The 513,270-nt window shown below is 39.3% G+C and overlaps 8 protein-coding genes and 1 non-coding gene across 15 annotated transcripts; 3 read left to right on the plus strand and 6 right to left on the minus strand.

The window, feature by feature from the left end:
* Window positions 1-63,840: 63,840 nt before the first annotated feature.
* LOC134540664 (UDP-glucose 6-dehydrogenase) lies at window positions 63,841-110,268 on the plus strand. 4 transcript variants are annotated; one of them, XM_063383539.1, is made up of 10 exons: window positions 63,841-63,954; window positions 65,441-65,642; window positions 77,446-77,583; window positions 78,576-78,740; window positions 81,402-81,599; window positions 87,860-88,007; window positions 89,963-90,057; window positions 93,324-93,527; window positions 103,642-103,797; window positions 106,136-110,268. In XM_063383539.1, exons 2-10 carry the CDS (start codon window positions 65,484-65,486, stop codon window positions 106,310-106,312), a joined length of 1,440 nt encoding a protein of 479 aa, XP_063239609.1. In that variant the 5' UTR covers window positions 63,841-63,954; window positions 65,441-65,483; the 3' UTR covers window positions 106,313-110,268. The 4 variants fall into 4 exon arrangements, with proteins under 4 accessions (XP_063239609.1, XP_063239617.1, XP_063239633.1 ...); XM_063383547.1 differs by having other exon boundaries at window positions 63,845-63,954; window positions 65,473-65,642; XM_063383563.1 differs by lacking the exon at window positions 63,841-63,954 and adding an exon at window positions 63,975-64,323.
* Window positions 110,269-112,073: 1,805 nt separating this feature from the next.
* On the minus strand, window positions 112,074-148,071 carry LOC134540692 (juvenile hormone esterase). Its single transcript, XM_063383572.1, has 11 exons — window positions 147,935-148,071; window positions 146,883-147,032; window positions 143,081-143,203; window positions 138,985-139,144; window positions 136,966-137,151; window positions 130,880-131,079; window positions 128,277-128,451; window positions 123,878-124,056; window positions 122,695-122,845; window positions 120,883-121,015; window positions 112,074-112,298 (listed from the first exon to the last, which is right to left on the minus strand). Exons 1-11 carry the CDS (start codon window positions 147,986-147,988, stop codon window positions 112,142-112,144), a joined length of 1,668 nt encoding a protein of 555 aa, XP_063239642.1. The 5' UTR covers window positions 147,989-148,071; the 3' UTR covers window positions 112,074-112,141.
* On the minus strand, window positions 116,048-118,642 carry LOC134540700 (uncharacterized). The gene is made up of 2 exons (XM_063383584.1): window positions 116,919-118,642; window positions 116,048-116,476 (listed from the first exon to the last, which is right to left on the minus strand). Exon 1 carries the CDS (start codon window positions 118,539-118,541, stop codon window positions 117,522-117,524), a length of 1,020 nt encoding a protein of 339 aa, XP_063239654.1. The 5' UTR covers window positions 118,542-118,642; the 3' UTR covers window positions 116,048-116,476; window positions 116,919-117,521.
* An 8,439-nt stretch (window positions 148,072-156,510) lies between the features above and the next one.
* Window positions 156,511-317,883, minus strand: LOC134532620 (locomotion-related protein Hikaru genki). Its single transcript, XM_063369252.1, has 11 exons — window positions 316,274-317,883; window positions 226,891-227,097; window positions 220,030-220,121; window positions 190,412-190,574; window positions 189,197-189,370; window positions 167,930-168,064; window positions 166,885-167,028; window positions 164,920-165,129; window positions 164,134-164,241; window positions 162,924-163,097; window positions 156,511-158,258 (listed from the first exon to the last, which is right to left on the minus strand). The coding sequence occupies exons 1-11, from the start codon at window positions 316,356-316,358 to the stop codon at window positions 158,059-158,061; spliced, it is 1,692 nt and encodes a 563-aa protein (XP_063225322.1). The 5' UTR covers window positions 316,359-317,883; the 3' UTR covers window positions 156,511-158,058.
* Trnai-aau (transfer RNA isoleucine (anticodon AAU)) lies at window positions 263,100-263,173 on the plus strand. The gene has a single exon. It is a non-coding gene; the product is annotated as a tRNA-Ile (tRNA).
* A 32,133-nt stretch (window positions 317,884-350,016) lies between the features above and the next one.
* On the minus strand, window positions 350,017-373,424 carry LOC134540728 (protein artichoke-like). Its single transcript, XM_063383628.1, has 2 exons — window positions 372,766-373,424; window positions 350,017-355,214 (listed from the first exon to the last, which is right to left on the minus strand). Exon 2 carries the CDS (start codon window positions 355,183-355,185, stop codon window positions 351,553-351,555), a length of 3,633 nt encoding a protein of 1,210 aa, XP_063239698.1. The 5' UTR covers window positions 355,186-355,214; window positions 372,766-373,424; the 3' UTR covers window positions 350,017-351,552.
* A 23,436-nt stretch (window positions 373,425-396,860) lies between these two features.
* Window positions 396,861-436,064, minus strand: LOC134540739 (differentially expressed in FDCP 8 homolog). Of its 2 annotated transcripts, none has more exons than XM_063383639.1 (6): window positions 435,488-435,821; window positions 432,488-432,806; window positions 423,857-424,021; window positions 420,972-421,213; window positions 418,561-418,782; window positions 396,861-404,110 (listed from the first exon to the last, which is right to left on the minus strand). In XM_063383639.1, the coding sequence occupies exons 1-6, from the start codon at window positions 435,671-435,673 to the stop codon at window positions 403,892-403,894; spliced, it is 1,353 nt and encodes a 450-aa protein (XP_063239709.1). In that variant the 5' UTR covers window positions 435,674-435,821; the 3' UTR covers window positions 396,861-403,891. The 2 variants fall into 2 exon arrangements, with proteins under 2 accessions (XP_063239709.1, XP_063239716.1); XM_063383646.1 differs by having other exon boundaries at window positions 396,864-404,110; window positions 432,506-432,806; window positions 435,488-436,064.
* Window positions 436,065-449,058: 12,994 nt separating this feature from the next.
* On the plus strand, window positions 449,059-479,484 carry LOC134540755 (uncharacterized). Of its 3 annotated transcripts, none has more exons than XM_063383676.1 (5): window positions 449,059-449,347; window positions 452,122-452,306; window positions 455,125-455,327; window positions 461,012-461,055; window positions 472,630-479,484. In XM_063383676.1, exons 2-5 carry the CDS (start codon window positions 452,137-452,139, stop codon window positions 473,203-473,205), a joined length of 993 nt encoding a protein of 330 aa, XP_063239746.1. In that variant the 5' UTR covers window positions 449,059-449,347; window positions 452,122-452,136; the 3' UTR covers window positions 473,206-479,484. The 3 variants fall into 3 exon arrangements, with proteins under 3 accessions (XP_063239746.1, XP_063239727.1, XP_063239737.1); XM_063383657.1 differs by having other exon boundaries at window positions 449,100-449,347; window positions 452,125-452,306; XM_063383667.1 differs by lacking the exon at window positions 449,059-449,347 and adding an exon at window positions 449,535-450,010.
* Window positions 478,340-486,743, minus strand: LOC134540770 (macrophage migration inhibitory factor-like). The gene is made up of 3 exons (XM_063383687.1): window positions 486,510-486,743; window positions 480,800-480,972; window positions 478,340-478,575 (listed from the first exon to the last, which is right to left on the minus strand). The coding sequence occupies exons 1-3, from the start codon at window positions 486,615-486,617 to the stop codon at window positions 478,497-478,499; spliced, it is 360 nt and encodes a 119-aa protein (XP_063239757.1). The 5' UTR covers window positions 486,618-486,743; the 3' UTR covers window positions 478,340-478,496.
* Between the last annotated feature and the right edge of the window lie 26,527 nt (window positions 486,744-513,270).

Consider the following 513,270-nt stretch of genomic DNA (forward strand, 5'->3'; position numbering starts at 1 on the left):
TATAGTATGAAGTTGTAAGATTATAACTTGTTAGTACATGCTTATACTTGTATGAGTTGGGTTCCTGGAGGCTGGTTGGGATCACCAGTTATCGACGCGGGGAAATGCCCAAGGCGTGGCTGTGGAGGACATAAAGAGATGATTCAACAATGGCTCGCCAATGCCTTCCGCAGTACGGTGTTAAGGCACAACACAACTCCCAATTAATGTCCCCAGCGAGTTGATCTATTAACACACACTTTACGGTATGCGTTACGGTAAACAGCGAAGATCGTGGAGAGTATCGCAGCAAGAAGCTGCGCTATTACGAACACGACATTTTTTTTGAACTCAAGACCTTGTTGCGGTATATACAGTAACTCTTGTATATGAATACTCATTTCAATGGTAGGCTTATTTATCACCCCGGTGCTAAGTTATATACGACGTGAGTATTAGTTTGTGGTATTGTTAGAAGTGGGAAAACAGGCCCGGAAAGGATAGCCCAATAATTAACAAGAGTTTTGTTCAGAGCTTATATTTACATTATACATTTATTAGTTACATTACAACACTTAAAAATGTACCTCCACAAATTATCACTTTTTCGTTAAGTCCACAATAGATGTTAATGGTGGACCTGGCAAGGGAGCCTTGGAAGTGGTAGTGGTGACGGTTTCTGCTGCCTTGGAACATACATCTTCAATGACGTAACGGTGGCCATCATGGGTAACATTGAAATTTAACCTTGACCTTGGACATTAACTTTGAAATTGAGATTAACATACCGTTTATATTTGACCTTAAACTTTACCCTTGACCTTGATGTTTAACTTTGACATTGACATCGACCGCCATCACGGCATTTTCGTTATGGTCGCCATATTGAAAATCCGTAATTATTATCCGATTTGATTTCAGTCCTTAGTGCGGTTCCTGGCGAGAGTAAACATGAAATTCATTAATAAATAATTTAAAAAAATTAATAGCAATTTAAATAAAATTTTAATGTATAATTGATTATGTGAAAATCATCAACTTTGATTCTAGAAACATTACAATTTTTGATACGCCTACGATTTTGAACATCTGTAATGTTTATGCTAGAAAAACGGGAAAAACTTTATCATTTATTAAAAAATTTATTTAATCGAATTTTAAATAAAACTTCCGCCATCTTGACCTCGGCAGTCACGGTTGCACTTTTCTTTACACCCTCCATCTTGAATTCTAGAATGTTACACTTTTCGTTTCGGTCACCCTATTGTAGGTATATGTATGACTTCATCAGTGCACTTTTCTTTACGACCTTGACAATCCGTATTTATTAGTCGATTTTAAGGGGAAAAAATTTAAATTCATTTAAAATTTTGTTAATAGAGTGTTATTAAAAAACCTAATTAAGGCACCGAGTCTTCCTCGCTTCGAACCAAATGATGACAAAATTTAAATGGCGACAGAGCCTTCCTCCACGGAAGCCACACGACAGACTGACCTCCTACTACTAATGACACGGTAGATATTATGCCAAACAGTATGACGTCATGAAGACTAACTTTTTTTCGCCTGCTGGAGGCCGGCATTTTAAATCCGATATATTGTTTTCGTCTGCTAGAGTGCGCTACCAACATATTAGTATAAAGTTTGACCGCTAGAGTGCAGGACTTATTTATTAGCGTGGCGTCCACCATCATGTCAGCCGTCTTGGCCGCCATATTGAAATCATCTAATTATTAGGCAAGAAATTCGGTAAAATATAAAAACCTTCAAAAAATCACTTGTTAATTAATTTATTGACTGATTCGATCGATATCCGTCCTCGGTTCGATCCTTTGTCAATACGAAAAAAGTTAATTTAATTAAAATACCAGAAAAGCGACAGGTTCAAGAAATAAAACAATAAAGTACAAACAACAATTTATTGCATAATTTCTACTCTACTGCAAGAACAAAAAACAAACACATTACTAATGTTTCACGATTTCTACTGTCTTCTTAGAAGGCGAAGCGAGTCCTTTACAAGCCATGACATGTGTTTTCAGAGCAGATCTACATGACAGACGAATAGCCAGGTACATCCAGTAGGTGTACAGCCACGTCCAGTTGGTTGTCTCGTAACGTCAGATAGGTTGGCCAGAGACGCACGTCCAGTCGGTTGGTCAGGCTATCACATCAAGTTGATGGCAATATACGTCCAAAAGGTAGCCAGGCACGTCTATTCAGTGGCCAGGAACGCATGTCCATTAGGTGGCCAGCCACATCCAATTGGAAGCCAGGCGCTTCCAGTAGGTGGTCAGTCACATCTAGTCAGTAGCCAAGAGGTATTTTTCGTAGATAATCGGCTAATATTTTAAAAATGTACAAGATCATGCGCATAGGACAAGCGTCTCCGAACCAAGAGGTATTATTGTTCGATACGCGACCAAAATTTTAAACAGGTCATGTCCAATGTCAGGCGTATAGACCAGTCATCTTCGAACCACGTGGTCAATCATTGCTTGACTACAGTCTTGTCAATGAAAATTAAAATATAAGGAAGTACATTTTAAATGAAAGCAAATTCTTACTATATACTATATAATATTATAAATGCGAATGTGAGTTTGTTTGTTTATTTGTTTGTTACGCTTTCACGCGGAAACTACTAAACCGATCATCGTGAAATTTTGTGCGCATATTTTCAAGGGTATAGTAAAGGACATAGGACACTTTTTATAAATTTAAAAAATATATATATATTTTTTTTTTAAGGGAAAAAAAATTGATATTGGTATGAATGATCGTTCGACTGAGAGTTTGAGTAAGTTGAATGAAATTTAACTCCATCTGGCGTTTCAATAAGTAAATTAAATAATTCACAAATCTAATACTGTAATACCAGCGGTCAATTTCACTATTCAATTTTATTTTTTCTGTCACCGCCAAGCAATACTTGCACTATTTTAATTTTTTAGGTTAGGTGTTCGTTTATTTTCTTTGGAATGGTTGTTTGGACTTTGATGATGAAGGTTATATTTTACTTGTAAGAAAATTTTGTAATTTGGTATAAAATGATGTGGATCTTATTACCCAAGTTTTCCCGGACTTGCAACAAAATTTGAATAGTGACCAGTGGTTGTGCACAAGAGCAATATTGGCGCCAAAAAATTATATCGTTAATAAAATAAACACTTATATTTTAAAAGAGGTGCAACGGGAAATGAAGGAGTATTTGTCAATATATACAATCACCACTTGAACTTTCAGGTGTACCCTCACAGGGTGCCATCATTTTAACAGGTGTCGGTAAAGGGGAAAGTGTTATTATACCTCGAATTCCAATTATCCCCACTGATCTACAGTTCCAATTCAAAAGAGTTCAGTTTCCCGTCAGGCTTAGTTTTGCTGTTACATCAACAAAGCGCAAGGGCAAACATTGCTGGTAGCAGGGGTACATTTGGAAAAACCGTGCTTTTCCCATGGCCAACTATATGTAGCCTGTTCGCGTGTGTCCAATGCCCGAAATCTACACATGTTTGTCACCGGACAGAAAAACTTATAACATAGTATACAAGAGCATCCTAGAATAATACTCTGATTTAAGCTCTTTTAAAGAAAAATTAATTTATGAAACATTAATACTTTGAACTTTTTAAAATGTATTATTTAAAATTATTTATTTTTTGTAATAATGAAACATATTTCAATAAAGCATGTTTTCAGTTTTTAAAGCTAAATTGTATGTTAGAATTGTTAAATACTGATAAACCCAGTCACGTAATAAAAAAAACAATTACCATATTATTTTATTTTCTTTGTAATTACCTTTGATACTAATTTAAGGATATCAACGCGAGCGAAGCTGCGGGTAAAAGCTAGTACTTCATAAAGGAAGCAGATAAAAAAGTTGAAGCATATTTTAAAAAAAGCACATATAAGTGAAAGGAAACTCATTTGTACGAAAATACAGTGCGATTATTATGATCTCATTGCAGGTATACAATCTCATCAGTATGATACGCTAATACAGGCTTGACTACATACTTTTAACGAAATAATATACATTTTCACGAACATTCAACTCAATAGGATGCAATCAACAATATACGTTAGGCTTTAATGCCTCCAACAGTCTTTGGCTCCCAAAGTCATTGCCTCTAAAGGTCATCGGCTCCAAATTTATTTGGCTTCAAATGTCATTGGCTACAACAGGCTTTGGCTCCAAAAGTTTCTTGCTCTAAAATTCATTTAGCTCCAACAAACTTTAGCTACAAATGTCAATGTCTCCAACATCCCAAATTATCCAATGCTCCAAGAACTCCAAGTGTTTCAATGCTCCAACAGTTCCAAAAACTCTAATGCTCCAACAGCTCCAATTACCCAAGTGCTCTATGCTCCAAATTTTCCAACAGTTAAAAGTGCTCCAACAGTTACAATCGTCTAAGTGCTCCATCAGCTCCAATTGACCAAGTGCTCCAACAGCTTCAACAGCTCCAAAAATCCAATTGCCTCAATTCTCCAACAGCTCTAATTGCCCAAGTACTCTAGCACCTCCAAGTTCTCCAATGCTCCAACAGCTACAAAGCTCCAATTTCTCCAAGTGCTCAAAAACCCCAAGTGCTCCAAGTGCTCTAACAGCTCCAAGAAATTAAATTTAATGAAAGTAAACAATCACTCTTAAAATCCAAAATATAATTAATTTTTAATTCTATTCACATGCAAGGGGCTTCGCTAGACGTCAAGGAGAATGAAGTTCGTCTTGTACGATAGTGTTTCTCAACTGTCTCAAAACATAATAATCACCTAAATAATGAATCCGTTTTGCCTGAAGAAAAAATCAAGTGCTATATTCTAAGAGAGTGTGTTAGTTTGCTCTGTGTGCTCCTGATTATTTCTGCCAATATATCGATCGAATCAATCAATAAATTAAAAAGTGATTTTTGAAGGTTTTTATATTTTACAGAATTTCTAGCTTAATTATTAGATAATTTCAATATGGCGGCCAAGCCGGCTGACATGATGGCGAACGCCTCGGTAATAAATGAGTCTTGAACTCTAGCTGTCAAAATTTAAACTAATATGCTGGTAGGTCACTCTGGCCGACTAAAAAAATATGTCGGATCCAAAATGGCGCCTTCCAGCAGGCGACAAAAGTTATTCTTCATGACGTCATACTGTTTGGCACAATATCTGCCATGTCATTAGTGGCGTGAGAGTAGTCTGTCGTGTGGCTTCCATGGAGGAAGGATACGTTGCCATTTTAATTTTGTCCTCATCGGGTTCGAACCGAGGACTCAATGTCGTAGTTTGTTTTTTTTAAATAAAATTGTTTTAAGTAATTTCTTTATGAATTTTAAATTAATTCCTGTTAAAATCAATTCATAATTACGGATTTTCAAGGTGGCGGCCCAAAGAAAATTGCACCGTTCTATAATCCCGATGGCGGTCATAACGAAAAGTGCACTGATGACGTCATACATATACAATATGGCAACCATAACGATAAGTGTAATATTCTAGAATTCAAGGTGGTGGGTGTAACGAAAAGTGCAACCTAGACGGCTGAGGTCAAGGTGGCAAAAGTTTTACTTAAAAATTTATAAATTCTAATTTTTAATGATTTTAATTCTTTTTTTCTAGCATAAATATTACAGATGTTCAAAATCGTAGGTGTAACAAAAATAGCATTGTTTTTCGAATAAAAGATTATGGTTGTGCAATAAGCAATTTTATATTAAAATTATATACATTGTAATTAAGATATTTTAATTTATTTATTAATAAATTACATGTTTACTCTCACCATGAATCGAACTGAGGCCAGAAATCAAATATGATAATAATTACGGATTTTTAATAATGCGACCATAACGAAAATGCCGCGACGGCGTTCGATGTCAATGTTAAAGGGAAACTTTAAGGTCAAGGTTAAAGTTTAAGGTATAAGTCAAAGTTGAATATCAGATGTCAAGGTAAAGGTTAAAGGTCAAGTTGAATGTTAAGTTCATCCAAGATGGCCGCCATGACATAATCGAAATGTAGGTTCCAAGGCAGCGGTAACCGCCACCACCACATCCAGGCTCCAGTGCCAGTTCCACCATTTACATACTTCTGTTCATAATTTACTCACCCCACTGGAGCTCGGCTCGCTCTTTCTACTATTCGTCTCTTACCGCGCACCTCTGTACCAACACACTGCGTCATACTACTCACTCTTCCGCCACACATACTACACGGGGATGCTTCGATCCCCGATGCAACAATCTTCGCACACGAAGACCTCCGCTCGTCGTCCGCTATTGCTCACCAACTGGTCATTCGCCCTCTTTACTTCACTCATATTCTCTTTCTCTCGTCGCTCCGAGGTTCCGTCGGCGTCGCCACCAGCCTCTGCCCCCTTCGTACACTACTCGCCGCAGGCCGGCCTCCGACTTAAATACCTTTTTTTAATCCCGACCTGGAAAGGTCTCGTAGCCCTCCGCAGTGTAGCTTCGCCAGAATCCCCGACTTGATACTCGAAGCTTTGAATATGGTGGCGTTCTAGTTACGCCACTTTACGCAGTCGGAGCTCTGGGAACTCTCGAGAGCTGCGGAGAATTCTCCGGGTCCATTGGGAGAGTGCTGGGGAAGGGGAAGAGGAGTAGTGAGGCGCACCTGCTAATCGTATCAGGCTAGTAGCGATAATGGAGGGATGGGCGCCCCCTCGCACAGGCAGGCGTGCGCGACTGGCCGGCCAGCCTTGTCGCTAGATTCCTCGTAACAGTATGAAGGGAATAAAGTTTAGCGATTTTGTTTAAGTATAATAAGTTGTAACCCTTCTTCCTCCTTAATTGGAAGAGGGGTTGCGTCCCCGACTCACTCTGGGCGCGAAGGGAAAAAATAAATATTAAAACCAGGCATAAAAAGCTAAACAATATAAATTCCCCACACCACTGCCCAGGGGTCAGGCCAAAAAATTCAAAGGCTATAATAGCAGAGTACCCATTAAACAAACAAGAGGCAAGACTTTGGACGTATGTTATTAAAAAATAGAAATTTGCAAAAATAATTTTTACTATACATAACCATACAAGCTTAGTTACAAAAGCTGACGTTAATAATGGCAGCATCTTATCCCCATTTACGATACTAACAATAACCTTTAAAAAATCGTAAAAATATAAATACTGATAACAAGTATAAAAATATATAAGGGCGTGAGGCGTGGCCACTATAAAATATCAAAATTTACTGACTGCCCTAATACCAAAAATCAAACAAGACAATCAATACAAATATATAAAAAATCTACAAAAATAATACTGAAGTACAAACAAATTATTTAAATAAAGTTCTTAAACTCTCAATCAACGGTTTAGTCTTTCTTCAGATGTTCGTTGCTAAAGACTTGCCAAAAAAACAAAGTTAATATCCTAGGCGTGCGCTGGCTTCCTGACCTTCCTCACCAACTCCAGAGTCTAATGCCACGCCGGGCCATAGGTACGAATTCACAAAGGCGTGAACGATGACCAAAAAAAAATTATCTTATTTTTTTTTTTAAGGGAAATGTAGCAAAAACTCTTCACGTAACATAACTATGTTACCACCGAAGTTTTTTATCATATACTTCAAACAAAGTCTTACTTCTTTATTAACTTGCCAATGATTTCATAAAAACGTAGAATGGCCGCACCAACCAACATCAGGCTGCGCCTGTAGTCCAATACCGATCGCATACATTTAATAATACTGCACAAGCTGATATATTAGCTAAATGCAACTTTAAGTATGCAAATTCCGAAGACAAAGTCTCAAAAACAAATTGCAAAATGTTCGTTTCTTCCAAACTTATACTTTTATTACAACTACAGGCAAACGGGCGACCTTATTAAAAAATCCCACACTGGAAAAACGTGTGAAACAAATGGGCCTCTTCACCAAACAGGCTAATAAAAGTTCCGTCCAAATAAAATTTAGTATGGGAAAATACACAGTTCACTAGGTTTGCCAAAAACCAGTGCAGCACCACGAGGGTAAAAATCAAAATCGCGGCCTCTCTTTACCTTGATTTCTTCTGTACCACAGGGCAATCCATTTGCCCTGTCACCCATCGTGGAGCCTCCAACCCAATACTCTTCGTCGCCCGTTGCCGTCCGGCACACCAGTCCGCGCCGTCACATGGCTCTTTCCTCGACGGTCGCTCGGCACCAACCTCCCGCCGGCCCAGCTGATTTTTTCTTCCCGGCAAGCCGAATGTCTCACGTCATCAGCCAACCGCCGGGCGCTCACCAAGTGGTATTTACGTGAAACACAATCGATATTCTTAAACTCATAATCGATAGCTACCAAACGGCGTATAACTAATTAACAGAAACAAATATAATAAAAAAAAATTTACAGATAAATTAACATTAATTAAAAAAGGCATAAAAATACGTGAAATAAAAAACCATATAAAACTAGAGACCAGCAACAAAAATAAATTACAAGTAAAAATGTGGCCCTGCCGGCCACAACCTCCGCCTTGAACAAAAAAAAAATTTAAACAGCAACCTTAAAAAACTAAAACGTCAAAAAAAAACCTTGGACTTGGAGACAAAGTATTCTCAAAAACTTCTAATCCAACAAACCAGCCCAAACTCAAACAAACAAACCTGCAACAAGGAAAACTTGCCTCCAAAGCCTCAGTCAAAATTTCAACGCTCAAAAAAAAAAAAAAAAAACAAGAGAAGGATTTTCCAACAAGTAACGGAAAAGACAAACTAAACTCACAAACCGAACAAACGGGATCTAAGTATGCCAAAACAAAACAAACAAGCTCCAAAGTCAAGACCGAAACGTATTAGACAAAACCTTCTCTCTCAAAATTATCAATAACTAAAGGTTGCAAACTAAAGCAAAGAACTATAAAAACTATAACCTCACAGGAAAAAAATCAAAACCATCACTGGAAATCTAAAAGACCACTAAAATTCCTGGTGCTGATCCTGCTCCCGCAGCTTGCAAATTAGCGTAAACCTGTTATTTGGGAAGTTTATAAATCCAAGAAACTGCCATTATTAAAAAAATCAAAAAAGTCAGCAAAATCGCAAAAGTCCAAAGTCTCTGCCTAGCAGAGTGGCGCAGGTTGAAACCCTTCTCCCTCCTTAATTGGAAGAGGGGTTGCGTCCCCGACTCACTCTGGGCTCGAAGGGAAAAAAATAAATATTAAAACCAGGCATAAAAAGCTAAACAATATAAATTCCCCACACCACTGCCCAGGGGTCAGGCCAAAAAATTCGAAGGATATAATAGCAGAGTACCCATTAAACAAACAAGAGGCAAGACTTTGGACGTATGTTATTAAAAAATAGAAATTTGCAAAAATAATTTTTACTATACATAACCATACAAGCTTAGTTACAAAAGCTGACGTTAATAATGGCAGCATCTTATCCCCATTTACGATACTAACAATAACCTTTAAAAAATCGTAAAAATATAAATACTGATAACAAGTATAAAAATATATAAGGGCGTGAGGCGTGGCCACTATAAAATATCAAAATTTACTGACTGCCCTAATACCAAAAATCAAACAAGACAATCAATACAAATATATAAAAAATCTACAAAAATAATACTGAAGTACAAACAAATTATTTAAATAAAGTTCTTAAACTCTCAATCAACGGTTTAGTCTTTCTTCAGATGTTCGTTGCTAAAGACTTGCCAAAAAAACAAAGTTAATATCCTAGGCGTGCGCTGGCTTCCTGACCTTCCTCACCAACTCCAGAGTCTAATGCCACGCCGGGCCATAGGTACGAATTCACAAAGGCGTGAACGATGACCAAAAAAAAATTATCTTATTTTTTTTTTTAAGGGAAATGTAGCAAAAACTCTTCACGTAACATAACTATGTTACCACCGAAGTTTTTTATCATATACTTCAAACAAAGTCTTACTTCTTTATTAACTTGCCAATGATTTCATAAAAACGTAGAATGGCCGCACCAACCAACATCAGGCTGCACCTGTAGTCCAATACCGATCGCATACATTTAATAATACTGCACAAGCTGATATATTAGCTAAATGCAACTTTAAGTATGCAAATTCCGAAGACAAAGTCTCAAAAACAAATTGCAAAATGTTCGTTTCTTCCAAACTTATACTTTTATTACAACTACAGGCAAACGGGCGACCTTATTAAAAAATCCCACACTGGAAAAACGTGTGAAACAAATGGGCCTCTTCACCAAACAGGCTAATAAAAGTTCCGTCCAAATAAAATTTAGTATGGGAAAATACACAGTTCACTAGGTTTGCCAAAAACCAGTGCAGCACCACGAGGGTAAAAATCAAAATCGCGGCCTCTCTTTACCTTGATTTCTTCTGTACCACAGGGCAATCCATTTGCCCTGTCACCCATCGTGGAGCCTCCAACCCAATACTCTTCGTCGCCCGTTGCCGTCCGGCACACCAGTCCGCGCCGTCACATGGCTCTTTCCTCGACGGTCGCTCGGCACCAACCTCCCGCCGGCCCAGCTGATTTTTTCTTCCCGGCAAGCCGAATGTCTCACGTCATCAGCCAACCGCCGGGCGCTCACCAAGTGGTATTTACGTGAAACACAATCGATATTCTTAAACTCATAATCGATAGCTACCAAACGGCGTATAACTAATTAACAGAAACAAATATAATAAAAAAAAATTTACAGATAAATTAACATTAATTAAAAAAGGCATAAAAATACGTGAAATAAAAAACCATATAAAACTAGAGACCAGCAACAAAAATAAATTACAAGTAAAAATGTGGCCCTGCCGGCCACAAAGTATGGAATAGAGTGAAAATAGTTTCGCACAATTTTTATTTAACATAGTTGAATTTGTTAGGGAGTCAAATCTATTTAATGTGAAGTTAAAATCAACTTGATTACATATTGTTTCATGTTTTCTATGGCTTTGCACACATTTGGCAACAATGACGATGCAATATCTTCTACCTCAGCTTTAGTTTGAAACAAGAAAATAAAATGTAAGATATAAATACTTAAGTTATCAGTGAAACAAAATAGTAAATTTTACTGACATAAACAGCTTGTTCAGCAATTAATTATTATATAATATATTAATTATAATAATTATGACGAGACACACTCCGCATGTTAGTTAGTAATAATGAAGTGCGATACATGTTTCGGTGGTGCGTGGAGAATACCAATATCTCATGAATTCGCAAGTGTTTGTAATCATCCCGCTGGAAGAAAATTTTCCGCTATAGCGAGAAATCTCCAGTCTGCCCGGGAATCGAGCCCATGACCTCCCTGTCATAAACCAGAAGCTTTGATCACTGAGCCAACAAGTGTGTATATGTGTGTGTATATATATATATATATATATATATATATATAATTCATTAGGCTATAATATGGCGTGTCCGCGCCAGCGATTTCTTTCTTGTAATTGGTAGCCGTCTCTAAGTGAAGTCATTGCCTTATTTGACCTGGGCCATTCAATACGTTGTGGCTTCCGCGCTGAATGGCTGTGATTCGTGTGCAGATATGTGTCTGCATGAAAATTGACCAATCACGAAACACAGTGTTTTCTCGTACAGAAAGTCTTGAAAACGTTTTGTGAAAAATACTTGCCCCTAATAATTGTTCAAGACTAGAAAATTTCGCGAACTCATTTAGTGTCAGGCTAAAATTCAAAGACGTCTGTGAGCTGTATTATTTACCGCGCTTGCATTAGGTGTTTCCTTTGAGAGAAACTTTGAGATTTTTAGCAGAGCTGCAGGTGATTAGCTTACTTTAATGTTAACTGGAGCTAATTGGCTCGCGCTCGTCGAAGGGCGTATCAAAATAACTGCGATCCAAGAACTGTTTCGGCTGCAACCTAACTGATGTGCCCGAACGTAATCTGTCAGTGCACGACGCAAAGCTATCGCCGTAGTCAAGCTCGATCCGATTCAATTGTTATCAAAGCCACCAAACCACCAAGCCACGCACGTTCCTGTTTAATTGTTCTGAATCAGCTTGACACGTCTCCACGCGTCTATCTGATTTCAGTCACACGCAGTCTCTGCTGTCAAGATATTTTATTTTCGTCTGACTTTGACGGGTATGGTTACGACTGCATTTCAAAACTAAATAAGATTACGTTACTGAGCGAGTTTATGTGCCCATTCCGATGTTTAACAATAGTAAACGTTTCGTTTTTAAACTGGATAATTTTTTTTAATAAACAAAACTAACTGAAGTAAGTTTGCTTGTAATTGAGATAATCTTAGCTTTTACCATGCATTGTTGTTAACGTTCATATAACGACCACAAAAGAAAGATATATGATAGCTTTAATATATCGTACTTCTATAGGTTGAATTAGACTTGGACAGACGAACTTCGATTGCAAGTTCGTTACCAAAACAATAAAAAGTGAGCGAGACTTTCAGTACGCGCCAGTAATGTCTGACATATAACCTAGGAAACGAACAAAATCTCGGTTACTTTGAATAAAGTTACGAATACTTGTTGACCCTACTGATCCAGTTTGCAATTTTTCCTCACGCTTACGCTGCCTGTATTCTTGTATGTGATCTGCTATTGGTTTACCCATTCCTGCAAATTAAAAAAATAAACAAAATTTTATTGTTTCAGATTATGATTATTATTAAGGAAATTATTTTTATAATTAATTCTTTAATTTTTTATGTACCGATTCAAAATGATAAAATAACATGGAATTAAAAAGAATAAACTTCAAATTTTGAAACGACATTATAATATAATTTACAGAACTTATTTATTAATATTAACTTTATAGATACTAATAGCTTAAATGAATGAATTCGTATCAATTACTGTGTATTAACGCAACATGTATTTTAATACAACACTTATAAAATGATATAATTTATGTGATGTATTACCCATACATTAATTCACAACGTATTTATAACGTATTATAAAAAACACATTACAATGCGTCGTGCTGTTCAAGACTATTGTTAGCGGAACTAACGGTAAATAGCTGTCTCTTCTCTCTCTGTTTCAAACGCCACAGAAATGTTTGCGCTTGCTGACACGCCGCAGCACCAGCGCCAATTATTGTAGGCGTGCAATTTTCTTCCTACTTCCTGTTACACATTTCCGTCGTAGTCATGTTTTACCCCTATCAAATGCCGTATACCGAGAGTTAAGATGTTAAACATCCATAAGATGAAAACATATATATATATGTAATATGGTCTCATTCACAAGGCTTATAAATAAGCAAACGCCTTTAAAGTTGGAGCTAAGCAACTTTTTAATTACAAAACATAAAGTTTTAAAGATGGAACACAGAGTTTTTTTGAGTAATGTTAGTAACAAATTCATACATCCCCCGCTTAATTTGTCGCTGTCGTAGTATGCTTTAATTGAAATAATATTGGTAAGTAACACCCTTTTTTTTCTCCCGTATATTTATCTGTCGTAGAGACCTGTTGAGACCGTTGCATATCGTAAAAAAATCGTCATATTAAAATAGTCTATTCTTAAATACTCTTTTGATCAATACAATTAATTTTTACAGGAAGTAGTTAATCTTATGCAAATAACGTACTTCTACGGCATGATAAACGTATTCTAATTGGCCAGTTAAGTGTATGAAGACCGCCTCATTACTTTTTTGAGATTTATCGCCGGAATTTGACTGTTTTTCTGGCTACATAACACTTCGTTCATGTTTGTAGCATTTCTGTCGTTACGTTACTACAATTTGAAAGAAGCTCATTGCGCACGTAACTGGGACAAAGTTGTGTATCATAGATAGGTAGGGGCAAGCGTTTTTCACGAAAAAAATTTCTTAGTGCCTATTAGATTGCAACATGGTATGCCCGTGACAGCTCTTTCTTCCTTGTAATTGGCGGCCATCTGCAAAATAAGCCACTGCCTTATTTGTAGAGACTGGAAAATGTCGCGGTTTCAATGACCACTAGGATAGACTCCACGATTCTCTATGTACTCGGGCAACTATCATCTGGTCATTGGCTACCGACTCGGGACACCTGTTTACTGCGATTATTATGATTCGATACTTCTTTTGTTGAGTGTTTGCCATTGGCTCAGAATCCTTCAGGTAAACTGCGGCCCAATCACTGAAGCAGCATTAAGCTAAACGAGTTTGGATTCCAGCCTGTCTCGAAAGGTATTCGCGAATTTTTCCGGTCTCTACTTATTTGGGCGGGCCATTCAAGACGCGTTTTCTTCAACACACAATTGCTGTGATTCTTGTGCCGACTGCAGACATGTACCTGAAATAAACTCAACCAATCATGAAACACAAACGAAGCTACAATGCTTTACCAATCAGCTGGTCTCGAAATCTTTTCGAGAAAAATACACGATCCTAGTCGTCTGAAGATAACGACGGCGTCTATTGCGAATCACTTATCTAGTCATAAAATAAGGCCTTGACAGAAGAAAAGATCCGGTTCGATTCCTTTCACAACAGGCTAAAACTCAAAACGCTTATACCTTTGTGCTGCTTTTGTAATCGACACACAATTTTCGAGGAGAACTCTGAGCAAATGATAAGCCCTCAACCAAAGAATTACCGAATCGCGCCCTATTCGATATGTCTCGCAAAGTCAACAGCAAATGGACAGGTGACATTTTTTCCGAATATTCAGATAAATGTGATGTATATTCTAGATGGCCCTACACTCTATAACATTTTACAGTTTTCAAATGCCCATAAAACTCATACCTAAATATGAATTTTCGCTTAAATAAGAAATATTTGCTTGATATGTGTAAGCTTGTAGTCGTAAAATAGGGTCTATACATGACTTCATACTTATTTATTTGTTGTTCGTGTTTTAGGGGAATGGAAGAATTCGAGAATGTAAACGGCCTGACCATTCCTGTGGATATGTCCTCCTGCTCGCTGCACTTGGGTCTTCCTCGAGTGCCGAAAATTCCCCGGCCACCGAACGCCTTCATGCTTTTCGCAAACGAGTGGCGCAGAAATATTGCTCAGGAGTTCCCCGAACTAAACAACAAGGAGGTCAGTGTGAAGCTCGGACTCATGTGGAAGTCTCTCGCCAAGAGTGGGAAGGAATACTACTTCTGTTTGGCTCGTAAGGCAGATGTTCAACACAAGATCATGTATCCAGACTATGTGTACAACCCAAAAGAAGCGCGTATCAGAAAGTTCCTGAGAGAAAAATGTCGAAATTCTCAATGCAAGGCTCAACGCAATAGAAAGCAGAAGACGCGTAAGCAATCAAGGAAGACATCGTCCCTTCTGAGGACGTTCGACAGCAGTGGCGCTGAAGAATCGTTAGTGGAGGCTTACCTGCCAGTGCTTTCAGCACATAACGAGATACTGAATCTATCGGAATCAGATCTGCAACACGAGGATGTAGAAAACTACACTCCTAATATTGAGTACTTATCAGAGACCTCGCTTCCAGACATCAGAGATAAAGACTTCTCAGAGTTCTTTCAAGGAATAGTGAATGAAGAAGGACCTAGGGTTATTGTAGCACCCGCGTTCTCAGAATCAGTTAATGATTTTAGATCCGAAAGGTCTCATGTTAGCTTGAAAGTAGCAGAAAACGAAGAAATTGTTATTGCAGATCTGGATGGACCCAACTGGTACCCTTTCAATATGAGTGGACAGATTGTCGCACCTTCAGACTACCAGTCAAATGATGATGCTGTGGGAAATATTTTTGGGTTGTCTAAACACACTCCTCTGCAAGACGAATCATGGAATACAAGTGTAGCTTCAACTAACATGCAAGAAGCAACAAATATATACACCATGAACTCTCTAGGTGTAAAAGAGTTTATGTCAGTCAATGATAATCTAGAGATTGGCTACATCTTAGATCACGATTTCACCGAAAGAGTAAGCCTAATAAATGACAATAGTGCTATGTTACACGAAAACATGCTTAACAGAGGGAATCAAGAAATGTTGGCAAAGTATGCTCGTTCAACCCACTTTCCTGAGACAATAACTTCAGATTCTATATTACAGAACTTACCTTTGTTTTCACTGCAAACTAATATTAATGATGTTAAAGGTCACGGTATTCAATCATCAACACATGATGGAATTCAGTGTAATGAAGTTGGTAACAACGATACTAAAACAGGAGACTGGATCATCCATTTTAGTCCTGACTCTCCCAAACAGATAAATAATAGACAAAAGAAATCATTAGCTAACATCTTTCAGGATACTGACCGCAGTGTCTCAGTGGACTTGTCTTCAACTAATACACCATGCAAAATTTCCTCGCCTGAAAACATTTGTTTCGGCACCTCTGATGTTGTGTATCCTAATGTACATATGAAGGATCCATTAGATTCTCCATTCAAGGATGAATACATGTCAGTCGAATTCCCGACGGATTCTGAATGTTCAGTCACTCTTGCAGATAATTTGGATGTGAACAATCTCAGTCCTTTTAGTACAGTAAATCCTGTCGAGACTTTCGACTCACAGCACAGTTGCATGGAGGAACCTATTGGGGACTCGGAAGATACCTTTCAGAGTGTGAAAAATACTGAATATTTAAATGAAAGTACACCCAGTTCAGGTCATGTTCGTTATTTAACGAAGATGAATTGTGCTACCAAAGACTTCGGTGTTTTCTTGATGGAAGACAATGAAAGCAGTTTTACCAGCTCTGATAGTCACTCCCCTAAACTGGACAGTACTTCGAAACATGGAGGTAGCAATCTTTCTTCCGACTTGGAACACCAAAAATTTATGGAAACTTTGAAGTCATCCGTAAATTTGTGTTTCTCTAGAGGCCAGCCTCTTATCTTGAGAAGGCGCAGCGCTGTCAAAAACGAAGAAAATGGTTCCCAGAAGAAAACATCAGCACAAGAACGCGGGAAACTTCTAAGAGAACACCTCTGCAGCAATACTCATTCTGTAAATAAAAGTGCAAAGGAATGCAGTTCCCCTAAAAGGACAGCAGGAGAAAAGATTTCATACATTGTCAATAAAATAGTCAACAGGGATTTACGTGAGAAAGAAGTTTCATCTTCACTACAATTTTTGGAGGGCACGGCTGAGATGTGCTCAACAGTGACTGAAAATTGTGGCCGTGAAAGTTTGGAGAAAAATACCCAATTTTATAAACAACTCATAAAGTAAAAAAAATGTAACCGGCAAGTCACAACATTTACAGGACGGAGTGATTAAGTTTATATGGAGAAAAAACAATAAAATTCAGTGAATCTCTTGTTATAATTCAGAAAATTCTCATAGTTGAACTAGCTTACCTTACGGTGCCTAAAAAGAGTATCTATCAAATATTACGTTAGATATTTTCATATGTTTATCATGACTTCGATGTAACAGTTTTTATTATAGTTAACACTTTTTTTTCGCCCTTTGCAAGCTAAAATAAACCACAAAATTTCTTAAACCAATTTAAGAGACAAACTGAATTATAATAATAAAACGAAAAATATATTTCAATATTGTTCCCATTTTAAATTACTTTAATGGCAGGAAACCTGTACCATCAAAGATCAACATATATAATTCAATCATATATTTTATTCAAGCATATGCTATTAAATAGGATTGACATGTTAAATCTAATATTTTTACAAGCATACAACATAAATACCAAATTGAATATGAACAAACCTGAAGAATAATGTTATATTTTACTATGTGTACCTGAAAATTTAAGACGTATGATTTTAGTGGTGTATAAGGTTAATAGCTATGAACTTTTGTTAACTAAGATCATCGTCAAAGCTAACAATACAAAAAAAAAGTATTCTTAATCGTAGAGACCCCTTTCATTTGGCTTGTAAGTCGGCGCATGCTATACTTGCCTCAACTGTCTGCCGTCCTCGTACGTCACAACTCAATCTACAAGCGACTCGAAAAATCCCCGTGTTTGTCGACCTGCAGGCTTCAGTACACGCTGGGTTCAGCGACATTGTCAGTTCATTAGTTTTTCCTGACTTGGAATCACGTGCGATTTGGTGCTTCTGTGACCTTGGATTCACCGCTGGGTTCACAAAACGTGGCCCAGTCACAGAGGCAAAGCAAAAGCATGGATGTTTGAAATCTATCGTGTTGTGGAGTGGCTCGCGAATGTCTGGAACACCCACTCACTCTCGTGTTGGGGACTTGGCCTTTTCTGCACGAAGTCTCTCGGGCGCCGCAAGTTTGCCTCTGGCTCGTGGTCTTGTAGGTGTGTGTCGTACGAGCGGCAGTCCGAAGAAGCGCTCCAGAACAGCGTATGCAGTTTGTGACGCCTAACCTATTACCGGGTCATGAAATGATAGAGGTCTCTACCTATTTATTAGATGCTTCCTACTTTAGCGATGGTTGAGTATTGCCAGACGATATTAAAAGAAAAAGAAATGAATTGTACTTGAATTTATATATATATTTTAAATAAAAATCTCAAAATCAGTCTACAATTTTTATAGTAATTTCTTAAATTTTATTTAAAATACGTATTTTGTAACTAATAATGTCATAAAGTGACCATTTATTGATGTATGGCAAGTACAATTATTTTCTTTGGATTAAAGTTTCAAGCCTGTTGTTTGTAAAATTATATTCTTTAGAATAATAAGTATTGACTACGTGTTGTTATTTAAAGCGTAGCTGAAAATGTATAAAATAGTTTCGAACTGTTCAAAAAGCATTTTAAATACATAACACTTTAGTCTTAAAAAAAAAAAAATTCAGCTGGTTACGGCGCATTCTGATGACCTGAAGGTCACGAAGCTTCGTACGCGGTTCTTGGGGACGTGGCTGGTAAAATTTGACAATTTTAACTAAATAAGTCGTGTTCTACGCACGTAACAAGCTCTAAAGAAAACGATAAACCACATGCCTGAACTGAAAAAATATATATATTACTTGTGTTGTGTCTTCTTATATATAAAATTGGATGTCGGTATGTATGACGTTGATAAACTCCGACACCGCTTGACCGATCGCCATGAAAGTTAGAACATCAAAGTGTTTTTTTTTCATGAAGGTTTTTATCCTATCCATTTTTTGTAACTCGCCGCTACATGGCAGTGCAGCGCATCAACTTCTAAACCGTTAAACCGATCGCCATGGGTAAACAGAAAATAATAGGTAATAGACATACAAACAGTAATTGTGCGTCATTTCTCTATGTCCGCCACAATGTCATATAGCTCTATCCATTTTGCTTTACCTCGCGGACAGTATATCACCCTGCGTCCAGCCCGGGCAACGCTGGGTACTGTAGCTAATGAACTCTAAACAATTTCAAACAAGGATTAAGTTTGTGCAAAAGCAAATTATAACTTGCAAAAATTTCAACTTTATTTATCATTACGTTTACGAAATCAAAACGTGTGACAGGATCACAGATATACAGACAAGGTAGTACAACTGGAAGGTCTACTTGCTTACAAGGACAACTCAAATCCTTTAATAAACCGGTATAATTTTCCGGCCTATTTCCCCCGTCATGCATGTCGAGTTCGTGGATTTGTGTAGTATAATGTGCATGGTGTCAAATTCAGTTAAACAGATTTACAATCGTACTTTACTAGGTATTATCAGTAGTATAGGAAAGTATTTCCGGAAACAGGGTTCAGGGTGTGGATTGTGAATGTCGGTCCGCCATCTTGAATTCTGACGTAACGGCAGCCATCTTGGATGAGTGTAACGGGACACAGCGTAACGGGACAAGTAGGACATTGACCTTTGACCCTCAAAATTCGCCAAAATTGGGCAAAAATTGCCCAAAATACCTCAAAATTGGTCAAAATTTACATTTCTTAGGAAAAAAATTCCGCCAAAAAATCTCAAAAAATTCCACAAATCAAAAATTTCTCTTTTCGAGGGAAAAATTCCCGTTTTGAGGGAAAATTTCCCGCTCTTTTAGTCCTTAAAAATCCCAGCAGCTAGAAATGTCCATATGTAGGCTTAAGCATCCATGTCTACAGCCTACGATAAGCCTCTGACGTCATCATGGATTATGACGTCACCGTTGCAATTTAAGTTACGGTCGCCATCTTTAAAATCTTTATGTATTATCCGATTTTAATGAAAAAAATTTTAAAATTTATAAAAAAATTCAATTAATAAAATTTTAATAAAAAATATTCAAAAAACAAACATTATCGACACGGAGATCGGAGTCCTCGGTTCGAACCCGACGAGTGCAAAAAAAAAAGAAATGCCGACCGATCCTTCCTCACAGTGGCTGCAGGCAGACTTACTCCCACCACTTTTTTTCAAAGCATATATATCGCCAGTGAGCATGACGTCATGTCCGCCATCTTGAAAATCCGTAATTTTAATGTTAGAGATTCGGGAAAAAATTAAAAAATCATTAAAAAAATTAATCATCCTAATTAAATGATAAAAAAATCCTTAAAACCACCGTTGCACTTTTCGTGACGGCCGCCATCTTGGCTTCATCCACTGGAGACTATCATCATGTTTTCGTCTGCTAGAGTGTGCAGGCGACATGTTAGTATAATTATCTGGTCACCACACCTTTGACCTTGACCTTGAAATTTGACCATGACCTTTAACTTTGACCTTGAACTTTGAACTTGAAATTTGACCTTGACCTTGAAATTTGACATTGTTCTTGAAATTTGACTTTGTCCTTGTCGACCATTATGAATCCGACATTTTATGTTTAGTACATGCTACCAGGAGCTACCACCTGCTGGAGTACACCATCTTGTGTGTGTACTCGTATTATAGAGTACATTTACATCTGATTAATTTTATTCTAACCAGCTACAGTGCAGTAATAATTTATTACCGAGGTGCCCACCGCCATCTTGAAATTCGGCCGCCATCTTGAAATCATGTAATAATGTAGCTAGAAAAGCGGGAAAAAAAATCCAAAATTCATCAAAAAAATCACTCAACCTACATATCGATTCGATCCGCTCCAGTCCTTGTTTCGATACTCGATCGATGCAATAATGTTTAATTTTATGAAAAAAATAATAATTTCAATAAACCACATTCAACATTCTTAAAGAGACTTTAAATCCTCTACTACCATCATCCTATCAGACATCAAGTCCACCATATTGGAAATCCGTAATTGTAATGCTAGAGCTTCGGGAAAAAGTACAAAATTCATTAAATAAATTTGTAATATATATACTGATTGATTAGATCGACCAAGGTCCTTGGATCGATCCCTGGCCGATACAAAACAACTTTAATTTTAAAAAAGTACCAGTGCTCAAGGTAAACACATTGCTACAGTATCTACAGTGATGACGTTTTGATACAGCAACAAATCCCGAATCAGGATTCATATTAGTTACTGAGACTAATGCCAGACGCAAACTAAGAGTTTTAAATTAGATATATTACTTAAATAGAATTTTTTAATTATTTCATCAGCGAGAATTAATTTATCTCATTCAAAGGTACTTGTTGCAAGTAGTTCTGCTTTTCAACAACAGATGTCGCCACATGTTACTTGCAGGTAAATAATATTTAGTTCTTTTATGCGGGATGCGGGATGCTCACTAACGATCGCAAAAGAAGGATGGCTTCGCTAGACTCCAAAGAGAAGAAAGTTCGTCCTTCCTGTTAGTGCTTCTTAGATTTCTCAGAGATTATTATTATTTGACTGAGTAATGATATTTATTTTTTAATATCCACCTGATAAAAATATTACATGTGTTGATTAAGTAGCATTGTAGTGCAAAGTTAGAGTTCCAGTACAAGCCAGATTTTGTTTTTAAATTTTTAGTTTTAATTTTAAATTTTTTTTATTATTTTTTTTTGTAATTTTTATGATATCTAAGAAAACTTTTGGTGGTTTCTCCGTGTGCTTTTGAATTATTCTTGTCAAAGTTATGGTGGTTTTCTCCGTGTGCTCCATATTATTCTTGACAATATTTTGATGGTTTTTCTCCGAGTGCTTCTGATTATTCCTGACTAGACATCTGATGGTTTTCTCCGAGTGCTTCTAATTATTCCTGACTCGACATCTTATGGTTTTCTCCGAGTGCTTCTGGTTACAGATGAGACATTGATCTCTGCATGAAGGATTTTTTTACTTAATGAGACATGTCATTTTTTTTTCAAGGTTACATGTAATTAGTGAATTTCTGCTACTTAATCAACACTTGTAATAATAATTACCAGGTGGAAATTAAAAAAAATATCATTACTGAGTCAAATAATAATAATCTCTGAGAAATCTAAGAAGCACTAACAGGAAGGACGAACTTTCTACTCCTTGGAGTCTAGCGAAGCCATCCTTCTTTTGCGATCGTTAGTGAGCATCCCGCATCCCGCATAAAAGAACTAAATATTATTTACCTGCAAGTAACATGTGGCGACATCTGTTGTTGAAAAGCAGAACTACTTGCAACAAGTACCTTTGAATGAGATAAATTAATTCTCGCTGATGAAATAATTAAAAAATTCTATTTAAGTAATATATCTAATTTAAAACTCTTAGTTTGCGTATGGCATTAGTCTCAGTAACTAATATAAATCCTGATTCGGGATTTGTTGCTGTATCAAAACGTCATCACTGTAGATACTGTAGCAAGGTGTTTACCTTGAGAAAGAATGCTAAACGACATGAGAGAAGCGAGTGTAATTTGGGTCCTTGTCAAAAACCATTTCATTGCAGTCAGTGTCAGAAATCCTTTGGTAGAAGATATTACTTGGATAGACATTACAAGACCTGTACAATTAAGATGAATAAAGATAACGATGACTGGGCTACAACATCGCGGAAGAGGAACGAAGGCGAAAAAGCTAATGCTAAAATTACTGATCTAGATCAAGATAATAATTTAAAATTTAAAACAAACGAAGGAAGTTGTAACCACATTAGAAATGAAAATATATTTACTCCAATATCTAGTCGTCTCCATGAAAATGTGAAAGATGGAGAACCACCTGAAGCTTACAAGGTCGAAGACTTTGATGAATCAACTGAAGCTGGCATGATTGAAGATTGTGATGACACATCTGAGGCTGACATGATTGAGTACTGTACTGAAGCACCTAAAGCAGGCAAGATCGAAGACTGTGATGGCGGTCTGAGACCAAAACGATGGAAACGACGTAATAAAATAAATTATCCTGATCAAGTTTGTGATGCTGACATGATTGAAGACTGTGGTGACACATCAGAAGCTGGCATGAACTAAGACTGTGCTGACACATTTAAGGCTGACATGATTGAGTACTGTGCTGAAGCACCAACAGCATGCAAGAGCGAAGACTGTGATGGTGGTTTGAGACCAAAACGATGGAAACGTCGTAATAAAATAGATTAATCTGATCAAGCTTGTGATAATCACTTTCACGATGACGAAAGTGACCTTGTGGTTGGTGTTAAAACGACAGACACCAGAGATTATAATATTTATTATAAACATGCAAGGATGATGAACGCAGCAGAAGAGATTGATTATACCTCATGGAAAGATCCTAACATATTGGTTGACAGGCTACGACTACTACATGGATAGCTTTGTGCAGGAAACTATTCGAACATTAAAGAAATATCCTTCATACTGAGGGAAGATGGCTACATATAATAATGGCTTAAATTAAATGTATGTGTATAAACTTGAAGATAAATTAATATATTTTCTTTCCAAATGGTATCTACCATTTATCGAAACCTGATTTATAAATAAAACTTATATCTTAAAGGTGCAAAATACGTTACCACTGCCAGTCAAAATGTATACTAATAAAGACATGTTAGTAATCATGCCAAGTTCGATAAGAAAAGTAATTGGAATCAGTTGGAACCAATTGAAGATGGAGCTGTTGGAGCAATTGGAGCCTTTTGAAGCATTTGGAGCCTTTTGGAGCATTTTGAGCTGTTGGAGCCATTTGGAGCATTTGGAGCTGCTGGAGACTTTTGGAGCTGTTGGAGCATTTGGAGCATTTGGAGCTGTTGGAGCCATTTGGTGAATTTTGGAGCTGTTGGAATCATTTGAAGCATTTGGAGCTGTTGGAGCCATTTGGTGCATTTGGAGCTGCTGGAGACATTTGGAGCTGTCAAGCATTTGGAGGCCGTTTGGAGCATTTGGAGCCATTTGGAGCTGTTGGAGCCATTTGGAGCATTTGGAGCTGTCGGAGCTAAGAAATAGTCGTTGCATGTCTATGCAGGGCTAAATGTTTATAAGATTGCTGGCTTTCGCAAGTGATTCTGTAGTAGGATAGGTAATTCTGTAATAAATATTATGTTTGTAAAAACCTTTGTGGTGTTTTATTTCTCGAACCTTACACTTTTCTGGTACTTTTTTAAAATTAAAGTTGTTTTGTATCGGCCAGGGATCGATCCAAGGACCTTGGTCGATCTAATCAATCAGTATATATATTACAAATTTATTTAATGAATTTTGTACTTTTTCCCGAAGCTCTAGCATTACAATTACGGATTTCCAATATGGTGGACTTGATGTCTGATAGGATGATGGTAGTAGAGGATTTAAAGTCTCTTTAAGAATGTTGAACGTGGTTTATTGAAATTATTATTTTTTTCATAAAATTAAACATTATTGCATCGATCGAGTATCGAAACAAGGACTGGAGCGGATCAAATCGATATGTAGGTTGAGTGATTTTTTTGATGAATTTTGGATTTTTTTCCCGCTTTTCTAGCTACATTATTACATGATTTCAAGATGGCGGCCGAATTTCAAGATGGCGGTGGGCACCTCGGTAATAAATTATTACTGCACTGTAGCGGGTTAGAATAAAATTAATCAGATGTAAATGTACTCTATAATACGAGTACACACACAAGATGGTGTACTCCAGCAGGTGGTAGCTCCTGGTAGCATGTACTAAACATAAAATGTCGGATTCATGATGGTCGACAAGGACAAAGTCAAATTTCAAGGTCAAATTTCAAGGTCATGGTCAAATTCAAGGTAAAGGTCAAAGGTGTGGTGACCAGATAATTATACTAACATGTCGCCTGCACACTCTAGCAGACGAAAACAAGATGATAGTCTCCAGTGGATGAAGCCAAGATGGCAGCCGTCACGAAAAGTGCAACGGTGGTTTTAAGGATTTTTTATCATTTAATTAGGATGATTAATTTTTTAAATGATTTTTAAATTTTTCCCGAATCTCTAGCATTAAAATTACGGTTTTTCAAGATGGCGGACATAACGTCATGCTCACTGGCGATATATATGCTTTGAAAAAAAGTGGTGGGAGTCAGTCTGCCTGCAGCCACTGTAAGGAAGGATCGGTCGGCATTTTTTTTTGCACTTGTTGGGTTCGAACCGAGGACTCCGTGCTCCGTGTCGTTAATGTTTGTTTTTTAAATATTTTTTATTAAAATTTTATTAATTGAATTTTTTATAAATTTTAATTTTTTTTTCATTAAAATCAAATAATACATAAAGATTTTAAAGATGGTGACCGTAACTTAAATTGCAACGGTGACGTCATAATCCATGATGACGTCAGAGGCTTATCGTAGGCTGTAGACATGGATGCTTAAGCCTACATATGGACATTTCTAGCTGCTGGGATTTTTAAGGACTAAAATAACGGGAAATTTTCCCTCAAAACGGGAATTTTTCCCTCGAAAAGAGAAATTTTTGATTTGTGGAATTTTTTGAGATTTTTTGGCGGAATTTTTTTCCCTAAGAAATGAAAATTTTGACCAATTTTTGGAATTTTGGGCAATTTTTGCCCAATTTTGGCGAATTTTGAGGGTCAAAGGTCAATGTCCTACTTGTACCGTTACGATGTGTCCTGTTACACTCATCCAAGATGGCCGCCGTCACGTCAGAATTCAAGATGGCGGACCGACAATCACAATCCACACCCTGAACCCTGTTTCCGGAAATACTTTATTATACTACTAAAATCGAACCCAGAAACACTCGCACCGAAAGTTGACGTGCGTCTGACTACACAGAAAAGTCAAAATCTACATAAAGAAGTTAAAAACGAATTAATATTATCTCGATACGGCGTCATTAGGGTCCAGCGTTTTTGTTCGGCAACAGACCAGGCTGTAAACTGCTATACACATTTATATATACTCTGTCATTAAAGCATTTGTTAGGCTGGACGCACACAGAATCAGACAAGACAAGACGCGACACGGCGTGACGACACACGATGCCGCGCGACAGCTTAGTATATCCGTTAACGTTATTTCTTCCCATTTTCTTGAAATCAAACTGTCGTGATACTCCGGTGGGAGTGGGTTTGACCTATCTGGGAGTGGCGCTGAAGGACAGGTACCCGGGCCTAAAAACGGGCTGTAAACTGCACGGCGAGGTTTCCCCTTTAGCCTTGTAGTCGGTGGAGGTACTGAGGCAACCCCCAGGTGCCTCCAGCCTGGGCACTGTAGTTGCCATTTTCCAGCTGGGGTTGACGGCGGTCGTCGCCCGACGAGTGCAGTCACATCCGGGCCTTAACCGGCTGTAAACCCGTCGGGCCGAGGTACGGCGGGTCGGAGGGTTTTCCGAGGCGACGAGGACACCTCGTGGCTGCACTCTGAAGCGCGATGGTCTGGTCAAACTACCGGCGAACAGTCTGCCGACGAGACCAAAAGTTGGTCGTAGTATGGGAAGAATCCACCATGTTTGAATGGTGCCCCACTGAGGTTTCCTCTAAGGCCCAGGATTCTTGTTGGGAAGGACTCGTACTTGGGAGTGTTGCCCCGAGTGCTTTAGGGGCAGGTTTTAGGGTTCCCTAACCCTATGATGTACCGGCGTGTTGAGCGACGAGAACTGCTCCGGTTACCAGCCTGGTCAGCTGGGAGAGGTTGGGTAGGCCTCCACCGGACCGCGGGTTCGCTTGGTGATTGAGGGGTCCCAGTGTGAGAGCGGGAGACTGGGGTAGGCGCCAGAAGTGATGACAACTCCGGAGGGCTAAGGGAGCATCCAACTTTCTGGTTAGCTGAGTGGAGTAGGGGGCCAGAGGTGGTGCATAAACTGAGATGGGTAGCCTCAGTCCCTTTGCATAGCCAAAAGCTCTAACGCTCTTCCTGGTTGCGTATGCGGCGTATCCGCATCCACGCCCGTGGGGGCCCCAGGGCGGTAGGGCCTTACGGCTAAGAGCGCTGGGCTATCAAAGAAAAGGGGGGGAAACCCCTGATGACTTGACTTGACTTGTCGTGATACTCCATAAAAAGGTGAATTGTGTAAAAAGGTATTTCCTGTACTAAAAATACTAATCGATCTGCATCCAGCTCCATACGGAGAAAAAAAATTCTTTACAAGTGAATATTTACTAAATTAAAGGAACGATAAGAAACCGTATTTAACTAGTCAGCTATAAACACACTACCACAGAGTAAATAAGGGTTCACACATTAATGTAGTCTTTCGTTGACGAAATTATTACATTCGAGCATGCGCGAAACACTGCAGCCAACACACAGTCTGCTCGCGACGAAGTTGTAACGGTTATTCCATGTTTTCGCCTCGACAGCTTTATTGCGTCGTGCCGCGTCTTAATCTGTGTGCATTGCCTTTACGTAAACACACGGAAGTCAACTACTTTCAGATAAAATTTCGTGTCGTACCTCATTTTGTGTGTGCCCGGCCTTACTTAACACTCCCTAAAGGACTGAAAACCAAATTTTAAAAACTTGCAAAACAGCATGTGGAACCAGGGCAAAAGGTGCTAGCGGCCAATCAACAAACGTTTAATACTGAGACCACTTCCTTAATCAGACGACACCGTGGCAGCAATCAAAATTGCGTGAATACCTTGTGTGAGTATCTTGTGTGAATACCTGGAGCTGCTGTCACGTTATTCCAGTAGATGGCGCACGGCAGTGGCGTAGCCAGGGGGGGGGGGGGTTATGGGTTCAACCCCCCCCCCTTTTTAGCTACAAATCTTTAATTAATTTCTTATTCATCACTCAAACAAATTTCATATTAAAATTAATAAAATTTTTACCATTACAACATTTAAATTTAAAAACTGAAAACTGCTAAAATAGCACCATTTTACACCTTAAAATCCAAATTTTCCCGGGGGAGGACCCCCCCACCCCCCGCTTTAATACGGGGGGGGGGGGCATGCTTCGTAACACCCCCCATACACAAATCCTGGCTACGCCACTGGCGCACGGTATGCCCAGTATTACCAGTATGAACAATGTTTTATTTTTAACACATATCAAAACAAAACATATGAAAACGAACATATCTTTGTTTTCTCTAAGAAAATCCCTTTCTTTAACATTATAAAGATATATGGGGGAGGGAGAAAATGAACCACCAGGGCTTCGAATTTTCTTAAAAGGAATTTCATCATGTTGGACACCAGACAATGTAATACATAATTTAACGGTTTATCTATAAAATGTGTTTGCAGTCACACCTCTTACCGCTAGGTTGTTCTGCACACTCTCGCGTGTGTTGTTAGTGTAGTCTGTAATGTATTTGGTGTCAGGGTGTGTCACAAACCGTATTGCCGCCACAGCAGTTGCGGGCCTCGTGGTCCGACAGCCAGATCCGGGCATCAAATCGCGGGCCTGCTTGAGCCCATCACCTCTATGTGTGAAATGTAGACGTGAAAATAAAATATGTCGAGATGCTCTGGGTGTGTAGGATCAAGGCTGAACCCCGCTTGAAAACCGCGCTATGCTAAGAGCAAATCGGAAAACGAAGTTGCGTAAGCTCAAGTAATGGAATTCGGGAACATCGGTTCGAATCCCAGTGGAAGCAGTTTCAGAAGTCTCTGTCAAAGGGCCCTCCTATTCAGGGGAGTATTTGGTGTTGGCGAGGCGGGATCATAAGTGCGACGCTCGCTGGTGCTTCTGGCGCGGTATCGCCTCTAAGTGTGAGACTGAACACTGGCGCGCAGGCTTTACGTTTTGTGTAGAACTATGAGATTTTAGTGATCAAGAGCGTATCCGGATCAGAACAAAATTTTGGGCGTTTGAGGGTTACATGATGCCATACAATAACACAGGGGCGTAGCCAGGGGGGGGGGGTTTAGGGGTTCAACCCCCCCCCTCCCTTAGTACCAAATCTTTAATTAATTTCTTATTCATCACTCAAACAAATTTCATATTAAAATTAATAAAAATTTTACCATTGCAATATTTAAATTTAAGTACCGAAAACTGCTAAAATAGCACTATTTTACACCTTAAAATCCAAATTTTCCCGGGGGAGGACCCCCGGACCCCCCGCTTAACACCCCCCTACACAAATCCTGGCTACGCCACTGCAATAACACACAATAACAAAAGGAAGAACATAAGATATTGTAATTATTTTTGGACCATAGTTTGTAAGTATTAGTTACAATTTTTTCTCAAATTCAGCTTCTTCCTCCTTGCTCTAATTTTTTTTCGTACTTGGGAAAAGGGGCAGCCGCCAAAAACCTGAATATGCCCTTGAAGGTAACCTTAGGAAGAAATTAAGATAAAGGTGTATTGTTGATCCTTCGAGTGCTATCAGATTTCAAGAATCTGTACCGAGAGTTTCATAGCTAAATGTTATTCTAAAAACACTCGTTTTTTAAGCATTTTCATAATCAAATAAATACAGTGCGAATACTAAATACGGAAATAGACCTACCATTCTGACCTCAAAATATACTTCAATGCGTGAGTTCTTCAGAATCTCTGTGCTATTTGTGTGTGTGCCAGAAGGCGGGGCCTTCAATGGGGGTCGCCCGTACTTAGTGGTAAGAGTGGTAAGAGGAAGAAGAGGAACAGCCTTGAGGTGACGCGCGCGGCGCTGAAGCCGACGCAATCGCGCTGACGACTGCTCGCCAAACAGCCGTGACGTCACCCGAACGTGACACCGACACTCAGCTTTCTCTCCGCCAGACTCTCTGCTTTCGGGCTGCGCCTCTTCCTCAAGTCTACCCCATACGCGACTGCACTTTGGCGAAACATTTTTACATTATTCAGATGAATAAAAATGTAAATTTTCTTTCGTTCAATATCTTAAATCACAGGAAGTTCTTCACCCATTGCTTTGAATTTTTGACTGAACGATGCATTCGAATAAGCGCATGTTTTTTTTACACGCCTATGTCACAACTGTGACAGGTAAAAAGATAAATAAAGATATAGCTAGGTAAAAAATATATATAAATTATTGTTTGGTTTTAAGCTATTTTGTGCTGGTTAAATTGAGTTTAAAAAAATCGAAACGTTTTCGCTGCATGGAATATGAGAAAATGTTTAATTGATAATTTTGGAATATTGGAGAACATATAGGATGGTATGTACATCAAGTTCTTAAAATTTTCCAAAAGTTTATAGCAGTTTCCAGTATAAATAGGTGCTTCGAAATCTACCAACGCCTGTAGGCCGAAAGGGATTTTCTTTAGATTGTTTTTTCATTGTGAGATATATAATTTGGATGGGACTCAGTGAAAATATGTTATCCTGTACCCTTAGTTTTGCTCGATGGCCTTGTTTGAAGGTGGAGTTGAAAAATTGGTTTATTAAAAATATTAAAGGAAGCGTCTGGGTGATGTTTAACTAAACAATTTCTACAACCTCCGCAAAACTTCTAGATGTCATAAAATAATTTCATATTAATAATTAAGGGAAAAGAATCTACATGGAACATATTTTCAAATATTATACAATAATTAAGAATACAAATCTTAATTTAGTAGTAGATAGTTTTGGCTTGAGAGTAAATAAATAAATATTTAAAAAAATTGAATATTCAAACTACATTTTATCTTCATACAACCAATACGAAGAGACCTGAAATATTGTCGTTTATTTTCAAGGCATTGGGCTGTACTTCACACACCTGTGCTAGATGAAGTCAATGTCTTCTGTTCATTGGCTGCTGACAGAGTTTACCATGTATCTGGATTGTACGTGGTTGTAAATATATTCCAAACGAATGATGGTATACATTTCTAGACTGTTTACAAATAATAACTCGAGTTTTGAAGGTCTCTAAAGGCCAAGCCCAATCAACCCATTTATAGTCATAGCGATAAGCACCTGAACAACAAAAAACTAGCACAGCGCCCATCGACATAAATTGAACCCTATTATTTTGTTTATTTTGGTTGTTTTGGTTTTCGAAAAATTAATTTTGCCGTGCTTGGTAAAGTGTAAGGTATAAGTTAGTATTAATAGAATAAAGTACATAATAACATAGGGTTTGAAATATTAAATACAGAAATATCTTTTTTTCATGGACCGTGAAGTTTGTAGCTCTATTTCATCGTGCGAACATAATAAACAAAAGAAAATAATATTCGGCACAATCTAGTCAACACAGGCATCTTCGTATTTCTTAGTAGTCAAATGATGTAGTAGCACTTTCAGAGCTTGATTGGCTGAAAACATACCACGGTTTTAGCGATAACACAGTATTAAGCGAGGGAGAATAGTGTTCGCAGTAATACTGGGTTCGGATTCTTATCCGAGCATTTATGATTTGTGTTGTTCCAGTACGTCCAATAGTTAAAGTTAATTGTAAATCGTTCCCTAAATAGCTTTTCAGTATTAATTGCGCACATTAATAGGTACGGTAAAAAAAATAAAATAAAGTCACATATTTGTATATTCGGCTATCTTTTCCATGGTTCAAACAATTATTCTTGACAAATTAAAATATAAAAATAAATTTTAGATAATAAATTCAGTATTGTCTCGAAAAACGTACTTCATATATGTGAAAATAACCATAACAATTTGTTTTACAAAGCTATAATATATTTCTTATAATGTTACAAACTATTTCTTGACAACTGGTTCCCAAATTTCAAAAGTAATCTTTTTAAAAAGTACAAGAAAAAAAAATTTTTCCCTGTGTAGGTGCTTATTGCAAAGTACGATTGTAGAGCGGAATGAATGGTTCTGGGGAAGTGGAAGAGAGGGAAGAACTACGAGAGAACCCAGCGAGGTCTCTCCGAGAGGAGTACGAGAGCCCAGTTCTTCCCGGGTGTCGGATGGTTCGTTTCTTCGAGTGGCGTGACTGTTTCGGAGAGCGCCCGCTATCGACCGAAACCCTCGGAGCGGAAAGCTCCAAGCTCGCACCTCATCCCCTGTGACGCCACTGGCGTTCAGCCTGAGAACTACACGGCTGTTCCATTAAGCCCGCGCGTAAGCCGGCGGTGCTGAGCAGAGCCCAGGGGGGAAGACACTCTACAAGGAGCAGTGAGCCAGTTTCTGTGATACCTCAACGCTAAATCGATCACTGGAAAGACAAATAAAAGTTTTAAGACGTCAAGTATTTTATTCCATTTAGATTTAACTTTATAAAACCTTCAAATTGTTATTACTTTATTATGAGAATCAGAATTTTTGATGAGAAAAAGAAATCTTAGCTCTCGGTATACGGCATTTGGTAAGAGTAATTTCGTGAATGGAACGGAAACGTGTGACCAAGGTGCTGGCATGTGTGGCGAATGGCGCGAACCAAAGTTCACAAAGCCTAAAGGAAACTTGGTAGTATTGTTACGTGCGCACTAGGAGGCAATGCCGCGATACGCTCCAGGTGCCTGAGCTTACCTTCCAGCGGTACTCTGGTCTGGCGGCCCCGCACGGCCACTGACGTCACGCGCGCATACCTTCGGGGATTAGGGCGGCCCTACCTTACCACCACCTGCCCCTCGCACCCTCATTACTCGGTGCTGTCATATATCCCTTAGTGGCCTGGGACGAGAGATCACCCCCTTCCCCCCCCCCTTTTTGTTTTGGAGAGCGTTGCGGGCGCGGAACTATGGGACCGTGCGTGTGTGACCAAGTGGCGCGAGACTTGGTGTGTGGACAGGTGCCTGGTAAGGGGCTAGCTCCAGTGAGGAGTGCGAACTGCGGAACTTAACAGACATTGAGTGACTTGAGACTAAACATTAAGCGTGGTGTTTTAATTAGTAATGTAAATATCAGCATCTAATAAAGCTGTGTTAAATTAATTGGGCTATCCTAACAACCCGTTAAACCTCCCCCCCCCCCAAACTCGTAACAGTATTAACTGTTTAATGAATTTTTCTTAACAATATAGACAGTACTTTAACAAAATTCCTTGTCGAAGATCAGGTTCAAAGCCGGGTTTAGTATTTTTTTCAAGCGTTTTTCGCTTTTATCGGAGCCGTCTGATTAAAAAGTTTAGTATTTCGCTCTGTAAATTGAATGATTAGAATTATACGTAGCTTGTCGTATGGTATCACTCCCCTTTTGGCCCAGACTCCTCGACAGGGACCATTCGCCCTCACACTCTCGCTGATCGCTCGGTTATCGCCTGTATCTCTCCCGAGAGACTCTCGCGACGCTCGAACCACCTAGAACAGTGGCATGCTAATCACGCCACTCCACGCGGCGGTCTCTGGGAACCCGCAGAATTGCCAGGTCGCTTGAAGGGTCGGTAACAATAACGTCGAAGAAGGACGTAGCTTGGTGAACAGCGGGGTAGCGAGGACCCTTGTAATACGGCGAGGCACGCGTTACGTCACCGTGTCGCACCCAGGGGCCGCCGGACCAGATGGCCGCTAGAAGCTCCATTGGCCCGCTTCGCACATCCGTGCTCTCAGTACGTTCGTAACAATACGTTTTAGAGATAATACTGATTACTTCTTACGAAAACTTGCACACAATTATATATTTTAATTGATGATTCATTCAAGCATAATTTTGTAATACTTGGAAAAGATAATAGAATATTAAAATAACGTTTGTTTAATTATGCTTATTAATGTGCGCAGTTGATACTGAAAAACATTTCAGGAAACGGTTTACAAATATCTTTAACTGTTGGAGGTACTGGGACAACACGAAGCATAAATGCCCGGGTAAGAATCCGAACCCAGTATTACTGCGAACACTATTTTGTAGTGACATATTTATCTTCATGTAAATGTACAAATTTACAAATATCTGTAAATTGACATTAAAATTTCTGTTCCATTTACAAAATAAATTTTACAGTGTGTGTGTATCCCAACCTATTGTAGAATCACTTGGGTCAAAAGACGGGTTGCGTGTTATGTTCGATTTGGCACATGGACCTGAAGAGTACTTATTGGAGGCAAGAATAGGCCTACTCGCCAAGCAGTTATATCGGCTAACTGTTATGTTTAAGTGTCGGTTTTTTCTTAGCAATTAAGGACCATCTACACCGGCCGAACCTGTGGGCAGTCCGTGGCTTTATCCTCGTGTGAATGATGTCACATTGTCGCACGGAAAACTGCCCTGTCTACAATTGTGATGTCGGATGTCCGAAGCCAATGATTTCTTAAGTATAGTCACCAGAGCGCAGTAAATATACAACGCCAAAAAAAAAGTATTTTTCAATAATTCTTTTAAAAAAAAACTGTTTTCAGGCATTTTATATGACTACGCAGCTAAGATTTGATATGGAACAACTAGCGTCTGTATTATGTTTCATTGAATGTCATTCTACAACCACCGCGAATTTTGTGGTTGTAGAAAATTTATTTCATTGTTACAATTGGGAGTAGTATCATAACACAAAAATATGTAGAAAATAAAGGTGTTACTGCCAATCAGTTTAATGAAGAAAAAGGCTATTCAGCCACAAAATTCGCGGTGGTAGTAGAACGTCATTCAATTAAACGTAATCCAGATGCTGAGTGTTTCATTTTAAATACTCACACTATTATTTACAATAATATTATTGTTCAGCCCCAACTTCAAAGACATATAACAGACATGGAAAGCACTTAAGTCCATAAGTAGTATAGGAGTTTTCAACTAATTTTGTAGTAATGAACCTGTAGTGAAAGTTTGTCGGTCGAATTCAGACACCCAGTATTGTCATATGAAATAAACTTATCCTACTTTCCCTTTACCCCAAGTCGCAAATTAGTAAGCAGAGCTTAAAACCCCAGTTTGTTAGGACAAAGTATTTTTTTTCTGAGATAATGATGCTTCACATAAACACATTCCTTTTTTGTTTTATTTTATACATCTCCTTTATTTTATTATGCTCTTTCCTACTTCCGCTACAAATTGAAGGAATGTTTTTATCGTGTAGCGTATCTTACGGTTGCGGCTCGTTAATGGAACAGGAAATGAGAAGAGGAAGATAAATAATGAACCAAAGTCGCGGGCCGGAAATGGAGATGCGTTTCCGGCAAAGACCAGGGGTGATCTTAGTTATAGCTCCAACCAATTTCCTTTGGGTTTGTTTGGGATCCCTTGTGTGTGTGTGTGTGTGTGTGTAATTTATTTTATGAACGTTCATAGAGTTATATGACATTTGTGTTTGTGGTTTTATATTGGGAGAGACAGGCAATTTTAGAATGTACACCGCACCCTCATACGTTGTGTTGCATCATAACTTAAATTTATTGCAAGTAAACACATCAAATGAGTGACCAACGAAAACCATTAATAAGATAATGCCAGTCAAACTTGGTAAAAAAAATGTTGCTACAATATGTACGTGTTATTAAGACAATAAAAATTCGCATTATTTCCTGAAACCAGGGTAGAATCCATACTATTGTACATTATCATGACAGTTTCTTTGCTGAATGGCTTTCACCACATTGTACCCTCTGCATAGGTTCTTCAAGAAATTTTTTTGCAAGTTTTTGATTGGTTGCTAATCCTTCAGTTGGTGTCCACTAACACTATTCAGTGCAGCCTGGGCTGTTGTCGAATAATGATAAATTTGCAGATCACTTCGTATTACTTGAATAAGCGGAATCTGTTTACCAATGAAATCTATTCTCATTATGCCAAACCAAACTGTAGTGGAGAGGATGTCTGCAAGGTCGACATGCAAGCTTTCACATAACACAACTTCGCCCTTGTACCTGGCACCCGCAGGACTACAGATCTTACGCAATGAATCTTGAAAACGATTCATGGCCAAGAGATATTTTATAGAAAGAGGAGAGCGTGCCACTTGGGTTGTGTGATTTTTATGTTTAATGATTTGAAACTAGCTAAAGCTCGGCTTGCGTTGCAATGCCTCAATCATTTTTTTTTTAATTTGATTGAAGTAGGTACACATATACAAATTCTCTCTATCCCTCTCTAATTCTCTCTCTCTCTCTCTCTCTCTAGCTATTCCTCTGTGTATATCTCTATATCTCTATCTACATATAAGTTATATCTACCTCTCTATCTATATCTCTCCATATCTCTATCTCTCTCATCTATATACCTATGTCTCTAAACATGTCACTCTATAGAAATGAAAATATTAAAAATAAATGTATTTACTTATCTATATTACGATCTATGTTTTTACCTGTAACAGGTGTGACATGGGTATATAATAAACACGCGCGTATTCGAATGCAACGTTGTGTCAAAATTTCAAAACAATCGGCGAAGAACTTTCGGATATTTAAGATTTTGAACGAACGAACGTTTACATTTTTATTTATATAGATGTAACTTCCTTGCCGCCGGTGGGGCCCGGCGAGGCACGGGATGGACCATCACACCTGGACACACAAAGCCCGTGTCTACTGCCACCATTTGCCTTTTATCCTGATTGCGCATGGTATTTTTTATTTTTATTGGTTTCTTTCCTTCGGGGGCGTGTTATCAGTCATTCCACCAAGTAAACCAAACTACAAACCAATTTTTTTAATAATTTAATTCCAAAAAAAACACAATTTAATAAAAATTTTAACTCTTAAAATTCGATTGTAAATTATAAAATTTTTTGCACTATAATACAAAGTCTCGTTTTCTTGAGACCCTAAAATAACTCAACTAAAACTTCTAAACAAAACAGTATTTATTTTTTGAAGTGAAACTTCTTTGCTGAGTGGGCTACAATTTACGAGCGTCTCGAAAATTCCTAATGCGTGAGCGGAATCGTAAGAGTTAGGTACGTGGTGTGGGAACCGGTAGAGGAAGAGATGACAGGGGAGATGTAGAAATGACCCAATATACTTGCAAATGTGCATACTTGCATATTTGCACACTTGCATACAGGCACACTCGCATACTTGCATACTTGCGCATAGTATAATTTAGCGATCGCATACTTGCATATATTTTTATCTGTTCTGCGACCTCAACCAAAGAGGTTTCCTATCTATATATATAAAAATGAAACCCGTTTTCCTTGGTCACGGCATCACGCGTGAACGGCTGGACCGATTTCACTAATTTTTTTTTTGTTGTGTTTGCTATGGTCAGGAGAAGGTTCTTATGAAAGAAAAAAATTAAGAAAATTGTGCGGAAAATTAGAAAATTTAAGAATAATGAATTCCTATTTCCCTTGGTCACGCCATCACGCGTAAATGACTGAACCGATTTCACTAATTCTTTTTTTGTTGTGTTTGTTATTGTCACGAGAAGGTTCTTATGAAAGAAAAAATTTAATGGAAAATTAGAAAATTTAAGAATACTGAACCACCATATATAAAATTATTTCCAAACTAACCCAACACTTTGTACAATATAAATATTTTTAAAGTAACCTTATGACATTCAGCTTTAAGCGTTTACAGTTTCCAGTGCGGCTTGCATTTGCAATGTCAATAAATAAATCGCAAGGGCAGTCGCTAAGTGTATGTGGCATCAACCTAGAAAATCCATGTTTTTCACATGGCCAATTATATGTCGCCTGTTCCCGTGTCGGAAAACCATCAACATTATTTATTTACGCGCCAGAACATAAAACTAAAAATATAGTTTATCAAAAAGCATTAGAGTAGAGAGAAGCAGTGAGGGGTACAGAGACTATTAGTTGATTTATAGATCACGCGTGGTATTGAGCTCATTGTTTACTTAAAAATGCCAAGTTGTTCAATAGCAATTTGTAAAAACATTAGTAGAATTATTGAATCCTATGGAATAAACACTATTTTGACAATATATATTTTGTTTTTTATTTAATTAAATTAGTAAGGTCCTTTTCAGTTATAGTGATACCAGGGAATTATGGATTCATTTTTATATGGAGGATATTATAGATTCCAGTTCAAATTGAATAGGTACTCATACCTAAGATAGGTCAGCTATACAAAATAAAGTAGTGCATCATTGCTACGCTAAGGCGGTACGAAGTTCGCCGGGTCAGCTAGTACTTAATAAATCACTAAGCAAGAAGTTTCACTGTCGCGCGTGGACTCCAAGCACACACTTTTTATAATATTCATTAAACCTAATCAGATTAAATTACCAACACTGGATGTCAGGAGCTGGGCTCGGGGTTCGATGCCCTAGTCTGGCATTCAGCCCTCGGGGTCTGCAATGACTGTGACGATAGCCCGGCTGCATGCAGCTTTGCTGCGGCTATTCTGAGCTCGAATTTCCCGCGACCTGATTTAAAAAGTCATCCAAACGAATAACGTGTAGCATTGCAGGAAAGTGCCCAATATGTTTTAACAGTAATACAGTATGTAAGTTGTTTAAATAATTTTCAGACATCATAACGTAACTGTGGTACATGTGGTAAATCATCGAAACTTACGATTGATCTTTTCAAATAACTTTGATGATATTATTTTACCGTTTATAATTGTTTTCCAGGTTAATATTTATGTTTGCTTATGTTTTATGAATGCATTCTCTCAATTAATTACCGTTTCTAATATTTGTATATTGTTTAAGCCTAGGGGAGAGTGGGTTACTTTCAGCATGTTTGAATAAAAACGTTTTTTTTTAACTATTTTTTTAGTTGACAAATATAATATAATATAATATTTTTTATCAATGTCATTATATTGCACAGTAATGTAACAATTCTATCAGTTCTAAACTTACCTAAAGCTATGAATTCAGGCATTTGAAATCATCACTACACATTGCCATATCTGCCCCACCAGTGGGGTAGTTTCATTATTAGCATGGGGTAGATTTGGCGCATAATTTATTTGAGTATGTGTTTACATAAATGGTCACCATTAGCAATGTTAAAAAAAGATACAAAATGAAACATCCATCAGAAGGGTTTCCTTTCAATTTAGAGAACAACCAATGGCAGAAATGCAAAAGGAAAATGGAAAATGTCAGATGTGCGTGCAGTTCCTTTTGAAATTGGCTTTGGTAGTTTAGTTACAATGTCACAAATACCCACTTCACTCTCATCTTGAACTGCAGGCCAACGGAAGTAGCTGGACGAGCCCCTTCGGCGCAGAAATCTAACAGTGAACTCTGAGGAACCAATTTTCATCACTTGGCCAACATAATGAATACACTTTTTTTTTGGTTGCGAATTTCACTAGAAGGAAATCACCAATGTCAACTCCATCACTTTCACTCCAAGATGACAAAGGCAGTTCTTCGTCACTTGCATCTTCACTGGAATCTGAATCAGATGTTGAATGGGTTATTTCTTTTTTTTGCCACTTTAGTTTTAGGAAAACATTTTTTTGCGACCAACAGGACGCTTCTTTTTTTCATTGTTGTTGTTTCTTCTTTTCTCAAATTCCTCTATTCTGTTTTTTTCTGGTGTGTCAGTGTATACTCTTGACTTTCCAGCGTTTCGTCGCTTGTTTGTCTTCATTGACTGTGGAGTCTTAGGGTAAGGACGCACATGTTCAGGGCTAACAACATTGTGGTGTATTGTTAGGAGTCCTTTCGTAGGGTGGTTCAACGAAGTTGATGTCTGGGATTGAACACTATTAGAGCAACTGGTGCTAGCCAATGAAGTTGATGGATTGAATAGAGCATTATCAGAACAACCACTTGAGCTAACTGAGCTTGGCATGAAATCTCTTTCTGTAAATATTTGTGTATTAACAGGCCACAACCCTGTTTTCTTAAATGAATTTGCAATATTTGAAGGAGTGAACGCGGCTAAGACTATTGTCTTTGTTAGCTGAGCTACATCTGAAATTATTATCTTTCTCCCTGGGCTTGAAAGAATGTGATCATGAAATGCCTGTGAACAACTTATTTTGAAAGGGGAATACACACCAACATCCAGTGGCTGGAGGCGGTGTGTGGTATGTGGTAGAAATTATAGAAGAACAATGCCATTTTCTCGACAATAGTTGACTGCCCCCAAACTCACATGAGAATCATGGTTGTCCAATAAAAGTAGAAATTTGTTTTCCTTTGATGGTTTGACATGTTTGGCAATATGTTTCAAAACTTGTGGAAACAAGTCACTAGTCATCCAACCACTTTTACTTCGAAAGGCAAGACTTTCAGAAATCCCACCAACTAAATAATCTTCAGGATATCTTAACCTTGGGTATACATAGACTGGTGGCAAAAACCCACCAGATGCATTCACAATTCCTACGAAGGCTACCAGTTCCCTCCATTCAGAAGATGCAGCAATCCCAATTTGCTTTTTACCCTTCTCAGCAACAATTTTTGTAGGTTTTAAAACTGTTGTAACCCCACATTCATCTAAATTGTATATTCGACTAGGAGGAAAGTTGTGTTTCTGCAAAACATCTACATAATTGTGAAAGAAACTATCTACTGCTTCCTTGTTGAATTCCGATGCTCGGGACAGGCTGGTGCTCTCGGGTTTTCTGAACGATAAATTATTTTGTCGTGATAAAAATATTCTAATCCAATCTAAACCTGGTCTGATATCCAGTTCTTGGGCATCTTCTTATTCAGCTTAGAACCATATTCGAAGGCAAGCTGCCGAACATGCTTGTAGCTAAGACCATAGTTCAGATCAGCACAATTTTTTACATAGGTTGCGAGTAGTTCTTCCTCCTAAGTTGTGAAAATTTGTCTTGCAGCATATTTGCTACTAAATTCTTCAACACTCTCTTCACTCTCTTGTCCCGAGTCGTCATTACTGTATTTTTGCAGTTAATCCTCTTTAGACATTTTCCCAAGAATTTTCTTGATTCGACTTTCAAGTGTTTGACTTTTGAGCTGGTACACTTCTGCTGCATTTCTGATGCTTCTAGTGTTGTTGAAGACATCGATTAAGGCTCTTTTGATGCTGTCCTCACTTATTCCTGCCCTGTGGTTCTTCTTGATGTAAGTTCTTGTCATCTAAAACAAATGATTTTCATCGCCATGTAAATTATCCATTACGAATATGGTCGCTGGAGTGCAGCCAGCATGCTGAAAGAACCCCATGGGGTACAATCGGCATGCCGAAAGTACCCCATCAATACATGCTGAATGTGCCCCATCCTACAAAAGCCAATTTAATAATTAATCAGCCCTAACCTCTTCTGTTTAACACGATCACAAAGTTATTTTGTATTACACAAAGGTTTCAAATGACTGCTTAAAAAATACTTATCTACATTGTCTAAAAACTGCCAGGAAATATTAATTTACAACAACAATGTTTTATTACCTTTTACCATCAATGTGAATCAAACAAATAAAACCATAAACATGTATATTCCTCAACAAAACTAGCCTGAATTTGTTTGTCAGAAGTGTTGCCAAATGTACAAAAGGTTGTACCAACTTTAAACATTAAAATAAAGTTAATAACAATATATGCTGAAATTACCCCACTGTTGAAAGTGCCCCACTCTCCCATATTTGTTTTATTAGGAAACAGCCATGTAACTGTAAATTTACCGAATTCTACCTAAATAATTACGTTTTTATGTGTTTTAAAATGGTTTTTAAGCTTTAAATATTTTGTTTACCTATATGGCAAATGCACTGTAATGTACTTTTCTTTTGCAATTTTGTCTGTGGGATGATGCAATCATGTGAGCCAGCTGCGTGGCAATTAGAGTGAGAAAGAAAGGTGTGCCTCGACACAGTGGCGCCGAGGTGATAAAAAGGTAATGATGCATCCGGTGTAAGGCAGAGAGAGAGAGCAACTAGCGTGAGAAAATGTTTTGGGAGTCCCCGATTTTGATGTGGATTTGAAAAGAGACAGATCAAGGGAAGTCACGGATTATGTGTGTACAGGTTTTTTTTCATGTATTGTAATTTGTCTCTCCTGAGACCAGTGTGTCGTTTTGGTTTTTTTAGTCATCTACTGCACAGCGACTGAGGAGGTGGGTAGTTGAGTAGGTGGCTCAAAACATTATGATATTATGAAGATTTAAAGAGTCCGGCTGTGGTTCGGGCGTCGCCGGTTTATAATCAACCTGATTTTCAATTTTTTTTTTTGGACAAAAATTAGAATTTAGTGACTACAGTCAGTGGCGTAGCGTGGGTGGGGCGGAGGGGGCGGCCCGCCCCGGGCGGTAGCCCGCGGGGGCGGGTCGCCGGTGAAGCGGGTTGAGATCTGATCTATGATTCATTCATTACATGTGTCAGACACACTATAATGTTCCATTTTTATCTAACATTTTGCGCACCAACTATTTTTTAATATTTATTTAAAAGAAAAACTGCGAAATCACTGACAGAGCTCTTTATAACGTTTGTTTGTTTACATACGAACGGCAACATCGCATCACGCCGCGCCGCCCGGCGCGCGCGAGCCGAGTTGAGCCGCACTCCTTATTATGTTAATTACTCATACAAAATCTTTTGTTTCATGCGTCGGCCCGTGTCGATGCCTCTCTTTCGCACTCATTGAATTTAGTACTACGCATTGTACTGTAAAGTTTGACCTTAACCCAGGGCAAACCAAACAACTTCCGCAAACCGGGACACAGTAAAACTCCTATATTGCCCCGTACCGCGAGCGCAGGTTAACCCAAAAAAATATTAAAACCCAAACTAATAGCAGGCTTAAAAAAATACTAATAAGGTTGCGAACAGTGAGAGGAGGCAGCAAGTTAAAAAGACGCAAAATTTATATGACAACATTTAATATATATATATATATATATATATATATATATCATAAAATCGTTTCATCACAAATACATACCCTATTACTACTTATAAAAATAGCTATATAATAATACTAAAAAAATACTTTAACAATTCCCCCAAAAAAATATAATTTGATCATATACTTCGGAGCTCCGAAAATTAAATATAATTACCAAAAAGGCATTAAAAATATATAAGAACATATTAATACAAATACAAATACAAATATAGATACGCACCGGGCGTATCACCGCTGTAAATACCAATTAACATAGGCGAAATCTAGCAAAAAATTGACACACCTTAACATGCAAATAAATATACCAAAAATTTAGCAAATTACAAATTATAAGTTTACAAGCCCTTCTCAGTTAAGTCATTTTCTAACGGTCGACGCCTTTTTTCTTCTAGGTCTGGCAGGGATTGGGTGAAACACGCTGAACGTAAAATCCCAGTTTCAGTTTTATTAGTCCGTTAATTTAAATCCCTAAAATCCACAAATTATAGTTTCGCACCAGGGGTCAAAGGGGTCAACGGGGCAGTGGCACGGCTGGCACTTACTTGCTTTTTGACGTCGTGATGTCCGGTCACCAAATACACTCGTTTCCTCACGAGTGTTTTTAATGGCAAACCCTTGCCATTATACGTTACCGTAGCTGCAGGTAAATGTACGGATATGACGAATCCTTCGCCATACCGTCTTGGAGTTTATTTCGGCGCACATAATTCATCCTTGGAAAATCCTCGCGATATTCACACACGCCTCACCAACCACTCGCGTTCATCGTACCAAAGCGTTCTAAATTATATAAATGAACCCCGTTCATATTAAAAAAGGAACACTCGTATACAGTTACTTCGATGTGGAACCATCACCATGGCCAACCCGCGTTTTACTTCACGTGCGCGCCCGCCTGGGCCTACCAGGCGACTCCGCTCGCCCGTCTCACCTGACGTCACACAATCAGCTGTTCTGCTCGCGCGCCGTCTAGCGCAGCGATTACCAACATATTCGGTAGTGTCCTCGAACTTTCCAGACCAATTTAATAACTTAAAATCTTAAACTTAAAAATAATAAGACTAAACAAGAATTACAAATTTCTTTTTTAAAACAACATATAACAAACTTAAATCCAAAATAACTCGTATTACCAGGGCATCCGAAAGATTTATAAAATACGTTAACCATTTCTGCCAACATAAACATTATCAAAGGTAGCAGCTGTAGCACACATGCTACAGTACTGATCTTTGTTTGTTTTAATGCATCGTGAAGTACCGTTACGCAATCACGCTTTACTCGTATGTTTGTTTCGCGAGAGTTTCGGATACGGAACGAAAGTCATTTTGATTGTGTTTCGATCTTTTAAATACTGTTGAATCTTCTAAAACTAAACATTTAGAACTTTACCCAATCTTTTAACTAGTTTTTGAAAATGAAAAGAGTCAAAGAAAGCGGTGCGGAATTCCGCAAAAAAAGGCTAAGAAAGAAGCAGATGCGAAGAAGTCTCAAGGTGCATTACTGAAATATTTTAGTTCCAGTTCTGGTTCGAAAGCCACGTTAACGTATTCGGTAGCATCCTGCAGCAGCGGAAGTGATTACAGTGTAAGTAGGTATATGATTCCTCCATCTAAAATCATGCATGGCCTAGAATTACTCCAGTTATTCAATATTATTATTATTTATTTATTTATTGTTTACAAAAGTTACAATATTTCTTACATTAGTCTCGCAAAACCTATTCACCTAGGTTTGTCTGCGAGTACAAAGTCACACTCATTCATTAAATGGTATTTTATAATACACTTAAAATTGCTCTAATAGCTGTTTGAAAATTGATTATTGTTTAAAAAGTATGGAGTATATTAACATAAATTACATTGAGTTAAGGTACATCTTTTTAAGTTTACGACTGAATTTTGTCCTGCTACTTGAATTTAAAACTTCAATAGGGGATGTTTTGTAAATCAAGTAGTAGTCTAGGAATGTTTTTTTTTTGTTTTTGGATAACTTGATTATTTATGGTACCTGTCATACAAAGAAAACATAATTTTTCATTTAGCTCAAAAATGGCGCCAACGATTTTTCTCAATTTTCTCGTCATTTTATCTTTTAATAACATCTATAACATGGCTTACTCAGTCAGTTTTTACCGGGAAACTCTAAAAAAGGTAGCTGCCATACAAAATCATTTTTGTTTGTAAATTTTCCTATAAGCCCGGCAAACCGCGCCGTCACCAAAACCACTTTTGTTTTGTGATAGATAAAATACTTATTTGAAATTCGAACGTGTCCTCCGGCCAATATTCATGGGAATACATAACTTATTTTACAGGTACAAAAAGAAGACGTACCTGCCGTCGCAGTTGGAAGTAGTTCTGGTCCCACCACAGATAAGGGTCAAGACGAAGTCGACTCATCAAAAGTACCTCAAGCATCTAGTCATAAGCCTGCAAAAAAGGTGAATGTTGCCAAATAAGACATAACTGAAATCGTTCCTTCTGCTCCTGCCGAAATCAAAGATGTGAATCTCGACGATGTAGGTTGCTGGCCTTCTCCTATGACCGACGAAGTAAGAATGCTTCTAGTACGTCGCGGATCTGACTCAGTACAGCACATCGATTCCAAATTTGCCGATGTTGTTCGCTCAGGGACTTCAACGAAAGGCGATAAATCTAACCAAAGAGTGGTTCTACAAACCATTATCTAACGGCGAAAAGGTTCTCCGAACATGGATGGTGTACTCGCCTTTGAAGCAATCCTTGTATTGTTTTTCTTGCAAGCTGTTTGGCAATTTCGGCTCTAACTTCGCATCTGAAGAAGGATTCAACAAATGGTGGAAGCTAAATCCAAGAATAGGAGACCATGAAAATAGCCTGGGCCATGAACAGAGCTTCTTGAAATGGAAGGAGTTGGAAGTTCGCCTGAACTGTAAAGCAACCATCGATCAGAAACAACAAGAAGTTTTCGAAAGTGAGGAGAAGAAGTGGAGGGATGTACTGTACAGGTTGCTGAATATTATCCAGTTCTTAGCCAAACTGGCCTTCAGAGGACATCGAGAAGACATTCGAGGAGATGATAGTGGCAATCGCGGGAACTTTCTGGAGTTAGTGCACCTCCTAGCTAAATACGACCCTCTTCTAATGGAACACCTGACAAAGATAAAGCTGGGAGCAAGAGTCTCAGTTTCGTATCTATCTCCAGAAACCCTGAATGAATTTATAAACTTACTGGGACAGCAAGTTCAATCCACTATCATCCGTCGTATTAAGAAGCTAAATATTATTGCATAATCTTCGACAGTACACCAGACATCTCCCACAATGACCAAATGAGCCAAGTTCTGCGATACGTACATATCGAAGGAGAAAAAGTCGCCGTGGTAGAATCTTTCATTGACTTCTTTGAACCAAAAGGAAAAAAATGCAGAAGATCTCAGCAACGATATAATCGCGAAGATAACATCAGACAAACTGGACATACAGAATCTGAGAAGACAGGCTTATGACAATGCTGCCACAATGTCAGGGATCCACAATGGAGTTCAAGCCCGGATTAAAGCACTGAATCCGAAAGCTATATTCGTTTCATGCACAAACCACTCACTAAACTTGGCTGGGGTACATGCTGCTTCTGAATCAGTGGATTCCGTGAAGTTTTTTGGAACTCTGGAGAAGCTGTTTGCCTTCTTTCCCGCATCAACTGTTCGATGGAACGCTTTGGTTGCCGTCACAGGTCAAGCAGTAAAACGAGTCACTGAAACGCGCTGGAGCGCTAGACATGTAGCTGTCAAGATGCTTAAAAATAAGTTTGAGGTAGTTCTTGAGGTACTGGAACAATTAACAGATTCATCTCAAACTTCCGAAACAAGATCGGGAGCCAGTCTTCTCCTGACAGCCATGCAGTCATTTAACTTCCTAACTTTTCTTGGCTTTTGGGCTGCAGTGCTAACTGAAGTAGATGACGCACAGATTTACCTGCAGCAACGAGGACTAAGTGTGGATAAGTGTGCTCAGAAACTCTGCGCTTTGAAAACCCTCTTAGTGGAAAGTAGAGACCGTTTCGTGCAAGAAGCAATTGACTTTGCTAAGACTCTCTGCGAAAAACTCGGAATCGAACTCAAAACGAGAAGAATTCGCAGGAAAAAACGCATGCATGGCGATGAATCTTCTGAAGATGCAGCTCTGTCTCACGAACAGGAAATCCGTCGAGAGATTATCGCATCATTCGACAAGATCATTCAAGAAATGACGACTCGATTCCAGCAAATTCAAGAAATATCGGACAAGTTCTGATTTTTGATGCCAGCGAAACTTTTGGACAGCAAGTTCGAGTGTGATCTTTCCCATGTATTAGAAGACATCGACAAGGACGAGTTTCAGATGGAGCGGAAGCAGTGGCGTAGCGTGCCATCTCGGCGCCTGGGGCGGGAAACCCATTTTGCCGCCCCCATTCTATAGGTGCTTAATTAAAATTAAATTTCACATGCAATGAGTTGCCTTTTATTGAAGTTAAAATAGGATGAGCGGTTTTACAAGCGGATTCTACGGGCCTTATGAGCAGCGAAGCCAGAAATAACTTTGTCAAAATCAATATTAGCAGCCAATTCTTGTTCAATCGACAATATAGTCAAGTTTGATAGTATAGCGGAGTTATGTTCTTATATATTTTTAATGCCTTTTTGGTAATTATATTTAATTTTCGGAGCTCCGAAGTATATGATCAAATTATATTTTTTTGGGGGAATTGTTAAAGTATTTTTTTAGTATTATTATATAGCTATTTTTTATAAGTAGTAATAGGGTATGTATTTTATAATATATATATATTTATTTATTAAATGTTGTCATATAAATTTTGCGTCTTTTTAACTTGCTGCCTCCTCTCACTGTTCGCAACCTTATTAGTATTTTTTAAGCCTGCTATTAGTTTGGGTTTTAATATTTTTTTGGGTTTACCTGCGCTCGCGGTACGGGGCAATATATGAGTTTTACTGTGTCCCGGTTTGCGGAAGTTGTTTGGTTTGCCTTGGGTTAAGGTCAAACTTTACAGTACAATGCGTAGTACTAAATTCAATGAGTGCGAAAGGGAGGCATCGACACGGGCCGACGCGTGAAACAAAAGATTTTGTATGAGTAATTAACATAATAAGGAGTGCCGCTCAACTCGGCTCACGCGCCGGGCGGCGCGGCGTGATGCGATGTTGCCGTTCGTATGTGAACAAACAAACGTTATAAAGAGCTCTGTCAGTGATTTCGCAGTTTTTCTTTTAAATAAATATTAAAAAATAGTTGGTGCGCAAAATTGTAGATAAAAATAAACATTATAGTGTGTCTGACACATGTAATGAATGAATCATAGATCAGATCTCAACCCGCTTCACCGGCGACCCGCCCCCGCGGGCTGCCGCCCGGGGCGGGCCGCCCCCTCCGCCCCACCCAAGCTACGCCACTGAGCGGAAGCGTCTTCAGCAGTTTGTTGTTGTTGCCTGTTCTGAATCAGAGGAATATATAAGTGGTAATGGACCACTGGAGCTCCTCCAGTTCATTCAAAAACTGAATCTCGGAATTTCGGTTCCAAATATAGTCATCTTGATTCGTTTATATTTGACTTTGGCGATTAGTGTTGCAAGTTGTGAGAGAAGTTTTTCGAAGTTGAAGCTAATAAAAAATTACCTCAGATTTACTATGAGCTCCGCTAGACTATCAAACTTGGCTATATTGTCGATTGAACAAGTATTGGCTGCTAATAATGATTTTGACAAAGTTATTTCTGACTTCGCTGCTCATAAGGCCCGTAGAATCCGCTTATAAAACCGCTCATCCTATTTTAACATCAATAAAAGGTACCTCATTGCATGTGAAATTTAATTTTAATTAAGCACCTATAGAATGGGGGCGGCAAAATGGGTCTCCCGCCCCAGGCGCCGAGATGGCGCGTTACGCCACTGACTACAGTCGTCGGTAATCGCCCAAAACATGACTTAGTAAAATTCGTCATTGTTTCCGAGGACATTGTCCTTCGGCATTGTACCGAAAAGTTGAGTGCAACTGCGGGACTTAACTTCGAACTGTTTTTAATATTCAATTTTCGGCCAGTCAATGTGTGATTCAAATTAATGAAGCTTATTCGTTGTGAGTAAGGAAAATAGTTTCAACTTGTAAATGTTGTGGTCGCAAGATGGCGGCAAATGTCTCGTGAATTCGTAAGGTGTAAATAAATAAACAATGAAAAACATTTTTGTGTACGAGAGACATCATTGAAATTCAACCTCGCCCATAACTAATATTCTGAGGGAAACATAACCTCACTTTTTCAGCACCCGAGCATGCAAGTGTATCCTGTAAGCAGTGGCGTAGCGTGGGTGGGGCGGAGGGGGCGGCCCGCCCCGGGCGGCAGCCCGCGGGGGCGGGTCGCCAGTGAAGTGGGTTGAGATCTGATCTATGATTCATTCATTACATGTGTCAGACACACTATAATGTTCCATTTTTATCTAACATTTTGCGCACCAACTATTTTTTAATATTTATTTAAAAGAAAAACTGCGAAATCACTGACAGAGCTCTTTATAACGTTTGTTTGTTTACATACGAACGGCAACATCGCATCACGCCGCGCCGCCCGGCGCGCGCGAGCCGAGTTGAGCCGCACTCCTTATTATGTTAATTACTCATACAAAATCTTTTGTTTCATGCGTCGGCCCGTGTCGATGCCTCTCTTTCGCACTCATTGAATTTAGTACTACGCATTGTACTGTAAAGTTTGACCTTAACCCAGGGCAAACCAAACAACTTCCGCAAACCGGGACACAGTAAAACTCCTATATTGCCCCGTACCGCGAGCGCAGGTTAACCCAAAAAAATATTAAAACCCAAACTAATAGCAGGCTTAAAAAAATACTAATAAGGTTGCGAACAGTGAGAGGAGGCAGCAAGTTAAAAAGACGCAAAATTTATATGACAACATTTAATATATATATATATATATATATATATATATATATATATATATATATCATAAAATCGTTTCATCACAAATACATACCCTATTACTACTTATAAAAATAGCTATATAATAATACTAAAAAAATACTTTAACAATTCCCCCAAAAAAATATAATTTGATCATATACTTCGGAGCTCCGAAAATTAAATATAATTACCAAAAAGGCATTAAAAATATATAAGAACATATTAATACAAATACAAATACAAATATAGATACGCACCGGGCGTATCACCGCTGTAAATACCAATTAACATAGGCGAAATCTAGCAAAAAATTGACACACCTTAACATGCAAATAAATATACCAAAAATTTAGCAAATTACAAATTATAAGTTTACAAGCCCTTCTCAGTTAAGTCATTTTCTAACGGTCGACGCCTTTTTTCTTCTAGGTCTGGCAGGGATTGGGTGAAACACGCTGAACGTAAAATCCCAGTTTCAGTTTTATTAGTCCGTTAATTTAAATCCCTAAAATCCACAAATTATAGTTTCGCACCAGGGGTCAAAGGGGTCAACGGGGCAGTGGCACGGCTGGCACTTACTTGCTTTTTGACGTCGTGATGTCCGGTCACCAAATACACTCGTTTCCTCACGAGTGTTTTTAATGGCAAACCCTTGCCATTATACGTTACCGTAGCTGCAGGTAAATGTACGGATATGACGAATCCTTCGCCATACCGTCTTGGAGTTTATTTCGGCGCACATAATTCATCCTTGGAAAATCCTCGCGATATTCACACACGCCTCACCAACCACTCGCGTTCATCGTACCAAAGCGTTCTAAATTATATAAATGAACCCCGTTCATATTAAAAAAGGAACACTCGTATACAGTTACTTCGATGTGGAACCATCACCATGGCCAACCCGCGTTTTACTTCACGTGCGCGCCCGCCTGGGCCTACCAGGCGACTCCGCTCGCCCGTCTCACCTGACGTCACACAATCAGCTGTTCTGCTCGCGCGCCGTCTAGCGCAGCGATTACCAACATATTCGGTAGTGTCCTCGAACTTTCCAGACCAATTTAATAACTTAAAATCTTAAACTTAAAAATAATAAGACTAAACAAGAATTACAAATTTCTTTTTTAAAACAACATATAACAAACTTAAATCCAAAATAACTCGTATTACCAGGGCATCCGAAAGATTTATAAAATACGTTAACCATTTCTGCCAACATAAACATTATCAAAGGTAGCAGCTGTAGCACACATGCTACAGTACTGATCTTTGTTTGTTTTAATGCATCGTGAAGTACCGTTACGCAATCACGCTTTACTCGTATGTTTGTTTCGCGAGAGTTTCGGATACGGAACGAAAGTCATTTTGATTGTGTTTCGATCTTTTAAATACTGTTGAATCTTCTAAAACTAAACATTTAGAACTTTACCCAATCTTTTAACTAGTTTTTGAAAATGAAAAGAGTCAAAGAAAGCGGTGCGGAATTCCGCAAAAAAAGGCTAAGAAAGAAGCAGATGCGAAGAAGTCTCAAGGTGCATTACTGAAATATTTTAGTTCCAGTTCTGGTTCGAAAGCCACGTTAACGTATTCGGTAGCATCCTGCAGCAGCGGAAGTGATTACAGTGTAAGTAGGTATATGATTCCTCCATCTAAAATCATGCATGGCCTAGAATTACTCCAGTTATTCAATATTATTATTATTTATTTATTTATTGTTTACAAAAGTTACAATATTTCTTACATTAGTCTCGCAAAACCTATTCACCTAGGTTTGTCTGCGAGTACAAAGTCACACTCATTCATTAAATGGTATTTTATAATACACTTAAAATTGCTCTAATAGCTGTTTGAAAATTGATTATTGTTTAAAAAGTATGGAGTATATTAACATAAATTACATTGAGTTAAGGTACATCTTTTTAAGTTTACGACTGAATTTTGTCCTGCTACTTGAATTTAAAACTTCAATAGGGGATGTTTTGTAAATCTAGTAGTAGTCTAGGAATGTTTTTTTTTTGTTTTTGGATAACTTGATTATTTATGGTACCTGTCATACAAAGAAAACATAATTTTTCATTTAGCTCAAAAATGGCGCCAACGATTTTTCTCAATTTTCTCGTCATTTTATCTTTTAATAACATCTATAACATGGCTTACTCAGTCAGTTTTTACCGGGAAACTCTAAAAAAGGTAGCTGCCATACAAAATCATTTTTGTTTGTAAATTTTCCTATAAGCCCGGCAAACCGCGCCGTCACCAAAACCACTTTTGTTTTGTGATAGATAAAATACTTATTTGAAATTCGAACGTGTCCTCCGGCCAATATTCATGGGAATACATAACTTATTTTACAGGTACAAAAAGAAGACGTACCTGCCGTCGCAGTTGGAAGTAGTTCTGGTCCCACCACAGATAAGGGTCAAGACGAAGTCGACTCATCAAAAGTACCTCAAGCATCTAGTCATAAGCCTGCAAAAAAGGTGAATGTTGCCAAATAAGACATAACTGAAATCGTTCCTTCTGCTCCTGCCGAAATCAAAGATGTGAATCTCGACGATGTAGGTTGCTGGCCTTCTCCTATGACCGACGAAGTAAGAATGCTTCTAGTACGTCGCGGATCTGACTCAGTACAGCACATCGATTCCAAATTTGCCGATGTTGTTCGCTCAGGGACTTCAACGAAAGGCGATAAATCTAACCAAAGAGTGGTTCTACAAACCATTATCTAACGGCGAAAAGGTTCTCCGAACATGGATGGTGTACTCGCCTTTGAAGCAATCCTTGTATTGTTTTTCTTGCAAGCTGTTTGGCAATTTCGGCTCTAACTTCGCATCTGAAGAAGGATTCAACAAATGGTGGAAGCTAAATCCAAGAATAGGAGACCATGAAAATAGCCTGGGCCATGAACAGAGCTTCTTGAAATGGAAGGAGTTGGAAGTTCGCCTGAACTGTAAAGCAACCATCGATCAGAAACAACAAGAAGTTTTCGAAAGTGAGGAGAAGAAGTGGAGGGATGTACTGTACAGGTTGCTGAATATTATCCAGTTCTTAGCCAAACTGGCCTTCAGAGGACATCGAGAAGACATTCGAGGAGATGATAGTGGCAATCGCGGGAACTTTCTGGAGTTAGTGCACCTCCTAGCTAAATACGACCCTCTTCTAATGGAACACCTGACAAAGATAAAGCTGGGAGCAAGAGTCTCAGTTTCGTATCTATCTCCAGAAACCCTGAATGAATTTATAAACTTACTGGGACAGCAAGTTCAATCCACTATCATCCGTCGTATTAAGAAGCTAAATATTATTGCATAATCTTCGACAGTACACCAGACATCTCCCACAATGACCAAATGAGCCAAGTTCTGCGATACGTACATATCGAAGGAGAAAAAGTCGCCGTGGTAGAATCTTTCATTGACTTCTTTGAACCAAAAGGAAAAAAATGCAGAAGATCTCAGCAACGATATAATCGCGAAGATAACATCAGACAAACTGGACATACAGAATCTGAGAAGACAGGCTTATGACAATGCTGCCACAATGTCAGGGATCCACAATGGAGTTCAAGCCCGGATTAAAGCACTGAATCCGAAAGCTATATTCGTTTCATGCACAAACCACTCACTAAACTTGGCTGGGGTACATGCTGCTTCTGAATCAGTGGATTCCGTGAAGTTTTTTGGAACTCTGGAGAAGCTATTTGCCTTCTTTTCCGCATCAACTGTTCGATGGAACGCTTTGGTTGCCGTCACAGGTCAAGCAGTAAAACGAGTCACTGAAACGCGCTGGAGCGCTAGACATGTAGCTGTCAAGATGCTTAAAAATAAGTTTGAGGTAGTTCTTGAGGTACTGGAACAATTAACAGATTCATCTCAAACTTCCGAAACAAGATCGGGAGCCAGTCTTCTCCTGACAGCCATGCAGTCATTTAACTTCCTAACTTTTCATGGCTTTTGGGCTGCAGTGCTACCTGAAGTAGATGACGCACAGATTTACCTGCAGCAACGAGGACTAAGTGTGGATAAGTGTGCTCAGAAACTCTGCGCTTTGAAAACCCTCTTAGTGGAAAGTAGAGACCGTTTCGTGCAAGAAGCAATTGACTTTGCTAAGACTCTTTGCGAAAAACTCGGAATCGAACTCAAAACGAGAAGAATTCGTAGGAAAAAACGCATGCATGGCGATGAATCTTCTGAAGATGCAGCTTTGTCTCACAAACAGGAAATCCGTCGAGAGACTATCGCATTATTCGACAAGATCATTCAAGAAATAACGACTCGATTCCAGCAAATTCAAGAAATATCGGACAAGTTTGGATTTTTGATGCCAGCGAAACTTTTGGACAGCAAGTTCGAGTGTGATCTTTCCCATGTATTAGAAGACATCGACAAGGACGAGTTTCAGATGGAGCGGAAGCGTCTTCAGCAGTTTGTTGTTGTTGCCTGTTCTGAATCAGAGGAAGATATAAGTGGTAAAGGACCACTGGAGCTCCTCCAGTTCATTCAAAAACTGAATCTCGGGATTTCGGTTCCAAATATAGTCATCTTGATTCGTATATATTTGACTTTGGCGATTAGTGTTGCAAGTTGTGAGAGAAGTTTTTCGAAGTTGAAGCTAATAAAAAATTACCTCAGATCTACTATGAGCTCCGCTAGACTATCAAACTTGGCTATATTGTCGATTGAACAAGAATTGGCAGCTAATATTGATTTTGACAAAGTTATTTCTGACTTCGCTGCTCATAAGGCCCGAAGAATCCGCTTATAAAACCGCTCATCCTATTTTAACTTCAATAAAAGGTACCTCATTGCATGTGAAATTTAATTTTAACTAAGCACCTATAGAATGGGGGCGGCAAAATGGGTCTCCCGCCCCAGGCGCCGACATGGCACGCTACGCCACTGCCTGTAAGTTATCCTTCAAAGACCAAAACGTGAAATATCTGATCTAGTCCGGGGGTCTTTCGATTGTAACAAACGGCACCTATACGTTTTAGCTTGTTTCCAAACGATAACTCCAATTTTGCAGATCTCTACGAATCGGCGAGCTTTTCCATTAGCACACAGGAAGCACACACAATTTAAGGGTGTACCTATGTCCCGTTCCAGGTCATTATTTTATTTTTGCTTTCCACGTGGTTAGACTAGTAGACTTCTTGGATGGTCGAACTTCAAAAAAAAGAAAAAATTATATAGTGCATACTTTTTACATAATTAGCTTGCAAAGTTGGTTTTTTAACATTTTCGTCCAGTATGGATAAGGAAATTGAAATGGAACTAAAAATTGATATTTTTTTAGATTAAAGTCAATTTTACTAGATGCTATGCGAAATGGTTTAATTTATTTAAGAAAAAGTATTTAAGTTTACCTGGCCTTTTAAAATCGTCAGCATTTTTATGACTTCAAAAGGCCAGGTAAACTTAAAATAATTTTTTTTTCTGAAATAATTTAAACCATTTCACATAGCTTCTAGTAAAATTTACTTTAACCTTAAAAAATATCAATTTTTAGTTCTATTTCATTTCCCTTGTCCATACTACACGAAAATGTTAAAAATCCAACTTTGCAAGTTAATTATGCAAAATGTATGCACTATATATATATATATATATTTTTTTTTTTTAAAAAAGTCTGGCCACTCTAGAAGTGTGTAACGTATAAACAAAATAATGACCTGGAACGGGACATACACACACCCTTAACTCCGCGCCGTGCCCTGCCAGCCCGTATGCCGGCGTGCGAAAGGAAACGTCCACTTTGGAGGAGCTAATTGGGCGTGAAGGAGCCGGGCAGGGTTAGTCTCGCTAAAAATAACTCCCAGCTTCCTGTCGCATCGACCGCGACAATGCCGCCCGCGAGGGAGGGCCCCTCGACGGGAGAGAACAGAGAAGGTCGAGCTGGAGACGCCATGTGCGTCGCCGCGGCCTCGTCTGCGCTCCGGCGCGGCGTTGCCAAGTTTACAACCGGCGGCGTGCGCGCGCTGGTGTGTCACATCTTAGCTCTCGGTACACACGGCATGTGGTGGGAGTAAATGTGTAACCACGGTGCTGCCATCTGTGGCGGATGGCGCGAACCAAATGTTCACAAAGACAAAGTGAAACTTAACTGTTTAATGAATTTTAACAAGACATACATTAATTAAATATAATTCCTTGTCAAAAATGAGGTCCAAAGCCGGGGGTTTAGTGTTTTTTCAAGTCTTTTCCGCTTTTATCGAAGCCGTTTCATAATATACCTAGTTAAAAAAAAAAATTCTGTTTGGCAAAGCTGCTCCGGAAACGAATTCTAGCGGTGGGTGCGGAAACTACGCCAGACTGGCGTCCAGAAATGTAGTTGGAAACACAATTTGTCTATATTTGTCACGCTCTACATCATTTGAAAGAATTCTACGTTGCATGTCGTGTCCAAGTTTCGTATGCAACATGAGAACGCATGGATTTGTTCGTTACGGAGGATAGATGTTACACATCTCCGGCGAGTACTGAAAGACTCTCACATTTTTTTTTTTTTACTAACCGATATTACGTTTGAAACATCTATGACGTTCAACGCGACATAAATGGTGGACGTGAAAGATATCCCTGTTCGAAATATTTTACATTTCCATCGCGGCGTTTCTGTGAAAAGCGTCAGAACTTTGTCTCGAAAAAAATTGCTAGAATGGTGTATTTTTCTTAGTGCCCACATAACACCGTGGAATCAGTCCAACCCAGGGACTGGCGCATTTCTTTCCCCCTTAAAATAAAAATCCCCCCTTAACCCCCCCCCCCCCCAAATTTACATTCTTACCCAGGACAATTTGATAGTGTTCAAACAGGTGGTCCGGGGGTCCTAACCCCGAAATTTTCTGAAAATTAGTTTATCAAAATCGTTTAGAGATTGTGTATTTATTTTTTTCTTATAAACAACCCCCTCCCCCCAAGAGTTTGAAATCCCCCTTTCCACAAATTTTTCTCAATGCGGCAACTCACGCAATACACCCACCTCCCCCTTGCCCTTTGTGAACGGCCCTGGTCCAATCTATAAACATTCCCAATCTAGAGCGCGTCCCTTCGTTAATCGCCGTCTTTGTTACAATTGTGGTGATTTATAACTAGAGACCGGAAATTTAGCGGATTCATCTCGCGATAGGCTAGACTCCAAAGTCGTTCACACCTTCATGCTGCTTCAGTGATCGGGCCACCGTTTACCTAAAGGACTCAGAGCCAATGAGAATTGTAGAAACACAAGCATCCCAGGAACACGAGTCCCGAGTCAGTAGCCAATGAACAGGAGGTATTTGCCAGAGTACATTGAGGATCGCGCAGTCTACCCAAGAGGTCACTGAAACAGTGAATTTTTACAGTCACAGTTTATAAACCCTATTATTTCGCTGATTCTTTCGCCCCAGGCTAGACTCAACTGTAGTATACGTACCTTAGCCCAGTGGCGGATTTAGAGGGGTGCATGGGAGCACGTGCCCCCCCCCCCCCAAGAAGGGTTAAATATGCAATAAGGATAATACGACTTCTGAAGTAATAAACAGGTATTATACTAGTTCCATACTACCAGTGCCCCACCCAGAAGTCAACCGTGGGTCCGCCCCTGCTGAAGCCACATTCTTGTGCTCACTAGCCGATAGCTAGGGGCAGGCATTTTTCGCGAAAAGATCTGCACACCTATTAGACTGCAACAATGTATACCCGCACCAGCGGTTTTTTCCTTGTGATTGGCGTCCGTCTGCGAGAGAAGTCGTTGCCTTATTTGGCCGAGCCATTCAAGACGCGTAAATAATTTTGAAAATTTTTCAACCCCTGTTTTTATGGTAATAATTCGTTTCATCAGAAATTGTTTCATCTAAAATTATAGATAAAGTTTAGGATTTATAAAATAAATTATAGCGGATTTGATAGTAAATCTATTAAACAATGTATTGACCATTTTTTTACTTTCAAACCTTGTTATTTCCACCCCTTGCAGTAAAGGTTGTTTAGATAAATATTTATTATAACAATAGTGTTAGTCAATATTTAGAAAGTCAAACAAAAATAAGAATGGATTCGGTAGTGTTCATGGTAGGGAAGTTTTATTTATTTTCTTATTCCAACTCCAGGTTTTTTCAACCCCTTGCAATAATGGTTTGTTTTATCCAAAATTGTTGAGACAAAGGTTTTTAGATAAAAATTAGAAGATTTCCAAACAATTTTAACGGATTTGATTATGTGCCTAATAAGGGAGTTATGCACTTTTTGTCTTTCAGCCCCTGTTTATTCCACCCTTTGCAGTCATTGTAGGTCGTATGAAAAATTATTTAAAATAAAAGTTGTAGATGATAATTTAAGGTTTTACAATAAATTAGAACGAATTTGATAGTTCTTTAATACGGAAATTGTGAACTGTTTAAAATTTTACTTTTTTTTCAAACCCTTGCAGCAATGGCTCCTCTTATTAAAAATTGTTTCAGACTAAAGTTTTTGAAAAATTTATAAGATTAATACATAATTTGTACGAATTTGATGGTGTGCTTACGAACGGAGTTATGATTGTTTTTTGTACTTCAACCCTTGTTTTTTCCACTCCTTGCAGTTATGGTTGGTCATATAAAAACTAATTCAGACAAAGATTTTGGTACTACTCCTACGAGTTATAATATTGTTACGATTTACCGCGGGGTTCGTAAAGGATAGCCCAATTAAAGATTTTATCACCAAACAGTTTTATTTATTGCAACTACTTTGTCACTTACAATTAATCTTATAAAATGGCAAATAATCAATTGCACTTAAAAATAATGTTGCTTCCCTAACCACTCGTTTTTACAATCCACACACCTCGCTGGGCCGCACCTCTGGCGCATTTCTCGCCGCAGCACCCCTCGTGGACCTCCGCCGCGGGACTCCGTCGCCGCACTCCGCCGCCGCCGACGCACTTGCCTTCGCCGAGGATCCACTCGACGCCTTGCTCGGAACTTCGCCCGGAACTCAGCCGCGGGAAAACTCCCGACTTCACTGAACTGAACTCACTCCCTGCCCTGTAACCTTTGTCCAAGGACTTCGCCACTCTGCCGCACCCGCGGCACTATCACCCCAAAAAAACTCCGCCGCGGGAAAGCTCCCACCTGAACTCTCTCTATTTACTCTCCCCAAGGCCGGCGTCCCAGGCACATATATAGGCCCAGAAACCTTCCAGAACTCCCGAGCGCGGCTGGGGCCAGTCGCGTCATCCCGCGCCGACCCGACAGCAGAAATCTCTCGAAACACGTGTCGGCGACTCGCGTAACTCCGTAGCTGTCAGGTTTCGGATGTCAAACTCACGGCGCCGCGCAGGGGAGCTGAGGGCTGGAGGGAGGGGAAGCGGCGACCCAGGTGCGCACTGCACATCTCATGTTACGGCGTAATGTGATGCAGCCCAGCTAGCTATCCACCTGCACGTGACGTGGCCTTGCTCACGTTCGTAACAATGTGTTCAAATGGATGTGATAATTTTCCATATTATGGGAGTTACAGAGATATATAATTTTTTTGTTTTTCAAAAACATTCCCCATTTATACCCCTTTGGTCGGAAATTGTTCATTAATGAACTGGACTGTGATTTTCCACAATTAGATTTTAAGTATCAGTTTGGGAAACATTTGAGGAATATTGCTGCAGTTATAGTGTCCACAAAATTGTGATATATATATATATATATATATATATATATACATATATATAAACTTTAATACTTTTGGGTTTGTGGATCATGAAACGAAAAACTATAAAAAAAATTTCCGGAAGTCGCCCCATGGTAACGGCTGCAATAGGTAGTATTTCTTCGAAATCTACCAATAAATTACAGTGTATTACTTTGAATTCTATATCCTGACGCAGAAAATTTCCGTTTATCAATTTACCAGTGTGTTCCAGGCAGTGGCGTAGCCATGATTTTTGTATGGGGGGTATTATGAAGCATGCCCCCCCTCCCCCGAATTAAAGCGGTTGGTCGGGGGGCCCTCCTCCGGAAAAATTTGGATTTTAAAGTGTAAAATAGTGCTATTTTAACAGTTTTCGGTACTTAAATTTAAATATTGTAATGGTAAAATTTTTATTCATTTTTAATATGATATTTGTTTGAGTGATGAATAAGAAATTTAATTAAATATTTGGTGCTAAGAGGGGGGGGGGGGGTTAACCCCTAACCCCCCCCCCCCCCCGGCACCGCCTCTGGTTCCAGGTATACTTAGCTGCCGATTGAATCAACGATATACGTCTGCCTAAGGTGGTGATGGATGCACTGTCAGGGTATAGCTCCCCGGTATTACCGCACGTATCGTGTTTGCTTCGCAGATAAGAAAGAGGCTTTCAAAGGCCACATTCTTGCAAGGTCAATGTCGGCCTTGAACATGCGCGACAAGGGCCGCACATTTATGGCCTCACTTTTCCTCAGGAAGAAACAAGGCAATTCTTTACGCTCGTATAAGAACATATTTCTTAGTAGCTCGTTTTCATCACACTTTTACAAATGCTGTGTAGTTGCGAAATTACATAAGTGATTTTTTCCCGCTCATGCGTAGAAACTTTACACGAAGGGGCAGACATTTTTCGCGAAAAAAAAATTTGAATACCTATTATACTGCAACTAGGTATACCCGCACCAGCGATTTCTTCCTTTTGAATGGCGGCTGTCTGTGAGAAATGTCTTAGCCTTATTTGACCGAGCCACTCAGGACGCGTTTGCTTTCGCAGTGAATTACTGTGATTAGTGTTGTAACAATCAACATGTAACTAAAGAAACACAGACGATGCCACAGTGTTTTAACTTTCATCTAGTCTCGGAATATTTTTGCTAAATATGCATGCCCTTAGGTATATCTACGTATAAACCTGAAAATTTGGCGATATGTATGTATATATATATATTTGGCGACAGACCAGGCTTCAAACCGTTTTACTTTTTCAATGCCCTATGAAAATGGGTCACCTGAAGGACGACAAACCAATCACAAACGTGCAGTAAACATGATATAGGGTACACAATTGGCAGCAACCAATCAGCGAACGACACTGCAGTGGTTATGTACAATGCTGTGGATTCTATCCTGCTGAAATAGCGCTAATTTTGTAGGTCTCTACGTATACGTAGAGACAGGAAAAATTCGCGTATCCATTTCTCGTTAGGCTAAAATGCAAATACTTGTAACTTTAAGCTAATTCTGCTATTGGCTCACAGTTTATTTGAAACACTCTGGGCCAATGAAAGACCATCAACATAAGAAGCATCGAATCACTGGGCTACCCAGTCGGGATACCTCACAAGTCAGCAGTCAATGAACAGGTGGCATTTTCCCGAGAATGCAGAGGATTGTGGAGGCTTTCCTAAAGGTCGTTGAACCCGCAAAGGTTTTCAGTACCTACGTATACGTAGAGATCCGGAAATTTTTTGTAGTTTTAACGACCGGCTAGCTAGAATTGATAATGCTGTGTTCACTGACGTATGTGTTTTTTCTTCGCTGGCTCTTTTCACGAACAGCATTTTTTTTTGTCGTTACCGTGTTGGATGTAATTAGATCATTCATTTTCTATTTGTTTGTAATGGGGTGTGTCAAAAAAACTATACCCTTAATACAGAATCCCTTAACACATAAAAGGTACTGAATTTTAACGAATAGATTCCGAGACTAGTTGAAAGTTAAAACACTGTAGCATCATCTGTGTTTCGTGATTGGGTGAGTTCCTATCAAGTACATGTCGGTTGTTACAACACCAATCACAGTAATTCAGTGCGGAAGCAAGCGCGTCCTGAGTGGCTCGGTCAAAAAAAGGCAACGACTTCTCTCGCAGACGGCCGCCAAGGAAGAATCCGCTGATACGGGTATACCTTGTTGCAGTCTAACAGGCGTTCAGATTTTTCTTTCGCTAAAAATGCCTGCTCCTAGTTATAGATAGTAACTATTATTTTCCGGGATTAATTGGGTAGCAAAGTAGACTTGAAACACATATATATATATATATATATATATCTGCTTAACGTAGATGATCGGACCACAGTGACTCTTGACATGCCATTGACGATCTTGAGCCAGATATACCTACGCAAAGAGAATAAGTGGTTACCGAATTACGTGAAAGTCGCCAAAGGATATGGACCTTTTTTCGACCAACGAGCATTCTCAAAAGGCTTCATTATCTATATATGTATAGGCAAGTTGAGTCCAGCCTGAAGTGAAATGGATACACGATATAATTCTTTCTTGCTCTAATCGTAAGCGTACAAAAAGGTTATCTCAAACTTTATCAGTTTTTTCTGCGACATTTTACAGATAGGTGCTAAATTATGCGGCACGTGTATCTCTGGTGGGATTATGTTCTGTACATAACATATAAGAGGGCTTGAAGTTATAGCTTTGCAGTTTCTTTAGTACTACATCAAGTTGAGTCCGCTGTAAGTAACGTGTTTATCCTCCAGACTTACCAGAAGAGTTCTAAAATATTTATTTTAAATGTTTTCAACTCATCTTATCTTTCAAACCAATTTAAATACCCAGACATAATCTTTTTGCTTAGTTAAAAATGTAGCACAACACCCAACAAACGTTATTTCATTATTGATATATATTATTTCAAATCCAATCTCCAGAGGATGAACACAGTAAAATACCACAGATACACTGTTCTGAAGGGGGGGGGGGGGGAGGCGGAAACTAAGATATTTTTATGTCATTAACAAGGCATTGGAAAAGAAGAAATCTGTATTAATTGAAATTTTTTCTCTCGATAATCTCACAAAAAAAAAAAAGAGATATTTATAGCGTGCGTGCGTCCTGATTCCCTGCACTGTGTTCGTGGTTAACGTCCGTTTATAATGATAAGTGCATTAGTGCCATGATTATTTCGCGGATTCATATCTCTCCAGGCTGGACTCAACGTTTTATAATGTTAATTGGTCGACAACGAGGTCGCATCCTTGGCATGTGATTGGGTAAACACGTCTGCTTCTGGTTTATTACAGGCTCAGACAACGCAGTTATTTATGCACTTTGAGTCTACTTTGTTAATTAACTAATCCGCGAAATACTTGTGCCTATATAAGTACAATGACTGGGGGCACACATTTAACGCGAAAATATTTCGACACAAGTTGAGAATTAAAACACTGTAGGTAGCATCGTCTGTGTTATGTGATTGGTCGAGTTCCTTTCAGGTCCATGTCTACCGTCAGTACACAGCAAAGTTTTCAGATCTCTAATCTTAATCTCTGATAATAATTAGGACCTTGTATTTTTCGCGAAAAAAATCTGAACGTTAATTAGACTGCAATAAGGTATAACCACGCCAGCAGTTTCTTCCTTGTAATTGATGACCGTATACAAACGACACAATTGCCTTATTTGACCAGGCCATTCAGGACGTGTTGCTTCCACTCTGAAAGGCTATGATTTGTGTACCAACAGTAAAACTGTACCTGAAAGAAACTCACGCAATCACGTAACACAGATGTTGCTATAGTGTTTAGCTCTCGGCTAGTCTCGAAATCTTTCCGCGAAAAATACATGCCCCTAATAATGATTCATCTAAAATAATTTCTCCTTAAAGTAGCTTGTAAATCACCGTGAATGTTTTTCTTATGGTTAAAATCCTTCAAAATTCGCGATTTCTCCTGGTGCTCGGATAGACTCCACGCACTTGTTCACAAACAAGTCATTGTCTGCTGCCACAGTTTACCTTGTATCCGGATTGAATATGGTTGGATGTAATGGATATTTGTATTTTCTTATTGGTTTATTGACCTTCAGGATATGTCAATTTATCCACGATGACCCAACTAAAATACGATTGAAACGAATAATTGTATACGTGTTGGCCTGTTTTGAAATACTTAAATCGGCGTATCTATACTAACTAGCATTGTGGCTTATTGGAAAACTGTCGGTGACATTTTTTTTACTCTATAAGGAGTAAGCTTATATTTCAAGGTCAATGCTTATTTTTGTTTTATCACAATCAATAAAAAATATATTCCATACAAAGTCCCTCCGAAAAAAAATTAAGAACAAGATAAACACTTTTTTTTTTCTTTTTTAATATTCAATATATACTAATCTATCATTCTTATTGGATGCAGCCAGCCAGATATTTTTTCATCCAACTTTTACTAAAAGTCTTTCGAAAATTAAGTTTTACTTAAAACATTCATAAACACTTTTAAGATACATTAGTTTCAAACGAAAAGAAAATATAATTGTATTTTACTGCGATTTCGTATCGTTATCTTACGCGCTGAAAAACTCACGCATGCGCATTTCTATTCGCCAGCATTGGCACTAGCGGTCTCTACCGGGCAATCGATAAACTAAATTTCCGCTTCATGTTTTTTCTAGACGCTCTTGCTCGCCCCGCGCCTTCAGTTGCCATTTGTCGCTTCGAGGAGAGTCGTCGGGTACCGCAACCCGAACGCAGGAGACTTTTTTGACAGTTCCCATCAACAACGGAAGGTAAATATTTTTTAATGTCTGGGTGGGGCAAGATCTTTGACATTCGTGCGAAGAGTGAAAAGTTTTAGTAATAACTGAACTTGTTTTTCACTGTGCGACGAGATAATAAAGTGATCGTTCCCGACTGAGAATAGTGAGCAGGTCAGGTACGAGGTCATTCACGTGGACTGGCTGTTAGCCGAAGCTTCTCCCATGCTTCCTCTGGAAGCACTGGAGCTTTTTTTTTATATAAAATAAATAAAACAGTTTGTGTGACCTGTGCCACGTCGAATGCTGGAAGCCAGTTTCGTACCGCTTGCTGAACACGGCAATAACAACTTACTTCTTTTTGAATACCAACACTATCTCTTTCGCTTAACGAAATAAATTGTGAGTCCAACCTTTCTTATGTGTTTTTTTGTTATTAAGTTAATGCCAGTAACTAATTCAGCTCAACTGCGTCAACTCTTTTGGTCTTTATGCTTGTGAAGTTTTAAAAGAAGCCGTGCATTTTAGTATATGTTTAAAAATAATTCATGACCGGTATTTCTACTTACATTAAATTATAAAATCATATCCTGCAAATACTTAATTAAAAATTAAATATACCATAGGCAATATATACTTGCACTTATTAAAATAGGCATGCTACCACTTTCTTGTATGCCACCTTACATACTTTTACTCCACTGTTACAAACTTTTTATCCTAGATTAGCACATTATGTCAAAAGCAGGCCTACAATTTTGTGAATTTTATTCATAGGCTATGTCTTTTAACTATGAGTATATTTTTTTTCTGTTAATACTATGTTTGCCTTATTGTAACCATGCAAAAGTTGTGACTGTTTTGAGAAAAGATTTAATGTACCTAAATTCTATGAAAATTAATTCACTATAAATATTAAGTTAATACCAGTACTGTGAATAAGGGTGGTTAAATTTTTGTAGGAGCTAAGATGTTCTGATTTTATAATACTTTAAAATATGCAATATTAATACAGGTCTGGTTTTAATTTTGACAGAACATAAAATATGTTTACACAATTTACGATCAAGAATATCAAGTAATATCATTAAAAGGAATAAATGATTAATAGGCAAAGGAAATTGAAATGGATACTGTACTTTTAAATAGTATTGTAAGGGGCTATTATTTTCATAGTGTGACCCCCATTTACCACTCAAAACCAGCTGAGCATATGCAGAATTTCATTTTGTTTGCTTTAAAATTCTCTCCTTCAGCTAGTGGGAATGATGGGTTTATTAGGATTTTGTTTTGGTTGGGGGAGATACCCCCCTTCTTCGTAGACCCCTGCTCATTAACCCTCTGGTCATCCCTCCTCCCCCCCTTAAAATTCAAAATTGGGTCTTCCTCTGACTTATATCAGCAGACCTATTTATTATTATGTGTTACCTTTCTCACAGTAATACTAATGGTTAATAGGATATCTTTTTTTGTATGGCTTGATGGTTGAAAGCTAAAGCTAAGCTCTCATTCGGCACAGAAGCGTAACGAGTGCTGTGGCACTTGTCGCAGAGCCTGGCGCGATGGTGATCAAGAAGGTGTGCTGCATCGGCGCGGGGTACGTGGGCGGCCCGACCTGCAGCGTGATGGCTCTCAAGTGCCCCAACATCGTGGTCACCGTGGTCGACAAGAGCCGGGACAGGATAGCCCAGTGGAACTCGGACAAGCTGCCCATCTACGAGGTTAGTTGTTGCTTCGGTTCACCTCGCTGCACTGCAGGCACTAGGTTCCTAGGGCCCTCGTTGCTCAGGAAGAAGACATGAATTACTGGCTGAGCCCGCAACTTTTTATTTACCTGAATGAAATAATTCTCATAAATTATTTAGATCAATAATGAGATATTATTGTTTATTAATGAATGCACTTAAGTGAAAGTTATATTACAACTTCCTGGTAAGCTTCCAAAAATTCTTTTTGAAGTTATGCTTCTTTAGGTACCTATGTTATAAAAAATAAGAGTGATTATTACGATGCTCGTGCACCATGCAACAAAATTTTCACAGGATGGAAAAAAGGCTGCATACAAAAAAAAAGAGACTACATACAAATAAAATAATTATATTAAATAAAACTTATATATATGCTTTTAAATTTTATTCTTCAGTGACTGATATCAAATACTGGCCCCTACAATTAAAAACATTTATTAATTTTGATTATTAGTGATATAAATTGTGTACATAAATTTTTTCAAATGAATTTATATAAGCGAGGTTATGTTCCCAAATGTATAATTTATTTGCATTATAAATTATATTTTAATAAATAATTAAAGTTAATAAATTAGAATAAACATTCAGCATATTTATATATTTTCATTATTAATTAGAATTTATCTGTGTTAATTTACTAAATAAAAATATTAATTTTATACATGTGTTCGTATTAGTATTGAATACTGAATATTTATTTAAAATTTTTAATAGTTTGAATTTGTACTCTACCAACCGTATTTATATCACTCCAGTCCTGTTATTATTGAATTGCAAAATTAAAGTTAGTTTTTACTGCCCCAAGTAAGTATAACTTCTAAAGTCCATATTAAGGTTAGTTCTACTACAGGTTAGGAAGAAAAGGGTTTTCTTATGGGCAAGTTTAGCACAGGAAGAAATTCTGCCGCTAAGTGCGCTTGCGCAGCAACTGAGCACAAAGCACGGAAGAATTGAGGAAGGTATTACGATATTTATTTTATAAAGTAAATTGTAAACCTACCCTTAATGCAGAGTGCTCAATGCTTAACGTCCCTATAACCAGGAAGTGGGGATGGTATTTAAGATTAGTGTGAACAATTTATTACAATCATGAATATCAAAGTTAATTTCACAGAAATAATTTTTTTTATCCTTGTTTACATTTGAGATCTTTCTGGTGCAAAATTCTCCTATTTTTTTTTTCTATAAGGGAGCTATTAATATTGAAATGTTAGTACTGCAGTCCTATACTGATTTTAGAACATGGATGTAAAACAACACTAGGCATACTTAAAAAATAATAATTTAAAACCACTAGGAGAGAAAGATTAATACTTTGTAATTCAAAAACCAAAAGTATTGGAAGGTTTAAAACACATTAAATATTTGAATTTAAAGTTTGCAAACATCTGCCTTGACGGAATCAAAACAAATGAATACCTATATGTCTGGTTGAACCACACTGCTTTCTAGTGGCAAAACCATGTAGTGTGCCAAACTTACATGATCTTCCCAACCTGTAGTAGAATTAATCTTGTACATAAGAACTTGCACCCATTTTTTTATTATAATTTAATTTCAAATGAAATATTATATTATTTACAAATATCAAATATTTTTCTAATCAAATCTAAAGAAATAGTGAAACTTAATTTTTTCACTTTTCACAGAAGTCCGTGAAAATTTAATGCAAAATAACAGTAAAATGAAGCCATAATAGAGTGGTGTAAAATGTAAGACAATTTAAAAACATGGCAATGCTTAATTTTGCACTAAATCTTCTTTACTCTGTGTAAGTTACCTTATTTAATTGTAATTTTTTGTGAATATGTACCACTTGGTATATCTATTGGTAATGAATTAATCAAAAAAATTATGTGATTGTTAGAAATATTACATTTAATATTTAAAATTGATAGTACTCACATAAATATATGAAATATTTTTCGAGTACTCTTAGATTCCTACTTCCCAGTAAATTACACTTTTTGGTTTTATTTACAACTAAGAAGAATTACTAACGCAAAATAATAATGCTTTTTATAACCTATTTTATCATTCACGTACTTACTCCCAAGTTGATGAAAAAACTGAACAAATTTTCAAAACAACTTATAAATCCGTAATAACTTAGGTTATTGCTTGGGAAATTTGTATTTTATTTTACAATTAAAATAGAAGTAATGATACTTGCTATTGGATTTTGTTGTATAATTACCATTATATCATCAGAACTATTTGAAATATTGCAAGTGGTTTGAAAATCATGCCAACAATATAAAATGATTTTAAGTTAAATAATTTTTTACAGGCTAACAGATAAAATAATTTTTAATGCTAGAGTTGGAATAGTTTTACTAAAAGGAGAATGTAAAATATGTAATAATTCGAAAATCACAGGCGGATATCTTTTGATTTTATTTATTTTTTATATGTATGGATGTATGCATGTGTAGTAATATGTTGTTACGATTTTCCGCGGGGGTTCGTAAAGGATAGCCCAATTAAAGATTTTTATCACACACAGTTTTATTTATTACCACTACTTGTCACTTACAAATAATCTTCTAAATTGGCAGATAATTAATTACACGTAAAGAAATGTCAATTCCCCAGTCACTCGTTTCACACACCTCGCTGGGCCGCACTTCCGGCGCAACTCTCGCTGCAGCACCCCTCGTGGGTCTCCGCCGCGGGACTCCGTCGCCGCACTCCGCCGCCGCCGTCACACCCTTCGCCGAGATCCCACACGACGACTCGCTCGCAACTTCACTGGGGACTCCGCCGCGCCCGCGACTCTATCGCCCGGAAACTTCCGACTCCACTGAACTCACTCACTCCCTGCCCTGGAACCTTCGTCCAAGGACTTCGCCACTCTGCCGCACCCGCGGCACTATCGCCCGGAAACTCAGCCGCGGGAGAACTCCCCACTGAAATCAACTCGAAGGTCGGCCCAACCTCCTTATATAGCCCTTGGGTTCCCGTCCAGAACAATCGGGCATGTCTCCGAGATATCGCGCGACCTTCGCCATCGAAATGCCCAGAAAGACGTCGTGAGTCCTCGAAGGACGCGGCGGCTGCTCAAAGAACGCCGATAAACGCAACAAGCATCGGGTTCCCACAAAACGCGCCGATAAACATGTCTGAGTCCTTTTATTCCGCAGTGCGGCCTCTTTTAAGTAACTCGATCTGAGGCAGGTGCGCGCTGTGACGGTCAGGATGTCGCGTGATAGTATGACACGAGATACCAGGGAGAGGATGCGGGTGGAAGAAGGCGCAGACAGGCCGAACAAGCGCGGCGACGCCAAGCACTGCAGCCAAGCGCGATCGTAACAATATGTATTGAATATAATTGAGGATGGACAGTTTATATTATGTGGTTGTGCTCTAATGTAGTAGTCGCTACTGTAGTGACACCTGTTACTCGTGTAGTAATCCAATATGCACTGTACTGTGCCCGGCAGTTATCTTGACGTCTCTCAGCGCGGGCATTGAATATATATAACTTATAGAAGTCGCGAGGGGATAGGATTTATTATTCCAATTTTCGGATCCAAAACTGTGGTAGTTGTTAGCTCCGCCGCTAGACAGCTCTTCTTTCCACAAGAGGGTACTCGTAGTTACCAGCTTCCACGCCAGAGCGCTGTAGCGTCGCTTTTTTCAAGGTCGTGCGCGTAATTCTCTGTCTCACTCTATCGAGAGGCGGTGCCTTTTATTGAAATCCGAGCGCTTAGATACGGGCGGGCGCAACTGAATTGGAGGAGTACGGCCACCGAAAAAAAAAAGAGTGGTTAAAAGATGCCAACATCAAAAATTAAGTTTTAATAATAATAAAACTACAGAAATTTCTTAAAGCGTACCAGATTGGAATGTACAGTATAGTGTACATTCCCACTGAGGAGGATAAACGTAAAAAAAGTAACGTAAAAAAAATACTGACATTCGTAGTTCAGAATTTATAAAATGTTGTGTTAACGGAGTGGCGCATTGAGTAAAATGGCAAAACATAATTTGGAATAATTCTTGACAACGTTGAATGATTTTGGTAGCTATGAAACAACTATGGCTGCGATGACTGTTCAAACGCGTGCACGTGTTGTTATTAGTAACTGAAACTAATGGTATGATGTCATACTTTGTGGCTATGCAGTTTATAATTTTTTTAACATAAGATGAAGCATTTTTACATAATGTTTTGGTTGTTTCGTAATTCAAAATAAATAATCTTAAACGTTATATGGTGAATATTCCCAGTAACGAATGACCACAAAAAAAAATCAATTTTGCCAACATAGATCTGAAAAGTTAACGATTTACTATGTTAAGTTGCTTATAAATAACGCACATTTCCCGGATCTCCAAAGAAAATAAGAGTGTTTGTTATAGCATTGAGTTCCCACTCTTTATATTCCTTGCTTTGAGGTTAGATACACAAGTTAAGCCCGGGCTACATTCGCAATAGCACGCAAACAGCACAGACGCACAAAAGTTCAACATACACTATTAGATATGAGCTGCCACATTGGCAAATAGCATGCGCACAGAAAAATAGCACAGGATCGGCGCACAGAAAGTTCATTACGTCGGTCTAATTAGCAAACCTCGTAACTCCCTGAAGACAAATTTTACAAGAGAAGCAAAAAACTGAATAACTTTTTTGTTTGTACTTAATATGTGTTTAAATCATCACATAAAAGTTAAAACACCCCCTGACGTGTGTCAATAAACTTTGTGTCGGTTTTTAATTATTAATACTTTTTTTAATGGAGTTACAAGGTTTTACAATCATAAATTCAAACTAGATATGGAGTTACGAGGTTTGATAAGAAATAAATCTTCTTATTGCCGTAAACTTAATATGAATATTAGAACAATTTTGAGATGAATAGTTATAGCATTAAATTTATTAGTGTATTATAAAAAGTATATCTAACAATACAAGGGTTATTTCCGATATTGAACAGTAAGGACAGTATACAATACACAACAGCAATATTGTATAGTACATAAAATCAACATTGACTATGAATTCGTTTGAAATAACATCAAGAAAAAACTAGCCTTTAATACTGATAAATCAGGCAAAATTACTCCAACAGATTCGAAAAAAAAAAATTTTTACCCCTCACAAAATCTACACTTCAGTTTTGAAAAGGAAGGCTATCATAAAATAAGTGATAGTCTGACTCCATTGTTGTTTTCAGGGACTGCAAATGCTCGTATTTAGTTTTCTTTATCTTCAGCCTCTCAGTGTACAGTGCTGGCAAACTATCATATGGCTTAGCAGTAATGTTCTTTTTGCGAATAGGCAAGTTCTTCCACTCTTCTGTGAAACCCAACTTGTAGGAAATAATCCCATCTGAAGTGTACTTCAAGGCTCTGATGTCGGTAACACATGGATCCCCAATTATTCTGCCTGGTCTGATAGAGCTATATACTTGAACATGATCAAATTTTTTAAAAAAACTGTGAGTCAAATAATGAACTTCATATGGACGTGGATTTCTGCGTGCTTCCCTGCAAGTTGCAATGTAGTCAGCTGGAACATTAATCTTCTTGTTTTTCAGCTTATTTTCTATCTTCGAGTGCATGGAGTCTGCCTCCATTTGTGTGTGTCCGACCTCCAGAAACTTTTGCTCTATCGTTACACACTTTGTCACCGATATCTGTAAGAGTGCATTGGCGAGAGTCACATTTCTGTTCTGATAGCAGCAACCATCACTATACAGAATCAATTTGTCGGCATCGTTCCTCAAAGGTAGTTGCGACAAGATGAAGTTGCAAATTATTGTAGCAAACTCATTTGAACCAAGGCCCCCCTCAGTCTCGTTCCACAGATAACAGAAGCCATCTTTGGTTTTCAAATCGAAAACAGTAAAATTGTGTACTGCTAACTTGGTTTTATAGTACAAACTAGACACATTTGATTTTGGGCACAAAAGTACTGATTGCAAGTCCATTGTATACACATGCTCTTCCTTGGCTTTATCAGATTCTTTCTCCAGTCTTGCTTCCATCTTCTTTTGTAGATGGTGTTTGTGGATTTTTTCATTAAGATTGCCTGTATTAAAGGCTGCACATATGCTGCACTGATCTTTCTTGGGCTTAAATAGACTTAAATTGTTGTCCTCAAAAACTTGCGTGAATATGCAAGAAGAGAGAGGTTGAACTCCTTTACTTGTGCACCACTCATCTTTGTATGTTCTGTACAACTGCATTTTGGATGTCCACTTTGGCTCTAAATATAATTTTTTTGACGAAGCTCTGCAATAATGTGACTCGACTTTTGCAAGACTTGATAGAAATTCTTCCAAAGATTTTCTTTCTTGAGCTTTCCTAAGTTTTGGTTCAGCATTGTTGCCCATATTTTCACTCGGAATCACTTTACAATCTGTTCTATTTGCAGCTTCTCCAACAGTTTGTGTTATCTCTTCATTAGGGTTATCTTCATCATCATTATTTGTTCCTTCATTCTGCCAGTTCAGTGCAGTCCATTCCCCAATGCACAAAGTATTTAAAAACATGGTTTTGCAAACTCGTTGTTTGCCATCCAACGTCTTCAAGTAATACTTACAGGAGAATTTCCTCCTGGATTTATTTTCGTCCTTTCTATCTCTAGCTCTCTGAACTGAACTATTCTCAGTAAAAAAGTTCACGAAGAGTTTCTTCTCTCCCCATTCCAATGACCAGAATTCTTTAAAAATTTGTTCTCTCACTGCATCTGTAATAGAACAGCACTTCAGAGCATTGTTTTCTTTTCTTACACACTTGCAACGGGGTTTCATTTTACGGTCTTTCTTCTGTACATCATACTTCCATTTTCCACCTTCTGTCAATTTCTTTCCTTTGTATTCTTTCCCCAACTTGCGTGCATTTTTCCATTTGTTGACATTCCATAAACTTCCATCAACTTGATGCCGCTTCCTTCTTTTACTCTTTGAAGACAGAGATTCATTATTTTCTGCTCGAGATGTTGTTGGCGAAATATTGTTCAGATTGTCTTGTGGGACTTGAGAGATCATAGCTGAAGCCAGGCAATAGCTATGATCATTGTACAAGTTTTGTGGGTTTTCTTTCACTACATTTGCAGTACTGTCATTAGATTCATCACCTGGAAACACTGGTATTACTTCATTCGGTAGCATGTCCTCATTTTCATTTGTTGTTAAGATTGGGGAATTATTTGGATCGTTTGTGGCCTCTGGTCCAACTTCTATAAACATTCCTACATCCTGAATGTTGCCAAACCCCGATGGTAGTTCAAAGTCCATTGCATTATGAGTCACCAAGTCCTCACATTCATTAGTTTCCATTTCATCATGTTAATTTCATACCTGCATTGTTTCGTCAGTTGATGAACATGGGTTGCAAATATTTGATAAACTTCTATCTGTATTGACAATGAAAGTGCCAATATCGTAAAGAATGTATGATGTTCTACAAGGGGTACTCATGAGATCCATGCCGAAATCATTCTTAACTCTTGACATTCTGAAATAAAGAATGGATAGCTAAAGTTTAGACATTACCTCCAAAAACATTTGATATTATGGCCTGTATTACAAAAGTTTGAAAAGTATTATTTATTGCAATAAGTGTTTTGTATGCATAAATAACCAATGGACAATACTTAAAGTGTGAGATAATAATAAAATTTACCTGTTCCATACGTACAAACAATTTCGAAACAACCAGAATAATATTTTTAAAACAATTAATAGACAGTCCAACAATAACACTGTGTTTGTTTACTAACAAAATGGAGTTACGAGGTATGCTAATATGCAGGAAATACGACAGCTGGAGATAAGAGGTTTTCTGAAAATAGAATTGTAGCCCATAGGGATTGTTTATTGTTATGATCTTTGGAATGGTCATACAACACATAACTGAGTATATAGTAGTACCAAAAACCAATTTTTGACAAAAAGTGGAGTTACGAGGTTTGCTAATTAGACCGACGATTAGCTTTTAACTTTTAGGTTATTTTCTGTGCGCGACCATGGTGGTAGCCAATCAACAAACAGTTTAAGTACTACTCTAGTGGGCTTATAAAAGAACAATTGTCACGAAGATATTGGTGCTCTTGACTTGAGTAGTTTGTTATTGTTTTCAAACACGCGATAACATAAAAATGGAAGGCACATTTGATAGCTTTTTGATAGCTGTAATAGAAAGTAAAAATATTTTGTATGACAGGGGATCCGCAGGATACAAAAATGAAGAAGCTAAATTAAATGCTTGGAAGTCTGTGTCTGAATGTGTTAAAGAAGCCGGATTTGAAATAAACAGTGATATATATTTTTGAATGCTCGTTGTGTTTTGTACGTAAACTTTGAAGTATATAAAATATTTCTGGGTTTAACGAAAACCGTACCACAATAACAACATACGAATCTAAACAAACGTCACGTATGCCAACTTCAGTGACCAAAATTGTGAACGGATGTTTTACATTTAAAAAACTTTTTTGAATGCTTCCGGTATTATATTGTGTTGTGTTGTGCGTGAATGTAGCATCAAGCTCTGTGCTATCTCTGTGCGTGTGTGCTATCCGTATGCTGTTTGCGCAAGTATTTTGAATACAAATATATTTTCTTTTAATAACCGAAAGGTAAATATTATTTCCATGAAATATAATACAATTCTTTAAACACAGACAACATATAACAGCTATTTTTTTGTTTATTATTTCATCTGGCGTGATAAATATTATATTTTAAAAACAGTGTGTGGATTTTTAATTTAAAATAAATATTTATATAAGACATCAATTTAAGTTGTTCAAAAAATTCACTTTGGTATGAATTCAACCAAATTCATGTTATTCAGGGCACAAAATTAGAAACTACCAAAAAAGATTATTTACATTGCTGTTTTGTGTAAATCTAATTCCTCATTTTAGCAACCCATTTTAACACAAGAAAAATTATTTTATACTAAAAATTATTATTTTAAACCATTAATTAGCAAGAAACATGTATGAATAATCTATTTAAATTTGCATTTGAACAGTGAATATTATTTGGCAATAATAAATATTTTTTATCATCGTATATTACGGATGAAAAGTTTGTATTTCCATCTAATCAGAAGTATTATGACACAGTTAATTAAATTGCTTTACAAGTTTTTATTCACATGAAAATCATTAAAAATTGGTTGGGAAGTTATATAAATATACAAAAACAAATCATTATACATACAATTTTATTATCTTAGTGGATTTAAATTAATGGTGTCCCAGTGACTACTGCGAAGAAAAAAGTCTTGCGAAAGGTTTCCTCGTAATTGAAATTCGTCAAAAAAAATCTATCTATCATTTTTGGTGACATTTCTGACAAGTGGTACGATGAAATTTGAGACTGGCAAATGAATGTTGTGAAGCAATAAACAAAATATCACATTCGTGAACTACAAATGTATAATTGTTTTTATTTTATAATAAAAGTGTATCTAATAACCCGTGGCTTTTCTCACGTAATTTCCGGGTATTGCTGATATTCTACCATTTTAAGAAAAGTATGTATTAAATTTCAAAGATTTTTGAAGAATTATACACAAAGAACTGTCAAGTATAGAACATATTTAATAAATAAAAATATTTTTACGACTTATTTTTAATTGGTTTAGCGTAAGTCTATTTTAACTTTTATTTAAAATTAAGTACCTACCTTATTTTCTATCTCCCGGTTTAGTGACTTTGAGAATATATTTTTCCTTGATGAAATCTTAACTCTTTTCCATCTGACGAAGAAGCCAATTATAAAATAAACTAAGACTCGCGCACTTATTGTATGTTAAGACTGCCATCGTTTTAAATCACTGTAATTTTTTTAGTTATAGTCATGCTTAGGATAATAACATAATATGCCTTATTACGCATACATTTCAGTATTCATGAAACCAATGCATTTTTATTTGAAATGTAGAGCAGTTAACAAATTTCTTATCTCGCATATTGATTTTTTGGTATGGCTAGTATTACTTAAACAAAATTTTTGAATTTTCACTGATGTAATCTTTTCCCTTTTCTATGTGATTTAGAAAATATAGCAATATACGTAAACCAATTAAACCAAAATCATACTGAATTTTTATTACCGAAAAAAGTTAAATACAAAAAATTTTAATATGCGTATTTTAATATTGAATTTATATATATCTTGCCAATACTGATTTAGTGGGTTCCATTTTTTTTTATTTTTAAAAATAATATCTACCCCTTTTACTACTTAATAGATAACGTTGAATAAGAGAAGGTTGTTTAAGGTATGTTGATTTTCCTTGCCAATATCTAAAAGTAAATTTGTACAAACGCGAAATATAGTTTAAATAAGTATTTTACTTTTAAAATAAAACCATATTTTGAACGGAACACTAACTATTGGCTCAATACAAAGTTTTAATAGCTAATTTTCACTTCACTCGAGTACAGAATCCCATCATTCAGTGATTTCCGTGGCTAGCTTCTTTTGGGATTTCATCATTCTCAAAGCGACGGTAAGGGAAGCTCCTCTTCAAGGTCGCCTAACGATGCTGATAAGACCTGCCGGGTAATTTGAATCGTTGGTCTGGGATTTTCGGGGGGTTGGGGGGGGGGGGGGGTGTTGAAGGATGATGTCACGACTGGGCTGGTTAACCTAGTTCTGCCGAATACCGCCAGAGGCGTATACGGCCGATACCCAGCGATGAAAGCGATCGCAGCGGCGGAGCTTGGAACTACAACAATTCTTCTAAGAAACCGGACAGAAAATTTAACCTGGGCTCGCGACTTCTATACATTATATATATTCAATGGCGCGGGGGTGCGGGGACAGCGGGACGGGAGAAAAAAGAGGGGGTAAGCAGGCGACACGTAGCCGAGAGCCGTAGTGGCTGTTAGGAAAATATCGCCCTTCAGTGTATACCCGAAAGTGGAAGGCGAAGTTGGCAGCTCGCAGAGGCGCGGTAAAGTGATACATAGCGGAGAGCGGGAAATAATAAAAACCGCGATGCAGTGTTGTGATGAAGAAGCAAAAAATAAATGTCTGCTCAATCAATTATCATGAAAAGAGAACTTCACACTTACATTAAACAAATATATAATATATATGAGGTTTGAAGGTTATAATATGCATTCTAAAGTGGAAGTACAATGCCAATTGTCTTTACATTTATAATAAATAATCGATTAAAGGTGCAATAAAATATAAAGCCATACTTTATACACAAGCATTTTTTAAATGACATTAATGTTGGTAGTCAGGTGTTTCCTAAACGACTGACATGAAGTTAAAGCAGCACTTTTGGTTTGGTAACCCAGTGCTCTTAGCCAAAAGGCCTTACCGCCCTGGGGCCCCCACGGGCGTGGATACAGACTTACGTAGTGTAGGAAGTCACGCGCCGAATGTTTTCTGTTATGCTAGTAGAAACCTGGCCGCTGACCTTGACAATAGGGTATCACTTTCCCTTCTCCCTCCCCTTTCCCCCAGACAGGACTAGGGAGCTCAGACGCCAAGTTATCTGCCGGGCACAGTAATGGTGGCCAACAGGGTTGTAATCAGGATTTTATGAGCCAAGGGGGGGGGGGGGGGGGGAGTGTCCAATATAACAATTGGGTATGTTTTCTTTATTTTTGAATTTTAAAAGAAAGTTTGCGAATGGCTCAAACGTGTTTAAAGTTGGACACTGCTGGTGCACTGAACTTGAGCTCATCTTCGATCCTTGGGTGAAGGTCTTGTTTGTTCGGTCACCCCGAAGCTTGCCTCAGGAGGGTTTTTGACCACGTGTGCATTGTCTCTGTGATTGGCAGCCAGGCCTCGATGAAGTCGTGAAGCAGTGCAGGGGGCGCAACCTGTTCTTCTCGACGGACGTCAACACGGCCATCAAAGAGGCAGACCTCATATTCATCTCGGTCAACACTCCTACCAAGACCTCGGGCAACGGGAGGGTGAGAGTTTTCACCGATGCATTTAGTTCAGTACCCTTGAAAACAAGTAAAAAATAAAATGTAGCTGTTTAGTTATACAAAATATTGCATGGGCATTGATAACATAGGAAATCAGAGATTATGGCTAGTAAAGATTTATTTTAGTAGTTACTTTCAGTATAATTTACGTTCTTTGTTTGCTTTAATAAATTTATGGATTATTCCTTAAATACATTAAATACATAAAAATATAAAAAATGAGTCTAATGGTCATTGCCTTGCTTAAGCTGTTTGTTAGTGATGTAAACTTTTACTATATAATCCCTTTTTCATATCCTAGTTGCGGCAATTAACATTAATTTTTTGTTTAGACACGTTCATACACATTGATGTAGACAAAAGAAAATGATTGTAATATTCTGGGGATAAATCTTAGCCCATTAATTTTTATAAAATGCTTAAAATGTTTATTTACAATAATTTATTTATACAAGATTATAATATAAGATCATGGTTTACTTTCTATGGAGGGCTGAATAGCTTGTTTAAATTACATTTTATGATTTTGAAATAATATTAGGTAACCTAAACATTATTTCTCCAGTGTCAAAGCTGATATATGATAGTTAGGGACAAAATTTTATAGTTTTGTTTTCAGACCGATTTCATTTTTTAAAACAGTAGATTTCAGTGGTATTATTTTTATATTTATACATTTTCTTTGTTTGTAAAAATAGCGCATTAGTATTCAACAAATATGAAACTTCCTTCCTTCCTTCCTTCCCATTTCATTGCTTTGTGGTATACGAACTTGCGCTTCAGGGTTTTATGTTTGTATGAACGTGCTTTCCAGTGTTATTCAAATTGTATCGCAATCCACCATGTGATCTTGTCAATGAGACAATCTGAGACAGGACAGGGAAGACTCCGGGAAGTAAGAGTGTGGGAACGCTGCTGTGCCGCGTCCCGACCGAGTGGCAGAGGCGGGACTCGAGCGCGTGTGCGGTTCCCAGGGTCGGGCCGCGGACCTCAAGTACGTGGAGGGAGCGGCGCGCATGATCGCGGAGGTCGCCACCTCCAGCAAGATCGTGGTGGAGAAGAGCACCGTGCCGGTCAAGGCTGCGGAGAGCATCCTCACCATCCTGATGGCCAACCAGAAGCCGGGTGTCACCTACCAGGTACTCGACCCGTCGCTAGCTTGGACCTGTAGCTGTTGAGACATATAAGTTACAAGCTTTCATTCATTACACTTGTGCTGGTTTTTTAGATGTAATCAGTTTCATTAATCAGACCAGGTGTCTACCGGTCATGGAAGTCACAAAGTTACGAAAAAGTAAGGAAACTGGAGGACTGGGCATGAAAGTCCCAAAAATGTCCAAAATAAACAGTAGCAGTTCTGGGAGTAACAGAACTTTTTGCTAAATGGCATTTTGATTTTGATGCTTCACTTCAGCATATACATAGTCCCACATAAAATATAATTTTTTTGAGACTATTGACTTAGATCTTGTAGAAATCATCTCTGAAAAGGTTAAGCTTTCTAACTTAAAAATATGTACTTCCCTGTAATTAATATTTTGCCTATTATACTTATTAAAAATCACCCTGTTAAATAAAGAAGAATGTAAGAAAAATTTATCTTGTCATAAGGTTCAAAAAAAGTCTGAAATTTCTATGTATATTTTATTTATTTCGAGTAGGTTTTTTCTTAGTGCAATATCACTGTAACAGCAGATGTTCATGGCAGTAAAAGAAAGTTTATTTGACGGGATACTATCAAAAATAACAAAAGTTTATTAACAATGTGTAGCTTCATTTTAAATTTTTTTATTAATTTTTCTTCAACCTTTTTCTTCATTTAAAATTTGTCCTTTTAAATTAAACTCATGTGTTGTCAGTTGAAAGAAGTGTGAGACATGCTGCATTAAGTTTAAATTTTATGCAGTTTTTGACAGGAGGGACTGTCACTGTCCATTGAAAAGTGTTAATTACCTAGTTGGAATGCATTGTACAGTGAAATCTCAATACAGCATATGTTAGGCACAAGATTATATGGTGAATTGTGATAAAAATGATGACATAAGACAGAAAAGCATGTCAGAACACAGCATAACACAGCGATGCAACTTAATACACCATATAGCACTGAAATGCAACTTATATCATGGAATTAAATAGCATTTAACCAAAACTTAATTCAAATAAAAAAAGTCATCTTTTAATGTTTTAAATTCAAGGACTGTCATTTCCGGATTACAAATTAACAAAGTGCATGAATCAGAATTTCTTTTTTTTTTTTTTTTATTCTGAATCACTTTTTGAATCACTTTTAAATCCCAAATGCCTGCTAATTTATATTTATTGTTCTAAATGTTTGTTGTATTAGAGTAATTTATTATAAATTATTTTATCATAAAAAAGCAGCATATCAATTTTACCACTATTTTGATGGAGTATGTATTACAAAACATCTTTTGTTAAAATTAAAAAAGTAACACAGAAATCTTCTGTTTTAAAAATGAAATTATATTAAAAATAAAAACATAAAATTTTGTCTGTAAGCATCCCAATAAAGCTTTGTCAGACTAAGAAAGATGCACCACAAAAGAGGACAGATTTTCTATGGGAGTCTTCAAACATCTTGTTCGAAAAAAATTGTTCATCATTACTCGGGTTCCATAATTCTAATAGACACGGGAAAAGTATTTAGTTGAAAGGTGGTAGGGGAACTGTCAAGACACATTGGTTTATGACCTGTGGCTATATGTAGTCCATAACAAATAATGAGAGGACTTTGAACCTAACTGTTGATGAATGTCATGTCTTGTAGCAATCTGCAAAAATATTTTTAAAAGTGAGCAATTCTTTTAAGATAAGTAGGATACTTTATACAGTAAAATGTCTCCGGTATTTTATGGTTCAGCACATTCTGTGATCCAACACTGATCGAGCAACTCCTCTCAGATTTTTTTGGGTGGATTTCGGCCATTGACCTTGGCTGTCAGGTTGTATTAAAGCACTTCCTATATTTTTAGTGCACTATATTTTTAGTGTATCCGAACTGTCAGTTTTCATTTCAGTAGAGTTTTTTTTCCTCCCCTTTTTCTGGTAGGTTACATTTTCCTAGTGATTTTTGGAAGGAGAGATCTGAATCACTGAGGTAACGTAATATTAAAGACTTTTTTTTTTAACTGTAACACTCGTATGTATTTTTTTATTTCTGTAGAGCAGTATATTACAACTATTTTTAATACCACTGTACTGTATAGTAATTTTCCTTAGATTATATTTATTTATATTTTTATTAATTTTAACCATGCCCACCAGCAGTTGAGAAATGTTTTAAGGGGTGAACAATATAATAACAATCAAACAAAAACATGTACATATAGACATTACAAGTACACAACGGACGATGCAGCCACACACTACATATAGATAGGCCCGCCTGCTGATGGACTCTGCAAACAGACTGGACTATCACCACATGACAAAAAAAAAAAAACATTTAAGACATGTACAGACAGATACATAAAATAAATAAATGATAACATTGCAAATACATGCTGACATTAAAAAAAAAAAAAATTAAAATAGAACAGATACAGTTATCTGATATATATATTAAAGAAGTTTGTATGAATTACTAGGAAAATTTTTTTAGTATTTGACTGTTAAAACTATATTGATGTTCGATAATCCAGCGTGGTTGTGGTTGTGAACCTGACTTTTTTTTATGCCCTTTCACTGTAATTAGTTTCCAGTGTATGTTTACTAACAGTAGCTAGCTAGCGGGTTGAATGGATGGAGTTGCGAGAGACGTGGTCCCCTGCGCTCAGATCCTGTCGAACCCCGAGTTCCTGGCGGAGGGCACGGCCATCAACGACCTGGTGCACGCGGACCGCGTGCTTATTGGCGGGGAAGACTCGCCGGGCGGCCAGGCGGCCATCGAGGAGCTGTGCTGGGTGTACGAGCACTGGATCTGCCGTCGCAACATCATCACCATGAACACCTGGTCCTCGGAGCTGTCCAAGCTGGTCAGTACACAGCACGCCTTGCAAGCTCCAGGGAGTGATGTCACCCACTGTTGCCGTATTGATGCTGCCCGGCTTGCTTTTCATACCATCAATAATTGTAAGCAGTCAGTCACTATTATTAATAACAATGCATCCATTAATTATGTGCAATGGTCAAACAGAAAAAAAAATTTTAATATTACATGATATAAAAATGTTTGATGGCAAAAATAGTTGAAACCAAGATAGCGTCTAGTTATGTTTCTTAAAAGTAAGAATTGAATATTATCACATGATGCTCTTGATGAATTACACCAAAATTCTCATTCCAAATTTTTTCTTTACAAAATAAAAATTTTTAAGTACTTATGTTGTATATAAAACTTTTGTGCTTTTTGTGTATATCAAGCAACAGAGCACACTGAAACAAGGACAGCGCTGATTGAGTAGGTAAATGCCACGTGTTATGTACCTTGTTTTTGTGAGTACAAGGTGAACTAAGTATCAGCCATGCCTCATTCAAGCATAGCCCACATTTTATGGAATGTTCAGAGTTATGGTTGGGCCAATCAAATCCTCAAATATTATCACATCTTTAGTATTCTTAAGATTTGACATTTGAGAAGAAAAAAATTATTTGAAGAAAAATATTGGGAGTCTATGTAGTAAATTGAAAAAATCACCACTGATGATTCTAAAGTCTTATTATGTTTCCAATGTATTTTGTACATTTAGTATGTAATTAGTTGAATAACATTACTAATGTATTGATTTGGGAAACTTATTTAGTCAAATGAACATTTAAAGGGTTGAATGTTTCAACTCTATAGTTAATATTTTAGATGTGTAAACATCTTAGCTCTCAGTATACGGCATTTGGTGGGAGTAATTTCATGAGTGGAACGTAAGTCACATGGAACAGAAATGTGTAAACACATTGCTGCCATTAGTGGAAGTCACAGAAATCTCAAAAAATGGCGGTCTCGGGTGATTTATCAGTATATATCGCTTTCGTGAACATCGTAGAATTTGCACGGTACATTGGTATTAAAAATTAAAATACTGTAATTGTATAATACCCTATAATACTGTTTTATAATTTATAGTCATAAAAAGATATAATGACAACTTAAAAAAAATTTTAATGCTAGCATTACAATGTTGAAATTTAGAGATAGCGCAGCGTTCATCATACTGTAGAAACACCAGAAATAGGTTACACATAATCAACGCCATGTTGAATAAAAGAATACTGTGAAAACATTTTTACTGTTAAGTCTTAAATGTTGAATCAGCTCAATAAGTTTACACACACGCACATACACACACACAAACACAAAAAAAAAAAAAACACAATTTCAAAAGTTGCGATTAGATCTCGTTGTGACTGGTAATGACTGCATTATTTTAAAGAATTATTGGTCAAATTTATTGTCTTAGTTTTGTATTATAAGTGTATTAGCAACATGAGAACACATGGATTAGTTCATTACCAAGGGTAAATGTTTACACATTACTGGTGAATACTGAAAGATTCACTCACATTTTTTTTTAAATCTCATGTACATTATTTTATTTTTGACCTTTGATACATGATTTCTGTTATGGGGGTTTGGCGGTGGGAGGGGAGGGATTCAGGGTGCTGTTTGTGATTCAAATTTAAGATTTGGATCAGAGAAACTTTGGTGTTGAGTATTATATTCATTTTTGGAATGACTACAACTGTAATTTTACTGTTGATAACTCGATATACTCTATATGTATATAAAGTCTTACTTAGATGATACCTTGATATGTGCTCTGGGTCTTATCAAGACAAAATTTTAAATAACAAACGATAAAAAAATTAATACTGCTTAGAACAGTTCATTCCAGGATGGTATCTCTTAGTTTCTATTCCTCCCCCTAAATTTTATGTCTTAGTTTCTGTGCCGTGTGATGACATGTTATGTACCGTATTTTTGTGAGTACCTCCCACACTCTTGTTTGATGTGCATCCTGATCATCAAAAGCTTGTTTAAAGAAAAAAAAACGCATTTCACTTGAGCTCAAATAGCCAAAATATGTTTTTATTTTATGCACTTGACAAGTAATTTTTCTGGTTTGGGATATTTTGCTTTTCTGCCACACAAAAAAAGTTGGCCAGGAAAACAAATAAGCATAATTTTTTTTTCTGTTTTCTTCCTCCCATCTCATGTACACAACTCAAGCACATCAATATGTTGACCCTTGGCCTGATTTTAATTCTCTGTCAACAATGTGTTCTAACATGCTCAGTTGTGTAAAATTATATTTTATAAAATCTTAATCCAAGGTTTTAACCTTAAAGAAAGTTAGCTAATGACTACTGCAAAAAATTAGTAAATTATAATAGCAAAAGGATTTAAATTGATAATAATTGTACCATTCACTTGGAATCAGGGATGTATGCTGAAGGAAGGGGGGGGGGGGGGGTAATGGGGAGGAAATATCCCTCTTGAAATCCTTAAAAATCTATCATTCCCACCAGCAAACAGCAGGCAAGAGGTTTTATTCCCTCCCACCCCAAATTAAATTCTCCATACAATCCTGCTTAGAATACAGTGTATTTGTAGTGCCCTTAGTGATGTGCATTTATACAGATGCAGTAAGTAGTTATGAATCTTTCACAGAAGAATTAAGGCATGTTCAATGCCATCACAGAAAGGCTGGAACATTTAAGATACATTCAAGTGTATTTTTCTGCTATGGCGCAGTTGACTTGTTATCTGGCGACGCTCCATTGTTAACAAGCGGAAGTGTTGTGGGAAGGTAATGGGGGTGGGGTGAATGTGTGATTATATTATCTTGGCAGCTCGACAGTTAGCGCAACTGTTCTGATTTAATGCTGCATACTCTGTCGGGTGTACGACATATGTTTGTAATGCTAGAGCTGGTCTGATGTACGTACATTCCCAGAGCTCTTTGAGACCAGATATGTGGGCGTTGGTGAAGTTTGAGGGGGTAGGGAGGAGCTGTCCATGTTTTTCATCCTTTTTCCACAAAAAAACTCAATTGTGAACTTTTGAACCTAACTTCCTATGCAACCATTGGCTGGTATATGTTGGCAGACATGATAAAATTTAAGCTTTTAGTTATAAAATTTAATTGAGTCCATTTGCAATCACATTCAGAAAAAAAAATTTTGGATGGTCATATTAGGAATAGAATTTATTGTGTATTTTTGCTGAAGTATTTTTTTTTTTTTTACTTTGAAGAGGCACATAATGTTTCTTTTTTATATATATATATATATATATATATATATATATATATATATATTCTTCCATAGAAGTGATTTTTTTACAGGTATGTATTGTGGAGTTTTTTTTTTTTTTTGAAAAAAAAAACCTTAAGTATCTATGAGAATGAACTGCCTCCTAATTTGGTTTCACTTTACAGCATTTATTTTATACCACAGATCTGTGTTTCTGTAGGTCTTATATATTGCTAATAGGTTCTGTAGTATTTTTTTCTTGTTTCTCTACCTCTATATCATCTTTTGCATTTAAATATTTTTCAGCCCATATGAAGTCAAAATTAAAACAGAGGTTTTTCTGTAATGAAGTATTGTTTTCATTGAAGAAGGTTACAGTTTGTGTGTTAAAAAAATGTCATATGTATTTAACAAATGAATGTAACAGACTTGTAATGATGGGTAAATGATTTTATTTGAAGAGTTTTATTTCATTTCAGGCAAACAAAGAGAATTTTCAATTCTAAGTACACAAATAAACTTCCAAATACTACAGTTGAAGAAGTGTCCGCTTTATTTTTTCCTGCATAGTAATATTAAACAATAAATTATGTAGATCTAAAATCTTGAACACTTTTGAAAAGTTTTTTTTATTTAAAAGTTTTTTTTCTTGTTTATGTCTAAATTTTTAAATCCTGTGTTTGATATAAAATTACAATGTAGTGATTTTATTATTTCCATAATATTTTTTGAAGGATACCAATGCTGTATTTCCCCCTTTCTGTAGAGCAGCATATTTTCAACATTTTGGTTTTAAATAGAGTGAAGTCCAGAATAATCCAAACTTCGGTAATCTAAAAGTCCGCTTAATCTGAAACTTTAAGTCAAAAATAACCAAGGTTACAAGAAAACCACAGTGTTACTAAATAATACATATAAAGCATGTATAGTTCTGAAAATTACAAGAAAAATTCAAAGTTACTCAATGTATTGAACAACTTAACTTTACTGTACTAGGCAGCGTTCCGCTCTCTTATCACGTTATTGCACATTTCATCCCGAGATTTGGTTATTTTTAAACATACCTTATAAAATAAACTGTGTGATCACATGTAAGAATACATATTCATGTAATCACGTAATCACGCATTATTAGAGACATGCAAAAGGTGTGTTTATTTTGCGATGAAAAGTGGTGTTATTTTCCCTTAAAATCGGTGTTATTTTTACCTAAAAGCGGGTTTATTTTTTTTTTAATTTTTGCGATTTCAAGTGTAAGAAATATGAAGAGAACATTGTAATATAATTGCACCATCAGTTGAAACATTATAAATTAAAATTACACAAATATAGGTTAAAAAGACACAAGTTTAAGAACTCAGATTCTAAATTAAGTCAACCCAATAATTTCAGAAGCAAAGTACTTTGACACAACGTTTAACTTTCAAATGAAATAATAGCCATTGTAGCTAAATTTTCTTATTTCAAATTAGTTCTCTTGTCAGTGAGAACATTAATGTATTGTAACAAGAAGCGTTCCGAATCAACGTTTGCACACAACATCCACACTGCTTCTAGGCACCTGTCAGAAAATTCAGGTTGTGAAAGTTTTACAACTTGAAGTGCCTTCACTACATCCACACTACTTTCCTTCATTTGTTTCTCAACTATCTGTTTCAACTCTCCAAAACCGGTGATCAGCTCCTGGCGGTCCATTTCTTTCAGAGTAGAAACATTACACAACTTAGCAAGCAAAATAGGGATCATGTCTGTAATCAAAATATTTTTTTGGATCAAAGGCAGTTAAGGGTTTTCAAAGTCAAGTCTGCTTGGATCTGTAGCCATCAAGCTGGTAAGCTTCACCAGAGATTTTGTAGACACTTGCACTACACTTATTTTCACAGCAGCTGCTTTCGTGGTGTTCATGTGGTCCAAAACTGGTTTTGTTTTGTCAAAAAAATGCACTGCTTCATGTTTTCAAAGTTGCATTGCATCTGGGTAAACTCGCCATGCAAAATATTAGCATTTGGGTATCTCCAGCCTTCTAGCCTCGTTATTAAAGTATTTTCGGATTTAAAAAAAGTTTTTTTTAACACATATCGCCCAACTACTTATTAACCCTCGCATATAACCCACGATCACAAAATTCGTGCTCACGAAGTTTGGTGATTGCTTGAGGTTTCGGCATATTTTACACTTTCGAACTTCTGCTGAGAAATATGAAGACGTTTTCTATCACAAACTACAGTTTTTATAATATAGTTGCACTGTATACAACATTTTTAAACGAAAATTATCATTCTTAAAAAAAAACGTAATTGTTAAGTCTGTTTACAGTGAGAACAAATTAAAACAGTTTGCTTAGTCCATAGTAGATGCAAGATGAACAGTTGAGCGTAATTTATAATTTGCTTCGCGACACAAGCGCTGTAATGCACAAAATATCCAACAAAATGGCCGTACATTACTCTTTGACTCTGTAAACGTGCCTTCGAGAGAACGTGAGCGTATTAGTGCAGGAGTGCAGTTCGCCAAGAACGCGTCGTATCAAATAAATAATAAAACGTAAACATTGGCAAGTGTACTCTTTACGTTGATGGTGTTATCAGTGGTGACAACGACTGTTTATTTACTTTTTTTTAAGTTACCAAACGGCGGGAAAGTGTGGTTATTCGTGGTAAACAGACGTATTTCGCACAAAAAATTCGCGGTATCAGAAAATATGTAAAAGTGAGGTTATTCGTGTTAAACTTACAAATTTCGCGTAAAAATTCGTTTTATCGTAAATGCGAAATTTGCATGTCCCTACGCATTATATAATTAAGTTTATTTTTAGAATGATTTTGCTTTGTCTGACAAATTCATTAATCTTAAAAGCATCTGGTCCCAATCATTTTGGATCATTGTGACTCCACTGTACCATTGTACTGTGTATTATTCTTCTTCTTTGGTATTCCCATTAAAACTATGTTAACATTCAATAATGCTGCAGAATTGCTCTTACGGAATGGCATGGTTCCAAACATGTTGGTTGAAAGAGTAAAGACCTTGACGATGGCCCTTGCAGGCCGCGAACGCCTTCCTGGCCCAGCGCATATCCAGCATCAACTCGCTGTCCGCGGTGTGCGAGTCGACTGGGGCGGACATCTCCGAGGTGGCCCGGGCGGTCGGGCTGGACTCCAGGATCGGGCCCAAGTTCCTGCAGGCCTCAGTGGGTGCGTCACCGTCGTCCTGCCTCACTTGTGCAGTCAGGGGCGTGTGAAGACACCGTGTTGGTTTCAATAAACTGTTCTACAGTGAAACCTCCTTGGTGAAAACCCTGTTAAAACAAAACTCTCATTAATTTTTATGCAAAGCAAATATCAAACACAAAGTGAGATCTAATTTGCGAATATATTTTTCTCGGCAAGGCTGTATTACACTCACTTTTTATAAAATATTGGAATGAAATAAATAATATTTAATTTAATGTTTGTAATGATGATAAAACCAATTGGACCCAGTGTTTAAAACCACTCGATTGAAATGATAAAATAAAATAACCATGCATAAAATTAATTTTGTGCTTTCATAAAAGCAGACCTGAGTGTCACCTTTTAAGTTTTTTTTTTTTAGGAACTCACTTTATTCATGCAATAAAAATATAAAAACAAAAAATATTTTTTTCATACTGTAAAAAATATGTTATCAAAGATTATGCCCAATTAAAACATAATAATATTTAGGTTTTTACAGATATCACATGAAGTACAAAAAAATATCGTAAAACCTGCATTACCTTTTTAATAAACAGAAAGATAGCGAATTATTAAATTAAATACTAAAATATAATAAAAAAAATACTAAATTAAACAGTTTCTTGTTCTTACACACAGCACATAATTTCATTGGTCCCATACATGGATACTATCTATTGTCACTCTAAAAGAAAGAAGTTATATGCAAATTTCCTTACTGTGTTATAAATCTATGACTTACCATGTCCATGTGATATGTATCCTAAATCGGTGTTACTCTCAAATGTTGAGAAATGTAAACATGTATTCTATGAAATTTACTTTAGGGAATTTTTAACAGTGATTTTAAATTTCAAATGTACTTTCAAAAAATATGACAGTCACTAAAAAATGAAAAATCAATCATGTAAATAGGTTTCCTCGTATTAATTTGAATGATCATATCAATAAAAAAACTCCTTACTTTAGTTATGAGCATCTGCACCTGTGAAATAAAAACGCACAATTTCAAAGTTGCAAAATTTGGGCTTATAACTGAGAAGCAGCGATTCTTAGACATCCAGTGTTTTAAATCTTCGCAACAAATGCAAAGCTTCACAGCAGTCATAAAGCTTTGCATCACATTCGAAGCTTTATATACAATGACTAGCAAATTAACTGACAAAGTCAAATTGAATATTAAAAAAAGCTTCAATTTGATTCACTCAGTAAAAGCTTTGCTCAGGCCTAGTTAATACAAACATCCCATAATAATGTAAAGAAACAATTAAAGCTTCATCTAAAATAATTCTGATGCAATTGCTGTCATTCAGTGTATGTTGGGGGGCAAAAGCTTTAAAATTACCTATTCTTTCACAATGATGGCATGTCTCTTTGTAGGTAGTTTCCAAACCTTTGCTTGAATCCCTAAAAAAAAAGTACATTTTGGTGCTATACAAAATTGTGAGCAGCATCTCTGGACAGTAAAGCTAGAGAAGCATTCAGGTCTAGTTTACCTCACACAATTGGAAAATCTTTCTAATAATAGAAAACATTATGTTTATGCTTTTTAAATTCCTATTACCTAGAACTGAAACATATTTTCTATATTATTAACATTATTATTCTGTAACTCAGAAATGTTGTTAGTGCCTACTTAGGAATGCTAGGCCCAAGCCCTATCATGTAAACAATGTGGTATGTACATTTAAAATTTTTATTTTTCAGTTGTTTAATCTCAAAATGTTATTGAACATTCATTTAAAAGTACTTCAAATGTATTTAGACATATATTTGTACTGTAAATTAATTTTAACGGGAAGTCATAAAAATTTCCGATTGCTCGTAACTGCTGGAACTGGCCAGTTGTCGTGTAAAGGACGACTTACACCTGAATGTTCCTCTCAATGGAGCTCTTCTTGTTTGACGCTGACTCTGGTGTTGCGGTTGGCCAGGTTTCGGAGGTAGCTGCTTCCAGAAGGACATCCTGAACCTGGTGTACATCTGCGAGAGTTTGAACCTCCACGAGGTGGCTACGTATTGGCAGCAGGTCAGTTAATGCATCGTCTCCTGTCTCCTAGCTTACGCTGGAGAGCGATTTAAACGCCAGTGTCTTCTGTCCTGTTTTCACTTTAAATTAGTCGCTGAAAGTCATTTCCACAATGACACGTAAATGGACACGAATCTCACGGAACTTATCATCTACAATGGCATGCATGCGAACATGGACCCATACAAATTAGCTCGACAATGCTTAGCTCCTCCGTTCACATCATTCATGCGACCAATAGAAACAAAGTATTTGGCAGCGGTGATAGCCATGTTTGTTTGCGTTATAAATACATGACAAATTGTTACAAGCACAAGAAGCTTATTACTTTGTGGTTCTTTTTTTATTATATAAATCCGGACTTTTTTTTTATCTCAAAAATGTTTTTAAGGAAATTAATTTTTCGTAACAATGAATTTCAATCTCATTGGTTGCCGTTTGTTATGTTTCCGTGCATTGTATAAGCGACAGACGGATAGTGAAACATAGATAAATATCTTGCGGGTGTGAATTCATTTCCGGTTTTTACATTTTAGTGCCATTGTAAAATGGGCCTAAGCAAAATTAAGAGAAAATTTTTTTATGATTATTTATGTACTGAATGTTTGCGTTTTTTTAGATTTGTCTTTTGTAGTAATGTTAGGATATTTATGCGAAGCAGCTTAATAACACTATAAGTAGTAAACATTTTTAAAATGTTGTGAGCCCCTTGATCTAATTAATTGATTAATTAATTATTTGAATATATCTGAGTGTTATGAATTTTTATTTACAGGTACAAGTTCAATTTCTGTTTTATCGCAAAGCGTTAGGATGCACTCTCTATCACTTTGAATATTGTAACAGTCATAACATATTTGTGAAAAAAAATATATATATATATTTTAATTATCTTTAAAAAAAACTATGTGTCACTGTTAATGCATGTAGTTAGTTGATCAATGAAGGGAAACGGTAAAATATCCTTTATAGTTTTTTGTATTTTTTACTATTTCTCAATTTTGTACTTTTTGCCTCATTTGAATCTGATTTTTTTTTACTACAAACTTAGCATTTTTCACTCCCTTAGGGGTGAAATTTGTAATGGTGTATAGCTTGTGTGTTAATTAATTAATTATTAATTTTTTTTTCCAAATTGATTTAGCACTAAAGAATAATTGTACTCAATATGAAAAGTATTTAAACTATTACAGATATAAAAATATCAGCGATCTTTCGTTGTTTATTTGGGGTAGGACTGTACATGAGCCAGCTACAGTTTTTGAGTACAGGCGTTTATTTGTGTGGTTTTACTAATATATATTAATGTAAATGTAATGCTCTGTAATTATATAAACATATGGCAAGCCCAATGTTTTGGTCTTATAGCAAAATTTTTGGCTTTTGTAGCAACATAGGAATAACTTCAATGCTTCACATGTTTTACTTGGCAGACACAGAGGAAAAACACCCCTTTTTTGTATTTTTATAATATCTTACCATCAATAATTTTTTTTATTTAGAACAGAATTGACTAGGGCTGTGCGAATGTGACTTTTTCAATGCAAATCAAATGTGAATCAAATAATTTAAAATATTTGCGAATAGTGAATAATTTGCTAATATTTTCTAATTAAGTTCTAGGTATAAATCTGAATAAATTACAGTCAAAGTTTGGCATAAAATAAATTGTTGTTTAAAAGAGTAATGTTCTTTAGCTTTATATACATTTTTATTACTCAAGTAACATGTAAATTTTTATGTCTCTTCTAATGGTTTAGTAATAAAACTCAGTCAGTGATATAGAAATGTCTTCTTCAAAAGCCAAGCCTACACCTTGCCATTAACATTACGTAAATTGCAGTGCAAAAAGACCAATTCCTTTACATGTTCTGGATCCAGGCATTGCCTCTTGGAAGTGACAATGTTCCCAGAAGCAGAAATACAACGTTCTGAACTTCACTTCTTCTTCTTCTGAAAATTAAAAACTGCAAAAGTAGTTTATGAAAGTAAACAGATCTTCGATGTATCAGTTTTATTCTCCGCAATAAATAGTCAAGCGATTACCAATCGATATATCGAAGAGTTGTTTATTACAAGCTCGTAAGCATGGTCAATATTCCGTTCTCAGAGACTTTTGGAATCAAGCGTGTCAAGGCAAAATAATTTTTAATGAATTTGGTTTATCTTGTCTTTTTAATTTTATCTAATTATTTACGTAACATTTTCGGTAGTTTAAAAAGCGATTGCGCTGGAGCAATTCTAGCGACACAATTCTCTGGCCATGGGCCGCTCTGCTGGCCATAACCACAAACGGACACGTTTTCTTTTTTGCTGTAGCCATGATGGCCGCTGTGTTTACTTTTCTATTGTTTAAAAAAATTCTCTAGATTTGTATTAGTAAAATTAATAGAATGGTGACCAAAGAGTATGTGTGCATTAGTTTTTAAAGGTTATTATTGAAAGCTGATGCGCTGGCATTGTTTTAAATAGTTTTACACTTTTATATGGCACAAACATGGCTCGCCCAAAAATTGTGCTAAGGACAACTGGATATAATAAATTAATTATGCTATACATCACGTAAATTTTGCAGTAAAATCGTAAGCATTTATGATAATTTTCATGCTACATTGGCTTTAACTGTTCTCAGTATGCCCATTTACCTAACCTAAAATTTGATGTAAGTAAAGGTCCGCTTACAGTTTTTTTTTTCTTCCATTAAGTCTCTCAGAAAATGATTTCTCGAGGTTCGACATATTATTGTATCACACGTTTTGTCAAATAAAAGTAATATTTTAATACATTCGAAAACTTTCGAATATTTGAAATTTTCAAATACCTAATTTGGTTTCGAATGTGAATCGAATCAAATATTAGATTTGCACGAATATTTGCAATTTTGAATATTCGCACACCCCTAGAATTGACCCATTTTTAGCCTCTTTTGTGTGTTAATGTAGTTTATGAGCTACCTCTGGTCTGAACCTTATGAAAATTGGTTCACTAGTAAAGATGTAATTGAATAACAAACATCAAAACCTACAAACTTAACTTTTATATATTAATATGATTGCATCTGAAAATACAATGCTTATTTCTTATGTTAGGAACAATGATATGGCCATTCAACATCAGCAAACACACTGAACTTGGTAACATTTTGTAATTCCTGTTTTATACAAGATTATCCATACAAATAATATACCTATTTTCTTGTAAAAATCCTGTTCTCTTGTCTGGGAAGATACGATTTTGGACATAGTTTGTGCTCATTTTGTTTCTAGGTCATTGACATGAATGACTACCAGAAGTCACGTTTCGCCTCAAGGGTGATAGAGTCGCTTTTCAACACCGTGTCCGGGAAGCAGATCGCGATTCTCGGTTTTGCATTCAAGAAGGACACTGGAGACACCCGAGAGTCGCCGGCCATTCACGTCGCTGGGAAGTTGCTGTTAGAAGGCGCGAAACTCCACGTGTACGATCCAAAGGTACCAATGACATGTCAAGTGGATTAAATCAATAAAAAAGAAATCATAACTGCACATAAATATTTTTAGAAAGCTGTAAATGACTTACACATATCTGGGTTTTAGGTTCCAGTTCCAAGTAATACATAGACTTGTGGTTTTTTAAACATAAGATTAAGTTCAGTTTAGCTTGTAAGCTTACCCCTAGCCTAATCCATTAGCATAGCCTTTCGGCATAAAAGAAAGGATGTTTATTAACCTATTAAAAATTGTTAAGTATGCACATTATCAGTTATACTTCTTTGACATGATTAATTTAATTAAAATCAGAAGGAACAGATAGTGCAGCGTTAGGCATATTAAGGAGAGACAAAAAATTGGTAAATATCATTGATGTAATGTATGTTCTAACACAATTTTCTCTACAAATATATTGTCGTGAGGAGGGGTTTTCGGATCGGCGTACGTGTAGACCTTGGGCGCCACCACGTGGATGGGCACGTGGACCCAGCTATACTGACTCGGTCCCTGGGCTGTGATGTGACCCATGTGAAGCTAGGCTTGACTTCTCCCTGCTAGCATTCACCTGCCCGCTCTCAGCGGCGGGTATGCTATGTTACTGCTTGTGGGGTCTTGAGGCACCCTACACACCTCCGTCTCTGTACTGGAAAACTCGTTGTTGAGAACTGAGTGCAACGAGTCGGGTGAATATTGAGTTTTAATTGCGCCGACATGTACACTGACAATGCATGCAAAAAACAGCACGTAGTCCAGATTTCATGCCAACCTGGACACTGCGTGGACCAGCCCCGAATGTGCAAGTTCGCCAAATAATACAAAACGCTCCGGGGAGTTTTAATTAATTAAGTTACATACCCTCTTTTATCGCATAATCGTCGCACCCATATTTTAGGGCGTCAAAATTTGGATAAAAAAAAAAACCTCTCGCGTAAACGTCGCATGATGTTTTTGGTCCCGCTATTAGAATCCGAGCGCTTTGTGTGGGTATTTTTTCCGTATAGAACAATGTATTTTAAAATAGAAATCTAATATTTATTCAGATATTACCTCTTACTTATTTAATTAACGGAAATACTAAGTTGCCTGAGGTTTAAATTTTCTTTTAAAGACTTTTTCAACGTTAAGACCTTCATCTATTCATCTGCGTCGCCGCGGTGTACCACTTACAAAATTGTAGCCAGCGCTTGTTGCAATTATTAATGTTTGGGTAGGTTTCTTACCATATAAAGCGCGCGCACATAGCCAAATATCGATATCTCACCGATGCATGCAACGCGCGCTATCTGTTTGGTTATGTTGCTTCCTGTATAGTGTGTGCACACGTAGCCGAATATCGATATCTCGCTGAGTGCATTCAGCACGCGCTCTCTGTCGAGTGCAGAGTTAACTACATCTGATGGCCTGCACTCTTTCGTGGTGTGTATTCAGCGATAGTTACACGTTCGTTCGGCTTGCAAATGCACGCGCGCGCGCTCTCTCACACACACACACACACACACGTTGGCGGGAGGTTTGAAATAGAGGATGTCGGTGGAAGGAGAGGGGTTCGGCAGCGGCATGAGGCACATCAGGCTTAAGGAGGGCCTAGCCCTGGTCGACGTCAATATTATAAAGAAATAATATACAGAAAATATTTTTCTTATTTCTGCACAAAAAAAAATTGATACTAGTTCTATTTTTTAGTAATTGAGTGTCATACAGACAACCTTAAATAATTGAAAATAAATTTTAATTTAATTACAGTCAAAAATTTACTATTCCATATTTTTCAATGGCTTTTTCAACACCACAATTATACCATTTTATTTTATTTACTCTGATCATAAATTAAATAATACAATTTACGCACACTACTAAGGAAAGTTTCATTATTATTTTTTAATTTTTTGAAACAATTAAAATGTTATCAGCAGCTTAAAAGCTCTGCAGTGTAGATGATTATGGGTAACCAAGGCTGTAACTTTTAACACTGACTGCTGCAAACTTAATGTTACGTTGTAGCATCGCAAGACCCCTGCTGTCCTCAACTTTGCAGAGTATTTTTATATTTTTTTTCTTTTTTTTTTCCAGTGAGACAGTAGATCAGCTGATTATTTGGTCCACTAAGGTCATGGGGGCCTAGTTTTTCATACTGGTTTTGTGTCATTCTGAATATTCTTAAAAGTAATTTTTGTATTTAGATATTTTATTTAGAAAAGCCTTTTAGCTATATTGTTACTGGTTTTCACATGGCTTGCTAGGTTAGTATTTGTGTAAACATCTTTCAGTTCTTATTCGCTTTGAACATTGTTGTTATGTCTATGGTATTATGTTTCTATTTATTTAGATGCTATAATTATGTTTTTGGAACACTGTGTACACCTATCCCTCACTTAGCACGTCTTCAGATTACACGGATTCATTTAGCGCAATGTGAATTTTACTGCCTCAGTCTTGAATAGCACGTCTGTAAATTTCAGTAAACGCGAAATCTCGGCAGGCAAAAAAAAAGTCGAGCACGACACCACGAAGTCTGTTTCAACTTCTGTAAACAACAGATGTGCCGTGGGATACAGTTAGCCAAACAAGGGGGGAAGAGATGCGCGTGCAGGTCTGTCTACGCTATCGGCTGTTGTACAAACATCAGCTATGACAAGTTTAATTGTGGCTATGGAGTGTATGCCGCCGTGCCGTACCATTGTCGCCTGGCCACAAACCGGGCCGTGAACTCAGTCTAGCCAGTGGCAGGGAATTCACTCAAACAAAAGCAACGTCTGCCCATTCAGCTGCCGGTAACTGTATGTGCTTGATCACTCATAATTAGAGATGGTGATTTATAGCATTTAAAATAATGACATTTAGCATTTTGAATTTGAAATTTAGCATTTTGTAGCATTTAAAAAACACAATTTAGCCAATTCTCTCATTTTACATTACTGAAGAAAAGTATATTTTTAAAAAAGAAACCGTTGCTTGCCGTTTTTTCTTCAACCGACTTCTCGGTGAATCTTTTTTTTTTTTTTTGCAGTCTGATGTCCCTCATATTTAATGTGCTTTTCAAGCAAATCTTTTTTTTTCCATTCCAGATGGCGATTACATAAATTGCGCATTAAAATATTTGTATCACTTTCCTATAACTGTTCACTTTTATATTCATTTATGCGATTGCGAATGGGAATGACGTTTCGTACAATTTTTACCATGAGAAATAACAGTATACAACACATTCACAAGTATGCACGTATTTGTAAACACGCAAGATTACACAGACTACACAAGAATGCGGCTTTAACGTGAAACACAGCCAGAAAATGGGACTTACAATTGTTAGCGCAACGAAGCAGAGATGTCGCAATATGGTGGCCTGAAAACTGTACTCTGCAAGATGACGGACAATCTTCCAGCTAGTTGTTCTTTGCTTTGTTTACAATCGCGAGGCATGGATGGCCATTCTACATTCAATATTTACGAACAATAGTAGTTGTGAATGACGTGACAATAAGATACTTGTGCTGAATACGCCATAAAATGATGGTTTCTTTTGATACTGAACTGAAACAAAATACAATCGGTAAATAAATTGTGTAGAGTGAAGACGAATCTACGTTTTTACCTTGATTTCGCATTTATCTCGGAATAGTCTAGATTTAGCATTTTATAGCGGAAAAAATATAATTTAGCATATTTTAGCATCTATTTAGCAAAAACTAAAAATCACCATCCCTACTCATAATGGATCGTGTTCAAATATTTGAGACAAAACTAGAAGTATTACGTCGCGCAGATTGTCATGAAGGCCATGCTTATGTTTTAAGCAAGTCAACTGTGCGCACAATCGTACAAAATAAGGACTCTTACCAAAATTTTATATAAGTCTGATGGTGTTGGTTGTACTAGCGGGAATATATTTGATACCGTAACAGAAATGAACAGATGATTCATGTGGAAAAGGTTGTTAAATGAATATTGCAATGTAAAAAATAATCATTGGCCTGAGAGGATTGGTGTGAACCAGGTGGTGACATGCGAATAAGCACTTTAATTTGTGAAAAATTAAAATGTAATTATCTGAACCGTAATATCGGTTTCACTTTCAGTAAAGGATGGTTTAGAAAGATACGCGAGAAAGATACGCGACGTGAGTTGAAGGTTATGCCCGGGCGGGCAAGTGAGACAGCCGACTGATGATAAAGTACATAACCACGTATCTCCCGTTACGCAGTGTCATATTGTCATATAAAGTGTGATGGGAGGCATATAAAGATAAATGGTGTGACATATTTATAGATGAGTGTTATTCACGCATTTATATTACATAAAGTATATTTTTCTACACAATTTTGGAACACATTAAATAAATTAGCATTGCTATTTATGGAAACTAATGCTTCAGAATACACGATTTCGAATAACACGAGCATTTTTAGGAATGAATTAGTCGTGCTTAGTGAGGGATAGGTGTATTGTATTTGTAAAAGAAAAAAATGTGAGACTAGACAGCATCAAGTTTCCAGACATTTTTTCAGTTGCCAAGACATTCTGGTGTGTTCTGTATGTATTTATCATGATGGGAAAATCGTAAAATTTTTGCTCCCACGGGAGGCAGTAAAATTATGACTTTTTTACACCAGCTAATCAGAAAGAACTTTGTGATTTTTCATGTTTTATTTTTTGCAGGAAAAGCCTCATTGTGAGGATAAGGAAATTTGTGTACTGTTGTGTTCTTGGACAGTGTTGTGCTCTGATTGGTTGTTGAGGTCATGTGACAGCTTATACGCTGCGTAGTTGTGGGCGGTCAGGTAGCCTCAGTGAGTGTTGGAGTAGTGTTCCGAGAGGTTGCGCCATTCTGCGGCTCAAGAAATATTTTTAAGACAATTTAAGGTCAGATAATTTCACATCTATGTGCCAGGGCCATGCTGTGATAAGTTATAACCTTATTTTTTTTTCTTTTCTTATTTCGGACTTTCAATAAAAAATTAAGTCCCAGGCGTGTAGTGCAGGCCCGGGTGGTCCACGTACTTCCTTGTTATTCAGTACCTAGCAGACGAAGAGGTCGCTAGGGACAATATTTTCGTGATGACACAGGATTTTGAGGAGTGATGTACTAAAGTGAGTGAGAGTTTTATTTTGGGCATATTGTGCAAAGGACATGTCTTTTCATCAAGAGAAGAATAAAGTTTTAAATTCAGTTCAAGCTCTTTTATTTACGTTCAACCGGTAACAGTTTATAATGATTGAATAATCATGGACAGAACTTAACACCCAACTACTGGAAACTTCAGATGAAATATATTTTGTAGTGTTTATGTATGTGCAAGTACGATCATCATCTTAGCCAGGCATAATGGTAATTTGTAGTAATGATATTGGTAAAAACTGATGGCAAGCTAAATTAAGTAGTCTAATAGCAACACAGTTATGTGCAGCTTCACGTAATATTACGATATCCAAATTCTTTGGAAACACTTCATTGTGAAGCATGTAAAGGCCAGCAGGTGACTGTTACCAGATGTATTAAAATGAACAGGACTCTAAGGGTTAAAACAATCACATTTGAAGTATGAAGATATGAGGGTGGGACTTTGTGATGGTGCGTGCATGCTCATGGTTGGAATATTTTTTTTTTTTTTTATTTTTTTTTTTAAATTTGTAACATGCCCACCAACAGGTAGGGAACGTTTTTAGGTAGGCAAGACATACAACACGATACAAAGGATAGTGTAGTCCCTACAGGCATGAAGTGGCAATCCTAGGTAGACGTTAAGTGCTCGTAGTTACCACTTGCTAGGAGAAAACTTGAACAGATAGGCATTACCAGCAGATAGTCATCTGATACTGACAGGCACTTCATACCTGCAGAGACTACGGCACACAAGACATACAAAAAGTACAATATAATTCAAGACAAGAACTGAATTACAATTGGAAATATCAACAGATAACGCTCCATCACAATATAACATACTACATACATAAAAGATAGGTGTACCGTATTTACCCGATTGCAAGACGACTCGAATGCAAGACGAGGTCAACTTTTTAACCTTTATAAACCAGAAAATAGTATATAACAAGCTATAAATAAACATTTTACCGCCACCGTCGCACGTTTGCTTCAGATATGCCAAAACGTCTTGATGCAGCACTGTTGTTTTTTCTGCATATTTTACCACAATGAGCTTAAAATTTGCATCGTGATATGTTCGAGAGCCTTTCTTTATAAAAGAACTTGATGTTCCTCGCCTTTCAACACTATCCATTTTAGGTTCCTGCAATTTACCGCATTTGTTTATTAACGAAAATAAACAATTTCGTTTACATAGAATAACATTGTTAAAACGTATACAACACTTTAGGTTACTAAAATTGTTACAGCGCTCGCAACATAGTGGAGATATCATGTACTACAAAATTCAGCATGAGAAATGACCTGGTTTACCAACTCCCAAGTCTAGGTTTCACGTCTTCTTTCGTGCATACTTTATTGTGCCGTTTCAGTGCCACTTTCAGGCACAAATGTACAAATTTAAATTTAATTTTTAATTTTTAAAGAAGGAAACCAAATAATAAATTTGTATTTTTTAATTTTATTAAATTTTGTTTCCATTACTGTACACTCCGACATAAGCTTGTGCTACCCAGTGCACCTGCGCTTGTTCGCAGGCTTCAATTAGATACTGTTTGCTGACGATTTGTGATCGCAGCATTTCGGCCGCGGTTCGCGTCACGTTTTCTCCATGTAACAGAATGACTTTCGTGCTAGAGAACGCTACCCCAACCCCACTGCTAGCAACTTTCATTTTTCGGAGGCAAGCATAGGTAAGGGTTTTGCAAGCACGCCTCTGGACCAAGTTACAGCCAGCGGCGACGCCTCGGGACGGTCCACATGACGCCTTTCCCAGGCGACTTAGCAAATTTAAACCCCCCTCCCCTCATCATCCACCTGTGGCTTCACGAGAACTCAAACCCGGAGCAACGACCCCCAGTGAACCCCGGGCGGAGACATTGTCTCCCCAAGGACATTCCCACTTGTCAAACAGAGCCCTCAGCGAAGTCTAGCGGCGGGAAAAATCCCTAACCTTGCTCTGAGTGCTGGTCGCGAGCGCTCCCACTGCACTCTAGCGGACGTTTCTGTGACCCTACAGACAGGTTCTCGTCTTGGCCACCAGAGCGCACTACTCATCCCTCCCATAAGAGACAGCTTGTCACAATCGACCTTGGCAGCAGTCGCAGTGCGATTGCGATTTTAGTTCGCCTACGACTCGCGTGAGAGCGCGGCGAATATGTTGCAGTCTGCTTCGCCCCTTCGGGCATCTCCGGACACCTTCGGGCAATCACCACCCCCCCTTTCTTGGGATGGGGGCAGTCGCTTCCTTTAATTAGGCGCCCCGACGCAATTTTTTGAAGATTCGGCGGGCAGCATCTGGTCTGTGCAGACCACGCGTCGCGATCCGCGAGAGTTAATCTCCGTTGTTCGTCCCAGGCTCGACACTACGTCATGTAGTCGCCAACGTCAAGGCATAGAGGCCGCAATTTTCTTATTTTTAAATTTTGCTGCCCGCAATAGTTTTTTTTGTTAATCTAAATTATTTCATTTTCTCTAATCATGATTACCGAGAACTTCCGTGCCGCGAACTGCATTCCCTGCTCCTGGAGGCAGTCTACATGAACTTCACCCCGCTGTTTTGGGCGGGGTTCAAAATCAGCCTCCAAAAATCAGCGTCCAAAATCAGCCTCCAAAATCAGCCTCGAGGTTGAGGTCCAAAATGAGCTCCAAAATTAGCTTCGAAGATTATCTCCAAAATTAGCTGCAAGCTCCAAAATTAGCTGCAATCTCCACCCCAAGTTTAACTCTGAGTTTATCTCCAAGTTTCTACTCAAAATGATTTCTTCTGGACTTTAATCTGCTGAAACATCCGGTGCCAGCACACAGGACATAATTAAATTTCAATGTAATTGTTTTTTTCTTTTGAGCCTGCGAGCTAACTTAAAACCAGTATTAAGTTCAAGATGTATTATGGTGTTACTTTTATATGTATTTTGTTTCCCCGGGGCTCCCTCCATTTTGTAATCAATATGTTTTAATACCAGTGTACTTAAAAGATTAAAAAAAAAAAAAGTAAATTATTTTAGTAAAAAGGGCACTTATATAAATCAAACCACCAGTCTTGTTATTTCATTAGTATTCATCCCCGATCCACATAGCCTACTAGAGTTGCTAGGAGGTTATAAATAAAATTCTTTTATACAACGTCTGGGCACCTCTGTGATTATTGTTGTTATTGTTTTGTTTTCTGGGCTGACGCTTCCAAGGCCTTAATTTAATTATTCACTTTTGAGTGTTTACCTGCAGCCCAGCGTTTGTTATATTATCTATGGCGTGAGCGCAAATAAACAAAGCATGGCGACTAGTACCGTAGATGTTTTTTATAATCTTTTTGCGTACAAATTGTACTGTATTTTTCATTAAATCATAATAATGTTAATAGTTATTTATTGCCTGTACCCATAAAATTAATTTCACATTGTATTAGCCTAAAAATGTGGGACAAACTACCATCAAAAATAAAGATTTTCAAATGCAAGACGAATGTGAAATTTTTTACCGTTGCCGGTAGAAAAAATAGTCGTCTTGCATTCAGGTAAATACGGTAATTCAGTACACATTATAGAAGTGAAACTTCTTTAGCAATTCAAACCTCGACTCATATGTATATCGTAAGGGGTAAAATGGCAGAAAAAGAGAAAGAAGACAATTTTGTAAATAAACACGAACTAACAAAATTACTACTCACTTAAAAATAACTGCTCAGGATATCAATAATTATTGATTTATCAGTAATGATTAGTTAACATTAAATATTACTGTGTTGAAATACTCGCATCATAAAAAAAACTGTGTGTTACTGTTTCTTTAAACAATTCTACTTTTTGAAACATGCCAAAACTCAGAACAAAATATGGAATTCATAACAGGTAGCGCTCTCTATGCTGCTGGTTGAACAAGGAGGAACGTAATTGCGCTCGTAGCAAATATAAAATTCAAGGCACTCACCACTGACTGTATAGAATGCCTCTCTCTCTCTCTCTCTCTATATATATATATATATATATATATATTTTTTTTTTTTTCTGAAACAAGCTCATTTGCACACTCTCTGTTTTATTCTTTCATTCAGCTATCTCTCTCCGTTCTTTTTGGGTGGGGGATGAATCAGTGCACCAAGAGGAGAACTCAAATGAGTCCATAAACGTATACAGCATATTACTCTCTTTACATCTCTTTGGCCAAGTACCTATTCTCTGTCCTTTTTGCATCAGAAACGTTTCACAACAATGTTTCACAAAAATATTGCATTAAAATTCAGCCTTGAAATTTTACTCTCTTTGCGCCCAAAGAAGTTTTACTTCAAAAATTCAACATCAATAAATAAATAAATAAATAAATGAACAAAGATTAGACAAAAAAAAATTGGAAATTTGTTTAATATTCAATACAATGGGGGTAACTAGTAATAAAATAAAAACAAACTATATACTATTTTATTATAACTAACAAGGCCTGATTGAAATTTTTTATTTCTCTAAACTTGCACACAACCTTTTCATGCCTATTTTGCTGTCAAAAAGATTTGCATATTTATATACGTTACAATATGTTTTAATCAATCAATATATAATATCATTAAAATTCATAAGAGTTCAGAGTAATGCCTGCGAACCAGTGTTTAATTGCTGTACATTGAGCCGACAATTATCAAGGAAATGATTGCATTTTATTTTGGAACCATGGCAGTTGCAGACAAAGAGCAAATCTAATAGCTTTCTGCGTTCAACTAAGGGTGTTGGGAAAGATTTTTAGAGATGCTTTTGATTTATTATTTCGAGTAGTTTAGTTTGTATGATTTCAAGTTTGTCACTGTCAGAAGAGATGCTGTTGTTCCAAATTACGGAGCAATATTCTAGTTTATTTCTAACTAACGAAAAGTAGGGTCTAAGTAACGAGTCAATTTCTGACAAGCATGTTAAGTAATATTTTTAATCAAAGCTAGGGTTCTGTGTGAACTAGATACCAAAGAGTTAATATCATGATGGAAATGTAGTTTAGATAGCCTACATTACAATGTTATCCCAGGTGGAACACGAGCAGATAATGGAGGACCTGACTCACCCGAGCATCACTGAGGAGCCCGAGGAAGTGAGGAAGAACGTGGTTCTGTACAACGACCCCTACTCAGCGACGTCGGATACACACGCCATAGTGCTGTGTACCGAGTGGGATGAGTTCGTGGTGAGTGGTTGTTGCATACATTTGCAATGTGTAAAGTAGTTAAAAGTTGTCTTAATCATCATGTAGGGAGATTTTCAGTTTTTTTGGGTCCAGCATCGTATCAGCGTATTGTTGTTTTTCTCTCCTTCACTTTCTCCCAGTTCTCTAGTTTTTCTACCTTATTTCCCATCAATTTCTTCATCAGTATATTCCTTGGTCTGTCTGGGTCATCTTATGCCATGTTAGTGCAACTGCACTACAAACAATTACATGCTAGCTTAGTGTATGTCAAAGAAACTGACTGCGTGGAAGTACATGTAATGAAATCTGAAATTACTCCTCTCAGTTGTGCTAGGGTCCTCGTTGGCCATGATTACTTAGGCTTGTGTGATAAGGCAAATAGACTTCTGCAAATTATGTTGTTTTTTTATTGGAACCAAATATCAAAGTGAATATCACATTATTCATGAATTTCAAATATTTTTCAAATAAGATTTAAACATACAGTGAAATATTTCTTCCACACTTTATAGTAGGCCAAGAAAAACTTATAATAAATATAGCAACACAAATAAGAGAGAAATATTTACATGGAACCATGTATATTGTGTAAAATGCAAGAAAATGAAAACATAGCAAACCTTAAACTAGTAAAATATTTAATTTTGAGAATTATTTTGTTCATCCAACTGATTAGGTATGGTATAGGTATGATAGGGACCGGAAAAATTAGCATCTTGCTTTAGATGCTATTTTTTTGCTAATTTATACTTTATATGCTATTTTTGTTCATTTATAACATGGATACTATTTTAGCTAATTTTCTAAATAAATGTTGTTTTTTTTTAAGATAAATTAGTTTAAATGTAATTTATTTTGCAAAAATCTTTGTCACAGACTTTCTCATCTACTGAAGAAAGGTATGATCATTTAATAAGATGAAAACAAAACAGGCTGCTCTTTCTTGCATTATGCTTTATTGGATTAGTGGGAGTATGAAGTAAATCATAACAATAATACAGACACTTGGCATTCCTCCAAATGTTACATTTTATCCATGCATTCTGGTTATCATTCTTTGCATTATTTTTGTGACTATACCTCATTGTCATGATAGTGCCATGCTTCTGTGATTAAGTCAAGTTACATATATTCTGAGATAACTTCAAAATACAACCCAACCCAATTAATCCAGTATTTGTGTGTGTTATTATATGAATTAACCCTGCAACTTAACATTTGTTAGTGTATTGCAGTATGAATTTTTTTAGTTAAATAATAATTGATATATTTTTTGTGTTTTTAATCAAAACAGACATTAAAAAAATTGTGGTTTTTCGACAAAAGTAAACTAAAGGGTTATTTGAAGGTATTTGTGTATATAAATATTTAGTTTACAAATATTTAGAATGTATGTATTAAGTTTAAAATAAATTGCATTTAAAATGATAATTTCACAATAATGGATTATAATTAGAAAATAATAGATGCTATTTTGGGAAAAATAGATGCTAGTTTTCCAGCCCCTAGGTATGTAGAGTGAATTTATTATCTAGTGGTATCGAATAACTAAAAAAATATTTGTTTTTAAATACCAAATCAAGTATTGAATATTTTTTTGAATCCTAGCAGACTCTTAAAGGCAAGGGTTAATAGTTCCCTCCCAATGTCCAGCGTGACTTATTAGCTCTTTGGTTCTAATCCTTCAGCTTTGTTTGAAGCCCATTTGCCATAAGTCTAACTGTACATAGCTGTACAGTATTATAGGGACAAGATTTTATGTTGAATTGCGATAAAACCATATCATCACCAAAAATACGTCAGTACACCAAGCTAGTTAATATACCACGAAGTACCAAACTGCAGCTAAAATCTTGAGGTTATCAACATTTTAACACAAAATCTAATAATTTAATGTATTAACTTTAATGAATGTAATTTATTAAGCATTAATTTTGCATCATTATGTATGGACTATATGGAAAGAAAATAGTTATTCTTACTTTGTGTGAACTTGCATCGCTAAACTAATTTTTACATTACTGACGGTTTTACATTCTTCAAACTTACTGGTTTATTTTTATTGTTCTAAGTAGGTCTATCCTAAATCTACTCAAGTTTAATTGTAGTATTTATTTTATTCTATCTTTAAAAAATTTCACTATTTTGGTGAAATAAATTAATAAATATTTTTGTGTCATATTTGTTGCACTATCTTTATGAATAAACAGAATTATTAAAACTACAACAATTATATATCAAAATCTCTTGTCAAAAATTTTTGGCCTAACTAAGAAATCATAAAATCTTGTCTCTAATAATTACACCTCGACCTACACATGTTCATGTTTGGGTGCAGAAACTCGACTACCGGCGTATCTACAACTCGATGATGAAGCCAGCGTACATCTTTGACGGCAGGAAGATACTGGATCACGAGAAGCTGGAGAAGATCGGCTTCACAGTCCAGACGATCGGCAAGCGTCTGTCGAGGACGGTGGTACCGCGGGCGTGGGCGAGCATCGTGCAGGTCTGAGCGACGTCGAAGTGTCACGTCCAACCTGCCTGCGGACCCTGTCAGCACGAACTCACTTTCGTGTGGAAAAGTAACTACAGATCTTCCGTGCATATACTTTTTTTTAACTGAGTGCTGTGTATCTGGAATCGCAGTCATGTTACTGTTCAAGGACTGGGTGATTGTTTAAACACTTACCTACCTGTTGTTTTTTATGGTGCTTGTTATACACAGGATTCATGAGGCGTTATGGCCTCTCACAGAGCTTATTCCTTGTATTGTTTGGAGCAAGATATGTCGTACAAATGTGGGTCCTGTTCCCAATATTTACATAGAAATACAACAGATTGGAAATGCCTCACGATAAACAACTTATTGCATGTGGGAATGGATGAAGGGCATTGTTTACCAGAGGACTGCACAAACACGTGAGGAACTACTTGCTACATCATGCAAGCCACTGCAGTAATCAAAGATAGCCTTGTGGAGCTACCTACATAAACGTGCGCAAAATAGTATGTGAGAGCAGACTGAAACATTTTTGAACATATTTTTTATGCTCGTTATTCGCAATTGTGATCCCTAAATGTAAACAGTACATTAAGATACATCACTGCATCTGCCCCTCAAGTAGGTTACAATTGTATTCGTCATTTTCTATTGTTTTTAATTACAGTGTAAGTATTTTTTTTTATACGAAGTGAACATCAAATTTAATGTTTAAAATATTCGCGAATATTGTTTTCGGCGAAGCTGTACTTATTACACTTATTGTATAATATACAGGATAGAAGTAAAAAAAATAATTGTTTTGTGTTTGTAATGTTTGAACGGATTAAGTGATTAACTAATTGTGCCCTATGCATAATCATTCTCTAAAAATTATAAAATAACCATGCATAATATTATTAATGAGCATTCATAAAAGCACACAGAGTGCCATATATGGAATATTTAAAGTATTGAATTTATTCAAACAAATGATATACAACATTTGAAAAATTAATGAATATTTTCATGAGCGAATCTTAGATTTCCAATGTCTTAGAACTTTGCAACAAATGTAAAGTTTCATATCAGATGCAAAGCTTCAAATGAAACAAATAGTAAATTTCCTGGTGAAGTCAAATTGAATATTAAAAAGAGCTTCGATTGATTTGCTTAGTCAAAGCTTCGCACAGGCCTAGTATTGGGAACAAGACCCACATTTATGTGACATATTGGCTCCGAACAAAAAAGGGCAATAGCCCTGTGGTTGGTAGTAATTTTTCGTGAATCATCTCGTATATTCTTTATTTCAGAACTAACTTAGATTGCATTTGTGTGGAAAAGGAAGTCTGTAAGATCGACTTTCACTCGTGAATCAAGTGCTACTTCTGTATTTGTGTTGCAGTCAGTTGAAGCAAGTGTCGCTTTGAACAAGATCTGAAATACAAGATAATTTATTTTGTAGGAATGAATCTGAGAAAAATATTCATAAAACTAGTGCATTCAGCAGATACAGAACCACAAAAAACCAGGATGACCAAAGTAAATCTAAATTATTTTATGAACCCCATTTATGTATTTATTTTATTAGAAATTTTGTGAGTCTCTTAGTCATTTAAAATAAGAGGCCTAGGACATACAGGATAATTTCTGAAAAATATTTCTGGGTGAAAAAAAATTGGAAATTCTGGTCAATCATCTTTTTGGAAGAGAAATGCTTTTAAACTTTTTAACAGACCTGGTACAAAATTACTGGAAGTTTTCCAAATTTTAATTCAAGCTACTTTAAAAAAAGACTATGTTTTATTATCTTTTTCTATGTGTTTATGGCCTGGAGAAAGACTTTTGAGTACTCTGGAGCAGCCATTCATGACATGTTTGTGTTACTAAAACCTGTCCTATTATCTACTGGAGTGATTTGGTATTGTAAGCTCTCTCACCTTTTTTTCTTGTGAAAAAAAACTTCTTCGTTTCGTGAATTTTCGCACAGTTTTTATGGCATATTAGATATAATTATGGACGTTATAGTTTTTTTGACAGTTTCTTTATTACAGTTATTTTTTCAATACATAAAAATTGAGTGTCAAAATGTTGGGCATCAGTCTACCTTCAAAATGTTTAATTTTAGTAAAACTCACCTCAAACATTTTGCTTAGAGACTGTCTGATAGTTGTTATCATTTATTTGAGTCAGTCAGGCATTTCTGTGTGACAACTATTGCCATCAATTTCGCACTAACAAAAAAGAAGGTGTGTTAGCTTTTATATGTATGTATGTATGTATATATATAGGCACACAAAATTTTTTTATTATTAAAAAAAGTTTGTAATGGATGACTACAGGCGATCCTTGGAGTGTGGTAAGTTTTTGTTTGTGTTTTTCACTGGTCTTTGATGTTTTATTTTTATTTTACTGATTCCTCTTATGTAGCTCCTTTTGTTAGCTCTTCAGCTCTTCCAGGAACATTAGGTATGTATCTTGGTAATACAATAGTGGTAGGCTCTAGTGTTCCACCCTCTGTTGAGGAAGGAACACTGCCGATAGTAGATTTTCGTCACCCTCGTAGCATTTGGAGGATTTGGGTGGAAAAAAATCAAGCCTAACTTTTAAATAGGTATCAGTTTTTTTCCCTGTTGCTGTCAGAAGTTTTCTGTGATTTTTCCAATTTTTTTTTTAACTGCAACAGTTAGTGATTTCAAGTGAACATACAGCAATAAGATGGACTGAAATGGAAATGTGCTCAGAATTATTGTGATATAAATTATACAGTATATCATCTACAAATTTTTAGGGCACAAAAAATTGTTGTAAAAAAAAAATTGATTTGGTTTTTACATGTTCTTTTTAACATTCGGCAGTGCATATTTATTTTAACTCTCTGATGTTTGTCATTTTCATATATTATGCTACTGTACTGTTTTCACATTATGTGTAAATTATGTTATTTTTATAAAATGTAAGATGTAAGTAATCTTGACAGCACCTTAGTACTTATACAGTATACACTTTTGATTGATGCTTTTAGGAACTGGGAAAATGGTTAAAAAGCTTAAAAAAGAACAAATAAACCAATGAAATTGGTGTTGAGTGTTGACCAAAACTATTCTTTAGGCATGTACAAAACTACTTCAGATAATTGTGAGAGAATTTTACAGATATAGTTATTTAATAATCTGCAAACATTAATGTATTAAAAAAATTAACATAATATGTGCATGTACAATTTATTCTTCTTTCATATAAGATAGCGTTTTCAAACACATATGTCTTGGACTGCTATTAATTGCTATCACACCCACCTTCTATTTTAGTTTAATATTACTAATATTTTTACAGACTGCCTAAATTTTTTTATTTTTTTTCCAAAGTGATTTCCATGTTAGATATTCTATGAAACTCTTTTACGTGATAATTGAAAGTGATTTTAACTACAACAGGACCTCCAGGACTTGTGTGGACTTGAATTTCACATAATTTTTTTCCTTTTTCCTGATTCCTATTAAAATAGGGGTGAAACTTCAACCATCCTCGGTTCTTACAAGATTTCACTCTTTGAGTAGCAGAGTTGGAGTAAATATTATGTTTTTTTATTTTATTAAAATACAATTCATCATGTGTATTTAAAAATGCCTTCAATCATATCATTAGCTTGACATGAAAATTAAAAACTAGATAAATTACGTAATACATTTTTGGTCCCTGGCTTCACTACAAAGGTGCTGTCCTAAATATATTTTTTTATTTAAATAATTGTTCACTCTGTCATAGTTTAAGATTATGTTTTGACAATTACCTAAAAATTTAATTTTTGTTCTTGATGAGTTTGGAATGTTTTTATGGTTATCAGTATTCTGGTTGTACATCAATGTTGAAATATTTTCTTTATACAGAGTTTTTTTTTGTTGTTGCATAACATGCTATCTGTATATCAAGATATTTGTATAAGTTACAATGTGTGAAATATTAAATTTATTTATTGTCAGAACTGACTCAATTGTTTCATAAGTTTAATTAGATTTGTAATTTTGCATCTATAATCAAAAATCCTCTTATTGAATAGCATTATAAATAAGCTTTATGTGAGTAAAATAAAACTGACTGAAAAATGTACAAAATGGTAGTGAAACACAAAATACATATAAGAAATTTTTGACGTGATGTCAAATAAATCGATGAACGCAGGCTGCACGCACAAAAAAGTGTCCAGTAATGCACATTGTCCCACTACGGATATGTCCCGTTACGCTCATTGTACGCATGTGCCGTATCTCTCTTCCACTCGATTGGAACAACCATCAATTTGACTTTTCAATCATGTTTTCATTGTTTGAATTATTAATATTATATAATTTAACGATCGTCCACCGATTTTCAGCACAATCGGTATGGTTATTTAAAAGTAATATTGAATTTTCAAATACATTTTTAACGAACAATGGTGTTTTACAGTTACACATAATAATTCAAATTACACCCGGGATCTTTTGCACAATGTTTTAAAAAACATTCTAACACATTATAAATAAGTTTGGTGTATTTGGGATGCGTATTTGTTATAAAATCGTATTATAAAAACGAAATAATATTATTCCCCTACAGTGCTGCTGTCTACGGTGACGGACGCGAACAGAACGAATCGTGCTCTCTATCAACTGCCGCGGGAACCAGGCACTCGTTAATACATATTTTCCTTTGTTTATCGCGATGGGCGTTATTATTAATGAATTATAAATAAAATTTCGTGCCCGGGGCCACAATTGCATATCATTTTGAGCACTGGAAGACATAAAAACATAAAATATTCTCGAAAAATTTTAATCTGTGGGTTTGATTGCTTATTACAACAACAATTTTGGCAATAAAGGTTTATTTTTTTTGCATTTTAAAAATCTGATTGCTAGGATAATTTCAAGTATTTATTCTTTTATTATTAAAAAATGTAGCATCTGTCGGCAAGTGCAGTAATAATAGGTTATGTTAGATATTTGATCACAGTTTATTTATATGAAAAATTGTTCATAATTATATTTAAACGAAAAGTTAATGTGGTTTTCATTGCTTATTACAACAACAATTTCGGCAATATAGGTTAATTATTCTTACATTTTAAAAATCTGATTACTAGTATAATTTCAAGTATTTATTCTTTTATTATTAAAATAAAAATGATTCAATTTTATTCATAAAAAAAAGTATGCAATCATTTCATCAATGTTTTGATATGACGTCACGTTAAACTATCGTCCGTAAACCGACTTTACAGACAACCAATTTTTTTTAATACTGCATTCCAAATCATTGTAAAAGTTTTATTTTAAACAAAAAAAAATTAGGGTTTATGTAAACCTGATGTGACATTTTAACTTTGTATGGCTGCATTTGAAATTATAACCAAATCTTGGATTTTACTAAAACTGGTGATCATAAAATTTTCTTTTTACAGCGAAGTTAAGTTGTCTACTCTGTCGAAATTAACAAAATAAATATTTGTTACGAAAAAAAAATATTTCACTCTGCAATGCTATTTCTTGGGAATGTAATAATCATTATTATTATATTATTATTATTATTATTATTATTATTATTATTATTATTAGGTATTTTAAACAGTTGTGTTTATTATGTCAATAACTCTGATTATTTTCGTTCATATGTATCATCTTCATGAAGTAAGTTGAGTTCATGTGCAAGATATTAATACGTAGATTCAAAGATGCAAGCTATGAATTGCATACATATTTCTAATAGCCAGTAACATGTGTTTAGTTGTTAGCATGCAAAAAAAAAGGTTGAAAAAATGAATTAAATATTTAATTTCCAATTCACCATCTCTAGTGGTTACATTTAAAGCTCATGATGGTGTTAAGCCTTTCCATACAGTTTGTATATGTTATCCCAGAAACTCATCCGTGTTTTCTCAAAGCCGTTGTCGATGCGGAGTGTGGCGTTGAGGTTCAAGCAGTGAGCGTTAGCAGCAGTGTTGGCTGGCCACTTGACGTTTATCCCGGCGCTTGGGTTCCTGAAACAGGCAACAGTAGGGATGCCGAGTAAGGTGTAGTGAGTAGGCCACCCTGTCAGGTTGTGCGACGTCATGAACTAGGATTAATTCATGCCACAACCACTTTGTTTCACTTGACTCCTACTACCTTGGAGGTGGTGGGATATAGGGGGGGCAAGATGCCTGGGAATGACTGATAATTTGATAAAGGGTTGGGTAGACATGAAAAGGGCGTTAGCTAGTGCAGAAATGCGAGAGGCCACACGCCAGCCCACGGCAAACACAAGGTAGCAAATGTCCACTGGGTCGTGACATCACCAGTGGCGATGGCACAGGCAGCAGGATTGTCGCCCAGCGAGACACCCTGTGTCCAGGCCCCCCAAGAACATTGCTAACAAATAAACGTTGAACATGAGATAGTCTGTACCTGCCACAAAGGCGCAGAACTGTCCTCGTCATGGGCGTAAATGCCAGGGGAAGGGGTAAGGGGTGCCCGGCCCCCCTGGAATCAAAAGGCCCCTCGCTGAGGGGGACATGCTATGCTTGCAAAATTTTAAATGAAAAACGAGAATGATAAATTTAATTCTGCGGGCCTTCCCGGGAAATCCTACAAATTTTCACCCCTGGTCCCAGTTGAGGTCACCGCTGGGGTTGGTTAGTACTGTGGTGGCTCCAGAATTTGCAGGTCCCTCCCAGGGCCATTTATGTTTGAGGGGCTTGATATTTTGGAGAGGGGCTTTACCATAACCCCTGGAGAAAAAGCGGAAAACTATAAAAATAAACTATTTTTAACAACGTATTTAAGTCAACCAGAACCTCAAATTTCAACAGTGGTTTGCTCAATTATTTGTAAGCTTAGAGTATAAAAATTAATAAAAACAATTAACAATCAGTTTAGCGTAAATAAATTATAATAAATTACATATATGTTATTTAACGAATAGTATTCTACAGTTTAATGACAAACATTTTACATAGAAGGGCAGGTGGAGGGCCCCAATGGGCATGGGGCCTGGGTGCTTGCCCTGCGTGGAGCCCCCTGGGTGAGTGGCAGGGTTGACTATCAAACTTGCAGCCGCTAGACTGTCCGTTGATTCCTCATTGCGTCACGGCACGGATGACACTGATTGGGGTGGCGGTGCATCATATTGACCCAAGGTGATTCTGAGGTTTGGCGTCACACTTTTGGAGAAACAGTATTTGACATATTACCCAACAAACATCCAGACGTGAACTTTGGTTACCTACTAACTACTAATTTAATTTCACAATATATTCACTATAGAGCTTTGTTGTACATCTAGGTAAACACAGAATGTGTTTGGCCTCCAGAAAGGCTTGTAAAAATTTACATTAAAAATTTCTTTTTTAATTATTTACAATGTTGTAAGAGTCAATAAAATAGCCTTATTTATGCTTTTAATCATTGATTAATGTTTTCACTGATTTTTTTTTGTACAGTTTTTTATTTCCTTATTTTAAATTTATAATTTTTTTTTGTCTAGACTAACTTTTCATAGAGCCGTGTTTTTTTCTTAAGATATTTTAGATGGATTGGGCTAGCAAGGAGAAGTTGCAATGAGTTGTGTGCGTGGAAGGCGCAGCAGTTTCTGTCAGGACATGCTGTGCTGCTGGGCGTTCTGGGGGACTCTCTCTGTGTGTGCGTGTGTGTTTGTGGGTGCTGCGTCTGTTCCGGTGGCCCGGAATGCAGCGACTTGCCCCTGCACAACAGTTGCCTGGCGTGATGACGGCTGTGTCTGCTGACAGCGCAGCCTGCCAGCACGCTGATATGCTGGCGTTCTTGAGTCGCGTGTGCCGTGACTGTTCAGGAAGCCGGGAGTGGAGGAAGAACCATGTGGGTTATGGCATGACAGGAACATGTTGTGGGCGTTGTTCAGGAACATTCAGGAGAGGTGGGTGGATTTCATTATTTTAAGTTTTCATCCAGTGTTGTGTAATTAAGTTGCGTGTATATATGATTAAAATATATTGAAGGTTTTAAAAATTATTTTTATGCACTAATTATTAAGTTATTAACAATCTTGCTTGGTTGAGCTAGTTACAGTTAAATTTGAATGGGCTTGTTGGTAGTTGTTGCACCTGGAAGTAGGTGTGCTGCATTCAGGAATAATGTACAGAGTGCAGTTGTGTAGGTATGCATTTTCACTAATATTTATAAGCTGCTTCATTCAGTAGTGGGGATGCCAATCTCCGTAGCGCAGTCAGATGTATACCATCTTTCGGTACAAGGGGTTCTGGGTAAGGCATGGGTGTAAAAATTTGTACTGATGAAAAGATATTCAGAAAAGAATGACAATAATGGAACATATATTAAGATTGCTTCTGGCTGTTGGTGAAAAGCTGTAGCCAATTAATTTTTTTAAATAAATACAGTAAGTCCTCTATTTACGTCGTACCGATTTACGTCGTTTCGGATTAACGTCGCTAATGTTTGAGTACTCATGTTTCAATTTAAGTTGTCGCCGATTCACAATAACGTCGTTTACAATGACCGTAAATCTTTATTTTAACCAAAACACCGTATATAATTCGTTTATAATTCTTTGTTTCCTTCGGTAGTTAATTTATGCTATGTAGCGTAAGCTACATGTTCACCGCCTTATCTTATCATACATCATGAGGGACGCTTCCTGCTCTTACGTACAGTATGTACTATATATCTGTTTTTATATTTCAATCAATAAAGGTAATAAAGCAGCTGGTTAAATAACCATTCTATAAAGCTGAGAAGTACTAGTTGGACTTGTTTCCCACGCTGTCGGTTGTCATTTGCTGATAAAATTGCCCGTTGTCACGTCTGTACAGTGTTGCCAGGCGTAGCACACAAAATTCGGGTACACTTACCTCAAAATTCGAGTACTTACGGGTACGAGAATTTCTTATTTCGGGTATCATTCCGGTACACACACAAAAGAAGGATTAAAACATAAATGGCTATCTTCTTAAACAAAAAAATGTCATATGACACAATCTCATAGCAAAAACTTTTATAGTTTCAATGCCCGTGTGTAGAATATTAAAATGATTTGTTTTGGCAGAACGAGGTGGAAGGGGTAGATTAGGTCTCAAATTAAAAAAAAAGTATAATTTAGAGGTCAGGAACAAATAACTTCGCTAATAATATAGTTTTTAGTTAACAGCTCAATTATATTATATGATTAAAATAAATTAAAATGAATATAAGATCTTCAAAAGCATTATATATAACTTTTCCTGGTACAGTGAAGAGTGTTTCACACCCAACTACCCCTCTTTAAAAAAAAAAAATACCAGACCCCCTTAACGCAAGGCTATGCTACTGCTTCGTTTTCTGAGTATTACTGGTGAACAAATGGACATATTATAATTTTTAAGATTAGTTTGTAATATCAGTTGATACTATTTTTGAGAATACTGTATGTATCAAGCTTTACGAAATAGGGAATAGTACAGTACATTTTTGTAGTATTAAGACTGCTCTCTCTCACTTACCTTACCACTGTGTAGTTCTTGGCCGTGTGTCTGCACTCCGTAATTTTGTTGCACACACAAGATAAAATTTTGTTTTTAAAGTGTGTGTGTGTTTTCTTGTAGTTGACGTTGCTTTAAACACCAATTTTTTTTATTGGGATTAAATTGTAATTACGTACTTAACTGTTTCTATATACTGATAATTTTTTCTTGTTAAGTGTTACACTCGTGAATCGTGGTTTTAGAATTAAGTGCAACAGACTTTCGCAAAAAAAAATATATATATATATATACACACACATACACACACACACACACATTTTTATATGACACGTGTGTTTAACAATTTATAGAAAGTTCAGGGAATATTTGTGGGACGTTCAGTCATCAAAAGAGAAATCGTCTTCAGCAGTGACATGTAGTGGGTTTGATGTGTGTGGTTGCAGATCTGCATAAACATTTGCATTTGTCATTCGATTAACCATGTCTGGTGTTGGCCTAAAATTATGGCAACACGATTCGGATTTTTCGACACACTCGCTAGCTAGCAGTACACCATTTAAAGTTGGAGTGATTAATTTGTTTCTTTGTTTCGTTTTAATCAAATTCACTTTGCTGAATATACGTTCACAGTCAGGATTAGAGTGGGGGATCGAGACTGCATTCAGCACAAATTTTGGAAGTACTTTGAAAACAATTTCCCCTGCGCTGTTTTTATGTTTTCGCACCTGAAAACAGAACAAAAGTGTTTTTACAAACTGTGCATAAAATGCAAACAGAAGGATCACCACCATCATGGATTGATCGATATTTCGCTATAAATTCAATTTCGGAGTATGCTCCAAGTTTTCTACACAACAAGGCATAAATAATATATTTCGAAACTTACCGACATTTGACCTAAGTATATACATTTTTATTTATAACAGTAGGAAGAAATTGTTTGTTGATGCAATCACAGATCTGATGTTAGTAACAGCAAAAAATACTGCAACATGTTATAAATACTGACATGTTATAAAATGAATTAAGCAATGCCTTCTCATCTGTAAAGCTCTGAATTGATGAACAAAAATTGCTTCTATTTGTTACTAAAAAAACTCCAAAATGGTGGTGATCAATCTATCTAAAGTAAATATAATTACAAGAAAGAATGTGACAATATTATACCTTGTTCCAAAATTCGTCCACATCTGAGCATGATGAAATATCGTCGGGCAGTGAATGCAAAGGAAGGAGACGCCACTCATCATCCAGGTCTTGAAGTTTATCTGGAGCGATTCTTGGTAGTTTTAATGCCAGTGGTAGTAGGGAAGGGGTGTTCTCTCTTGCTTTTTGTGACAAAGAATTTTTTGGATTGAAAACCGATAAGAATGCCATTATTTCACTTGAAAAATCATATCTCTTCTTTATTTCTGTGCAGAGAGTTACTAGGAAAGTCCTACATTTGACCTTCAGGTCTTCTACAAGCTCTGGATTACTTATGACTTCTTTCTTCTTTAACTGACTCATTACTCCAACTCTCAGGTACAATTCATGCAAGGGTACAAAATTTCTGGAGTCATCTGGCTTTATGTCTTGCAGTGACTCTTTCATTACATATTCTCTTTTCATATATGTTGTTAGAAGGTCTTGATATGTTATAGTCATCTGGTCGTGCAAAGATGTGATTAAAACTCTCTGTGACTGAAAGTACTTATTCAAATTGACAATTTTTGGAAGTACCCAGCCAAGGAAGAGATATAACGATTTTATAAATGGATCATTCAAACATTATTTAATTTGTTCAGCACTCACAAGGTCTTCTCCTAACCACCTGTCGATGAAGAAAAGGCGAAGTGGTTCCCAGTTTTCTAAAAGTCTTTCTACAACAATTAACAATGATAACCAACGAGTCTGAGATGGATGAAGCATTTTATGTACATCCATGTTAAATGTTTGAAATGTTGCCAGTTGGCACTGTCGTTTACTGCTATTCTTTAAAAACCCATGTATGTTTCTTGCCAAATCTTCACATCTCCTTGGAAGAGCCTTGCATGCTGTACTAGCACACAAGTGTAGTGAATGGCATATGCATTTCACTATGACAATCCCAGGGCAAGCTTCTCTGAAACGACTAGCAACAGAGTTTTTTTTTTTGCCCATCATTGTGTTGCAGCCATCCGACCCGAACCCAATGACATTAATTAGTGGAATGTTTGCCTTCTGAAAGCTTTCTACTATTTTTGCATACAGATGCTGCGCAGTTGCTCCTTTTTCTACACTTTCAGCATCACTGGGCTCGAACACTTGAATTAGTTCCCAAAATCTGCTGAGGACTCTTCCTTCAATATCATCGAAAAAGCGTACAATTATGCAAGACGTCTTCACACAGCTGATGTCTGTAGATTCATCTGTCAAAATTGAGAACTTTGAATCACGAAGTTGATCTGCCAAAATGTTTTTATGACTGTCTCCAATAATATTTTTTATAACTGCAGTGGTTTTAGTGCGTTTTATTTGTATGGACTGTGCTATTTTGGAGTAGGGAAAACATCCTTTTAGTACTTCTTGTAGGTGATCCATTACAGAAAAAGGCAAGTTGTGAGCTGCAAATGCAGCAGCGAGTTTTATTTCAGCTTCTTTTACCTGCACATCGATTGTGGCGTTACTTTCTTTCTGGAGATAAAAATGAAGGCTTTGTTTACTTTTTTCTGTGGAGGCACTTGAGAGTTTTATATGTCGTGAACTTTTCCTGTGACACTTTATATTTGTAATGTCAGCTTTTATTTTACAATTGCAAACTTTGCACATTGCCTTGTAACAGTCTTTTAAATCAGGTGTTAGCCATGTACTAACTTCTTTATCTGATTCCCACTCTTTTCTGTACTTTTTCAATCTCGACTTCCCTTTAATTTTCGTGAATATTGTTTTAGGTTTTTTCTTTGGGGTGGATGGTCCACATTCTGTATCGTCCTCACTCGTGTCTACCATTTTGTCTGCAGAAAAAAATATGATTTTAATTTATAAGCGCACAATTAGTTATTTTTAGCATAATAATTTTATAAAAAATGCTTAGATCTGTCACATAGTCATGCACAGAAAGGCTTAAGATGACCTACAAGATTATGGTAGGCCAAATATACTCTATTTAACTATTTTCACTTCCATACAGCACCTTGAAAAAACTTGCTGTTGGGATTAGTCAAGTGCAGCATTGAGGTCACTTAATGCGCATATGCTTTTAGGAGTCGTAAATTATAAATCATATCATGAACTCACATAAATCACTGTTTTAGGCTTCTTGAAGTGTCAAGAATTTTGCATTTTATAATAAAGCAACCGAAAGCTTATATGGTGCTTCTAAATGCAATAAATAAAATTAAAATACATATATAGTAATTTTTCAGCAAGGATGAGAACATTTTTGTCATGAAGGCGTAGGATATCCCATTTGCATAATGAAGAACGAATGACTGTCCCTATTCTTAACTTTGGCATGAACATCTGGTTATATATAAATATGTTTTTAATATTTTTAATTTAACGATTTTGGTTTATAACTTATTTATTGGTATAGCTGCACTAAATGACAAAAAGGAAAGGGGGAGTTGAATATTGATTGCATAATAACAATGCATAAATATAAAATGCTTTAAGTCTTCAACAAAAAATTCACAAGAAAAATGTCAGCGAAAGATACAGTTGCAAGAGTTCGATGTAAACACACCACCCATTTCATATTTGAGTAATCTCTTATTGGTGATACATAGCAATAAGTTTTATTTGTGAGTTAAGTGATACAATTATTTTATTGCGAAAAAAAAATAATGAAGAGAAATTTATGGCAGTTAAAATGTCTTTCATGAGAACATTGTTTCACGAATTGTAAACTACTCAAAGAAACAATAGAATTGGCTTTTATAGTGCATAATTATCCACAAACCAGAACGAATTGTAGCGACAGCAAAGACTGATTATAATGCGCTCTAAGTTGGCCGACTCTGATCCATCAAATTAAATCATGCCACCTTAGTGCCATGCATTTTAAGAAATTTTAAGTGAAATAAATATCATTAGCCAAATAACTCGGACGTTACATAAGTTTACCAGGCAATTTCAATTGAAAACAAGACTCATTGAATAATTTCATTAATGTATACCATGCACAATTAAAAACGCAGGAGTAGTAATACATAAAAACAGGTAACTCAGGCAAGTGGTTCTACACACGAACATATTTCATATTTATTATTAGTTTACCTGTATATTCCCAATATATTCCAAGTATGTATGTTGGGTCAAACTTGAGTTATCTCACTACTTATATTCTGCCACTTAACACACTACAACCACACACTGCGCACAGAAATAGAAACAGTACTTTACCCTTTACCCCACTGACCTGCTTCAGACTAACGAGGGGGAATCACAGTTTTTTTTAAGTGGACAAAGAACAGGGGGAATCCCTTTATTACAAAAAGGTAAAAAAGAAAACAGGATTCCTGGGTGAATTTATCTTGTAATAATGTATATTTTAGTAATGCATAAAACAATGTCATATATTAAAATATTAGCTAATAAAGTTACTGTTATAAAACCGAAATATTTTATTAAAATAAAAAAGAAGAGAATTTTTTACTATTGATTTTTTCGTTTTATAAAATTCGGGTACATTTGCGTACCCGAGCAAGTGTTCTCGGGTACCAGGTACAGACACAGTAATTCGGGTATGCGTACCCGAATTCGGGTACGTCTGGCAACACTGCGTCTGTATGCCAGCGCTTCCGGCCGACCTTGGGCCGTGGCCGGCCGGTGGCATGAAACATGGCTCATTTTGCGTCGTTTCTATTTACGTCGCGGTTTTCAGGAACGTAACCCCGACGTAAACCGAGGACTTACTGTAAATAAATAAAAAAAGTGGGGGTGCACAGAGGTAAGCTAATGGTATGATGGGATGTGCAGCAATGGTTCAGATAGAGAAAATCACGTTAGTAAAGGTAACAAAAAATTATACATTGGAATTAAGTTTTAGGTATGATAAAAATTTTAAAAACAAAATTGCATGTATAAAATTCCTTTAACGAGTATTTGTTTTCGTAAAACTGCCAGAAAGCAGTTGCCTGCATTCATGGTGTTTGCATAGGTTACGTACCCAGTTTTTGCGAAGTTGGTCCAAATGGACACTATATGTCGCAGTGTAATCATCTCGGGTGAATTGGCCGGGAAGGGTTTGGTGACCGCTATGTAGTAGAAGAGGTACGTCAGATCATCTCCGTGGCTTGGACCTGAAAACACATGGCCCTCAGGAGCTGTCGTGTCCTGCCAAGCATTACTATAACAAGTGAAACTGCAGACCAGTGAGCTAATGTTTTTAATATTGTGGTAGAATAATTTTGCATTAGTAAAGGTTTTATGATGAATAAATAAACATAAAAATGTTTATGATTTAATGAAATGTTGCCAGCAGAATGCAGCAGTGATCAGTCACATTATTTTTAAATTTAAATCCAATTTTAATGTATTATCAATAATTGTTTTTGATGATGCCTTTGGTTTTAATATTATCTTTATTTTGTCATATCATTACAATTCATTAAAACAAGATGTGAAAAGATATTTCCAGTGCTAATAAAAATAATAGCTTGACTAAAATACGTAGCCTACCGCTAACTGTGCGAGTACTTTGTACTTGTGTCTGAACAAAGAGTGATTTTTTATTTTTAAGTAGTTTACTCTGCACATGACAAGAGAGTGGATGCATAGCATGCACCTGCTCTTTTTGGTTGAGCAAGCAAATTTTAAACTAAAACCACAAGCATGCACTCAACAGTGATAGTGTGGCACATTTATAGTTTCATTGGTTGATATTCATCTTAGAATGTGTATTGTTTTAGACAGTAAATGAAATCTTGTAGATACCATTAGAATGGAAAATAAAAATTGTAATATAATTTATGTGGAGGAAATAGTGTTACGTCAGCAGTGCAGGAATATGTCCAATATTGGTTTACTAGGTACGTTCTCGGAATGATTCTTGCAAGGGGGGAGATTAATTAAAAATAATTTCATTAACATACACCATTGTGGTGTATACTGGGTGTCAAGAGGAGTTCTCCCCTGTCATTGGCCATGCCAGGAGAGGGGTCAAATCACTTATTAACCCTTGTTTCTATTCTCAGCAATCAGTCTGTTTGTGCCTGATGACAGAAGCAGATGTCAGTTCCAGAAACATCTCACCTGTTTCCTCATACAATACTAGGCCTGTGCGAAAAATATTTTTTTTTGCTGTGATACGAGTATTAAAATAATCGCGAAGTTGAATTGAATAACGAAAGTGGTTCTGGGTGAAGCTGTATTACAGTTATTTTAAAAAATACAGGTTTGAAGTATGTAAAAAAAATTTTTAATTGCCTGACATTTGTAATTTTTGAACTGATATAGTGACTAACCTATTGGGCCCTGTAATAATCAATAATCAATAAAAATTATAAAATATCCAAGCGTAAAATTAATATTGAGCATTCATAAAAGTTAATGGAGTTCCTTCTTTTTTTTAAGTGACCAACTTAATTCAAGAAAAAAAAATATTTTCATGAGTGAATCTTAGACTTTCAATGTTTTAAAACTTAGCAACAAATGCAAAGATTCACATCTGATATGAAGCTTTGCATTACAACCGAAGCTTCAAATAAAACGAATAGCAAATTTCCTGGAAAAGGCAGATCAATGATTCGCTTGGTCGAAGCTTCGCACGGGCCTATAGAATACTTATTGTGTTCATTTGTGCTGTCGTCGTTGTGTTGTTCAGATTATATTTTTAGTTAATCTTGAGGTTTTTCTGCAACAATCTGTGTAAACCAGAAATGGCCTATGTCCGTGAAATTGTTTTGAATCAGTGGGATCTACCAATTTTTAGTAAGTTACGTTAACATCATGAATGCTCTGCAAGGGAAATGATACTTACCGTAGATGGGAGTGGTGGAACCGTGAACTCGTGACTTTCCCAACTTCCCGTCAAAACTGAACAAGTAGTTGTAAACCGGGGCAGACGAATGCTGAATAATTTCCATGGAGGTTTTGTAGACACCTCTCACAAACATAATGTCACTCTCCATCTGTGAAATATATATAAGCATTTCAGCTCACATTTTTTGTATGACAAAGCTTGTCCTTACAAAACTCAGAACCATCACCTCTTAAGATATTTATTTGTACAATCTGAGCAATGTGAGGCTGAATTTTTATTTATCTGAAAATTTTAAATGTAAAATGTTAATAATTAAAATAACAATAGAGATACCTAAAATTTAAAAAAAATGGGCAGAAAAAATCATTTACTGTCAAACAAACATTACCTCTCTGATTGTCTATAAAATTCACTTTGTGAAATAATAAAGTATTGTACATATGTGATTGCAAATTTTAATTCAGGAGCTGATTGTAGAACCATGTTTAGTCATTGTTTACTCACTACATCAATTTATGTTTGTTAGCCGAATATGTATCCTAATACACTGAAAACTAACTACTATAGATCCTGTTAATACAAAAGTCTCATTAATATAAAGTTTAATAACAGTCCCTAGAAATCACATAGGAGTTATAGTGCTAAATAATTTGTTTAATACAAAAGTTTGTTTATTATGTAATGTAAAGTTGTTTTTGTTCCAAGGGTAGAATATTAGATCTAGTAAATGATGGTTAATACAAATACCCCTGAGTAATGTAAAGAAACTATGTAAAGTTTCAACTAAAATAATAGGTACTGCTGCCATTACTTTTGTCCTTTGAAAATTATGAACTTCCAAATTTGATGGTAGTATGTCTTTTTGTAGGTAATAATCTAAACATCTAAACATTTACTTTATTCTTCTGTTTTAAATCCTTTTAAGTGTGATACAGGAGAAAAAAAATTATATATTGGATCCACGGCCTTAGTCATCCTGAAATGGTATTTTACAATCCCCAAAAACAGTCAATTTAGTGCTACATAAACATGTATGCAACTTTTAACTTGATTTGAAAATTATATAAAATTGTGGTTAAATTTTGTAATAGTTTGGTTAATACAAACCTTGTTATTGCAAAGTGACAAAATTATGGTAACTTCCAGTATGTATGTATGACTGTATGTAATGTGTACTCACGTTGCAGAACTGCTCCACTGTATGCACAGACAGATCTTTGGAACCAAAGTAAAATTTCTTGATTGCCGCGGCAACCTCTCGAGACTTTGGCGACCCTTCTTTCAGTCCAAGTTCATAGGGAACGAACCTCTCGAAGTCTCTGTTCATGGTCACCCAGTTGGAAGCAGATTTATTGAGAGCTGAAAAAAATTAAATGACACTGCAGCTTCATGCATTTCAACATAATTTGTAAACCTAAGAAACCTAAACACAATATAATTTATCAACTGTTTAATTTAATGCCTCACGGCACCTTCCAGCACCTTGTCACACTCTTTGTAGTCTTACAAGGGCTTAGCCATGGAAGGGCTACAAATAGAGGAAGTAGCTCTGCTCCTTACGAGTAGGTAACTAATTATAAAAAAAACTATTGTTCAAAATAAATTATTGATGAGTTAAATCTTAGCTCTCGGTATGCGGTATTTGGTAGGAGTGATTTTGTGAATGGAACGGAAGTCCTATGGTTCCATGGAACGGAAATGTGTAAGCACAGTGCTGCAATCTGTGGCAGATGGTGGGAACCAAAGTTCACAAAACCAAAGGGAAACTTTATAGTATGAATTATAACAAGATAGACTGTATTTTAATAATCTTCCTTGTCAAAAACCAGGTTCAAAGCCGGGTTTAATATTTTTTTCAAGTCTTTTTCATTTTTATCGAAGCCATTTCATTACATAGTTTAATCTTCCGGTTCTGCAAATGAAATGATTCAGTAGTCAACATGGCTGCTCCAGCAGTGAATTCTAGCGGCAGGTGCAGAAACTACATGTGATTCACATACAGAAATTTATTTTAAAACAAAATTTGTGTATATTTATCAAGCTCAGCATTATTTTAAAGAATCATTCATTAAATTTTGTGTATGAGTTTAATATTATGAGTGTATTTGCAACATGAGACCATATGAATTTGCTCGTTACCGAGGTTAGATTTTCTTTTTTCCCTATCCTAACTAAAACTAAAAGTATTTGTTTGGGAGGGGTCTGGATTAGGAAAGACTAAGTGCATCTCAGGCTGAAGCATATGTATGCCTAATCATGCTGGGTGTCAGCCATGAGGAAAGGGTAGCATGCTTTATGTGCTTTGTTTTGGGATTGGCCAGCCATGGCAGTAATTGATCCCTTGAATTAACTCCGGTATCCTAAACTCTTGACTTGAGTTAAGTTGGGCCCAGGTAAATCATACTTAGACACAGGGAAAACCCTGGGCTCATTGATGCGAGATTAAGTAGTGCAAGCATTAAGCAGGCAGGGTCAATACAGGACAAGAAGGATGGTCCAGGAAGGAGAGTCAGGGGCAGAAAGTTTCAAGTCAGGAGCTTGGGTCTTGCAGTCTGCATTGGTGTTTGTGTGCATCTGGGTTGGTACCAGTGATGCATGTGTTCCTGGCGGTGAATGAGGTTAGATGTTACACATAACTGGCCAGTACTAAAAGACTCGCTCATATGTTTTTGTTTTTTTATTAAATGATGTTCTTCCGTTTGTTATTGTTTATTGTTGTATGGCACTATGGATCCTCCTCCCCCATGAAATGGGTTGAATTCCAAAAAAGCTCTTCCCACTACTTTCATTTTGAGCTGAATACTACCTTGTAATGTTTTGATGTTAAAAATTAGTGTCATCAACTGTCATATATGACTGATGGCTGAAGTAGTGTACCTTAGCTTGTACGGGCGGTGGTAGTGGATGGAATCTCCTTTGCTTACAGCCAGTGTACACTTTGGAAAATCAAACCGTCTTGGTACTTATGTTTGTACCTATTATCTTGGGTGATATAGTAGTTCTTGTGTACTAGATCATATTCTCCTGTAGTTTGTGGTATTTGGTAATTGAAAGTTGTAGCATAATTGCTCTTGTACAAAACTTTTAAAAAAAAATTGTGCCTGTGCACATTTTAACATTATCGATGATACAGTTACAGTGTGATACACGTGCAGTTAAACTGACACCGGATTTGGGAAATTATTGTTTCCATATGTCTGTAAAATGAGAAATATTTTATGTCAGTGACTACCTGCTTTTCCGGTCATTACAGTAGTATAAATAATTGGTACATTTCCATGTGGTTGGCACACAACTTTTAAGTCACTAAAGTGAAAGATCTTTAATCTGGCATGTTTGGAACCATGATCATGTCGGATGAGCAATGTTGTTGGATTATCGAATGCCAATATAGTTTCAATGGAAATATATTTAAAAAAAGTGTCTTTCAGTACTTGCCACAGATATGTAACACCTAACCTCGGTAACAAGTTAATTCATATGTTCTCTGTTGCAAAAACATAATACGAAACTCAGACACAAAACTTAACGTAGAATTCTTTAAAATAATGCAGAGCGTGAGATATATATACACACACACATGCGCATGCAAATTGTGTTATCAGCTAAATTTCTGGACGTGAATCCACGTAGTTTCTGCACCCATAGTTAGAATTCGCTGCTGGAGCAACTACGTAGACTATTGAATCATTTTGATTAGAAGAGCAAAATTTAAAACTTTATATGAAACAAATGTGCTGAACTGAAGAATGGTGTGTTAAATAATACCATATTAATAGTACAAATGCACTAGGTCGTGATAACGAACTTGCTGCAAGGTGTAAGAGTCACTGTACACAACTTTTTACTCTTGGGTCCTGGGTTTGTCACATTTTGGGCTTAAGATATTTGATAAAAGTTAGTTTGCAAGCTGTAACCCACTAAGCCTCCCGGTAATTTAATGTGGTCGTAATGATATGTCTAAAAGGCCGCAAAGTTTGTGAAGTCCCGCTAAATATTATTTTGGGTAACTACTCTTGAAAGTTAAAAATCACATCCATTGGCAAGAGCTTCCAAAAATTACGTCCACACATCATCTGATGTACCCTACTCTGGCCCTCACCAAGGCTCGCGGAAGACAATGGGTAATGTCCTGTGCGAGCGAATAGTCTACACCCAACATTAGAAAGAGATGACTAAAGCTCAACTGTCAGTGAATAGTGGTTATCTGGGAGAAGAGGATTTCAAAAACCACCTTGCGGTGCATTCAGGCCCGCGTAACATGAAGCCTTTTATTCCAAAGGGCTGCACAAAAAACAAATTTAGTATGACTAAAGTTAATAGACTTTTATGTTTTTACATGAAACGATTATCACTTCACATATTAAAAATATTTAAAAGCATTAGTCTTTATTTCAGAATAGTATTACAGGTTTTTAGACAGCATGTACTTATGTAATCCATTATAGCCAAACTTGTATTAATCATGTTACTTGTGTAGTCTAAACTTGCAATTTTTAATTGGCATAATAACATATGAGAACATTGGGAGAAACCAAGGATCTGGGGGGAAAAAAATTTTGTCGACCCCCTCCCTATTATTTTGTCTACAGGATGGGGCAAAAAGTGTGTAATGGTTTTAAAGGGCTATTAAAAAAAAGCAGAGCAACTTACAGGAATGAGGTGTATTTTATTGGAATCACTATACATCCCTATTTATTTTATCAAGTTCGGAAGATCACATCAGGAAGATGGTGGCCATCTGCAGCGATGCATTAGTGAAGGTGATTTTGTAACTCTTTGACCGCTTTTCGGCACATTTTAAACACCTTTTACCCTTTTGACGGCGCTACAGCCCACATGGCTCCAGTTTCAATGGCCAAACTTTGATGTTTTGTGCACGCCTCGTCTCTCTGAGTGTGATGTGGAGTGGCCCGCCTGCTCACCGGATTTGAGCGTTTGTGACTTTTTCCCGTGGAGTTACCACAAGGAAAATGTTTTCAAACATTGTCCTCACATCTTGGAAGAACTGAAGATGCGAATTCGATAGGAAATATATCCCTCAAAATGTGCCAAAAAGCGATCAAATAGGTTCGAAATTGCCTTCATCAATACATCGCTGTTGATGTCCACCATCTTCCTGATGTGATCTTCAGAACTTAATTTAAAAAATTGGTGATGTATACTGATTCCAATAAAATTAATCTCATTTCTGGAAGTTGCTCCATTTTTTTATAGCTATTCAAAACCGATACTCACCTTTTTCCCCACACTGTACAACTTTTTAGTATCCACGATTTAAAAAAAATCTAAAAACGCGTAAAAATTACCGTGGCCCTAACTGTAAATGTGATCCGTGTGTATCACATAACTTGTGTAGTTTCCTATGAATTTGATTAACAATATCAAAACTCTAACAGGGCCCTTCTGGAGCCTGGGCTTGATGATTTCCCCACCCCACCTCTCCAGTTTGACGGTGCTGTGTGTGGACTGATGTTTTTAAAGCTAAAATTGCTAGACAAGTGCTAAAGGGTCTCGGTGCTCTTGGCCTCACTATTCTCTGAAACTGCGCCGAGTGCTGGCACGTATGGTTCACCCACCGGCCGCGGACTCCCTGTACTCGGCCGAGCAGTCCCCGGTCAGGTAGGGAACTCTGTTGAACTTGCCGGCCCGCAGCAGGCTGTAGGGCGTGTCGGGCAGGAACACGTGGTCCCCGCTGGCCACCGACTTCTCCACGGCTCCCACGAAGGCGTAAACCCGCCCGGTCTTCTTCTCCTGCAGGGATACCAGGCTGTGCCGAGTCGAGTGTTTTCTTACTGTTCAAGTTGGTGGGATCATATTTGGCATATTGTAGATACATTCAGTTGTACGATAACTGTGTTCTCATTGGTTCAGTCAGGGCAGGAAATTTACTTCTCACCGATCATGTTCAATAATTAACAATGGTGAATTGTGATAAAACCGAAATATCTCCGAAGTCATGTCAATACACGATATGACACTGAAATGCAAGTTAATACCCCATAAAGCACCAAGATGCGATTCATATCATGAAATTAATCAGAATGTTAATCGAAACTTAACACAAACTACAAATATGTTAGCTTTTAATGTAGTACATTCAATGAGTGTAATTTATTTAGAATGATGTTTGTACCAAAATTTGTAAACTAAATAGATTGAATAATTTTTTACTTTGTTTTGATCTTGCAACCTTTATTAGAAACTAATTTTTATATTATGACATTTGTACAATTTTTTAAACACACATTAATGGCCAATTTATTTTTATTGTTCCGAGCAGTTAGACATGCTTATTATAAATCATTATATTGTTAAAGTGCATCATGTTATAGTTAAAATGACGCTGTTTAGGTGAAATAAGTATTGTGAAACATTAAGGGCCATATGTTTTGAATATTATGCTATCTTTATGAATAAACAGAATTTATTAAAAATAAAAACCAATAACGCCGTTATCTCCTGTTTTGAAAACAAAATATAACTAGAAATAAAACCATAGAGTCTAGGATAACTTTGTGAAAACAAACTCAGTATGTTGAAGTTTGTCAAGCAGTTAAATTTCTGCACCTAGATTCACGTGTGACTACATGTGTATATCCACTTATCATGGTAGACACTAATTTTTGTTTCTGTTATTATTGTGTTCGTAGTGATGGTGATGGAGTGAACAGCCTTGATGTTGGCTTCAATCCCCAGCCAGAACCACGGAAAGATGATCACGGCGTGGCCAGGGCAGATGCTGCAAGATTATTCTGAGGGGGATTGCTATTGCCTTCCACAGTGTGAAGGTTAAAGGACTAGTCAACACCTAGTTGTAAGAATCCTGGAAGAACATCTTCCTCAACTGAATAATATCCGACCTGGACGGGAATATAACCTAGGACTTTTGGTTCACCAGTCTTGAACTCAGACCTTTTAACAAACTGGTCATACAGTTTATAGTAGGCTAGTTTTATTTATGTAGTATTTAACTTTACCAGATAAAAATAAAATTAAAATAAACTGAAGTTTTTCTTTAGTATAAAATATGCTAAATTAAATTATCTGTAAGAAAGCATGCATTTATTTTTAAGTTTGTATACATCTGAAAAACTGCATTGAATAATAATTAATACCCTGTAAAAATGTCACTATAAGTACTAGCATATTTATGAATATTTCCGTAAACATTTGAGTAAAGGCTCAGTAAAAATTAAAATTTAAACTGGTTGCCTAAATTTTTATAACTAAGATTATTAATGAAAGAATCCATGATGTGTTCAAACAAAAGATTCGCTAAGACGTGAAAAAATAAAATATTTGTTAGCTCAGTCGTTGCTGCACTGATGTCTTGCCAAAAGTATGAGTTGAGTCCCAGGTGTTTATTTAGGGTGCTTTTAATAGCATTGTCAAATTCAAACAGCATAGAGTTAACTTCTCTAATCATGATGTAACGAATCTGATACATCTGTGTAGTGGAGGCACAGAGAGGCAGTTTCCTATAAATTCTATATAGATAGTGGTCTACACATAATGCTCTACACATATTCTCTCTCTCGTAAAAAGAAAACTATATACATACTATTTATAAAGTGATTTTTTTTAATATTATTAAAATATGGTTCTTTTGATCTGAACACTGTAAAGTATATGGCAAAACTAAAATGATTGCATTTTTAAGATTGAACAAATTGTGAGATACATAAAGAAAATAATGTGCAAATGCCTTGGCTAAAATTATTTAAGTATGTATTTGTGTCAGCAATAAGTTTCCTCCAGCTTTCAGCTCTTACAGGTACTGGGTTTTTAATAAATGCAAAATAATAATAATAATAATTTTTTTGATTAAACAAGATACAAAGGAAGAAATTACAGCAGTCTGACACAAACCAATCACACTTTAATTAGTACACTCTTAACGTCACACTAGAAAGTTTTTAGACGTGTAATTTTTTGATATTATACTTTGTTTTCATCACTCCTGATATTAATATCCATTCTATATTTTTAATTTGGTAGTTTATCATTTTTGAGGTTACATTTTTTTGTGTAATTTTTGCTTTTTAAGTTAAAATATGTACCTATATAATTTGTTCATTTATTATTAGGATAGGCTCATGTTGAAGCATCTGTTTCATAAATGTTTCGCAGGTTCGGAGTAATCTTGATTGCGGTATCTCGGCGACCTCTCGCCACTCACCTCCGCCGTGAGTGCCTTCTCCTGTTGCGCAATCAGCTGTTCAGCCGTGAGGCCTCTGAGGAACTTGACTAGAGCCTTGGCGTCGCTCCCGTGGTGCCCCAGCGCTTGGCCGAGGCGGAAGGCGCGCTCGCTGGGATTGGGAGAGAATGCCCACGGGTTCAGGGCGGAGCCACTCGCTGAGATGGCTCGATTAAACAAACCTGGCAAATGGCAATCTGACTATTTTAATATGAATATAAAAAAATACTTTGCTACATGCAGAATGTTATTTCAGATTATTTAACATTAATAAACCTTAACGCCATTCAATTGATAAACATGTTTATCCTTAAACAGATGAATAGCTTCTAACTTGCTCTAATTTTTATTATTTTGGTCAAATTCATTATATTAAATATTGTACAGCTTTTTTATTATATAAATTATATAAATATTGCACATATTTGTACTATTTTACTCATTATATATATATATTTTTTCAAAAATATCAAGCTTTTCAGGAATTTTTGTACTTTTTGTTAGATCTCATTCTGTGTTTACAGTAGAACACGTCTTCATAAATTTTACAGTTTATATATACCGTATATACTCGTGTATAGCGCGCCCTTTTTTCCCCTCAAGTAAAGGAAAAAAATAAGGATGCGCGCTATACACGGAAAAAAAAATTTTGGGGTGGGGTGGAGGCGGGGAGGAGTGGAAGTCGTTAACTGCCGGGTGACGGGTGACGTTTCTGGCCAGCCCCCACACATACGCACAAGCAACAAGGCCTCTGTTTCACACACACACACACACACACGCGCGCGCGCGCGCAAGCTCGCACATCATGGTCTCTTGTTTATTTTTAGACCTCCCCCCTTTTCAGATAGCCAGCTCAGAAGTAGTAAAAAGAGAGAGAGAGAAAGAGAGAATGTTGTCACCAGTTCCCCCCCCCCCCCCCGGCCAGCTTCTTCGCTTCCTCCATTCCTCACCGGTGAGTCATAGAGATGAGTGAAATCGTTACTTTTCAATACCGGTAATAGCAGTTACGGTTCCATCTCAATAACCGGTTATTTAAATGGTTATCGTTACCAGTTATTAAACGTAATAATCTGTCTTCCATCCCACACTAATCCATCAAATTATGGTAATTTTATTTTTTAATGATAATTTTAGTTACGATTGTATCTGAAATTATATACAATTTGATTCAAACACATTGATTATTTGCATGATTATGAAGCATTGTCAGAGTGACAATGATTGAAACCTTTGACAAAATTTAGCCCATATTTCGCTAAAATTTGATGTGTATATGCTTTATTTTAACCTACCTGCCACTTTCTAATAGTGTTAGATAATCAAGAATTAGTTAAAATGTCGACCGCGAGCAGATAACTCCGTCGATCGCGAATAAAGAACTATTTCGGGCTATCGGGAAATAAGAACTGTTTCGGTGGATCGCGAATAAAGAACTCTTTCGGGCTATTGGGAATAAATAACTGTTTCGATGGATCGCGAATAAAGAACAGTTTCGGGGTTTCGGGAATAAAGAACTATTTCGGGCTATCGGGAATAAAGAACTGTTTCGGGCTATCGGGAAATAAGAACTGTTTCGGTGGATCGCGAATAAAGAACTCTTTCGGGCTATTGGGAATAAATGACTGTTTCTCTCGATCGCGAATAGAGAACTGTTTCGGTCGATCGTGAATCGAGAACTGATCTGTCGATCTCGAAATTATAACTGTTTATGTGATTGCGAGTACAAAAATGTTTACTTCAAATAATAGCAGACAGCTCTGTTCGGTTTATAACACTGGAATCTAACACTTTTAATTTTAATTTCAAAAATAATTATTACTTACATTCGCTGGATTAATAATTGTTACATTTTCAGTGCTGGTATTTGAAGTAGGTCTGCTCACTGGTAAAATTACGAGATGTTTCAGACGATAGTGTTTTTGTAAATTATTTGTTGTACTTTTGTAACACAACTAATGCTTACAAATTTTACACAGTGCATGCTCAGTACATACTGACCGGAATAAAAAAGTTCCAAATGTTACTTGTTTTCCGTCTGTTGTATTTAGTATTCATTGTATGGTTGTCTCAAAAGCTCTTTAAAACATCACGTTAGTACATTAACGAAAATAATAATACTTTAAAAAAAACTGAAGGCAGTTTGTAACTGGAACTTAACTATTTGAAGAAGATAAAAAATAAACTGCTAAACGAATATTGTATAACCGAGAAATGTGAAGGGGGAGCCCCTGTAAATAGATAATGTCTATTAGACAGTTTAATTAAAATACTTGTAGCTGTCTGAAAATCGATACTATCGATAGCAAGAACTGTATGTTCACCAATTCCCAAGAACTTCTAAATGCTAAACGGTTATTAAATACCGAGAACTGTTAGGTAAAATATCGTATCGACATTTTCGTTAAAATCGATATAACGGTATGAGATCTTTATATGAACGTTTTCCAAGAAAGACTTTTAACTATTCGTTATTAATTATAGCAAATAAGTTTTGATCACTCGACATGGGATCGTAAATTAATAAACAAAACTCTGATTAGTGTTATTATGTCCAATCATCATAACTTTTAATATGAAAAAACTTCGTTTCAGCTGGTTTTACGCAAAATAAATGCACATATGGCGACATCTAGCTTCCTCCTTGCTAGCTACTACACAAAAGTTAAAATCATAGTATTGTATTTCGACGCTAGATCGGGCGATGTGTTCAACCACGCTCAGTTTATATTCTCTCGTTCTTGGTAACCGGTTATCAGAGATCCAGGAACGTAACGTAACGGTTATTTTTTCGTAACCGTTATTTTTACCGGTTATCGGTAATACCGCTCATCTCTAGTGAGTCATCAAGTTCTCCGCGCCAGCTTAGCAACGTAGCGCGGCACGCCTCCCTCCCTTCCTTCCTTCCACGTACCAGTTGTGACGATATAGCGCTTCATTATCTTCCGTTTAGACAGCAGAGTTTATGTATTTTCCTGACGCATCACCACACATCAATTTAAATAATCAGGTACCACAAAATGTTAGTAAAATTTATTTATGGGGAAAAAAAAATTTCATTTTTTTTTCTTTGGAATTAGTTGCAAAAATCGTGGTGCGCGCTATACACGAGGGCGCGCTATACACGAGTAAATACGGTATATATATATATATATATATATATATATATATATATATATATATATATATATATATATATATATATATATATATATTAGGGATGGGCCGGTCGAATCCTCGAATCCTCGAATCCCACCGAATCTCTAGTATTCGAAAGATTTGAAATTCGAGGGAAAAGATTCGGGATTCGAGGAAAAATGTTGATGTAAATTTAGTACTTTAAAAACTTAAATGCTTACAATTTACTTGGCCTGTTTACGTTTTCCTTGGAACACATCCTATTGAGGTACAGTAGAACCTCGTTAATACGTGATGATGGTCAGGACCGAGATAATCACGGATTACCGAATTTCACGGACTAGCGATTAAAAGCCCGGAAGGTCTCGTCAAGTTTCTCAGACTTCGGCGTGCTGCTGGGTTAAGGCCGTTCACGGTAAGGGCCGGCCGTCTTCGAATTAGTGTCTCGGCTTAAAAAAATACAGCACTGCCTAGCCATTAGTTCACGGTCATTTACAAGAGCCGAAGAGAGAAAGATAAGATCGTGCTGACCTTGCACCCTCCCCCCTCCACCCTCATCACACTTCGTCCAGCCGAATGCCAGCCAGACACGTCACTCGCCAGGCGCCTGCCGTGCGTTGGCGGGTGGAAACAAACAAAGGGAGACGGGAAGCAGAAGTCAGGACATCCCCCTCAAGTTTAAAGAGTGACAAATGTGACAGCTGAAAGGGGGGCGACACAAAGGGTCAAGGGTCGGTACAAACAGCGTTGCAGAGTTTGGCGGCCCACGCGATGGCTTGTAGTGTTTGCCGGCGGACGACCCGCGTGACGTTAATTTTAAGCGCTGACAATTTTTACTTCTCTTTTTTTTTTCTTCTCTTTTAAATCGTCCCGGATTATCCGATTTCCGAATATGCGCATCACGGATTAACGAGGTTCTACTGTATTGTATTTTAATTCGTTATTATATAAAAAAAATTATGAAGCATGTACTTACTGATTTGGGAAACTTACTTTATATTCATGAACATGGATGCATTGTCGCTACATTGGCATTAAATAAGGCATAAATCACAGATGTATTCTCAGAATATGCTAAAAATAAAATAAAGCACATTTAGGATCTAGACTAAATATGAATCTTGTTTTTTTTTTTTTTTTTAAATAACTTTACTGAGAAATCTGTTACTTAGTAATGCAACAATAATGCCGACTTTCATCACAAGTTACGGTCGCACATGTAGTAATAACAATGAAATAATTAATGACAAAAATTAATACATTATACAATTATTATTTTAATCGCAATTCAATTTAAAATATTCTCATACACGTTTTATTTATGAATTTTTTAGGACCAAGTTTGGTTTGTGTAGACTACCAACATTAAAATATGTATTATCTGAGAATTCCATGATGGCCAACCAATGAATTTGTTAGCCAATCATTTTGAGCAACATAAAAAATAACTAATATTAATATAAAAAACTTTAATGGGTAAACTAGAGAAAACACCCCGTCACTTTTAACTTCGGGCATATTAATCACTATGCTTTATTGAGGCTTAATTTAAAAAGACGCACGACAATATTTCTTATGGCCTAAAACCATTCAAGCCAAGATGGCGCCTTTCAGTTTTCATTAAATATTTCAGGTAAGCGTTTACCTTCATTTGGGACTTAAACAAATGTCAAGTTGGTAACTACAAAATATTGTTCCGTCGGATGTTGAATTTCGTTTTCCGATTTCCGTGGATACATGAATCACTGTACTCACAGATAATGCCTGAATGCCTTAAATCCACCAAGTCGGATTCTACAGCAATTGATGAAGTGACCAGATTCTTACGTGATCCTACAGTTAACCCAGAAATAAACATTCTCGAATACTGGAAAACTGTCTGCGTGTTCACCCAGGCTACATAAACTGTCCAAAAAATATTTGTGTTCACCACCTGCGACAGTGTTCTCTGAACGTTTGTTCAGCACTGCAGGAAACATATGTGACCAAAAACGGAATCGTCTTGATCCAGGCCGTGTCAAAATCCTTGTTTTTTTAAATAAAAATTTAAAGGGTTAAATAATTCTGCATAATGTTTAATTTTTTCTCTTAACTTATATATTATTTTATAATTAACCCTTGAGAACTGGATTGGGATTCGAGGGGTGGATTCGAGGTACTGTTTGGAATTCGGATTCGAGAAAAATGGGATTCGAACCATCACTAATATATATATATATATATATATATATATATATATATATATATATATATATATATAAAATGAATATTACATTTGTTATGAATATTTGATATATATATATATAAACATCAAATATTCATAACAAATGTACTTCACTATGAGGTGCAACATCCCAAATATCAATACTGTACATTTGAAGAAGGCAATAATCTTTACAATCATTTTTAGGGTCGTTCCAATACTGAGTACTGGTATCAGATGTCAGCTGATACCATGGTATCCGCACAGGTATCGGAGGTATCAGAAAAGATGTGTTCACCACTTTGATTTTTTTAATACTTGTTTTGTTTATTTGTCGTAGTTTTAATAATATTTTTATATTTATTGAATTTTTTAACTATTCTTTTAAATGCTGTTCAAAAAATTTATCAACTTAGGCACTGTTTAACTACAAGTGAATAGAAATAAATATGTTTAGGTACCTAATAAATAAGTAATGCATAGTTTTCAATAAACTTGATTTGCTTTTACATTTAGAAAAATTGTTTTAATTTTTTATTTGCATAGTGTGGACATTAATTATAAATGTTGATTTTAGCATGAGACATCAGTGGTGGTATCAGAGTATCGGTAGTGTTATCCGAAATGGAGTTATTGGAACAGCTCTAATTTTTTCCGTCTTTCTTTCAAAAACAGGAGTCATTTAAAGAAGACGTGTGGCCAATTCTATTTCCAAGCATGAAGTCCTCACCTTTGGCTAGAGGAGACAGCACCAGGTAGCTGACGCTGGCACCGCCGGCACTCTCTCCGAAGATGGTGACGTTGTCCGGGTCGCCCCCGAACTTGGCGATGTTCTTCTTGACCCAGTGCAGGGCTGCCACCTGGTCCTTCAGGCCCGCGTTCGCAGCCACGTCTGTGCCATCCACGCTCAGGAACCCTGCGGCCAGGTTCCAATATCCCACTTGTCGTTGACACGAGGGAACGTTTTGTGATCCAGCACAGAATGAACAGCTTGCATTAGAATCTTCTTGACTGGATTCAGGAAATCCGAAACAAGGAACGTAGCATGATGTCCAGGAACTTTTTAAAAAGTAATGTCCTTGTGAATTTCTTTCTGTCATAGAGCAGCTTTACAACTTGTTTTAATTATAATTTTACTGTATATAAATTTTTCTTTGGTATTCCCATATTAAATAAATTGATGTTTGATAATCTGGCAAAATCAATAATCGGACACTCCCATGGTTTGAACTTGCAGGACTTAAAGGCCTTAACTACACAACTGCTAGCAAATTCACACAATTTAAAAATTTGTCTTGAACCATTTTCGAAGATTTGAGATAGTATGGTAACAATTCGTAAAGCTAAATGCGTATTAGAGCATTAAAAAAAAATTGTTTACAACAAATACAGATAGGGATTATAAAACATTTTGGAGCCAAATTATTTTTAAATTAAATGGTATATAAAAAACACTAAAAAATAGCTGTAGGTAACAAATATTTTTCTAAATTATGTTTGTGCAATACATAATTAGGTTATTAATAATTATGTGTTTTCATGCAAACACAGAAAGGAACTAACCAATACAGGCATTATGACACACAAATGAATTCCCTAGTTTTTCTGAATTTAATGAGCAATACGAGTCAGAAAATAAATGCATCCTGTCTTCCTGTCATAAGCCAATGGTTTGTGGCCATATTTAAATACATACAAATTTTGTGGTCTAAGACGAGGTGTTTGAGGATAGGAATGCCAAAGCAGGTGTCTGTAAATTATTAATACACACGATCCTACCTGTTTGAAACAAATTAGTGCGATGTGATAGAATGAAGGAGATTCGAGGTCACACAACTTAAGAATCTTTTCATGATGGATTTTTGTACTGTTATAAGTTCTAGGGCACATTTCAGAGGTGTTCAAACTAAGTGCAACAGTAATATCTTGATTCCAATAAAGTACTGCATGAGACACATAATGGGTAGAAATGGTGCTTTGTCATGGGAAAATTTTAGTTTCTTAGGCTTCAACACACACTGTTTAGGTTTGCTGTATCTCTTAAATTGCTAGCTCTGATCTGCAAGGAAAACTCATAGGCTCTTCAATGCACGAATTAGAACGCAGCAGCTGTGGTAAAGAAAGACCACGATTTGCTTGTAAATAACTATGTCACGTTAAACAACGTTTCTTCTTTTAAGACATTATTTTAGACATTCACCATTGCTGATTTACACTGTATATCATAGTTCATAGAGAAAACCTGAATAATGGCCAAAGAAAAAACTAATACATAAATGCACAGCCGATGGAAAATGTTAAATGTATGGACAGCACAGAGATTTCCATGGAAGGAATTAGTCACAACAATATAACAGAACAGAGGAACACAGTGGGGGCTGGCAACAACAAGACAGTTGTAATAACAGTAAATACGGACAAATAGCTACCTTGGATAACTCAGAGACAAACACAGGAACCCAACGATGATTCTAAACAGATTATCTGGACAACACAATGACAGTAGAGCGAAGCACAGACTAACACTAAGACAGAACAGCTGTGATGTTTCAGGCACAAACAGACTGATCTATGGCAATGAAACCAGCAATGGCTTACGTCCAAAATAATGTTTTTAATCAATCATCCGAAATGTGAGTATCATTCAAAGAATGTTCATTATTTCCATTCGTAAGCACAGAAAAAAATTACGTAGTTATGCAATCAATTCTGGCCACCATCTGTAATGATGGCGAACGCCGCGACCGACCTATGACTCCCAGACGATAGTTGATTGTGACCAGCACGACTCCCTCGTCCACGAGATAGTCCGGGCCCAGCCCCCTGGTGGAGCCGGAGCCCTTGGAGAACCCCCCGCCGTGGATCCACACCATGACGGGCCTCAGGGAGCTGCTCCTGGTGCCGGGCAGCTGCGGCAGAAACACACCCGGCCTCCCCCCCTTTCAGCCCGAAAATACTGCCCCTAATATACCAACTAACCAAAATAGCACTTTTTCTTTTAAAAATTTTACCCTTGTAACACAAGTTAAAATGAACTTTTTTTTTCTTCTTGTATGTATACAAGTATCTCTACTTCTATTAGCTCGGTTATTTAATTTTAAATTAGGTGTGCATTTTTAAATATCTCTAGACATCTAGCATGAAATACTCACACACACACACAGGAGGGCGGAAGGGGAGAGGATAAAACCATTTTACTCGCTGTTTGCTTTCAATTTATTTCCATTATTTTTTTGTGGGAACGTAAAGAAAATTTTTAGGATATTATACATAGGCGCCGACTTCTAGTTTTCAGAGGGGGGGCAAGGGGCAAGTCTCATATTGTGGGGCACTTTTAGTGATATGCTATTGCTGTATCTATCTTTCACTGTCGTGTGTGATTGTTGCATGCATAAATTAAATAGGCTTACTTTCCAACCATTTTCGTCATAAGTTGTAATTTTAAGTTACAAATTCGATATAACGACACGTTTTTGAAGTATAAAAACCATATCCATAATAAAATTTGAACATTCTCATTTAGACTTGATAATAATTTACCATAATTTTGAGTCAGTGGGTGTAGAATGGAAAATGCATTAAGAACAAGCTACAATTTATTTACAACATAGCAGGTAACACACAATTACCAACATTCATTCATTAAAGTTCGGATCTCAACAAGTGTTGGCTTGTTAATTTGAAATTATTCCATTACACCAAAAACACATGTAAATAACATAAAAAGTTTGATTTGTAAATACAGTAAGAACAGTCATCACTTACACGAAAATGTGTTTTGCCGAATCGGATTCTTCAAAATGAAAGATGTCGCGATTTCATTCAAATCCAAACAATTGGCAGTACTTGAATGGGCATTCAGAAGGGCTATATGGTTCAATCTCGCCTCTGTCATAGTAGATCTTAAGTAGTTTTTTAATCTACGTAGCATCGAAAATGATCGTTCACTTTCACATGTAGTAATTGGAATAACCATGATGATTCGTACAAGCTTGTGAAGTTCATCAAAATAGTCTTTCATATGCTGCATACCATCAGATTTTAAGATGTCAACCACATCTTTGAAGTTTGCAGGGGATTTTAAATTTTGCCCCTTCAGGACATCATGGAACATATCGCGATGCATTTCTAGCCGTTTGCTGTTGAAGTCGTTTCCATAAAATGCTACAACTTCGTCAGCTGGAAAAGAAGGGGTCAAAAGAAAATGTTCCACAGAGGTCAGCAATTTCCTTGCTTCAACATCAAATCTGGTTTTGAGACCTGATAGTATATTATCCATGACTTCAATGTATATCTGCCTATAATTTTCTTTAGGAGTGAATTCATGAGGTGGAGTAGGACCATCATATCTTGCTGGCAATTTTCTTTTTCTATTTTCTCGTGGAGGCTCTAAATTCAAAGCCTTTGAGTTGTGATCAACTTTTGACCAAAATGCATCAAACTGCTCTCGCAGCTGTTTTACTGTGTCCTCCAAAACACACAGAATGTGGCACGAATCTTTCATATGCAGCATTTTGCCTTGTAATGATTTGTTTGCGGCAGAAAGATGCTGGAAAATTAAACACAACAGTTCAAGCATTACCAGTGTATCTGATTTTTCCAGATATCTGAGAAATCCGGAAGCTTTGGTGGCAGCCTCGCTGGAATCTTGACTAGAAAATTCGTCTAGAAAGGCTATAACATTACTGTAGTTAGACAAAAGAGTCTGAAGAGAACAGTAACGCATAACCCATCTTGTAGGACATAGTGGCCTTAAATTCTTGCTGTGTTCTTCTTGAAACCTTTTAAACCACTCAAGGCGTTTTGGGGAATGCTTAATAAACCCAATAATCTCACGCAGTAAGTTCATTGCATCTCTAGCAGTTGGAACATTCTTGATGCTATCTTGAGTAACTAGATTAAGAGAGTGAGCTTGACAATGGACAAATAAGGCTCGATTTTCTAATTCTCTAATTTTCTTCTGCAGACCTGAATGAACACCTGCTACATTACTGGCTCCATCAAAACACTGACCTCTGAGGTCCGACACTGGTAACTGAAGACGAACTAGAACATCGTTTGTTATGTTGAATAAGGTTTGAGCTGTAGTGTCGGGGGTTTCGTAGAATCCTAAAAAAAGTTCTTGAATTTCAAGATTTGTATCTACTGTTCGTACACAAAATGACACTTGTTCCTTAGTTGTACAGTCAGTTGTTTCATCGACTATCAATGAAAAATGTTGGTTCTCTTTAATCTCGAAAACAAGCTTATTCACCACTGCATGTGACAAAATAGACAATATTTCGTTAACGATGTCGTGAGAAATCCATTTATAACCATCTCTTTGTAACCAAGCATCTAGTTCCATGCTGTCCTCAGCTCTTAATTTCAGTAGTTTCAGGATATTTGATGACTCGTCATTGTGACCCCGAATTGCCAATCCTTGAGTTGCTAGAAACCGCACACTGCCTATAATTTTACCCAAAGCAATTCGGGCCTCATCCATTTCTTTAGCTTTTTTTGTGGACAATTGTTTGAGCACATTAGTACCAGCTTGAGAATGAAAATCTGCCTCCGTGCATTCCCTGTGAAACCGAGACTTCTCATGTTCATTGAATTTCTCAATCGCTTTTTTCCAATTGCAGAATCCTAGTTCCACAAAAGCTGCACTAAAAGTTTTATTCACACACTTATTCTGAGAGTAAATAGTTTTACATATTTTACAAAATACCTTATCCTTATTATTGTCATATTCAAGCCAAGCAAATTTATTTTCCCAGTCTCTAATAAAATGTCGATTACCTTCTTTTTTTGTTCCGAAAGTCTTTTTTCGTTCTTCACCACCTTCACCAGTAACAGGAACTTGTGCTTCTTCCTTCTCCTTTGTTGATGAGGCAGAAGTTGTCTGCTGATTGCTGTCGGTAACAGTCAGATCTGTGTGTTGTACAGTTTTATCACTGGGCAGTTTTTTTATGTACTTCCACATAATGCACCACAGTTAAAGTGAATAAGTCAATTATATTACACACCTTAAAACTTTATAAATTCTAACGTGCACATTGGCATGTTTTCACTCACAATAAAAACATTGAAATACTCGGCATCGGTAAATACAAACCGCAGGGAAGGCAACATTTAAAAACAAAATAAATTGATGTTCCAACTGATAGCAGTCGTGAACGTAAAGGGTTGTAACATTTGAAAGCAAAAGATACCGAAAGCGAAAGTGACACCTGATAGCATGTGAAAGGCGGTAAAACGTCCGAGCACAAATTATGCCGATAAGTGACACCCGATAGCAGCACATCCTGCCAACGCAGTGATCCTGTGGTCGTAATCGGAGCCCATGTGATATGCACCATGTCTATAGCGTGACCACCATGAGTCGTAAAACGTAAACTTTGATTGACAATCACCTTACCTTAAAATTATTCTGAAAGTTCTAGTTATGTTACACTTCAAGAATGTAACTAATAATTTTTGTGACCAACGAGGAGGGGCGACGCCCCTCTTATCTGTTCAGTGGGGGGGCAACCGCCCCTCCTGCCCCCCCATAGTCGGCGCCTATGATATTATATCTTCCTATAAACCCCCCCCCCCCTTTTCCTTCTCTTTTTGCATGCACACCTGCACACACACATATGTTAATTTCTTCTAAATAAAAATGTATGATCACCTTTGGTTATTAAACTGCGAATTTCTAGAATGATCACTACGAAATTGGGATCGGTCACTATAACAGTTTGTGATAAGTGTTTCTTGATGACCGAGGAAATCACCCCCTGACCTGCTAGTGGATCTCCCTGGTCAGTAAGTGTGTAGGTGGGCGTGCGATCGTGAAGTAGGAACGTGTGAGAGACGTCTACCTGAGGCGAGTACACGTTGAGGAAAAGACAGTCCTCCTGGCTCTTGACTCCGTCCTGGGGGCAGACCCCTCCCTCGTTGATGGCGTCCCGCACGCCGGACCACGACGCCGGCTCCTCCGGGGCCTGCGAACAGTGCTCGCTGCAACGCGACCTTGGAAGCACGAGGTGCAGCCAGGTGAGTGCGGTGGGTGGCATCCCTGCAGTGGAGTGTGACAGAATTGTGCTCACAACTTTTTTTTCAACTGATAAAACCTAAAATGTAGTCAATAAATAACTTTGACAACTACTAACTAGAGAATGGCCTTCTGATTCTGCACCAAAACTGACTTCAGCCTAAAGATTCTGATTCTACTTAAAGTTAAGTGTTTCAGCAGCATCATGTCAGAGTAGGTTTTATTTTCGTTTCTTTTTTCCAAACTAAAATTTATTAAGAATTATCTTAAATTCTCTATGAGTCAATCTCGGCTCTCTTACTTAGCCATCTTGTCAATTGAAAGTGATATGATGATGATGATGATGATGATGATGATGATGATGATGATGATGATGATGATGATGATGATGATGATGATGATGATGATGATGATGATGATGATGATGATGATGATGATGATGATGATGATGATGATGATGATGATGATGATGATGATGATGATGATGATGATGATGATGATGATGATGATGATGATGATGATGATGATGATGATGATGATGATGATGATGATGATGATGATGATGATGATGATGATGATGATGATGATGATGATGATGATGATGATGATGATGATGATGATGATGATGATGATGATGATGATGATGATGATGATGATGATGATGATGATGATGATGATGATGATGATGATGATGATGATGATGATGATGATGATGATGATGATGATGATGATGATGATGATGATGATGATGATGATGATGATGATGATGATGATGATGATGATGATGATGATGATGATGATGATGATGATGATGATGATGATGATGATGATGATGATGATGATGATGATGATGATGATGATGATGATGATGATGATGATGATGATGATGATGATGATGATGATGATGATGATGATGATGATGATGATGATGATGATGATGATGATGATGATGATGATGATGATGATGATGATGATGATGATGATGATGATGATGATGATGATGATGATGATGATGATGATGATGATGATGATGATGATGATGATGATGATGATGATGATGATGATGATGATGATGATGATGATGATGATGATGATGATGATGATGATGATGATGATGATGATGATGATGATGATGATGATGATGATGATGATGATGATGATGATGATGATGATGATGATGATGATGATGATGATGATGATGATGATGATGATGATGATGATGATGATGATGATGATGATGATGATGATGATGATGATGATGATGATGATGATGATGATGATGATGATGATGATGATGATGATGATGATGATGTGATTTCCCAAGTGGCAGCAAATAAATTTGGGAAGGGGGGGGGGGGGAAGGTTTGGTGTAATAATTTATTTACAATGTTAAGTAAATAAACTAGAAAATAACACTTGGAAACTATACATGTTTTATTATAACTTATTTTAATAATTTGTGGGCAGTGCACACTGGCACCTGTTATTAGATCTTAATGGATATTTTTATTAAATATCATACAGATTATTTAAATACTTTAATAATGTATGTGTTATAATTATTTTTATTTAGAGTTGATATTTTTGAGTTGGTTTTACTACTTTGTTATTTAATTGATTTGTTTTTAATAATTTAATTTATTTTCCCTAAATCTTATTTTATTATTTTTAAATGTTTAATTTTGTAATAGCTGAGTTAAAACTGGGTTTTAGGGGTTTTTTGATTTAAATATTTGTGGCAGACATGATATTTAATGATTTTTGTTTAAATTTTGTGAAACTCCTAGACAGGTTTTAAGTTTGTGGTCTCTTTCTGTTATAAATAAGAAGTTCACTGCAGTTTTATCATCTTGAGTCTTTAATTGCACGTCTGTACAAGCTTATACTTTTACATTTTTTCCAGCCACCAACATGACCGCCGGTATGTTGCTTAACATGTTGCCAACATAATATCTTACACTTTCTCTCGCGAGTTTTGCATCCGTGTACATTATATACAAAATTTTAAATTAAATTTTTTCCATGCTGTGTTCTACCTACCAATGTTTAAGAATACGTTATATTTCAAGTACGTGAATACCCTGAACTTATGTGAAAGGTGGGACCAAGCGATAACCGTGTAAGTCAAATTTGCATAAGTTGGGGTACAATTTCGCATATAAATACATAAATACAAATTATGTTTAGTTGGGACCAGAAACTAAATAAAACAGTAATTTAGAAAAAAATGTGTAATAAGATCTTAGTTGCTACAACAAATTATATTATTATGAATTGCAAAAACGTAAACCGAAGTTATTTTGTTATAAAAGGCTTCATAAAATCTAACAGTAGTCTAACAGATATAAGATTTATTCTTCTCACGCAAAATTTCCTACACGTGAAACATGTTCGAACAATAGTGCAGAGTGGAGAATCGGGAGTCGTGGGATATTAAAACAAAAGACGATCAAATCAACGTGAAGATTTAAAAATCGCGTAACTCCAAATTCACATAAGAAGGGGTATCGTAAGTGGAGGTATTGTTGTACTGTATTTAAAAAATTAGTATAGCATTAGGGGTTCAATGGTCATACAAATATTATTTAAAAAAAAAAAACACTGTTTTAAATGTGGTACATTTCTAAAAAAATATTGAGAAATTATTTTATGAAGTACAGAAAACTAAACTTACTTTATAATTGTATTACCTTAACACTATACATATTCAAGGGCCAATAAATAAGTTAAAAGAATATTTACACATAAAATTAGGTATTTAGGAGATATGTACCGTACTGTTTCCAGTTACTTATTAGATAGTGTATGATTATATTTCTTATATTTCACACATTTTGTAGTCTACAATAATTAGCCCATCCTACGCCCTATCTAAGTCGGTGCCCGGCGCAGTACTCCCATCCCTCCCGGAGCTTTCCCTAATCCGTCCCTGAAGTGCACTAGAATAGTGGAGGGGAAAATGAAATTGAGAGTATCAGAGGATCAGAGATTAGGTAAGAATACAGGTAGAGCATTAGCCATGAGAAGTAAAGCCATTACATTTCAGAAATCACGCATGTATCATGCGTGTTTTAATCACAAATACAAGAAGTTGTAAACAAACAGCCACCACATTGGTACCTGAATCCCCCTGATCCCTCCCCTCCCTCGGAAAAGCTTCACACCCCCTTGGCCAGACTCACACTTTATGCTCCAACTACATACTTCCATAATCTCTGGTTTTAATACCAATAAAAAAAAAATACATAGTACTTCAAAGGTAAAAGCTGTCGGTTATCTGTAATTCTGTTTATGAAAGTTTAGCTAAAATATTGAGATGCAATTTTTTTTATTATTGATAGTTATAGAAGGTCAAAATCTAGATTAAAATCAAAGTAAAACACATTAGAGATAAGCATTTTCTAAATTGCTCACTGAAATCACCTATACATTAGTTGAAATCACTCCATACATTATTTTAGATATGATATATTTTTCATAATCAGATAAATGTATAGGAGCTTTAGGATCTGTTTAATTTCTTATGTAGATTGTGTCTCTGAACTTACTTGGCATTCAGTGAGTGATGGGAAAGGTGTTGATGTCGTCAAGACTGTGTATCCTCTGACAATGTATCGTTGTAGCCTTACCTTGAACCGGAGCGATCCCACGGGAGGCTTCGCGTAAGGAATGCCTTGGAAGCGGTAGTAAGTCTTTCCTGACGCTCTCGAAGTCACCTGCAAGCCTCGCAGAGTGCCTTGCGCTACAGTCACGTGAGGTGACGTCACCGCACTCATCACCTGTCGTATCGAGAATACGTGCAACACTCAACACATTACAAGTCACTTAATGCAGGAGGTGGAAGAAAAAAACATATTATAGGGCTGGTAAATGGAGAACATATTTTTGTCAGTTACAATCAAGATCTGTTTCATTATTACAATGTACTTATCTTTACAAGCACACAGCTTTTTCTGCTATGGAGTTCTTATTTAGATTTAAAGGTTAAATATGTCATAATGTCAGTTTGTACAAACTGAATGGAATACTGATGATGTAATACAGTTCTTGGAACCATCTATATGCTACATATCTTTAAAATATTATATTTTATATTTTATTGTTTGTGAACAAAACGCCTGTGGGAATTATAAATTTTGTAATTTTAATGCATCATGGTTTTTGTTTCAAAAAAAATTACTAAGAAGTTTTCTGTAATACAAATAATATGCCATAAATATTTAAGTAACTTCTTAGGAAGAATGTGACAATTAACTGCACATACAAATTATTTTTTACCAAATTTGTCACTTGAGTTTATTTCAATCAAATGAGATATTTATTAGGCTGTTTATATCAGTATTTTATATTGTATACTTACTAAAAACTTGTGAAAGTGTTTAGCCCACATGGATATTTTGAAATATTTATGTATATAAGAACTTCATATACTGCAATCTTAAATAATTTCTCGATTATAATATTTTTCTTTTGCATGGTAATTATACACGTATTAATAAAGTTTGCAACAAATATGAGAGAATTAAATGTATGTTATATTATTTAGCTTCATTATTACATTCGTAGAACATTCAATTACATTACCCACCTACAGGTTCTACCTATGAGATTTAACAAATTTATCCTCAAAAATTTAAATTTTTGCATAATAATGTTTTATAGAAATAAGAATCATACTTACCTGTTTACAGACTGCTATTATTAGCAGAGCCGACAAAATTCTTGACATGTACATGATGTTTTGCTGGTAACAGTTTGTTAGTTACCTCCGTTAACAGTAAAATCACAGTCACAAAATTTAAAGATGACATTAAAGATAGGTGGCTATATATTTTTAACAATATTGGTTCACTTAAAACTGATAACATTGTTTTCTTTATCTACACAGTCCACTCTAACTGTATGAAGGAAAGATAATAACTAACAAATTTAGTACAAGTTCTGAAGTGTCACAGATAACACATTTTAAATCAATCAACAATGCAATATTGAAGAATTGATTTTAGCTATGATTACATCAATGATGATATGATGAACCATAGTTTTTATATTTTATCTTGTGGAGCAAAGCAGTATACATAAAAATAATATATTAAAAAATATATTTCTTGTTTAAAACAATTACATACATAGCTAATATAACACCTACTATATCAGCGTAAGTGGAATTAAAAATATTTTTAAAAATATTTTAAGATTGAGATTCTTGAATCATAGCTTATTTCATATCATATACCATTTATATACATTATGTGAGTTTCTGCTTAGTACTTATTCCTGCATTTTGTTGCAAATTATTCCCATAATTCACTAAAAAGGCCAATTTGGATTTCTTAGTACCAGGGGCATAACCAGAAGGGGGTAGACGGGGCTCGTGCCCCGGCCCCCTGGCCGGGGGGAGAGGGGGGCTAAATTGGTAAAGTAAATTTACTATAGATATTATTTACTTGAATATTGTTGTGCTAGAACACAAAAAAAATTGGCGAGCAGATATACTGTATTACTTGTTTTAAAAGATACATTCATGTATATTGTCAATAATGAAAAAAAAAATGACATTTTTCACATACTATCCAACTTGCAATGTATTAAAAATGATATGTCAGCAAATAAATCTATTAATTTACCATCTAAGTTGAATTAAAAATATATGGAAAAGTCTAATTAATATGTGGCGGTGATATAAGGCGTCGTCGGGAAAAGATTTGTTTTGGTTTGTTTAAAAAAAAAAGAGGATGTCAAGATGAGTTCTTTCCCCGGGTGGAAACTAATCTTTTTACTTTACTATTCAGTACCTACTACAAAGATGTAAGTGTGGACAAAGCACAGAAATTTGGTTCCCTTGAGAGCAGCTAAAGGAATTTTTTGTTTATCTCTACCCGGCTGTTATTGTCATTGGTGTAAAAAAGGCATAGCCACCAGGGGTGTTCGCAAGGGGGGGGGGGAGATGTATCCCCCCCCCCAAAACAACATAAAACATCTATCATTCCCATGAACAAATGGAAAGAATTTGAAAGTAAATTGCCGACAAAGTGGTTCTATCCCTCCCCCTTCCCGGCAAAATCCATAAAACTCATGTTTCTTACTTCACTTAATTGTTTATTCCACTGCTTCACCTGTATCTAATCCAGCTTCATGTGTTCTCTAGGTCACAGATGGCAGGTTTGTGTCTCAGGACAGCCGTTGGTTTACTCCTTCCATCTGATTCGTGAACCACGTGGAATACCTCACAAATGTTGCTGAAAACTTTGTCAAAAAAAAAAAACAATTGAAAAGCCTTTGCAAAAATAATCTTAATACAAAAATGAACATTTTTAGGAAAAGCAAAAAAGTTCCTCCTTTGTTCATTGGTACTTAAATTATGTGTAACTTACACTGTAACACAAATAACTTTCTTACTGCTTTTTGATGTTATAATCAACAAAAATCTGCAAATATAGTTAAGCAATTAAACTTGGAACTTTCTTGGTTCTGGACTAAGGTTGTTTTTGCCAAAACAATCCCAACTGAAAGTACAAAAAGGAAAAGAATAATGTTTATTGATAAAGGAAAGAAGTTGAAAACAAACAAGCAAACAACATGAGTGTTGAAGAAACGGGTTGTAAATATGTATAGGATAGCCAACATTAAAAAAAAATCCCAATTTTAAGTACAGTGGTTACGTTTGGTAAAAATATATGTACAATGGTTGTTTTTGCCAAAACCTCTTCAGTTCTAACTATAGTTTATGCTTGGGAGATCTGAGCCAGTTACAATAATTCCAGTAGCTCTGTCTCTGTTGTTACCGCATTCACCTTAAGATAAGAAACAAGTCACTCCTGTCTGTAATGCGGGTCGCTTGTCCTCGAAGAAACTCCTCCGACGAGTAATCTTAGTAATATGCAACTAGTCTCTCCTTCGTGTGTGGCTGGTCACCTCACCTGTCAAGGCGTTAAAAGAGAACTGGGACTCGAAAACATACCTATTGACGCCAGCCGCCGGTGCTCCCTCTGGGTCGCACAGGCCGTAACGTCCCAGCAACACTTACTCTTAAGTGCAACGAACACGCCCGCGCGTGATGTCCGCCGTGTGAGTTAAAGTGCGCCGCGACGAACAGCAAGTCGACTACAGCGCCCGGCCGGGTGTGGCAATGCGCTAATGTGTAATTAAATAAGTAATTCCTCCTTTCAAAACCAAAATAATAACAAATTAAAAGATACTGAAATAATATGAGAATTATGTGCAATTGCAAAATAATCATGTAATATCAAATTTAACAACTAAGTCCAAAACTGGTCGAGGCTGTTTTACCGCGCTACACGCGTCTTGGCCAGGAGCTCACAGGGGACTGCGCTCTGCGAACGCAGACCTTACAGTTTTCGCGCCACTTTTCCAATTCATCGCCATAGTCGTAAGTTTACCTAATCTTTTCAATTAGCTCTGCGCCCGACCCCACTCAGCCGTACGTTCTTACGTGCGGCTCTTCGCTTAATCATTAAATCCCAACAGGGATATTTCGGCATATTACGTAAATTTTATGTTCAAAGAACTCGGACAGCGGACTTGAGCCTTACGCATTTTTCCAGGCTTCGACGCCAGTTAATCATTGTTTGATGAGGGCTTCTGGCAAGCCTTTAGTGTCATGGTGTATTAACTCTTTAATAAACGTGTTTTCGATTTAGCTAATTTTGACTGTGTAATATATGTATTGGCAATCTAACCTAATAATAACTTTGTCAACCTTTAAGGAGCTACTGTGACTCTAGTATAATTTTCATCTAGCCGAGCTTATGCAAAATCTGAAACATTCGTATTGAAGTAGGCTAGACTGCAATCATGTTTAAGGACGTTTGATCGTATACTTTTGCCATTGTATGTTTAACTTCAATTACCATATAAACATAGTTGCAACTTATCAGTTCTACAATAGTTTGCCACAGCCTTCGTTTTGTCAATATCGCTCTCAGGATAGAACTATATACACGTGTTTGCAGCCTATCCTGTTCGCGCGCAACGTCAATGTGTCGAACCGATCGTGAAGCGACGGTCTGACAACAGACTCGGCCAGGCGTTGGACAAGCAAGTGTATCAAGCAGTAATAAAGTACAGTGTTTTCTCAGTCATTTCCCTTTTATTTCAAGGCGTCCTGGGTGGCATTAACAGCCCAGGTAGTTTAAACTAACGACGCACTCCTGCCTGCAGCCACGAGGTCGAACCCCCCTTTCCCTTTGAGATCATTTTCAATTCAATATTTATCCTAAACTTAATCAGGCAGCGGGAGTGGCGTCAGTATGTTACAAGAGGTGACCGAAGGGGTTTCCGTTCATCCCTGAACACTGCATTGTCGAGATACTTTTATTTTAGAGCATATAAACATCCCTGCTTCATGCTTTAGGACTTAGTAGGGTTGAAGCTTATTTGCATAGACTGCAAAATTCGCGATATTTTGTGGGTCTAGGCTGGAGTTCACAAAAACGTTTGCATAAATAAGTCAATTACGTTTGCTCATTGGCTGTCGCCTTATCTTACCTTCTGTCCAGACTCCATATGATTGTGTCGTGTGGATTTTTCCTATTATTGGTTTTCTGTATTTCAGGGTGCCGTTAATACTCACTATACAATGAAAATATCAAAATGTTTAATAGCGTTCATTTTAGACCGTCTCCAAGCGATAATGTTAATTTTGCAGGTTTACTAATTTGTCCTGAAAAAATAAATAATGCCCGAAGTGAGATTCAAATAAAGAGTCAGGAAATATTTCTACACACAGGTAACTGCAGAATAGAATAACACTTATTTAAAATTATCTATCTTGTACTATGGCTATTCAACTCTATTGGTACATGTCAACCAAAAAGGAAAAAAATAAGAACACAAGTTCAACAAAAAATATTGTGTAGGTACCTGTACAAATGCATTAATAAGTACCTGCCCAAAATAATATAAGAAAGTAAGGGACCTACATATTGTGAAGATTATTCAACAGTGAGGGATAGGTCAAGAAGAGCTATGTAGGCATATCAAGAACAAAGTTTGTTGGGCAACAGTCATCCCACTCTAAGTCTCAATGCTTGCTTGCACTCAAGAGGCCGTGAGAAGACTTCGCAAGTTCACTGACCTGGCCTCCTGTGCTGGTGACTTCAATTCCTTTATAAGAAATGTTTTTCTGGTAGACGACCCTGGGGTGCCAGGTGACAGGGCAGAGTGACACTTGGCATGTATCTTCGAAAAATAACAAAAAATACACTCTTATTTAACTGGACTTAAATTTTTCTAATGCATAGGTTTTTTTGGTTGTATGTTTGGTCATTTGCTTTTTAATGTGTCTTTATTTTTAATTTTCTTTAATGAATTTCTAAATGATTTGCAGATACATTGAAACCTTTATTGATATAGAGGTAAGTGATACATGATTAAAATAACTTTTAAACCCTTCCTCTAAGTGCTGGGATGTTTAATTTTCCTGCAACTCATATTCATTCAAAAATGAAAACCGTAATTGAATCTGCCGGTGTTTAAGTTTTTGGATTTCTGGTCCTTACGTACATTTCGCATACCTATAGTTGTTCCTTCCCTTTTTGTTGGGTACGCCAGGAAAAACTGGGTGACGGCATAGTGTTGAGTCACACAACACAGGTACAGTGATCCAAAGCCGTCAGACCAGAGCCGTAAACGTTGGGGATTATAAATACACTAGCTGAAGCGCACACGTTGCCTGGGATGAACTCCCTTGGGAGATAATTTTCGGAAAACCTCGTTCTCAGTTGGTGTCTTTGTAATGCAAGGAACATCGCTACCGGGTTTCAGGTATGTAGGAGATTTCCTTGAAAAACGGGAAAAATTGATATTTAACGCCCCTGCAAAATTTTAATGGAGACGAATAATGCATCAACAATACCATAGCTGTTGCCATGGTGACTAGAAAAGTATTAACAATGCGACATTCGTTGTCATGGGTATTTTTAACCAATAAGGGGAATTTTTATCTTTAACGCCCCCGAAATCTCCCCCCCCCCCCTTCCTTATTTCAAGGAGATGAATGTTCAACAATAATTAAATACGTATTGTTTTATTTCTTTCGAAAAAGTATATTTACAAAATTTCATCACCGTAACTTTTAAAAAAATGTTTCTTCATACAAACTTTACCACACCTTTTTCACTCCTTTAGGGGAAACAATTTCAAAACATTTTTCTTTTCTTAGTGCACCCCTAGAGCACTCAAAAAATATTTCCTCCAAATTTTAAATCATTAGGACCTCCGGCTTAGGCTGTGCGTTGTCAGTCAGTCAGTCAGTCAGTCAGTCAGTCAGTCAGTAAGTCAGTCACATTACTGTTTTATAAGTGTAGTTATGTGTTTTTCACTAGCATAAATACCACAGTACCTATAGCAAAACATTTCCATTTGGATGTGATGCTTACTGTTAGTAATGCAATCAAATAGTTATTGAAAGAAAAAAAAAACATTCAAAGCTGCTCGCTGTGGAAATTCACACGCGTCTGTAATCAATTGCTGTTGACGCACATAGCTAAATTATTCCCGAACATAATATAATTTCCATTTAACTTTGAAATAACTGTGTCAGACATGTTGGTGCTGAGGTTGAAGCTACTGGCTGGTGCGCCAAATGTTCCGAGTTCGATCCTCGGGAGGGTCCCTTAACTTAGAGAGGATCGGGCCTCGCCATCTTGCAATTTTAAATATTTTCATACCAACTTCCAAACTGAGTATTTTGGTTTGACGTGGCATACCTTTGGCTACGTGTTGAAGTCAACACTTGTGAACTTGTGCGATTATCTTGATACATAGTTGTAGTCGGCCGCGTGAATAAATAAGTCATTTTCTCGCGGTGCTTACAGACTAAGAGACTGTTGGTAAATATGTGGTTGCTACAAGGTATATAAGGTATGGGAGATATGATTTATGCCTTGACATTCCAAAAATTGAGATTAATAGTTCATAATTAGAATTGTAGTAAAAAAGTATGAAGAATTCAAGATGGCGGCGCCTAATTCCCCTTAAATACTGTGGAAGGCATTGGCAAGCCTCCGCACAGCTAACTATGCACGGGTCTAAAGAGGACAATGCCGGGCGTAACCCTGCTACAGTTGCATCCTCAATTGCATGTATGGGACCAGAAATGGTGAAAGGGCTGAATCTGCGGGCAACAGCAGATGCGATAGAAACATTTCCGGGGGGTTCGACTGCCGACAGCCCCAAAGGACCCCATAGTGAATGGATTAGGCCTATGGTAATGGAAGGACTGAGCATGGCGCTGCGGTGTTGGGTGCACCCGGGCTTAAAAAAGAACTGTAAACCGCTCGACTAGGTGTGACTTGATCTCCTGGTTCAGTGGTCGGGGGAGGTACTGAGGCAACCCTGGGGCCCTCCAGCACACGCACTGTGGTTACCATTTCTAGCCTGGGGCTTTCTGCGATTGTCGCCGGATGAGTTCAGGCACTTCCGGGCCTTAATCGGCTGTAAATCCGCCGGGCCGAGGTACGGCGGGTCGGAGGGTAGTCTGAGGAGACGAGGACATCCAGTGGAGTAATTCTGAACAGTGACGGTTTGGTTAGCTACCAGTGAACGGCCTGCCGAGTCGACAACAAGTTGGTAGTAGTACGGGAAGGATCCATCATGTTTGAATGGTGTCCCGCCGAGGTTTCCTCTAAGGCCCTGGATTCTTGTTGGGTAGGCCTCGTACTTGGTATTGGTGGCTCATATCGCTTGGAGCACTCCAAGGGTTCTCTAGCCCGATGCGGGGTCGACGTTGTGAGCGACGACACAGCTCCGGTACTAGCCCGGACAGCAAGTAGAGGTTGAATAGACCTCCACCGGACCACGGGTTCACTGGGTGATTGAGGGGTCCCAGTGTGATGTGGGAGCACGGGGTAGGCGCCAGCAATGCCGAATTAGTCTATAGAGCTTTGGACGCAGCAACTTGTATGGTTAGCTGAGTGAGGCAAGGGGTGACGGTGGTGTCTATGCTGGGATGGGTAGCCTCAGCCTCTGGGCATAGCTTGATCTCTAACACCTCTCCTGTTACGCGTATACAGCGTATCCTTATCAGTGGCGTAGCCAGGATTTGTTATGGGGGGTGTTAAGAAGCATGCCCCCCCCCCCCCCGTATTAAAGCGGTGGGTCCGGGTGCCCTCCCCCGGGAAAATTTGGATTTTAAGGTGTAAAATAGTGCTATGTTAGCAGTTTTCGGTACTTAAATTTAAATATTGTAATGGTAAAAATTTTATTAATTTTAATATGAAATTTTTTTGAGTGATGAATAACAAATTAATTAAAGATTTGGTGCTAAGGAGGGAGGGGGGTTTGAAACCCTAACCCCCCCCCCCTCTTTGGTGCTAATGGGGGAGGTGGGTTTGAACCCCTAACCCCCCCCCCCTGGCTACGCCCCTGATCCGTATCCACGCCCGTGAGGGCCCCAGGCCGGCAGGGCCACACGGCTAAGAGGGCTGGGTTAACAAATAAAAGGGGGAGCAATCCCTTGGCATTCGTGACCTTCAGTCCAGTCTCTAACACGACGGCCTACGAATTACAGGTTCCCTTCACCCCGCTTCACCCACGCACTGGTTCACGGTGCCATGTCATCTGTCTGAAAGGAAACGCAGAGTCCTCCATTGCAGCATTAAATTTAATGCTAAACATTAGTCACTTTTATAAAAAAAACAAAGATACAAATGTTTAGTCATGTTCAAAGTGACAGTGACGTGAGAGATTTTTTATTCTCACAACATCGAAACAAACATAATGAATGTAAATTAAAAGGACAGGAAAGGCCGGAACGTGCATGAATTACGAGAATATAAAACAATAATACAATCTGAACGACTTGACAGAATTAGAAAGGATTGGTTTAGTTAGCTAGATATTTTCATTACAGAGGCTTGAATGTACAGAAATAGTCAATACAGTGTATACCTAGTTGAAAAAAAAATTGCAAAATAAAATAAGGGCTTGAAACCAAAAAAAATAAACAGATATGAAAAATAATTGCCTGTTAAGATATAAAAATTACATAAGAAAAAACTTTATAATCAAATCTTAGAAACGAAATATATTTCAATATCAAGCTAATTTTAAGTCATGCAAACTTTATATTATGCACCTGTAAAAGAAAATCATTTAAATATATTTTGTTATAAGATTTCGTTATCATAAAGGCTATTGTTATGTGATTTTAATAATTTTACAGCCAGATTTTTTCATAATTATTGTTTTTGGTTCTAAGCCCTTATTTTATGAAAAACGGTTTGCATTTTTTTAAACTATACACTGTATTGTACATTAATGAATGAATGAAAATATCTAGCCGACAAAACCAACCCCATCGAATTCTGTGAAGTCGTTCATCTTCCATTATTGTTTTTATATTCTCGTCATGCATGCACGTTGCGACCTTTCCTACCATCTTAATTAACAAAACTACTCTATCTTCCATCCACATCTACATATTAAAAAGTCATTGATAGTTTTATTTGACTGGCAGTAGTGTAATGAGACTGTTTCTTCAGCGAAACTCTGGTGAACACACCGACTTGTTTGTTGCTCGACCTTCGCCGCACGGTCGATCCGAAGCGAACGCAGGGCAGGCAAATGTCAGCATGTTCGCGAGTGCGTGCCAGTTGGTCCGAACACTTCCGCGAACTGCCTGGCGCAAACCTGCTCTGTGCTGTGTTTGAAACACATGTTTCAATACGAAAGTTAGTCAACGATCACGCAGTCCGTTTTCACACAAGAACATGAATTAATCGCACCGCGTGGGACACCTGCTTTCTCAACACGTCTCAGTTTTGGCATTTCTCGAAAGTAGTACCGATGGTGTGTACGTGTCCTTCTGCTACTGTTGTTATTCCAACAGCGCTCTTAAACCAACACCCTGAGAAACTCAGGTTTCTGCGGTCTAGGGAAAACCTCGTTTTTATTGATTTAATGAATTACATACTAAAAACAAATAATTTCAAGACGAAGGTAACATACTGTTAATCCAAAACCGTGTACCAAATAATCTCATGTTTACAGTTCATAAAAATACTGACATAAAACTTTACTTTTGAGTTCATAAAAACCAGTAATTATAACTAAAAAAAACCTTGATAAAAATTATATTTGTTTGTGTTAAGAATCAATAAATTTACTGTAACCTGCATTACACCAGTTCGCGTCCCGGCATACCATCCAAACCATCAACACCCTCATGTGGTAGGCGGTAGGACATCAAAATGCATGATGGTATCAATTTTAGACCGTCTCTAAATGATAACGCGAATTTTGCAGATATTTACAAAAAAACAGGTAAAATGGCGACCACAATTTTCTGCAGACCCAAAATGCAAAGTTAATTAAGTGTAAAGTGGAACATTTATAGATATTGTCTTTGTTTTTAAAAAAAAATGTATTTAAATACGATGACCCAAACAGGGCAAGTAAATCAGAGTCTTAATTAGAATTTTGAATGCAGGTGTTGGCGGGAACAACTGTCAGAGGTCAGATCCGAGACGTCCGGATCGGCTGGAGCACGCTTACAACAACAAATAACAGGAAAACTCCACGGACACTCGAAGACCTCCGTGTTCGGGCAACCGTCGCCAGGTAACTGACCGCAGGCGAGTGACCCGTCTCGATTCGGTACTTCTTCGGTGGAGGTTTGTCACATATATGGTCCGGTGTCCTCCAGACACACTGTGCGTTGGAATCCGCAAGCGTATACGCATAGTCAAGTCGTCGTCACCTCCTCCCGGGGTCGTGAGATGTGTTCTTCGGGGAGGTCGGTGTTGGCTTCTAGTCCTTCGGGGAGTGGAGGGTCCGCCGGCCTCAGACGTCGCGGTAGCTGCGGCACTCGGGCACCTCCTCGGACCAGGTGCCGTCGCCGCGGCAGACCGGTCTCGCCTCCAGCCGCTCCACGTAGCCGGCACTGCACGTCACCTTCAGGTGGTCGCCCGGCTCGTAGAAGAACTTCACTGGGGCGATCCTTCCGTGCAACGGGTCGCCAGGGTACACGCACCGCGGCCGGCCTGCGACCACAGACACTCTCAGAGGGCACACAGAGAGCACCTCAAATACACATTTCAGGTGAATCAATATTTGTAAATAAAACTACGGTTGTTTCCGCATCCCCAAATTTTGTGTTGCGTCGTAAAGGCAAACACACGCATGGAATAAAGAGGAGTGATTTTTTTTTTAATGTTTTAATAATATAATGTTTGCAGGCTTTGACGGCCATTGTCTGAAGTAGCTTGGCTTCTGGGTTGTAGCCGCGTCCTTGGCGAATAATTCACCGACGTTTCGGTCGACATTGCAGTTGCCTTCAGTTGGTAACTAACTCCTTGATGATGGCAACTGCTGTGTCGACCGAAACGTCGGTGAATTATTCGCCAAGGACGCGGCTACAACCCAGAAGCCAAGCTACTTCGTTTTAATAATATACCAAGATTATTCTAGAGGAATTATGTTCAAAGAAAGTTAACTCATTTCCCGTAAATTGACGAAGATAACTGTTAATTCTCGAAGATCTCTGCACGATTTGTAATCTGTGTTTTTCGTAAATATGAGGTGAATTAAAATCTGGGTACTCATTAGCCTGCTCTAGCCATTGTTCCCTTGTGTTTGGCAGCCGTCTGTTAGAGAAACAACTGCATTGCACTGTTAAAAATGTTCACCTTAAATTTACTAATGAACGCTGGTTACAAATCAACAAAAAATCCATCATGAATGGAACAATGTTTGTAAATTTCCGGGTACCAATTTCACTTACTTTAAGCATCAACCAACACGCCATAATCTTGGTATATAAGATAAAAAATATCAGACTCATGCAAAGACACACTTTAATTCTTCCTATTCACAACGGAAATACGATTTGGGAGTTGAAATACGGCGTGGTTTCTGTGAAGAACCATAAATCTGAAATTACGAAGAACTCTTTATTTATTTCAGGTTAATTCTTCTTTGAAAAGTCCGTAAATTTACTGTTATTTCTAACAGTGTATTTGGCCTGGCCATTCAGGACGTGTTTGCTTCCACATTGATTGGTGTGCTGTAGTATACAGTACCTGAAATAAACCCAACCAACCACGAAACACAGAAAATTTTACAAAGTTTCAATGCACATCTAGTCTAGAAATCTTTTCGCGAAAAAATACATGCCCCTGGCTGTACCATACAGATAAGCATGACCACGTGTCGGTCCAGGTATACACGGGACCAGGGGTGCCAATAGGATTAGCTTGGTATACTTAACAAGAGGAAAAGGGGGGACGGGACGGAATATGTGGCCCAAGGGTTTCGCACGTGGGGTTAACGCAAGTGAGATCTGGTTAGCGTGCTTGGTAAACTTCCCTTATTTTGAAAAATAGGTCGAATTTCATAAAAGTTATTTTTACCAGGTAAAGAGAGCAGAGTAGAATGTGGTCTCCTCATTAATAAAAAGTTACTTTAAAGAGTAGAGCATAAAATATTTCCATGTACAATTTATTCCAGTGAATTGAATATGAACTCTTTGCTAACATAAAATACAGTTTTAATTTAAGGAAAACAATTGTTTTCTATTAAAAATATACATGAAACAAATTGATAACACCCTACCTATACAACAGAATTTCTCAAAAGAGATTGGTTCCATTATGGGTTCTGGTCCCCTGCCGCCTGACCACCCAATATCTACGCCAGTAGTGCATGAATGCCGATTCTGGTGCAATTTATTTCTTATGGGACTATGAGGCTTGCCATTTGTGAGGATTCGGTCACTTCGGGCGCGTACGTCGCTCGAAGCCTATGATCGGTATGATCGGGAGCTCGCCGAACATGATCGGACACCTACTTCTCCTGCATCCGCACTCCTGCCCGATATTTCGTTGGTTGTAAACTAAAGAATGCTATAGTTGTCTGCGAAGCACACTACCACCGTTGACCGCCATATCTTATTTAGTTTTTTTGTACCGGCATTGTAAAAATCGCTTTATGTTGGACCTTTTGAATGTTCATTAAAATGTTTGATTAAGTTAAGAATTTCATGGAGGTACCTAGATTCGAACCCACGTTTCTCAGCTTAAGAGCACGTCGCCATAGCCTTAGACCATACGCCTTACCGTGGCCATAACTCTAAACGTGATCTACGCATATGGCATTGCTTTTAAGGTTCCCTGTAAAATATATTAACAATAGAACTGCGAATTTCGTCGTACCAGGTGAACCCAAGAATTAAAAATATACCGAGTATAAAATATATCGGAATGCTAGTGAGTGCCATGATTACATAATTATGTAGGATCCTTTCATAATTTCCTAAACAGCAGGTAGATGCTTCGTAATGTAGTTGATACGGATATACGCTGTCTTTTCTTATTAGTGATCTCGTCTAGAATCAACACTTCCATTTTAATAATTGTTTTGGCTCCTTTAACTTAATATTTTGAACATTAATTTAATTAATTTTTAAAATAATATAAAGGCTAAACTTCATGCAATCATAGAAATTTAAACAAAGTTCTTAACTCGAACTTAAACGGTTTTATATAATATTTATAAAAGAAACTAATGCTATTTTACAATAAAAATATTTTTTTTGAAAATGACAAAAATTAAGTCAAGTTATCATACAACATATTTGAATGTTAATTTGTAATGTATTTTTGAACTTACAAGTGCCAGAAGATTATAGCTTATAAGAGTATCCTACACCTTTCAAAGAGCTCGGGCCTCGAGGGTTTTGCGCTCCCCCCCCCCCCCCCCCCCCCCCCCAGCACCCCTCACCATCCCCCTTCCATCAACCCGTCACCACCTTTCGATGGCCCTGTTCACACGTGTTACTGAAAGCATGTTTTTCGTACTAACTTTACATGTGTACTTCATGTATTTAATAACAAATATATGACTTGTTTTTGTCAGTCCCCGAGATACCTTTTGTTTAGAGACGAAACTTTAAGAACAACGCGAGCGCCTGGTTTATGTCGCATCCCTGGAGTGTGTGTGACTCGCGCGCCAACAAAAAAAAAAAAATTCTGAAAAAACTCCATGGTGGCTCCGAGTTTAGATCAAATGTCACGTGGCCGATACTTCCGGCCAACGAACACTCGGCCAGTGGCTTCATAGTCAACCGCCATCGCTGTCCGTGTAAGAGCCCAGGTTTCAAGTGAAGGAGTAGCCAGTCCGGTCCACCCGATCGAAGATACCGCATCACAGAGCCGGAAGAAACAAGACCAGTCTCAGTCGATGTCACGCTGCCCGCAGTCATCGAGCTGCCCACGTCTATCAGGGACTAAGCACAGGTATGCATAAGCCTCTTTTGAGTCAGTATTCAAGATAGTCACTGAACGGTACGTTACGGAGAGTAAACGTGCGGGTTGTTTGTGAGTTTGGGAGCGAGTGCGAAAAATTTTAATGTTTGTGGACCTGACAGCTTTATAAAAAGGCACCCCCTCCATTTAAATTATCAGATTTTTTACTGTTAAATATCTTTAATTTCAGTCGTACGCGTGTAAGAGGCTCGGAGGACACTGCGTACAGACGTAGTGTGGAATCGAAGTCACCTGCCAGCACCCGCAAAGATCCAACTTCATTGCTAAGGGGCGTTCACATAATTATTGTTGTATGATTATCCGAGATGATGTATTCGCAATTAAAATGTTCTGAGAATTCAGTCCTCTTGCAAAATCATTTCCGTAGTTGTCGGTGATATCCTCCACACCATATATCACACAACATTTAAATGAACCCATTATTATTGACCTAAGAAGTAAAATATTGAAAATAAGTTTACAGAAACCAATTTATAAAATGTCCGTTATATTTTATCAAGCAAAAGCATTACTTAAATTTATACATGTGAACGCTGGAACTCTAAAATGTTTTCTATTCCCCGAGATTTTGGTGTGAAGGTGAATTTTCTTTTGAAAGCCAACTAAGAAAACTTGATCATAAAAAAATTATGTACTTATTATATTGGAACAACTCCTTCACAAAATCCTGGTTACGACCCTGGGCGTGACTACTTTTATAATAGTTTAGTCTATAAAAGAATGAAAATAATCAAATAAATAATGAGTCTATGTAACAGTACAGTTTACAAAAAAAAATAAAAAATTGAGTGAATCTTTCAACTCGTCGGTGATGCATAACATCTAACCTCGGTAACGAACAGTTTCGTGTTTCATGATGTAGCAAATACACTTGTAACACGACTCGGACAAGCAATTTAACGTAGAATTCTTCAGAATAATGCCGAGCGTGAGAAATATACGCAAACTGGGTTTTCAACTTAATTTCTGGATGCGAATCACACGTAGTTTCCGCACCCACCACTATAAGTCGCTGCCAGAGCAGCTACTTAGAGTATTGAATCATTTGATTAGAAGACTGATATTTTGTACTATATAATTGTCTCCGATAAAAGCAAAATAAAATAAACTTGAAGAAAAAAAACCGGCTTTGGAACTGATTTTCGACAAGGAGTTTTATTAAAATACTGCCCGTCTCGTTTAAAGTCATTAAACAGTTAATACTAGAAAACATTATCTTTGGCTTTGTGAACTTTGGTTTGCGCTACCCACCACATATGGCAGCACCGTGGTCACACATTACCGTTCCATATGCTATTTAGGTTCCGTTCACAAGGTTACTCCTACCATATGCCGTACACCGAGAGCTGAGACGTGGTGTGTCAAGAAGAAGGGGCAACTCACAGAAGGGCGGCGGGTGCGACCAGAGGCCGGTCTCGGTGCAGACGATGGTGGCCTCGCCCACCAGCTGGTGGCGGTCCAGGCAGGAGAACTGCAGCGCGGCGCCCACCCGGTAGTCGCCACCCTCGTCCAGGAGGCGGCCGTTCACCGGGGGTGGCGGCGGCGGGCACAGCACGGCTGCAACACCACACTCCCTGTGCTCCGTGGCGAACAAGCGCTGCCTTGGTGGGATACGACCGCGGCCTATCCCGTGGCCCGTGTTTCAGAACGTGTCCAAACCGAATCTCAGTAAAGAATAAATCAGCAACAGTTTTAATAAACGATGCATTAGGCTGGAAATTGGTTTCTACGCTCTCTAGCGGACGTTTCGCAACCACCGATACAATTGTTACGGCAAAAAATACTAGAGATAGCGGCACCATCGCACAAAAATTGAAACGCCTTTCTAATTTTTATCAAGTACTTTTAAAGTTGCGATTTTTTCTCGTTCTGGCCATTAATGAGCACGTCTATTCCAGGATAGTTTCGATATTATAAAGAATCATTTAGCACACCAACACGCTTGTTACGTCCCTCGATGATCACAAAAATTACTATATATACGAACAAATGGTGCCAGACGCGGGTCCGCCACCTGGACGAAATCAACGAAAAGTTGAGCCCTGCGAATGCGCAGAATTTGGTCAGCAGATCGTCAACGGATAGGACACCAAAATCCGTTCCCTAAAAATAAGGGACTGGCTATGTCTTATCGTGCACTAGGAAAACGGTTAGGGTAAAGGTTTAACATATTCAACACCTAAAAACTTATTTTTTGAGTCTTGGAAAACCGGTCCAAGTGTGCGTGTTTCAAAGATATGCTTATACATTGATCCACCACCCAAATCAATTATATTTTGCATGACATTATGACCTGTATGCATACGTCAAACTAATAAAACCTGTACAAAATTTGAGGAATCATAACTTTGCTATCATTGTAAACGTATTGGAATGTGCAATAAATTACCAAACCTAACTACAATCATAAAAAAATGATAATTTATAACTATTAGACGCAAAATTGTTGTAGGCCTTTCCTTAAATATCTCCAGCATGAGGCAATAAGCACGTGAGATCTAGCTCACACTCCAGGCCTGGAGGACTGAGTAGACTGTAACCCCATGAGCAGTGGAACACATGTATAGCCACTCATGCTACCCTGATACTCTACCTTCACAGGATGGTATGGGGCCTGACCATGTGCCGTCCAGCTCACACTCCAGGCCTGGAGGCCCGGTCAGCCTGTAGCCCCAGCAGCAGTGGAACACATGTATAGCCACTCATGCTACCCTGATACTCTACCTTCACAGGATGGTATGGGGCCTGACCATGTGCCGTCCAGCTCACACTCCAGGCCTGGAGGCCCGGTCAGCCTGTAGCCCCAGCAGCAGTGGAACACATGTATAGCCTCTCATGCTACCCTGATACTCTACCTTCACAGGATGGTATGGGGCCTGACCATGTGCCATCCAGCTCACACTCCAGGCCTGGAGGCCCGGTCAGCCTGTAGCCCCAGCAGCAGTGGAACACATGTATAGCCTCTCATGCTACCCTGATACTCTACCTTCACAGGATGGTATGGGGCCTGACCATGTGCCGTCCAGCTCACACTCCAGGCCTGGAGGCCCGGTCAGCCTGTAGCCCCAGCAGCAGTGGAACACATGTATAGCCTCTCATGCTACCCTGATACTCTACCTTCACAGGATGGTATGGGGCCTGACCATGTGCCGTCCAGCTCACACTCCAGGCCTGGAGGCCCGGTCAGCCTGTAGCCCCAGCAGCAGTGGAACACATGTATAGCCACTCATGCTACCCTGATACTCTACCTTCACAGGATGGTATGGGGCCTGACCATGTGCCGTTCAGCTCACACTCCAGGCCTGGAGGGGTGGTTAGCCTGTAGCCCCAACAGCAGTGGAACACATGTATAGCCACTCATGCTACCCTGATAGTCTACCTTCACAGGATGGTATGGGGCCTGACCATGTGCCGTCCAGCTCACACTCCAGGCCTGGAGGCCCGGTCAGCCTGTAGCCCCAGGAGCAGCGGAACACGGCTCGTCCTCCGTAGCTGGTGTTGTGCTCCACCAGACTGAGGTGTGGGTCTTCCAGCTGCAGGCTGGGGCAGATGATGGGTGTGCATGATGGTGTCGGTCCCGACCATTGACCTTATCATGTCAACAAAAACCAAAATGGCATACTAACTCAGTAAATGTAAATAAATTACTATCCTACAAAATTTTTTTTTCAAAAACAAGAGAGTATGTTAGTGATAAATTTTTCATTAATCAATGTGTTACATTTAAAAATTTAATATTTCAGAAAATTTTAAATTAATGAATCGGTGGCAAAAAAATTTACTTTACTTGAGTGTATGAGAGAGTTATATAACTAATGCAAAATCCTATTTCTGCCATCATTAATTAGGTTTATTTAGCCTATCTGGTAAATTTATTGACTTGTTTAACTGCATATTTTTGTCAGCGGGCCCTCCTTGATTGAAATTGAAATATGGAATTTTTTGAACGAAATATTTTGCCACTCAGATGCTATAAACAAGAGCTTGAATAAATATGTTGAATGACATGCGTAACAGATGGCAACCGCTACAGTAATTAGCTATCCCTCTATATAGCTAGGCCACACTGCACAAGGCTGCTAGGATTGTGGACACCACATTAATGGATTGGGATGCGAACTGGGCGTGTCGACTAATAATAATTAGTCCTGGCTTCCAGACAATTAGCCGAGGGCCAGTTAGAGCCAAAATGCGCGATGCGTCCGGGCGTGACTGTAAATACAGCCGACCCCTTCGCTAGCTGTACACACCTGTTATAATGAAAAATCCACAAAATTTCCACATGTTTGTAAAACAACCTATAATTTTGACCCCACCAGGACCGAATCCAGTTCACCTTGGTCGGGAAGTGAGTAATCCGACCACTCAAACACCATTTTGTGCTGGACTAGCTCGCTATGACACCATATAGCCTTTACTACTGACAATACTGTCATTACTGTCCAGTAGGAAACTATTTTTCAACATTAATTCTCAGCAACAATGCTATAACTAGTTTCTCCTGACATTATAATGGGTTTAAAACAGCATCGCCTGCTTCTGCTGGGATCGCCTGTTCTTGAAACAGCTAAAATATAGCGAAAGTGGTGTTTGAACACGCCTGATGATGGTCAATAAGAATGAATTATATTTCATCATTAAACCAGTCACATCGATATAATACAGTCCTTCAAATCTTTCTCCACAACTTATACACTACACTACCATTATGTTTTGGATATCTGCAAACATGGCGCAGACCATCATCTAGACAAAAAGCAGTTTCACCCAGTGTTAATGCGATAATACATGAATGGCCACCCCATGCCCATGATCATTAATGGGCAAGTGGCAAGGATACATTTTGACACGGCATGCATATTAATGCAGAAATACATCCCAGAGGATGTCACAACAACCAGTTGGCAAGTCAGTACAGTTCCAAGCACGGTTTGATCGGCTCACCAGCCACCACTAGTTTCACGAACTTGTGATTGGAGTGGATACAAGACCACATTCCCATTACACATTTATTGTGTGTAATAGACAAGAACCAACAAAATTCAGGTTTTTTCTGGCAACAGATCAGGCTGCCAGCTGTTATCCATTTTAATCCATGTGTTATTGGATAATTATTATATTATATTACACCCTCTGAAGGACCAGAAACAAAAACCAACTTGAAAGAAAAATGAGACCCAATCGTGACGAACATGTTATATGGTGTAATGTGGCACCAGAAAATCGGCAAAAGACACCGCGATGGTCACGTACAATAATGTGGGTTCTACCCTGGTGTCAGAAATGAGCGCAAATGTTGCAGGTTCTCTGGAGATAGATACAAGGCTGGCGGCGTCCCTCGTACCCGAGGCCTGGCAGGTGATGCTGGCTGCGCCGCGCAGGCGGTGCCCGGCGGGGCACTGGAAGGTCGCCAGCTGACCCAGGCGCGTGCCCTCCACCCTGGAGGTCAGCCGGGGGTCATCGGGCTCCAAGGGCTCGCAGTGGACGGCTGCAACCACAGCACACATTCTCTTACATGTAGAGAATAAACCCAAGAAATAATCGTAGTATTAGTAATTAATTCGCAGTAGTGGAGTTATTTTAAAGGATTCAGTTGTTTGTAGGCTGGACTCCAAAATCCGGCACTTGAATGGGACAATGTAATATTTTCATTGGGTGCTCATTTGAAACATTTCTTACCTGAGATGCCTATGGATCATTACTTCATTTTGTTGAAGGTTTTTTAGTGGCTCAGATTTATCCAAAGTATTTTTGAGCTAATTAGTGGAAACTATTCAAAGGTAAAAATGTTAGCATTTTAACCTATCGCCAAAAGTAACCCTGACACTTTATATTCACTAGTTACTTCTAGAACCACACATGTTTCGCGGATTATTTTCTCCCTAGGCTAGACTCAACTGCTATATACATACTCATGCCACATTCGAATGTGTATTGGCTGTTACCAGGGGTAGAGACCTTTCGTTCACTGGACTAAGTGGCATGTGATTCAGTCACACTTTTTTCTTTTCCATTTTACAACTGGCTCAGTGGATTTCGGGGCGTGTAAGGAGTACTGAATGACAATCATCGACGTAAAGCAGCTGAGTATGCGTTTCATGCCTACTTCGTCGTCGAATGAATCCGCGAAGAAATCATGCTTACAGTAAATTCGCAATATGAATAGCTCGTGGAGTTAAACAATTTTAACTTTCCGAAAATTGAAATACCCTAGTAGAGTAAATGATAAATTATAGCTTTGAGATAGGTTACATATTAATGGGACAGCAACATGGATTTTTACCGTGAAAAATTTTATTTGTGTGATTCAATAAGTTAATCCGTCGGATAGTTCTCTAAACGTTATTTAACATGTATAACCGTGTTATTCTTCTGTGCAGGAAACTCACCTGTGACATGGACGATGATGCTGTTGTTGAGGCCTCGGGGAGAGGAACACGTGTACACGCCCGAGTCCTGCGGCTTGCTGTAGTAGATGGACAGTCGGTACTTCCACTCCCGCTCCTCCGCTGCTATCGCCCAGCCTGCAACAACACTATCAGTCAGGGGGAGCTGTCTCTTTGTACTGGTGTAGAGCGATGACACAGGACAACCAGGAATTCATTAGCGCCACTGTCCTGTTTACAGCAAGTTACAGTCGCACACGCTGCCAACATTGCTGAACCGATCAGTAACACAATTAATTTTCCATTCAGGGCCCCTGGTCGGAACTTACCAAATGGCAGATCCGAACCAGGGTGGGTTTATACACAGTGCAGATCATTTGTTCTGTGGCAAAGACCATCACCAAACTGACGACTTAGTTATTGTCACACCTGAAGGGTTACCAATCCTTTTTTTTCCTTTGAACTATCAACTACCATAATTAACAGGGAGTGGAAAACCACCAGTGATACAAGATTTTAGCTTCGAAACTAAAAGCATAATTCCTGACGGTCATTACACCAATAGTTTCACGAAAGATTGAAGCACCAAAAAATATCCCGACTAGTACCTTTATTAGTCGGGTAATATTAGGAGTTCCTACAACCTCACTGAGCTTATATACCCAGAGATGAAGCATCTGAACCAGATCGATGGTAAATAGAGGAGAGGAGACTGAAGGTAGTTACTCATGACAGTTCTGTCCTTCACAGTAGCCTGGTGTGAATGAATGAGGTGTTTAATGTGTATTTGTGAGGAGGGGGGTTTCACAACTGGCCACGTACGCACCGGCTTGAGGTTGTGGTTCACGGGTTTGATTCTGGTCGCCTGTGCTGGAGATTTTTAGAGTGCACAGCTGCTGGGTACCTTCTTGAACTGCGTTGGCAGTTTTTGAAGTGAAACTTCTTTAAGTCGAGATAATGACATCATCAGAGCATTACGAAAAGTAGTGAAACTAAAAAAACACTTCTCAGAGCGCCAAGAAAAGTGTAACGATCAGGAAATGATAGGTGTAACTACGTTGCTATTTAGCGCCATGTTTGTTCTTGCACTTCTATGACGACACCGAGAAATTGGGTGTAGGGTAACCTTGTGGTTGCGGATACTTCAACAACACATTTTTTTCCCCTGAAGCATCTTAACATAGCTAGAAACTGAATTTTCTAGTTTATATAAAATTTTCAAAACACATAACCTACGGATAACCTGTAATTAGTGAGCCGATGTAGAACCACATGAAGTTTCACTTCAGTATTTGTGTGCCAAATTAGACTTTATAATAGTACAACTATCCTTTAATATTTTATATTATAATTTATTGTAGTAAAAAGAAATAAACACAACGAAAAAAATATATTTTCAAATTTTGACAATCCTTAGTTAACATCGAAATGTAATGATAGCGCTGCGTTCGAAATACTCTAGAGACAGAAGAAATTGGTAGCCTACATATATTTGACGCTATGAAAAACAAAAACAAAAACAAAAAAAATTCGTGATGAAAGATTTACTGTTAGTCTGGACGCTGGAAGAAAGACACTGTAGACTTTTACCTCTATGATTCTCATTTAAAAAGTACTTGAGATTTTTAAATTTTGTTTGCGCAGGAAAGGAATAAAAAGTAAATTAAACGTAAGTCTGGTTGATTTAAGTTGCCCTGTACCCAAACTTACACTTTTATGACCCCACCAATATCACGATAATCGCTATTTTCAACCTACTTTTTTTTTTGTGGAGAAAAATCTTCAGAATTTAGGGAACTCACCAGTCGGACATACCCTGGACCTTCTTGCATTGATACCTGCATTTTAACAGGCATGTCACCGCGTAAAATTAATGGCAATACTGGAGGTAAACGTCTGCATCGGCGACAGTGTTCGTCGTCTTGTGGCGCCCTCTGTAGCGGCCTGCGGGATGCTTCCCCTCCCGCCGTCTGAAAGAGTGACGGGAGGTGGGATGGGGCACGAGGCCTCGCCAGCGTACTGGCATATCAGTTACGTCTCTTCTCACGAATGCTCGCATGAAGTTCGCTGCTCAATCTTACATTTTGTTTGTCAGAAACAGAATAACGGGTGATGATGTACACGAAGGTTTAATTTCAACTTAAATATTGGGTTTTATAATGCCATTTTTATAGGACTAGTATTTATCTAGGTAAAATGTCAAGTGTCATTCTGATTGGGAAATAATGTTTTAACAAGAAGACCTGTTTAAAGTGTGCACGTGTGTGTGTGTGTGTGTGTGTGTGAGCGCGCGCGCGTGAGTTCGAGAAAACTGAATGCAGAAGTTGATTTCATACGGAAAATGTAAATTTGGTATTTGCATTAATAAGAATGTTAAGGTGTGGACATTGTTGGAAATTATATTTTTGATTGAATGTACATACATATATTTGTATGTATATACATACATTAAAAGTATTACATATACATTATGTGCATATACTTTATCTTTAACACAGTTCTATATTTAAAAACAATTTTGTTTTGTGGGTTAATCTCCACGTTTTACTTATTTCTTCGATTTTGTTTAATTTGTGGAGTCTTAGGTATATATTTCGAAGAAAGACTACCAATTGTAGCCGTTGCCATGGTGCGACTTCAGGAAAATTTCAATATAATATTTCTTTTTATGTTTAATAGACCCCGAAACCATATATATATATATATAAAACTTTTTATGGACATATTACTGTCATAATTTTACACAAACATTTTTTCGAACTGATAAAATATAGCAATAAAAATCTCGGTTGAGATCGTTACTGGGCATAATCCTACCAAAGGGGTAAAAATGGGGACGGTATTTTGATTAACAAAAAAAAATCCCTATAACCCCCATAGTGTGACAAATATCGCAGCGTTTGAACGTATTATATCTCGTAGCAGTAATACTAGAAACCTATGTCTGAAAACATTTTTGATACGACCAACCATAACTGCAAGGGATAGAAAAAACATGACTTGGAGGAAAAAACATGTAAAAAAAATATAGTAAAAAATTTTAAATGCCTTAATATATTTTTTGTCTTTAAAAGAATGAAAATTCCCCAATGATGTTTAAATTTCCTGTCAAGGAGCCTCCACTAGGCCTCTGAAGGGGAGCTTTGACATAGACCTTGGCCTCTGCCGCCATCTTGGATTATATCACGACCACCATCTTGAAAATCTGTAATTATTATCGGAAAAAATTTAATTAATAAATGTATTTAATTAAAAAAAATTTAATAAAATTTTACAAAAAACATACTTACTTTATAGAGTCCTCGGTTAAAAACCGGTGAGGGCAAAATAAATGTCTGCTGATCTTTCCTCCGTGGAATCCATCGGCAGACTGACCTCCCACCACTAATGCCAAGGTAGATATTATGTCAGTCAGTATAATGTCATGGCGGCCATCTGGTTTTTGTCTGCTGGATGCCGATGCCACCATATTAATTTGATTTTTACTCGCAGTAATTCAGTAGGATTCATAAACGTGGCAACTGCCATCTTGTCAGCCGTTTGGACCGCCTTCTTGAAATTCTGTAATTATTTAGCTAGAAAATCGTGAAAAAATTCCTGGATTCGTCAAAATAATCACTTATTAATTTATTAATTGATTAAATTGATATCCTTCCTTGGTTCGATCCTTGACTAATGCAAAAAAAAATTTATTTAATATCATAAATTTACAAATAAACTGACAAGTTCGAAAAAGAACACAAGATGTTTTACAAATACAAATTTATTACGTAAATTCTGCTCTACTAGAGCAAAAAGTTAGCAATCTAATAAATATTTAGTTTTGCATTGGCTTGGACTTACTAATTCTTAGCTACAATCAGTTAACTGAAGACAGAGACAAGCCAGATCATTAATCTACATTGTCTTTTTCTTCCCGACAGAGTTCTTCTATACTCTGTTTAACAGACTGCTTCATATCGTCGGAATTATGAATGGGAGTATTCACTGTCTTGAATGCGCACTTCACTTGGTCCTCGAACGGATATGGTTTGCCATATACGCAGTCTAACAACAAGTTCTATTTTATAGGTACGTGCGTTGCTACTTCATCAGTAAGCTGATTGATAATGTTCTGATTGATATCGTCAAGAAAAGTACAGATTTATTTTGGCTCACTTAATATATTTAGATAATAGAAGTCTTTCGAAATTCCACAAAATACAGATTTTGCCAAGTGGAATCTATTATAATTTACTTGTAATGCACCAAGTACAGTTTTCGATTTAGTTTCTTGTCCAGTTATCATCGCAATCGGTTTGCTGAAAATCTGATTTTATGCTTGTACTCATACGAGTCTCCAGTATAAAGATAGGAGTCGAAATATCTGCAGATAGTTTCGCAGTAGGCACTCGAACTTCACCTTTACAGTTTTTCGCGTGTAGTCTCAAATTATCAATGCTCGTAAATCAAACATGACACTTATTGTATCGAAACTTCATGCGAGATGGATTTTCTCGCATTTTCACCATCGGAAAATGGGAACGACATATCGCAGTAGCTCTAAAGATACTTAGATGATGAAGACGAACCTTTCAGACTCGAACCAGATGCTGATGTAACTGCTGTAGTGCCAATTCCCGGTGTAATCTTAAACTCATCAATCAATCAATCGTTGTTGTAACGTAACCCTTACTTTCTGGACCTTGTGATGCATGTCTTCAAGTGTCTTTTCAACTTATCATTTCGTGTACATTGCTTGCGACACTTTTTACAGCAATCATTTTGCGAGAAAGATTATTAGCACATTCTCCCTTCTCGTGTCGACGAGCATTACTGTTGTTCGAGAAAATATTTTCACAGTAACGACACAGATGATGGGAATACGCCGGTGCATATTCAGCGGTCATCATTGGTGCTAGTGGTACTGTAGCCATTGAAGTCTCCGTCGACGAAACATCATTCATCGAGGTTCCCTCTGCAGTCAGCTCTGCAGGAATTAAAGTCTCTTCAGCTGTTGGAGCTACGCCTCTTGAAGTCTTCTCTAGTGCTGTTCGTGACAAGATCTCCGCTGTCGATGGTACAACTTCCATCAAGGTATTCGTGGTTGACGTCGACGGTGCCAAAGGGATCTGCGTCGCCGTCGTCGCTGCCATTAGGGTCTTCGACGTCGATGATACAACTTATTTCGAGTTCGGCGTTAATGATGACGTCAAGTTCTCAAGAATAGCAAGACACCGGACTAATATGACAGACGAGTTAAACTAGCTGATCTGCACTGTACCACAACCAGAGGTGGACTGAAAGTCCCGTCGTCTGGGACTCGCTTATATACCCGCGACTGCTGGAATAATATGCAAGTCAAAACAAGAACCATTTAAATTAATTCACGAATTAAAAAAAAAAACTTTGGAAGCACATTCGACTAAAAGAAAACACATTTGTAAGCACATTAGACAAAAAAAACATAAGCACATTTAACGAAAAGATTAGATGTTTGGACGAAAATTCCACTCAGTAGAGATACAATCACATCAGAGGAATAGAGGCTAAGAGACTACGAGGCTACATGTCTATGAGGCTTTTTGGTTACGAGGCTACTTGGCTACGAAGCTACAAATCTACTAGTCTACAAGCCTACAAGGCTACGAGACTACAGAAATACGAAAAATGTGACTGTGATGTCAGATTCAAGATGACGGACGTGACATAATTAAATATGGCTACCGTAACTAAAAGTGCAACGATGATGTCACACATATAATATGGTGGTCGTAACGAAAATTGCAACATTCGGGGGAGTGGGATGTTCGATTTCAAGCTGGCGAAATTCAAGATGACTTCTAAGGCCAAAGTTCAAGATCAAAGGTCAAGGTTAAGGTTATCCAAGATGGCTGCCGTAACGTCATAATTCAAGATGGCGGCCGACACCTCAGACACTTCAACCTGTGCCAGGAGCCCCTTTTACATATTGCTGTAAAATAATCAAGATAAAAACAATTAATAATAAAAATCAATAAATATGTTTTGTTTATAAGTAATCATTTATTAAATGATTACTAATGTAATAGTTCATAATTTATAATGCAAATAAATTATACGGGCGGAATATAATCTAATTTCCATAAATATACTGAAAATACACTTGAAAAAGTTTGTAAGCATAATTTCTATATCTAACATCACAATAAATAACTGTTTTTAAATACATGGACCAGTATTCAATATCAATCACTAAAGTATATGATTTAAAAACACAAATATAATTTTTATATGTAGCCCTTTTTATTCCTGTTAATTTAATTGCATGTTGTGTGTGCATCATAAAAACGTATTCGTATCTTTTCTTTTCATAACGCACATTAAGAAATATAACCTAACCTCACTTATATAAATACACTTGAAAGTATACTGGAAAAAGTTTATAGGCACAATTTATATCACTTATATTCACAATGAATAAATGTTTTTAATATTATGGTCCAGTCACTAAAGTTTAAGATTTCAAAGCACATATATACTTTTTATTTGTATGTAGCCATAGCCTTTTTTTTTATCTGTGAAAATTTCGTTGCACGGTGCGCGCGAATCGTTAAAATTCACTATCATAATTTTCCATAAAGCGCTCAAAGGAGTATGACGTGAAAAAAAAAATAAAACAATCAACTTGGCGTGTGAGACAGAGCCTTTCGCTTTTTTTTCCCGCGGCGTGGAGCGTGTGAATCCCCGCGCTCGTTAGCGTCCGCCGATCATCGCCGAGTCCACCCGAGGCGAGTGAACACCCGGTGAGGCTTTTTCCCACGATGAACTCACGTGTAAAAAAAATAAAAGAATAGCGATACTGATGGGAGAATTTCGGTTTCTTGCAGGTGGTACGATCTCCGTCGAGACCACCCTTGATGCGCCACAATTGTACATGTTGGAAAAAGCAGGGGGTGGCCTCGTCTGCATGATCTCACATAAGTTTGTGAAGCCGTTTTTTTGCCTTCAGCTCATTTGCCCCATATTGGTTGGACACCAAAAACATTGGCTGAATTGTAGTGTTTGCATTGTGGAAACAGTTTTAAGTAACTTTTTTTTTTTTAATTAAATACATTTTTTTAACGACTGAGATTCTAATTAATACCTCTAACCATCATCAGATGTTTTGGGCGGAACAAATTGGCGATGGCGAGATTAAAAAGTGACTTAAAGTCATAGCAAGCTGTATCCTGACAATTCCTAACTCCACGGGAAGAAAGTGGCGGTGTTACGGCGGCAGTTAGTATTGCGGGAACAGCTGATGAACGTAAATAGAACTTGGATAAGGAAACACCAACTTTTTTTTTACTCTACGAATTATTCGTGGTACTAATGTCAGGGATACATCGTTTTACGATAGGTACAGTATGCACTTTCGCAAAAAAATTTCGTAGTGTTACAAGAGAAAAAGATGCCTAAAAATTACCACTTTTTCGAAGAGTGAGAGCTAAAACACGAAGAGTTAAGTACGGCCTTTGTTATGTGAACTTGTGGTCAGTATTTGGAGAAAAAAATAATGGACTCGATCAAGAAGTTATGATAACTGACAATGCGATCGCAAGCTACGCAATAAAAAATTAATTGATATAATTAATAATTAGAGATGCGGAAATTTCGCGGATTCATTTGGTCACAAGCTGAACTGATCCTCATACCTTGCACTATGTTCATGACTGGACTGCAGTTGTTTGGACAAGCCCCTCTACGACCTTGAGCCAACGATGCCAATAGGAAGAAAAAAAGTAAGCGAATCAGATAGTGCCACTTGACAAGAAAAAAAAGTATCTCGCTAATAAATCTGCCAATGGAAAGCAAACGTTGGTAGAGAAAATATAAGGCTTAGAATTTTAGTTTAACACCAAATGAATTCGCAGAATTTCTATGTCTCTACTAATAAGCCTATTTCCCGGAAAGCCAACTCTTTATTCATTTGTTTCGCATTTTCGCACACAAACACAATGTTTTGAAAAGTCTTAGGTATCATAAATAATATTACTTAAAAATTTGTTTTGCCATCAACGGGTAAATTGGTGATTTGAATCACTACTTTGACTTAATCCACGATTTTAAACAATTATTTAATAAGATATAAAATTTTAAAGTCCAGAGTGTGCTTGCAATTGTCAACCAATATAAAAAAAAACATAAGATTTACCGGAAAATATTTAAAGACGACAAAAAATTAATTTAAATTAGGCCAATTTGTTAGTTTTGATGATGAAAATCATAAAAAGTGGGTTTTAAATTATTGATAAATGTTTTAGATTATTATTATATAGGATAAAATAATCATTGTTTTGTTATAGAACATTTAATTCTGAGGATACTTCTCATTAGTTATTTATATTGTTACGAACGTGATAGACCAGACCACGATGCCAGGTTCGGAGCTGGCTGGTGGCCCTGCACGGCCACTGACGTCACGCGCCGTGTCACGTGCCGTCCACTGACGTAAGACATGTCACGCGTGCCTGGGCGGATCACAAGGGTCGTCGCTACCCCCTTCCCCCTCCACTCCCCGCTCATCGTCTTGCTGAGCGGCCTTGGGAATCCCGCGGGCCGCCGCGCGGAGTGGCGCGAATGGACGCTGCTTTTATGGACTGTTCGGGCGTCGGGTCGGCCCGGGATGACGCGACTCGTCACGGCCGCTCTCGTCGGTTCTGGAAAGACGACCCACGAGTACTTAAGCAGCGACGCTGGCCTCCGCGGGAGTTCCGAGCGGATTCCGAGCGAGCCCTGCGACAGTTCCGGAGTTCCAGAGTTCCGCTAGCGAAGGGAAGTGCGACATCATCGGCGGAGAGGGTTAGAGACCCCCTCCCCCCCCCCCTTCCTCAGAGAGTGGCTCGACGCGGGGTTCGAATGGATCGTGAGAGTGCGGTGACAAATGGTTAATTATCTTGATAAATTTGTTATTTTTTAAGGACCTAGAAATAAATGTTTTGAAAGTACAATATTTTTGTAGATATTGTTACTTACGTATGTGTGGCAAATGAGTACTTGTATTTGCCATCAGTATTTCACTATAACTAGTGAAAAATAATTGTTAAATATTAAATCTTATCGCAATCAGTTAGGTCCGAAGTGTTCAAACGCAATACGCATTGTACTAAAATAAAATTAATTATTGAGATTCTGGATAATTTTTTATTATTATTTCTATAGTACCGAAAATCAAATATTGTTGGTTATAAATTTTTGTCTAAGTGAATATTTTTGAGAGTATTTTAAGTATGTAATTTGGACTGTAAGAAAGGTGTGTTTGTCAACTAAAGATGATCAGGATTTGTTATTTTAATGAGAACACATTTAGAAAAATAAAATAAAAATAATATTTTCAAATAAATTCAATAGAAAAGTAAATTTTCCTTTTTTCCTACAAAGTCGTCAATAGTTCAACACTTCGATACAAAAGAGTTATTCTGATAAAGAATATAAGTTGAAAAAATTTCGTTCTTTAAATTATTTTGCTACGATACTAAGTATGCAAGTTATTACAAAATATGTCATAGTGGGCCTATTAAGGCGCACAAATACACACAAGTCAAATAAGCTGAAAAACGCCGATATTTCAAAATTCATCAAACATATTTAGTTAATATTTAGTAAATATTTAATTTTAAATTATATTTTTAAAATGGGCAAATAATTCAAGCCCACGATACGCATCGAATGTTGTTCAGATCAAATTATCGTAATTATAAACGTTTGTATTGTATAAACTGTTTTTGTTTTGATGCATAGTTTGCGAGATATTGAAATATTAATAGTTAAAGGGCCTACTTAAAGTGCTTGTTCGCAAACCAATTGCGACCATTTATATACTGTACCAAAGTAAAATCTAGAAGCTGTGAAACGCCTAGTTGTGAAATGTTTGTTGTCTGGGAAGGAGCAGAGAAGTTGTGGTTCGGACAGACAGACAGACGGACGGACAACCTCTTCGGTTGTGATGTTCTCCTGGTATCACACGCCCATTTAGCGGCGCGGCAGTCGCACGAAGAGCAATTCTGAAACGCCTTTCCATCGCGTACGGGTTTACTGTGTGTGTGTGTTATGTGTATTCTGAAAGATCCACCAGCCAGACAGACCCCGGTAAAGTCGCATGCGAGACGCTCCGCTCGAAACGTAACGACAGTAGTATTAGGAGCACATGTTGCGCGCGGAGGTTACGTATGAGTCTATACTCTCTGAAGCGACGCTTTATTTGACGTGTACGAGACACTAAAAACAAATATGCTAACACGAAAACAATAAACAATTTTTTTTTACACCAGTGTTAACCAAAACACACTTTAAAATAATGAGAGAAATGAAAAAGTATGCACTATTTACAATAGAGTAGCTTTTGAAGCGCTGGAATTAAAAAAAAAACTGCTCCAAAGAAATTTTTTTTTAGGTGAGAACCCTAGATTTTTATTTATTATTTTATTTTAATTTTATTTCATACCTAACTTAAATTTTGCGTGCAGAGATAATAACCGACAGATTAAAGTAAAACTAATTTTAACTCAAGATAAACGCAAACACTCGCGAAGTATGGGCAGTGAAAGGCTTTTCGAAGAATTAACTGAACACGGAAAAAATATTTCTTCTCTGTTCTAAGGAAATATTTGTATAGAGATGACGACAAAATTCACGCAAATAATCATTCCAACCAAATAATCGTTTAAGTCAAAATTCGAGACGGGTGCTCGATTAGTCTAGAAGCGAACGTTGCGGCATCTAGCGATACTTTTTGTAAGTGACTCATCTAATAGTGTTACAGTATTGACGAAGAGCTGCGCTATAACCGCGTACCGCAGGGGTTCCTATGTCACACAGTCGGAGATTAGGGAAATATACAAATATACAAACATACAGATGGAGCATACGGTCCGATTCCCGACGAGGGTGGGGAAATCAAAAGGAGAGGAGGATTTCAGTGTAACACACGTACCAATATGGCGGCCGTTTGTTTACTAATGTATCAGCTGAACCTGCGTTTGAGGTTAAATGGAGAAAAATGTCAACTCTTATCATTACATTTGTATTATGAATATTCGTTTTGGACTTTTTATATATATATAAACATATTAACCAGTAATATTTTGATCTAATTTTCTTCCAAACAACTTAACTACAGTCGTTAATAAAAGCAGGCTAGAAAAGCTGATACAAATATAAACAAACATCTGCCATATTATTATGTGAAAATCAGAAGAAAAAATGGTGGAAAAACCCGGATCACGTCTGACGGCTAATGCTCCAACTGTATCCTTTCCTAATCTCTGCTCACACTATTCTTCCGGTTTATTATACAAATAACTGCTGTCTTTTTTCTTAAAAAAAAAATAATTTCATGAATGTCAATATTCATGACCATAAATTTTTAACGAGAAATACTTGGAAAGTATCAAGATAAAATTTAGTTAAAACCATCAAGTTTCTTAATTTTAAATCAATTTTTTTTTCAAAACGTTGTACTTTAGTTGTTTTAAATCCTCAATAAATGTTTAAGGTTATTCTTAACAGAGTTTAACATTATATTAATTGGTTTTGTTCGATGAATTTTTTGATGCTACACATATTCCTGGAAATGTTTCTGGAGATATTGTTTGTTAAATGATTTACAGTTATCATAACTCAGTTTTCAATTTTTTTTTCCAATTCGTTCCTATCTGGAATATGTTGAAAACATATTTCAAAACCTTGATACTATAAATTAACAATTAAATGTAAAAATTTAAAAATAATTATAAAGTTAAAAAGCAGGGCCATAATACAAACGTTTGAGAAAAAATAAATTTTTATTCAATGATGATTTTTTAAAGTATTATTAATTACGTAATACTTAATTAAATAGAGTATTTGGGTACTTGTAACTTAGCATCTCGGATTACGCGTTTATTGAGAAAATGTTTAAAAAAAATATTTTTATGTATATAATTTAATCTAAATCTGTGAAGTATACTTGTTCAAATACAATATTTTACAAAAATAGTAAATGTAGTTAAAACTTTGATGAATAATGTTTGTACGTTTTACAGAGGATAGAACACAACGACCTAGAGATAGATGGACTGCTTATTGCTGTGCTTTTAGCGCCACTTGCTGATGTCGACGGCAGACTGGGGAACTGCAATAGAGACAGGTAGCTGTTTTGACAGCATGGTAGGCAAAACAAAGATATAAAAGCATTGATACTTTTGGGATAAAGCTGTAAGTTGTCAGTAAACCCCCTAATAATGTTTGTTTTTCGCATATTTACAGTTTTTGCAGGTACTACTGACGTACCTCCTGCGCAGTAGGGCCCGGTCCCCATTGCGTCAGTACCAGACCCCTTTGGCGGCACGCACACTTCGCCCTCACCCCGAGGCAAAGATACGACTATTGTTAATTTTTCTTTAATTCCCGCTTATGCCCGTGCAATGTGCTTCAACCCCTTTAGTTTCCACAAGGGATAGTGCGTCATACAAGTGTGTTGGCCCATTTTGTGAAAGCCATTGTTTTCCCTTACGGCCTGGGGCCCAACATAATTCATAGTTACGCTTGATCACAACATCTTAATTTTAAATCCTTCTTATATGTATCCACGGAACAGTTCACTGCAAACACTGACGGTCTCCAACTTGACTAGTAATTGTAACTCTAATTTTTACGTAATATTTAATAAAACTTTTTTAGGCCTTCAGCCACCTAATTTTGTCATTAGATTTTTTTTAATTCAAGGGATTTGTGAAGTTTTTAGTTATTAAGTTTCCCGTAAAGAAATTAGTTTTAGTTCTTTTACGCGGTTTGGCGCGAGGCGGCTCCCCACCGCCACTTCCCGGCACTTCAGGCCGCGGTCCGGGGCGGACGCATCGTCCCACGGGAAGCCATCGCCGTTGTTTCACAGTACTTCTGCTAATTACAACTTTTCAACCTAAACCTTTTTGCTTTTTCCCCCCGCGCACCCATGAACCATTTACGGTGCAGGGCAAAACCCGGCCGTCATTAGCTTCAACCGCCGCGTGGTTTCGAACTTACGACACTGGCTCTGACTCCAGAACACAACCTTGCTCAAATCGGCCGCGCATACGCTTGCCGACTTTTCAAGCGATACTGCTTCAGCCAATTTCATATAGATTCTCGGCGGCCACTGCAGAACCCGGGCTACGTGTTTTAACAGCCCTCGTTTCTTAGAAAACACTGCCGCGAGGACTAGGCATCGCGCACCACTATCGATGAGTTGCGTTCCGTGTTTCGTTCTTTCAAGTTTGCCCGCGCAAGCTGTAAGTCACGTGTGAATAAAACCACGTGCTTTCCAAGCGCTCAACCTGCGACGCGAGTATCTGGTGTGTAAACCTCAGCCTCCGAGACAAGTGTGCCGCGGTGGAGCCGACGACCCACCAAACATCGGCGCCCTCCCAGAGCACAGTCAAGACTAGGCCCACCCCCGGTATCGAACACAAGACTGCAGGGTGATGGCGCTACATGAAGATGGAAAGAGTGATAAATAATGTTAAATACAGTTTCATTGCAGTGTGATGTGTAAGTACGTTGTTTAACGCACTTGAAATATAGTTAGGCCATCTTCAACCCGATATTAGTGACCAACTTGTAGATTAGTATTTGAACTGACTTCGTTTATTTCGGTTAGGTAATTTGGCACAGCACATAGAATCTAACTCATCACTATGTGACGTAAATTTAAAATAATTAACAGCAATGGAATAATAACTGCTTTTAATTTATGTGCGTGGATCTGTTATTATAATCGTCAATGTGCCATACGAGTTTTAGTTATCTTTTTTACATTTTATATTACAAATTTAATGCAGTTTACGGCATTATTGGACCAGTCCAAAACTAGGCAACGTGTGTTGATAATTCATAAAGATTGCAGCATATGTATACTGATATAAATTAAAGGAATACACGACTTTTTTGTAGCTTAGCATATGATTGATTTTAATCAATGTATGTATATTTTAAATAAAAATTAAAATGGCATCACAAACTTTTCAACATTGTGATATGTACAATTATAAACAAGAGTCGATCTAAATATTTCTTTTTAATCCATAAGACTTGAAAGTAAAGGTGCATAGAAGTGCATAATAACTCAAGTGAAAACTTGAGTAGGTATGTCAGATACATTAATAATACGTAAAAGCAATGTTATACTATTAATACATTTGTAAAAGTGTCGTTTCTTAAACCATTTAAAACATTTGATTTTTATTATTACCTTATTTCCCAGGAGCTTCTACTTTCTAAGTTTACTATATTTTCTTCAAGATTTCTTTCCCCACCCTCTTCTCCAGACAGATTTAAGTAATATGTGTTTACTATAAATAAAACAAGTTGTTGAATGTTTTAATATAATATGATTATTATTGTTGGTTTATGTTTAAAATAAGTTAAATTAGTAAACTAAAATTAAGAAGATAAGCAGTAAATTTACGAAGACCCATGGATAATTTAACCAGAGTTCATCGTAAATTTAAGTTGAAAATTTTTTTACAGTGTTGAAAGAAGCTACGAAGCTCTTATCACAATTATTCCCTATGCTAAAACAACCTCGAAATAAAACACCAACCCGTATTATTTTTAGGTATGCTTTGTATTCGAGTGAAAATAATTAATTGTTTTCCGACAAACCGAAAATTGTTATTTTGCATATTTAGCTATTTAATTTAATTGTATTGAAATTATCACATTTTTTGCGTTTATATATAAAACTATTTTAAACGGTCACACTTCCACACTTAGTTTTGGTTTTTGTGGCAGATTTTTAAAGTCTTATACGCATCTATACTTTCGTGGTTTAGGTTGCTAGATAACTTGAAAATTCTAAATGAAATCCTATTCGAAAATTGCTTAAAAGAGCCAATAAATATGTTAGTTGCGAGTTATAAACAAAAACCTACCTGGAACTAGAGACTTTTGATAAAATAACTAGCTTATAAGGAAAAAAATTCAACGAAAATGCCGCCCGGCATGGCCGTAAAAAAATATTTGTATAATGAATAACTAAAAATTTTTACGACAGAAGAAAGATCCTACACATTTAACACTAATATATAATAATTAGGATTGGTATGCAGAATATAGGCACCAGTACACATTAAAAATGCTTATTTTTTCCTTTGATACTATATGTTGGAATTTTTTTCCAGTCTTATTACCTGAGGTTGGTACGTATCGGAGACCTATGACCCAACCACCACCAAATGAGACCTGCCAATAAGGAATTTTCACTGACACGGAATATAATCTTCTGAATAGAATCGCCTGTTCTAAGTTTTGTGTTTCTAAGTTATGACGATTCTGAGTTGTGTGTTTCAGCGTGCTGTTACTTAGTTACGTGTTTCCAACTAAGTTCCAAGTTGTTTGTTTCTACGTTGCAACAGTTCTAAGTTGTGCGTTTCTAAGTTACGTGTTTATAAGTTATCACAGTTCTAAGTTGTGTGTTTATAAGTAATGGCAGTTCTAAACTATGTGTTTCTAAATTTTGTTTCTAAGTTATATGGATTGGCGGTGCTTGTTTCTAAGTTTTAAGTTGTGTGTTTTTGAGTTATGATATTTCTAAGTTATGTGTTGTTAAGTTATGATGTTTCTAAGTTATTTGGTTCGTCATTGTTTGTTTCAAAGTTACGTGTTTCTAAGTTATGATAGTTCTAAGTTGTGTATTTATAAGTTGACAGTTCTAATATATGTGGATTTTATCGAGAATTCTCAGTTATGACTGTTCTAGGTTGTGTGTTTCTATGTTGTGTGTGTATACCGGCGAGGATCTTGGAGAGTTGGACATGTTCCAGGGCCCGAGTTTCGTAGTGGTCAAGTGTATGGGGAAAAGGGGGGGGGGGTGTTCCTCACCCCTCCGTCCAGACTGGTCGCGGCTGACCACGCCCCCTTACACGGCGCGCCTGATGAACCCGCGCGGTCGTGATTTATCCCACGAATCCTCCGCAATCAGGATGACCCGGGTGAGGGAGGGGGGACTAGGGGAGGGGTGGGGGAACAGAACCCTTCACTACGTTCAGCCAGTGCAGAGAGAAAACAGTTGTACGGGGAAATTTACAAGAACACGAAGGTTTTTTTTATTTCATCTTAATATACATAATTTCGTTATTTTATGTTTTGTAAACATTATCATGTAATTCTTTGTCTATCATTATTAGGGATGGACCAATCTAATTCTGAAATACTCAAATAGCATCAGATCATTAGTATTCGCAAAAGTCGATATTCGAGGAAAAATATTCGATAAAAATATTAGACAGTTTAACAGTAAATTTAAAAAATCCCTTTTTGCACAGTCTGTAGGATTAGGTAGATTCCGAAGTAGTACCTATTTCTTCTGAAAATGTTTTGTAAACTTCTATAAACTCCTGGAACTTAATGTATATGACATCCTATATGTTCACCAATATTCCAAAGAGATCAATAAAACATTTTCTTATATCCCATGCCGCGAAAATGTTTTTAATGTTTTTAACTCAATGCATCCATCATTTAATAACTTAACGAATTTCACATTATGCATACTAAGGTAGTTATGCAATTTTTTTTTACCTTCAAACACTATTTTTCATCACTCCCACTAATACGTGGTTGTAAAAATTTTTCTTTGGACTAAGGTTTAATATATTATTAAAATAGTAAAAAATAAATTTGAACAAATTTTATACTAAGGAAGTTTAAATTTTTTTTTAATTTCAACCCATGTTTTTACGGTAGTAGTTCATTTAATCAAAACTATTTTTAGCCAATAGTTTCAGATAAAGTTTAGGAGTATTACAATAAATTATATAAGGATGTGATAGCAAATCTATAAAAAAAAGTAATGAATTTTTTTTCTACCCTTATTACTTCCACCCCTTGCAGTAATGATTTGTTGCATAAAATTTACCTTAGACAAAAGTTTTAAACAATATTTACAAATTAAACAAAAATAAACATTGATTAGATAGTGTACTTGGTAGAGAAGTTTTATTCATTGTCTTATTTCAACCCCAAGTTTTTCCAACCTCTTGCAGTAATGGTTCGTATTATTAAAAATTGTTACGGACAAAATTTGTAGATTAAATTTATATGATTTACAAACAATGTGAACGGATTTGATGGTATGCCTACTTAGTAAATGTGTAATTTATTTTTGTATTTTAACACATCTTAATCCAACCTTTGTAGCAATGGTTGGTTGTATCATAAATTGTTTCAGACAAAAGTTTTAGATAAAAATTATAAGGGTTACAAATAATTTTAACGGATTCGATTGTGTGTCTACGAAGAGAGTTATTATTTTTTTTGTCCTCCAACCTTTGTTTATTCCACCCCTTGCAGTAATTGTTGGTCGTATAAAAAAAATATTTCAGAATAAAGTAATAAATAATATTCTACGGTTTTAAAATAAAACAGAACGGATTTAATAGTGTAAATGGTAAGGATATTAGTATTTTTTTAAATTTTCACCCCTGTTTTTTCAACCCCTTGCAAAAAAGGCTCATCTTATAAAAAATGGTCTGTCAAAAGTTTTTGTATATAAAAATTATAAGATTTTCAAACAATGTGAATGGATTTGATGGTATACTTACTAAGGTAGGTATGAATTTTTTTTTTTTTATTCTAACACCTCTTTATCCACCCTTTGCTGCAATGGTTGGTTTGTATCAAAAATTGTTTCAGATAAAAGTTTAAGATATTATTCATAACATTTACAAACAATTAGAGTGTACCAGCAATAGGAGTTATGACATTAAAACAAATATATCCATATTTTTCAACCCTTTACAGCAATGGTTCGTCTAATCAAAAATTGTTTTTGAAAAAATTTAGATAAAATTTATAAGACTATTCAAACGGATTTGATGGTGTGCCTACGGCGTTATGATTTTATTTGTCCAAAGCTTGTTTTTTCCATCCCATACAGTTTATGTTCGTCGTACGAAAAAAAACATTTTGACATATGTATATGGTATTACTCCTACGAATTATAACGCGCTCTAAATGTTGCGATAATCGTTATATTAAAGGTTTATTCTGTTGTTTTTTTTTTTCGAACACCTTCCATATTTCTAACCCTTTGGTCGGCTATTACCTATTAACGAACTCGACTGAGATTTCCCACTACTATATTTTCTGTATCAGTTTGGAAGTCATCTGTGAAAAATTACGGAAATTATTGTGTCCATAAAAATTCTATGTGTTTATGGAGATCGGCCAAACGGTGTCAGAGTTTATCGACGTCATTATACCAACATCCTATTTTACACACACACACACACACACACACACAATTGAGTTGACGATGATTTTGGGGTCTATGGATCTTGAAACGAAAAGCTATATAAAACTTTTCTGGAAGTCGCACCATGGTAACGGCTACAATACGTAGTGTTTCTTTGAAATCTAGCTAAAATTCAACACTGATAAAGTCTGAAGTTTACCATTCTGCAAGATATTATTCTTTTAACATGTAGTATATAAAAATATTTTATTTATTCTGGAAACGTATTTTGTAAAACAAACATTTAAAAGATTGAATGTTTCAACACAATAGTTCATATTATTAATTTTTTGTACAATATTTTATTTTCGACCCTTGAGAACTAGACTCGGATTCGATAGGTATATTCGAAATACTTTTTGGACTCAAATTCTAGAACTGGATTCGAGAAAATTAGATTTCGACCCAACATTAGTATGTATCTGTTCCTGACATAGTTTTTTTTTTGTCAAGTAGTGTCAGTCCTGCCTGTGTGCAGTGTCTGCATGTGTGTAGTGCCTGCCTGCTTGTAGTTCCTGCATTGTCCACTGTGTACTTGTGTTGTCTATATACATGTGTTATTGTTTGTTAGTCTTTATGATGTGCCCACCTCAAAAGTTCTCTACTGTTGTTGGGCAACGGTACAAATAAATAAACATAATGGATGTAAAAACTCATGCAATATGTTCGTAAACCATCAGTTGCGCGACCTTTCACAACCATCAAATTATATTCATTGAACATCTTTTGACAATATTAGCGACTAAACAAAAAATTCAAGGAAGGTATAGAGTTATAATTTTAAAGAGTTGGATTAAATCCCAGGTAGATTTTTTAACTAGTTTCAGATTTTATGAAGAAATATTTTTTTATAACTAAACTTAATCCTTACGTGAAATTAAATGGCAAATCATTGACTGTTAAACAGCAGTGATCCAACAAAAAGGAAAATCATGAAAGAAAAAAAACACAATTGAAAACATATTTGAAACGCGGAAGGAACGAAAATGCAGCCAAAGTGACACAACGAAACCGAACACTGGAAATGAACAATTAATCGTTCTTTGAAAAGTTCTTTCAATGAGGAAGATTAATTAAGATGTACAAAATGAACAAATTCACCTAAAAGAACTAGAAAATTACTAACCCCATGGCATCATAAAACAACAATGACAACCCACAAATACTCAATTTATAACAAAAATCTTCCAAAACAGTGGTACATTGACTACTGCTTATGTCCGTGGCCGTTCTGAAAAAATAAGACTATCAGTCTGTTTGTGCCTGAGGATGAGTACATATCTCAGTTCCCGTTGTCTTATGTGTTCGTCTGTGCTGTCGTTGTTGTGGAGACCATCATCTATTTTGTCACATCGCTGGGTCCGTCTGTGCGTCTCTGTGTTGTCCATTATTTTCTGTTCAATTTCATCGTTGGGATATTCTGTATGTCGTGGTGTTTCCAAAGTCTTTTTTGTTCTTTATTACTGTTCTTGTTGCTACTGTCTCGTCGTTGTTAACCTATTGTGTCCGTTTGTGCTGTAATAATAGTTTTTGACTCATTCCTTCCACGCAGTTATCTATGTTGTCTATGTTTTTATTTATTTTTTGACATAGCCTGTGTTTTGAATTTTTTATGTTTTTGCATATTTATATTTCTTGTCTGTTACGTAAAGTATAGTTCATAGTTGGATAAAGTTCCTCAAAACGCCATTTCATAGTCACATTTTGCCATTGAGCTCTACTGTGAATTTATTGAAGGTTAATTTCTCGGCCGTTTCTAAAATACCAGTGTTTTGCGACTTGCACCATATTCTTTTGAAACTGTGCTTTACATAAAATACACTGAACGGCTCGAGAGGTACCTATCGAACGCTGAGATAAGCGAGGCACTGTGCATTGTTTGTACGCGTGTCGCAAGGGCGCGCCAAGGTCGTATAGGCTGCAGAGTACAGCCGGACTTTCGAAAGTGTTCGTGTAGCCGTGTACCGAATTGCACGCGTGTACGCGCCGCTAATTGTAGCTTATTGCCGACGGGCGAAACATCCCCTACCCTCTTCCCTCTCGGGCATCGTTAATTCCCCCTTCCCTTCTCCACCCCAACCCTACATACGGTACACCAACCCCGCTAACTGGCTGTTGGGACTTGCATTAAACAAGTCGCCTCCCCCGAACGCAGCGGTTTTTATTGCTCTACATGGAATGTCATTTTCCCCGGTAGGGTAGTGGGGAGGAGGAGGGGGAGCAAATATACCAAGTCAGCAATTTGCGTCACTCGACCGTTTTTCCCTTTTCAACCCCTGCCTATGTCACCGACCTTTCTCTAGCGTTTGACAAATTCTGTTTTCTCCCCCCAATTCCTGTGAACGATACGGCACTTAGAGAGGCCAAAGTCACTGATGCAACGTGCTTAACTATAAATCATGTTTGTTCTTCGATTATAAACACATCCTAGAAATGGCAAAACGTATTTAGAAAATTGTAACTCACAAATTAAAAAAATAATTAGAATAATTAGTGAAACTTTATCAGGCAGCAACAACCAAAACAAATTATTATCATAGTCAAATTTATATTTTAAAACATACATGAAAGAAAATTTAACAACTAAAATATAGCAACATTAGCCTAAGAAAATTGAAAATCCGAAAATATAAAACGAAATAAGTAGACAGAGAAGACAACATACATACATACAGGGTAGGTAGTAGAGGTGACGGATATAATAAGTTTCGAAGATAGTTTCACGTCTTTTCACATTGAAACAAAGACAGTGTTTTTAGAGATTATAAAAAATGGGTTTAATTATGCACACAAAAAATACAATTAAAAATCCTTTGCCTTTAGCTTGCTTCAAAAATTCACCCACATATTGTAGAGAGGACTCTGATATGGATGTAATGCCTTAAAGAATAAGTACAAGTCTACTAGGGCTGCCCAGCTACTTTGAGTACAAGCACTCCAGGTGCTGGTAGTGAAGCATTGAGAGAACTATTCAACTGATAGCCTCCCAGTGTAGAGATCAAGTGTAGATTTACGCCCACCTGTGAGGTACTGCCTGAAGGCGGAGGTCCAGGTCCACTCGGGGCTGCCCAGCTTCCTCGAGTACAGGCACTCCAGGTGCAGTATGGAGCCCGGGTACACGGCCAGCACTCCGGAAGGCTCCACCGATGCAGACCCGGAGGGTATTCGAACCAGGATGCCGGGCGGCGAGTCCTCTGGAACACAGGGGCCGCCTTGCACACTACTCTCGGGTTTCGTCAAGGTAATTCGTCTACAATCAGTCTACCTGTGGGCGAGGTAGCGCCAGTCATATGAACAATATTTGCCTTATAGTCGACCCAGGTTATAATACTGATCTGATTTCGGACTTTCATTTTTTTTTCTTCGAAAAATCACTCCAGACAAATGCTGATTCATTCCCCATTCACCCTGACATGAAGGTGCAAGTGGCTGCCTATATTGGCCCAAATTAGTCAGCAACAGATGAAGTTCGAGACTATTTGGGCATGTGCGGAAGATTTTGTGGTAACTTTGTTTGCTCCTGTGGGGCCTGCATGGAGGTAGTAAGTAGTCCATGGAATGGATGAATGTGTTCTTGGTTAAGTCACTCCTTCTAGCAAATTGGTTTGCAAAACAAAACCGTAGCTGCATAAAGGTCAACGGTGGAAGTTTTTTGAATCGTTTTAAAAGGAACTTGTCAGGAAGAATCGTAAACATCCTGGCATAAAGTGAGCATTGTTAAACGAAGCTAGAATTAGTTTTAAACTTCATTATAATACTAGCCGTGTGCCCCATGGGAAAGTATTTGATCCTCATTTTTGATGGATTACAGAAAACGTAGATAGAACTGACTTTTATTTATCAACAGAAGCCTAAACACCAATTTCCATATTTCTAACTTCAAAAATGAGAAACTTCCATACAATTCATGACAACTTCCCCTATTTAACCCCCTTAGGGGATGAATTTTCAAAAATTCTTTCTTATTGCTCACCTACGTTACATAAGGACCCACCGGTTTAAGCTGTGCATTGTCTGTCAGTCAGTGTTAGAGTTTTATTAAGTAGATTTTGATCTCAAAAATTCCCTTTACTTATGTTATGAATCTTAGCTTATGTGGGCAAATCAGCACGAAATTTCCCTTATGAACTTTTACAGGCGAGGATAACATTACGGACCCCCTGCACTTTTTTCACTGAGTGCATGTTCTCTTTCTCGACTGCCGAGCGGAAACCTCAGCCCTGGCAGAGCCGCACCTGTGAAGTTGGTGAGCAGCGTGGTGGGGATGCAGGCGGGCAGGCGGCGGGACCACGCGGCGTTCAGACACGTGACCGACGAGTCTCCCAGCAGCTTGTACACCCCCAGCTCTCGGCAGCGCGCCGTCACCACGGCGCCGTGCGGGAACACGGGGTAGTCCGTCTGCGACCAGGGGCGTGCCGACTCTGTTGGGCACCTGCGTCACTGCCTGACACTACCTGACACTGCCTGACACTACCTGACACTACCTGATGTGTGGAGGTTGTAAGGCGCCCGTTGCAAAATTATGAATATAACAAACACTTTTAATTTAATAATTAAGGTGTTTTACACTTTTGTAGCTGTATTTCAAACGTTACCCTATTGATACCCTTCCATTTTCTATTTTTTTTACACATATCTATGGAGTAGGCTAATATTTGTGCTTCATGGTACGCTTGTCTCCAAGGTAGCCTATACATACCTGTTTGGCGTTACAGAGTCAGTGAGTCAGTGATGAGAATAACTATACAGGATAATCACGGCTATTGGCGTAGATCCCGAAGGGAGAGGGCTGGGGGGCAGACACCCCCCCTGGAACTAAGAAGCCTCTCATTGAGGGGACCCGCTTGAACTTGCAAAATCATGACTGCGAAACGTAGTTGATAAACGTGAACGTCAAAATTGTTTTTTTTATGGAAAACTTTCTGTATATTTTAAAGTTTTCTGCTTATTGCATGCACGCAGGCCAACATACGGGCAGTATACAACATAAAAGCACCCTAATACAGAGATGAGTTGAGTACTAAAACCCACGCTCAGTACTTCCCGCCCCCCTCCTCCTCCTACTGTAAATCCAACAGATTTGCGCCCATGATCTCGGTGGTGTCATTTATTCATTCGGTGCTGCCAAATTGCACCCTTCTGTCCTGGTCCCTCATAAATGGAGCCACTAGATGGCTAGGGTCGAGGAATATTTTCCTTCCAGGCTAGACTCAACATCTATATACAATGGGTGCCCGCGTCTGCATGATCCCATAGTAACCGGGTGAAACTGTTTTTTCCCCTCTACATCTCATGGTCTGTGCCACGTTGGTTAGATACCCAAAACATTGGCTGAAGTTTAATGTTTGCATTGTGGAAACAATTATAAATGAATGTATTTTACGAAAGTGACTATTTAACTACAGAGATGGCGTTGGTGATGGCGAGGTAAAAAATAAAATAAAATGTGAGCGAGTCTTTAGTACTCGCCAGAGTTGTGCAACATCTAGAATCGGTAACAAGCTTATTCATGTGTTCTCATGCTGCAAATACACTTACAATACGAAACTCGGACACGAAATTGAACGTACAATTCTTTAAAATAATGCCGAGCGTGATAAATATAAGAAAATTATGTTTTCAACTACATTTCTTGATGCTAATCACGCTTATTTTCCGCACCCAACCACTAGAATTCGTTGCCGGAGCAGCTACGTCAACTATGCCAACTATGGAATCATTCGATTTGCAGAGTGAAAGGTTAAACGGCTGCGATAAAAGCGAAAAAGACTTGAAAAAAGTTTCTAAACCCCGGCTTTGGACCTGACTTTCCACAAGGAATTTTATTAAAATGCTGTCCCTTCTTGTTAACATTCACTTAACAGTTATTACTATAAAGTTTCCCTGTGGCTTTGTGAATTTTGGTAAGTGTCATCCGCCACAGATGACAGTGCCGTGGTTACAGGTGACCTCCGTTTCTTTCGCGAAATAACTCCTACAAAAAGCCGTATACCGAGAGCTGAGATGTTGCACATCAAGAAGCGACTACAACTTCGTCACAGCATGCCGTTCGCCCGCTCTTTTATCCCTCTGCTGTGTTCCGTCACTTCTTAGTCTCGCTGTTCCAAACCTCTTACACCTCTTACACTTTTTAAAACCTCGATGTTTTATCGATATGTTGATATAGTCATCACAATGCCATGACGGGCGTGATGCGAATAAAATCCTTTTCCAACCAATCACGTTCGACACGCCCGTGACGTCAGCGCGGCAATATTTACGGGAGTGGCGGACTTTTTACCATTATGAATAATATATTCAATCTACATCGAGTCGCGTGGGTGACGTTACCGAAATGAATCAGAACATTGCTGGTTAGACTAGTGCAGTGGTAATAGGTATTATGACTTTCAGAGTATTTGTCAAGGGTTTATTTACTATGTTTACTTGTAAAGTCATTGAAACTTGTTCAAACTTATAAGGTTTTTTTGCGAATGAACGTTAAATTTCAAATAAACTTCTTTCTTTAAAAAATGACGATTTAAATATAACTGTTAATATTAATAACTGCCGTTATTTGGTGGGCATGTAATGAATGTCAAGAAATATTTTATGTTTAATCACTTATTTCTGTACCTCAGAGGCATAAAGCACTGTGTCCACTTTTGGGCAAAATGCACTTTTAACCATGAAAGTGACCACAGTTTGACATTCTTTCTAGTGGCATACAACACTAATATCTGCGATATGTCAAAAATTCACATATTTTGGGTAAAAAAAAAAAGTTGAGTAAATAAGTGAGGTATTATTTAAAATTCTTTAAACTACTCTGATGAAAAATATGGTTTATGTGACATGGTGTTTTAGGCCTCCGAGGTACAGATTTACGTTTGTACGCGCGGGTTTAGTGAAACCCGCGTGTTCGTAATAACGCGATATTTTTCTGTCGCTTCGCGTGCGTCGCGTGATTGCGGCATGATCCGTACAGGCCGATGCACTCTCAAATATAACTGACTGATGTTTTGGAGTAATTTGGGGGGGGGGGGGGTGAAATCCACCGAACCTCGGAGTGACACGTCACGTGATGTCGGTTACCGTTACGTCGGAGAGCCAATCGCGGCCAATAACGTCTGCGGATATCCGCGACCTGAGAACGTTATTTTTACCTCGCGTCCAAAACAACGCGATCGAGCGGACTGTTCCGATAACGGCTAATGCACTAATGCAGTACCGGGCGGGGTCGGAAGGACGCAAACGCGTTGCCGCTTCAACTCAGCCATAAAGGATAACGGCGAGCACACTTGATGGCGGGCCGGCAGTTTCATTCCGGGGCGCGAGTCGCAAAGCCTGCCTGTCTGGTGCGCAGCGGAATAAAACAACTGCAGTGCCGATAGTGTGAGAGCTACCGTTTATACCCTTCCTTACAATTATTATTTTAATATAACAACTCTTAATTTTATTATCAAATTTAATAAAATAAAAATTTATGGCATACTTTCTTTGGATTTTTGCGATGTCAATAATCGTAAATTATTTCGATATTTTTGATATTAGATAATTTTATCTGATAAATTTTTTTCCTATATTCTTTTTTATTTTCTGATTTTAAACAATAATTATGTGATACGGACAACACTAATTCTGTCATCGCACGTCAATAACGATTTCGGAAGGTTTATTTGAAGTTATTACGAGTAAAGACAGCAGCAGTTGGAGGCGGAGGCTCACTAACCTCAAATGTACTGTACAAAGTGTTTCTGAGAAATACACCGACGAGACTCCGTTAGTGGCTCCTTAGGAGGAGATATGTGCTGTAATGATGTTTTAACTAATTCCTTCCACTGACATTTTCTGTGCTGTTTAAGGGTTTTTTTATTTTTGAAATCGGCTGATTTTAGCTTTATTTTAGTATGTGTGCATTGTCATTTTTTATTGGCAGTTATTGAGGACTTTTATAACAAACAGTGAAAACAGTTATGGTGTATTTTTCATTTATTATCGTATTTATTTGTGGAGAAGTTAAGGCAATGCCTTTTCTTACACTTAAACCGCATTTGCTGCTGTTACATCATACATTGAAATTTTAGAAAACATAATCATAACATAAAAAAATAAATGTTAAAATATGTAATAAGATACAAAGTAGAATTAAGCTTTAACTAAATGTTCAAAGATAATAGGTATCCGCGGAAAAATTTAACCAAAAAGTTAAATTACAGGTAACTAACAATTAAGCATAGGTAGACACGTGCTGGAAAGTATTTAACACTTAAAAAATAAGATGCTGCTAAAAAAATTATGATAATAATAAATATAATTACATTAAGACCAGTCACTCACACATTCACATACAGATTCAAGCAGTAGGTAAGCCGCGAAGTGATCATGATTTATCAGCCGGTACTTGAAAACAGCTAGGTTTTTTTTTTTCATTGTCTTGTTCAAAATAACTTTTTAAATCAATATTTACCATTGCAAGAACCATTCAAATAACGTATAATCGAGGATATCATTCATGTTCAATTTAGCGATATTGTTCAGGGTAAAGTTAAATGTACTGTTTATCTTCGAAAATTAACGGTACAGAGTTAGCATATTTTTAAAGTAAAACAACAATAAACATCTTATTTTACTAACAAAGCATTCAAAATATTGTTGAATATACAGCAATAACTTTATTTTATCGTGTTTACAAAGAACTAATAAACTCGAAAGTCGGAAACAGGCATAGTTTTTACAAATATCAGGTTGTCTGAAATTACGAATAACTCTAGGTTTATTTCTGGTTAATTCTTCGTTGAAAAGTCCGTAAATTTACTGTAATTTCTAACAGCGTGAGCTGTACACGACATGGAACTACACACCACACAGGAAGAGATGCATGTTGAGAACTAAAATATAACTGTTAAAACCTCCTGTTGTTGACTTTTTTAACACGCTTGTTATAATATTGTTCAACTGTTTATTAAAAGCCCTTCTAAAACAAACCCTGTATCCGCCACTGATACTGATCTGTGACCTCGCTAGCGAGAGTTAATCCCAAATTTAAAAACAACACTTTCTCCCTGTCCAGACGTGCGGAACGTGCGAAGAGAGGCGAGTCCAGTAAAGCTGGTGTGCAGGTGCTTCCAGTCTACTTTGCTAGCGGATAAAACACGCGTGGAGTCCGTGCAAACAGTGATGAGGGAGTCCGCTCATGGCCCGAAGTATGGCGAGCCCTGGAGGGGGGGGGGGGGGGTTCTCCTACTTTACGATGACAGCCGGCTCGGGTCTGGCTGGGTGGATCCGGCGATAACACCCGGGTTCACCAATCTCCTCCCCCCCCTCCCTTTTCCATGCTGACCCCCAACTCTTCGCGCGGACATTCGGCCGGGGGAACTAATCAGAAGTTAGGGCTTTCCCCCTTTCACCCTCTTCTAACCCCCTTCCCAACTTCACCATGAAGCGGCGTCCGAGAAGCCGGCAAAATATTTCGTCCTCCTCCCCCCCCCCCCTTCCCAACCCGACCCATGTGGTACCAAACACGTTGAAATAAACTCCCCCCCTCCGCCATCACCAACTTCCTCATCACGCCATGAGGAAGGTACAGCTACTACCCGCTGCGCATTTGGCACTTAGCGTTTTAAATTATTATTCGCACAAATATTTTTTTTGGCGTGAATTCGATGAACGTGCATTATTTTTCGTACGGAGGATCATGACAGAATTTTGGCGACATGAAAATATGATACTTTGGAACGCCCACTGCGGCCAAGCTATACACTCGAGGGTACTAATAACTATACCATGGTAGAGCCCGCTCTGACGGCAACACCCCCCCCCCCCCCCCCGCTTCACCCGCAATGACGTAACTGCGCGGCTCGCTTACGGTCGCAAGCGAGCTAGCAACGCCAGTACTTGATCGATATCATCCAAACAACTTTTATTCTTTACGTTAGAGTGTTTTATACGTTAAAAAAAATACTTTAGTATTTCAAGCACAATATTTTTGTCACGCAAGCAGCAAGGAATAATGCAGTGAATAAATCAACGAAGCAGCGAGTGACACCAATATCTAACCGGCCACCCACACTCCCCGCTGCAGAGAGATGGATGCAGAAGAAGCCCAGGCCTGGAGGTGAGCTGCAGCCGTCTGCTCGGCCCGACCAACGATAACACAGCGAGCATAGAGTCACTGGCCGTGGACAACCCACAGGAATCAGATTTGTTTTAGCCATTCCTTCAAAGCATTGTAACCATTCTACTTTGGAACATGAATAGAATTCACGAAAATGCATAGCGTTACTCGCCCCGACTTTTACCCACCCCAAATCTTTTTAACTAAAACTAGTAACATGCTTCGCGGTGGTAGATCTGTAACGGTTTATTGAGCGTAAGCCAAGAAAAAAGTTGATTTGGTAATTTTTTTTCTCCGCGTATTTAGTTACACATTTCCCTATATTTCACAGAAAAAATTATATTTTCAAAATAAAACCTAGCTGATGCCCTTCTGGAATTATTATTATTTATAACAGCGAAATAATTTTAAAATCGTTCCGGTAGTTTCCGAGTCATCTTATTACAAACTAACTAACTCGCACTCTCTCTTTACAATATATACTTAGTTAGAACTCACTAACTGGTAAATAATACATAATTCGTTTTGTATTCTAATTCGGGCTGTTTATTTTATACTCTTTAAAACTATGCATAAACACACAATTGTTAAGCTATACAACAACCCATTATTTATTTATTTTTTTTCAAAAAAATTGAATGGTAGGTCAAGCTAGGAAAACTCAAGAACAAGATTATCTGATATTGTGTTGAGGGTAATCCTGATAGAACTTAAAATGTTCCTGTACGTCCATTAAAATAATTTTAACTCAAATTATTTACAATTGATTAAACAGGTCAACAAGGAAAAAAATTAATGCCGAGTATTTTGGAACTGTTTTTAGCTAAATTTGGGGCGCTGAATCTAAATACAAAATAAGTTTTTTTTTCTATCAGCTGAACTTATTAGATAAGCGCAGCTTGAAATGTCTTCTTCTATACGATGGGAGCAAATATGGTTCAATACCTATTGCTCACTCACTATTAGTATGTAATAGTTCCTCCGGGCACAGGGGCCAGGCGCTGGTGCCGGGAGCCGATCCGCCATCTTGAATTGCTCGGTCACGGCGGCAATCTTGGACTCAAAAATTCCTCAAATTCCTCAAAAGTCCTCAAAAATGACTCAAAATGACTCAAAAATTCCCGTTCTCGAGGGGAAAGTTCCCGTTTCGAGGGAAAATTTCCCGTTTTTGTCCTGAAAAATTCAAAAATTCGGAATTCTAAAAACCTCTAAATACTTTTGCCTTAGAAAGAACACATATTCCCAAGATGGCTTAAATTCCTCATGACCAAGCCGCCCGTAAGCCGCTGGTGGGAAGAATTGACCTTGACCTCGACCATAAAATACAAATTCTTTAATTTTAGACAAAAAATCCGAAAAAAACTCCAAAAAATATTTTTAAAATTGCTTACTTCAAATATTTAGTTACTTAATCGAGTTCGGTCCTTTGTTCGATTACCGGCGAGAGAAAACCACTATTTTATTAATATATTAGAAAAACCTCAATAAAAAGTAATAAAAATGTTTTACATCACACACCATTTTAAATTAAGACGTCGCCGTTGCATTTTCCGTTACCGCTGCCATCTTGAAAATCTTTATTTATTATCCGATTTTAATGAAAAAAAAATTCAAAATTTATAAAAAAATTCAAATAATAAAATATCCATAAAATATTTTTAAAAACATACACATACTACATCGAGCACGGAGTCCTCGGTTTGAACCCGGTAAGAGCAAAAAATTTAAAAAAATGTCGATATATCCTTCTTCCACAGAAGCCACTCTCAGACTGACCTCCCACCACAAATATCAAGGTGTGTGTATATATATGTGTATATATATATATATATATATATATATATATCATTAGCTGGTATGATGTGAGTCGCCCATTTCCAAAAGTGCCTAGTTGCCTAGGGGATAACTTTTCAGGAAACGAGAAAAACCTGAGTTATTTAACACTCAAGAGTTAATTTATGACTTTTATGTTTATAAAGGCTGTAAATAAATGAGAAACACAATTGACAAGGTCTAAGGTCGGTATTATTGTATATAAAGCAGTAATAAACTGTTTTAATATGCAACTAGGCAGTTTTGGAAAAGTTTTTTGGAATTGGACCTTTTGCAATTAGCTTGTTTTGGCACTGTAAATTCCAACAGGTCAGTTTTGGAAATCAAAAACAACAATGAGACTGAATGTGATGTTAATAAGTTTAAAACAAATACAATGATAAAAAAAAGTTTTATTAAACGCATTAAAATAACACAGAATCATGTACAAATTTTCAAAAGCCTGTAATAAGTTATGCAAAATGTTACTGGCTTAAGTATAAACAAAAATAAAACCTACTCAATCAGCCTATCATAAATCTGCCTCAAACTCTTTTATTTTTATTCTAACATTATTTTAACATGCTCTCATATGCCATCAACTTAGTGTGTTAATAATTTATTAAGGGCTTATAAAAAAGAAAACAAATAAAGAAATTGCCCTTAGTCAAATCAAAAGAAAGAAAAAATTAACAGGCTAAATGTTGCTTAAAAAATGTGTTTTCTTTTTACCCTAACATACTATATATACTTTAATATGAAACTTTCAAAACAATGCTACATGTGCTTGGTGCTTATGAAAATAAAGGTTATTTTATGAAATTATCAGAGGTTTGTTCTAAAATAATTTTTTTTTGATAAATGTTTTTATAAAGTATTTTCTTTACACTGTAACATTTACTTCTTTCATGGGTTCATGGATTTCTTCATTTTCATCAACATCGTGGGGTTTCATTTGTTCTTGTTTTGATATGACATATTTGTAAAACTTAAATTTTTCTTTGGACGACCAATCTGCGCCATAGTGCTTCTCTAATAGTTTTTCAATGTCACGCAACTTGTCTTTGTTGACTGGAATTCTAACTGGTTTGTCCTTCTTGTTGATTGGCAGAGCAACTCCTTGATCACTTTTATAAAACATCTCCCCGCGAACTAGTGCATTGTTTTTCTTGCTTCTAGAAATTATAAAGCGCTTGCACTTAGACAAAGTAAAAGCCCGTGAGCTGAGGGGTTTTAGGGTTTCAGAATAGCTTGACTTCCAATCAAAACATGAGAAATCTTTTCCTAACTCAAAAACTGTCCCTACTTCTTTGAAAGCATTGATGTACTGGGCAGGGTTTGTTATGGATTCCATTTTTCTAAACTTTCTTTCCAAGCGACCAAAAATCCTGTCTGCCGGAAGAAAAGAATGTCTAGTGACGGGAAAGTAGACATGAATTTTTTTCACATTTCGAGGTAAATTTTTAACAAGTATGTTACTCAGCTTTCCTATCAATATATAATTTTTGTTCTGTCCTGCGGCTCCATCTGCATACAGTTCAATTTCTTTGGTATCTTGAAGTGTGGTGTTCATTAGGCGATGATGCACAGCAGATACAATTTGATTGGACCCTCTATAATCGTCAGATTCAGCCCATGTATAATGAATGTGTTTTTATTAGTCGGTTTGCCCTTAGAAGAGCCTTCGCAAATAGTCAGATTATATTGGTACAGTTGGCGAGAATAGTAATTGCTTTGGTCAGGCAACTTTGGTAAAGGAAGTTTCTTTTGGCAGTCAAACGAAAACTTTGTTACACCTATGTTTTTTTTTCTGAGACTCCCATAAAAAGCACTTGCTCTTAACTTGTGAACACGTAGTTCGGTCATCAGTTCAACTTTTTTGTTCCCTTGTGCACTTTTGATTTTGCTTTTTAACTGAAGGCACATGGAGCATACATCTGTTACTGGAGTTTTAAAGCTTAAATTATACTCCCTGGTGAATATGGAGCTAAAATACTCATACTCCACGACAAGATGTTGTGTAGCACTATCATTATAAGCTTTCCAAAGTTTGGTGATTGATAAATCACTTGATAAATATTGTCTTTTACATTCCCTTTCCCGGCAGTAGTGAGATTCAAGAGGATTTAGAGATTCAATGAAAGCTTTCACTGATTTATGTCTGTTTGAATACTTAGCTTTCCTCCTATCACCACCGCGATTTTCTTTGGGGCTCTCTCCAGTAAGAAGATTACACCTGGCGATCCGCTGAATCCTATTCTTAGAAATTGCAAGTATATTTAAAAACTTGTTTTGACAAGCCGGGACATCGTGTTTTCCACTTTCTAGTCTAAATCGTGGCACATAGTACTTACTTACACACACTTTTCTTATGACAGTTTTGTCAGCATCATTGTTAGCATTACATTTAGGCCTAGCAGGAGTTTGACTGGAAATGTACTTCAGTAAAAAGCAATCTTGTTGAACTTTGTCAACCAAAGAGTAGAATTTTTGATGTAATCTTCTAATATCCTGCAAGTTGAGGCTGTTGCATTCAAAAATATACTTTTTACCTGCATCATGGTTGCACCTGGTCATGGTTGGTAGACACTAGGAAACATGTCCTTACCTCTTCAGTACATTCTTTTTCCAATTACCTGGGTTCAGTTGTTTCTTTCTACTTTTATTTCCACTTACACTTTTCACAACACCTTCAACTCTCACTTCTTCAACATTTGCAACATTTAACTTAAACTCATTTTCTTTCACAAGATCACTAGAAAAGACAACATAACATGAGACATAACCTCATAGAAATCATTCAACTTTTACTCAAGAGAGCTGAACAAAAATAAATGATTCCCTAAAAGAAGCAGGTTAGCCAACAGTTATTATTATTATAAAGTGTAAAAATATAGGTCTGCACTATAAAAATGTCCCCCAGTTTTTCAGAATAAACACTTTTGTGGAAGCTTACAATTAGCGGGTAGGGCTCTTTTTTACTGCAACCAGCACGTTTTGGAAATGACTTCATGAAAGCCGCCATCTTAGATGCTAGCAAGTAGGTAGTTTTGGAACAGTATCTGAGTTTGCAACAAGACAGTTTTGGAAATGGAATGAAATGCAACTAGGCCCGGTTTGCATTTTTGTACTCGATTTTCATTCCTTTTTTAAAACAGGATTTAGAAATTTTTGCCACTGTAAAAGTAATTTAACAGGTGTATTTCAGTTGTGCCAACACCATGCAATTAAAATCTCAACTTTTCCAATTTTGTCAATTAGGCACTTTTGGAAATGGACGACTCATGTGATGTCCGCCATTTTGTTTCGTCTGATGGAGGCCAACATCAGGTTTTAAGCTCCTAGAGTGCGCTGACGCCATGTTAGTGTAATTTGTACCCGCTAGAGCGCAGCAATCAGTTATTATTATGGAGGCACCCACCATCTTGTCATTTTGGTGCCATCTTGGAAATTTGTAATTAATTAGCTAGAAATTTGGAAAAAATTACAAAATTCGTTTAATAAATTTGCAATTAATATACTTATTGATTCGATCAATTCCTGTTCTTGGTTCGATCCCTGGTCAATACAAGAAAATTAAATTTTATGTAAAAAATTATAACTTCAATAAATCATGTTAAAAATCCTAAAAGAGGCTTAAAATCCACTACTAACCATCTTGAAAAATTTTAATTTTTTACCTAAAAATTCGAGAAAAATTCCAATATTCACCGAAAAAATAAATCATTAATTTACATATTGAATCGATGGATTTCTGTCCTCGGTTTGATTCTTGACCAGTGACAAATGTAACTAAAAATTAAATAAATTTTATATTCTGGTTTACATTACCTATCGCGGAGTTTTTAATCATTTACTCTACGAAAAACAACTCAAGACAATATACCTGACCAAATAAATAAATACGGTGCAGCTATGCCTAACATGAAAGTCTAGTTTTTTGATACTTAGAATAACCTCTAAACCGTTAATGTACTAAGCCATCCACACATATAGACCAAGCGTCTTCGGACCGCAAGACCGGGTCATGAACAATGTCAGACATATAGACCAGTCTTATTCGAACCTCGCGACCTTCTTCGATGTCAGCTAATTATTCAATTAAATTCACGTAACATGTTTTTACGCTTACAAGAGGACCAAGAATCCCTGAAAAATGATTTATCAAGACAAAGAGGTTTTGGACTAGTAAAAATTCAGAGATACTACAGCATTGAATACGTGCATTCAACATTCAACAAAAGATCGCACTAAACATACAGTACACACAGTACACACAGGAAACGGAATGAACACACAGTACACACAGGAAACGGAATAGACACACAGTGCACACAGGAAACGGAATCAACACACAGTACACCCAGGAAACGGAATCAACACACAGTACACCCAGGAAACGGAATGGACAGACAGTACACAGGAATTCGGAATGAACACACAGTAAACACAGGAAACGGAATGAACACACAGTACACACAGGAAACGGAATGAACACACAGTACACCATAATATTGGCAAGAATAATCGGAAGCACACGCAGAAAACAGCCACACGTTTTCTTTGATATAATGAAATTTCAGAAAAAAAATTAAAAAGTTAATAAAAATTTTAAAATAAAAGCATAAAATATACAAAAACAGTTTCTGTTAGCTTGTGAACTTCTCATTGTTGAGTAAAGATAGTACAATCAAGAATTGTTTTGTATTTTTCTTTCCTTGTCTACTGTGTGTACTGTGTGGTCATTCCGTTTCCAGTGTGTACTGTGTGTACTGTGTGTTCGTTCTGGTTCCTGTGTGTACTGTGTGTTCGTTCTGGTTCCTGTGTGTACTGTTTGATCATTCCGTTTCCTGTGTGTACTGTGTGTTCATTCCGTTTCCTGTGTGTACTGTGTGTCCATTCCTTTTCCTGTGTGTACTGTGTGTTCATTCCGTTTCCTGTGTGTACAGTGTGTTCATTCCGTTTCCTGTGTATACTGTGTGTTCATTCCGTTTCCTGTGTGTACTGTAGGGTATCACGGGGCTATATCGATCATTTCAGATTCAAACCCGAAATTCTGTTAAACTAACAATATATGTTATTTTTATATTAAAGGACATGACACACAGATATCTTAGCTACACATTAATATACTTGAAAGAGTTTCCAAAGCAATACTAATGGGAAATAAAAATTTAAAACTTAATGTGTGTAAAGTACAAAATTTTTCACATGTGCGGGGTAATTCCGATCATAGTTGGGGCTATTGCCGATCACTGACTAACATATTTTTCAGGTGCACTTTCCACAGATAAATTGTTTTTTACCAGCAGTACCTACACAAATCTCGTGAAAGCACTTTTTTCATTTCTGGCACCGTATCCAGTCACCTTTTGATGCACTCTGTTTGGAAAAATATCTTAAACCACAGAAGTCACAGGGAACATTTTCCTCGTCCTCGTCCGAGATCTCAATGGAAGATTCTTCATCACTGGTATAGATAATATTTTTTTGATGACTTTTTTCTTTTTTGGCCTTGATGACATACTGGCTGTAGGTGTACTTTTCTCTCTTGAAAACTTCTTTTTCTTTTTTTCAACTGCCTGTTTGACTCCTTCGTCAGATATTAGGTGGCAAGGTACAAGTTTCTTTCTTGTCTGTTTCCTAGTCTCACATTTCTGAGGTGTTGGCATTACTTCTGCAAAGGGTGACTCTTGTTTTCCAGCAGGAGACATTGTTTTAATGGATTCATTTGAGGTTTCTGGGGTATGTGGAATTGACAAAAGACAAAAACACAAATTAAGCAATTTGCTTAATTTGTGTTTTTGTCTTTTGTGTTTTTTGTAGTTTTCTTCTACAGACATACATGTCCTTAGCAATGGCGTATGTCCGAAAGCTTACATCAAGTCATAAAACATTCAAAGATACATTAATTCAGGTAGGCCATAAAAAAATAGTTTCAAACAAAATTACATTAACATTTTTCAAAAGTAGCCTAATTTACGATTGAGAAGCTATGGTACGACCATTTATATCGTTTGTCACAGCAACAATAAGATGGAATTAACTCAAAGTCTCTTAACACATGACGAGTGGTTTTACCAAGCAATAGTTTATGCTGATCCTAAACCAATAGGTACCTATTAGCATTACGTAGGTTTAATCAGATTTTATACAGCATAATTTTTAACTGTATATTTTACATGGTTGCTTACTTAAATAATCGTTTCGTTGGTTAGTTTCGGCAACATTTTGCATAATGTTAATGATAATGATATCTGAATATTTTTTCTGAACTTAATATTAAGAAAACCTTTCCTCAGCTCAGGCGGGGTTCGAACCCAAGCCGTCTAGATTCCGAGCCGCGTATTAATACCATTTCACCACCGTAATAACTGTTACTACATTAACATTAAATGTAAATATTAAAAATTTTGTTTAAAGAAAGCCATTATTTAGCAAAACAGAAACAAAAATAGATCATGTTGCATTACTTTAACAAACATTAAATGCAAAACTTAATTTTCCAGCAGATTTTATATGGTTTTTTCTGTTCACTTAACACATTTTTATTGACTTCATATGAGTTATGCCACAATTACACGATTTTTCAAATTAATTAATAAGTATAATCAAGTGATTAGTCTAGTCTCAGTATCAGTGATCGAAATAGCCCCAAATGTAACCAAATTCGAATAAATTAGGCACCCTACAACCACTCAGAATTATGACAAAACTAAAATGTACGATAAAACGGAAGTCTTGCAAGTAAACATACCTGATTAACCCACGGCGAAAAATTAGATAGTTTAAGAGTTATGCCCTAATTTGTATAGCTAGAAAGTTTAATTTGGCAAAATTTTTCAGTTGTGGTACATACCTTCACCGAATAAATCCAACGTCGCAGCCGAATCTATGTAGCAATCGCAGACACATTACAATTTCTTCCGCGACCCTTACCTAACAACTGTACACAACATGGAGAAGCCAATGCGCAAGATATGTGCGCAGTGTGACAAAACACTTAGTGTGTTCGGAATAGCCCCATGTTTGAAATAGCCCCGGGCTACCCTATGTCCAGTGCGATCTTCTGATGAATGTGTCACGTTTCGTTAAATGCACGTATTCAATGCTGTAGTATCTCTGCATTTTTACTAGTCCAAAAACTCTTTGTCTTGATAAATCATTTTTCAGGGATTCTTGGCTTTCTTGTAAGCGTAAAAAATGTTACGGGAATTTAATTGAATAATTAGCTGACATCGAAGAAGGTCTTGAGGTTCGAATAAGACTGGTCTATATGTCTGACATTGTTCATGACCCGGTCTCGCGGTCCGAAGACACTTGGTCTATATTTATGTATGGCTTTGTACATGAACGGTTTAGAGGTTATTCTAAGTATTGAAAAACTAGACTTTCATGTTAGGCATAGCTGCACCGTATTTATTTATTTGGTCAGGTATATTGACTTGTGTTGTTTTTCGTAGAGTAAATGATTAAAAACTCCGCGATAGGTAATGGAAACCATAATATAAATTTTATTTAAAATTTAGTTACATTTTTTACTGGTCAAGAATCAAACCGAGGACAGGAATCCATCGATTCAATATGTAAATTAATAGGTTATTTTTTCGGTGAATATTGGAATTTTTCTCGAATTTATAGGTAAAAAAATAAAAGTTTTCAAGATGGTGGTCATAATGGCTCACTGGAGGCTGGTTATAGAGGATTTTAAGCCTCTATTAGGATTTTGAACATCATTTATTGAAGTTATTTTTTTACATAACAATTTTTTTTGTATTGACCAGGGATCGAACCAAGAACAGGAATCGATCGAATCATAAGTATAAGTATTAATTGCAAATTTATTAAACGAATTTTGTAATTTTTTTCCGAATTTCTAGCTAATTAATTACAAATTTCCAAAATGGCACAAAAATGACAAGATGGTGGGTGCCTTCATAATAATAACTGATTGCTGCGCTCTAGCAGGTAAAAATTACACTAAAATGGCGTCAGCGCACTCTAGGAGCTGAGAACAAAATGTTGGCCTCCCATCAGACGAAAACAAAATGGTGGGCATTACATCATACAAGCTGATGATATATATATATATATATATATATATATATATATAAGTAGTATAGAAAAGGGGCTCCGAGATCAGGCTTCAGGGTGTGAAATGAAGATTGTGTGGATTCTGACGTCACGGCGGCCATTTTTGACTCAAAAGACCTCAAAATTCCTCAAAAATGACTCAAATCGACTACAAAAGTCCCGTTTTGAGGAAAAATTTCCCGTTTTAGTCCTTAAAAATACCAGCAGCTAGAAAAGTCCTAAAAGCAGCTTAAGCATCCTGTACTCAAGCCACCGTTAAACCGCTATCAGGACTTGACCTTGAAACCGACCGCCATCTTGGATCCGCCATCTTGGATGACGTTATTTTGTTTTCTCGAACATCCCGGCATTGAGTTTTCCGCCATTTTGAATTATGACGTCACCGTTGCAATTTCCGTTACGGCCGCCATCTTTAAAATCTTTATTTATAATTCGATTTTAATGGAAAAAAAATTAAAATTTATAAAAAAAAGTAAAATAATAAAATTTTAATAAAAAAATTAAAATAAACCAATGTTTACGACACGGAGCTCGGATTCCTCGGTTCGAACCCGACGAGTGCAAAAAAATAAAAATGGTGTCCGATCCTTCCCCCGTGGTGGGTGCTGGCAGACTGACCCCCACCACTTATGTCATAGCATATATATCGCCAGTTAGCATGACGTCATGTCCGCCATCTTGTCCTCGTCTGCTGGAAGCCATCATCATTGTATTGTCGGCTAGAGTGTGCTGACGCCATGTTAGTTTAATTCTTACCCGCTAGAGTGCGGTAATCATTTATTATTACTGTGACACCCGCCATCTTGTCATTTGGACGCCATCTTGAAAATCCATAAATTTAATGCTAGAGATTCGGAAAAAAGTTCAAAATTCAATAAATAAATCACTTATTAATTTACAGATTGATTCGATCGATTCCTGTCCTTGGTTCGATCCCTGGATGATTAAAAAAAATAGAACAACAATTTAACATAATAGTGACAGGTTCGAGAAATAAAACACAAGTTCTTTCACAAACATAATATTTATTATTACATAACTTATATTATACAGCCATAAATCTTATAATCAATTAGGTCCGCATCGGTGTGAAATGACTTATTCTTAGCTCCAATCGGTTTATACTAGACAGAGACCAACCAGAACCTTTACGGACATAGTCCTCCTCTTCTTGACAGAGTTTCCGGACACCGTGTTTAACAGTTTGCTTCACATCGTTAGAACTGTAAATTACTGAAGCCGATGTCTTGAATGCACACTTCTTCACTTTGTCATCGAACGGATACGGCTTTCCGTATATACAGTCCAACCACAAGTTATATTTTAATGGGCCGTTTGTTGCTACGTCATCAGTAAGCTGATTGATTATATCCTGTCTGATATCATCAAGAAAAGTACAAATGTCCTTCGACTCACCTAACGTATTTAGATAATAGTAGTCTTTCAACGTACCACGAAATGCAGACTGTGCCAAGTAGAAACCATTGTCGTTTACTTGTAATGCACCGAACACAGTCTTAGGTTTATTTTCATGTTCAGACGTCATAGCAATCGGTTGCTGCACATCTGTTTTTTTTGCTGTTACGCTCACGAGTCACCAATCTAAACCGAGGAGTCGAACTTTCTACAGGAAGTTCAACAGTAGGCGCACGGACTTCGCCTTTACAGTTTTTCGCATGTTGGCGCAAATTATCAATTCGAGTAAACCATTTATGACACTCATCACAACGAAACTTCATGCGAGACGGATTCTTCGTACATCTACTCCTCTCATGTCTCCGTACATCATGCGCAAATGCAAAGGTCATATCGCAGTAGCCACAAGGATGCCTAGTTGAAGACAAACCCGAACCAGATGGCGATGTAACTGTAGGTGTACCATTTCCAGGCATACTCTTATGCACATCAATGCATCGTTGTTGTATAAAAACCTTTACTTTCTGCCGCACTGTAGGGCCTTTGCATGTCTCAAGTGATGCTTCAAATTAGCATTTCTTGTAAATTGCTTGCGACACTTAATACAACCAAACATTTTACGATAAAGGTTCTTAGCACATTCTCTCTTCTCGTGTCGGCGAGCATTGCTGTTGTTTGAGAAAATCTTGTCGCAGTAACGACATCGATGTTCGTTAGTTGTTGACGATTCACCATCGATTGAAGTCACCATCGAGGGCTTGTACTAGAACTCTAACTTTGCACAACAATGAGAAGTTCACAAGCTAGCAGAATTCTTTGTATTTTTTCGTTTTTATTTTTATTTTTTTATTTATTTTTTCTGTAATTTTATGATATCAAAGATTACTTGTGGCGGTTTTCTCCGTGTGCTTCCGGTAATTATTCTTGTCAATATTATGGTGGTTTTCTCCGTGTGCTCCTGATTATTCTTGTCAAATATTATAGTGGTTTTCTCCGTGTGCTCCCGATTATTCTTGACAATATTATGGTGGTTTTCTCCGTGTGCTCCTGATTATTCTTGTCAATATTTTGATGTTTTTCTCCGTGAGCTCCTGATTATACTTGACAATATTTTGATGGTTTTCTGCAAGTGCTTCTGGTTACAGATGAGAAATTGATCTCTGCATGAAGGATTTTTTTACTTAATGAGTCATGTTAATTTATTCAAGGTTACATTTAATTAGTGAATTTCTGCTACTTTATCAACACCTATAATATTTTTATCAGGTGAAAATTAAAAAAAAATATATTATTACTCAGTAAATAATAATAATCTCTGAGAAATCTAAGAAGCACTAACAGGAAGGACGAACTTCCTTCTCCTTGGAGTCTAGCGAAGCCATCTTTCTTTTGCGTTCGTTAGTGAGCATCCCGCATCTCGCATAAAATAACTAAATATTATTTACCTGCAAGCAACATGTGACGACATCTGTTGTTGAAAAGCAGAACTACATGCATCAAGTACCTTTGCATGAGATATATTAATTCTCGCTGATGAAATATGAAAAAAAAAGTATTTAAGTAATGGATATAATTTAAACACTCAATAACACTCAGTAACAAATATGAATTCCGATTTGGGATCTGACACTGTATCGAAAGAACATAGGTGTAAGTTTTGCAGCAGAGTTTATCTTGAGAAAGAATAAAAGACAACACGAGAAGAATGACTGTGTTAAAAATCCACTACGCAATATGATAAGTTGTGTTCGATGTAGCAAGTCGTTTACGCGGAGAGAGAGCTTAAAAAGACATGGCAGAACTTGTAACGCCAAGCCTGCGTACAAGCTAGAGGACAACGATGAATCTACTAGACTAAGGAACAGTCATCTGCATTACGACAATAATTTTCCTGGCTCTTCCGATCTCGACAAAGAACTTAAATTGAAGGAGGTTGATGATTTATGGAAGAATGAAGACAATGGAAGAATCCTTAACGTGAAAAGTGAGAATATATTCCAGCCGAATTCAAGTAGATCTTTCCTACTTTGTAAAAATGATGGACTCCTAAAAAGGAAGCATGAAGACGATGAAGACACTTCGACATAATCAACATCGAATTCTTACGGTAATCTGGGTGAAGACGATGCCTTCTACGGTGATTGTTACAGTGACTCTGAGGCTGTTGACAAAGACATAGACTGTGATGAAGCACCTACAGCTGACAAGATCGAAGAATGTGGTGGTGGTGGTGTCCTGAGGCCGAAACGATGGAAACGTCGTGATATATTAAATAAATCTGATCAAGCTTGTGATGATCACTGTCTCAAAAATGAAAGTTACCCTGAGGTTGGTGGTAAAACGGAAGACACCAGAGATCATAATATTTATTATAAACGTACAAGGAAGATGGTGGTAGAAGAGAATGATTACACATCATGGAAATATCCAAATATATTGGTTGACCGGCTAAGACTTCTACATGGTTCGCTTTGTGCGGGAAACTATTCGTGCATCAAAGAAATATCCTTCATACTCAAAGAACTTAGGAAAGCTGGCTACATACAATAATGACTTGTTTTACTTACATTTGTATAATGTAAAGAAATAAAATAAATAATTTAAATTATAAAAAATTAATGTTTTTATTTCTTGTATTCTGATTTCTAACTAAGACTTAGTTCTTGTAACTTGTGCTTCCTTTTTGCCTTTCTGTTGATGGAGCTTCCAAATGTGATTCATTTTTTGATGGTTCTTCCAAAATGTGCTGCCTTTATGATGGTGCATCCAAAATGTGCTGCCATTTTGATTATGGTGCTTCCAAATGTGCTGCCTTTTTTGTTGATGGTGCTTCCAAATGTGCTTCCTTTTTGATGGTGCTTCCAAATGTGCTGCCTTTTTGTTGATGGTGCTTCCAAAATGTGCTGCCTTTTCGTTGATGGTGCTTCCAAATTCGCTGCCTTTTTATTGTGCTTCCAAAATGTGCTTCCTTTTTGTTGATGATGCTTCCAGATGTGCTGCCTTTTTATTGTTCTTCCAAAATGTGCTTCCTTTTTGTTGATGGTGCTTCTATTTTTAAATGCTGTTTTGACTCTAGTATTATAGTAACTTGATTTGACTAGCGTATTATTCCATCCGGTGCATGTATATAAGCGAGTCCTAGACAGCAGGTCACTCAGATTTTTACTGTCGTCGGCGGTGTACGGATCACCTAGTTTGTTTCTTCTGGTGCATAAGTCGCGTAATTACCTGTTCTTGCGAACTCGATGGCATCTTTACCGACTTTAACGTTGATCTCGATGGAGGTGTACCATCGACTACGGGAACCTTGACGATAGCTGCGACGGAGAAGGAGCAGATCCCGTTGGCAACGATGACGTCAACATTGGAGGAGATTTCAACAGACGTGATACCACCAGCAGAAGAGACTTTAATGCCGGTAGTGCTGACTGTACAGGAAACCTCGACGAACGCTGTTTCGCCCTCAATGGTGACTTCAATCGATGGTGAATCGTCAACAACTAACGAACATCGATGTTGTTACTGCGACAAGATTTTCTCAAACAACAGCAATGCTCGCCGACACGAGAAGAGAGAATGTGCTAAGAACCTTTATCGTAAAATGTTTGGTTGTATTAAGTGTCGCAAGCAATTTACAAGAAATGCTAATTTGAAGCATCACTTTGAGACATGCAAAGGCCCTACAGTGCGGCAGAAAGTAAAGGTTTCTATACAACAACGATGCATTGATGTGCATAAGAGTATGCCTGGAAATGGTACACCTACAGTTACATCGCCATCTGGTTCGGGTTTGTCTTCAACTAGGCATCCTTGTGGCTACTGCGATATGACCTTTGCATTTGCGCATGATGTACGGAGACATGAGAGGAGTAGATGTACGAAGAATCCGTCTCGCATGAAGTTTCGTTGTGATGAGTGTCATAAATGGTTTACTCGAATTGATAATTTGCGCCAACATGCGAAAAACTGTAAAGGCGAAGTCCGTGCGCCTACTGTTGAACTCCCTGTAGAAAGTTCGACTCCTCGGTTTAGATTGGTGACTCGTGAGCGTAACAGCAAAAAAACAGATGTGCAGCAACCGATTGCTATGACGTCTGAACATGAAAATAAACCTAAGACTGTGTTCGGTGCATTACAAGTAAACGACAATGGTTTCTACTTGGCACAGTCTGCATTTCGTGGTACGTTGAAAGACTACTATTATCTAAATACGTTAGGTAAGTCGAAGGACATTTGTACTTTTCTTGATGATATCAGACAGGATATAATCAATCAGCTTACTGATGACGTAGCAACAAACGGCCCATTAAAATATAACTTGTAGTTGGACTGTATATACGGAAAGCCGTATCCGTTCGATGACAAAGTGAAGAAGTGTGCATTCAAGACATCGGCTTCAGTAATTTACAGTTCTAACGATGTGAAGCAAACTGTTAAACACGGTGTCCGGAAACTCTGTCAAGAAGAGGAGGACTATGTCCGTAAAGGTTCTGGTTGGTCTCTGTCTAGTATAAACCGATTGGAGCTAAGAATAAGTCATTTCACACCGATGCGGACCTAATTGATTATAAGATTTATGGCTGTATAATATAAGTTATGTAATAATAAATATTATGTTTGTGAAAGAACTTGTGTTTTATTTCTCGAACCTGTCACTATTATGTTAAATTGTTGTTCTATTTTTTTTAATCATCCAGGGATCGAACCAAGGACAGGAATCGATCGAATCAATCTGTAAATTAATAAGTGATTTATTTATTGAATTTTGAACTTTTTTCCGAATCTCTAGCATTAAATTTATGGATTTTCAAGATGGCGTCCAAATGACAAGATGGCGGGTGTCACAGTAATAATAAATGATTACCGCACTCTAGCGGGTAAGAATTAAACTAACATGGCGTCAGCACACTCTAGCCGACAATACAATGATGATGGCTTCCAGCAGACGAGGACAAGATGGCGGACATGACGTCATGCTAACTGGCGATATATATGCTATGACATAAGTGGTGGGGGTCAGTCTGCCAGCACCCACCACGGGGGAAGGATCGGACACCATTTTTATTTTTTTGCACTCGTCGGGTTCGAACCGAGGAATCCGAGCTCCGTGTCGTAAACATTGGTTTATTTTAATTTTTTTATTAAAATTTTATTATTTTACTTTTTTTTATAAATTTTAATTTTTTTTCCATTAAAATCGAATTATAAATAAAGATTTTAAAGATGGCGGCCGTAACGGAAATTGCAACGGTGACGTCATAACTCAAAATGGCGGAAAACTCAATGCCGGGATGTTCGAGAAAACAAAATAACGTCATCCAAGATGGCGGATCCAAGATGGCGGTCGGTTTCAAGGTCAAGTCCTGATAGCGGTTTAACGGTGGCTTGAGTTAAGGATGCTTAAGCTGCTTTTAGGACTTTTCTAGCTGCTGGCATTTTTAAGGACTAAAACAGGAAATTTTTCCTCAAAACGGGACTTTTGTAGTCATTTTGAGTCATTTTTGAGGAATTTTGAGGTCTTTTGAGTCAAAAATGGCCGCCGTGACGTCAGAATCCACACAATCTTCATTTCACACCCTGAAGCCTGATCTCAGAGCCCCTTTTCTATACTACTTATATATATACCTTGGTATTGGCGGTGGGAGGTCAGTCTGAGAGCAGCTTCTGTGGAAGAAGGATCTATCGACATTTTTTTAATTTTTTGCTTTTACCGGGTTCGAACTGAGGACTCCGTGCTCCATGTAGTAGGTTTATGCTTTTTAAAATATTTTATTAAAATTTTATTATTTAATTTTTTATGAATTTTGAAATTTATTTTCATTAAAATCGGATAATAAATAAAGTTTTTCAAGATGGCGGCTGTAATGGAAAATGAAACGGCGAGGCCTTAATTCAAAATGGTGTGTGTGACGTAAGAATTTTTTTTTTACTTTTTATTGAGAATTTTTTAAATATATTAATAAATTAGTGGTTTTCTCTCGCCGGGAATCGTACCAAGGACCGAACTTGATTAAGTAACTAAATATTTGAAGTAAGCAATTTTTTTAATATTTTTTGGAATTTTTTCGGAATTTGTTTGTCAAAAATTAAATAATTTTAATTTTATGGTCGAGGTCAAGGTCAATGCTCCCCACCAGCGGCTTAGGGGCGGCTTGGTCATGAGGAATTTAAGCTATCTTGGGGAATATGTGTTCTTTTTAAGGCAAAAGTATTTTGAGATTTTGCGAATTCCGAATTTTTGAATTTTTCAGTACAAAAACGGTAAATTTTCCCACAAAACGGGAATTTTTCCCTCGAAAACAGGAAATTTTGAGTCATTTTAAGTCATTTTTGAGGAATTTTAAGGATTTTTGAGGAATTTTTGAGTCCAATATGGCCGCCGTGACAGAGCAATCGGTCATTCATCCGGCTCCCGGCTCCAGCGCCTGGCGCTTGTGCCCGGAGCCCCCAAAACATACTACTCTCAATGAAAATGAAATAAACATATAGCACCATAGCTTTGGTCTTGGAGGAAATGCGGTATGATGAACACCAATGGGTGATTTGTGTGGATTTAATAATGGTAAACTTTCTCCTTTGACAGCAAAGTTGCCACACCAAATATCCTCGTGTCTTGTGCCTCTGGGATAGCAGAGACAAAACACACCACTGGGTTAGACAAGAGTGGCCTAAGAAAGAAGACATGGTCGTTGGAGAAAAAAATGTAATTTAAGAACCTTTAGTTGAACGAGAGAAAATCATCTTTCCTCCACAGCATATTAAGTTGGGCCTTATGAAGCAGTTTGTAAAGGCTCGTGATAAGGAGTAAGGAAAAAATTAAAGCATAAATATTTAACGGCCCAGAAAAAAAAAATCATTATTGACCAAGCATTCGTAAATTCCATGAATGAGGCTGAGGGAAAATCCTGGACTTCTTTTGTTGCAGTTGTCCGAAACTTTCTGGGCCAATGAAAAGCAGAAAACCATGTTGAACTGGTAAAAGATACGCATAAAAATTTCAAATCCCTTAGGTGCAACAAGAGTATTAAGGTGCACTATTTACACAGCCACCTGGGCCATTTTCCTGAAAATTTAAGAAACAGCAGTGAGGAGCAAGGTGAAAGATTTCATCAAGATATTAAAATTATGGAGGACCGCTATCAAGGAAGATGAGATACGCACCTGATGGCAGATTATTGCTGGAGTATAAAAAAAACTGTTCCAAGATATATTCAAGAAGTTCAAGAAAAAGAAACTTTCGATGTGTTGAGTGACTAGTTGGTTCCACCGATGACTTAGTACTATCTTTGTATATATTATAATATTAGTACATACTAATAATATTTGTATAACATAATATTTGTATAATATGACATATGTAAAATATAGTAATATTTGTGTAATTTAGTAATAAGACTTACATGTTTAAATTTTAGATTTGATTAATGCATTTAACATAAAATAACGTAAAACGTACATTTCACTAAAACGTTATATTTTATAAATTTGATATCCTAGGCAAAAACTAATGCCATATTTGAATTCAGAGCACCAAATTAGTATTAAATCAGCTCAAAATACCCCGGTACCAATACTATTGTTGGCTTGTGTTATTTGTGGCACCATATTTGTCTAATAATTTCGAAATTTATCCTCACTTTAAAATTTGTATCGAAAATATATTTGAAGAGAATAAAATAGAAAAAAATACCTTACGAGCTTTTGAATAGAATACACTTGGCACACCTAGTTGGGCTTGTATTATAGGCTTGTGTTATAGGCTGAAGTTGTCTAATTTGTTTCCTAAACTCTAGAAAACTGCAGGACACGGGAGTAATTTTAAAGTGAAATTAAGATTTAGGAAAAAATTACGTAGCCTTGTGAGTTTCTAAATCCAAAACAATATTACTCGATTCCTGGAGAATGTTTGTGCCAAAAAATAAAAAAAGGGCACCCGATTCTCGCGGTGAAACTGGAAGACGCTTTTATCGCGCATGCCCTGCGGCGTTTTAAAAGTTGCGAAATAACAGTGGAGCAGTTAATTAAATATTTTGCCCGAGGTCATCGCAGTCTTTACAAGCATGCTGTGTTCCATTTCCTTCCCTTCGGCAACAGCGATGATAATTTATTGGAAATTGAAATCTCCGTCACTTAATTACAGCAGTAACAGCGGGCGAATTTCCCGAATGCCCTCCGACTAAATAGCGTTTCAACGGTTCGGCTGCAAACTCTTTTTTTTTTTTTTTTTTCAATTATAACAGAATCAGGAAAACAGTGACGAGGGAACTGGCTGCATGACAGTAGGGGAAAAAAAGCTGGGCGAAAATACCGTTATTCAAAACACGTCGTTCTTTACATGACTAGAGACTTTCGCTAACTCCGGTGCTTGTGTATTTATATGCGGCCATCGATTTGAAATACACCGCTATTTGTTCTCTGAGCACAAAGCTAACATTGGCTTACCAATTGCCTTCAGGACTGTCAGCATCAGCGTCGTAACACGTGCGTTAGTTTACGATTGAAACTTCAACGATTTGTTAGAAATAATTAAAAAGTTGCTTGGCTTCTGAGTTCTAGCCATGTCGAAATCGAAGATTTCGCCGTCGTTTCTGTCGACCTTGCAGTCGCTATCTTCAGGGAACCCAGAAGCTAAGCAACTTCTGTTTATTTCTTATACAAATCTACAGTTTTACACCGATCTCGATGAAATCTTGTACACGTGACCTTCAACCTTCAAATGATATTTCGGAAAAATTAACCCTCCCCCCCCCCCCAACTACCGGTTCCACAAACCCCCACATTTCCGAAGCCCTTAAAGAAGACTTTCGGTACAACTCGATGATGAAATTTCGCTATTGCATTGTTGATACTTTCTTCTTCTCCTGGCAACGGCTATTGCATTGTTGTCCTTCCATTTCAAGAGAGTGCAGATTCCCATCTAATTTGCATTCGCTCTTAGTATCAACAAGGCACAGGGGCAATCACTACGCCTTGCTCAAGATTCGGCACGCCGTGTAGTTTGTTTGTTTATATGTTTACGCTCCGGAAGGAAAAAGAGAAAAAAAAACATTTTGTACCCACATGCTTTGAAATAAAAATTTCGAAATATATTGTTACTAGTGGGGCAAACGGGTTCGTAAGGATAGCCCAGTTAATTTATTTCAGTTTTATTTACTACTAATGTCTGCGCCTTAAATTTAATAAGAAATCACAGTCCAGTCTCTGTCCACAACAATTAGTCTTACACAGATCACTCAAGCATTAAAACTGCCCGCTGGAGCCTGGCTCGCCAGTGGCTCGCTCTTCTGTCTGTTGTCCACACACCGCTACCTCGCACCACTCAGCACGCCGCGCCTGATTGTCGCCCCTCGCACCCGACTACCGCAGAGGCTGTCGCTCTGCTGGTGTCGCCTCCCGGTGGCCAGGCCTTCACTCTGGTGTCGCTGGTATCTCTCCCCGATAGGTCCAGACTCCTCGTCCACTGGCCCTCTTCACCTCACCCTCGCTGATCCTCGAGGGGGAGACTACTCCTCACTCTACTACTCTCTCTTCGCCCGGAGGCCGCGGCAGGCGTGGAAGCACCCAGAAGCCGCGTATTGCTGGCCCGATGGCGCAGGCCTCACTCATCCCCCGAGGAGACGACCCCAGAACTCTCCAGACACCTCGGCGGCGGCGTGTTGGCCCGCGCTCCAGGGCTCTAGCAGCAGGGTGCGGGGAGCAGGGGTAGGCCGTGATTGACAGGCCGCTAATGGCCTCTCGCTGGAGGGGGAGGGGGGAGGTCTTATCCTCCCGGGTCCACACCAGCCGGCGGCAAGCGTAGCAATATTTAGGGACTGGAAATATTCGCGGGTTCAGTGACCTTAAGGAAAGACTCCACGACCTTCTATGTACTCGGGAAAATTAAACCTTCTCATTGGCTACTGACTCGTGACACCTTTTAACTGGGATATAATATATTATGTGATTCAATATTTATTTTGTTGAATATTTTTCACTGACTCAGAGTCCTTCAGGTAAACGGTTTTCCCATCACTGAATCCAATAACTGCAAGGGTTGGATAACAGGGGTTGGAAGACAAAAGAAATGCATATCTCTCTTAGTAGCCACACCATCAAATCAATTTAATTTTTTTGTAAATCTTATAATTTTTATTTGATTATTTTGTGGGTTGAAATATTGTGTAAAACTTTTGTCTCATACAACTTTTGTTATAACCAAAAATTGCTGCAAAGCGTGAAAAAAAAACGGTGGTTAACGAATAGGGCCTACAAAATTATAACTCCCTTACTAAGTAAACTGTAAAATCTATTACAATTTATTGTAAATCTTTAAAAAAAATTAACTTTGGTTTGAAACAAGTTTTGATAAGAGAACCATTATTGCAACAGGTTGAAAAAACAGGGCGTGGAATAAAAAAAATTAATTAAACACTCGTATATAATAGCCGATACTGGGACACGCTTGAGGCTCATGTGCCTGCCGGAGATGCCGACCAAAATTTTGGATTGTGACATCATGGCGGCCATCTTGGATGACCTTGATCTTTGATCTATGGCATTAAACAATTGCCAAAATAAACACTTAAATTTTGCCAAAATTTGCTAAAAAAAACTCCCCCAAATTTGCCAAAAATCAAAAAAATTATATATTACCTTTTTCTAGGAAAAAATTCATATTTTGAGGGAAAATTTCTTATTTTAATCCTAAAAACTGCCGATGTCTTGAAATGTTCTAAAAGTGGCTTAAGATCTATACAAATCAAAAACTTCAAACCACTAAGCCAGTATCGTGACCACGTCATCGATGCAGATATTCATTACGGCACCTATCTTGAATTCTGCCATCTTGAAATAGAACATCCCAATCACCGAATGTTGCAGTATCGTTAGAGTCGCCATCTTGGATTCTAGAGTGTTGGCATTTTCGTTATCGTCACCATTTTGGATTCTAGAAACCTTTAAATTTTCGTTACGGTCACCATATTTGATTCTAGAATGATGCAATTTTCGTTACGGCCGCTATCTTGAAAATCCTTAATTATTGAGATAGAAATTCGGAAAAATTTATTAAAATATTTAAGATAATTAATTTAATAAAATTTAAATTAAAAACACACTTCCGTGTTGGAGTCCTCGTTGCGATCCTGGTGAGGGCAAAAACAAATAGCGATGTCCTTCCCCCACGGAAGGCCGACTGACCTCCCACCATTAATACCAAGGCTGAATTACATCTGCCAGTGTAATATCATGGCGGCCATTTTGGATCCGCCATTTTATTTTCGTCTGCTAAAGGGCGCTGCCGCCATGTTAGTTTAATTTTTATCTGATAGAGTGCAGTAATTACTTATTACCTTGAAATCCGCCATGTTGTTGGCCGTATTGGCCACCATATTGAAAATGTGTAATTTTTAAGTTAGAAATTAATTCTGAAAAAATTCCAAAAATCATCCCAAAAATTCGCTTTTTAATTTTTTACTGACTAGATCGATTACAGTGCTTGGTTCGATCCTTATCAATTCAAAAATTGTAATTTAATTAATAATACCATAAAAGTGACAGGTACAAAATTTCATTTGTTTGAATTCCACCTGTTTTAAGTATTATTAGTTTTAATTTGGTAACAGGATATCACTAATTGAAAAAAAAATTGAATAAAATTGCTTGTATCATTACGGAAAATAATACATGCAGGAATTGTTTTCTCATGAATAAACAGGAGCACAAGGGGAAAAAAACCAACGCACGTTTTACTAAATCAATGGCGCGTACTGAATTTTTTAAAAAATTCTAGCAGCTTGTAAAATTCTCCTTTGTTAAGCAAGAATAGAGTTCTAGTACAAGCCCTAATTTGTTTCGCAATTGTTTTTTTTTTTTTTTTTTAGTTACCTAGTTTTTAAAAAAGGAAAAGAATTTTATTTTTTTCCTTTAAATGACTACTTCACTCTCGGCAATATTTTAAAGAATTCTATGTTAGTTTGGTATCCGAGTTTCGTAATAATAAGTTTTCTTTTTAGTAACATGAAAACAGGTGAGTTTTCTCGTTACCGAGATTAGATGTTTATATATCAATGGTGTATACTATATATAATATAATGACCAGGGGCGCAACAACTAAATTTCCAAAAAGGGGGGGGGGGGCAATATACCTTTTTATAAAGAATCATCGATCCCCCTATTGAAGCGGGGGGTCAGGGGGTTCTCCCCCGGGAATATTTGTATTTCAAGGTGGAAAATGGTGCTATTTAAGCAGTTTTATTGTCTAAAAATTGATTACACAGCACTTTCTTTGCCCCCGTTTGCCCCCACTTGAATGTTTCAGAGGAGGGGGGGGGGGCAAAATACCCTTGCCCCCCCCCCCTGCTGTTGCGCCCCTGATAGTGACCGCGAGGTTGCACGAGCGAGCGACGAACTCGGGGACTGGCAGGGCGGCTAGCGGACCGCAGGCCTGCTGCCCACCTGCACAGTCGTGTTCCTGTAGGTGAGGATCACGTGCGGAGGACTGCGCTGCAGCCTACACCGCCGGGCCGGGCGCTGGTGACCCCCTCCCCCTGCAACAAGCCGCAGCGCCCTCTCGCTCTGTTCCTTCCTCCGTTTCATGTCATTTCAACAAAGCTTTATTCACATTGCAGTTGGATCTGTCTGTGCAACCATGCATTTCAACACATTTAATCATAGTTCCGGACATATACTCTCTTACAATGATAATGGGATCAAATATTTGACTTAATTTTTTTTTCAGTCGCCTGAATAATCATAAATCGAGGTGGATTAACATAAAATACTCATCTCATGACACATTATTTTTTAACGATAAACAGGGTAAACATGGTATTTGGAAACTCAGACGAAATATTTCGGGATGTTTTTTTCATAATATGAATGGAGGAGACACACACACACACCTACACACACACCTACACACCTACACACACACCTACACACCTACATACACACACATATATATATGGGTTGAGCCAATCAAATCTCACATATCCTGAAAAAAAAACATCCAAAGATAAATATTAGAGGAAATAAAGTAAAATAAATAATCCAACACTGATAACCTCTGAAGTTCACTAGGTCAATTATTTTCGTATTACATATCCTGTTGCCATTCCTTAAGATAATGTACATTCAACATGGAACTATATAAATAAAATTACAATATGTTTTGATTCTAGAAACTTTGTTTGTGAAACAACCATTTGAATGGTAGAATGTTTCAATGTCATAGTTAATATTTATAATTTATTGTACATTATTTCATTTCTTACCCTTGGCACCTAGATTCGGATTCTAGGAGTATATTCCAGGTACTCTCTGAGATTCGGATTCGAGATTCGAATCCGAGAAAATTCGTATCTGACCCATCACTAATATATATATAAAGATCCGGGAAGGTTCTGGATCGTGGAACTGGAGTCGATGTCCGCCATATTGAATTCTGACTTCACGGCGGCGATCTTGAATGACGTTTACCTTGACCTTTGACCTTGACCTCGGTGGCCTTTGTGGATCCACCGTTTGGTTTTTCAGCCATCTTTGATTCTATAAATTTCTGACTAATTTAATTGCCGCCATTTTGAATTACAACGTCATAATTCCACTTTTCGTTACGCCCGACATCAATTGATGTGAATTACGTCATCGTTGCAATTTTCGTTACGGCCGCATTTTGAAAATCCATATTGTTAAGCTATAAAATCGGCGAAAATTGTAAAATTTATAAAAAAAATTAAATAATTAAATTTTTATAATAAAATTTATAAAAATGTAGTGGGTTCGAACCTAGCGAAGTCATTTGATTAAAATGGCGATGGATTCTTCCTCCACAGAAGCCACCGGCAGACTGCTCAGCTCCCACCACTAATGCCTATGTAGATATTACGTCAGCCAGTATTACGTCATGGCAGTCATCTTAGGTCCGTCATCTGGTTTTCATCTGCTGGAGGCCACATCTTGGATCCGACATGTTTTCGTCTTCTAGATTGCACCGCCACCATATTAGTTTTAATTTTTGTTTAAAAATCCAAGATGGATTCCTGTGTGTCTATGTTCAAAGTTATGTTAACTAAGTTCATCAAGAATTTCGTAAATTCACTATGATCTGTGGATATTTAGAAAGCAGCGTTTCGTTAATTTTAGGTCGAAATTTTTTAAAGTACGTGTAACCTCTGGCGTATGACCATACCGCTATTAAAAATTGCAGTATCCGTTCTTCTGGTGACAAAATTCGCAACAGAACACAACTTCCAATAACAACGAAACACCTGCGGCGATTGCCGCTATGTTCACCCCTTCAGAGCTCAGGGGCTCGAACTAGGGTCGCATTCTTGGGAACCGTCTGATCGCTACGCCCTTGCGTAACTATTTGCTTTCCTCTTACCGTACAGATCAGTGGAAATGCGAAAAAATTCGATCCAAGCTGGAGCAGCTTGTGGCATGTAAGATACGGAATGACCTACCGTAATAGCTATGTAAAAAAAATTCATTCGTTTCTTTCAGGGAAAAATGTAAGTCCTTCCCATTGCAAAATTAGTTTAGTTAAAGACTGTGTTAAATTAGGCAGGCCTACAGTTCTGATAATTTTTTTTCCACAGATACGTTTGTTTTGATGTTTTAATCGTAAAATATTAGAATGTCGTTTACTTAAAATTTAAAATTTAAGTATTTATTTTCATATTGTAGTGTATTCGTGGTGGAAATATTTTGTCACGTACAAATTGCAAATAAAGATAAGGGCTGAATTCAGCCGTGAGTAAATAAATAAACAATGTGTACAGACAGTGAGGTCTATTCCAGAGCCATTGTGAGAGGATCGGCTAGGAAGGGGGGAGGGGGCAAAATGGCGGTGCACAGGAACCAGGAGCGGCCCGGTTGAGTTTCTAATACTTTGCCCTGACAGATCGAAAATCTCAAGTTTATTGTTACATAGGATACCTCACAAGCTCTGCGATGCGCGCAGGTCACGTTGCAAGCTACGTTTACAGTCTTTTGACTTTATAAATCTTGGTGCGTGAAAAGTTGTAAGTACATTAAATAACAGGGACGTGGTTCGACAAAATTATTTACCCCCTGGCCATTGGTTTTTGTCGATGGCTCTGGTCTATCCAGGATTTAAGGAGGGGAAAAAACGCAAATACAGAATTAGGAAATTATAGCAACTTAGCTATATATAAAGTTAAAAAGAGATTATTTTCAGATAATTATTGTAATCCTTTGTAGACTACAATAATGTATTTCCTCCCCAGTTCCGCTCGACAGGCCTCATACAGACACGCCACAGGAACTGTGTTCCCAAGAAGTTTACATTTAATGCTGGTTTGCACACGTATACTGTATGTATTGTACTGTACTGCATTGTACTGTGTATGCATGTTGTGAGATCATCTTATAGTTGAATCATAACAATGTCTTTCATGCAAACTTGACATGTGTGTTTCGTGTTTTTAATGTCATTAATATATATGACTTGTTTTTAACTAAATCAGCAAACAATTGACTTAAGAACCAAGTATTAAAAACAATTACACAAAAAAAAATTTTCTCTCAAACAAATTTTTTTTTTAATTTCTATGTAAACATTGGAGTTCCATCACTCTGCTATTTCCTGAGGTTTTAGTACGAGAACCAAATGTCTTTTAAAATTCAGTTGTAAAGAAAAACTTCTATAACATGACATGACTGTTGTTCACAGAGGATCTGGAGGGAAGGAGCGGGGCGAGCGGAGCAGCTGGCAGTCTTGTCGTCAGTTGTCTGTCTGCTCGAGCGCGGTCACGCTGCGTCGACGTTACGCCGACTGCGCCAGATGCCCCGAATGTCTCCAAGTGGCAAGTTTGTTCGCAAGTACCTTCACCCTCCCTGCCCCTCACCACTGCGCCGCCACCGCTGACCCGCGGTTCTTAGAGCATTGCTCATGGCGCATCTTCTAAACTTCGACGGCAGAATTGGCGATGTGCTGTTCCCAACTGTAGCTTTAACCATTGCCCACCTCGAGTTAAGAAAAAAAACTCTAATATTTGAATCACTCGTAGTCGTGCGTTGAAAATAGGCCTTTATTTACTAGAATCTGCCCATGTCTTCAATGGAATCTAAGAAGGAATTAATGAGTTTGTGGTAGTTGAAAATACGATACATAACCCTGTTGTAAATTTCTGTACAAATTGTTACAATTCTAATGCTAACAATGGATACAACCGCAGAGTTAGAGTTTAGAGTTGCGATTACGAGTTGCGAAAGTACGCAGAAGCACGAGAAAGAATGTAAACGTTTACAAAAGTATTGGGAAAGTATATGAAATCATGCGCTGCTCTTGTCATCTGTAACCGACTGTAAAGATGTTTCAATTCAAAAAACTTTTTTTTTTCAAACCCCATGCCATCGAGCAATATTCGTTACATTCGTTACACGTTAACTCAGTTACTTACTTCCGTTACCCTGTGATGCTGTTATTACTCTACCGGCTGTAAGAAAGTTTCACTTCAAAAACATCATCAACGAATAACAGGATAACACATACAGATGAAAACGATTCGCCATAAAAAAAAAAAAACAATAAACGTTCCTAGGCATCAACAGAAATAGTAAAAGTAAAATGTACAGGGATTGGTTTTTTGAAAGAGGCTTTGTGGAACATGTAAGTGAAAGTAATGAGTGACTAAGTAACTGGTAGAGTTCTGGAGTTATTCGAGTGTGTGACGGTTAGAACCCTAGAGAGGAGAAATCACAGGATGACAAATTTGGAGAGCGAAATGGCTGCGGTTGGTTTGTATCACTGTTGATTACGGGGCTTCTTTTACATCGCAAAAAAAAGTGTGTGTGTGGTCTTATATATGCTCGTTAGAAATTGTACTTACTTGGCGTAATAAAAAACTAATTTTATTTTTTGCATGGAAATAATTAATAAAAGTAAAATAATAAAGGGCTGAAGTAATATAAATACGGTTGATAAAGTATAAATTCAATAAAATTATTATTTTTTAAAAAAATTCTCATAATTCGATATTAATATAAACACGTGAATAAAATTAAAATTAAATTAGTAAAATAATCCAGATAAATTTATATAAATAATGAAAATCAATAAATATGCTGCATTTTTAACTTATGTATTTGTATTTTTTATTTCTTAAAGTCTGATATAATAATTTATAATGCAAATAAATTATACATACAGGAACATAATCTCACTTAATATAAATATTAAATTTTTTTTATAAACATTAATTATCACACTAATATTTACACTAAATAAATGTTTTAATGATATTTCAATATGAATAACTAACGTTTAAGATTGAAAAGCACATATGTAATTTTTACTTGCATGTAGCCTTTATTTTTATTCTGTGAAAATTTCGTTGCATGGTGCGCGCGCACCGTAAAAATTCACTCTTATTTTTTATAAAGCGCGTAAAGAAGTATAAACTTAAAAAACTTGCAAACCTATACTCACAATTTTTATAATTTAAGTACATAATAAATTAACTTTGTTAACGGTTACAATGGTAGAATAATATATATAACATACGATAGCACTGGATGTTTAAAGACAGAAAGGTATTCGTTTAAATTTCGTAACGGTCCTAATCCATTGACACGTACTCAGCTGAAAAACGCGAAACATGACAGCGAGGGGCGAATCATTTTTTCCACGCTGAGGGCTTATCCGGGACTTACATGCCTCCGAGCGGCCAGTAGTCAGTTTGGATCAGGCGTGCGGCCCGAAGTGGGCGCTGGTTGGTGGACGCGACGCCCTATCAGCGGGCGCCCAGGCGAAGGGATCATTTCGGTCTGCTCCGTGCCCCGGGGGTGGAGGGGGGAAGAGAAGGGATGAGAACTAGATGGTACGTAGGCAGGAGAGGAAAGCAAACATCTGCAGAGGAGGAGAGAGAAAAAAACTTTCTCTTTAAAGCGGCCACTCAGTGCGATGTTGGAAGGGTATGGGGAGGCAATCTGGATTTTCGACTGCTTCAAAATGCCACTTCTTCTTGGACCTTATCTCTTTCGCATCCCTTGGCTCATTCTTTCGTGGAATGCGTTCCCATGGAAACATGCATGAGTGCCGAGCGAGATATTCCTTTAGTTTAGTGCGGTAACAGTTGACTATTACGGACATGATATTTATCGTTTTCACATTTTCTCTACGTAACAAACTTTATTCGATTTATAATATTTATTTAGCTTGTAAAAATTAACATCGATGCTTTTGCATATAGATAACCCTTTTTATCTATTTATTAGCTGTGTGCCCTATGGGAAAGTATTTTATTCTCATTTTTGATGAATTACCAAAAACGCTGTAACAACTGACTTTTTATTTTAAAACAGAAGTATAAACACCAATTTACATATTTTTAACTTCAAAATTGACGTATTTCCATACAAACTTCCATCCCCTATTTAACCTCCTTAGGGGTTTCTTAATGCTCACATGCGTTATATAAGGAACTCCTATGCAAAATTGCATGCTCCTAGACCTATAGCTGTGCGTTGTCTGCCAGTAACTGTTAGAGTTGTATTGAGTGGATTTGTTTTCAGCTATCAGAATTATAATCATACTTTCTAAAGTGAATTTCAAGAAAAATAATGATCAATGTTCGTAATGAATTGAAAAAATATGTAAAATGTACTTGCTTATAATATTTAGTTTATTTATAAAGTGATTTACTTTTTTTTCTTTTATTTTCCAACTTTGAGATATAATTAAGAACTGAAACCACATATAGGAAGAAAGAGCAAAAAAAAAAAAAATTCTTGACAAACAAGTCCAGAGGAAACCATTGATATATATTTATGTGGTATGCTAGGCTGAGCCCAGAAAGTAATATTGTAGGTCTCGTAGCATATATGCGTCAACACACTTCATATGCATGCATGTTTTCGTAGTTTCTTCAGACTTTGATTATTTTTTTTAACTTTACGTTAATTCAACCATTGTATTTTTTACAGGTAAAAAGAGAATAATGTTTGAAGATAGAAAATTTTACTAAACTAGATAGTGTTTAAATTTTCTTAATATGTTTCCCCGTTGGCCAATTTATAAAAAACATGTGTTTACTTAAGAAATAATTACGAGAGAAAGATACGTATTTCTTCGCTCAAAGATATTTGTGTAAATGGGAATTTACACTAATGAGACACTATATATCTTTGCGGTCCCTCTTCCTTTCCCCCCGTCAAACACCCCAGGAGAGCCGAGCTCAATTCCCACCAATCAGTGCTTAAATACGTAAATATTATTTTAATAAACGAGAAAAAATATTTGCCTTCGGCTAATTTCAATAGATTCACGGCGATATCTTAAGAACGGCGCACCTGACTTGTGACACAGCGGGCCGACCCACTCGCCGCCGATGCACTTGATCTTGCACATCCTCCGCTCCTCCAAGGGCCCGACCTGGCCCACGAACTTGACCTCTGAGACCTGCGAGTAGTCGGCCAGGTGGCGCTCGTTCGCGGAGTAGGGCGCCATGGAGCCGTTCAGCGCCATGTCCGGGGGAGGACAGCCCGTCCCGGTCCACTCTGCAACAAGCGGCAGTCCTGCCTCAGGCGCCAGACACTTGTTGGCCTCTATGTGTACACCAATGTTCAGAAATATTGAGCACCAGCACATACACTTATGTTCATAGACATTGAGCGCTACACCCGGGAAGGACAGCCCGTCCCGGACCACTCTGCAACAAGCGGCAGTCCTGCCTCAGGCGCCAGACACTTGTTGGCCTTTATGTGTACACTTAGGTTCAGAAATACTGAATACTAGCGCATACACTTATGTTCATAGACATTGAGCGCTACACCCGGGAAGGACAGCCCGTCCCGGTCCACTCTGCAACAAGCGGCAGTCCTGCCTCAAGCGCCAGACACTTGTTGGCCTTTATGTGTACACTTAGGTTCAGAAATACTGACTACTAGCGCATACACTTATGTTCATAGACATTGAGCGCTACACCCGGGAAGGACAGCCCGTCCCGGTCCACTCTGCAACAAGCGGCAGTCCTGCCTCAGGCGCCAGACACTTGTTGGCCTTTATGTACACTTAGGTTCAGAAATATTGAGCACCAGCACATACACTTATGTTCATAGACATTGAGCGCTACACCTGGGAAGGACAGCCCGTCCCGGTCCACTCTGCAACAAGCGGCAGTCCTGCCTCAGGCGCCAGACACTTGTTGGCCTTTATGTGTACACTTAGGTTTATAAATACTGAATACTAGCGCATACACTTATGTTCATAGACATTGAGCGCTACACCCGGGAAGGACAGTCAGTCCCGGTCCAGTCTGCAACAAGCGGCAGTCCAGCCTCAGGCGCCAGACACTTTTTTTCCTTTATGTGTACACTTAGGTTCAGAAATATTGAGCACCAGTACATACTATTATGATCACAAACATGAGCGGCGTGTCCCGGTCCATTCTGCAACAAGCTAAAGTCGTTCCTCGGTTGCCAGAAACTAGTTGGCCTTGAAATTTACACCAATGTACAGAAATATTAAGCACCAGAACATGCACTAATGTTTACAAACTTTGAGCAGCAACTCCCAGTCCACTTCGCAAATTAACAATCGTTGTTCATTAACAACCATTGTTCATTAAAATTGGGCGTAATCCCAAGGGAAGGAAGCTTGTCCAATTTACAACAACTAGCAATCTTTCTTTGGGTGTAAGATGTATTAATGGTCAGGATAATATATGGGTTTATGTGCAGTTAAATTAAGCATGAAAATACATCCGAAATAAATAATAACAATTTTGATATCCCACCGTGGCTAGTGATATTTATCTTTAACCTCATAATATAATATTTTGGTATTAATTCAGTTTATACAATTGATAAGTCGCTAAAAAGTTTAAAAGGTACTTAAGCCACTAATATTGCCCAAATATTATCAAACGTTACGTATAATATTATTTTTTTTCATTTCGTAATAAATTTATTAGTTTGAAAATATTTCAATCCGCACAGTGTTTCGCGTACATATTAAAGACGCGTTGAATAGCGCAGAGCGGGCTCGAATCAAAAGGCTGAACTCGAGTAGTCGGCTTTCGTGTTCGCGTTTGGCGCCCAGCGCGAGGACCGATCCCGCATTCAAGATCGGGCCGTTACGTTAGCTCGCCGAGGTGCGACGCACCTGAGGGATAATTACATTCGGCGCCTCAGGAGAGCCACTTGTTTTCGGCGGGCACACAAGCCCGCGAGTTTGTCCCCAGGGCGCGAGCGCCGCTGTGTACGAGCACCTTCCGCGAAGCGTCGTCTAATTAAATTCAGGGCGCGGCGGGAGTGGATTCTGCACGGCCGGCGTTAGCGGCGCCGAAGGAGGGGGAACTGGCGAAGGAGAAAGGGTCGGTGGAGGGTGGGGGGGGGAGGTGTTGAAACGTCGGGGAAGGGAAGGGGATAATTCCCGCAGACGCCGAGCGGATGCCTATTGGAGAAGCCTAAGATCCACGAGCATGGAGTCAGATGCCCGAATAACCAGCGTTCGTTCGTTCGTATTTTTTTTTTTTGCGTGTATCATCTTTGTTCTCGATATACGACATTTGGTGGGGGAAATTTCGTGAATGGAACGGAAGTCGGCATGGAACGAAAATGTGTAAACTCGGTGCTGCCATCATTGACGAATGGCACGAACAAAAGTTCACAAAACCAAAGGGAAACTTTATAGTATTATCTGTTTAATGAATTTTAATAAAATTCTAACAAAACAAATCTTTTTCGCTATAGTCGGAGCAGTTTCATTACATAGTTTAAAATTTCGGTCTGCTAATCAAACGTTTCTATAGTCGACATAGCTGCTCCGGCATCGAATTCTAGCGGCGGGTGCGGTAACAACGTGTGATTCGTGTCCAGAAATGCAGTTGAAAACATTATTTGCGTATATTTATCAAGCTCGGAATTATTTTAAAGAACTCTGCGTTAAATTTCGTGTCCGAGTTTCTTATTGTAAGCGTATTTGCAAAAGTTGTTTAGGTTATGTTAGTGACATTTCAAATAATTGCAACATGGTGTATTTTAGGTCAAGAACCAAATTCGCATGAAGTATATACTTATACGTACTTATACGAATCGCAAGGACTCTCCGAACTGGAAGTGAAGTATGAAAGTATGAAGACAATCTGTGTACTGATCGTGTTCTTAGAGTTAAAGAATAGTGGCAATTTAATAACATTTAAGTAATCTAAAGACTTTTTAAACCATTTACTTTCAACACTATACTATTATTAATAATATGAACAAATAATAAATATTTTGACATGTTTATGTGGAAGTTTCAACTAATGCACACGCATACCGATCGTAACTAAGGAACATTGAATCATAAAGTGAATTGCCCTGAATTCGTGAGACACTAACGAAGTGTTTAAAAATAACTTATTTCAAAACATCGTTTTTCCAATAAAATACCTTCGTTGAAACCTGTTAGGCTGGGTAATAGCGCTTGGAGAGGCCACACATTGAACCCGCCCGGATGTGTCGAGCACGCGAGTGAAGCAAGGTCGCAAGTACGAAACTGCGTACTCAAATTATAATTCGGCTTTAAGCTGGGTTCACAGTTAAAAATAATAATAAGCGAGTACATAGCAGGCCCTAGCACCCGACCTGAGCGAAATCGATTCGCAATTGAAACCTTACTGTTAATTTTAGCTAATGAAATTTCGTGATCAATCAGTCATGTATTTTGGTAGTGTTAGTTAATAACCATGTTAATTAGCAAATGAGCGAATGGTTATCCCATGACATGTTACTATCAGTTTGCGAACACAGTTATTCAACAAATAAATTTATTGGGGAGGGAGTGTTTGTGTAATATTTTTAGTTTTACAATTGTAGGTTAACCACGAAACTTTTATTTTATATTTACATTTATCGCTAGTAACTTTTTCTAAGTAATTGAATTACTTTATTTTTTAAGCAGGATTAACCTGAGCTTTGTAATATCTCGACAATTTCTTGCCACAATATGGTTGATAAATATGAACAGTCCTTAAGTCTCGCCAAAAATGGCACTTTACTCTTCTCTCAATATCTGTTGCGTCCGTAACAGAAATAACATACATTCACATCCCTCCTATACGCATGACCTCTCTCCTATGCGCTGTTGTGAAATAGTGGATTCGAAAACATGGCAGTAAAATCTTTTGCAAATGACTTACTACTGTTAAGCCCCTATCACACTATGAAAGTTTCCTTGGAAGGTCTTCCATGGCAGCAGTCATGGATGATTCTGTGGAAGAATTATCAAGCGCTGGCCATTTTCAGGGAAGTTTTTGTAATCGTTCGTGTTCGAATTTCTGTGAACGTTTCGAAGAAGGCGGAAATTTTTCTCATTCGGAATGAAGTGTTGGAGTGCTCCTAGTGTCAAAAAACGTTGATTTATTTTGGAGGGATTGAAGTTTTCTTCGATTTTGATTTGAAACGCAATGAACAAGTGATCTGTTGAGGCAGTTACAGAATAAATGGACAATATTGAAAGAAAAAATCCAGGTTCATAAAAAAAGAGAGCGTGTAACTCAGTACACGTGATATAAGTAAAACTTCTTTGGCAATTCAAACTGTGCGTGTTACTGTTTCTTCAAACAATTTTGCCATTTGGAACACACCAAATCTCTGAATTAAACATAATATTCATTACAGGTAGCGCTATCTGTGCGGAAAATGCAGGGACTGTCTCAACAGCGCTCTCTACGCTGCTGGTTGAACAAGGAGGAACGCGAGCACGCTGGTAGCAAATATAAAATTCAAGGCATTCACAGCTGACTGTATAGGATACCTATATATTTTTGACGTGACAACGTCTAATAAATCGATGAACGCTGGCTGCACGCACGAAATTGTCCCACTACGGATGTCCCACTACGGATGTCCCACTACCGATGTCCCACTAAATGCGTGGCATCTCTCTGGTATGTTGCGGACGGTACAGAGAACTCGGCCGGCACGTGGCGGCGTACTGGTTCGAGGTTATAGTTGTGCACCGCGCCACGGGAGTATATTCGCAAGGAAATGGCGTTCTTACAAGTACGTATTATTTTAATTACTAGTGTAAATCAGTATATTTAAACTGTGTTGTATGAGTATTGTTTTAGCTGTGTAACTAAATATTTATTGCTGGTATGATAATTTTCACGCTTTAGTTTGAAATTGGTAATTATTTGTCATGAGTTATTATTTGATCAACTAAATCACACACCGTATTATAGTTATGAGCCCACGAGCGTGTAAATATTTCGAGTCCAACAGAGAATATGCTAGTTAAAAGAAATTCAAACAAATATCGTGCGTGGAATAAAATTAATTTAGACCATCTGAAACGATTTTCTCAAAATGGGCTCGTGGTCGTGTGGTTAGCGTGGATGAATACTGTTAATTATTATGAACTATTTTGCCCAGCTATCAATGAATGTGTACCACCAGACTTTATTTACGAATTATGTAATAATTTATACCATATAGGCGAAGACGAAAATGAAGATGCCATTTTAATGCATGTGCATCTCCATAAGGCAGCACCCTCAGCCAACCATGCAAACCTATTCAGTGACATAAAGGAATTTAAACCCAATCACTTCAGTGACGATGACATTATTCCGAATATTGTTCACGAAACTGTGTACCTACAATACGAAAGGCAATACCAGCAGAAAAATCATACTGAACCACACCAAAGAGTTGTCACCACCACCAGATGCACCACACCACCCGCCACTACGATGGAAAGTGCGTATGCGTGGCAAACTGTGCCACACACTGGCACAAAGAGAACTGTCTCGTCACCTAGCCCCAGCTCTTCTCCAAAAGCGAAGTCCCAGCGTACGCTGAACAACAGGTATTCTGTGCTTACAACAGAGGAACCTGTTGCCTGGCAAGAACCAGCAGCCGACAGACCAAGCACGACCAAAACTTCAACGAAAACAGCAAACAAGATGACACCCAAACCCACAATTCTGAACAAGCTGTCACCCAAACTGAAAATGCCCCCAATAATCGTGAAAACTAGCCTCAACCAAGGATTTAACAACCACAAAACAGCACTGACCAACTTCGTTAAGAACAACTTCACCATCAGCTGTCCCAGATACAACGTAAAGATCAAGACAGACTCCGCCGACGACCATGACGCAGTTCAAAAATACCTGAAGGAGCGCGGATTTGAGCTGTACACACACTCAAGGCCGGAACAGCGGAACAGCCGCTTCGTTGTTCGTGGCCTTGACGTGGACACGGACACCCAGGAGCTTGGTGAACAACTGCAGTCCCTGGGGCTGGACGTGGCCACGATCAAGCGTATGGACCGGAGGACACCGGAGGAGGAAGCGGTTCCAGTCCCACTGTTCCTAATAACCCTGAATGGAACTACACAGCTGTCTGCGGTCCTGGGCACGCACTGCCTGGACCACATGCAAGTGCAATTTGAAGCCTGCAGAGCCCAGCAGGAGCTTCAGCGCTGCATAAACTGCCAGCGCTGGGGCCACTCCATCTACTGCTGCAGCATGAAGCCCAGGTGCGTGCGCTGTGTGGAACAACACCCCTCCACCGCCTTCCTACGAACCAAGGAAGAAGAGCCGACCTGCGTCAACTGTGTCGACCATCACCTCCCCCACAAGAACCACCACGCCGCTTCCCGGGACTGCCCAGTCAGGATGGCGATGCTCGCAACCAAACAGGTAACCAGACCACCCGCAGCACCCACACACCACAGCTCACACCCAACCAGCTTCCCCTCACTACAGCCACCCAAAATATCATTTGCAAACAAATTAAAATCATTCACAGCCCACACCCCCACACAAGTAGCGCAGCAAGCTCCTACACCCACACCCCAGCAGACCTCTCGAGTAAGTCGCGCACCCATAATTACCACGCCACGTCAAAGCAACCCATCCATCCCACCAAATAAAAATCAAGCACCTAACAAGGAATCCAGCCCTTTTAGCGAACTATCAGAATTATTGAAATTGATTAAAGAACTTAATATACTAAAATGGGTTCCCTTTATCCTGGACGCCACAAGGAAATTTAAGACAGCGCAGAACTCCGACGAGAAGTGCACAGTGATCTTCACTGTCTTCCAAGCCCTCGCAGATGCCTTCCCTTAGATTCTTTGTCTGGAATAGCAACAGCATTTTCAATAAAACTGCTGAGTTCAATCATTTCATTTCACTTCACAAACCAGACCTGGTGTTCCTGGCTGAAACCTGGCTCAGTGCTTGCGTTCCGTTGACTGTACCGGGATATGTGACGCACCGAGCTGACCGATTGGATGGTGCACAGGGAGGCGTGGCTCTTCTTGTGCGCCTGACTTTGTCGCACCACAGGCGACAAATCCCTCAAATGGAACATGTGGAAGCGGTGGCAGTCCGGCTGCACACGAACCCCACGCCTTTCACTGCTGTAGCTCTCTACATCCCACCAACCACGCCATTCCCGAAGGAGGACCTCCATACCCTCCGAAGGCTGGACTCACGCGTAATATTAGCTGGCGATTACAACGCCAGACACACATCCTGGGGCTGCCTTAGGAACAATTATAGAGGTGTTGCCCTCCGCAAATACCTGATGGAAACCACCCTGACACTACATTTCCCTGACAAATTCACTTACCACCCCCACTCCCATACTGGCAGCCCCAGCATCCTTGACTTGGTGATAGGCACAAACCTACCCCGAGTCAACCCCCTAACAGTCTGCACCGACCTGACGTCCGACCACTACCCCATCATGGGGTCACTAGACACAACAGTCACCCCAGCCACCACAAACTACACCTATAACTACAAGCTAGCCGACTGGAAATCCTACCGGTTAGCTATGGATCAGCAGCTAGACCTGCAACATAAGGCCCGCACAAAGGAAGAACTTGACCAGCATGTTCTTCACTTTGCTGACACCATCATCACATCAGCTTCAATGCACATCCCTAAAGCCAAACCCCACCATCTTGGTACACCATTCCCAGACCATATCAAACAGCTCATTACATCCCGCAACAAGGCACGGAGTCGATGGCAGCGCACACGCCAGCAGCCGTTCAGGGACGGCTACAACGCACTGTTCAGACAGTGCAGAGTAGCTGTTGCTGAATGGACAACGGCATGCGAAGTCAAAAAACTTCGTGCTTTGTCTCTCGCGAGTGGCTCGGCATGGCGTTTTGCTCGTGGTCTTCGCTCGGCCAGGTCAGCGGTTCCACCTCTCGAGGTGGACGGCGGCATGGCGGAGGTGGCGCCCGACAGGGCTGACTGCATGGCCGACCACTTCGCAGAATCATTCACCCCTGCTCCAGTGCCACCCCACCTCTCCAAACTGCCCACCCACTACACCCCACCCCCACCACCTGCCCCTGTAGACATCAAATTAGCCACACCCAGAGAGGTGACTAAGGAGATAAACCGTGTGAAGTCCAGAGTGGCCCCAGGCCCAGATGGCATCTCACCTCGCCTCCTCAAATCCATATCACGTAAAGCACTAGTTTACCTCACCCACATCATCAACAGCATCCTCATCACAGGTCATTACCCACTACCATGGCGTGAGGCTACAGTAGTGCCCATCTACAAAGGAAAAGGTGCAACCAATCGGCCAGCGTCGTACCGTCCCATATCCCTGCTGTCCATCATCTCCAAGGTGGCGGAGCGCATATTGCTGTCCAGGCTGGAAGCGGAAGTAGCATGCCTACAACCGCTGCCAGAATTCCAGTTTGGCTTCAGGCGCAATTTATCAACCCAACATGCATTAGCTCACGTCACCGACATCATCACCTACAACTTCACCCAACGAACCCATACCGGCATGCTGTTGCTAGATCTAAGTCGTGCATTCGATTCAGTTAACCACCAGGCCCTTATCCTTAAGCTGGCCTTTTTGGGATTCCACCCTGCACTCAGATTCATCCTCCACTCTTTCCTTGAAGCCCGAACTTTCAACGTGCGGGTGGAAGGGTCCACCTCATCTACCAGGCAAATCACCGCAGGAGTCCCTCAAGGGTCCACGCTTTCCCCCCTTCTCTTCTCCCTCTATTGCCATGACATCCCAAAAAACCCCGAATGCACGGTAGTCATGTACGCGGACGATACCGCGTTGATGGTAACACACCATGACCCCACTCTAATTAAAGCCAGGCTGACCGCGGCCGTCAACTCTGTCAATAACTACTTCATGTCCTGGGGCATTCTTCCCAACCCCGCCAAGACATAAGCAATTATTTTCACCAGACGCCGCCCCCGTCAGCCACCAGCACTGTTCGTGGGAGGCGCAGTGATCAACTGGAGCGATTCAGTGAAATACCTCGGTGTGACACTGGATCGCACACTGCGCTTCTCACAGCACTTCTCGTCGGCCACTGCTCGGGCCTATCGCGTATTCAACTCGCTCTCCCCCATACTCCGCCCCTACAGCCCCCTCCCAGACCAGGACCGTGTACGCCTCTTCAAGGCGTACATAGTACCTATCTTATTGTATGCATTAGTAATATTTGCCCATGTACCCGACATCCGTTTCCACCAACTAAATACATGTTTCAATAAACTACTCAGAGCCACACTCGGGAAATACAGACACGTAACCAACATACAGCTACATGACCTTGCAAACACACAATCACCAAGATCTCTAGTCACACGATACACAGACAAATTCTTCCACAAAGCTGCACAACACCCGTCTACACTGATACAGAACATTGGCAAACACGACATCACCAGACCCTATCCACACAAACTCATTACAGATTACCACCCCGGCAGGCCACCCTGACTGGGCGGCCCCAAGATCTCCACTGGGACACCATCCAAAGTGCAAGTGCAGTGTATATCATGTATATATGTGTATAGTATGGACGCCAACCACAGTGCCATACCAGTGTAGCCATTAACGGACGCCAACCATAGCGCATTGTTTGTTTGTTTGTTTGTTTGATAGCTTAGTTCTTAAACCAATAATATTCAGTTTTCTTGTAACACTTATCTGTATATATTCATTTTTAATTCTGTGTAAATAATACTAAATGTAATAATGTGTGCATTTCCCAGTGACGTCAAGACATTGAGCCCAATGGCTCCAAAGGCAAAGACAAAAGGGTTTTTAAAGTTTCCTTTTATGTTATGTATATATTCTCAGTACTATGAAAATAATGAAGTGTTAATATGTAAAAAATTTGGCAAAAGAGCAGGAAACTACTGGTATGTCTAAATAACCCTGCAAACCATGTATTGTGACAATTACGAAAAATAAAAACCTATTAATAATTAATTGACTTCCAATCCAAAGGTTATCGTTTCGAATCTCGGCAGCTGCGAATTTTTTTTGTACTTGGTAAAATAAATACGTCGCACGCAACATTTCAAAAGTAATAAATATATTTGAATTAATGAATGCAAATAAAAGTAAATTTATTAATTAAATTGTACATTTCATTTCACTCCTTTGTATCCATACAAATATAGTGTATATACAATATATACAAGTATAGTGATAATGCAATAAAAATGATTCAATTTTATTCATAAAAGTATGCAGAGGTAGATTTTATAATACAAAAGATAGAAAAATTAAAAACAATTTCTTCCTCAAAGAATATAATATTTTTAATGCCTAAATGGTTTGGTTGCAAAAACCTATTACGGCTCAGTCTCAGGCCGAATATGACATTTCCTTTTCTTCTGGATCAATAATTTCATCAATGTTTTGTTATGACGTTGTCACGTTAAACTATCATCCGTAAACCGACTTTACAGACAACCAATTTTTTTTTTCTGAAACAATCGCATGCGCGCATCTACTCAGTCTTATTCTTTTGTTCATCCCTCTTTCTCTCTCTCTCTCTCTCTCTCTCTCTCTCTCTATATATATATATATATATATATATATATATATATATATATATGAGCCGGTTAAAGCCAAAGTGGTTTAAGTCACATTTTACCTGTTTTGAGATACATAAGGTTTTATAAGATTGGTTATTGTAAATTCTATGATCTAATGTACCACTTAAATATTATATATTTATGTCTATAATATATGGATGTAACTTTTCAGCCATTTTTAACTACAATGACGATTTTAATATCTGTTAAATAATGCATGGAAGTGACTTACACCACTTTGGTTTTTAATGATTACAGGAATACTTTTAAAGGTTATCAATGTGCATGACCTATCTATTACTAAAACACCATAATAATTAGTGTATTTTTGATGATTTAATAAGAAGTTATTTAGTAGGAATTATAATTTTTATAAATATAATAATCATATGCATTACCTAAGTTCTATAGCCACTATTATTACACTAACGTAAAACTAACTTCGTCTTACAATCTTTGTTTACCAGATTGTCTTGCACCATTAGTCTTAAGATTTTATAATACACCTAAGAGAATTGCAAAGACATGAATATTATTACAAAAAGACATAAAAACCTTCTAACTGTTTAAACTATTTTTAAATCAATATTAACTATGACTATATTCAAGAACATAGCGATGATAAAAATATTAAAATGTCCCACTATGATGTTTACACTCTTAGTTTTCCATACTATAATTCCTCAATGATTCCCATTGGACCACTATCTTGGGAAATACCACATGTTTTCCAGTTCTTGAAGTAGTCGTGATAAATTGGTGGAATGTATGGAAGAAGATCCACCATGTCTTTCTTCTTCTCTGCGGTCACAGGTCGAGGACCTTTGTACAACTTAGCCAATTGAATGTGTCCAATTGAAATAGGCCTTCCAACTTTTGCTGGTTTTAGGTTTATGGATTCAAAAGGGTAATCTTCATTTAGGGTTTCTTTGTAAAACAGAGTAAATGGCTCGTGTCGTGTGGAACGAATCCATTGCATTTTCAGCCAAGACAGAGGCTGCTTCCTTTCATTGATTTTCCTGTTTGTAACAGCTTGCTCAAGATTTTTTGTTGACATAAAATCTTCACTGGTCATGACTGTAACATGAAAGGGTTTATTTCTTCTTGCTTTTGCAATTGTTGTGTACCAGTCTTCTCGACTAAACATTGTACGCGTCTTAGCATAAACCTCTACAGAACCAAAATCTGAATCGTTTGGCAAGAATGAATGGCCACTCACCATAAATTTATGGTCGATGATATTGACATAATTATTGTCACTCTGGACGGCTTTCATGCACATTAATGCAAGTTTTATATTTCGGTTCTGACCGGTGCATGCATCACTGTACATAACCACATGGGTACTTTTTGCAGCCCTTGCATCAATGTGTTTTGTAACACAGGAGCCAATTTCCTGTGCACCTCATGAAGCTGTTGTTTCATCCCATACATACATGAAACCCAAACCACTAGATAGCTCGTGACAGCCAAGATTGTAAACATACGTATTCCTTTTGTAATAGGCAACTGAACATGTCAATGTTGGAAAAGGAAGGGCTTTCTCCAAGTCAAAAGTAAACACATAGTAAAGAGAATCACTGTCACTTTTTTTCTTTTTCACGCTTCATAGACTGCCGTGCTGCCTCTGCCTTCCGCAAATGAAGTTCATGTTCTACTTCTAACTTCCTTTTCTCGTTTTTATCTACAGCAGGAGCAGTTTTGAGCATTTTGTACTGGTCACATTTTACACATGTATCTTTTTTGGGTACATGGAAATGCAAATTGAAATCGCTATTGAAGGTTCTACGGTAAATGGCTTCTTTTACTGGTATAATTGCTTTGTTTTTGCAATCTTCTTGATACAGGTTGTACATCAAGCGAATATTCAAATTTGAAGACAAATATTTTCTGTTTGGGTTATGGGCTCTAGTGTAATTGGATTGATACATTGGAAAACTTGATATGTGTTCTCGTATTTTATTTATTTTATCTTCAGGAATTTTATTAGCAGGAGTACCACTTCCCCGTTTGTCTGCTCCAGGTTGTTCTCCAGTCTGCACTTTTTTCATAGCTCTGGTCATTCTGCCATCAGATATTTGAAAGGTGTCAAGAAAATACTTTTTACAAACCTTGACACTGTTTCCACCAATTGGAATATAATACTAGTTAATCGCTATCTTTGCCTGTCTTGAATCATCTCTAGGACGTCTTACCTTTGGCTTTTCTTGTTCGATTAACCCACACAGAAAAGCATTTTGGCAACTAAATACACCAATATTTCAGAAGTTTTCAAACGATTTCTTACGATCTTCTTCATCTACCTTGTCAAAACACTTCATTCTACAGTGGCAATTTACATTACTGAAAATTTTCTCACTTACTTTTTTACCTTTTAAAGTTCTGTAAGCCTTACCAGAGTTTCTTTTCTTTTTCCGATACTCTTTCTTGCTTAGATAACATTTCCTCTTTCGAGTTCGCGGTGTCCTTCCTTTTTCACTTTCATCGTCTGTAATGTCCATGGCATCACCAAGAGCCTCTACGAGTGGTGTACGTACATCTATAAAAAAATACACTTTATAAAATACACATTAACTTATCCCTCTCAACAAAGTTCAATATGCCTTACTTCAATTTAAAATTCTGAATCTTGAAATTAGTGTCATTGTCACATAAATTAAAGATTTCTCAAATTTTAAGTAATATTACACTTAAGAAACATAACAATAAAAAACAAGCACATATAGATTGTGGTTTATATTGAACCTGCAACCATTGCAATCTCAAGCGGACCCTATACCTTTGTGCCATGAAGTCGAATGTTAAAATGGGTTATATTTTACGTACTTTACCGTTAACCCGGAACTTAATACTTCTAGAAACATAATATTATCATTCAAAATGCAAATGTTGAGTATGAAATTGTTTGTTCTCTTAAACACATGTTTCATTACGTTATTCATAGGTACTAAAAATATTAGGTACGTACATAGTTAAATATATTTGAATATATTAAAAATATTAATAGCAAAAATATTTTACATTACATTAAATTAAAATCATTATAAAATTATTGTAATAATAATAAAAAATTCATAACAAAATTAAATAGCAACATTCTATAGTAAATATCTATAGTAAATGCTTGGGTCGTAGCAACATTAATTGATTCCCTTTACAGTACTGCTAATAATCCACACTTAATTCACAAAGTCACTATTTATTCTAAAATGCGAAATAACATATTATGTTATTAGTGTTAAAAAACACACACAAAATAATATTATTTTTAAAACTTACCTGATTCTGAAGACTCCGATTCAGATGGTATATATTCTGATCCCGATTCACTTAGCCCGTCTTTGTCTGAATCACACATATTATCGTTTACGAAACCCAAACCTTACACTCATTCAACATATAACTTCATGTCTGTAACACAACTAACAAAAAATAAATGTCTAAACATATTGTTGTAAAGCATAGTGGTGTAAGTCAGACATACACCACATTGGCTGAAAACAATAATACTAATCCATTGTCATGTAATATGTGTGCTGCCATCTGTGAGTTATTTTACAAAGCTATGACTTACACCATCTTTCCACAAACCATTTTTAGGTTGTAGGGTGCATTCCTACATATAACTCAGAATAACAGAAAAAGTGACTTACACCACTTTGGCTTTAACCGGCTCATATATATATATATATGAATCATCGCACAAAGAGAACGAAAACGATTACAACAACGTATATAGCGTATATCTCTTTGGCCAAATACCCATTCATTGTCCTTTTCGCGTAAGAAATGTTTCACTATAATGGTTCACGAAAAATTTGCATTAAAATTCGGCCTTAAATTTTACTCTCATCGCGCCCAAATAAGTTTAATTTCAAAAAGTATTAACTATAATAACAAAATTATTTGCACAAGCTAGGCTTACACACACCAAACTACATGTGATAATTTCTTCCATAGAAACATCTATATTTGCTGCCATGGAGGCTTGGCTGGCAGTTTCACTGAAAGCTTCTATGAAACCTTCCATCGTGTGATACAGGCTTTACTCACAATCAGCCTAATTCCGACTGCGAAGTGACACGAACGAGTGCCGAACTTCGGATGTGTTCGGAACTGCTCGGGTAGCTGACTCCACTGCGGTGTGTTAGGCCTCCCGCGCCTATTGCCTGTCGGCCGCTGAAGCGTGGAAGGAAATGGACCGGCTTGGCTGGAATAACGGCGTAGGGGCGACGCGACACGACCGGAATACAAAATGGCGGCGGGCAAGCGCCCATTCCCAATCGTCCCTCTACGTTCGCAGAGAGCTTTCTCATTATCAGGTACTGCTTCTCGCCCGGGCTGGGTGCCGTTCAGCGACCTGCGATTGGCTCTCGCGAATTTAAAGTACCTACAGGCGCAGAGAAAGGGGGAAAATAACTTTTTTTTTGTGGCGCCGCAAATTATTTTGCAAGCATTCGCCCCACCGAATATAATTTATATTTTTTCCGTTTCAACAAAAAGAAATGCTTTTTATTTATTGAAGAAAAAAAATGTTTATAGTCAAAAGTAAAACATTTTGTGGTCTCTGCAAAATTATTTTGTCTACAGCACACGAAAAAATTGCGCAGGGTAATGAGGCCGGTCTCATCTGGTCCTAAATACTCGCTGCAAGCACAATATCTTTTACCAAACCACATGGTAAACACTTGCTTGCCCAGGTGGGGCCTAACCTGCATGTTAAATGAAAAATCAGAGGAAATAACCTAAATGCTGAAAAATTTATAAGATGGCTGAACATAAACAAGACAAAACAAGTAAATTTTATTAAATTTTTTGAAGTGTAAATATTAAACAAACATAGGGAAAAAACTTTCCATTAACAATAAAAAAATAATCAATCTGAGCTCATTACATTTATCAGGTACAAATGAAGTTATTATATATTTTGTTTTCAATCACGCAGAAATATCTCAAAAATATTCTCATCTGTTAAATATACATCTCTAGTTACATTATAACAAATGTTTTGAGCGATAAGGAATCTCTGAAAAATAACATAATATTCAATTACAGATAATTTCAAGGCTTAGGAGAGCACCAAAAAAAAAAACTAACATTTATTTACTTTACCAGGTGCATCACACACAAAAGACAATGGAAAAGGGTGTCAGAAAACATTATTGAAATTCACAAGTAACCTTGTACAACAGCAAACATATCAAACTTAGAAAAAATACTGGCCATTAAATAAAATAACGAACACAAACATTATACTTAGCTCTCCAATAACCTCCATAATCTCGAGCTCCTCTCTCTCTCTCTCTCTCTCTCTCTCTCTCTCTCTCTCTCTCTCTCTCTCTCTCTCTCTCTCTCTGATGTCATCGAGTCATGGTGGCGCCGTCTTGATGGTCCTTGCTGCTCCATCCTGAACTGCCTGAAACCCCGAGTATTTAATTACTAAATTCCTCCCTCTCTCCCTCCCTGCTGTTTCCTCTCAAACTCTGAAGGATGAAATATAAAGTCTGGGACAGTTACAAAAAGTTCTAGAAGGTTCTTCACTGTAGTTCAAACAATCGATACATAGGCGAGTCTTCCGGTTGTATTCTTATTCTTGCTAAGATCTACGTTGGTACCCCTGAGTTTGAAGCTGTTTTGGAAGGAACACTCATAATTTTGCTTGAAGGGTACTGTCTTAAATAGCACACAGCAGTAGCCTATCAATGACTTGTGATGTCACAAGATGATGATTCCACTTGTAAAACAGGTAATGTTATGTTTCTCTCGTGCCCTTAAATGTTTTTAACGTAGAAAATTAACACAAAACTTCTCGTGACTAATACACATGGTTACAGTAGATACAAAATATTTGCTGGTAACAATAAAAAAAAATCCTTTTAGTGTGCCAAATACTATACACGTACACTGTAAAAAAATTGCACTTTAACAAGGAGAATCCTTGAACACTCAGTTGCCAACGATATCACTTGTAAAACTGCAAAGAGATTCTTTGTACCATTTGTAATTTTACAAAGATCTTATTTGCAGTTTTACAAGTGTTATCGTTGGCAACTAAGTTTCCAAGGATTTTCTTTGTAAAAGTACAAAACAAATTTACAGTATGTGAAAAAAACTGAAATTCGTTGTAATGTAGACCTAATGCTTCCGCTTTAGTGCTTTTAAGGCACATAAGTCCAATGCTTACCCCAGAATTGATCTCAGAAGCTCTAGATTTGGTCTTACAATATTAATCTATGTCTAAAAGAAGATGGATACAAAAATCACTTTTAAAGTTATTGCTCAAATATACTTTCCAGAAATGTAGGTTGCTTATTAGGGGGGGGGGGGGGGATACTATCTTTCCTTACAGTGTATACGAGAGGAAAAAAATATATATTGTATAGAGATTTTATTGGTTGTGAAGTTTAAAAGCCTTTCCTTACATTTTTTCTTCTTTTGTTTAGTATTTGTCACAGGTTCTCGATAATGGCAATCAAACGATCAAATTTAGTTTCTTCAGGGTTTGGTTGAATGTGTTCACACTACATTTAGCAATGAAGCCGTCCAATTTAATGTTACGGACGCGTGCCTCTCGGAATTAGCGTTATTACACGTTTCTCGCAATTTCGTTGCTACAATATATGCATGTATTCCGTTTGCATTTCCACCGAGGGTGTTAATCCGACTTGGAGTATTCTCGGAACATTATGGGCTCTCCCGGCTAGGATTAGCATTTCGGCGACAGCGCATTACCGTGCGTGGCATATCGCTCCCCTGGAAGCTGGAAGACGTTTAACGGCTTAACATTTTTGATCAGATACCGTGTAGGTCATTTTATGAAGCACCCATAGATCTTTCGAGAACACTTAATAAACATTCATAGGAACATTGCAAGCCACTTCAGAAAACGTAACAACCTTCCTGTACCATGCATATATATATTATATTTATATTTATACGATATTTTGCTATATGATTATAAAAAATCTACACATTTTATACAAAATTAATTCTCAGATTTACACAGATAATAAGAGACATAACCAAAAAGTACCCTTGAAACTGGTGATCCATGCCATCACATCTAACACAATACATTTCAATAACCCACCACAGAATCTTAAGGAAATAAAAAATTCTCAATAATTTAAACAAGGTGTTTTTAACCATTTGTTCTACTACTCCACAGGAGAATATCTCAATAAACGAACTTAACTTTTCACTTCATACTTTGTCAATAAAACCTGCTTTGTTTTTTTTTCTCAATACAATTTCAATATTTAAAGGATTAAGTAGTAATCAACATATCTTGTACTGTCTTTATTTGTCTGTATTACGTTTTTACCTTTATACTTGTATATTTATATATGTTTTATTATGAAATATATACTTGTCACATATAACTGTTAAATTTTTTTCTGTATATACCTACTTGTACTTATATTTATTTCTCTATAGGCTATATTTGTACTTTTATTGCTGTTTTAAACCATATGTGCACACTTGAATATACTTTTATCTTTAGAGACTATATTTGTACCTGCAATGTTTCTATTTCTTTTTCATTTTCCTGTCTGTACTTTTGTATATTTACCTTATATTTTAGCGTTTTTAAACCATTGTGTGAAAACATTTGTATGGTCAGATGGACCAAAATAAAATAAATAAAAAAAACTGAGTGAACATCCACCACACATGAACAGGTAAGTAGCGAAATCCGGTTTGGACTAGGCCCCGTTGAAGAATTTAAGTCTCTCAAGTTTAGTTTACATCATCGTATTTACACATTTTGGCTCGTCAGAAAAAAAAATGCAAGTACTGTCGTTTAAGTGAAGTACTTTGTGTCATGGCTAAAGTGCAGAACTACTTTAAATGTTGCTAGTCACTGATTGGAGTTAACGTCATGCAATAAATTAAATATGCTATATTTTTTTTAAAAAATGCCATCACATTTGAATCAAGAACAACGGTCTTATGAATCAAATGCAATTTTGTGTGGCAATAATTTATATAAACGAGATAGGTGAGTCTCATCGAACATTTTGTTTTCCTGAACGATTTAGTTCCGTACCAGTAGGAGCTTAACTTAATTCGTATAACTGTAACTTACCTAAACCTTTTTTTAATTAATTTTTTTTCTAATTCAACGCAACTTTTCTTTGATAGGTATGTCCGTGTCATTAGCTTTGTATTTATCTTTTTATATTAGTTTAAGTATTTATTTTTTGTGTTTTTAATATTTATTTTTGACGGCGCCCACGAGTTAATAACCTGTAATAATTTATTTTTAGCCTATAACATGGTTTATTAGGATCTTTATTAGTAGTATGTAAATGGGCATTCTGGCGCAGGCTTCAGGCTGTGGAGCCTGTGGCGCCGACCGCCATCTTGGATTGTGACGTCACGGCGGCCATCTTGGATGAGTGTAACGGGACATAGCGTAACGGGACAAGTTTGACCTTGACCTCGGCGGCCATTTTGGATCCTCCATCTTGGATCCGCCATTTTGGATGACGTCATTGTGTTCTCGAAAATTCCGGTGATGTGTTTTCCGTCATTTTGAATGATGACGTCACCGTTGCAATTTCCGTTACGGCCGCCATCTTTAACTTTTTTATTTATTATCCGATTTTAATGAAATTTTTTTAAAATTTATAAAAAAATTTAAATAATAAAATTTTAATAAATTATTTATAAAAAATTGTACTTTTACGACACGGAGTTCGGAGTCCTCGGTTCGAACCCGGTGAGGGCAAAAAAAAATTAAAAATGGCGACCGATACTTCCCCCGTGGTGGGTGCTAGCAAACTGACTTCCACCACTTTTTTTTTCAAAGCATATATATTGTCATCTAGTATGACGTCACGGCGGCCATCTTGGATGAGTGTAACGGGACATAGCGTAATGGGACAAGTTTGACCTTGACCTCGGCGGCCATTTTGGATCCTCCATCTTGGATCCGCCATTTTGGATGACGTCATTGTGTTCTCGAAAATTCCGGTGATGTGTTTTCCGTCATTTTGAATGATGACGTCACCGTTGCAATTTCTGTTACGGCCGCCATCTTTAACTTTTTTATTTATTATCCGATTTTAATGAAATTTTTTTTAAAATTTATAAAAAAATTTAAATAATAAAATTTTAATAAATTATTTATAAAAAATTGTACTTTTACGACACGGAGTTCGGAGTCCTCGGTTCGAACCCGGTGAGGGCAAAAAAAAATTAAAAATGGCGACCGATACTTCCCCCGTGGTGGGTGCTAGCAGACTGACTTCCACCACTTTTTTTTCAAAGCATATATATCGTCATCTAGTATGACGTCATGTCCGCCATCTTGTCTTTGATGCTGGAAGCCATCATCAATGTATCGTCGGCGAGAGTGCGCTGACGCCATGTTAGTTTAGTTCTTATCCGCTAGAGTGCAGTAATCATTTATTACTGTGACACCCGCCATCTTGAAATTTGGCCGCCATCTTGAAAATCCGTAATTATTTAGCTAGAAATTCGGGAAAAGTTCCAAAATTCATTAAATAAATCACTCATTAATTTACATATTGATTTGATCGATTCCCGTCCTCGGTTCGATCCGCGATCGTTGCAAAAATGTTTAATTTTATGAAAAAAATAATAACTTAAATAAACTATGTTCAACATTCATAAAGAGACTTTAAATCCTCTACTACCATCATCCTATCAGACGTCAAGACCACCATATTGGAAATTCGTAATTTTAATGCTAGAGATTCGGGAAAAAGTTCAAAATTCATTAAATAAATTTGTAATCTATATACTGATTGATTGGATCGACTAAGCTCCTTGGTTCGATCCCTTATCGATACAAAACAACATTAATATTTTAAAAAAGTACCACTAAAGTGTAAGGTTTGAGAAAATAAAAAACACTGCAAGTTCTTTTAAAAAAACTTTTATTACATACATACTACACTACTACAAGTACAAAAAAAATACACAGACAAATTACTAAAGTTTTTTGGATTCCTCGATTGAAACAGTCTTCTTATTGTACGGACTAAGCCTTTTACATGACTTTAAATGTCTATCCGATCCAGTCATCACCGCAGCCAGAGACGGACTGAAGTCCATATCACTTATATAGTCTCATTAGCCGGTACAACACATGAGTCGAAACAATAACCATGTTCATTAAGCGTGAACTAAACTTTCTCGGAGCATTTTTTATAATGATGATGTAAGCTGTCGAGACGTGAAATAAGTTTATTACATTTTATACACTGAAACAGTATTCTTTGAGCATTATTCTGACAGCTGCTCCTTTCATGTCTGCGCGCATTTGAAGTTCTAGTAAATGATGCGTCACAATATTTGCATTGATGCGATGCACGCTCTTCATGAATTGAAGTCTGGAATGCAGATGGTGAAACTTCAGCTGATGATGGAACAGCACGTATCATTGTCTCCTCTGCAGTCGGTATCGGGATCTCCACCGCTGTCGTGGTCTCCTCTGCAGTCGGTATCGGGATCTCCGACTCCATCATCGTTGCTGTCATCGAGGTCCCCGCTGCTGTCGGTAAACAGTCTATTCCGGTCGACATAACTAAATCTCACGAAACTTAATGGAGAGAGCACGTCCGTACTGCACCGCGGCCAGAGGTGAACTGCGGGTCCAGTCGTCTGAACCTCGCTTATATACCCGTGGTCTTCTGGTATACTACATGAGTCAAAATATCGTCTGTATTTAAAAATTTTTATTAGGTACCTAAAAATTGTAGAAATAAAAACACACGAGTTCAAGTTTTACACATTTATTTATAAAGAGTACACAAATACATATTAGGTTAAGGAATCAAGCATTTTCACAAGCAAAGTCTTTAATGCCGCACGAACTGACACGTCGACTCCGGTTCCAACTGGTTCGTCGACTCCGGTTCCAACTGGTTCGTCGACTCCGGTTCCAACTGGTTCGCAGGCCACAGGATCAGGAACACAGGTTTCCAGCTGGTCATCTTCTGCGACGTTGACAACTCCGACAAGACATGGTCGATGACGTCTGTGACCACGTCTACGCCTGGGCTTTGGCTCAGTGCTAATTGGGACAGATTCACTGTCTGAACTGCGACGACGAGACACACACCGTTTGGACGTCTGCGTAGAAGCATCACAGGTCGCAACAGGTTGCAACACGTCCATGTTTGGTGTTGCACGTGAAGACGAGGCGACTACCTCAGCGATGCTAGCAGGAAGGATTGTGTGTGGTCTCATGTGATAGACGACACAGTTTCCAGGTTCGCAACAATCTACCAGCTGCTGAGTCGGTTCGTAGGACACAGGAAAGTGCGCAAACCGCCAATGCTGAGCGCCTCCATCATAGGTTTCTGTATATGTACGTAGATACCCGGAGTCCCAGTAGCTGTACTCGACACTGCTGAAGCTAGGTCTTGCGCTCACGTACACGTTAGCAGGATGAAACGTAAACATCTTCTTGCAGGTCGAACGTCAACTGAAAGCACGTACGTAGGTACGCCATTTATATATGCAGGCTCCTACTAACACTGTGTGTGCCATTTCTGCATTAACTGCGAGTTTGTACAGGCACAGACACGTTCAAACTTGTCACGTGGCTGCATGTCATATATTGCACTAAGCTTGCGCAGGGAAGGACAGCCGTAGTCGGTCTGTATATCTACGATTTCAGCTGCTCTGTCGTCACACAACTTGCTCAGCCATTTCTTCTGTTCAGGTCCGGCAACGTAGATTATTTCGTTTTGCAGTAGTAAATCTTGAAGTGTGTTTTTCACTTGGTGGTACGGAATTTTTCCTTCGTCCCACTCCAGGCCATGGTAGTATTTACATAGCCATTCGTTCGATTGTTTACTTTTTTCGTCTAGTAGTTTCCACGGATACGGAGGTCGGAAAGTGCGTGTTCGAGTCCGGCCGTCGTGAGTGACGCCAATTTCCTTGAGCACGAATCCGTTTTGGCTCTGGAAACCTTGCAGGTTGCAGTACATCTTGTCGCTAGCAATGCTCGGTCGGAACTAAATTATCATAGAAAACGAAACGGTATTTATGTCAGAATTTTCACAAGTTTGTCTCGACAATTGTACGATGCAAGCCGATCGTGAAGTATCAGACAAAAAGCATAGGTGTTTGGCGGAATATTTCCGCTAGTCGTTATCTCGATCCTACAGTCGATGATGTTTGAATTTATTCGATCATCCTGTTTGGAAACGTCAAACACCATTAACGGTGCCTTGTTCTTGAAACTGTCGGGACTCAGTATCGGTGACTGTCTCTGCCCATAGTAAGCTTGCTGAAACTTGGCATACATTTGATATGCTAGAAGAAATCTTCCACTTTCAAAGTCCATGTTCATGTCAACGTACGGATAACTTTCGCTGTTTAAAAATATTTTTACATTGCGTATTTGACAGTTATCGAATACGGAGCGACTTACTCCTGCATTGAGCTGTCTTCCGGTCTGAAGCCCGACGATGATGTATCTTGGTTTTTCCGTAGCGAAGCTGGACTTTACTATCCAATTGATACGCTGACTATGAGGCAAGCCAGGATAAGTTTCCAGGCTCCAGGATCGGAATGGTACATCGAAGTTCTTGCCATTTTCTATGTTCTTCAACATCTTGACTCGTTCAACGGTGCTCACTTGGATGTGGGGCAGCATCCACTCGATAGACTGTAGTGTTAGCGAGACATCTTGAGGGTTTTCTGCAGCGGCGACAATTGCATTAATGTGCGTGTTGGCTAGAAGCAGTACGAGCTCTTGTTTCGAATTAATGATTATATGCTTGTAGTCCTCGGCGAATCCAAGAAGCAGGGACAGAGGAACACAAACTTCGAACTTCCCTTCGGCATAAACCGGAAGCTTATATTCATCCTCGAGAGCCCAACCGGCCATCTTTGCAGCAGACAGTACATTTGGAGTGAGCGAAAGGTAATTTTTCATAGCAGATGTTATGCCTACATCTCTCGTCTGGTCTACCTCGACACCATTGAGTACATATGTAATGCGCTCGATTAGGTGTAGAATACCATTGCAGGATATTGATGTCGTTGTCGGGTGCGTACCATCCGCTTTTATAAGCGTGCCTCTTATACGTAGAAATGACTGCGAAGGTAAAGTACAAATATCTTGGTGTTGTACTGCAATGCGTACTTCCGATGGTAGTGCGTACGGTCCGAGCAGGAAAGGCTGGTACTCGTGCAATTCCATTTTCGTAATGCTGTCTTCAAAAATGACCGGATCTTCCACGTTGAGGATTTCGTCTTCCATATTTATTCGGCACTTGTCCAATACTGAGAAGATACTTTATGTTGTCAGGTGTTAATGCACCGATGTCTGGTAGAGAACTGTTCTTATTCAAGGCAATACGATTTCTTTTATAACTGTTCGGTGTTACGAACTTTATGCCCATCGCTTCAAGTGCAGACGTAATGTAATTTCTTCGTCTTGAAAATTCACCAATCGTCCTCGCTGGTCAACGATTCGGACGACGACTTCGTGTGCGCACTTCACGACGACTGGAACGTAAATGATACTTTGCGGTACTTCTACCAGTTTATATCCTGGCGGGACCATCGGCGAAAACTCGTGCAGCATGTTGCTTAGTCTTCCGTTGAGATACGTTCCACTTGCCAAATTACAGTTTATTCTTATGACATTCACAGGCAAAATGTTTATTGCGCGCGTAGATTCGTACGTTCTTCCCGTATCATAAACCTTTGATTCGAATCCGAGCATGGTACCTATGGTGCCAGGTTTCGTAAAGTCGACATTTTCACTGCATGTTAGAATACTTTTTTGAGTGTTTGGATTTCCACGCAGTTGAAAGTCTACATCCTGTGGTAACATATCCCTGATGTAATTTGCAATGTCGTCAATTTCGTAAGAGCCAACAGGTAACTGTATTTCATGAGCGGTCCCATCGCTTTTCAGGAAGCAGATCTTGCAGTTTTCCTCGTCAATGTTCGGTATGGCATTATACATTTGAAAATCTACGAGTCCGATACACCATTCTCCGTCTAAATCCAGAGGCGGGAAATGAACCGCCCGCAGCTCAGATGCGTGACCTGTCAGGGTAAGTGTTATCGACATGACTAATAAATTATCATCACTGCACAACCTTTAAGTAGCAATTTTTTTTATTTGTCAGCTAATTTTTGTTTGTTAAAAAGCGAAGACACAAGTGACCACAGTTTGTTTGATTAGGCCTCTGTTCCGTTTCGTAATTGTAAAACAACGTAGTGGACCGGCCCAGGTACTGTCGCAGTTCTGGCGGAGGCCTCAAATTACCGAAACTGTCGTAGTACTCGGCCATGTTTCCCGTCTTTACATAGGCCACCCAGTGCGTGCCTCGACCCGCTGACGTGTCTAAATTAATTTGGGCGCACTCACGTGTCTTTGGCTTACTGGGCAAAGTGTCTCGCATAAACACGCCACGGAAATTTGGTATTTTCAGTTTGCGTGCGTACTTTATTAAATCTACGTTGGTGAGCGGACGTTTCGGCAAAGAACTTAGGATTTTTTCATTCGTTTCTTCCTCATGCCTCGTCCTGTCTTGTGAGGTTGCAAGTAGAGTCCTGCGCCGTTTTTTTTACCGATGGCAATGGCTTCCATGTTGGCGTTGTGTCGCTGTGCTTCTTTTAACTGCTTGCGCTCATTCTTCGAAGTGTTGACTGCCCGCACTATACCGCTCGTTGCACCGATGAGGCCGCCGAGAGCACCCAATGCAGGCAAAAGCAAAGGAAGAAATCCTCCTATAATCTTCTTGTCGAGAGTCTGTAATTTTTGCTTGGCTTTTTGCACGCCTGCGCCAGTCTTGCGCTTCTTGGTCTTGCGTGAGTTAGTCTTTGACTTGATGGAGCTGGCTTGACGAGCACCCAGTCCTAATTTCGTCTTTGCCTTCATGATTTTAGATACGCCCCACGCTGCGATTTTCTCTCCTAGTCCCGCGTCCGGCGATTTGCTTATATCTTCGGCTTCCTGTGCCAATATCTGATCTGCTCTGTGCCTAGATTCCAGATCCTTGCTTAATGAATATGCGATATCGTGCTGCTTGCACTTTTCGTCGAGAGAATTAATGCCCACGTCACCTCGAGCTAACCTTTTCGCTAGTTTAGTGCCGGGGCCGCAAAATCTGTAGCCGGGAATGTGTAGCTCGAATGGTAGGTTGTTTATCAGCGAGTTTACGAGTCCCGCGCCGATGTGTTTTTTGTTCTTACCTCTTCGAGTCATTACGCACAACTGACCAGAAAGTATAAATACGCTTCTTTTATACAATTACTTTAGTACAATGCAGGTCGTCAAGCAAGACGTGTGTTTGCCCGTACGCATTACGCAAGACGATGTATTTAGTGCGCGTGAATCACGACATGGCTTACTGTTGCCTTCTGCCGTACGATGCATAATGGCGGGTCCGTCAAACTGTGGCAAGACGTGTGTTTTACTGAGTTTACTGGAGGAACCAAATGGTCTTCGGTTCGAGAACGTTTACTTGTATTCCAAGTCGTTGCAACAGCCAAAGTACCAGCGTCTAGCAACTGTTCTACGCTCGGTGGATGGTCTGGAGTATTTTCCGTTTAGAGATAATACCGATGTTGTACCTCCAAGCGAAGCAAAAGCCAATTCCGTGTTTGTTTTCGACGATGTAATGTGCGAGAAACAAGGCATAATACAAGAGTACTTTTCCATGGGCAGACACGCCAAGGTAGACTGCGTTTACCTGTGTCAGACGTACAGTCGTATTCCAAAACATCTCCTACGAGACAACGCGAATGTCATAGTTTTGTTTCGCATGGACGAACTTAATTTACGCCACGCTTATGACGATCACGTAAACACAGACATGACATTCCAGGAATTCAAAGACATGTGCTCCTTGTGTTGGAAAGAAGAACACGGATTCCTAGTCATAGTCAAAGACTGGCCTCTATATAAGGGCAGGTACAGACGAGGTTTCGATCAGTTTATCGCCAAACATGAGTCATAGCATTTCGAAATTCGGTCGTAGCAGTCGAGACTTACGTACTGCTCTCAAGTCTCATGACGACGTTATCCGCAAATACATTTCGCTACTGGCTCAAAAAATAGACGGGGTGAAAAAGGAATTACTTGAGTACCTCGTAGCCATAGACCAGCGCGTGGAAGCTTCGGATTCTCGCATTCGCGACATGATCGAAGTATCGAATGCACAAAGACGGGACGATCTGAGGACTTTTCAAAGTAGTCTGAAAGCATCACTATCTCACTTGTCAACAAATTCAGATTTGGCCAAACACAAGAAAGAAGTTTCTGCGAACGAATAAAACAGTATAAAAGGAGGTCTTGCAATAAGTTTTCAGCCAGTACAATGTCGGACCTGGCCAGTGACCTTCATCGAGCTATACAGTCTGTTCGTGAAAAATATTTACTTGCTAGACGAACCAGACTTGCACGTGAGATGGCAAATGAGGAGATATTTAAACCAATCACTAGTCACCTCGACGAACTTAAAAACAAGGAAGAACCAGCCTTCATTGTGAAGACAGAAGTTGAAGATGAAATGCCGACTGTAAAGAAGAGAAAGTATGAACCAGATCGAGAAGAAGAGGACTTAACAAGTACAGAGTCCATGCACAAGAAAAAAATACCGAAAAAGGGACATCAAGTTAATGCAATGGTCCGACCATACCTGATATCGTTTACGAGCCGGAATAATGACACGACCTACGGAGTGTACAGAAAACATAATAAATGGTTCCTCGGTGCTAAAGAAATAGACTTTCTACCAGGAAATATCGTGCGCGTAGCAGAGTTCAAAACGCGCGGGACTCCGGGTCTGTACGAATTGCTGTTTCGCAGGGAGCCTAAAGGATATTCTCACAACGACTTACAAGAGTACAAAAAACTGCTAGAGCTAACCAATGCACATTTTCGCGATAACGATCCAGATAGTGGTGTATATAAAGACGTAGATCATGAAAAAATCGACATTCTCGCTAATCTCTTCAGTGAACTAACAATACATGGCGAAGGTTTAAAAAAGATAGAAAGTGGTCAGATATTTGACTATGTATATTGGGACGACCCTAATGAATTAGTTGATCGCCTTAGAATTCTACATGCTTCGCTTAGCGTAGGAAACTATTCGCACATCAACGAAATAGTCTCCATACTTGAAGAACTGAGGGAAGCCGGCTACATACAATGAGTCGAACCGGAATCGCTCGCGAACTTCATGCTCCTGCTAGACGGAAATACCTTCGTCGCAAAGTCATAGTTCGTGGAATTGACGATTTATTCCAGGCGGACCTTGTTGAGATGATACCGTATTCCCGATTGAATAAAGGTTTCAAGTACATGTTGACAGTCATCGATGTTTATAGCAAGTTCGCTTGGGCTAGACCTGTCAAATCAAAGACTGCAACTGACGTAGCCAAGGCCATGAACAATATTTTGCGTGATGGACGTGTACCGTCGCACCTGCAAACGGACCTCGGGAAAGAATTCTACAATGCAACCTTCAAGGCTTTGATGAAGAAGTATGGCATCAAACACTACTCTACATTTAGTAATGTCAAAGCCTCCGTTGTCGAAAGGTTTAACAGAACTTTGCGTTCCAAGATGTGGCGGAAGTTCACGGCTAACGGAAATTACAAGTGGCTTGACATCTTGCCGAAACTAATAAGCGAGTATAATTCCACGGTACATTCTACTACGAAAATGAAGCCAAAGGACGTAACGGACAATCGCTTGCTTCAAACAGTGTTTTCCAACACGAAGAAGAAAGATCCACGAAAGCGTAAAGCTAACGTCGGTGACATTGTGCGAATCTCCAAGCAGAAAGGTATCTTCGAGAAAGGTTTCACTGCAAACTAGAGTCCCGAACTTTTCCGTGTGACACATGTACGTGAATCAGAGCCTAGGACCTACTACCTCGAAGATTTGGACCACAAACCTATCCATGGAGGCTTCTATGCCGAAGAGATTCAGCCTACATTGTATCCCGATACGTACTTGGTGGAGAAGATTATAAAACGAAGAAATGGACGGTCTTACGTCAAGTGGTGGGGCTTTCCACCTCGCTTTAATTCGTGGGTGGCTGATGCGGAAATCGAGGAATCCAAAAAATTTTTAGTAATTTGTCTGTGTATTTTTTTTGTACTTGTAGTAGTGTAGTATGTATGTAATAAAAGTTTTTTTAAAAGAACTTGCAGTGTTTTTTATTTTCTCAAACCTTACACTTTAGTGGTACTTTTTTTAAATATTAATTTTGTTTTGTATCGACAAGGGATCGAACCAAGGAGCTTAGTCGATCCAATCAATCAGTATATAGATTAAAAATTTATTTAATGAATTTTGAACTTTTTCCCGAATCTCTAGCATTAAAATTACGAATTTCCAATATGGTGGTCTTGACGTCTGATAGGATGATGGTAGTAGAGGATTTAAAGTCTCTTTATGAATGTTGAACATAGTTTATTTAAGTTATTATTTTTTTCATAAAATTAAACATTTTTGCAACGATCGCGGATCGAACCGAGGACGGGAATCGATCGAATCAATATGTAAATTAATGAGTGATTTATTTAATGAATTTTGGAACTTTTCCCGAATTTCTAGCTAAATAATTACGGATTTTCAAGATGGCGGCCAAATTTCAAGATGGCGGGTGTCACAGTAATAAATGATTACTGCACTCTAGCGGATAAGAACTAAACTAACATGGCGTCAGCGCACTCTCGCCGACGATACATTGATGATGGCTTCCAGCATCAAAGACAAGATGGCGGACATGACGTCATACTAGATGACGATATATATGCTTTGAAAAAAAAGTGGTGGAAGTCAGTCTGCTAGCACCCACCACGGGGGAAGTATCGGTCGCCATTTTTAATTTTTTTTTTGCCCTCACCGGGTTCGAACCGAGGACTCCGAACTCCGTGTCGTAAAAGTACAATTTTTTATAAATAATTTATTGAAATTTTATTATTTAAATTTTTTTATAAATTTTAAAAAAAATTTCATTAAAATCGGATAATAAATAAAAAAGTTAAAGATGGCGGCCGTAACAGAAATTGCAACGGTGACGTCATCATTCAAAATGACGGAAAACACATCACCGGAATTTTCGAGAACACAATGACGTCATCCAAAATGGCGGATCCAAGATGGAGGATCCAAAATGGCCGCCGAGGTCAAGGTCAAACTTGTCCCGTTACGCTATGTCCCGTTACACTCATCCAAGATGGCCGCCGTGACGTCACAATCCAAGATGGCGGTCGGCGCCACAGGCTCCACAGCCTGAAGCCTGCGCCAGAATGCCCATTTACATACTACTTTTATTCGCTATACTTAGCTTCCAAATTTATAAAGTCACTGTCTTCTTTGTTTGTAAAAGGATTGTAAGGTTCAAAGTTTGTTTGATAAGTTTAGATAAATAAGTTTTTAAACGAATTTGCTACTAACCCTTATTTTGGACTTCATCAACTTTAAATTGGTTTTCTTAACATCTTTATTTTTTGTCATACCAATGGTGAGAGTGCAAGGAAACAAGTTCGTTTGTGTTTTTGAGTAATTTTGTAAAGTTTTTTTTTTTTTTTTCAAACACGTGACTGCTGCTGCCAGTGGGGTTCGAGGTTGTGGTTTCTGACTCGTGAAGCGAGGGAAGCCTACAGTCACAGGGATGAGAGCCGTACCCGAATAGATCCGAAGTTCTCCGTAGTTTGCCGATCGCACGTGGAAAAAAAAACACCTAACCAACCTTTCATTTTAGATATCATAACCTAACCTAACCTAACCTTACTACTACCAAACCTAACCTAGTCTTTTACTTCGGTAAACTCCGAGACTGTTCGTGTTGTGTTGTTTGTGGGTTTCATCCCATAGGCTATCTGTGAAGCGAGTAGTTATCCACAATATGAGCTACTTAATCTTCACAGGGAAATCCGTCAGCGCGGGGGAGGTACAAGCCTTTTTAGGGGTTCTTGTCCTCCCTTTTGGGGGTAATCATAAAGAGTTTGACGGGTAAGGAGGGCTGAACCCCCTCCCTCTTGTCTTTAATTGGTTTATAGGACATGCACGAGGCATCCCCAGCAGTCGTGAGAATGAGCGTGCTATATATAGTGCACGCATGCGATCGAGCGCTGCTGCTGCTGCCATCTGTGTTCTCGACAAGTAGTCTGATATCTAGTAGAATACACGATGGAGATTCACACTGGAGGTTCACGGTTGTGACACACATGGCTACGAAAAACATGCAAAGAGTTTACAGTTGTCTGACTACTGTTTTTCGCTCTGTTGTCATCATTGCTTCGGCTTACCCCACCGGCTGTAAGGAAGTTGCGCTTGAATACATTCCATGTACAGACACCACTTTATTACAGTTTTATGACATGTATATACGTGGCTTATAGGAAAGTAATGCCTCCATTGCCACACGGGGTGGCCACATTTGCGTGATTACATTGTAAGTATGTGAAACTGTTTTTTTTTTATTCAGCTAATTGTTAGACCATATTGGTTATACGCCCGAAACAATGGCTGAAGTGTAGTGTTCGCATTCCTATCTCCCTGCATGGCCATAACTTTAGAAGTGAAACTTTTTTTTACAGCTGGTAGAGAAATATCAGAATCATAGGGTAATGTAAGTGAGTATGTAACGGAGGTAACGAGTGTAATTTATGTAATATATGTAACGGATATTGCTCAATGACGCAGCATTAAAAAAAGTTTTTAATTGAAACATATTTTCATTTGGTTACAGATAGATATTCTCCAATACCTTTTTTTAACGTTTACATACTTTCTCATACCTTTGCATACGTTTTCATATTGTTCCATACTTTCACGTACTTTTAAATACTTTTTTATTCTTTCGCAACTCGTATTTAGCAACTCTAAACTCTCAACTCTGAGTTTGCTACGGTTTTTTGCATTAGTATTGTTACAATTTGTGTAGACGTTTCCAGCAGGATTTGGTATAATATTTTAGCTATCATAAACCCATGAATTCATTCTTAAATTTCATTGAAGACATGGACATACACTAGTAAATAAAGGTCTATTTTTAACACACGATTACGCATGTTGAAATATTAGAGTGCCCCGAAATTTTTCTGTCCCTATTATCTATGAAGTTTCACTTCTAACGCGCGTGGCGGCCATGAACCAATAATTTATTTTTTTGATGCCAGATTTTCTAAATTTACATATGTATTGAATAGTGAAAACTGAACAGTGCATTACACAGAGGACAATGTAGCTTTCAGGAACAACAAGAATTGTGAAAATCAGTTTTTTTAAAGTTAAGCACTGTAATTCTTTTTTTTGTAAATGGAAAATAAATATTCGTGTAAACCTACAGACATTTGTAAATTTGTACATTTACATTAAAACAACTGTATCACTACTAAATAGTGTTCGCAGTAACACTGGGTTCGGAAACTTACCCTGGAATTTATGCTTTGAGTTGTCCCAATAACTCAAATAGTTAAAGGTTTATGTAAACTGTCCCATTAATAGCTTTCCATTATTAACTGAACACATTAACTATCACAGTAAAAGAAAAGGTTAAAAAATATTATGCTTGAATGGAAATATCAATAAAAAATATAACATTATGAGCCAATTTTCGTAATAAAGACACAGTATTAGCTCGAAGAAACGTATTTCATATAGGCCTATGCAAAAATAACCACAGCCAAATGTTGTACAAAGTTACGATATCTTTCTTGCACTATTTCGTCGAAGTACATAACTGCCCCCCCCCCCCCCCTGTGTGGCCACGGAGGCAATACTTCTGAATGAGTCCCCGTGCATCAGCGAGGCTGGCGTGCCGCAGGATGTCGGCCGGGGAAGGGGTGGGGGGGGGGGGGATGCGTGTCCCGGGAGGAGCAGAGTGATTGGACCCCGCTTGCCGTCGCCCGAGTCAACAAGAAGAGGAGGAGGGATGCTGCCAGACAAACAAGAACTGTTCCTAGACGAGGAGTGGAAGGCGCGGGCCCCGGGGGCAATCAGAGAGCACTCCCGGGAGAGGGCGGGGGGGGGGGGTCCCCGCCGATTCGAGGTACGGAGGTGGTGGCTCTCGCCTTCTGGAAGACGTCGATGGACCCATCTGCTTGCCGTCTTCAGCGATGATGAGAGAGGTTTTCTGCACGGAGTTTTGAGTTTGGACCTGTCAGCAGACGGCATAGTCCCCATCGTCATGTTGCAACACCCCCACATCGAGGCGGTAGTGCTTTGACCAGCTGATCAATTAGGTCTTCCGTCGTTAAACACACTCACTTCCATATAAAACACACACTTTTAAAATTGTTTCCAACAATCCAAGCACTACATTCCAAGCACTACATTTCAGCCAATGCCTGCATAGCTCAGACTATTAGCTGGACCAGTGATCTGTTCCTCTGAGACATAAGACACTATGTCCACTTTCGGACAAAATGCACTTTTAACCATAAACATGACCACCGTTTGGCGTTCTTACTAGTGGCATACAACACTAATCTGTGACATGTCAAACATTCACATATTTTTGGTTAGAAAATAGTTGAGTACATTAATGACATACTATTTCAAAGTTATTTAAACAGCTGTCACGAAAAATATGGTTTATGGGTGTCTTTTATGCCTCCTAGGTACAGATATGTAGATCAAAGTTGCAGAAATACCTACTCATATATATTTCTTTATGTAATCTATATATTGTTCAATTAATTTGTTTTTGTTTTTGTAAAAAAATTTTCAAATACTTACTTTGCGTTATTAATCAGCTTGCCACATATTTTATTCATTAGTCACCGTACAGAACATATGAGACATACAAAGCTGTTGTAACGATTCAGTGTTAATTGTTGCGTGACTGGGCCGCGGGTTGGTTTCAGTAGCGATGCCCGGCCCTCGCAGCGAGTGAAGACGGGCAGTCTGACGCGAGGCGGCTCCGCGCGGTGCGAGTGCCGGGGAAGGCAGGGGAGACAAACTGGCACAGGGATATTCTATTGCTGTAGAATAGAGACTGCGCGCGACGAACATGAGCCCGTGGCCGCGTGCCTCCAGCCGCAGGCCGGCCCGCGCCGCTCGGTCCCTCCGAGGCCCGCTCTGCAGCGGCAAGGACCACGTGGACACTGCACTGCCGCGTCCTGCTGCTCCCGCAGTGCACCGTAACGTAAAGCGTTAATTTCAAAGTTACGAATTATTCATTTAATTAAATCACACACATATATATATATATATATATATATATATATATATATATATAGCATATATATATAAAATTCGCGGATTCATTTCGTGAAATGCTGCAATTCAAATAATTATACCTTAGTGCTGCTTCTGCCGTTGTTTCACTGTTAATCTGGAATAATAATAAGGGCCAATTAGAGACCCTCGCTCATAGAAGTGTTGAATCACTGGGCTAGTCAGTCGAGACGACTCAAAAGTCAACAGCCAATGAACAGTTGGCATTTGCCCGAGTGTGTAGAGGATAGTGGAGTCTATCTCCTGGAGGTCATTGAACCTGCGAATTTTTCCTCTCTCTCTCTCTCTCTCTCTCTCTCTCTCTCTATATATATATATATATATATATATATATACTAGCTGCAGTACCCAGCGTTGCCCGGGCTGAACACAAGGTGAAGGGGAACTGTTTAGAGATCAGATGTAGTTAGTAATTGTCTTCTTAATTTGAATGTCAAGTGTGCAAAATAATTTATATCACTTTCAGATCCCGACAGACGTTGTTCTGCCAGTTTATAGTTATTTAACTGGTCTGTATGTAATCTAGACTCTATAAAGCAATATAGAAAAAAAAAACTGAAAAATAAGGGATTACTAATATTGAAAAGATTCCATTATCTAGCTAATGCTCGGCATGCATTGCAATGCCTCATTCAGTTTTGTTTTGTAATATGTTTGAAGTAGTTACACATATATAAATAATCTATCCATGTCTCTAAATATATATTTATCTCTATCTACATCTATAGTCCTATATATCTATCTATATATAGTCCTATATATCACACTTCGTACGTGTACTGCATGTTGTATCTAACCCCCTCCAACGCATTTGATGCTAAATTGGACTTTTAGTAAGGATCCCTAATATTATTGATAATATAATATAGCCTATAGGTTTCCTCGATAAATTTACTATCAAACACTGAAAGAAATTTCCAAATCGGACCCGTGGTTCCTGAGATTAGCGCGTTCAAACAAACAAACTCTTCAGCTTTATAATATTAGTATATATATTTACATATATATATATATATATATAGCTTCAAGACCATAACACGGGCGGATGTTACACACACACACATACACACACACACATATATATATAAGTGTGTACTTGGAATTCACACGCCACAGAAATGAACTTCTTGCTTATGAAGTGTACTAAGGATAAATTATTTACATTTTTAATCACACTACTTACATAAAATTGAATGATTCTTATAAAGTTAAGTGCGCAATTCAATAACTCTCTTTTATACGAATAAATAAATTGTGCATACTTTAAATAAAATAAAAGAAATATGGTAGCATCAATTGTTAGCCGTTACGAAAACTGAGGAGTAGATAAACACAAGCAGCGTTACGAGAATTCCTAAGCATCACTGCAGCGTTATTTCCACCTCTTCCCTTCTAGATATTACAACTACCATATAGCATGCTCCAATACGTAGACCTAACCCCTCGCCCCCCCCCCCTTTTTTTTGTTTTGCCGTCTTCCCATTCGACCACGACTGCAAGCGTTGGAGTGGCGTCGCCGCTGACGCACTCCCTTCCTCTGCCGGTTCCCCCACCACGTATATAACTATTCCCCTCATGCACTCGGAATTTTCGTAACGCTCGAAAATTATAGCCCCTTCAGCGAAGAAGTTTCACTTCAATGAAACACAAAGTAATAATATCTACGTATTCCTATACTTTAAACAATTTTTAACTCACTTAGAGCATAAACAAACATGGCTACCACCGCAGCCAAGTCCTCGGCTTCTATTGGTCGCACGGAGCAACGTAAACGGAAGAGCTCAGCATTGCCGAGCTAATCCACACGGCTCCGTCTCCGTCTGCGTGCTACTGTAGAAACTCTGTTCCGTGAGATCCCGCTCCGTCTAGTCTCTAGTAGGACTGGTCAGTTTAACCCGCACTTTTGTGGAGGATAGAGCTGCTACTATGGTCATATTGATGTTGATTTACTCATTGATGAAGTTGGAAATACACCGCATACAGCCCCGAATCACATTTCTATTTCCAGTGATTTTTAATGGTGTTTAATATAGTAAACGTTCATAACTATACCCGTCCCGTAATCACACCATGTGTTTCTTTCTCTCTCTCTCTCTCTCTCTCTTTAAACAGGATGGACCCAATAATGTACAGTATGTCCATTTCAAAATGTACGTTCACTGTAAATACAAAGTAACCAGAAATCCTTGTAATGCGTTGTGAGGAAGTAAAGCGACAACGCCACAACTTGAGTAAGTCAGTGTTAATGAGACATCCCATAGATACGTTTTTTTCCCCGTTCGTACCCGACAGTGCATTCCGCCAATATGAAGATCCGATATTAACATCCAAACGTCACTTGGCCACAGCCACTTGTGACCCCTAAGATAAAAAGCCCACTGTTAACTTATTCTAGTTGACGAAAAAGCGTCCTGAATTAAGAAGTACAACATTATTAACTTTGGGATTATCTGACAACTGGCCCGTTAGCTCAGTTGGTTAGAGCGTCGTGCTAATAACGCGAAGGTCGCGGGTTCGATCCCCCCACGGGCCAAGTATTTTTAATTCTCGTGCAGCTGTACTGTTGGATATTATTTAAAGGTGGTGACTACGACTGTGCTTATTTGTAATGTGAACAAATGCAGACCATCATGCCGAGATTAATTATTATAGTACCGCAAGAATGAGCTTATCTCTATAAAGTGCATGCAGAGCCGTGGAGAAAATATAAGAGCCCGGAGGCAAAAAAAAAAGTAATCGGACCACCTCCCCATTACTTATTTATCAACATCGCAAACCTCACAATTAAAATAAAAATTCTGAAGTCTGTAAATTTTTCCGTGGCCATAACTGTAAACGTGATATGAAATGCGCGTATCATACAACTTGTGAGGTTTTCAATGAATTGTCCTACTATCACGGATTTTAAAAATTCTCGAAACTCAAATGGACCCCTCTGGAGTCCGGACCTCGGAAATTTTGCCCCCCCCCCCCTCTTCACCCTCCTCATATAAGCACGAAATTTTGCGACGACACTATAAGCACACATGTAATTGTGAATCCCAGCAAGCGATTTGATTTAATTTATTATTCCTTACCTAGTTTCCAAAATTCAAAATTACATTTTAGTTATTTTGTGCTTCAACTTACTCAGCGACGGAACTTTTTCAGCGAAAGAGAAAAAAAATATATTGTGCTAGTAATTCTTTTTTTTTTTTTTTTTTTTTTTAATCTCCTTCCCCGGTTCCATAAAGCAGTAACGTAGCTTACATGCGGAACACACAAAGCTCTGTTAATGTTACCGACGTTTGCTTGTGTTTTTTTTTCTCCCTGGTCCCTCCTAATATTACTTCCAGCGATTTAATTCGTTAATCTGTTCCGCGCGCGGTCGCCAGGATGTGGGGAATGCAGGCCGTATCCTCGTGTGCCAAAGTCCTGTCCGACGAACACTGATTACACAACGCTTCCAACACACAGGAAAAAAAAGAGGTGGACAACGGATGGATAAAAAAAAAGAGCATGCAGGATAAAATATTTGAACCCATTAAAATTTTTCACTTGCAAAAGGCAAGCCGCAGGAGTAAATAATAGGATTTCATTGTCACGGCGTGTGTGTAACATACGTCGAAGTTTTTAATCCAGTGAGGCTCTATGGAGTATTGCCGACGTAATTTATTTGACTTAAAAATTAAAGTCTACCATAAGCCATTAATCATTGAATGCAAAACTTTCAAAAATTCAAGGATTAAAAAAAATGATGATTTGCAATCTGTGGGTAAAATGAGAATGATGAAAACGACAGGTTTCGTTTTAATATTTGTTTTATCAAAGTAAAACCTTAATCGCGCTACGTTGGTATTCAGATCGGCTTGCGTCAGCGTTCTGAGAGGTGAGATAATGATGGTGTGCTCGAAGTTTCGGCATGCCTTGTCGCAACCATCTTCAAGGACGTTAAACAATTATTGGTACAGTATCAGAGTCTGAACCAGTTTAGAACTTTGGGAGGATAGATGATTGGAGGATTTTATTTGTATGAAATGAGTTCCTAGTTAAATTATATGTTCGAAATTTTTAAAAGTAACAGCCCTTTAAAATTGCATTTTAACGCTTTTCTGACGTTTTATAAGACATTAATAACATTAAGTTTTAAATTATTCTGAAATTTAAGTTTAAAAAATGACATTACAGCACCAATACATTTGTAAAATAATTCGTTTATATGTCAGCTGCGTATTAGAGAAGATTATTTTTTTGTCATCACTCCCGTTTTTTAAAGCGCCCCCCCCCCCCTCACACACACACACACTCGCGCGCGATCAGTCCGAACCGTTAGTTTGGACTTATCAGTCGGAACTGATGGACTGACGAACTGATGGCTTTCCATCCGATGTGACTGTGGGCTCGATAACCCTCAGTCCAAATTACCTTGTGTGGGAACAGCGTCTCGCCAGTCCAAACAATCAGTCCAACAGCTGAGTGTCGTGGCAGACATCTTTGTTTAAACTGTGCGGTTTCTTTGCTTTATTTTTTTCTAATTAAAAGTGCAACTGCAACTCACAAAGTTTCTTCCATATCTATGATGCGATAAAACGACACATCCAACAGGAACAGCAACCACAAGACTGATTGTGTGTGGGGAGGCTTCAGTTCAGTCCAAACTGTCGGTTATGACTGCACTGGGAGCTGAACTGACCGTGTGTTTAGGTTTTGTGTGGGCTGCCCTCCCAAGAACCGCCCAGACCAGTCGGTAGCTATGATTGGAGCAGGGCCTGGCCAACCAGGATGAGTGTGCTTAGTAGATGCAGCAGCCTTGAATGGTTCCCCTTCACTACTATAGCGGGAGAAAAAAATTAATGAACTCCATATATTACCTATCTCCCACCACAACAGGACATACTGGTTCCACTTCCGAAGCGTCGCGCCCGGTTTTATCCTGAGCTGTGTGGAACGCAACCTTTTGGGGTAGGACTGGCCCCTGTATAAATCACGGTAATAGTCTGTGACTAGCCCCACACCTCAGGTTGTAATCACATGTCACATTCTTGTTGTTGTGTTTTATGTAATTTACCGTTTATTTTTGTCTATATTTATTTTATTTTCATGCGTATAGCATCAACCTGATTTGTAAATTAAGTCAGCGTTGCTGGCGCTAAAGGAAATAAATACTATTTTATTTTATTTTATAATGATAACTTGTAGAGAATTACGCGAATAGGTGAAGAAATACAATACAACACATGTCCACAATATTTGTGAAATACATAATAAGTTGTAATTTGTATCCACTTTTTTTCAAATAAAAATCTCGAATTCGATTCTTAAAAGAGAATCTCTAACTCAAGTATAGATGCGAAGAGCCAGGAATAAAATAATATACTAGAAATACACAGAAATTAAAGTTTCGAAGAAACATTTAACCCATTATACATTTTTATTTTTAATAAATAAGGTTCAAACAATTTCTTAATGTCTTTTTTAAAGTGCTCAAAAAATCATTCGTAGAACATTGCAACTGTTGGCAGAAGCCAAAATTTCTTTGATAGTTTTGTAGGGATAAATAATATACCTAGTGCTAGTGTTTGAAATTTTGGTCTTTCCCAATATATGTATTTTATAAAAATATTTGTCTTGAATATTTAATGTTTTGAATGTTAAAGATTTGATCTAGTTACTGGCCTGTCCATATAAATAACCACTCGGTTCTAAAAACACAGGTTTCTTTTTTATGTTCGAAACACGATATTTCCTAGCTTCTACCAAGTGTACAAATGTTTATAAAATCATTTAACACATACAGCTTGTCGCGATGAACTAGCAGATGGTGTCATTGGCTAAAGACAACCCTGGAGTCTTGGTTCGGAGTCTCCTCACGGGCACCAAGGGCGTGGTTATGATTAGTTGATTATAATATTCACGTCCCCCAAGATGACCTCCTGGGTCAAGTGGGTTTAATCCCGTAAACTTATTTATATATGTGTGTATGCATGAATCCTTTCAGGGCGGAGTGATGAAAGCGCAAAAAATAAAATAAAAAAGGTTTAAGGGGAAAATTAAAGAAAATACTTATTAGTAATTCCTTTTTCTGACAATACCAGCACTATGTACCGTATCGCTTTTGAACTACAAGATTCGTCGGACGGACTTAGATCAAAGTGCACTTAATTAGCGATTGTTTCTAGTTACAATTTCATTTTGCCCCGGAACGATTCATATCAATTATTGACATACATATATATGCATTCAAATTGCTACAGACAGGTATCGATTAACAGGTTCCAACGTGTAGTAAATGGGAAGGGAGTATATTATTATTATTATTATTATTATTATCTCACACGAAGAGACAATAACTAAGCAATTCCGAAAGTTTACTTCAACAAGATGACAAAGGTCCTGTGTTCAGTCAAATCGCTAAATGGAATATTTAATTATATTGCAAGCTGTAATTATAAATTTAAAAATCCAAAATTGTGGCAATGAATCTCTCTTAATGGAGAGACATGAGAACTGAAAGCTGCTGTTTTATCGTAGTTTCAACAATTTTTATGTCACAACAATTTTTCATGGTTTTAGTAGTCATAAATTATCATCGGAAAAACCGAGATCACACGTTTTTAGATTTGCAAATACCATAAAATAGTGTATGTTGACAGTATAACAATAGTTTGAATCTAATCGAAAAATTAATTCAACACTTAATGCCAACTTTACAGATGGAACTGTGGTTATCACTTAATGGCATTCTATTGAATTAAACACTATGCTTTATGAAGCCAATTTTTGTAAACAAAACCAAAGAAAATTGGTTATAAGTTCAGTATCACGTATCCAATTTGATCACTTGAACCTGTGTACATTGATCCTGTGATACATGATGCTTGCTTTTTTTTTTTTTTTTTTTTTTAATTTAGTACGTCAAAAGATGCTGGACATAACAAAAACTTGTGATACAACAATGAATTACGATAGTAGTTAAAAACGAAATCAATTTTTGGACAGGACCTGACATATTTGCTTGTATTGTGATATGCTAGTTTTTGTTTGGCCAAAATCTTTCAAAGTAAAAAAATTAAAACAGCAGATATCATGTATCATAGAATCAATGTATACGTAATCATGCCAGCAGGACCAAGGGATAAACTTGGATATGTGATACGGAATAATTACTGAAAATTGTTATGAAGTAAAATCTGTTGAAACCAATATGGTGCCTTTAGGTTCCTATATCTCCAGTTAAGTTAATGACTAATCGTGGGTTTGCGACGTGACACCACACTGCAGGTGGTGCAGTGCCCCCGGCTGACTTGTACCATGGCCACTTGCACCCTGGGGGCAGAGTGGCGTTGCGCGTGCTCTGTTAATTAGGGCTTGTTTGCTGATGCTGAGGCACTGCCTGGCTACACACTGCAAGCTGCGAGTCGGCAGACATGGCGATTCAAACAACCAGCAGAGTCACGCATACTCAACCGTCGCGCTGCCGGGGGGGAGGGTAATCCAGCAAAGTAGTATATAATAGGGGCTACTAGATCTGGCTTCTGGCTGAGGATTGAGGAGTGTGTCGACCGCCATCTTGGATTGTGACGTCACGGCGGCAAAAATTCCTCAAAATTCCTCAAAAATGACTCAAAATGACTCAAAAATTCCCGTTTTAAGAAAAAATTTCCGTTTTCGAGGGAAAAATTCCCGTTTCGAGGGAAAATTTCCCGTTTTATTCCTCAAAAATCCCAACGGCTAGAAATGTCCTGATAGAGGCTTAAGCATCCTTAACTCAAGCCTCAGTTAAGCCTCTATCAGGATGTGACGACCTTTGACCTTGACCCCGGCGGCCATCTTGGATCCGCCATTTTGGATGACGTCATTTTGTTTTCTCGAACTTTCCGGCATTGTGTTTTCCGCCATATTGGATGATGACGTCACCGTTGCAATTTTCGTTACGGCCGCCATCTTTAACTTTTTTATTTATTATCCGATTTTAATGAAATTTTTTTAAAAAATTATAAAAAAAATTAAATAATAAAATTTTAATGAAAAATATTTAAAAAATATACATTAACGACACGGAGTTCGGAGTCCTCGGTTCGAACCCGGTGAGGCCAAAAAAATTAAAAATGGCGACCGATCCTCCTCCCGTGGTGACTTTTGGCAGACTGACTCCCACCACTTTTCTTAAAGCATATATATCGTCACCTAGTATGACGTCATGTCCGCCATCTTGTCTTCGATGCTGGAAGCCATCATCATTGTATCGTCGACGAGAGTGCGCTGACACCATGCTAGTTTAGTTCGTATCCGCTAGAGTGCAGTAATCATTTATTATTACTGTGACACCCGCCATCTTGAAATATGGCCGCCATCTTGAAAATCCGTAATTATTTAGCTAGAAATTCGGGAAAAATTCCAAAATTCATTAAATAAATCACTCATTAACTTACATATTGATTCGATCCGCTCCAGTCCTTGGTTCGATCCCTGAATGATGCAAAACATTTAATTTTATATAAAAAATAATAATTTCAATAAACCATGTTCAAAATTCTTAAAGAGACTTTAAATCCTCTACTACCATCATCCTATCAGACACCAAGACCACCATATTGGAAATTCGTAATTGTAATGCTAGAGATTCGGGAAAAAGTTCAAAATTCATTAAATAAATTTGTAATCTATATACTGATTGATTAGATCGACTAAGGTCCTTGGTTCGATCCCTGGCCGATACAAAACAACTTTAATTTTAAAAAAGTACCAGAAAAGTGTAAGGTTCGAGAAATAAAACACCTCAAAGTCTATTACAAACATAATATTTATTACACAATTTCTATCCTACTACAGAATCACTTGCGAAAGCCAACAACAATCTTATAAACATTTAGCCCTGCATAGACGTGCAACGACTACTTCTTAGCTCCAAATGGCTCCCAAAGCTCCAACAGCCTCCAAATGCTTAACACAGCTCCAAATGGCTCCAAATGCTCCAAACGGCTCCAAATGCTCCAAATGTCTCCAGCAGCTCCAAATGCTTGACAGCTCCAAATGCTTCAAAAGGCTCCAAATGCTCCAACAGCTCCAAAAAAAGGCTCCAAATGCTCCAATAGCCTCCAAATGCTTAACACAGCTCCAAATGGCTCCAAATGCTCCAAACGGCCTCCAAATGCTTGACAGCCTCCAAATGCTTAACACAGCTCTAAATGGCTCCAAATGCTCCAAACGGCCTCCAAATGCTTGACAGCTCCAAATGTCTCCAGCAGCTCCAAATGCTCCAACAGCTCCAAAAAAAAAGGCTCCAAATGCTCCAACAGCCTCCAAATGCTTAACGGAGCTCCAAATGGCTCCAAATGCTTGACAGCTCCAAATGCATAACACAGCTCCAAATGGCTCCAAATGCTCCAAACGGCCTCCAAATGCTTGACAGCTCCAAATGTCTCCAGCAGCTCCAAATGCTCCAACAGCTCCAAAAAAAAGGCTCCAAAAGCTCCAACAGCCTCCAAATGCTTAACACAGTTCCAAATGGCTCCAAATGCTCCAAACGGCCTCCAAATGCTTGACAGCTCCAAATGTTTCCAGCAGCTCCAAATGCTCCAAATGCTTGACAGCTCCAAATGCTTCAAAAGGCTCCAAATGCTCCAAATGCTCCAAACGGCCTCCAAATGGCTCCAACAGCTCCAACAGCCTCCAAATGCTTGACAGCTCCAAATGTTTCCAGCAGCTCCAAATGCTCCAAATGGCTCCAACAGCCTCCAAATGCTTAACACAGCTCTAAATGGCTCCAACAGCTCCAAAAGACTCCAAATGCTTCAAAAGGCTCCAATTGCTCCAAGAGCTCCATCTCCAATTGGTTCCAACTGATTCCTATTACTTTTATCGAACTTGGCATGATTACTAACATGTCTTTATCAGTATACATTTTGACTGGCAGTGGTAACGTTTTTTTACACCTTTAAGTTATAAGTTTTATTTAGAAATCAGATTTCGATAAATGATAGCTTCCATCTGGAAAGAAAATATATTAATTTATCTTCAAGTTTATACACATACATTTAATTTAATCCATTATTGTATGTAGCCAGCTTCCCTCAGTTCTTTGAGTATGAAGGATATTTCTTTAATGTTCGAATAGTTTCCTGCACAAAGCGATCCATGTAGTAGTCGTAGCCTGTTAACCAATATGTTAGGATCTTCCCATGAGGTATAATCAATCTCTTCTGCTGCCTTCATCATCCTTGCATGTTTATAATAAATATTATCTCTGGTGTTTATCGTTTTAACACCAACCACAAGGTCACTTTCATCATCTTGCCAGTGATTATCACAAGCTTGATCAGGATAATTTATTTTATTACGCCGTTTCCATCGTTTTGGTCTCAAACCACCATCACAGTCTTCGCTCTTGCATGCTTTTGGTGCTTCAGTACAGTACTCAATCATGTCAGCCTCAGATGTGTCACCACAATCTTCAATCATGCCAGCTTCTGATGTGTCACCACAGTCTTCAATCATGTCAGCACCACAAACTTGATCAGGATAATTTATTTTATTACGTCGTTTCCATCGTTTTGGTCTCAGACTGCCATCACAGTCTTCGATCTTGCCTGCTTTAGGTGTTTCAGTACAGTACTCAATCATGTCAGCCTCAGATGTGTCACCACAATCTTCAATCATGCCAGCCTCAGATGATTCATCAAAGTCTTCGACCTTGTAAGCTTCAGGTGGTTCTCCATCTTTCACATTTTCATGGAGACGACTAGATATTGGAGTAAATATATTTTCATTTCTAATGTGGTTACAACTTCCTTCGTTTGTTTTAAATTTTAAATTATTATCTTGATCTAGATCAGTAATTTTAGCATTAGCTTTTTCGCCTTCGTTCCTCTTCCGCGATGTTGTAGCCCAGTCTTCGTTATCTTTATTCATCTTAATTGTACAGGTCTTGTAATGTCTATCCAAGTAATATCTTCTACCAAAGGATTTCTGACACTGACTGCAATGAAATGGTTTTTGACAAGGACCCAAATTACACTCGCTTCTCTCATGTCGTTTAGCATTCTTTCTCAAGGTAAACACCTTGCTACAGTATCTACAGTGATGACGTTTTGATACAGCAACAAATCCCGTTTCAGGATTCATATTAGTTATTGAGACTAATACATAAAATTCTGCTAGCTTGTGAACTTCTCATTGTTGAACAAAGATAGAGTTCTAGTACAAGCCAGAATTTTATGTATTTTTTTTATTTTATTTTTTTTTTAATTTTTTATTAATTTATTTTTATTTTTAGTATTATTTTTTTCCTGAAATTTTATGATATCAAAGAAAACTTGCGGTGGTTTTCTCCGTGTGCTCCTGATTATTCTTGTCAATATTATGGTGGATTTCTCCGTGTGCTCCCGTTTATTCTTGACAATATTATGGTAGTTTTCTCCGTGTGCTCCTGATTATTCTTGACAATATTTTGATGGTTTTCTCTGGGTGCTTCTGATTATTCCTGACTAGACATCTGATGGTTTTCTCCGAGTGCTTCTGGTTACTGATGAGGAATTGATCTCTGCATGAAGAATTTTTTTTACTTAATGAGTCATGTCATTTTTTATTCAAGGTCGCATTTAATTATTGAAATTCTGCCAATAAATCAGCACTTTTAATATTTTTATCAGGTGGAAATTAAAAAAAAAAAAATATCATTACTCAGTCAAATAATCTCTGAGAAATCTAAGAAGCACTAACAGGATGGACGAACTTCCTTCTCCTTGGAGTCTAGCGAAGCCATCCTTCTTTTGCGATCGTTAGTGAGCATCCCGCATCCCGCATAAAATAACTAAATATTATTTACCTGCAAGTAACATGTGGCGACATCTGTTGTTGAAAAGCAGAACTACTTGCAACAAGTACCTTTGAATGAGATAAATTAATTCTCGCTGATGAAATAATTAAAAAATTCTATTTAAGTAATATATCTAATTTAAAACTCTTAGTTTGCATCTGGCATTAGTCTCAATAACTAATATGAATCCTGAAACGGGATTTGTTGCTGTATCAAAACGTCATCACTGTAGATACTGTAGCAAGGTGTTTACCTTGAGAAAGAATGCTAAACGACATGAGAGAAGCGAGTGTAATTTGGGTCCTTGTCAAAAACCATTTCATTGCAGTCAGTGTCAGAAATCCTTTGGTAGAAGATATTACTTGGATAGACATTACAAGACCTGTACAATTAAGATGAATAAAGATAACGAAGACTGGGCTACAACATCGCGGAAGAGGAACGAAGGCGAAAAAGCTAATGCTAAAATTACTGATCTAGATCAAGATAATAATTTAAAATTTAAAACAAACGAAGGAAGTTGTAACCACATTAGAAATGAAAATATATTTACTCCAATATCTAGTCGTCTCCATGAAAATGTGAAAGATGGAGAACCACCTGAAGCTTACAAGGTCGAAGACTTTGATGAATCATCTGAGGCTGGCATGATTGAAGATTGTGGTGACACATCTGAGGCTGACATGATTGAGTACTGTACTGAAACACCTAAAGCAGGCAAGATCGAAGACTGTGATGGCAGTCTGAGACCAAAACGATGGAAACGACGTAATAAAATAAATTATCCTGATCAAGTTTGTGGTGCTGACATGATTGAAGACTGTGGTGACACATCAGAAGCTGGCATGATTGAAGATTGTGGTGACACATCTGAGGCTGACATGATTGAGTACTGTACTGAAGCACCAAAAGCATGCAAGAGCGAAGACTGTGATGGTGGTTTTAGACCAAAACGATGGAAACGGCGTAATAAAATAAATTATCCTGATCAAGCTTGTGATAATCACTGGCAAGATGATGAAAGTGACCTTGTGGTTGGTGTTAAAACGATAAACACCAGAGATAATATTTATTATAAACATGCAAGGATGATGAAGGCAGCAGAAGAGATTGATTATACCTCATGGGAAGATCCTAACATATTGGTTAACAGGCTACGACTACTACATGGATCGCTTTGTGCAGGAAACTATTCGAACATTAAAGAAATATCCTTCATACTCAAAGAACTGAGGGAAGCTGGCTACATACAATAATGGATTAAATTAAATGTATGTGTATAAACTTGAAGATAAATTAATATATTTTCTTTCCAGATGGAAGCTATCATTTATCGAAATCTGATTTCTAAATAAAACTTATAACTTAAAGGTGTAAAAAAACGTTACCACTGCCAGTCAAAATGTATACTGATAAAGACATGTTAGTAATCATGCCAAGTTCGATAAAAGTAATAGGAATCAGTTGGAACCAATTGGAGATGGAGCTCTTGGAGCAATTGGAGCCTTTTGAAGCATTTGGAGTCTTTTGGAGCTGTTGGAGCCATTTAGAGCTGTGTTAAGCATTTGGAGGCTGTTGGAGCCATTTGGAGCATTTGGAGCTGCTGGAAACATTTGGAGCTGTCAAGCATTTGGAGGCTGTTGGAGCTGTTGGAGCCATTTGGAGGCCGTTTGGAGCATTTGGAGCATTTGGAGCCTTTTGAAGCATTTGGAGCTGTCAAGCATTTGGAGCATTTGGAGCTGCTGGAAACATTTGGAGCTGTCAAGCATTTGGAGGCCGTTTGGAGCATTTGGAGCCATTTGGAACTGTGTTAAGCATTTGGAGGCTGTTGGAGCTTTTGGAGCCTTTTTTTTGGAGCTGTTGGAGCATTTGGAGCTGCTGGAGACATTTGGAGCTGTCAAGCATTTGGAGGCCGTTTGGAGCATTTGGAGCCATTTGGAGCTGTGTTATGCATTTGGAGCTGTCAAGCATTTGGAGCCATTTGGAGCTCCGTTAAGCATTTGGAGGCTGTTGGAGCATTTGGAGCCTTTTTTTTGGAGCTGTTGGAGCATTTGGAGCTGCTGGAGACATTTGGAGCTGTCAAGCATTTGGAGGCCGTTTGGAGCATTTGGAGCCATTTAGAGCTGTGTTAAGCATTTGGAGGCTGTCAAGCATTTGGAGGCCGTTTGGAGCATTTGGAGCCATTTGGAGCTGTGTTAAGCATTTGGAGGCTATTGGAGCATTTGGAGCCTTTTTTTGGAGCTGTTGGAGCATTTGGAGCCTTTTGAAGCATTTGGAGCTGTCAAGCATTTGGAGCTGCTGGAGACATTTGGAGCATTTGGAGCCGTTTGGAGCATTTGGAGCCATTTGGAGCTGTGTTAAGCATTTGGAGGCTGTTGGAGCTTTGGGAGCCATTTGGAGCTAAGAAGTAGTCGTTGCACGTCTATGCAGGGCTAAATGTTTATAAGATTGTTGTTGGCTTTCGCAAGTGATTCTGTAGTAGGATAGAAATTGTGTAATAAATATTATGTTTGTAATAGACTTTGAGGTGTTTTATTTCTCGAACCTTACACTTTTCTGGTACTTTTTTAAAATTAAAGTTGTTTTGTATCGGCCAGGGATCGAACCAAGGACCTTAGTCGATCTAATCAATCAGTATATAGATTACAAATTTATTTAATGAATTTTGAACTTTTTCCCGAATCTCTAGCATTACAATTACGAATTTCCAATATGGTGGTCTTGGTGTCTGATAGGATGATGGTAGTAGAGGATTTAAAGTCTCTTTAAGAATTTTGAACATGGTTTATTGAAATTATTATTTTTTATATAAAATTAAATGTTTTGCATCATTCAGGGATCGAACCAAGGACTGGAGCGGATCGAATCAATATGTAAGTTAATGAGTGATTTATTTAATGAATTTTGGAATTTTTCCCGAATTTCTAGCTAAATAATTACGGATTTTCAAGATGGCGGCCATATTTCAAGATGGCGGGTGTCACAGTAATAATAAATGATTACTGCACTCTAGCGGATACGAACTAAACTAGCATGGTGTCAGCGCACTCTCGTCGACGATACAATGATGATGGCTTCCAGCATCGAAGACAAGATGGCGGACATGACGTCATACTAGGTGACGATATATATGCTTTAAGAAAAGTGATGGGAGTCAGTCTGTTAAAAGTCACCACGGGAGGAGGATCGGTCGCCATTTTTAATTTTTTTGGCCTCACCAGGTTCGAACCGAGGACTCCGAACTCCGTGTCGTTAATGTATATTTTTTAAATATTTTTCATTAAAATTTTATTATTTAATTTTTTTTATAATTTTTTAAAAAAATTTCATTAAAATCGGATAATAAATAAAAAAGTTAAAGATGGCGGCCGTAACGAAAATTGCAACGGTGACGTCATCATCCAATATGGCGGAAAACACAATGCCGGAAAGTTCGAGAAAACAAAATGACGTCATCCAAAATGGCGGATCCAAGATGGCCGCCGGGGTCAAGGTCAAAGGTCGTCACATCCTGATAGAGGCTTAACTGAGGCTTGAGTTAAGGATGCTTAAGCCTCTATCAGGACATTTCTAGCCGTTGGGATTTTTGAGGAATAAAACGGGAAATTTTCCCTCGAAACGGGAATTTTTCCCTCGAAAACGGGAAATTTTTTCTTAAAACGGGAATTTTTGAGTCATTTTGAGTCATTTTTGAGGAATTTTGAGGAATTTTTGCCGCCGTGACGTCACAATCCAAGATGGCGGTCGACACACTCCTCAATCCTCAGCCAGAAGCCAGATCTAGTAGCCCCTATTATATACTACTCAGCAAAAATTGTTCTCAAACGACGCAAAGCGGGGCAATAGAGCTTCAAGACTGGCATCAATTCAAATATTAATTTATCTGAATTGCATATTTATTTTAGGATAATTTTTTAGTCTAAGGAAAAATTTATAAAATGATTTTTAGTATTTCTGTATTAACATATTTATTATATAAATTTTAAAAATGTGACAAAAGTAAAACAGAAAAAATAATAGAACACAGTAATTTTAACAAATTTATATTTTACATTCAGAATTTTAAAAATTTACAGTAAAATCTCCTTCGTCAGCACTGTCATCACTAACATCATTATCATCTATATCATAATTCACATATCATCCACTTCATCCATGCATCTAATGCCATTTTATTGAAATTTTAAATCAGTATAATGCTTCTTGTGGAAATTTATGTAGGTCTTTACTTTGTAATTTTCACTTACAAGGTATAACATGATAAGAACTCATAAAAAATTTGTTTTATATATCATTGTCCCGTTTCTCTCGACTGCACTTTCTGACGTAATGTTTTCTGTAATTCTTTAGGTCCTTATTACGAGCTCGTCGCATTTCCTCTATTAATTGCCATAGTAGTAACAACGCAGATGATATAAATTCAGGTCCGTGAACAGAAGCATTCGCAAGGAGGGGGAAGTGGGTTGGGGGATATACCCCTCTTCCGAAAACCTAAGAAATCTTAAACAGTCGATCATCCACACGAACAAAAGAAAAAAATATTGAAAGCAAACACCATGCAAATAACTTCTATCCCCCCACCCACCCCCTACCCAAATGAAATTCTAAGTACACACTTGACCGTGAATAAAGTATTTATGTAATTTAAGCGGCATATGGTATCATGGGCATTTATCAACAAAATATATTGCTGTATTAAGGTTGAAAACCCTAAAATTTTCCACATCAAATTCGTGTAAACTGGGTACCGGTACCATTATCGTGATTGTATGTATTTTGGTAATAGGCTCCTTCTCTTGTTTTGTAATATTTACAGAACCTTTTTTTTTTTTAAAGAAGCGTCTTGCTGTATTTCCATCATTCGTTTTGCCGAATAATGGTTTAGGTTTGTCAACAATCAAGCCACAACTTTCTCTAAATTCTTTCTGATTTCTTTTATGACACAATTTCCTTGTAGTTTTCTTGAGCTTGCCTTTTTTTTTAATTTCCAAGTGCAAAAGAAATTCGAACATTCGAATCTTTCTTATTACTTGCTTTAAATATCTGATTTATTCTGCATGCTGTCATCCGATTAGATTTATAGTAAGTGAGCACAAATGATCCGTAAATTTCAAAAAAAAAAAAAAATCACAAAAACTAAACGATGTGGACGATTTTCCTGAAACTTCTTTCAGCCGATAGAGAAAACCTTAAAGTTTATTATTGTTTTCATATGTTTCAGATTCGTTTGTTGTATGTTGCCTCTGCTATAAGCAGCTGGTGTTTATATTGACGCCTACCGCACAGCAGAAGAGTTGGTGCGTGCTTCAGTTAGCGGAAAAGGTGTCAGTAACTGTTGTGCAACATGAATTTCGCAGACATTTCAACGCGAAACCACCAAGCCGGTCATCCATTTATGCCTGGTACAAGACGTTTCAAGAAAAGAGGATGCATTTGCAAAGTAAGACTCGTGGTCGGGCCTTTGCGTCCGAGGAGGATTGTGGACCGCATTCGAGCATCAGTTTTGCGTAGCCCACGGAAATCGCCTGGGCGCGCAAGTCGAAAATCTTATGTTCAAACGTTTACGAATGAAACTGTACAGACTCCAGTTGGTCCAGGCACTCAAGCAAAATGATTACGGTGCACGTTACGCATTATGCTCCGAGGTGCTAGCGAGGCTCGACAACGACATGAGGTTAATTTTCAGTGACGAGGCCACATTCCACGTGAATGGCAATGTGCTTTTTTGGAGAATGGAAAATGCTCATGTCACCATCGAGCATGAGAGATATTCCCCGAAAGTGAACGTGTTCTGTGCCACGTCAAGGGAGAAGATTTACAGATCCTTCTTTTTCATCGAAAAAAAAAACTGTCTCAGGCCATTCCTACCTGGACATGCCTACCTTGTGGCTTCTGCCTCAATTGGGAGAATATTTCAAAAGACTTCTTCTTCCAACAAGATGGTGCACCGCCTCACCTCCACTTGGCTGTACGGGAACTGCATCTCCCTGGCAGACGGCTTGGTCGTGCAGGTGTGGGGCAGATGGCCGCCGCGATCACCGGACTTAACTCCGTGTGATTTCTTTCTGTAGCGGTATGTCAAAGACCAGACTTTCGTGCCACCTCTGCCGCTATCTTTACTGGATATGAGACAGCGAATCACAGAACAGTAGAGTCCATCACCGCAAGTAGCAAAAAGTAGCAGAAAACTTAAGCACTTCTAACATTTGTAACTTACAATCACGTTAATAAACCAAAATTCTAAACATGACTCACTTGGAACATAACAAACAATATATTGTTACACAATGACATAAACATTTTTGATGTGTAACATCTTAGCTTACGGTGTTGCCATCTGTGACGAATGGCGCGAACCAAAGTTTACAAAGCCTAAGGGAAACTTTATATTAATAACTGTTTAATCCATAATAACATGCGAAATATTATTAATATGAGCAGTATTTTAACCAAATTTATTGTCGAAAATCATATCGAAAGCCGGTTTTTAGTATTTTTATTCAAGTCTTTTTCACTTTTATCGGAGCCATTTCATTATACAATATACTTATAATATTTTTCTCTGAAAATAGAATGATTCGATAGTCAACGTAGCTGCTCCGCCAACGAGTTCTAGTGGAGGGTGCTGAACTACAAGTGATTCATGTCCAGAAATTTAGTTTAAAACACGATTTCCATATATTTATATCTCTCGGCATTATTTTTAATACCTGTGCGTTAAATTCCGTGTCCAAGTTTCTCGTATTATAAGTGTATTTGTAGCATGAGAACACATGAATTCGCTCGTTACCGAGGTTAGATGATCCACGTCTCCGGCGAGTACTGAAATACTCACTCGCATATTATTTTTTTTTGTAATACACTCTATCCCTGAACTTGAAGAATCCATGGCAGAATATTTAAATAGTTCGAGCAGAAGCCGGAGGTCGGCGTGTGGTTGTGGCTGACAAGTCGCTTCGTCCGAGGGCTCTGGTCTGGAGAGGTACAGTCCCGGCGCCGTATCTTAGTGCAGGTCAAGTGCTGTCCGCCACCGCCTGAGAACCCAACATCTCAGCTCTCGGTGCACGGCGTTTGGCAGAAGTAATTTCGTGAATGGGACGGAAGTAACCACGGTGCTGCGTCTGCGTGGAAGTCTCAGAAATATCGAAAAAATATGGCGGGCCCGCATTATCCATCCGCATATTTGTTTCTTCTCCCCTCCCCATAATTGGGAAAGTGCGTGTTTATTGTTCTAGAATGTCGCGATTAATTTATTATTTATAATTATTGCCAGTTGAAGTGTTTTAGCTCGTTTTTTGTTAGCAACAATGCTGTTTTGCGTATATAACCAAGATTTACAAGATAGCCTGCATATGAACATATCCTTTCTTTATTCTATTTTTTGGCGCGAGTCAATTTTGTTTTCTTTTAGAGTCTGGCATTAATTTGCATGTATTTATTACTTATTTCTTACTTACTTGTCAATTGTTTGCATGAAAACTTCTATGCTTTCTATAATTTCACTAATATTAACGATCTTAATTTTTTCAACCTTAGTGGTATATTGAGTAGATTGTCGCATGGAATTGAATACCAGAATGAAGCCAATATTGACTACACACTTACTTACACCGTGCGGACGTACTGCGTCGTAGCTTTCTGAAACTAGCCGAAGCGCATCAAATACACCATATTTTTTGATATTTTAACTCACAATGCCTACACCGTGTGCACGAACTGCATCGTAATTATTCCGAAACCACCCGAAGCGCATTAAATGCACCGACTTTGAAAACAATTTTAGGAAACAAATGAAAATTAGCCTATTTTAACCTGGGTTGGGTTGGGTTCGGTTCAGTTCAGTTCAGTTCGGTTGTGTTAGGTTATTACTATCTTGTTAAACCGAATTATAGTTATGTTTAAAAAAGGGGAAAAGTTTTTTTACTGGTTTTCCTTAAAATGAATACTTTTCGTATATTTATCACGCTCGGCATTATTTTAAAGAATTCTACGTTAAATTTCGTGTCCGAGTTTCGTATTATAAGTTTATTTGCAACATGAGAACACATTAATTTGCTCTTCACCGAGGTCGGATGATTACACATCCCTGGCGAGTAGAAAGACTCGATCACGTGTTTTTATATTTCTGCCAGGCTTCGTGTTAGTCTGCCCACCGTGTGACGTTTCGATGACGCGGCGGGTAATCACTTAACGTCAGCATAATTCACGGTTTTAGTTCATTAGAAATGTTCTTTTGCAAGCGACAGCAAATATATATTTTTTTCTGTGGATTTGTTTTTCAGTTCCGACATTTCGACGGTGGAATTTAATTTTATCCCAAGCGCAGAGGCAAACAGCAATTAATTAACAGCAGACGTGATGTTTCACAAACCACGCAGTTAAATAATGTTTGCTTACACGGAATATTTGGAGTAGTTCACAGCGATCAAACTAGCGTTCAAACGATGATAGCACAAGTGCATTAATTCGGCGAAATTACTTTTTTTACGACACACAATAACGCTATTTTTGCAGTGCACTTCAATTTTACACGTATTCCAATTGTAATTGTCGGTAAACGAAATTAAAACTTTTTTTTTAGCTGAGATCGCAAGTATATAATTATCATGAAAATTACAAACGTTATAAATAAAGCGGAATTTTTTTTTGTAATGTAAAATACTTAATTTGTATTAAGATAAATTTACCATTAACTGTACATATTTATTCTTACAAAAAGCATTTATCAAAACCCTTTTGAAAATTAATAAATAAGAATTTATATGTTATGTAAAATATATGTATATTCAAGTTATTATTTTGATATTCAACTGGCAAGAGCATAAAATTAAGGTACCTAATCATAAAATCATAACTCAAAATATTTATCCGTTTTTTAAGCTATTGCCACCCAAAATCCCACTTAACACCGGTCACTGCTCAAATCTACAAAATAGAATACATCCTTTAAATAGTTTACATATTTTACGATTAAATTTGTGAGAAAATATTATGCAGGAAGTAAAAAGTCTTGACTAGAAAAAAAACTATTATCTGATTGGCTAGCGAATTATACTTACATTCAGTCAACACATATTATTTATTTGGGATCTAAAATTCATCAACCGCAATTATGTGGGGAAAAAATAAACATAACCAAGTAGGATCTCAAATATCTAATAAACATGCCCCATACAGATGTCTTACAGATTCATTTATTTATAATGATGTGTGCCTCTTGCTGTAGTGATGGCGGAGATAAAAACAACGTGTTGAAGATCATTTCTGCTGCAGTTCTTTGTCAAGATACCTTCTATGTACAAGTTGTCTTGAACAGAATGAAGCTGCGAGGGTTGAAAACTGAAATACTATTTTTTTTTTTGTTCCTTTGAGTCAACCTAGTCTACTAATGTTCGTTCAGCCAGTTCACGCAGATAAATGGCGTTGAGAAGTTTGCTTACTCTTCGAAGGTAAGCTGTTCTCTTTAGAGCAATAAATAAAATACTTGGCCCGTGGGGGGATCGAACCCACGACCTTCGCCTTATTAGCACAACAATTAATTAACAATTAACAATTAATAGGTTTTTATTTTTTCTTATTGTCATGATACATGTTTTGCAGGTTTATTCAGACATACCAGCAGTTTCCTGCTCTTTTGCCAAATTTTTACATATTAACACTTCAATATTTACATAGCACTGAGAATATATACATATCATAAAAGGAAACTTTAAAAAACCTTTTGTCTTTGCTTTTGGAGCCATTGGGCTCAATGTCAATTGTTTTGGGTTTGTGTCTTCACATCACTGGTAAATGAACACATTACGACGCTCTAAACAACTGAGCTAACGGGCCAGGTTGCAGAATTTAGAACAAACCAGCGTAGTTATAATTATTTCCACAATGTTTATACATACATATAGTTAAGAGTGTTGGTGGTACCCGTAGACTGGACTAATTCCCTGTACCTAACGGTCAAGGCTGTTGAAAAATGACTGAATTACGCATGACGCTGGCACAAACATTGCAGAGCCGAGTGCGAGAAAAGGATATATGATTTAATGTTTAAACATTTTTCCAATTCAAAATTACATCTGAGTGTTTGTGGGCTATTCAGCAGCGGAATAAAAACTTGGGCAAAAAAAATTTTGGTGGCGGCATTTAAAAATCTGAGCATTGGCTTACGTAAGGGATGTATAGGAGATACATTATCGCCCCCTGGTTACGAAGTGAGTAAAAAAAAATTCAAAATATCAATGAAGGCCAGTTATGTTATTTTGGGTGGTGCATGATGAGCTGTTGCAACATCTGCAGTTACAACTCTGTCCGAAGCCGTGTCGCCTACGGCTACTACTGTAGGCCCGTATGGCAATCTGTTAGTGTCAACTGTAGTGTAAGGTTTTTTCTAATACATGTGTTCGATTTAATTGTTCTTTCCGTTACTGAGCTCGCGGGTTACTCAGAAAAAGTATGTGGCAAGTAAAGCAAATTACTATCAGTTAACCGAATAATTCCTCGGCTTTGTAGTGCAGTACGTATGTTCATCTTTTAATACAGTAATTAAAATAGTAATTTATGCGATTACTAAAAGAAACTTGTATATGGAAAAATAAGCTTTCAGTGAGCGTTAGAAAATAGTTAAATATTTTTACTCCTTGTTTTTCATTACAATCATAATAAAATTTAACTTAAGAAATGATGTATATATTTTTTGACAAACAAATTCAGCATGTTTCGTAATCAACGCCAAGCCTATGTCAATGTCAATTAGAAGTTATATTGGACTGTAAATATATAAAAATATCTCGTTATTTTTTTTTATTTGAAAACATTATAGAGAGGTAAAAGGTGGAATGTGTAAAGCAGTTCAGAGCAGATGAACGATTTTCGTATGATTAGAATGATTGAAATAGTACAAATTGTGATAAATTCATCGATAGTGAAAAACACAAACGACTTAGACAATACAAAGTTACATCGAACCTGCCTTTGGATCTATAAATTTATAAAAAAATAATTTCCAAACGAGGTCTTTGAGACTTTGTTGCGGTGAGAATATGCTATTCGGCGATAAATTCTGGACATGCAAATGCCCTGCAAATTGCAGTATTCCGTAACTTATCACTAAATCATCTCTATAAACTAAGGAAATTAATGTTTTCGTAAAGCGACAGAGTTTCGTGTAAGCTACAAGAATTTAAATGAGCCTGGTGCCTAAATTTTGTTTCATCCAGCTAGAAACATTTGCTGATTCCGAGTTTTAAGAATGTTGCCTTCCCGATGTAGCTTTGAGCAAAGCAATTGTTATTTCAAGGCTGCATTCATTCAGTGACTAGTCTTGAAATGGTATTATATATATTTGAAGGTGTATCGACAATTAATAATATTTTTTCGGTAGTAAATTGTTTGAGTTTTCGCTTTTTTTTAACACACTCATATTTCATGCAATTCCAATGTTATAACGTTCATGATAATGATTTGACAGCCACATATAAACATAAAAGATACAGGCAGCAGTTGGCAAGCTAAGCAACAGAAGATAGTGCTAAAATCCCATCAAAGGCTGCAAGGATGCATGGAAGGACGCAAACGGCGACTCCTTTCAACGAAAGGCTGCGTCGGAGCTTCTGTGAAGATCTTTGTAACTAATCGGAAGGGGCAGGTGGAGAGCATTTCACACAAAAAAATCTAATAAAAATGCGCTTCCTCACACGTCTGACCTCGCTCTCCTTGTCATCCGGGGTTGCCGGCGAGTAGCCGTGCCTGCCGGGCGTGTGACTCGCAGGATGCTGTCCGCCTGATCGTCGCCTGCGTGCGGGCTTCCCGCGTCACTCGTCTGTACTGCGAATAGCCGCACTTCCTGGCGCGAGACTCGCCGGCTCGCTTCGGCCATCCGAGGGACTGGCTGCCGTTTCTTCTGATTGCTGCTTGCTGGACTGTCTTTGAAGATGTTGCCGCGGCCGCTTTGTGGGCGATTGAGAACTGTTCGTTGTCAAGCTGACGACGAGGACCTTAATACTGACTTTGTCAACTGTTTTAATTCCCAGGCGACGAACTTCTATGCAAACGGGTTAAAGAAACTGGTGCGGCGTTACGAAAAGTCCTTATAACTGAATGGCGATTAGTAAACTGAATGTAGTAAACTCAAACTGTCAATAAAAACTATTTTCTCTTTATTTATTTAATTACCAAATGGACCTCACTTTATGAATATCCCTAGTATATTACATTTTAAAAGTGCAATATATAGGGAATGGTAACAGGATAGGTATGAAGAAACAATTGACTTAGTAAACATAAGAGACTATCTCTGTTGAATATTTTAGTTTACTTTATTTCCTCTAATATTTGTCTTTCCTTATCTTTCCTCGAATATCGAATAAATGGCAGATTTTATGATATTTGTGAAATTGATTAGCCCTAACTATTTGAAAGTATTGTATATTTGAAAGTAGTGTATTTTTAATTAAGTACACAATCATAAAAATCAAATATAATTATCGTTTTGATAGTACCTTGTCAAAAGGGTAGAAATTAATTTTCAAAATTTCAGAATCCCCATTCAACCATCCCTAAACCCTCTCATTAACTCGAACCTGGGCTCCGTGACAGCCTGTCAATGAATATTGGCCACTGTGGCAAGGTATGACATCTCGAAAAGATGTGATATCTGCCTCAACCCTGCCCAAAAAAAATTGTGTACTTAGAACGAGATTGAAATCATTTATAAAAAAAATATGGGTGGAATGATTAGCCTTAAATTGTCATCATTCCGAAGGTAAAATTTCGTCCGAGAATAACGTTATAATGCACATGCGGTAGTGGAAGCTCTCGAGCCTGACGACAATGGCGGGACAGGGGACGAGGGGGAGGGGGAGAGGGGAGGATTGTCGCTCAAAGAACACGAGAGGGCCCGAGCCCACACACTCCCTCGCGACAGTATGAATATGTAAATAAACTGCGAGATAGAAAGGGCCGCCGGGCTCCAAGGGGCGAGGGGGGTAGAGGCAAGGAGGAGTGGCAAAGAGGGAGGGGGAAACGTTGGCGAGAGGCCCAAGGGCGCCGGGCAACCACCCCCGCAGGGCTGATGAATTTATTCCGGGCGCGTCAAAGGAGGGGGGAGGTCGAGGGGAGAGATTTCAGCGGCCAGAGAGGGGGCAGTCTTCGACACTCGCCGCACGGATGCGCCACTGTGTGGCCGCCCTTTTGGGTGAGCCCCTGCACCCCTTCCTCAACCACTTTCCTTCACCCCCCCTCCCCCCAGCTCTTTTTTTTTTATGTACGCATTAAGGTGGCAGCCTGTCCGGGCGCATGAGCTCTGAAAGCTCAAGGGCGCTAAGGGTGACAATGGCTCGCGCATCACACGCCTCACAGCCTCTACGCACCAGGCACAGAACTGGCGTGCAGTCATCGCGTCGGCAACGCCCCTCCAAGAGACTTTAAGCGGTGACCCTGCCATTTTGTGTCGGGAAACCTCGTTTTCAGTTGATGACTATGTAATGTAAGGAACATCACTGCCGAGTTTCAAGTCTGTGGGACATTTACTTGGAAAACGGGAAATTTTCATCTTTAAAACCCCCGAAAATTTTTAACGGAGACGAAGAATGCATCAACATGCATTAGTCGTTGCCATGGAGACGAAGGAAGCATCAATATTGCAACATTCGTTGTCATGGGGATTTTCCGCCAAAAAAAGGAATGTTTATATTTAACGCCTCTGAAACCATCCTCAAGAGATGAATTTTCAAAAATAATGAAACACGTGTTATTTTATTTAGTTTTAAGAGTTTTACGAAATTTTATTTTGTTTTACAAAATTTCATCATCGTAACTTTAAAAAAAATGTATCTTCTAGCAAAATTTACCACCCCTTTTTGGGGATGTAGTTTCAAAAAATCTCTCCTTAGTACACCCCTAGGGTACTCACTGAATATTAACACCAAATTTAAAATCTCCACGACCACAGGTTTAGGCTCTGCGTTGTCTTTCAGTCACTCTGTCACGGTATGGTTTTATAGGTATAGATATTATAGATATGGGCTTCCTGCACCTCCCTATACCACATAAAATATTGAGTTTACAATTTTTCATACATTAAGACACCCATGAAAACATCCGTTTTAGCCGTTTTCACTGTCAAAAAAAATGGATGCATGTACTTTTATGTACGCGCGTTATAAGTTATACTTACTTGGCGTAGTAAAAAACTAATATTAATTTTTTATTCAAATGAGTAATAGAAATCAAAATAACGAAAGAATTGGAGTAATATAAATACGGTTGGTAAAGTATGAATTCAATCAAAATAAAAAAGTTATTAAATAAATACTCAGTATTCAATATTAATATAAATACGTGCATTAATTAATTATTTAATTTAGTATAATAATTTAGATAAATTTTACTTAAACATGTATAATCAATAAATATGCTGAATATTTATTCGTAATTATTAATTTAATTATTTATTTAATAATATAATTTATCATTTATAGTGCAAACAAATTATACCTACGGGAACATAACCTCACAAACACCCCCATAAAAAATACCTTCTTCAGACATTCACTGCCAGAGTCAATGAAAGTTTTCAAGCAACCTGACATCGTTATACATACGGGAACATAATCTCACTTATATAAAAACACTTGAAAAAGTGTATAAACACGATTCTATCACTAATATTCACAATACAACAATGTTTTTTAATTATATAGACAAATATTTAATATCAATCACTAAAGTATATTATTTAAACTCACTATATAATTTTTATTTGAATGTAGCCTTTTTGCATCCTGTCAGTTTTGGTTACATGCTACGCGCGCATCGTAATAATTAATTATTATTCTCGTCGCTTTTTCACACCGCGCCTAATTTAAAAAAAATACATGGTAAAGACGAAACCATGTAACGAACCTTTTATAGACATGTGCAATGGCTCTTAAACATTAAAGTTAATCAGACACTTTCAATAAATCTGGAGCGAAAGTTAAAAGGTCTATCTTGATATTTTTTTTCGCGGTAGTTCGTTGCTGGGAATATTAACGCAGTAAAACCCGGAGTTCTGCACACCGCTTGGCGACCACATGAGAGTTCGCGAGAGCCTCATGACCACAAAGCACGGAAGATAAAGAGTGGCTACTCAATGCTTTAACTAACGCTCTTATTTCCTTTGGAGATACGAGAACTGTGTGGAGTTTACTAGTAACCAAACAACCTGAAAGTCGTTTACTTTTCGAAAAATAGAAGTTGGCAATCTTGATTTCTTTTCGCGGTTGTTCGTTGCTGGGAATATTAAACATATTGTTATAATATTTAAGATTATTTATTTTTCATACTAAACAATCAGAACAATAAGTTAAAATGCTTTATCTTATGCTTCAAAAATTAAAGAACTGTATAGCGGCAAAGTTTGAGTGCCGGAAATCATAACCTCAGTTTCTATTGCAAAAAAAAAAAACATTCTGCTAACATTCTCTACGAGCGCATTTTCTTGAACGATAAACTTTTAATACGTCATTGGCATTTAATATGTCGTGTTTAGTGTTTAATAAACATGTTATAAACGATTTTGTTTTGCAGTCATGTTAATTTCATCGCTACAAAAATAATTTAATTTTATTGCGTAGTGTAATATTTAGCCATTATAATCAATACGCCAATCCGTTAATACATCATTCCATAAATTCTTATCTAAGAATGTTCGTAAATATTGTTTGTTTTTATTAATGATATTATGTTTAAGGAATTTCTATGTTTTTCCATATTTAAAATTTAATTTTTGATGTTGGCATTTCTCATCCATACAGGTTTTTTTTGTGGCCATATTCCGCCTATGCAGTTGTGCCCCCTGCCCATTACGCAACCCCTCCCCCCCTCCCTCCTCTTCCGGCTGGGTACCACGCGAATTCACGAGCAGCGCGCAACGGGTCCATCCAACTTACTTCAAATAAAACAAACAAAACAAATTGCACTGTATCATCCATGTCCTGTTTCATCTAACAGTTAGAAATAACAGATGATCTACGGTTTCCAACGAATAATGCACATCGAAATAAACGAAGAGTTCTTTCGTAGTTGCGGATAACTGGATCTTTCTGGGAACTACCCATTACTTCGAAGTTCTGTGTTCCGCTGTAAATAGGGAGTACACACGCGTGTAAGGAAAGAGAAATATATTTCTTGTAGACTTACAAGTTTCACGAGATGTTTTTTAATGCTCCAATGTGATTCATTTTGGAGTCATGCTCGAATTAAATGAGCTGCTAAATTTATGGGTAAGATGTCTGTAAATCTACAAAACATTATTTAATACTTTGTAACAAGTGTTATTGATGTGTCACATACTTAGCACTCAGCACACGGTATTTGGTAGGAGTAACTTCGGGAAAGACACGAAAGTCGCATGTGACGGTGCTGCCGTCTGTGGCGGATGGCGCGAACCAAAGTTCACAAAGACAAACGGAAACTTTATATAATTGACTATTCAATAAATTTTAACAAGATAGGCCGTATTTTAACAAAATTCTTAGTAGAAAATCAGGTCCAAAGCCGGGGTTCAGTATTATTTTCAAGTCTTTTTCGTTTTTATCGGAGCCGTGTCATAATGTACTTTAACTTTTCGGACTGCTAATCAAACGATTCAGTAGTCGACGAAACTGCTCCGAAGCTGCGGGTGCGGAACCTACGTTAATTCACGTCCAGAAATTAGTTGGAATCGCAATTTGCGTATATTTATCACGCTCGGCATTATTTTTAATAATTGTACGTTAAATTTAGTGTCCGAGTTTTGTATTATAAGTGTATTTGCAACGTGAGAACGCATGAATTGACACGTTACCGAGGTTAGATGTTACACATTTTTGGCGAGTCCTGAAATACTCGCTAATATTATTACTTATTTTATAAATGTAAAATGAAAATATTTAACAGTGCAGGTAAAGAGGAAAAACACGTAGGTGCGTAGTTAATTTTTTGATAAAAATATCTTGAAGATCTTTTTTTTTAATAAATAAAGGTGTTTTATTGGTGCCCCTCACGGACTATGACTTTTGCAAGTAACCGCGCGACTTGAAGCATTCCCCTGAAGGCCGAAGCTCAAGTCAAGAGGCGTCCCAGCTTCCCAGTTGATGTACCCCCCCTCCTTACCCACCCGCTCCCAAGTCCTTTTCCGCAATAAAACGCGCGGGAAGAACACACTGCTTGGCATTCCGCGGGGACGCGTATAAGTCAGGATCGCGCGCCGCAGGAAGGAAAGGAGGGGGTAAGAGGGGTATTTGGTTGGGGTCGTAAAGTCAAACACGAATCCCCTCTGCGGGGCAACTTGACCGCTGCGCGGACGAAGGCTAACTCCTCAGGTCAGGACGCGCCCTGCAGCGAGGCTCGAGACGCCACGACACAGAGGAAACAGTTGCGGTACAAGAACCTCTTCCGTGTGACTGGTTTCAGTAGGGATGGGGGAGGGACATTAAAAAAAAGAAATTACAATTTGAACACGGACATTAAAAATAATTACTTCACTATCGTCACTACTAACACTCTCGTTATATGGGCTACAGAAGTAGTCGTGGGGCGACGTGACTTCTCGCACAGTTTAAATTGCAGGTTTGCAGGTGCTGTAAAAACGCTCACATTGCATCACCCCAAAGTAACATATTGCCTTCACTAATATTTTACAAAAAATCTTTCCCCAACTTCGGGTCCACATTGCGACCATCTTTTTAAGAAAATAAAAAAAAACTGTGCACTGCGATACGGGAGAAAGAATTTTTATTACTCTTAGTAATTAAATCAAAAAATATTTTACTTAATTAAAATCTAAAATGTTTAATCTACCTAAGCCATACTAATAAATTCACTACCATTTTTTTAAGATTTACAAACAATTTTAACAAATTCAATCGTGTGTCTACTAAGGAAGTTATGGATTATTTAGTTCTTCAACCATTGTTTCTTTTTTCAACCCCTTGCCATAATTGTTGGTCATATATAAAATTATAATGGACGCAATTTTAGATAATATTTTAAAGTTTTACATTAAATAATAACGGTTTTATTAGTGAAATGGTATGTAATTTTTTTTATTTTATCTCGGTTTTTTATTCCCTTGCTGCAATGGTTCATTTTATCAAAAGTTGTTTTAGACTAACGTTTTAGATAAAATTTATACAATTTAAAAACAATTATAATGGATTTGATGGTGTGTCTACTAAAGAAGTTATGCATTTTTTGTCCTTTAACCCTTGTTTTATTTCCACCTCTTGCTATTATATTTGGTTGTATAAAAAATGATTTTGGACGAAAGTTGTAAATTATATTTTATGGTTTTAAATAGTGTATGAGATACGGAAATTATGTATTTTTTATTTTACCCCTTTATTCGTTTCTGCAATGGTTCATTTTATCGGAAATTGTTTCAGACTAAAGTTTTGGATGCAAATTATAACATTTGCAAATAATTGTAACGGATTCGAATAAATTGTAACGAATGAATTTTTTTTCTCCCAGCCCTTGTTTTTTTTTTTTCACCCATTGCAGTTATGGTTGGTTGTATCAAAAATTTATTTTGACAAAAGTTATTGGCATTACTCCTACGAGTTACATAAGTTATATGTAGGGGAAATGCGTAAAAAATGACATAGGCGGGTAAAATGGCACACTCGCTTTTCTCCAAAACCAAAGTCAAAATAGTTGCGAGAATTAGTTATAGATGGCCTTTTAGTTATTTGTCGCAACCTGTGGTGTCGCCAGTGGCGTCCGATCGGCCGCGTGAGGTGGACACTTGTTTGTTTGATTTTTGCTATCACGAGTTTTACTCAGATGGATTTTGTTTCTCCGTAAAAGTAAGTATTTATCTACTTTAATTTGTTTTTATTGACTTGAGCTCATCGTAAACTTACTAAATAACTCCGAAATTGAGTTGTAATCTCAAAATCCATATAATGTTTTGAGTTATTTTCTAATGTTTGAGGTTATAAGGCGGACAAAATGGCATACCTCTTGTTCGGGTAAAATGGCATAGTATGTCGTTTGACCCACCTATTTTTTTCTTTTTCCGGATAATAGAACAACATGCCTCGCAACTATTCTAGAACGACAGACCGACAGGGTTGGGATAAATCATCCATGGAAAAGGCTAGTGAAGCTGTGAAAACAAATGAGATATGCTGGTTGACGGCTTCCAAAGTGTTTAAAGTCCCACAATCGACTCTTAGAAGACATACACTGGAACAAAAGAAACTGTTAGCTCCAACAACAAAAGTTATGTGTATCTACCTACTTAATATTTTCTAGGCTTTCGTGACTTCTTAGCATGATAAAAGCGCATTTAATCGTGTACCTTATTGTTTTAGGCATGGGTAGGTACAAGAGTGTTTTCACATATGAGATAGAACGAGAGCTGGATGAACATGTTAAGCTACTGGAAATGAGGTTGTTTGGATCTACACGGAAAGAAGTTCTGGAATTAGCCTACCAATTTGCAGATGTGAATAATATTCCTAATAATTGTAATGAACAAAAGAAAATGGCACGCAAAGAATAGTTGGCTGGATTTTGACGCAGACACCTGGACATATATTTAAGAAAACCAGAATATACTTCAGCTGCGAGAGCCCAAGTCTTCAACAAGCCGCAAGTACCATAGCACTGTTTTTTTAACACCTTCCAAGACATAATTCAGAGCAATAACATTTCTCCGCATAGGCTCTACAACGTCGATGGGTCTGCTTTATCAACAGTTCAGAGACCCCAAAAAGTGTTTGCTACTATACTGGGCGTAATCAGGTTGGGGATTTAACTAGTGCTGAGAAGGGATCTTATGTGACAGTTATTTGTTGCATGAGTGCAAATGGCCATTTTATCCCACCATGCTTAATTTAACCAAGAAAAATCATGAAACAGGAGTTGATCAATGAAACTCCAACAGGTAGTTTGGGCATTGCACAGGAATCAGGCTGGATGACAACAGCTGTCTTTCATAAATGGTTGGTGCACTTTCAGTCGCATGTACATATGTGCCAAAACAGACGAAGAGATTTATTTGTGAACTCTGCATAGCGAAATAATTCCAGACTGATTTCCAGTACAAATATGGTATGCCATTTTGTCCTAGGGCGGACAAAATGGTTTAATCCAAGTTGTTTTTTAATTACTCATAATTATTTTGCTATTGATATAAGTTAATTGATCTCTATAATTTTAATTAAATATGAACCAAAGAATATAAAGCCGCATAAAGTGTTCAAAATTAATAGTAAATAAAATTTTATTACTGATTTTACAACTAGTATGTCATTTTGTACACCCTTCCCATAAATATATATATATATATATATATATATTTACATGCGGTATTTGTACATGCATGCGGTATTTGTATAATTATCGGAGTTATAGCGATTTTTCTGCTTTCCAAAAAAAAAAAACTTTCACATTCCTGCCTCTTTGGTAGAATTTTACCGAAATTTTCTATTGTTATATTTTATGTCTCAGTTTGGGAGTGATTCCTGCAAAATTACGGCCGTTATCGTGTTCATAAAATTGTGATATACTTATACGAACTTTTGTGTTGAAGATGGTCTTGGAGTCTATGGACCATGAAACGAAAACCAAATTAATAAAAAAAATTCCGGAAGTCGCACCACGGTAACGGATACAATGTGTAGTCTTTCTTCGAAATATTCCTGAAAACACACCGAACTCTTCTCAAATCAGTGTTTTCTTGTGGTTACAATCAAATGAAACAGACATAAAATCACTTAATTCCTTACAAAATAAAATACGTTTTTCAGCTGTAATGTTTTTCACCGCTATTGTACAGTCAGTTACACAAGAATGTACGGGCTATAACTCCAAAATTAGGGCTCGGAGGTAGCGGGGGGTGGCATTTTTGAAATCAGGAGACACAACTCAATCATGCATCGATGTTAACTCCTAAGCAGTCACGCTCGACCTATCAGAGTGGAGTAGCTGCTGCACGAGTTGCAGCGTAACGCCTATATCTGCACGTCGGTCCGATGCACATTCAATGCACATGCAGCCTGCTAGCGGACCGATCGAGACCTAAGCTCGTACAGGTATAGACGTGAGTTGGGAGTTTGCCAATGCATCTGAACAAACCGTTACTGTAATATTAAAAGTGCCTAATCATTTGCAAGAGCTAGTCAAAACTCTACGAATCTATTAAAGAAACTTTCGTGTCACTGAAAACACAAGCAAATCTTTTACATCGCTACGCTTACGAGGCACATTTTAACCTATCCTATCGTATTTTATCAAATAGTCGTGTTAGGGTATGATAATAATAACGCTTATTTATGTATACATGTATGTTTATTCGTTTATATTCTAACTAGCCTGGGTACGCCCGCTTCGCTGGGCACACAATGATATTACACACAGATTTCCAAACTATATAACTGTTGCGTGACTGACTGACTGACTGACAGAAAAGGGTAAAAACAACAATGGTTACTATGGCAATGGTGGCCACGGACGTCCAATCTGGTAGGAAATGTTTTAAGTGAAAATATAATTTTGGATAGAGAACGAAAGAAATGCGTTCTTCGTGATTTTATGCAGAGATTTATGCCTAGACCTTATCCAGAAGCATGCCAGGAGGCTGGCGACCATCGTTTGTGGTGAAAAAATTCAACTGCATTCTGAGCCAAATGCATCTCAATGCATCAGGTTGACATTGCAATGTCGAAATTCCTATTCTCACCTGATGCTGCATCTAGGAATTATGCACCGTACGTTATTGGGTTCCAGACTGTAAGTGCCCGAATGTTTCATTTAATAGCTGTTATTGCTGCCCCCGCTACACAAGATGGTCAAACACACACAGCTATACGATTATAATTTAAATGAATGGATGAAATAAAATAATAAATACTTAACTGTAATGCGAGTCAAGTGTCCAATCATGGCACTAACTTGTTTTAAATTATTTTTTTATAAATAAATGTTTGAATCGGCATTTTCCATTACCAAAGAACCAATTAACCATTCTTTGTTGACTTGTTATCGACGAAGTATTTTACATGTATTTCGATATTTTTCAATAGGTCTTGGACCTGTGACGTATGCTGTTACCCCAGCGTTTGGACGCAGCTGTTTAACACCCGTGCCTTGTCCGGGACTCGAACCCACGACCCACGTGAAATGAAACATTTTGAGACGTGGGTATTCTCAGGACTGAGCGAACTGGCGGTACCCCGAGAACAACACACCATGGCCGCCATGTGTACCACCAACAAACATAAGAGAGAGAAAAAAGAGAGAAAGAATGATTGACAAAGAGAAAGAAAAGAGAGAAAAAGAAAAATTTAAAGAACAATATACAGAAAGAGGAAGAGAAAATAAAGAGAGAAAGAAAGAGAGAAAAAGAAAGAGTGAGAGATAGAGAAAGAAAGAGATTAAAGAGAGACAAAAAGGAAAGAGAGGGAGAATGATAGAGACAGAAATAAAAGAGGGAGAACAAGAGAGAAAGGGAGAGAACTAGAGAGATAAAGAATGGAAGAGAAAGAAAGAGAGAAATGGAGAGTGAAACAGAGAAAAACGAGTGATATCCTAACCAGAGTGGTATGAACCTGATGTCGGTCTACCTATTTGTACTTTATGCATCAACATTTCATTTATATCTTAATTTTGATATCATAAGAGATAATGCAATTTTTTTGATGGGATCGTCTACATAATCACTGTAATTTGTTTTATCCCACTGATACTGACTTGTCCTTAAACAAAAACCATTGAATCCCGGGAGCGATAGCAGTGTCGTAGCTATGTCGCGCGTCGTAGGACATCGTGCAGCTTCCTGTCAGCGCGGGTCGCGTTATCTCCCGCGAAACAGGCGGTTAGAGATCCCCGGGTTATCTCTCGTGACGTACCCAGCTTCAATACGGGAACCCATATCGAGCATCGGCCGATTCGCTGCTTCCGATTTCCCATTGTGCGGCACTCTGGTTATAAACAAGAAGCCATTTCCCGTGTATTTGCGGAAAGTTCATGATTGCGAGAAAGGGTCTAGAGGGGGCGGGGGGCGTAGGGTGGGTCAGTTACCACCCGCCATATTGGATTCTGGTGACAAAATTTTCCGTTTTCCCTCAAAATTAACTCAAAACCCTCAGAAAGTCACAAATTTTCCCTATTTCAAGGTGAAAAGGCTCGGTTTCACCAGCCGTATTTTTTTCTCGTCATTACTAATAGTTGCGGATGATTTCAAAATTTTATCACTATACCTTCGTCACATTTGTTTTTCTGTCGTAAATATTTTCAATAAATTTTCTATAGAACATGTCAAATTCTTTCCCAGTGGAAATAAAAAACAAACCATAAGTTTTATCATCCGATTATATTGATTTTTGGGTTCGAGACGTCATGAAGCGGTAGATTGTAACTACGTTTCGTTCTGCGCTGCAGCAGGCATCTTCAAGTTCGAGAAATCAACCCTGAATATGCTTACTGCAATGCAGGCAAAAACGTCGGTACAATCAACCTCTTCGATGCTTCTCAACCTTTGAAAGCCTAAATAGTTTATTAGACAATGGCCCAGAAAGCTTAAAGTATAAATTGAATAGTATTATGTTTTAATTTTATTACTTTAGACGAACAGTACAAATTTACAACCATTACAATTGAAGAACTAAACCAAATTATTTAATTATCTGGAAAAAAAATCAATTTATATTTTATGTTGCGTCTTGACATGACTTCAACGTGTTCGTTTAGATTGATTTGCGATAGTTCCACATTATTTCGTTTCGTTCTTTTTGCGAAATTTAGTGCAAAGTGAAAAACAAAACTGCTGAATAAGTGCTGTATTGACTAAAAAGTATCGCCGGAGCTGGAAAACAATAGATCATCGAGAGTTACTTCAAGATAAATCACCGGCATCACTCTCCAGGGAGGAGCCGCAATTTTTCAAACTCAAACGAAACAAAACACCGTCGAGATTTTAACGTTGTTGTTAAAATAATACTCTGGGGGTGACATCGGACCTTTCGATTAATCTGCAATGCTTTATGAGCTCTGTTTGTCGGCAGAGCTGCGGCAAAGATCATCTCGTTTCAACTCCGAAATAAATCTCTCTATCTGAAGGGCGCATGAGGTGTGGCCCAGGGTAACTAAGGGTGAACAGCTTGCCCATCACATACCTTGTGTAGTCTCTAGCGCAAGACACTGTCTCAAGGGAATAGTATCCTAAATATGTTGCTTCTATCATTTTGTGTTTTTCGCACATGATTTTAAATACATAATATTACCGTATTTAATTTTAATAGAAATGTTTTTTTTCTCCTACTAAACAAGTCCTTATTTAATGGTTTTTCTGAACTCAAACGGCAAATTTTTAATTCAGTCCTAACATGTACTCAAAGCATGAACTTGTGTTGTATACAGTTTTGGATTAACCATTCGTGTGGAAGCCATGAATTACTTAATTTTAATATATTAGAAACAAAATAATTTAAGATACTATCCTTAAAGAGACTTTCAGTGATGAACCTAAGTTTTTATAGCGGGGAAAAAAAGGTAGTTATGAATTTCTACCACCTGTATGATTTTCAGTACAAGTTGATTCATGAAAAGTTGCCGTCACTCTCAGGGCTTATTCCTTGCATCATAATATATAGCAAAATATGTCACTTAAATAATGTAGATGCTAGTCCCAATATTTACGGATAAAATATTTAGGGTGGGTAAAAGTCGGGGCGACTAACGCTATATATTTCGTGAATTCGATTCAGGTTCTAAAGTGCGATGTTGTGATAGTAGTATAGGAATGTATTAGCTGGCACAGGCTTCAGGCTGAGGTGCCGAGGTGCCGACCGCCATATTGGATTGTGATGTCACGGCGGCCATCTTGGATGACCTTGACCTTGACCTTTGACCTTGACCTGGAATTTGATCCTCAAAAATCGCCAAAAATGACCAAAATTGGGCAAAAATTGCCCAAAATTCCTCAAAAATCGCCAAAATTTACATTTCTTAGGAAAAAAATTCCACCAAAAAATCTCAAAAAATTCCTCAATTCAAAAATTAGAATTTCGAAAATCCTCAAAAGTCGTTTTGTCCTAGAAAGAACCCAAATTCCTAAAAGAGGCTTAAGCATCCTTGTCTACAGCCTCCGATAAGCCTCTGACGTCATCTAGGATTATGACCGCCATCTTGGAGGAGTGTAACGGGACATAGCGTAACGGGACATAACGTAACAGGACATAACGTAACGGGACATAACGTAACGGGACAAGTAGATCACGGCGGCCATCTTGGATCCGCCATTTTGGATGACGTAATTGTGTTCTCGAAAATTCCGGCATTGTGTTTTCCGCCATTTTGGATGATGACGTCACCGTTACAATTTTCGTTACGGCCACCATCTTTTACTTTTTTATTTATTATCCGATTTTAACGAATTTATTTTTAAAATTTATAAAAAATTCAAATAATAAAATTTTAATAAAAAATATATTTAAAAAATAAACTTTTACGACACGGAGTTCGGAGTCCTCGGTTCGAACCCGGTGAGGGCAAAAAAATTAAAAAATGGCGACCGATCCTTCCCTCACAGTGACTGCTGGCATACTGACTCCCACCACTTTTTTCATAGCATATATATCATCCGGCAGTATGACGTCATGTACGCCATCTTGAAATTTGGACGCCATCTTGAAAATCTTTATTTATTATCCGATTTTAATGAAAAAAATTCCAAAATTCATCAAAAAATTAACGTATTTGAATTCTGTTTGATTATATCGATGTACGTCCTTGGTTCGATTCCCGGCAAGAGTAAACGGTCGATCCTTCCTCCATGAAAGCTACCTAGACTGATCTACCACCAACAATACCAAGGTATATATCGTCAACTGGTATGACATCATGTCCGCCATCTTGTCTTCATCCGCTGGAGACCACCATCTTGTTTTCGTCCGCTAGAGTGTGCCGATACCATGTAGTATAATTATCTGGTCACCATACTTGTGTCCTCAACTGTTGACATTGAACATTGACCTTTACCTTGAACCTTGACCTTGAAAATTGACCCTGACCTTGAAATTTGACCTTGACCTTGAAATTTGACCTTGACCTTGAAATTTGACCTTGACCTTGAAATTTGACTTTGTCCTGGAAATTTGACTTTGCCTTGTCGACCATCATGGATCCGACATTTTATGTTCAGTACATGCTACCAGAGGATACCACCTGCTGGAGTACGCCATCTTGTGTGTGTACTTGTATTATAGAGTACATTTCCATCTGGATAATTTTATTCTAACCCGCTACAGTGCAGTAATCATTTATTACCGAGGTGCCCCCGCCATCATGAAATTCGACCGCCATCTTGAAATCATGTAATAATGTAGCTAGAAAAGCGGGAAAAAATCCAAAATTCATTAAATAAATCACTCATTAACTTACATATCGATTCGATCCGCTCCAGTCCTTGGCTCTATCCTCGATCGATGCAAAACATTTAATTTTATGAAAAAAAATAATAATTCCAATAAACCATGTTCAACATTCGTAAAGAGACTTTAAATCCTCTACTACCATCATCATATCAGACGACAAGACTACCATATTGGAAATTCGTAATTGTAATGCTAGAGATTCGGGAAAAAGTTCAAAACTCATTAAATAAATTTGTAATCTATATACTGATTGATTAGATCGACTAAGGTCCTTGGTTCGATCCCTTGTCGATACAAAACAACTTTAATTTTAAAAAAGTACCAGAAAAGTGTAAGGTTCGAGGAATAAAACACCTAAAAGTCTTTTACAAACATAATATTTATTACACAATTTCTATCCTACTACAGAATCACTTGCGAAAGCCAGCAATCTTATAAAAATTTAGCCCTGCATAGACGTACAACGACTACTTCTTAGCTCCAAATGGCTCCAAATGCTCCAAACGGCCTCCAAATGGCTCCAAAAGCTCCAACAGCCTCCAAATGCTTAACACAGTTCCAAATGGCTCCAAATGCTCCAAACGGCCTCCAAATGCTTGACAGCTCCAAATGTTTCCAGCAGCTCCAAATGCTCCAAATGCTTGACAGCTCCAACAGCTCCAACAGCCTCCAAATGCTTGACAGCTCCAAATGTTTCCAGCAGCTCCAAATGCTCCAAATTCTTGACAGCTCCAAATGCTTCAAAAGGCTCCAAATGCTCCAAATGACTCCAAAAGGCTCCAAATGCTCCAACAGCTCCAAAAAAAAGGCTCCAAATGCTCCAACAGCCTCCAATGCATAACACAGCTCCAAATGGCTCCAAATGTTCCAAACGGCCTCCAAATGGCTCCAACAGCCTCCAAATGCTTAACACAGCTCTAAATGGCTCCAAATGCTCCAAACGGCCTCCAAATGCTTGACAGCTCCAAATGTCTCCAGCAGCTCCAAATGCTCCAACAGCTCCAAAAAAAGGCTCCAAATGCTCCAACAGCCTCCAAATGCTTAACACAGCTCCAAATGGCTCCAAATTCTTGACAGCTCCAAATGCTCCAAATGGCTCCAACAGCCTACAAATGCTTAACACAGCTCTAAATGGCTCCAAATGTCTCCAGCAGCTCCAAATGCTCGACAGCTCCAAATGTCTCCAGCAGCTCCAAATGCTCCAACAGCTCCAAAAAAAGGCTCCAAATGCTCCAACAGCCTCCAAATGCTTAACACAGCTCCAAATGGCTCCAAATGCTTGACAGCTCCAAATGCATAACACAGCTCCAAATGGCTCCAAATGCTCCAAACGGCCTCCAAATGCTTGACAGCTCCAAATGTCTCCAGCAGCTCCAAATGCTCCAACAGCTCCAAAAAAAGGCTCCAAATGCTCCAACAGCCTCCAAATGCGGAGGCTGTTGGAGCCATTTAGAGCTGTTGGAGCTAAGAAGTAGTCGTTGCACATCTATGCAGGGCTAAATTTTTATAAGATTGCTGGCTTTCGCAAGTGATTCTGTAGTAGGATAGAAATTGTGTAATAAATATTATGTTTGTAAAAGACTTTTAGGTGTTTTATTCCTCGAACCTTACACTTTTCTGGTACTTTTTTAAAATTAAAGTTGTTTTGTATCGACAAGGGATCGAACCAAGGACCTTAGTCGATCTAATCAATCAGTATATAGATTACAAATTTATTTAATGAGTTTTGAACTTTTTCCCGAATCTCTAGCATTACAATTACGAATTTCCAATATGGTAGTCTTGTCGTCTGATATGATGATGGTAGTAGAGGATTTAAAGTCTCTTTACGAATGTTGAACATGGTTTATTGGAATTATTATTTTTTTTCATAAAATTAAATGTTTTGCATCGATCGAGGATAGAGCCAAGGACTGGAGCGGATCGAATCGATATGTAAGTTAATGAGTGATTTATTTAATGAATTTTGGATTTTTTCCCGCTTTTCTAGCTACATTATTACATGATTTCAAGATGGCGGTCGAATTTCATGATGGCGGGGGCACCTCGGTAATAAATGATTACTGCACTGTAGCGGGTTAGAATAAAATTATCCAGATGGAAATGTACTCTATAATACAAGTACACACACAAGATGGCGTACTCCAGCAGGTGGTATCCTCTGGTAGCATGTACTGAACATAAAATGTCGGATCCATGATGGTCGACAAGGCAAAGTCAAATTTCCAGGACAAAGTCAAATTTCAAGGTCAAGGTCAAATTTCAAGGTCAAGGTCAAATTTCAAGGTCAGGGTCAATTTTCAAGGTCAAGGTTCAAGGTAAAGGTCAATGTTCAATGTCAACAGTTGAGGACACAAGTATGGTGACCAGATAATTATACTACATGGTATCGGCACACTCTAGCGGACGAAAACAAGATGGTGGTCTCCAGCGGATGAAGACAAGATGGCGGACATGATGTCATACCAGTTGACGATATATACCTTGGTATTGTTGGTGGTAGATCAGTCTAGGTAGCTTTCATGGAGGAAGGATCGACCGTTTACTCTTGCCGGGAATCGAACCAAGGACGTACATCGATATAATCAAACAGAATTCAAATACGTTAATTTTTTGATGAATTTTGGAATTTTTTTCATTAAAATCGGATAATAAATAAAGATTTTCAAGATGGCGTCCAAATTTCAAGATGGCGTACATGACGTCATACTGCCGGATGATATATATGCTATGAAAAAAGTGGTGGGAGTCAGTATGCCAGCAGTCACTGTGAGGGAAGGATCGGTCGCCATTTTTTAATTTTTTTGCCCTCACCGGGTTCGAACCGAGGACTCCGAACTCCGTGTCGTAAAAGTTTATTTTTTAAATATATTTTTTATTAAAATTTTATTATTTGAATTTTTTATAAATTTTAAAAATAAATTCGTTAAAATCGGATAATAAATAAAAAAGTAAAAGATGGTGGCCGTAACGAAAATTGTAACGGTGACGTCATCATCCAAAATGGCGGAAAACACAATGCCGGAATTTTCGAGAACACAATTACGTCATCCAAAATGGCGGATCCAAGATGGCCGCCGTGATCTACTTGTCCCGTTACGTTATGTCCCGTTACGCTATGTCCCGTTACACTCCTCCAAGATGGCGGTCATAATCCTAGATGACGTCAGAGGCTTATCGGAGGCTGTAGACAAGGATGCTTAAGCCTCTTTTAGGAATTTGGGTTCTTTCTAGGACAAAACGACTTTTGAGGATTTTCGAAATTCTAATTTTTGAATTGAGGAATTTTTTGAGATTTTTTGGTGGAATTTTTTTCCTAAGAAATGTAAATTTTGGCGATTTTTGAGGAATTTTGGGCAATTTTTGCCCAATTTTGGTCATTTTTGGCGATTTTTGAGGATCAAATTCCAGGTCAAGGTCAAAGGTCAAGGTCAAGGTCATCCAAGATGGCCGCCGTGACATCACAATCCAATATGGCGGTCGGCACCTCGGCACCTCAGCCTGAAGCCTGTGCCAGCTAATACATTCCTATACTACTTGTGATGTTCTGATTCCACTGGGTTGTCCACGTCCATTGATTCTGTATTTGATGCGTTATCGTTGGGTCGGGCCGATTCAGATATGCCGTCCGCGCACTAGCCGCTCCGGGCCGCCTGGGCGAGTGCGGGCTCTTCCTGCATCCATCTCTCTGCAGTGGGGAGTGTGGGTGGCCGGTTAGATATTGGTGTCACTCGTTGCTTCCTCGATTTTTACACTGCTTTATTCCTTGCTGCTTGCGTGACAAAAATATTTTGCAGGAAATATTAGAGTATTTTTTAACGTATTAAACACGCTAACGTAAATAATAACAATCGTTCGGAGCATATCGACCGAGTACTTGTGTTGACAGCTCGCTTGCGACTGGACGCTAGCCGCGCGGTTATGTCATTGCGTGTCCGCGGGGGAGGGGGGGGGAGCTGGCTGTACGATGGTGTGGTTGTTAGTAGCCTCGAGAGTGTAGTTTGGCCGTAGCGGGCGTTCCAAGGTATCCTATTTTCGTATTACCAATATTCTGTCTTGACCCCCCCCCCCCCTCCCTCCTTCCTGCTACGCCGTTCAAACATTGGACGTTCATCGAATTCAAACACTGCCATATTAGGGTGGGTCAAAAAAATTAAGGGGCTCGCCTAGTCAGACTGTATTTGTGTTAGTAAGGCAGGATGATAAGTGCGAAGCTCGCTGGTGTTTCTGGTACTGTATCGTCTCTAAGAGCAAGGCAGTGAACTTACGCGCAGTCTACAGGTCGTGCATAAGGTAACTATGAGATTAGAGTGGTAACCATACCATTATATGGCGGAGAAATGAAGATAAATGTGTGTTGTAAGTTCTTTGAGTGCTTTCAAGATATCTGCTACTGTCAATATGTCTTTAAAAAAAATTTTTAAAACACGCGATTTAGCTATTTTCACGTTTCTAAAAAATACAGTTTAGAACTACTTATCTGCCTTCGTAAGCAGACACCACTCGGATATCTTGAGCAGTGGTCAAATAGCGTTGTTTCTTCTGAATCTCTGCACGCTGTATGGATGGCCAGGTAGCCTTAGAGTATTTTTATTTAACTGCTATTGTACAGAGCAAAATAATATTAGATATGGCTTTGCTTCAACTTACATGTAGAATTGTTGTCTATTCACGTCATTATTTGGGTTTAAATATAATATTTTACAGATTCTTCATTACATAGTCATTCAAAACTACGATTATTTTGTGTTTGCGTCGGACATTTTTACCTGCTATTTATTAAACGCCAGGCTAACATTTTTTACTCACTACATGTTCATTTCCTGAGTTTCCTTATCTGGGTGGCAGGTACGAAATTGCTTTATAATCTAATTTTCGAAATATTTTTTTTTAAAAAATGGACAATGATTAGCGAAAAATCAATACAACGAGAAGGGATCAGGTACGTTGCCTGTGTGCCGCTAAGACATTGAGCCTCTCGCCAGACTTACGGGGTATTGGCCTCGCCGTCTTTCAATTTCAAATATTTTTATCCCCCTTGCAATAAAGTTTCCGTGTTAAATATTTTGGCTTGACATGTCATAGTACTTAGCTTTGGCTGCTTGTTAAAGTCAACACTTGAGAACTGGTGAGATTATCATGATAGTTGTAGTCTCCCGTGTTAAATAATAAGTTATTTCCTCGTTAGATCCTGTTAGTAAATATGTGGCTGTAACAAGGTAGAGATGGTCTGGGAGATATAATTATTGCTTTGACATGCCAAAAAAATGGGATGATTAGTTAAAATTAGAAATTTTGCCACAAAAAAATCCATAATGGCAGGGCCTAATCCTTCTCAAGGTCCCCGTTTACCCAGGGCACGCACGCGGAGTGCAGAGATTCAGGAAAAACCACGCGAATTGAAAACTACTAAAGATATCCGAGTGGGGTCTGTTTACGAAAAGTATATAAGAGTATGAAAGGATGTATAAGTATTTCCTTTTCTGTATTTCGTATTTAAACTCTATTTATAGACGACTGAAAATGGCTTTAAAAAAACATGATTTTAGAATAATTTTTAAGCGTGAGACTTCCGGTAGAGATTGTTGAAAGCACTCAAGGGACTTGCGTTACACTTTTATCTTCATTTCTCCGCCATATGATGATGTTACCACCGCTCAAGTCTCATGGAGAGGAGACAGCCTTGCGCTCAGGGGCGACTCTGCGCTAGAAGCACCAGCGAGCGCGGCGACGGGGGTGTGGAGTGGAGGGGGTATCAGCCACGGTGAGCGCACCGCCTCGCTGTTTGCTCTGGCGCCCTCAGCCCGTCCTGACGTCTGTCTGCGCCCCTCCGATCCCCCGCTGTCGCCGCTTGATGAACCCGGGCCTGTCCCCAGGGTCCGCCGCAACCAGCCTCAACCTTTCCCTGCGCACGCCTACTCAGCCCTTTCTACGTGCCGTAATACCGGTACTCTGCTGCTAGGATCATCGCAAAATGACTGCCAACAAGTCAGAAATTTTCATTCGCTGTGCGAAATTGTGGTACGCCCTTCTGACCACCCACGCATTCCCACTCCTTCCCTCGTCCACCCCAGTTGTATGACGTCATGGCCGCCATTTTTATTCCATTGTTTGCTGGTAAGCACCTCTGGTGTGTACTGCAGGTATCGGCCATGATGTATAACGTCGCTGATAGTTCTAGGTGCATGGTGCTGAGTCACACCATCGCATCGCCATTGTCGTCACTTTTCCTTGCGAACCTAATCGAGGCTCGGTCTCACGCGCCATGTGGATTTTTGTTGTCCAAACATCTTTGTTCTCGATATACGGCATTTGGCGGAAGTGCCAGGTCGCTGACTGTACTTGCCCAGCTGATAACTGGTCATGTTGGCCGCAAACTGAATGTACTTGGCTGCTGATTACGTGCCTGGCTACAGAATAGACTTGCCTAGCTACCAGTTAATCGACTGTCCTGTGGAGATGTCCTGAAAACACATGTGAAGGCATGCAAAGGACTCGCTTCGTCTTCTAAGAAGCCTTCAGAAATCGAAAAATGCTAGTAATTTCCTTGTTTGTACTCTGTTGAAATTATGTTGTTTTTTTTGTTATGTTGTGGTTTTATTTCTCGAACCTGTCACTTTTTTGGTCATTTTAATTTTTTTTTCATCGAGTAAGGATCGAAACAAGGACGGGTATCGATCCATTCATTATCTTAACAAAAAAAATTAGTCCGGATTTCTAGGTTAATAATTACGAATTTCCCAGATGGTTTCCGTAGCTTACTGACGGTTGTTGATGAGGAATTTAAGCAGTTTATAGAATTTTTTGCCATGTTTTATTGAATAATTTTTTTTTACCTTAAGTTTGCTTTTTTCATCAGTCAAAGATCGAACCAAGGACAGAAATCAATCGAATCAATAATTATTTTAATAAGCGAATTTTTGAGTATTTTCAGAATATATATTTTTTTACGAATTTCTAGCTAAATAATTACAGATTTTTAAAATTTTGGATTCCAAGATGACGGATGTGGACTCATCTAAAACGACCGCCAAGGTCCTGATCATAGTCATCGAGAGGCGGAAGCGCCCGAACATGGCCGAATCCTGACGATTGTGAAGCCACCACAAGAAGCCACCACAAAATCGTAGTCCCATAAGAAATACATTGTGCCAGAATCGAAATTTCTATACTTCTATAAGTATTTTATTTAAATAATTTATTTGTTAAATAATTTATTTTAATGTATATATGTGAAATTTCACATACACTAAGTGTAAAATTAATCAGTGTAATATTTTGTCATCTGCTAATGTAACTTATTTGTTAACTAATTCATTTTAATGTATATACGTATGTGAAATTTCACATACACTAAGCGTAAAATTAATCAGTGTAATATTTTTTCGTCTGCTAATGTCATTGAATGTCATTGTAAAAGTGCATAATATTTGTCACAGTAAATTTACAACGACCCATGAACTACAAAATATCCATTTTTCCATTCATACTGACAGAACCCTGTTTAATTTACATTAGGTTACGAAAGTCGTATTTCCATGCATTCGTGAGTGTCACTGTGCAATGTGTTAGTGAGGTTAAGATGCTTCACTAAAATTAGAACGTTGTGGATCTGACATTCCGCTAAGTGACTCATATTATAGAAAATAATTACTTTATTATAAAAAATGATAACATTAAAAAAATTAAAGCCAGTCGTTTGGTGCTCGCCAATGATGTCTGAACAATTGACCTCGGTAAAGAGCACATTTATGTGTTTTCTCATGTTGCATTTAAACTTATAATACGAAACGCGGACATGAAATTCAACGTAGAATTCTTTAAAATAATACGAGCGCGATAATATACGAAAAGTATTCATTTTAAGGAAAACATGTTTAAATTTTCCTCCTTTTAAAAAAACTATAACTTTAATTCTGTGTAACAAGATAGTAATAACCTAACATATTAGAACCAAACCCAACCCAATCCAGGTTAGGTTAGGTTAGGCTAATTTTTATTTATTTCCTAAAAAAAAGTGCTTAGGCTGGTTTCGGAACAGCTACGATGCAGTTCGTCCGCACGATGTAAGCAAGTGAGTAGTAAATATTGGCTTCATTCTGGTATTCAAACAATTAACAAGTAATAAGTAAGTGATAAATACATGCAAATTAATATCAGGAACTTCTCCTTCGTTCTGCAAGGATAGAGTCTAGCAAAATCCAGAAGCTGTTTTGTAATTTATTTTATTATTCGCTGATCTTGATTTAGGAAAACGTGGTTAGTTTTCTCCGAGTGTTCCTGATTATTCCTATGAATTTTTGTTGGTTTCTCCAAGATCTCCTGGTCATTCCTGGCAAGACTTCTGTTTGTTTTCTCCGTGTGGTCCTGGTTATTACTCGCGAGACTTCTGCTACTATTCTCCGCTTGCTTTTGGTTATTCCTTAGAAAAAAATCCCTGAATTTATATTTTCGTACGTAGACAAGCAATTTTACTCAGAATTTAGTTTAATTAGTGAATATCTCTTACCAAATCAGCTCTTACAATATTTTTTATCAGGTGGATTTCAGGTAAAAAACAGATCCATTACTCAGGCGATTACTGTCTTAAGGCGAACTTCTTTCTCCTTGATGTCTAGCGAAGCCCTCCTCTTGCGGTCGTGAGTGAGCATTTCGCATCCCACATGAAAGAGTGACTGCCTGACAACACAGCATGTGGCACAAACTGTTGCAAGAATCGGGACTACTTGCAACAAGTTATTTTGCATGAGATTAATTAACTCTGCTGAATGGAGCTATTGTAGCCAGTTGCAATCTTGTAGACTCGTAGCCTCGTAGCCACGTAACCTTGTAGCCTCGTAGCCCTCGAGTCTCGTAGCATGTTGCCATGTAGCCTTGTAGTCTCGTAACTTCGTAGCCTCGTAGTATACTAGCTAGTTGGAGCCTCGTAGTCTCTTATTGTCATAGTTATTTTGTCTCATAGCCATGTTGTCCTGTAGCCTCGTATTCTCGTAGCCTCGTAGTCGTGTAGCTTCGTAGCCAAGTCGCCTTGTAGCCAAATGTTGCTGGAGCAGTTAGGCCTAAGATAACTGGAGCCGATGACTTTTGGAGCCAATGGCTTTTGGAGCCAAAGACTGTTGGAGGCATTGTAGCATACCGTAAATTTACGATCGCATCCTACTGAATTGAATGTTCGTGAAAATGTACATACTTTTCATTAAATGTACGTGCTCAAGTCTGTAATATCGTATCCTACTGTTGAGATAATATTCCTCTGACGATATCGTATCCCTCTGATGAAATCGTATCCCTATGGCCAGATCGTATCCCTGTGGCGAGAACATATCCCCACTGATTTGAATGTTCGTGCATGTTCGTCCTTTTCGTTAAATGATCTTCCTTTTTGTCGAATTTTCGTCCAAATGTGCTTCCTTTTCGTTAAATGTGCTTTTTTCTCATTTGATTCTAATGTGCTTCATTTTTAAGTGTGCTTCCATTTTTTTAAGTGTGATTCCTTACTTTCGAATGTGCTTTCTTTTTTACTGTACTTCATTTTTTTAAATGAGTATTGACATGTCTGTACTCAGGTCATATTTAAACTCGTGGTTCAGAGACGCTTGGTCTATATGCCTGACATTCAACATGACCTATTTGGTTACTGACTGGATGTTTCTGACCACCTACTGGATGTGCCTGACTACCAACTGGAGGTGGTTTGGCAACCTACTGGACATGCGTTCCTGGCTACTGCACCGACGTGTCTGGCTGCCGACTTGGCGTGTTAACCTGACCAACCGACTGGATGTGTGTGCCTGGCCAACCGACTGGCATGCATAGCTTACATCAAGAAGTGGCTGGTCACCGATGACGTGCCTAGCCACTGAATAGACGTACCTGACCATCAACTGGATGTGCCTTTCCATCTTTTGGACGTGTGTTCCTGGCCACTGAATAGACGTGTGCCTGACCATCGAATATGTGACTAGCTACCAAATAGATGTGTTTGCCACCTACTGGACGTGCGTTCCTGGTCACAAAATGACGTGCCTGACCACCGACTGTATGTGACTAGCCACCGACTGTATGTGACTGGCCACCGACTGGGCGTACCTTTTCAATCTGATGTATGCGTTTGTCCAACCTATTTGATGTGTCTTACCACAAACTGGATGTAGCTGGTCACCAACTGAATTCGCCTGACCACTAATTGGACATGCCTGGTTAATCGACTGTCATGTAGATCTGCCCTGAAAGAACATGCCAAGGCAAGTAAAGAACTTGCTTCGTACTCTAAGAAGATTGCAGAAATCGAAAAACGGTAGTAATTTGCCTTTTTTTGTTGTTCTTGTAGAAATTACATAATTTTTTTGTTGTTTTATTTCTCGAACCTGTCACTTCAATGTTAAACTTTAAATATTGGTATTAAATTATAATTTTAACTAACTAGTTTTTTTGATGAACTTTGAAATATTTTCCTGAATTTATAGGTTAATAATTACCCATTTCCAAGATGACGTCGGCAGCATACTAGCGGTTGGTGGATGAGGAATTTAACCTATTTTAATATTTTTCAAGATTTTTTAAAATATGTGATTTTTACATTTAATTATATTTTTTGTGTCAAGCAAGGATCGAACCAAGAACAAGAATATATCGAATTAATTTGAGGCTGGTAGGTGAGAAATTTATACCTCTTTTAGGATTTTTTCACCATATTTCATTAAATAATTTTTTATCCTAAATTACAATTTTTGCATCGAGCAAGGATTGAACCAAGGTTAGAAATTGATTCAATCAATAATTATTTCTACAAACAAACGAATTTTTAATGATTTATGGAATTTCTTCCTAATTTCTAGCTAAATAATTACAGATTTCCAAAAATTGTGGATTCCAAGATGACGGATGTGGAGTCATCTAAAATGACCACCGAGGTCCTGATCATAGTCCACGAGCGGCGATCACGCCCGAACACGGCCGATTCTTCGCGATTGTCAAGCCACAACTGAGTAAGTCACCAAGCCACAGGCCCATGAGAATAACATTAGGCTCGTGTCATAATTTTCCTTCTACTGGTATAGATAAACATCTGTTAGAAAATTTTGAGAGTAAACATAAACTGCAAGAGAGATTTTTACTGAAAAATCTCTAAGGTAAATGTAATGACAATGTAATGACAAGGAAGTGAAATAGTCAACTTGGCTGTGGTAGACCGGGCGTTAAACATGTCTGCTGCCTGATACTTCTCGTGAGCCCTCATTTGCGCGTGTATCATTCCTATACCGTCGGGTATATCACATTCACATAGAAATAGAGAGAGAGTGAAGTTAACGGTGGGTGCTATTGGAATTCCCCGTTTTTTTTTTGTTTTTTTTTACGTTCCCAAATGTATGCAGGGTAAATCTCAATTTGCGCGCAGAAGCAATTCCAGGTAAAAGTGATCCTCCTTCACCACCCCCCCCCCCCCGGCCTTATTATCCTCGTCTAACCGAGGCGCAACTGCGGATTAAATTATTCAAGGCGCCGCACAAAGCCACGGGAAATGAGTTATTCCAAACTCACAATGTCGTTTTCCTCCTGCCCCTGGATGGGCAGGCAACCAGAGGGACAGGGATGTCGCGCGGGGTTGCAGAGCTGGAAGGGGCGTCGTGGGCGCAAGACAGCGGACCCCTTCGCCGCGCCGGCAGTTGACACTGAGGGTTGCAGGGAATGGGCGAGAATTAACTTATTTAAATAAATAAAAAATATAAAGTGGTGCCGGAGGCAGGGAGGGGAAGTCGGAGGTTAGCTCACAGCAGACCGCGCGGTAATTAACAATTAGTCGCCTCGTGAGGTCGCCGCGGGGCGCGCCAAAATACACCCTTTTGCCCCGTCAACGGCATGTTTGGACGGAACGCGTTTCCGCCAAGGTCAAACGTGAAGGTCAGGACGTATTTGTTTTCCGGCCAGAAGCTTTTGACAAAGGCATAAAGTTATTCGTGTCGAAGAGGAATAAATGAAGGAACCGATAACTGACGTTATTCTAATGTTAACCAGCCTTCGCAGTGGATTTTCAAGCACACCACTTCAAGGCAGTGCGTTCCGCCGCACCCATGTGAACCTCGCGCGTTGGGTCGTGCACCCGCGTGTGCTCAATGCGACGAGCGCGCGCGCTTCACATTGGTTCGGTTTCTTGAGTATCATTATATCTCCATATGAATTGTTATTACCCTCATCGCCATGTTTATGTAACCTTCTTTGTTTCCAAATAATGTCGGTCATCAGTTTCTTCGTTTACTCTACTTCATCACAAATCACTTTGTATTCATTTATTTAGTGTGCTTGCCCTACTCACCAATGCAGGGCTGCATTCTGCACAGATCAGGATACATCACTTACATTTCCTTCGATCGTGCGTTCCTTTTTGTCCCTCATTGGGTAGCACTATATTTAGGATTAATTGGTTTGTTAGTTATATATTACTTAGCTCTACAACCTAGGGTGTGTGCATTCATATACTCGAAGGTATCTATCTACTTAACACAAGAAAGCTAAATTTGTTTAAAGTAAAAAAATTGATTGCAGCATCTTACATAACTAAAAAAATCGTTGTGACATATATATTTATTTATGTACAACATCTTACCTCTCGGTATTAGACATTTGGTAGAAGTAATTTCGTGAAAAGAACGGAAGTCACGTGGAACGGAAATGTTTAACCACGGTGCTGCCATCTGTGGTGGATAGCGCGAACCAAAGTTCACCAAGCCAAAGGTAAACTATATAGTATCATTTCTTTAGTGAATTTGAATTTAATTCCTTGTTGTAAATCAGGTACAAAACCGGGGTTAAGTTTTTTTCAGCCTTTTTCACTTTTATCGGAGCCGTTTCATTATAAATTTTAACCTTTTGTTCTGCAAATCTAATGAATCAATAGTTGACGTAGCTGCTCTAGCAACGAATTCTAGCGGCGGGTGCGGCAAATACGAGTGATTCGCGTCAAGAAATGTAGTTGAAAACACAATCTTCGTATATTTATCACGCTTAACATATTTTGAATAATTCCTCAAAATGTCGTGTGATTTTCGTATTATAAGTGTATTTGCAATACGTCAACACGTGCATTGCTCGTTACCAAGTTTAGATTTTAAACATCACTGCTGAGTACTGAACGACTTGTTCACAGTTTTTTTCTTTGGTCCCAGCTGTGATCTCAGCTGGAGTGTAAAATATAAAATCAAAATTTTTATTTATTCTTGAGTATAAAGTGTTGGTGAATTATAGATAGTTGATTGTGGAAATCGACAGATAATTTATCTTTGCTTGTGGGATTGAGCCGCTTTGAGACCAAAGATTTCGCTGACTTAGTAGTAAGTCTACCCTGAATATGGCGACAGCAATGCAAACCGAAACGTACCGGTGAAACCTTCGACCTCGCCGCGCTTAAATCTCACAAGCCAGTAACCTTCAGACAGTGGAGGTAAAATCCTGCGATCTTTATTAGTTCATCTATCGTACACCATTCGTAAAGGGAAATTGATGGACGAGTTCCATAGAGCCTGTGACGACAACAAATAAACGGAAGTGGCGATTCGTTAGGAACCTCTTTCAGCGACCACACAAAAGAAGGGATTCCCCCCTCCACGCGTCAATGTTTCCCCAGTCGATGAATGGCCGCGTCTCTCGGTTCCTCGTCGGCCCGCGACCCGCGAGCGACCTTTCCTCCGGCAGCGCCGATTCAATTTCGCCGCGAGAAATAATTCACTCGCGACAAACGAGCTATCGACCTGATGAGAACAATCAGGCACCGGGTCCGTGCGTCGAGACGAGGCCCCGTTTGGGTGCGTGCGCAGGAGCGTCCTGGAGGGCATAGCTCGCCACACTTCCCAGCACCGCTCTTCTCTGGAGTGCTTCCTCCCCCACTTGCCTAGGGTCCTACCAAGCAAGAGGTATGTCGTATCTCTTCTCCCACTTACCTAGGGTCCTACCAAGCAAGAGGTATATTTTGTTGAATCCCAGAACCACTGAATGCGAACTATGGGATGATTCCCGTCTATAAAATATTGTCGATTCATTTCGCCAAATACTTTATTTGATGTTGAGCTTTCATCTCTAAAAATCACACTCGAGGAAGGGAATGGCTGTAGTTGATGCATTTTAAATTAAAATTACATACGAGCTAAAAAAATTAATGTCTATTGAATAGCGTATATTTATTCCACCCTCAAGCATTATTTGAGCTTCGGGACTTTTCGTAAGCTTCTATTTACTGTCAAACCCTTCTGCGTAGGCTTGCATTTTGATATCCTTTCAAAAAAAATATGGTTAATGTTTTAAAACAGAATGCACATTATTAAACTTTGAGGCAGTTATCATCAGTCGAACGTCAAAAAACATGTCTTTGGAAATTTCTTTATGATTATCTTTCCTTCAGACGTAGTCTACATGTCTAAATAAGCTCGGCCTTAGTTAAATTCATTCTGGCCAATCCCGATGCAGGCTTGAAGAGAAGTTTTCTGAAACCAATGTTAGTTATTTTAAATTGTACAGTAATGCACATAATTCTTAATATGAGAGGACCTGCCAAATTATCAGAGAGCTTAGGACAAATTTATTTGTCAATTTCATATTGAAATAAGTAATATCTTAGCGTAATTCAGAAGACTAAACGAGGGGAGATGGAATCAGAATAGGCACACGACAAATATCCTTGCCTCAAAAACATTTATGTTTTGTCAAACAAATATGTTAAGTTGATGAACAAATTAAAACATTTTATCCAAAAGAGATTTTTTGTGTATGTTGTTTGCTGACTTGGTATGACCAAAATATTATTTAGCCAGTTACAGCAAAAGGTTTCTGATTCGGCATGCAATGCAGGTTTAGCGATTTGGCCGGATTATCGAATTTGACTGGAGTACCAAATGTGCAAGTGTGAAATGTGAAATTTCCTGTAAGAAAAAAAGAAACACTTTACTCAAATGAAAACCAACAGTAACGATATACTCTGAGCGAACTAAAAACGCCTGTAGCGTAGTAATGCTATCTGGTGGCCAAGGTGAAAGCCGGAATCCACCCGGAAAAAAAACTGAACGTGAGCTGTTCCATTGGTGCCGGACTACAGACTAAACCGAACCATAAGATGCCGGATTAAAGATCTTTCACCTTACTATCATGCTCACACAAACAAATTATCTCTATATGCACAATATTACTTGGAATTTGGTTTAGGTATTTAATTTTACTAAAACGGAAAGATATAAATTTGACTAATGATGTTTCAGTTGATGTCAGTTTTCTGAAGCACTCATTTTCTAAAACAACCAACAGTGTGAAAGTTTTTAAGATCCAACCTAAAAATAATTTTCTATTTGTGTTTTTCTTCTGTAATATATTAAGTAGATTTTTTAATGGTGATGATATTTTTTACACTTAAATATTTTTAATGTTAGATTACATAAAATTAACTCTAAAGACATGTGGCGGAGATATGAAAACGTTGTTGACAATAATGACGAATCCTTGCTTAAAGCACAAATCGTTTGCTTTCATTTAATAGTCCAAGCCACTTCATTGATGAAGATATTTTATGTAAGCAAATTCTAATCGAGTGTAACTTATTTAAATTTCCTCATACGTTAAGTTAACCTTAAAAATTGAATCTAATTCAGACGTAAATTATAATTCGTGATTTTTTTATAGTTGATAATAAATAATAGCTTTAGTAATAATCTTGATGATATTTTAAAGCTATTCACGTATATTTAATATTTTTTTGGTGAAGTGGAGTAGGTTTCAATAGGTAAAGTGCCATAGCTTTACTTTCAGCATTCTTCTTCTCGGAAAAGGACGTCCTAAGCAGTAACTGCATGGTAGTTACGGGATGGAGGTAATGAGCGAGCACGCTGTCACGAGGGGCTTACGCCAGTCAGTAGCCGAGGAGCAGACCACCTGCAGGGAGTCTGTGAGAACACAAGAGCAACGCAGACCGCGTCGCAAGCGCAACCAACGACAGTTCTTAGTCCAGGACAGCAGCACAAGAGACTGCCGACGGCGAGTTCTCCCTGAGGTTTGGAATAAGCAGAACCAGGTCGAGACAGGTGCTTCCGTCCTTCCGTACGTGGCCATCTGTTGTACAACGATGTAACAATAATTATTATTATGTATCATACAAAAAAGACCGCGTGTAACTCAGTACATGTGGTAGAAATGAAACTTATTTGGCAATTTAAACCTTGACTCGTTAGTATATCGTAATGGGTAAAAGGCAGAGTGAGATAGAAAGAAGACATGAATTAATAAAAATAATACTCAATTCAAAATAACTGCTCAGGATGTAATTAATTATTGATCAATCTATAACTATTAACAATAAATATTGATCAATGTTGATATAATCACACTATAAAGAAAATATTTTAATAAATATGAAAGCTAGGATTAATTATAATAATAGTTTTTAATTATATTTTATATTATGTATATATTAGATATGATCGAACATTTTAATAGACTGATATTGTAGTTCTGCAAATACAACCTTATCATTGAGATGTACTGCAACATATTCTGCCAATTGGCTACATATACATACTGCAAAGCATTCATAGGCATTGATAATGTTCTGCCGTCGGATGAATGAACAATAACATGTCGTCCGCTCCGCGACGCGAAAACAAAAAGGTACGGACCTACCTCACGGTAATTGTTTAAAATTACAACCATACTGCGACAAGTGAACTTCAAAACAATTAATATTCCACACGCAGGATTTGTTTGGAATTTGTTTAAACTAGCATATTCTTAGTTAGACTTACGATATTCACACGCTTGTGGGCTGATAATTAAAATATGGTATGTGAATTAGTTAGTCAAATAATTCGTGACAAATAATTACCCAGTCAAACTGAAGCGTGAAAAGCTTTTATACCAGAAAAATATTTTGTTGAACAGCTCAAACAATACTCATATAACACTTTTTAACCATACTGATTTACACAAGTAATTAAAATAATACGTACTTGAAAGAACTCAATTTTCTTGTGAATATGGCCCGTGGTGTGGTGCACAACAATAAGCTCAAACCCCGTTATTTTTTCCTCTGCCCAAATACTCCCATAATAGACGCCAGCAAGTCGGTTGGCGTCAGGCGCAGGCGGTTATCTACCACCGCGACCCGCCTATCCCTGCAGCATGGCAGGGTTAAATCTAAGTCGTACGCTACCACGTGGAGCCTGTTCAAGGGAGCGAGTTGTCTGCAACCTATTCTCCGTCTTTTTAGCGTCATAAATTGTTTCATAACAATGTTTCTCAAACATTTTGCATTAAATTTCGGCCTTAAAATTTTACTCACATCGCACCCAAAGAAGTTTCACTTAAATAACTTAAACCTCAATGTCTTGTTTAACCAAACAATTATAAGTTATGAGCATAGCTATAAATCATAAGAAGTAGTTTACGTGAACATAATAACGCTCACCTCTGCCGTGGCCGTCGCGCCTGGCGGGGTAGGCGGCGCCCAGCCCGCACAGCAGCGTCGCCATGGCGACCAGGGGACTCCACATGGTCGGGCCCCGCGTCACAGAGGGAAGCCCCGTGGCATCGGCGCGCCGCGGACCTCGGAGCAGCCTGTGTGTCTCCTGCGCGAGCCCCTGCAAGGATGCCGTCCCGCCGAGCGCGCGCGCGATGCGGGCTGCCTGCTCCTCCGCCGGGTAGGCGTAGGGACGCTCGGCACCGCGGCGACTGGCGTCTTCCGCCGTCGCCCGACGCCTCTGCGCGTGCGCCGACCCGGCGACCAATCAGACCCTCCCTCCGCGGGTGCCTGCGGGCCAGCGCCCAGGCGGCTGACCGGCCAAACAGCGCGCGCTTCTTCGGCTTATGAACTACACAACAAACGCAAGACGCAAAAAAGGTTCAACGACAACGTTTTTAAGTACTCGTTTATGAACTGCGCACGACGCAAAAACCGCAACGCAAGCATCGGCCAACTTTCAACTTTTTGCGTTTTGGCTTACGTTTCCTCCTTCCATATTTCAAGTGGAGTGTTCCGAAAACTTATAAACACGCAGACATTATGTGCATTGAAGGCAACAATGATATTTTTGTTTATAGAAATCACGTTTTCACGTGTAAAACTTTCGCTCTGTGAAAAAAGTGGCACTTTTAAACCAAATTATTGAGAATGGTTACTTGTTTTCACGATGTACGTAAATTATCAAAGGAAGCCTTGGAAATAGCATTTTTCAAGTTATTTCAATTGTTTTCGACCTTCTTGCTTTATAAACGACTGTGACATTCTTGCGTTGGTTGCGTTTTGCGCTGTTGCGACGTTGTCTCTTAAGTAGTTTATAAACCAGGCCAGATCATTTTATTCGTAAACCAGTTGGTATTTCTGAGAAATGTGGCTAATGGAACGGCAATGTAACCACGGTGCTGCCAGCTTTTGTGGATGGCGCGAACCAAAGTTCACAAAGCGAATAGTAAACTTTAAAGTATTAACTGTTTAAATAATTTTAATAATATTTGCAGTATTTAAATCAAATTCTTTGTCGAAAATAAGGTCCAAAGCCGGGGTTTAGTATTTGTTCTAGGCTTTCGCTTTTATCGGAACAGTTTCATTATATAGTTTAACATTTTTCTCTGAAAATTTAATGATTTTATAGTCTACGTAGTTGATCTATCAGCGAATTATAGCGGTGGGTGTGAAAAGTACGTGTGGTTCGAGTCAAATTTCGTTGAAAACACAATTTGCGTATGTTTATCACACTTGTCATTATTTTAAAGAATTCTATGTTAAAATTAGTGTCCGAGTTTTGTATTTATAATATATAACTAGCAAACCCGGCGAACTCCGTTTCGCCACCAAATGGCTTCGTTTTATGTAACATTTCATTTGGTGATTAAAAGATGAAGAAAATTTTTTTTTGTTTTATATTTGAAAAGGAAAAATTTTATTTCATTTCACAACAGTAATGAATTCATTTCGATTACAAAAATGAAGTGTTATTTAGTTGAACTTCTCTAAGTAAATGAAAGTGAATCCAAAGTAAATACTGAATCGAAGCGTTATACGTGTCCGCAAATTATCCGTTTCATTGAAGTGCTCTTTGGTAAACCACATTTTTTGTTTTTTGGTCTGACGTTAACACAAACAAAGCGGATGGTTTCCCAACTCGTGAACACGCAACGTATAACTGCCCATGTGAAAAACAATGATTTTCTAAATTTATTCCGCAAACACTAAGCGATTGGCCTTGCGACTTGTTAATTGTCATTGCACAATGGCACATAAGAAATCACTTGAAGCACTTAACTTCACACTGAAGGATCTTCGGCGAAATAACAACATCTTTGGCGGCTTGATGATATTGTTGGCAAGCGATTTCAGGCAGACGTTGCCAGTAATTCCCCGTGGAACGCCTGCAGATGAATTGAATGCTTGCCTGAAGGCATCACCTTTATGGAATAACGTAAAAACATTATCGCTAACCACTAATATGAGAGTTCAACTTCAAAATGATCAAAGAGCTGCACAATTTTCCAAACAATTGTTAGATGTTGGAAATGGAAAAGTCTCAGTTGATGCGACATCTGGATTTTTTTTTTTTTTTTTTTTTTTTTTGGATGAATGTTTCAGTGGCTGTGGTGGTGTAAGTAATGGATCCAGTTTGACTTTTCCACTTGCGCAGCACAATCCAGCCGTTTCTCTTTTGAACTTTAACGCATTGCAATATCGGCATATAGTCGTCATTGGTCCAATATCTAAATTTTCATCATCACTGTAGTTCGCAGTGGGATCATATTGGAATGCCAAGCGATTGTATGATGCCAATGATCTTCGTGTGCTCACGCGTTGTCTCAATCGGGCATTTTCTCTTATTATATTTTGTCTTTCTTCGCTTAAGTTCTGTGAATACACTTGTTGCTGGCTTGCATGTCTTGTGCGGCGGCCGATGTTGGCACGTCGTCCTCTAGGCATTTTGGGCTATGGACAGAGTGGTGAATTTAACCTCAAATGCACGATCCACATAATTTACACAGTTCAACTTACGACCTTAAAGACAAATGCCTGCTGTTGAAATTGAATAAAAATTTGCACAATATACGTTATATGTTTTTTTTACTTTTTTTTTCACAATTTCACAGTAAACACAATACCGGTTTGTCACATGAAATTAACTGAGCAGAGAACAATGAGTAGTTGATTTGATGGTTTCCAATTGAAATGTTAGGAAACGAATAACTTATTTTTTTTCTTTTTTTTCACAATTTCACAGTAAACACAATACCGGTTTGTCACATGAAATTAACTGAGCAGAGAACAATGAATAGTTGATTTGATGGTTTCCAATTGAAATGTTAGGAAACGAATAACTTTTTTTTTTCTTTTTTTTTCACAATTTCACAGTGAACACAATACCGGTTTGTCACATGAAATTAACTGAGCAGAGAACAATGAGTAGCTGTCAAACAATGTATCACGCACCGGCGCCATCTACTTAAAATGTTGGTTTGTCCTGAATTTTTCCTGAATTTTCTTTGCTATAAACCTCACTGAGCCCGAGACCTTTCCAACGACTGCAAAACCGTGGAAATCGGTTCGTGCGTTCTGGAGTTATAGCGTCAGGAAGGAAAACCCGACTTATTTTTATATAGTAGATAAATTGCCGCATGATTTCTCGTTACCGAGGTTAGATATTACACATCTCTGGCGATTACTGAAAGACTCTCCACGTGTTTTTTTATCTGGGCCAATTTATTTGGATGTTCAGTTGTATAAACGTTGCATTTTGTGTCCAGATACATGCTAGCTGTTCTCTGATATTTTTACTTAAAAAATTCAAGCGAATATTAATAATTTAATTTTTAATTGACTAATTGTAACGCAGCTGCTCATCACAACCGGGTGACGCACACATAATTGTTTATACGATCTCATTTTCGCATAAAATCTGCAATCAACAAACAACTAAAAGTTAAACATTGCGGATGAAACCGAGCTCTAAGCCAGGGGGCTTCGTGAGGGTGGGGCTTCGAACATTTTAAAACATACATGCTCTGTATGGGACTTGAGCCCACAAACTCCAGTGATGGAATCTATACGCCATCCAAAGCCAGCTAACTGAAGGTATTTCGGTAGTGAACTAGGTGAGAAAAAAATGTCCGCACCGGCTCGTAGTCAGGGGTAGGGGTCAACGGGCTTCCTACCCTCGATTCCCACAAATGTTGTGTACCATCTAAGTCGCCAGGGATTTAGAGTCGATGTTTATTTAGGAACCGTAGCGTAGGAGTCCAGCTATTCCCCTATTCATAGCAGTAAATTTTTGTTGCTTTACTTAGACTAAAGCAAATAAACATATGCAGTCGAATGTTTATTTTGTAAATAATAATTTACGTTCTTTAAAGGGATAGATTGATTTAAGACATTATTTTGCACATACGCCATTACTAGTTTAAACTGCCTGTATTAGAGAATACCGATCGGCTGATTCTGGCTTTTTTCAGTGAGTTTATGTATTCATTCGTTTTTGTCCATTCTTCAGTTTATTTCTATGATGTACAGTGCAAACCATCAATGGCGTATTACGAAATAATGTTTAAAATCAATAATCGACCGAGCAAAGCGGCGTCTCCGTAGTAACTAGAGCGATCGACATATGTATATAACTATGTCCGAAGATAACTTTTGAATCATTGATTGGATATACATACAATTTGGTAGGTAGGTAAGTTTTAGGTATATTTCAAAGAAATATTACCTATCGTAGCAGTTACCATGGTGCAACTTTCGGAAAAATTTTATAAGGTTTTTTGTTTCAATACCATTGACAACTCAAAACAACAAACAACAATAAAACACATACATATATATCACAATTTTGTGGACACGAGAACTGTCGCAATTTTTCACAAATCAATTCCAAACTGATACATAAAATCTATTAGTGGAAAATCGCGGTCGAGTTCGTTAATGGACAGTATTCGACTTAAGGGGTAGAAATGGGGCAGGTTTTTTTAAAAAACAGAAAAATCTCTAACTCCCATAATATGGAAAAAGCAAATCACATACGTTTGAACGTATTATGACGTTTATGAGTAATACCAAAATATTTTGTATGAAAATGTTTTTGATACGACCAACCATAACTGCAAGCGGTTGAAAAACAAGGGTTGGAGGACAAAAAAAAATCTTCGTATGCACAACATCGAATACTTACAAATTATGTATTAATCTTATAATTTTTATCCAAAAATTTTGTCGTATTATTTTTTTTTTTTTTGTTTCTACGAACCATTGCTGCAAGAGGTTGAAAAAATAAGGGGTATAAGTGAAAAAAATAACATAACTCCTTTAGTAGGTACACTATCAAAACCGTTCAAATTGTTTGTAAATTAAATAATTTTTATCTAAAACCCTTGTCTGAAACAATATTTGATAAGATGAACCATTATTGTAGGGGGTTGAAAAATTAAAGGGGTAGTATTTTAAAAAATCCTAATTTACGTAGCATGCACACTATTCAATCCGTTCTGTTTTATTGTAAATCTTTAAATTATTATCTCTAATTTTTGTCTAAAATAATTTTCTATACGACCAACCATTACTCCGAGGGGTGGAATAAACAGGGGTTGAATGACAAAAAAAAATGCATATCTTTCTTACTAGGCAAAATATAAGATACGTTCACAATGTTTGTAAATATTATAATTTTTATCTAAAACTTTTGTCTTCAACAAGTTTTGATTTGACGAACCATTGCTGCAAGGGGTTGAAAAAATTAAGAGTAAAAAAAATCATAACTCCCGTAGTAGGTACATTATCAAATACATTCAAATTGTTTGTAATTCTTATAAATTAACCTTAAACTTTATTCTGAAATAATTTTGGATATTACAAATTATTGCTGAAATAGGTTGAAAAATACAGAAGTTGAAATAGTAAAATAAATAAAACTTCCCTACTATGTACTCTATCGAATTCATGTTTATTTTGTTTAACTTTTTTATTATTCTTGAAAACTTTTGTCCAAGCTAAATTTTATATCAAAAATCATTACTGCAAGGGGTGTAAATAACAAACATCTAAAACCTTAGGCTGAAACATTTTTATGAAACGAATTATAACCGTTAAAACAGGGGTTGAAATTTAAAAAAATTAAAACTTTGTTAGTATCAAATTCGTTTGAAATTATTAGTAACCTTCTTAACATTACCTTAAAACTTTGTCCAAAAAATTTTATACGACCACATATTAGTGCAAGGGATGAAAAATAGTGTTTGAAGATCAAAAATAATTTCATAATACCTTAGTAGGCATTAAAAGAAATTCTTTAAGACATTGAATGCTGGATGCATTAAGTTAAAAACACTCAAAATATTTTCGCTGCATGGAATATGAGAAAATATTAAATCGATATTTTTATTAATATTGGCGAACATATAGGATGTTATGTAGCCTACATAAAGTTCTTAAAAAATTCCAGAATATTATAGAAGTTTCCAAAACATTTCCAGAAGAAATAGTTACTTTTGACTCTACCTACGCCTGTACGCTGTGCCGTAAGGGATTTTTTTTTATTTTTTTTAAGTTCGTGTATGAGCAAAATCGGTGAGGGATTTTGATATTTTAATAAATAATCATGTAGCTTTGAAATCAATAATATTACTTTAATTTCTGGCCTGAAGTACAAAGAGGATAGGGCCCATAGAGATCATGATGCTGCAAGCCACAAAGTTAACTAAAGAACATAACAAGCAATTTAATGTCACTGAATTATACCTACTACTCCTGTAAAAGTCTAATATTAGCGTTAACTTCTAAAAATTTTGCACAATTATATACTTTACGTATTATTTTGTCAGTAATTATCAAATGCATTGTAAATATCAGTTAGTAGGTTGGTAGTATTTTACTTTGGTTTCCTTGGTTTGTTCTGCGAAAAACGGAACATCGCTGGTTCCAGTTCGGGGTGAATTACTGGTTATTTCAGCCGCTCATAGTTATGCATTGAAGGAGCTGATGACTGATGTTATGTGAATGGTCGCGAGCCTTGACAGCCTTCAAGGCAGTGCGTCCTACCGCGCGCATGTGAACCGCGCGCTGCGGCGTACACGCTATGCTCTGCAGTGACCGTCGCCGTGAATGAAGTGTTCAAGTTGAACGGGTGTTTGTCGCCAAATACACTGTCAAAAATTATCATCTTCAATTTACGAAGAACGCTGGTCACTAACTAACCAGGGGTCTCCGTAATTTTACGGCTTCCTTTTTTAAATTTACGGACGCTGAGAACACTTACTTTTAACATGAATATAAAAGAATATTCACGGTATATTAACATGACATTGAAAAACATTGGTTAAATCTGCTGTAAGAAAACTCTTATTTTGTCAATTTGCATATCTACCTTTGTTTAGAAATAAAGTTATATCTCGGAAGTTGAAATACATCATAGTTTTTACGAAGATTCAGTTGTTTGGAATTACGAAGAACTCTTCGTTTATTTTAGTTAAATTCTTCTTTGAAAAGTCCGTGAATTTACTGTATTTTATATCAGTGTATTAATTTATGATACATAGTGTTGATAAATATTTCCCAAAATTATTATAATTGCAGTTGGTTTAATAATATTTTAAGTAAAAAAATAATAATTTTTTAGTCAATACCCAGCTGCGTTCTCCTAACGAAATTTCATTTTATATCTGTGTACATGTAATGTCAGTAAGACATTTATGTTTGGAAAACAAACTGTTGATAGTAGGGCATAGTGACTTGTTCTATTAGAACATTTTCAGTATGTGACAGACCATTGTGAAGTTCAGATGTAAAAAAGAAATCGTTTAGAAATGCAATTGATTTATCGTCGATATACTCAGTTTTGTAGGAGAAAAATCCAGATTATCTACAATACCAGATACTTAATGAAAGTATAGAAGACTGATATAGTTCTGCATGTGTTGTATGTGAGAAGATTGTTTTGTATTGTTTAGACAAGAGTAAACAGCGATTTTATTATTGCAAATCGCTAACATTGGTGCAACGGAATAATACTTTTAAAGGGTTTTACAGTTCATTTGTAATATGGTGTGGATTATTAAGTGAAGAGTCACACCTATGTGTATTCATTGACTTTTAACGACGTACGAAGTATCGCCGAGAGTTCTGCGCATAGGCTGCGACTTCCTAGTTCCTGTACGACCCTTGGTTATGGACTACATAACTCGATGATTACTGTTCTGGACTGCAGAAGAGGGTTCAAATTCCACTGCTATCACCTGAAGTAAGATATTACCAGTAAGAGGAGGATAACTTATATATTTCAATCTGTGCATTGATTATGCATTGTATATAAACATTGTGTTCTCGTGTGTTAAATCTAGTGTTTATTATGTAGATTGAACATCTTAGCATCCGAATTTCGGACTTCCTTTGCTAATGTTTGATACTTACAACTTGAATTATATTATATTTATTTTATTTAAATTGTAAATCAACATAACTTCAATTCCTATTTTTTTCTGCAACTTTATACTCTCTTCGTTTATCGATATATTACTTTAAATAATTCCTGAGGAAGCCTGTTTTTTAAGAATCTCGATTAAATGTTCATATTGATTGACTATCTTAAGCAATATTAACTTTACTGATTTCAGAAGACATATAATATTAAAATACGGTACAACGATTGTTTATATATATATATATACACTATTACATATAAATTTGGGGATGATAGTATTGGTAACCCTGTTAAACCTATATTTCAGTATGTAGGACAATATTTCTTTTAAATTATGTATATTTAAAACATGAAAGTTCATTTTCACATCTAATAAGACTTTTGGTTTGGAAACAATGAAGTTTGGTAAATTATGTATGTTTAGATAACCTGGATTCTGCGATACTGGTTTATTTAATGTTTGACCATAATTATCATGAATAGTTGGTAAAATTTATTTCAAAGTTGTGCTGGTGCCTTGGGATAATTCATTTACATGTATTTTGAGATGATCAGTTAAGTTAACCAATTATACGAAACATACACACTCTTGCGCGGCGTAAATGAAAATGTACGCGCAATCATAGTTCACACGAGTGTGTGCAGAATAGGCTTCATATTTTAATTTGGTACTAGCTGAAGAGTCCGCGCTTCGCTAAGCGGACCACTACCGTACTACTCGTGTTTCTTCGTGGGTACGCTACTGTCGCGCCTGAAAGGAAAAATCAAATCTGAATCAATAATTTATTATGAAAGCCAACTTACGGAAGAAAATCGTTAGAATTATTATAACCGAAGTAAATATAAACTAAATACGCCTATTTGAATTAAACAGTTTTTTTAAACCTTGAAATTTGCATTAATTTGAACATTGCCGTGTCAATATTATGCCAAAGAGAATTATTACAGGAAGACTAGATGAAGATCTGAAAGTAAATAAATCATCAACAATGCAATAGTCGTTGCCAGGGGATGAAAAAAAGAAGCTTTTTTAACAATGCTGTAGCCGTTACCGTGAAGATGAACGGGAAAACGTGTCAAAATACGCAAAAATAAATAAATATATATATATTGAATTTGTAAATAATATCTAAGAAAGGGTTGAAACCAAAGTAAAAACTATGTCGTTGCTGAATTGATTGTTTTTATTATCTATGGCCCGCCCATTTGTATATAAATCAAACACATACTTTTTTTTTAGCAATGTTTCTGTCTCACAAAAATTGTCTTCTGAGCAGCCCAGCATGCGTTCTATCACCATATTCACTCTACGAAATACGTCACGTGAATTTCGTGATATGGTGATGGCAGCATCACCCTACAGCTATGTCCACACTGGTTCAATTTTGCTGTCAACACAGGCATGCGTCACAGCGCAAGTAGAAGCGCATGTATGGCATGCCATGACGCATGTAACTTTAAAGTTGACGGGCTCAAAATCGTGACGCGCGCTGTAGCGCAAGTACTCCCAACGTGGTCGGGTTCGCGTGCAACATGTCTTTCAATTTTGTGAAATATAATGTCTTCAGAAGAAGGTACTTTGGCATTTATAAACTGTTATCGCTCACTTCCGGTATTGTGGGATAATACGTGTAAAGACTATACCAACAAAGTGAAAAGAAAGGATGCTCTAAACGTGCTCTTAACCGAATTTGGCATGGATATTGATGCAGTGAAATCAAAATTAAAAGTTTGCGATCGTACTTTTCAAAAGAACGCGCGAAGGTTTTGAAGACAAAAAGTGGCTCAGGGGCAGAAGAAAGTTACACCTCTACGTGGTTTGCGTATAAAGCTTTGCTGTTCATCGCTGATTCCACGACGCCTCGAGAAACCAAGGATAAGTGTTGAAGAAAACGAACACTTTGTAAGTATAAGCTTTTACTCAACACTGAAATCGAGAACCAGTCATTGTTTAAACACAGGTCGTCAATGGTTTATGTAAACAGACAATATTTTTATATTAGCCGTTGCACGTAACATGCCAAGTGTAGTAATACCTGTGTTCTAAACACATTATAGCGTAGTTATTTACAAATACTTGTTCTGAAATGGTACAGAACCCCTTTCTGTCATAAAGTAAGCCATAAATTCGTCACGGATAGCTGTTGCACTAGATGCTGGTCGCCGTGGAATTGCCACAAGGGGCAGATAGCCAGTGTCACCAGATGTAATTAATATCTCTCCACGTCCCGGGAATGTAAATTCCTTCACTTGCGTCTTCACTATCGCAACATCCAGGCATGGAGTAATATCGTGATGAATCCGGTTGAAGCCGTAAAAAATTATGCAAATACACGCACGCCAGTACAATGTTGATTACAGTATCTTGAACCTTAACTTCTAATGGCTTACGGAAAATTCTGAACACAGATGCAAGCATACCAAAAGCATTTTCCACCACGCGTCGCGCCCTACTCAAACTGTAATTGAATACTCTCTTTGTTGATCCTTGTTTCTAATCAGTTGTATGTTGTATATGGTTTCATGATATGATCAGACAAAGCGAATGCATCGTCAGCAACTAGTACGTAAGGGACTGGCATCGTACGACGAGGAAGTGGTTCAGGTTCGGGCAGATTCAGTTCGTTGTTGTACAATTTTTTGTAAAAGGATGTGTTCTTAAATACACCACCGTCCGATATGCGGCTTTGGCAGCCAACGTTAACATAAATAAAGCAATAGTTGGCGTCAACAACTGCCATCAAAACTATGCTATCTGTTCCTTTATAATTATGAAATTCACTGATTGTGTTCTCTGGTCGTTTAATGACAATGTGCTTACCATCTGCAGCACCTAAACAATGAACATAATTCCATTGTTTATCGTATTCTTCACTTATTGCTTTCCACTCTTCGGGAGTCAAGGGCAGCTGCAACAAAGGAATAACTGAAATAAGTTCGGATATTATTATGTCCCCTAGTAGAGTGAGTGACAGGGATTTATGGCCCTGTAAATAAAGGTCTTTACAGCCGATGAGGGTACAAACATCAATGCCTGTGCCAGGATTCGAACCTAGGGCCGCTTTAACACCGCAGACCGGCACCTAACCGACAACGCTTTAGCCTAACAGTGAAATGGAGCCACTTTTGTGTTACACGGAAAATCACTACATTTGCGGTTCCGTTACGATACCTAATATGTAGAGAAAATACTAGATAAAGGCTGTTAACTGTTAGTGAAACTTTTTGTATTTAACAAATCATACAAATAACTGATACTTTCAGCAGCTTGCTCTTATTAAGTTGGCAACAGCCAAACAGAAATTAGTACTGCTAAAACTAGCGCATGAACAAAGTAAATACGTTCGTAGCATTGGTCATTTGTATACTAGGCGGAAGGATACGCTATGGGGAGAAAGTACAAATTAAGCAAGGCTTTCAAAAGTATTCACTTTACCGTATCAGTTCCATTTGAAGGTTACTCTACATTATCCGTGCATTAATTAGGCGTTTTTATATATATTTGCAGGGTATCCAAGAAATGCCAGCGAAAGATGCAATATCTACCGGACATTCATCTTCGAGTGCTCACGAAGAAAATGACCTCATGCAGCCCATTATGAAGACTAGGAATTTCAAAGAACCAGTCGCGACGAGAGGGAAGTCGAGGCATACAAACTCATGAAACAAGCTTCGGGAATATTGGCAAATAGAGATGAATGGAATACGTTTGGTACGTTTGTTGCAGATAACTTACGAAAAATGGCAGCTCACCATCAATTATTGGCAAACGTAACATTGTAAACTACATGTTTGGATTGCAACTAAAGGAATTAGATGAAGACTCAAGAAACAGCCGACCGGGATCAAGTGTTTTCGACGTCCCTCATGTGCAAAATGCACCCGTGTCTACATTTCCTGTGTCAGTCGCTTCCTATGACAACAGTAATTCCTTCATGTTGGACAGTTTCAGTGGATATTCAGTAAACACAACCGTTCTGTCCACTGGACATGACAGCAGTGCCAAAAATATGAACACAATCACCGAGTTCTTGGCCTTTGAAGACAAGTAGATAACAATGCTTAAATATTTATTTTCTTTGTGCTCTGCAGTATGAGTAGTATGAGTCTATTAATATAATATCTTTCATGTGTAGTGTTTAACGGATTTTGTACATAATAAAGTTACTTTTTGTAACATAGGTTTAATTTATAGTACTTACCGTTACATAATGTCGTAAACCCTTCACTATCGCACGCAGAACTTGAGGCAGCATTTTCGAGATGAATTGCTTGGAGACTCTAAACAGGTACATTAAAGACGAAAATGAATCTCCCATAGCTAAATATTTAGAGTTATTAATAACTTTACGTTTGCAGGAATTGCTTCTCTGAAATTGGTATCTTGTGTGGTAATGTCCGGCTCGATTATCTGTAATAGACGGTCTAAATTTGCTCGTGACATTCGCGTAAAGTTCTTGAAAAGGGTAGCTTCTTCTTCTTGAAGTTCATGTATCAGTACATTATTTCGTTGTTTTAGATACTTTGTCATCCATTTTGAGCGGCGTTTACTTTTACGATTTCTTAACATTACATAAGCTGCACTTAAACATATAATAACACTCGCATCTTCGTCTGACATTTTCTCTCTTCGTTGGATGCAAGTTGACTGAGTGTGGACAAGCAAAGGCATTCATTACATGCTTTCCATAAATGCATGCCTTTGACGAAAGTTGAACTGCAATTGAAACGCATGTTGAATTGAATGTTGAAGATTAACGTGAACCAGTGTGGACATAGCTTACCGGCAGTACAGAAAGACGTTTCACTTGCTACCGTCATTAACGGAAAGGTCTCCGCAGTTTGATGGCGCAGTTGAATTCTACCGGCCGCGGGTTACGAAGCGTGGAATGGCCGCAGCGCAGACTCTATCCTGGAGCGATCGAGAGGGCCACACGTGGCCTCCACAGACCCGTATCGAAGAGCTGATAGGGGCGAAGGGGGTAGGACTTAATCTGCCGCCGCTTTAGATACGGCTCGAGGGAACTGGGAGTGGGTGGGGAAAAGGGGTGGAAACTCGCTTGTGCCGGCTTTCGCGCGAGCAAACCTCGGGAAAAATTCAATTACGCAGATTAAATAGAGCGTTCCTCAGATCTGCAGATCCTTGGCTGCAATATCAAGTATTATTGCGTAAAGCAACGGAGAGGGGGAAGAAGGGTGAAAAAAATGCACAACGAAGAAAGGATGAGGTAGAAGCCACTCATGACGGTAGACCGAGAGCAACTTTCATACATTTGGGGGGAAAAAGTATTTCAGATTATTACGTGAAATAACGTGTAAATAAAACGTAACTAAGTATAAATTTTTTTTCACAGTAGTCTACCAGGTAATTTTCTAGGTCTACGATATAGGAAAACAAGGAATTTGATACTCTGATCTCATTCATCTTTCGACGAGAATTCAAGTCACAAAAACTACATTTTCCTCTGCAGGAACAATAAAATAGTAATTTTGTGTCATAGTTGAGTTTTACTCTATTACCTCTCCTAGTTAAAGGACTTGTGATATAGCTATGGACCGGGGTAGAGTTTTACATTAGGCTAGGTCAAAAAAAAAAAGCATTAAGATATTTTTTCCGAAACGCTTTATTGCGGGAAAGTTGCCTCCTACAAAAACAAGAGGAAAAAAAAGACTCTAAAAAAAATTTGTTTACATTAAATTTTGAAACAGAATCAACAAATTTTTTTTTAAATTTTTTTAATGGCATTCAATTTTATTTGCAGATTAAAATAAAAATTATTATTTTTAATGTTATATGGCCGTGTCGGACTGCTGCTGCGCCACCCACAACCAGACCCCTTCCCCTCCCCCGCGCGGGCAACCATCCCCCTCCCTCTCCGGCAGACGTCCGGCCAATGAGAGCGCAGTTCAGGCCCGCCTCGCCCGAGTCAACCTAGGGTTGGGAAAAACTGCGGAGTCCAACTAGCAACCTGTAGTTGTTGTTGTTGTTGTTGTTGCTACCGATTTCTACCTGTCATGTTTAACAACTTGTGTCCGGGAATTATAATGAATACTAGCTGCAGTACCCGGCTTTGCCCGGACTGAACACCGGGTGGTATATTGTCCGCGGGTTACAGCACAATGGATAGCGATATGTCCAGTGTGATGGACATAAAGAAATGACACATAATTACTGTTTGTGTATCTGTGACCTATGGTTATCTGTTTACCCATGGCGATCGGTTAAAAGGTTTAGAAGTTGATGCGTTACAGCGCCATCTAGCGGCGAGTTACAAAAAAATGGTTAGCATATAAACCTTCTCCATGATAAAAACACTTCGATGTGCCAACTTTCATGGCGATCTGTCAAACGCTGTAAGAGTTTATCGACGTCATACATGCCAACATCCAATTATATATATTCTTATATTTCGAAATTTTAGGGCTTTCACTTTTGCGGAAAGTGGATGTTCAGGACCTCGAATGGTTTGGAACACTCCATCTAGAAAGAATAGATATTTGAAATTCCTGAAATTGTCGAAATTTTGGGGCTCTGTTCCCATAGGGGGGCGGGGGGTTCGAGGACCCTGAATGGCTCGAAAACACTTAAAATCGAAAGAGATAGATTTTTAAAAATTTTTAAACTTTCGAAATTTTGGGGCTTTAAGCACCTGGGGGGGGGGGGTGATGTTGAGGACCCCGAATGGCTCGGAAACACTCCAAATTGAAAGAGATATTAAGGAATTTAAGAATGTAGGCATTTACTGTATACTCCTATCTACCATAATAACAATATTGACAAATAGAAACCTTATTACCTACCTATGAATAATTATCTAAATAAATTAATAAATAACTGTATGTTTAAGAATTTACGTACATACATAATATTAAACTTCAAACTATACACACCAAAAAAAACCTAAGGATGTTTGTGAAACTATTTTTTATTTGTCATAATGTTTATAACATTTGTAGGATTTGTTTATATGTAAAACTGTGGTGGCAATATTCCGCTTATCCAAAGGAGTATAGAAATTAATAGAGATATCACTCCCTGTACACACCACAAATCTTTGAATTAAGTATAAAAAAAAACCATAGTCCAAAATGAAACAAAAAGTATAAATAACAACTAATTTGACAAAACAATTTATACAACTGGAATGACAATGTTAACATCCACCTGAAATTTAATAGAAGTAGGTAGGTAAGAATATATATATAAGAAATTAAATGAAATCAAAACATACATAAATAAAATTATCTCACACTCAACCAAACATAATGTTTAATATGAAATAAAGGAAGATGGCAATAACACGTAAATATTCTAATTAATAAAAAAAAATCAACTTTCCTGAAATAGTAAAATCCAAATTTTTCAACAATATATTGCATAATTGATAAATATTTCTGGTCTTCGGTCTCAGCAGCCCTAAGACTCTTGACGCTCAGCAGATAAATTATAAACACTAAACCAAACTCCTTGCAAATAAGTAGGTACTGTAAAAAAAATAACAATATTGACAAATAGAAAATATTAGTAGGCCCTACCAACCTATGAATAAATTTCGAAGAAATTTATAAGTTTAAGAATTTATGTACATACATAATATTAAACTTGAAACTATCAACACAATAAAAACCTAAGAATGTTAGTGAAACTAATTTTTTTTATTTGTCATAATACCTAAAATACGTATGTTTCCAAAATGAAACAAAGTATAAATAATGACCAATTTGACAAAAAAAATTGTACAACTCGAATGACATTGAAAACATACACGTGAAATTTAAAAGAATTATGAGTGCCCTAGGTAGGGAGGGAGAAAAATTTATATAGAAGAAATTAAATTAAAAAAAATGGGTGCGCGTACTTAGGTACGCGCATGAGAAATTATACTTCTTTGGCATAATTAAAAAATAGTTTTTAATTGCATGCAAAAATATTGCGTGGAGTCCCTCCGCGCGGAAGAAGTGAAACTTCGTAATGTGGAAATGAAAATAGGAAGGGGTAGAAATTGATTTTTAGTGAAATCATATTGTATCAAATCAAACTAAAAAAAATAAAGGAAATAAATTTGTAACGATTCATAGATTGATCTTCAGAGAGAGAGAGAGAGAGAGACCTATTGAATGTCTATAAAACTAACTTTCTTATGAGAGCAGATTTTCATGAAATAAATCATGAAATCATTCAACGATAAAAGCTGTTTATTTAATTAAGCGGACGGGTTCGCCCCAAGGAGAAAATTGACGCGGCGAGACCTCGTGGACATAGAGAAATGACACACACTCACTATTTATGTGTATGAAACATGATTTTTTTTCTGCAATTTAAAAAGCGGTATTGAAAATTGAAACAAATATGGCGACACTACAAACTGTCAAGATCTTTATTTTTTCTTACTCTCTACTTAGTTCCTTACAATAGCAAAACGTAACGTAATGGCTTGAAAGGTATTGCTCGGCATAGAGAAATGACACTAACAGTTTGTGTATCTATGACAGACATTACATAAAATTAAGATATATATTTTTTAACACGTTTAAAATTTATTTTTTTAGACAAAAGATAGCCTATGTCCATCCCCAGGATATAATCTATCTCCTTGCCAAATTTCATTACGATCTGTTCAGCCGTTCAGCCGGGAAAAGGTAACAAACAGACAGACAGACAGACAGAGTTACTTTCGCATTTATAATATTAGTAAGGATGTCTGGTTGGGTTTTTATATTATTGAATATTCTATAACTCTATATTGTAGAGTAAAAACAGAAAAACTAATTTATCTTTGATGTTAACTAGGTAAATCGATTATTCGAGCTCAATATTTTCAACTCTCTACTTTTCATTAAAATCATTTGTGCTGTTTTTGAAAAATAATTTTAAAGTACTACAATTCCTCATATATATATTTAGCTGGTGTTAGCACACATTTATGCGCCAAACTTTACAACATGAAAAAAAAAAGTAAGTTCACGCCATTTACGGACTACCATTTACAATACCTGCGTTGCCGATATTCTACATAATAAGCAGGCTTATATACACTCACACAATGTGTGAGTCAGTGATTACTTGCTATTACTAACAAACTTATACGTGCTATATCACAACATGGATAATAGCTATTTGGGAAAAGCAGCAACGTTTCATTGTGCTTTTTGACAATAACTGTTATTTTTAATATCTCTTAACACATGTTATTTATTTATTCAATTATTTATGCACGAACGAAATTCAGCACAGACCGGAAAAAATTTTCTCGCGTTATTACACAATACAAAAAAAAACATATTAGTTTAACAGTGGAAATTTTAAAACATGCTTTAGACCACAATTAAAGAAGTTATGCTTAATATTCAATAAATTAAATTAGTCAGTTTAAATACTTAAACTTACCTTAAAATTACATATATGCATTATAATTAGACAATAATTTATTGTTTTATTTTCAACCCAAGTTCGTATTTTAATAGGAAATTTCGGTGTTACTGTTTATATATTTTATGTTTCTGTTTATTCACAAAGATAGTATATTATTGACAAATATTATACTTAAATGTTTCATAATAATATATAATGCACTACTACAGTAAAATAATTTGTATAAGTATTTCTAGGACAGAACTACTTGGAACAAAAAAATGTATATCAGCATGTAATTGTGTGTTTAAAATATGTAGGCCTACCAACGTCTTTATGTGAAAATGAGTTACTAATAACAGTTGCAACATCAAACAAATTTGACATTTTTATCCCAATCTATTTATTACATAAATTTTGATACAAACATGCTGAATAAATTAAATTTATTTTATTAAATATATTAAAATATTATATTATTGTGATTTGATTTAAGTTTTGATTATAAATACTTATTGTCATTATTTTAGTTGCATTTCTTTGCTTTATAGTGAATTAATTTGTATATCGGTGTTATATGGTGTATTCATATGCTTTTCGGTGTTATTTCTGTTTTATCGCAATTCACCGTATAATCTTGTCCCTAATTATACTGCACCTCGTGAACTATCTTTGGTAATATAGCCTGGTAGGGTCACACTTGCAGTGCGCTGCCTCTGTTAGCGAGGCAGGGTTTAAACTGACTGTTCCTTGTGGGACAGAGAGCGATAACGTGTTTGAAAACAGCGCTGGACGTGCTCTACCGGAGGAACTCAGGTATGTCATGCTACTGCTACTTTTCAAACGTGTAAAAATATAACATTTGCTATTTTATACGCTATTGCCACATTGTATACCGGTCACTGCTCAATTCTGCAAAATCAAATATATACATTAAATAAAGTAAATATTTTAAGAGTAGTGGTGTCCCCGTGCGAATAATCGCACGGTAATTTTTCTCTGTAATTATCACGTCATGTAATAAAATAGTCATCATCAATCGTAAAATAGGTATTGATTGATATAGATTAAATAAATTAGAATATGTATGGTGTAAATAGTAGTATTGGTAGAATTGGGTGTCGGTATAAATGGGAGCTCACCTTACAATGGTTGCACTTGGTTGTGAAAAAAAGTTATTTTATTGTTATAACTCCGGCTCCCATCATTGTAGCGGGATAAAATATATACCTACCAGTTTTTTAAGTCAGATCATAAGCTTTTAAACACTAAACATTTAATCGAAATCGGCCCAGTAGTTTTTGCGTGATACTCGAACAAACAAACAGACAATTGTTCAATAAAATTATAGAAATTCAATTTAAAAAATTCGTTAATAAACTATTTTAATTCAAATAATCAAAATTGTCTATATAATGAATCCAAATTTATATGGATTAACTGCGTGATTTTTGTATTAATATATATTATAATGATTATTTAATAATACGTGGGAAGTAATAAACTAACAACAATTATCAGATAGGCTATCAATTTATATTACATTCATTATACAAGTAGTATTTATATATATGGGTTTCAATTATCACCACCTGAAATTATCTGAAAGGAACACACACACGTAATCAAGATGGTTCTTAAATATATCAGAAACATGCCCCATACATATGTCTCATTTACGGAAATATTACAGACAATAGGCATGCCGTGTGCCTTGTGCTGTACTGGTGGTGTTGAAGACCATTTCTGCTTACATGCTTCCTCAAGATACCTTATTAAAGTATGTACAATTACCTAGAATAGAATGAAAACTACGAAGGGTATAAAACTGTGATTCCACCTAGTATTTTGTTAGTTTCTCGGAGTCAACCACGTCAAGCAAAAGAAGGGGCTTTGAGAAGTTTGCACAAACTCTTAGAAGTGAAATTTAACTCCTTGGCGAAAGAAATTTTTAAAAAAATTGACCCAGGGGCGAATTGAACCGAATACTTTCGCGTTTTCACGACGCTCTAACCAACTGAGCTAGCAGAACAACTAGTAGATATGTTATAGATTAATAAATCGAACTATCATAACTGTATATTCTCTCCAGTGTATAGCTACAGTCTGTACATCAAAAGAATGTCCCAGTTATAAAATTTAATATTATCAACTGTAAGCGTTGTAGAGTGTTGGTTCAAAATCACAATTAAAGAGTAACAAACATTTTTGGATAAGAGCATGCGCGAGTACTTCTTTGTTGATTTCTTGCTTGCAGAACGAAAAAATGGCTCTTTTCTCAATTATTAGAGGGTGAACCAGTAAACTTTATTTGGCAACAATGTAATAATCTCTTTGTACGAGAGTGGTTGAACGTCTAAGTCCCTGACCGTTGGACTGGTTGTAATGGTTGAGAAGACAGAGCTCTTGTTCACCTGTCTTAACGCCGTGCGATTTTTTTTTCCTTTGGGGCTTTATAAAAGGTCGTGTATACGTTTCGATGTATAAATATAATTATATATATAATTAGATATAGATAATGATTTGCTATAGTTGAGACACAGAATTGAAAAGGCTCCGGATGTGTTAACGAAAGTGTGGGAAGAATTGGACATTCTATTGGATGTGTACCGTATAACTAAAGGTGCATATTATGAACATTTGTAAGAAAAACTAAGTTAGTTTACCTTAAATTTGACGTATGATTTTTTGTTAATAGTCTAAATTAAAATGTTATAATATACCATCGAAACTGTAATATTTTTTTTTGAAATTCTGTATGTATGTGTATGTATGTGTTTATGTGTGTATATATATATATAATTTTTTTGTTAAGGGTGGTGGTGATTTAACAATGCACCTGTAAAAATAAGCTTATGTGCGTAACGTTCAAATGTTTTTCAAAGGTAACTCTGAATTACGGATGCCTTTGTCACATTTACTGCAGAGGCGAATACGAGAAAGAACGGTATGATTTAATGTTTAAACTTGTTTCCAGTTAAAAATTACATTTTGGTGTTTGTGAGCTTATTCGGCGGTGGGAAAAAACTTTGGCGAAAAGGCTGGCGGCGGCATTTCAAAAGTTCGAGGCTTACTCTAAGAAAACACGTGGCCAGTACAGCCTGTCCGACAAATTATTGATCATCAGCGCCGGAAACACGCTTCCCGGATGTGGCGACGATGACGCGAACAGACGAGTTCCTGGAAGATGGTCCTCCCTCTTCCATGCCCGAGGCGGGTCCAAACCACGGGAAATGCGTAGAAAAACGCGCGAGGTGCCTGCTGACATTCTTCGGGACGTATCGTTCGAACATGCGTTATGGGGTTAGCTGATATTGTAACACGATTGAGTTTACGTTTTTCGGCCAACTACCATTACACTCGTATGCACAGAGTAATATTTTTGAAGACAGCACTAATTCTAAATGTTAATTTTAAGTACTCGATTGAAAACTAGCATTTACGATATGTATGCTGCTTGAAAGTTTTAATTAAAAGAATGAGTATTAACTGAAGTAACGTTTAAAATGAACTAACTATACAGTAAAGAATTTCTGGTGATGATTAGTCCCACTATATATGTATATGTATAAGTGTGTGTGTATATATATATATATATAATCCTACAAATATTTTGCCCTCTAGTTTTCAAAGAATTATATTATGAAACTTTAGGAAAATTTTTATTGTGCATGTTTAGTTCTCTTAGAACAAATGCAGAATTTGAGTGTTTGGATCCACACCTGAATTTATTTTGATGTATAATTTTGTTGTTGGTGTTTTAACCCAGATAAATTGTATAAACCCGGCACATGTGGTACATAAGAACATTTTGAAGGTTACAATCGGGCTCCTAACAACTTGGCTACCCACTCGGTGCTCATGAACTTGAGTCATGCCGAGGCTTGGATCGAACCCATGACCTCCGCCTCGTGAGAGCGACGCCCTAGCGATCGAGGCTACCGAGGACCCTACACTTGTAAACCAATCCCCCGTTCGCCCAAAATGGGCATTTTTCTCACAGTCGTGACTTTACAAAATTCACTTTTAAAACCGTATACTTCTGATGGTCCGGCATTCAACGGTCCTGAATGTACGATAGTTTGGCACTTAAGCCAACTAAGAGAACTTATGCTAAAAACAAATAAAAAAATTAGCTAGTGTCAAGAAGGTTTTTACAGCAAGCAAGTGTTCGTCATAAACATCCCGGCATTACCTACATAGTTGGGGAGGGAAATACTTCGATACGAGAGCCATGCTTCCTGCTGGGCAGTGTTGTGATGTGGCACGAACGCGATAATTAGGATATTAAATAACTACTTCAAATACGAATGCTTGCATCTCCATTCGTATGTAATTTGCATACGCCAACTGTTCTGCTTTAAGTATAATGCTAGTAAATTAAGGTATGTTGTAAGATAGAATCTTAAATATTGTTAAGCACTCATTACTTAGTAATAGTTCTAATATAACAAAAAATCTAAAATATTCAAAAAACAAAAAAAAACTATAGAAATAAAATACAAACAAATCAGCTGTAGCCTATGATTGTAAGTATAGCCTAGTCAATGTGCGTGCATTAAAAATAATCTGCAAGGCGCATGGCGCACTATTGAATCTTTTAATAAAGGTCGTAGTTTGTAAGTTTGTTGTTTTTATTCCTTCTCTAGTTGTTAGGTGCCGCTGGAAGCCGGGTGGGTGGTGAAAGTGCCCCTGGTTACAAACCCAGATGTGTGTTGAAATATGACAGCGGACCACACGTCCAAGTTCCCAACCCCCCGCATGGTAGACTATTCTACTCTGACCAACTCTTCATCCGTGCCATCCTCTGTATCCTGCAAACTGCATGCACGCCTTTTCATCCCGCATGTTTGTGCCCAGGGTTTTCCCTGTGTCTATGCAGGTCTATGCCCAGCTTAACATAGGTTTAAGATAATTTTAAGATAGAGGAGTTAGTCATGCGCTAATCGCTGCCATTGCTGGCCAATCCCCGCACAAAGCAACGATGCATGCAACCCTCTCCCTGCATGTCTAATCCCAGCATGACTAGGCGTATAGGCTTCGGCCTGGGACGCACCAAGTGTCTCCTTAACCCAGATTCCTCCAACAAAATACACTTGGTTTTAGTTAGGTTAGGGGGGAATTAAATCGGAATTCGCTATTTTCTTGCGTGTTGCATAGTTCGGTTACAATGGCCCTGCTAGCCATTATGTTAGGCCAAACATCATCTCACATACTCATTTGCTCTACAACCTAGCGTTTAGCGATCGCGGGAGATACAGCCTGCTGATCCTACATTGCGGTAATCCGGTGAAATCCCTAACGTGCCGGATCATCAGAAGTATGCTGTAACTACGTATCATCCAACACGAGCGCACTGAATTTTGCAGCACACTTTTCAACTATGAAATTACGGGGTCGCCGCTTTAAGACTTGCAGTGTGGAAGTAAATGGACGCTTTCTGTCTCTTTCTAACGCACACCGACTGTCTTAAGCGCTGGCGTTATTTCTGCGCGCGCTGTGGCCAAATATAACGAGTAATTTAAATTGAAGGTATTGGATAAGTAGTATAGGATAGCCGGAGCTGGCCCAGGCGCCAGGCGGTGGTGCCGGTGCCGGTGTCCGCCATCTTGGATTGTGACGTCACGGCGGCCATCTTGGATGGTTGTGACCTTGACCTTTGACCTTGACCTTGAATTTGATCCTCAAAAATCGCCAAAATCCGCCAAAATTGGGCAAAATTTGCCCAAAATTCCTCAAAAATCGCCAAAATTTCCATTTCTGTGGAAAAAAGTGGTGGGGGTCATTCTGCCTGCGTCCACCGCGGGGGAAGGATCGGTCGTCATTTTTTAATTTTTTTTTCCTCTGTCGGGTTCGAACCGAGGACTCCGAGCTCCGTGTCGAAAAAGTATGCTTTTTAAATATTTTTATTAAATTTTTTTTTAATAAATTTTAATTTTTTTTTATTAAAATCGGATAATAAATAAAAAAGTTAAAGATGGCGACTGTAACGAAAATTGCAATGGTGACGACATAATCCAAGATGGCGGTCATGGTATCCTTATTCCTAGAAATGGCTTAACTGAGGCTTGAGTTAAGGATGCTTAAGCCAGTTTTAGGAATTTTCAGCCGCTGGGATTTTTAAGGACTAAAAACGGGAATTTTTCCTTATAAACGGGGAATTTTTCCCTCGAAAAGAGAAATTTTTAATTTGTGGAATTTTTTGAGATTTTTTGGCGGAACTTTTTTCCACAGAAATGGAAATTTTGGCGATTTTTGAGGAATTTTGGGCAAATGTTGCCCAATTTTGGCGGATTTTGGCGATTTTTGAGGATCAAATTCAAGGTCAAGGTCAAAGGTCAAGGTCACAACCTTCCAAGATGGCCGCCGTGACGTCACAATCCAAGATGGCGGACACCGGCACCGGCACCACCGCCTGGCGCCTGGGCTAGCTCCGGCTATCCTATACTACTTGGATATTTTTTTTTATCAAGTGAGCATTAAATTTTCGTATTAATTTGTATATATGGCTGTGTGTGAATTGTTTGTTGTTTTAAGTTAAAAAGAGGCGATTAAGTCAAGATTTATGAGTGTGATAGTAGGTATAGGCCTAATACATTATAAATTGCTAAAATGGATTCTTAAAAATGCTTTTCATGTACTCAGACTACCAAAGGATCATATCCCCCAGAACTTCTTCGTAGCATCTGGCAACAGCGCACGCCGTAAGCCGCGTATTGCAATCTAAGCGTGAGACACTATAGGGAAAGTCTGCTCGCATATTCACTGCCTGGGGCGTAGAGGCATGGGCCATCCAGTGGGTAGGGGACGGATACAGTTATGGTCACTGTAACGTTAACAGTGTGTAACACCCCTCGTGCCTCAAAATTGAATTATTTTGAATTAATTAAAAAGAGCCTTGGAAACTTGCTGGATAAAAAAAGTTAAGTTAAATAAATTGATTTACCAGAGGCGACACGAGGTGGGGAACAAACAAAATTTAGGAACTTCCTGTAACAAGCAAGGAGGAAGTTGGTGGATCGTTAAAATCAATAAATAAAAACTACACGATTAACTTGATCTATAGTTTCCCTGTTTTATTTGCCCTGATGAATTATCTTGTTTCCATTACTTTACATATAAAAGGTTTTAACAAGTTTCAAAGATTAAAAAACAAAACAAAAAAAACGAAAAGGGGCCGGCCCGCGATTATTTAAAACAAAGTACATTCTTAGTTTGAAATATAAACATTTGTATTATGAGTTTCACACCCAAAATTGGATGGATCCGATTATTACATTGATAATTAGTTCTATTCGTTCTACATGTTCTTGAGGAAAACACTGGTCGCTGGTGGGTTGGTCATCCGCTTAAGATAGTTCGTAGCTAGATAAGGGGGAAATGTTGAATTTACATTACCACCCGGGGTCTTCAAACGATCACGTCGTGTAGTAGAAACGTTTCTTCTAATGTGACCCACGGAACAGGAGGGGGGGGTGGCCACGAGATGGGAGCAATCAGTCTCTCCCCGTCATCGACCCTGTCTGCAAAAGTCCAAATCAAAACTGATTAGAACTTGTATACAGGCAGTCTATGGGGCAGAAAATGCCCAAAAAAATTTAAGGGAAAAAAAGGGGGTTCGCGAATTATCACTCACCAAAACAGGGGAGTTGCCCAGCACGCTGCAGTCGTGGAGTCAGCCAGGGTCTGGAGCTCGCGAATTGCGCGGCAGGACGCAGATGATTTCTTCATGATAATATTTAAAAGAGAAAAATTTCGAAGGCAAATAATTAAACTATGCAGACAGACTAATCTACTAGGATTGACTTGAGGGATAGCATCCCTTATACAAAGCGACTACATAGTCGTTAGCGGTCGGATGAAGTCTTGCAGAGTCTGCCGATTCGCCGATACTCGCTGGGGATCTGTCTGCAGACGCGACGCGAGTTGGTCTGTGTCGCGGCAAACCGCGTCTCGTAATTAAAAGTGGCCGCCGGCTCTTACAGGTGGAGGGAGGTCTGGGCCGCCGAAAGATTCCGAACTTGCCCGAATGCGGGCGGAAAAAAAACTCTGGCAGTAGTTTTGAAGTTGGCATCACTGGGCGACAGTAGAGAAATCTGTCGGAGGGGTCTGAGTTGAAAACAATCGACTCGCCCCTTGGCGTCCATATAACTCAAGGGAAAGCAGGTGCTGCTCTCTGGCGCCCTAGAAGGTAGGCTAGCGGAGAAGTTCGCGACTTGGTCGCTAGGTAGCGCTTGTGCTCAGTTTTAGGGCACTCGTTTTTGCGCGGAGACCTTGAGAACGGTCACTGTTGCCCAGGGGGTTACGACCGGTCATTGGTCTTACTTGGAACTGAGAAAGGGGGGGGGGGGGGGTAACATGCAACGCTGCTGGGAATCTCCGCCCCGTCGTGGCTGCAGAGGAGCGAACCTAACACTAATACGTGATGAAAAAGGCCAATCTCAGCTCGTCTCTGAGAACTGGTCGCCTGCAAGCTACAGGCTTGTCTATGCAGTTAGGGTCACGAAGAGAAATGATATTACAGGCTTGAGGCGTGACTAAAGGCGGGGGAAAGGGTAAGCTGTCTGCCAGTCAGGGATTAGGCCAGCAAACTATCCGATACGCCGATGGGAAAGGGGCTTCAGAGCACTGAGACAAAGTTTAACTCAGAGGAGTACACCAGACTAACAAATTAAAATCACACTATAGTAGAGCAAATAAAATTTCCACACAAAAAATTTAAAATCATAATAAAAATTTAAAATATATCGTGTCGAATTTACTAATTAACGGCACATACTTCCCCCCTGAAAGACGGAGTCAGGGTGGCCCACTTGAGCCACCAAAAACCTGGGTTCCAGAAACTTACCCTGTACCAGGATCTACTGTAGTAAACTACTTACAATGGCTAACAATTCTTACGTGTTTAAATAAAGTCTAAAACTTACAGATAACTTATTGAATTAGGGGCGCCCCTTTAAACTAGACAACTTAGAGTAACACTTTTTAACTTAAACATCTTATAAACTAGTACCATGGATTTTTTTATATTACTTATAATTATGACCTAGGTTTTTTGATAACAACTCTTTGTGTTGAGTTTGGCATGCCGAAGAATTTGCGCTGTTCCTTGCAGAAGGAAAACAGTGAAGAGTGCCCTTACTTTAGGTTCGGGTGCACTTTTTTCAGCTGAGATATGTGCGCGCGCACGCGATATTCGCCGGAGCTGGGGTCGGCTAACGCGACCGTGACTGGCGTGAGGTATCGCTGGATCTGCCAGGGGCCATTCCAACGATATGAAAGCTTGGCTGACCTCTTGTCGATCGCCTTGCTGAGTGTGTGTGCTCTGCACAACACTACATCTCCTACTCTGTAGGGATTGGGATAGCGTTTTTTGTTATATTTTTGCCTGCTTGCCTCGTGGGCCAAGTTCAGGTTTTTACGAGCTCTACTCCAGACTTCCTTAATGTTCCTGGTGTCGTCTGGTAGTAACTCTTTTAACGTCCATTGATTAGAGAGTGGGGTGTTGGGCTGGTATGTAAACATGAGTTCAAACGGTGTTGTTGTAATTTCCTGAATAGCTGGCCTGACACGAATGATCGCACGGATCCAGTATCTATTAGGCCTGGAACTTCTTGTTTTCCAATTATTGTGTTGACGTAGGGCAAAACTGTGGGTATATTAGCTAGAATATTATGACATGTTCTTTTGTCCGTGGTTCGCGGACAATTACATCGTCTGCACATAGGCCTAAACGTGTTACGGTTTTCCGTTTGCTTGTCTTGGCGGGCTTTGTTTTTCTTAGCTCGCCTTTGTTTCTGTTTTCTTCTTTTGTTTTTTCCTCTGTGTGGGGAAGCGGTGTTTTGTTGAAGTTTTTGTTCGTAATTTTTATTAGGGCCTCGGTGAAGGGAAAAATTCCTAATGGTTGTTTGGGTGGCTGGCTTAGAAAAAATTCTTTCTGGCCAGCGGTTTACACGTTTTTTGAATTCTGAGAATAGTTAGAATTTGGCCGATAGTTTCTTGCACGACACTGCTCAATGTAGTGCCCAGACTTTTTGCAGTACCTGCAGACAGGTATCCGTTCATCTTTATTTTGAGGCTTAGCGACTTGTTCGTTGCTGTTTTTGTGTTGCGAATTTTTGTTATAATACTGCTGTTTATTTTCTGTTATTCTGGTATTGTTGTGGGCGTAGACATTAGCTTCTCGATTTCGCTGGTGGTCTGCGTATTCTACATTTGTGTTGGAGATGCACAAGCGATCAAGCTCGGCAAAATTTTGTGGTCGGGCCTGAAAAACTGCCCGCGATCTTTCTTGAGGGTTAATTCCATCAAGTATGTTAGAGACTATCTCACTCTGAGACACTCGCAACCGAAGAATTTGAGCGGCTAGTTTGATGTATGCTATGTAATTAGGTAAGGCTTCATTTCTTTGTTGTAGCCTGTTGTACCATTCCAACCTGATGTTGGTCATCAAACGGGCTGGAATAAAATAATTTAGTATATCTTCGTGAAATTGATCAAAAGAATAATTTTGCTCAATGGCGAGCGTCACTCGCTCGCTCAAGGGTGGTTGTGTAAAGGGGAAAATAATTTCTAGGAGTTCCCTGTCTGGAAGGTTTGCCTTTTGTTTGATTTTGAACAAATTCTTTAGGAAGTCGATTAGGCTCCTGGGCTCCAACCCTGTGGTTTCCTTAAAATTAGCCAGCAGTCTTTCAACGGGATTTGGTATCTTAGCGTAAAAACTACCTTCAGTTGTCTGATTGAAGGTAGGAACCACAGGTACTGGGTTCGGTGCTAGATTAGAGGCGTGAGGTGTGACTGGTGGAGGTTGAGTTTGGTTTTGAAGTTGGTATACCTGCGGGCCCAATGGCAGGTATGTGGTGGCGGGGCTGGGGTAAGGAAGTTGTGATTCTATCCTGCCACCAGGGTGCACAGGGGCTGGTTGTGGTAGCGTAGCTGCCAGGGTGGAAGGAAAGGCTATCAGTGGCGAAACTGACCTTCCACTGGCCGAGGAGGTGGGAAGGGCTTCCGGAGAGGTATGGAGGGATGAGAAGGCTGACCGGAATTCATGATAGGGGTTGAAAATGGCAGGTGAGGTGGAGGGTAGGTATATGGGTTGGGGCATGTAAACAGGATGAGCTGAGAGCGAATGCATAGGATAGGCGAAGGTGACATTGGTGCTCGGGTGAGTACCAGTCGCCATGACAGTCGCAGATGGAAAATGAGATGGTGTGAATGTCGAAGTCAATGCCCGGCGACGTGATGTCACGGGGGGTGAGGGTGGTGGGGAGGGTAAAAGAGGTGGGGTAGGGACGGGGCTGCCTCCAGGGTGCATTTGTTTTGGGGATTCCTGTACTTGACTGTCAGTTACTCCTCCTGCCACTGCCTCTACGGGTTCAAGTATTCTTTGGTCGATTGCGGCTAGTTTGCTCCGCAATTGGAAATTTAGACCAGGAATCTGTTGCCTACATTTCTCGATCTCCTTTTGGTAGATCCCATTTAATTTGTTGGTGGCTACTATTGTGAGGTTGGTAAATCTCGTGCCAATATGACTCAAGCGAGTTAGCGCACGTAAGATGTTGTTTCTATTTGTCTCGTCTCGTATAGAATTAGTGTAACTGTGGAGTTCCTGAAATTTACTACAAACACAGTTAAATTCCTCCAAAGAGTCCAAGTCAGCGAGATTAGTGACTTGTGGTTGAATTTCTTCGGCACACGCAGCTCGGAATCTTTTCCGGAGCGTGGCCACGTCACCGAGGCCTGACAAACCTCGAAATCGGAGTTCGTACTCCAGCTCGTCACGGAGGAGATACTCCCGCGTGAGCATTGTGTCCCTTTCGTAGGTGGAGCTTGGTCCAGTCTTACGAGGACAGCAAAACATATACAAAAATTTACGTTGATTGGTCTACCAACAAAGACTTAAAACCATGGTTGAAACAGTACCTTAAATTCTACACAAGACACTCTTAATTTAACTTAGCTTAATAATATCGTAGTTGCTCCGACGGGTCGGAAGTATGTGCCCAGAATACAAAAAGTTAACTATTGCTGCCGGCAGACGAATGAGTCGGTACGTCTGTTGGCGTCTCTCTCAGAGGTAAGCGACCTCCGGGACTTGCGGGAACAAGGGGTGTGTGTGTGTGTGTCCGCGCGAGCCTCAGACACGAACGAGATATGATAACACCGCCGGTCGCCCGGGGTGCAGGGGAGGAGGGGATGTCTACGGCCTTGTCAACAGCACGTTCGGGGACGCGCGGTGGGGAGAGGACAGCTGGCTGGCTGGCTGAAGTACGTCTCGCGCGCTACGCGCTAGCCTAAGTCCACACGGGAATTTAACTCAAGATAAATTTTAAAATTTTAACTCAATATAACTACGGGGTGTACCAGCGATCAGTTTACAATATTATTACAAAATTGCTATTATCAAAAAATAATTTTAAAAAAATTTTTTGTTTACTTTTATTATTATTTTAGATATGCTTATATTATTCAGGTATGCCTATAGATCAAGGAAACCATGCTCTGCTACCAAGTTGTAACACCCCTCGTGCCTCAAAATTGAATTATTTTGAATTAATTAAAAAGAGCCTTGGAAACTTGCTGGATAAAAAAAGTTAAGTTAAATAAATTGATTTACCAGAGGCGACACGAGGTGGGGAACAAACAAAATTTAGGAACTTCCTGTAACAAGCAAGGAGATAGTTGGTGGATCGTTAAAATCAATAAATAAAAACTACACGATTAACTTTATCTATAGTTTCCCTGTTTTATTTGCCCTGATGAATTATCTTGTTTCCATTACTTTACATACAAAAGGTTTTAACAAGTTTCAAAGATTAAAAAACAAAACAAAAGAAACGAAAAGGGGCCGGCCCGCGATTATTTAAAACAAAGTACATTCTTAGTTTGAAATATAAACATTTGTATTATGAGTTTCACACCCAAAATTGGATGGATCCGATTATTACATTGATAATTAGTTCTATTCGTTCTACATGTTCTTGAGGAAAACACTGGTCGCTGGTGGGTTGGTCATCCGCTTAAGATAGTTCGTAGCTAGGTAAGGGGGAAATGTTGAATTTACATTACCACCCGGGGTCTTCAAACGATCACGTCGTGTAGTAGAAACGTTTCTTCTAATGTGACCCACGGAACAGGAGGGGGGGGGGGGGTGGCCACGAGATGGGAGCAATCAGTCTCTCCCCGTCATCGACCCTGTCTGCAAAAGTCCAAATCAAAACTGATTAGAACTTGTATACAGGCAGTCTATGGGGCAGAAAATGCCCAAAAAAAATTAAGTGAAAAAAAGGGGGGTCGCGAATTATCACTCACCAAAACAGGGGAGTTGCTCAGCACGCTGCAGTCGTGGAGTCAGCCAGGGTCTGGAGCTCGCGAATTGCGCGGCAGGACGCAGATGATTTCTTCATGATAATATTTAAAAGAGAAAAATTTCGAAGGCAAATAATTAAACTATGCAGACAGACTAATCTACTAGGATTGACTTGAGGGATAGCATCCCTTATACAAAGCGACTATGTAGTCGTTAGCGGTCGGATGAAGTCTTGCAGAGTCTGCCGATTCGCCGATACTCGCTGGGGATCTGTCTGCAGACGCGACGCGAGTTGGTCTGTGTCGCGGCAAACCGCGTCTCGTAATTAAAAGTGGCCGCCGGCTCTTACAGGTGGAGGGAGGTCTGGGCCGCCGAAAGATTCCGAACTTGCCCGAATGCGGGCGGAAAAAAAACTCTGGCAGTAGTTTTGAAGTTGGCATCACTGGGCGACAGTAGAGAAATCTGTCGGAGGGGTCTGAGTTGAAAACAATCGACTCGCCCCTTGGCGTCCATATAACTCAAGGGAAAGCAGGTGCTGCTCTCTGGCGCCCTAGAAGGTAGGCTAGCGGAGAAGTTCGCGACTTGGTCGCTAGGTAGCGCTTGTGCTCAGTTTTAGGGCACTCGTTTTTGCGCGGAGACCTTGAGAACGGTCACTGTTGCCCAGGGGGTTACGACCGGTCATTGGTCTTACTTGGAACTGAGAAAGGGGGGGGGGGGTAACATGCAACGCTGCTGGGAATCTCCGCCCCGTCGTGGCTGCAGAGGAGTGAACCTAACACTAATACGTGATGAAAAAGGCCAATCTCAGCTCGTCTCTGAGAACTGGTCGCCTGCAAGCTACAGGCTTGTCTATGCAGTTAGGGTCACGAAGAGAAATGATATTACAGGCTTGAGGCGTGACTAAAGGCGGGGGAAAGGGTAAGCTGTCTGCCAGTCAGGGATTAGGCCAGCAAAATATCCGATACGCCGATGGGAAAGGGGCTTCAGAGCACTGAGACAAAGTTTAACTCAGAGGAGTACACCAGACTAACAAATTAAAATCACACTATAGTAGAGCAAATAAAATTTCCACACAAAAAATTTAAAATCATAATAAAAATTTAAAATATATCGTGTCGAATTTACTAATTAACGGCACAAGTGTTTGGATTTTTTTTTAATTGTAGGGTTTTAAAAATAGTACATAAGTAGAGAGGAGAGGGGCCGACAAAATTATTTGTCCCGAGCCCCCTTAGTTTCTCTCGGCGGCCCTGCGTAGAGATGATTAGGTGCTTGATCCATGTCACATTGTCGTCCTTAGGCCCGTTCTACGATGACGTGGAAACAGAGACGGAACTCACGGAACGGAGTATCTACAACGACACGCATGCGGGCTCGGCATTGCTCAGCTCTTCCGTTTGCGTTACTCCGAGCGACCAATAGAAGCCGAGGACTTGGCTGCGGTGGTAGCCACGTTTGTTTATGTTCCAAATACGTTGACAATCGTTTCAAATACAAAAATATCTAGTGTTCTAATTACTTTGTGGTTAATTTTTATTGTTATGACCCGAACTCAATATATATTTGTTAATCAAATTAATATTTCGCAACCGTGAAATTCAATCTCATTGGTTTCTGTGTGTTACATTTCCGTGGTCCGTGCGTTGTGGGAGCAGCAGACGCGATAGTGGAATGTACCGGGAGATCCGCCTCCGTTTACGTGTCATGGTAGAACGGGCCTACTAGAGCTCCTCACACAAGTGCAGTGACCCGGCGGCTCGGCCAGCTGGAGCCGGGCTAGCACGACGACCCTAGCGACATCGTAGCTGCTTCCCCCCCCCCCTCACGGCAGGACCGCTAGAGTGAGATGTTCCCGCTCGGCAGCGGAGCGCCAGGCAAGCCGCGCTGGTGGGGAGTTTCGCTCAGATAGACAGGGCCACCCGCAGAGGGAGTGTATGGTGTGAGTTGGGGGGGGGGGAGGTTCAATAACTTGGAGGGGTAGGCAGGGAATAAGAAAAAAAATACAAAATATCTATAAAAAAAATTAATGAAACTTCTTTGCTGAGGAGGGCTACAACTTTCGAGCGCTACGAAAATTCCGATCGCATGAGAGAATAGTTAGAGGAACCGGTAGAGGCTACACCACTTTAACGCATGCACTAGCGGTCCAATGGGAAGATGGCAAAAGGGTAGGAAGGGTAGTACGTAGCGTAGCATGCTGTATGCTAGTTGTAACGGCTGAGACGGCAGGGGAGAGGTAGAATTGAAGCAGCAGTGATGCTACGGAATTCTCGTAACGCTGCTTGTGTTTGTCTACTCCTCAATTTTCTTGACGGTACCATATTTTGTTTTATTTTATTTTAAGTATCTACAATTTATTTATTCGTATGGGAAAAAGAGGATATTGATTTGTGCAATTAAATGTATAAGTATCATTCGTTTTTATGTGAATAGTATGACTGAAAATGTAAAAAAAAAAAAAAAAAAAAAGACGTACAGACTAACTTTTTAAGCGTAATCAATTTATTTTTGTATGTGAAAACTATGATTTGAAATGTCAAAAGGACTTACATACGAATGAGATAGGATTTATAAGTGTAATTGAATTTCGATTGGAGTGTTATTTTTCTTGTTCTTTCATTTTGTTCAGCTATAGATCATGATTTGACATCATTCCAAAAATAATAAAATGGCAGAAGCAGATAAGAGGTATTAGCAAAGGCAACGTGGGGAATAAGCCGCCAAAAGAGGCGCCAAAAAGTGCCAGTGAACGTATGCGAGAGTAAAGGGCGCGGAAAAGTTTTTTTTTTTTTGAGATCATACCCGCATACTTACTATTCTCAATTATTATCTTTTGTTTTAAAAAATACTAATAATGTATATTTATCTATACCTAATAAGTAAGAATTTTCACTGGAATCCACGTACACAATTTTTTTTTATCAAATTACATTAATTGCCCTTAAAGTGCAATATTTCGCATAGAATTTTAGTGTTTTATTTGCATTAAATGAGATTTTGATAAACTAATTTTCAACCATTTTCTTGACTAGGACCGCCGGACCACAAGGTTGGACACATTCGAATACAAAGTCGTAGGTATGTGATTGTTTTCTTGAGGGGGGGGGGTAGAGGGGCGATCGTTGGTTTAAGGGTGTGGGGGGAATGTGCCATCATCATTGGGGAAAGGGGTATGGACATCAATGCGGATAGACAATGTGCAGTGGGCTTATCACGAAAAACAAAGAAAGGAAACTATTGAAACGTCGCGTTTAGGAAGTGGCCATTTAAATAATTTTCTTTAATAACAGATTTATGCGCATTATTTATACATTTCACTTTACAATAACGACTGATCGGTTATTGTTTTTGATGTGTAACATCTTAGCTCTCGGTGTAGCCGCGGTTTTTGGTATGAATAATTTCGTGAATGGAACGGAAGTCGCATGAAACGGAAATGTGTAACCACGGTGCTGCTAGCTGTGGCGGATGACGCGAACCATAGTTCACAAAGCCAAAGAGAGATTTTTTTTTCAAGTTTCTTACCCTTTTATCGGAGCCGTTTTATTATATAGTTTTACCTTTCGCTCTACAAATCAAATAATTCCATAGTCGACGCAGCTGCTCCGGCCACGCATTCTAGCGGTGGGTGCGGAAACTACATGTGATTCACGTTCAGAAATGTAAGTGAAAAAACAATTTGCGTGTATCTATCGCACTCCGCATTATTTTAAAGAATTCTACGTTAGCTCTCGTGTCCGAGTTTCTTATTATAAGTGTATTTGAATCATGAGAACACATGAATTTGCTATTTACCGAGGTTAGATGTTACACATCACTGCCTAGTACTGAAAGACTCGCTCACATTTTTTTTTTATTACAAAGATAACTTTCAACCAGAAGTCTATACCAGCGGCGGTTGCAGAGGGAGGGGGTCAGGAAGTAAATATCCCCCCCCCCCCAAGCTGTGTAAAAATAAGTGATATCTCTGTGAAGGCAGTATGTTTTGGGTGATATAAGATGAGCTGTTAAAGCGCCTGCAATCATAATCTTCAAAGGCAGCGACGCGGGAATGATAATGTACCTACCAAACTTTAAAAAAAAAAAAAAAATTAATTTTTAAAAACTTTTGTTAACGTAAGGTTTTCAGAGTACAAAAATTTTCTCATTTTATTTTTTCATATCCCCTCCCGAGATACATTTCTGTATGCGCCACTGGTCTAGACATAGTTATAACATAAAATACTTATTTCTTGAGTTTCGAAAAACAAATTAGTAGATTAATGTACACAGTAACTCGCCCTTTCTCCTTGGAGTTGAGACAGCGATACTGCCAACTCTTTGAAGTCCAAGGACGGGTGAGAGACTGCCGATGGTGTCTGCTTATGACGTTTCCGCAGTTAAAAAGCATACATTCAAAACACTTACGCATAAAATATTCAATTAAAGGCAAAAAAAAAAGTAAAGATCTCAAATAACACTGGCATCCCTATGGATGAAACCGACAAACAGAAAATATTTTCAACAATTTAAAAACCTACTGTAGACTATGTAGGTACTGAAATTTTACGTTACAATATAAGTTAGACATATTAACCATTTCAGAGAAAACTAAACATATAAATGTAATAATTAAGTGATTTTTTCTTCAATTTTTTTATTTAAAATGTGAATGTTAAACCATCCTTACTTAATATCAGCTGTTCTTCTTCACCCTTTTCTGAACAGATGACTCTTATAAACTTCCACGAAAGATATAAATTCTCTATTATTTGTTTTCGCTGTACTTCATCGCAAATAGAATTTCCTGTAAGAGTAATCTGATCAAGATATGGTAATTCAAAAAAGTAATTAAGTAGGGTCATATTCTTCCAACTCAGGCCAGAATCTATTCCACATTTCACAGACGTTACAGTGCCCAAATCTAGGATAGCCAAGTATCGCAAAGGCGAAAAATGTTCGATTGCTAGCTTTTGAAGACAATTGTCGTTCAAATGAATAGAGCGTAACTTAATGTGGTTCTGGAAAAACATCTTCGATAGCTCGTGCGTGGTAGTATTGGCAATATGCATTTCAATTAAATTAGATAACCCCCTGAATAAACTGGCAGTGACATTTAGAAAAATGTTATTGTTTAAATATAAGGACCTCAATAAGTGAAGCTGGGAAAAGTCTGATTTATTCGATACAATTAAGTTGTCTTGAAGGACCAGAAATGATAACCTATTTTCAGCTGGCAAAGATTTTGAATCAAACATTGTGAGCATATTAAACGATATATCAATATAAACCAAATTATACAAGCTAATAAATGCTCCACTTTCAATGAATTTTAATCGATTTTTAAGTAAATAAAGCTTTTCCAAATTAACTAAATTTCTGAAGAGTTTTTTATTTATTACTTTTAAAAAGTTGTGATCCAGATACAATAATTGTAATTTTACGGTACTGACGAATGCATTGTCATCGATTTTTATTATTTGTGAATTTGATAAAAATAAACTTAAAATATCTGTCAAATTCATAAACATATATTCGGTTACGGTAACAATTGAAGTATTGCATAAATTAATTTCGGTTATTAACTGATTCTCCCAAATCACGCCGTCGCCAGGGATTACGGTACGATTGAAAATGTTTTGAGTATTGGAATGTTGTGACATTTGTCTTACTGAACCAGTTTGTTCTAAATATATTTTTGCCTCGTTATTGTCTAGTGACAAACTGTTTAGCGAAGGCATGTTAGAAAATATGTGCAAATCAACACCAATGATACAATTGTAGCTCAAATTCAAACTAATTAAACTAAACATCTTTCTAAATATAGATAGAGGAAGGCTGGTGATTTTATTGTGAGAAATATCTAAAGCGAACAATTGCGTTAAATCTAAAAACAAATCGCTATGAAGAACACTTATTTGATTAAAGGAGAGGTCAAGGTGTGATAATTTTGTGAGGTTTTTGAAAACTTGTTTCTCCAATAATCTTATTCCGTTTCCTTTAAACTTTAATGTTACGAGATGATTTGAACCTTGGAATGTGTTACCATACAGCACAGGACAAATGTTGTTTTCTAAACTGATCCTTTTCAAAAAAGATAGACAAATGAAAGTATCAGAAATGTTAGTAAATGATGCACTTAGATTGAAACCTACTAGCTTAAGAGACATCAATCTAGGCTGGAAACTGCAAAAAGAGGATTTAAAAATATTAAGCTGTGAACTCAAATCTCCTTGCCCATGCACTTCAAGTAAAGTCAAATTAATTTGGTATTTTAACGTTTCTGTAAGAAACGAATTGATATCTTTAAAGAAAACAGTAAGCAACTTTAGACCTTTTAATGTGGCGAAAGTGTCTGGTGTGTAAGAAACAATGTTGTTTCCATGAAGTGAAAGAAACTCAATTCTAAACAAATCGTCAAATAGACGACTACTTAAGTCAGTTAACTTATTATTATCGAGTCTAAGAATTTTCAGCGTTTTCAAATTAGCAAATAATTTATCTGGCAATTCATAGAGTTTGTTATATGATAAGTCTAAGAAGACTGTGTTTTCATTAAAAGAAAAATAATCTTTTTCCATATAATTTATGATATTGTGTGAAAACAAAATGCACTGTGTAGAGAGAGTTAATTTTGGTAAAACATATATCGTGGAGTACGAACAGTCTGTCACGTAAGCACAATCTACATTAAATACTACATCTCCAAATTTGTGAAATATTCTCGTTGGATTCATAATAAAATCACATGGTGATGTCGATATATTATGCAAATCTTCTTCGAAAAATCCATCGTTTGCAAAATCAGTGGCATTGAGTGTTTCTTGAAACTCCTTCGAGGAAAGGCCTTTCGCAACCGACGCGAAATATGTTCTGCTGTTATCCAGTATATTCACAGTGTTAAACTTCCTTGTGTTATCGCCACACTTGATTTCGACTCGTAAATTAAAGTTGAAGATTACGAATAATTCACTTCTTGTGAAATACTCGCAAGCTTCACAGCCAACAATGTTCAGAGTTCTCAAGTGAGGCAGATTAAGTATACTGTCAAATAAAGTTAAATTCTTCCAACTCAAATTAGTTTCACTAAGATCTAAACTGGTTATGGTAGATTCTTTTTTTATAAACGGGATTGGAAATGAGAGATTGGAATTACCAGACAGTGAAAGTTGCAAAATTTCTAATGTGTGCGCAATTTTTGCACTGCTGAATATTATCTGAGTGATTCTATTGAAAGAAAAATTTATTGAATGCGACACCAATTTATCTCTAAAATATTTACGTACTTCTCTTAAAAAACAAGGAATATTGTCTTCTAAATTATTTTCGCACACGTTTTTATCTGTTTTAAGAATATTTAATGAGTGTTCTTTGTGTAAAGAAACTGGCAAATAACTTAAATATAAAAATTTTAAGTAATTAAAAGAAAAATTCACTACATTAAACTTTATCAATTTCTGCATTGTATGCTTGGTCAGTTTCCTTATTCGGTTATGACTAAAATCCACTTCCAACAATAATTTGTTGTTCGAAAACATTGTGGAAGACAAAAATGTAATATCATTATATGAAGCATTAAGAATTTTAAGGTTTATGGCATTATCTATTACCTCCTCGGATAAGTGGCTCAGGCGATTATGTTGCACTCTCAATACTGTCAAATTATGTAAATCTCTAAACAGGCCGTGATCAAGATCGGTTATAAAATTGATGTGCATCGAAAGTACGTGTAGATTGTCTAAACCCACAAAAGTATTGGAGTCTAAGTTCCTAAGAAGATTATTATGGATGTGGAGAAATTTTAAATGCCTTAAATTTTGAAAAAGTGTCGAAGGGATGTACTGTATGAAGTTCTCAGAAATATCAACAAAGACTAAAAGTCTACTGAAGTAGAAAGTGTCCTGGTGGAGGGTTTCTAGTTTGTTGTTTCTGATGTCGAGAAACAGAAGTTGTGTCATCCCGAAAATGAAGTGTCTCGAGAGTTGTCGTATTTGGTTGTTGGAAACGTCCAGGTAGTACAGGTAAGGAAGACGGCTGCAGTGGCTCAAAGACTCGTCGGTGAAGTTCCACTGGAGCCGGAGGTCGCCGCAGTCCGTGGTGACGAATTGGTCGGAGATGGAAGAAATGTTGTTGTCTCCGAGGTATAGTTTCTTGGTCTGTATGGGTATGTCGGCGGGCACTTCGGGCAGACCGCTGGAGTTGCAGTACGCCGTGAAGACGTCGTGCGTGCAGCTCGTCCGGGCATCGGACTGCCCTTGGGCCTGCAGCGCCAAGAGGATGGCGAGTACCAGCATGCTTGCATCTGCAACTACGGTGGGTTCCCCTGTTCACAAAACGACGCCCCAGTCAGTAAAAAATACCATCAGGTAAAAAAAAAAATATTGTCTGGTTATTAGAAAATTTGACATGTCCAGTTTTTTTTTTTTTTTTAATCTGGTATGTATTCAGGGGCGTACTAAAGGCATTACAAACGCCTTTAATTTTTGGAAAGTATCGTAGATATGTACGGTATGAAGTTCTCTGAAATATTAACCAAAACCAAAAGTCTACTGAAGTATAAAGAGTTCCCCATACCCCCTTAAATTATAAAAGTATATTAAAATCTATCATTCCTACCAACAAAAAGAAGGAAAAGTGATTATATATATATATATATATATATATATTTTTTTTTTTTTTCAAATAGAATTCTGCGTACACTCTTGCTGGTGTGGTAACATTATTATCCACAGTAAAGAGAACCATTTCTGTATCGGGAAAGAATCAGATTTCAGGTATTAATGAATTACGCAAGGAGGCCTAACATTATTTTATTTTTGACTGGAAAATACTTGTATCTATATATGTTCCTTACCAATTTTGTTCGGTTACACTGCTACAAACACACACACAACACACACCTACAAGGGCGCCCATACCCGGGGGCAGGGGGGGGCCGTGGCCCCCCCCTAGCTTTCAGGGAAGGAAAAAAATATATAGTGTAGTCAGGTGTTTTACTTTAAAGAAAATTATTTAAATTCGGTATTATGTATAAGTGGTTCAACAGGAAGATATTATTGAATATTGTTTTTTACATGTCTACTTCATTTTTTATGTTAGTCCAAGCATTAGTTTCTGCTGCTGCGATATAAGGTGTTGTGTACAGGGAGAAAACGCTGTTCAAGCGCAATGCCCGTGGCGAGTCATTCCCCTCCGTAATGCTACCCAAGCTCACGCGATAACACAACACAACAGATTTAGACCAGTCAGTGTTAGATGACGCGACAGTTGACATGTGCTTGTAGACGGCGAAATGTTTTGCTACTTTTTCGTCATAATAATGTGTATGTTCACAAATAACATCTCAAAACAGAGATTTTTAAATAGCCTTTAGGTCTACAGTTTTATGCATCTGGTCTAGATTTAGTTTAGTGTATTCAGTCAGTATAAATAACTTAGGTGTAAATAAATCAGTGAAAAGTGTAAAGATAAAAACCATTGTTATTATGTAGTGTTTCTTAGTTTTCCTCATTTGTCACATCCGCTCAGAATATTCACAATTTTTAAGGTAAGCTTTCACCTTTAAAGTTACTCAAATAAGAATTATTGTTCAGAAAAATCTACAACGTAAAATTTATGTTGGAATTTTGAATTTAGAGGAAAATCACTTTTTCCCTTCAAAAGTGTTTAAAGGGATAAGGATCCCACTACCTTCAGTAGACTCGGAAGCAATTTACACTGGAATCCCGATTTTACGTACGCTCACGGTCGCTTGGATTGCATTCGTAAAATCGTTATCTTCATAAAATTTTAAACACCCCACCCCCTGAAGATACATGTTATAATTTATTGAACGGAATGAATATATATATAATATTAAATAGTAAAAACAATGACTGCCATCTGCCCTCTGCCCACCCCTGCGTTCCCCTTATTTTTTTAACATTCCACAACTTGCCTCATTGCACGAGTGATATAAAAGTGACATCTCAGCGACTAAACACAATTGCACCACGCATTGCATCATGTTAACTTTTGTGTGGTGACAGTAGGTTGTCTGACATGCCTTTCTTGGATATCTTTCCTTTTCGTAAGACGCGTGCTACTAAAATAAATTTATATTTGAATTTGCAAACTTGTCCACTCCTTGCCAGAGACGACTGAACACAGACGAGACTTTCCAGGGTCGGGTTGATGAGCTGGAAGAATTCCCTGCCTTGCATTTTTTTGGACTTCACCTTATCATATTTATCAGTTAATCTTTAACAGATCGGCTTGAACTCTTAATTCTAAAGTTAAGTACTGAACATGTTATTTAAGGGTTTATCAGGGCCGTATTTACGCACAGGCTATCTAGGCTGTAGCCTATGGGCCCGCACCACACGACACGAAAAAAAAAAAAAAAAAATGCTGTGATTTGGATCTTCTTATATTATTAAAATACGCGTCGACATAGTGTCCAGCTGTTTTGTGTGGATTAATTGCGCCGAACTAAACTCTTCTGTGGAAAGCTGATATATGAGTTGTGTCAGCATTTAGAAATTTTCGATTATTTTCATTGGTTTTGTTGTCACTTAATTCCTTAACCTCTAAATACTGTTTGGTTAAATTTTCTAGTTTAGTAATAAACTATTTTTTTCTGCGCTTTACTATCACTAAATAAACTTATAGTCATCAACTACTGAATCCATCTGTGCTAATTCTAAATGATAAGCAATTATGATTCATATCGAAACATAGTAATATTCATTTAATTGTGAAACAATTTTTGACTATAATTATAAGCGTAGTTCAGGTGTTACATTTAAAAACAACTATTTTCTGACTGTGATAACATATTAAAATTGTTTCTCTCCCAAAGTTAAAACTTTTGACCAACACGTTTTAAACTTTATAATCATTTTAATTTAATTTGTATGCGACATTTATTTAGGGGTAAAGAGAGCAATTAGTTGAAGGACTGTATTCTTGATATTCGTGTACCCCAGACGCTGCAAAAATATAAGGACTGTATTCCTGCATTTGTGTTGCTAAAAATGCATTTGTTTCAATAAAATAGTTAATATTAATTAATAAAGTAGCCAATAGTTTTTGTTATGGCGAATGAGTACTGTGGTCTAGTATTTTAGTAACAGGACAAAAATTTTTAACAGGGTCAGAACTGGAACTATTTTATGGCTAGTAACAAGCCGCAGTTAGTCTTCCAAAATATTAAAAATACTTAATACCCCTAAGTCTGGCCCCCCCCTACAAATTATCATATGGGCGCCCTTGCACACCTACTCTTACATAGTTATTTTTGTTATCTGCACAATATAAACTAAATTGGTTATTAATAGCACTTTATTTAATAAATAAATTAGGTGTAACATCAAAAAATTCATAGAACAAAACAACTATAATTCTAATCAATAATACATATAAGACCTACAACATGCATTATGGAATATAAATTTAACATTGTTTCGATAAATATGGGTTAGTTGATTTTAATGAAATTTGAATGTACTGTCAGTTAATTTTTTTTTTCGAACAAAACCTTTGTTGTTAAATGGAAATTGATAGTTACTTTCCTGAACTGTATAAATTTGTGGATTTCGGTGAAAATTGAACAGCAAATCGTAATTTTAAGTAATAGTATTTTATTTAACTAACAGTTTTAAAATCTATAATCGAGTACGAAATTCAAAACTGTCTTAACATAAGCGGATCCAGGATTGACTTCTTTGGAAAGAGGGGAGGGGGCGGCACCAGTAGTCTGGACCTGTATAATAAATACCTGTTCATTACTACTTAAGTCGTATTATCGAGTGCACTGTAGCTGATCCCCCCCCCCCTAACCACTACCCAGACTTCTCCTGGATCCACCCCTGTTTCCAAATAGAGAAATAAAAATTGTAATTGAATCATTTGAATAAAATTACCTTTGTGTAAAAATGAGGAGAATAGGTAGAGAAAGACGCCACCTTGGTTTCAAATGTTTTTAGAAAATAATAATTTTAATCTTTTTATAATTAAAAATTAGCCTACATTAAAGTAAATATCACCAATTACCGAATTTTCGGAGACTATGACATGATGTTTATTAAAAGTATTACTTTAGTTGCAGGTATTCTTAAGATAATAATTTCAATACTAAATGTCAATGACTTCAAAGGGAATATTAGTTTAGTACCAATCTCTGTTAACTTTTTGGACAGTACAATTTTATGTGAGATTCTTTACAGAAGCCAAAGTCCAATATTAAACTATAAAAAAATAGTTGTGTCTCAAAAACTGTTGAAACAAAATGGTGTATTTTGGTTTCTAATTTTTCCCTTAGGGTTTTAATTATAACAATCCCTTCTTGTCATGTATTTTGTCAGAAACGCGGCGACGTACTAGCTTGCTCGTGTGCAGTCGTTATTCTAGCCTTTCTATTTTATATCCGAGTTTGGTCGGCAGGTCTCGACCACCAAGATAGGTAGTTCTTAGTTCCTGTCAGATATCCTTACACTTCCCGTCTCTGTGTGTTTCAAATACAACAAAATTATAAAAACAAAAACTCATGCGCCGCCTATTTCTTGGTGAATTTCTTCTGCGAGTGCCAGCAAGGATTATCCACCTACACGGGGTGCCAGTATTCGTATGAGGACCCGGCTGTGTATGCTCGTTTTCCCGCAGTTCCCTTTGGCATATTTGACCTCGTGTGTATCTAGTGCTGGTTGTGGGCGAAAGCAGTTAACCATAAACAAAAAAAAAATTATATCCAAGTGAACTGGATTTGTTTTTTTTTTTGTTTTTTTTTTTCAGTTTTGGTCCAAATAATTGTGGGGAACAAATCAAGTATGCAAATTCGCTATATGCTTAGTTTGACGATTATTTAGATTCTGCATTTTATAATTTTAATAGATTTTTCACATTGTTCATGTTATACTATCTATCTATGGGACTCCCAAATAACACAAATTTAGGTCATTAAAGGCCCGTCTACAATAGCAATGTCCTAAACTGTGTCCGAAGGACACTCGTCGATGATTGGTCCACGTGACCCTCTGACGTCATGCGTCAAGTGGGCGAAGGTCCGAACCTACCTGGTCCGAAGACATTCGTCAATTTCAACTTTTTGTCCCAACCTGTGTACTTCGGACACAGAAAAAGAACAGAACACTCACGATATTTGAATTTCCGGTTCCCGTTTGAAAACGTGGTGTATGTTTTTGTTATTGAAGGAAATGGAAGGTGTTGTAAGTCAAGAAGAGCAAGACGACATTTAAATTAGTGCTATCCGATTGCTGTGATATGAGTTCATTGTTTAGCATTTACATTTGCCACTTTGCCTTACTGAATAAATATATAAAATTGAACTCCCACAACTTTCAAAAGTTCAATCTCAAACTACAAAGCATCAAAACAATAAACAAAAACATTTGGTTTGGCACATTTACTGCGCTCTGGTAGCAACGTTAGAAATCAATACATTCGGACATCGGACATCGCAATTGTAGACAGGGAAGTTTTCGGTGAGACAATGTGATGTCACTCACATTCGGATAAGGACACGGACCACGCACAGGTTTGGACTATTGTAGACGGGCTCTTATGGCCTGTCTACAATAGCAATGTCCTAAACTGTGTCCGAAGGACACTCGTCGCTGATTGGTCCACGTGACCCTCTGACATCATGCGTCAAGTGGGCGAAGGTCCGAACTTACCTGGTCCGAAGACATTCGTCAATTTGAACTTTTTGTCCCAACCTGTGTACTTCGGACACAGAAAAAGAACAGAACACTCACGATATTTGAATTTCCGGTTCCCGTTTGAAAACGTGGTGTTATTGTTAAATATCTGAATAAATATATAATATTGAACTCCCACAACTTTCATAAGTTCAATCTCAAACTGCAAAGCATCAAAACAATAAACAAAAACATTTGGTTTGGCACATTTACTGCGCTCTGGTGACAACTTTAGAAATCGATACATTCGAACATCGGACATCGCAATTGTGGACAGGGCAGTTTTCGGTGAGACAATGTGACGTCACTCACATTCGGATAAGGACACGGACCATGCATAGGTTCGGACTATTGTAGACGGTCTCTTAGAGCACAGTTTAGGACATTGCTATTGTAGACAGGCCTTTACTATCCCGAACCATTACCATTTACCTAGGTTAGAAAAAAAAACACACTCTGAAAAGTAATTGTAATGTTTTATCACATTAAACAGTTGCTGGAAGTCAAAAAATCATTAAATAGTAGCATAGTACATAAGTAATATGTTGTGAAAACCTATAAATGAAGCACCTAGCGGATAATGTTTGAAACTCTTTTTACACAAACTTAAAAGCAAAAAACGCTTCTATTTCCTGGCTTAGGCAGGCAACGCTATCTGTGAAAGTAACGAAAATAAGTGAACCCGTATGTATTCGTTACTATAACAATTAGTAGGTACTCGTTACTATTGTATCGTTACTTTACTTGTTACTTCAGATACTGCATGCTATGTTATGTTACAGCAACGAATCGAGTCGTACAGTACCTATGACATCGCGTAAATTATAATAAATCAAATATAAACAATTAACTATTGATGCTGACCGCCAATGCTCCTCTATGTCGCATAGACCGCTATGCCTCATTAACATCTCGCAAAGGCATGTGCACCGAACGCGCTCGTGCGTGCAGCAAAGTGTAGTTCGTGCGACGAGGCGAACGCCAGGCAACGAGTGCTACGTCGGCGGAAGGATCCGGCCGGGTGTGGCATATCCCTCCGCCGCACTACAACAAATTATTTTATGCATATTTTTCCACAGGTTTTTATTAAATATTATTTTCATCAATTAATATTTCAGTCCTTTCAAAATCATGTTTCACTGTGCGTTTTGTCCCGAGCCTGGCCGGTTCAGTTTCCCGCGAAATTCACACGTTTCCGCGGGAGGGCTGGCGGGGGGAAGGGGGGTCGCGCGCGGCGACACCGGCAGTGTCCTTCAGGAGCTCGAGGAGGCCGGCAGCCTTCGCGCGACACGGACCCATCAACGCTTGCTTTCACCGACATGTAGTTTCAATAGTATAATCTCTTCTTAAACTTCTCTGCTTCACGCCCCAACTTAGCTTAACTTACCGGCTAATTAGTTTTGGCCAGCACGGGGCAGCCAGAAGGCGACACGTGCCACCGAACATACTAACGCATCAGTCTATGGAACATGTCTAGGAGTCACATAGAGTCGCCAGAGACACGGGCCTACGTGCCACTAGCCCAGTATAATAAGTTTTGTGTAATAGAGAAGTGTTTTTCGTCAATGTATAATTTGTGATGATAGAGTTTAGTTGTAACCGCCGCACGGTATCGTGCCACCAAACGTACTAACGAATCAGTCCCTGGGACACATCTAGAAATCACATAGAGTCGCCGGAGACACGGGCCTACGTGCCACTAGCCCAGTATAATAAGTATCGTGTAATAGTGAATTGTTTTGTTCGTCAATTTATAATTTGTCATGTTAGAGTTTATTTTGTAACCGCCGCATCGTGTGTAAAAGTACATCCTTCACGCGCGTTCGTGAGCCGCCACTGAGGAAGTGGGCTGCGCGTGTGACTAGTCGATCTGGGACAACCGTTACGGCCAGAATGGGCAGCACTATGTATAGGGCTGTGCCGTAATAAATTCATCACATATCCTCCAGAAACTTTGTGTTCTTCTTCAGGCGTCCCGAGTGGCCATAACAGCTCGGGGGGCCCTACTGCGTTAACCCCTACCTCTAGCTAGAAGGCCGAACCCTCCCTGAGATCTCGAACCCAAACCAAAATCACGTAAAAATCATAGGAGGTAGCGGGGACGGTGTCAAAATGGCGCTCAACTAGTGTGGCTTTCTTTTTTTTTTTTTTTAAATTAACTTTCAAATTTTTCTAAATTTATAGTGCTTCAAATTTAGTGTACCAGTAAGGGCTCCTGTAGGAACAAAGGAATCGCGCGGAAACGGACGCGACGCGCAGATGGCCAAAGGAGCGGACACCTGGCGATAGGCGCGTGTCGAGTTACAAGCCAGGCGCGATAAAGGCGCACATCAAGTTACGCGTCAGGCGCGATAATGGCTGTGGGAGCGGAAGTCCGTGCGCCTCACATAGGGATCAGGTGGCGCAGCTGCGTCGCTGCTGCGCGCATCGACATTAGCCGTGACGGAGCCGTGAGCTTAGACATGGAAGGGTTATGCCATGCATGCCTTCTGCCAGGCTTGCTGGTAAATCATGACGCGGCAGGGACATTCGCCATCTGTACCTGCGACACGGAGAAGAATCCCAAAACAGACGTTGACGACAGAAAACCAGGGCCGACGTCTACATTTAAGTGCGGCGCCGAGGGGGTGTCATCGGCGGCCCGATGAGGTGGCATTCTGCTATCAGTGCGGCACCGTGAGGCACCGTTCGTGCACCGAGGCCCGGGAGTTCCTCAACTTCAGGAATGGGCTGTTCATGTGCCACGCGTGCGAGCTCGCGCTGGACAGACCATCAGTAATGCCGGCGCCTCCTATCGCACCGCGCCCTGGCGGCACTCTCAAACTACCGGAATTCGGAGGGCAGGAGCACGAGGACCCCGCAAAGTTCCTACGGACATGCCGGGACAGGCTGGCACGAAACTCGGTTCCTACAGACGAGTGGACGGAGAAGGTGTGCGATCAGCTGAGGGGGTGTGCCCTTGACTGGTGGGCCACAGCCGTAGAATACGGCATGCAGTGGGGCGACTTCGCTAACGGACTGGAGGAACGTTCCAACGACGCCCGTGCCCGAGCCCGGTGTCAACAATCACTGTTCTGCCGGCCTCAGGTGGCGGGGGAGAGCGCGGAAGCCTTCATCAGGTCCAAGACATGGCTCCACCGATGGCTAGCGGAAGGAGAGGACGACAGCAGCATGCTAGGGGTAGTCGTCCAGCTGATGCTGCCCGAACTGCGGCCATTCCTTAGGGCCGCCACCGACAGGGGCTTGGAGACGTTCGTGCGGTTGGCGAACGAGGTGGAGCGCGAAGTGCAAATCGTTCGCCGCGGCCGCGAGCCGTCTACCCGACAGCCAGGAGCGTCACCACCGACGTTACCGGCACCCGAGGACTCCAGGGCTCTGGCACCGTATGTGGCGCCAGTGCCGAGGCAACAGGGGGAGCAGCCGTCCCGACGAGCCGCAACCAGGGAAACTACCGAGGCACCAAACCAGGGGGCCCCGCACTGTAAGTACTGCCACGAGGAGCGGTACAACTGGCACGACGTCTGTCCCACGCGGGCAGCTGTCTGGCTAGCCCGCGAGGCGGGCGGTCCCACGTCGGGAAACGCCCGCTAGGGGGTAGTGCCATGGCTGGCCACTGTCCCTGGAAACCTAGCCCGGCCTCCACTGTCACACCGGCGCGCCCCGTCAGGACGAACGGGTGCCGCTCACCCGACACGTCAGCGGCCCGCACCGGGTCGTCGGCGAGCCGCACCGGACACCAGGTAGCCCCGGCGACACCGGCAGCACCTGCGGGGTCCACTAACACACCGGCGTGCCCCGTCAGGACGTACAGGCGCCACTCACCCGACTCGTCAGCGGCCCGCACCGCGTCGTCGGCGAGCCGCACCGGACACCAGGTGGCCCCGGCGACACCGGCAGCACCTGCGGTGCCTGCTGACACACCGGCATGCCTCTTCAGGATGGACGGGCGCTGCTGACCCGACTCGTCAGCGACCCGCACCGGGTTGTCGGCGAGCCACACCGGACACCAGGTGGCCCCGGCGACACCTGCAGCACCTGCGGTGTCCGCTGACACACCGGCACGCCCTGTCAGGATGGACGGGCGCCACTCACCCGACCCATCAGTGGCCCGCACCGGGTCGTCGGCGAGCCGCACTGGAGCAGTGTGGTGAGTCGTTCCAATTAGGGCAGTTGGGACCTGGGGCGGGTCATTTACTCAGGATTCCCGTCAGGATGGATGGACAGCCAGTGCATGCCCTTGTCGACACGGCCGCCAGCCACACGTATGTGTCAGCTCAGTGCTCGAGCGTATGGGACATTGACTCATGTGTGGAGGAGGTACATTTAGCGACGAAGGGGGCAACAGCTCGTATTGTCGGTCGCACGAACATCATCCTCTCCATCAGGGATCATGTCAGCCACACAACAGCACTAGTAGTAGAGGGGCTACGGGAGATGCTAATCCTAGGACTGCCTTGGCTAGCGCAGGAGGACACCACTGTGGAGGTCAGGGAGGGGAGACTACACGTTGGCCATTACGAGCAGCGCACGGTTTACAGCCTGGGCAATCGGCCACCCGCCGAACAGGGGACACCCATCACGCTCGCGGACCTGAGAAATGGTGTGCCTGCTACCCACGTAGAGCTCATAAATAGTGTCCTGTGCCAACAGCCACAGGTTTTTGCGGCCACGGACATGCTCCGCCGTACCACAACCACGGAACACACCATCCCCACCCGACCTCACCAACCCGTTAGTAAAGCCGTACGGGTTCGGACCCACTGAGAGGCACGTCATCCAGACCCAGATCACAGAAATGCTACGCGATGGAGCCATCGAGCCCAGCGAATCGCCATACAACTGCCAGATTGTCATGGCGAACAAAAAAGATGGCTCCATGTGTTTCTGTGTTAATTTCAAACCAGTCAATTCCGTAACCATACCCGCCCCACCACCGCTGATCAACATAGCGGACACTTTGGCAGGGCTGGGCGACGCCCGCATCTTCACGTCCCTGGACCTCAAGTCCGGGTATTGGCAAGTGCCCATACGTCCAGAGGACCGCCCGAAGACCGCGTTCACTGCACCTGACGGCCGACGTTTCCAGTTCTGTGCCATGCCGTTCGGGCTGGTGGACGCCCCCGCGACCTTCCAGGCCATGATGGTACGTTTGTTAGACGGGTACACGGGCGAGTTCGCCGCCGCGTACTTGGATGACGTCATCATTTGGTCACGGTCGTGGGAGGACCACGCTCGGCACCTCGGCCTGGTCCTTGAGCGGCTGGCCAGACACGGCCTCACGTATGCCCCCCAGAAATGCCACGTGGACATGGCTGAGCTGGAGTACTTGGGGCACATAGTGGATGCCGAGGGTTGCCGGCCCCTGCCAAAGCACCTGAACCTTATTGAGTTCAAACCTGCCCCACGAACCCGCAAGCAGCTGCAGAAGTTGATGGGCCTTCTCAACTGGCTGCGCTCATTCATTCCTCGTTTCGCCAGCATCACAGCCCCGATGACGGACTTGCTGTCACCCAAGCTCCGGTTTCAGTGGACCAGCATGGCGGACGCCGCACTGGATGCGGTAAAACAGCAGTTCCGCGAGTGCCACCAGCTCGCCCGTCTGCAGCCTGACCTTCCCCTGTTCCTTCAGACAGACGCCAGTCAGGAGGGGATGGAGGCCGTCCTGTACCAGGTGGGGGACAAAGTCTTGCGCCGGGTGGTGGAGTACGCCAGCGCCAAGTTCAGCCAGCCCAAACGGCGGTACCGTGTGAACGAGCAGGAGTGCATGGCCGTTGTTTGGGCTATGCGCCGCTACCGCCACCACCTGGAGGGCCACCGGTTCATGCTGCGGACAGACAGCCAATGTCTCCGCTGGTTGGACTCCGCCCAGGGCCGAAAGTCGAAGTTCACGCGGTGGGCGTTGATGCTCCAGAACTTCGACTTCGCGGTCGGGCACGTCCCTGGACGGGACAACCAGTTCGCCGACGAGCTGTCGCGCCATCCCGACCCACACGACACCTTTTAGGATGACCAGGACTGGGAGGGGATGTTGCCGCCAGAGGGAGTCGTGTCGCCAGTCATTCCGGGGGAGGTTCCCGCAACCTTGTTTCACATCCCAGGGGCCCCCGACCATCCCGCCGTCTTGCCTGTGGGGACCCTGAGCGACTTAGTGGAGTTGGTGAAACAGGCCCAGCGGACAGACGACCCCACACAGGCTGAGGTGCGGTCATGTGGGGAGCAGGCTCACCCCTACCGCAGATGCATAGACGGGGTGTTGGAGACCCGGGTACCAGGGGACATGGACGCCTGGCGCCTTCATGTGCCGCTCGGTGCCCGTGAGCAGGTCATGGGCTTCCACCACACGCACGAGCTGGCGGGTCACCCGGGTGCCCACCAGACACAACTAGACGTCTGTAAGACCTTCCATTGGCCGAAGGTGATGCAGGATGTGCGGGACCTGGTGCGGTGCTGCCAGCAGTGCCAGCAGAGGAAGACGAGGCAGTCTGACGAAGTGGAACAGCAGCGTCCCCGCCGGCCCCGCGACCCATTTTACACCCTGGCCCTGGACATAATGGGGCCATACCCACGGACCACCTGGGGAAAGAGGTTCTTGGTAGTCATCACTGACATTTTCACCCGGTGGGTCGAGGCCTTCCCGGTGTCCAACGTGCGTGCAAAAACCATAGCCGCCCTGCTGGACCATGAAATATTCCCGTGGTATGGTTTCGCACACGTACTGTTGACGTACAACGGCTGTCAGTTCAGCGGGAGGCGCTGGCGAGCTGACTGTCGCCGATGGGGCCTCGACCACCACACCACCCCCATCTACCATCCCCAGCCCAACCCCACTGAAAGGTGAAACCAGGAGGTCAAGGCGCAGCTGCGGCTGAGGTTGGGGGGACGACCACTCCAAGTGGGACGTCCACCTGCCGAAGCTGCTGTATAGTCTCCGGCGCCGCACCAACGCCGTCACCGGTCATTCCCCTGCCGAGCTCCTGTACGGGAAAAACTTGGCGTTGCCTGGGGAGAGCAGGGTGGCCGACGTCGCCATGGGCACGGTGGTGCGCCCCGATTGTGAGGAGGGGAGGGAGCATGCCAGACAACAACAGGCCCAATTCCTGGCAGCCCACACGCCCCTGAGTAGTAACCCCCCACCTCCGATCCAGTCAGGTCAGCTGGTGTACGTCAGGCAGCACCACTTGTCGTCCGGGGCGCGTAACTTTTGTGCAGGGCTATAGCGCCCCGATGGTCGGAGACTCGGGAGGTCCTGTGGAAGACGGGCCCCTCATCCAATGCGGTCCGGACGCCAAGGAGGCGGCCCGCTAAAGTGCACCGGGACGACCTGCGCTTAGTTGCGCACAGGGTCAGAGTTGGCCCAATGACCCCCTCTTCGCCATCCCCCACACTCCAAAAGGCCACGGAGACACCGCGGGAAGGAGCAGAACCCGAACTCGCCACCTGGGGGGACATGCACACGGGCGACCCAGACGGGGGTAGCCACGATCAGGCACCTTAATGCACCGAACCCGACCTCTGGGACACCCCGATCAGGTCCCCGGTGCCGCTGGCCACAGTTCTGCACGTCCCCGCAGAGGTGGGGAGTCCGTTGGTCTGGTTCCCTGACGACGAGAGGGGAGAGGTTTCTGAGGAGGATGACGAGCCACTGTGGCCGCTGGACCTCAGCCTGGCGGACGCCACGTTCCGGGTGTCCATGGACTAGCCCGAGGACGGGGAGGAGGCGCCGGACAGTAGGGAAAGGCGCCCCACACGCCGACGTCGGGCCCCGGTCAGGACGTGCTGCAAGGATGACAGCGAGCCGGTAGGGTTCACTCCTGTCCCCGCAGTGGAGGCGAGTTGCCCGACCACTCAACGAGACACGAGTGAGCCTACCGCACTCTGCCCAGTAGAGACCCACACCAGCACAGTCCCCACCACACGACCACAGAGGGCCCGCCGACCCCCGGCCTACCTGGCAGAGTACGAGTGGTCCAGGTCCCCGTCGAGCTACTCCACCCGGGCGCGGCCCGTAGGGGGCGTTCCAGTGGCGCCAACAATCGTGGCCAGACCCATATCATTTCCCCCATCCACGTCGTCCATTCCACCACCACGCCACACCCCAACCACACTGACAGCCCCACCCACTTGTCACCATATTGCGTTAGGTGAGGTGCACGTCGCCGCTCAGTCCCAGGGGGGTAACGGACACGGGTCAGGGCGTACCCCCCTTGCCATTCATCGAGTGGGAGAGGCATTCAGGGCAGAATCATTACATCACAGCACACCACCACTCCACCGCGTAGTGTAGGGCTCGCAGTGCGGCGAACGTCAGTGAAGTGCTCAGAGTGTGAAGCGAGGCGTTGATGCACATAGCGGTCTCAGAGAAGGGGGGGGGGCATTTGACGCCGACTGCCAATGCTCCTCTATGTCGCATAGACCGCTATGTCTCATCAACTTCTCGCAAAGGCGTGTTCACCGAACACGCTCGTGCGCGCAGCAAAGTGTATTTCGTGCGACGAGGCGAACGCCAGGCAACGAGTGCTACGTCGGCGGAAGGATCCGGCCGGGTGTAGCATATCCCTCCGCCGCACTACAACAAATTATTTAATGCATATTTTTCCACAGGTTTTTATTAAACATTATTTTCATCAATTAATATTTCAGTCCTTTCAAAATCATGTTTCACTGTGCGTTTTGTCCCGAACCTGGCCGGTTCAGTTTCCCGCGAAATTCACACGTTTCCGCGGGAGGGCTGGCGGGGGGAAAAGGGGTCACGCGCGGCGACACCGGTAGTGTCCTTCAGGAGCTCGAGGAGGCCGGCAGCCTTTGCGCGACGCGGAACCATCAACGCTTGCTTTCACCGACATGTAATTTCAATAGTATAATCTCTTCTTAAACTTTTACGTACAGTTCCGCGGTCGGCCACAATTTACCATGAGGTATGAATGACACTTAATTAAATCAGTGCTCCAAGATGAGTGTTCAACGTATTACGTAAGTACTGTGGGAAGTTTATGAGACGTTACGTCGGCACTTCACGCCCTACTTAGCTTACCGGCTAATTAGTTTTGGCCCGCACGGGGCAGCCAGAAGGCGACACGTGCCACCGAACATACTAACGCATCAGTCTCTGGGACATGTCTAGGAGTCACATAGAGTCGCCGGAGACACGGGCCTACGTGCCACTAGCCCAGTATAATAAGTGTTGTGTAATAGAAAAGTGTTTGTTCGTCAACGTATAATTTGTCATGTTAGAGTTTAGTTGTAACCGCCGCATGGTATTGTGCCACCAAACGTACTAACGAATCAGTCCCTGGGACACATCTAGAAATCACATAGAGTCGCCGGAGCCACGGACCTATGTGCCACTAGCCCAGTATAATAAGTATCGTGTAATAGTGAATTGTTTTGTTCGTCAAGGTATAATTTGTCATGTTAGAGTTTATTTTGTAACTGTCGCATCGTGTGTAAAAGTACGTCCTTCACGCGCGTTAAAATCGTGAGCCGCCACTGAGGAAGTGGGCTGCGCGTGTGACTAGTCGATCTGGGACAACCGTTACGGCCAGAATGGGCAGCATTCAGCACTATGTATAGGGCTGTGCGGTAATAAATTCATCACATATCCTCCAGAAACTTTGTGTTCTTCTTCAGGCGTCCCGAGTGGCCATAACAGCTCGGGGGGCCCTACTACGTTAACCTCTACCTCTAGCCACAAGGCCGAACCCTCCCTGAGATCTCGAACTCAAACCGAAATCACGTAAAAATCATAGGAGGTGGCGGGGACGGCGTCACAATATTTGATAATTAACAGTTTTTGTTAACCAAGAAACAATTAAATCTCATTAGAGCGACTTTATTATATTATCTCTTTTAAGATTAGAACAAAAAAATGTGAAAATACACTATAGTAAAAAACAAAAACATAGGTACATATTTCTAATTTGTAAAAAAAAATTACTTTCTTACATTGTTTCTGTTCCAATCTCAAACTTTTGTCTACACACACAATACCTTTAATAAACAGTAAAAAACTTGGACGACGAATTTCCAAATTATACTTTACTTAATAAACAAACATCGTTCTTTGTAACGTAAGTTTTTAAATTCATCAAATAAGCGCGCGCATGCGTAAAACATACGAAAACATACGAAAAATGCGAGTAACGAAATGCATTCGTGTGTAATGTTTCGTTACTCGTTACTAGTAGACTTGTGTAGTTCGCGAACGAACTAGTTCGGAAGAGCGCTCCCACAGACGAACTACGCGAACTAGTTCCCAGATCCGTATCTCCTCAGTTCATTAGTTCGTTCTTTTTCCGATCTCGTTCTTTTAGTTCTGTGCACATGATCTGGCTCTTATCAAAAGTCGTCACTCGTTCTCCCTTTCGGATATTAATTACGGCTTTGTCACTGGTCTTTTTGGCTGGCTATCGTTATCTGCTCGGGTCGGATAGCTGAAATTTCAGACGTCTAACGGATACTGACTTTACAAAAATGTTGACTCTTGATCGCTAAACATTTTCAGATGATAAATTTATACTCGTGTCCCGAGCACGGTAACTTCGCGGTGGGGAAACGTGGTGTATACTGAGAAAAAGTCAGACATAATTACATTAGGTAGTTATATCAGTGTTTACAAAATGATTTCAATATTCATAAAATAATTTTGACAGCTGATGACAACTGTAATATTAAAATTTTGACTTATTTAAAACCATTGTAAAATAAACTTATTTTTGACTTGACGACGTCTAATAAATCGATGAACGCCGGCTGCAAGCACGAAAAAGTGTCCCGTTACGCACATTGTCACGTTACGCTGTGTCCCATTACGCTCATTGTACGCTTGCGCCGCATCTATCTCTCTTCCACTCGATTGGAACAACCATCGATTTCACTTTTTCGAGGCACATTAAACTTGAAACACTCCCATTCGTTTCCTACTTTTCCTATCATCGTCCTATCCTTAACAGAATAACACAGATTGGAAGAAGTTAACTAGCAAACAGGTATAAAAGTTATAGTTAAAATAATCTCTTCGTTAAAGTAATAAACATATTTGAATTAATGAGTGCAAATAAAAGTAAATTTATCAATTAAATTGTAGAATTCATTTCACTCCTTTTTTGTATAAACACAAAATAGTGATAATTCAATAAATATGATTAAATTTTATTAATAAAAGTATGCTATCATTTCATGAATGTTTTGTTATGACGTCACGTTAAACTTTCGTCCGTAAAACGACTTTACAGACAAACAATTTTTTGTTGATTATTTCTAAAACTTTAAAAAAAATTAAATTTGTATTTTTATAGGCCTAAAACGGTATTTTGTTCACTAAAATAAACACATTTCATAAATAATATTTCTTAAACTAGCTAATAAATAAATTCTTTTAGAAATTAAATTTTTATATTATAGTGTATGTTAAGTGATGTTGAACTTGCTAAATTTAGTGAATTATATATAGGTCCTAATGAACATACATATTCTTAAGCAATATTATAGCATACAATCTGACTTAAAGAGTTTTTATTAGTTTTTCTATGTCTAATTGTAAGGTAACAAATTAGAAGAGTAATGGGTCTTTTTTCTTAATAATTTGCGTAATTTTGTGGCCTGTACATAATAACGCATTTTTTGTTGATTATTTCTTTAAAAAAAATTTGTATAGATATAAAACGGTATTTTATTCACTAAAATAAACACATTTCATAAATAATATGTCTTAAACTAGTTATAAAATAAATCCTTTTATAAATTAAAAAATTTCGATTATAGTGTATGTTAAGTGAAGAATAAAAACAGAACTGTTATATACGCCATTTTACCCAATTATGTAAATTATTGTTTTATTTACTCATTTGATGTATAATAACCCAAAAAAGGATAATAATCTAGGCGTTCACAACACTGATCATTATAAAAAATAACTATTATAACATACAAAGAAGATCGCCTGCAGAAGCGGTAGCAAAGCGAACGAACTATCTGTGACCTGTCTTCTTTGAATTCGAGATGGGAGCGGACGAACTAAAAGAGCGACCTAGTTCGCCAAGGAGCTGCGAATTAAAAGGAGCGCTCCCAGTCGCGAACTATTATGCGCAAGTCTAGTTACTAGATGGCGAACCCGTTACTCAGTACCGAATACATACGGTTTGCTACAGCTCTACTATCTATCAAATATATTTATATTACCTTGGTACGAAGCTAAGTCGGTTACATCACATCAGCTGAAAACTACTTTCAAAATGCTTTTGAAGTCGTTTGACATCAAAGAAACACGGAATAGCTAAAAGTCTTGGCGATAAATCTCACAAAATTTGCGCTTGTTCTTGGATCAACGGGTAAAAACATTACGGTCTGTTGGATACGGAATCACTATTTGACAGAAAGTTCTGAAGGTCTTCTGCTACTCGTGCATTTTTTGCAACGATTATACACAACACTTCTTAAATTAAAAATTATAGCCTGCCGCGCAGGGTAGCCAACGCATCAGAAAAAAATATATATAAAATCAAAAATAACGCCAGATGTACCAATGATTAGCAATACACTTTTTATTTGTAAAATAAAATACACAGACATTGACCAGAACTTGAAACTTATGATTGTATTATTTTTGCCACTGGCTTATGCTGACTGTAAAGTTATAAACATTCACACCATCAGAGGTTTTTAATATTCATAAACGAAACCTAAAAATTTAGTGTCACGTGATTAAGTAAAATTTTTTATACATAAATTGAAAAAAATATATACATCAACTAAAATTCTTCAAACATAGGCAGTATGTACAACATTTAAAACTAAATACTGTAGCTATATAAGCCTATGTTTGTGCAATGGTTTAGTTGTTGAAGTATGAGAAGACAACAATTATATAATAAGGTTATTAAATCTTCACTTTTTTTACAAGCAGGTAATAAGTTTTCCCAAACTTATTTTACATAAATTTAAAAAAGTTCTCTTTGATCACAATCTGTAATTTACCAAATCTTTGTTGCATTGAAATTAACTAGGTCTACTGTGCCAAAATGTATAAAAATGTGACAACATAAATGTTTGTTTGTTTCGAAATATATATTTTTTTTTTGGCCCAGCAACTCATATTACAATTGAAACAACGAAGACAGTCAGAATTCTGAAATCCATTTCCATTCTGCATGTGCAAGAACGCGTGAAACCCAAAAAACATACAAGACAATTGTGAGGAAATAGTTGTATTTTTCAATATATGGTAAATTTCTATTTGATATTTGACCCTTGACGCATATTTCATACTTACATTACCTACCTAAGGTGTTCAGGAAAAAATATTATTTGATAACAAAACTTTTACTATAACATTTTGTAGACTTTAAACACACTTTGCAATGTTTCTTTTTATTTTGCTTCTGTATTATAATGAGTGAATTGTTAACAACTGAATCATTGGCTGCTATGTACCTTAAAGTTTTGTGGATTTTTGTTTTTGTTTTGCTGTGTATGACTCCACATGCCAGAAGCGAGGCTAGCACCCTCCATGTTATATGAGCCAGACTTAATGTTGGAGGGAGTAAAAAGCACGGCAGTCTGAAAGAGACCCCACTGTACAATCTACAAAATTTTTGTACACACATGCAATCGTGAAACTTTGGAATTTTTTTTAAGGTTAAAAATAGACAAAATTATAAATGACATAATGTAACCAAAGATATGACGCCGTCCCCGCTACCTCTGAGTATTTAGACGTGATTTTGTTCAGTTCGTGATCTCAGGGAAGGTTCGGCCTTGTGGCTAGAGGTAGGGGTCAACGCAGTAGGGCCCCCCGAGCTGTTGAGGCCACTCGGGACGCCTGAATAATAACACAAAACCTCTTCAGATAGTTGGTGAATTTAATACAGCACAGCCCAATACATAGTGCTGCCCGTTCTGGCCGTAACGGTTTGCCCGACGCGACTAGTCACACGCGCAGCTCGCTTCCTCAGTGGCGGCTCACGATTCTTATGCGCGTGAGGGGCAGACTCGTATACGTGACGCGAAAGTTACAAAAGACACTCTGACATGGCACACGATATTTTGAAGCACAATACACTACACTAATACCTAGCTCTGGATAAACTGGGCTAGCAACACGTAGGCCCGTGTCTCCGGCGACTCTACGTGGTGACTAGGTGTGTCCCAGGGACTGAATCGTTATTAAGTTTGGTGGCGCACTGCAGTACGACGGTGATACATAAGCCCTGACATGACGAATTACACTTAGGCGAACAACTATTCCGCTAACACATTACACTTGATAAACTGGGCTAGCAACACGTAGGCCCGTGTCTCCGGCGACTCTACGTGGTGTCTAGGTGTGTCCCAGGGACTGAATCGTTATTAAGTTGGATGGCACGTGTCGCCTGCTGGCTGCCCCGTGCGGGCCAAAACTAAGTAGCCTGTAGGCTAGGTTGGGCGTGAAGCGCCGACGTAAAAACACATACTCTCCCCACAGTACTTACGTATGACGTAAACACTCATCTCGGAGCACTGATTGAATTAAGTTAAGTACCTCATGGTAAATTTAGGCCGACCGCGGAACTGTACAAAAGGTTGAAAAGAAATTACACTATGGAAAACTACATGTCGGTGAATGCAAAGGTTGAAGGTTCCGCGTTGCGCGCAGGCAGCCGGCCTGGTTGAGCTCTCGAAGGACACTAGCGGTGTCGCCGCGCGCGACCCCCCTCCCCCGCCAGCCCTCCCGCGGAAACGTGTGAATTTCGCGGGAAACTGAACCGGCCAGGTTCGGGACAAATCGCACATTGAAACATGATTTTGCAAAGACTTAATTATTAATTAATAAAAAATAATGTTTAATAAAATCCTGTGGAAAAACATAATTATAACAATTTGTTGTAGTGCGGCGGAAGGATATGCCACACCCGGCCGGATCCTTGCGCCGGTGTAGCACTCGTTGTATGGCGTTCGCCTCGTCGCACGAACTGCACTTTGCTGCGCGCACGGGCGCGTTCGGTGCACACGCTTTTGCGAGACGTTGATGAGGCATAGCGGTCTATGCGACAGAGGAGCATTGGCGGTCGGCGTCAAATGCCCCCCCTTCTCTGAGACCGCTATGTGCATCAACGCCTCGCTTCACACGCTGAGCACTTCACTGACGTTCGCCGCACTGCGAGCCCTACACTACGCGGCGGAGTGGTGGTGTGTTGTGATGTAAACATTCTGCCCTGAATACCTCTCCCACTCAATGAATGATAAGGGGTTACGCCCTGACCCGTGTCCTTTCCCCCCCTGGGACTGGGCAGCGACGTGCGCCTCTTCTAGCTCAATATGGTGACAAGTGGGTGGGGGGGTCAGTGTGGTCGGGGTGTGGCAGGGTGGTGGAATGGATGACGTGGGCGGGGGGAATGATAGGGGTCCGGCCACGAGTGTTGGCACACCTGGATCGCCCCTTACGGGCCGCGCCCGGGTGGAGTAGCTCGACGGGGACCTGGACCACTCGTAATCCGCCAGGTAGGCCGGGGGTCGGCGGGCCCTCTGTGGTCGTGTGGTGGGGACTGTGCTGGTAGGGGTCTCCACTGTGCAGAGTGTGGTAGGTCCCCTCGTGTCCGGTTGGGTGGTCGGGCAGCTCGCCTCCACGGCGGGGACAGGAGCGAACTCTACCGGCTCGCTGTCGTCCGCGCAGTACGTCCTGACCGGGGCCCGACGTCTGCGGGTGGGGCGCCTATCCCTACTGTCCGGCTCCTCCTCCCCCTCCTCGGGCTCGTCCACGGATACCCGGAACGTGGCGTCCGCCAGGCTGAGGTCCAGCGGCCACAGTGGCTCGACGTCCTCCTCCTCACAGACCTCCTCCCCCTCCTCGTCAGGAAACCAGACCAACGGATTCCCCACCTCCTCGGGGACGTGCGGAACTGTGGCCAGCGGCACCGGGGACCTGCTCGGGGTGTCCCGGAGGTCGGGTTGGTTGCACTCATGTGCCTGATCAGGGCTACCCACGTCTGTGTCGCCCGTGTGCATGTCCCCCCGGGTGTTGGGTTCAGGTGCTGCTCCTTCCCGCGGCGTATCTGTGGCTTCCTGGAGTGTGGGGGATGGTGAAGAGGGGGTCGTTGGGCCAACTCTGACCCCGTGCGCGACTACGCGCAGGTCGTCCCGGTGCACTTTAGCGGGCCGTCCCCTTGGCGTCCGGACCGCATAGGATGAGGGGCCCGTCCTCCACAGGACCTCCCGCGGCTCCGACCATCGAGGCGCCAACCCCGCACAAAAGTTACGCGCCCCGGACGACAAGTGGTGCTGCCTGACATATACCAGCTGACCTGGCTGGATGGGGGGTGGGGGGTGACTAGTCATGGGCGTGTGGGCCGCCAGGAATTGGGCCTGCCGTTGTCTGGCGTGCTCCCTCCCCTCCTCATGATTGGGGCGCGCCACCGTGCCCATGGCAACATCGGCCACCCTGCTTTCCCCGGGCAAAGCCAAGTTCTTCCCGTACAGAAGCTCGGCAGGGGAATGACCGGTGACAGCGTTGGTGCGGCGCCGGAGGCAATACAACAGCTTCGGCAGGTGGACGTCCCATTTGGAGTGGTCATCCCCCAACCTCAGCCGCAGCTGCGCCTTGACCTCCTGGTTCCGCCTCTCAGTGGGGTTGGCCTGGGGATGGTAAATGGGGTTGGTGTGGTGGTCGAGACCCCAACGGCGACAGTCAGCTCTCCAGCGCCTCCCGCTGAACTGACAGCCGTTGTCCGTCAACAGCACGCGCGCGAAACCATACCGCGGGAATATCTCGTGGTCCAGCAGGGCGGCTATGGTTCCGGCGCGCACGTTGGACACCGGGAAGGCCTCGACCCACCGGGTGAAAATGTCTGTGATGACGACCAAGAACCTCCTTCCCCGGGTGGTCCGCGGGTAGGGCCCCATTATGTCCAGGGCCAGGGTGTGAAACGGGTCGCGGGGCCGTCGGGGGCGCTGCTGCTCCACCCCGTCAGACCGCCTCGTCTTCCTCTGCTGGCACTGCTGGCAGCGCCGCACCAGGTCCCGTACGTCCCGCGTCACCCCCGGCCAATGGAAGGTCTTACGGATGTCTAACTGGGTTTGGTGCGCACCTGGGTGTCCCGCCAGCTCGTGCGTGTGGTGGAAGCCCATGACCTGCTCGCGGGCACCGAGCGGCACATGAAGGCGCCAGGCGTCCATGTCCCCTGGTACCCGGGTCTCCAACACCCCGTCCACGCACCTGTGGTAGGGGTGAACCTGCTCCCCACATGACCGCACCTCGGCCTGTGTGGGGTCGTCTGTCCGCTGGGCCTGTTTCACGAATTCCACTAATCCGCTCAGGGTCTCCACAGGCAAGACGGCGGGATAATCGGGGGCCCTTGGGATGTGGAATAAAGTTGCGGGCGCCTCCCCTGGAGTGACCGGCGGCGCGACTCCCCCTGGCGGCAACAGCCCCTCCCAGTCCTGGTCATCCTGAAACGTGTTGTGTGGGTCGGGATGGCGCGACAACTCGTCGGCGAACTGGTTGTCCCGTCCAGGGACGTGCTCGACCGCGAAGTCGAAGTTCTGGAGCATCAACGCCCACCTCGTGAACTTCGACTTGCGGCCCTGGGCGGAGTCCAGCCAGCGGAGACACTGGCTGTCCGTCCGCAGCGTGAACCGGCGGCCCTCCAGGTGGTGGCGGTAGCGGCGCATAGCCCAAACGACGGCCATGCACTCCTGCTCGTTCACATGGTACCGCCGTTCGGGCTGGCCGAACTTGGCGCTGGCGTACTCCACCACCCGGCGCACGCCTTTGTCCCCCACCTGGTATAGGACGGCCCCCATCCCCTCCTGACTGGCGTCTGTCTGAAGGAACAGGGGAAGGTCAGGCTGCAGACGGGCGAGCTGGTGGCACTCGCGGAACTGCCGTTTCACCGCATCCAGGGCGGCGTCCGCTTCGCTGGTCCACTGAAACCGGAGCTTGGGTGACAGCAAGTCCGTCATCGGGGCGGTGACGCTGGCAAAATGCGGAATGAACGAGCGCAGCCAGTTGAGAAGGCCCATCAACTTCTGCAGCTGCTTGCGGGTTCGAGGGGCGGGTTTGGACTCAATAAGGTTCAGGTGCTTTGGCAGAGGGCGGCAACCCTCCGCGTCCACCATGTGCCCTAGGTACTCCAGTTCAGCCGCGCCCACGTGGCATTTCTGGGGGGCACACGTGAGGCCGTGTCTGGCCAGCCGCTCAAGGACCAGGCCGAGGTGCCGGGCGTGGTCCTCCCACGACCGTGACAAGATGATGACGTCATCCAGGTACGCGGCGGCGAACTCGCCCGCGTACCCGTCTAACACACGCACCATCATGGCCTGAAAGGTCGCGGGGGCGTCCATCAGCCCGAACGGCATGGCACAGAACTGGAAACGCCGGCCGTCAGGGGCAGTGAACGCGGTCTTCGGGCGGTCCTCTGGACGTACCGGCACCTGCCAGTACCCGGACTTGAGGTCCAGGGACGTGAAGATGCGGGCGTCGCCCAGCCCCGCCAAAGCGTCTGTTATGTTGATGAGCGGTGGTGGGGCGGGTATGGTTACTGAATTGACTGGTTTGAAATTCACACAAAAACGTGACGACTCTCGGCTTCAGGTCCCCGTTTTCCCGTTGAAATAAATGTCCTGTTATGCCCGTACTGCCCTCGTCGGAGAGGTGTGGGTCCAGGCCAACGTGGCCGGGACCGGGAAAGGCGGGACCTGGAGGGAGAGTGAAGTGATTGCGAGGAATGTTGGTAGGTTGTCGCAAGCAGAACACGGCATTAACGAATTTCACGAGCCGTCTTTTATTAACGCTTATAAAGTCCTGCCGCAGCCTGGCGGAACCGTCGCGGAACAAGTGCCCTACCACGGCGACACGGACTCCCTGATGACGGGGCGGTTCTCAAATACGTTTCGGCGCGAATCGTAAAGTTTATTAATGCTAGGCTGACCCAGTGAGAAAGGGCCCGAAGACGGAACGCTGTACATACGCGGCCCGTTACGTAATGTTCCGTGGACGGCGAAAAGTTCAGAGACTCGTAGCACCACGTTCGCGTTGTAGAAACTGCCCGCTAGACACGTCTCCCGATGACTCGTAAGTTAACAATGCTAAGCTGATTCGCGGTGGCAGCTCAGCTGCCGTGACCGACTGCGGACTGAGCGAACGTTCAATCCCGAGCGCAACGTGCGCGGCTCGTGGAGCAACGAACACGTCTGTCTCCGCTCGAGACCAGGACGCGACTGCCTCTCCCCGCTCGCCCGCGGGCCGGCGCCCGCGGGTGGCGGGGAGGGAGGGGAAAATCGGCCGGCGTGGGAGAGAGCTCCGTCCCGCGGCGCGCCAGGCTGCGATTACATACTACGGCGAAACCCTTCAGAAAGTTATTGAATTATTTACAAAGACATACACGAGACATTAATGAATAAATAAGTTATTTACATTTAAGACCCTTGATCGTTTGCAAATATATATACACAGACATAACCCTCACTGGCATGCTAGGGCGCACGCGGGTGCGTCCCTGGCCGTCGCACTCCACTGGGGACACACAGGGAGGACGTTGACGAGGCATAACGGCCTGAGGGAGCCGAGGAGACACTTGGGTCGACGTCAAATGCCCCCCCTCCGACGAGGCCGTTATGTCCGTCAACGCCTCTCATTTATTAAATGGACATGAAGCACCGGGCCGTGGCACTGGAGAACTGACCTGCTGAGTCCGGGACCCTCGTGACAGATGGAAGGGGCGTGGCACCTTTCGCGTCGCGCGCGGCAGTGGGCGGCGGCGTCGCGTCAAAGGTGCCCACGTGATGGTCCGAAGGGGCGTGGCACCTTTTGCGTCGCGCGCGGCAGCAAGCGGCGGCGTCGCGTCAAAGGCGGCCCGCATGACAGTCCGAAGGGGCGTGGCACCTTCCGCGTCGCACGCGGCAGCTGGCGGCGGCGTCGCGTCAAAGGTAGCCCCCGTGACAGTCCGAGGGGGTGTGGCACCTTTCGCGTCGCCCGCAGCAGCTGGCGGCGGCGTCGCGTCAAAGGCGGCCCACGTGACAGGTGGAAGGGGCGTGGCACCTTTCGCGTCGCCCGCAGCAACAGGCGGCGGCGTCGCGTCAAAGGTGGCCCACTTGACAGTCCGGGGGGGGCGTGGCACCTTTCGCGTCGCACGCGGCAGCAGTCGGCGGCGTCGCGTCAACGGTGGCCCACGTGACAGTCCGAAGGGGCGTGGCACCTTTCGCGTCGCGCGCGGCAGTGGGCGGCGGCGTCGCGTCAAAGGTGGCACACTTGACACTTCGAGGGGGCGTGGCACCTTTCGCGTCGCCCGCAGCATCAGGCGGCGGCGTCGCGTCAAAGGTGGCACACTTGACAGTCCGAGGGGGCGTGGCACCTTTCTCGTCGTCTGCAGCAACAGGCGGCGGCATCGCGTCAAAGGTGGCACACTTGACAGTCCGAGGGGGCGTGGCACCTTTCGCGTCGCCCGCAGCATCAGGCGGCGGCGTCGCGTCAAAGGTGGCCCACGTGACAGTCCGAGGGGGCGTGGCACCTTTCGCGTCGTCCGCAGCAACAGGCGGCGGCGTCGCGTCAAAGGTGGCACACTTGACAGTCCGAGGATGCGTGGCACCTTCCGCGTCGCACGCGGCAGTTGGCGGCGGCGTCGCGTCAAAGGCGGCCCACGTGACAGTCCAGAGGGGCGTGGCACCATTCGCGTCGCGCGCAGCAGCTGGCGGCGGCGTCGCGTCAAAGGCGGCCCACGTGACAGGTGGTGGGGGCGTGGCACCTTTCGCGGCGCGCGCGGCAACAGGCGGCGGCGTCGCGTCAAAGGCGGCCCGCTTGACAGTCCGAGGGGGCGTGGCACCTTTCGCGTCGCGCGCGGCAACTGGCGGCGGCGTCGCGTCAAAGGTGGCCCACGTGCCAGTCCGAAGGGGCGTGGCACCTTTCGCGTCGCCCGCAGCAACAGGCGGCGGCGTCGCGTCAAAGGTGGCCCACTTGACAGTCCGGGGGGGCGTGGCACCTTTCGCGTCGCACGCGGCAGCAGTCGGCGGCGTCGCGTCAACGGTGGCCCACGTGACAGTCCGAAGGGGCGTGGCACCTTTCGCGTCGCGCGCGGCAGTGGGCGGCGGCGTCGCGTCAAAGGTGGCACACTTGACACTTCGAGGGGGCGTGGCACCTTTCGCGTCGCCCGCAGCATCAGGCGGCGGCGTCGCGTCAAAGGTGGCACACTTGACAGTCCGAGGGGGCGTGGCACCTTTCTCGTCGTCTGCAGCAACAGGCGGCGACGTCGCGTCAAAGGTGACACACTTGACAGTCCGAGGGGGCGTGGCACCTTTCGCGTCGCCCGCAGCATCAGGCGGCGGCGTCGTGTCAAAGGTGGCACACTTGACAGTCCGAGGGGGCGTGGCACCTTTCGCGTCGCCCGCAGCAGCTGGCGGCGGCGTCGCGTCAAAGGTGGCCCACGTGACAGTCCGAGGGGGCATGGCACCTTTCGCGTCGCCCGCAGCAACAGGCGGCGGCGTCGCGTCAAAGGTGGCACACTTGACACTCCGAGGGGGCGTGGCACCTTTCGCGTCGCCCGCAGCATCAGGCGGCGGCGTCGCGTCAAAGGTGGCACACTTGACAGTCCGAGGGGGCGTGGCACCTTTCGCGTCGTCCGCAGCAACAGGCGGCGGCGTCGCGTCAAAGGTGGCACACTTGACAGTCCGAGGGGGCGTGGCACCTTTCGCGTCGCCCGCAGCATCAGGCGGCGGCGTCGCGTCAAAGGTGGCACACTTGACAGTCCGAGGGGGCGTGGCACCTTTCGCGTCGCCCGCAGCATCAGGCGGCGGCGTCGCGTCAAAGGTGGCACACTTGACAGTCCGAGGATGCGTGGCACCTTCCGCGTCGCACGCGGCAGTTGGCGGCGTCGTCGCGTCAAAGGCGGCCCACGTGATAGTCCGAAAGGGGCGTGGCACCTTTCGCGTCGCCCGCAGCAACAGGCGGCGGCGTCGCGTCAAAGGTGGCACACTTGTAACTTCGAGGGGGCGTGGCACCTTTCGCGTCGCCCGCAGCATCAGGCGGCGGCGTCGCGTCAAAGGTGGCACACTTGTAACTTCGAGGGGGCGTGGCACCTTTCGCGTCGCCCGCAGCATCAGGCGGCGGCGTCGCGTCAAAGGTGGCACACTTGACAGTCCGAGGGGGCGTGGCACCTTTCGCGTCGCCCGCAGCATCAGGCGGCAGCGTCGCGTCAAAGGTGGCACACTTGACAGTCCGAGGGGGCGTGGCACCTTTCGCGTCGCCCGCAGTAACAGGCGGCGGCGTCGCGTCAAAGGTGGCACACTTGACAGTCTTAGGATGCGTGGCACCTTCCGCGTCGCACGCGGCAGTTGGCGGCGTCGTCGCGTCAAAGGCGGCCCACGTGATAGTCCGAAAGGGGCGTGGCACCTTTCGCGTCGCCCGCAGCAACAGGCGGCGGCGTCGCGTCAAAGGTGGCACACTTGTAACTTCGAGGGGGCGTGGCACCTTTCGCGTCGCCCGCAGCATCAGGCGGCGGCGTCGCGTCAAAGGTGGCACACTTGTAACTTCGAGGGGGCGTGGCACCTTTCGCGTCGCCCGCAGCATCAGGCGGCGGCGTCGCGTCAAAGGTGGCACACTTGACAGTCCGAGGGGGCGTGGCACCTTTCGTGTCGTCCGCAGCAACAGGCGGCGGCGTCGCGTCAAAGGTGGCACACTTGACAGTCCGAGGATGCGTGGCACCTTCCGCGTCGCACGCGGCAGTTGGCGGCGGCGTCGCGTCAAAGGCGGCCCACGTGACAGTCCAGAGGGGCGTGGCACCATTCGCGTCGCGCGCAGCAGCTGGCGGCGGCGTCGCGTCAAAGGCGGCCCACGTGACAGGTGGTGGGGGCGTGGCACCTTTCGCGGCGCGCGCGGCAACAGGCGGCGGCGTCGCGTCAAAGGCGGCCCGCTTGACAGTCCGAGGGGGCGTGGCACCTTTCGCGTCGCGCGCGGCAACTGGCGGCGGCGTCGCGTCAAAGGTGGCCCACGTGCCAGTCCGAAGGGGCGTGGCACCTTTCGCGTCGCCCGCAGCAACAGGCGGCGGCGTCGCGTCAAAGGTGGCCCACTTGATAGTCCGAAGGGGCGTGGCACCTTTCGCGTCGCGCGCGGCAGCAGGCGGCGGCGTCGCGTCAAAGGCGGCCCACGTGATAGTTTGAAGGGGCGTGGCACCTTCCGCGTCGCACGCGGCAGATGGCGGCGGCGTCGCGTCAAAGGTGGCCCACATGACGGTCCGAAGGGGCTTGGCACCTTTCGCGTCGCGCGCGGCAGATGGCGGCGGCGTCGCGTCAAAGGTGGCCCACGTGACAGTGGTCGCGGCACGCCCTTGTGTGTGCAGAGCGGTTGTGTCAGCACAGCCGGTTCGCACCGCGTAGGCTCCTCGTGAGCCCCTACGGCAGTTGGGGGCGGCGGCGTCAGGGGCGGCGTGTCTGAGTCGGCCTGCCGTATCCACCCGGACGTCGCGTGCCAGTCGTACCACAGGGGCTGGACGGGCGCGGCTTCCTCCGTCTTCAGCGATGTCCTGCTCGGCGTCTCCACCCCATAGGGCGGGGGCTGTGTTGGAGGCGGTGTCGGAGGCAGCGTCGGCGGCGGTGTCGTGGGCAGCGTCGGCGGCGGCGTCGGTTGCAGTGGCGTTGGGAGTATCGCCGACTCCTGCAGCGTGATGGCGCCCGCCCAGTGTGACCACTCGACCTTCGCGGTCGAGACACTTGCGGCACCACCCACGCCCAGTTTCGCTTGGCACTGGTCACACGTAAAGCAGGACGTCCATTCCTCTTCTCGCGCGACCAGTTGTGAACACTCCCTGTGCCACAGATTCCCGCACGTCCCGCAGATCCGCCCATCCGATGTCCCGCCGGGGCACGAGTCCGCACCGCACATTGTCCTACCATACGCCCGGTACTCAAAGCAGAAACCGCACTCGTAATCTGCGAAGTGCTCGCAGCACTCGCCGGGCTCCGGAAAGTCTGCTTCCGCCCATGTCTCGTACGCTTCCTGGAAGTCGTCCATGTTTATCGGGAGTGTCTCTGTTCGGTAATTCAGTCCGTGTCTTCCTCTCGCGGCGTTATCTTGAACCGAAGATCCCTGCTGCGTCGCGATCTCAGGTTCGTGGCGCTCCCACGACACGTTATCTGTCGCGCCACCGATCCCTGTCGCGTCGCCCGCCGTCTCCGGTTCACACCGCTCCCACGTCGCGTTATCTTACGCCGAACGTCTCGAGTTCGCGTCGCTCTCACGCCACGGTATCTCTCGCCGAAAGGTCTCGTGTTCGCGCCGTTTCCGCGCTGCGTTATCTCCCGCCGGCGCGCCGGCGCGCCGTCTCGAGTTCGCGCCGCTCCCACGCCGCGCTGTCGCACCTGCTTCCGTCCTGTCCTGCATCTGCGCGCTTGCGTGCGCTTGCGTGCGCTTGCGTATGCTTACGGCCACACTAGTTGGGCGCCAAATGACGACTCTCGGCTTCAGGTCCCCGTTTTCCTGTTGAAATAAATGTCCTGTTATGCCCGTACTGCCCTCGTCGGAGAGGTGTGGGTCCAGGCCAACGTGGCCGGGACCGGGAAAGGCGGGACCTGGAGGGAGAGTGAAGTGATTGCGAGGAATGTTGGTAGGTTGTCGCAAGCAGAACACGGCATTAACGAATTTCACGAGCCGTCTTTTATTAACGCTTATAAAGTCCTGCCGCAGCCTGGCGGAACCGTCGCGGAACAAGTGCCCTACCACGGCGACACGGACTCCCTGATGACGGGGCGGTTCTCAAATACGTTTCGGCGCGAATCGTAAAGTTTATTAATGCTAGGCTGACCCAGTGAGAAAGGGCCCGAAGACGGAACGCTGTACATACGCGGCCCGTTACGTAATGTTCCGTGGACGGCGAAAAGTTCAGAGACTCGTAGCACCACGTTCGCGTTGTAGAAACTGCCCGCTAGACACGTCTCCCGATGACTCGTAAGTTAACAATGCTAAGCTGATTCGCGGTGGCAGCTCAGCTGCCGTGACCGACTGCGGACTGAGCGAACGTTCAATCCCGAGCGCAACGTGCGCGGCTCGCGGAGCAACGAACACGTCTGTCTCCGCTCGAGACCAGGACGCGACTGCCTCTCCCCGCTCGCCCGCGGGCCGGCGCCCGCGGGTGGCGGGGAGGGAGGGGAAAATCGGCCGGCGTGGGAGAGAGCTCCGTCCCGCGGCGCGCCAGGCTGCGATTACATACTACGGCGAAACCCTTCAGAAAGTTATTGAATTATTTACAAAGACATACACGAGACATTAATGAATAAATAAGTTATTTACATTTAAGACCCTTGATCGTTTGCAAATATATATACACAGACATAACCCTCACTGGCATGCTAGGGCGCACGCGGGTGCGTCCCTGGCCGTCGCACTCCACTGGGGACACACAGGGAGGACGTTGACGAGGCATAACGGCCTGAGGGAGCCGAGGAGACACTTGGGTCGACGTCAAACGCATGGAGCCATCTTTCTGGTTCGCCATGACAATCTGGCAGTTGTATGGCGACTCACTGGGTTCGATGACTCCATCGCGTAACATTTCCGTGATCTGGGTCTGGATGACGTGAATTTCAGTGGGTCCGAACCCGTATGGTTTTACGAACTGGGGTTGGTGAGGTCGGGTGGGGATGGTGTGTTCCGTGGTTGTGGTACGGCGGAGCATATCTGTGGCCGCAAACACCTGTGGCTGTTGAGACAAGACATTGTTTATGAGCTCTACATGGGCAGCGGGCACACCGTTCCTCAAGTCCGCGAGCGTGATGGGTGTCCCCTGCTCGGCGGGTGGCCGATAGCCCAGGCTGTAAACTGTGCGCCGCTCGTGGTGGCCAACGTGCAACCTCCCCTCCCTGACTTCCACAGTGGCGTCCTCCTGCGCCAGCCAAGGCAGACCTAGGATCAGCATCTCCCGTAGTCCCTCTACTACTAGTGCTGTTGTGTGACTAACATGGTCCCTGATGGAGAGGGTGATGTTCGAGCGGCCAACAATACGCGCTGTCGCCCCCTGCGTCGCTAACTGTACCTCCTCCACATCTGAGACAATGTCCCGTACGCTCGAGCATTGAGCCGACACATACGTGTGGCTGGCGGCCGTGTCGACAAGAGCATGCACCGGCTGTCCATCCATCCTGACGGGAATCCGGAGTAAATGCCCCGCCCCAGGTCCCAACTGCCCTAATTGGAACGACTCACCACACTGCTCCCGGGGCGCTGCCGCTGCCGTCAGGCGGTCCGCAGGTGCTGCCGGTGTCGCCGGGGTCACCTGGTGTCCGGTACTGCTCGCCGACGACCCGGTGCAGGCCGCTGACGAGTCGGGTGCGCCGCGCCCGTCCGTCCTGACGGGGCGTGCCGGTGTATCAGCGGACACCGCAGGTGCTGCCGGTGTCGCCGGGGCCACCTGGTGTCCGGTGCGGCTCGCCGACGACCCGGTGCAGGCCGCTGACGAGTCGGGTGCGCCGCGCCCGTCCGTCCTGACGGGGCGTGCCGGTGTGTCAGCGGACACCGCAGGTGCTGCCGGTGTCGCCGGGGCCACCTGGTGTCCGGTGCGGCTCGCCGACGACCCGGTGCAGGCCGCTGACGAGTCGGGTGCGCCGCGCCCGTCCGTCCTGACGGGGCGTGCCGGTGTGTCAGCGGACACCGCAGGTGCTGCCGGTGTCGCCGGGGCCACCTGGTGTCCGGTGCGGCTCGCCGACGACCCGGTGCAGGCCGCTGACGAGTCGGGTGCGCCGCGCCCGTCCGTCCTGACGGGGCGTGCCGGTGTGTCAGCGGACACCGCAGGTGCTGCCGGTGTCGCCGGGGCCACCTGGTGTCCGGTGCGGCTCGCCGACGACCTGGTGCAGGCCGCTGACGAGTCGGGTGCGCCGCGCCCGTCCGTCCTGACGGGGCGTGCCGGTGTGTCAGCGGACACCGCAGGTGCTGCCGGTGTCGCCGGGGCCACCTGGTGTCCGGTGCGGCTCGCCGACGACCCGGTGCAGGCCGCTGACGAGTCGGGTGCGCCGCGCCCGTCCGTCCTGACGGGGCGTGCCGGTGTGTCAGCGGACACCGCAGGTGCTGCCGGTGTCGCCGGGGCCACCTGGTGTCCGGTGCGGCTCGCCGACGACCCGGTGCAGGCCGCTGACGAGTCGGGTGCGCCGCGCCCGTCCGTCCTGACGGGGCGTGCCGGTGTGTCAGCGGACACCGCAGGTGCTGCCGGTGTCGCCGGGGCCACCTGGTGTCCGGTGCGGCTCGCCGACGACCCGGTGCAGGCCGCTGACGAGTCGGGTGCGCCGCGCCCGTCCGTCCTGACGGGGCGTGCCGGTGTGTCAGCGGACACCGCAGGTGCTGCCGGTGTCGCCGGGGCCACCTGGTGTCCGGTGCGGCTCGCCGACGACCTGGTGCAGGCCGCTGACGAGTCGGGTGCGCCGCGCCCGTCCGTCCTGACGGGGCGTGCCGGTGTGTCAGCGGACACCGCAGGTGCTGCCGGTGTCGCCGGGGCCACCTGGTGTCCGGTGCGGCTCGCCGACGACCCGGTGCAGGCCGCTGACGAGTCGGGTGCACCGCGCCCGTCCGTCCTGACGGGGCGTGCCGGTGTGTCAGCGGACACCGCAGGTGCTGCCGGTGTCGCCGGGGCCACCTGGTGTCCGGTGCGGCTCGCCGACGACCCGGTGCAGGCCGCTGACGAGTCGGGTGCGCCGCGCCCGTCCGTCCTGACGGGGCGTGCCGGTGTGTCCGCGGACACCGCAGGTGCTGCCGGTGTCGCCGGGGCCACCTGGTGTCCGGTGCGGCTCGCCGACGACCCGGTGCAGGCCGCTGACGAGTCGAGTGCGCCGCGCCCGTCCGTCCTGACGGGGCGCGCCGGGGTGACAGTGGAGGCCGGGCTAGGGTTCCAGGGACAGTGGCCAGCCATGGCACTACCCCCTAGCGGGCGTTTCCCGACGTAAGGCCGCCCGCCCCACGGGCTTGCCAGACAGCTGCCCGCGTGGGACAGACGTCGTGCCAGTGGTACCGCTCCTCACGGCAGTACTTGCAGCGCGGAGCCCCCTGGTTTGGTGCCCCGGTGTTCTCCCTGGGTGCGGTACGTCGGGACGGCTGCTCCCCCTGTTGCCTCGGCACTGGCTCCACGTACGGTACCAGAGCCCTGGAGACCTCGGGGGCCGCCAACATCGGTGGCGACGCACCTGGCCGTCGGGTGGGCGGCTCGCGGCTGCGACGGACAGCTTGCACGTCGCGCTCCACCTCGTTCGCCAACCGCACGAACGTCTCCAGTCCCTTGTCGGTGGCGGCCCTAAGGAATGGCCGCAGTTCGGGCAGCATCAGCTGGACGACTACCCCTAGCATACTGCTGTCGTCCTCCCCTTCCGCCAGCCGTCGGTGGAGCCGCGCCTTAGACCTGATGAAGGCCTCCGCGCTCTCCCCCGCCTCCTGAGGCCGGCAGAACAGTGACTGTTGACACCGGGCCCGGGCACGGGCGTCGTTGAAACGCTCCTCCAGTCCGTTGGCGAAGTCACCCCACTCCATGCCGTATTCTCCGGCTGTGGTCCACCAGTCAAGGGCACACCCCCTCAGCTGATCGCACGCCTTCTCCGTCCACTCATCTGTAGGCACCGCGTATCGTGCCAGCCTGTCTCGGCATGTCCGCAGGAACTTTGCGGGGTCCTCGTGCTCCTGCCCTCCGAACTCCGGCAGCTTGAGGGTGCCGCCGGGGCGCGGTGCGACAGGGGCCGCCGGCGTCGCTGACGGTCTGTCCAGCGCGAGCTCGCACGCGCGGCACATGAATAGCCCATTCCGGAAGTTAAGGAACTCCTGGGCCTCGGTGCACGAGCGGTGCCTCACGGTGCCGCACTGGTGGCAGAACGCCACCTCATCGGGCCGCCGATGACATCCCCTCGCGCCGCACTGAATTGTAGACGTCGGCCCTGATTTTCTGTCGTCAAAGTCTGTTTTGTGCTTCCTATCTGTGTCGCAGGTACAGGTGGCGAAAACCCCTGCCGCGGCATGATTTATTGGCAACCCTGGCAGAAGGCATGCGTGGCATACCCCTTCCATGTCTATCTTTACCGCTCCGTCACGGCTCATGTTCGTGCTCCTGTTCGGCGCGTAGCAGCTGCGCAGCTGCGCCACCTGATCCGTGTGCGAGGCGCGCGGACTTCCGCTCCCACAGCCGTTATCTCGCCTGACGCGTAACTTGATGCGCGTCTGGCGTGTAACTTGACGCGCGCCTATCGCCAGGTGCCCGCTCCTTTGGCTGTCTGCGCGTCGCGTCCGTTTCCGCGCGATTCCCGACTTCCTACGCGAGCCCTTACTGGTACACTAATTTGAAGTATAAAATTTGAAAAATTTGAGAAAAAATTTGAAAAATTTGAAACAAAATTTGGAAATTAATTTTTAGAAAATTAAAGCCACACTAGTTGGGCGCCAATTTGACGCCGTCCCCGCTACCTCTGAGTATTTAGACGTGATTTTGTTCAGTTCGTGATCTCAGGGAAGGTTCGGCCTTGTGGCTAGAGGTAGGGGTCAACGCAGTAGGGCCCCCCGAGCTGTTGAGGCCACTCGGGACGCCTGAATAATAACACAAAACCTCTTCAGATAGTTGGTGAATTTAATACAGCACAGCCCAATACATGGTGCTGCCCGTTCTGGCCGTAACGGTTTGCCCGACGCGACTAGTCACACGCGCAGCTCACTTCCTCAGTGGCGGCTCACGATTCTTATGCGCGTGAGGGGCAGACTCGTATACGTGACGCGAAAGTTACAAAAGACACTCTGACATGGCACACGATATTTTGAAGCACAATACACTACACTAATACCTAGCTCTGGATAAACTGGGCTAGCAACACGTAGGCCCGTGTCTCCGGCGACTCTACGTGGTGACTAGGTGTGTCCCAGGGACTGAATCGTTATTAAGTTTGGTGGCGCACTGCAGTACGACGGTGATACATAAGCCCTGACATGACGAATTACACTTAGGCGAACAACTATTCCGCTAACACATTACACTTGATAAACTGGGCTAGCAACACGTAGGCCCGTGTCTCCGGCGACTCTACGTGGTGTCTAGGTGTGTCCCAGGGACTGAATCGTTATTAAGTTGGATGGCACGTGTCGCCTGCTGGCTGCCCCGTGCGGGCCAAAACTAAGTAGCCTGTAGGCTAGGTTGGGCGTGAAGCGCCGACGTAAAAACACATACTCTCCCCACAGTACTTACGTATGACGTAAACACTCATCTCGGAGCACTGATTGAATTAAGTTAAGTACCTCATGGTAAATTTAGGCCGACCGCGGAACTGTACAAAAGGTTGAAAAGAAATTACACTATGGAAAACTACATGTCGGTGAATGCAAAGGTTGAAGGTTCCGCGTTGCGCGCAGGCAGCCGGCCTGGTTGAGCTCTCGAAGGACACTAGCGGTGTCGCCGCGCGCGACCCCCCTCCCCCGCCAGCCCTCCCGCGGAAACGTGTGAATTTCGCGGGAAACTGAACCGGCCAGGTTCGGGACAAATCGCACATTGAAACATGATTTTGCAAAGACTTAATTATTAATTAATAAAAAATAATGTTTAATAAAATCCTGTGGAAAAACATAATTATAACAATTTGTTGTAGTGCGGCGGAAGGATATGCCACACCCGGCCGGATCCTTGCGCCGGTGTAGCACTCGTTGTATGGCGTTCGCCTCGTCGCACGAACTGCACTTTGCTGCGCGCACGGGCGCGTTCGGTGCACACGCTTTTGCGAGACGTTGATGAGGCATAGCGGTCTATGCGACAGAGGAGCATTGGCGGTCGGCGTCAGATACTTGAGCCATTAAAAAATTAGAATAGGTAATATTTATTTGCAGTGAATGTCTTAATGTCCCTCCACTCAGATTTGGTAACCACTTTTCTATAAAATATTCTAGTAATAACCACAGTGGTATTTCCGGTAACACATCTTTTGATAGGTCAGGATTCTTTATTTTTTTTTTTTTCATATTTCAGATCATACAAGTGTTTTTACATTGCCAAATGATTTAAGGAAAACAAGATTTAGTGTCAAAACCAATTAGTTGACAATCTTGCTGCCAAGCCTTTTTTTGCAGACTTCTCATCAGTTGGTATACAAAATAGAGAGTAGTGAAATGCTTGCACTAGCTATGCAAAGCATAGTCTCTAGTCCCAACTTAACTTCTCGGTTACCAATAATTGTCGTTGTTAAATGGTTTTTTGTAGGTTAAAGTTTCAGCAAAAAAAATTGGTTGTCTGTAAAGTCGGTTTACGGATAGTTTAACGTGACGTCATAACAAAACATTGATGAAATTATTGCATACTTTAATGAATAAAATTTAATCATTTTTATTTTAATAATAAAAGAATAAATACTTGAAATTATACTAGTAATCACATTTTTAAAATGCAAGAATAATTAACCTTTATTGCCGAAATTGTTGTTGTAATAAGCAATTAAAACCACATTAACTTTTCACTTCACTTTATAACCAGTCGACGAAACAGTTCACGTGTAAATGTAAGTTGTGTGCTGCCGCTGTCTTTCTTCTCCTCGGACACACAGGCCAATCGAGTGGAAGAGAGATAGATGCGGCGCAAGCGTACAATGAGCGTAACGGGACACAGCGTAACGGAATAATGTGCATAACGGGACACTTTTGTGCGTGTAGCCGGCGTTCATCGATTTATTAGACGTCACGTCAATAATAATTAATGTACTATTAGTGAAATAACAAATTTTACAGTGCAACACATCATGAAGCAACATTAATTGTTGGAGTTTGTGCTTGTTCACATCAGATGGTTTTAGCAGTTTTATTAGAAATATTTTAGCAAAAAAAAAAATTCAAGCTTCATCAATGTCTATGTTTGTTGCTGTATCAATATATGTTCTCAAGAGAAGCAGATAAAACTTGTGTTAATATTAGAGTTTTCCTAGCTACTCATCTGCGAATAATCTTTATATATTACATAAATGGTCAGCAGTTTAATGCCAATGGCCAGATGCTCAATCCTAAATGGAAACTCTTTATAATATTTTTATTAATCCCAATATCTCTCTTCCAAATTGACACCCACACCTTACCTGGGAACCCAGAACTCCTTGCACCATATAAGCCGGTGTGTATCCAACTACACTATGGAGATTGTCTCCTCTGAAAATACACTGGTTGTCATCACACTGGCTCACTCACTGCTCACATTTTCACATATAGGTACCAATTGTGACAATTAAAAGTTTGTGCCTCAAAAATCAATCTCTGGCCCATAAGTCCCACAGTGGATTTTAACAAATTTCAAATTTGCACATCATCTATATTTTTCTCAATGGGGAGAGATAACCAGGATATGCCCTGTTGGGTTTATATATATATATATATATATATATATATATATATATATATATATCGTCTGTCATTTGTAAGAAGGGGCCATCTGACATTTTTGTTGAAAATGAGTTAACTGCAGAAATACATGTTTTCTTTCATCCTTCATGGTCTGTAAGAAGGGGATAATTGTATCTCTAATAGTTTTTAAGATATGACAGGGGCTAACCATAAATAATTAAAATACAGTGATGCATTACAGTGTGCTCATTTTGTTTTTCTGCTCTCCTGAAAAGTTTATGTTTTGTAGGTTAGCCCCTTCTTACAAATGACAGACGATATATATATATATATATATATATATATATATATATATATATATATATATATATATATATATATACATACATATATATATATATATATCTGTGTGCAGTGGCGTAGCCAGGATTTGCGTATGGGGGGTGTTAAGAAGCATGCGCCCCCCCTCCCCCGTATTAAAGCGGGGGGTCCGGGGGTCCTCCCCCGGGAAAATTTGGATTTTAAGGTGTAAAATAGTGATATTTTAGCAGTTTTCGGTACTTAAATTTAAATATTGTAATGGTAAAAATTTTATTAATTTTAATATGAAATTTGTTTGAGTGATGAATAAGAAATTAATTAAAGATTTGGTGCTAAGGGGGGGGTTCGAACCCCTAAAACCCCCCCCTGGCTACGCCCCTGTCTGTGTGTGTGTGTGTATACATATGTATATATACACATATATATAGTAAGTATAATATTGGTATAATTAGGAATACTATTGAAAACTATTTAACATTAAAGCAAATATTGCACATTAAGAGCGATTCAAAGACTATAAAATAGTGTCTAATGACATCATTATTACAGTTTAGTAATTTCCAAAAAAATCATTAAATAGGCTACTAAACGTCAATGACTTTACAAGGGGGAAGTTATTTAAAGCTAGTCACTATTAGCCTATTAGCTTCAGTCATGCTAATTAATTATATACTATGCTTTAGCAAAGCAATATTTTGAAAAACGTTATAGTTTAAAAAAACTGTTGCAACCAAGACTAAACATTTTGGGTACTACCACTACTCCCCCATTAAGCTACAAGTTATATTATGACAGTTTTCTTACATGACAATACTTGCATAGCTGATGTATGATAATAAAAGGTAATTTAAATACTAGTAATGAATAACTCAATATTTAAAAAAAAAAGTGTTCACTCCTAAATTAGTACAAGGGAACATAAAATATATCTGGAGGTTTGTTATTTAATAAGAAACTACAGAACAATAAAATTCATTTTAAGATTTTAAATGTTTATTGATAACTTCACATAATATGACTGTTCACAGATAATAAATATTGATTTTTTGCTCATGTCATGAGAAAAACTTTAAACACAAGCAAAAACTTAAAAGACACACACAAACACACCAACACACAAACACATTTATATTTTTAATTTCACATTTTATACTTTGTACATACATAAATTGCATCAACCCAAAATAGCATATTATTTTTATAGTGTATTATTTACAAACTTGGTTAACTGTTTAGATACTTGATATGGTATATCCACAGCAAATACATCCTTAATAGCACTGCACTTACAAAAACAGAACTGATTATGCCTTACCACACAAGAGCCACAATAATATAGTGTGGCAAAAGCAATAAAACCTTATTTTTGTATAGCAAATTAATTTTATTCCATCGTATTGTTTTGAGTATACTATATACGAGGCCACAAGGCAGCCCAGCAGTCCAGCTAGCTAGCCAGCTGATTCGTTAGCCCGCGGACAACTAGCGCTACACCCCTAATCAGATTTGCAACGGAACCCCGCTACCTCCCTCCTCCGAACTTTCTCATTGAACTATCTGCAGCTCTGGAGGGTTCGGCACATTCCCAGAGCCCTGCCAACGTTAAGTGGTGCAACTAGAACACCATTGTTCTGGGAGCTTCAAGCGACAAGTCAACCCTGATGACACGACACTTCAAAGGGGTGCAAGACAATTCCAGGAGGGGGCTCAGAGGTATAAAAATGACGCCAGCCTCCGAAGAAGTGAAGTGATGAAAGCAGACAAAGACCAGTGGGCTTCGAGCGTGGTGACTGGTACATCGGGGCTATGTTGTGTGTGACGGACGAGTGAGTAGTGCGAGGCAGGTGTTGGGACAGAGGCGCGAGGCAAGAGACGAGCAGTAGAGGGAGCCACTGTTGAGTCGAGCTCCAGTCGGGAGAGTAAACTGTGAATAAATGAGATATTAATTTGTGGAATGTTATTTTAAGTGTTGTAGCTTTAATTAGTACTGTAAATAGTATAAAATTAATAATACTGAATTTAATTAATTTGGCTATCCTTTTCGAAAATATTTTCCCTCTCTTAAAAATATTTTATTGCTATCTTAATACAATCATTGACTGTGGTGTTAAAATAATTTAGGGTTCTCACTCAAAACTGACCATTAAATTCTTGAATATTCCTGACCATATAACCCTGGAATTTTACATTTGTCAACAACAAACATTTAAACAAATGTTTAAAAGTACCCACAAAATTACATCAATGTAAAGCTTATGGAAGTGATATATAAACCTTACACAAGCATTTATGTAAGAAAATCAAATTACATGATTTTAAAATGCCAACACAAATATATATTCCATAAAAGTTTGTTGCAAACCCCCAAGAGTTAAAAAATTTCTAAAACCACAAAAAAAAAGCATGGACAGGCTTACAACAAAACTGCTACATCCGAGAATGAAATCTTACAGGTTGCTGCAAGTATTTTTGCAGTACACAATGATGTCACACTGTCCTTGACTGATTGAATGTTTACATTTTTGCTTGTTCAGGTATATTTAGTTTGAAGTTGATATTTTCTGCAAAGTTTTTATACTGGAAAAAAATTTGAAACATTCCATTACACATCAAAGTTGCATGAAGATACCCAATTATAAAACAAAGTTGATTCTGGATGAATGGAGTTCTTTGAACCACACAACTTTATCCTTTTTTTTATCAATGCAATTCAACGAAGCTGTGAATGAAACAGGTACCTACCTTTTTTTTTTATAAGTTTACTATTTCAATCACATTCCAAATTAGGATTTTGCATCATTCAGTATTTCAAATCATTACCCAGTGATTGATTAACATATCTGACAATCTCTAATGATCAGTTTAAAGCCTAAACTTCAGCCTTGCAGTCAAACAAACTGATCGATTAATGGTATCTGTTGTCGAGGGTGTAGATCAATTAAATTAACAAGACATCTATTGCGAGATTCTTTAAAAAACATACATAAAAAAACACACAGTAAAACTTTGTTACGACATATATGAAGAGACCAATTTCAAAAAATGTTTTGGGTGGGAAAACTTCTAAATGGGAAAAGCAAAAATTTTTCTCCTTCATAGTTTGTTAAAAGTATACATAAATAAACTGACAAATGGTACTGTTTTCGTGTCATAACCAGGGCCTAAACTTATAAAACCACAAAAAGTTTAAATTTATTATTGAAAAAAAAATTCTTACTTGTAAATATGGTTGAATAAAAACCTACAAATTAAATACAAGTTGAGGTTGTGTTTAATTAGAGCCAATATTATATTGTGAATTGTGATAAAACCAAAATAACACCAAAAAAACATGTTAAAAAACTGTATAACACAGAAATGCAAGTTCAAACATGGAATTAAGTAGCATTTAAACAAAATTTATTCCAAATCATAAAAACGCAATCTTTTACTATTTGAAAGTCAAGGAATGTCATTTACAGACAAAAAAAAATACCAAAGTGCATGAATCAGAAAAATTACCTAATTTAATTTGTTTTATTAAGCATCTCTTATTGAATCACTATTAAACCACAAATGCTTGCTAATTTATGTTTAATGTTCTGAATATATATATATATATATTACAAATTATTTTAATATTAAAATGCAGCATTTAATTTTACTACTATTTTGGTGGAATAAGTATTACAAAACAGCTTTTATAAAAATGAAAATAACAACACTGAAATCTTCTGTTTGAAATCACCTACTAAATTGGACTAAAAATAAAACCATAAAATCTTCTCTCTATTAATAATTTTAAATCATAGTCAAATATTATTTGTGACATATAAAAATAATGTATGTATAATGCTGCATAGAACATATCAAGATTTCTCAATAAAGCTTAAGTTTCATACAGCTTACATTTTATTTTTCCAATGAAATAATTTTTGTAAACGGGTTCCACTTGGTGTAGATGTATTTTGGTAACGAATTATTAAAACATTATTAGATATTCAATTATAAATCGAATTATCAAATTATTCATGAAAATTGAATATCAAATTATTCATGAAATTCAAATATTTTTTGAATACTTGCAAACCCCTAGAACTAATGTAGCGTAACCAATTCCCATAACTATCGTTTTAGAACACACTAACCACGAAAGAGTGTGGGTTATCAAATATAGTTTACCCAGTACCGGACAGAGTCGGCAAGCTATCAACATTGATATTTGATTAAATGTGCTAGGGGCTGGAAAAATTAGCATCTATTATGAAATTTTTTTAATGCAACTAATTTAAAACTTAATATTTACATTCTAAATGATTATAAAATAAATTTTGGTACTCGAGGGGAAAACGGATCATAAGGATAGCCCAATTAATTTTATACAGTTTTACGTCAACCCATGATACCATTTTGGTCCCCGTTATTTCTGAAAGTCTTGTGCTTTGGGGTATTAAATCCCTAAAATCTTCTATGTCATGCGGTCCTGATGGAATACCTAACTTTGTTCTTAAAGGCTGTTCATACATATTAACACCACTTCTTAAACATTTATTTAACGTAAGTTTGAAAAGTCAAACGTTTCCCACCAAATGGAAAATAGCAAGGGTAATTCCCATTCTCAAAAGTGGTTCTAAATTAAAGGTATCTAACTACCGTCCTATTTCCATCCTTAATGGTTTGTCTAAAATATTTGAAAAAATTATCTTTAAATTCTTAAATTTCCCAATCAAAAACCAACTGTCTCCTTCACAACATGGTTTTAGAACTGGTATGACCACAGCAACCAACCTTGTGTCCTTTATAAATCCTATTTATTATGAGGTAACGAATAGGGGTCAGGTAGATGCCTGCTACTTTGACCTTGCGAAAGCATTCGACACTGTTAACCATGATATTTTACTCAGTAAACTTGCTAAATTTGGTTTATGTGGCAATTTTTTAACCTGGTTTTCCGACTACCTTCATAATAGATGCTTTTTTGTTTCCATCAACAACAGTTATTCTTCATATTTTAAAGTTCCATCTGGGGTCCCGCAGGGTGGCACTCTCTCTCTCTCCATTACTTTTCAATATTTTCATTGATGATATTACATTTGTACCTAAACATTCGAGTGGTGTATTGTTTGCCGATGATTTTAAAATTTCCAGAAGTATTAACTCTATCAATGACTGCTTGTTACTTGAAATTGATATACATGAAATTAATAAATGGTGCTTATTAAATTTAGTAACTCTTAACACAAGTAAAACAAAAATTATCTCCTTCACAAGGAAATATCATCCTGTAAAATATGATTATGTTCTTAACAATAAAATAATCCCAATCACTTCTTCTATAAAAGATTTAGGTATACTACTTGACTCAAAATTATATTTTCACTTGCATGTAAATTACTTAGTTACTAGTTCAAATAGAACATTAGCATTAATCAAATATATTACGTTCTATGCTACAAACAGTGACTCTCTTCTTTGTCTTTATTTATCACTTGTTAGATCTAAGTTAGAATATTGTTCAGTTATTTGGAATTCAATTAATCCTTCCGATAGCAATAAATTAGAATCCATTCAGAATAAATTTGATAAAATAATTAAACTTAAAAACTTCTCTCAGCTTACTATAGATTCTCTTTCTGAATGCCGTATCTATCTGGATTATGTATTTATTAAAAACTGTTACTGTTCAAAATTAAATTGTAAGTCCATTCTTGATAATACTGGCATTAGAATTTCCCAATTTAACAGCCGTTTATCTACCTTAAGTACATACCATAAAAAAATGATATAATTTTTCGACTCATTTCTAATTTCAATAAAATTGATCATCTTAATCTGTGAAAGTCTAGGTATATAATGTATTTTTCTTTTTTTCTTTAAAATTAATTTTTACATAAGCCTGCAATTAGTAAATTTCATTATACTGTAATGTCTATGTTTTGTATTTCTTTTAATGCATTTTATATTTTGATGTTTATTTTTAATAGTTATACTTATTTTAACTTTACTTGTTTGTATTGTTTATATGTTGTCCTTGTATGTATATATGTGTCGTGCCCACCGCTAAAGCCCTCGGCTGTTGGTGGGCATGTTACAATATTAAATAAATAAATAAAGTATTTGCTACTAATATTTACATTACTAATTAAATCACACCATGTCTGTTCACAACTCACCAATATCTGACTAGTCCACAGTTCACACTCCTCACTGGAGCTAGGCTCAACAGTGGTTCGCCCCTTACCTCACACCTGTCCACACACACAAAGTCTTACCACCAATCAGTAGCAATCACATGGTCCCGGCGCTCAACGTCATGCCGCTCACCAAACTTGCACTTCACTCAACTCGCCTGTTGGAACTGCTGCGGAGGCCGGGGTCTCCTCTTTTATACCCGTTAGCCGTCTTTCTGTAACTGACTGGAGTGGTTGTGACGTGTCGCGTCATCCCGGGCCGACCTGACACTCGAGGCATCCGGAACAGCAGCGCAGTATTCACGCGACTCCACGCGGAGGCCTCAGTAAGCCCATGGAGTTCCCACGCCACTTAGGGATAGATGACAGTGCCGAATAAGGAGGGTGCATGGGGCCGGGCTGCTCTAATCCCCGACGGTATGCATGCATGACGTCAGTGGCCGTAATAGCTGCCCAGGTAACTGGTGTGCATTGCAGCTTTGCCTCCCACTTTTGTAACAATATTCAATAATACAAACACAAAAAGCACAAAAAAAAAATTAAATGCTAAATTTGCTTACATTATGCTAGTAAAAATCAACTCGCAGGTTTAATGCATGGTAATTCACATATAAAATATATTAATTGGGTTGAATGGTTACTTGGAAGTTATCTACATTCTATGTAACTTGTCAGCATTACACCAATATGGCAATATCACAGAATATATTCACAAAAACTAGTGGATAACGTGATTACTAGCAGTTCGCAACATGGTCAAGTGTAATATTTGTGGAACCAAGCACCTGTAGTACTGCTGTGGTTTACTTCACTTCACACTCCTGCTAAAGCTGAATGAAAGTGACTGCAGCTTGTTTTTTTTTTTTTCATCTTATTAGTTATTGGCCAACCATACACCTTTTGTCCATGAGACCAGAGAAAAATCTGCCGCAAAGATGGTAGATATATTGAGTTTGTATGTTAGGGGAAGTGTTGATAATAAGTCTTAACGTGACTAACATCCATTAAAAAATTTATTCATGTGCATGTATCCATACTTCAAAGTAGGTACACGTACCATATTTACCTGCAGGATGGTCACCCCTGCATATGGGTTGAATCCATAATTTTGGGCATAAAAATCTAACATTTTCACAGTAAGGGTGACCCTCAAATATGAATTTCACCTAATTATCTCCAGAAGAATACAAGAGAAGTGTTTATGATTCGTGTCTCAGTTCATTGTCATGTTAGAAACACGGCACTGATGATCCTCGATTCTTCGTCTCTCCCCTCCCATCCTTTATGGCCCTTTCTTCACCTCCCATTCCTCCCCGCACTAACAAAAAATACAAAAGAAAAGATTACTATTTTTATACCGTGTTTCCCTTCCAGTCTATTGTATATATTTTTTTACTCGTCCCCTACCTCAAGCGAGAAATAACGGCACAGTACTATTTCTTGTCAATTTCTTTTGTGAGTTCCATCAATAAAAACAAGCATGCCCTTTACAGCTGTTTCATCATGGAATGCGGGGAAAATCTAGCACAAAAACAATGTTTAGACACAGTTGTGTCACAAAAATCTGTCGAGATAAGACACGTGATGATTGTATACTGTGCCAGTTCACGGACATTTACAATGATGACAAAGGGAGGGAGAACCATAAACACTGCTGCATGGACATATTCACTCAAACACATACTTTTCTAACTCTCTGGTTGGTTTATTTATAGATTCTCCCCTCTTGCCGATAGCCAATATGGCAGATTACAGCCAAGTCACTTATCAGCGACAGCCGGGCAGCCGCCCAACAGGCGGCAGATGCAGCATAACGGCCCAGTTCATGATGCTTTACACGCACTGCTGAGATATTTTAATTAAATATTTTATTCCTACCCGTAACATTTTTATAAAAACCAACACGAGCTAGTTATTTAAGCACATATTCAACTACACAATCAATTTTTTTTTTATTTTTTTTTTTACCCAAAATGAAAAATCTGCATAAGGGTAACACTAGATGTTATTAAACAAAAAATTAGGATATAATGTGAGACCCATGTGTGGGTGAAAACAGTATGAATATAAGCTAAGTAAGGTCACTGAACGTCTACAAGGACTGTTTCTTCTTAAGTGAAAGAAGATACATTTAGTACAATTTTGAAAAAACAAAAAATATGTTGGCAGTTATGTGGCATTTTATAAATGATATTTTTGAAAATGAATGTAGGGCCTGGAACATTTCGGTGTTTTCAGTATGCAAAAAGTGGTACTTTCAAATTAGAAAAGCGGTGGTTTAAAGTCGGTATTTTCGTTATGCAATGGAAATTTTACCGGTATTCTAATTGTTGACTAAATTGTGCAGTTATTGAATATAATAGTTTACATATTTAATATACAATCCTTGTATACTAGGAATAGACTAATATGCATAATAACAGCCAATTAAATCCAAAACCGTTACACAAAACAGACATGTTGCTATAGATGTTTGCAACTAAAAATTTTCTTTTCTTTTCGGCTGCCAATGCCACATGCTTAGCCGACTTTAGGTGTTTGTCAATGGAATCTTTTCTTTCCCATGAAACTTTACAGTTGCAAAATTTACACATCACTGTGCTATTGTCAGTACAATAAAACCCATGTTTCTGATACTGATATGCTCGGTCTCGAGTACTCAAAGTATTATTCAGCATTTTCAAACTCTAGACAGAAATATGTTGCAACATACTACAAACAGGCTGTTACGAAAACAATCAAATAAACTTGGCGTGCGAATAAATATCAGCAGTGGAATGCCACTACGTTGGGAACGCTGTCGCGGCTCGTGGCGTCAACAACAGATGCTGGCTGCATGATAGTCACACAAGCCCGCACACTCCCAGTCTCGCTGCGCAGACTAATTTCGTACCCACAAAATCATTATTTGCTTATTCTCTTGCTATTTATGAAGTTATACAAAATAAACAACTACGGTAAGATAAATTCGTTAGCCGCTAACATATGTGTTTAGCTTTACAAAAACAAAACTTCTCACAGTTTGAGAAATGTATGATCTTCGTTAAGGAAGCATTCGCTTACGTGAGAAGTTAGTAGAAGCTATGTTAGCTAACCTGGACAAACCAGGTTTGTTTTGTTTACATTTTACCGTATATGATGCAACTTGGATAAATACAAGATATTAGGTTATTCTTTTGCTTTGATATAATATTTTATACACTTTTTGCAAAATACAATTAACGCGTTCTCATATACGGCCAAGTGTGCACGGTATTTTAGAATTCAGCAACAATTTATTTTTATTTTTCGTAGAGTGCAAAAGTTTGAGTTTGCTTGCGTTCAATAAATACGGTATTGGCATAATGGAGTGGAGGAACACAGGGTTGCCACTTGAACAAACCACGGCACACAAATGAGAAGAAACTTAGTGCGAACTATACCCGATATCAACTTTGAGCATCAAAACCATACACGAACACGGCTTATTTAAAAAAGGTAATTATGCTGAAACACAAGACTTGGGTTAAAGGATACTTTAACCTTGCATGAGTATTAGTCATCTGCAAATACAGTAGAATCCCGCTGATGCGACCCCTCACGGTTTCCGGAAAAACGGACTTATAAACGGAATGGTCGCAATAGAGAATTCGGGCCAATCGCAAAATTCGCGATCGCGAAAAATTCCATGCCCTAGTTATTGCTAATTTAGCTGAAAAAAGTACTCGTTTAGAAAAATAGCATTTATGTTGAAAATAAGAACAAAGTGTAAATTATCATCTAAAGTATAAATTAGCAAAAAAAAAAAAAAATAGCATACATATAGAGAGATGCTAATATATCCGGCCCCTGATGTGCGGACACTCTATACAGGCATTAACATAACCAAACATGATGGCAAATAGCACTGGCTACATTTACATTTGCACAACACAGGTTACAACGTTTGAAAACGTGTTTGAAAAAGAATTTACACATCAGACAACTTTTTATGTTTGTTAGTTAAATAGGTAAACTATAATACTCTAACAAAATATGGATTTTAACATTTAAAAAAAAAACTGATTTATACAGTAAATAAAGTTTTTGGGCAACTTCTTACATGGAAAAAAATTACATATATTTTATAGAAAAAATGTCAGGACCAAAATATTTGACCATATTAGATGGGGGATTGAATTGTGCAGGAATGTCTTGTAACACATTTTACTGAATGTGTAGTGTAATCACAAAGAAACACCTATATATTAATTCTTTAAAGACTATGATAGAATGAATGATACCTGTTAGATTCATACACTAAAGCTGTACAAATAAACAAAAAGTGAATTATTTACAAATAACAACTGGCCATAAAATATGTAATATAAAAAATATGTTGTGATACACAATACTTAAAATGGCAGACACAAAAAATGCCAGTAAAACAGGTTATGTGCGTAGATTATAATATGATTAACAAAATCTTTAAAAATAAATCACAAAACCATTAGCTGGTATAAAACTATACATATCACATACAGAAGGTCAAGAGAAGCAAACTGAGAGCGCACTGAGATTACGGCACGTCTTCTTCATCGCTGCGGGACTTGTCAAGGTGCAAGGATGCTCGCTTCTCCAGGCGCACACACTTGGGACACTGGTGGTTCTTCTTGGTCCAGCACGTCTTGTGGAACACAGTGTGGCACGCCGGGCAAGTCGCGGTGCAGCTGTCAAACGGGAATATGACTTCCTTGTCCTCACACAGCTCGCACACGTAGCCCCGTCCGTAACACAACTGAAACCCATTCAATTCCATTTTATCGTGAGGAAGGTATATATTACACCGTGCTAGAACCAGTAACCCACTTCAGGGTGGCTACCAAACTGTAAAGAATAAATTCCCTTACTTTTCCCTGACTTTTCCAGGACAATTATTTTTATTCCCTGACCATGCCTAACAATTTCATCAAATTTTTTTTAAGCATAAAACCTTCTTATTTTTGCATTTTAATTAACTTATCAGATAACATACACAAATATATGTCAAACCAAAATCAGACTATAATAGCTTTAAGAAATTAAAATTTTTTGATTATGTTAAGTGATGATGAAATTGCTAATATTTAGTGAATTATATATAGGTCCTAATGAACATACACATTCTTAAGCAATATTAGCAAACAATCTTACTTAAGAGTTTTGATTAGTTTTTCTATGTCTAATTGTAAGGTAACAAATTAGAAGAGTAATGGGTCTTTTTTCTTAATAATGTACGTAATTTTGTTGCCTGTAAATAATAACACATTTTTTGTTGAATATTTTCAACACTTAAAAAAAATTTTGATTATAGTGTATGTTAAGTGAAGATTAAAAACAGAACTGTTATATACGCCATTTTACCCAATTATGTAAAAATTATTGTTTTATTTACTCATTTGATGTATAATAAGAACCCAAAAAAGAATAATAATCTAAGCGTTCACAACACTGATCATTATAAAAAAAAAAATACTATAACATACAAAGAAGATCGCCTGCAGTAGCGGTAGCAAAGCGAACGAACTATCTGTGACCTGTCTTCTTTGAATTCGAGATGGGAGCGGACGAACTAAAAGAGCGACCTAGTTCGCCAAGGAGCTGCGAACTAAAGCTGGAATTACAATGCCCCGACGGGTCCGACACGACAGGCCCGACAAACTGTCATGCAGCATCTCAGCACGACAGATTTAAAAGCGTAGGGTCACAATACCACGACAAAAATAACCCGACGATTTTCAATTTGGCCTTCGGCAAATCGTGCCAAGCTAAATACTTTAATTAAAATGCATTATAGAATGCGCTAAAATCAAAGTAGGCTCTTTTATTTATTATTGACAGTTGAAGTGCAAAAAAACATTTAGTCGTTTGCGATACGAAGTAAGGTTAAGTTGATTCGTTAAACAAAGAGTAGTTTATTATAGTTACAAGGAAACAAGATAAAGATATGTCAGTGAGGGGAAGAAAAATACTCCTGATGTTAGCTGTGCGAAGAATTAAAAAGAAACGAAATGTTAAAAGATGGATTCTAAACTAACGTCTTTAACAATAAACACGATTATAACCGTTTATGTTTATACAAACAGACTAAAGCTCTTTTCACAATACCACGACGCGATGTGACGTGACGTCATACCAAACCAGCCAATCACAACTACATCGCCCGCGATGGGTGACAGCTCACTTGGCGACGAGGCTGTTTCGTCGCTTCGGCGATGTCGCTAATGATGTCAGAAATAACAGCCAATCAGAAACAAGATTGTGGTAAAGAAGAAGAAGAACTGAAAACAAGAGTTAAGAAACGATGTATTGATGCATCTAAGTAATGTTACTAAACAACACGTGGATTTTGTTCAATTTAAATGAGTTTTGAAGAGCGTCTGATTGATGAAGTTCAGAAAAAGCCGTGTTTGTACGATGTTTCTAGTAACAAATATTGTTATCAGACGGAGAAAAATAATGCTTGGTTAGAAATATATTATGGGCTTCGCGATTCCTATCCATAATTAAATGCTTCTACCAGTCAGTCAGTGTACAAATATAATAACAACAATCTGAATATTACCGCCAAAAACTTTTGTTTACAACCATGTTGTAAAATATCCCCAGCAGAGTGCAGGCTGGTTCGGTTTTTTTCGCCAGCTGCATGGCGATCGTGTCGCGCTATTATGAAGTGCACTAGCTGGCGACATATATTTACGTCGCTGCCTTCGCTACATCGCGTCGCCAGATCGTGTCGCATCGCGGTATTGTGAAAAGGCCTTAAGGCAAGCTCACAAATTTTTCAATTCACCCATACGTAAACCAAAATTTCACTTTTCAGCAAAAAGATTTACCAAGTAGGTAAATATTTTTGAAATTTAGTTCTGTACTGTTTCCTTTCCGTTGCCGTTTTCTTTTCTGTCGGGCAGCCCGACACGACGAAATTAGAAATAGAATCTATTCCTTGCGGGCCGTCGGGGTGCGTATTTTGTCGGGCTGATGTCACAGCGAACTTGTCGGGCCTGTCGTGTCGGGGCCGTCGGGACATTGTGATTCCAGCATTAAAGGAGCGCTCCCGGTCGCGAACTATTATGCGCAAGTCTAATGATTAGCTACTCTTAATATTTACCTTTCACTTTTCTTATCCTGTATTGGAATTCATTTAAAAAATGGTTTAATCCATAAAAGTAAAGGGCTAAAAATTTTAATATAACCAAATAAACACTTTAACTCATTATTCACCTTTACTCTTAGCTTTCAGCAACGGCAATATTCTTCCCAAGCCCACACGTTCATATCTAATCCCGCGCACATGTTTTTTTTTCTTCATCTTTGTCTTCTACTTCTATTCTCTCCTTTTTATCTTCAGAACAAAGCCCGACTAGTTTACTAAATAATACTGAAAACCTGTACACACCACTAATCAAAACGTTTACACAAAGAGGACAGCAAAATAAAATAAATAGTACATCTGAAAAATAAAACGTAGAGAAGCACTACATGACTGGGAACAAAAAAAAACACACACGTTTTCATCCCAAAACGTTCGTGTACTTGTACCACAGTTGCCAATAATACGAGAAACAAAAATAAAACTATATCTGTCATATCGGTGTACTATGAGTTATAAAACTAGTAAGCATAGAATAATTTGGTACATGTACCATTACTATGGTGGCAATACAATGCTTGCGCGCACGCGCCAGCCAGTTGTTATCAGCAACGCAAACACAGCAAAGTGTTTTTCATGGACCCGCGTCATCAAAAATGGCTTCATTAAAATGTCAAACTTCGTATAAATTATAGTATTCAGAATTTCAGTTTGTAATGGTTCGTTACAAAGAAAATAAAAAGATTTAAAGCGTCTATTTTCGTTGTTTTATTTTTTCAACTAGAATGCATAAACAAATTGAACCCAATGTTTCATTCACTCGTTTCACACATATATCTGCCCGTCGAAAACTGCCCTCAGTTCGCTTGATGAGATTTAATAATAAAATAATAACGTCGATTAAGTCCTTCAGTAATGTTTTACTGCAAGTACACGAAGATGGTGCGACCTCGAACAGGGCCACACCCAGCGAAAAAACGAATTTCGCCCCGAGCCAAAACGCTTACGAAGGTGGCCATAATTTCTAATTATACCCGAAACGAAATATATAGAAAATTAGGTTGATTTAATAATAGGCCTGGCTCCGACCACCAACGTGAAATTATCTCTTCGTAAATTACATTATAATTTAGCGAGAAGCCACCGAACGTGACCTACTCGTCCAGCGTTCGACAGACGACTACTACTGATGATGGTGAACTCATGGCACGTCTCCTCCACGCAGGGAGTCGACGTCACATGACCTCACCAACCAATCACATGCACGCTTCTTTCATGCTACAGATACAAGCCAATCACAGAACAAGTTACAACACATGGAAAAACCTTGTACACACAGAACTCTGGGCTTCCCCTGATCTATCTCTTTTCAATTTTACATCGAAATCGGGGACTTCCATTCTCGTTCTCTCTCCCACACCGTGAGACAGCAGTTATCACTCGGTTCCCATGCAGGGGGGGAATTACCGTCTTTATCTCGGTTGGCGGGGAAGCACTGTTCCTTTCTCACTTACACTTACAGGCCTCTCATGCCTCTCTTTCTAACCATCACACCAGCCCAGACACAGTCCCGTGATTTATAATTATATTACAATACGTTAATAAAATTTAAGAACAGCAATCATAATACAAATTACTTTACAACATTAAAATCATTTAGAAATATCCTGAAAATGTAGGCCTAAACAGGTAAAAATCTAGTACAACGGCTCATTTGTGAATAATTTCATAAAAAATAGTAATGATTAAAAACGTCTGTTAAAATACAAAATAATTCTTAAAACACATAGCAAGTGAAAATAACATATATTAATAGCCATAACGTCTGATTATACTGTCTCATAACTTATACACACCACTCTAAAAACATTGACTCATTTATATTTACCTATACAGAAAAGAAGTTTAAAAGAAAATTATTTAATTCGGAGGGCAGGGTTCTGCAATGCTACAAGTTAATAATTCGATACATACAATTAACAAAGACTATGAATAATATTAAGCTGTAAAATGCTGCAGCAGGAACTTTAGACAAGATTTAATTTTTTCCCTGACTATTTGAAAAATTTCCTGACTTTTCCATGACTTTTCCCTGCTGGCAAAATTCCCTGACTTTTCCCGGTTTTCCCGGTTGGTCGCCACCCTGCACTTCCCACTTCGCACGAGTAGATACACAAAGTAATACCAGTTTGTTCACATATCATACAGAAGTTATCATTTCATATACGTGAAACCTCGTTAATAAAATACCGGTTATTTCAAAGTTCGCGTTTATTCGAACACTTTAATTCCCCTTCAGACTGGGATAGCATATTTAATGTCAATAAATACGGTTAATACGAAATATTCGTTATTATGTATTACGAAGTAACCTCACGTCCGCTCACGTAGTGTACTATTGTTTTATTATCGGATAAACCGAATTAAATTTTAGAACAAGAATCGCACACTTTAATCACGTGCACGCAGCTTCACTTTAATTCTGTTAGCGGCAAATAATTTGTACGGTAAATGGTCTACAGTCAAACCTCTATCTATCGAACTCGCATTATCGATTGTCCGTGTTTATCGTATACTTTCTACGGTCCCGGCAAAATTGCCATACAACTAAGGTTGTACCGATGTTCGAATTATCGTTTTGTCCGCATTGATCGTACAAAATATGTGGTCCCGTCACTATAAATTATAATAGATGATCGTTTAACCATAAAGATTTTGCAGAAATAACCATTTCTTAGAAAGAAACCGTCATAAAAACAGTAACGATAGTATACAGTAGTAAAAATCAACTTAAATCTGCAGCCAAGTAATGGAGTACGTAAATATGAAGAAAAGACAAATGAACAACAACTTACGAAGAAATTGGATGATGTACCATAACTACAGTACAAACCCAATTGTTATCCTAAGATAATTACCATAAAAAGAACTAAAGATTCTTTGTCGATACCATAATTACTACAGAAGCACGATAGCTACCACATTTGCACTACAGTTACCGTAACAACCGAGATGTATATTTACCGTGACGGTAATGTATTTATTTATGACATATTAAAAATAAAGAACATTATTGAAAAATCGGATCTTAAATTTTTATATGTACGTTTGGCACATGTTGCGAAGAAATAATGCAATCTGAAAAAATGCAGTACTACTACGAAAAGCGAAAAGGGTAATCGTTAGGGATGTGCGAAAGTGACTTTTTCCACACGAAATGAAAGTGAAAGAAAATTTATTAAGTTTCGCGAAAGTGAAACGAAAATGAATTTTTCTATGAGATAAATATATTCTTAACGAAAGTTAAGCGAAATTTTTTAATTAACAAAGAAAAAAGTGCCCCAAAATTTGCTCTTCAGTAATAAATTCTATTACATAAATCATTTTGGTACCTTTTGATATATATATATAAATATTATTATTTAATATAATCAACATCCGCCCTAGACCACACAACACAGCCCCATGTCACTCGTAAATTTCAAGAATCAATCCAGATCTTTCAGCGCACAGACTATTTCCTTTACAGTCGTAATGTCGCAGTCTATGATAATATATTTATCATGTGCATGGTACTGATGAAAAAATACGTGAATACTGCGGAACGGCCGCCATCTTGCACCACTGTCACACATGGCTAGCTCAGGCAGCTGTAGACCAGGCAAGGGACATGGTCAAAACAAAACATAACAAATGGTTGCTGCCAAGTGGTCATTACACGCAGTGACTTGTTGACCTTTTTGTCTAATTGGCTGTATATTATGAGGATTTTATATGCCAGTCAGAGTATTTAAAATTTAAATAAATCAGACGACAATGTTTTTGTTTGGCTGTGCGCGAATAAAAGTAGGTACGTTCTTTGTTTATGTGTATACGGTAAATACTAAATACTGTACTAACAGTTCTGGAATGTATGTTTTACGAATATAGTACCTACACTACTGTTTGAAAGCAAATGAATCAGGTAATTTTTCAAATATTGCATGATTTTGTTTTGATACCTAGGCCTACTGTAATCACGGTTGAATTTTGTTTACTTTATCTGCCATGTTTGTTCAAATTATGATTTTACCGTATTTTCATTAATGTGAGTTTTTTTCATCACCACGTAAATTAATCTTAATGGAAATCTTTTTTCTAATTAATGTCTTTATATGATTTGCATATGTTATTACATTATTAGTAATAACAAGCAAATCATATAAAGACATTACAGTAGAATCTCAGTGCTAAGTACTTACAGGTACCTCAAGTTTTTGTACTTAGTACTGAAACATGCATACATATCTTTACAAAGAGAAAAAATATATATAAAAAATTGCTACAGGAGAGCCGCAATGCCATATGTATTAGCAATTGCGACTTGCTTTTTTCCCCTTGTCTAGTTCTCTGAGTATATCCACTTTTTCCTTAAGCGTGAATTGCTTTCGTTTCTTTTTATCTCCAGGATCATTCATATTGTAGCACAAATACAATGCGGTGTCTAAATAACGTAACCTGAAAATAAACTCAACAATAACAATAAACAATCCCGGCACAGATATCAAACAGTATTTTTAGCGTAGCAACACATTTGTCTAAATAATTAATACTTCTCTCAAACTTCCGTCTTTCGATGTATCGAATGGTGTTGTGTTGCTCACGTCGCATACTACGTACGGTATAATCTATGGATGTGCGCGCAACTGTTTGTTAACTTTGTTTTGAGAATTTAGAGGTTAGAAAATACGTTGCGGTGGTAGTTGTGTATCTTTGTTCTACTACATTAATCATTTAGCTGGAAATTTATTTACCAGTTTAAGTAAATTTTGGTGTAGTAATGCCACGCCACTAGTAGAATTTTTACGTTATTGAAGTGTTTTCAAAATTTTCCCTTTTCTTCTGTTATTTTTCAGACAGCTCCAAGGATGAGCGACCAAAATTTCAAAAGGGTGTGCCACCGTTGGGTGATCAAAAATTCTATAAGTATTTTCAGAATTACTCTATGGAGTATATTTCCTAAAATGCCAATATCTATAATGTAAACTGTGGTCTAGTTGGGCGCCGTGAAAACTCTATAAAGTACTAGTGCTGTGATTGTGTATGTAGCACAACTACTAACCTCTACAGAATATTAACTAAAATATGTCTTGTTATGTTGATAGTGAAAATAAATTATTCTCAAGTTGTATGTACTGGTGTAGTTTGACTCAGTGTGAATACCAAACAATAAAATGTCGTATAATTCCTTAGCAGTATGTCTCCTTCTCTTTGGTGTAAATATTCTGACCTTAAAATCAACAAATATAATGACTAAAACAATATTCTTTAACTGGTAGTGTGTTTAAAAGCATTAACTTCTCTATGGCTGCTGATCTCAGTGTAATAAAAATTAATTATTCTTTCAAGACAGCCAAAGCTAAATAATTCTTTCTCTCTGGTTTAACATACACATGATATGCAAGTATGGTTATCAATCGGAAAAATAAAAGATATAATGAAAATTTAACTTTTTACTAGGGTCAAAATTATGGTTGTATGGGTGACAATACTCTTTTGCAACATATTCAAATGTAACATGAAAAGTGACAGAGTCAATGATTAGCGAGCAACAGACAAATACCTTTGGGACAATTATTCATGTTTAAATAGGTTTTTCATTAAACAAAATTTCAATATCCGTTATACTTAAATGTCTTTCAGAACTAATTACGTTTTACGTAATTGTATCACTGAATAATAGTTTGGTTATCAGTCAATATTTTAAATATTATTGAAACACATTTTAACTGGCAAATTAGTCTTTTCTTTGTTTTTACTAGCTCAGTCTCTTTCGGTAGATCAAACTGTCTCAAGACTTCTGGACCTGGGGCTATTCTTTAAACATTCAAGACAATTAATGACTTTAACAGATTTTAACTTTGATATCGTACATATTACTGATCAATGTCAGTTAACCAGGTCCAGTATGTACAAGCTACAAGTCTTTACGTAGTTAAGTAGTATTAAGTTGTTTTTGCGAGTTTCAAATTAGGTCTTGATCGTAAACATCATAGTTTAAGATATCTTGCCATTAAAATAGGACAGGTAACTTCTCGCTGTTCTTGTTAATTCGGGGATGGGGCAAACAAACCTCGTCGCGTCGTTACAATACCAAGAGGCTGTGGAAAACCTCTCCGAACCCCTGTCTCTCCTCCGATGTTGCTGGTTAGATCTCACTCTCCTCCGATGTCGCTGGTTGGGTCTCCGTCTCGATGCACCTCCTCTCGTGCTGCTGGTACTCCAGCAGGACTGGCGTCGGTCACCTGGAGTCGTCTAGAAGGATGATGTCCCCCGGTACACCGTCTACGATGCCGTCTACCGCTGTCGAACTCCTTCCATCTCGAAGATTGATATTCCTTTTCTTCTTTTCTTCTTAATTCGTCGTTGATCCAGTTCTATTTATGCTGTTAGTCAAAACTTATCGTCGTCGTCGATTCTTTAGTAGAGCTTCGAACATCGGTAACTACCTCTTCTTCATTGTGTAGTTCCGGTATTTATTATAAAATCATCAATTTCACGTAGATTCTAGCTATTCAGTCGTCGTACCAATGTTTTACGTGATATTCTTACATTCATTTATGACTAAATCACGGAGCTCTTTCTCTCTAATCCTTCTCCCATGATAGTAGAACAGAAACCTCCAGTTCCAATTTGTTTCAAACAGTCCAAGCTTTCTCTATTGAACACTCTCCGAAATCTCACTGGAAATACTAAATTCTTTAAATAAAATATATGCGCAGTCGAGCGTCCAATCACATATACTCTTTCCTCAGTAATGACCCAAAAACAATATTAAAAGGTGTAAGCTCATTTCCTATTCGTCGCCGTTTAACAAATGTTTGCAAAGACATTTCATAAAATTATTACTTAGATAAAACATGAAAATACTTAAAGAGTAAAACCAAATTGACCTGACCATAGAGATACAATACTGGTAAATATAATTCATAACAGGACTAAGACAAAGTCATAGAGGTAAGAAGTAAAATAATAAACATAAAATTCATTTCTATTGAGGGCTTCTCAAATACCTCTATAGTACTTACCGATTAATCGTAATCGTAGATTATCTTAACGATTACTTTGCCGATTATCTACGTCCCGCCGTAATTAAGTAGATTTTTACCGTGTAATATTTTGTTACACATTTTAGGACGAAATACGGTAATATTTGTATATATTACAAAATTCATCTAACTCCGTCATATCAAGATTACAGATATTTCGTTAAGTTTAATAAATCTCATTGCCTCGAACAACAAAAAATGTGTTTTTCCTACACGTTTATTTACGTTTCGTCTTTTGTTCTGTGGCCTTGTACATTACCTATAGCCAGAGACGTAAAATAGATGGCACGCAATCAAAATACCACAAGCATTTGCAGTGTATTCTATGAGAATCGATCTTTTCGAGTCGTAGTAGCGGTTCAAAATCGTGGTCCCGATACCTTTCAGAGTTTATCACTGCGTTTTACAAACTCGTTATGGTCGTCTTCTTTGTCTTCGTCGTCTTTGGTAACATTATCCGTTGTGTTATTTGTATGTGACGTGAAAAATGAAAAAGTATTTATAATTTTATACATTCAGTCAACATTAATAAAATCACATGTGCTACAATTGGTTTTGAGTCATTTTTATATAATTATAGTGAGATGGCGACTAGGGAGAAAAAAAGTGAAGTGTGGAAACATTTTTCTTTAAACTCAAGTGAACAAAATATAGCAACATGTTTACATTGTTAAACGGTAATTTCTCGATGCAACCTTATGTGATAGTCGATAATAATGCTAGTTTTCCGCAACAAAAACTTACCCACTGTAAATTACAATTATTAGACTGTAGTTCAAGTTGTTTACAATAACAAATATACATAGAAGTTCATTTAATTTACACTTTGCAATGACTTAATAGTGTATTTTATATATTTTTATACTGTTATTATAACTGTATTCTCAATTTTACCTAACTTTGTTATTAAATTCACATGGGAATAAAAAATTTTGTGTGCATTATTACACTTAAAAAAATTTGTTCATTATAATCGGTAACTGAATCGGCATCTGCCGATTATTGCTCTCATAGTTGGTAATCGAATCGGTAATCGGTAAAGTCATATCGGTGCACCACTACTTTAAACTGAAACCGTTTTGCATGGCGAAGATACGATTTTTGGCGGGGACTTAAAAAAAATTCGTTAAGTGAAATATACTTTATAATAAGGTACGTTATTGTACCGGTATTCTACTGTACATTTTTATTAAATTACGAGTTCTTTTTCAACTAGAACAAACGGAACTTCGGTAAGCTATTGAACTTTCGTTTGGCTCGAAATATTTCGCTAAAAACGAACTTCGACAGATGAAATTCTTACTGAAATCGAAAATGAAAGTAGCAAAATTTCGATTTCGGTATCGGTATACCGAACATTCGCACAACCCTAGTAATCGTGGATTTTTAGGTTATGGCAGTCTCTCTCGTTTTTCAGTAATATCGGCCGAAAATTAACAAGCGTATCGGAAGTCTGCAGAAATGCCGATCAACTAAATATTGGCAAAATCGGCTTCTTCAGTACAGCTCTACATTTGATGACATGAGTAAACATATTTCAGACTTCAGGATATTGAAAAAGACTTTAATTTCCATGTAGATTTATTGTGCGTATGTTTTTTTTTGCAAGTGTAAATTGAATTAAGTAAAATACTTCCATTTTTATTTATTTTTCAACTGATTTAACTTTAATGACAAGTAACTGATATATTTCTGACACTAATTTTGAGGTTGAAATATTTTTTAAAAATTCTTAGAGTGAAGTCCACTTCAGCATTAATTGTCTTGGAAAATGTTCTGGCTGCTAGTGATGTGGACACTGATGTCTTGTCTTCCTTCGACAAACTTTGCAGTGCAGTAAAGGACATTTATGCAACTAAAAAAGTGCAGAAAAAAATCAATGAATTTTTCAAGCCTCTTTAATTCTCTATTTGACTAATTTTCGAGTAAAAAATTAATACTTGATTTTGTCGATTATTATTAATGTGAGCATATGCACCTGTTAATACAAACCTCGTTAATACAAACTGCAAAATTTTAGGTCCCTTCAGGTTTGTATTAAAGAGGTTTCACTGTAATACATTTATTTTGGGAATAGACATTAAAATCCACTTATTAAGCAAACGTATGGCGTCATGAACCACCATAAAGATATAAATAGGAAAAAGTAAGTACAGAAGATTAAAAAAAAGGATTTAATACACTCAATTAACATCCACATTTCAATATCTCCTAGTCTAACTTTATTCCTTACTGATATGCATGTATTTATGATATAATTATATCTATGATGCATTTGTTTACTGTTTGTGTATTAATATTTTAATGATAATTTTTAAATAATTTTTTTCTGAATATAAAACACAGCCTATGTCCATCAAAAATAATGTAGATTTTAGATTCATATTATCAAAAGATTTTTTGAAATTGATCCAATAGTTTTTGAGGTAACTATAACATTAGATGCAATACCTGGAACCACATAATGCTGGTTTAAAATAGAAAAAAGAAATTAAAAAGGGGTAGGAGGGGTGAGGGAAATATATGAAAATGGATATTTGAGGTATTTATTTTTAATTTCTCTAAATACTTAAGCTATGACTATACAGATAGTCCCACTAATCTAAAAATGTGGCTAATTCTAACGAGTTAAGGTGAAAATATACAAAACAAAAACATTAAATATTTTGTATTTAAATATTTTTTTTTATGTCTTCACCCATTTATCAACATGTATAGTAATTTTTGCTTTTAATAGTGTTATAGGGTGTGTTACGTGATAACTTAATGCTTATAAAGAAGTATTTTACTATACACTCTTTTATTACAGAAATTATTTGGCTAATCTGAAAATATGGTAATCCAAACAGGTCTTAACCTTAATATTGCAAGACCTTTCCCTCCCCAGCTTTTACAAGTATTTGTTGAAGAAATAAATATAATATTTGGTTATTCAGAAAGGATAAGCTTGTTAAGTAAGTTCAAGGTCGTTTTCCGTTTACAACATGGCATCTTTTCTAGTTTAGTTACTAACATCGCCACAGTTGAACTTTTCATCTTGTTTTTCGACCATTTTGCGCTGTAGGATACATACATCTATCTTTGGAGAAGCGTTTTTTAAATGATGGTTATGAAGACGTGATTTACTTTAGACTTCGGCGGTGAAATTTGTATTAACCGTTTACTTATACACGTTAACAGCTACTTGAGGGATCAAAACAACTTCGTAATTCATATTAACCATATTTCGTATTAAAAGTACTGAATAACATAGGAAAGCATACTTTATTTTCTGGGACTGTGAAAGTACTTCGCATAAACGGGAATTTCGTACTAAGCGGATTCGTATTAATGAGGTTTGACTGTAACTATGTAAACTTAATTAATAACAAACACTTTAAAATGTGAAAACCAAAACATATTTGATTCTCCAACTCAATTGTAATAAACTGCACGCCACAGGGAAATCTCAGTTTTATAAACGTTTCAACAAATGAAACCATTTTTTTCTCCAATAAATAGCCAAGATGTTTTTTTCTTGTAGGTATGTAATCGTTTTTTGATTATAGTTTGCTATACGACGAAATTCGTAATTATAGTTTAAGCTCTCAAAATCTCGAAATTCTTTTAATGTCACTGTGTTAATTATTTAATTTACATATCTTTCTTTGATACATATTATTATAAATACTTACATAATAGTAGCCTAATTTTATTTTTCACAACTAGTATTTTTGAGCCGTATTAAATTAATTAATAACTTTTGTGAATACATATTCGTAATACTGTTTGAATCCATGTACCTACAACGATTTCGGGTTCGGGTAATTGTGGATTCAAACCGTACCCAAAAATATCGGGTACTCGCACATCCCTAACAGTCAATAATTTGAATTTAAAATAGTCACGTAGGTGATTCTAGCCACAATTGCAATATTTTCCAGCCAGTAAGCTAATTTTCCTAGCACTAATATACAAAAGACGTCGTACATTATTTGAAGGTAAGATCACAATCATAATCACATGTAATCAGTAACACTGAATTAACCAAAGTTGGATTTTTGTACTTGCAGGGAAAATATTGAAATCTCATTTCAATATAATAACTTTATTTCATAAACATAACATTAACATAAATTTTATCTTCACTAGTAAACATCATATCTTAAAAATTCCAATGTTGACAGGCAAACAAGATGCTATGTTGAAGTTAATAAACATTTTAGTGTTATACTTTTAAGTAAATATTGTTTTCCTAAAAAAAAAGTTGGTTTAAAATTGGATCCATGAGTATTTAAAGTCATTAAATTTAATGCTTAAGATTTATTGTTTGTGCATAACAGTTGCTGCCCGTGTGTAGAACAAATTTTTGTAAAATTCACTGCTTTAAACGTTCATGTTGGTGTTTCAATTGACCCCGATAGCTTGCATTATTAAATTAATTGTGAATTTTAATCACGATGAAAAGAAAATATTAAATCATCATTTAATGTTTTAATGTCAATGCAAACGTTCACGGATGTAAATCAAGTGAAACACAACAAACAGGACATTTAAAGAGCATGGCAGAAGAGAGGAATTTCACAAAAACACAAAATCATGGCTTTGTAAAATTAGTAATTAGAATCAGAATCAAACCTGGAATCAAGAGAAATTGTAGCATCGGAATCGAAGAAATGTGGAATCGACCCATCCCTACTTAGTACGTCTTTTAAACACAGAAATACTCAACAGATTTATTACACTTATTCCTAAAAGTTAAAACATGCTTGTTATAAACTATTATATTGAAAAAAAAAAAAAATTGCATCATGTATGAGTCAAAATGACACTGTTTTGGAGAAATTAGTATCATCGAACATTTAAGTATCATATTAGTTCAATAATATGCTATTTTTTTTAGTAAAAATATTTCATAAAAAATTACCGAAATATAATTTTTTAAACACGAAATTGGCCTGAAAATTCAACAATGAAATCTTGTCTCCAGATATTATAAGTTCCGTAGCTTCCAGCAATGTTAGTGCACAGACTCCACAACGCAGTCACCTTGCAGTCGGTCCTGATGTGGCTTGCGAATGCCGCCTCCACGCTCTCCAGCTGGCCGAGCAGCTGGCCCGAGTGCAGCTCCACCAGGTCCTGCAGGCTGTAGGCATCCAGGCTCTCCGTGAAGTGCAGGCGGTCGCCCAGCCGCCCCAGCAGGCGGGACTCGCTGGCATCCTTGCACAGGATCAAGTACTTCTTCATCAGCAGGATGTTCTCCCTGAGTTTCTGGAACCAGCACGCCACGCGCCGTGTCACACCGCAGCACTCCGACAGTTGACTAGCAAGGATGTGCGGGGCGTGAGCCGGAAGCGGTGGGTGGGATGTATATCACCCTCACCCCCCCCCCCCCCCGAAATAATAATAATAAACCTATCATTCCCACCAAAAAAAAGGAAAGAATTTGCAAGCAAACAGCAGGCAAAGTGGTTCTAACTTACCTCCCCCCCCCCCCCAACATACACTCCTGAGGATGCATCCTATTCCAATGCAGTCTTAACCAAATTATCCTTTAATTTCAAGGCTGTGTTCAATGGGAAACTAGCCATGAATGAAAGGACAACTGAATTCTCTCAACACTAAAAAAAACCTGGTGTACCAACATAGACATACTTTGCGGCAGTCATTTATTTGCGTTAACAAATGTGTCACACACTATTTGCACAAATTTTTTCAATTTTTATACATACAAATTTATGATTTTACAGGAATAGATAAACATAAAATTGCATAATCAGCAGTTGACAAAAATATTGGGTTGTAAAACCCTGAAAGACCACAAGAACACGTGGAAAGAAGCAAGCGAATTGCCCTTTCATAAAAGCCTGCATCAGATATTCTATAAGGATCCCATTTAAAGGTCAACGAAAATGGCAACCATCCTTTAAAATGCACTTTTCAAGAATCTTTTAGGCTTAAGGATCCTTTAGGGAAGTATTTGGAAATAACAAAAAATTTTAAAAGAAGTCACAAATCAAAAAATTCCAGGTATAATTGGCTTCCAAACCTTTACATGAATCATCTGCTCTAACAGTTCAGGGGTGGCTAACAGTAAAAAGTTACAGTAAATTTTCCGAACCTAATTTTAAAATGATATTTTTGGCTTATTGGTATAAACTATTTCAATTGCTAGACAAGAACCATTACCAGAGACTGGAAAAGATAACAGAAAAATTGCTTTAAGAAATCTACTGGAAAATAAAATAAGGTACACAAGTAGTTTATTCTCAAAATTAAAAAGAAAGTTTTACGGAGAATGCAACTTACTACACTATTGGGCAGTCTCCGCGCAACACTACCACAGTAAACACACTGTGCCACACTATGATCAAGACAATGCGAGATGTTTTTGAAAGGTGGTTCAAAAAACATTCAAACTTTTCACAGCTGATTATTGTAATGAAGTCAACAGAAAAAAAAAACAGATTCATGTAGCAACCGAATATCTAATCATTTATCAGGGTTTCTACAAATATCTGGTAAACCATTTTCAAGACTTTTTCTGAACCTTTTATTGAAATTTTCTTACACATTTTTAATATCACAATTTCATATTTTATATATAAACAAAAATTAACATACAAACATGCAAATTTTTAAGTTGGAAAACTAAAACCTTTCCAGACGTACCTACTTTAAGAATTATTTAAATGGCCAGGCTCCAACTATTTACATTTTATTTAATAAGAAACCATAAAATGGCGTCAGGTGTCACCAAACAAAATGTAAGTTAGCAAAAAAGGGCTGCTGTAATTTAAAGTTTCATGACTTCAAGCACAATTATCATTTTCACCTTCATTACCAGTTCTTCAGTTTTGTTATAATTTTTTGTTACATGCAGACATGATGTATAGTAATAATTATTTTGTTTATTTTAAAAGAATATTTAGCCAGTGTAAACACAAATATGTATTAAAATTTACCTAACTTTTCCTGACCAAAATTTAAATTTTCTCTATTTTTTATAAATAACAAACAATTAAAAATGAATAATTTTTTTTACAAATAATTTACCTATTTGGAGATTTTCTGAAAGAAATAAAGAAATAAAGAAAATTTGGCCTCCATCATCCTCATGGCTTGCCTAGTTTGCTCTCACTTTCTTTATTTCAGCAAAAATGAAAATTCATACAGAACCTTGCACACCTGATTTTATATGGACAATGCACTAAAACACCAACAGAAAAATATGCTTTCAGTCTGGGTAATGGCAGATTACAGCATTACATTTTCACTCAAATAACTGTTACTGGGGAATTTCCATGACTATTCCAGCATTTCTAGTGAGTTCCCTGACTTTCCCTGGCCAATTTTACTTCCTGGACATTTCTCTGATTTTCTTTGACTTTCCACAATGTGGAAACCCGGTCCGGACGTTCCTTGCAGCCTCCGTCAAGTCACCCCCGAGCAGAGCGTACCTTGACGACGCTGAGCTCCTCGACGAAGGCGAAGAGCCGTGGGTTGAGGGCCTCCAGCCGAATGACCGGGGATCGGAACATGAGCTTCAGCAGCTGCCGGGACGCCCGGCACACCTTCCGCTCCTCAAAGTCCCAGTTGTGGACGACGCGGGCCGGGATCACGGCCGTCGAGTTCCAGTGACAGCCGGGGCAGTAGTACTGGCCGTCGTAGTCGCAGAGCCGCGGCTCCACCCAGCTGTTCTCTGGGACAAGCCTCCGGCGTCAGGCTCACTCACACTTCACAGGAACAAGCAATTTAAACATGATAGCTGAATGTGGTGTCTGTCTACATTAATTAGGTAGCCAGATACATTACGTAATAAAGACCTATCACACAGCCCCATTAAAAGTAGGGACTGATTATATAGTTAAATGCCCCACCTACGAGGCATAAATATATATGGTTTGCAGATCTTCAGATGAAACCACTAGATTTAAAAACTAAGATATCTGAGTGGAGTCTGATTACAAAAGGTATTTAAGACTACACTGAGGGCATATCACTAGTTCTGACATTTTGTTTTAAAACTCTATTTCTATCAGTGAAAATGGTTAAAACACAAGTTTTCTGAATCATTTCTAGGCATGAAATACCTGCTACAGATTCTTGAAATCACTCAAGGAACTTGCACTACACCTGTATCTTCATTTCTCTGCCATAAATGTTATGGTTACCGGTCAAATTTAATTGCTGCCCTATCCACAACAAGACGACTGCGCGCCAGTTCACAGCATTGCGCTTAAGAGGTGATACAGCGCTGGATGCTCTAGCGAGCATCCCACAAACACAAATAAACCCATCACTAGGCAGTGTCTTAAAGGTCATAAATCCAACATAACCACTAAATGTGTGTCAATGTAACGTATATATGCTGGTCCATTGGTGGAACAAAACAGAATTCAAACAAAATTACACTCAAATCACTACTAAAATTTTACTTTATAGCATCTAAAATTCATATTGTTATTATTTTAGTAAGTGGTTCATAGCTAAATATTCACACCAAGCAGATTGTAAAAATTAATTATGTTCCCTAGCTAATAATGCATCTCTTCTTAAATCAAATTTATGTACTTGAACATTAATTTTTGTTTACTTATTTATTTTTCCAAGTAAAATATGGTTTGGCTTTAACCACTATCGCATTACAAAAATTTGGTTAAAAAAGGTTTTAGTAACGATTTGACAACTTTTACATTAAATATTGCACCATCTTCATAAAATAAACAAAAATTATAAACATAAAACCATAAACACTTTTCCATTTTAAAAAAATTATACTGAGCTTAAAAAAAAATCAAAAATCTAGTCTCTAATAAAAAGCATATAACCTGCATAAATTAACATTCATTATGCAAATTTATTTACGAAACAATTCCAAAAACATTAATACCTGATGTAAATGGGAGTCCAAAACATGACAATCCTTTAGGGAAAGCTAAGGCAAGAAAGAGACATAATTAGATGAATGTTTATCATCCTATACTAAACTTACCTTACAGAGATTAAAGCAAACATAAAATCATCAAGCTTTTGTTTTGGTGTGTGTACATTTTCAAAATTTGTAGTTAACTCCCCAGAAAATATTTGATTTTGATTAAAATTGTTCCTTTAAGTCTTAGTAACAACTTTCCCAGTTACATATATATGTTAAAACATCTACAGACCTACACTAATAAGACTTTTTGATAACATTCATTATAGGCCCCGTGCATGCTACTCTGACGGCGAACGCAGTAACTAAATGTAAAATGGCAGGAGTTCAGAAACTGCGTGTCGCCAGCCTTCAGAGAAAATTGTCAAAATGGTTAGCAATATTGATGGTTATAAAAAGCAAAAAGATAATGCAAATTACTGTGCGGTTGGGTACAGTATTGTTTACAGAAATACGAAATTAGATATTATGTTTTATTCATTCCCAAAGTAGAAAACTGAAGAGGAACGAAAGGAAATTTATGAATTAAAACTGTATGCCTAAACTGCTTATAAAGTATGATGCAGTATAAGTACATATGTGCACATGCTTAGGAAGTCTGTTAATTTATGTACAAACTATGTGGAGATTATGTTAAAGGCACAAAATCACATATTTTACTTAAATTTGTGCATAGTTTCTTTAACTGAGATAGAAAGGGAAGTCAAGTGAAAACAAACTGTAAATATTCTGAATATTTAATACAAGAATTAATATACTTCCAAGCTGTAACAAACATGTTTAAAAAATTAAACAAAAACTATATAAAACAATGCAAAAACTATTTACTTTCACAGATGTCAAATCCCATTATACATTTTTTACGTATGGTCCATGAATTTACGGATAAAGTTTTGCCATCACGATTCATTCATTTCAAGGAAAAAATTTCAATGGTGTAATGTGCTTTTATTTAATATTAAGTTTAAAATTTTACATTTTTAATATTAAATGATATGAAAATATTTGATGATAAAAATAGTTTAAACCAAGATGGCATCTTTCAGTTACGTTTCCTTATAAGAAAGAATTTTATATAATCAAATGATGCTCTTGATGAACTACTACAAAAAAATGTACTTTCAAAATTCTCATTCCAAATGCTTCTTTAAAAAATAATTTTTTTAGATACATAGTTTAAAAATTTTTTTATTACATTATAAAGTTGTGTCAAATTTGCTGTGCTCTTTTGGTATATCTGGTAACAGAGCAACTTAAACAGAAACAGCGCTAACAGCAGACATTGTGCATTGCAAGATAGAAATACCCATTTAAATGCACACTGCAGTCTAAGGATGAGAGACGCTATGAAATAACACTGACAGTTTTCCACACAGTAAACCGGCTACAGACAAGAATGCAAGCACTCACTGAAGGTGATGTGGGCCTTGCACTCGGCGCAGCGGTAGCCCTGAGTCGACAGACCCGTCTCGGGGCAGATGTCGGTGACGTAGGATGGGTTCTCGCACGCCCGCACATGCGCGCACACCCGACACACTTGCGGCAAGCACTTCACGTGGCAGCTGTACTTGCAGTCTGTGAGAGTTTTAAAGAGAGCCACCATCCAATCAAAACCACAAAACACTCAGATAATGAGGCAAGCATTAATGTACAGCTACAGTGCGGGTCAGACATAGAGGACCATTGAAAGAGGGGGTGGGGCAGAGGTTGATAGGAAGAAATTACACATCTGTTCTTTAAATGATACACACAATGGGGAATTTTGATTAAATACAATTTTTTGGACTTAAGCCATTGCTTGTCATGGAAAAAAATTCAAGAATGTGAAATAAGAAATAAAATTGAAAACAAATTCACAGAGAACAAGCCTAAATCAGCTGACGAACAGATGGACCCAATGATGAAACTAATCAGTATTATAGACAACACAATAGCGACAGCCAGGGTTGGCCGATTTAAACCATAGTTTAAATCAAATTGTTTTTATTTTAAAAAAAAATTGATTTTTTAATGTATTATAATAGAATATCTTAATAAATCTTATTGAAAAGTCTAATTCCACTCTAATAACAATAGTTTTCTCATTACGGGAACAAATATTATATACTAATCAAAATCTTATTTAAATTATCTGAATAGGTTGTAAATTATACCCAGCTAAATATTCCTCTAAAATTTAATTAACTAGTAAATTGTAGTCAAAATGTAGAAAAAATAGGAACTAGATAAATTTTTTTATTTAAAAAAATTTCAGTTTTGTGGGAAATCCCTGACTGTACTGTAAATCCCCTTTCGGTGGGAAACGCCCATTCTCTGGAGAATTCTCCTCCAGTGGGGAAATACTCTTTCTGTGGTTAAGTCCTGGTCAAATGTGCAGATTTTCTGGAATTCAATTCTTTGATAATTTTTCTGGTTCAACATGAGTAGCACAAAGCAGGATGTTATATGGCTTTCATTTGAACATGCAGAGAACTAATATAACTAATGTAATAAAAAAATACCTAGTTTGAACCAAAAAAAAATGGTTTAAACCAGAAAACCAGGTTGTTTGGTTTTGTTTTTTAAAAAAAAAAACATGTTTACCAATCTTGACAACAGCCCAGACAAACACATTCAAACTAATATCAGACAGCACAAGAATTCTGTGTAAGAAATTTAGTCATGAAAAATTAACAGCACATACGAACACAGTGGGCTAACAACAACCAGACAGTTTCAATAAGAACAGTAAATGCAGACAGACAACAAACCTGGACAACGCAGCAAACATACAAACACAAACTTCTATGAAAATAAAAATGTATTATAAACAACATGAAGACAGCACTGACGAACACTGTAAGTTTCATATGACAAGATAGTTGCGATGTTTATGGAACTGACATCTGTTCCCATCATAGGGCACAAAATGACAAATTTTCCCATGACAAACAGTGCAATGGCTTATGTCCAAAAAATTATATTATATAAGTCTATTGCTAAAATAATTCATTGGAAACCTTACAAGTTGAACATCTTGCGAGCTATTAGCACGGAACCGAGGGAAGGCGACATAGGGGACGAGAATACATATCAGTGAGTAGAGACCTGAAAAATTTGCGGATTCATTTCGTGACATGCTACAATTCAAATAATCATACCTTAGTGCTGCTCCTGCCATTGGTTCACTGTTAATCTGGAGTATTGAGGGCCAATTAGAGACCCTCACTCATAAAAGTGTCAAATCACAGGCCACCCAGTCGAGACGACTCACAAGTCAACAGTCAATGAACAGTTGGCATTTGCCCGAGTGTGTAGAGAATAGTGGAGTCTATCCTGGAGGTCATTGAACCCGGGAATTTTTCCGGTCTCTATCAGTGAGGTATGGCCAAGGAGGTTAGAAGATCATTTCTTTGAATGCTTTACCCATCCAAAATGTGTTGACCATGTGGTACTTAACTAGAGATACGTACATATAAGTACTAAAGTGACTCGGGCATAACGTACCACCTTGGGATTTATTTTTCTTGGAGAAATAAATTAGAAGCAAGTTACATTAACTGAAAATAATAATCAAAGCTAGGTTTCTTTTGGAGACAGGTTCATGTTTATAATGCTTACACTTGATGCTTTTGCAAATACAAATAAATTTAATGTAACTCTAAAATGTATTTCTTGACAAATTGAAACATAGAGTCAAATAAGAAAAAAAGCCACAGGCAGAAATAATAAGAAGCTTATCCACCAAAGCCTTGCACCTGCATTTGAAGTCAAGGAGGCGAGACCCTTACTTGAGACTACACAAAACACATCACTCAATACATCAATATAGATAATTTATTATTTGGATTCAGTGCGATTTCACATTTATTTTAAAATAACAAATATCTGATTATATTCTAAGTGCAGTAAAGCTGTTGCATATCACCTTGTGTAAATATTGACTTTTAAATTAATTAATTTTTTTTTTAAAGTGTTACTTTAACTTCCGTTAGCGTACATAGAGATCCAGAAACAATGGAAAAGCCTACCGTCGTAAGAATGACGCCCGCAATGCAAAACGTGCGTGCCAGGTGTTTGGCGTGTATAGTCAAAAGATTGGAGCCGCTCGGAGAGGTTCGGGTGACTTCAGATTCCTGCGCTGTGAACTGGAAACGAGGCAGAGCAGTCCTTCCTCTCTCGAACCAACTGCACAGTTCCAACAGCTTATGGATGGTCGGGTTTTGAGTATAAATACACCCATTCAGCGAGCCTGTGAGTGAGACACACCAGCAACGCCGTGGTCAATGAAGAAGACGTCCCGCTGCATGTTTACACCGTCAAGAACTGCCAGCTGTTGTCGCCATAAGAGCCAGCACTAGGACTTTTATTCTGTTAGCCCTCTGTGTGCCAGTAGAGACCCTAAGATTGTTGGAGTAGTATTTTGTTGCAGTACTGGGACTTAGAATATTTCACAGTTGTGGACTTAGAATATTTTCGGTGCCATGAGCAAAATGAACTTTGGCTATGGGCGACAGCCTGGTTTGGAGCCGAGGAATGATAGCAAGTGACGGACTTTGTTCATGACTTGTGACAAGAAGAATGAATGATGTTGCCAACAAGACTTATAAAAATTTGCAGTTACCAATAGCGGTGATGCAACGTTAATTTACATTGAACTCTGGGTGTGCGTCGCTGTTAATGAGACAGAATATAAGATAAGTGTGGAATAACAGGGTGGCAGCCAACTGGTGTACTGGGATTGTAGAACATCTGTTACTACCTGCTGTGTGTTTGAACTTGGCTGCCAGTGTTGTAGTGGTCGAGGAAGTGAAACACCATGGTACACTGTTGCCTTCTTCCTGCTGAGTTGCTGTTTATCAAGCAGCGCGGCGAAGAGAAAATGTTCCAGGTTGGTGCATCAGGTCAACTTGACGAGTTACTGAGTCGCACAGGAGTGATCCCATCAATATCCCAATGACTTCACTGCTTGCAGTGGACACCGGCGAGCATAAAATTGAGGCAAGTAACGTCTGAGCAGAGAACCGCAGTTTTGGTGGTGGTTGACTTGGCTAGCATCATCTTCACATAAACTGACACAAAATTAGTAATTTTTCTTGTAGTCCGCTGCATGAGCGGAGTTGTAAATACTACAGTAAAACCTTTTTGTTGCGACCCCATTTATTGCGACCACCTCTCTATTACAACCCGATTTCGAGGAACCGTGAAAAAATTGCCGAAAATCTGAAGAAAATCGGACAGAAAATAAGTTTCTTGCGGTGAGTAGCGTGTTACTGCATTTCTCTTGCCTAGTGCTGTACTGCCGTAGGCAGCGCATATCTAAAAATAGATACCACTTCCTGTCGACCGCTGTCAGCGCTTGACAACCCCCATTCCACGAATCACGTTATCTGCTTCATTTTAACGAGAGTAAAAATATATTAAAACTGTCAGCAAATTGATAAAAGCTTTATGTGTCCGCAAAACAGGGCACAACACTGGCCCGCCAGTTGTTTTCATTTAAAACGTGGCTAAAGAACTTGTATGGATCAGGCTGAAAACATCCGGCAATACGTGTAGGTAATAAGGAATCTTGTTATTGAGATGTTATGTTTTTCGAGTAGATATACACAGCGACCGACTGGATGCACACCCGCCTCAACTTGTTTTAACTGCCGCAGCGATGTTTATTTTGACAACTCAAGCAATATCTTTTCCCGTGGGTTGACAGAAAAAGGTCGCTTCACCCAGCATAAAAAAAAAAGGCTACGCCACTTATTCCCCACGCAGGAAACACACTGGCTGCCGTCTGTCTCCCCCACATTAATCTTTCTTCTAATATTCCACGTCTCGCCTCTCGCGCGAGCAATAACGAAGCGACCACGCATTGGGCCGTTTTATGCTTTGTTGACAGCAGCTTGATTTTGTTTGGTATATTCCTTTTCATAGGACCCTTGCTATTAAAATACATTTATATTTAATTTTGAAAGCTTGTAAATTCCTTGCCTGAGATGACTGAACTCGAACTTGGTGTGAAAAGTGACATGTTTTGACATACTTTTTTTTGGGCGTGTTTGGTGAGGAGGGAGGGAGGGGTCCGAAAATATTTACAATGATCTTACCTCTCCCTCACCGCTTTAGTAAAAGCCAAATTTTACGGGAGAAGAGAGGGTGAAAAGAGCATTTTCTCACTGAAGGTTTTTCAAAGGGGAGCGAAATTGTGAGTGTTATAAGGGAGGACACTAGATGGTTTGTGTGTCTGGGAGGGATGAGCTAGCCTTGAAGAATGTTAACGAGGGGAGGGAGGGGTGAGCTTATGCATCATGAAGCCGCTGCCGCCAGCCAGCCGGGCGAGCTTCGTGTGCGCCCACTCGTGTTGCAGAACCTACCGCTGCCATATTTTTAAAGGAAATGTCCCATTATTTTTTTGTTATTCTTACATGAACATTATTGGAAGTATTAAAGCCGACACAAAAATACGCTGTGTGAAAATTAACAGATTTTAATGATCTTTCATTTTGTTTTTATTTTTTTATATTTTTTTTTTCTGATTTTCACATTTTGGTCAAAATGTCCAATTTTTTGACGGTTCCCGAGAATGTATTCGTATAATCACTGCTTCATTAAATCCGGGGTTAGTGACATCGGGGTGTGTATTTAACTACGGCAAGCAGAGAAAACGTACATGAAAACTAACCAGTAAAAATAAACTGTCTTTTGACATATTTTCTTTAGAGGTGGCCTGTAGGGCGACGGACTTGTCATGAAGGTTGAAGTGGGTTTAAAGCAAAGCAGTCTAGCATTGTGAGTGACAGCATCCTGCCATTGTACAGCTGGTTTCTTAGCGAGTAGCGGGTTTGAAAAGCGTGGGGGGGGTTTGAAATCAACTGAAAATTTCGGAAAACATCTATTACAACCCCCCCCTCTATTAAGACCCTATTCCTGGGAACCGTGAGAGGTCGTTTCAGAGAGGTTTGACTGTAGTTAAAATTTTATAGAATATTATTATTTGCTCAAGTATTTTGGCAATATGATCTATAGTTTGTTCATAACTTACATAAATTTTAGTATTTATATGCTTGAGGTCTTGGTGTTCATATAATTTGTTTTTATATATATATATATATATATATATATATATATATATATATATATATATATATATATATATATATTTGTGTTTAATGTATTTTCTCTGATAAACAGTATAATGTAATTTATTTTGTAATTAATTTTGTTAATGATTAAAAATATTCAGGAGTTTAAATCTTGTTTAAAAATAATGGTTTTAATGCTGATTTTTCAGATAACTAAAAACAGTTGACGATTTATGGGTCAAGTATAATGTGATAATTGTTAATAGTTTTTGACAGTGTAAATACCTCCTGGACACTATTTACCTTTTGTTTGAGTGCAATAACAGCACTTTCAAGGTTTATCATGCAGTTCTTGCAATTAAGGGTATTGTATAAACCTGAAATAAGGCTAGTGTTTTACCGTTATACTTATATGTTCGCAGAGCTCTGCAGGAATATTTGAAGACCATCATGATTGAATTGTAATTGATCAGCTTTATGGCCCAAATTGTAAATGGAGTTTTTTTTAATAAATATGTTTATTCAGTACTTTGCCACTACGTATCTCTGTACATTTATCACCATTGTGCCTCGCTCCTATAATCAGTGATAGATAAGGAAAGGGGTTAAAAGAGAAGAAAAAATGTGTTCACGTAACTGTAAATCACAGAGCTTTTGCACAGCACAGGCTCGGTGGTGGTGGGTGTGACCTGCAACACGCAACAAGCACCAGTCGCCTGCAGCGTTCATTAAGGTTACTAGTGTTTTTAGTGGAACCCTGTAGAGTGACTCTGTGTAAGTGCAAAATGCAGCAAATGATTTAACAGTGGTACACTATCAAATTTTGTGTTGGACCGGGGAAATCAGATACAGAGATGTTGGGCATGATTCACCAAGTGTTCAAGGATGAAAGCATGTCACATAATGCAGTTTTTAAGTGGCACAAGCTCTTCAAAGATGGCCGAGAGAGTGTGGAGGACGAGCCCTGTGTTGGACAGCAGGCGACAACAAGAACCGATGCCAACGTGCAGTGTGTGCATGAAGTGCTGAATTCAGACCGTCGGTTAAGTGCGCACATAGTCGCAGATGAAATTGGCATAGATGTGTGGATGTCAGTGCACAACATTATCACTGAAAAATTGGAAATGCAAAAAACAATTTGTGTGAAACTCATCCCGAAGGTCTTGATAGACAACCAAACGCAGAGGCGAGTTTCTGTTTGCAAAGATCTTCTGCAACACGTTGAAGATGACCCCAACCCTCTTACAGTCCCGGCTTGGCAACAGCAGACTTTTTCCTATTCCCAAACATGAAATCCTCCTTCAAAGGACACCACCACGGGACCCTACGTGCCATCAAAGAAGCTTGCACGTGCACCCTTAAGGACCTTCTGGAATTTGCCTACCAGGGAGCCTTTGAGTCATGGAAAAGCTGCTGGCAAAAGTGTGTCGAAGCCCAAGGTATGCACTTTGAAGACTTTTGAGGCATTGTAGCAATCTCAAATAAATATTGTTACGATTTACCGCGGGTTCGTAAAGGATAGCCCAATTAATAGATTTTACTACACACTACACAGTTTTATTGATGGCCACTACTTATGTCACTTACAATTAATCTTATAAAATTGTCAAATAATCAATTGTACTTAAAAATTTTGCTTACTCAGTCACTCGTTTTTATAATCCACACACCTCGCTGGGCCGCACCTCTAGCGCAACTATCACCGCAGCACCCCTCGTGGATCTCAGCTGCGGGACTCCGTCGCCGCACTCCGCCGCCGCTGACGCACTTGCCTTCGCCGAGATCTCACTCGACACCTCGACACTACAACCCGGAACTGAACTCTTCGCCCTGGAACCTTCGTCCAGGGACTTCGCCGCTCTATCGCCCGGAAACTCCGCCGCGGGAAAACTCCCGACTCCACTGAACTCACTCACTCCCTGCCCTGGAACCTTCGTCCAAGGACTTCGCCACTCTGCCGCACCTGCAGCACTATCACCCCGGAAGCTCCGCCGCTGGAAGGCTCCCGCCTGAACTCTCTCTCTCTGAACTCTGTCTGACTCTCACGGTGGCCTCGTTTTATCTATCAACCGCCATTACCAGATCTCGCGAGCGCGGCCGGGGCCAGTCGCGTCATTCCGCGCCGACCCAACGGCAGAAATATCTCGAAACACGTGTCGGCGGCTGGCGTAACTCCACAGCTGTCAGGTTTCAGTTACGTGTCAAAGGCGGGGTGCCGCGCAGGGAGTGGTTGGGAAGGAGGGGGGAAAGCGACAATCCTTGTTATCTTCCAGGCGCGCGCGGCGCATATGTTGCGGCAGTTGCCAGCCAACTCTGCACCTGCACGTGTCCCGGCCTTGCTCACGTTCGTAACAATATATTTTTCTAAGACTTTCCCAATACTTTTTATAAAAACCCTGTATACAATTTGTAACTAGTGATAAGTTATTTCTACATATGCACCGTGCACTGCCGAATGACAAGTTCGGACAGTGGAACAGTCTGCATTTCTGGAAATTTTTAAAGATGAAAATAGGTAGTCAATAAGTAATTTGCAAACCAAATCCCTAAAAATTTGAACAAATAATTAATTTATAATTATAACAATTATGTGAACTATATATTACCATTTATTAAACTGTGTACCATTATTTGCTAAAATTTGAAATTGAATAAAACAAAAATATTTTACAAAATCCCACTCCTGCTATTTGATTTTGATATTGATACACAAAAATATTATAGTTGGATTAGAATTTGTTTTAAATTGAAATATCCTATATTTACACAAGCATTGTTATAAGAACTTAAATATAACATACTTGAACATTATTTCATGCAAGATGCTTACCTTGATAATTACCACATAGTCATCAAATATAATGAAGGATTTTAAAAACACCATTTCCATAGTATAAATTATATTCTTTTAGCAGAACACTTACTCTAGAAAATTACCAAACATTATTCGTTATTTGGCCTCAGACGGCAGAAACAAACTTAAGACCTGATAGGGGCGACTGACCGCAGCACTGGTACCAGGAGTGCAGGACGCCCCAGATGATGCCGCAGCAGCGATCGCAGTGGCGCCGGGCGGTGGGAGCCGGCTCGCTCTGCAGCACGAAGTGGTGACCCAGCGCGACACGCATCTCCGGGGTGCCGACCCCTCCCGCCTCCTTCTGCTCCTGCTGCCTGAGACGCAGCTCGATCAGCCGTCGCACCAGCCACTGGCGCTCCTCCGAGCACTCCCGGCTGTCCAGCACCATCTCCTTGCAGCGGTCCACGGCCCGGGCCAAGTCCTCCGCCGAGGACAGCGCTCCCGGCTCCTGCACCACCGCAGTCCCCCGGTCACACAACACTGCATTTAAGTCATGGAGGGGCAAATTGCAATATGTTAAAAACTTTTCTGGTTAAGTTAGATTACTTACAGTACAATAACATAAAATTGGAGGATGGTTGGTTAAGTAATCCACATTAAAACTACAACGGTAAATATGTAGTTGGGCGGTATTTGAGAAAAAAAAATGTTAAAAATACAAAAATACTTTCATTATATGCTCTTTAACTTCCTCTCTTCATTAAACCCGGCGGAGATAAGAAATTCCAAATACTTTATGAGATATCGAATTTATAGTTGGGCGATATTTGTTAAAACAAATTTTAAATTCCGAAAATACTTTTATTCTATGCTCTTTAACTTCCTCTTTTGATTAAAGTTGGCGGAGATAATAAATTCCAAATACTTTAGGAGATATCGAATTTTTTAATTTCCATCAATACCTGTGCATTCATGTGGCTTTCACCATTGTTTCTTGTTTTCGAGTAGGATTTTTTTTTTTTTGCGACGTAGGTGAACGAATACATAATTTTCTACTAATGGCAAAGGAATTATACCCACCTCTAACTTAGGTGAGTTTTTAATGTTACAAATTTTAATGTTTTATTTGTTATTTGGATATTGTTGGGCAAGTAATAAATAAAAAAAATTACGTGAGTTCCTACTGTTCATCCTTTGTCCCGGTTTGTTTGGACAGGTCAGTTACATTATAAATACTTTAAAACTAAACAACTGTTAAAATTCATATTATTTTTAATGTCCGCTTAGTTTGAAAGTATTTATAATGTAACTGACCTGACCTAATCAACCATTTTAATTAATTAGGCATTCACGAACACACTGCAAAATAAAAAAATGGCGGCGGTCGAATGATTTCACAGGTCCTGTATTGCAAAATAAGAACGGTGATATCTCCTAAAGTATTTGGAATTTCTTATCTCCGCCGGGTTTAATGAAAAGAGGAAGTTAAAGAGCATAGAATAAAAGTATTTTCGGATTTTTAACATTTTTTTTCGCAAATACCGCCCAACTACATATTTACCAACTACAAGAAAGCAGTGTAAATGGTTGGTTAATATTAGTTAGATACACTTAAAATAACGTAAAAGTGTGGACGGTAAGTTAGGTTTGGTGCACTACAATTAAAATACCCTTTTAAAATATTGTAAATTGTTGGTTAGGTTAGCTTCATTTAAAATAAGTTAATTCCTAACCAACAGTTTGTTAAAGTTTCATATTGCTTATCCAAGTCTATTCCTTGATCCAAATGGCATGATCCTGAATACATTGATCTTGTGGTACATGATGTTTTAATTCAGCACATCAAAGATCCTAGACATAACAAAAACTTGTGATATACCTATAACAATGAACTATGATAGTAAGTATGTTGAATACAAAAGAAAAAATTCCACAAGACCTGACGCATGTTTGTAATGTGATATTTTTGTTTTGCCCAAGATCTTTCGACATTCTACACCAAAACAGCAAGCATCATGTACCACAGGATCAATTATAAAATATCATGCCATATGGATCAATAGATAAACTTGGATACATGATAACAAAACAATTACCAAATCATCAAATATAATGATGGATAGAGATGTAAGTTTTCTGGAAAAATATTTTGGAAAGATTTCCTGGTTAGTTAAGAGATATTTTTTTTTTCAAAATAGAACAATTTTTCAGTGAGTTATACTTTCTCAATACAAACAATGAAAGTTTATCAACTTTAATATACAAACATAACCAAATAAAACCTATGTAAACATTGAGACGTTTACATGATTATACTCATTTTTGTCTCATCATTACATGTTTACTTTGTCATTTAAATCAAAATAAGAATATTTTTCTTTCATGTATTTAAGTACTAAGTCGTGCATAGTGCGACAATCCAGGCTAATTCCGTAGCATATCAGTTGCTATTCATGTTTGGGATTTTATTCTTCTTTGCTAAATATTTGAGATTTATTATTCCATTTATTACCGATTTCGCTTCATTGCACTCATTATCTATGGTCTTAAAGTATTAGCTCTCTATTTATAGAATTTTTTTAAAAAATTTAAACAATGCACTTTTTGAGAAAATTAAAATAAAATTTTGAATTTGATTTCTCAAAAACATTCTGAAAACAAAGTATGTTGTGTTATACATCAAAAGAAAGAGCATTTAAAACTAAGTAAAATGACACCACTCCCACCTATATAGCTCAATTAGGAGAAAAGCTACAGTGATTTCAAAATATGATGGTTATTTTTTTTTGTTGATTTTGGGAAAAATTACATAGCCGTAATTTTGAAACCGTTCAAAATATTTGAAAAGAAATTGTCATTTTTCTTCATCTCTATGATGATAACCTTCATGGCAAATTGCATCAAATTCTGAGGTGGTCAAGTAAATTTATATTTTAGTGTGTTGATTTCATACGGAATGACCCCCATCCCAGGTTACTTTGCAGGTTCACCCCTAGGTACTTAGACTCGTCAACCTCCTTACAGTTATACACTTTTCTCGTTATCTTCCTCTTTCTAGTGAATCTAACCACTTTCGTCTTTCCAACATTCAGCAACATCCCATTCTCCTCCGTCTACCGTTCCAGCATGATCATATTCCCTTGCAGAACAAAATATGACTCAAATATAAGCAAAATAAGTTATTCTTACATCACATAATGTCAGGTAGTTTTCTGCAGTGATTAAGCTTGACGGAGCTGTAATTTTTCCTTCTGACGTATCATCACCAGACACACATCCCGAAGTTGACGACGACGGAGTTGATGCTAGGGTCCTATGCGCTACTGCTTCTGAATTAACAGTAACACAGTTAATTGCTACCGTAGCAGTATCCATTATTTTTATATTAAAACATCAATAATAATATATCGAAAACGCATTTAACCACACTACCAGAAAGGAAGAACCTTGTCAAATTCCACACAGAAACATCCATTTTTATTTTTACGATGTGTGAAGACACCATAGAAAAGCATTCACGTAATCAAAAAGAGGCTATGATGTTAAAATCGTCATTGAATACTACAATCATGTGAATTATAATAACAGTCATAAACTACTAATAAAACATTATTTTATTTAGTAAACGATCCCATATCAAGACATTACGAAAAAGTTCAACTATTTTATGTTTATGTAACAATCTAAAAAATTCAGAAAAGAAATTAAGTCCTCGAAATTGCCCTAAGCCCGCATGTGCTGCTTCAGGCCAGTATCGTCCTGTTTTAAAACAACAAATGTGCGAGTACGACGATTGTCATTAAGAAAAAAAAGTCTGTGTAAGTAAAACTGGGTAGGCTAATATGTATATATGTCGATATAAACAATATTGAACTGTCAAAAACACTTATAAAGTCTAATTTAGTATTTTCTTTATTAGTTAATGCTCATAAAGACCACATAGAAGTCCCTTGAAGCAGCGAACAATAAGAAGAGTGCCCGAATCCATTACTAGCACATCTAATAGAGTAAACATAACCATTTCCTCTTCCATAACATCGCCGACAGAATTCCATTTAGGTAACTGCTGACCCAACTTTTTTTCCAAACCGATTTATTTAGTAATTCCATAATTTTAGTCGTCTGAATCCATGTCATTAATCTCGAAGCTGGTCAGTAATCAGCACAAGTATTCTTTGAAACATTTTACTTATTTTTATACCAACATAAATTAAAAGATATTTTCTGTTTGCCCATATTAAAAATTTAAGCCAAGTAAAAGGCATGCATAAAAGCCATACCTATATTAATTATATGCCAAGGAATTCATTAGCTACTGACGTGCCTCGGCCCAAAGGTCCCTAAGTCCCTGTTGTGAATTGTCCTGAGACTCGCTCTGGTTTGCCCGCGTAGCTCCAGTCGGAGAGAGAGTGGAGTTCAGGCCAATGTAGCCGGGACCAGGAAATATGGGACCAGGAGGGAAATTTACATAGGTAGAAGGAATGGTAGATGGTAGCAAGGAGAAGATGATGCTGTCCGTTTTCACGAGCTCCTTTATTCCGTGAAGAATCCTGTCGCAGCCTGGCTGGCATGTCGCGGAACGAGCGTCCTCCCCCGCCGCAACCCGAACTCCCGGAAATAAACTCTTGGCAACAAAATGCGACCCGGTGAGACAATGACTGCAGTCCCGTAGCGAATCGTACCGGTTACAATAGTTCAGCAGTGCTACGTAGCACATACGCGACCTGTCACGTATGCGGAGATAGTTCTGTGACGAAACGTACGGACTCAGCGAGTTCTGCAGTTCGAAATAGCACATATGCGGCCTGTTACGTAGGCGGAGATAGTTCTGTAACGATACGTACTGAATAGGAAAGTTCAGCGGTGCAACGAATTCTGACACAGTGCAACTCGACTGCAGAGGCAGTCCCGTACTGAGAGCGAACAACGTTGCCGTGCTAAATTCGTCCCGAGCGGAGCGGAGCGAGCCCACGTTGATCGGCTCCGAATCTGCTTAGCCACTGGCCTCCTCCGCCCGTCCACGTGCTGGGGCTCGCGAGCTTTTGAGGAGGGGAGGGGAAATAGGCCGGCGTGGGAGAGGCCCGTTTCGCGGTGAGCCAGGCTGCGGTTACAGTACTAAACATAGCACTCGAAAGAAATCACATAATTATTAAGAAAAGACATGACAAGTAATTTAATGGTACCTAATTTATAAAACGAAAACACAAATTAACTAATTAGTTACGAATTAATGACAAGTGAAGTATTTGTACAACATTTAGACACACTATTTAAGACGTGAGAGTTTTGTTACGTTACAAATTATACAATCGTGGAGGCTCGTGATAAATTAAATGCACATAATAAGTATAACTATTTACAAACATAATGAAGTCTACTGACGTGCTAAGGCGCACACGGGTGCGTCCCTGATCGTAAACCCTTCACTTATGCAAGAGAGTACGCTGACGTGGCATAACGACCTGAAGGAGTCGAGGAGACACTTGGGTCGACGTCACTACATTCAACATTATAGTCTTTGTCACTACTACGCTTTATTTGGTTGGGGAAGTGTGGCAGTTGTTTCCGATCAACGAATGTGTGATTAAATTTTAATATAACTGGCGACTGCCCAGTTTCCCGGCATAAGCTGTGCGAAGACGCTGATGTGGCTATTGTTGATGTTTAAGGCCGGGCTATATTCGCAATAGCACGCATCCTAAGGAATCTTTGTCTCGTTCACTGTGGTGCCACCGTGGAACACCTTGTTACCCTATTGATATGATAATCGCCTAGCACACTAACAATAGGAACACTGAAAACACACACACTAAATAACACTCACATTCATCTAGGGGCAAAGTCGTTTAATTTAAGCAAGAGAATGCCAAAAACTGCCACAAAAAAAATAACACCAGTTAGCTGAATAATTTAACATTAAGGCACTGTCAGTTCGAAATGTCGAGGATGAATAAATATATTAATGGAAACTATCAGTCAGTTAAAAAGAGGGTTGTCTGTAAAGTTGGTTTACGGATGATAATTTAATGTGATAATGTCATAAGAAAACATTGATGAAAAATTGCATACTTATAATTTTCAAATATTATTTACAGTTTTTTGCAAATTTAATTTCAACGATTTGTTTAAATATAATCACGAACAATTAGTTAAAAAGCCCGCCTTAACCTGTTTGATATCATAGAAGATTTTCTCGCACGGTGGTTGGCTCAGGCGGAACAGTACAATTTTTCGTGCGTGCAGCCGGCGTTCATCGATTTATAAGACGTTATCATGTCAAAAAAAAATTAAAGGACCTCCCCAGAACATACTCACACTCCATTAAAAAGTGACCATTAAATATACACTATAATCCCTTTCTGTCCAGGAACAAAAATATACATCACCAAACCCTTGATTGAAAAACACTGTATCTGAGTTTTTTCTATAAGAAATAAAAAAAAAATTAAAAGCACTACAACAAAAAATGCATTATGGTCCCATCCACACCTATTTATTACATTTCCATAATATTCCATTTTTTTAACTTCCTACCCATTAAATGCTGGCGAGCTCTTATATCACCTCACATTACTGGCCAGTCTGGGACTCATGCCGGAAGACTACTTAGAGTAGTACATCATCTTTCTGGTGATGTTTAATTCAAGAACATTAACTTAACCACATAAAACCGAAAATCAACCGACTTATTGTTATTTAGGTCCCATAGCCATTCGAGACATGCTACCACACCATAAACCATCCTATTGGCTTTCGGCCACTAGGGGTAACTTAATTTTATCCTCAACCATCGCTGAGGCTAGAAATGTAATGCACCATGAAGCACATCAACCTCTGTACGCCAATTACATCAATCCAGTAGAGTAAGTTTACCAAATTATTCATTATCGCTCACTAGCTAGCCTCCTGTTGAATTGCATACACCTTCAATTTGACTAAATAATCAGTTTCCTTACATAGGTTTTGTCTTCTATTCACATATTTTGCTTTTTCTGAACATCAGGAACGACCAGACCTCAATTTATTTGGAATTGTGCCTAACGGCTTTTTACTGTTTCATCCTAAATCAAGTTGTCACAAAGCAACCTGTTACATTTTTAGCTAATAGGAATCAAGGACTAAAGCTTCACACCAAAAATGTGCCCACATGACCATAAAACTATTCCTAGCTTTACAGGCTTTCAGTGTACCTAAGAATGGGTAAGCCAAACAATGGCGCAACCAGGGGGGGGGGGGGGGTTAGGGGTTCAAACCCCCCCTCCCTAGAACCAAATATTTAATTAATTTCTTATACATCCCTCAAACAAATTTCTTTTTAAAATTAATAACATTTTTACCATTACAATATTTAAATTTAACAACCGAAAACTGCTAAAATAGCACTATTTTACACCTTAAAATCCTAATTTTCCCGGGGGAGAACCCCCGGACACCCCTCTTTAATACGGGGGGGCCATGCTTCTTAACACCCTCCATACACAAATCCTAGCTACGCCACTGAAGCCAAACAGTTTTTACTAATTTTAATTATGTATTCATTCTAACAACTTGACGTCGACCCATGTGCCGCTCTGGCTTCCTACAGGCCATTATGACGCGCCGACGCCCCTCCTGCCAGTTACGTGTGTGCGTGGCAGTGTAGCCATGACAAGGGGGGGGGAGACAGGCAAGGACCGGGCGAGCGATGCAGCAGTCAGTCGCGAGCGAGCGAAGCGAGTGGTTGTGCGAGTGTGCGAGGCGGAGTTGAGAGGACACAGCCACATGGCTCGAACCCCTCTACTCCAGAGCAGCCGGAGTACCTAGTACGCCCCAAGGGCTCAGCCTGGAAGACGACAAACTTTAATTGTCCACGTAACCATAATGCCGTTGCCCGGGTTCTCGTGTTCGAGACTCGGCGGTGTTCCTAGCAGGAAGGCTGTTCTCTTGCGGGGAAACGTGTCCGGGAGGGCGCCAGGCTAATGCGGTGGTTAGCCACGAGGTGGGTCGTGAGGTTCGAAAGCCCCTGCGTGGCCCGCTAGGAACGGCGGCGGTGGTGATGAGGCTAGGGATCCCTAATGCCTGTTGCCCCACTGGCCCTACACAGCATAGGACGCTGATCCCTAACTGGATTAGTGAGGTTTAGAAATAATGTACACGGTTTGCACTGTCGTTCACATGTCGCGCACGGAGTGTGCAGAGTGGATTTTTAATTACGTTGGCAAATTACACTGCACTTACAATCACACGAATTCCCTAACATAAAATACATTGTCAATTACACACGAGGTGCTCTGACGCGCCGTCACTAACGTTATGCCCTTACGCCAGTTGCAGTTGATGGAGAGTGTTCGATTAGAGTCGGCTAATCCCGTAATTGGTAACCTGCGACGCGCGGGCCCACCTGTGTGGACCGCGGCTCGCTATTAAATTAAGAACATGTCTACTATTAAATGTAGCTAGTGCCTGAGCACTAGGCAATTAAGTAAAGTTCTGTGGTGGCGGGAGTCGGCCCGTGCCGTATATTGCACGGCCCCACATAATGCGTTGTGTGGGGCGTGTTAAATTGACGCGGCTGGGTTAGGCCCTACACCAGAAAAGGACCGGGCGAACACGGGAGTATTTAAAAAAAAGGTTTCGGTTGTGACTATAATTACCAGATTGAAGTTCGATGAATACAAAGAGATGATGGCTCCCCGTGGGACGTGCGTCCGTCCCGGTCCGTGAGTCGCGCTGTACTGCCGTGGTGTCATGGCGCCCGGCCGAGGCTCGGTGTCCTCTCGCGCCGGGGTTGACCTCATTACGTTATTTTCCAAATTAACAAGTTAACAAGAGATTTTAAGAGCGCTAAATTCTTACATTAATTATTCAAACTAAATTTAAATTACACATCCCTTCTACGAATTAGATTTATCATGTTAACCGATTATGTTTTTGAACTGTAAGTTACACCAGAGACTGTTCGTCTTTTGCCGGACCGCTCTGGTGGGGAGTAAAAACCCAACATAGGGAGGTAACAATTATGTCACCTGAAACACTTAATTAATATAGGTAGAAGGCCGCCAGGGGGACACTCGCACACGTACTGACACATTTTCACACGTGAGTGCCCGGGCACTCCTACGTCGCATTTTCATTGAGTGAACGTTTAACCTATACTCAATGTTGTTTTTATTCTGTGTGTGATTTATCAGAGGGATTGACTGTAGTGTCGGTCTGGTTATTAGGGGGCCGGATTCTACCTTGTCTGCCGGTGGCTCGCCTGTCTCGGGTGGGCCATGGCTAGGGGCGCGTTCCGTTAGCGGGGTTGAATACTGGCGATTGCAGGTCGGGCTTTAGGGTGGCCTTTAGCCGGACGACGTCAATATTGTAATGAAATTCTGCTCAGGATTTTAACATATTTTAGTTCAGTTTGATTGTGAAGTAATAAATTATGTCAGATATTTTCGGCCAATGTGAGTTAAGGTTAAAAATATATTTATCTGAGCAACTTAAAAGCTCCAAATGGCCACCATCTTACCGCCATACCTTTCAGCAGCAAACATAGATTCAGTAAACAACATAAACATAAAATATACCCTTGGCAATGTTCCGTGTAAAACCAGTAAGTTAAACATACCATGAAGTTCATAATGAAAGAATATTTGTGCAATGATTGAGTAAGATTCGTTCGCTATGTAAATATTCGGTTCTTTGAGTGTCAATTAATCGAAAGTTGAATACGATTCGTGATAATATAAAATGCAGAGAGAACAAGAAAGGTAACCGGCCAGTTTGATTTATTCGTAAAAGGATTTATGATGTCAGAAGTAATATTAATGAGTAATCACAGCGTCTGGGTTTTTACACGATCAAACAATAATCAAACAAAGAAAATGGGCAACATAAAAAGGGGTGGGAGTGGGAATTCATAACACTAATAATATAATGTTACAATTATTTATGGATTTTCTTGGTTTTGTTTACTAAATTTTTATTTATAACTTTTAAATGTGTTCACACACATTTTTGAAGCAGTCAGTATACAGCTAAACACATGTAAATTAAGTTATCCAAGCCACCCAATTACGACAAGTGACAAGATCAACAAATTAAGGCTTATTGAATAGGTACTTGAATAGGCGGAAAAGTTATTATTCTGACGCCGACCGCCAATGCTCCTCTGTCGCATAGACAGCTATGCCTCATCAATATCTCGCAAAAGCGTGTGCACCGAACGCGCCCATGCGCGCAGCAAAGGGTAGTGCGTGCGACGAGGCGAACGCCATGCAACGAGTGCTGCGCCGGCAGAAGGATCCGGCCGGGTGTGGCATATCCTTCCGCCGCACTACAACAAATTATTTTAATTATATTTTTCCACAGGTTTTTATTAAACATTATTTTTCATTAATTAATAATTCAGTCCTGTCAAAATTATGTCTCACTGTGCGTTTTGTCCCGAACCTGGCCGGTTCAGTTTCCCGCGAAATTCACACGTTTCCGGGGAAGGGAAGGCGGGGGAGGGGGGTCACGCGCGGCGAAACCGGCAGTGTCCTTCTAGAGCTCAAACAGGCCGGCAGCCTGCGCGCAACGCGGAACCATCAACCTTTGCTTTCACCGACATGTAGTTTTCAATAGTGTAATATCTTTTCAAACTTTTACGTACAGTTCCGCGGTCGGCCTCAATTTACCATGAGGTATTTAACTTAATTAAATCAGTGCTCCAAGATGAGTGTTCTACGTCATAAGTAAGTACTGTGTGAAGTTTACGTGAATTTACGTCGGCGCTTCACGCCCCAACTTAGCCTACAGGCTACTTAGTTTTGGCCCGCACGAGGCAGCTAGAAGGCAACGCATGCCGTCGAACATAATAACGATTCAGTCCCTGGGACACATCTAGATATCACATAGAGTCGCCGGAGACATGGGCCTACGTACCACTAGCCCAGTTTATTAAGTGTAATGTATTAGTGAAATAGTTGCTCGTCAAAGTGTTATCTGCCACGTTAGGGTTTATGTATCACTGTTGTACGGCATTGTGCCGCCAAACATAATAACGATTCAGTCCCTGGGACACATCTAGGTATCACGTAGAGTCGCCGGATACTCGGGCCTACGTGCCACTAGCCCAGTTTATTAAGTGTTAGGTAATAGTGAAGTGTATTGTTCGTCAGGATATCGTGCGCCATGTCAGAGTGTATTTTTGTAACTATCGCATCATGTGTACAAGTCCACCCCTCACGCGCATTAAAATCGTGAGCCGCCACTGAGGAAGTGAGCTGCGCGTGTGACTAGTCGCGTCGGGCAAACCGTTACGGCCAGAACGGGCAGCACCATGTATTGGGCTATGCTGTATTAAATTCACCAACTATCTTCCAGAAACTTTGTGTTATTCTTCAGGCATCCCGAGTGGCCATAACAGCTCGGGGGGCCTTACTGCATTAACCCCTACCTCTAGCCACAAGGCCGGACCTTCCCTGAGATCACGAACCCGAGCAAAAATCACGTCTAAATAGTCAGAAGAAGCAGGGATGCATCAATTCTTAATATTTGCCAGACCCCTTTGTTGGTGTTTTAGAACCAAAAGAACAATTATCTTGAACGAAACACTACACGGAACTGATTCAAATGAACCGATTCGTACAATAGAGTCGTTCTGCCCATCACAACTATTCACCTTCACTCTCACCTTCTTGTGCATCACCTTGACGCCGACCGCCAATGCTTCTCTATGTCGCATAGACCGCTATGCCTCATCAACAGCTCGCAAAGGCGTGTGCACCGAACACGCTCGTGCGCGCACCAAAGAGTAGATCGTGCAACGAGGCGAACGCCAGGCAACAAGTGCTACGTCGGCAGAAGGATCCTGCCGGGTGTGGCATATCCCTCCGCCGAACTACAACAAATATAATTATGTATATTTTTCCACAGGTTTTTATTAGACATTATTTTCATCATTTAATATTTCAGTCCTTTCAAAATTATGTTTCACTGTGCGCCTTGTCCCGAACCTGGCCTGTTCAGTTTCCCGCGAAATTCACATGTTTCCGCGGGAGGGCTGGCGGGCGAGGGGGGTCGCGCGCGGTGAGAGCGGCAGTGTCCTTCAGGAGCTCAGAGAGGCCGGCAGCTTCCGCGCTGTTACGCAGTTTCTCACTGCGTAACTACAGGACTACCAGACAGCGCCCCTGCCCTTCTGATGGATTCCACCCACAGCACAGGGGCGCGCAACTTTCGATTCCTGCGCGCCGGACAGCAATGCATCGGGGCCGCTCGGGCCGCTTCGACTCCGCCCGGCTTCGCGGGCTTCGTCCGGAACTACCAATGATGACGTACTTCCGCCAGTGGGTATCCAGACTGTTCCTCGGTTGGGCCCCGGTGGACTATATAAACCGGCCCAGCCAACGCTTCTGCAGGCAGTCTCCGACTCGCCCAGCAGCATGAACCTGCAGTGACACCGATCTACACCAACGGCCTCCTCCGTCACACTGCCCGACGACGTGCCGACCGCTTCAGCAAGAATACGGTAAGAGACGCCGTCAGAATCTAAGTCCGTAAGGGACTCTGAAATTATTTTCGACCCAGTAAAAAATTACAAGTCCACGAGGGACTTAGAATAAATTCAAGCCGAATTAGTTTGGACTTAGAATTTTCGAGTGAGGAAACAGAAGGTTTGCCTCATCTGTAGAATAAAGGGAACTGTCTCGTGAAGGTCACGGGATAAGCAAATGTTTGACTGGTGTTGAAAGTAAAACGGCAGTGGGGCAGTGTGGTAAGTGACGGAGAGGTCGAGTACCGCATAACGTAAAGTGTACCAACTTGCAATACGTTGAGGCTTACCGTAACGTAAACAACTGACAAGTCCGTAACCAATGTAGCCTTTACGTAACGGGATTCGACTGAACTGTTATAAGTTCCCGAACAGCACAGATCAATGTAACGAGCACTCCTGTGTGAACTTCAGTACGCAGCTACTTCGTAGAACGACTGACGAGGCGAGTAAAGATAAAGACTGCTCGCCACAATATTGGCGGGGCACCACGGAATACCGCTGTCAGTAATCATGAGACATTTGAATACGACTCGCTGACTAAAAGTGTGTGTAAGAACGTAAACATTTTAAGTGTCAGGAATTTGCTATTGGAGACTTACACCAGAAACACTGTTTAATAACTTTAAAGTAATCAGACCACGATGAAAGAGTATGTATTATGAATTTAAGCGATATGTTTATAATCTGTGTAACCTAGTTACAAACAATATTTAAACTGTACTATAAGCGATTTCATGACAGTTCTCTTTGATTATTTTCTTTAAATTTTCTTATTCTCTAATTGTAAATTGATATTGTTGGCAAATGTTAAATTCATGTTAGTACAGTTGAAGTCGTCCGGCCGAAGGCCACCCTAAAGCCCGACCTGCAACCGCCAGTATCCGACCCCGCTAACGGAACGCGCCCCTAGCCATGGCCCACCCGAGTCAGACGAGCGCCGCAGGACTTAGGTATTATCAACGCCCCTAACGTAATCGGCAAGACAAGCCGAGTCATGTACACTGTAAATTCACTATACTTTAATGAACCCGACACTTTGAATTAACAACACTGTGCAACACAAGTGCGACGTAGGAGTGCCCGGGTCACTCACGTGTAGTTTTCTACTAAAACAGCTGTGAGTGCAACCCTTGCGGCCTTCAGCCTGAATTCAATAGTGTAATATGTGACGTAATTCAAACCGCCCAAATTAGCATTTATCATTCGTCACTGGAGTAGTTATCAAACAACAAACAGTCTCCAGTATGACTCTAATAATTCAAACTTATTTTATACCAATTTTTAAATGTCATTTCTAAAACATATATAGATATTAAGTTAATCATTAAGTTTTATTGTATGAATTTAGAGCCACTTGCTTTTTATTATTAATGTAATTTTTTACGTATAACGAAACTTTAGAAACTCTGGCGCGACAGGGAGCTCACCCCTCCCCTCGCGGCAGGGCCAAACGCCAGTACAGCGCGACTCGCGGACCGGGACGGACGTACGTCCCACGGGGAGCCATCATCGCTTTGTCTCCATCGAACTTCAAACTGGTAATTATAGTCAGACCTCAGAACCTTTTTTAAATACTCTCCGTGTGCGACCGGTCCTTTTCCGGTGTAGGGCCTAAGCCAGCCGCATCAACTTAACACGCCCCACACGACGCATTACGTGGGGCCGTGCAATATACGGTACGGGCCGACTCCCGCCACCACAGACTTTTAATTAATCGCCAAGTGCACAGGCACTGGCTGCATCCAATCGTAGATGTGTTCTTAATTTAATAGCGAGCCGCGGTCCACATGGGTTGGGCCCCTTGCGTCACCGTTTACCAATTACGGGATTAGCCGACTCTAATCAAACACCCTCCCTCAACCGCGACTGGCGTGAGGACGTAACGTTAGTGACGGCGCGTCAGAGCGCCTAGTGTATAATTGACAGTGTACTTTATGTAGGTAAATCGTGTGAGTGTAATTGCAAGTGTAATTTGCCAACATAATTAAAAGTCGTCCACTCCGCACACTCCATGCACGACATGTGAACGACAGTGCAAAGCCGTGTACATTATTTCTGAACCTCACCAATCCAGTTAGGGATCAGCGTCCTATGCTGTGTAGGGCCAGTGGGGCAACAGGCATTAGGGATCCCTAGCATCATCACCACCACCGCCGTTCCTGGTGGGCCACGCAGGGGCTTTTGGACCTCACGACCCACCTCGTGGCTAACCACCGCGTTAGCCTGGTGCCCTCCCGGACACGTTTCCCTGCAAGAGAACAGCCTTCCCGCTAGGAACACCGCCGAGTCTCGAACACGAGAACCCGGGCGACGGCACAGTTATTTAATGTAATATTGAATGTGCCAAAAACTAAATAACTTGACGTTCATATTTTCTACTAATATAATTTGCTGTTTGCTTTATGACAAGGCATTAATTAAATGTGTGTTAAAATATATATGTGATCCAATATTGTTAATTACATTATTCTGTTCACAGACATCGTGGACACTTGCTGTAATCATCAAAATAAGAAATCAGAAGGTTGTCATATCTGACCATGCGTGTATTGAAGGATGTGATGTTGTTATTACAAGTTTTGTTAATAAAAGAACTTTTGTTTCACGAACTTTAGAACCACTTTCTGAGATTCTAACCCTTATCCTCCCGCCCTTCTAGACTGGAGGTAACACGGAACCAGAAACTTTTGTTTTCACCGACATGTAGTTTCAATAGTGGTAATCTTTCTCAATCTTTTTCGTACTGTTCCGTGGTCGGCCTCAATTTACCATGTGGTATTTCACTTAAATTAATTAGTGCTCCAAGACGAGTGTTCAGCATAATATGTAAGTACTGTGAGGAGTCTACGAGAAGTTACGTCGGCGCTTCACGCAACAACCTATCCGACCGGCTAAATAGTTTCAGCCCGCACAGGGCAGCCAGTAGGCGACATGTGCCACCAAACTTATTAACGAGTCAATATCTGGGACAAGTCTAAGAGTCAGGTAGAGTCGCCGGAGTTACGGGCCTACGTGTCATTAGCCCAGTGTAATACGTAAAGTGTAATAGTGAAGTGTTTTATTCATCAGAGTATAATATGCCATGTTAGGGTTTATTCTGTAACCGCCGCATCATGTGAAAGATTAGGTCCTTCACGCGTAGTAAAATCGTGAGCTGCCACTGAGGAAGTGGCTGCGCATGTGACTATTCAATTCGGGACAACCGTTATGGCCAGGACGGGCAGCACTATGTATAGCGCTGTGATGTAATAAATTCATCAGGCATCAATCAGTAACTTTGTGTTCTTCTTTAGGATTCCCGAGTGGCTATAGCAGCTCGGGGGGCCCTACTGCATTAGCCCCTACCTCTAGCCACAAGGCCGAACCTTCCCTGAGATCACGAACCGTATAAAAATCATGTAAAAATCAATGGAGGTAGAGGGGACGGCGTCAACCTAGTCAAATGCCTTTTCAAAATTTATAACGATGTCATACACCTATTCACTTCCATCCACCTTCTCCATTCGGTCATCCAGAAGCTCAGCCATTTGTATATCGTAGGAAAAATAAACCTCCTAAAACCATGTCTCTCATCTGTCAACCCAACTCATTTATCTTGTCCATTATATACATGGCTATCAGTTTTTCCATCACTAATCCTACACCGTATATTAGATGTCAAGCTGACTGGTCTATAACTTGTAAGGTATGCCTAGTCCCATCTTTTATCCTTTATAATTGGTCTCACCACTGCCTCCTCCTACTGTCCCGTTTCATACGACTGTACAATTGGCAAAAGTAAATATATAATTCTATTTGCATTCTATAGTTGGAAACATTTATAATACATCTAAGCTATATAAAAAAACCGAACAAAAAGGTTATTATCAATTTTTGTGTTTTTATTTCATAATTTTTGTATAGTATAGGCAGGGGCGTAGGAACCGTGGTGGACAGGGGGGACGTGTCCCCCTGAACCTTTTGGGTGGAGGGGACTGTTCCGCCCCCACAACTTTCTAGACCGTGATATTTTTATTTTATAATATTATTCTGCCCAACTTTATTTGTAATTTCTTCTCTCATCAAATTTTATCTTAAGGAAACAACAATAATTTTAACATCGATGTATGCAATGGTTAGATACCTAAACTGCTTCAAAAGCGCTATTTTGCACTTTTAATATCAAAATTATCCGGTTGGTGGACCCCCGGACCCCCCCCCCCCCTCACCCGCTCTACATCCATCTCACTTTCTCTGCTTAGTAAAAGGGGAATGGGTTTACTTGACATCAAAATCATTATTTGTCCCCCCTAACATTATGGCCACAGCTACGCCAATGTAGGGAATTATACGAATTGTTGTAGTTCATAGCGTGATTCGTAGACGTCTGAATTCGCTTTATCAGATTAACGGACTAGTATACTCCTTTATTGTTTTTTAGATGAAAGTTTATACTACAACTACATTCCTTTTCTATGGTATTGCAATTTAAAATTTGTAAATAAGAGCATAAGTGTTGAACGACATAATTGCTTTGAGAACAATTAATTTATCTTCTTTTATATGTAAGTATGGCTTCAAAAATTGTTTTTGAACTATTGCTGTTTATTTTTTTAATAATGTGCATATATATAACGAATATGTTTGGTAGGTAGGATAATGGATGGGAGTTTTTGAGTTTTTGTAGGAAAGCTGGCAAAGAGTTAGGATGAGGTAATAAAATAAAAAAGTAATTCTGTAGCGTAGCTGCTTCTAGAAAGTAAAGCTAATTATTTTTAAATGTATGGTTGGTTAGGTTTCTTAGCTACAATAATATTATTTATGTAAAACGTAATTTATACTTTTTGGGTGAGAAAATTAATGCAGGTTAAAGTTGCACGCATATATTGTGTCGTGTATGAAATGCTCGGGAAAGGAAATAATTTTCAAGGAGACTTGGGCAGATTAGTGCACTGAGTAGAGTAAAATGGGATGGTGGTAAATTTTAAGGTTAGCTACTTTTTCTCAAAATATATGTATAAAATTCTGTAAATAATAAGGGTCTCGGCTTATTCGTAATAAAACATTATATAATTTCACAGGATCAGGTTGCAGCTAGTATCAACTAAACAGTTGGGCAGCATCAACAATCAGGCCAATCTCAAGTGGAAAACAGTTTTGGCTTTGCTAATAAAACACAACATTATAACCACGTCACTGCAAAAGCCACCTACAGTAATCTATAAATGGTAAATTCTCAGAAACCATTAGGAATTTAGAAACTCTGTTTTCATGGTAAATAGAGGAACATCTTTAATGTTTGAAGAAACAATTGTATATAATTTTTATGGAAACCCATGAGAAATTTTGCCAGGATGGAATTAATTGTTAGAAGTACGACAATTGTAAAATTCGGTAAGAAACAATCTGTAGTGGAATAAAATATTTGCTAGAATTGGCAGAGATAAAGAATAATTTAATATGATTTTCATTGTAACCTATGAACAATAACTTAATATACATTTTATAAAATTATATAATAGTAAGGATGTGGGATAAAATGTGGCCGGTAGATTGGTTTACTTCTGTGCTTGCTCTGCTCAAGCTCTGGGAAACAGCGTGGCTTAACTAATTTTAAATAAATAATTACTAAAACCTAGTTGCAATAAAAAAACTGCATTAAAAGCAATCAAATACCCAATTTTTAAACTCCATAACTACCCAATTATTTCTGTAGTTTTATTTTAATAATTACCTAGGGAAATTTGAAAATAGAGAGTATAACTTGCAGAACGAAACATGCATACATAGAAGTTCGCAATCCTAAGGACTCAATACTTGGGCCTAAACTATTAGTTTCATTAATGATTTACCACTAGGCCTTTATCTAATCAGTGGCCAAATAAATGTTATCTGTGTGTATGTATATGTATGCATGTATGTACCTATGTATATAGCCTATACAATTTTATTAAACTACACACTTAATCTCAAATCATAAAAATTAGTTAAAAGTCTGCCCAAATAGGAATATTAAACTCTTTGTGCTACTATTCAGATTTGAAATTGGAGTCTGACCTACAGTAACTCACTTGCTTGATGGTCCTTGTCTTTGCACCACTGCCTATAATATTGTTTCACCAACTTACCACATACCGCATCGCAAACGTCGCCTTGAGTCTTCCTCTCTTCAACTGTGAAACTTCTCTCACCAGCTGAATAGAATTAAATTTGCCCTTAAACACACACAGCTATCGCTAAACCAAAAATCTCATTAGTTTGGTCAATGCACCCCTATAGCATGGAATTGGTGAAGAAAGATCTAATAGTTTCAGAATTCTGAAACCAAGTGTCCACTAATCTGTCATCTCGGAAACTGTGTACTTGGTAACTTTGTCTGTCTGGAGAACTGCCAGGTATATGTGAGGACAAGACATGGTGAGGCCACCTGATGGCATACTGGGGCTAGAGTTATTGCTAAGGATAAAGTGTCTCAGAAACAGTTGGCACTGCACAGCAGGCAAAAAGGGAACCTGATCACCTAGGTAACACCTGGATCGCAGTGCATGCTGAACAGTATTTCAAAAGAGTTATTTTTAATTAGAATGGTTGCTTGGTTTAATATCACGGTTTGTATGCCTCCGTAATTGCCTTAAAAAGTCCTTAATTTGACTTTAATTGAATAAGGGCCCTTAAAATTCTTGAAATCTCACTAAGAATCCTTAAAATTTCCTTAATGAAGACTGTTAGCTTTTAAGTAATGGATAAATACATGTATTTTAAAGTTTTTTGCTGATAAATGTACTTATGCATTTGATTTTCTTTGTTTTGGAGTTGGCAGCAAACAATGCTTCGCACATGTGCTGTCGCACCTTTAAACTAAACAGGTTTATTTTGGTCTTAATTTGAACTCGGAAAGTAAATGTAATTTGTGATCAAACTTAACAATAGGGCTACAAATTTCAAATACCGGTAGATGCTATGGTTGGGTTAGATTTGTTACAAAGATAATTCTGGACAAAAGCAGCTTTTCTGTTAGAAATGACAAACCAACAGAAATGTTTTTTGTGCATAAACTTTTTATCTTTTTTCCCTTGTGATATTATGTAATATTACAAATAGTTTTCTACCTCTTGATGGTGGCGAAGGCAATGAAATAAATGGGTCCTTAAAAAACTTCATAGGTTTTGATTGCGCAAGAAGGTACGAACCATGTATCATGCATCATGGTGGTACTACAGAAGAAAAATAGCATTTTAGACGGACAATGACAGATAATTTATTGCCTATGCCATTAAATATATAAATCAGACATCTTTGTAGCAGCAACAGCAACAGTAACAGTGCATACTTGGTGTAGCAGTAGCAGACAACGATGGCAACAGACAGCAAGCCACACCCTGAAATGTCTGTCGCCTCCGAGGAGTTGGTGTGTTTCGTGTGCGGCGTACCGGTCAGCGGCAAGTTCTATCCCCTGGCCACATGCCGCCTGCTCTGCACCAAGACTCCCATCATTGAGAAGATGAGCCAGCTGGTTGGGGAAAGGTGAGTTGCATTGGTTGGCGTTGGTTTCCTCGACTTGATCTCCGCACTGGTTTGACAGAGTTTGCCATTACTCACTATCGCACACTAATTTTGTGTATCCATAATTAGCACATCCTGATGAAGCAAGGTGTCATAAATGAATGAATGAATTAATTAGATAGTTATGTCTGAAAGTCTCATCGACATTTAGGTCGTAAAAGACTATCAGAGGTGATGAGATGACAATGAGGCATTGATGGAATGAATGGGTGGGAGAAACAGGATCACCCTGAGAAGCTAAGAACTAAACCCAAAGAAGAGTGATCCGGCAAGGCAACCACATTGACTCCCAAGAGAGGTGGGGCAATGGTAAAACTTTCTTCTTGCATTCTGGAGGACTTGGATGCGAATCCCAGTCAGTCCATCGGTTTTTCATGTTTTTCCCTGAAATTTCTTTTGTCAAATGCTGTGATAGTTCCTTATAATGTGCCATGGCCAATTTCTCTTCTTATATGTGTTGTGAGTTACTGTAGCTAATGACCTTGGTCAACGAGGCTGAAAACCAAAATTTATCCACAAATAGATAAATTAGCACATCATCATCTCCTTGAATGTGATCTACCTATATATTCTGTTCATTTTCATCTTGATTATTTCTTCTTGCGTGAATAGCTATCTGATCTCGGTTTGTTTCCCGGTCAAGCCCATATTTCTCGTAAGTGGAAAATGTACTGCTGCCATAAGGCGGCTGAATTATCTCATGATACTCCTGTTTTTCTTGCCATTGCATTCTGGCAATGCTCCAGCATTGCATTATCTCTTATCATCTCTAACCACGATGTTGTGATTCGCTAAGTCATAATTCATTCACTCATTATGTTAACTAATCTTGTGTGCCTGAAAAGTGTATAACTAAGATGATTGCTTTCACAAATATCTCCATAAGGTTATGGTTACACCAACGCTTTCTAAGTACAGTTTTGTGTACCATCATTATTTTAAGTCCCTAGTTGTCTGTAACACAAGGACTCTAAAGCTTTACTGATTGTCTTTCTTGGGATAACAACTGTCTGTTTTTGAGTTGCATAAGCGCTTCTCTTACCGGTATCACAAGTAAATTTTAGAAAGGAATTTCTGATTCACTATAAATGATAGATATTAATAATATTATTATTTTAATTCTTCTGGTTTTATTTTTGTAACCTTCTCTCTATGTATGGGAATAATACAGCCATCTCAAGTTCATCCTATTTTTTTTTTTTGCTATAAATCCTGAAATATTTTTTATCAAAATTATTGGAATGACAAAGCATAAATTAATGGTTTTCCAAGATTTTTCACGTTTATAAAATTCATACAGTTTTGCACTGTTTGTCATGGAAAAAAAAAAATCAAGAATGCAAAATAAGAAATAAAATGAAAACATAAATCCACAGAGAACAAGCCTAAATCAACTGAACTCAAACTTTAAATGTTAGACAACACAAAAAATTAAGAAGGAATTAAGTCATGAAAAAATAACAGCACAGAGGAACACAGTGAGCTAACAGCGACGAGACATTTTCAACAAGAACACAAAATGAAATAACAAACCTTGACAATGCAGCAAACATACAATCACAACAATGAAAATAAAGTTATCATGGACAACACCGCGATGACAGCACTGATGAAAACAATAGGTTTTCTATGACAAAATATTTGCAACGTTTTGGAAACTGGCATCTGTCCCCGTCATCAGGGACTGATATCAGTCACTGGTAAACACAGGTTTTATAATGTGTGCCCTCCTTTCCTAGTACAGCCAATGGCAGGTGAGGGCTCTTCTGATTGGCCACGCAACTAAAGTCTGGTATTATTGCATGGTTTATTTCTGTGAGAGTGTTTGCAAGTGAGTTCTATGGTAAATTGATTTCTTTTTGAAATAAATATATCCCTATATATATTTTTTAATTCAATACTTTCTTGTTCTTCCTGTATGAGTGGTGCAACATTGTCCCAGAGTATTCTATGGCTGTTGTCTCAGACATGTTCAGCAAGGCTAGGGTTACCAGACGTCCGGCAAAAGGAGGACATGTCCTCCTTTTTATGTATTTTTTTGCGTCCGGCCGGATTTTCCTTAATGCTCCAAAATGTCCGGATTTTTTATAAAGTGAGAAAATTCCTGCAGTTACATTCTGAGTAAAGCGCGCGGTGCTCGCTAATGCGCTGTCCGCAGAGTCACCCCACTAGTAAGTAGTTCTGTGACAGCTTGACAGGTAGCAGCACATGCAGAAGCACGTGTTTTTAATATGCTGTATATGCGTAGTTTGTTTGATTCTTTATACTGAAACTGTATTAAATGCCAAAACATTGTAAAATATCGTACTCCGTTGTAATTAATTAATGGCTTTTTAAAAAATATATATATTGTCCTCCTTTTTAGTGAAATGTCCTCCTTTTGCGAGGTGAATGTCCTCCTTTTTTGTTATCAGTGTCTGGTAACCCTAAGCAAGGCTAGATTTTTGAATTTCGACCTTCTTTATGTTGCCTTTGTGTTCTTTAATACTGATAAACACAGTTTTGACATTGGAAGTCATCTATGGCTGGTTTTACTTTGGTAATCATGCTTTTAATACATAGTGGAATTTGTCTTAAAAACTATTCTTAGTCTGTGTTTGTTTCCCAGTCATCTTAGTTTTTTCCAGAGACCACGAACATTGGGAATAACTAATGTTCCACGTGGTTTATCTGTAGTGTACAAGTCCCCTTTTAACAAGGAAAGTAGGTAGTTTGTCTGAATGTGTTGGACAAGAAAACGGAAGTTCTGCAGCCTGTGTGTCTCGCTGTTGGCCGGCAGCTACGTGGTGGTGATCACGGAAGACGACGTGATATGCCGCAGCTGTGCCAACCTGCTCAACACGCTGGACCGCCTGGAAGTGGAGCTGGGGTCGGTGAGGAGCGTCGTGCTGCGGTTCCTCGAGCGCAAGTACGAGCTGTCGGACGGCGAGCTCGTCAACAGCAAGCCGGTGGAGGTCGGCCAGCCGCCCCAGATAACCCCAGGTGGGAGTGCCTTCATTCTCGCTTGTGCTCTTTCCAGATCAACCACAAGGTTCTTGCAGACAGCGAGAGCTCAGGGAATTGAAAAGGTGTCTTGAAACCCTGGGGAAATTGCCGAAATATTAATTACCGTACTGGATCGGTAATTTTTTAATACTACACCAATCCCTCACTTATCACGTCTTCAAATTGTGCGAATTCATTTAGCACAATGTGTTTTTACTGCCCCAGTCTTGAATAGCACGTCTGTAAATTTCAGATAGCACAAAATCGCCACAGGCGAAAAAAATCTGACGCTACAAAGTCTGCATCATCTTGGTAAACAAGAGATGTACCGTGAAATGCAGTTAGTTATACGAGGGATGCGCGCGCAGATCTGACAACGCAATCGGCTGTTGTACAAACATCAGATATGGCGAGTTCAATTGCAGCTATTGAGTGTAAAAGAGCAAATGTTTTTACATCAGCGCGTATGCTGCCGGGCCGTTACTGTTGTCATCCTGCCACAGACTGGGCCATGATGAACTTCAGTCTAGCCAGTGGCAGGGAACTTGCACACACAAACACAATGTCTGCCTATTCGTCTGCCGGTAACTGTACGTACGCAAGCACCTGCAGTTGGAATCATGGCTTCCAAGTGAGAGCGTAATGCATCGTGTTCAAGTATTTGAGACAAAACTAAAAGTATTACAGCGTGCAGAATGTCATGAAGGCTACAGTTATGTTGGTCACACTTTAGTTTTAAGCTAGTTAATTGTGCGCACAATCGTACATATTGTAAATAAAGACTCTTATCAAACGTTTTTATAAGTCTGATGCTATTGGTTGTACTAGTGGGAATATATTTGACATTAGATACTGGAACAGAAATGAATAGATGATTCGCTTAGAAAATGTTGTTAAATGAATGCTGTAATGAAAAATAATCACTGCCTTACAGGAATGGTGTAAACCAAGCAGTGATATGCGAATAAGCACTTTCTAATGCTTCCAAATATGCGATTTTGAATAACACTAACATTTTTAGGAACACATTAGTCGTGCTAAGTGTGGGATTGGTGTAGTGTGTTGTTTTTGTGTCATAAAACCAGTTTATATTTTAATCATTAATTCTTGTGTTGTTGAAAACCTGTAATTGTCATTTATTAAACATAAGATTAACAACTAATGAGTCCACTGTGCATTGATTCACATTTATTTTGCATAAATAATATGTTAAAATTTTAATTTCTAGTTTATTTAGCACTTTTATAGAACATTGAACAGTGTTTTGGCAGAAATAAAGAATGAAAGACAAGTGCGTGACATGGAGGTGCCATTTTTCTAGACAATTTGTCAGTTACAGAAACATTTGGTGCTTTCTTTATGTAGTACTCTTATAATGGGGAAAACTGCAGGTATTAGCTCCCACTGGAAGTTGTAAACTTATTAGGTTTTTGTCGCAGCCAATCAGAAGTGGACTTTGTAATATTGTGTTTGTTTTTACAGAAATGCCTAGATGTTAGGGTAGTGTATTTTAAGTGGTATTGTGTCTTGTACATAAGAGTTGTGTGTGATTACTGATTAGTTGGTGAGGTCACACGGCTACCTCTTCCCTGTGTGGCTATAGGAATTTGCATCATTTAGACAGTCATTGTTTGATTGCTGTGCTGATGGGTCACGTCATCCGGCGGCTCACAAAAATTATTATGAGCGCATAGAGACTGACAATTTCACGTCTGGGTGTCGGCCATGAGGCAATAAGTTTTAATCTCCATTTTTTTCTGACATTTTTACAAGGAATTAGGCCCCAGACGTGCAGTGCAGGCCCAGGGTAGCTTGTTGTTTAACCGGGGCGTAGTTCCTTTTGTTTGTACGTAGATGACGAGTTTGCTAGGATTATTCTTTCTTTACGGCACAGGACTGTGAGGAGCAATCAACAAAAGTTAATGTTTTTTTTTCCTTCTTTCAGACACATCATGGAATCATGTAATGGACATGTAATTTCAACTATAGAAAAAAAAATTCAAATTTCATTTCAAACACTTTTATTTGATAACATCCACTAATGGTTTCGTATAAATTAACAGCAGTAGAAAGAAGTTTACAACCGACGACTTGCAACATCTGACAAAATGATTTTCAAGTGTTTTGTGTATGTGAAAAAAAAATCAGTCTTAGCAGACATGATTTTGACTTGTCAAAATGGTAATTATCTGGTGGCAAAGTTTGTGAACAAACACAGCATGTAAAAGAGCTATCAATATAAATTTACAGGAATAACCCTTAAAACAAAGTATTGCCATAAAAGTGAAATAAGAAATAAGGAAATAACCATAATTACTTGTGAAACTGGGCCTTGAGACATGACATTTCATTACTATTTCATTTAACATGTGTTCATGTGGTGTCAGGTTCATTTTACTCCAATATGATGCATAAGGCAGATGATCTGCCTAGTGTGCCAATGGTTTCTATTAGAAATTTAACCCTTTCACTGCTGTATGTTCAACAGTATTACAATATGTACTACTAGCTGTATTAATAGATATTCATCCCCTGTGCTGAATACTTTTTTTTTTTGCTGATGTTGTTGCAAGTGTTATAGACCACTTTTACAAATATGTTATTACTTATTTTTCATAGCACACTTTTTAATTATCAAAATTTATAGCATAATAAATTTTTTTTTTTGATATTTCGATATACAGATATTCTACTAATTTTATTTTTTTCACACCTCAACATGGATTATGAACCTGACATTATTAATGATATATTATACTGGATTCATTATTCTAATATTGCTTAGACACTATATTGGTATAAAAATTGTATAATACTACATACATAATTTGATTACTACATTATTGCAAAAATGTGAAATAAACCCTCATTTTAGGTTAGAAATGTTCACATTGATTTTGCTAATTGTTTTATCACATTGATGATGTATCTATTATATAGAAAACTAGTCATTTTTTTGTATTGAATCAACACTTGTATTGCACATCTGGTTTTTGAATACTATTACAAACACACACTTGTTTTGTGGGAACACTGTATCATTTTTACAGATTTTCCTATAAAAACTTCAGAAATTCTTTTTGATGTGATAATCCTTGAAGCATGGGACGACACACAGTGCGACATCACAGTCTCTGCATGAATATCTTGTTTCTCTGCGAATTTTGTGTTTAGTACACACAACACATTTTCGGGTAGGAAACTTTTTCACACCAGTTGCTTCAATGGCAGTAGGAAAATGTCTCTGTGATAAGCGCAGGGGAGTGTCTTCATCTGATCTCCTCCCACCCCCTCCAGACTTTTTTCTTTGTTTCATAAATTTTTCCAAAAGTTCTCTGATAAGCATTATATGGAATGTAGCAAGAGGTAGTTTTGTCCCGGTAACAGTTGAGTGAAGAGCATGGGCATTCAGAACTGCCAAATCTAATACATGGAAAAAAAGTTTTTTTATACCATTTCACAGTTTTTCTCACTGATTCAATGGAGTTAATTACCATGTCAGTTCAATCTACAGATCCCATACTCCTATTATAGTCCAGAACACATGTAGGTTTTAATATTTTATGTCCACTTTTTCTGTCTGTCTTTTCACTTTCTGCCATGTCTGCACTATGGCAGGTGCTCAGCATCCATACTTCACGCTTGTCACGCCACTTCATAGCCAATAACTCACCTGATGACCTGAAGGAAATTTCTCCTTTATCCAACTTGTTGACGATTTTTGGCATATTTTTGCGATTTTTTCGCACTGTACCACAGGCATTTGTTGAACGTGTATGGAGCCAATGGAAAAGGCTGGGACTTGAATACCAGTTGTCCAGGAATACAGTGTGACCTTTGTTCAGATAAGGTTTCAACAAAGTGGCCACAATGTCTCCAGACTTTCCCAAACCTAAATCGTCAATGTCACTTTTTGCACCAGTGTACGTATCCTGTCTGACAATCTCATAAAACAAATGTTTTGATACCAAACCTGCTTCTCTTTGATGGTATGTATTGTTTGAACATCAAACGTCCTTTGAAAAGGATCAAGCTCTCGTCAATACACAATTTACAGAAGGGTACAAATGAATATCGAAAAGCATTTCGAATTCGTCTAATATACCTCTAATTTTGAAAAGTCTATCTCCAACATTATCCACACTGTTGTCACAGAAATGAAGCATTCGCAGTAAAAGTAAAAAATCTGTCTCTTGACATGATGTCTCCAAACTCTGGTTTTTGCAAAAGAGCATCTTTTGACCAATATTCACTTAGTTTTAGTTTTTTCACACGTGTCATCAGCAAACAAACTGCCAGGAAGCAAAATAATTCTTCGAAATTTGTGTCCTTCCATTGCTTGATACGAGAATGGGACTGCAAAATTAGTGGAACATTTTCAACAGCATAAATATAATACCTGTTACATTGTTCGGCTACGAATGTCATCAATGAAACATCAAAGAACACTAGAAAAAAGTATATTATAGGACTTTGATTATTTACATTTGCATTACATCCTGAATGTGCATCATTGTAGGAGACAAATTATTAGAAGACCATTCTAATGTGTCTTCTATTCTTTTCTTGGTAGGGTTTTCATTATCTTCGTTATCGCTGCTATCACTCTCAGAGTCTGATGAGACTTCAACAAATCTTATTCTTGAAGGACTGCGAGTAGTCCCAGCCGACGAAGATGGCTGGGGAGATTTCTTCCTGTGGTGTGAAGCATGCCCATCATCTGAATCACTAGATGAAAACATTTCTTCTTCACTGTCGCTCCTTGTGAGGATCAAATCCAGTGCTTCCTTGTTAGTGAGAAATTGTTGTCTCTCATAATTTGTATATACAAATTACCCGTTAGTCTTGAAAAAGCTAGCCTGTTCCTGTTATAAACACACTTGTGATATTACACTGCACAACTATTCTGCTCTTCCCTCCCACCCTCTTTGCCAAGCTAGCTGTAACACCCCCCCCCCCCCCCCCAGACAGATAAACATCTTTAGAGCCACACGGCAAGGCTAAAGAAAAATGTTATCTGCAGAATATTCCAATTTCAAAGGCAGGAATGGTTAGTGTCGTGAAGTGGCTGCTATGACTGTTTATAAAAGCCATTGGATGGGGTCGGCAACTATCTTATCTTAACTGTCTCAATTATGTATCTCTATTACGGGGGAGCAGCAGAGAATGTGTCATGTGTGCTGCCGGCGCCGCAGGGTGTCTGGCCGCCGCTGTGGAGAGAACTTGGCAGGCTATTTATAGATAGATGAAGGAAGAGGGACTGAACCAGATATCTCGTCCTTAGCACTGGTGGTACATAAAGTAAAAGACGAGTTATCTCGTCAATAGCACTGACAGCCAATAATAAAACAAACGAGATATCTCGTCCACAGCAGTGAAAGGGTTAATATCATAATAATTTTCTAAAAAAATGGTTAATTCAGTAATTTATTATTATTATTATTAAATAGCAAAATTTTTTCTCTTATCCTGCCAAATTAAAACCACTATATGAGGACAAAAGCTAAAATGCATTTTAGGGACCTGTTATGTTAAAATTTTAAAGCTTTAAAGGATGTACTTAAAAAGTTGTAAAATATAAAAATAAAAAAGGCATTCCATTTATTGTTATTTAATAATTTTAGTATGCAATAATTTACTTTATTTTGCTAATATTAAATGAGTGCCTCTTTTTATTTCAGGCCAGGGAAAGTTGGAGCAATATGCTAAGAAGGAGAATTTCATGGTGAGTTTCATACAGTAAAAAAATAGTCCGTATATAATTTGTATATGCCTGTTAAAAGAAGACGTAACTTTACTGAGTTTTAAATGTTGGTCTCTTCGTTGCCTATTGCCAAGGTCATGTGTTCAGTCCCAAGTCGTAGCCTGCCAAGATTTATTTTAGCAGTGATACCAATCAAGGAAGTGTTTTGAACACTTACAGGAAAACTTCCTTAGGGCAATATTTTTTTTTACCCCTTTCATAAACCTTTCAGCACTCTTCTACATTATCCAGACTGGTTATAAATAGAGGTGTGCGAAACTTTGAAAAGTTGCAGTCGAATCAAAGATTAATTTTCTTCAACTTCATCTTCAGGAATAAAAAGCTAAAAAAAATTTCCTTATAGCAGAAACATTGAAGGTTAGATTTAATGCCTGTTTCGGGTAGATAATGCACAGCGACGGGACCAGATACTCGCCCCATCCCCTAGTGTAGCGACTGCCGTATACAGCTCGAGCAATTATTTATTCTGCCTAGCTGACCAAAAAAAGGGTCGACTCATGAGCATGACCCATGGAGGAAAAAAAAATTGTTGGCACCTTTCACACCAGCTCACAGGAATTTGGAGAGAAAAAACTTTCACTACATATACTCTCTTCAAGATGAGGTGAGACATTGAATATATCATATTTAAGTTAAATAACAAGGGTAATTTTTTACTGTTCATACTGTAAAAAATGTACATTTCTAACTTGACAAGTTATTTTAAAAGTTGGCTCGTTTAAGTAAGATTTAAGAATGGTAAAATGCTGACTAATTTTTATTTTTTAAAACTAATATTTGTATTTTTTTTTTTGCAAGAAGAGCTTATTTAAAATTAAATTTAGTACCAAAAGCTCAAAGATTGAATTTAATTAGTCTCATGAGAGAGTATAACTGGCCATTTACTTTAATTTAATGGAATAATTTCAATAAATCATAAGTTCCGTTCAAATTTCACTCCAGCTCATGTTGGATGGGCTCTCTCACACAGACTTATTGAAATCAAGCTTTGAACATTATTCATTGTATTATCTAAAACAAAATGGAAATTATTTTTAAATTTGTTTATTTTGCAAATATATGTGAAAATACGCTTGAATGACCTATTTCTTTGAACTAACGTGCCAGGTGCATTTTTTTTTTTTAGAGGTAGTGCAAAAGATTTTTTTTTCCCCAGGAATTATTGTGTTTGATTTTATTTTGAATTTTTATCAATTGTAGGATTATTTAGAATGGTGTAGCATAACTTTTAATTGTTTGTTCCCCCCCCCCCCCCCCACCCTCCATAGGCGTGCGCAGGACTTCAGTATTGGTGGTGCCAGATGACAACAGCCCTGTCATTCACGGACCCCGAGCCTATAGCGGGGGGTCCGGGGGTCCTCCCCCGGAAAAACTTGCATTTGAAAGCGCAAAATGGTGCTATTTAAGGTGTTTCCGAACAAAAACATTAAATACACAGATGTAAAAATTTTAACATTTTTTATGACAAATTATGGCTTTGAACGTTATATACGCCAGGAAAACTACTAAACTATTTACAGTTTTAAGCTTTGTTGAGCCATAAAGTAAATTGCACAAATTGTTTCCCTTACATGTTTTCTTAAGACGCCAAATAAATGCTAGAAAAAACATTCTCAAATGTTAAGTTTTAAAATCAAAAAATCAAGGGAGTTTTTGTAAAATACCTTAAATATGTAAAATATTAAAATAATAAAAATGCACAAATAAGAGTGGGCAAAAGTTTTAACTTTTGGAATACAACAAAAATGGTTTGTCGGCGACTGCATATAAGTCATCGAGTAAGCCTATCCTTTTAACTAACTAAACTCTCTCTTTTTTTAAATAAACCCTGGCGGACGGCGGCTATTATTCCATGCGCTTGCCAAGTGGAGTGAACAGTGGACACCGAGCACGCATTATATGTAATTCGAGGAGAACTATGAGATGTATTTACATTTCAGAAGTTTTGTAGCCGCGGCCCGCGTGTACCACACAAGTAATTGCAACTGACTTGTTTCCGTGTGTATAGTTGGTTCGATTGATAATTTATATACTGATAGTGTTATGAGCACATATCTGTAACTCAACACAGGCCCGGACTGGCTCCTTCTGTGGCCCTCGGCCAGAAACTGAAAGGGGGCCCCTACCGAGAAGTCTGTGGGTTATGGAATACCACCCAGAAAACAGATGGGGGAGGGGGGGGGGAGCAGGGGCGTTCCCTCCGGAAAATGTTTAGAAATTATGCGCCTGGAAAATGCATTTTACTCTATTTTAAGGCTTTAAAAGTAAATGAATTTTGATCAAAATTTTTGAAGAAAATATATTTTTAAGTAAGTAATTGTATTGTTTCCACTGATTAATTTAAACAAAACATATTTTTTAAAGTATGCCTTTATAAAACATAAACTGGTGAAACTTACAATAAGTTATTAAAATAAAAATATAGTAGGATAAGAAAATTATCAACAAAGAAACCAAGCCGAATTTTACTACTGTATACTTATTATATGCAAGCTAAATTAATAGAATAATATAAATAGGCTATGTTTGTTACACTTTGAATAACAATTTTTAAAAATTAGCATTTTTTTTAAAGTTCAACAAACAAACAAAAATATTTTTCAAATTAAAATAACAAAATTATTACTTAGTTCCTCTTTTGTCTATGATACCCTGTTGAATTGTAATAAGAAAGCAATCTTTAAAGAGAAATCTAAATAATTATTATAAGATAAACACAAATAAAATAATAAAATAATCTTTAAAAGTAACTATTATAACTAACCCAACAGCTTTTTCGTAAGTTCTTTACTGGTTCCAGCTACTCCATCTATAATTTCGTCTTTATCTAATCCGTAAAATAAGTCTCTCTCAACATTAATAAAAAGTTGGCTTGACAAGAGCTCTTGGCTTGAAGCTGACCTTAGTCCAGGGTTCGTACCCTCTTGGGCAATCAAAAATTAAGGAGTTTTTAAGGACCTCTTTAAGGATTTTAAGGATTTAAGATATACATGAATACCTACAAATATTTAAGTAAAATAAGGCATTATTTTTGAAGTCTCTAGTACATACCATACATGTGATATTACGAATTACAATTTGAGAACACGGATAGGTACATTGACCTTATCTTCACATGTAAATGAAATAGTAACTAAAATCTCATTATGTTCATTTTCAACACAAATTGCATAAATTTTTCTGATAGAAAGCAAGGAAAATAATGTAGATATAGGAAAACGTACCATCATTTAAACCCACTAATTGAATAAACTACAAAGACCATAATTCAAATTTAAATAAAGCATTTCTCAGACATAGAACAAATATAAAGTCTATAAAAAGCTAGCTACAAAAAAAAATTACGTACCTTGCATATGTACTTTCAAAGCACTTTCACCCATTACACCAACATCCAACACTTTGTTACACCGTGCACACATGGCTTTGTGTTTACAATTTTCGTATTCATGCAACCACTCCTTGCAATCCTTTTTCAAAAGCCATGTGGCTTTAAAAACACACTTTCCTCCAGGCATTAGAATTCGTATCATAAACTACGTCATGCTGAAAACTGAATGGTCCGCCATTACCAAAACAAACATGGACACGCCGCACTGAATTCTGGATAGTACTAATTCATTCGTCACACACCCAGCGCTGTAAACGTGCACGGCGCATGCGCCGAGCGTTGTTTATTGCCGAAGTCGGTAAAGAAACAAAAATAACAGTAGTCATTACGTTCGCACAGTGTTTTTTAAGGAGTTCTTAAGGACTCTTGGTAAAATTTAAGGACTTTTAAGGGCCCTTATTCCATAAATGAAATATTAAGGGCTTTTTAAGGATTTTAAGGAGGCGTACGAACCCTGTTAGTCGGTTCTTAACAATTTTAAGTTTAGAAAAAACTCTTTCACATGTAACTTGTGTGCAAGGAATAGTAAGCACAAATTTATAAACTACATACAGATTTATATAGATTCCAGATTGTGTGAGATCAAAAAGAACAGAAAAAGCACATGACAAACATCAACAACATCGTTTCTTTTCGGAGCAGTAGACACCTATAGGTTTTTCTGGTGCTTTTTCTTTTTCTGATGCTGACTCAAAATCGCCATCTTGATCTTCACTGTCTGTGTTTTCTTCACCCACAATTAGTTTTTCTTCAATTTTATCTTCCTGTATGAAATTGCTGTACTGAGCTGCAAACTGTTTCAACTCTATCAGTACCCTGCTTCTGTCAACTTTACACAGTTTAGAGACGCTTGAAAGGGCTTCTGCAGGAAATTCATCCAGCTTCAAAATAGTATTAAATTTCTTTGGATCCAACCAGGAACAATCTTGTAAAATTTCTTTGTTCGGGCAAAATCTCTCTTCGATACTTATCCTAGCACAGTCTAAAACAGTGAAAAAAATCAGTCTGTAGTTTTGAGTAGTTGACAGTTCAGAAGATTCGTCTTTAGATTTTTCCCCAGGCATCATCTTCTTCTTTGACGTCCTTTTATTGTTAAAGTCTAACTCAATTTCAATGTCAACTTCGTTATGTTCTAACTTTTCATTGAGAACACTGGCATATGTTTTTGTTTTTGAGTACAAAGCCTCATAGTGTACATCATTTCTTTTATTTTTCACTTGCTGGAGTAGTGTTTGAATCAGGTCCCAAGCGATAGAGTAGTCAATGTTTTTACTTTGCAAGTACTTGGAAACAGGGGAAGTAACTAAAAATAAATCAAGCAATACAAAAGACATGAATAGGTTCTCAAATTTAGACCAATGACTTATCAAATTCCTTTCTGTGAATTTTGATTTACAGTCAAAACTTCCAACTGATATTTTTTGTAAAACAGACATAAGATTAAATAATTTTGCAGTATTTGAATTTTCTTCAGAATTCAAAAACTCTTCATCAACAATTGATGAAAGAACTTTGTGTTTGCTCCACCATCGCGTCGCTCCTATTTTTTGTAACCTATTTAACTTGTCATGTGCAGTGTGTTTTTTCTTTGTTTCTTTTTCCCACACTGCCATTCTTTTGTGTGACAAATTTAGAAAAACCGCCGTCTCTTCAACCAAACCAAATAAGTTTTCTGCTTGCAGTATTTTAACAGTCGTATCAGCAACTACTATGTTTAGCACATGTGCCATACAATGGGTATACATAAGATATCCATGTCCTTCTTGAGATTGGCTTGCAGGCCGTTGTAGCATCCTTTCATGTTACTAGCTCCATCAAAAGAACAAGCAATAATATTTGATGTAGCTATGCCACATTTTGCTAGAGTAGATTTCACAAGTTCATACAAAGCAAGTCCACTTGAATCATCAACTACTGTCATATCTAGAAGTTTTTCATATATTTTTCCTTGCACTACATAGCGAACACATATAGCCAACTGATCCATTACAGCAACATCATGTGTACTATCTACCATGATGCTGTAATTTATGCGAAGGTCGTTCAAAATAATTTTACGACATATTAAGCTTATTACTTTGATCAACTTGTTGATAAAGGTTTTCGATAAAAATGTCAGTAAAGAACCTCGTCCAATAGACGTAGGCATTTGAGTGTTCTTTCCTGTGGCTATTCTCTTCTTTATTATTTTCTTTCGATGCTTTTTGCTTTCTTCAATACACATTGTAATGTGATTTTGCAAAATAACATCATAATTTGCGACCAGCATCACAAGTTCCAGAAAATTTCCATGGTTTTCCACAGAGCCAAGCGTATATGCTCCTTCTGCTTTATCACCTCTATAGGCGATTCCTTGCCTTCCAATAAATAAAACAATGTCAATCAAACGTTGCACAACCAATCTCCTGGTCTGAACTTTTTCTCGCTTTTTTGTTTGGTTGGTAGCTAAAAGAGTTGATATGTCAAAACCTTTTTGGCTTTGAAAAGCTGCTGTCACCGCGAGTTCATGGTAATGAGAATCTTCATGAATCTCAATAGCTTTGTAAACATGTTTGGGAGAAACATCGTGACCAATAATAAAGGTAGAATCTCTATGATCTGTACCTCCAAACGCCATACAACAAGAGCAGTACACTTTGTTAAGCTGAACTGAGTATGATAACCATTTTCTGTGAACTTTATCACCATTTGGCAGAAGTCGATAATACAGCTTTGAAGGCTCAAATGGCAATTTAGTTCCTTTTCCTTCTTTCACTACTTGAATTGGGTGCTTCTCCATAAAAGCTTTTTTGACTCCGATCGGGTCATTTTCGTTTGGGCAGATGAAACAACCAAGTTGTTCCACAGCAGCATCAGGTGTCTCCTGGCCATTTCCTTCATCGGTGTTTTCTGAGTCGGAGCTCGAACTATTTCTTGATGAACTGCTGCAGAGATGAAAAGATGTTAATGATGGACTGTCTAAAACAGTATGATCGCAAGCAGGCGTAGTTATTTCCTTCTCAACACTACAAGACGAAGTACTGGGAGTAGACACAGGCTGAAATGATGGAGGTGACACTGGATCTTCAGTCTCTGAAAACAAATACATACCTAGTCGTAGTCGCACTGTAGCTAAAATATGACGTTAACAGTTTAGTTTTTTTAGAAATTAATTAAATCTTCTACTGTAAGTGTTGAATTTAGTCATCAAAAGACATCATAGTGTACACTTCAATATGTCAGCTTGGTGCCTTGCAGTAACTACAATTTTTAGTATTTCCTATGTGAAGCAATTACTATTTAAGAAATGTAAATATTGTTAACAGTGTTATTGACACGACTTATATTAAAACCACAAGCAGGCAGTTACAAAAATAAATAGTTTGTCGCTGTAGCATAAAATACTTTCGGAAAGAGGTATTAAAAGTGCCCTGATCGAATGAAGGGAGGCGGGGGGTGGGCTGGGTTCACAGCTTAAACAGAGATGACGAATGGAGAACGAGACAGCTGCATTATCGCTTCCCACGGAAATGCCGTAGTGTTATCAACGTGTCTTCTGTCAAGTCTAGATGACATTCGAGAGGCAGTAAACAACTGCTGTTAAAACAGGCATAAGTAACGCAGTTACGAGGCAGAGCATGTTTTTCAACTAAGCTATCCCATCCCTCCGCCAGGCACGTGAAGATAAGGTGTTTGTGTCTGGAAAAAAACGTGAAAACGTTAAAAGTATTTTTATTTACGTTTAAATTCGTGAAAGAAAAAAAAAACTGAAATAATTAGAAAATCACGTTTTAACATCCAAACATCACAATTCACATTATTTTTCGAGTTTTTCGCGATCGTGATTTTTTCAGGTCCCTACGATTGATAACTTATTCAACTTACCTGTATTTGAATTTTCATTGTGTTCTGAATGATGACTAAGTACCTGAGAACTGGAATTAGAACTAGCTAACCAAGTGTTGAAACTTTGCGAGCTTTTAACTTTTTCTGAAATTTTATTTTTCTTTCCTTTTCTTTTACTAGCACCACTTGGATACACACGTTTCATATTTTCTGAGCTTAATGATGCGGTTTTGTTCGAATCCGAACCACTTTTCGCGCACACATTAGTTGCTGTTAATTGTAAACACAAAACTTAACACAATTTACCCGATTACACAAAGAATAAACGTGCTGCAATTGCGACATGCAATGCAACGCAGTTACTGAGCTGATACAGCATTGACTCAGCTTGTCACTTCCCCTACCGTCAGCACTCCCCCCCCCCCCCCCCAAAGGTTCGAATTGCACGCGTAGCGAGGGGGAAGAACGACATGAGTCATACTGATAAGAGTCTACGACGCCCCTCGCCTGTCGCTAGCTGAATATGTGCTATATATGAAGGTTTTAGGTGTATACGACGTAAAGCATCACCAACGTAAAACGTAAAATATGTGACCCAAAATGAAAAATACACAGAGGCAATTTTGTAAATCTATTAAATATTTCGTAGAAAAAAATATTTATTTGGGGGCCCCCTTGGCCCGGGGGCCCTCTGCGATCGCCGACTAGCCGACCTGACCAGTCCGGGCCTGACTCGACACGATTGGAAAACATTTTTTTGGAAATAATACAGATTTTTGTAAGTATGTATTATTTCTACTTGTAAAAAACAAAATAACGTTAACCCTATTGGTGGTGCCAAGGCACCTGTGGCACCTACCGTGCGCACGCCTATGCCCCCCCCCAAATTCGGAATAATCATTAGTTAGCCTATCAACTGTTCACTGCTTGATATTGTGACATTATGTATGTGTACTTGCTTTAGTCTCGCCTTTTTTATTCCAACTACGGAATACTGTTTACCGTTTTGCGACCTCGCAGTTGGAAAATATGATAATGCATAGGCAAACGCTTGTCACAACCATTTGATTCTGCTCAGGGGGATAGAGTGCTGTTAACAAAATAAATCCTTGCACTGCAACCATTTTGGTTATATTACTACTACTAGTGGCCAGTTGCACCATTCTGCTCTTCAATCTGTGATCCAATGATCTTAGCTCAAGAATGATCTAGGGATCATTCCTCTAAATGTTGTATCAACACATACTGAGACTACACTATCTTTGTTCACGTGAACCGAACTTCATACTTTTCCAATCTGGGACAACAGGCAGCAGCAGTGTTGAAGGAATGTTAGGTTCATTTTTTTTGGTGAGCTGGAACGATATGAAGTCTCTACAATCAGTTGCGACATGGCAAACAAATGATTATTGTAATTGCCACAAGATACAGAACATATAGTCGCTGCCTCATCTTTTGAATTTTGATAACAACTGAAAATACATACTGGTTTTTTAAGTTAATACAAAATGAAGTAGTCAAAAATATGAATAGGTTTTAACTAAAAAAAGCTTCTATTTAATATGGAAGTTAATCATGATGAAATAAAATATTAAAACATTATACGTACTTCAATAACAAGCATTTAAAAATATGGGAATTTCTCTTGTGATGTTCTAACACTAGAATAAGTAAATTTTTGATACATGTATTATATATCTGAAATTTTGTAAATAATACTCTAATATTTACTTTTGATTAAATTAACATGCATAAAGCCTGTGAAAATGCCGACCATGTCTGCTCACGCTGTGTTGATCCGAGATCATTGCTATGAACCAACCTGAGATTCGGTTCACATCGAAGTTCCCAACTGTCTTCGCTCAGCTCTCACAACACTGGTGCAACAGAAAATGTGGTTGAATGATGATCAGCTTACTCAAGATCACACCTAAACTCTAAATCGTGCTACTGGCTATAAGGGTTTGTTAACATAAAAGTGCAGTTGCATGATATATGTATAGCAGAGTAAGATTTTACTAAGTGAATGTAAATGATAAAAACTGTTTGGGTCATTTAGTGTACATACATAAAGCTGGAGAGAGAGCAAAATTATTTGTAGCAAATTTTAAAACTATTTATGTGTATTGGGTGATAATAGAAAGAGAAAAATTCTTGACATGGTACATATTTCAGAATTTGTACAACAGCATGTTTTTAAAATATTTGAAAAAGGGCTCACTTGTATGCAATAATTGTGTGTTCACGTTTCAGATATACTTCATAAGTTAATCTTACTTTAACATAAGTTATTTTTAGTTTTACAATTTTTTGTTTTTATATACAAGCAGTGGCAGTTGATTAGTTTGCTAAATGTTTCCTACATTTCTCTCATTCAGTGTGTGGTATGCAGAATGTGCTGATTAAACACCAACACAAGCATTCAAAGTTGTATATCTGGATTTTTCTTAAAATAGCAAAATATTTGAGTGGTATTCGGCAAAGACTTGCATGTTCATCTACAACTTGATTTGAATTGTAAAAAAAGTCTTTATATATAAAATGCATGTCAATTGGCAAACTGTGTCAGCATCACATTTTCCTCATATTGCCTTGTCTCTGGTGGTACACCTTGGCAAATACAGTAGAACCCAGCATATGAAAATAAAGCAAATGATATAGAGCTGTTCTGGAATATTATGTAGTTTTCTAATACCTATTTAACATATGAATAATGATTACACTGATAACACTTCAATTCATACAATTCATTCATTAATAATTTCCCTTTGAAAAGTAGAAAATAGGGATGGGTTGGTTGAATCCTTGAACCCTCTAAATAATATTGAATATTTGGTATTTGAAAGAACTGAGATTCAAGAAAAAAAATTTGAAAAAAAAATATTGGAGGAAATATAGTGAACTCAAAAATTCAATACTGATAAAACTGAAGTTTACTAGGTCTATTTTTATTTTTATGCATTCCAATCCTATTATTTCTTATAAATAATTTTATTGTTTACTGTAAAGACCAAGACTCGGAGGGTTGGTAAGCCATACTACACCCCATTCTTTGTGATACTTGTGTGACAAGATTATATGTTGAATTGAGATAAAACTAAACTAACACCAAGAACCATGTCAATGCACCATATAATATCAGAATATTTAATAAAAACTCAAATTTAAATCACAATAACACAATCTCTTAAAATATATTAAGTTCAGTGTAATTCATTTTCCATGAAGTTTGTACCAAATGTATGTACATTTTTTCTAACAGACATAAATATTTTCTGGTTTATTTTTATTGTTCCTACTAGTTAGACATGCCTGGTACAAATTATTATATTGTAATTAATGTAAAGGTGCATCATGCATAGTCAAAATGACACTGGTGAAATAAATATCAAGAAACCTTAAAAAGTCATATTTGTGGAATATTATTAATAAAAAGGACTCATAAAAAATAAAAACAATAACATGGAAATCTACTGTTTTAGAAATGAAATCAGCCTAAAAATGAAACCATAATATCGTGTCTCCAGTGATGAGGCGTTGGCCAAAGGTTAAATCTCAACCAATAGCAGGACTCATCAATTACTGAGTCTGTAACCAAGTTGTTTGAAGTTCAATGTAATATTGCAGGTCTCGCCATGTCGATAAACAAGATCTAATGGTTTTATTTTTAAGACACAAATTTGTTTTTAAAACAGGATATTTTGGTTTTATTGTTTTTATGAATCCTTTTTATTCATAAAGATTGCGTATTTTTAAACAAGTAAACCACTCAGATATTTCTTAGTACCAATTTCACCAAATGTGTGCCCTTTTGACTGATGCATGGTGCACTTGTACAATAACATTATTTGCAATAAGCTTGTCTAGGGAAAAATCTATTCTGAATAAAAATAAATCTCAAGTGTTTTTGTGTTTGGAAAATGTACAAACATCAGAAATGTAAATGCAAGCTCTAGCAATGAAAAATTAATTTTATTGCAATGTATTTAGAGGAGACAATTTGGTACAAACTTAATGCTAAAAAAATTACTTTCATTGAATTTTATACATAAAAATGAATTTTTTTGTGATATAAGTATTGCTAAAATGCTGATTAATTTCATGAATTTAGTTGAAATTTGGTGCTAAATGGTTTATTAATTGCATTTCAGGGTTACCTGGTACATTGATATGCTTTATGATGTTATTTCTGTTTTATCGCAATTCACCATATAATATTATTGTCCCTGCATTCAAAGCTGTCAGTTTGTATAATTGAATCTGTTATTGTTTTTTCAATGATATTTAAAACAGATAATACCACTATTGTTCGGTTGTAGGCTCGGAAGCGGAGGCAAGCACTCGACGAAATCAAAAAAGAAAACGGATCTGCCGATGGCACGAAGCACAAAGGCGGGCCGAAGAACCCGAGCTCGCTGCTGCAGTGCGACAAGTGCAAGTACACGACCAGCTACAACGCCTTCATGATCCACCACATCCGCCAGCACGTGAAGCCAAAGACTGCCTGCGACTTCTGCGGGATGGACATTGAGCGCCCGGGCGGCACCTGCCCCCAGAAGTGCACAGAGGGCGCAGGCGAGCAGGCGGTCGCGGACGTGACCGTCGAAGCGTCCGGTGCCGACCAGCCCGCCGCCGCGCTGTGCGCCGTGCCAGACGGCCCGGTGGCGAGACAGACGCAGCTGATGGAAGTCCAGAAGATGGAGGACGAGGACAGCAATGCGGTTTACGTGCAGGTGGTGGACGTGGGGAAAGGGAATGGGACGGACGACGGTGGGAACTTGCGCAAACAGGTGCTGACCGTAGCCGACGACGGGACTGTGGAAATGGTCGAGGTGTTGTGGGATGAGATGATAACGCCAGATGTTGAAGGAGAACAACACTATTTACAACAGTAGTCGGGCAAGTAAGCCTTTAGTGCTTAATTTTGAAATATGTTAGAAGATATTATTTAAATTGATTTGTTTCAAGGTGTCTCCATGGAAACGGGAAAGGATGTATATTTTTTTGTAGTTATTCTGGAACTAGGCAGGCATATATTTTGCGGTAATAAATTTGAACAAAAAAAGGTTCATTTTAAGAAGTTGCCATGTAATACTGTACTTCTAAACTTGACCTGTTGTTATAACGTAATATAACGATTAAGAATTTTCCTGGCTAACAAGTAAAAAATTATGTCAATTGAGAAACTTAAATTTCCTGGCTAACAAGTAAGTCAATTGAGAAACTTGAAAGATTTTTTTTATTATAATAATGTATATCTATAGTATAGTATATATTTTAGTGAATACAGGGTGTACTTTTTTTTTTTTTAAGAATAGGTTAAAATTTATTTTTAGATTTAATCTTGTGTGTAGTAATTTTAGATTAAGTTCATTGCTGGATGATTAACAAAATATTTTACTTTGATCCCCACACAAACTCAACTTTATTACTATACAGAAGCCCAACATAAAACTTTGATCATATTGGTGACTGTGGCGTTAAATCTATGCAAGTTTCAACCTATATTATTCTAAGAGGAGAATAAGTGCAAAAGTCCCATTTGAAACATTCCCACCCTTCTATAGCAATACTTCCTGTTTCTGACATTCTCCAGTAAAAACAGATGTGTTCTTTGGAAGAATTGTGGACTTCGAAGGGTAGCAATGAGCAAAAGTGATTTTTAATGTATTTGCAAAAGTTAAATTTTTAATTCAATTATGTACTTACATGTACTTATTTTTTGCGCGCGCGCGTGTGAGTGTGATAGTAATATGCTAGAACCCTGATATCATTAACCCCGGATTTTACGAATACATTCTCAGGAACCGTTGAAAAATCAGAAATGTTGACACCAAAACTTAAATACACCCACCCCTTAAAGTAATGCTGTTCGATTAGTGCAGTTTCGAAGTACTGTGCCAATAAATTATGGCATGATTCGAAGCGCTGTTTTTTTTTACGTGAATTTTTATTCCTGTGCACGCACAAGCAATGGCACTTGTGTTTCATTAAATACATTGCTATGAATTAATAATGTGACAAATCAACAAACAATGTTTTGCTCTTAATAGCCATTTGCTTCCTTTATTGTGTATTTATCTCTAATGACGCCCACAGCTTTCAGGGCTGGTTTACTAGGATGTGCTAGTGGCATATCATGGCACTCATTTAGTAAATGGTGTCGAATTATATTAGAAGGTAAAACGAAATTTTTAATCATAGAAAATGTTAAATTTCTGCTTTTTAAATTATTATTACAAGTGAAATATATATTAACATTATTATTCTGTAACTCAGAAATGTTGTAAGCACTTAGGAGTGCTAGGCCCAAGCCCTATCATTAGGGACATGCAAATTTCGCATTTACGATAAAACGAATCTTTACGCGAAATTTGTAAGTTTAACACGAATAACCTCACTTTTACATAATTTCTGATACCGCGAATTTTTTGTGCTAAATACGTCTGTTTACCACGAATAACCACACTTTCCCGCCGTTTGGTAACTTAAAAAAAAGTAAATAAACAGCCGTTGTCACCACTGATAACACCATCAACGTAAAGACTACACTTGCCAATGTTTACGTTTTATTATTTATTTGATACGACGCGTTCTTGGCGAACTGCACTCGTGCACTAATACGCTCACGTTTTCTCGAAGGCACGTTTACAGAGTCAAAGAGTAATGTACGGCCATTTTGTTGGATATTTTGTGCATTACAGCGCTTGTGTCGCGAAGCAAATTATAAATTACGCTCAACTGTTCATCTTGCATCTACTATGGACTATGCAAACTGTTTTAATTTGTTTTCTGATACTGTAAACAGACTTAACAATTACGTTTTATTTTTAAGAATGATAATTTTCGTTTAAAAATGTTGTATACAGTGCAACTATTTTATAAAAACTGTAGTTTGTGATAGAAAACGTCTTCATATTTCTCAGCAGAAGTTCGAAAGTGTAAAATATGCCGAAACCTCAAGCAATCACCAAACTTCGTGAGCACGAATTTCGTGATCGTGGGTTATATGCGAGGGTAAATATGTAGTTGGGCGATATGTGTTAAAAAAACTTTTTTTAAATCCGAAAATACTTTAATAACGAGGCTAGAAGGCTTGAGATACCCAAATGCTAATATTTTGCATGGCGAGCTTACCAAGATGCAATGCAACTTTGAAAACATGAAGCAGTGCATTTTTTTGACAAAACAAAACCAGTTTTGGACCACATGAACACCACGAAAGCAGCTGCTGTGAAAATAAGTGTAGTGCAAGTGTCTACAAAATCTCTGGTGAAGCTTACCAGCTTGATGGCTACAGATCCAAGCAGACTTGACTTTGAAAACCCTTAACTGCCTTTGATCCAAAAAAATATTTTGATTACAGACATGATCCCTATTTTGCTTGCTAAGTTGTGTAACGTTTCTACTCTGAAAGAAATGGACCGCCAGGAGCTGATCACCGGTTTTGGAGAGTTGAAGCAGATAGTTGAGAAACAAATGAAGGAAAGTAGTGTGGATGTAGTGAAGGCACTTCAAGTTGTAAAACTTTCACAACCTGAATTTTCTGACAGGTGCCTAGAAGCAGTGTGGATGTTGTGTGCAAACGTTGATTCGGAACGCTTCTTGTTACAATATAATAATGTTCTCACTGACAAGAGAACTAATTTGAAATAAGAAAATTTAGCTACAATGGCTATTATTTCATTTGAAAGTTAAACGTTGTGTCAAAGTACTTTGCTTCTGAAATTATTGGGTTGACTTAATTTAGAATCTGAATTCTTAAACTTGTGTCTTTTTAACCTATATTTGTGTAATTTTAATTTATAATGTTTCAACTGATGGTGCAATTATATTACAATGTTCTCTTCATATTTCTTACACTTGAAATCGCAAAAATTCAAAAAAAAAAAAAAACCGCTTTTAGGTAAAAATAACACCGATTTTAAGGGAAAATAACACCAATTTTCATCACAAAATAAACACACCTTTTGCATGTCTCTACCTATCATGTAAACAATGTGTGTGGTATGTACATGAATATTTAAATTTTATTTTAGGTTGTGTGATTTCAAAATGTTGCTCAACATTTATTTTTATGTGTTTAGACCCATGTATTACTGGGAGCAGTGTCTTGATTAAAATGGTAGTCAGCAGGCACACTTATCTGATTAGAAAATGAATTATTTGGCACTCTTATCAGAAAAACATATTTGATTAGCACACTGTTTTCTTGGGACTAATTAGAGCGTTACTTTTAGGGGCAGGTGTAATTAGAAATTTTTTAAAAAAATCACAGTGAAAGTATATAAAAAGGTTATTTTTTAATGAACAGCATATATTTTGTGTAAGTTTTAATTAGTGGTGCACCGATGCGGATACCGATGAATCGTAATCGGCGATTATGGTTACTTTCCGATTAATCGTAATCAGCGATTATCTTAACGATTACTTTGCCGATTATCTACGTCCCGGCGTAACTAAGTAGGTTTTTGCGGTGTAATATTTTGTTACACATTTTAGGACGAAATACGGTAATATTTGTATATATTACAAAATCAATCCAACTCCGTCATATCATTACAGATATTTCGTTAAGTTTAATAAATCTCTGCCTCGAACAATAACAAATACATTTTTCCTACACGTTTATTTACGTTTCGTCTTTTGTTTAGTGGCCTTGTACATCACCTATAGCCAGAGACGTAAAATACCACAAGCAGTTGCAGTGGACTCTTATGACAATCGATCTTTTCGAATCGTAGTAGCGGTTCAAACTCGTGGTCCCGATACCTTCTAGAGCTTATCACTGGGTTTTACAAACTCGTTATGGGTGTCTTTGGTAACATTATCCGTTGTGTTATTTGTATGTGACGTGAAAAGTGAAAAAGTATTTATAATTTTATATATTCAGTCAACATAAATAAAATCACATGTGCTAGAATTGGTTTTGAGTCATTTTATATAATTATAGTGAGATGGCGAGTAGGGAGAAAAAAAGTGAAGTGTGGAAACATTTTTCTATAAACTCAAGTGAACAAAATAAAGCAACATGTCTACATTGTTAAACTGTAATTTCTCGATGCAACCTTATGTGATAGTCAATAATAATGCTAGTTTTCCGCAACAAAAACTTACCCATTGTAAATTACAATTATTAGACTGTAGTTCACGTTTACAATAACAAACATAAATAGAAGTTAATTTAATTTACACTTTGGAATGACTTAATAGCGTATTTTATATATTTTTATACTGTTATTATAACTGTATTCTCAATTTTACCTAATCTTGTTATTAAATTCACATGGGGAAAAAATTGTTTGTGTGCATTATTAAACTTTAAAAAATTTGTTCATTATAATCGGTAACTGAATCGGTATCTGCCGATTATTACTCTCGTAATCGGTAATCGGTAGTCATATCGGTGCACCACTAGTTTTAATACTCTTAATTATATTCCTGTAAAAAAAAATCCTGTTTTAATGTACTGCAGCGGTAGCTTCTGAGACGTAAGTGGGCATGCGCTGGCTAGCCTGGCAGCATCATGACGTCTGGCTTACTCCTACCTCTCCTGGTTAACATTCTTCAAGCTCATCCCTCACAGACACAAGCCACCTTGTCTTCACCTCTCAACACTCCAACATTCCCTCCCCCCCTTATGACCCGCGTGAGAAACGTTCAACATCCTCTCTGCTTACCAATAACCTGCGATCAAAGCCAAAACACCAAGCAGTGTGTACTGTTCATTCCAAATAAAATGATTTTACAAACGCAACCCGTAGAACCTGAACATATGAATTCGGGTTCCAGTGTATATCCTAAGATATGGTTAAAAAATTTATTTGCACAAATGAATGCAAGACCATGATACTTCTGGACTCTGTCAAAACAGTTTTGTTGATATGCGCACACACTGCATCCAATCAGAGTCACTTAGCTGCTCTAACTTTGCCTATGCACGGAAGGCACAGTTTCTATTGCCTGCCACAAACAGGAATCTTAACAATGATTTTGAATGTGTGGGAAGAGGTTAAATAATTTCACTGCTTTGGGCAAGTGCCATTTAAATAAATTTGTATATACATCCAATATTTACTCCATTATTTTTCTAAGTGTTGAAAAAAATTAAGAAAATAATAATTCTGATTTTACATCTACAAATACATTTAATAAAATGCAGACTTCAAACTTTAGCTCCACAAACTTAACCAAGTATTTCCTTGAATGTGGTCCCATCATATCCAACGTCCTTTGAAGCTGCATCTATGAAGTTTATGTAGACCCTGCAAATGAAATATAGGGACATTAGCAGAGTATTTTAAAGAAGAGTGATGCTTTGGAATTATTAAACATTGTAAATATACATTAAACTATGAAGCTGTCAGGTCAAATAATACATACTGTTTTATAGCTGTAAGGTCAAATAATACATATGTAACTCAGTTTTATAATTTTTATCAATTTATACATTACATTTTCAGCAGAAAAAATTATACACATAATTTGACCTTAAAAATAACATAAATAAATTTAAGTTTTTTATGGGTTCTTATCAAATGCATTAAGTTGAGTCAGGAATTGAACTCGGTTACTTCCCTATGCGAGTTCAGTATTTTACGGAAGAGCCACCTTACTAGGTAAGAAGTAGATTAAATACATGCTTACTGTAATATATGTGCATGTTATAAATTCTGGTTTACAGACTTAAGCATAAAAATGAGTAAATTATTACAGTAATAAGAATACATGGTATCTTTATTAGAAAACAAATTTGGTCTTGGCTATTATCTTAATTAGGTACTACATACATGTATTTCAAAACCACTATACACCATGCAACATGCTAAGTATTTCATTTTTCTGAACATTACACTTTAATATTTCTTACCCCTACAAACAGTTTGGTGTAACCATAGTTGCCAGTGAAGTAATGAAAGGTAATTTGCAGTGGTGTTGATAATATGTTGGAATTTATTAAAAGTACCTTCTATTTTAAGTTATAAAAAATATGTAATGTATAAATTTTTTTTAATGAAGGTAGTGCTAATATAAATAAAAAAGCACACAAGTCATATTTGGTTCTTTTAAAATCTAATATGTTTATAGACTTTTATGTCCTTTAATTATTTTGTTTATGTACAGTGAAAATTGTATGCAAATGATTATTTCTGACATTAAGTATTGTTGAGTGATTCAGCTGTTTTTATTTAATAACTGTCTACAGTAAAACCCTGTTATAATGTTTTTCAAGGGAGCAAAAGAAAAAAACATCATAAGCAGGAAATCTCAATTTAGCACTTAACAATGTTCGAGCTTTGTACCAATGAACTCACCAAGCTATGTAAACAACTTTAATGTTAAAACCAAAGATAGTATGCTTGATACATGAATTTTCTGAAACAAGCCAGCAATTTTTCAACTTCGTCTTGTTCCCTGGATAAATTTTGTTTGTCTTTAAAGATACACTGCCACATTTTTTGTAAAATTGTCTCGCAATTCATGATGACAACATTAAGAGAGAGAACATATACTCCTTCGCCACCTGAAAATGTTTTATTTTGGGATTCCTATGTATGAATGAAAAAAAAAATATATTTGTAAGCAATAGAAAACACCTTTAATTATGCCCTCGCTCAATGGTTGGCAACTTAAATATCGTAGGACTATGTACGTGCATCTGAATACCCACTGGAATGGCAAGGAAGAGAAGAGTTGACTAAGGGTGCCAACTGACACGTGACTATGAACATTGTGTACCTTCAGTATATTGCATAAAATTGTATTTTAACAAACTTCATGTATTGTATGGCAGTGATTGGAAACATAAATATACATAAAGGAAACTTTTTATCGTAAGTGTTGGAATAATTTGGTTTTAACACATTTTTTCCCCATTTATTGAATGTTAGAAAGCAAACATTATAAGCAGGAAATTACACTATTTATGAACATTATATGCAGGAAATAAATACATCGTCCTTATGGGGGAAATATTGGGACTTTAAAAATGACATTATAAGCAGGAAAACATTATATGCAGGAACATTATAACAGGATTCTACTGTATTTATAATCAATGTACAAAACTGTACTACTGCATTAATAGATTGCCAAACATCTTGAGATAAGAACATTTTTAAAAAAAGAAGAAAAAAGAGTATCTTTAAATTTGGCCAAAACAAAAATAAAAATTCAAACAGATTTTTTTAACACTGCGTGCTTATTATCCAGAAGCAAATACTGGAACTAGCAGCAGTTGATAAAATTCTGGCTCTATTTAATTTTTTTTTTGTTTGGTTTTTGTGCAGAAGTTTTATTGCTTTAAAATTACATGTTCATGTTAAAATCCAAGTGCGGTGAGTATCAGAACGAGCCATATCCCAATCTTGACCAAGTTTACTCGGAATTACGGAATTGGAGCAAGCAAATTGGATGAAGAAAACCTGTTGAAGATTCTATGCTTATGAATGTACGGTAAAAATAACAAACCAAGGCAGTCTTGCTAACCTTGTTTTCGGCAGCTGCAGTGTCTTCTCAAAGTGCTCAGAGAGCACCTTGGATATCTTCTTGTTGGGTTCGACCCCCAACTGGCCGATGCTCATGAGGGTGACTATGGCCGCTGGCTCAGTGGTGCCGCCCCACGCCATTGGCAGATCTGGTATTGCGCTCACAACACAGTACTGAAACAGCGAACAACATGCCATGCTAACACAATGTGACAGCAACAGAAGCCTCATTTTGAGTGTAACTTCAGTACATCGTATTTAAGTGGTTCAGCACATTCTGTAATCCGGCACAGCTTTGGTATTGAACGTGCTGGATTAAACACAAACTAAAGTAGCTCTAAGGCTCCCGCCCACCCAGGCACACAAACGGTGTGCATAACTTCAGAAAAAACCATGAATTTAAAAACTGCTCAAGATATTAGAGTGGAGCCTGCTTACAAATAGCATTTAAGAATAAGCTCAGGGCGAATGAGTAGTTCTGTTTTCACAATTTGTTTTTAAACCATATTTTTAGAAGAACAAAAATGGCTCAATCAATTGTTTTCATAACAATTTTTAGACATGAAACTCCCAGTACAGATTCTTGAGACTTGCATTACACCTTTATCTTCATTTCTTCACCATGTAATATTAAAGTTACCGCTCAAATCTCATAGTTGTCCTATGCATGATGACAAGACTGCACACCAGTTCAGAGCTTTGCACTAAGATATGATACAGTGCTAGAATCACCAGCGATCATTGCACTTATCCTCTGGTCTCACTAACACAAACACTGCCGTGCCGGATTAGCAATTTTGCAGCATTATGAAGAACATCTAATATGTTAACAGGAATACCAAAAAAATTAACATTAAGTACAATGATATTCAAAACAATTTGTAAAGCCTGCTTTATGGTTGTACTCTGTATGTGCACAGTCGTAATACTGAACATACATGATATGTAATGCGCTCAGTACAAGCCTCAACAAAAAAGAAAAAAAAAGAAACATGAGCACCTCAATGCCAGATTACAGAGCTCTTAACTGTAACATTTATTTTATTTTATGCACTAGCTAAAACAATATACATATTAGCTTACAGCCAACTTTATAATTTAAGCATAACACTGGTCAACAGTGAAAATCTTTCCAACTTAAAAATAAAAATTTCTGTTTCATTTTATTATAGAAAAAAAAAACATTTAAAACCCATTTAAGTTATAAGGATAATTTTAAATAAATTTGATGCCTGGAGATTGTTTTTACACATCTGAGCACAGTAGTGTTGGCTTAAGGGCATTTTTTATAACTAGTAGGAAAATTTGAGTAGAGTTAATGTTAGATCACCTAAATGCAGGAATCATTAGTCATGCTTGCTAATGTTTTATGACATTCCCTTTTTATAGATTGTTTTAGTTATTGAATTATATTGATTCTCTTTTAGTTTGTGTGTAAATTTAAGATATTTATTTTGAAAAAATTAAGTTTTCGTTTTTATTTCAGGTTGGATAGAATTCAGGATGCCAGCAACGTAAATGTCAAAACCTTCCCGGAAATTTTTTGTGAGAACATTTTCTCTCTAGAAAAGTTGAATTACTCCTATCATAAAAGACAGCATATCACCACTATTTTGGGATGCAATTAAGCGATCTGAACAAGTCCTGGGCACCGCATATACTCTGCAATACATGTGCTGTGAACCTATGTGGAAGAGGGAAGTCTCTTCATCCTTCATCCTTCATCTTCAAAGGATACTGATTTTGTGCTTGAAAATGAACTAACCAGTGAGCCACAAAGGTCTTCTTCCCTGACAACTGCGGTGCTGTAAGTGACGAACATAGAGAGAGCTATTCCATCAGGAAATTTTTCAAATGTAACGAAGGTATTAGGGAAAATGGAACACTTCTATGCTTGCGGACTACAGTTGGACAGTGAGAAGAGACGACCCAGAAAAAGGAGTAAAAGAGAGTAGCAGAGAATGTAATTTTATTTTATATAATGACCGTAACTTGAATTCAAAATATATTTTCATTTTTATTCACCTTAATATAATAATTTATTGTTATATTACAAGTTTTTGATATGTGCAGGATATTTTGACATAGTAAATTAAAACAGCAACACCATGTACCACAGGATCATGCCATCAGGATCAACGGATAAACTTTGATATGTGATACGGAAATTGTACGCAAGATTTTTATGGTGAATTGCGATAAACCAACATAACACCAAAAAACCTGTCAATGCACCATAGAACACCAAAATACAAGTAATACACCATAAAGCACCGAAATGTGACTAAAATCATGATATCAATCAATTTAGCAGAACTTTACTTAAATACAAAAAATTAAATTTAAATGTATTACATTTACTGAATATTATTTTGTCACCATTAAGTTAGTACTAAAATGTATTATGAAAAAATGGATTGGAAAACAATTAATTTTATTTTGTCCAAGCTTAATCTCTTATAACATTATTAGTAAATCATTTAAACTCCTGATGATGGTACATTTTCCATGTATAAAAACCATTGCCAAAATTTATCTTTATTCCAATAGTTCTTCCCTAGGCATACATATTACAAATTATTTTTATGTATAAATGTATCACATAATAGTCAAAATGGTACTACATATTTTAGTGAAATAAATATTTAGAAAAATGAGTAATTGCCAATTGCCTTTATAAAAAAAATGGTTGTAAGGTTCGCTGCTTTTCAGTAAAATGACTTAATAAATTTTATAATGTAACTGACCTGAACTAACCAACCCGGACAAAGGATGAACAGTAGGAACTCACATAATTTTTTTTTTACTTATTACTTGCACAACAAAATTCAAATAACAAATAAAACATTAAAATTTGAAACGTTAAAAACTCACCTTAAGTTAGAGGCGGGTACGATTCCTTTGCCATTATTAGAAAATGATGTAGTCGTTCACCTACGTCACGGAAAAAAAAATCCTACTCGTAAACAAGAAACAATGTTAATCGCTGCATGAATGCACAGGTATTGTGATGAAAATTAAAAATTTTGATTATCTACTAAAGTATTTGGAATTTCTTATCTCCGCCGGGTTTAATGAAAAGAGGAAGTTAAAGAGCATAGAATAAAAGTATTTTCGGAATTTTAAAATCTTTTTTAACAAATATCGCCCAAGTATGAAAATTAAAAAATTTGATATCTCCTAAATTATTTGGAATTCCTTATCTCCGCCGGGTTTAATGAAAAGAGGAAGTTAAAGAGCATAGAATAAAAGTATTTTCGGAATTTTAAAATCTTTTTTAACAAATATCGCCCAAGTATGAAAATTAAAAAATTTGATATCTCCTAAATTATTTGGAATTCCTTATCTCCGCCGGGTTTAATGAAAAGAGGAAGATAAAGAGCATATAATAAAAGTATTTTCGGATTTTTAACATTTTTTTTTCGCAAAGTCAGCCTAACTACATATTTACCTCCTACTGATTTCTGAGAAATTACCTTGTTGGTTGCCAAATTAGGGTGTAAAACAGTCTTGGCCACGGCTGAAACATACTGACATTAAACATCCCTGTCTTTGTGAAAACAAGTCTCACCTACACTTTAATCCAAAGGATATCTGGAGGACAACATGAACAAGTTGGGTAAATATGTATTGTACGGATTAGCGCCAAAAAAAATCGTACAAATATGAAATAACTTTCATTATATGCTCTTTTACGTCCTCTTTTCAAAACCGCCTGCGGAGATTAAAAATTCCAATTACTTTTGGAGATATCGCCGTTCTTATTTTGCAATACAAGCCCTATGTAATCATTCAACAGACGCCATTTTATATTTTGCCGTGTGTGCGTGAATGCCTAAAAAACAGAAATTTTCCATTTGGTAAGGTTAGTTACATGATAAATACTTCAAAATAAACGGAAATTAAAAATAATATCAATTAATTTTACTTGTATAGTTTTAAGTATTTATAATGTAACTGACCTGACCTAACAAAACGGGACAAAGGTAGATTAGGTCGGGTCAGCTACAGTATAAATACTTTGAAACTGAACGGACATTAAAAATAATAAAAATTAATTTTAATGGTTGTTTAGTTTTAAAGTATTTATAATGTAGCTGACCTGACCTAACAAACCGGGGAAGAGGATGAACAGTAGGAACTCACGTAATTTTCTTTTTACGTGATGTAGTCGTTCAACTACGTCGCGAAAAAAAAAAAAATCATATTTGTAAACAAGCAACAATGGTGTAACGCGGGAAGCCTACGATTCACTCATCCTTCTGGACATACCCGAATACTCACGTTGGCAAGCCTTCTTTCAACAGACGAGAGGCAAACGCCTGATCGTTCATCTTCGTTTTTTTTTGTTTATTGTAAATAAATATGCAACTCATGAAAACTAATGGTCAATTAGGTTATGTTAGCTACATTATAAATACTTCAAAACATTGTGGATGGTTGATTTGGTTAGGATAGCTACATTAAAAATACTGTGAAATCATGTAAACGGTTTCCTAGCGCTGGAAAGCTACATATTAAAAAGTTATTTGCTAAGCAACCATAAAATGATTTTACAGTTTTTTTAATGTAGCTATACTTACCTAATATAACCAACCATCCACAGTGTTTTAAGTTTTAAAGTATTTTTAATTACTACTTGCTAATTTTAAGAAAAGAAGGCTTGCCAACGTGAGTATTCGGGTATGTCCAGAAAGATGTGTGAATCGCAGGCTTCCCGCTAAACGCCGCATCAGTGCACAACATGAAAATTAAAAAATTCAATATCTCCTAAAGTATTTGGAATTTCTGATCTCCGCCGGGTTTAATGAAAAGAGGAAGTTAAAGAGCACAGAATAAAGGTATTTTCGGATTTTTTAAATTTTTTTTAAAAAAATCGCCAAAAAATGAATATTAAAAAATTCGATATCTCCAAAAGTAATTGGAATTTTTTATCTCCGCAGGCGGTTCTGAAAAGAGGATGTAAGATAGCATATAATGAAAGTTATTTCATATTTGTACGATTTTTTTTGGCGCTAATCCGTACAATACATATTTACCACAAGTTGTAGCTAGTATTAAAATAAACAGTATGGTGCCAACACAATCAGGCCAAACTCTCGTGAAAAACAGTCTCGGCCAAGCTAAGTAAAGCACAATGTGGCGACAACCACAATGATGCTAAACTTTAACATATGCTCTCTACCATAATGGTAAATGATGTAAGTTTGGGACTAAAAGTAAGGCAGTAAGGGTATGTGTGGGGGGGAAGGGGAGAGAGAGAGAGAAGGATGAGGCTGATTGTAATGTGCATAGTATTTGGGCAGGTTGGATAAGTAGTGGGCTGTAAAGAATAGTAACAATTGCAGCATAATCAACATGAGATTGGTTAAATTAAATGAGACAACAAATGAGGTGAGCTTAGTAGTCCATTCAAAATAAGGAAGAAAATGGATAATGTTGAATCAAAGAATGCAGTCACAGAGGCTAGTTTGCATGTATCCCATAACTAGCGGAAAAGATGAGCCTAGCCAGAACCATTGAAATTATCAGCGTGAAGAGGAGACCAGAGAGAAATAGTCTAAATGCTTGTAAGAATGAATGGATGTCAACAAATAATATAAAGCACTTTATAAGGTCTCAGAATGGCTTGCCTCCATATGTTAACCCAACAGTAGTAGAAAGATATAAACTAATAATCATAATAATAATAATAATAATAAACTACTTACACTTTTCGGCTTTCCTAGAGCTTTTGCAATCACATCAGTTGTGTCAACAAGAAAGTTAGAAGTAAATTTTTCCTTTGAAATATTCGTTTCAATTCTCAAATGAGGCATATTGCTTACTATTGTGCAATATACTACAAGATACAATTAAGTCCACCGGCAAATTAGACACTTCTAACAGCTTGAACTTTGATCTTTGATTTAAGTATTTAATATCAATGTACCCAACATTGAGTAAACGTAGGAACATTCCCTGAAAATTTTCAAATACTATTTTGTTTTCCCTAACATAACTAAAAATATTAGTATTTGTAAAAGAGGGGTATGGGTAAGGAAGAGGTCAAAGCCTAAATGCCTAAATCATACTGGGTTTCAGTCATGCAGAAACATTAACATGCTCAATGTGCTTTGGTGTGGCGATTGGACAGTGTTGATTACATATGCCGTCGGCCGGGGTCTTGGGTTCGAGTCCCGTGGCAAGTCTAAGGGGCTGGTGGTGCTTTATGGTGTGTTTTTCGGGAGGGCGCCAGGTTAGCTCGTACATCTAACCAACAGGGTGGTTCGATCGGCCCCAGCATGCTTCCCTAGACTTGGTGACTGTATCTTGACGTCGTCCGGCCGAAGGCCACCTAAAGCCCGCCAGTATCCGGCCCCTCTAACGGATCGCACCCCTAGCCATGGCCCACCCGAGTCAGGCGAGCCTCCGATACCAAGGTAAAACCAAGGGTCGTGTCTAATTAATTAAACTCCTCGACCCCAGTTCATTATCAATCTAACCTCATTTAATGGTAATTTCAATGTTAGTAAAAAAAAACACCCAAGGAAAGTGCGACGCAGGAGTGCCTGAGTCCCGCTATCAATGAACTTTTACTAAATGTCGAGTGCATAGGCGCCAATGACAACTAAATGTAAAAAACTTTTAATCTTATTTAACTGTGGGCCGCGAGTCACACAGGAGAACACGGACGCCGCCAAATTAGCAACTTTCGGGATTGGCCGTCTCCAATCAACTCCCCCCTAAACTAGACTGGCGTGAGGGCTTAAACTAAGGACAGTGCGTCAGGGCATTATTTTTTAACCAAGTGTATTTTTGTAGGGTAATTCCTTGTGCGCCATGCAAGTGTAATGTAAGTGTAATTGCGACTGTAACTGTCAACCTGATTAAACATTCACTCCACACACTCCGTGCGCGATGTGTCATCGACAGTATATATATCGAGTTCGTGTTTGTTATTGTATTGGTCTCCCTATCCCAGCTAGGAATCAGCATATTAAGCTGCACAGGGCCAGTGATGTTATACCAGCTAGAGACCTCTCCAACCGCGAGATACGCCGAAGGTCCTAGCGGGCCACGCAGGGGCAATGCACCCAAGAAATTCAAATTCGGTTAGATGCCGAGCTAGCCTGGCGCCCTCCCGGAACACAATTTCAATAGAACCAGTTTCCTGCAAGGATACGCACCCGGTCTCGAACACGAGAACCTGGATGGCGTCATTTGGCGGCCACTGTGTGGGGCGAAGAAAGGAAAATAAAGATTTCTTCACGTTCGTTTCCCAAAAACTCTCACGTAAAAAAAAATATTTTTTTTCTCAGCTCTCTACCTTTTTTATTTTGTGTCAACATCAAGCCACAGCACGGACACAGGACGGCCATCTTGTACAAGAAAAGGGTATTAGGGTCAGACAGGCTGGCACAACGAAGAGAGCGAAAAAAGGAGCTCCATCTCTCCTCCCCCCGCCGAACACTCTGGCGTAGCGCGCGATGCAGACGAGCTGTGTCACCATCCGCACCCCCCTTCACAGGGGCCATTCTCGGCCTCCACTGTGTGCGGCTGTCGGGGCGCTCTCGTCCGCCGCTCCACACGGCTATCCACACTCCCCATCCGCAGCAGCCATCCTCGGCCTCCAATGTGTGCGACTGTCCGGGCGCTCTCGGCCGCCGTTCCACACGGCTATCCGCACTCCTCCTTTGCAGAGGCAATTCTCTGCCTCCGCTGTGTACGGCTATCCGGGCGCCTGTCCAGCTGACATGCGTGATCCCGCTTGCAGAGCTACCTCGCACACACAGCGCCACAACACAAACCAACACAGCGGAACACGCTCCACAACCGGAGCACAATGCAGGCCCAGATAACCAACGTTGTGTTTACGCACTGCCTGTTACTCAGGGAGGTGGATCTACTAACGGGATCGAGTCCATGGTACAAGAACTGCCAATGAACCGCCCGCGGCAACAACCTGCCCGGCCACTCATGGGTAAAGCCTTGGGAAAAACAGATACCAGGTGCGAACCACGGACAACCAACCTGGCAATGGCTACCGGGGAAAACCAACCCACGGCACATAAAAACAGAAACTGTAACCAGCACCACCCAAGTGTACACCTGACTGACCACGTGCCCCGTTTGTACACACAACGCTCAAGGAAAATTCCACACACAGATACCCACACTGCTCACTGACCCGGACCTCAGAATGAGCAACCGCCCCCAAGGCTATTAGGGAAAACTCGTGTTACCCGAATTCGGTGGCCTTGGACACGAGGACCCGCGGAGATTCTTAAAGAGCTGCGAGGCGCGATAAGCCCGGTCAGGGATACCGACAGATGAGTGGTCTGGACGAGCCAGCGAGCAACTACGGGGCACGGCCCGCCAATGGTAGGCCTGTGGGGCCAGTTTAGTATGCCATGGGGTGAGTTCTCCACCGCCCTCATGCATCGTTTCGACACCGACCAGGCGTTGGTTCACTGCACATCGAAGTTCTATGGCGAGCGTTAACGTGATGGCTAGGCAGTTGAGCATTTCATTGTGCAAAAGATGCAACTTTTCAAGCATGTTTCACCACACACCCGGCCAACAGCCGCATTACCAACCATGACAGCCTTGTTACGTACCGACCTCCAGCCATTCATGCGTTGCTGTCGAGCCGACTCGGTTGAGGATTACGTGCAAAAGGCCAACGCGACAGAACAGAACCTGCAGGACCTCTGACACCGTAACACGCCGAACGCGAGTCGGGGGCGTATCAGACTGATACCGAGATGGGGATCAACTCCAATGAACACACCGGAGGCAAACGGTACCCAACCACCGACACTATGGCTAGCCATTGAGGGCGCACCACCAACCCATGAACCAACGAGACAGGAGTGGTACGACAGAACAGCACAACGGAGCAACATGAGGTTGCCGCAGTGTCAACGGGGGTGCCCTAGCGGCACACACCACTGGCACCAGGATTGCCCCCTGCCATACCACCAACAACCACCACCGAGTAACCAGCCAGGAAACGCGAACCTGGGGGCGTGGCGCTAGAACCACCGCCTCCGGTTACAACGAGGCACACCTTAACAGCGGAAGGAGACACACCAACCCGGCTGAACCAACTGACCCACCCACGGGACGGCCTCCTGCGCATCCCAGTGGAGTTCAACGGGGAACCAACTGCCACCCTGGTGGACACCAGGGCGAGCCACATGTTCGTGGCCCCCCGCCTAGTGCTGCCCGAGATGCTCTAACCACACCAAGCAGAACTGCGGCTGGTGACCAGCACCCAACCAGGCATGACCGTGGGACAGGTAGTACTCAAGGTAAGCCTTCGGGACTACACCACCACAGTGACCGCCCTTGTTGAGTAGGACCTCCACGAGGAGATAGTATTAGGCCAACCCTGGCTAGCCGAACAGGACACGGTAATTGAAATGAAGTCCACATGGGTACACATCGGCACCCAAGAACGACTAGTGATCTACGCGATAGGATCAATGCCAGAGGGCCTGGAGAGAATGTGGCCTTAGACCATGTGTGTCACAACATCCCACCCGAATACCACACACAAATAGATCAAGTCTTAGAAAAAGGCAGGAAGTGTTCACTATGTCCAACGCTCAGGCGAACCACAGTTACAGAGCACCACATCCCAACTACAAATAACAACCCAGTGTAAGAGCCCTACAGGGCTATGGTTTCCGCGAGCAGCGCGCCATCAGGGAACAGCTCGCGGAAATGTTCCGGGACGGGGTCATCGAAACCTCGAATAGTCACTACAATGCTTATGTCATTCTAGCGCCGAAGAAGAAAGTCTATTTGCGCTTCTGCGTCAACTTCTGTCCGCCGAACACGATAACGATCAGCTGTCCCCCACCCAAATCAGTGTGGAGAAAGCCATGGCTGGACTCGGATGGGATAAAGTTTTCAGTACCCTCTATTTAAAGTCAGGCTTCTGGCAGGTCCTGATGCGGGTGGAGGACCGAGAGAAAACCGCATTCTCCATCCTCGATGGTCGGAAGTTTTAATTCTGGGCGATGCCATTCGGCTTGAAGTGCACTCCAGCTACCTTTCAAGGTATGATGACGCGAGTACTAGAAGGCTACGTCGACCAAATCGCACTAGCCTATCTCGACGTCATCATCTTCTCAGAAAACTGGGAAGAACATGTCCACCACCTGACTCTGGTCCTAGAACGCCTTGCCACCCACCACTTGAAAGTTACACACCATAAGTGACACCTGGGCACACAGGATGTAGAATTCTTGGGACATGTAGTGAGCACCGCGGGCAACCGACCCAAACCAGGACACATAAGAAAGATCGCGGAAGCCGAAGCCCCACAGACTCGTAAACAGCTCCAGCGCTTTATCGGCATGATAAATTGGCTCCAGTGTTACGTCCCAGATTTCTCGCAAACAATAGCACTACTGACAGACCTTCTGTCGCCCCAATGGCGGTAAAAGTGGGGCAGCTCCGCCCAACGCACATTCGAGGAAGTCAAGACTGTGTTCACGCGGAATCACACGCTCGCGCGGATAGATCACGAGCGCCGCCTCTACTTGCAGACCGAAGCAAGTGCCCTCGGAGTGGGCGCGGTGCTTTTCCACATAGGCCCGAACAGCAAACATGAAGTCGTAGATTACGCTAGTGCGAAGCTCAGGTCGGCCGAGTGCCAGTACCACAGTAACGAGCAGAAGTGCCTAGCAGTGGTCTGGGCCATGAAAAAGTACCAGCCCCACCTCGAAGGGAGGAACTTCACTTTGAGGACGGACAACCGGTGCCTCACATTGCTGCATATGATTCTTGGTAGAAAAGGAAAGCTGATCTGGTGGGCGCTGTTTCTACAATCATTCGATTTCGAGGTGGAACACATTCTCAGCACCGAAAATCAGCTGCCCGACTTGCTGTCGCGAGAGCCTTACAAGCATACCAAACAACTGGACGAGGAAAATTGGGATGAGATGATACCCCCTGACACACCAAACAAGCAAAAACAAGCCGACTCAACATGCACAAGCATTACGGCCGACGCAGACGACGACGAGGAGCCACACAACACTGCCGCCAACTTGAACTGACGTGTGTGTCAAGCGCAAGAGACGTCACCGGACGCCGACCAATGCCACCAACAAATCACCGCAGATGATCACGGAACCTGGTGCATCCAAAACGTGATAGTGATGAACTGGACCCAGGGCGAGCGCGATAATTGGCGGACCTACGTCCCAGCGGAGGCTCGAGAAGCGACGCTGAGATTCTTTCACGGTTAAGATCTCGCCGGACACCACGGGATGGATCAGACACGCCGAGAAGTGGGCCGTCGCTACCACTGGCCTTTCATAACTCACGACATTCGGGAGTATGTCCGAGAATACGGAGTATGCCAGGTGTGGAAGGCATGCAGACGGGACAGGAAGGAGCAGCAGCGGCCTAGGGAACCCACCACCACCTTCCAGAAAATAGCATTGGATGTGATGGGCCCCTACCACCGCAGCCCCTGTAGAAATGCTTCTTACTCGTTGTGACCGACTTATTCACTCGGTGGTCCGAGGCGTATCCCTGCGACAACATCAGGACCTCCACGCTTGTCAGAATACTGACGAGGGAATTCTTATCGCATGGATGCTATCCCCAGTCCATACTAATGGACAACGGTAGTCAGTTTCTGGGATGTAAGTGGAAGGACTGGTGCAGCGACAACGAGGTCGAACACCATACTACGCCCACCTACCATCCAAGGGCCAGCCCGACCGAGTGGTGTAACCAGGAACTTAAGGCACAACTATGCATCTGCCTGGGGACCAACCACTCGCAATGGGACTTGCACGTACACCGTCACACTGTTTTGTGTATAAAGGTGCACAAATGCTGCCATAGGTCTCATGCCGGCGGAAATGCTGCAAGGACAAAATCTGCCCCTGCCAGGCGAGTGGACCACTCACGGCGCCCCCCACCCATTGGAAGACGCGGAATACCGCGACCTACGCCGCCACACTGAGCACGACGGGGCCCGACGGCAGCAGAGAATTTACACCCAAAATATCAAGCCGACGACCCACAACCCCCAACCTGCTGTGCGGGTAGACGAACTGGTGTTTGCCCGGGTACACACTTTCTCGAATGCACCCCGCAACTATAGCACCGGACTAGCCCCAAGGTGGAGCGGTCTTTACCCTGTACACCAACAGCTAGGGAGGACCACTTATTTGGTGCGCACCGGTGGGAGGCGGGACAAGAAGGTGCACCAAGACGACCTGCTCCTCGCCGCCCTTCCAGGGGAGAGGATACCTGAGGAAGAGACCACGTTGACGTCGTCTGACCGAAGGCCACCCTAAAGCCCGACCTGCAACGGTTTGTATCCGACCCTGCTAACAGAACACACCCCTAGCCATGTCCCACCCTAGTCAGGTGAGCGTCGGAATAAAAGGTATAATTAAAGACCCGGCCTAATTAACCAGCCACCACGGTCCCGGTGTATATAAATTAAACATAATTTAGTAGCAACATCACTTTTAATTAAAAACCCAGTGCAAGGGAAGTGCGGCGTATGAGTGCCCGGGTCACTCACATGTGAATTTTTATTAATACATTTGTGAGTGCTTCCCTTGCGGCCTTCAGCCTAAATTAAATAAAGTAGTGTGTGACGTAATTATAACCTCCCCAATTTTTGTATATCATTCGCCACTTGAGCAGTCAACAAGTGACGAACATTCACCAGTGTGACTCGCATTATTTAAATTTAATTAATGTAAACTTGTAAAAACCAATTCCTAAAACGTATCTGTGTATTAGGTTAATTTTTATTATTTATTGTGTGAATTTAGAGCCACTTTCAATCTCTTATTAAGTTAATAATTTCCGAATAACGGAACTTAAGAAACTTTAGCGCGAGCGGATGCTGAGCCCTTCCCTCGCGCCAGGGCAAGACACCAGTACCGAGCGACTCGCGGACCGGGACGGACATGCTTCCCACGTGTAGCCTTCAACCTTTGACTTCACCGATTTCACTCCTGTTAATTATAGTCACTCTACAAAACCATTTTCGTATTCAACTCCCCGTGAGCACTCGGACCTTTTACGGTGTAGGGCCTGTCCCAGCCGCGTTAACGTAAACTCCCCGCACAAGGCATTACGCGGGGCAGTGCAGCATACAGTACAGGCCGACTCCCGCAAGCACAGACTTTTGGTTAATAGCCGAAGTGCACAGGCACCGGCCACAGCGACTTAAAGACTTTTAACGAATTTCATAGCGAGCCGCGGTCCACACATGTGGGCCCGGACGTCGCCATTCGCTTTTTACGGGATTGGCCGACTCCAATCGAACTACCCCCCTCATCCTCAACTGGCGTGAGGACTTAATATTTGTGACGGCTCATAAGAGCGCCCAGTGTCAACCTAGTGTAATTTGTGTAGGGAAAATTAGTGTGCATAGTGTAACTGTAAATGCAAGTGTAATTGCCGATTTCAATTAAACGTCCACTCTGCACACCCCGTGCGCGACGTGTATACGACAGTGCAAACCGGACTCGTGTATGTTATTTTCTGAACTTCCCCAATCCAGTTAGAGATCAGCATGCTATGCTGTGTAGGGCCAGTAGTGTATCAATAACCATAAATCCCACACACCACGACCACCACCGCCGTTCCTAGCGGGCTACACAGGGGCATTCGCACCCAATGACCCACCTCGTGGCTAGCCACCGAGTTAGCCTGGCGCCCAGCGGACACGTTTTCAGTAAAACACCAGCCTTCTCGCTAGGAACTACGCCGGCTCTCGAACACGAGAACCCGGACGACAGCAACATTGACGTCTGACCCAGATGGGACACCAGAAGAAGGCACCCCTCCTGAGACCACCCCGGCACAATGCCGGACCGAACATGGACGACCACTCAAGCACTTGTTCACGAACACGACGAGCACAACGGCAAGGGCGGAAAACCAAGAGCCTTCCAGGACACCACCCCCCGAGGATGAATCTGGGGATGTCATTAGGGTCCAACCGCTCTGGCACCGACAACCACCACGACATCTTGAGGGATATGTCCTTAAACTCACGGGGGAACGCCGAGAAACCTGGCGCCCGAATGTACAGGCGACCAGGAGATGTAACTCTGGGATGAGTCCCAGGAACCCATCATTGAGTGGGCCGCCGACACGGACACTGATGAAACCACAATGCAACCGGACCAACGGGGAGACAAACTGTGTTAACTCTCAATCACCAAGCTTTCCCACAGTCCCGGCACAACTGCAGAAGCCTTCAACACCAACGCAACCCCCGCGGTGATGGAACCTGACGACGAGGACGAGGAGGCCTCTAATCCAAACCTGCCCGGCATACCGGAATGGGAGAGGAGGCCGCCATAGCAATCCATGCCATACCAAACACCGGAGGGCAAGAGACCCAGCATACCCGAGCCTCACACCGGACCTCCGAACACGGTAGACAACCTCGGTGGCCGACCCTGAAGGACACACCGACCTCCAAGATACCTGGCCAACTAAGACCGGGGGAAGGCGCCGAAGGCTGACGCCAAAGGACCACAACCCGAGTGTACGACGTTGGACGATCTGGAACAAGAGTGCAGATCATACCAGCTGCGGCCACCGCGAACACCGCCGGGATGGTGCTGCTGTCAAAGCTAGGGGTGCCCCCACATGGCGGGACCACTAGCGGTGCAAAGTCGGCTTCTGGAGGGGGGGCATTTGACATCGTCCGGTTGAAGGCCACCTAAAGCCTGACCTGCGCCCGCCAGTATCAGGCCCCGCTAACGGAATGCACCCCTAGCCATGGCTCATCCGAGTCAGGTGAGCCTCCGATACCAAGGTATAACCCAGGGTCGTGTCTAATTAATGGAACACCTCGATCCCAGTTCATTATCAAACTAACATAATTTAATGGTAACTTAAATATTAATAAAAAAAACCGACCCAAGGAAAGTGCGACCCAGGAGTGCCCGAGTCACTCACGTGTGAACTTGCCATAATAAGTTAGTGAATGTCTCCTTTGCGGCCTTCAGCCTTAATTAATTATAGTGTTCTGTTAACGTAAATATTACCTCCCCATTTTTTATGTGTAACTAGCCACTAGTGCGGTCAGCAAGCGACGAACAGTCTCCGGTGTGACTCTGAACATTGAAACTTAATTTACACAAATTAATTAACCGTAATTATTAAAAGCCATCTGCCAATCAGATTAATTAGATATAATTAATGTATTAATTATTAGCTGTTTTCAGCTTATTATTATTAAAATAAATTCCGACTAACGGAACTTTAGCAACTTTGGCACGAGAGAACGCCGAGACGTTCCCTCGCGCCAAATCCAGACGCCAGTACTGAGCAACTAGCGGACCAGGGCGGACGTGTGTTCCATGGGGAGCCATCATCTTTTGTTCTACACAAAACAGTATTTCTGGTAATTATAGTCATCAACCTAAACCGGTTTTATTCTTTTTACGTAAATTCCCCGTGCGTCCCCGGTTCTTTTACGGTGTATGACCTAACACAGTCGCTTAACTTTAAACTCCTTGCACGAGCCATTACGCGGGGTAGTTCACCTCACAACACTGGCCGTTTCCCGCTATCAATGAACTTTTACTAAATGTCGAGTGCACGGGCGCCAACGACAACTAAATGTAAATTTTTTTTATCTAATTTAACTGCGGGATGCGACTCACACAGATGAACACGGACTCCGCCAAATTAGCAACGTTCGGGATTGGCCATCTCCAATCAACTCTCCCCTTAATCTAGACTGGCGTGAGGGCTTAAACTAGGGACAGTGCGTCAGGGCATTATGTTTTTAACCAAGTGTATTTTTGTAGGGTAATTGCTTGTGCGCCATGCAAGTGTAATGTAAGTGTAATTGCAACTGTAACTATCCACCTAATTAAACATCCACTCCGCACACTCCGTGCGCGACGTGTCATCGACAGTTTATATATCGAGTTCGTGTTTGTTATTGTATTTGGTCTCCCTATCCCAGCTAGGAATCAGCATATTATGCTGCACAGGGCCAGTGATGTTATACCAGCTAGAGACCTCTCCAACCGCGAGCTACGCCGACGGTCCTAGCAGGCCACGCAGGGGCAACGCACCCAAGAAACCCAAATTTGGTTAGATGCCGAGCTAGCCTGGCGCCCTCCCGGAATACCATTTCAATAAGAACCAGTTTCCCGCTAGGATACGCGCCCGGTCTCGAACACGAGAACCCGGACAGCAGCAATCTTAAGGGTGGAATTAACTACTAGTAGACAATGTTGACTCTCCCTCTTCAGCATAAGGTGGCTAGTACTTAACTACAGATGTAATACACGCACTGGAACTGAAAAAGTGTGGTACATGTATTTATTAACATACATATTTGGGTACATGATTTTGCATGACACCACTCTTGGTTGATAATTTGTACATAATTGTTATACACTATATTACATGACACTACTCTTGATTAATTATGAATGTCTGTCCCTAAGGCAGTCCGTTAGAGGGGGGAGTTCGTTGGTTGTCCTGAAGTCGGCCAGCTCCATAAAGTGACTTACCTTAAGGCGGCATTGTACCGTGGCCTTAAGGCAAGAATTATGACAGCCGGGTTAAGCATTGCACCGAAAGGCTGACATGGGGTCATGTGGGGAATTGATGTTACAAAGGATTTGGTTCATGACTATATTTACCAGAGTGAAGAATCGGTGAGTTATTAAATTGAAGGTTCCCCACGGAACAAACACACGAACACATCCATCCGGGCCGCGAGCTGATCTGGACTCCCGGAGGGGGCTGTCGCGCTTGTTAAAGGGGGGGGGGGGGGAACAATTCCGTCGAGCACCAAACCACAAGTGAAGAAAAGAAATTACCATTATTCGGTTTTTAATTGAAAACTAATTGTTAATTGCACATGACCCTTGTTTGAATACTATTAATAATGACATTAGATTTATTATGAAATAGTGATTAAAGCCTTAGTTTAAGAACTTGGTCAAATATTATTTAAAAAGATGAGTCAAAATAAAGACTACTGACTAGTTGGTAAAAACCACTGATTATGTTTATGTTTGTGGATTTGTACTGGATATTGCTTCAGCACCTTGTTTCTTACTTAAATTAAGGCTCTAAGCCGCGATGAGAATTAATGTCGTTCAATAAAAACTATGTCCTGAGGGGGCTAACACTCGTGCTCTACGACGCACATTTCTTATCCCCTGTTAATTTATGGGGATGGCTTGATGAGCTTACTCCATGAATTATTATCGGATGTTTGCATCAGGTGCAGTTCGGTGACAAAATTTATACACTGGGAATACTTGTGTATCTTCTCCGCGTTTCACCTGAGTTGAATTTGCGAGGTGTGCGTTCAACCAGCGGGAGCCAATACTGGCGGGTCGAGGCCGGGCTTAATGGCCTCCAGTCGGTACATCAAACATCCCCCCCCCCCCTGAAGAAGCCCGGCCTAACCCGCAATTAGGCTCTGAGGTGTAATTGCTACCAGAGCATCCTGTCTATTCTTCGTCAGGACACAGGTGGTGGCTGCGGCTGATAGGGCCGGCGCTCTGAATCCGGTGCTGTGGTGACGTGTTGGCCTGGGGCGCCACCCCGGTCACTGTGGTGACAGCTGGGCAGGGGGGCGGCATCGTGGCGCATTTGGTGGCGCATTGTGGCGGCGGTGCCTCAGTTGGGACAGCACGTCCACACTGGAGGCGCTTTTGGTGGTCTTAGGTGATAGTTCCCGCTTGTTGTTGTTCGGTCTTACTCCGTCTTTGTTCCGGAGCCTTGGTTATCACAGTGGGCTCTCGAGATACTCCTGAGGTCGTATCCGGCCAGATATCTCGGGAGTCGTCTGTCCCTCGCGGATCTCGACGTCCCTAGTTGTGATGGTTCGGGTGGCGTCTCTTGTCGTTTGTGTGGCTTTGGTGTTGTTGTCGTGAACGTTTGTCTGAACTGTGTTGGTGGTGTGTGTTGGGTGTTCGTATAGTCGCTGAAAGGTGATACGTGCGAGTAGGGTTGTCTACTGCATTCGGGGATACCTGGGGTCTCGTCATCTCGTGGTCGGGTTCCTCCACAATGGGTGTTATGCCATCTGACTGGGGTCCCGTTTCCTCGTGAGACACGTCGATGATGTGCAGTCCGGGTTGGTAAAGTTGCATCCTCTGTTCGACAGTACCCAATGTCTTGTCGGCCTCAGCGTCAGGCTCCACTACGATGGTTGTCGTGTTGTCTGATTGGTTTTCCATCTCATCTTGTGAGACATCGGTGATGGTTAGTTGGCTGTGGAGGGTCACTCGTCTTGGTTTGTGGGAAGTCGTGGCTTTGTGGGGTTCGTCCTGTTGTGGGCATCCCGGTGACTCTTGGTCGCTGGTGTCTTCTTCCTATGCCTGCAGTCAGGTTATCGTTGTCGGTTATCATGGTCGGTTCAGGCTCCTTCATGACCAGGTGGTTATGGTCGGGTGTCTTGTTGTGGTCAGGGTCCTCCGATAGTTGATCCCAGTTGAGCCCAGATCACCCCCAGACATGCAATGTTCGTTGCTATGGTACTTGCGTTCTGCTGGCCAGAACTTTGCGCTATCGTACTCTTCGACACACTTCTCTCCGAGGTCGTCTACTTGGAAAAGTATGGCACCTACCCCTAGGGCGCTGGCATCCATCTGTAGGTTTAGGGGGCGTTCGGTGTCAATGCATGCCAGCGTGTAACACCTAGTGAACACTCTCTTCACTTCTTTGAATGCCCGTTGGGCTTCTGTGTTTCATTGGTAGCATTTTTACAGGAACAGCAGATCCGTGAGTGGCACAATTATTTGGGAGAAAATGATTATGTATACTCTTAATCGGTTAATTAGCCCAATGAATCGTTGTAGTTGTTTCCTCATGCGTGGGTCTTCGTTGGTCACGATTTTTTGCAGGTGGCCTGCCAATGGTTAGTTCCCCTGTGCATTGACGAGGTGCCCTAGGAACTCGACTTCCTCTGTGACCAGGTGGCACTTTGCCGGGTTGGTTGTTAGGTGGTGTGTTGCGAGTCTTTCGAGTACGAGCACGAGGTATCGGCAGTGGTCTTCCCACGTCTCGGACCAGACGATTACGTCGTCTACATAGGCGAGGGTGAACTGGCCTAAGTACCCATCCAAAACTCTCATCATCTTGGCCTGGAATGTTGCTGGTGCACATTTTAGGCTGAAGGGCATGGCGCGATACTGAAATCGCCTGCCGTCCGGGACCGTGAAAACTGTTTTCTCCCTATCCTGGTGTTTGATTGATACTTGCCAGTATCCCGACTTTAGGTCGAGTGAGCTGAATACACGGACTCTCCCGAGGTTGGTTACGGCTGTCTTTACGCTAATCTGCAGGGGTGGTGAGCTAACTGTTTCGGCATTGAGCGGGCGAAAATCCGTACAGAAACACAATGCGCTGTCTTTTATGGAGGCCAGTACAATGCACACATTGTACGGACTATTTGAAGGTTCGATTACTCCACTGTGCAACATCTCTGTGACCTGTTTGCGTATGATTCGCTGCTCTTTGGCCTCGTAAATAAGTTGGTCTGTGGTGGTTGGTATGGAGTGTTCCGCTACTGTTGTGCGCCGTAAGGGCTCGTTGGTGGTGAAAATCTTCCATTGTTCGCGGAGGATTTTGTTTATTGTGTCATTGAATTTTGGGGGTACATTGTGACGTAGGTCATTGAGGGTCATGGTCGTGCCTGTCAGCATGGGTGCTCGGCCCACTGCGTACACCGCGAACCTCTCGGTTCATCCTAAATTGATTTTGGCAGGGACCATCTCCAGCATGGCATTGTGCTTAGCCCGCCAAGGTTGCCCCAGCACAAGTTCCTCTCCCAAATCTATGACAACGACAGTGGTTACTTTAGTATTCAAACCCCTTATGCTTACCTTGATATCTGTGTATCCCAACATCTGGCTGGCGTGGGTGGTGGTCGCCAGCCCAAGTTCGCCATGATATGGGTGGAGGTTGCCAGGTGGCACTAGCGATGGGTGTATGAACACCTGGCTCGCTCTTGTGTCGACGAGAGCGATGGCTGGACGGTCATTGACTTCGACAGCTATGCAGAACAAGTGGTCGGGCGGTTGTGACAGTTGCCCTAGCCTTGGTGGTTTTTGATGTCCCTGTGTTGCAGTGTCATGCGTTGGCGAGGCTGTTATCATGTGGCACTCTGTTGGTCGTCCGCCGTTGTTTAGGCCGTCGTGGTAAATGGCCTCGCTATTGTCGTGCCTGTCGACAGTGCATAGATATGCGCTGTGGCCATCGATGATTGTCGTGGTGATTTGTCCCGCTGTTGTCGTACCTGTTGGCGGCACGTGGGTTGGTGTTGCGACCATTGTGCTTGTCGTGGTGAGTTGCTGCACAGTTACCATGCCTATTGGCCGTGCGTGGGTTGGTGTGACGACCGTCGGTGTTCGTCGTGGTGAGTTATTTCGCTGTTGTCGTACCGGTCGACTCTGCACCTGTAGCCATCGTGGCCGTCAGTGTCTATCACAGTGAGTTACTGTGCCATCCTAGTGCCCGTTGGTGGTGCATGGATTGACGTCGCTGCCGTCGGTGTTTGTCGTGGTGAGTTGTGTGGTTGGTGCTGCACCTGAGGGCGGTGTGTGGGTTGTCGTGGCGGCCATTGGCATTGGTAGTGATTAGCTATGTCGTGGCTTGCGCACCTGTTGATCGTGTGCGCGGTTACTGTTGTCGTGTTGGTGGTTTATCTGTTCATCGGTGTTGTTGATGGGGGACTGTCTCAGTTCCCCCCTTGCCCGTTTCCCGTCGGCTGAGTGTTGTCTGGTGTTTTTGTTGGTCGATAGGTGGGTGGTGTTCTTCGGTTGTTCAACTCCCGTGGTCAATCACTGTGCCAGTGGAGGGTGCCTATCGGGCATCCTCGTCGGCACTGTGGCGGCCGGTAGGTTAGGCTGGTATCCACTCATATCAGCTCTGCGACTCGTGTCGGTCCTCGGCCTTCGAGGGCCCAACCTCGGTATTGTTGTTGGGGTGGTGCTGCTTGGATCGCTAGTAGGCGTCGACGGTTAGGTGGACTGTTACGCTCTCGTTCGGAATTATGTGGGTTTCTCCACCATGCTTGTTGGAAATTCCTCTGTGTCGCTACCGCCATCTGTACGTACTCCTCAACCATGGTAATGTTGCCTATGCGCATGAACTGATGAAGATCGTCCTTCAACAGCAGTGTGATGGTTGGTAGTGTCCGAGTGGGTTCCACGAATGGCGATATGCGTCGAAACAATTGCATTTTGTGCGCTACAAAGTTTTCGATGGGCTCTCCTTCGTGCTGGGTGTTGCTGTAAAACTGTGAAGTGCATTGCACTATGGTTGACCCGGCATTGAAACGTTGGTTAAAGGCGTCGGTGAATTCTGGCCACTCCATGTCAAAGCGCCCCCATAGGCGCCACCATGCTAGAGTATTCCCTCGCAATTGTTCGCTGGTCCTCTCGGGCCATTCGTCTATTGGTGTTTCGCTCCGCGTGAACCACGTTTCGCATTGGTGCATATATGCTCGTGGATCCTCGTGCGGCGCTCCGCTGAATTCCGGTAGTCTGACCACGTGGTTTGTGGCCCGTGTCGGCCCTGCTCGTGCGGCGGGTGGTATCATCACGATTTCCTGTATGCATGGTTGTGCTGTTAGTTGGTGTGATGTGCTCCCGAAGTATGGGTTTGGTTTGGTTTCAGTCATTGGCGTTGTTGGAGTTGGTTGCAGTGGCATTGTGAATTCTATTTGTATTTTTTCTTTCCATATTCGGTCCTAGTCCACGTCCCATTGCTTGTGACTTGGTCGTGTTGTTTTTTGTGGCATGTTGTTCGGTGGCGGGCACTGGCAGGTACTCAGCCATGGCAGTGACCCGGTCAACAGGTCCATTGTCCGAGGTTGTTTACATTGTGCGCATATTTCCTGAGGTATTTGTGAAAATATTGAGGTGTTGTAGGTCGCGGAGATATGAACAGCTGTCTTGTCTGATGTGTCGCGCGCGTGCTAGGCTGATATGCGGATTGGCTGCCCGGGCAGTCACACAAGAAGGAATGCGCAAACTCGGATGCGCGCGCCAATCCACTGCCTGGAGGAAGGGATTTTGCGAACATCGCACAAAGCAGAATGGAGGGCGCTCGGTACACTGCACAAAGCGGACGGAGAAAACGGCCGCTGAGGAGAAGGGGGTAGTGGCTCGTGACGTCGCTCGCCCACGTCGCTTGTTCCAGCGAGGCGATCGGGTGAAAAGGGGGGGGGGGAGATCCTTTGTCCGCTCGCCTCGTTGCGCCGTCCTGTCTGAACCTGATCCCTTCTCGCACCCAAAATGGCAGTTTCGTGTCCGCGTTGTCGCTTGAAGTTGGGAATTGCATGAAAATTATTTTTAAAAAAATTATTTTTTTACTTGTTTTTTGTCCGTTTCTTGCCTGATGGGTATTTTTCTTGCTGAATTTTACTGCATTTTTCTGTTCGTTGCCACACGCCAAATGCCATTGACCGAGGTCTCGGGTTCGAGTCCCGCAGCGAGTTTAAGGGGCTGGTGGTGCTTAATGGTGTGTTTTTCTGGGTGGGCGCCAGGTTAGCTCGTACATCTAACCAATGGGGTGGATCGATCGGCCCCAGTGTGCTTCCCTAGATTCGTTGGCTGTATTTTAAGGGTGGTATTAACTGCTAGTAGACAATTGTGACACACCCTGTTCAGCATAAGGTGGCTGGTGCCTAACTACAGATGTAATACACGCACTGGAACTGAAAATGTATGGTACACATATTTATTAACGAACATATTTGGGTACACGATATTGCACGACACTACTCTTGATTAATAATGATTGTCTCTCCCTAACGTAGTCCGTTAGAGGAGGGAGTTCGTTGGTTGTCCTGGAGTCGGCCAGGTCCATAAAGTGACTGACCTTAAGGCGGCCCTGTGGCCGCGATGAGAATTAAGGGCGTTCATTAAACACTGTGCCCAGAGGAGGCTAAAACTCATGCTCTATGACACACACTTTTTATCACGTGTTAATTTAAGGGGATGGCAAGATGAGCTTACTCTGTGAATTATTATCGGTTGTTTTCATCAGGTGCAGTTCCATGACAAAATTTATACACTGGGTGTACTGGCGTATCTACTCCGTGTTTGACCCGGGTTGAGTTTGCGAGGGGTGCATTCCACCAACGGGAGCCAATACTGGTGTGACGAGGCCAGGCTTAATGGCCTCTGCTCAGTACGACGTCACATATTAATAATAGTTATTGTAAGTTAGTTAACATTAATTAGTAGTTTACTGGTACATATGTTCTCACTCTAAAAGGGATAAAGCGGCAGGTTGCCTGTCACGAGTAAAAATCTGTCGGCAGTTAGCGAAATTATCAAATCTGTCATTGTAAAAACCCTAGTTCCAGCATATACGCTTCAGATGTTATGTGTGAATTAATTTAAAAATGGATAAAATGGCGAGTTTTTGCATTAGTTCATACTCAGGAAAGGATAGAGCTTCAGGTTGACCTGTTGCCAGTAGGTAGTTGGTTGGTTAGAGAAATTATCCAGTCCTTCATTGTGGAGCTCTAGCCTCAACTTCTACGCATTTGTAAGCTACGGTGTTGTACAGGATTATAACAATAGCTTAATATATGTTTATGAACTGTCAGCATAGTTTTGTGCAGGGATACTTATTGTCAATTATATTCGTGCATTGCCCAGCACAATGTTAAGGCATAGGGCAGTGTCTACTCTCACATCCGCAATACCAGGTCTGGGCTAATTGAAACTGCTGTGCTGAGATTGGCCTCGGACTCGGTCAACTGTGGTACACTAGGTTGGTCAGTGAGGGAAGGCCATTTTAGGATGTGTGTATTTCTGTATCTCTTCGGAATAATAATTACTGAGAGACAAAATTAATGGATTTAATGATTTTCGCATTTATCAAAAATTTTTGTCGTGGTTCGGAGATAGAAATCATTAAAGTTTCTGTGTTCGTTCCGCGATGCAGTATCTCTTCTGGACATTATCTAGAGGCGTCTGTAGCGATTCTAATACATTTACTTTGAAATTCGCTACAGTTTAATGCGGTGTATTTTGACTGCAGTTGCCCAGAAAAAGGCAATTAATGGTCATATGAGGGCTTTGTAGAGTAGCAGTCCGTTTTGAACTGTACTGCCAATGCGCCAGCTAATTTTTGCTAGAGTGCTCATATTTTGTCGTGTGCCTGACCTCAAATGGAGTCTATGTGTGTACGCCACAGTATTTTTCTGTCAATTAAACCACTGCGGTACTTCGCTATGTCTTAATAGGAAATCTGTTCGGTAAATAGAGTTAATTGCGACCTGTACTCAACTGGTGGGGAGTTTTCAGGAGTAAATACTATGGCCTCTGATTTGGCTGTGTTTATTTTAACTCGCCAGGTCGTGCACAACTGCTGCATTTTGTTGTGTAACCTACTTTACAGGAATGTGTAGCAATGTGTAGCAGCAAAGTTTTACAAGCATTTTTGCTGGTTTAGACATGTTGCTGACATAAATATTGTTACAACCTATGTGGGGAGAACTGGGTTCGTAAGAGATAGCCCAATTAGGTTTTATAATTAAGTTTTATTACAGTTTTATTAATTATTAATATGTACATTTCTAATAAATAATTGTACTTAAAAATTCTGAACACCAATCATTAGTACTTAAAATTCTTTAATCGCAATTCACTCAATGTCTGTCAAGTTCCACAATTTGCACTCCTCACTGGGGTTAGGCACAAAAGTGGTTCGCCCCTTACCATTCAGCTGTCCTCACACACAGCCATGCGCCACTCGGCTGCACTCTCTCGATCTCGTCACTCCGAATCGCACCACTCTCTAGGGGGGTCTCTCACCCTCTCCGCCGATGTCGCACTACCTTTCACTGTTGGAACTCGTCGTGGGACTCGTCGCGGGACTGCCGCAAAGGTTGGCGTCACTGCTTAAGTACCTGTGGTCCCCTTCTCGAACCGACGAAACCTGCTGTGACAAGTCGCGTAATTCTGAGCCGACCCGATGCCCGAAACATCGTTAAAGGTTGTGTTTATTCACACCCTTCTGCACAGCGGCCTGAGGAATTCTGTGATAGATAACAGCTCCGAGAAAGGATGAAGCGTGGGTCGTTTTGGGGGGAGGGGGGTAGTGACGATCCTTAGATATACATGTTGGTGAGTTCGCATATTAGATAGACTATACCGGGGCTGAAGGCATGTGGCACCTCGATGACTAGCTTGTCACATTTCTCGCGGGTATATCGGTTGTCCAGGAACCAGACGTTCAGGACAGATATGACAATAGTCACAAATTCCTTGCGTAGATAATCTCGGGCGTGCGGCGATGTACAATGAGAGTATTAACTTTTGGAAAATTTCGTCCTTCTGTAACAGGATGGAATACATTGTACAAATGGCCTGAAAGGCCATAATTGTGCTGCAATAGTCAGGTGCACAGGAGACTTTGATCTGGATTTGGTCTCGGCCTCAGTTCAATCAGAACCACTTCTTTGCGATGAAATGATTGAGCGTGGCTTAGACAATGGTATAGTTGTTGTGGACCTAGTCTAAGAACACGAAAAGTGGTTTGACCACATTTTCTTGGGTGCTACCTGCGCCTGTTAGGGAGGGGCAGAATTGTTCGCGGTCATCCCTTCTGAAATGTCGTAGTGTTTTCACTTTTTGTCTCATGTTCCTTGGATTTGCAATTCTTGACGTTCGTCAACTACATCGTATGGGGGTGCCGATGTTGAAGCATCCTAGGTGGTCGCCATGTTAGTCGAACACCCTAAATTCACTTGTATCACCCACTGACCGAACACCAGGACTAGTTAGCCAGGGTCGCGACTAGAAATTTCCTCTATGCTGTAATAGAGACAGAATTAATGGATGTGTTTCTTTAAAAAATGACAACATAGTTAATTGACTCATGGCTACCGTAATAAGTTGCAAAAAATAAAGTTAAGAAAATTGTTTTATAATAGGTGCAATAGAATTCTTTAATTATGTATAACAATTTTATTATTTCACAACCAGGTACATGAGTGGTATATTTACAAGAGCAAATAATTATGCCACGATTACCACATGATTAACAGGGCCACAAAATCCAATAAGATATTCATAAGATCCCAGATTAAAATTTAATTTTTTAACCAGAGAAGTACTTCTACAAAATAACATACATGGTAGCAAGGACACAAACTTGAAATATAATTACGATAATTAGACCCATATTAAATGGGACCATCTAAAAACACCATCCAAAATAACGATGCTATCCCCGTAACATTAATATGCAGTTACAAAAAATTACAATACACCAAAAGAAGCATAATAACATGAGTATGCTGAAGGGCATGTCACATGTGAGTACCAAAACAAATGTAACAAGCACGAACGTAAGAGCGTGTATACATGTTATGTCTTTCAATTGACGTCCCTCGGCCTATGGTCCCTAATTTCCTGTCTGCGAAATGTCCTGATTTGCCCATGTAGCTCTCGTCGGTGAGAAAGTGAGTTCAGGCCAACGTGGCCGGGACCGGAAAAATACGGGACCTGGAGGGAACATAACGTAGGTAGGAGGAACGGTAGGTAGTACCAAGGATAAGGCAATGATGTCCACTTTCACGAGCCCCTTTTTTATTCCGTAAAGAAATCCTGCCGCAGCCTGGCCGGCACGTCGCGGAACGAGCGTCCTCCCCGCAGCGACCCGGACTCCCGTAAATAAGTCTCGTTCTCAAGATGCGACCTGAAAGGACAGGGAAGGTAACACCGTAGCGAATCGTACCGGTTACGCAAGTTCAGTAGTGATACGCAGCACGTACGTGACCCGTCGCGGAAGCGGGCAAAGGTCCAGTAAATACACGTGGTGATCGAGAGAGTTCGGCGGTTCAAAGAGGCACATACACAGCCTATGACGTATGCAATCAAAGTCTCGAAACGATACGTAAAGAATGAGAAAGTCCAGCAGTACAACGAATACTGTTATAGAGCAGCTCGTCTGCAGAGGCAGTCCCGTGACGTTATCACTGACTGAGAACTCAGAGCAAAGAAACGCGTCTCCCGAGCGGAGCGGAGCGGAGCGCACGTCTGCTCGCTCTCGCGTCTGGTTCGCCACTGCCCTCCTCCGCCCGCTAAAGAGCCGAGGCCCGTGGGCCGCGGAGGAGGGGAGGGGAAATCGGCCGGCGTGGGAGAGGCCCGCCTCGCGGTGCGCCAGGCTGCGAATACATGGCTGACATAACACTCGAATTAATTAAAGAATTATTACACGATATAAAAAGTAATTAGTTAATAAATTGCAAACACAAATGAATCAATTAATAAATTACAGATTAAAGACGAAGTATTTACACAACATTTATATACACTATTTCCAACATCCTGACGTCCGCTGACGTACCAGGGCGCACGCGGGTGCGTCCCTGCTCGTAGCACTGCACTTAGGTTCACTGGCGAGGCGTGAGGTTTACATGAGGGAAAGCAACAACTCCGTTCACCCCAAAACACGGTGAGGGAGGGGGGGGGGGGTCCGGGGGCCCTCCCCCGGGAAAATATGGATTTAAAGGTACAAAAGGGTGTTATTTAAGTAGTTTTCTTAACTGAACATTGAATATTCCACAGGTAGAAAAATTGACATTTTTTAAAATTATAAACTATTGTTGAAAAATAATAATGTTTGGCATACATTATTCTGATAATAAAATACCTACTCTACATTATTTATATACTAAGTGGGAGTGTAGTATCATCTATATATCTGGTACAAAATATATAAACAGACAACACATGGCAAAGTAAGTACTTAAAATAAAGAGAAGAAGCTCATAAAAATGTACTAGAATAGTAAAAATTAAATGTTGGTATTTTTTGTACCAAACACAAAATAAACTATCTTCATACGTGATCATAAACTCTGTTAACTGGTACGTGGTTATTCACAGTCACTCCAGCGAGATTGCAACTCTCGAGCTAGGATCCCGTATCCGCCACCCGCGGGACGCGGTCGGTAGCAGTTGGCACTGCTAGGCCGCCTCCTGTACGCCCACAAATCCCCCACGCACTGCCAGCCTTTGGTTACCCAATAGGGCGCAGGGAACTCCCAGCCAAGAGCCCGCGAGAGATGCGCGCGCCCTGAGAGACGACCGCCGACTAACACGACCTCGCCACCTGCCCTGCCGAACTTTAGCGGACATAGCCGAAGCAGTCGGCGGAAGAATTCCACCGTCTGCTTCGGCCATGTTCGCTTGAGTTCGGCAAGAAAGCGCTACCTTCGTAGCTTCTACCACATGTTTTTACAGCCAATCCCCTCCTCGAACCTTTGTACCATGCCACCCCCCTTCCGAAAGGAAACTACTGCGGCAGCCTTCCTGCTGAAAGCGGTCCTACCAGCGCTTCTAAACCTAGCAACGCTTCTAAAACAGCATGTTTTGTGTGTCGACGAGTTCTTTTCTTATAGCGCACAGCGCACAGCGCACAGTATTGGGTCCCAAGAAGATAATGTAAAAAATACGTACACCTAACTGCATGAGCCAAAGTAAAATACTATTCTGAATAAAATATTTATTTAAAAAATACATTGTCTGCAAACTGCCTGGGCAAGCACTGCTTGCCTTGCTTGCCCTGACGAGACGCCACTGCTTAGGTTGCACTAGTAATGCAAGAGAGGACGTTGGCGAGGCATAACGGCCTGAAGGAGCCGAGGAGACACTTGGGTCGACGTCACAATATAAATACAAAAAAAAATTTCAAAAGATTAAATGGATATAATATCCCAGTGTTTTTGATAATTTACATAGACTTGGTAAACAGGCAATGCAAGCCTCGTGAGGCCAAACAGGGCAGGTGGTACAGTCGAATGGCCACCTACACACACTTCAGGCAAATATGGCACAAATTAAGAGACTAAAATCTCTAACAAAGAAATGACCAGGCTAAGAAATAAGGGCAAAAGAATACTCATGGTTATGACCATAGATGCGAACGTGACCCGCCTGGACAGGACATGGCACACTACACTAGGGAGCATGACGGTGCAACAGAACAGCAAATTATGCACCAAGAAAAAATATTTATCCAAAACATAAATTTGAATGATAGCAGCCGAAAACAATAATTTAGAATAAATTGCAATGAAATCAATTTACATTACATTACGAGCTAGAGCCACCGTCTGTCGCCAAATCAAATCGCAAAAAATGTTATCTTACATGCCATGTCTCGCCAGGCCTTCATGTCGCACCATCACTAAGTCCCAATTATGTGAATATACTTATAAGAACCAAACGATGTCACAAATCAAAGATGTAAGTAAAAAAAAGTGAACCCAAGCAGAAGGAGGTAGGGATCTCCAAGGCTTAAATACAAGAGCCTAGAGCATGCTGCACATGTGCAGTAACCCTGGAGGGAGGTCAGAAGCAGGATAGGGGAAGGGATGATGATGACACGCATGAGAAGAAGGAGGTAGAGGAAGGAAGGTGCCGACCAAGGCACGGCTTCTTGAAGCTAGGCCTGTGAATTTATTTCAATTTTTAAAAAAATATAGAAAATCAATAACACATTATTTTAGTATTAACATATTTTATTATACAAATATGGTGTAATTGTTTATATACAAAAACATTATTCAGTATCATATTCATCCAAAGTCTCTTGGTTATTGTCAAGGTCCAAGGAATCATCATCGTTATCGCTGTATGTCAATTGCAATACATCAACTTGCAAAAGCATTTATCATCAACGTACCCTGTTGTTTTCAAGTAGCCATTCACGATACAACCGCAATTTTCAGAACATTTTTTTTTTTTGTTTCTGATTAAATATAAAAAATATAATACCATGCGAACTCTCTTTTACTTAGTACTGCTTCGCTGCGTCCTTGCCTATCGCACTGAATAGTTTGACGCCACTCCCGCTGCCTGTCTAAGTTTTTTTAATTGATTATTAATGTTGAAAGTGATCTCAGGGGTTTTAACGGGGGTTCGGCCTCGTGGCTGCAGGCAGGAGCGCGTCGCGGTTCGAAACCTACCCGGGCTGTTCAGGCCACCCAGGACGCCTTATAAATAACTGGTAAACGAATTGACACGACACTGCACTTTATTCAGAACCGATACACTTATTGGTCCAGGTACTGGCCGCGTCTGTTGTCTGACCGCTGCGACACGCGTATCTCTACGCATGAACGGTGCGCGCGACCAGGATAGATTGCAAAGTGGTATATACGGACTGATACAGTGGCCGACTGTCAACGTGAAAGATGCGGCGGATAGTCGCGGAGCTACTGTGCTGCAACAACTTATGCAGACATTTACGTTAACATGGAGAATGACACATATGTTCCAAAGTTATTTGCACTCTAACCTTTGGCGAAATATTAAAGTCCCGAAAAGTACGTACATCCGGTAAGCTGGAGGCATACACGTTACAGTCACTTTCTAATTGGAAATTACTCGGTTAGATTGCTCATTACAAGTTACACATTTATAGACGATGAAAATTAAGAGGCGAAAGTTAGCGAGTAAGAACTCGACACACGTTGCTAAGAGTCTTCGATGATAACAATTAAGTGGCTGTAAAGCCGAAACTGCGTAACTCAATTACGCTGTCCTTAATCTTTGGACACGAAATTACGTAGCAAATGCAAAGTTCCCTGTTGGGATAAAATTAATTAGTTACGAGTCACACGAAATATCGTGCGACTGGGTGGGGTCGGCGCAGAGCTGGTAAAAGGATTTAAGAACTTACACTATTGCTGATATGTGGATGTAGCACGAAAGTTGATGGCTCTGCGTTCGCGGAGCGTCCGACCCCTGCGAGCTCCCGACGGTAACTGACTAGTGATGGGTCGTTCGTGAACGATTCGTTCAAAAAGAACGAATCTTTGAGAAAACGAAATATTGCGATTTGTTCGCGATGTAAAGAACCGGCTCTTTGAGAGCCGGTACCTTAAAAGATTCGGAAGAACGAAAACGTGGAGAGAACGAGAGAACGAGATGAGAGAACCGGCCACGCGCCCGGTCTGATTCGTTCGTGAAATGATTCATGACGTCAGGAGTCTGAAGAATTAGTAATCACAGCGTGCGCATGTTCACATGTGCAAACGATAACTGATCAAATAAAATAGGGTAACATGAAAAGTATCTATACCTGAAAATGTCAACTGTTAAGTAGTGGTTTAAATTTGCTTTTTCACATTCACATACACAAATTTGGAAATAAAAAACTAAAAAAAAAAAAACCGTATGAATTAAAAATAACAGGGAAAGTAACTACAAATGTTCACACTTACCATTTTTGGGTTAATTAATGTACTTCATTTGTTTCTCTTCATACTGAATCGCAGTAGTAGTATTAAATTTTTGTCTTTTTTTTTTCTCTAAATGTGTTGGTCTACATGTAAACACTTTACTGTCACTAAAGTGTAAATAGCCTATATATTAATATTTGTAACTTAAAAAGTAATAAAATATAAATAATCTTGTTTCATATACGCAACTGTGATTCACTGGCTACGGAAAGCAATGTTCAAATTCAAATACAAAAACACGTACCTAATACTCTAAAGGATGAACGAGTTACGACACCTGATAAAAGAGCCAGATCCCATACACAGAAAAGAACGAATTGACCGAGATGAACGAATCATTTCAAAGAACTGATCCAAAAGAACCGACTCGGTCAAAAGAACCGTTCTGCCCATCACTATAACTGACCTCGAGACCGCCCTGCGGCCTCGCGCCTAAACGTGTGGAGCGCGGGAAAACAGATCCGGCCAGTTTTGGTCTTAAAAGACATTTTACACAATATATGATTTTAAAAAAATTATAGATGATTTCCCTTGAATTAATTATCTTTTTTATTGTTATTAAATTGGTTGTTTTTGATTTGAACAGAATAATTATATATTTAATTAGGCGCATTGCCACGCCCAGCCAGGCGCTGTCGTCGCGGCGCACTTTTACACACTCGGCGGACATCACAATCGAGCGTGTTCGATGCACTTAAGAGTAAGTGTTGTGACATAACGGCCTGTGCGAACCAGAGGGAGCACCGGCGGTCGGCGTCAAGTTCATGCTATGTTTTTTCTATCAACCACTGTTTTAAATTGCGAAAACCGCGAGTCTTGAAAATTTTTAATATATATTTCAATAAAAAACAAATGAGTTTAAATATATAGCATCAACTCGTTTATAACTGACCACCCTATAATTAATAGGGACCAGACAAAGATAGACAACTGAACATTTTCTTGTTCGTTATGCTTTTTTTTTCTCAAAAATATTTTTTTTTTGTTTGGTTAGAAAATTGGTGAAGAAGTTAAGGAAATATAATTATATTACATTATTTTTTATTAAGGGTAGCCTTGATTTAATTAAATCAGGTAACCTATTCGCGATATATTTTTTCATATATTATGGTTACTAAAAATTATTTTTCATTTGGTAAACAGATAGGTGAAAGTCAACCTTAGTCGTGATCTATTTTAAATAATCATGTTGCTGGACCAATTGTATGTGCATATAGAGAAATA

This window comes from Bacillus rossius, chromosome 1 (genome assembly GCF_032445375.1).
Source record: "Bacillus rossius redtenbacheri isolate Brsri chromosome 1, Brsri_v3, whole genome shotgun sequence".
In the NCBI taxonomy this organism is placed as follows: Eukaryota; Metazoa; Arthropoda; class Insecta; order Phasmatodea; family Bacillidae; genus Bacillus; species Bacillus rossius.

What these genes read in the sequence shown, in the direction of transcription:
- LOC134540664 (XM_063383539.1), top strand. Translation starts at nt 65,484, where the DNA reads ATGGTGATCAAGAAGGTGTGCTGCATCGGCGCGGGGTACGTGGGCGGC. An exon ending in AGACCTCGGGCAACGGGAGG is followed by an intron (nt 77,584 to 78,575) that starts GTGAGAGTTTTC and finishes TGCGGTTCCCAG; the next exon opens with GGTCGGGCCGCGGACCTCAA. An exon ending in GTTCCTGCAGGCCTCAGTGG is followed by an intron (nt 88,008 to 89,962) that starts GTGCGTCACCGT and finishes GCGGTTGGCCAG; the next exon opens with GTTTCGGAGGTAGCTGCTTC.
- LOC134540700 (XM_063383584.1), bottom strand. Translation starts at nt 118,541, where the DNA reads ATGTGCAAAGTTTGCAATTGTAAAATAAAAGCTGACATTACAAATATA.
- LOC134540692 (XM_063383572.1), bottom strand. Translation starts at nt 147,988, where the DNA reads ATGTACATGTCAAGAATTTTGTCGGCTCTGCTAATAATAGCAGTCTGT. An exon ending in GTACAGGGAGTCCGCGGCCG is followed by an intron (nt 124,057 to 128,276) that starts GTGGGTGAACCA and finishes AATTTTTTTCAG; the next exon opens with CTCTCAATAAATCTGCTTCC. An exon ending in TTCCACCACTCCCATCTACG is followed by an intron (nt 121,016 to 122,694) that starts GTAAGTATCATT and finishes ATGTGTTTTCAG; the next exon opens with GTCCAAGCCACGGAGATGAT.
- LOC134532620 (XM_063369252.1), bottom strand. Translation starts at nt 316,358, where the DNA reads ATGTGGAGTCCCCTGGTCGCCATGGCGACGCTGCTGTGCGGGCTGGGC. An exon ending in GCGCGACGGCCACGGCAGAG is followed by an intron (nt 227,098 to 316,273) that starts GTGAGCGTTATT and finishes CGCTTGTTGCAG; the next exon opens with AGTGGACCGGGACGGGCTGT. An exon ending in CATCATCGTCCATGTCACAG is followed by an intron (nt 167,029 to 167,929) that starts GTGAGTTTCCTG and finishes CTGTGGTTGCAG; the next exon opens with CCGTCCACTGCGAGCCCTTG.
- LOC134540728 (XM_063383628.1), bottom strand. Translation starts at nt 355,185, where the DNA reads ATGCTGGTACTCGCCATCCTCTTGGCGCTGCAGGCCCAAGGGCAGTCC.
- LOC134540739 (XM_063383639.1), bottom strand. Translation starts at nt 435,673, where the DNA reads ATGGATACTGCTACGGTAGCAATTAACTGTGTTACTGTTAATTCAGAA. An exon ending in CGGTCAGTCGCCCCTATCAG is followed by an intron (nt 424,022 to 432,487) that starts GTCTTAAGTTTG and finishes AAACTCTCACAG; the next exon opens with ACTGCAAGTACAGCTGCCAC. An exon ending in ACATCAGGACCGACTGCAAG is followed by an intron (nt 404,111 to 418,560) that starts GTGACTGCGTTG and finishes AATGGGTTTCAG; the next exon opens with TTGTGTTACGGACGGGGCTA.
- LOC134540755 (XM_063383676.1), top strand. Translation starts at nt 452,137, where the DNA reads ATGGCAACAGACAGCAAGCCACACCCTGAAATGTCTGTCGCCTCCGAG. An exon ending in GCCGCCCCAGATAACCCCAG is followed by an intron (nt 455,328 to 461,011) that starts GTGGGAGTGCCT and finishes TTTTTATTTCAG; the next exon opens with GCCAGGGAAAGTTGGAGCAA. An exon ending in CTAAGAAGGAGAATTTCATG is followed by an intron (nt 461,056 to 472,629) that starts GTGAGTTTCATA and finishes GTTCGGTTGTAG; the next exon opens with GCTCGGAAGCGGAGGCAAGC.
- LOC134540770 (XM_063383687.1), bottom strand. Translation starts at nt 486,617, where the DNA reads ATGCCTCATTTGAGAATTGAAACGAATATTTCAAAGGAAAAATTTACT. An exon ending in CTCTAGGAAAGCCGAAAAGT is followed by an intron (nt 480,973 to 486,509) that starts GTAAGTAGTTTA and finishes TCGCTGTTTCAG; the next exon opens with TACTGTGTTGTGAGCGCAAT. An exon ending in CTGCAGCTGCCGAAAACAAG is followed by an intron (nt 478,576 to 480,799) that starts GTTAGCAAGACT and finishes TTTCATTTGCAG; the next exon opens with GGTCTACATAAACTTCATAG.